This window comes from Idiotropiscis lumnitzeri, chromosome 17 (assembly GCF_059441095.1).
Source record: "Idiotropiscis lumnitzeri isolate Australia: NSW breed Sydney's pygmy pipehorse chromosome 17, RoL_Ilum_1.0, whole genome shotgun sequence".
Classification (NCBI taxonomy): domain Eukaryota; kingdom Metazoa; phylum Chordata; class Actinopteri; order Syngnathiformes; family Syngnathidae; genus Idiotropiscis; species Idiotropiscis lumnitzeri.
This window is the reverse complement of record NC_142407.1, coordinates 10487341-11049627: the sequence shown is the minus strand read 5'-3', so window position 1 is coordinate 11049627 and position 562287 is coordinate 10487341. Positions and strand designations below refer to the sequence as shown.

Below are 562287 nucleotides of genomic sequence, written 5' to 3'. Positions count from 1 at the left end.
AATTTGATATTTTTTCCCCCAACTCATTCATTTTTTTATATTATTGAGATACTATGATTGTCCTGTATATCATTTCAAATTTGCAAAAAAAAATATTATTAGGCCTACCCATGTTTTAGTAAAGGGGAGGAGAGAGTAAGAGTAAGAAATATCCACCATCTAGTGGTGATTGGTGATATTACAACTTAAAACATGTGTATTTTTTTTTTTATTATTATTATTAATTTTGGGGGACTTTTCACACTTTTTTCCTTGATTAATTCCCCCACTGCCCCAGTTTTATTTTCTTTTGTTGTGAAAATTTTATTTTGTATTTTTATCAGTGTTTTTGCAGAATTCTTTGGGTATGTAAAACTCAACTAAATAAAATGGCTTTCAAATTGCCCTTCCTTGTTTACATTCTTTTTTTATTATGTTCTGATTTTATGAAGTCCAATATTAAGGCATGCTACTTGAGAGACATTTTTGTTTTATTTTTAGGGTGTCTGCAATTGATTCATTCAAAAGATGATCAACAAACATTTAAAAATAAACAGATATGAATATGCAATGCTTAATGAATAAAAATCTCCGCAAATATTTACATTTTCACATCTACATGACTCCCAGGAAATCCCAATGTCCCATTACTCGTGAGCTACTTTTAGAGCAGGCCCCCAAGCTACTCATGTGGCGACCCGGTGACCGCGGTGATGCCTGCAACTCTACCGTGCGGTGTCGGCAGCATCTGGTTGCCTTCATCGTCCGACCACCAGCTGCTAGACTGTATCGCTACCTGCAGATACATTATTTTTAGGCGCCCGTTTCAATGTGGACGACACTCTCAATGGCTTCTGTGCTGAATTAATGTCAGTGAGGCAGCGTGCAGTGAAAGGTTATCTCCTGAGGCGTCCTTTACACTCGCACGACTACCTGCGATTGGACCAATGAGCACAAACATTTGTAAATCGCGTCCCACGCACTCAAACATAATAACAGAAAAGTGTACACAACATCTGGATCATTGTTGATTATTTGTCACGGGCATTTCAACAGCTATGAAGTTGAAACTGATTCAGTGACATTTCTGATATAGACGAGAAAAAAAGATGATGTACGATAATTTTGCTGCTCTGTACAAAATGAGCATCGTGTCTTAAATTGTAAATCAAACCAACCCAATCGCCCACTCTTGTTTATAGAAGTTTTTAGTTACCCTGGGGCTGACGAGACCTGTTGTTGATTGTAAACAAGTTCACGGGAGGTTAAGGAATGCACTTTCCGTGGAGTCACTCCGACACTCACAGTAAAACCTTTGACGTAATGATGAGCGTCAAATGTTTGCCCCGCGTCTTAACCCGCCCACTCGGGACTGAGCAATCGTAACCTAATTTTGCAACATGCCAGAACAACAACAACACCGGTGCTATGGACACTTCTTCAGAAAAGTCAAATGTGTCATTTTGAATGGGAGGATTTTAACCCAGCATCTTGATAAAGTTTTTTTTTAATGATATAAAAACGAGGTTTACTGCGTTTTTTTTGTTTGTTTTTTTTACCGTGAGACCATGCTTCGATCCAGAAATTGAGTACCATAAAACAGACTATGTGGTTAAAATAAAATAAAATAAAATAAAATAAAATAAAATAAAATAAAATAAAATAAAATAAAATAAAATAAAATAAAATAAAATGCCACATCACTTTTTCAAACACTTTTCCATCATGAGAAGGTACGGCCCTATTTTGATGGTGCATGCGTTTTCAAGCTGTCACGATTCAGTACTTAAATTTAAATGCTAAAACTTTCAACTACTTTTATTTATTCCAACCGTCATTTGTGTTCTTCCTCTTTAAAAGGGTTAATTTTCTCCAAACCACCTCTTGAGCTGTGTACCGAGAGAAAAAAAAATGCTTTCAATATTTAATTACATGCACTAGCTGCAGTCTGTGAAGGAAGAGTATTGCAGCCCAAGATAGCTGCAAATTACTGAATGATTCAAAAGGCGGGGTAAACATAACGGCCTCCACAAAGCAGGAGGACACAATTTGTAAAGCTGCAAAGCACACACAAAGTGGAGCAGAGTCGAAGGCCATTCGGAGGATGCGGTGGATCTTTGGTCTCGTTTTCCTGCCGCATATATCGCATTTTGTGCGCAGTGCAAAGGTCACAGTTATATTTAGAAAATATGCGCATGCATATTTGCATAATTAAACATGAGCACAAACTGCTATCTGCTTCAATCTCCTTACCTAATAAAAGTTTGTAAACGAAAGCTGCTATTAAAGCGGCTTTCAGTTTTGTATCCGGCGTGAAATGCAGACAGTGAGGTAAGCCAATGACATTTTATATCCAACTCTCAAACTTAACGTCTTGGATCCTTTTGGCGACGGCCCAAAAGTGTCCGGGGTTGCTCGTCCCTGAGGGACGCCATTACTGTGAGTTGAGTCACAGGAGCAGATCTGTTTAAAAGCTGAGTGCAATGCTAACGGCACGGGCCCCCAAAAATGGAAATATGTCTTTCTCTGATGAACAAAAAAGCATCCAAACGGTCGTTAAGCTGCGCAAATCTCCCGAACTGTGCAACGACTGCGGGCTCATCAATGTGGCTCAGCGAGTCAAACAACTGCTGACGTTCCCAACAGGCCCATCCTTTGCAACTTTTTAGTGCGTCCTGATCCTGATCATATACTGCCTCATGGTGGTGAAGGCAACATTCTTCAGTGGGTTCAAGAGTCCACCTCACCGCTCGAGAAGCAGAAAAGAGGTTGTAAAATGTCATGTTAGATGGGCTTAATATTGCTCATATGCTCTTAAAAACTCTCAATTGTGAATACAACAGGGTTTTGTTTTTTTTTTAGCTCGACAATTGCTCATATATTTATTTTTTTTTATTCTCACAAGGCTATAATTAAATTATATAGTCGTGTTAAAAATGTAGTCGTAAAATGAAGATGATGTGACTTTGTTATGGCGAATCACTGTGAGTAAGAGTTATGCGCAACTCTGACATGAGAACATTAAAGACTTTTCGGATTTCACTTCAATTTAGCGACGCAGATTCGATGCACTCCAAAATTTAAAAAGATAATCCCGATGAAGATTTAATTTTTTTTTTTCGAATAAGGGCAAGCACTTTGAAAACTTAATGGCTGTTTTTTTTAATAGGTCCACTATCAGAGAGTTTTTCATTTTAAATGATACGTTTATTATTATGATTGAAGTGACGACTCAGCATGACCGAGATTCTAAAACGTAAAATCCTATCGAAATGACTCCCATGAAATAAAAATGCAAGACACTTTTACTGATCCGAAAGCAGCTTTCCTCTTTCCTATTAATTCAATATAGAGATTAGGAGGAGATTATAAATCAGAGCATTATGCACTAATTGTAACACTAATCTGCATTCACACTATCACAATCCTTCTTTTCTGTCCAATGGATGATTCGGCAGCGGTTTATCGAGTGCAGCGTTCGCTTCATCGCAAGCGAGACACGCAGAAAGGATTTTAAAAGGAATATAAACACATTTACAACAATAGTAGGGAAATGTACATTGCACAAAATGTTCACCGTTTTATAAACCGCACGGAAGTGTTTTACAGTCATGTGTCACACTCCCTACAACTCATTTAATATTAAATTGCAGCTTTTAAAGCGCTTGGCATTTCAAATAGGTTGTATAGTTCTTATCCGGCTGAACGTGGAGTAAGCCCATTATTTCCCACAAGCTCAGACATTATGTCGGTATTATAGCATGGAAATGTATAATCATCCAACGTATTGCTTTTCTGTGTGTGAAATCAAAGGGCATGTTAACAGACATTCAAGCGGGTGGAAAAATATCCACACAAGACTTGTTAAATCACCCATGTAGAACTAAAGTGCAAGTGCTTCGAGCCCATGCATGGAGCGGTGACTAAGATCCATTTTAGGGAGCGAACGTTTCAGTTTTGTGTGATGTCCGACCGCTTTTATTACGTGGCTAATTGCAATGCGTTAAATCAGAGACAAAGAGGCTTTTGCAAAAAAAAAAAAAAAAAAACTTTCAATGATGAAAGAAAGAAAAAATTACATGGAGCCAGGTGGGACAAGTAGTGGGATTACACCTCCAATTCTTTTCCAGGCCAGGAACTGTCAGATGCTCGGGCATTATGAGCCGTTGAGACATCTTACGTGATCGCCGAGACCACACTGAAGAGCAAAAGTCATAGTTGGTAGTTTGGGTTTGAAAAATATCTTTTGTGACAGCAGTCCTGGAACTTTTCTGACACACCTCATGCGACCATTTTCCAGCCTTGGAATTTTTGGGCTCACTTTTGGCAACATTACATACCTTCCGCGAGATTTCCATGCATTTTGTATTGTCTGAAACTCTTTTTTATTGACCCTATCAGCGAGACGTTGACATCTTGTCAGAAAAAAAAAAAAATGCATTTAATTCGAAAGCTGCAACAAGGAGGAATCGGACGAAAAACATGCACCCGCGTGACCTTTGACCTCAGCCGGTCCAAACATCTTGGATTTGCTGTCTTCAGCCTGACAAAACAAAACAACCCTCCCCAAAGTTTGACGAAGACGACTTGACAATTGGACCCGCCTGACAAGGAACACATAAGTGACCTGACCTACTCCTTAAAAAAAAAAATGGCCGGCTGTTTTGATAAACGGCAACTCCGCAGGAATGCCCGTGGGCATTCCCTGCGCTAATCCTTTCACAAATAGCACAATTATGAAAACATTGTTCACAAGTCCAAAATGTGAATAAACAATGAATTTTGTGATGCATCAATATTTGAAAACTAGTTTCTTTGTGTAAGGAAAATAAATTTTAATCATGTTTTTTTTCATGTGTGTTGTATTGTTAACTTAACGTCGGTGACTCAAAAAAGTTTGAGTCATTCCATTTGGACGTGATGACCGTATTTTCTTGGACAGCAACATAATTCTCACTCATTATGCGAATCGATAAAATAAAGCTAATGGCATTAATTAGGCAAATATGTTTCAAGTTAAAAACCTTATTGTATTCTCAGCACACATTTAATTTTTGACAGCCATCGCCTGTAAATTTACATTAAAAAAAAAAAAAATTATGCTCAATGTATAAAAACAGCGGCTTGTAAAAAAATCCCTCTTTTGAAATGTCCACGAAAGTGCTACGGGACAGGAAAACGGGGGGGCAGCTATTCGTAACGGCCCAGTTCCCCCCCTCTCCCCGACCATTCATCAAGTTATCTTGCAACGGCAGAGAAGCAAAGATTACGACGACAGAGATTCTACATGAATGAACATAAACAACCGCCACAAAGCTATAGTATCAACCTAAATGGAGAGAGATCGGCGCTCCCAGCTGGTCACTCCCATTAGCCTCAATCTCTGGCCTGGACAAGAGGCACTGCAGCACTGGCAGTCGTAAACATTTCAATCATTCTTATCTCAGCAAACATCCCGTGCTGGGGGCACAATCTCCGAGGTGAAATCCACTGAATGAGCACCTTTGTCCCCATCAACCACTGGTGGCTAAATTGCCCTTCAGTGTCATATTTAGAGGATAATTGATTCATACTCCTGCCAGTTAACCTCGTGGGCTTGCAGGAGCGCTCACAAGGCAACAGCACAACGTCACTGTCACTCATCTTCAGCGAGGAACGCTTGCCATTCGGAAAAACGGTACTCGGCTCCGGGCGCCGAACGTCTATTGTCTAGCACCACAGCTCGGCAGCTGAGACCACGGACGGATTTGTGAGGAAGGAAGGTGAAACAACGCTTTTTAACTCATCTACGACTTGCCATTCGTCTGTGGTGGGAGGTCAAGGCCTTCAAGGCCTCTGCTGGCCTAACATAATCAAGATATCATGATCATATTCTTCACATTGATGTCATATTATAACCCATTGTTGAATTTTTAGGTGAGAGTTTTTATCCAATCAGAATTCAGCTAGCTCGTGTTGCCGGGCAGATTTGATCATTCCAGCAGCACGCACTATTCGTCCGAGGCCTTCAGATACAATCGTGCGGGCGTCTATATGAATGTGAGGGTTTTACAGTTGATAGACAGTTGCGATAGCCAATCAGATTCCGAGTTGATGACAGTAAGGCCTTCAGGCTGGTCTTACGTTGAAGATGATGAACGCGGCTTGTGATTGGATACTCACTCTTGTGGGGGCAGCGCTATGCAGAATCAACACACCCGAAAGTCGAAACTGGCGACCGTTCGAAAATCCAAAAGTATATTCTTGCTTTTTTTTAAACCACTATGGCCGAAGGAGGGAAAAGTGTGGATTTAATTGCACATACACTTGCGAGGCCATTTTTAAGACGGACCGTTCAAGTGAAGCTAAGTCCTGCAACACCCAGTGGTGCGTAAGTGTGTTTCTGGATATTATTTGTCCAGCCATGGTGTCATAAATGTTGGTAATATGAGGGGGATTTATGCAAGTCAGACTAAGTAGGACTTCACTGAAGGCGTCCGTGTGAAATACACGGCCCGCCACTGCCGTTTGTGAATAAATCATTAGGATTTGTACATTTGTTAATAAGCAGATGCAGGTGGATGCTACTTGTATTTATTTTTTTTTTTTTTTTGGTGCAGAAATTTGACTTAACACTCACACACATTTAGTCCAAAAAGTCAGCTCAAGTCAGTCCCACTGCGCTCCCAAAGTGTCTCAAGAAGAAAAATGGAGGTTGTAACCACATGTGTGTCATTTGGCAGACTTCTAATTGAGCAAAGGGAATGTACTCGACTAAATAGTATTTTACACTATTTTGACTTTGTAGTCATACATATCATTCACACAGTCGCTGCGGTATTGTTTCATAGCAGACACAATTGACGAGCGCCAATAAAACAGCTGTATCAAAATGTTGCTTCTACAAAGATTAGCAGTTTTGGCGGACGAAATGAATTGGACGATATGTTTATTGTACTTTGCAGCGGTGCGTAATTACTTTGTCTCACAGCTGTCTACTGTATCGTTACGTCTTTGTTTTGCTAAATAAAGTGAGCAAAACGTATAAAATATCCATACAACCCTGCGAAAATGAATGTAAAACAGCTCACAAAAAATTTGAATATTTTCAGTGGAAAGTAAAAATAATTTACAGGAATAATGTCGCACACTTTTCTTTTCATTTTGGTTTTTTAATCCATTGAGTTGCGCAGCTCACATTTTTATCTCACAAAAACCTGCTATTTGAACAGGGGTGTGTAGACTTTTTATACCCACTGACACTCTTCCTTCAAAATGCGGTGCTGTTTTGAATCATTTTAGACAACAAGCACAACAGCAAGCATAATGTCCTCAGAGTGTCTTGTTTTTCATTTTCCCCATGATGCATATCATAATTATTTGTACTGTTCAAGAAGCCGATGAGAGACACAAAAATTGATTTTTTTTGTTTTTGAATGAATCTGTTGCATGGATTTTGTTTTTGTCATGGTGCAAGGAGAGCGCCTATATCTCAAGAGCCCCTTAAGAGCCAGACGACAACAAGGGTATCATATTAAGGAGCATACAGTACGTGCAGTCTCATGATTAACACACTGGGGAAGCAAGTGTAACACTGCACAAGGGGGAATACACAAGAAAAAAAAAACTCAGCACTAAGTGGAGTCGGGATTAAATGTTTGGTTAAAGTGGAACGCCGAGAAATTATGCTGTGTTAATAACCAAATGAAAAGATGATCACATACAGTATGATGAATCCGGATTTTGGAAGGGAGGCAATTGTTTGGTAATAGAGAGCGTCAGGGGGACAGACTGTTTGTCTATCTTTGGAAACGGCTTTGTCATGAATTGGCCTGACAGGGGACAAGAGAAAGTTCAGCATGGGGAGTGAAGAGATGACTTCCACAAGAGATAAGCTCCTCAATGATACAACGTCTTGGCTCTGTTGCGGTCGACTTCATACCAATTTTTTATTCTTGCAAGGCCTTGGGGCTGGACATGGCATCCGTCTGGATTCCCATACTGTAGTTCCTAACGTGAATCCTGACCCGAGTGACCAAAATAGTCTCAATAAACATTGAGCTGCCTGCTTTGTCCCTCATTCGAAGAAATTATCGCTGCACCTCAAATAGACGTCTCCTTGAACTGTATTGTATTCTCGCTACGGGGCTATAATGACCGTTACGAGGATGTGATTTTAAATGAGTGCTTCTCAAATGGTGGGGCGGGACCGGGCCGGTGCGACGCTGAGGGGGGCGCATGTGAACCTAGGGAACATGCTTTTTTTCCGGCGTACTACAATAGAGTGCAATTGCACATCCACTCCAGTAGTCGGCGGTGGCGCTCTCCTTGCCCATTGTGCGCAGCGAGTTTGCAATAAAAATGCGATTATTTACAGTGGCGGCAGAGAGTGGATAGTGGTGGGGGGCGGGAATTGTTTTCTTCTTGCTGGGGGGGGGGGGGGGGGGCGTTACAGAAAATAATTGAGAATCACTGATTTAACTTGTTCAGTGACCATGTTCATAACTCAAAGCACTCACATCTCAAATCATCTTGAAATGGAAGGAATCACAATCCATTCCAACTCCCCATTATTTTTTTATTTTTTTTAAATAATAAAAAGAGAACTTTATAGTTTTCCATTTTGTGCAAGGCGCTTTGTCTGACCCCGTCAGTAAATCGCGGGATTGTTTGTCAATCTATGCAGAGGATAAAGACTATATGACGGTGTGGAATGTTGTTATTGTTCCAATTTTACGCTGCTTGTGTTCAAATATCCGTGATTTGAAGGGTTACGACACCACCACACAGGTGCTATTCATGAGCCTGTCTTTGCCGTTTTGCATTTTTGATTAGCATGAAGCTAAACGGACTTTAAGGTTGCTCGTATTTGAGAGCACCACTGTATTCTTAGGAAAATTATTTTGTACGGATGAAGGCCTGCCCGCCCCAAGTAATTGGCTGATTCTCTCTGCAGTCAAGTAACAAAAACAAAATATAAAATATGAGGAAATGCAGTAATGAGGTGACTTTTTTTTTTAAACACACTCCTGACAATATTCACTGTTTGCAAAAATATGCTGCTGGGAGATTTTAGACGATAATAAGGTCCATTTAGTGTTACCTCTCTAATTGGGACATGAGTTAAAAAGTCAGGGCAACGGCGTGAGAGTGGCACAAGGGAGGAAAGGGGAGCATTAATGTCTCGTGGGTCCGAGCTAAGAGGATTTAAGAGTTTAAGAAGCAGCGGGACAGGGCACATTATGTTCTTAAGCACCAAGTAAAAATGACTATGCAAGATGATGTCAGGATGTGACTTTTTTTTTTTTTTTTTTTTTAACAACATGCACTTTTAAATTGCCATGAAGGAATACAAGAAAAACTGCTTCCCATTCTCATGCCTTTGCAGATGTCTCTGTGACAAAGTACCAGGAGCTATTTGAGACCCAGTTACAGGACCTGTCACTATAATTTGAAACGTCAAGACTTGTTTTACACTGCCGAGGAGCATAAAGTACACTGCGTGTATAATTTGAGACATCACCGCCAGGTTGCCGCACACTCGCCGGCAGAACACCTGCTGAATTCGGATACTAAACGATTTGTAAAGCCGGCAAAAACGTGCACCTATGCTACATGCACACTTGCATATAAATGAATCTATTTATGTGCTTCCTCCTGCAATCAACGGCAGTGTGTTGTGTTTAATCAATAGGCCGCTTAAGCGAGCAAAATCAATCAGCTTTGATTTTCTCCTGTACGACAAGCCAAGCAGCACTGAAACGACGCACACTCTAATGACATCAGCGACCGCATGGGTAAATTCGGTTGGACTACGACTTGAAAACAAAAACACAACTGATCATCCATCCACTTTCCACAGCGCTTGGAGAAGAGTTGAACCTTTCCACGATGAAGCATACGTGCCAATCGCTGCGCAGTGTGCAACCCGGCACACAGACCAAAATCTACTTGTTTTCACACTTTATTTTGAAAATAGTAGGTACCACTGGCGGAGCTAGAGGGGGGCCACAGGGGGCAGTGGCCACCTGTGAAATATGCTTGGATGCCCCCCGTTGCTATAGTGACAGACAACACTCTTAAAACTGATGGGTTCAAAAGGTGACCGAAATTGGGTGCAGTAAAAAAAAGAGGTTATTTATTATACGCATTGGGTTGAGAATTTGACCCAGCATGATGGGTCAAGTTTTTGATGCAACGTGGAGTAAAAACTATGATTAGTTAAAGCAAGAAATTGGTTGCTAGGTTACCAGAACAGCTGTTGTTATTTATTTTTAATTAGCAACCTGAATCAACTTTCCCCAACAAAACTGTCCAAATGCAATCTTAAACCCAATCTGCTGGGTCAACATACTGAGCACAACGTTGGGTAAAATTAATCCAATCAACTCTGAATCCACAGCGACCGCGTGAGTGAGCTAGGAGAGCAACCCAGCATTTTTTTTTTTTTTTTTTTGTGCAAACCATTCACACCCATTCACACATATCAAATCGCAACTGAAGCCACACTGCCTGCAACAAAGGAAGGCGACTGAACCACAGAACCGTCACGGACGATTACCATCAATATAGCGATGCTAGATCGTTCGAGTAGTTTAGATTAGTGGAATAGTTTAAATTTGGAATATTAGACCGTGTTTCGGGAAAGTACAGCAAAGCACTCTACAAGTAGCTACACCTTCTCATAGAACAACAGGCTTGGACAAAGCTGAGCTATGTCAAAGTGAATGTTATTACAGCATTAAAGCGGGTGTGAACCTAAATATAGCCCAGGAAGCAATTTGCTTGGAGCAACGTGATCGTGTGCCACCGGCTGCTGTCTCTGGTCCTGAAACGGGGGCCAAGCCCTGTTAGGAAAGCAATGTGTCCTATAGGACTGCAAGGTTAGAGAGCAGCGATGTGCGCGAGGACATTTGGGGTATTAAAACTATGCAGTGGATACTCCACGGTGGAGGGGGGTGGTAAGAATGCAGGATGCAGATAGTTGGATCCGCACAAAGTGCAATTGCACACAAGCAACAGTGCGAGGCGCATGCGTGATGCAGCTGAGCAGAGAGAAAGAGAGTTTGATTGATCATGTGGGCTATGGGAGCCTGCGAGAGTTGTTGAAAATTGCTGCATAGACGCCCTTAAGACACGAATGTGCTGCCAAACAATACATCGGCTAGATGGGCGCTAGAATTCAAGTGTAGGCCAGATATTGCCCACAAAACCATCAACCTGTGCAAGCTTTTCTTCCGGGTTCGCCGGTAATCCACAATTCATGAGCCCACTTACCGCAGTCCTCACACAAAATCTTGCCAACATCCTTCTTGAGACTCTTCCTGCTTGTGTCCAGGGGCGCGAATGAAGCCTTGTAGACCAGCGGCGCCTCTGTGGGCTCCATGAAAAAGATGTACTTGCGGTTCTTCTGCACGTCGGCGCACGGAGCCTCCGACCCGAACTCCCCCAGCACGGTGACCAGCTGCTCGGGCTCCAGCCCCCCGCTGTGGAGGGGCCACACGTCCAGCACTTGGACGTGCACGCCGGGCTGCGGCGGAGGCTCGGCGGAGGCGTTCCCAGGCGTAGACTGCACCTTGCCCTCGATCACCACGGCCGACCTGTACGCCCGGTCCTGCAGGGAATCCGAAGTCGGGGGGTAGCAGGCGAATGAGACCCCGATGAGCAGCATGGATAGAGGTGCGAGCGACTCAAGCCTCATGCCGCCTGCTGTGGCTCGTGAGTGGCTGCTGGCGGTGCGGCGGCGGCGTCGGCGGCGGCGGGGCTCTCGGGGCTGCGGGGCGATGGCGACGGAGCTGGGCTGGCTGAGGAGGAGGAGACGGCGAGGGGGCTCCAGTGGCTCGGCAGCGCGGCGGACCTCGCACAAGTGTCCATGCCATCGGGATCCGCGGCTTGATCCCCGTTTAATTCCAACGGGTCGGCGTGCGGCGGTGCGACATACAAGACTCCCAAATCCAATCGAATATGAACAAGCTTAACAATAAGGCATCATAGACGGGAGGAACGAGGAATTGGCTGAGGATGCCCCCTCCTATGCTGCCATGGCAGCATCGACTCTCTTATCTTTGCCCAAATGTTGCAGTGAGGGGGGGTAGAGCCGCGGGTTCTGAAGCAACAAAAGACGCCAAAATGCTGCAGTGGGCCCACAAGTTCTGGTCGTTCGAGTCTCAGAAGCATGGGGGGGGAAGCACAGGTTTGATTCCGAGGATTAAAACATGATTGTGGTCCTGCTCGCCGCCTTCCACCGCGGCTCTCTCCGCCTCCCCCCGCTCTCCACAGACCCACAGAAAATGGACCAGATTGCCAAAAGGAGGAGGGGAGGAGAAGGGGATTGAGGAGGGGAGGGGGGTGTCACACAAAAATGCAGGATGGGAGGTGTGCATGCAGCCGAAAGACCACAAGTTTCGTCTCCTCACTCCTACCAAACCCAGATCCTGTCAGGTGGTCACTTCACGATCTTGTTTGACATCACTAACAGTGCCGAACCCTCACGTCGAGTATTACGGGCGCGCAACAGAAATCCACACAAGCCAAGCGCTGCCGTGACTTCTTCACAATTGATACGACATCTTATCAGGCGCCAAAGAACAACAAACTACTTTTCAAAATGCTTAGGAATTGATTTTGAAGAACAACAAACTACTTTTCAAAATGCTTAGGAAGAGATTTTGATAGACACTGAGTCGGAAGAGTGAGAACAAACTGTACTAATAAGGCTTGCAACGTACTGTAGGTCGTTTGATTTCAGCAAACGCAGAATTGTAATGTCAAGATCCCGCAAGAGTGACATCTACTGGCTAGAACGTGCATGACAACGTAAATGCGGAGCAGGTGTTGGATTTAGAACAAGCTACAGGTGGGACGCGTCTCAGTCGCACACAAGTAGGCCATATTCATGCAAAATCATCAACGTTATAATACGACTTTAAAAAGATTCTCATACATGATATCTCAATGCATGTATGGACTTCCTCGAACATTCCAAAAACATGCAAGTCGGGCTCTAAATTATCCACAGATTGGAATAGTTGTTTTAATTAGCTCAGGGTGGACCACGCCTCTGTTAAATTTGAAATGTCAATTCTGTCTTTACAAAGACACTAATGCTCCATTTCAAATGTTACTCCCAGAGAGGTAGCTGTTAAATAGCACATTTGTTTTAGTGCTTGTATGAAATATTTTTTAAACAAATGCTAGTTAAAACAAGTGAGGAACATGATCTTCCAGGGTTGCCATGTTTCTTTCATTTATAATCTGATAAGAAATTGTTAAATCTATTTTCTTAGAATCACTTCCAGTCCAATTGAGTTTTTAATTAAATCTACATACGTGTGTGAAAGCTGGAGGAAGAAAGTCCGACTCAAGGTTCGACCCATTTTCATGTCCATACGTGAATTCAAACTTCAAGAAGCGATGCCGCAATACCTCAACGTGACCAGGAGAGGACGCCAGAAACCAAGATTTGCATGCAGCGCGTGGTGACGTCATGAGGAAGGCAAGTACGGCGCCTGCTTACTGGTGCGTGAGTCGCTCTCGGTGCCACGACTCTCGGTTGTTGGTCCATCTTGGGAGGTGTGCTCCAGCAGACCGACGCGTCCGACCAAACGATCCCCGAGCAAAGGCCCTCATGTGCGGCTTGTCCCGTCAGCTCGTCCGCCGCTCGCCATCGATGCTTTGAGGGGGTACAAACTGGTAAGGAAACACAGCCTGGATGGAAATGCGCGTTACTGCCGGGCCAAAGCAATTTAACTGCGCTGTGGCCTTATAAGATAGCGTCCTGATGTGCGCCCTAGCATGTCAGGCTTTGCAGAGTTCAGCCACAACCGTGTGGCACGCCTGAAGCTCACGCGGATGCAGCATTGCCACGTGATATTTTTGACAAACTTTGCTGCTGCCTTGCGTAAAAGCAGTCCCGGGAGGGACACTCGATTGGTGGGAGCTTGCTAACTCAATTAGGGCTGTGAAATAAAGAAATGGGTGGGGGGGGGGACATCCAATAGTTCGAAATTGATCGATAACTCTTTTTGTAATTTTTTTTTGGGCGGGCTTTCGATTCGGATGAGCCTTTTACTTTTTGCTTTGTCATTGGGGTGAATATTTAAAACCAACTCCACTCATTTAAATATCTTGAGAAAGTGCAGCAAAAAATAAATAAAATAAAGTAAAAATAAAACGCCCCTTTTGCTAACTGAAAATGTCAAATTATGGTCCGTTTTGCTTTCATCAACCATATAGGACATAATTATTTTAATTTATTGCCCATTTCATTTTTTTTGTTAGAGAATCTATTTAAACTTGTTTAATGTCGTATACAGATACAAACCTTTTGTGACGTTAGCTGATTATTCTGTAACAAATCAGAGACGCCATCTGCCTTTAATCTACAAGTTCGTGTGGATCGGAATTAAATACTGAACAGCAAAATCAAAAATGCCTCTAATGAAATAATACATAAGATAGAAATTAAAATCTCGTTAAGGCTTTAAACGAATACTAAATAAATAAACCGTTAGTGCAGCCATGCTTGTATTATTTTTATTGTGGCCAATATATATATATTTTTAATTTGTGCCAAATGTCCAACTTAATATCCATTTTCACTTGAGAATCTTTTCCTCCTGCTTTTTTATTCGTGTATACAAACTTTTTTTTTAAATCACGCAACAGACAAGACCCTAAAATACAAAAATGAGAATAATCACAATTGTAACGCATGAATCCAAAAACTGTTGGGCAAATAAAAATGGTGTCATTGCATTCATTTTATTAATGAGTACATGTGGTACAAATCGTTTTCTTTTCCAAATGTTACAGTGGGGTTAAAAGCCTGCAAAACAGTAGAATGCAAAGAATTTAATTTGGCCTGACAAACCAACTTCTCTAAATTAAAAAAAAAAAATCATTGCACAGCGGTAATTTTTTTTAGATATATTTTGTTAAAAGCGAATGGAGAAAGAACACAGGCTTCCACGGTGCGGGGTTAATGTACATTCTGGCCTGCCGGTGATGCTTTTGGCAGGCAGGGCGGCCACAGTTCCTTAAGAGTGGACGAATCCATTCCTAGTGACAAACACTGTCATGGCAGATGGAAGAAAAAAACATGATGTTAAATTATATTCATATCATTAAAAAAAAACTACCGTGGCTTCTTTTTTCTTTCAAATATGCGCCTGACGACGATTAGCCTTTTTAGTACCGTCACTTAACAAATAAAACGAATTTGAAACGAGTAACTAGTCATAATTAGAGAGCACGTGCTACCTAATAGTCCAAAAACAGCTACATTTTATTTTTTAATATTAAATGATCTGGATTTTTTTTTTATTTTGTTTTTGTACAACCCTTAGCAGAGGAATGGTATCTTTGACCTATTTGTGAATGAATGCGTGTTTCAAGGAAGACGAAATGTATTTTTTGTTCGTTTGTTAATATGAAAATAAACCCTAATAATAGGTCATGCTGAACGTAAAATGGGACAATGTCCGCAGGCGCTTTAATTCTACTTACCTTTCGTCTAATAGCATTAAGCAGACCTTCCTGTGTCGTTTTTAACTTATTTGCTATCACAATAGCAATACGAAAAATGGCATTGCGCATGCTTGCTTCAAAAGATATAAAAAAAAAAAAGACGACTGTGTCGATTCTCAGTCTTGTTTTCGGACTTGGGGGATTAGGCTTCTCGGGTAATGTTGTCTATTTAATTTGAAAAGTGCTATAGGGGGAATAATTTGTGTTTGTTGTCCCGTTCCGTTAAAATTCACAAAATAACGGCGCTTCATATTCTTTGAAAATTTCTTACAATTGTGTCTTGCGTCACCACAATTTTAGGCTGATCTAAAAACAAGCAATGTTCAAACGTAGAAGTTGGCGTTAACTTCGTGGATAGCGATTTATTTATTAGCTTTATTTAACTTAAATTAGTAATGTTACTGTGGTTATATATATATATTAGTTGGTTTTTAAATAGTTGGGGTAGTAACATTATTCTCTGTGATTTTAAAAGCACCGTCATTATCTTTTTTCCTCCACAAATGCATTTGAATTCGGACTCGTGAACAGATTTTATTTATAGTAGTACACCGTGTTACAAGTTCCACAAGTCATTAAATAATGTAAGCATAATTCCCAAGTCATTTTTTTACTGGACCGTCACAATATCAATGAGGGAAAAAAAATAAATGCTCAAATGCTTGTGTATTTTCTTTGTCTGTCTCAGTCATGCAGGTCCGGGTAATCTGTAAAGGATGAATCGAGAAGCAACTAGACTTTATTTTTATTACTTGTTGGTCAATGACGACATATACTATTATGCTAACGACATTGCGTTTTAGGAACAGAGTCTCGTGATGCACAACTTTATTTTCCATGCGGGGAAAAATACAGGTGACCCTCAAAAAGGTGGCAAACCAAAGAATAGAAATGCGTGTTGGAGTTTTTTTCCCCTTGAAGGGGCCAAGGCGCCGTGACACGCGTTCGCGCCTTGTTGCATGTGTCGGGAATTTTAGCTTTGCCACGTAGCAAATTGAGGTAGGTTGTTTGCTCTTATTTCTCGTGGTCACTCTGTTTTTACTTAACTGATGACGCGCCATGTAGTTACCGTGCTGTCAATTGTGCGTTCTAACAGCAGAGGAAGCTACGTTCCTTGTATTTGTTTAGCAGGGTTTAACTACTTTGTAGCTAATGTCTGTGATGAAGAAAGGCATTTTACCGACTCGTGTCAGCACTTTCAAGCGTGTCGCACGTCCGAAAGTAGTTAGCGTAGTTGACCTCGTTCCTGGTTAGCCAGATTCGCAGCTGTCATTTGAAAAGCGTCCGCTTATAGAACTCGACGACGTGGCAACGCGAGGATGTAATTCGACAACACACTCCAGATAATGCGCATTAAAAAGCAAGTGCGGGTCGACACTTACTGTTAATGTGTCGTAGCCATTTTTAAAGTGCAACTTATCCTTCGGAGGATGTCAGGTGACTTTACAGTGGCCATCGCTAACATAGAGCGTAAGTGTAAATAGATAGAATATTGCCGCGGAATTGTACTTAAACGTCGCCGCCATGTTGAATGTGTCAAATCGTCTAACGCTCAATGAATTAACAAAGGGCAGTACAGTGACTTGGAAATTTTTTTAAATCCATTACAATGTTTAAAAATAAAAAATAAATAGGATACAGTTCAGTTGTATCGTATACTAAGAACAATACAGCCGCAATTAACGCTAAAACATTGTTTTGACATTTATTTTGATAGTTTTATTTGCTTTTACGATTTATTGTTATCCTGATTTGAGGGTGTTTGTTTTCTTATATTTAAATGCAATATTAATATTCAAACTGGTCACGTACTAGAGCGTACTAGAATGCAGGATCAGCAGAACATTAATTTAGTCGTCAAAGGCATTTTAAATGGTTTCATATGATCACAGACGCAAATTTAATACGACTCACAGTACAACTGTTTTACTAGCATCGTTACTTAAAGTTATATATAGTGCATTACTAGTACCATAGCACGCAGATGTCAACTAGTGCAGTTATACTCATTAACCTGCCCTGTAGTTCTACAAGTGTGCATTAGTCGTTTTACTAGTGCATGCAAATGACAATGGCAGCAATGAATCTGATGATGACCACGTGTTATGATTATTGTTTGTAAAAATTACCGTTTGAGAAGTCTCAAATCGACGTCTTCTGGTCTGGGAGAGACTGTAGCTCAACCATGGCCCGAGTGAGGGTCGAAATAAGAATCTGCCACATTCAATATGGCCGACGCGCTTGCGTATCCCACCTAACGGGTCACGCAGCTCAAGGCTATGTACTTTATATTTGACGTCTCCGAAAGCTGATCTCTCGCTCTCATTTTTTTTGTGCGTCTCACGGCAGATCTCGCGAGAGCTGCGACGCTACTGTGACTGGTCGAGTGTTTGCGGTTTCGACTGAGGGAGAAGGCAGGCAGGCAGGCAGGCAGCATCATGGCGGACAGAGACAGTGGAAGTGAGCAGGGAGGAGCAGCCACGGGCCCAAGCTTCGGTTCCATGCACTCGACGGCGGGAGGGGCGGGCTCGGCTTCCGGCCTCCAGCATGAGACTCATGAGCTGGCGTCCAAGCGGGTTGACATCCAAACCAAACGCTTCTATTTGGACGTAAAGCAGAACGCCAAAGGCCGCTTCTTGAAGATAGCCGAAGTCGGGGCCGGTGGCAACAAGAGCCGCCTCACTCTTTCCATGTCCGTGGCAGTCGAGTTCCGCGACTACTTAGGGGACTTCATCGAGCACTACGCCCAGCTGGGTCCCAGCAACCCGGGAATGGTGCAGGACGAGCCGCGGCGGGCGCTCAAGAGCGAGTTCCTGGTGCGGGAGAATCGGAAGTACTACATGGATCTAAAGGAGAACCAGAGGGGACGGTTCCTGAGGGTCCGGCAGATCGTCAACCGGGGGCCCGGTTTGGGTTCCACGCAGGGCCAGACCATCGCGCTCCCGGCCCAAGGACTTATCGAGTTTCGCGACGCTTTGGCCAAACTTATTGACGATTACGGCGTGGAGGAGGAGCCAGCGGAGCTGCCCGAAGGCTCGTTATTGACTGTGGAGAACAAACGCTTCTTCTTCGACGTGGGCTCCAACAAGTACGGCGTGTTCATGCGGGTAAGCGAGGTGAAGCCGACGTACCGCAACTCGATCACGGTGCCCTACAAAGTGTGGTCCAAGTTCGGGAACACGTTCTGTAAATACGCCGAGGAGATGAAGAAGATCCAAGAGAAGCAGAGGGAGAAGCGTGCGTGCGAGCTGGAGGAGGATGATGAGGAGGTGCAGGCGGACGATGGGGACGAGGATTGAGTCCGAGTCATGAAAATAACAAGAAATCTAACCATCAACTCTACTGTATAAAAGAAAGAAATCTAACTGTAACGGTTTAACTCCAAGGGAGCATCACCCACAATATAAGAACCCACCACAAGCTGACAGTTCTGACATGTTGTCACTCATCGCTGGATGTTAGCCCACTTATCCACCATTAATACAGTAACTGGCTGCTAAACAAAGTAATAACATGGTTGAACATTGTTTCCTACTTGACAAAAAATATGGAGTCTTTATTTCCCTTATTAACAGAGTAAAACGACTTTTTGTACCACTGTAAGCTAAAAACAAACAAGTGTTTGCAATGTTTGGATCTGAGAGTAAGCATTTCCTTTTCATGTAAGCTAATAATTCAGCACAAATAATATATTTTCCTTTTTTTTTTTTTTTTTTTTTTTTTCATAACCAAAATTCAGAAGGTTTGTTTAACATAAAAAAAATGGTCACAAGTATTCTCCATCTTATGTACCAGTGGCCAGAAATGTGTTTACACACAAATCAAATGAGGGCTAGGCCTGCTTTGGAAACAGTTTTTCAAAAGGAACAAGTGCTCTCTCTCTCTCTTGTGCAATATGCATTGCATCAAAATCAAATCAATATTGGTCAGTGGTTCGTGACGTGTTGACCGAGGCATTTAAAGAAGCAAATTACATCAGTTGAAATTGTTGCCATGCAAATGGATATATTAGACTGCCGTTGTGTGTCGTCGTTAATGCCACGCGTTGGGTTCAAAGGTACTAAATGCATAGTCATAAAATCACATGTAGCAAATGCAGAGAAACGAACAATTGGCCGCAACATAAAAATGTCTAAATGGTACCAAGTTAGGCGTGCTGTCGCTGCATGTTTGTCTGCACTTAATAGTTGATTGCGTCGGTCTCCCAAAATATTGTCTCGAGGACCCTTCCGTATTTTGCCTGTATTGCACGAAAGCTCAACTCCTTGAGTACTGAGTGACGTCCACCCAAAGGCTTGGTGATGTAGTTGAAATCAAATGATTACCGGGGCAGCCTTTTAAGTAAGGAGGAGCTGTGACCATATGTGACCTTCCTGATAAGGGGGCGGGGCTAGTATGGACATGCAAGCCCCTTTTACACTGCCTGTCATTTTTCTGCCTTTGTTTCATGTCGCTGTTGTGTAAAAATGCCGCCGCATGGGTCCAAGTTGGGACGATGCCGTAACACCAGAGGGGCGAAACCCGACATCTTATCGCTCACAATTGTTGCGTTCCAAAAGGCAACATTAGCTCCCCTTTTTTTCCAGTTTACTTTCAGGTTTTCTTGAGACTGACGTGAGGCCATCAGCATTTGACAGATTAATGCTCGCTAATTGACTTTGGGAGCAGTTTTTCGCCCCCCCCCCCCCCCCCCCTTGCTGCAGTTCGGTGGCAATTTGTTAAAAGATTTCAAAGCGCAAGTTGACGATGCTCACTAATCTGCTCAGTGCTAGTAAAATGTTGCCGGTCTCCAAAGCATCCGCTGAATGGAGCTTTCGTTGACATTCCGGTTTGACTTTCCTTGCCTTTGCGCAAACGCCTGCACTAGGAGATCCGTGTTTTTGTTTCGAGTCACTTTCTATTGAGGGGAGAAAATTCTCAACTGAGTTGGGCCAAAATCTAACCTCACGTGATGGTGGTGGCACATCTGCCCGATTGGTAGCTTAAATGAAAGAAGTGCATATAAGCAACGGCTTTATATTAACGCATTTACTACCATTGACGGCTTGAGACGTCAAAGATCCTATTTTTTATTTTTTTTTAACTCATATGGTAGTGAATGAGTTGGTTCTCTTTACAAAGGCAGATAAATGTCAGCTCTTCTTTTACGGCTATATGCGGTATTTGTGTGTTTAAAAAAAAAAAAAAAGAAAAACGGCAAGTGTTTCACTTCAGTTGGCCCACATCTTCCTGGGGGGCGTGATGGTATACTTGGGCTGCCACACGGAAAACAAACTGGCTCTTGTCCAGTTCTGTCGCATCTCATAGATGTGTGATAGCAGTTTTATAAACTCTTTGCCAGTCACGTTAAGAGAACCTGGCAAACAATCAGATTGATTTACCTCAGCAGTGAGTTCAGTGTTTGCTTCTGTGATGTTTAGATTTGACTGGAAACCAGCAAACTAGACTGTCCTTGACCACCTTATATATGGTAAAAAGCTTACTGGGAGCATCCTCCTCAGCATATAAAAACAACCTGGTGCCTTACACACTCCGCATGCTTACACGCTGGCCTGGTGCTTTGGATCGCAAGTTTGGCTTCTTTTCAATGACCGTTCTCTTCCATTTTTTTTTTTCTTTTTTTTTTATGTCTCGGCCCAGACTCGTGGTGCTAAAATAAGGCGTTGTCCTTCCATCTTTTCCGAACCGTTCATCGGCCCTTAACACTATTCCGCAGCCATCCAGGTATCGGCCTACATGTAAACATGGAAGGGGAGGGGGGGTCACCTTGATGCAAGATGATGCAGAGGAGTTAGCACCAAGCACATATTGAATATACAAATGATTGGAAATATTTGTTGACAAGCCTCCATCGCCGCCCCTCCCCCTTCACCCGCCTCGTGATATGCTCTGGCTTTTAGGTAGTCATGTATGTTGCCGGTCGCTCCGTTAACACAGCAGCACGCATGTTATTTTTTTTTTTTGTTTTTTTTAAGTTTTTACCTTCTCAGCGTTATTCCACTTTATTTGTAACTTCTGGAATGTTTTCGCCCACAAAAAATATATCTATTTTTTATGTGCAACATTTCATGACTGTGTGCAATATCATATGTGCCAATTGTGGCAATATATGTATATCAATTAAAATATATAATTACTATTTGAAAAGATGTGGCTGAATTCCATGTTTATTTCTAGTGAAGGAGTAGTAAGACGCTATTTGCACTCAAAAAAAAAAAGAAAAAAAACTCCAGTACTGGAGAGGAATGGAGGTCGAACGAAGGTCATAACAGCCACTGGGTCAAAGCAGTTCGCAATAACTTGAGACAACGATGCCACTGCCGGATTGGCAACAAGCGTTGAAGGAACATGGGGGGGAAAAAAACACATTTGAATGAAAAACAATTGTAAACTGAAATCTCCATTCTTAGCCTGAAGCTAAGACGAGGTGCTTTGAGTCCAGTCTTCATTTCCAGTTTGGTGAACTGTCTACAGTGGTTGTTGTGTGTAGCACTTTGCTTTCCCATGCAGGTTGTAAAACACCAATACTTATATCTCGAGAATGTCATTATTTATTTCATTTCCTCTTTGTTTTGATACATGAAATATAGCGTATGTATATTTGACAAAATTTGAGTTTTAATTTTGCCCGGTAAAGAGAATCTATATTCAAAATAAATGTATTTTCATGTTTCTTGTTGAAAGAAAAATAGCAACATGTCAACTATTCACTGATGGGGGGGGGGGGAGAAGTATGTTTGATTTTGATGTAGTATTTGTCCACACCGTCTGACATTTGCATCAATACTAATGACTAAAGCTTAATTTTACAGCCTTAAAAATGCGAAATTGGTGACAAAAAAAAACCGGACAATTACTTGTGTCGTCGTCTTATAGGTAATTCTAGTACTGTATGTGTCATAACAGGCTGTAAAATAAAGCATTGATCTCTGATCCTCATGATGTTGCTATTTTCATTCCTGTGCAGATTGCAGAACACCATTTGGAGACATAACAGAACCTGCAGAGTTGTAAATTGTAATCTTGCTCAAATACAGTCCATGCGCCGATTTTAGATTTGGGCTGCACATATATTTCCACGAACTGTCGTTCATCACTTTACATTCCCCTGCTACGTTTTTATTTGTACCATCGAAGAGTAAAAGTCGTGCACCTATATAAAATATGCTATTGGGGCGATGTCTGCGATGACAGCTTGACACAACTGATGCTGCATTGACATAAGCTAATTGCTGTCATAGTAATAACACATTTACATGAAAGGAAACGTTTCTCTAGGATGTCCCCAAGTCATTATTGCTCCTGCAACATGGTCAGCAGCATGCTTTGTCTTTTGAAGTGACGTAATCCAAATAAGCTTTCCTCACATTGGCCACTAGAGAGCGCTGTATGCTTATATTAAAAAAAAGGCGCTGAGTGCTCAAACGCTGAGCAGTACTCAAGTAACGCAATAGGAAGTAGTCCATTATTGTGTCGATTAGAATAATCTGCATCACGTGCAATTGTTGGATTCCCCGTGATGTTGGCGAGATTGTTTTCGGAGTGAGTTTAATTACACAATGCAACAATCACGGGCTGCTTTGCACTTCTTCCTCACAGTTGACAGAATTGGTGGTTCAAAATCTCGGTTCTGACCTTGTGAAATTTCTCCACTTGCTTCCGTCCGGCCTCCACGTACATTCAAAAATCATGCACATTGGAATAAAACGGTACTTTTAAGTAGTTGTGGGTGTGAATTGTTGTGTATAATTGGGTATTGTTTGTCTAAATGTCCCTGCGAGTGGCTGGCGACCAGTCTAGGGTGTATCCTGCTTCGCCCAAAGTCAGCTAGGATGGATAAGCCCAGGTCACCCGTGACCTCATAACAATAAGCAATAAATAGATTTCCTACGTGCATCTTTTGTCTCTTTTGAGCCACCGTCATTTTGCTCGCCCACGCCAAAGCGGAAGTAATTCAAAACAAATCCATGCTGGCGCGAATTAATATTTTCCACATAAGCTTGTTTAGGGCTTTGTGCAAAAATGTCTCGATTTTCCTACACACGTATACTTAATAACACGACCGTCAGTCAGAGATGGGACATATTTACCGTTTCCGGACCTTGTCTTTTTTTTGTTTGTTTCCGGACCTCGTAGACCGCATAGCCGACCGCAGCCATGACGTCAGAGAGTCTTTAATGGATGGGTTGGGCGACGATGTAAAAGTAGTCGTTTGAAGCTTTTAAATGAAAATTATGTATATGTGTTCAAATAATTTTAATACTGCTATTGTTTTTATAAAGGTTGAGTGTTTTTCAAAATTCTTGGCTGGGTTTCTATTTTTTTTTTTAATGTGACGTCAATTACTGTTACGTTGACGTGAACGTGAGACAGATAGAATGCGAGAAAGACAGGTCGGGAGAGAAAGAGACAGTTGAGAGAGAGGCGGTTACAAGGAAGGAGCGAGGGAGGGACATCATGGAATGCTGTGATGTCATCAGCCCAGTCATACACAAAGACAAGGAGGCTCTCTTGACTCTCAGCTTACTTAGCATACTCTTGTTGTGGAGCAGCTGTCTACATCCTGCTGTGAGTAGCTGAACAAACTCCATTTTTGCTCCTCTTTTTTCTTTCTTTCTTCCTGCTTTGTTATTTTCCTTTCCAGGGTTTCCATGTGTGCACAATAAACTGGTTTACTCGACACCATCTGGGCTCCACCGGTTCTCTGTCTTGAGACCGGCTTCCTTTCTCTCAAAGTGTCTTGTTGCCTGTGTTGTAGCCATTGTTTGCCTGCCTGCTGTGATTTCGGGGCTGGACTGATCCCATTCAATGTCCTTGCTTCGTGTAACTGACATGCTCTTTCCACTTTTGTTGTCTTCAAGCCAAAACTGGATCAGAATAAGTGGCTTCTCGTGGGCGTTGGAGTGCAAATGGAGCCCGGTTTAGGCAAGGGGGGAAAAAAAGGAAGGGTTGGTTGGGGGTGTTTTTTTCTTTCTTTTCTTAAGATGATGGCAGAAACAGTTCCATTCCTTAAGAGTCTCCTCCCATTCTGGGCTGAGTCTGTCAGTTTGAATTTAGACTCACGTAACATACAGGAATTAGACGTCAAGAAGGCTTGTCTCTTTTCTTTCTTGTACAGATGCTCCGACGATGACAGGAAATTGACGTCTCAGCGTGTGGGAGGAACCGTCCACAAATAAGAGCGAGTTTATGCAGTCTTCTTTGAATGAGTGTGTGAGGATGATCGCTCTCATCGCGTGAACTTCATCCAAAGGAGCAGCCTTCAGGATTTTTTCGGCACATTAAGATGTTTTGAGAGCATGAAACTATAAAAGCGCCAGTATCCACCTCTGGACGGAGAAACTACCTCCCTGCACCTCCTCAACCAGGTGGAACCCCACGCTAACCTGCTGTCTAGCTGCCAAAACCGCCGCCACAATGCTGCAGCAGATCCTAAAGGACATGTACATCGACCCCGATGTGCTGGAGGCGCTCAACGAGGACCAGAAAAAGACGCTGTTCCTGAAGATGCGCCAGGAGCAGGTGCGGCGCTGGAAAGAGCGTGAGGAGAAACTAGAGCGAGAAGGCGAGAGGATAAAACCAAAAAAAGGTACGGAAAACTTAATCAGGACCTCGACTCTTTTGCAATCCAGTCTTAAATTGTGCAAAACAGTGTTTCCCAACCAGATTTGAATATCTGGGTTCTTTTGGCTCTAAACTAAAAGAGGGAATTCTGCGCTCTGTATCAGTTCTGTTGGAATTTTGGAAAACTAATGTCGAAAACATCCCAGAGCCTTTTATTTGTTGAAGTTTTCACTGAACTTTGAAGACATGCCGATGTAAGACCTTTAAAAAAAAGGATGTCTATTGTCTAAGATTCAAACCAAAAACCTTTAACGAGTTGCAAATCTTTTTTTTAGTAAATATTTTTACAGGTGTTTAAAACCAAGTGTTGGAGTTTGTACTGTTCAAAATTTGGGCGCCAATAATTTCTGTTTTGTTGCCAATTAATATCGGTTGCAAATAACCAGCCTCCTCGACTACTAATAGTCAGTATCGGTATCGGACCCGAAAAAAAAAATAAAATCATCATATAAACAGTAATTTTCAGACCACTTCAGTGAACTCGGATCGTTTCCCGCAGCACACCTGATGACCTCTCACTTTAAGTATTGAGACACAGTGATTGGGAATTTCTGGAACCAGCGTTCACGTTTCGCTCAAAGCATCATGTGTCTCACTTCTCGTTTGTTTGTGATCCAAATAGTTCTCGTGATAATGTTTGCAAAGTTGTTTTCAAGCAACTCATAGAGCAGCTCGGGAACTGTGCACACAACTCATGCATTGAGCTCATGTTCGCTGTCATCTCAACAGCTGCGCTCCAACTCAGGCATCGTGTTTATCCCGAATCCATTTGGCCAGTTTAAAGTTTCTTCGCCGACAAACTCACTTGAGCTCGACAAACTCCAGCTGCTCCGTATTAAACGCGCGTGAGCGGCTTCAGATTGTAGGCATGTCGGAAACTTGACTCATTCGCTTGAAGACACTGTTTTAATATTTTGCAGTTACCGTGAAGTTGGTTGGAAATGGTCTTATTAGGGCTTAATTGATTTAATCGTCCCAAATTACTGCTTGAAAAATGGTCAAAACACCCCCCCAATTAAAAAAACACCTTAACTCACTTATTGCCATTGACGGCTGAAGACGTCAAAGATCCATTTTTTTTTTTTTTTACTCTGCTGGTAGTGAATCAAAGACAAGGATATTGATATTATGATATGATACCATCTTCTTGAAAATGGGCAGAAAATCAGCCATTTTTTTCTGTTGTAGTACTAAAATAAAAAAGTCAAATGTTATGCCTGTACTTTATATCTTTATTGTTGTGTAAAGGGAGCAAAAAAAAAAAGGATTGAATTCTTTACGTTTTCTTTTTAATAGGCCGATTAACCGGTTATCCAAATTTTACTTTGCCAAATATTGGAATCAGCCTCAGGCTTAAAAAAATAGCTGTAGTTATGATTATCTGTTATAATTAGCAATTAATATATTCATTTACAAATATCAGCTTTAATGTCTGTAAATATTTGCCCGTGGTCACATTTTCAAATGATTACTCTTACAACATTCCTTGGAAGTCACAATTATCCCATCACGTTGATGACCCTTGCTCTAAAAGTACTTTTATCGTTCTTAATCTGCTCAAAATATTTAGTCCATTAGCCAAGGTTGCAAAACACTTCGCTGCTTTGGCTCCTCTCTTGATAATCTTTTCTATTGTTCAAAACAAATCGAAAGCAAGGATTGTGGTTTGAAATATGTATTTGAAAGCTACCTAGCAAGAAACTTTTTTTTTTTTTTGGTATCACGCCCATCCTACTCATAGTACACGTACACAACTTCGATACAAATCGTAACAACTTTTATATACAGTCAAATAAGCATTAATTCCATGATGTGAACTTTTTTAAAATTCTGTTTCATGATCAAAATATTCATCAACCTTTTTATTGATTGGCTAAAATAAATTACATACTCCTATTGTCTTCCCCCCCCCCCAAAAAAAAATTTAATTTCTTGGAAAATACAAAATTTTTGACACACTTCTTATATTAGTTGTCATCGGGATGTGCAGTTGTTCATGTCTTGTCTGAGCAGTGTTTACAAAATACTTATTGCTAATGGCTCAGTTACAAAAGCACAAACGTGACTCACGGTGGCTTGTTTACAATAAGTGGCTTTAACCACTCAATGCCATGTGACAAATATATTTCCACAGCGGTAAAATTGTATGCTGCGACACATTGCGAAATTCCATATTGATGGAAAATGATGACAGGAAAAAAAAAAGAAGGCAAAAAATCCCCACAAGCGTTGTGGATGAAGTCACCCGTAATTCTTTTCGGCACACACACATGCGATGGTGGAAGAAGCAGCCTGCAACTCATGCGGCTCAACGACTCGCTCTCAAACTGGTTCGACGCACTGCAGAACCTCACCCGGCTGCATTTTCTTTCTGCTGGAGGAATACGCGTGGTGGAGTGACACTTGGCCATGACCAACAAAAAAAAAACATAGTAGAGCTTCGGCCACGTGACGCATTTGCTTCAAATGTTAAATGGGTGCGTGAACTGTGACTGACACTGTAATGTGAGCCGTCTCTTTGGGGCGAATAACAAAGCTCTTCTTATTTATCAGCCGAGGCAGCAGTGAAGAAGAAGGCCGCGCTTTCTGTCCGCCTTTAATGAGCCATGTTGCTCTCAGTAGGCTGGATGACGACTCCAGACTGATATCATGAAGTCCGAATTGCGAAAACGGTGGATGGTTCATCCCTCTCGGGTAAAACAGGAAGCGAGCCGATCCTTGAAACAATTAGCAAGGGGGCGAAACAGGAAGTAGACAGGAAAAATATGCGTTTGAAACACAAAAGAGCGAATTCTGCTTCGTCTTGCGTGGGGAGCTCGGCTTCATTTCTAAGCTGGTGTCTCGTGCTGCCTTTGGGCTTTTCTGGTCATGGGACTCGTGTGCAGGAAGGTCATTTTAGGCTACGTGATTTGTGGATCACAAACATTTAAAAAAAAAAAGAAATAAATACAAAATAAAAGAGAATAAGAATGGCCTTCATTAAACTCGCAGAATTCTGCCAAGGATAAACTTTTAACTGTCGCAACAAAAATCAGAGGAACACTGTGTTTGTCTCGTATTTCCTGGTTCAGGACGATGCCATCGAAAAGATGCGAGACTGCAGTGCACAGCAAAACGCTTTTATCCAGATGTGTGTAAAAATAAAAATAAACGGGTTCTTCCAGGTGCCATTGTATAGCGGGAATTGACTTTTTTTTTTTGTCACTAAACTAACCAATAATTGATCTATAAATGCTTTTTGGAAGTTGATACCATGCTTTTAAACTTGCCGACTTTCCAAAGAGAACAAGTAGATGATGTTTCCACCTTCTGTGGGCCACTTTCTCAACACTCTTCTTGTTTGGTTTTTAATTTTTTTATTTATTCTATTTATGATTATTTTATTTTCATCAGTTCTATTTGTACACTGAGTCTAATGACAATAAATGGTATTCCGATTCTAAAGTCACCATCAAAAGGAATATGTTATCTTAAAGGCTATTGACGCCTTACCAGACTCGAAAGTAGCCCAGATTTAAAAGTTAGTCCTTGGACTGAGACTCAGACTTCAAATTGAGTTGCACACTTTCTACCCACTTTTACTAACTAAACTACAAAGTTTCATAGAAATTCTTTAATAACTACACACAGACAGCGATGGGGGGGAAAAATGCATAAAGTAATCCCAGTGGTGTTCCAACCATTTCATTTGAATTACTTGCATCACTACACTAACACTATCCGACTTTTTTTTTTATTTTACTTTCAATTTGTTTTGTCGCCGATATTGGAAAATCCTTTTCAATAAGTTTCCCCGCAAGAGCATGTTGTTTGTCTTACTGGAGAGATTCTACTTCAAATTGTGAGCGTGGCGCCAAACAATCGACCTGAGCGCTCATTCGTCCGACTAATTGCTGTGGAGAAATAATTAACATTTGGCTATCACAGGAGCTTGTTTGTATTCCAGTAAACTATCGCCTCGTGGCTGATGGCGGATGCCAAGTTTAGCCGTATGGCATTAGTGCTCAAGTCTGAACTGTGAGCAAATTTTCAAATTCTCGGTTTGACCTCCTTTGCATTTGTCATTTACAGCGAGGCTCAAATTTCGCACGCGGCTTCGGCCCCGCGCCTGACAAAGGCGTCTGTTTGCAGCTGTCAGTCTAGTATGCGTCTTGTTTGTCAAGCTTTGTTCCGACTACTGTGTTTTTGTAGTGCTCCCGGTATGGCCAGCTGGAATGCGCTCCGCAGGCCAGGCTGGCAAAACCAGTTTGCCGCCACAGAATCATTTGAAGCCAAACAACACTTGCGTTGTCATACCTGCGTCAGCTGCTTGAGCGCTCACGCTCCTGAGGGCGCTTACGTCAGCAGTGAGCTACACAATTGGTGTACGGCCAAAAGGAAGTGCAGCTTTTTATCTCTGTTAAAGGTTGGAAAAATGAGTAACAGACACTTTGGGGGATATGTGACGTCATAATTCCATTTTGATTATTATTATTGTTAAATAAGCCCACTCATGCACTTATTTTTTTTTATATCAACTATGACCTGAGCCGTCCCTCTGCTTTAAAAATGAAATGGGCACAAACGTCATCTCCCCCGGATTGTAATATCCAATTCTGCAACTCAGCGAGAATTCACTTGGCCGTGTCATATTGTGGCGAATACAATCCCTATTTAGTGAAACTGTGTCTGTAAATTTGCAAGTACAGTGAATCAATTTTAAGACTCACGGGCAATTTGTGAAAAGTCACGATTATACAGTCGAATCGTGCTAATTATTTTGGGCAGCATTTTGGGAGTTCTGAAAATATACATGGAAATAATAATATAATTAATTAGAAACATCTCTCAGTGTGATGCGTTGCAGTTCGACACTGATAAACTTGTGTTTTTGTCTCTCCTATTACGACATCATCTTTCCTCACAGCCAAAAGCAAGAATGTGAGCTGGCTGCTGGGTCGCGATGGGGACGTGGCCGTCGTTGTGATCGGGGAAATGGACGAGTTGAGTTCCAAGTTCATCGGCTCAGGGTTAAGCGAAAAGAGGGTCCCCTGTCCACAGATCAGCGCTGTGTAATAAATTTATTTACAATTTCTGCTGATGGGATTTGTGTTGGAGGGCAAAATGATCACTTGTCAAATGTGTCTGTTGCAGCAATCAAACCATTTTAAAGAGCAGAATAAATGCAGACGTTATGGCTGAGAGAGAAAACCGTCCTTCTCTGACACAACCTGGAATATCCTTGAATTTGAAGGTATGTAAAGAATTCAATTAATTTGGGCTGTCGGGGAAGCAAACGTAGAAGAAATGTGTGCTCTTTGGCGCTCAGGCACTGTCAATTAATGAACGTTGGCTCAAACTGAAAATAAACAAATGTTGTGTGCTCACCACTCTCAACATAATGTTGCTCTGTTCCATGTTTTCACATTTCCGCCTATTGCGAAACCTCGCTGCCATTTTTATCTCTGTGACATAATTTGCAAAATATAGATTGGCTCTTGCGGAGCGGCGACTCAGCCTGGCGACGCCCCTGCTAACTTAAAAGGCAGTCCTTTCGGTTAAAAACACTCAAACGATGAGATAAACTGTTTCGTCTCTCCCCACTAGGCCAAATGTGAGGAGGCGAGCACTTTACACCCCCTGGCGGTGAGTGGGCATATTGGCCTGTTGTCTTTGTGAGTTCAGCGCTTCGATGACGTCATGGCCAACTCTCGTGTAATGTCTTTGTTGCACCCACAGGTGTCAGTGAGTGAGCATTCATCAGCGTCAGCGTCTACAACGGCACACAAGGTACTTAAAGTGATAAATGCGCACTGTTTCAAGCTCTTAAGATGTATTAGTGTATGATTATTTGTTATTTATGCTTGGAATTGCTTTTAAAAATAATTTAATGGGATCTTATCAGATCGTTTTCACGTACTTGTGAGGAACAGGAAACTGTGGTGAGGCCAGTGGTCCTTTCACTCGCCGTGTCTTTGCATATCACCTTTCCCTCAACATTCCGTCTTTTATTCATGCACAAGAGCCGTTCGTAGCTTTCTGCGTTTGGAACAGCTGAACTCAACTGCACCCCTAAGTCTGGGGAGCGTGACTTTCGCACTGCCTCGCTTTTTCATGCTGCACGCAAAACGTGTGCCGGTGACACGCGCACGCACACACTGCACAGGCAGGAGAAGCTGAAGGAGAAAAGGCGAGGCGGGATATTTGGGCCGCCCAAGAACAGATGGTTGATGAACTTGATCAGGGAATTAGAGGGACGCGTCACTCGCAGATGGATGAGTTGCGGGAACGTCCCCGGAGGTTTTTTTGGGCGATTCGAACTCTCTGTTCTCAGGATTTTTTTTTTTTAACCACAGAAGCAAACGCCTTCATTTGTTCCTCAAGCCATGTTGATTCATTTTGTATGGACACTATTGCCTCATTTTTTAAGCTAGTTGACCTCTTAAAATGTTTCCCAGAAGAAGCAACTGAAATAGATGCAGTGAACTTCCATTTATTCACTTTTTGGCACTCTTAAGTTCACAAAGTTGTGGATTTTGTTTTTAAATTATCCTCCACCATGCATATTTTTTTTCCTGTCCAAGCCAAAGCAATAAAAGTATTACCGTAGGTGCCATCTTGGTGCCAAGAAACTACAGTATGTAATGAGATTTGAAGAGCGACATTTAGACAAAAGTAGTGACGCCGTATTGTGGCACCTATCGGTAATTACAAACGTGTTTGCGTCTGTCGGTTTGACTTGATTTTGTGTGACTGACTTCTGAAGCCTTTCCATTTTGCTCAACCTTTATTGCATTCGAATGTGGAGGTTCCACTGCAGAATAATTAGTTGCTGCCCGAAAAGTGGGTTGACTGCTGCAGTTGCAGTGCCGTCTCCAGGTTTATCCATCTGATTAAGAGGCGAGGAAGCAAAATTGTTGATTAAACTGGCGCAAGATCAGCGCAAAAAGATTAGCGCGCCGGCTTGATTTCCAAGTCGCCTCATCATTTTCTTCCCACACATAATTAAAGCCTTAATCAGTGGTCGTTGGGCTGTTTGTGTCTCACGGTGTGCTCTCATTACTGGAGAGAAGGACAATTTTGCGTCACCACAGTGACAGTGATTCAACTGTACATGAATTAGCTGTCAACACTTATTGCTCATCCTCCAACATTTTTTTGTATGGTTTTCCCTCTGCAGGAAGAGAAGCCCAGGCTTCCCAGGAGAAGCAACGCTGTCATCGTGAGGCCGGCCACCGCAAGCATGGCGCCGGGACCTGTCAACGCAAGACCCGAGGTTGCAAATCTGAGGCAGGCCAGCATGGCGGCATCTCCGACGACCATGGCTTCCAAAATGGACTTGCAGTCATGGGAATTTGAGAAGATTGGGGAGTCACGGAATGTCAAAGGTGAGTGAGCATTGCTTCATGGGAAAGGACACCGAGGTCAAGATTATGAGCACTGAAGGGGCAACTCGAGACCCTGCAATGAACCGCGACCTCAGATATTTAATCATAATATCGGGTGGGTCAGAGTCCACTTAAATTATCTTCTGCCACTAAAAAGATTGGAAATGTGGTACTTTACTGTAGTAAAGTACACATCGTAATCAAATAATTAAATAGAAAATAAATAATAAAATGGTTTGTGCAACATGATTAATTGCGGCAACTGGCTTGTGCGAGTTGGCCACCAGGGGGCAGTATAATACAGTCATGGTGACACAAACTAATTCCACAACTGAGGTTTGTGACAGTAATGGTTTTTTTTTTTTTTGCCGAGGATAAAGAATATATACCACTATTCCCATATTTTCTGTGTTAAAATATCCAATGTTTAACGCGTAATAACACTGCCACTGTCCCGTACATTATTTTGCCATCATGCAAAGGCAAAAGATGAAGCACGATTTGTGAAGTGAGGATTTTAATAAATATTAAAAATATTTTTTTTGCAACTAACACCAGTGATTTAATAAATTGTGTGTTTTGTCTAGCCAACAGAATACAGTTGATAACATACACGCTCACACGCCAGAGGCTTCTCTGTTTGCTATCAGAGGATAAAACACGTTGCACTGTATTCTAAAAATAATGGCAGACATTGCGAATAATCATGAAGACTAAAATGAGTTTTCAAAAGAATCCTGAACTTGTGAATATTATCCAGGATACATTTTCCGATGTGGCTGCCACAGTGGAGTTTTATTCCGTTCGTAATTGGCCGTCTCACAGTGACGAAAGAATAAAAAAACACAAAAAGCGGACGAAAAGTGAGCTTGCATTCATGACGTCACTTCGTCTTCACCGAAGCAACACCACAGCTCCGACTGGAAGTGTTGAGCGAGAGCCGCCAGCGCAAAGGTTCGCTGTAATGCAGCTGGAGAAGGATTTATTTCTTTTTTTCCCCCGGATAATATGCCGGCCAAATAGTACCTCAGCTTCCCGGAATCTTTATGGCGTGGCAAAGTCAAACCAGGACTGCCTGAAGGGGAGGGGGGGCAAATACAACTTTTGATTTGTGATGTTTCCTAACACGCTTTTTTGGTCGGGGGGGGGGGTCGTTGTTTTCATTGCTGTGTTTATTTAGATTTACTACTCCAAATTGTCATTTCGGTGGGATTTGTCTTTGAATGCTGAGAGATTGAACCAATCTGAAAAGACAATAGCAGTCCCTCGCTCCCATGCATGTCTGCCTCCTAGTGGCTGTGAGAAGGAATGACATCAAAGTGATAAGTGATGACATCCTTGCTTTTATCCCATTCCCACAATATAATAACAATGGGGAAAAAAAGCATGAATAGTATAAAAACAGACTCTTGTTTGTCCATAACTGAAGATGTGAGCATGTGGTTATTTCTCTATGTGTGCCCCGTGATTGGCCGACAAACTGACAGTTCCTTTTGTAGTCCTTCTCTCTAAACAGCATCACATTTTACATCGATTTCTACACAGAAGGTAAAGCTCAGCCAAAAACAATTCTGAGGGTCAGTTTGAAATTAGCACCATCCAGTGGAAAAATAATGATACTGTCGGTAAAAAAAAAAAAAAAAGTCCAGTGGAGAGGGAGCCTTTGTTTCCATTCGATCCCTCTGCTGGAAGAATGCTCATCCTGCATCACATTCGTGTCATTTTTTCCAAAAGCTTCTCTGGACAGCAAAAAAGTGGAATAGCTAAAAGGCACAGACAGAAATTTCTGTTTTTCACCGCCGCTTGGCTTTGCAAGTGCGTCCAAAAGTCTGCCGTGACTGGAAGACAGAAAAACAATTCATGGGAAATTGATATTATTTACAAAAAAAAAAAAAAACATTTGATGAAATCAACTTCACGGATATTGGCGCAACTAAAGACAACCTCTGATACACAAAGAAACCTGACTATGTATTTATTTTTTTACTGGAGTGGACCCACATTTAAATGAGCTCACTAAAAAACAAAAGTGGAGAAGAACAGTTGCAAGCTAGAGGTAGCCGTCGCGTCCGCACACAGAGCCGGATAAATGTCTCCACTCCGGACAGGGAATACTGAGCAGTGCCTGTCCTTCTTGACAATGGCAGGAAGCTCGTTCCAAGGGGAAGAGGTGGCCGACAACGCTCAATGCCTCAGCTGTTTGTGTTTGCATGTGGGTCGTGACAACCATTCCTGTTTCCCCGGAGCAGGAAGTGTGACCTGTCACGTGTGAGCCGCGAGTGTCAAAAGATGCCTGGGACAAAGGAATAACACTTGTTCGCGCCACGGGGACAGAATAAACTCTGTGACACCATGTGACTGCAAACAGCGAAAAATATTGTTGCAACTTTTAGCATGAATGGCGAAAACAGGCGAGCCATAAATATCCATGTTATTATTCCCGTGAGCAAAAGTATTGGAACACTTGTTTACATCGCCCAGATGAACTGATTATCCAGTCGACATCAAGTGCCCATGAAGATCATTATTTATACTTATTAAAAGGGCATTAAAACCAGAGAGCTGTCTATAGTTAAAAAAAAAGAATCAATAATCAATCAATAGATATTGACTCGAGCAAATTCAATTATTTGGCGTGTCGTGAAGAAGAAAGAAACCACATGTGCACTTCTGAACGCGACGATCAGCAGGTGGTGTCAGACAGGTGGCGAGAAGGCAGCTAAGAAATAACTGTTAGTGACATCAACAAAAACCTCCTGAGGGCGTTCACCTGAATGGAGCAGGAGGGAAGCTATCGCAAGCTACTGTTTTAAAAAAATAAACTCCGAAATGCGGATAAAAATGTGGTCTACCAATTTAAAAAAAAAAAGATGCCACTAAACTGCCAAAAAAAAACACAGAATAGTTCATCAAGGCAAAAATTGGAACGTTTTAGTCGGTTTCAATTAATCTCCGCTTCAAACCCAATAGAGCATGCATTTTTCATATTAAAAAAAACAACAGCTGAATACAAGATCATCTTCTTAAGTAAGTGATTCTCGAAATTTGGTACTAGAGGTCTGCAAAATAAAATATTTATACCCACGATGCATTTGTTTTTAAGCTTTTATTTAGGTGCATTTTGTTTGTATCGATATTTAACCTTTAATGTGTATTACATTTAAAAAAATAAAAATTGTAACCACACCAAACTTGTCATCTTTAACTGCGAGTGGCACCTAAAATTTATAAAACGGTTTGTCTGTGACATACTTTATCTTAAATATCACAAGGATCAATAATTATTGTGCACTTTACGCCTAATTAGGCCGCCTCATTACGCTAGCGAACGGAAAGGCTACACTTTTTTATGTATACACAATACACAAAGTGTAAATTCTCTGAGTTTGATATTTAGTTTGACGTCTTGAAGTCGAGTCACAAAAGTACAGTTGCTATTGTTGTTCTTCTTTTTACACTTGCAAGACAGTTTACTGGAGTGGATTGTTTTGCGTTTTGTTCATCAATCTGCCGCGTGTTAGTGTTTGCTTCAAATAATCCATTTTGCAGATGTGGAGCATCTGTAGCAGCTACTGTTTGTGTACTTTGCACGTATGCGCGTGTTTTTGAGCGCATGTGTGCGCGTGTGCATTGGTGTTTATAACCCCCCCTCCTCTCTCTATCGGCTGGGTCGGCTTTCCTCTCTTCTCTCCTCACCTTCAGAGGGAAGGACGCACATTCCTGCGCCGCTTCCCGACTCTAGCCCTGGGCGACGCTCAGCCCCGTGCTGATAAGTGACAGGGGCCCCAGTGGCGTGCATGCACACACACACACACACACACACACACATACACACACGCACCCTGCCCTTCTGTCCACAGACGTGCTGCTCGGGAATTCTGCCCTCTGCCCCACTTCTGCCTCCCCCACCTCCCACCTCCTTCCTCTCCGCCTCGCTCCCGCTCGCTCTCTTGACGAAGGGTCTTTAAAGAGATAGATTGGTCTTTAATTTCAGCGCCAGTCTGGTCAGCGGCGCTATATCCCAACGCCTTCCAGCACCCCCCCCCCTTCACCCACTCACCACCGTCCTCTTGTCCCTATACGCACAAAGGAGTGAGAGATCTAAATTGGAGATTTATTAATCAATGTCAGCTGGTTCGCAGATATTTTGCTCCATTTAGCGGTTGTTTATTTATATGTGCATCAGTGGGGTTTTTTTTATTTGTTAGTCAGACGACTACATTCAAGCATACTGACGTGTTTTTTTTTTTTTTAATTATTATTTTGTCGCCTTACTTGACGCTAAAAAAAAATAAACACAAACTCCCTCTTGCTGTCTGCCTCGGTGTTTATTAAGTATTCCACTCAGACCTGCGCCAAGGCTCCGAGCACAGAAAACACACTCTGACCGCCACTCTGTGTGTGTGTATGTGTGTAGGGGTGTATGTGTGTGTGTGTGCGTGCGCATATCCGCGATGTGCGTCCGCCTTGTGCGCTCGGTGCGTGCCTGAATGTGTGTCAGCCTCAATTGCTGGAGCCTGCCCAAGGTTTCCGTGGCGACTGCACAACACAACGAGACAATCAGGGGCAGGCCCACGCGGCGCGGCGAGAGGACATTAACACAGGAACTGGGGTAGGGGGGAGGGGGGTCAGAGGTCAGACTAAAGCAGGGAGGGTGACGGGGGGGGGGATCGAAGCAGTAAAGGTGAAACGTAAACAACAACAAACAATAACGCAACCTACTTTCATGTGTTCATTTTTCAAAGAGAAGGCCCGAGGATTGCCTGCGTGGTTTTTAGCGTGTGCGTGCGTGGAGATTGGTGGCACGGCTGAGCGAATTGGTGAGCGCGAGCGGGCGGGGGGTAGTGGGGGGGGGGGGGCGCGTGAGGCTCGGCTCAGCTCGACTCGGCGTTGTTGTTGTGTGGCGTGAGAATGTGTCTCTCCAAATCCCCTACCGACGGAGACGCATGCTTGTCGCTCCATTTTTGTGTGTGTGTGGAGGCTGTGCACCCGTAACACACGCACACACACACACATATATCTGCGTCCCCCGGGGATGACGCTAAAAATATGTGGCTCCTCAAGCCTTCTGGTGTCTGAGCAGCGTCTGTCTGCTCTCCCTCCTCCTCCCCTCTCTTGCGCCTGTTCCCTCCATTCCTCCCTCAATTACACCCTCTCTCAAACGCACTACCTCAACGAACACGCACGCATACGTACACAAACTACGGCCAGCTGTGTCCCCGCTGCACTTCCATGGAGGATGACCTCTGCTCAGCCAAGAGTGGGATGAAGGGAGGCGGGAAGGAAAAAAGAAAACAAAAACAAAAAAAACGGAGTGAGGAAAGATGCATGCGCGCAGTATTTGGAAAGAGGAAATCATATGAAGACGTGCTGAAAGAATTGGAGGTTTAATAACAATCGTGTACGCTTTGCGTTTTTGTCTGCTTTGCCTAAAATATATTTTCACCTTTTATGACACCATCATACTCCCGAAGGTGTTTTGGGCTGCGTAAAGTGTGGGAAAATAGCGTTAGCCTCCCTGCAAGGAAGTTAAAACTAAAAGTTACGTGATACATACAAGTATGTCGTAAAACGACGACGACAACACCTTAATTTCCTCCGTCTGATTTGTCACACTAAATGCCCTATATCTTGTATTGTTTTATACTAATGAACATAACAAAATTATTATTATTTTTTAAAGATAAGTATAATACGAGAATGACTGTAATGGTGACATCACAGCATAGAAGTGGCCATCGAGCAATCGGATTGGACTCCTGGAAGCCACATTATCACCTTGTGGAAAAAGTCCAATCGTCACAATTTTTGTCATTTTAATCAAATGCCATCGAAACGACATGATTTCTGCTAACAAAAGTCCGTTAGCTAAACGCTAACAACACAAACCCTATAGGCTGGCTAATGCTAATTAGCATTAATGTTAAAGTTATTATAAACCTTCAAACAACCTTTAACAACACATATAAACAGTGCTTACGATAATACTCGCTGACATATATTTTCTCTGCTCTTTGTGGACAACACGGACGCTTAGTAGGGGACCTTCTCTGCCTTTATTGCTTAATATGGCTAACAAATCTCCTGTTTTTCAGTTGCAGCCACATCGGAAGCTACTGGCAGGGCGTCCTCAGTGAGGGTGGTCGCATCTGGGAATTCGCCACCCAGTGGCGGTCGCAGCCGAGTGGCGCAGCTGATGAAAACCTTCAGCGTCGATAGCAGCATTCCGACCCCCGCTAAGTCCCCTTTGCGCGGCGTCAAGCCTCCTCTTCCGACCAAGCCGAGTCACTTGTGCGTAGCCACCTCTTCTTCTGTCAGGTAATCCCGATGCTGACCCAAAGAATGTCGAGAGAAGCCACACTGGACAATATTGGACCATGTGGAGTAGTCAGTGGAAGGACAACTCAACCAATGGAAACACTTGTTACATTGATATTACTACCAAAGCACAAACTTGGAAATGCTTGAACGTGTGCTCGAGATATTGTCTTGACGCGACAGTCACATTGTGTTGTGATCCAGTTTGCATTAGGTCATGCGTGGTATATTTTTTTTTCATTCTGCGAGGTGGAATAAGGTACAGAGGGATCCTTGCGTTAAAGGAGTCGCCTCACTAAGAGTTATTACGGTGTGTCACATGACTCCCTGCCTCTGTGCGGCATCTTGAGAACCAATGCCAAAAATTCCCAGCGCTTTCTATTTGGATCAAATTCCGGCAGGTGTGATGGTTATTTACCAAAAGATCAAACTCTGCTCAGTCTCATTACTATATTAACATTTTTATAATGTGTTTTTTTTTTTTCTATATTTCCGATAGGGACAGTGATATGTAATGGACTTTTTTATATTTTGTACATTTATGACGCACATTGGATGAATCAAAGAGGCAATAAATGTATGTATTTAAAATCCAAACTATTTGCATTTGTTCCTTATTAAGGAAAAAAAACAATTTATGATGAAGAAGAGCATCCGATTTACATGATGAACCACAATTTTATGAACATAATCCTTAAATCCAAATATAACACTTTTTGTTTTTGTTGTCAAAGATCCAAGGATGCGATTCAGATATTAGATATTTGCTTGGTGAGGTTGCCTCTGCACTCTGCATCACAGCCGACTGGTTGTTAGCCAGGTTTGCATGCGCTACACATACAAAAAAAAAAAAAAAAAAGACAAACCAAACAGATGGCATACTACCTTGAAAATGCAGATATTCAAATGCAGACACTAACAGGCTTGTAGTTCAAGTCTAAATAAAGTTGACTCTCACGAATATTAAGTCAGTCAAGTCAGGGCTTTCAAAATTTGAATTCGAAAATAGGCAGTTTGTTCAGGACGAACCAAGAAAGATTTTTCCTTCATTCCGATTTAATCTTCGTGTTCGTGGTTTGCACATCTGTATTCTCACAGTCGAGAAGTTCTGGAGTTCTTATGTGGAGTTTGCATATTCTCCCCCTGCTTGCGTGGGCTTTCTCCAGGTCCTTTGGATTCTTCCCACATTCCAAAAACATGTTGTTTTTTTTAAGTTCACTGAAGACTCACCAAATTGTCCGCAGGTGTAAATGTGAGTGTGAGTAGTGGTTTGTCAATTTGAGCCTTCTGACTGACCGGTGAGCGATCCAGGGTGTACTTTAGCTCTTGCTCCAAGTCAGCTGGGATCGGCTCCATCCGGCTCACCTGCGAACCGAATGAGACCAAATGAGATCAAAATAACTCAGGACTGCAAAAGCAATGACATCATGGCAGCTAATTGCAACGACTTATTCAAAATGTTGATATTATTGCGGTACAATTTTTGTCCCGCATATCATAACCAATCTGCAGAAACTGTTTGGTCTATTTATGGTGTATTATAGGGCTGTGTAAGACCCAGTTTAAGTACAGCTAAGCCATGTCTGCCATCTAGTGGTGAATGGTGATGTTACACCTTAAAACTAAAGGTGACCGCGGTTCGGCACCCACAAATTTGCATATTGTCAATTTATTTATTATTTAATATATATATGTATATATATATATATTTTTTTTTTTTTATTTCATTTTGTATTTTTCTTGCCAGTTGCCCATCCCATCCCAAACCCACAGAGTAATAGTACGCCTCTTTTTGTAGCAGCACACATCATGTTCCTCCACAGTCACGCCGCACTATTGGAAAAGTGCTCAAGTAACCGAGCCGCCACGTCTGTCGCCCCCCCAAAAAAGCCAAACAATGGCCGTGGCTGTTCTCTGACGTGCGGAGACGTCGTGGACTTGTTTCCAGGAGATATCTGTGGCCGGTCCCTCGGCAGCCCTCCCCTCCACCCCCCCCCCCCCCGCCCCGACACACTAGCCCTCTTGATCGCGCTCCGAGCTAGGCCGCTGCTGTCGTCAGGACCCTCCGGAGAGAGATTAAAAAAAAACAAAAAAAAAAATAGAAAAGGACGCTGTTGTTGTCTCCTTGCAGGGGAGCCGAACGTCTGTTTCTGTTTTTTTTTTTTTTTTTTCTTCACTTCACACTCACAGATGGGCGAATGAAGCGAGGGATGTGAGAGGGGATAAAATAAAAAAAATTTAAAAAAGCGTGGTGAAAAGAAATAAAAGCCTCGCTGCGTGCTGTGGCGTTCCAGCACACCGTCAATAACCCCCGCCCACCTCAAACCTCACTAACCCCCCTCCCTCCTCCTGCACCCCGCCCCTGGGGGCAAGGGCCATGTGATACGGAGAGCATGCGGGCACAGCTTCACCCTGAGGCGGAACGAACGGGGGCCCTGCTGTGTCTCTCCTGCATGATTAATCTGGCTGAGGGGCAGGAGGACTGCCACAGCCCTGCCTGCATTAACTCCATGCTCACCAGGGCCGCGTCAACACACACATTCGCAAGCGCGCCCACGCTCCCACATACTAATGCAAGACGTGCTTTGCCCCGACTTTCCTACGAGGCTCCCTCCGCATCCCGGCCCCATTAAGTTGAACTGCATTTGTCTTTCGCCAAGGGCGGCGTCTCACATTTACGCAGCATCGTGACTCTAATCCTCGGGAATGTCGCCCGAGCGCAAAGCGCCCCGACGCGAGGGTCGCTCCTCTCATGTGACCTCCGTCTCCCCGGCAACGTTATGAAATGTTTGCGGGTGCCAGGGTGTCGTGTCGTTCGGAGAGGAAATGTGGCTTCGGCCTCAGTCTGGCATGTGACGGCCAAATTTTCAAATCATGGTGACAGCTACTCCGGCTGGGACAGCGGCCTTGTCACATTGCTTCACCATGTCCAAGCCGGGCTAAGGTAGACGCATCACATGATGAGGCGCAGTTACAGGCCAGAACATTAGGCACACCTGGAAAGTGTAAGTCGCATGTGTATGAGCAAACAATATTTGAATTTCAAGCAGGCAGGGGGCGGAGCTACGTGGTGGCAATGCTGTCATGTCCGTCTAATCTGCCCACGACCTTCACAAACAATCGTGCTACCTGGTGTCACTTCAACTTTACTACACAATGGGAGTGTTTATTTAACCAATCAGATTTCAAATTTGCCCTTACTGGCCTTCAGTGCTTTCAGCCACTGATTGGTTGGTCAGTGTGAAATTAGTTGCAGCCAACTTCAATTGGCAAAATGCAGTACGTAGTCCGACTTGCATTAACCCCCATCATTTATGACACCACAGCTGGAGAAATAATATACAGAAACACGCTTACACAATAGTGAGCAAGTGTTGGACAACCTAGCTTCTCTTGAAAGGTCCATCTTGAAAATGGGCGTGCAAGTGTATCTGCAATTAAATCTACTTTTCCCTCCTTCGGCCATTGTTATTTAAATTGTTGAGTATGATGATTTTTTATTTCAGTTGTTTGTTTATTGTTTTTGTCATGTAATTAGAAAACTATTGATTCTGAACTGCTCCAGATGTGGCACAGTTGCGTGCTGTTATACTTCGTTTTTGTTATTGATTGTTTCTATAATTGCAACATGTTTGTGGCGGAATTGAGACGTGAATTAAGTCGGATGAGATTTAAAATCCAGTCCCCTCCAAAAGTATTGGAACGGCCTTTGTTTTTTATGTACACTGGAGGCCTTCATTATTGCTTAAAAGCGAATTCAGTCGTCACAAGTGAAACCCAAAGCCAATTACAAGCACTATCCAATGTGCAAGACATCAATCCAATAGTTTTGCTCACTTGAAAAAAGGATGGCTTCAAATAAAAGGTGGCGCTTTTTCTTCCGAGCACGCAGTCCTCTTCTGCCATTGAACAGCTGGAAAAGCAGGAAGTGGTGCGAGCAGCGGGTGCGGCCCATCAAAAGGCAGGCGGAGGGTTAACATCCTGCACTCGGCTCCGCATTAACTGGAAAGGAATGAAGTGTCAAGCATGTTTGCGCGGCAGCGAGACGGTCAAACGTCGAACCCCCTTCAAAGCTTCTCTCCCCCACACGCCTCCCGCGCCCATCAACCTCCCACGGCCGTGACCAAATTATTTCCCTGCTGCCGCGGAGGAATAACGCTTTTCCTTATTTTTAAGCCTGTGTTTCAACATTTGCAGTGGTGCCTTTAGATACAATTTCAATTTGTTCCGTGACCACGCCCGTCTCTCAAAACAAATCATCCCTCCTTGTTAAACTAAAATGTTTCATCCTCACCGAAAAAAAAAAGCCCAACAGTTTTTGGAATGTATCTTTAATAGCAAAAAAATCCCCCGCTTTTATATGGTACTTTTAAAAACAACGATTAAACAGTTGTTATGTCACGATTTAATGCTTCAGTTTTGCGGTAGAACACTTACTTCCTTATTCATCAACTAATTAAATGAACGGATATTTAAATATGATTACTGGAATTGTAGCCCCTCAACCGCATTTCTGAATTTCTGTAATTCTCCATGAAAGCAGACTTATTGTGTTTGTGTGGAATAAAAAAAAATAAAAAATTTGCAAACATCTGCTTTAACTTTTTGACAAAACAATACCCAGCGTTTTTGGCGATTTTATGGAGCAAACCAGTCAGTGACTCATAATGAATTGATGTTTCTGCACTGTCAAAATAGAATATTTTATTATCCTGTTTTGGAACACAGGGATGGAAATTAACATTTCTTTTAGCCGTTTCATCAATTCATTGAAAAATAATACTCGACAGATTAAGTCATGATTAAAATTTATTGTGCTGCTCCTTCTGGTGTGCCCGCCGTGGCTACCTTTGGGGGCAACATATTACAGTCATGCAAAAACAAGAAAAGGAAAAAATAGTATCACAACTACTGCACCTCAATAAGACGCTGTAATATTAGCATTTTTTTTGTTGTTGTTGCAGAGAATAAAAAAATATATGCCTGCAGGTATTGCAATATTATCTGTCTACATGTTTTGCTCCACCATTTGTGTGTTAGACCAAAACTCAAATGCTGGAATGGGCCACAGAGGACCACACACTTCCTGACCAGATCTTTGACAAAAATGAAATTCTAAATATGCACAAATGTGTGCAAAATATATCTCATGATTCTCTTCTAATGTCTTATTTTTTTTCATAATAATAATTTTCTTTAATTATGGGAACACTTAAGGTGATCACGGGCTGCCGTTTGGCCATCTTCGTGTCATTTTCTGTTACGTGTTAGCGTTAAGCTAGCAGGGACATTTTTTAAAGCAAAGTTGATTGTTTTTAGTACACTTTCTGTAATTCTCTTTGTTTTATGTTTAGTTTGACTTTCACCTGCCAACTGGGTGGACCGTTAAGCAGCTTCAACTCCCTTTTCTTTTTTAAATCTGCCAAACTGCTGCTTACTGTGAACCGAGTTAAAGTTCATTGCATTTTACACTCTCAAGTCAAAGCAAAAAAACCCCCAAAAAACTCATACCTAGAAAAAGCCGCAAGTTGGGTCATCCGTTTTGAGTGCTGACTAGTTAGGCCTACAGAGGACGGGTTCGAGTCACCAGGCTGGTGTTATGGTTTGAGCGGCTGTGTTGAAGCCTTGAATGGACCCCGATAAGGAGGCGGGGAAAGAGAAGACGGACACTCAGTGATGAAGAGTGGAAGTGAAAGGAGGTGTAGAATGAGAATGAAGCCATAGGGAACAAGAGAGCAGGAGAGAAAGCGAGGGAGAGAGAAAATAAACCCCACCAGCGTGCAGGCCACGCAGCCCTGCCAAACTGCTTGGAAAAAAAAAAAGCCCCTCTGTTTTATTTATAGTGCGCTGTATCCATGGCAACCAGAGAGGTCAGGCAAGCTGGGCCCGCGCTTCACCCTGCTCTGGGGATTAGGATTTCACAGAGGTTCTCAGATGTGAGGAAGGTGGGCTAAAGCAGCTTGCCGCTCGCCAACGCAGCGCTGCCTTTTGGTGAAGTCTGGGCCCTGAGGGGGGGAAGGAGGAGGGCGAGGGAAGAAGGGGGGGGGGGGGCGTGTGCGGCAGAGAGTCATGGGAATACTGTGGGAACAGGCGTTCGCGGGCGAGGAAAGCGGACAAGGAACAAACACGCAGTTGCACGCAGCGGCGAAGACGATGACGTACTGCTCTCGCACAAAGGCTCGTTAAAGGCTTGTTATTGGGGAGGGTGGGGAGGCTTCTGACTTCTGAGCTTGACATTTTAGAAAAAAAAAAAGGTCACATGAGTTCGTGACGACGGAAAACACGCCATGTAAAAAAAAATGCAACTGCCACGTTTGCGTCGTTACTTTCCTTTCGAAGAATTACATTTACTTTTTCCTCTCTCGCCCCCCCCCCCACCACCCCCTGCTTCACTTTTGTTGAAATTTGCACACGTTCGTAAAGGTTCCTTCCAAAAACAGCTAAGCCAGCTGGAATGTAGCTGAGGTAGAGCGCCGGCGTCGCAGAGAGATGGCGGGGTGTGTGTGTGTGTGGGGGGGGGGGGGGGGGGGGTGCTGATTTCCCTCCAGGAAATGCATGGTGTGACTACAGCAGAGACCACCGAATTCCTCCTGGGGCAGAGGACGTGCGTTGCTAGGCGATGGGCCGGTGTTGCCATGCGTGGTGGATGCGGTTGCCTGCTACGCTCTGATGTGCACGAGGGACAATTCAATACTCTTCCAGGAAGCCAAAGAACCCAAAGAACCAAGAGAGGGGTGGGGGGGAAAGTTGTCCATCATCATCATCGTCATCATCATGTGGGACCAGTAATGACTTCCCTTGTCTCCAGGGGGCACCCTCAGCACCTGAGTCACAGGACATGCAGAGCCCCCTCTACCACACACACACACACACACACACACGCGCGCACACGCCCACGCACGCACACACAGAAGTGTGACCAATCAAACATGTGAGGTTGCCAGGAATAGACGACAAAGGCACATGACTGTCGAGGCTGCCTGGGAGGTGCTGGCCAAGTGTGCTTCATCACGGGTGGGAGGAGGCCGCCTCGGAAGGAGGCGAGAGGGAAGACGAGATGCGTTCAAGTCACTATAAATTGCCTTGATGGGCTCGGCCGCTAAGGAGAGATGCGTTTAAAACTCATTCACAGAATCACGCAAATAGAGTCAAATAGAATTGTTTTCTTTAAGAACGTGGACGTAACACATTTGAAGCATTTGTTCGTTCGTCAACACCATCAGTGGGCTGATTTAAGGCCTTGACGTGGAATCGTAAACTGTTTTCCCGCTGGAATGACCTTTCGTTCACCAGTTTTTGCTAGCCTATTCTAGCTGACTTTGGGCAAGAGGCCGAGTACTCCCGTGACTGGTCGCCAGCAAAATCACAGAGCACATGTAGACAAATGACCGGTCACAAACAAATTCACCTCTCTGGACAAAAATTTGGAGTATCCTACGATGCTACGCGTGCATGCCTTTTGGATGTGAGAAGGAGCCACCGAAATGGATACAGCTAAATATATATTTTTTATTCATCGAATTCTGAATGTATTTTTCACCATTATTTAAATAATTAAACAAATCATCATTCACCACCTCACACAGCTCACAATCAACACAACTCAATGAAATGTATTTTTTTATTTGTACTCTTTATTCACATCGATCGAATGAGCAACAGAAGTTGAGGGAATTTGTTTCAAAGTGTTTTTAGAGTGCCTCGTTGTTGGCCGTGAGTGTGTGTGGAAAGAAGGTGAAGAAATCAAGGTAAAAAATAATCTAAAAAATAAAGCCAAAATATATGGTATATGTTGGCTTGTTTTTAAGTTATTTAAGCCTCATTTTATGTATGCAACATTTTCTTTAATGATTCAAATTTGACTACGTCGTTAACGTTGTGTGGCGTGTCAAATTTTGAGGACATTTATTGACACTTAACAGGGACTTAAATCTATGCACACTTTAGCCTTTTAACTTCTTCATTCAACAATTACCCTTGTTGCGTTTTTATTCCCAAAATTAGCAAATTTGTGAGAACCAAGCAAATGATCATCAAGTTGACTTCACTTGAAAGCGTTTGGACGTTTATGAAATGAAAAAGCCCAAATTGAATCTCGTGTGCAACATGGGAATGATGAATATTTAAACACGTATTTGGAGTTGGAAAATGATCAGTGATGGCTTGACTACTATTTTAACCTATATTAGGAACCCAATTAGTCCAGTGCTCCTTACACTGACACAAACACTTTAGACTAACGGGCACTTCATTTGCTGCAAAATAAACACATTGTTAAATGAATACATTCATGACACTGTCAATCACAGCTCAGAATTTGGACACTTGTAGAGGCAGAAACCTCTGCTGAATGTCATTTTTATCGCCCCTTATCACAAATACATTACAGTGACGTCAATATAAATGACATGTTTTTCTAAGCGATTTTTTTTTATTTCCTCGCATCACCTTTAGACAGATGACAGTGTGTAATTTGTATTACTGGTAACAATCCCTCCCTGTACACCGGAACTTAAAGTCTCATCACAGCTCACAGTCAGTTTAATAAGAGTTCACTGACAATAAATAAGGTTAACAAGAGTCGCATTGATTTTAGCTATAAAATCATGTTAGACATTCACTTTCAATGCTATTAGCAGCGAGAGCCCCTGGAAGCATTTCAAACAAATAATGTGCTCGTGTGCAATCATGTTGGCTCACTATTTCATATTTGGGTTGTTTTTTACACTACAACTGTCTACGGTGAGTCCACGCTCATGTTTTGAAGGCGGGGCTTCCTATGACAATGAGTGACAATGCTGCAATATACATGCCAGGCCAGTAGTTGGCAGTGTCACTTTGTAAAGAAACTACATAAGCACGTATCAACTGCTTGTGTTGCCGAACTAAAAAGTCGGACAGGATAGCCTTCATTGACATGTACGAGATTTAATGACGATTTTGGTAAGTAATGCGACTCGACGAGACATTATATTGTTGCAATAAATACAAAACATTTGGGGGAGATGAATCAGCTGACATATATGCAGGTTAGGATGGATTAGAGGTGTAACAAATTGGTTAAAAAGGTGACTTTATCTTCGAGACTAACGTGCTTTTTAGGTGTTTGTTTTGGGTTGCTCCCGTTGACCGCTAAAGACGTCAAAGATCCTTTCTTTTTTTTTTTTTTTTTTTACTCTGCAGGGGAGCTACGTGGGTTTGTGGTTGACAGGTCTTCCTCATAGTTTCTCAGTTCTGGGTTTGTATCTCAGCTACTCTGGCTTGGGCATATGTTTTTAAAGCATGTCGTTGAAGGCTCTAAATTGTCCTTAGGTGTGAATGTGTTTGCCTGGACGTGCCCAAAGTTTCAAATGCTTCTCATTCCATTCATGTCGTCACACAGAAGTGACCATACTCTGCAGCGTGTCGAGCTCCACACATTAGTCATATTTAGTCGTTTTGGGCCCAAGGCAACATCAGTCATGTGGCCTTCCACATCATACAAAGTGTGAATTTCAAAAAATGCTTCTATTTCCCAACTGAGATATAGTCCTTCATTTTTTTTATTATCAAACAAGTGAATCAAGTCAATGGTTTTAACTGTAAATGATGAGATCAAATCGTAACCGATTTGAACATTTAATAAAGTTTCTCATTATCATCACGTTATGTGTGTCGCTCTCCACGTTAGCGCTCCTGCATCCCTCTTGACTGAGAAGGTCAAAACCTTTGGTGCTTTTGATGATTTTTTTTTCTTATTTCTTCGTCTGGGATGATGCCTAAGAAAATGGAATTGTCCAGTGCGTTATAAGGGAGGGGGAAGAACTAAAAACTATCATGACAGATTAAGCATTTCAAAGGTGGTTTTCAACACATGAGCAAAACTGAAATAATACAAATTGTTTGAAATCGAACCAAACTTTTCAAATCAGTTTTATGAGACATGATTAGGCCCTAGGAAATTGCTTGTTTTTGTGATTTGTAAGCCCGCCTACATCGGGTACATACCAGGAAGTGATTTGACAGAGTTATTTTTCAATGGCGGCAATACATATCATAGCAAACTGAAATGCTTGCTGGAAATGACATGTAAGGGGCTGTGTGGTTGACGGTCTTCACAGTTCTCTTTGTTGTGTTGGCTGCGCTTCTCCCAGCCTGGTGTTGCCCAGCCATGTTGTTGATGTTTTGTTCTGTTGCGTTCATTTTGTCTTTTTCCTTTCCCAACTCGGGGTGGGGGGGATGACTGGGGAATGTTCGGCCGCGGTGGCCAGTTCTGTAAGGGGCTCAAAACTCGGTTCTGCTCTGGTTCTGACGCTGGCTGGCCAGCGGCCCCCCCCCCCCCGCTGCTCAGGCCCGACTCCAGGACGTGTAGTCGTGGAACGGACACAGGCGTACATTCTCTAAGGGGGGGCGATGAAGGGGGCGTGAGGAGATGAGGAAAGTGAGCGAGTGAGGTGGGCGGGTGGGGGGGGGGCTGCTTTTTGCTGGCGAACCCGACGCACGGGGTCTTATCCTCGCGGCTCAAACACATGCCACCAGCTGCTTCCCCTCTTCCTGTGCTTTCATTAAAAAGCTTCACTGTTCTCCGTTGGGTAATCCACACGCTTTGCAGATTGGGCGAGCTACACACACTTTTAACGTCTCTATCCCAGCTTTTCTTTTTCTTTTTTTTTTTTTTGTGATGTTGACCATTCCATTGTGCGCGTGTGTCTACCTGCACCATTTGGGCTGTCAGTGCTTCCAGCTCTCAGCCCAGAGACGAGCCAACGCTTTGCCAGAGGGAGCGCCTGCAATGTAGGGCGCCCAGCACGCTGGACGCAGGCTGAATATCAACGCCACACGGCAGACACTCCTCCCCGCAGCCCACCTGCTGACTTGCGTGATCCAAATGCGAGGAGGAGGGGTGAGGGGGGGGTGTTGTAGAATGTGTGTGTGTTTGTGTGCGCGTGACGTCGGGGTGGGTGGTTGGTGTGGTAGTGGTGGTGGCTACTGCAGGAAATTGCCAGGTAGTTTCCAGCCCCTTTTCCCAGTGTTGCGCCCAATTAATCAGGGCTACATCTGCGCTGGATGGACCTCTACCCAAAGGGGAGGTGGGAGTGTTTTTGTCAGCATCTACACATGTTTTAAGTTTTTGTGCATGTGCGTGGGCACGTGCGGCCGAGCTGGTTGAGTGCAAATTGGTTTCCTGGTTAGCATTTGGTTTCGGCGTTTATGCAACAATGATCAGGTAAAAAGTGCGCTATTTTTACGGATGGTATTATTGAAAGGTGAGCGCTGCAAAAAATGATCCAAATTCTTCAACATGGATGCTAAACCAGTAGTTGGCAATGACATGTAATTTCTGTCGGCAGTGAATCCAACGCATTTCACCTCACTACAGCAGCAGTTTAGTTGAAAAAGTCTTCACAAAAGAGGCTTTACCTTACTGTCAAAGCAAACATAAAACAAAGAAAATAACAAGTTGCTTTAAAACAATATCGTTTTTGCGTTCCGCTAACTTAATGCTAACACACAGCACATAACGCCATCGTCATGTCAATGAGTAGTATCGATAGTAAGCAAGCATCGGAAATTTGAACACAAGCAGTGCAGCAACACATGTAGACAGACAACATATATTTTGTTTATCCTCTGTGAAAAATGACAAATGACATTTACACTTCAAGCATCTGTGAAAAGCGTCGTTCGTTTCTTCATGACTTCATGATGCTCATCCTGCCCACTAGTGGCCAAAGTCATATACACCAAAAGGAGCAGCAAACAAACACAAGCTGTTTAATTCTTTACATTCAATGTATGTCATTACAACGTACACTTTTATAGAGTGCTATTTATCATATTAGTTTGACTATTGTTTGTTGTTTTTAGTATTGAATATTGTTTTGGTGGAGATGGGACGGATTTATGGCATTTCCTTTCATTCCAATGGGCAAAGATGATTTGTGATGTAAGTGTTAAATTATTATTTATTTTTTTTGCAGCTATCAGTCACTTCCCGAATAAATTCTCAGCAACCACATGTTGAGGATACACAGGAAACTCTTGTTCTACTCCATTGTTGTTGTTTATCATGTGTTCCAACCGATGCGTTCACTGCCGCGCGGTTTTCGGCGAACTAGTTTGAAGTGCAAAACAGGCTGCCCCAAAGCGAGTCGAGTCGGTGCCGTTGAAAAGTGGAATTTGCTGGAAAGGGTTATGAGCATAAACGCGTCTTTGTGTATTGTTGCTTTGGCATGAACACACATGCCCAGACGGAACACTAATTAAACAATGTACTCACAATGATCATTTTAGTTCTTTACACGGAAATAATAAAAGGCATCATTTACAAAAACAGGTTGCGTAACGTGGCCCTTGTACAAAGTTAACTGTCAAAATGACACTGCTTTTATTGCTTTTGTTGACTTTTCTCAACTCCGAATGACGACAAACACCCCCATCCTAACATGCAACGAGCCCACACACACACACGCGCACACGCACACACACACCCACGCAGTCATGCCTGCTTTGCTGGACCTGGCTAGAAAAAAGATCATTTTTCAGCACCTGTGTCGCTCTAAGCCTTTTATGTTTAGTTCCTGAAGCTCCATGCACACCTGGACCCGAACCATCCCTCCCTCTTTTCCACTCGGCTTGCCAATCTCTTTCGCGGACTCATTCATTGGAATAACTCACAAAGTACTGAAACGTGAGACGAGTGGCATGTGAGGAGAAAGAGACTTCTGTTGTCTGAATTCGTTTTTTATCTCTCAAACTGAAAACAACAATGCTAATCAGATGGATAATAATCATTTAAAGGAGACATGTTTTTTTTCCCTCACAGTTTAAAAAAGTTCCCAGGCATTTTAATAACATGTCAACCTAAAAAACATCTCATCTCAATTGTCTCCGGAATAAGAATTATAGCATATTTCTCACCCACCATTTCTTGCCACGCTGAAATTAGCCAATTGGGGGAGTCAAAGACAGGCAGACGTATATACTGCTCATTGAACTATCTCAGCTCTTCTCACAGATCACCAGTACGGCAGCAATATTATACATTCTTTGCCGAGGATAAAGAATATAGCCACACTCCCTCCATCGCAGATTAAAAAAACAAAAAAATTATTTCGTATTTTTTGTCATTTGCCGGCATTTTGCGATATTGTTTTGAATTTAAGTCCCACGCGTCACGAAAAATTACTCACGGACTTGGCCAGCATTGCTATTTTTTTTTATTTCTTTATATTTTTTGCCACTTTTATACATATTTATTTATATATATATATATTTAATTTCCATTATTTATAACTAATTTGATCACAATAACTTAAACAATTGTTTTATAGATTAATAAAAATGTATTTTTAATTTCTAAGAAAAACAATTCAACGAACCCAAAATAGAGAGTCACGTAATTAAAATAAAAATAGTATAAACGCATTTTTTGCTAACCACTTTTAGGTAGAAATATTGCACTATTTGAATGATGTAAACGCTCTGGTCGCAGATGGGCCAAACTTTGCCCACCAATGTATCAGACTATGCAGGTGTACCTAATGTTGTGGCCAATGAGTGCATATTAAACACACAAACTATATCAAGCCGCATTAAAAGTGCATAACAGTCTTGCAAAGAAACGCCCATAGCGTGCCACGGATGGCCTGAGTTTGTCCTTTTCACCCAAAAAAAAAAAAAAAAAAACGACAACGCGTGACCTTCACGCCATAGAAGTCAATCATTGCTCCGGCGTTGCGGTGCGTGTTAATGCGAGGGTGTGTGTCGCTCAAGATCCTGTTTGGAGGCCTGGCGTAGTGTGGTGCAGTGCAGAGCTGGAGAGGAGAGACAGCTGCCCTGACAGATGCTGGGAGGCAGGACCCCACTGGGGAGCAGAGGGAGGGAGCTGGCAGCGTCTCACCCCAGCGGAAACACCACAGGCTGCAGAGGAAGTGGGCAGGGGGACAAACCGGGGACTCAGTGTGTGGATGCGTAGGGGGTGGTGGAGGCGTAGGGGCTTTGTGCGCGTGGATATACTTTCAGAGGACGTTTGCTGACGGTCATGTATGGATGTATTTGCATGATAAACACATACAGTACGCGCAGTTACAGATAGTTGGCAAACCGAAGACGCTATCGTCGTACACCCGTTTCTTTAACCAAATTTTGAATTTATTCGCACTGGACCAGTGAGCAATGACATAAGCTTTTTTTTTTGGTCTTCTCATTGGTCGGTCTGGATAAAACTTTAGGCGAGCAAAATATGCTCTGTATATTTAGCTAATTTCTTTTTTTTTATTTTTGCCTTGATATTTGATAGATATTGATTCTGAATGGCTCGAGATTACACTGATTGGCACAGTTGTGTCCTGTTAAATGTAATGGATTAAATTCAATTAATCGAATTCAAATCGACATTGCAATGAAGTCATTTTAATTTTTTAGAATTTTATTTTTTATAAGATGCTTAATTTTGGTCAGTTGATAGGCTTTATTTATTTTTTTTATTTATATATGTATATTTATATTTATTTATATACATTGTTTCATGAAATTTAAAAAGTTAGTGTTTGGTGGAAGTTAGCAACTCTAATTGAGGTTGATTTAAAAAAAAAAAAAAAAAAAAAAAATATATATATATATATATATATATATATATATATTCATGGTTCACTTGCCTTTATTTTAGCCAAAGACAAATTTAGAAAAACAAATTTGTCTAATATTGTTCATTGGCATACCGATTAATTTATTGCTTGTATTTATTAAAAAATAATAATAATGATGAGAAACTTGAAAAATTCCTCCACTTCCATTTATCAATAAGATTTGCTCCAAAATATGGATTCTTGCTTAGCGCTCCTGTCACGGGAATCAGTTTGTTCATTTCTGCGTAATTCTTCAACCTGCCAAACCCTCAAACGAACAGCGATCACAACAACATACTTAGTCCGGAATCCGAATAAAATTAGCCACCGTAGCAAAATTGGACATCTTGATAAGCATCGGCTTGGCTTTCTCTCACGCCACATTTTATGTCGTTGGGCCGTTGTGATCATCGGGCTGATTCAATCTTGCGCTTTACAGGGAAAGAGATCAAGCGTAGCCGTTGCGCCGCAATTAGCTTCGCATGCTAATGAGCACGAATGCTCCATTGGCAGAACCACGCGCGTTTTATCTTGGTCTTAAAGGCATGCCTACTTAATTCATTATTATTATTATCATCATTATTATTATTCTCCTGATTATTTTTTTTTTATTTTATTTTTATAGTTTTTATGATTTTTATTATTTTTTATTATTGCCCGAATGGCCTCACAAGACTATAACAAAAAAGTAATGCAATTTTATTAGAAGAAAGCCCACCAGAAGGAACAATACAGCACTTTTCACTTTTCACACAGTTCCCTACTAAAATGTTGTTATTCCACATCGACGCTAGTGTTTCGGTGGCCAAGCTCCGTGGGGAGGCGGCTGCATCCCTGCATCCATTTAGCCGCGACACATAAAAGCAATTGAATCTCTCAAGTGATGCAAAGTGCCTCTGCAACTGGCTCGCACCCAACGCGGAAGTTCTCTCATGCGTAAAGGTCAAGACGGCTTATGGCCGCCGCCATCGGCAAAATGCGGCCGAGGCTGTGTGAGCAGGTAATGGCGGACGGCGGCTTTGCTGCGGATGAGGCTCAGTGGGTGGCACTCTGCGTGTAAAAGCGATATAACGATTGGTTGAGTTTTAAAAGATAGAGAGATGTGTCACTTCCCTTGTGCCGCGTGTGTGGCGTTTATATGACACATGAGGAAAAACTCATTAAAAACATTCATCTGATCTAATGTTTACGAACGAATGGGGATCCTAAGCTAAATGTCTGTGCTCGGTCGGACCAGGGCTGTGAAAATAGGCCTTACGGTCGCAGCATACTAAAACTGGATGCCAGTCAAACAAGTTTATATAGATGAGACTAAATATAAGTGGGAAAATATATTAACTTAAAACAAAATCTTGAGGGGGGGGGCTGACTTGACTTACTCGATCTCCGAAAACTATGGAGTTCCAAAGGTGGCATGGTAGATAAAGAAACAATTAAAAAGACCAAAAAAAAAAAGAAAAAAGTTTATGTACTTCCGGGTCATCTTCCGGGTAAACAAAGGCAACAAAGATGGCGCATGTTCACCCGTGGGCTAATTAAATTGAATTTGACTTTGAACTTGACTTGAAATATTTAAACATAAATTCCGTTCTTGATAATATGTTTCAAAACAAATAAAATACAGTGCTAAACAAAAGAGGACATCTCTTGACCGCAAGAAGCGTTCTAAGTCCACCTACATGATTATTGACGTATCCGACATCGGAGGCTAGGGTAGCCAAACTGACCCGGAAGTACATAAACACTCAGTTAAAAAAAAGAAAAATGCATTCCCTTCCTCGCAAAAAAGCTACGTTTTTTTTTTTCTTTTTTGGGGGGAACATGCTTTTTTTTCCGTCGTACTCCAATAAAGTGTAATTGCACCTCCACTCCAGTAGTTGGCAGTGGCGCTCTCATTGCTCAGTGAGTATTAACAATATGGTGTATGTTTGTCGTCCAACAAAAATGCTATTATTTATAGTTGCAGCGGAGAGTGGGTGGTGGTGAGGGGGCGCAAATTGTTTTCTTCTTGCTAGGTGGGGGCGTAACATAAATAATAATATTTTTTATTGAGAATTGTATCATTTCGCCTTACCGCCAGACTAATCGTCTATTTTTTTTTTTTTAATGTAGAAATGTGCTTTGCCCATGTGGAGGCCTGTGTTTGGATGCTGTGCTTGCGGAGACGTGTTGCCAGACTTCTGTAGGAGTGGACAGACTGCGGCAAAAAGTATCGTGGCGACACACGCTTGCACACACACACGCGCACACACATCTCTTCTACACTCCTGGGGGAGGATCCATTCCGTCCCAAACACACACCATCGCCTGAGGGGCAGAGTGACCGTTCAAGCAGTGCCTCTCACACACACACACACACCCCCACGCACGCACACACACCCCCACACACACAGCCAATTGATTCGAGAATACCAAATGGACTGGACGCCTCGTGATTAGTAGCAAAGCGACACGGCTCTCCAAACAAAGAGCCAAACCGCAGTAAACGTTCACACTAAACATTTTGAAATTAGAATCCAACGGCCTTATTCAAAGTCACGCCACATGTTCCCGCCGTCTATATTTGCTCGCCGCCTTGCACATCTGCCACAAGATGCGACATATGTACAGGCGCCGTGCCCATCTTTCACCATCCTGCTGTTTATGTCTTTGTCACACTTTTTTATCGTCCCTCACAACTCCCTAGCGCCGGCGCCGGCCCTCCCTCGCCGCCTCCTTGCGGGCCTTCTTGCACCTGACGCCTTCACAACCCTCTGACATGCTTCACTTCCCGTTATGAGCAATCACATGCCACCTCGATGGGGCGTGCGTGCGTGCGTGAGCGTTTTACACAGGAGGCTAAGTGTGAAGAATGAAGAGGGCGCAAGCAAGCAGGGAGAGTTTACGCATTTAGCCGGAGTTTGTTAATAATTTATGTGTCACAGGTTTGCAAAATTGCCTCACGCTCCCTCTTCCTCTCTCCCTCTGGCTTTGCTCTCCATCTCCCCCCCTTCACCAACACCATCATCATCATCATCATCATCATCCTCCCCCCAACCCCCCCCAGTGTGGGCTACTTCTCCGTCTCAATCTTTCCCCAACGCATTCTGGCGTTGTGTGCTTTTAGCGACGTGAAATGCTACAATGCACATGCCGCCTTGGTGCCCGCATGCCTCCATCTTCATGACCACCGGCGTTGGCAGGCCTTAGTGACAGCGCCTTGCAATAACAGCAGGAGGGCGTCACGCTTGTGGCGAAATTTGACGCCGCCGTCACGAAAGCGCTCTCGCGTCGACACAGTAGAGAGCTGCGTTTTTGAATTGACGCTATTAAAAAAAAAAAAATGCATCGTCGATGGGAATAGATGCTAAAAAGCCGTCATTAAGAGTCTTTCCCTTTTTCTGTGCGCTTGGCTCCCTCTCGCCGCAGTGCCCGTCACGATGCCAGACGTGGAGCGCTTCAGGGTGCTGGACTGCGCAGGCGGCAGGTGACACGGATTTCAATAAAAGGGATTATAGATGTGGCGGCGGCGGCGGCAGCGAGGAAGCTCAACACATTGGGGGCAAAAACAGAAAAACGGTGCCTGCGTTTGTGTGATATCGTTCTAAATCGTACCAATAGGACAAGACTGCAACATTTTCATATTGATTAAGTTCGTCTTGAATATTACGCTGTTTAAAAACATTTGAGGTACAATGATGAATCGATTAATTGATTAGCAAATGAATCGATCATTGTTTGATAATCGCTTAATCATTTTGACAAACCCTCGGAATTTCAGCTCCTCAAAAGTAATAATTTACCGATTTCTACAGAGTGAAATAATTTTTTTTTGTAAATTAGTGGAATTTTTTTTTTTATCCCTTCATCAATGAATCAAAAAAAATAGATCGATTAATCGATTCCACTGGTGAAGAGCAAAATTTAATTAGACATGGCTTTATGTGTCCCTGTATTTTTGACACTTGTTTTAAAAATGTCTACTTTTGTCTGACACATCACATTTTTGACATGTTTTAAATTTTGCGCAATACAAATTTTATATTAATATTCTAAAAACCTCATTTGCCCAGAAAAAAAACGTTTGTTCGCCGAATAGCTACTGACTGACACCCAATAAGCATCAACATTTCAACAGGATGTTTAACCAGATCATCATTTGCCCTTTTCTTGATTTTTCCACTCACTGAGGCCACGAGTCAAGCATACAAAAGAATCGCCTTACAAAGTGCGCTTTCAATTGCCAGATGCTGGACAGGCGGCCATATTGCGACCTGCGTCGGACTTTTGAGACATAATGAGGCCAGAAGATATCATCTGTCAGATCCAGGGACACATCCAGAACATACTTCCTGCTTTCTCATTCATTATAGGTTAGGCAGGCTCAAATTTGTCAAGCTGGAGCGAAACCACAAGTTTCATGTCCATAAACAGCATTTGGTTGGGACGGTTCCCCTCACAGTCTTGGGTTGTTCCGTTGGTCAAAACCATCAGCACTATGTGAAGCAAAAAATGCTCTTTTATGTACGGTGGTCCCGGCAGATTTGACACAATTTGTTCGAATAAGCAAAGACTCAATTTAGCTCGCCGGTGAAAGATGGAAATCTTCGATAAATGAATCCTTTTTTGGCGTCCATATCCGTCAATGGCAGTGAATGAGTTAAAGTGCACTTGAGGGTCTCTCCTGGCGATTCATGTTGTCAGTATCGTTGTCAGCACTTCACGTCTTTTCGTTGCAAAAGTTGCTGGAACAAGGCCACTCTACATGACAAGATTCATCACAGTCCCCAAAGTGTCCGCCAATGACAAATTATGTTGTGATACGGCGCTACTTCCTACGGGGGGGAGGAGGTGGATGGGAGCTTTGCAGTATAAGACAATAAAAGTGGTTGATGATGTTGGCAAGCGCAAACAAGGGAGAACCCTTGAATCTTTTTTTTTTTCCTGTGAGTGAGTCAATGTTGGCAAGCGGTCTCCACAGCCTTGTTGAGCCGACTTTTGGCTGGCTTGGGGGATTACTTTTTATGTCCTCTCCTAAATGCGTGCTTGATGATATCCATGAGCTTGAGTGGCTTGGTTCCATTCGATGACACAACAGTGCTGAAATATGCTGCTTTTGTATTTCCGGCTTTTTTTGGGGGTCTGCTGAACTTTGGATCTTCCGCAGACGACATTCTCGTAGCATCCCCCGTCACCTGTCCTAAGAGTCCTTCCAAATTCCAAGTGATGGATGGCTTCACACCACCCATCCAACTTCTGACATTGTTTGTCACAAGACCCCGAAGAGTACCCTCAATCAACTCAGGGCTTGTAAAACCTGTACAATGACCAAAACAAGAACAATTCAGTCTCTTTGGCATAGAAGACAGATCACATACATAAGTGGCGTGTCAGCATGCTCGGGTCAGATGCTCTATTCCAATACTCGAGTGCTTTAGCCGTCACCTGACACAAAAGATCTTCCAGCGAGTCACGCCATAAGGTCAAACTGGATTTTGGATAAAGACCAAAAGCCCAAAGAGCTCTTATTTTTGTCGTAACAGGCAGTTTAAAATATATAATATAATAATTTATGATGATTCAAATCGATTGATTGATTGATTTTTAAGCTCTATTACCAATCAAACAATCGTGATAGCATGTGCCGACTCACAAAAACGCTTCTGCCCTCACCTCTGGGTAAAGTGTGTTTTGGGCAAAGTGCAGTGACAACTTTTTCAGTCAGAAATTTTATTTTATTAAATTCTTTAATGTGGCGTCAATTCACTCATTTGTTTCCTATCTGATGTCATTCCTCATACTTTTAGGAATCTACTTCAACATGCTGAGACGTGAATTTGTTTTCTCATTTTGAGTCAGTACGGAATCAGTGAAACAGTCCACCATGTAGAATCGTAATGGCATCGCCTGTCTATCATCGTCTGGGAACCAGGAAGTAGACAGCTAATTAACAAACAGAGCACAAATTCATCAGTCCAAGACATTTTTTAGCCAAAAGTTCGGCCTTGGCTGAGGTCTGCGCTAGACATTAGAACATGGCTAAAATAACAATCACTTATGCACAGTACTACGTTCACGATGTTGAGAGGTTTTTTTTTTGGATCCAAAGTCTGGTCGAGACCAACGTTGAGTCTGTCGGACATTTTGCCAGTTTGGGAGGTGTTGGTGATGAGGGCAATGACCAGAGAAGTTAGATTTAGCTTAGCTGGGAGAGGAAAGCAGAGCGTTAGAGTGCGAGCTGAATGCAGCATTGCCTGGAGGTAGGTGTGTGTGCGCGTGTGTGTGCGCGTGTTGATGGGGGGGTGGGGGCTGTTGGGGAGATGCGGCGGGGGCGACTGCACCGAGCTTTACAATCCATTACGAGCGACCACAGGCAGCCAATGGACGGACGCTGAGTACGCAGCAAGCGTCCGCGTGTGTCGTCAGGCTGCTTCATGAAACGTAGCTGCGGCTTTGTGGCTCATCAACGTTTGCGCTGCCTCAACATGGCACATATTTATCACCTTTTCCATAAAATGCACTCAATGGTTCTTTGTTTTAAATTTTTTCCCTTACTACACCCACACTCCAAGTAAATGAAGGTAAAAAAAAATAAATAAAAAATCCAGCATTATATTCGTCCACATCCACTTTTCTGTGCTACCACAATAAATTTGGTGAGGAAACGAGTTTGAATGGAAATTAAATTTTCTTGCTTTTTTTATTACGGGTCAAAATTTGGTCCAATAGGATTGAAAGGCAGCATGAGGAAAATATGCCGTACCTCGTTAGCACTTTGCCATCCATGACGGACAGGTTGCAAACAGTTTGATTATTTATATTTATGTCCTAGAAGTGGTTTGTATACAATTATTTATTTTTGGAACAGCGTCCATAAAAAAATGATTACATATGCAACTCTCCATGCAAGTTTTTTTTTTTTTAAACGAGCTAGCTTAGCATAGCGTGTTAAAAGACATCATAGTGCCGGATTGTCCTCCGTCCTGCGTACTCGTCCTTATAAAGCACTTCCGTCCTTCCATTTCACCAGTCCGTCCGCTTTACCCAAAATTTAAAAAAAATGAAATAAAAAAATGAAAAAGCATCCACGCCTGATGAGAGGCTAACGACAGAGGTTTCATAATTCAGAAACATTCTTTAAAGCTCATTCGAGTTCCCGCACATTTTTGGTCGTAACATTTTGCGTATTAAAACAGAGCTTCAATTCACTGCCCTCGTTCGTCACCGCCAGTCCCGTGGTCCCGTTGCTATGAATATTTTAAAACTAGCGACGATCGGAATAGCCGAAGCTTGTGAGGAGAACTGCTATACACATCCACCGCCATCTTATTTTTCTGCTTCTGGCCATGCAGATGCGTGAATTTAAGCATGATGGTTTTATTCACAAAAAAGATTTGATGAGTCGATTTTCACTTTTAAATGGAGTAGTAAAGTCAAGTCGAGACTAGTCAACTGCTCGGTTCAAGCCCTCCTGAGAATATGTTGTCGGTCAACACAAGGTGGTGCTTTACACAATAATCTCCATTTTCACAGTTTTCCCTTTTTATATTTAATTTTTTTGATTGACCTTAAAGAGTCTCGAATATAAATCAGCCAATTATGACTTTATTCTGGCCACAAGTTCCGTTTGTACCCGAAGACATCTCGGATACGCTCCAGCACGCCCACGACCCTCGTGAGGATAAAACGCCTTGGATAATGGATGGATGGATACCGACTGAGTATAAAATGGACTATGACATGCCATGTTCCAATTTAAGTACAAATTCGGATTGTTAAATAAAATGAATGTTTTTATACTGCTAATCTTGAAAGAGTGATATTCATATACTCTACCCCCCCCCCCCCCCAAAAAAAAATCGCAATGTTTTGTTAATATGTGAAAAAAAGTACACATTATTTAAATCTGTGCACCGACTACGTTTCATAAACCACCAACATAACCGCTTGTAGTGTGAAACCCGCCTAGGAAACCAAAATGCGGCACCATTTAAGATGCTTCAACTGCATTTTTCTGTGCGTCTTTCGCCACTTCGTCTGCTTGATTTTTCGTCCGAAGCAGTCTTTAGCTTCGCCGGCATGTTGGAGCAAAACGATTCTTTCGGCGTGGTAATAAGAGAGCTAAAAGGTGGAACAGAGGAAGCGCGGCAGAGATGTGCGGCGATGGGAGCGCGGTGCTTGGGGGGCTTGGGGGGCTTGGGGGGGGGGGGGTGTAGCGGGGCGTGAGGCTGCGTCAAAGCTCTGATTAGCGCCGACCACGCTCCGCTCTTATTGATTGGCACAGTGGAGACACTGGGCTGCCTTCCACCGCGCTCTAATGAGAAGCCCTGACCTCCACGAGTCAGCAAGGTCACCAAAGCCTACTGTAATTGCACTTTCCCTAATGGCGTCAGTCACGCACACACTCCAACCCCAGTAATGATAATTACCATAATGTCGGCGGACACCGCGGGGGCCTTCCAATCATCCGTCACATCTACACGCACGATGTTAGTCGACCGTTGTCGTCGGTTCAAAGGCGCCGACGACTAAGTTACCGTCAAATTCTGGAGAGCAGTATGCCTTCGGACATTTGCGCAGTTTCTTGTCTTGTTCAAAAGTAGTTGTCGGACATGATGAAAAACGCTCCGCTCGGCGAGGAAGTTGATTTAATGGCTCCATGTTCAACACTAAACTTTGGTGCGGAACTTAGATGAAAACTTAATCGCATATCCCGTTCAATTGAATTATTAAAAATCCAAACTGAGACGGGGCTCGTCGCACCAAATGTCATCAGAGGTTCCCAACCAGCGGCTCGCGGCCCGGTAACGTTCCACGGGCCACTTTGGACCAGGTCACGGCGGACGGCTCAGAAAAACAAAATTTCAGTACTTCTTTTTTATTTCTTATTTGAGCGTAAAATTTTTATTTTATTTTAAAAAGTGACAGGCTTTAAGGAGGCCTGATTCTGCTCAGCGGATTTCGTGTGTTTATTTTTACCGAGGCGGCAAACCCGAATTGTGCCACGTGGCCAATAAAAAGAACTAATTGCAGTACTTGTAATTGTGTTATTTGAACAGTATCGAGAAGTTGCAGCCCAAGAGAGCTCATTGCGACTCCAACAAGTTTTGGCTGGTCGTGAACGGGTTTTGGGCGTCCCTCCACACGCACGAAAGAGTGGAGCTTTTCCAAAACTCACTCTCACCATGTGTAGGCCCACTGTCGATGGGAAATCTTTTCATACACCGCTTCATGGTAAAACACGACAAGAGCCAATTATTAGAACTGAATATGCTGCTTTAACACATTGAAAGGATTTACGACAACTAGCGGTTCGCACAACTGTCTCACAGTTGAAAGGTTCTGGGTTCGAAACTCGACTCGGACCTTCCTGGGTGGATTTTTTTTTTTTGTTTACTGCCCATTCTTGTGTTTTTTTTTTTTTTTTTTTTCTCCATGTGCTCAGGCTTCTTGCGCAATCTAATCACTGGACAGCATTGCTGCAAGCTAAATTCTTACGAGATAATCAGGCCTGAACTGACAACAGCAGCTGCATCTGAAAAACAAAGCAAATTACAAAAACAATTCTACATTAGCTCATGATAACTCAAACTGCACGGTGGATGAGCGGTCGGCGCCTCCGCCTCCTGTGGTTGGACGTTCGAATCCCGTCTCAGGCCTTTTCTGTGTCGTATATGCCTGTTCTCCCCGTGTGAATCAATGAATCTGTCAATCAATCAATCAAGAGCTTAACCATGGTTGACCTTACTCCTCTTGAAATGACCGTCGCGCTATTGTGGAGAAAGAGGAAATTTGTCTTTTTTTGAAGGAATAAGGGCGTCATTTTCAAATCACTTCCTTTAAAATGAGGCCTACGCCATTTAATATGCAGGCATTCATTCCCGCTGAGCTGAGTCGGTTTGCAAAAGCGCCGTCCCGACGACATGTTAAGCCGACAGCATCTTTGTACATTAAAGGCAGAATCAATGAGAGAGCGAAGCGTGCGGTCTCCGCTTGGGCTTGGGGCTGCAGGTCTGTTGTCGGCCTGCTTGTCATTTGCATGCTCACGCAGGTCACCTGATCGCACGCATGACTGAGTGGATCCTGCGTGAAGTAGCGCAGGCGCTGTTATATCACCGGTTGGACTTTTTCGACTTAATCTAGCCCCATCTGCAGGGGGGTTATGTACTCACCTGTAGATTTGGGGGTACTTTTGAACGCCAACGGAGGTAGTTTGTTTGGTAGTTTTGTTTTTTTTCCCGACATTTTCGATCCCAAAGTCAGCAGTTTGAGAGTGACTGTCATGGTCTGTGTTTTTTAATTTTGTTTCATGTTTTTTTTCCTTGGCTTGTCATGCTTATTGTGTCGACTTGAGTTGACACTACTCCCTAGTGTTGACCAATCGACTCCCTCCAGCCCTACGTGTCTTATCCAGGTGTTCCTCGTTGTCTCGTCAATTTGTTTGTATTTAGTTCACTGGTTCCTTTCAGCCCGCGTTGGGTCATTGTCTCCTGTCAAGTGTCTGCCAGCTGTTCCTCAGCGTCTCATAGTCAACTCATAGTTATTTGCTAGAGCTGGCGTGGGCAAAATGAATAAACCTTGTTAATGTTTCATTTTCTAAATACTGTGGTGTGTCAAAGACAAATATTGTTGTAACGCTTTTGTTCCCTTTCATTTAACCTCCTTGCGAAACATGACAGTGACAATGTTCAACGTTTGCTCAGAGCATCGCTATTGTACTTCATCAAACTATTGAACATGAATGGCAACGTATTTGACGACTAAAGTCAACAAAAAAAAAAAAAAAAAATCAAATGCTTTCCCAGCCCTTTGGCAGCAAATGCGCACTCTGCCCTTGTGATTTACCGCTGTGTGTCTAATTTCAGCGGGTCGGTGTATTTAAGTGAGAGCTCGGGTCATAAAAAAAAAAAAAAAAAAAAGCAAGCGAAAAAGGAAAAAGTTAAAAAAGAAAAAAAAAAAAAAGGATGGTCTGGGTAGGTGGTAGCTAAATCAGTGAGCGCACAAAGAAGCAGGCGTCTGAGAGGTATTGACCCTCCATTGATCGCTAGAAGCTGCGTGGCCGTATTGACCAGATAGAGGAGAGACCCGGGGAGGCAGCACACGGCTCGGCGGCTGGGAGAGGGAAAGAAAAAAAAGAAAAGAAAAAGAAAGGAGAAAAACAACCTTATACGCTGACCTTGTGGGCCATCGCTGTCCTCCAGCCCACACTGCTCTACCCCCACCTCGCACCACACATGGACCGGTGTGCGTGCGCGTGTGTGTGTGTGTGTGCGTGTGCGTGTGTGTGTGTGTGTGCGTGTGCGTGTGTGTGTGTGTGTGTGTGCATGCGTGTGACAGAGGGAGAGAGAGAGAGAGAGAGAGAGAGAGACCCCTGCAGAGAAGCACGTAGAAAACGGGTTTTATCTCATCGAGGCCATTTCCTATCGTGGCTTCACTGTAGCGCCAGTAAACATCGCAGTGAAGAGCCCAAGAGGGACTTGGAGATTTTCTCGTACACAAACCGTCAGAGTAGCACATACTTCACCTCGTAAGTGCGGCTGTTAGGTTCTGATCGGTACAACTTACAATTTCTGTTGTCAGAAGTTTTGAAAGGTACGAAAATGATGAGATCGATCACTTTTAGGCGACCAACAACAGTGATGTGGTACCTAAAAAGTGGAGTTACTAATTGATGGGTGGTGGAATGCTTTAAAGTTTTTCTACCTTGTCTTTGGAGTACGTTAGTTAACGACAATTAATGAAATAAGGAAAACTAGAATTGAAGCAATATTTTTGTAAACGAAATCGAATAAAAATTAAAATGATAATGAAAAGGAAAACTAATTGAAACTATTTTACCTTAACTAAACTCACTAAAACTAACAATTTTTGATAAAATTATTTTTTTTAATTCTTGAACATGTGTAAAACACTTAAAAAAAAACTCAAACTAATCCTAAAACTAACTCAAATGTTTTGGGAAAAAAAACTAAAAATAATACAAACTAACCCACCGTGAAACTAATTAAAACGAACATTAAAAAAAATAATAATAATAATCTGGCGTCTTCCTTGCTAAAAAAAAAAACCAACATGGCAGAGCATTCTCACTCTAATTCACCTTTCTCTCTTTGCAACGTGCCAAACCAACTCAATAAAATAAATATAAATTAATTTTTACTGACGACTCAATATTGCAGCATGTTAATAAAATGATAAATACAAAACATATGTAATCACCACGTTAATATACAAAAATGAAAATACTAATTGGCGACTAAAATCCAAAATGCTTCATTTCCTCCTCTGTTGTTCTTAGGTTACTGTGTTACGTGCGGGTATTAGATATTTTTTATGTTATACTGTATAAGGCAAGTGTTGGCAATTGCCCCGGGACCCGACATTTCCTGGAGCACCCAAATGTCTCATAAAACGGATTCACGAAGTGTTCTTCCATTTCAAGCCCATTATTATTGTTTTAATCTAAATTCACATGCTTAAAATCACATTTCAAAGCTCACTTGTGTTTGTTTTGACTGACAGGAATTCTCAAGGGGAAACCAGGGGTCACATGGGAGCTCGCATTTGCACCCAGCCCCCTTGTAGAAAGTCGGTCCGAATAGAAGGATTGAACCCCTCCGCCGCTTCCTGTCCATCTTGCGATCTCCCTCACAGCGAGGCAATTAATTTGGATGGAACGTGCCAAGAGTGCAGAGATAAAGCAAGCGGGGATGCGCGCATGCCACAGGCCAGTTTCCGATCTCCGCAGAACAAACACACAGACTTTCGGCATGGTGAGCAAACACCACTCGTCATCTCCACCTTGACTCGTTCCAGGCCTCACTCAAACCCAAACTCCAACACCTCCGTGTAGCCGGAGTAACCGCGGCCCGGAGAGTTTTAAACCTGCTTCTCTGGATGGTTTAGTGTTAATGTTTGATTGTCAATAACAGCGATGGGCAGGGGGGCAACGTAATCATGAAAGATCTGCGGGTCTAATATTGGGGGTGTCAAACAGACGGCCCGCGGGCCAGATCAGGCCTGAAAATGAGTTTAATCCGGCCCGCTTGAAGATTTGGTTAAGTATAAAAATAAGACTGATTTCCAGAAGTCGAAATTTGTTAAATATGACACATTCAACTGCTGGGAACACCAGAATAGCATGCAAATAGCCGTAATCTGCGTAAAATCGACATAGACTTTTTTTCATTTGGCCCCTGAGTTAAAATGCGTTTGACACCCGTGCTCTAATATATAGACAACACTCACATTCACACTCATGGATTTTTAAAAAATGTTTTGTTTTTAGTATTTTTTCGCTAGTCTTGAATGGACCTAACGTGCATGTTTTTTGTAATTGGAAAACATCAGAGGACGAGATGATTACAAAGAGCGACAAAGCCAAGTTCACACAGAGATCACTGCAACACTGTATCGCATTATGTATACAAGTAAAAAAAAAAAATGCTATTACTTCACTCTGTAGCAAAAACTGCTTCTGGCTTTCGACAAGATGCTGAAGTGTAATTAAGGGAATTTTGTCTATTGATCCGGAAGAACATTTATGATTATCTTCAAAAAGAGGGCCTCACTTACAATCTGCATTTTCATTAAGTTTCTTCCACACCAAACGTTTGCATGCATACATTTCTTTGTGCCTTGAGAAATGGTGTCAACAAAGTTGCAATTGTATATTTATCTTGCTCAAATGAAGAATTAAGATTGTGATTCGTAAACAAGGACACTAGACAAGCCCCGGAGTGATAAATGAATGAAGTGAGCCCTTTTCGAGTATATTTCCTAAAATGCACAGCGTTAGCGTGTCGGACAAGCAACGATCGGCAAAAGGCGTGGTTGAGTGTGAGTCATGTCGTGGTATACAAAGCACGCCGCATGCAAAGTGCAGAAGGGAGTGTTTGTAGCTCAGGGCCAGGGAAGCCATCGATACCCGGGAAATTGATGTAATCAACCAAGTTACAGAGACTGAGCAGGGATTGGCCACTCTCCTCCTCCTCCGCCCTCCTCTTCTTTTTCCTTGCACCGTATTATGCGATCATGTCTTACTCAGGTGTGCTCATACATACGGACCATATAATAACACAAACCATGGGAAGGTGAAATGTGCCATGTCTGCCCCCCCCCCCCCCCCCAAAAAAAAAAGTAAGCCCACATCCTTGAAAGTGTCTTGTTCTCCACTGTGGCTTGTCACTAGCGTCACATGTGAAGACGGCGGCGTACCTGGCAGCGAGGCAGCGCCGTGGAAATACGCTGGCCCAATTATAGCACAACACCTAGCCGTATGGTTTCCATGGCTGCACGATGCGTTTTCCCGCGGGACGCGCCGTGGAGAAAACGAGCGTCTTATCAAGCATCACCCTGGTAATAACACTCCCTCAAGCCTTTGCCGCATGTGTCAGACCTTAACGAGAACCCTGGGTGAAATCTCTCTCCCCGTCCAGCCACAGCGATTGATTTGGACTTAATCTCTTCTTGCGTGTGTGTATGCGGCTCGGTTCAATGTTTTTACAACATGATTTGTAAGTCGGAGTAAAATAACCCAAATGTCACCTTGATTGGGACATTACTAATTCATGAATATCTATGAATGTGCAAAGATGATATTGGAATATCCTCTTCATCCTGTGGTATTTTGTCAAAAAGATTGACTTTGGGGACGAACGGTGTTCTTACGGTTACGTCAGCTGCCGCTGTTCTGGTGTTCCAGGGCCTCTCGTGTGGAGTTTGCATTCTCTCTTTTGTGCTTTTCTTATTTTGCAATCCAAAAACAAACAGATTCGATTCGAATTCAAATATTTGAGCTGTAGGCCTACTTGAGTAGATTTTTCCAGTACTAGATCTATCATAAGTGTTTATTTTGATGCTTTTCCTCCCTACGTTGGAAGATCTCTTTATTCTCTACTCCTTACCAAGTCATAACAAGGTCATTACATTTTTCAACCTGTACGAAGGATGACGAGATGTAAAAAGAGGGACAGGTAAAGTCACCCGCGAGTGAACATCAATTGATTGACATCTTGGGGTCCAGCCGCAACATGGAGGCTCGTGATCCAGGGCGCATTAATGACCAGAGTAACAGATTCTGCGAAGCAAGATGTTTTCTTTATTTAAGAAAATTGTTTGATGTTGCCGGCTATTTTAAAAAAAAAAAAAAAGGACATGGTTTGTGGCAAGGGTGTTGCATCTTGTGCCAGCCGAAAACACATGATTTCTTCTTGTGTTCAAATAGTGTCTGTCTTTTTTGAAAAATAACGTCCTCTAAAAGAAACTTGTCACCATGAGCTAATTTAGTTTTTTTTTGTTACTCACTTCACAACATTTGCAGCAATAGCAGATAGTTGCTAATGCTACCTAGCTAACAACAACATCAAGCTATTTGTTTTGTTTATTTTCTCTCTCTTAAGCTTAACATATGCAAGTTTATAAAAAAAAGTATTTTTTTGGTCTTAGTTTTAGTCTTTTAGTTTTTTTTTTTCAAATTGTATCAAATTATTGAAACAGGCAGCCTATTTCATAAAATTACTTTTGGGCACCTGGATCTGCCTTTTTTCTGTACATCTATAAAAGTAGATTGTGAGTAGCCACAGACGGTTGTTTGTTTTATACTCGATGTGCCTTTTGATTGACAAATAACTTTTGAGAGCTTGCGCGTTTCCTTTTCCGTCAAAGTCACGTTTTACAAGCCACATTCCTCCCTCCAACAACAATTGGACCACATCGGTTCTTGCCATCTCCCCATGCGACCGGGCTGGTGAATGCGACGAGCTGGGGCCGGCCCGCGCAGTGGGGGCCTTTGGGTAGGGGGAAGGGCACGTCTGCTGGCAGTGAGGGTGAGTAGATCAGCGCGGCTCAGTGTCTGCGAGGCGCTGATAAGATTCCAGGATTTTCCCGGTGTGACAGGCTTGCTCACCGAGCCGAACGCCCCCTTTTGCATGGAGGCAGCCGCCACCGCCTGACCTAGCCACTTAAACACCCCTCCACCCCAAAACCACCCAACCCCTGCTACACCTCAGCAGGCAGGTGCAGCCACACCTAAAATCCTCCTCAGACTTGAATAATTAATCTCATTTGCATCTCCTGTCTTTCCGACTGAGCTCTTAAGGTAAAACTCATTTCTTCTTTAAAGTTGGACGCTTTTGCGCCATGCACGCCGCTTCTTTCTCTCCGACTTGCCTCTCGTTCTTTATCTCACCCCCCCCTACGCAACCCCCCCCCCCCCCAATTCAACCTCCCCCACTCCCATCTCCCTTGGATGGCAGGTCAGGCAGTGAGCTGTGCGGGCTCAGAGGAGGTAAGGACGCCGCGGTGCACATTAATAATGAAAGGCCTCAGCCACCCCCCTAGATGCACACACACACACACACACACTCACGCACACACAACTCACGCACTCACGCATGCACTCCCCCCCATCGCCATGGCGATGGCAGTAGCCCAGCACTGTCATCAGTGGAGGTGGGGGGGAGAAGGGAGGCGGGGGATAGAGCCACTCTCTCCAACTCTCTGCTCGCCAAGCTGATCACGAGCTCGTACGCCATACTGGGCCTTCCACCGTGGATGTGCGCTAATTAAAAACACTCAGCACCACGGCTGCAGCAGAGCTCTGCATCACTACCTGGACGTGAGAAAGAGAGAGAGAAAGACCAAAAAAAGCGAGAGAGACTACGGAGCTGTGAAAAAAAAAAAAAAGCAAAACAAAGGAAAAACATCAGCTAGAATCATCACTTAGCAGGAAATGGAAATTCACTCCGGCGTCACAGACCTGAGTCATTAGAATTAGTAATTACACTAAGACCCTTGTGAGATTGGCCACATGTTGAAGCTTTTCACTTGTCCTTAGCCCAACTTTCCTTCTTTTGACTGCGTTAATGCGACACATGTGTACAACTAAACAGACAACACTCAATTTAGGTTTCTTCAACATTGCCTGAAATAAAATACAGTGGTGCTTCTAAAGTCAGACAAGCGTGAGGTCGTTCAATCGTGCAAAGTTTTCAGGAAAAAAATAAAGCTGTTCAGAATTTGGAAGTGTGACCCGACCCGCCCGCAAGTCCTCAGCAAGCGTCCTGAAACCTCGCCCAGTTCGATGAGCATTGTAACTTTTTAGTTTTTTTCTTTGACTTTGAATAGAGGTGTAAGTGGTAGTCTAATCTGTGACAATAATGAACTAGCATGTTTTGCCTTTTCTTTGGATTTCTGTATTTTATCTCGTCATGGGATATGACATGAGAAGATCTAAATCTTAATCAAATGACTTTGATTTCAATACTGATAGTAGTTAAATTTTTTTTTTTTTTTTTTACACTAATCTAATTGGTCTGTGAGGTGACTGAATGTGGACTCCCATGATGAATGTGTGCACTTTACGTGCTGTCCCCTGGCAAATGTGTTTCTTCGAACCCTGCCTGTACACTCTACAAAGAAAGATTTTATGATGGTGACAGTGGTGAGACTTTTCCCAGAAAAATTTAGGCCGGACTTTGATTTTATCGACTGGCTGGACTTCTGAGGTGTTTCTGCACTAGAAAATTATATATATATATATATATATATATATATATATATATATATATATATTTGTTTTTTTTTTAATTATTATTTTTTTAATTATTATTTTTTTCCAATCACACAAGCGGGTCTTTAAAAACACGAAAAGTTGACAAATATTACAAGTGTACATTCGACACGAATACATGCATTCCTCTTTATTCACAAAAACCAGTCCAATTTTCTAAACAAATACAAAGATTGGTTATTCTTAAGAGCTGCAGCTACCCGGCAACGTAACAAAAAAAAAAAATCATGAAAATAGAACAAATACAAAAAAAAAAAAAAAAATCTTGTCTCAGTGCGTTCAGTAGGGTAGACTCAGAGCAAGTGCTGTCTCTTAGTGCTATCGGCCGGATAGCATGCTATGGGGCATGCTCAGTAGGGGCCAAAGTAAGTAGTTTGGAAATGCAGACGAGGGCTGATGATGACGGACGACATTAGAGCGGAGTCTCAGCTTCTGTTTCCTGTTTGGATGTGGAATTTTACAGCATCCGAATGTGAAAATCTGTTGCTAAACCATTTTGTTGTTGGTCAACGGTCAAATTAGGACCATTGAAACATAATGGTAGCAAATTACAAGAATGTTTGCCATTAGCCACTAGTTTTAAAATATATAGCTGTAAAAGTACATTCTCTACACAAGTACTGTATCTTTCCACACATGAACAACATTAACACCAAACACAGAAATTAGTTGATTGTCCACACTGGGGCCCCTCATTTCTGCTTCTGGCAATAAACAGTTCAGTGTTCAGGCGACATGGAAAAAAAGCTGCTGGAAAAAGGACAAAAGGTACCAAAATGGAAACATAGAAAAGGGAATTAAAGTTTCCGTAGATGCTTTTCTTCACGCTTCATTTTTGGTTCAAGGAATAAGTAGGCGCATCCATTACCCCTCAGATCTTTTTTTTTTTTTTTCTTGCTTTGTTTTTGTTCTTTTCTATCGTATTTTTTTTTTTCTTCTGTTTGTCATTTATTGATTAGCCAGTGTCTGTTTTCCGGAGACAATCCAAGAGTTGGCATTGCACTTGATGGCAGAGCTTTGGGTACGGGAGTGGAGGAGAAGTCCTACTGGAACCATCGGAACGCTGCTCCTGTAGGAAGCATCACCTTCTTGGAAAAACAGAAGAAGACAAGGGGGGGGGGTCGAGGGGGGTAGAAAGAAAAGTTAGGAATTACTCATGAAAAGCTGTGCACTTTACTGTAGTATATTGTCTGACTAAAAAAATAAAATCATTTAACTAGAATAAAATACACCTTTGCCGCTCTAAAAATGTTGAGGTTAAATTTGAAATTAAATTGGATATGAAAAGTCTACACACCCCTGTTCAAATGGCAGGTTAATATATATTATTATATATAAAACGAAGTGAGACCAAGATACATTATTTCAAAACTTTTTCTACCTATACAAGATAATTTGTGAACACAACCTTTTTAGACTTGAAGGTGGCTCTGTTTTATTTTTTTTTTTGAATGATCAGAATCAGAATGCCCTTTGTCATTGTGCTCAGTGTGCAATGAGATTAGAGAGCGCCCCACTCCAGTGCAATACAACAATAATTTAATTATGTATAGAAAATAGATTAATTAAAGATTAAATAATAATAATTAATAATTCACTAATCACATTCAAACTCATTTGAAATAACATCTGCCACCACCTGGAGACCCCCCGATTCACGCTACATTAGCTCAGATGTTCTAGTAAGATTTTTTTGCCTTTTTTCTTTCGAGCAGAAGCCTGAAGGTTATGTACACTGACTGCAAACTGTTCATAATTCCCTCCACAGTCCACAAGTCCAGCTGAGGGAACGCAGCCTCAAAGCATGACGTTGCCATCACCACGCTTCGTAGGTATGTTGTTCTTTTGGTGCTATAGTGTCTGTTGTGTTCATGCAGAACATTTTGGAATTTTGACCATAAACTTAGACCATAGTGTCATTGGACTATAATAAAAAATTTGCCAAACATGTGAAAATCTATATTTTATATTGGTCACATAACAGGTGACATTTTATTTAAGTTACTTATCTTGGTCTTATTTCATTATATCACAAAAAAAATGTCATTAAACAGGGGTGTGTAGACTTTCTATATTCACTGTATACATTGTGACTTTTTTTTTTTAGTATATCCTTACTTTTGTCTTCTCAATGTGCACTCTACACGGGCTACAATGAAGTTTAATAAAAATAAATGGCATTATTTCAAAAGTACTGTTTTTATATTTGACGTTGGGCAACACATTTTCTTTTTTTAAACATTCTCAATTGCTTTGTCGTCGTTTTATTGGTTTGAGTGCACTCAGATTTCCAAATTTAGAGAGTGAGACCTGTGCTTGTTTGCTATTTTGGTTCATAAATGACATGCCACTCTCAGGGCGAGTGGTGAAATGTGTATGAGCCATTAGACGCAGGAAAAGGCTTCACACAAAAACCGATAGGCCACATTTATTATTTAGCCACCACACGCGTCGCTCTCCCACGCCATCATTAACGACGATGCCGCTCTCCACCACCGCCGCAACCCCTCGTGGTGGCTATCTGCACGACAGGAGTGGCACACAAGCACGCTGCTGCAAGGCTGTGTAGAGGTCTGTCGATCAGGCAGGGCAAAGACACTATCAGTATGGCGAGCGTCCGGAAAAGTCTAAGTCAGAGCGAGGCAGGAAGAGCTCATGCACCCACACACACACACACACCCCCACCAAAGCCAAAATGTATTCAAGTACAGTCAGACACCTCCACACGCTGGCACGATAATACACTTCTGAAGTCACACCATACAGTGAGAAATTCTCACGTGTGATGCATTCAGGTTCCCGTTTTTTTTTTTTTTTTAATCGCACCCGATAGCGGACGTTTTAAGGATTCTGGCATGCAATTAAAGTGATGCGTAGCCGTGCATTCAATCACACCTGTTTACCAAAAACACAAGTGAAAGATCTGATACATGGTTCTCATTCACAGATTCACATTCTAGAAGAGCTCTACAGTGAACATTCAAACACTCCTTATGTCAAGGTACTTTTTTTTCTTCTTCAGATAAAATCAAATGACTTCATTCAATTTCTCATCTTTGAATATAGGCAGGCAGGTCTATAAATATAATGTGTATGTATTTCTGTACTGTTAAAAAAAAAAAAGACTATAAAATGGTTAAAAACATTTTCAGCTCAGGCACATACAAAGGCAGCCTTTCCCTGTTGCTTGGGTCCTTTGACAGACTCTGAAAGAGCCAGCAGGTGAGAACAAATAAGGACAACAATGAACAGAAAGAACACATTCGCTCTACCTAAAACATTTGTGAATCACTTTTCAAATGGTGAACAAAAATGAAGTCACTATATATAGCCATTTCAGATGATGTTTGATAGGAAAAAAATGGAAGCCAGCCTTGCGCGCTAGCTAGCAAGTCCTGTTAGCTAGCAGTTTGTTCTCAGTTAGCTAGCACTACATTACAGTTTGTTCTCAATAATCATAAGATGCTCTTCCTACATATTACAATAATAAGTATATTCTTATGTCATAATTATTGCTCATTTGTTTTCACTTGCATTGTTTCATTCTGTCAAATTACACTTGATAGAACGTACACTAGAACACTTAATCTAGCCACTAAAGATTTTTGTACATTAAAATTTCAAATAAAACACCACATCCTCATACTTAAATGCAACAGATGTTATAGGGCAATTAATTTGCTTGCGTTAGTTGTTTTTAAAAAATATCACCAACAAGATATTGGTTAATTCTGGCTGAAGCGATGGTAAAATAAATATGAACCACAAGGTAAGACGTCCAGGATGCATATTGTTTGAATCATTTTATGGTCTGTGTTGTTAACCCCTCATGTGTCTCTGTGACGACCTTTCTACAGAAGCACTTAGCCGGTGAGACAGCCAGGAGGACAGCAGCAACATCTGGCGCCGCCGCAGATGTCAAAAAGCCGGTAAGGTCTGGATTTAGAGTGTCGTAATACGTGCCGAGAAAAACACATTCGTCAGATGAACTTTAACTGCTGTATTTCCTCATTAACCATGTGCAATCAATTGGAAATGGCAGCAAATGGGGGGGAAAAATGTTTTTCCTGCTATTGCTGATTGCACCGGTTCAAGCACACGGGATCTGTGGGTGTGAAGTAGCCAATCACTACAATCGATGTTTTTTTTTCTCCTAAATAAGATGAGCGCATTTGTCTTGGCATAGCACAACAATTTGTCTAGCATATCACAATAAAGTGCGCGTTACTCTGTATTCTGTTCTCTAATTGCTTTTACAGTGAACTAATTTCAACTTGTAATGACATTTCAGAGTAAAGTGCATGTTGTTACCCATAGAAATTCCTTTTAGCCAATTAAAGCCACAGCGAGTCTGACTTTTAGCATTGGCTGAGATTCACAAGGAGCAGGAAATGTATAAAAGCAGCGGACAAAAACACAAACTGACTACCGGCCAGCTGTCTTCCCACACATCAAACAGCCTCCTCGAATAAGATCGTAGAATTTCCCTTTTTCTTTACACAAGGCATTTTCCACGCATGACATACATGTTTATGAGATGGTTGTAACCTCACTGACAACATTACTTAACAGTGGCCGACTTCTTTGTATGTGTGTGCGCGTGTGCATGTGTGTGAGTGTGTGTGAGGCAATTGTAAAAAATGACATAAGCGAAGCTATAGTCTTAGTCTGCTATGATTTATTTATTTTTTTCACTTGAATAAAGTCAAGACTGAATGACTTTAAATATGTCCGGTTTGCAGGATTTACTATGCAAGTGATGAATGTAGAAAGTTAAAATGTCCTTTTTAAAAAAAAAAAGCAAAAACAATATTGCAACAGTATGACCTCAGAATTATATATATATATGAGATTATTTCCATTCTTTTAAATTTTAGCTCAAACTACAATCAATCGTGCTTCACAATAGAAGTTGGGCTGTAATGTTACGTTGCATGTCTGAATGATGCAACGGTTTTAATGTGATATTGAACTGTCCAAAAAAAAAAGACATGACGAGGAGGTTTATAAAATTAATGTCGCAAAATGTAGTAAATGTTCTTCCTCGCAGCCATCTTTCTCCTTGACTCTCCCTGATGAAACCTCTCCCTCAGTCTGCTTAGCAGCTTTCCCGACATGTCCACTTGTCCCACATGTGTCTCTGTGCCAGTCGGCATGCCTGTCAGTTTGCATGAGCCTCTGCTGTCCAATGTTTTGGGTGCAGGAAAGTTCATGAGGCTATAACCGTTGGGAAGTAGCTGCGAACAGCAAAGATGATATCAAGTCATATTATCTAGCACGATGTTGGCTAATGTAATCACGAAACGTTCCAACGCATTTAACAGATGAAGAACACTGCAGAGACTGACACAACTGGAAGTTTTTTTTTTTTTCGCACAACACAAGCTGAACAGCGATGCCTTCCCACATGTCTCTATCAAACGTTTGCCTTCTCAGAATAAATCCAGACGTTCTGCGCCAGCGAGCGGCGAGGTGGCAGAGGCCTCTGCATGCAAACTCCCCCTCACTAGCTGATTTTACGCTCCCTTTTGAGCCGCCGTCAACACCCTTAAATTAAGCACCTCGCTCGCTGGACTGGGCTTGTGTATCGACGCGTATGCCGAGAGGCATCTCGGAGGCACGCACGACAACCTTTTCATGCAAATGCGGTAAAAACCAGCTCGCGACGTTTCATGGAACTGCATGTAAAGAATTTCAAGAATCTAATCAAACACCACAACCATAAGTTGGAATTAAGTTCTACTTTGATTATTTAAAGCCAAGTCACTATTATCTCCGAGCCTGGTGCTTTATTATAGATCACACAAATGGAATAAAGGTCTTCGGACACACCTTTTTTTATGAACAAAATCTATCAGTTATGGCTTGACCTTTTCTTCCCCTTGAATCTTAAAGGGGTCTTGTTAAGGAAATGAGGCTTAATTTATTTTATACTAATAGTTGGGGCACTAGGGTGGCTGCCCGCACATCAAGTGTAAAATTATACAACCAAGTAAATATTTTACCTTCCTATGTAAGAAAATGAGCATGTATTCTGTGCTGGTGCCGTTTGACAAATTTTTAATACCGACCTGCTCCGTCTAAAATGTTATATTCTTTAGCGAAGTCGCTGACTGTTCCACTGCATGCGCCACATGCAAGTTCTTTCCTCAAATAATTACTTAGCCCTCCAAGTTGCACAATATTGACTCAAATTAATGTCTAAATTAAAATAAATAAATAAAATAAATAATAAAACTAAAATAAATATTTTTTTTAATTAAGGGATAGAAAGTAAAGCATTTTTTAATGAACTGGTTCATCAATTTATCAACAGGTGAGTTGATTATTAAAATAATCAGCCCTTGTCTACAGTTTGACACTAATACTGTCCTTAAATATAACAAATTCTTTCTTTAACTTAATGTCTTGAGATATTTTTGATGGTATGGCAACAAATGATGTCATCCTTTCACATTTGGAACTTGAGAGAAGGAGCTCGGTAAGGCCTGAAAAGTTATCAGAGCATCGGCTTCCTATGATGTCTGGTTAGCCGAAAATGTACATTAAACGCGTTAAGAGGAAGCGGCAATAAAAAGAGGCGATTCTCCGCCTAATGCTGCAGCCAGTCATGCGTCTCGTCATTTGACATTCGACGTGCGCTGATGACTGGATGTGTTGTGTGATCGAAACACCCGCAGGACAAGAGCTGTTGACTTCGTAACAAAAGCGTGTTAAGACAATATCTAGTTTTGCCAGCGGGATGCAGACATGCTGACAAATAAAAAGTACAAAACGCAGACAAATTATACTATTGTGGATCAGGTGCAATTAGCTACGTCTTTAATTGAAACCATATTTTTTTAAAACACCGATTTAGTTTTCATAGTCACACATGACTCAACAACAAGACAACAACATCAACATGCCTACTCGTTTATTAATTCAGAATATTTAATGCTGACATGCAAGCAGCTAATTAGCTGTGGTTTTTCACCCCCCATTATCCATTATGACTGTTAATGGATGAATGTATTATCAGCTCATCATATGAGTGCATCGACACAATCGTGACGCACTTCTATATTATCATAAATGCAAACGTGACAGTGAGCAGCTGGATGTGCTATTTTTTTAATTGAAAACTGTTTTGAATACTCTATATAAGTGTCTGAAATGTTCAGTCTCATAAAAAAAAACAAAAAAAAAAAACTACCCCATCATCGATGGAACTGTGCGGCTCTTGTCGTTCCTCCGCCACTTTCCGCGTGTGCAGATGTGACGTCATTGAATCACATTAAGTCGTTTCTTGTCTTCCTCACGACAACGTTACTTACACACTTGACCCTCATTTTTCATCTGAGTTGACACCGGCGTCTGTTTCGTCTAACTCTGTGCTCAATTACTTCACGACTGTTACATTGTTTTACAACATCAGGGCTGATGTAAGAAAATTGCAGCCTCGAAACACGATGATGCGTCCCTCCCCCCCTTCCCCCGCCCCCCGTCATTAGTAGAGGATTATTACACAACCTAATCCTTTAATAACATTCATTAAAGTATTGCTATGATAAATTTATCTAATTGAATCCAAACGCAACTTAAAGAGGAACATATGCTTCACAGGTATACTTGAATATGATGACAAAATGAGATTGATATGAATTGAGATTTCTGTAATTAATGAATTAGCGCCCCTACTTCTGCCTGTTAGACAACTATTAAACGCTGCACGTTTATGATGTCATAAAAATCTATTTCATATAATTGAAGCGCCTTTGGACTGTGACGTTGCAAGCTACATGATGACCCGTATCAACATCAGCGCTCATGAATATTCAAGCCCCTTTGTTGGTCGGGCATCACTGGTGTGAACATCGGGTTAATTACCACGACCCCAACGTCACTTGCAAATCATCAATTACGACAGAATACCCCCCAGTTACAGTAAAAAAAAAAAAATTGGGAGTATGAAAATAGTCAGCCAGTTTGCAGCTGAGTTGACGTGTCTTTCAATGGCAACGCACTTGCCAGCAGCCGTTTTTAAGGACGCTCGCCATAAACACAAGAGACATTATATTCTATTTCAACAAAATGCTTGGGACACATTTCTTAATTGATCAATCAATCAGGGCTTGAAATAAAATAATCCTGCCCGAATGATAATTCTGGTCCAAAAACAATTCAATACTCTCCGTCGTAGTGGCAAGAGTTAGTAGAAGGGCCGTTTCCGTGCCGCAGTGCACAAAGCCAGGTCCATAAATGCGTAGTTGGATGAGTTTGTTGTGGAAGAACTTGAGAGCCCTGAGCTCAACCCCATAAAACATTTTTAGGATGAACCAGGACTAAGACGTAATCGCCACATAGCCAAGTTCACTTCCTGTACTGCAAGTATCAAGGGCGGGTGTCCCAAAACATTTGTCCACATTATGCATATTTAGACTCATTAAGTAGCCCATTATCAAGCACTACCTCCTTCACACAGGAACAAAGCAGTCTTTATGTTGTAACAAAGTAAAGTGATTGTCTCATCAACTGATAAGGAACGTTCATTTTCTTTTTGGATTGGAACATCTGCCAAAATTAATTTCATGATCGGTCATTCTGTCACCGCCGCCATGCTTGGTTAAGCCGCAGAGAGCGACGGAGGTAAAGGGCAGAACGTTTTTTTTCTTTTTTTTTTTTTCTTTCCGAGGCCATTTAGATGAGCAGGAGTGTCACCGGAGAGAAGGACAGGGGCAGCAAAAGGGGAGGAGGGGGGATGGGGGGTGGGGGCACGTGTGCCATGCTGACACCTGGTGCTCCAGATGACAGCTCCAAGGCCAGATGGACCACATTACATGCACACGCACGTACTTACGCACACATGTACACCTACACACAAACACATACTGTACACAATCACCATCGCGTTGCCAACGAACGCTAAATTTTTTTTCCCCGCACATTTTAGCCACAATATTACCATGCATGTGTAAGCGGGACGTGACCAAATTGAAAATGCCCAAATGGAAGTGGCTGTTTTTCAGCCTGTGAATGAACCAACTCGGTGGTGGATGATGGGCGAGGTACGCAAACCGCACACCACCTGTCACAGGTCCACCCGAAGATGACACACACCTAAAGCTCATCGTCCATCATTAATGCATGAATCCAATGGCCCGTCGCTGTTTTAGCGGCTAGCTGACGCATGACGCTTTGAATATCACAAATATTCTTCGTTTCCTTACTTTTTGGGATGTAAATTAATAGTAGTGATAGACCGATTATCGGTCGGGCTTATTATCGGGGGCGAAATGTGGCATTTTTTTTTTTTAACTTTCAAGGCCGATAAATTAAACGCTGGTTTATTTTGGCTCGCTGCAGCACACATCTCTCTCTCTGCTGTGCTCGTGGCCCTGCCCGCAGAAGCAGATTGTCCCACCAACAGCACTATCTGGTTCCTTTGTAGCAGCCATTCAGCAGTAAGCTGCCTGTTTGCTTTTTCACCTCAAGTCACACGCACTACGGGAGAGGTCCCGCGGACATAGGAAGGAAAGAAAACGGACTTTGCCCAAATTTTAATAAATAATAATATAATGGAAAACTATTTGCCGTAGTAAACTTTAGAGATGTTTGTTTTCATTAAACTATAATACATGTCGCTGAGCCTGGCAGCTCCGTGCATTAATTTGTTAGACTTTTAAAAATAAGTAGTGTATTTTCTCGCATCTAAGAAAAAAAGCTTTAATAGGTTGTAAATCACTAAAGTTGTTTCATAAATATGTGCTTAAAGACATTTAAACTGAGTCAAGTTTTGGAGTTTTTATTTTTCCAAATTTTTAACCCTTTTTTCAAAAAATGACTGTCAGCCTCCATGACGGCTAATAATCGTTATCGGCATTGAAAAAAAGCCAGTTTATATATTTTTTTACCTAATCGAAGCAATTACATATTGAGGTACCACACCTTCTTACCTCCAAAGCAGCAGAGGGCTTCTTCTTCAGTTCCTCACATTTTCGAAACTTGCAGATCTGATGCCCCGTCTTGCGATTCCGGCAGCTGCTACACTGCTCACAGTTAATCCGCCGCCGGCAAGGTGGGCACATGCCACAACGTTTTCGCTTCTTTTTTCCGGAGTTGATCGCAGAGGCTAGCTCGTTCTGCGCCGGGTACTCGGTCAGGCCGGCCATGTGCAGCGCGCTGTCCGCGAGAAACACTCCAGCCGGCGTCATGATGAAAAGGCCCGGGTTGAAGGGGAAGCCGCCCCCTACTCCATATGGGAAGTCAACGGGACCACCTACGGCGTCCGTGACAGACGTACCCTCCAAATCGCTCGCCCCCGAGCCCGCATCCCCTCCGCCAACTCCCACTCCCATGCCCCCAGGCAGAAGCATGTGCTCCATACCGGCCCGCTTTAATAACGCGGCCGCCTGGGCAAAGTGCAGCAAGCCATTCTGTCCCTCCAGAACCTGTTCTAGGGTCCGGTCCAACTTGGCCGCTGCCAGTGCGGAGACGGTGGGCTGGGGTGGCGCAGGTGGCTGCGGCTTGGCCGTGTGGCTCTTTGCCTCGCGATTGTCTTTGTGTCCATTGGTGGTGGCAGAGGAGACGGCCGTGTACTGCGAAAGGGTGCGGGAGTTCTTAAGGCTCCTGTTCAAGGGTGCGCTGATGATGCCACTGCGGTTCCTGCGTTCTATAACAGGAGAGTCCTGTTTGCAGCTGCTCCGCTCCAGGTCCTCAGTCCGGCCCGCCTGGGACAGCCTGCTAGACATGGTCCAGAGCGTATGTGCCGCCTGGGTCGGGGGTGAGGGTGGAAAGGGGGCAGGGATGAGCGAGGAGAACCTTTTCTTGGTCCGCTCTGTGCCCCGATGAGAGTGGTGCCACTCGTTGATGGACAAGTCAGCCGACCAACAACCGACAGGCCTTCTGCCTGCTCAACAACTAAGCCCTCATCCACGTTCTTCCATGGGCCATCTGGAACCTTAACACATGGAGAGAAGAGAGCCGTGTGCTAATTAATCAAACTCCAGTTCAGTTCATCAAATAACAACAAATTCAACGCATTCTGAAATGGTTCCAATTGACGTAACGCGACAGAATCCTTACGGAGATGTTCAACATGAACCGACCAGCCAAAACTAATGACTGCTTGCATGACGTAATCAGAACCAATACGAGAGCTGTATTGAATATTCTGCCTTTACTGACCAAATAAAATGTTCATTTAGCAACAAAATGTATGGCACTCCAATTATGATGCAGTACAGTAAACGACTCCAAACGACAATAATGAAGGATATTTAATTTAACTTCTCAAAACTGATTATTATCGTGTTCGTAAAGGCAGAGCATTTGATATATCTTTTGTATGAAATATTGACCTAGTGGTCATAATGTTGTGGCTGGTCAGTTTACAAAATGTACGGCAACACTTTTTTTTTTTTTTAAAGAAATAAGTATAATAGTGTCACTATCAATGAGGGGGGTGTGAGTCTCCGATTTGATTCGATACGTATCTCGATGCATGGAGTGCAAATACAATTTAAGGAGTGTTTCTTTTTTTCAGTGGAACGGTACGATTCAATTCGATTTTGTACGGCTCAGTTCGATTTACACCCCAAAGTATTAGTTTATTAAGGCTTCAGTTTAATTGCTTCCGATGATTTAACAATCATTAAACGTGCAACGCAAGTTTAACCTAATCGGCTGTAATTGTTTCAACACTACCTAAAACCTTATATTCCTGTGGATCAAACAATCGCGAGGGAGAAGACGATCCGTCAGGCAGGTAGGGCGAGGCTCCCCACTGGACACCGACGCATTCATCGCACTTGCCTCGAGATTCCTGTGGCTGCTCATCTATGAAACGGCAAACTATGCTCGTATTCTCCTGACCTGTCCGTGTTCACAAACAAGCACACCGCCTCCCACAGAAAAGCTGAGGAAATGGCCGGGCCATTCCTTATAAGGGAAACAAAGGGAAAAGGAGGGGAAGAGGACGGCGGGCGGGGGGGGGGGGGGGGTGTCTGTGCAGCGTGTGGAAATTGGAAGGCCAGAATTAGTGGGAGGTAAAGCTTCAAAGGCAAGAGCACAGCCCCCACATTCTCACCAGCTCAGGGGGATGTGGCGCCAGCGAACCAGAGCCAGCTCCACAGTCCCTCGGCCCCATAGTTTCAGTTTCTCCCACTACGGCACTGACCAGGGTCCGGTTTCCCTTAAGCATCTCAACACTAATTGCATCTCGGCGCTGTTGCGGCTGAACGCATACGAGCGCTGCAAGTTATCACGGGGCGACGATACGTGCGGGTTTTATATAACGAGAGACGGGGAAAAAAATGACACGTTTAGTGGTCATTTCTGAATACTTTGATGTAGTTAAAAGCAGCTAAGTGGTTATTGATAGACATTTGAATTTCACACACTCTGAGTTGCACTCTGGCAGCTGTGCATCTGTAAAAGTAAATCGGGCGAGCTTGGGCACTTGCCCAGCACTATTTCTTGATTAATCAAGGCCTGGGAGAATATCCAGCTCTGATCCAGCCGCTTCATCAATGTTCTAAATACAGTAAACGTGTTAAAAGCCTCGAGTGTTCCACAAGATTAATGAATTGGCATATAATCAATCACGGGAATAAATGAGTTCTCAAGTCATCTACAAAGTGACAAAACTGGCAGTGAGGACCCATGAAAACACTTTCAAGAAAATCTTTTCATTCCGCCGGCCAAAATGGCCGTCTATTCTTCGCAAGCGGCCGTACTTTGTCTTCAGATGACTCGTATTGTCACTGCGGTTGTTGGAGAGTGTTAATTGATAGCGTGGATGTGACGCAGCACTTTGGATACTGCTGACTTGCTCTGCGACAGTCCGGGCAACACCTTCCGACTGACAACAACGCGGCGACACTTTGGCTCGTTTCCTCGTAAAGATCATCGGTCGTTTGACAGATGAATGCTGGGATGTTTGGATAGCCGCTGGTTTTATACACGCGTTGTGTAAACTTCATTGACTAACCCAACTGGACTGAATAGGGATGCGCATTTCACATGTGCCTTACGTAGTCGTTATTTTTAATGACCGGGTATTTACTACCACATTCTAATTATCTTAAAGAGTTTATGACCTCGAGTGCTCTCTTTGAGTCGTTTTCAATACGGATGCATGCTCCCGCTGTAAATTATGATCTCATTCACTTTACAGTAGACGATTTTTGACAAGTGTGATAATGTTTTTGTTAGTGGGCATTTGTTTTTAATGTTTTTGTAAAACGCACTGCCAAATGTTGTTGTTTTAAATGAGTGCAGTTGAGTAGTCATTTGAAAAGTAGTTTAGAAATAACTTATGTTACTCTTGTTTTTGTTATGTTGACAGCGACATTTTGATATTAAATAATCCACAATGACCCATGGTAACGAATTCTTCCATCATGACTGTCGAGACAAAATGATCTGCTTTATAATTAGTTACACTGCCAACTACTGGCCTGGCATGTGTACTGCAGCATTATCATTTTCTGTTTCTTTATTAGGCTGTGATTGAAATCTACAAAGAAAAACGTTCATGCTAAGATTACATGATAATTTCAATCATACTAAGATTATTATTATTTTTTTTTTTAAATGATCACAAGCTTATGTTGCAGTCAAGCTGAAGCCAAAGAGCGGCACGCCACACTGGTGTTGCATTGGGCCACGACATTTCGTGTTGATGCATTTGTGTATTTTACAAGAGCTTCATGTTCACACCTTGTCAGTGGTCACACGATTCCATCAGTCACAATCTCGGCACCATCAACCTTGAACGTCGTACGCAGACGCAGTCTCAAGCTCAACAACGGAGCGTCATGGCAAATTTGGAGACTCTCAGCGCATCACTAACTGAAGGCGTTGCTGTCCTAATGTGAACTGCCTCCTAAACCGCAACCGTCACTCCTGCGCTTCTGAATGCCAAATGAAACCAGATAATTTAGTGGCGTTTTGTACTTGAGGCGCTTTTACTCAATTTCCTGTGTCACAGACTTGATGCTGCGGTTCATGTTTGAAGCTTTACACTTCTGGTTGCTGTAAATTGACAGCAGCGTAATTAGTAGTCACATCTAAAGTCCTGCAAGTCTTGCATGCTGCCTCAGTGTGAAACAAATGCATATCCGCTATACAAGACATTTTTAAAAATATTCTTTGTATCGTTCCTGCAAAGTTTCAGTGTCAGTCGCAACAAGGCACACAGACCTAGATGTAAATGGTCCAAACGGTCAATATGGGTCAATGACTGACCCTTTGCCTCCACAAATGTGCAGATGGGTGTGGCCATTTGCGTTAACAAAAATCAACCCGGCTTTTGAATTAGACGCTCTTGTCTGAATTTTCTACTGAAATTGAAAATTATTTTTTTGCAGCTCAGTAGCAATCACAAATAAATAGAAACTAACATTAGCGTTCCATGTCTCTTTATTCTTTCTCGACTCTTAAAATCTTACACCCCCCCCCTCCAAATTGTGTTTTGATGCACTTCTCTTATAGCTTGTTAGCTAAGTTAGCATTAAGTCTTCAAACAACTAACGTGGCTCTCTCCGAGAGTAGCGACTCCACCCAGCAGCACCCTAATTACCAACTCGTGTCTCAATTCTTCCATACTGGAGGAGTAAAACGCCAATTTGTTGTTTACGACATTTTCGTGCCAAACCATTTCAGTTGCCAGGCAACCGCTGAAGGCTCCAGGAAGTTACTGCTAGGCCAAGAAATACTCAGGTAGAAAACCCTTTGTGAATTAAATGACAGCTCCTGCCGATGGCATCATGCTTGCAACATCCACGGAGTATTCGCACATATGATATGGTCACGTATGATATATGTCGTAAATACATTTAAAAGATATCAAGAGCGTTGTTTATGGTTTGCTGTAAAAATTACATAGTGGAACTTTTTTTTTTGGGCGGGGTGGGCGGGGCTTAAAGGTGATGCTATTGAAATGTATGAGAGAGGAGATTGTCAACATTAGGCTACCCGCACATCTAATTCTACTTTTACCTGCAACTCTCAAGCTGCTCAAGGCTTTAAGGAGTTGTCTCATTATAACATTACTTTTTTTTTTTTTTTTTAAAGACTTTCTTCCCCAGCCTGACATCGTGTACACATCCTTCCAATCCTCCCCATAATGACACCGCAGCTGTCGTGGGCGTTCAGTTGATGACATGGTTGACTGATCAATAGGTAATGGACAAAAAGCCTTTGAAAGCGTGCTTGCGTTTATATCGTCCTCATTTTTTGGCGCGGGGTGATGGTTGATCGCATAAAGCGTAAATTATTTGGTCATATATTGCTGCTAACCAACAGACAATAGATTATCACCAAAAACTACCTTTTAATAACCCCATGTTGGTTCAGAGGTATTGATTATTTGGCATGATAATGATGCACTCTGCAAATACTCGCATCAAACGAACATATTTTCAATTTGAGCTAGGGGTCAAACCCGCGTCTTTCGGATTAAGCCGCAACCATTCCAACCAGGATTTCTTGACATTCTGATTGGACATTAAATAACAGTTATAATCCTCCTTCAACACGATGACATCATCTGATTGAGTTCTATTGAACTTATTACATCTCATCATATTATACCAATCCCTGATGCTGTGAAATGTGCCCCCTAGTGGCTACGAGAAGCACTTAAGGGATGACATCAGAGCTGTTAAAATACTCTCCGTGGTAACCCTTTAAAAGCTTTATATCGAAATGAGAACAACTAAAACTGTAAAGTACTTGTAACAAAAGTCGACCTCCAGAACTATGAATAAGCGGTGAAGGGACAGCGAACACTCAAAAAATGAGCATCACGGCATTAGTTTGGATCCATGACTTTTCTCAGTATTCACCCAACTAGACAATTAACCTCCACGATGCCCACATTCTCTCGAGCATTAAGCAGTAAATGGAGGAACTGACGTCACTGCGGGCGCAGGTGGCGAGTTATCGCAGTCAGCATTTCAAAACAAACAACAGCGTTTTTCCCCTCTCCTTGCTCCTCAACGCTGTTTTAGTCCGCCTCCAACTCTTGTGCAAGTGGTTCAACTTGTGGAGACGCGGGAATACTTTATGCATGAGTGCGTGCGATGCACATATAATGCGACCCCCATCACCTCCTCCCCTCGCCTCCGCCGCCTTCTCAAAACCCCCACCCACCCACCTCCAACCCCTACAGACGCGCTGTCGACGACGAGCGTCACATTTTCAATTCCTCCCACCTCCTGCACACACACAGGCAGAGGAAGTTAAAAAGCATGGTGACAACGATTAGACTATTACACGCACAGCCTCCATCCGGTGTTGCGCACCCCTGCTCCCCCCATCCTCGTGCATTTACGCACACAAAGTTGGAGACGAACAAACCTAGAGCTGTATAAATACTGCACCTCGTGTCAGTGAAAGCTGGTAGTGCGTTGAAGGACATCTGAGAACTTGCTCACGCTCGGACAAAAAGCACACTGAGCCGTAGCTAAAAGAGAGAAGGTGCCATCTGGAATGCGAAGGAGCTGACTTCCTGGCTGTTTTTACGCACCATTAATGATGGTTGTTTGTGTTTGAGGTGCGCGTGTGGAGGCGGGGGTAGAGGGGGTCTGTAACGGTCACACACATACACACACACAGAATCGTTTAAGTTTTCAGTTGGTTCACAGCACGCCGCGCGCATCCGTGCCGCCGCCACCGCCGCCGCCGCCGCCACCACATGGAAATAAAGGCGAGATTGTTCGTGACAAAGTGGGAGCAGCTCGTCAGTGGCGCCTTGACAACGCACCGGGAGTCGCCGGGAAATGAGCGCGCTTTTGTTTGGGGCACGGAAGCCCATCTGCGGCACCGGCTCCCGCAGTGCCAGCTTGTTCCAACGTTTTTTTTTTTAGAGGGGGGGGCTTTGTGGAGGAGATGACAGGCAACTTTTTGGACTTCAACAAAGTACAGTCCACCCGTTCGCCTCCAAACATCCATCCCACGCAAGCCTCACTTCCCATTCAATGTTATTATTTGTAAACACACCCCCGTATTATTGGCACCTACCAGATCAGAGCAGATCCGAGCAGAGGAGGGGTGAGGGGGGCTCCCACAGTCCGAGCGTTTCGTCTCTCAGCCTTGTCGTGCGCAATGGTGACAAAAAAAACACCCAAAAGCGGGAAGGAAAGACAAGCGTATCCCCCTCCTCCTCCTTCCACAAGTAGCCTACAGCAGCGTGTCCGTGTGCTCGGAACAAACCACGAGAGAAATAAACCAACATTCACCGTCAGTTGTTTGGCAAAGGCGGACTTTCCGTGGGGCTCGGACGCGTGGGTTCCCCCCCAGCCAGCCAGTCTTCTCCCGTCCTCGCGATCCCACCTCTCCAACCCCACTCGCCGAGAGGAACATGCAAACACGTTTCATAGATTTTTGGAGGTTGGAGGAAATCCCGAAATGGAATTTTTTGGCGCGGCGCGACACAGGACATCGACTGGCGGTCATTGCAGCGGCTTGGGAAAATGACCATTAAAAATAAAAATAAAAAAAAATGTTTGAGGAACACGTGATACACACCACTATGGACTAATAACTGCTCATCGATATGTTCACACGAATAGTGAGTTTTGCAGGTTTTTTAACTCGTTTGATTATACCTAATATAATTTAAAAAAAATATTTGTGAGGAAAAGCGGCTTCTATAATGGATGGATGGATTTAAAGGCAGATTTAAATGACTTGACGAATAAACAGAAAATCGTTTTCTACTCATAAACGGCAGAGAAATATCACAGCATTTTGAAATAGATTGTAGGCATACACTCATATGCTCCAAGTACAATGAACAGTATTGACTATTTTTAATCAAATTCTTAACTCAAGTGTGCATCGTTCCCATAAAACGAAGTGAACTCACTCCAGCCATTAATGCGCTCCAGAAATCCAAATCCAACGCCCCGCAGCTTCCGTCTTTCTCTCTCAGCCTCTGACTGGAGAGTCCAGTCCGCCTCTTCGGACCGTCCCGGACGCTTGGCAGGCGTTCAGCCCAAGTGTGTGGACATGACACCGCCAGGGCGGCAGAGATTTTCCTTCGTTTCTCTCCTTCCCGATCGCAGACTGGCTGACATTGGCTAGAAAGTGGAGCAGCTCGTCAGGGACAATCAATGAGAATCGATCGAGCCGCGCGATGGAGGCTCCAGTGCTGGAACATAGCAGCTGAGGGAGAGAGAGAGAGAGAGAGAGAGCGAGAGGGAGAGAGAAGGGGTGGCGGGGTGGGGTTGTTGGAGGGGGGGGGGCGATACCAACCGTGACAGTGGCCAACCACCCTCCCTGCAAACAAATATTCTCTGTGGCTCGTAAACATGACACTCACTTGGCAAATACTAAAGTCAAAGGCCACCGAGTGCGTAATTACGCGCAGGCGTCGCTTTCCAAACGCGCACACAATAAATGCCGTCTCACCGACTAACCGATTCAACGTGTTAGGAAGTGTAAATTGATTAAAATCAAAATGCAAATTTTCAGTTCCAATTTGATACAAATGAGCGCTTCGACAATTTTCCACCCGCCTCAATAAAATAAGGACATGAATTAATAGTGCTATTGTTGTTCATGATAGTTTTCAGAGCTGTACAACTGAATTAGTTGCATTTTTAATATTATTGATTACCAACAACTATTAACTAATCCTGAACTATTGAAAATTCCTCTTCCATAGCACATTCGTGTTCCACGAGAGATCATGGAGATGATTTATTTAAAACACATAATATACAGGCCTATTATTTAGCTATCAGTGCCAGCACAAATAGTCAAAGGCAGAATAATAAAATGCGATTCCACTAGATGACAGAAGGTACTGAATAAGCCCATGTACCCACTTTCTGTGACGTTTCATTTAGTAGTGTGTTTTTTTTTTCTTAGCGTAAAATATGTGCCTTGTCTTTAAAAAAAAAAGGTTGGAAAACACTGGTCTAATTGAATGTGATTCTCAATCGTCTTTTGCCTTTCGGCAAAAGACGATTTTAAGCAGTATACTAAGTAGCCACTCAGATTACTCTGAATTAATTGCTTATACTGCTCACAGCCACTAGGGGGCATAGTGTCCCAGAATTACACTATTTGAAAACTGAAAAATAGTCTAACATATGTACAGTTTTACAAAGAAAAACAGAACACCTTGATAATCTGTACGTTTTGCAGTATGAACTGGAGGTATACTATCCATTGCTTTCTTTCTTTAAATTTCATCTCAGCATCAGCACCTTGTAGCATCCGCATGCAATTTGTAGTATATGTCCTTCATTTGACTTTATTCCTGCTAAGAAAAAGAGGACTATGACATTGTTAAGGGAAAAAGAAGAAGGCGAGTCATGCGTGGACGGGTAAGAGCAGCTAGCTGTGACTCTTGGACGTGTTGTGGTGGGTGCAGTGAACCCCGCAGGCTGCAGCCACACTCGGCTCTTTGTTGTTTTGGTTGTGCGCAGCGAGGCACGGTACTTTCCTGAGCCGGGGAAGCAAGATCACTGTTGCGTGGCCTCCATCCCCAGCTGCACACATGACCGACGCCGTAGGAAAGCCCCTGACCGCGGCCCAAAGGACGTCTATAAGGGATGGAGGGAGCGGGGAAGGTTGTCGACCGTGTTAACCGCATGTAAACATTTCACAGAACCTAGCTTTGTCTTTTTGTTGTTTGATTCTAATGTGCAACACCTCTCAGCTTGCCATTGTTGCAACGCAACCTGGTTCCCTTCATTTCTTAACCTCTACCCTTTACCGTTCATGACCTGTGACCTACAGACATTCCTATAACTTTTTACCTCAGGCCCTTTAAACCATACAACAGGTTGCCCTCTTAATGTATTTTGTATATTTAAATTAAAATCCAACTAGTGTAATTATGCTCCACTCTATATACGTGGAGAGAAGGCACACCGTCTCTATGTGAAAAATTTCACAGCAAAATGAGCTTGTTCACACCCACCTGCGAAAAACAATAAAAAAAGAAAAAACTGTAATATGAATGCCAGGCCAGTGGTTGGCGATGACAATTTTTTTAAACTGAAACACGATGCGCTTGTGCATCAAGTGTTTATGGAAAACTTGACCTAGAAAGCCTTTCATTTACATTTCCAGGTTGTGCTTTTCAATTAACATTTTTCTATATAATGTGACTTGACAGAAAACACTAGAGAAATAGCCAATGTAAAATTTTCTGGAAAAGTCAAACAAACAGCCAAAACAACACAGTTTAACTGAAAAAAAAAAATATTCATGAAGTAGTACACGTGGGAGATCTACTTGCAATAAAAAAAAAATAATAAGAAATCCTCGTGAGCTTGTTTACAAACAAGACACTTCTGATCATTCGAAGGCTGACACTAGAAATTATGACTTTGCTTAATTATGGATATTTTGCTAGTTATTGTCTATTTCTGCTTGATAATAATAATAAATAATAAACACATTATTGACCCCAGAGAAAAATATGTAATGTTACGACAAAAAAAAAAAATGAAGCTGAATTCATGTTCTTGGTTGTTAACTTTAAACTCATCCACTGTTCAATGCAATTTTATAAACTTAAAGCATCTCAAGTGGTGCGTGCAACATGCTTTTAAGGTCACTTATATGACGTCAAGCACATGATGCTGGAAGTGGTCCACTCAGTGCACCATTAACTCCAATCACTTTGCCAATAACAACAACAGCAACAACAAATGCAGCCGCCAGTCATTCACAAAATACTTTTTATTACCTTTTCTGAGTCATTTTAGGCAGTGAATCACACTTGCCAGCCACTTACTAGTGTCAAATTTTGGTTGCAATGAAAAGTATGACCCATGGCGTCGAAATGCTGACTTGGACATAAGGATGAGGTCATCATCCATCTTGGTGTCTCACGGCGTTCACCGCTCGCTTCAGATTTGTCAGGCCGAGATTATATTGGCATCCTCAAGGACGCACCACATGCACTCGGGATGCAATATTGGACACTGCTGTCAGCCAAGTCGCCCAAGCAACAGCATGGATCATCAACGTGTGGTTCGGGGTTTTTTTTTTTGTCTTGTAAAACCTCGGATGAATCTCTGAGCGCCAAACTGCGGAGGCCGTCTGTCTGATGAGCAACTCTGCCTCCATTTCTAGAGATTTGTTACTCATCCTTGTGCTTATCACATGTTCAGCCTCCTCACTCAAGTTGTCCCCTCTTGGGAACAGGATGAAGGAGAGGCCAAAGGTATGATTTGATGCCATGGAAAGCTTTGACGTGGATGACAAGTGCAATTGTTGTCTGTCATGATGACCGCAAAGGAGCGAACCTTGCCGGTCATGACTAGGCAACAGATCTGTGTTCAAAAAGAGCGATGGCGCCATCTAGTGGAATGTTTGGACAACAGTCATTTTTACTGTGGGTTGACTGTTGACCCTGAACGTCTAGACTGCAAGAATATGAAGACTCCTTTCATAATCTTCTCACTTCTCTTTTTAAAGTTTGATTTGACCTCCGGTGTCTCTGTCACTTCCACTCAGACAGACAGAGATTCAAACGAATCTGGTGAACCTTTCACTTCCGTTTCCTGGAGAGCAGATGTGATGGAGCTACTCATTTTTGTTTTTAACCTAATTATTTATAACTGCATTTAAAGTTGGAAAAATATTGCTGTCGTGTTTGTTTAAAAAACATTGAAAAGGTGGAAGTTGATGACTTGAAAATTGTTGCTATTGTCATTTGATTTGAGTAGAAAATGGGATCGAGTGGAACAAACTTGCACAATAATTTAGGATACAGTGTATTTTAAACCAGTAAAACTTGAGGCAATAATTGCCTAAAACATGTTTGGTTTAACAGGCTTTAAAAGTTAATGGATAAATGTGGCTGTGTTGTTGTGGCATTTACCGAGTGCTCCAAACAAACATGAGTATATCAATACACTCGTTTACAATAAAAAGCTATTTGAGCCATTATTCTTTTTTTTTAAATCATTATTATCGTTGGTCACATTTAAACTTTATCTTCTTTAGTCGGTGACATTTGTATCGAGACACGATCCTCTCCTATTACAAGAGTCGTTTGTTTGGGAGCCTCGTGTGGTGACATGTGGTAATTGCAACACCCGCGTTTAAAGATACAGTCAACGCACTGACGACTTTTTTAAACGTGCGAATAAACGGCTGTCAAAACTCGTTTACCTTGCTGTCCACGTGACGGAGATTATCGATCCTTTAATTATATCTACGTCAAATACATTTCAGGATTCAGATTTCGTCTCGAATATGTTTAAAAATCGGCTAACCTCTCATGAGAATCCATCGAGCTTTTATAAACAAAGTCACGTGACAATCGCATATCTCATGAACGTCTCGCGCTTTTTCGCGAACAGTTTGAATGTTTACAAAATATTTTATCGAGGAGGGACGACTGTATAGCCACCTTAATTCGTGCGTGCTCTTATGTTCATGTATCGTGAATATGTTCAATATTAGCCGAACGCGGTATGCCGTGCATGTGCTCGTGCGTGGGGGCAGCCCCTTCAGAAGGCAGCATCAGGCAGGCGGTCTGAAAAATTTGCGTGGGAGTTCCCTTCAAAGCCGCCTCCCTCTTCCTCACTCGCTGTCTCTCCCTCCCTCTCCCGTGCATCCTCCCCCACAGCAGCAGCAGCAGCTTAGCACCGCATCCAGCTTTCTCCAGCATCCAGCATCCACCCGAGCCTGGGAAGGAAGCAGCATCAAGTCCTACCCGGGCGCAGCCGCTCCGACCCACGGAGGAGGAAAGGAAGAGAAGAGAAGAGGAGAGAAGAAGAAGAGGAGGAGGAGGAGGAGGGGGACTCATCCTCACCAACCGAGTGATGCCACAGCATCAACTGCATTCGGAGCAGCAGCAACGCTGAGAGTTGATCTTGTATTTTAGCGGGTTGGAGAAAGAGGAAGCGTTTCCAGACTCGAAGACAGCCGCAAACTGCCCATGAAGATGTCCAACGCTGACATCGTCCTGAACGCCGCCGATCGGGTGGTGAAATGTGAGTAAGACAACCCCCTTCCCCCCACATCCCCCTCACACACACATACATACACGCAAAACACACACGCGCACAAAGCCTTCATTTTGACTCGAGATATTACATAACATCTTGGCTTTTCGCTTCTCGTGCCATGGCGTGAACGTGGCCTCTATTTTTTTCCCCTCCCATATCCACGTAGTCGTGCATCCGTGGTGCATTCGCGGCCATCAAGTTGCCTGCTTTTTTTTCTTTTTTTTTTTCTAAATGTTGACAAACAATCCCATTTTCTAGGCAGCCCATACGAACTCCAACGAGCACGGCTGCGTAGGGAGATATGGAGGTATAAATTTTAAAAACGTAATCATGTATTTTTTATGTTTGTTCTCAGCTGTCATCATTTGAATGTGTCTTAGCTCTGTGGCAGGGAGGGTGTGTGTGTGTGTGTGTGTGTGGGGAGGGGGGGTACAGCTGAATGCTGAGCTCCTGCTCGAAGATGGGGCAGTGATGCAGCAGGATTTTGACAGGGAGGAAGAACAAGAAGATGGCATGGAATTCGAAATGAACATTAAATGTCTCACGTCTTACTTGCATGCAAGGACTGCCAAAAGATGCACGAGCGTCTGATTTCTCCAGGGCATCACCGTGGATGCAAAGTGCGATCAATGGAGCATGATGAAGCGCCCACAGTTGTGCCATAACTCATTTAGCCCGGGCTCATTTTGTCCATGGACCAGCTCCGTGTACACCAACGTATTCACCGGCATTATTAAAGCAGTGGCTGTGCAGCTCACTCAGCATCAGCAACTTTTGCACTTGAGGCGACAACAATTCTTGGACAAAGACTGATCTGAAATTTACATGGCAGCACTGTAGATGTTCTAAGTCGCTGGTTCTCCATCTTTTTACAAGTATGGCTGAAAAAGTAGTTGAGACTCCAAGTACCCTATGACCGTAATAACCAATATTAAAGTACAGGAACATAGTAGGCCTAAGTGTTCATCAAAACGAAGCTGTGGATTTATTCGTAAAACATATTTAATGTCGTCGCGGAAATGACGAAACCTCCTTTGTCATCCTTTTTTTTTTTTTTCCAAATGTTTTTAAATAATTTTTGGGGTGCGTGTGGTGCTGCTACTATTAATCCTTCATTTATTATTGATATCTTTGATTAAAGGGGTATGATCACTGCTCACTGGACACAATATCAGGTGGATAAATTTGCAATGTAACGTGGTCCAATAAAAAAAAAAAAAATCTAGATAATAATAGAAGCTCAAAATTCACACCGGCCAAAAGTGGTATAACTGCACTGCATTCTACCCTGACTTAATATCAATTCATCTTAATTTTTTTTCCGCAGCATTTTTTTTGTTTTTATACAAAGATTTTGTATATGTGATGATTTGCATGAATCACTCGTTTGTTATCAGTATAGCATAAACTGGGCTAGCCTACATTCTAACTTGTACACTTTGTCACACAGTTGCTGACACATGGTTATATTTGTGCTGGAGGCGCATGATTCATCTGCGTAAAATCCCCTTAATTTGATGTTTTGCAGAAGCACGTCTCATTACATCTTCTATTGCATCAAACGTGGAATCTGTTGAGCCCAAAATGGGGTTTCCTGGAGAAAAATGGTGCCTTCACATGGATGATAATGTTCAGATTTGATTGACACTACCAGAGAGGTATTCATTCAGCAATGTGGTTGGAGTTATTTACAATTGCCGGACATAATGAGAGCTATTTGCAATAGATTCATATTTTATGCCTTTCCAGTTGCTAAATGAATACCTCTATCTACCACGTGATTTTCTTTGTAACACTACTTTTTAAATTTTTTTTTATATTGCATTGTGTTTGATTTTGCTAACGAAGCTTTGTATGTTGTTAGCATCACATCATAGTTGCATAGTTTGGAAAATTTCTCAGTAGGCATGTTGGCATTTTTGACTAGTTTGGCAACGGCACGTTAAATGTTCATTTATTCAGGTATTTATTATTTTCACCCCACCAATTCAAACAAAAACACAACTGGACTCAGATTGTAATGCTTTGTATGTTATCAATCAATCCTCCCAATCCTCATATTCAGTTTCATATTTCACATCTAGTTGGTTCCGGAAAAGCTAAAGAAGGATACAACAAGCACCATTGTGTCACTTAGGTGATAAAAGCAGATGATTTTGATTAGTCGAGACAGTCGTTGTATGTGGCCCGTGTAGCTAACGACTGAGGACAAGCGAGTTATTTTTATCCCCGCAAGTGAAACTACTACAAGTTCATAGCATCTCTTATTTCTATTGCGCATCTTAATGTGACAGAAGAAAGTGAATCTGAATGCATTATCTGCTGGTCCGTGCACTTTGTTTTGTAAGGGGACTATCGCCACTGAGTTGCAGGGAATGGAGAGGCATATTCAGGCCACCTACTTTGGGAGTGCTTAGTAACCTACTGTTTGTAAAAACTGGTTTTTAATTAAAACAGGTCAAGTAGGTCATTATGAAACAATATGAAAGTATTGGGGGGGTGAAATTAGTTTTTTTTTAAAGAATAATAATAAAAAAAAAAAAAGATCAATTTAGTGTGCAAAATGTCATACAGAGGACTTGGCATCTCTTCTCATCTCCACAAGGGGGCGCAAATTCTCAATGCGAACGCAAATAATTATTGAATTGAATTTCATTGATTTTTTTTTTTTAAGTCAGGGTGCTTTGCTCTCCACCGGCAATGTCGACTTGTGTGGCCGCACATAACGCGCATGCCAAAAAGCACCACTGGACATTTGAATGGTCAGGATTCAGCAATTCTCAGATTTGGCAAGTTGCTTCCTCCCGCACATATCACATGTCGCTCAAAAATGCTCACTGTCTCGTTAGACGAGAAGCCATTCAGCATTTCCTGACTGACTTCAAGGTTGCTCATTAGCAACGTAACTGCCTTATGGTGTCTTTAACTTGCACATTTTTTTGAAAACGAGTCACTCGACTGCAACAGCGCAGTTAGTTGAAACTCCTCAGTCGGGCCTCAGATGCAGTAGTTGATGTGCTTTTTTTTTTCCCCAGCAGCGTTTATAAGAATGCCAAATGTAGTTTTCTGCGTCGGCACTGGTTTGACTCCAACAGTCAGCTGCTTGCTTGCTGCTGCTGCTGCTGCTGTTGCCCGGCAACATACAGTATTTCATAGTTTGACTCTGCTGCTTCGGCGCCGAGCTGGAGTCAGCTCCTTTCATCTCTTCACTGTACATCGGGGCTGCGTGTTTGTGCGCGTTGAACAGCATACACCGTTTGTAGCTGGGTTATTCTTCCGGAAGGCGCTTCATGAAAATGTGAAATTCGGCTTGGAGCCGATACACGGCGACTGGATTTATCGTTTTGTGAGAAGGGGCAAATGCTTACAGAGGTGTGGTGATTGAGTTTTATCCAGTCACTTGATACACGCCATGTCGTGCAAGATCCAAAAACTCTCAATTCGATGATGACATCAACTCCAGTCAAACCTCTCACCCTTGTGTGTGTTTGTGTTGACAGTGCAGACAATGCGTGCCGCTAATGTGTCAAAGCGCACGTCGTCATCACAGATACACACTGCACACTGTGAACAAAAAATCCTCCTCCAATTAAAAACACTTGCTGCCGCTTGCCTCATTATCCCGGGAGCAGCGACTTTGAGAGTTCTCTAGCCAAGCATTCATTATTAAAGAGCATGTTGATCATGTTCACTTTAAGCTTTGAGACACGTTCCCGGTTTCTTCCCTTCACTCGGCATTGCCCCGGGCCCGCGCTCGCCTATGCAGGGCTAAAATCTGGCAGGCAAACTACCGCTGACTTGGTAAATGTGCACTGGAGGTATTTGCAACTTGCCGCTCATCTGTCTTATTTTTCCGTTAATCTGAATTATTTACAGCGACCTCGTGTAGAAAGAGTCCCTCGGTTAAGCCTGATGATCTATAGATTAACGTCAATACACGGAGCCTGAAAGCTTGTCGTCACAGCACACAGGGATCAACTCCACATCTAATGACTAACCTTTCCTGACACAGAATAATGATCTCTTTTGCACAGTTTTGCGGCCAGTTTGTTGGCTAGGTGACCGGTGCATTTTAATGGCCACAGGCTTCTGCATTCCAGAGTGAGTGTTGGATAAATTGAGGACATGGACATGTTAGCAGTGTTTTATTTTTTTCTCTACATTAATGCTCATAATGCTCATTTAACGTATCAATATGTTTATTAAAAGAAATCTGTGGAGAAACCAAGACCTTCGAAGCCCTGTTGCATTGCAGCACTCGTCCAAGGTCTCATCAGGTTGTGCATGAGTCGCGAAGCAGCCGATTTCAATGCCTGTTGCCATTTGAAAAACAAATCTTTACCTCTACATATTCTAGAAGAATTACCGCGTCAGCCATAGTTTTGAATAATTTACTGTTTGAGTCTGCAAATGGATTTATTGTCCTTGTGCATATTAAATAAGCCATATTTTTAGAGTCGATTGCACATTCGGCGTACAACAAATGTATGTAGCGGCTGTGTTTCGCCTTCGGCTAAACGTGCACGAGGTTTCCTCATGGTAAACCGTCTCGCTCGCTCGCGAGTGGAGTTTGCAGTTTGTCGCACTTAGTGACGGCGTTCAAAGAGTGTCCATGTTAATTTGATCCGTTGTTCCATGTGTCTTGTTTTTCCCCAGCTGTCCCCTTCCCCCTAAGCCACCGCCTTACAATGAAGGAAGTGTTCGACTGTGAAGGGAAGCCTCGAGTGGATCTCCTGAAGGCCCACCTCACCAAGGAAGGCCGCGTGGAAGAAGCTGTGGCTTTGCGGATCATCAACGAAGGAGCGGCAATCCTGCGCCAGGAGAAAACTATACTTGACATCGAGGCGCCAGTCACAGGTAGACTCGTGCACAAAAACATCACGAATGAGGGAACCATCAGAACACTCTTTATGGTGAACCAGTGGTGGGCGGTCAAGGCCTTCAAGGCCTTCTCTGCTGGCCTAACATAATCAAGATGTCATTGATGTCATATGATATCCTAGCGTTGTATTTTTAGGTGAGAATTTTTATCCAATCAGAATTCAGCTAGCTCGTGTTGCCAGGCAGGTTTCACAATAGCAGTAGCTCGCACTATTCGTCCGAGGCCTTCAGATACAATCGTGCGGGTGTCTGTTCTGTCATGGCTTTCAGATTTGATAGACAGTTGCGATAGCCAATCAGATCACGAGTTGATGACAGTGAGCCTTCTGGCTGGCCTTACGCTGAAGGTGATGAACGCGTCTTGTGATTGGATACTCATGCGGAATCAACACACCCGAAAGTCGTAACTGGCGACCGTTCGAAAATCTAAAATACATTCTTGCTTTTTTAAACCACAATGGCCGAAGGAGGGAATTAATTGCAGATACGCTTGCGCGGCCATTTTCAAGACGGACCTTTCAAGAGAAGCTAGGTCGTTCAACACTTGCTCAGTCCTGTGTAAGTGTGTTTCTGTATATTATTTCTTCAAGCCATGGTGTCATAAATGATGGCAATATGAGGGGGATTTACTCAAGTCGAACTAAGTAGGACTTCACTGAAGGCCCAAGTGTGAAATGCACGGCCCGCCACTGAATGGTGAACACACATCCAGATCCTGAGATCAGAATTACAGGAAATATTTTATGAAGAATATCACTCAAAAGCGACACAAAAAATGTGACAAAAAAAGCAATTACAGAAAGAAAGTGAGCGAGCAGCATGGTTCATTTAAGGCTTTAAACTGTTTAGAGCTGCAAATGTTTGTTTGGTTTTATGTGCCTGGCAATTAGCTCGCGTGTGTCCTCCACTCGGCATACTCACTCCAAAATAATTTAGTCCTGATGCAGGTAAGTGTCCATTCGGAGTGAAAATGTCTCCCACATACCGGCTCTGCAGACCATCTAAATATCGCACTTGTGCTACATCAGCTACATGCTTTTCTGTTTACGTGCAGAAATGGCCACTTTGGCATTTTCTCTTGCAACTACCCAACGTTTTCAAGTTCAAGCTAAAATTGCGACATCTCCGAATGTTGGCAGCGTCTGAGCCTGCCAGTGTCTCCCTCTGATCAACCTAAGTTGTGGCCTAGTTTTTTTTTTCCCAAGCCGAACATGCCAGAAAGACATTTTTATTCTGGGTGTACAGTCATCAAGGGATATATTTCCTCAAACTGAGATTTTTATTTATTTTTTTTTGTAGCTTCAAAGGCTGACCAATATATTTAGCCACTCACTGTGTCGATTAAAAATAAATAAATAAATAAATAAAGCTTACAAAGGCTGGATCAGCTGTCAGTGCTTTGGGATTGCAAGTAAAGTTGAGTAAAAGTTTCAGATTTACAATAATTTTGTTTAAATTCCTTTTTCTATAAAAAATGAAGCATTTCACTGTTTCAGTAGTGCTTGTATTGGGATTCCGGTCAGACTTGCCACTAGTATTTTTTTTTTCAAACTCTATTTCTATCTTCAGTATCGTAAAGTGTGTTGCGATGTTGTTGTGTGTTGTATTGTGACACAATATCTATAAGAAATAAAGTTCTTGTTAGCACACAAGTTGAAGTTTTTAGGGGATATTCCACCATAGTGTAAGCAAACCTCCCAAAACCCGAGCTAAACAGGTCAGCTGGAGAAATCAAGCGTGTGCTCGTTATGAGTGAGCTCACTACGATTTTACCTGTGAGATATGATTGACACCTCGTCAGTTACGCCTTCTGTCGCCTATACGTTGTTTTTCCTTAGGTGCGGTGGTTTTCCTGCAAATTACGTTACAGGCACAATTGGGGCTATTGTTTTGTTTTTTTCTAACATGTCGTTTTACTCATGTGCTTGTCTCAGATGATACGGAGAGTTTTCATAAATATGGACTAAAAACTTGCATGGACATGCAGCGTGGATGTTTGTGTACATGCATGAGCGTACGTGGTCGTATGTGCTTGCGTGTGTGTTTGATTGCTTTAGTCACACAAGCAGTCTCCCACGCACATCGCTCCAAGCTTTGAGTGGGCGAAGGCCACTGTGGAGCTGATAGGGGAGACAGGAAAAGAGAGCGGAGATGGGGGGGTGAGCAAGAGAGGGGGGAACAGAGAGATGATAATGAAGAATTGAAGGCCACGAGGAAATTAGACGTTGGTTTGCAATGTAGAGTCGTACAGTGCTCAATGAAAAAAAAAAACAAGTGTGCATCTCTCTCACTACACGGGTATTGCTTCACTTCGGGGGACAGCAGCCAAAAACCACAAACATCTCTTCTCGTCACCCTGAAGACGGCTGAAATATATATCATTTTATTTTCGCCCGTTTAAGAGAGTCTCTTTTATCATGCTGAAACACAATTGTGTTTAACCCATCAAAGGGAAAATGGGAACGGCTCGGATCATTTCTTAAAATGATAACATTCCACGTAACAGTGCGGTAATATCATTAGTGAAAGGGATGAGGAAGCGAGATGAGTTCTGAAAAAAAAAATGTGCTGCAGCAAATGGTGACTAAGCAGCTTCCAGTGTACATTACCGAACAAATAAAATAGCGTCCAGCTCAGCTGTTCATTATTCTAGGGAGCATTCCCTTTGGCAGAAAATGCAAAATTGCTGGCATTAGGAGTCAACTGACATTTTTAGACGCTCCTTGAAAGATGAAATGTTACATCGGAACATTGGAGGTCAAACACAATCGGTTGTCGGATGCCAGTCATGTTTTCGGACAACTTTACTCAAATTTGGAGGTTGAAAGTTGATGTCAACTTATTGCATCCAACATATTTTTACAGTCTTGCCATCAAAATCACTGGGTTAGATGATTTGAATCATTTCACTCAATGCAAACACCTGCAACATTTGAAAGTAAGCATAAAACATTTGTAGGATTTTTCAAAATTCGTTTCCCCTTTCATTGTTTTCCCAGTTTGTGGGGACATCCATGGGCAGTTCTTTGACCTGATGAAGCTTTTCGAAGTGGGAGGATCGCCAGCCACGACACGCTACCTGTTCCTGGGGGACTATGTTGACCGTGGCTACTTCAGTATTGAGGTGAAGCAAACATTCTCCCGTTGGGAAATCACGCGTTTTGTATAAACTGCTGTTTGTCACTCACTGAACAAATATTTTGTTTGAATTTTTTTGTCTCGACAGTGTGTTTTATACCTTTGGTCACTGAAAATCCTCTATCCAAAGACACTATTTTTACTGCGTGGAAATCATGAATGTAGACATTTGACAGAATATTTCACCTTCAAACAAGAATGTGAGTACCCCTCCGTGTTCATCATACACAGTGCATTTAGTCATTTTAACCCAATCGCTGCCATTGACGGATGTAGACGCCCAAAAGTACATTCATTTTACCTGGGCTGGGCGTGAATGAGTTTTAATACAAATTTTGCGTTACCTGGGACACGTTGGGTTCAATAGTTCATCCTTGACAGCACAAATGAGAATGCATATATTTCTTTCATTTTCACTTCAGGAAATAGGTGTCCCAATACTTTTGTACATTCTGAAATGTCTCATCACATATGCAGCTAATTTTGCTTCCTGGGTTTGGCAGGTAAAATCAAATATTCGGAGCAGGTGTACGACTCATGCATGGATGCTTTTGACTGCCTTCCACTGGCGGCACTGATGAATCAGCAGTTTCTGTGTGTCCATGGCGGACTCTCACCTGAAATACACACCTTAGATGATATTAAAAAGGTAAGACTGCTCCGGGGCATATCCCAGCGGTGGACATATTTTCCAGTTATGAATTGAGCGTGTCTTGTCTGCCTGTCCTGTTAAGTTGGATCGGTTCAAAGAGCCGCCGGCTTTTGGGCCCATGTGCGACCTGCTGTGGTCGGATCCCCTGGAGGACTTCGGCAACGAGAAAACGCAGGAATATTTCAGCCACAACACAGTGCGAGGCTGCTCCTACTTTTACAGGTGAGCTCAGCCCAGACTGTCACGGATGAGGGTTCAGTCAGAGTTCATTTCTGTCCCTCAGAACGCGGCCCACACTAATGTGCTCCATGAGGCTAATTATTGGACTCTGGTGCATCTTTTCTGGGGTACGGAAACTGTTTATTCATCTGTGCAAAGTTTCCACTGGCCATTTCCATCTTGGCTGTGGTCAGGATCTACTTAAGTAATTTTTTTCAGTTAAATGATGAATAGAAATGAGCAATGGAATCCAATAAAAATGCTCAGATTGAAGGAGTAAAATAAATAAGTAAATAAATAAAAAAAAAAACATATATATCTCTATATATATGCATTTTTTAATGGAGATATATGCAGAATGATTTCCAATTCATATATTCATAAAATACACAAGTCTTTAGTCAAGTCAAGTCAAGTCAATTTTATTTGTATAGCCCTTAATCACAGACAGTCTCAAAGGGCTTTACATAGCCACAATCGACATCCCCGATCTTAACCCCCAGGAGGGCAAGGAAAAACTCACAAAACCTCATTAGGGGAAAAGTGAGAAACCTTGAGAAGGGACCACAGATGGGGGAATCCCCCTTCCAGGATGACCAGGCTGCAATGGATGCCAACTGGGCAACATTTGACACATACAATGATGCTATGCAATGATAGATGAGATAATATAAGAGTCAATTGAATGAAGTGCTGCAGGAAGATGACTTCAGTGGAGTGGGTCCTCATCCAGGGCCGTAATATCCATGGCAGCATATCCGAAGATGAGCCTTCGATCTTGTACCGGTCAGTTGGTGTAAATTCAGTACAGCCACTTCCAAGTGAATCGCCATCACCTAATTCGGGGAATTGGGAACAGAAAAGAAAGAACAGAAATAGCAAACAGGCCAACAAGTAGTTCAATGAAGTGCTGAACTATAAGGAAATCAGAAAAGGCGCTGCATGAAGACGACTTCGGCAGAGCAGGTCCCTTCCCGGTTCGTCAGTGCCGTAATCTTCAAAGCATGTCCCCATCACCTAATTCCCAAGCAGGGGAAGGAGGGGGCAGAAAAGAGAAGAAGCGGCAGTAAACAGGCCAACAAATAATTAAATTAGATGCTAAAGTATATAAATAAATTGATCAAATGTCGCGCTGCAGGAAGACGACATCACTGGAACAGGTGCATGCCCAGTTGGTCAATGCCTTAAACTTCCTAGTGGGTCACCGTCACCTAATCCCCCAGCCGGGGGAAAAGGGGGCAGAAAAGAAAACAAAAGAAAAAAAAAGCGGCAGTAAACAGGCCAACAAATATTTCAGCTAAATGCACAAGAGTATAAATGCGTCTTTAATAGTGTTTTGAACATTTCTACTGAGGTGGCGCCTCTAATATCTGAGGGAAGTGCATTCCAAAGCATTGGTGCCCGAATAGAGAACGCTCTAGAACCTGCGGACTTCTTTTTGGCTCGCGGGATCACTAAAAGACCAGCATTTTGTGAGCGAAGGTTTCGGGACGGAACATATGGTACCACGAGGTCAACGAGATAAGAAGGTGCTAAGCCGTGCAATATTTTAAAAGTAAGTAGCAGAACTTTAAAATCACATCTCAAGTGGACCGGAAGCCAATGCAAATTGGCTAATATCGGGGTAATATGATCAAACTTTAAATTTTATAAGAATATGACTCATCAGATGAAATAAGTGGGACAGAAGAGTTAAGCGCGGATATTTCGCTTTGTACCTTGGCGGTCTTACGATTGTATTTGATATCAACGTGCCAAGAATTGAGTCGGAAATCGACCCCGAAGCCACTTAAAACAAACTAAAAAGACAATCGATCTTCAATATTTGGTTGCTTACCATTGCCGACTATATGCTCTGCTCTGCTCTGTAGTTATACACAAGCAGAACCGAGGATGACATCTGACGTAAAAAAAACTGTGTTCATCTTCATGCTCGGCGAGTAGCTTGCAAAGTATATAAACAATATTTAATAGGACATTGTGTCTTGGTGAGGCTTTGTGAGGATTATTGTTTCGTCCGGAGGCGGCTGCAAGGTAATTGTCATTTTTTTTTTTTTTTTTATCCCCCTGTGACCTTTTACTACCTTTACTATCTTGCCGCCATTAGGACGGAAGAAACGCTCTCTCTTGGGCTCGATGGCCAGTGCAACATAATCGGTTTCTTAAATATAAGAAGCCCTTAATAAATGGCGGGAGAACGACGTGAAAAGTCAATCAATAATACGTATTATACAGTTATACAATATTGATCACACCTTAGCCAAGCAAGTTCACATAATGGCCGTACATGGCCATGACAGTCAAACAAGCACCGCTCGCGGTATTATACAACTTCCAAAAATCAATACACATAAAATCAATTTGAAATAGCCGTAACATACAGCATAACCACTTTACATTTGTAAATGTCACATGAGTCTGATTTTTTTTTGTTGTTTACACTTTCCTCTATTGGAGTGCATTTAATTGATCTCAGCTCGACTGTGCTTGAAGAAAAGAAAATAACGTGTTGACGGAAGATGCGTCAATACGGACGGACCCACCGCATTCCGTCAGTGACGCCGGACAATCCAACGCAATGACCAGCGACCTAACCGATCAATTTTCTGAGGGTGTTTGCAGCACAGAACTTCCATCTCTGTCTCTCTCGCTCCTTCTCACTTGTCAGATTTCTCACTCGCGCTCTCACTCACTCGCAGGCTCACCGACACATAATTTCACAAAGGAGGGAAGAAATGTGAGCCGCAGGCAGGCAGGCAATGTGTGTGTGTGTGCGTGCGTGCGTCTGCGTGTGTGTGTGTGTGTGTGTCTTTTCTCTGACTAATCAATAGAAACCGTTGGAGTGAAGAGAAAATAATCTAGTACATGTTGTACTTTGGGATGTTTAGTTCCTGCTTTAATAGGCATTCTTTTTATTCAAGACCAAAAGGCTAGAACAAATATAAGCTCTCATAAATGTAATGGCCTTGTTTCGAATTTGCATTTTTTTTTTTATTAACACTTGTTGACACACACACACACATGACCACCCGTACCTTGCAGAACAGCAACGTGATGTTTTTTTATATACCCTATTCAGTATTATTTTCCATTGCACTAACTATTTTCTTATTTATCTAATTTATATATTTATCTAAATTATTGTTGTATTGCACTGGAGAGGGGAGCTCTCTAATCTCGTTGCACACTTGAGTACAATGACAATAAAGGGATTTCTGATTCTGATTCTGAGTCCAGCATTTTGGATCTCATCAGTGCTCACTGTCAGCCATTGTGGAGCAGCGAGCGTATCCGTGTGAGCGCAGCTATTTCTGTTATTTATATATGGGCCACCTTGGGATGGTTCGTCATGTGACCTAGATAAAAGAGGGATGGCACAGTTTCGCCAGGTGCTCAGGGCACAGCGGCCTCCTTGTTTTCCTTCCAGCGCAAACCTTGGAGCGTTTAAATATTTCAAGCGCTTGTGAAAGTTTGATGGCTCCGTGGATAGGCGGCAGGGAAGTGCTGGAGGAGAGGAAGATGATGGGAGGCATGTGCAACATGCTGCGTTAGATTAGAAAGTGACTGGTCATTAACAATTGATGATGATCAGTGTAAAGTCAATTAGTCACTTGAGTCATTTAGAAGGAACCTTTCAGCCTGTGCCGTTTCAAACAACCGTGACTGGTTTCTACCGATAAAGTCCAACGCAACACTTCTGAGTTGTTCTAATTTAAAAAAAATAAATAAAAAATTTGTCAAAAAATGTATCGACTATTAACTGCCATAAGCATTAAAAAGATGGTAACCTCGGACTTGTACAACTTAATAAAGTTATTATTAATTAAAAACTGCTCACACTTCAACAGAAAGCTAACAGCCCCAAAAAAAATTATTGTTTTTTTTCATTTTCCTGGCTTTCTCAAACAGTTTTAACGCTCGCCGCAAGGACATTTTGAACATGTTGAAAAATTTGCTGTAGGCAAGAACGTTATAATCACAACTATTTGTATTCACAGTAAATGTCCTAGCGGATACTAGCAGATATTGTACAACTGTCTTTAACAACAGCAAAAATAAATGGTAACATAGTTCAACTAAAAGTACAACAACATGGAAACAAAAGCCATTATTCATCAATATATAATCTTTCTTTCAAACCCAAGGGCTTGAAGATGTTTCGAAATGACATAACATCTTTCACAGTGTTGCATAACGGCCGTGTTGAGAGCTTCTCCATGGTGCATCATATTCATAATGCAACATGGAAGCATCTCAATTATCAGACCGTCCTCCTGTAGGAATCTTAACCCCTCTCTGCAAGTCCTGGTCCCAAACCTGCCCATAATAAATGTCATGTTTTTATAAATGTCGTGTTTTTATAAATGTTGTTTTTTTTTCATGTCATTTCACGCCTGATTGATTCATTTATTATAAAATGAAATGGAATTTGGGAGTATAGAATGAATCAAAGGGTTTGGGAAAAACGTGAGGTGTACCCCAGGGGTCAATGTTGGGACCACTACATTTTCACCTGCACATCAATGACATTTATTTGAAATATTGAAATGCATATTTGACGCTGATGTTTTAACATGTATGATCTTATTTCTTTTCAGTTATCCGGCTGTTTGTGAGTTCCTACAGAGCAATAACCTATTATCAATTATCCGAGCGCATGAGGCACAAGATGCAGGGTAAGTTTTGACGGTGGTATGTGAATGAACATTAAAAGATGAAACTTTGCATTTAAAAAAAATACAATCTATTTGTTGTTGTTTTTTTTTTTTTTTTTTGCTCACTACCAGTTACCGGATGTATCGTAAAAGTCAGACCACGGGGTTCCCGTCCCTCATCACCATCTTCTCTGCACCAAACTACTTGGATGTTTACAACAACAAAGGTGAGGAAATCTGTTGATTGTTTTTGTTTTTCATTTTGAGGTGACATTTGCCTCATTGACTGAATTTGTTTATGCTACATGCCAAATTGTTTTGTTTTTTTCCTCTTTTGACGGATGCGGCTCTTGTTTTCAAGCTCATTTCAATTGTGCTGGTGTACCTATTGTTGTGGACTTTTGCACAGATGCAACAATAGAATGGCGTATGGCTCGTGTACGAGACATAGGGATATATCAGGAAGCCCCCCTGTGTGTTGGTGCTCTCAGATCTTGTGTCTTGCTTGCCATTGGCTGTGGGAAATGAGGAGCGTGGGAGGAACTGTAGGCAGGATGACTCCAGTATCTCCATGTGGCTCGATGCCTCTTGAAGTATCAGTGTCAGCAGTCCTTGGCCTCAGTTATGCCATCTACTGGCTGACTGGTTTCCTGCTTACATGTCTGTAGCAGAGTTTTGCTTGAACTATGTCTGCACAGCGTAATGACTGACAAATTGCGGCCACGTGTCTCTCGAGTGTTCTATTTATAACAATGAAATTCAAGGTCAAGTAATCACATTACTTCAAGGCTTGTATTTCTGTCTTATGGGAGTGATCAAATAGCACTTAATGGGTCGGAGTATTATTATTTATTGACTACAAATAATGTATATTTGTTCATATCTAACTTAGCGAGGTAGAGTGATAGGCAGAACAGTTAAATGTTCTTCCACCAGATGGCAGAAGGTACACTCACCTGTTGTCACTTATCAGATGGTGTTGTAAAACCCTTTAAGCAATGAGCATTTGATCATAAATGGTGCAGCAACGCATGTAGACAGACAATATATCAATACTCACGGGTATGTTTTCTTTATCCTCTGTGAAAAAACTACTCCATGTATCTTTAAATTCATGTACAAATGTGCCTCGGTTCAGGGAACACCGTCTTGGTGTTTTTCTTTTTTTTCTTTTTTTTTTGGCATTATTAACATGCGTCTGTTTCCTGCCAGCTGCTGTACTCAAATATGAAAACAACGTCATGAACATTCGACAGTTCAACTGCTCGCCTCATCCCTACTGGCTGCCCAACTTCATGGACGTCTTCACCTGGTCGCTGCCGTTCGTTGGAGAGAAAGGTATGGAGTGCGCCTGCTTTCTGCTTTGCTGCTTTTACTCGCGCTTATGTAACGAGCTGCTACCTCTATGGATCATTGCTCGATTACCAAACCTCTTACCTACGCTCTGTTTCCTTCTCCCCTAGTCACAGAGATGCTGGTGAACGTGTTAAGTATATGCTCCGACGACGAGCTAATGAATGATGAAGATGAGATATTCGACGGTAACTGTCAAATTTCACATTGTTGGAAGTTTAACATGCTGTGGTGCAAATGCACAAATGACATGAGCTCTTGCAGGAGAGCTGCAAATGTTATATTTATGGTATATTTAATATAAGTTAAAAGTAAGATAATAATAAATACGTGTTTGAGAGTTACTTTTTTGCGTATTTACAACAAAGGATAACATAGAGAAAGCAGCAAATGGCGAAAAACAAATATCAAATGTTTCACCTAAATGCAATATGATAAAGCTAAATTCTAAACCTAATTCTAAAGGTTTCACCTATTTTTTAAATGTAAATAATCATTTTTATTTTTAATCGAAATGTAGATCTGCATTAAATCTATGTTAGTCCTTGGAAAAATGGAATAAATAGGTCTTCTAAATTTGACTCACCACTGAGATGAATGTTGTGAACAACCCTGACTCATTGGAACGATTCAAAAAAAATTTACAAATTTTTAAAATCATCAAAATCGAGCTGTTGTCCCTGCTTTAAAATGTGAGAAACCACACCCCACGGAAAAATGGATGACATTTTGTCAAGCAACTTTCTTATCCTCCATATCCCTACATGTCTCAGCAAAACCTCCGCTGACTGCACTGCATCCTCCCAAGTCGCCGCGGGGCTTTTCCACACAGCTCCAACGTGACACTCTAAAGCAGCTGCAACAGTGTCCCAGTCCACGACTCCCCCACACCCCTTTCTTCCAACTGCTCTCGCAGTGACATAGACATACTCACAGCAGACAACGAGGCGCTCTAAAGCGGCTATGCCGATGCGAAGACGCCATCCACAACTTGCGTGTGCACTGACGAACAACGAGGCGCTTTACAGCAGCCACGCCAGTGAGCTACCCAAGAGAAAGACATTTTTGGGGTGTGGTTAGTGAGTGGAAAATGAAGCTTCAAATTTGCTTCATGAACCAGTTGTTGTATTTTTTAGCCCTCTAGATGGCGCTGTTGGTTTAAATAGAGGGTTTAAAAAATGTCAATACTTCACAGTTGTCTTCAAGCACGTCCAATGTGATTTATTTCAAAATAATCTCACAATTCACTTTACCCAAAGACGTCACATCAACTGCTCTCACGCCTATATTTCTTTACAGCCAACGCCGCCGCAGCACGCAAGGAGGTGATTCGAAACAAGATCCGTGCTATCGGGAAAATGGCCAAAATGTTCTCAGTCCTCAGGTAATCACGGCTTATAGTTTGGTCTTAATGTGTTATATCCATCATTTGTGGAGCTTTGTGCCCTCCATACGCTCCCCAGTCGCGTCATTAGGCACACCTACACAAGCGCGATCCAACACAAGAGCTGTGTCAAAAACGTTGCGGTGAATATGAGAACAACGCTCCGTTTTGATTGACAATGTCAGAGAGGTTTTCGTTAATTAACTATGTTGATAATCGTCTTTTCCTGACGGTAAACCCATGCATGGATGGTGGGTTGTTTGAAAATGCAGTTTTCACTCAGCGTGTGTTCAGTCAAATCGGAGCGATATTATCTGTGCAAAGGCATGATTTTCCTGCACCTCTTTGTCACGCTTCTCATTCCACTGTGAGGGTGTAAATAATGAAGGGGCCAGTAAGCGGTAAATGTGTTAACAGACCCTGAAAGGGCAATATTTTCACCTGTTTCAAAGTCGTTCAGATCATCTGATCCGTCTGATCTGTGATACCTGCAGAGAGGAGAGCGAAAATGTGTTGACGCTCAAGGGCCTGACGCCCACCGGCATGCTGCCGAGCGGGGTTCTCTCTGGGGGCAAACAGACGCTGCAGAGTGGTAAGTACAAGGCTGGAGATATGATTCCTTTTCATACGTTTTCTTTTTTCCGTGGTTATTTCAACTCAACATCAAGCTCTCAAAGGTTCTAAAATGTCTTTGTAGACATCCGCCGCTAAGAACCTTAGTATAAAGTCAGTAAATATGTATTTTTTTTAACAAAGTTCCGATTTTGTTTGCATGTTGTCCTTGTGTTTTCGCGTGTGTACTCGCTGGTACAGATACGGGAAAATGAAATTTATGCCTTGCGATTGTGATGAAAATGTATTTTTAGTTTTTACCAAATGTTGAAAATCACAAAATACCAACTTTTCTTGAACAGTGGTCTCACGTTTACTGTGAATGGAGTTTGAATGTAAACAAACAACTGCAGTTTTTTCCCAAGAGTCAGTGTTTCGCCGTTAATGGCTCAAAAAAGAAGGAAACCTGAAATTTTCCTGTCCTATTTAGTCCTCTAACTCACTTCACTACTTTACTCATTTAATTGGCTCTTGTTCCTCTTGGCATCTCCACCGGGATCCATTCTTTGCCAAATGAACGTTGGCCATCTCCGTGTTGGGTGAAGCTCCTCATGGTTGTGGCATTATAAGTCACATGTCAAAAGCCGAATCGTGCTGCTATTCCCTGCTCGATAAAATACCACAACCTGAGATGTGTGACACCTTTCACCTGAATTTAGCCTTTTGCACAAGGCATTTTACTTATGTAGTGTTTCCTGTTTGAGCACTACGTGGCACTATTTAAAAGGAGTGCATACTGTAAATTTGTTACAATAAAGAACTAAGAGAAGAAAAAATGATTACATCTATATTTATCAAAAAATAGTGAGTCTAGAGTTATGCAAGACTGTTTCCTAAGACTAGCAAGATAAAAAACAGACAGTTGAGATAACGGCTCTTTTTTTAATGGACTTCCTAAGCTGAATCTAAAATCTCCGAATTGTGACGCTTTGATTTGTTTGGAATGCCACCAGGAACTTAAAATAGTCGGAAGTATTTTTAGTCCATTATGTTCCATATTGATGTGTCCCTACCATGCTCTCTCTCTCTTTTTTGTTTTTTGTTTGCCACTCTCCACATTTTGATGATTTGACCTGTAGTTGACACTGATTCTCTCCAATCCACGTCAATGCATGGCGTCCCACCAAGTTTGGCTCCATTGCTATCGAACATGTGAATTGCACCCGACCTAACATTGAGCTGCCTTTTCAAGCGGGGGCTGCCTTTCTGACATTTGCATGGCTTTATCCGGAGTAACCTGCTCCCCTCCTCCTCCTCCCCCAGCCACCATTGAAGCCATTGAAGCCATCGAGACGAGTGATGAGGACGGAGAAGGTAAACCTGTGTGAGACCCCCACCCCCTCCCTCCCTTCCTCCTTCCCAAATCCTCCCAGCATAACAGTTCCCTCCTTCCATCTTCCTGGTCCACCTCTCACCCACACGAGCAACATTTCACATACATTAAGTATTAAAACATTGCTCCTGGATGGATGCTTGTACGGCAACATATTTGGGAGGCCGTAACGTTCAACTCACTTTGAGTTTAAAGACATGAGGGTTTCGAAATATACATGACTGTTTCCATGGCAGCCTGATCCGGGATGTCCGTTACTGCCATTTTGTTAGTGAGAATACATACAGAGAAAAATGTCAATCCAGCCTCACAGCAGAACAATATCAGCAAAAGTATCACACAACTGTGAGTCTGATCCCCAACGTGTGTGTGTCATGTTCCTCTCCTCCTCAGCCATCCGTGGCTTTTCCCCCCAGCACAAGATCACCAGTTTCGAGGAAGCCAAGGGCCTGGACCGTATCAACGAGCGCATGCCCCCTCGCAGGGATGGCGTCAACCACGTGGGTCACTCCATGGGAAAGATGAATATGTCCGAGGCGAACGGCACGGATGACAACAGCAACATCCAGTGAGCCTCGGTTGGTGATGGTGATGGTGGTGGTTGTGGTGGAGATGAGGCAGGGGGGTTGAGGGGGGGGTGGCGGTGTGGTGCTGCAAATGTTGCAGATATTCCCCCCGTGCAGTGAGACATTGCCAAATCGAAAATTCAGGCCTCAGAACATAGAAACACAAACGGGCCCAAAGCAGACAGACGGAAGGTGATCTGCAGCAAATGTAAAACGAGCGAAAAGGTCATTTATTTGGTGACAGAATGTGAAGTTTTTGGGGAGCTGGGGGCTGCAGCGTGGTTAAAAGTTGTCTGCCTGTTGTTCCCTCCCTCTGCTCAATTACAGACTGAACTAAAGTCGGACATTGTGTTGGTGACACGTGACCGACAAAAGGCGTCATTTCAGTATCCGTGCCATGCAAATGAGTTTATTCTTTGTTTTTATGTTTCTATCAAGCCACTTACAGATTCACAGCTTGAGGATATTTATCTTGTTTTGAGAGTATTGCGTCAGAACACCTTGAGAAAAAAAAAAGAAATGTGTTTTCAGAGTAGGATTAGCACTTTGTCTTGCAAAGAACCATATTTGGCAACTTCAAAATTTGCCCATGTAATTTTTCCTTACCAATCAGCAGAAAAAAAAAAAAAAGGAAGCTCATGAAACTTTAAAGGCTCATGATTTGTGGTTGTAATCTTTATTTGGCAATATTTTGGAGTTTTTGTTGACAGAAGGTTTCACAAATAAATTTTTAAATTTGAGTCTAATCATGAACCTTTTGAAAAAAAAAAGTGAAAGTGCAAACAGATATGCTCTAACAAGAGGTCATTCTCAAGTTTGAGAATTCTCAACTCTCAAATTGAATGGATAATCTATCAAGGTGTTGAAGTGGATTCTCTTATTTATTTACCTTGCGTTGGTATTTTCTTGAAAGATGAGCATTAAAAAAAAGTCACTGCAGTGTGAGATTAAACCTCCACATGACTCGCCGCCAGTCATCTCCTAGCAACTCGGAGGAGTTGAGGGCAGAAAAGGGGGGGGATGGGAGACGTAATCTCCTCGCTATCTACAATATCTTTTAAGAGAATGTGAAAAGGGTTGAATATTTATTTTTATCAAGGTCGTCCTCAAAGAGACATTTCTGCCTCTCTGCATTATTTGTGCTCACGTTGGCAACGCATGGCATTACCTCGCACATCCTCACTTTCTGGAAAAAAAAAAAAATCACTCGAGCATCCTCTGCCACTGAAGAAGCTTCAGCAATCACGCCTGCGTTGCTATAGGACCGGATAACAGACGAAGAAGCGAAGAGATTTGGGGATTTTAGAATATATCCTGCTTGTCCAGCACTGCCCGAGATGTGTGCTGTCACTCAGGTGTGCATTAGCGCCCCGTTGTTTTTTTTTCCCCCACACTTGAGTTTTAAAAATGTGTAATGCTAAACAAAAAATGGGAATTCTACAATTTTAAAGATGGATACATATATCTAGGATTATTTTAAATTTTAAGGGCGGGGTCATTTATTTTTAATCTGATGTGGAACTTCACGAGGATGTCCACACTGTGATTAAATAAAACGTTTTTTTCGTGCAATTTAATAGTGATAAACGAACTCACTTCTTGTTTTGAATAGAAATGAAAAGTCACTAGAGTAAGAAGCCCAAATTTTAAGTAACATGTTTCCTTTCACACATTTTCAAATTATTTTTTGCTCCATTATTCTAAAGGTAAAGGTGCGGTATGTGACTCCAGGATGGACAAAACAGTGATTTTTAAACACAGCATCTATGGTACGGAACGCATCAATGCATGCAGTTAAGTTCCTAATTGTAATGTGAGATTATAATTGTGATACTGTAGTCGTGATTCAAATAGTAAACTTGAATTATTTTATGATTAAATTCAATTTGTTGTTTCATTTGTCTTGTTTTATAAATTTGATAAATAAGCTTCCTTCTTGTTTTTGTCCATTTTTTTAACACTTTTGTTATTTATTACCACTGCTTTTAATTTTATATTGAGTCATTGTATGCAGGGATGCCCTTCACAGGTGTGAAGCCTTGTTTACGTTTCTGTTGTACTGATTTCCAGAACATGTTTAATAGTGTGAATGAATATAATCTCAGTGGAAAGCTACTTTCAGGCTGCCAAAGCATGATAGCATGGTTTTCAGATGTAAATTAATTGGACACCGAGTCACACTTGCGTTGAACAAGAAACTGTACTGGTTCTATTTACTGCTGATATTACCATTATTGTTACAATTTAATCTTACGGTTATTTTCCTTCCTCTTGTTCTGGTTCTTGTATGGTCTACATGCATATTTCGACAAATATAATGGATTTTATCTTGCAACATTTTTTTTTATATCTCTAAAGATATGTTTTGGCATTTGACTTCCTAAATGATACACACATTGTAAGCATGCCCTATGGGACAAATCTCTCGATTTTTTCTTTTTTTTTTTTTTTTACTCTTGAATAAAATATGCATGAACAAAATCAAGTCACATAGTTTGTTATTCACTGACTCATAACCGTTTATCCTCATTTTTGTCCCTGGCTTGGGGGAGAAACCAGGTTTTGTGCTTTATCAGAAATGGTGCAATAATTGCAAAGAATGCAAATATTTTTTTAAGTAAATCAAACTGAGTTAATTGAGTTAAAATATTTAACTGAGTTAAAAAAAAATGGATGAATCACCTGAGTTAATGCTTTAATTTTGACAGCCCTAATATGTATGTATCTGGAAGCATCCCAGTAAAAATATATACAGTAGAAAATTCTCGGTTTTAAAAAAAAGAAAAATGTTTAAAAATATGCTTAAAATAAAATTTTAAAAACTATACTACATATATGTGATAGGAAAAAAATTCATTACCGGAAGTGACGTCACGACACGCCAGCCGTTCACCGACTGTCACTCCAAGATTAGCAGGTGCAAACTGACATTAAACTGCCTGACTTTTTTTTTTTTAAGTTGGACGGTTTATTTAATTCTTATCGCTAGTCAACAACAAAAAAATATGTCTCGCGTCCTTTCGCGGGCTGTCGACCGGTCGATTCGAGTCAAACCTGTGCCAGCTTGAAGCTAACTAGTTAGCTTGCTAGTTAGCTAAATAGCCTGCGAGCCAACATTACGTAGCTGTCAGTCAGCGAAGCTAAGTGGCTATCAAGGTGCAGTGCCACCGGCTTGCACGGTGTGTGACGCTTTTGGCACATTAGAAGAGACCGGAAAACAACTAATGGACAAAGACGAAGCGGACCGACTGATAGAGAAGGCGAAGCTGTTGTTACGGTCGGGACGGAAGGACCGAGCGCTGCAGCTGCTCTATGAAGCCCAGAATGTCTACCCGAGCACCCGCGCTAGAGGTAACATAAGCAGCCGCGCATGGAACAAGCCAAGACTCATGCTGGACCATTAATGCTCATGTAATGTTACCTAATTAGAATGTTTTATTTTTGTCCGACGTGCATCTTTTGCTGCAACTGCTTTATATAGTAACCGACATGACTAAGCTGTTTAACTTCACTGCTGTGTAGACACCTCTTCGGCATTTTCGATTGCATGACAAATAATTGTGCATGAAGTCGTACATTTTGCCACTCACACATGAATGTAAACAGTTGGACAGAGTTGCCAAACACTGTACTCTAATGACCTGAGTAAGAGCGAGTACAGATTCTATAAAAATAAAAAATACTCAAGAATTCAATAATTATTGAGTACCTTGATTTATTCGTTTTTAAATCAGAGAATAAACATTCAATTTAAAAAATTAGTACGTGTGCAAATTGAATGTTGCCCATCAGTTTAAGTAATGCAGTAATACATTTTGATTAATAGCATAAATTGCCACAACAAATGGTCTTAAATAATTTTCTTTGTCTACACTCATGAACTTGCACAAGACCTCTTGTAGGCTGAAATGTGGATATTTTTCTAGACAGATGACTGGTGGCATAGCTATTCGTTTTCCTAGTAAGTGATAAGTGAATATGAATTAAATGTGACGCCGGTAACATCGTCTACCTACTAGAAATAGTGTATTTTCTGTTTGTCTTTCAATGGTAATAACATATAGTGAAGCTCTTCCCCAATATGGCAGAAGGTGCAATTAACATGTGCATTGCCCTGTTGCCATTCATACTCCATATTACATCTTGGGTTCCTGGCCAGATTTCACACTACTTATATTTGTGAGTGTTTGAATTGAGGCCAGATCATTATTGCATTTTATATATATTTTTGTGACATTTTTGCTTGGTGGTTTGCCCTAAGAGTTTTCTAATGTTAATCACTGGATTATATTGCATTACTGTTGTGCACAAAAGTAATGGATGAATGCACATGATTTTTGTTGTTGTCGTCAGCCAAGAAGTTTCCTGTTGCCATGATTAAACTTTTACGGGATAGTTTGACGAGGATGATCGAGACTCAACACACCCATCACTCTCTGTGTTTTCTCCCTCCTCTGAATACTACCAACTGTAGTGCTGATTGACGCCATAGTCAAAAATGGAAGCAACGCTGCTCCGGAAGCGACCCACGTGCCCCCGCCCAGAGGCTGGCGAGATGAGGACTGTGGAAGCGCCGAGAAAAGTCACGTGGGCGCCGATGACAGGAAGAGCTACACAGAAGATCAGCGTCAGGGTGTCCTCAGGTACCGAGATCGCCCTTATGCTCTTGTGATATTCAACATCTGCAAAATGAGAGTTTGTATTTGAACGTCCACAATGTCATTGCAGGATTAAGAACTGCAGAGACTTCTATGAGATTCTTGGTGTTGCCAAGGATTCGAACGATGAAGATCTGAAGAAGGCGTACAGAAAGCTGGCCCTCAAGTTTCACCCTGACAAGAACTTTGCTCCGGGAGCCACAGATGCTTTCAAAGGTAGAGCGGACGACACGTGCAGCTTTCAAACATCTAAAACAACACAGAACACACACACGTTTGATGTTTCGATAAAACTGATGACACGGAATAATAATGCAATCACAGAGAGACGGAAAGGAGGGGCTGGCACTAATTCATAAACCATTATCTCGCATGACTTCCTGATCCCCGGGAGACGTAGATAGGACCCCGCACTGCTGTTTCTACTCAACCATAATTTTTGTAATTCTTATTTATTGCATTCGTGAGTGGAGTATGGTGCGTCAAAATAAACATCTTATGGAGGAAATAAATCCTCTGAGTCTCAATATCAGGGAAAAAGGTCAATCAAATCTAAGAGCTCAATACATTTTCTTACTTTGGGCTATGACAAATTCTGGATCTGGAAGAAACCTGGCCTATTTTTAGCTATTAAGAATCTAGCTTGTATTTGAATAATTAATTTCAAGGATGATAAATGTTTAAGCCTTGGTGGAGGTTTGTGCTAGTTTAGTGCTCTTGTTTGCAGTCTCCCAATCCAATTGTCATTTAATTGCTTTTTTTTTTTTTTTTTTTAAATCAAGTACCGTAACATTTCTTTCAGCACCAGAATACTTGAACCTTTGAGTCAATATAGGCCAATGCATACAAGAAGTCAGCCTCAACATAGTTGTCCTTCCCCCAGCAATAGGCAACGCGTACGCCGTGCTGAGCAATCCGGAGAAGCGGCGGCAGTACGATCAGTATGGCGATCAACCGGCAGCGGAGAGCGCACCCCAACACACCACGCACCACCGCCACTACCGAAACTTCCACCGAGACTTTGAGGCGGACATTTCTCCCGAGGAGCTCTTTAACATTTTCTTCGGAGGACGTTTCCCCACAGGTGGGTGTGTCCCATGACGGTGACCGTCGACCTTTTCCTCAAAGATTGGATGTTTTAAGACATGCCGTTGTCTCCTCCCCAGGAAACATTCACGTGTACACCAACCAGGGAGCCTCCTACTCTCAGTTCTACCAGCCTCGTCGACGACGAGCTTACGAGAGACGCGAGGACGTGGCAGAGGACAACCCGAGCCAAGTCAGTAACTCACAAATGTAATCTGTTCGATGACATGCTTGGGAAAAAAGACCGTGTCTTTGCGCCACGTGATGAGTGTCTATCTTGAAAGCGTTGCGCGCTGCACACTGCGGTAAAAGCACACACCTACTCACCGTGTTGTGGTGTGGACACAGAACACCTTCACAGCTCTGCTGCAGCTTCTCCCTGTTCTGGTGCTGATTCTCATCTCGGTGTTCACTCAAATGATGGCCACCAACCCGCCTTACAGCCTCTTCTATAAGCCGTGAGTGTGCAGGAGAGCCGTTGTTCACATTTGAAGGTGGGCGACGACCACTCACGGGCTTGCGTGCTTGCAGGAGCATGGGCCTGGTGGTTTCTCGAGAAACGCAGCACATGGGCGTGCCGTACTACGTGGATAAAGGTTTTGAGAAGGAATACCGCGGCAGCGCCCTGGACGAGCTGGAGAAGACGATAGAGAGCGACTACATCGAGCACTTGCAAAGCAGCTGTTGGAAGGAGAAGCAGCAGAGTGAGACAACAGCAATGTCTGGTGATGATCTGTGTTCCCCCAAATATTTGTTTGACGCGTGAAAAACCTGTCCCGCTCAGAGTCGGACTTGATGAATCTGGGGCAGCTGTACCGAGACGATCGTCTAAAGCAGAAGGCCGAGTCCATGAGGCTGGACAACTGTGACAAGCTGCACAGACTGGTTGGACGTCAGCGAGGCAAATGAAGGACGGTTTGTTTAAAGAGGAGCCACACTCCGGTATATTATGATTATGTGTATGATTTTTGAGGTCATTGATACACGCGGGCCAAGTTGGCGAGAATCATGCAGCAGAGTTGGGGAAGAAAATGTGCCTTCTCTCCTTCGGGATGGTCGGAAGTACAAGTTTGCATGTCAGCTGCTATGGTGGCCACAGCACTTCGCCCCTTTTTGACTTTTTTTTTTTATTCTAGAAATGGTCGCGGTCTGTGGTCATTGTATTAAGCTACTTTTATGTCCACGTGCTTTGATTTATTTATTTTTCTGACTTGCCAAAGTAAGTGTATTTAATTTACAAATTTGCTACAGCGACTTGAATAATGATTCATTTGAAACATTTCAGAACTGTTGTACCGTGAAATTGATTTATTACTCACTTATTTATTTAAAATCAAAACAAATCAGACAAATACAAAGAAACTGTGACTTTATTTTTTTTTTACACAATGCTTTATCAAACAATATGGAGCTTCCCCCGTCACTGCTTTTATATTGGATCCATCATCATGGCTGTTTTAAACGCAACAAATGATTGCTTTGTGATGACTTTCAACGGTTGTTGATCTTGGAAGTGCTGTTCAAGATTGCCCGTTTTTCCAAGCCAAAATGGACATTTGAAATGACAAACATGGACATGACCTTACACGTGAGGATTTACGTTGGTGCCGTGTCGCCTTAGTTTCGGGTGACATGTTCAGGTTCATCTCAAGCACTTTTGTTATTTAACACTGTTCTATCGTGTTCATGTTGCATGCACCCTACTTTAAAGATTGTTTTGGTACATATTTTAGCGGCATATTTTCAGTTAATGACTGACCCCATTGATCGAGTCAATGTCATGAACAACACATTTACTTCGAATCATAAAACTCTAGTTGGCGTTAGCCATTTTTCAAACAAAGATAGCAGAAAATTAAAAGTAAAATGGACTGTTTTGTGACTCAAGTCTTGTTTGTGTTTCTGTGGTTTTGATTCTGGATGCATCAAAATTTGATCACTCTGAAGGTAAACTTTGTCGGCGATTTGAACAGATCTGTGCCATTAATTCATTTAGCCAGACCAGGTGAAAGAACAATTCACAAGAAGTATACAAGCCAAACATGAGTTTATTGTTTGAAAGTATAGTTTCCATTATTATTACAGCCACAAAACACAGTGAGGTTACCACAGTACTGTTTCACTTAAAATATAGGTAGGTATGCGCAAAACAACCACAAAATATACATTTAAAATTATTTAAAGGTTGTTAAAATGAGGGGGAAAAAAATTGTTTTCCCCTTAATGCTTTTCATAAGTTAACACCAGCCCCCCCCAAAAAAAGTCAAGCAAATCAGAGTCTTTGGCCTCTGGTTTCACACATTGTCTTTACGTATACTGTAGTGCATTTATGAGCGTCCGCCTCACTAATGTGGACCAGACGCAGAGGCTGCCTGTAGGATTAGTTGATTTTTGAGGCTTTATAGACACTTATACAACCTGATGTTCTTGCCTGTGAGCAGGCTATGAGTGATGTGCAACTATCACGGGCTTTGACCCACTCTTTCGGAATCCCCTTTTGTAATCTGGGATTACACATAATCCATTTCTGCAAGATAGGAGCTTCCCCATGTCGCGGTCTGCAACTCGTTGGAATACAGAGAGCAAGTTGGGGATTACGCTGCACACGACGCAGTTGGGGTGGGGGTCTTTATAAATTAAGTCTTGAAAGTATTAACACTTTTCACTTACAGTGTCAGACTCAAATTATTCTGCCTGCTTTTGTTCACTTCTTCATTTTGAGGTCAGCTTCTATGGCACAGCGACGCCCTCTGGTGCCTCCATCCTGCACGGGCAGAAAATGAAATTGTGAGTATGATTTAACTGTGATTCAATAGCAACACTTAAAGCTCTCGTTTACTCGCCCTAATCATTTGAATAAAAAATTGCGCATTATTTTTCTTATCTTTGTAAAAGCACAATGTTTGATTTAGATCCTGTAAGAGTATTTTTTTTCCCAGTAATTGAACGCTTGTCCTGTTCCCTGAGTCTATGTTGTCTATTTTTTGTTTTGTGTACTTACAAATAGAGACAGCAGAAAAGCAGGAGAGGACATGGAGAAGGCGTCCTGTGAGAAGCAAAAGTAAATCAGAACCGCGATTCAAATGAACTAATGAAACAACTATGGGTAGAACTACATTAAAACATTTGCTTTGTGGCGATGAGGCCATTTTCAGCATTGCTAATTTGAAGACAATGGGAGTGTTTTGGTGGCTTCTGCCTAGTCGAAGAACATGCATTACATAACTGGCATCAAAACTGTAATCCCAGTTTGGGATAAGTAACCTCTAAATGTCTCTAGCGATGCACCTTGTCTGTGGAGTCCTGCCGTCGCAACCCCTCACGTCCCCTCAGGCCCTTGGCGCTGATACCAGACTCGGACGTCTCCATGATGAGCTGGGTGGCTAGGAACTGCTGGATCTGCTCCAGGACGTCACGCTGCATCTCCACGGCCATGTGGTACACATCGTGATCCAGACTGTTGTACATGACGGCATTCTGAAACATCAGCATGATGTCCCGCTGGAACTCGGCCGTGGTTCGCATGGAACCGCTTTCGATGTTCTTCTTGATGGTTGCCAGGTCCATCGGCCTGCACAGGGACACAACACTTGAGCTCAGATCTCACCAACGTAAACATCTGGACAAATCAGTTCAGGTCAGTGTGTTTAGTGTTTTAATGATCGCTTTGTGAACACCACCAACTATTTATATAGCTGATGTATCACAAAGGCACGTAATCACCCCAAGGTAGGTGCGGGGGAAGCCAGCGAGTTGAACTCGAGTCCACTCACACTTCGGAAAGGTCACGCTTACCTTTGCACAATGCTATGATATCCTGGTGCAATTTCATCTGTCACCGGCTGCAGGAAGACATTTGCATACCTACAAGTAGTCCCATAAAAGAGAAGAGCGAAGTGTGAAATATCAAAGAAGCACAATTCAGAAAGGTGTGCCGGAGGAAAACAGATGAAGGAAAATGTCATTTGTTATTGGCCAGGGCAATGAAAAAGAATAATTGGAGATCTGCTTTTTTATTGTGTTCATTGCATGAGAAATAAAGAAACAAAATCGATCTACAGTATCTTTATATTTGCACAGTGGAACCTCGATCAGTACTGGTCAATTTGCAATATATTGGCTCATAGATTTAAAGCATCCATTACAAAGATACTTGCTAGTCTTACCTGTGATTGGCAGCAGCACGCCAAACCAACATAATGGCCTTCTTCCATATTTTGTGAGCCTGAAGAGCCTCCAGGTCCTCACTGCACAAAGAGCTACACAAGAAAGTTACGTCAGAATCAGTCATGAAAATCGAGACTCGGGGCAAACAACGTTTAGCTGCGAGCTAGCAGAACCTGCATGACACAATGCAACTTGTAACTCGACACAAATGGGAAAAGAATTCATGAAAAAAAATACTTTCCCACTTACAACTGTGACGATGCAGGGCTGCTGGGGATGGAGTCGGCCGTGGTGTGGAGCTGCAGAGATGACGAAGCGGTGTGGAGGCTGCACGCGTCCTCGCTCTCGCTGGCCACGCGCTCCATCTCCATCTCGCCGTCAGCCTCCGACGAGAACCCTTCGCCGCCATCGCCTTCTCCTTCCTCGTCATCGTCATCATCTTCATCGTCGTCGTCTTCTGGCCCGTTGACTTCATTGTCCGCATTTGTCCCTGAGGCGCTTTCTTTACTATCGACGCTTACTTCACTCTCGTCCTTTATATCCTGCAAAGATGGCGAATGCAGGAGATAATGCAAAAACATTGCCTCCAGCACAACAACACACTGGCGGTACTAGGACATGTTTGATGCGGTCTACCTCCTTTACATGTCCTTCTGTCACGGGGAACTCTAACACTGATTCTGAAAGAAAAAAAAAGAAAGTAATATACTGCATGAGGTTTGCCTGCACATGCTAATGAGATCAAATACAAGCGCTTTATCACTGCATGCTGAAAAGCGGGTGAGACCACAAAATGTATTTCTACAATATCCATGCGTGTGCTTACCCAGACCGGTAGTTTCAGATCTTTGCTGCGCCCATCGCTCTTCCGTAGACATGTGGCTTTTACGGTGCTCTGCGTCTGTCATGGCCTCGGGCTGTGCAGGTGCTCCGCTGTGGCAGTGCACAAAACTCCTGGAATTGCATGAGGATGAGGAGGTCGGTGGAAGGCCGCTCCGTCCCACTGGGGTTGCCACATCACAGTTATCTTGACTACTGCACGCAGAGGAGAGCTCAGCTGAAGTTTGGCCCTGGACTTCTAACTCGTCTGCTTGAGTCTTTGTTGGGCTACAGTGGAGAGATGACGACTGAGAAACCCCGGGGGGTTCCTGGGTATGGAACGGGTCAGCCTGCCAGGCACCGGGAAGTGTGTGGCCGTTCTCTTCGCACAGAAAAAGAGCAGCCTCGACTGCAGCCGCATCCAAAGCATCTGCAGCCTGTAGAAAAAGGTAGAAGAGAAATGGCTCTTTTAATTGTACATGGCAGTTCTCCTGAATTTTCACAAAGGTCGTTCCATTTTATCCAATTAGGTTCATTGCACTGATGTGAGCCAAAGGTTGAGCGCCCAATGAGCGTTGGATACAAGTCAACAATCAGCACCTTGTCCTCAATGATGGCGATGATGTCCCCGACCGTCTTCAGATCCAGTTCATCTGCCATGTAGGAAACTGTCACATCCTCCTCACTCAGCTCAGACACTTTCACACCTGCGGGGGCAGGCTGGCACCCAAAGGACGCAGATGGCGCAATCACATCCACCTCTGCAAATGAGTGACACATCACGGTGCGGAAAATGAGCCACATAAAATAGCTGTAATTCGGTCCATTTAAAAAAAATGTCGATGCATGCAGCTGTTATTAAGTATGAAAGTTGTGTGTAATGCCAATTAGCGATATTGATATAACAATGTTATTATTGTGGTTGCAAGTTTCCAGTAGTATACAACTGTAATGCATACATTTATAACCTGGTGACCATCCCTTGTTCCTTTAATAGTGCCACAGATTACGACACTGAAATTTGCCAGCTAATTTCAGAGTTGTGCATATAAGAGTTTGAGACCTGAACATGCTGAAGCAGCAGATTTCACTGGAGCAGGGGTGGTGCCGGATGTCGAATCTGTGCTGACCATGAAGCCTAACTGGGCTGAGAAGTGCGTGGGTCCCGCCTCCAGAAGTCGAGACAACATTGGAGCGCCTGTCATTGGAGGTACCAGCAACATCAACACAAAAGCGGAAGGGACATTGGACAATATTTACGACAAAGCGATTAGTGAACAAGTTTTTATACACTAAAGAAAATTTAAGATGCAAAGATTGCACAGGTGTAGCATCTCAAATGTCCAGGAAGTATTTTACCTGATGCTGGTGAGAAGGGCAGAGTCAACTGCAAGTCATGCGCTGCAGTCATATTACCAGCGGACGCGTCACGCTCTCCAGTCTGACGCATAAACGCAGACGTACTTTTTGCTTCCGGTACAATTGATGAAATCAATTTGCGTTGTTCATTCGCACATGTTCAGCCTACCAATCTGGATGTCGTGGCCAAGATGTTGCCTTTCTTCAGGAGCTCAGAGAGAAGTGGCGACGGAGGCGGTGTTCCTCTCTGGGCCAGGAGCTTCTTCTGGGTGGGGTCATCACCGAGCGGCGAGTTCTCGTTAGCGGGGCCGGAAGAGTCGGCAAATGACATCAACCTGACACATCCTGAGGCCTACAAAACAGGAAGGGAAGGAATCAGAAACGTCAGGTAGGATGAAGCCATACCACCGCTTTAATGTTTTCAGTTCGGAACACACGCCGCTGTATAAACAGACTTTAGAACTTACATCTTTCGTGGATGAAAAATCGGGATGCAAGTGAGGGAGAGGGTCGCCTGATCGGAACTCCAGATTGGTTGAGTTGCAACCCGTTGGCGAATGCATGGTGGCGCCTGCCACACGCCGAGGTGTGTTCTTTGCTACCTGTCTGGCTGAAAGAGAGAGGAGCAGCGTTAGGATTTGTGTCTTATTAGCGGCACCATCACAAACAGTCGATAGCTTTATGTACGCAGTAAAGGCGATACCCTGATAGGCAGCATCTGTGACTTTTCTTTTCAACTCGGCTTCCTCCTCTTCAAGTTTCTGTTTCCTACCCGACACAATACATTTATATGCACTTAACATTTGCTGTGTGCAGGAGTGTTTACAATTTATTCATTAATTAAAACAGAGCAGTATATCAACTTTATGAAGGCACAATTTGATCTTTGGCAGAACAGCATCTTACCGCTGAATTTCCTTCCATAATTCATCCAGTTTGGAGTCGAGATGACCAGCTTGAATAAGTTCCGACTCTCTCTTTAGTGTCCTACAGGTTGCAAACAGGGTTGGAATTAATAACATGTCGATGTCCTATTATTTCGTGTTTTATGATAACAAATTGGTGTGCTTTGTAAAAGAAATAAAATAAATGTTAAAGATTGAAACAACAAGCCAGTGGTGAGCTTTACACCACCACCAAAGGTATGTTTGCGTACCTGTGCTCCTCTTGGGTTCGTTTGATCAACTTTTTTAATTCATCGATCCTCTGAGCCGTCAGCCTGCGTACGATCACATCCCCCACTGTCTCAACCACCTCCCCCTTCTCGCCTCGCTTCCTCCTGTAAACACGCAATGGCAGTGAAACCTCGCTGCGTAGGGAAATGCAGTCATCCAGGTGTCATATTGTTTTTCCTGCAATACATGCTCGGTTTCAATCGCTCACTTCGGGGCTTCAGTGTTTTCCAGTAGCTCGGAATACTTTGAGGCACAGTGCTGTGAACAGAAGTGGAGTCAATGGTAAATAGTGCATTACATATTTTTTTCTGCAGCGAAGGACATTGAGGACACATCGTACCTTTTGAGAGAACCAGTCAGGTGGCCGCCCGGGTTCCGCAAATGGTTTGATGGCTCGACTGACGGAAACCCTGCACAGATGTAAGGTGTGAATATTCCAAGGTCAGGTTCAGCCACTTCTCAAGAACTTCTTAAATCCATGACATAATGACGCAAAAACACATTCTTGATGCACAGCACATACGTTTAGGGAACCGTAATAATCACACCCTCATACAGTATTACATAGTTGCCGCAGCATTTGATTGTCACATACTAAAAAAATTAAGCGTACAGTTGGATCTAGCCCGCAGGGCTCGAGGTTAACACCTGTGGGATGAAGTGCATAGAATTACGGTTAAGTACCAGTTCTGGTCTCCACTCTTCATGACCGATGTGGCCAAACACAGCTTCTCCCGGAGTGACCATGCTTCTGTCGGGCCAATCACAAGCAGCTTGTGTTCTGCACATGACAAAAAAAAAGACTTTGTTGTCCCAGCTCATGATAAACCTGAATATTCGTGTTAAAAAGAGTAAAGTACTGCCATTTCCAGGCCTGTCTTTTCTGCATGCTAACTCAACCTGCAAAATCCAAATCCTTTGTACTCGCTGCACTGCTGAGTAGCAGCGCGCGCACACACACATGGTCATACAGAAAGAGAGTGTGTCCAGCTGAAGTGTCTGTAAACAGATGTCAGCTGGAGAGACCTGCAGGTTGAGCGGCGGTGCAACTAAACTTTGCGCCTCCCACCGTCCCCCCCCACAAAAATAATAATAAAAGCCAAAGCCGCTCACTCATTCCGCTAGCACATAGCAAGTCACAGCAACATCTCCCGTGCGTCGACATTACTCACTTCCAACGCCGTTTGCCATCTTCCTGTCATCCCCTCACGCCGCACATCCTGCCACACGCAAACCGCCCCAGTTAATACCACTTGGATTATTATGACGCGACACGTGAACGAGGAAACAAATCACAAGCGTGCCGGTTACCTTAACAAAAAAAAAAAAATGTGAACACTCCGTTAGGTTTTCCTCGTTGACGTTAGCTCGCGCGCCCCATCCTCGTATTGTGCGCCTTAGCTTAGCGTTAACTTCAACATCAAGTCGCTCCGTCACCAATGCTGCTGCATTTGCTTCAGTCCGGGAGGCGTCCCGGCTTGATTCGAAGCCCGACTCGGTCCACGTTTGGGACCAAGCGGTCAGACAAGAGGAGAAAAGAAGGCTAAGTGTTCGTACGAGTCACCGTCGTCATTTATCATTTAAAAGTAGCTAGCTACATGCTGTGTGCCGTGTGCACGCCCACTAAGACTGGCACTCAATGATGGTGGCGGGCGCGCGCACGCACGCACACACAAAGCGGTGTCTGTTGCTATGCTAGCTCACTTCAAAAGATGAATTAAAATAACCCTTTTCATGATCAATGCGTGCAAAGTATTGGACCAACACAAGCCTCGTGACAAAGTAACTAAATGCAAATAATTTAGTGTCACTTTACATAACCACTCAATTGGGATACTGATACCACTTCATAAATGCGAAGAACCTCAAATAATTACGGGTCACTATCACAATGACTTTTGGTGTTTACATAAGATTCACAGTCTTCATGAAAATGAAGCAGACTACGGACATCCTGAGGTCTTTTTTTTTTTGTGACAAAAACATTTGCACACATACCAACAGAGTCATTCCATCCATCCATTATCTGCCGCTTATCTGGGGTCGGGTCACAGAGGCAGCAGCTTTAGCAGACTTCCCTCTCCCCAGCCACGTCTTCTAGCTCTTCCAGAGGGATCCTCAGGCGTTCCCAGGCCAGCCGGGAGACATGGTCTCTCCCAGCATGTCCTGAGTCGTCCTCAGGCTCTCCTGTCGTTGGAACACCTCAGCATGGTGCCCGAAGCTGGGATAGGCTCCAGCACGCTCGCGACCCTTGTGAGGAGAAGCGGATCAGATAATGGATGGATGGATGTTTTAATTGTCCACAATATTAACTTTGATGCCTATTGAATATTACCTAGAACAGTATTTGAAAGGACATGATCAACTTTAAATAAATACACCATGGGCTTATCACACGGAATTTTGAGGTCCTTGTTGGGACACAGTTAAACATTTGCCGTCTGAGCTCTTCCGCTGAGAGAGTCCAATGATTAGTGGGAAACCAATGTTAAGGAGCCACCTGACATTTAACGCCACAACACTGCCACTTTGCCCCCCTTGGTGCTTTGTGTAATAACTGATAAGATAACTCGATGGGAAAAACTGCATCAGTCAATTTATCGTCATCCGCACAGTCAGGCATATTCATTTCCAAACGTAGTTATTATTGTGATTGTAATTTTTAGTTCGAATTAATCAATTGTAGACATTTTCTATTAGGTCGCGTTAAAATTGTGCAGGTGCACCTAATGTGGCCGGTGCGTGTAGCGAAAAGCCATTATGTGCGGCAATTTCATAAATAATGCACATGCTTGTAAGGAGACTGACTTCCGATCAGGCGGTGTAGGTTCATTTCCCACTCACCGCCAATGTGAATGGTTGTGCGCGCTCCGTTTGACGGGCGATCATTGCCAAGTGTGGAAGCCAACTTGGATCGGTTCCAGCTCAGCGTCACCTTGAATACGATAAGCAGTTACAGAAAAATGAATGGACGTACAGTGAAAATATGCTTTTCATGAGAACAGCCCATCAGGGTTCCGTTCATCCAATGCGATGTCCTAATGTCATATATGTCAGTCGGTGCAGCACCGCATGCTGCCTTGCACCTCTGCGCCGAGCCCACGCTGGGAGCTGAACCAGCGCTAATTAATAGGAGGAGGGAACCTGTTGAGGCTTCGCTCCTCATCTTTGCCATTAATCACACTTCATTTGATGCTGCGAGTTGCTGCTCAGGACTCAAGCGCACTTCTCAGCTAAAGAGCGTCTCACGGTGAGTGATGTTTGGCATTTGTTTCAATTTTGGCAAAGGAGAAATATCCACTTTTTGTATTTGACTTCAGGTCGTTTAAAACATCTTCAAGAAAGGCAGTACCTCATATATGTATACACGTATATTAGAGTCCTTATTGAACATTTACTGAAGTAAATCTGATTTATAAATTATTTTACTAATTTTGCTAACACTGATTGAAGAAAAGTAGATATAAAAAACAATGTTGTTGTTTGTGCGATATGGGGGGGATAAGATGAATCATATAATCATATAATCATGTGTACTGAACCATATATATATATATATATATATATATATATATATATATATATCACTGCTAAACAGCAGCTCAATTTTGTCCAACATAAACATGTTAATGTTAGATGTATTTACAGTCTCATTTTGCGCCCATCAGGGGAGCAGCTCTGCCCTCCCTTGCCCTGCTCCTCTGAGACCCTCGCTGCGACACGCGCAGCTGAGACCCAAGGCGAAGAATTAATGAGCAAATTGAAACAGACTCAAAACTCACGGCCCAGTTGCCTTCAATTATGAGTCGCCGAAACGCACGCACACGCTGTCGTTTGCTCTGTGTAAAATTGCCACACTACATTTCTTCATGCATGTTTACTGCAGGCAAAGGAGCAGCAGGATGTCCAACAACATGGCCAAGATTGCGTATGCGCGGAAGACGGTCGAGCAATTAAAGCTTGAGGTCAACATAGAGAGGATGATGGTATGTGTACTTAATGGCGGTACAAAGCAAAATGACAGAAGAAATGTGTCAGCATAGAAATGACTTCATCATAAATTACATGCCACTTGGACTTGTTTGTCCTGTACTCAATTTATTTAATATGAAAAGAAAATGAACACACACACTTTTTCTGAAGAGCCCAGTTTTCTAACCGATAATTTTATGCTTATCCCAGGTTTCCAAAGCTGCAGCGGATCTGATGGCCTATTGTGAAACTCATGCCAAAGATGACCCCCTGGTGACCCCCGTACCTTCCTCAGAGAACCCCTTTCGGGAGAAGAAAATATTCTGTGAAATACTGTAAGCCGAGTTGCTATCAATGTATTTTTCAGATTTGTTTTAATGTGAATGTCTTTATTTTCACAACTGCCTAGTTGTGTGTTTTGTTGCTATTTAGTACGCTGAGGAATTTCCACGTTTGAAGCTGATAAGGATGGTAATAAAAGACTATGAAAGACGAATGCAAAGTTCAATTTAATGAGCACGTGTCTGCTTTTTACTCCTAGTTTGCACATTAACTCAATGGTTTCTCACTGGGTTCTATATGTGTATATATCAGATAATGGTAAAGCGTGTGCGTTTGAATAGCGCACGGTCCTGCAGTCACCATAGCTGCCACTAGAGGGTAGTATTTGCTATGTATTTGGGATGTAGATGGATGTTCGTTTTCGGCCTCACAGTTCTGATGTTTGATATTCGAGTGTGATATTTTTTTTTTCTTTTTTTTTTACGGCGCAATATTTTTTTATTCTTATTTTCTTTTTCATTTGTATTGCGATTATTTTTTTTTGCATAACTATTGCAATATATTGCAAAGTATTGCATTATAACGCAATCTTAAATATTTTCCCGATGTCCCCCGGCGGGCTCCGTAAAGAAGCGTCCGTGTGGTGGGAGAAAAAATAAGTAAATGTTGACTGCAGTCAGGCCAGCCTCCACTCGCAAAAACGAAGTCAAGCCAGCCGCCTCTCTTGTTTTTATTACTGTGCAACACGGTGCATTACGGTAATGTGCCGAAAGCGCTTGTTGTTCGCCACTTTGCGAGTGGAGGGTGGCCTGACTGCAATAAATGTTGGGTGGGGCCATTGGGACGCAAACGCACACTGACTCAACAACTCCCCCCAACCCCCCCCCCACCCCCCACCCCGCCTCTACATCGTGTGACAGGTGGCTACGTTCGCACATTTTCCTTACCTCGGAATTTAACGCGGAAGTTAAGGTATCGTGTAGCGACTTTTTGCTCTTCGTAGGGTGTCTTGTTGGTTTGAATTTCACGTTTATGACATCTGCCACATTCGGCGAGCAAAAAAACAAAAAAAAAACTCGTCTGACCAGGTCGTTCGTGCTGTCCACAAACAGACGAGTAAAAATGAGCACTCGTTAAATTTTTCCCTTTGAAATTAATCCTGAAAATTATTAAAACAAACAAAAATATTTATTGAACTGTACCCGCTTGTGGAAGCAAATTACAAATTTAGTGCGTAGAATCGGTCGACTTCTCGAACAGGATATCCTAGACGTGCTGAGGTTGAATGTTTGATTTACTTTTCCACTAAATGTTTGAGACAAAACTTGCCAATTAGTGAACTCTGTCGTGTGTATGTATATATTTGTTGGTCGACCCACCCTCCTCCTGATTTAGTTAATTTAAATGCATTTGTATACAATTTCCTTGTGACATACAGTCACGTGTTTATTAGTATTGTTTGCAACACTCGATGTCCAAAGATAAACACATGTTCTTTGCAATGCAATTGCATCTCAATTTCTCTAAAGGCTCACAATTATCGGACCTGCTCCAAAATGTTACATCCTAGTAAATCATCTATTTATTTGTGGTTGAAAATGATGTTAGTGTATATTTTGTGGTATAGGGACCTAGTGATGCATATTCGTCTCACAATAGGAAGTTAGTGTTTCAAATGTGCCTCATGGGGCTGCATGTGGGGAGTTTGTATGTTCTTCGCCTGCTTTTAATGTTTTCTCGGGCTTCCTCCCACATTACACACTGTGCGTTTCAATTCAATTGCTCTAAAATGATTTGAAATGAAAATGTGGGTCTTATGTGCATATGTATATTATCAGGAGAAAAGTTGTTGATTTGTATTTTTGAAACCATTTTTTTTTTTTTTTTTAATGGGGAGAACGTTTTTGTTGAACGTTGGATTGATTTATCATCACAGTTTAACAAGCCATCGGACTGTCATAAAATGCAAGATTATCAGTTTGCACTTTAAACTACAAAACGAGAAAAGAGCAGCATGCTCAAAGTGGCTACTGACTTGATTGTTTCCTGTTTGTGTTTTCAGGCCTCGCCATGGCCAACTTTGGGGGCCACGCCATTCCTGGCTCGTTCTTCTTGCTCTTTGGCTTATGGCTGACGGTCAAACAAACCTTCCAGCACTACTGGAGGATAAAACAGCCCAAAGGCAGAGCCATTTTGCCTCCGTTCTTTCAACGAATGGATTACATCGAGGGAGGCTTGCAAATCTTTGCCTCATTTCTCGGTCAGTCTTCCCGCTCGACGCTTCGTTGAAACTCTTCCGAATGCGCTCTAACCGACGTGTTCCTGTCTCAGGCATCATGGTGGAACAGTTCGTCGTGGACGGGCCACACGCTCGCCTCTACGACAACAATTCGTGGGTCAAGCTGATGAACTGGCAGCACACCACCATGTACCTCTTCTTCGGCATCTCGGGAATAGCTTTGGTGGTGAGCACCGCGTTCAAACTGGTGCCGGTTGGCGTGGACCGCCTCGCTCTCTCCTTGGCTCTTTTTGTGGAAGGTAAGATGACATGATAAAAAAAAAGTTGGGCTACAAAGCTGTTTTCTGGTAATCGCTCGCTTCCTGTTTAACGGCCAGGTGTCCCAAAACGTTTTTTATGATTTTTGTATATTCGTGTTCGGCCTTCAGTAGTGATGCACTTGGTGAGCGACATGTTCTTGTTTTGTGACCCTAGGATTTCTGTTCTACTACCACGTGCACAGTCGCCCCCCACTGGACGCCCACATCCACTCTTTGCTGCTGGTTGCCGTGTTCAGTGGGTCAGCCAGCACCATGATGGAAGTGTTCATGAGAGACCACTTTATCCTGGAGATGCTGAAAGCGTGCTTATTCATCCTGCAGGGCTCGTGGTTCTACCAGGTAATACTGACAAATGCTGAGATCAAATACGAGAACTGCATCAACACTGGCCAACAAATAGTACTACATTTTTCAATCGGAGATGCAAAAAAAACCCCAAAACTTTAAAATAGCGGAGCTGTGCATGATCCATTCCAACATTTCAGGATGATTTTTTTTCTCCAGAAAATGAACTTCAAATTGTTTGGCTTTTGGGGGATGGGGATGAATTGTGGTTAATTATCAACGCCTCTCCGAAAGTGCCTGTTGTTTACCGCGGTGTTTGAACCTTTTTCCAGATCGGTTTCGTTCTGTACCCGCTGAGCGGCCCGCAGTGGGATTTGACTTTGCATAACAACATCATGTTTGTCACAATGTGCTTCTGCTGGCATTTGGCGGCGGCTTTGTTTGTCGTCTCCGGCACCTCGGCTGCCGTTTGGATGTGAGTAGTTCACCATGGGATTATTCATTTAACAGTTTTTAATATTGTGCGACACCATACTAAGAGCTGTGCTTCACATTGTAGGACGTTTTCATTCAACTAAAATACTAAAACATTTTTTTTTTAATTAATAGAACTCTGCATCTTGGTTGTTTTTTCCACACGACTCAATTTCACACGCTCAATTTTAAATGTGTAACCAGCCTTTTTTTTTGTTTTTATTCCCAAAGCACCATAAGGAGATTCTCCAGAAAATCACGAGACATCGAGATAGTGATGCGGAATAAAATGTCTGCTGCAAACTCAGAGAAAGCTTTGCTCGAAGAGTCAGAAGAGGAGTAACGACTTGAAAATGATCATTTATGTTGTTGCTTTGTCTGAAAATTTGCACTTTTTTTTTGTTTTTAAATCAGATGTTCTTCAGGTCCAAAATGTGTTCAGCCATCCACCTGTTTTCTTTCCTGCTCGGCCTTATTAGGTTCACAAGAGAGTTGAGCCTATCGCAACTAACTATGAGCAGGTGCACACAGGACTGGCCATCAGTCAACTCTTGTCACATCTGGACAAACGATATTTCACACTTCTATGGACAATTGAAAGTCTAGAATGCACCTTTAAAAGCATGTTTTTGCAACGTGGGAGAAAGTCATATGACTGAAAGAAAACCGACACAAGTGCACGGAGAACATGCAAACTCCATAAGAGGGATGCCAAACATCAGAACTGTGAGGCCAACATTCTAACCGAAGCTGACCCTTGACATTTTAATAACATTTACGACACATGTGATGAAAAAAAAAAAGGTAAAAGGTGGTGTTTAAATGTTTTCTTGTCAATCTTTAAAATGTAATAAATAAACAGTTAAGTTGTGAGATTTAATCAGTGATATTACAGTACTCATAATTTAATATTTCTGCTTCAACAGTAGGGGGAATGAGATTGATGAAATGTAGTTGAGGAAGGCTATTCAAAAAAAATAAAACAATACTTGATTAACATCACTAAATACAAACGTGCTTTCGAGTTACATGGATAAGATTACACACTGAAAAGACACACATAACAGAGGGCGAATGATAGTGAGCTCAGATCACTGAGGCGGTGCAGGTGGGAGCTCGGGCTGACATTTTGGGGAAGGCGCCGTGGTGACGACAACCGTGGACACAGATTTGGGGGAAGCTGCCGCCATGTGCTGCTGGATTTGCTGCGCCTGGACTGTCTGGATGCGCACCTAAAGAAGCGGAAGGTAAGTGGAAACGCCGGACAAGGAAGTGAGCCACTACTGACTTGCCACTCTAATTGCTGCCAATGTGGAAAAAGTAAAGCACTGTAAACATTTTACAAATTCTCCTGAGCATAGTGCCACAATGACTGTATCTGCTTCCTAGAACTTGCTACCAACCTGTGTAGCCTGTCCTTGCTGCTGGAGCTGCTGGAACTGTTGCGCAGTGACAAAGCTGACTGGTTTGTTCCCAGCAATCAACTTGGTGCCCGCAGGCATGGTGGTTAGGATGATGTTCCTACCCAAACTGCTGAGACTGCAACAGAAAGGTTCATGTAAGTCTATCAAATCAATATTGAATGCAGCGCATATATTGAAACTTACTTTGTGTTGAGACTCCCCTTCACAATTGGTGTGGTCACCACACTTTTACTTTTCAGCGGTTGGTTGAGGACAGATAGCGGAACTGTGATGCGGGCAGGTAACTTGCCCTTTGATGAGGGGAAACGAGAGCATTGTTGCCATTGTTTCTTTGTGTTTAGGCAACACAATTTATGAAGATCAACATAAACTTGACCCTTCTTGTCTTAGATGAGCAATCTTGACCCAAACTCAAACTATGATTCAATTCTCGTAAAAAAAAAGAAAATAATTTGTATATACCCCCCCCCCCCCAAATTGATTTTAATTTCCACGTTATCTAAACCATAAATAATTTTTCAAATATATTAATCAATTAATCGTTGCACCTCAACTCAAGATAATGACTTCTTTGAAACAATTAGTTAGATGGTATTAATAGAGTCCAAAGTAGCTTTAAGAGTTTGGTAATTTTTGATGAAGGTCTTCTTCTGTTGTTTAAATCTGCTTTGGTGAATACAAATGTTGTAATCACTACAATATGGCACATAATTAACTCTCTTACCGTCTGCGTGTTGACCACAGGTGTAGGCATCTGGCGCATACTTCCCGTGGCTGCCCCCAACTTCAGAGGAGAAGCCGAGGCTCCCGAAGCCACAGTGATGCCCTTCGCACCAGCAACGGTCATGACGTTACCGCCGGTGGAAACCGTCGCGGACTTACTGCCACCGGCGGACGTCATCGTAATGGTCTGACCTTGCTTCTGCGGGATCACCCCGAGGCCCGGCATGATACGGATGGTGGTGCCGCTCTTGTCCGGGGAGCTGACAGTGGAGAAGGTCCGAGATTTCTGATCGGCCACGGTAACGCCCAAAGTGGGCATCAGACGGATGGCTGTATCTCCTGCGGCCTTCAGCAGCGTGGACGCGATGGGCGTAGTTTTGGCGGCCGAGACCTCCCCTGTGCAGGACGCAGGGGTGGAGACGGACGGGTGAGGTGGCGTGACGTGGAGAGTGGCCGATATGCTCTTGCTACCACCGCCGGCGCTCGTGCCCAGGAAGTCAGGAGTGAGTTTGACTGTCGCCACGGGAGATTTGGTGAGCGTGGCCATCATGTCCGGCGTGATCCGCAGTACAGTCTGGCCTTTGGCGTCCGTGGTGATGGAGGAGGGCGGAAGGCGCAAGACATCTTTACCCTGGATGCGGAGGTTTGTGGCGGTAAGTGGAATTCCTGCTGCTCCTGGGGTCTTCACACCTAACTGGCCCGTGATGGACACCTTGGAGGAGAAAATACAAATGATAAAGCAGGGGGCAGCCATTTTGCCACTTGCTGTTGATTAAAAATGACATCACAGTTGCATAACATGTCGCATGGTTTACCTGTTTGATGTTTTGGCTGGCGACTCCTTGCAAGATCGCCGGCGATGATGTAGGGATGTTGGCTGGACTGCCAGGTGACGCAGTCTGCGGTTTGGGCACGGTTGCCGTGGAAACCGACAGGGTGTTAGGCACCTGCACAGGACTGGCAGACTGGCTCCTCAAAGGCACGGATACGACTGCCTGTTTTGGACATGGAGGTGCACATGAAGGTAATTACATATTAAGAACACATGACCTCATATCATCATTTATCCTTTTACCTGTGAGAGGCCTTTGGTTGCCATAGACACCGGCATCCTGATCTGATGAGGGTTCTGATGGATCAAAGCAGCTTGCTGACTTCCTGACGGAGAACCAAGTCCTGGCTGAGCGGAGACGACCCGCACCTGAGGGAGGGAGCCTGCCGCCAGGTGACTCACTATTCGGGCCGCGTGTTGCGAAGTGACGGTTTGAGATGTGGCTGGGCCGGCCTGACTGGCGGGTAAGACTGAGCCCAGCTGAGGCAAGGGTGGGGGAGACACCAAGAGAACGCTGCAAGACAGACAGTTAAGTTGATGTGAAGTGTTGTGCAAAAACAGTGAGAACAAGAAACTCACCCCGGGCTGGATTTGATTGCATCCGGGACCGTGGTCTTAGTTGGGATAGTGACTGTGCAGGGCAGAGGTGACTTCGGGGTCCCAGGAGTGTTTGGCGTCGGTGTAGAATGTGTCGGCGACATGGGACTGGGACCTATATCCTGTCCTGCTTCCAAACAGCCACTTGTTTTACCACCTTCTTTACTGCCAGATTTCTAACAGAAATCAAATAAGAGACTTGAGGCCCTTAACTAAATTCGCCACTCAAAACCTTGAACGAAAATCTAACAGCCTGGTGAAAATGTAGCCAAATAAATGAGTGGTTGTCTCACCGGCTTGGATGAAGGTTTCGGCTTCTGCTGCAGTGCCTTTCTTGCTTTTGCAGCAGCAGCTTGAGCCTGGTGGATCCGTTCTGGATAAGGGAGAGAACAAACCGATATTCCCGCGTTCACACCCAAAATCATGGAAACAACTTGACAAGTGGAAATATATAGACATATTATTCAAACATTAAATAGAATTTAGTTGGCCTCCTAGATTGACTCGTTTCTCGAGATAGTGAAATTAGGATTTTTGTTAGCTGTCACAAACATACAGACAATAAATCTCTCTGTGTTGTGAACCCCGCTAGATGTAAATTCTTGTCCTACTTGACAATAATGTATTAAAAAAAAGAAAAAAACGGCCACTCACCAAACTCTTCTTGACTGCGGTTGCGGTGCAGGTAAATCCAGAGTTTGCGACCGATGTCGTACTTGACACAGGGGTCCTTCTCGTAGTGCAGTCTATCCAGAGCCCCACTGACAACCGTGTTCACCTAAACGGCACGAGAATGAGTCGACCGTTTAATAAAGAGGTTATCAAAAGCGTTTAGGAGAAAAAAAAAAAGTGCATCTCAACCTGTGCACTTGTGACATCGGGGGCAAGAAACTGCGAGTCCTTCAGCAGTTCACAGATTTCTGCCCGAGTTCCTTCTCCATTGGGGAGCCTGGCTGCTGCGTCCCGCACTATTGGGGGGAGAGAAAGGGGCTTCAAAGCATCTGGTTGGGTTTCACACACAAGTGAAGCAATAACGGGACGATGAGCTAACCCAGAGAGAGGATGGTGACGTATGGCGGGCGGTTGGAGCGCAGCAACGTGTGCTCCCGAGCTTTATTGAGAGACATCTCCTTATCGAACACTCCCTTAACGGGCCCCACGACCGATTCAAAGCCATGCATGCGGAAGGTGAAGGCTTTGTGGGGTTGGTTGTATCTCTGCTGCTCCTAAATAACAAAATAAAACTATTAAGTACCAGTAGTTTTTATAAACACACACCAAAAAAAATAAACAAAAATAAAACAGTCAAACAAATAAGAAAAGCAACCTGAATTTGGAAGAGTTGTCTCTCATCTCCCGTGCTGGGTCTCACCACATAATCAGTCAAACTGTTAAAGTTATTTAAGAATTTCAAAATTCACAATGATAAATACATAAAAAAAAAATCTGATAGTTTTGCATGGATTGAGTCTTACACTCGTGGCATGGGGGGCGTTAAATCAGATAGCTCTTCACTTTCAGTCTGCGGGTGACAAAGTGACTTAGAAACGAACCATAAACATGAATATAGATTTTTTTTCCCCTCCAACTGTGAGTAGGTTTGCAATAACCTTGACCACAAAATCTTTGGAGTCCAGCCACAGTTGACAGAGTGCAATTAAGTCCTTCTCTGCATCCTGCGTGGGGCCTAAAATAAACCAAACGGACATTAATCTCGTGAAAGTCCGACACGGCGTCAATTAGGACTGTCAATCATGAATCCCTCTCACCGATCCACTTCCACTGCTGCGCTTCATCCACAAATTCCACGAAAGGCAGGAAGCCGCTGGGAAGCGCCATGACACCTTCTGTAAAAAAAAATTCAGGCAAAAACACAACGTTTTTTTTTTTGCATTTTGACAACAGCATAAGCGTAGTGTGCTGGTTGACGCGTCTGTACGTCAGGAAAGCCATTTGAACATTTATTCACTATCTTAAGGTCCAATGTCCTCACTTGTAAGAAAATGCAGCTCACTTATTATTTTCTTATGTTTTTTTTCCCCCACTAGTGTGTGACATTTCTGCACACTAATAGGAAGAGTTAGGAGTGAGGCAAAACTGCACTGACGACCGAGCTTCTCTTGAAAATGGCCTTACCTTTAGTCTCTCCTGCAAGAAACTGCAAGGCGTGGAGGACCAAGTCAGACCAACAGGAGGCGGATGAAAACCAGGTGTTGAGTGAGCTCGCAGGAGACATCTGCCACATTTGGACTTTCTCCTCCAACTGGAGCACATCCGCAAGAAGATATTATAATTTTATAGACTAATAAGCGTATGAGGCCACACGGATGTACCAGTGAAGTGCTGGCGAGGTGCTCCGTCCTCAAAATGGCCTCCAACAAGCTGAAGAAACTGACGGCTAATTCTTCCACGACGACCGGGCTGCTCGGAGGTTCCTCCAGGATTCTGCAATGATGTTGGTTACGCAAATTGATAAGGTGTGCCCCAACGTTTCTTCTTTGTTCTGCGCCGGACGTACTCCTCCTTGATGTTGGCCAGCGGTGTCAACGGCGTGTCTGGCAAGGAGTTGATGATGTTCGCCAGAGGGGCTGCTGGGCCGTCAGAAGTCAGCGCGTCACAGGGATCCTCGGATTCCACTTTCACTGTTCTCATTTTCTTCTTCCTTCTCTCTTCTTTTATTTTTCTCTTGGGCAGGGACAGCTCAAAAAGTGCTGGGAAAAGAAATTAAAAATATTGGTAACAGAAAAGGCAGTTTAGTGTAACTTATTGAAGCCGATTCACTCACGTAAGGCTGATTTGCGACCAATATTTGCCCGGGAGAGTATGTCGCTGAGATGGATGTCGGAAGTCATCAAGTCTGGATGATCCTGAGGAGAAGAAATGTCCGTGATATGCGGTCCAAGTTAACACTAGACCCATTTGAATCTTATCCAAACGTCACTTACTGGTTGTCGCTTCCTCTTCTCCCGATGGTTTTGTAGCATGGTTTTCAATTCCTGCTCTCCAAGATGGATTTTTTCTGAAGGAAATGACAATTTGTCTTATTAACTTGGCCATCGAGATCACAATAATCCCGCGCTATATTGTAGTTCGCCTTTCGTAGCCCCATTATTTTCCGTTAAACATACAAGGCTCAGTTATACATGTTAAGTTCGACAACGGATTGTGATGAAAACTTTGACTATATAAAGTTATACATATACAATAACCCACCAGTGGTCTTCATGTCTTGGGTGGAGAGGCTGGGCACTACTCTGAGTGAGACTGTGGGTGTCGGCGAGGAGGGGGACTGTGGTGCCGGTGTCCACAATGTTAGATCTACAAGCATGTGCAAAAAAGTACTGATGCAGAGAAGTGAAATTTATTACTTTAGTACTTTCAACCCCCACACCCCCCATCACAACTCCCTAATTAAAATCCTAAACCAGCTTGCCAACTTGTAGAAATGCATTAAAAAAAACTGATTGTGAGAGATGAAGAAAAATACTGACCGTCATCATCAGATGAAGGGTTACTGTCTCCACATTCTGCTTTAACCTCCTTTAAAATGTGCCTCAGTCTTCTTCTAACCTTTTGTTCTCGTATTTCAGCGTGACTCTTCGTCTGTACCTTTCTCTTTGGTGGAAAGTCCAGACCGTTGTGAACTGCAAAATCCAGTAACTCCTGAAAGAAGATGATATATTGAGACCAACTTGCGAGTATCGTTGTACTTCCAACATTTTTTTGCGGAACTTACCTTTCGAGAGACGAGGATTTGTTTCAGCAGCCTGTGATAATAGTGCTGAAGAGAGTACAACTGTCGTCTTTGCTGAGACTTGGCACACAGCTGTCTGTACTTGACAACTTCAGGGTTGAAGTAACCATCTGTGTTTAGAACATGAACACCACCACCTCTGAGCAATATTACATTTTGGAGAGTTGATTAATAAGTGAGTGTGTAAATGACCTCTAAATAGTTTTTGTGCAAGATGAAGAGGATTTCCAAAATGAAAATTTCTGTTGTTGAACAGGTCGTCGACAGCGCTGCCCTGCTCTGCTTTATTATTGTCGGGGAATTGTGGCAAAAATTGACTGAGGTGTTGCCGCTGGGAATCGGACAGCACCTCACTCCACGTGCTTTCACTCATCACAGAGAAGAAGATTTCAGGCTGGTGACAAAACAGGAATCAAAGTTATCGTTTTCACAACCCACACAGTGTCAACGCAGCGTTCTAAACTTACATCTTCAAGTAGTTCCTCAGGCAGGGTGACCCTGCAGTTACCCAGCATGCACTCCTCAGTGATTTGACCCTCCTGCTCCTCTTTAGGTTCAAGAGGGTCTGTAAGTATGTGAGTCAGGACATCCATCCTGCTCCTCCGCTGCCCCCTCACTGTAATTAAAATATCACAAAATCATTGAATACGTTAATAATAATTTAAAAAAACCACGTCATTATTACACGGTTAGCTTTTTAAATCTAATCTAATATACGGCTAGCTTTCCGGGATATAAAACAAGGAGGCTTGTTAGTAGCACAACAGTTTAGCGTTCGGAGCTACGACGTAATTTATTCAGGCAAGCCTTCAAACTGAAGTTTCTCCGCGTGTTTCAATATCTGCTAATATAGAAAGAACTAATACAACACTTTTTAAAGACACCAAAGAGTTTTCGCTTACCTTAACGCACCCTATGTTTTGATATCGCAGAGGGGTCTGTTTTATCGACGTACCGTTTCCTTCTTTTGGTACAGAAATGACGATGTCAATTAGTGCGCTCAACTCGCTATCCCCCTCTAGAGGTGGTGAGAATAACAACAGTTGGGTCTGTTTTTTTCCCCCCATTTTTTTTGTTTTACGAGCTGTCGTACAAACTGAAACGATGTTTGCCGAAGTCGGATTGTACGCAACGGATTATAGTAATGTTTTACAAACTACGTAAACTAATTGGTACGTATATGCCAATTTTACCCATGTAATTTTGTTTGACTAAAATAGTCTGCTAAAATAATTCTAATAGTATTTTAGTATGATATAAATGAATCACTAAAAAAAGTAACTTTCTGAACTTTGTTTTGGAGGAACATAATTAGGTTAATGAAAACTCTAAATTGTTCATGACTTTTAATGTTTATATGGGACCCTAATGAGGACAAGCGGATGGATAAAGTTATAGTGTGCATACCCATTCTTCAGGCTATTTAAATTCCAACTTGTAATTGTTCATTTTGCACATTAATGTTCAAAATCTCTCATTAAAAACGCCTACAGTAAGGACACAAAGTTGTTGAGAGTACTGGGAAAATCAATTTAAAATGGAAGGAACAACTTTGGTAATGTTGCCTATTCCAGTTGCTCCTCCTCTCCATGATGCAGTAATGAATGAGCAGTCAATCCCCTCTGCTGTCATATAACAGTCCAAGAGAGAGAGGGGCCGGGCCCCCCCATTGCCCTTCAGAAACCCTTCAGCAACATTTCCCTAGGAAGTCACCAGGAGAACCGAGAAGCCCGATTCTCTGTCAGGGTGGTGCTCTTAATGCCTCAGCAGAATGGCAGAAGGTGCCGATGGAGAAGAAGAGATTCAGTTCTTGCGGACAGTAAGTGATGCTGTCTCCTTCTTCTTCTTGGTTAATAACTTTTGAAAAATATCTGTTTCTCTTCAACTGCCATTTGTAGCTTCATCACCTTTGTTGGCTATTTGTACTATACACGACTCTCAGATTGACAAGAACAGTCGACTTTGTTTACATGTAGGCTTTGTTATCTATTTATATCTCTGTGGCTACTTGATATTGTACTCGTTTATCACTGAGGACGAATCATTATCACACAAATAGAGTATGTCAAGTAATAGGATGAGGCTTGACATTACACTACATTATACTGTTTAACAGGCCGACAATTTAAAAGTGCACATTTCTTCCCGGGTCATTTTTGTCAGCGAAAGCCGCCCATTTTTTCATTTGTTGTTGTTGCTTTTTTTTTTTTTTTTGTAAGAGTTCATCTGAGGTTTTATTTGTGTGGGCCTTTTATGGTCCACGGGCCTTAGATTCCACACCATTGGTTTATAGGATTACAATGTTTTGGATCACAGCTATGATTCACTATGAATTAAATGAAAAAGGCTAACATTTTACCTGAGTTATTTTCAGAGTGACAGAAAATACAGAGCAGTATAAGTCAAAAAGTGTCAACTATTATGGTCAATCTCACATATTAAAACAAATAAATTAGATGTTGTTGCAGTTAGCATTGTTATGCAGGACTGAGGTTAAAGTATGCTAACAATGCTTCATAAAGTTTGCGTCAGTTGCTGCCTTGGGTCTATATATACTGTGTGAGGATTAGCAGCTTCAAAGTCAGGCCCGTTTCAGCACCTGCTTACTTCAGTCCTTGTGGGAATTGGGCTGCTGAGGTTATGTGAGCCATGTTGAATATTACACACTGCTTCCAAAACGTTGCGTAGAAACATTCTGACTTTATGTTGTGGAGCTGATTATCAGTCATGAGGTGTCGCAATCTGCATAAACAACCGTCCTTCTGTCTGTAGGTCAGTCTATCCGGCAGCCGCAGCGGCATAACTTTAGATACATTAATTTAGCGATACAACGTCATAGAAACCTGACACGTACATCTGTCATTTGCTATGTCAGCACGGTAGCACTGTTAGAGAATTGCTGTGCCAGCACTGAAGACCCATGTAGGTTACACTGATAGTTATTGTGAATTACAGAATTAGCATCTTTTTCTGAACTTATGTGACCCGTCATCTATCATCATTCATATTCATGTTAATTCTGCATTAAGATATTAAAAAATGATGGGAGACCGGAGTAGGAAGCTGCTCAACATGGATTTACTCAGCCTCTTGTTGCTAGGCAGATTACCCTTAATAATAAGTCAGGGTCCACCAATGGCATTTTATTTTCAGACTAAGTCAAGTTTATTTGTACAGTCGTAAAGGGCTTGGTGACATCGACTGATTATAAACCCCCCAACCGGGCAAGGAAAACCTCAAAACCTCCTTTCGGGTAAAAAAGAAGTAACGTTGAGAATGGACTACAGATGGAGGGTCCCACCTCCCATCTTAACCAGGTTGCAATGGATGGATCACAAAGTATGGTGCTGTCAAACGTTAATTAAAACAACATAAGCGTCTAGTTAATGAGATAAAGCCTTTTGGGAAATGTTTCTTCCTTAAAACCTGACCTGCTTGGTCAAAACTGAAATCCCCATAGCAACGCCTTGGGGGAACTGGTCCACCTGAGATCTTGTCCCGGGTGATCGATGCAGAAACCGCACAGCAACAGCCTCAAATTCAATATCATCGCCACCTAGCCACATTTCCAAGCAGCAGAGGAGGGGGTGGAGGGGAAAGGGCAGTATAACAGCCCAAACAACCAAAAATGAGAGTGCAAAAGCAGTACGAGGTGGTTAGCATAGAACTAATCCGATCAAACGTTGTCATTCTCATCAAAAGTCTTCTTGCAATTTTTTTTTATTATCTGGAGGCTTTTCACTTTAGATCTGGACCACAGAGACGCGTGTTACAATATTTGAGTCATGATGTAACAAATGCACGAGCTACTGTATCATCTCTGCGAGCGAGTATGAATACAAGTACTTCCGAGCCAAATGAAAGATATGACATAATGATTTGACTGAGTAGAGTGCATGTGTGTGTGAGTCTTGTTACCAAAATGTTATTTGCAGCATTTCTCCCTGGCCTCCGTCCCGGCTGAAGGAACTCGGGGTGCAAATTCCATCATGCGAGCAAGCCAAACTAATTGGATTATTTGGAGCTCGGGCGATGTTTGCAGTGAAATAAGAAATATCTGGTGCTTTCCAAAAGAGGACGCGTGAACGGCAGGTGCAGTGGCTTGAAATAGAGGGCTTATATGAGCCGGAGGGGGGTCGGGTGGGCGTGGGGGGGTAAATTCATGCAGCTGGCGATCTGAGGCCCATGACGGCATTGAAGATATGCTGGAACAATAAAGACGATGAACGACAGTTTACGTGCTTGAACGGATGCGTTCAAAACTACAAGTCGAGTATGATCCTTGCATTTGAAATGAAGTAAAATATTTCATGCACAATCTCGTTTAAAAGTCACCCAAACTGCGTTGTTTTTTTTTTTATTCTCTTGACACTCACTTTGTCTTGTAGGATGATCATGTTGTTCTGCAGTGCACAGCCTCAATTCTGAAGGAGCAGATCAAACTCTGTCTTTCATGCGAAGGATTTGGGAACCGTCTATGTTTCCTGGAGACCACATCCAACGCTCAGGTAGTGTGCATCTTTTTTTTTTTTTTTTTTAAATCGTACATTTTTTTCTTTGTTTCTGCTGTTGATGAAACGTCTCGTCGCGTTCCAGAATGTCCCTCCCGACCTGGCCATCTGCTGCTTCATCCTGGAGCAGTCCTTATCTGTGCGAGCCTTACAGGAGATGCTGTCCAATACTTCTGTGGATGAGGTCTCCATTTTTTTTTTTTTATATCGTCTTCATAATAATCGTTCCTAATGCATTCTTTGAATTTCCCACTCTTAGGCTGTTGATTTGGATAAATGGGTAAGTGAAGTTAGATTCGTCTCTCGTCTTTGTCTGCTTTGGTTCCAAGTGGTCGCAATGTAACCGTCTTGCCTCCGGCTTGTACGCAAGTCGTCACAAGGCGGCGGCCATCGAACTCTGCTGTACGGCCACGCCATCCTCTTGAAACACACTCATTCGAGCATGGTGAGCGCATCTCGACGCATTCTTCAAAGATCCACATATGTTGTCTATGCTGACCTTCTTCCAATTGTCCTCTGCGTCTTCCTTCTGCCAAGTACTTGAGCTGTTTGACGACGTCACGCTCGCTCACAGACAAGCTGGCGTTTGATGTGGGCTTGCAGGAGGACTCCACAGGTTGGTGTGATCTGCAATTTTAAATCTGAGAATGTGAACCCAAGCACAGGAGTATTCCAGACGAGCTAGATGCTAACATGATAACATTCTTTTTGGTTTCAGGAGAGGCCTGCTGGTGGACCATCCACCCGGCCTCCAAGCAAAGATCTGAAGGCGAGAAGGTGCGAGTGGGAGATGACCTCATTCTTGTCAGTGTTTCTTCCGAGCGATATCTGGTAAACACCAATTGTATCCACCTGCGCCGTTTGTTTGTCGTCAGTTTCTAACTAACACCGCCTCTCAGCATCTCTCCTATGCCAGCGGGGACTTGATGGTCGATGCTTCCTTCATGCAAACCTTGTGGACTATGACCCCCGTGATGTCGGGTTGTGAACTTGCTGAAGGTCCTCTTACCTCCTTGTGTTTTTTTTTCTTTTTTTTTTGTTCTCCTTCATCGGCATGACTCTTCCTCTGCAGGTTTTCTGACGGGAGGCTATGTGCTAAGGCTTTTCCACGGTCACATGGACGAGTGTTTGGCTATCCCGGCGGCTGACCAAGGGGATGACCAGCGCAGGTGAGCGCGACCTCTCAAATCGAATTCCCATGCGGACATAAAATGCCTGACATGGTTTGTCTTTGTTTTTTGTCTTTTCAGAGTTGCTCACTATGAAGGAGGCGCCGTATGCAGCCATGCTCGCTCCTTGTGGCGACTGGAGCCACTTCGGATCGCGTGAGTCTCCACCCCAAACTTCTTCTTTGAGTGATTTTACAGTTTGCCTTTTAATATGAGCTTTTTTAAATATTAGGTGGAGTGGAGGTCACATTAAATGGGGCCAGTCATTCCGAATACGTCACATAACAACGGGACGTTACCTTCTCCTGGATGAGGAAAAGGGCCTTCTATTAGTCGACCCTGAGAAGGCCAATTCAAAAATGGCAGCCTTCTGTTTCAGAATTTCCAAGGTAAGTGAGAATAGTTTTTGAGTCGACTCCTTGCGGTTTTCATAAGGAAATCCCTCGGTATGTGATCCGCAGGAAAAAATCGAAGTCGCCCAGAAGCGAGATGTGGAAGGCATGGGCATTCCAGAGATTAAGTATGGAGAGTCCATGTGCTTTGTGCAACATGCCTCATCTGGTCTCTGGCTCACATATGCAGCTGTCGATGCTAAATCCGCCCGTTTAGGTCCCCTGAAGAGAAAGGTATTCCAAATTACAGAAAGGCAAAGTGGAAAGTGTTATTCCAAGATTACGTTTAGTTTTTTTCCAATTCTTAGGCCATCCTCCATAAAGAAGGCCACATGGATGACGCGCTGACAGTTGCGCGTTCGCAGACCGAAGAGTCTCAAGCTGCGAGGATGATTTACAGCACGACGGGCCTCTTCAGCCAATTCATCAAGTAGCACTTCACACATCGTTCTCTAAGATGTCCATCTTTTGGTTCTGTGTAATCGAAGCATGTTCTCCATATGTCTCCAGAGGTCTCGATGCCTTGAATGGGAAAAACAAATCGGCAAACCCGCATAATCTGCCGATGGACACGGTGGTGCTCTCGCTTCAGGACCTGATCTTTTACTTCCGCCCGCCGGAGGAAGAGCTGGAGCATGAGGATAAACAGTTCAAGCTTCGTTCCCTCAAGAACAGACAAAATCTTTTTCAAGAGGAGGTTGGTCTTCCTTCCTGTGTGACCGCTTATTATTTCCAAATTTCTTCTAACTGAGTCCTTGTTGTTCTGGACAGGGGATGATCACTCTCGTTCTGGACTGTGTTGATCGGTTGAATGTCTACAACACAGCCGCTCACTTCTCAGAATATGCTGGGGAAGAAGCTGCCGAGTCATGGAAGGAGATAGTAAATTTACTGTACGAGTTGCTAGGTATGACCACTAGGGGGATTTTTAAAATTATTTTTTTTAATATATATACTTTATGGTAGGTTTTCATAATCTCTGCTGCTTTTTCCTCCCAAAGCGTCGCTTATCCGAGGCAATCGTTCCAACTGTGCGCTGTTCTGCGATAACCTCGACTGGCTGGTCAGTAAATTGGATCGTTTGGAGGCCTCTTCAGGTACTTGAGAAGTTAGAATAAGTAAATACTCACAATCTATTACTTTCATTATTTGGACACTAAGTGTTATTATCAAAACATTTTTGTTCTGGAAGTCATACTTTGATCTGTTTTTATGATAGGAATCCTGGAAGTGTTGTATTGTGTTCTGATTGAGAGCCCGGAGGTGTTGAATATAATCCAGGAAAATCATATAAAATCCATCATCTCTTTGCTGGATAAGCACGGACGCAATCACAAGGTCTGTAGCGCTAAGATTGTTGGAAAATACATAATGCTATTCTATCAAGGCGCAAGGCTGGACCAGAATATTCTTCATGGCTTTCCATTGTCTAGGTCTTGGATGTGCTCTGCTCTCTATGCGTGTGCAACGGGGTCGCCGTAAGGTCAAACCAGAACCTGATCACAGAGAATCTGCTCCCTGGTCGTGACCTTTTACTCCAAACCAACATTATCAATTATGTCACCAGGTGGGTCATTTTACATAGCCAGACGTCAGTAGAATTAGCGTGAAGATGAATTCTTGTCTAAAAGTTGCTTGCTTTGTGACCTTCCTCCAGCATGAGACCCAACATTTTCCTCGGGACATGCGAAGGGTCCACCCAGTATAAAAAGTGGTATTTCGAGGTGATGGTAGACCACGTGGAGCCGTTCCTCACTGCTCAGCCGTATCACCTGCGTGTGGGCTGGGCTCTGACCGAGGGATTTAGTCCATACCCCGGTGGAGGCGAGGGCTGGGGGGCTAACGGTGTTGGGGATGATCTCTACTCATATGGTTTTGATGGACTTCACCTCTGGTCAGGTAGAGTTTATATTGTGTGGACACTTTGGCAATGTTATAGGTTTTCTTCAACAATGTGCATGTGCAATTAAATGTCCTTTTTGTGCTTTCAGGACGCGTTCCGCGTCATGTTGCCACACCCAATCAGCACATTCTGGCAGCAGAGGATGTCATCAGCTGCTGTTTGGACCTGAACGTGCCCAGTATTTCCTTCCGCATCAATGGTCATCCAGTCCAGGGCATGTTTGAGAACTTCAATCTGGATGGCCTCTTCTTCCCCGTTGTCAGCTTCTCCGCAGGCGTGAAGTACTGGACACTCATTCTGATATGAGACGTCAACTGTTGTTCATATGAGACTAAATGAACAATGAGCAATTTTCCTTCCAGGTTCCGATTTCTTCTTGGGGGTCGTCACGGTGATTTCAAGTTCCTTCCACCACCGGGCTACGCTCCGTGTTACGAGGCCGTGCTGCCCAGGGATCGCTTGCGGATCGAGCCCATTAAGGAGTATAAGCATGACTTTGATGGAATCCGTAACCTGTTGGGTCCAACACAGTCCCTTTCGCACACAGCTTTCACTCCTTGCCCTGTGGACACTATACAGGTAAAGTCTTTCAAAAGAATTAAACGATCCCACAAAAAAACTCAAGGTGAAGCCCCCAAAACTGGCATCAAAGCTTACTTTTATGTCTATTATAAATTTTTGATGTGCCCTCATTATTCTGCAATTTAACGCTTCACCCTTATCATTTAATCTCTCTAGATTGTACTTCCTCCCCATTTGGAACGTATTCGTGAGAAGCTAGCGGAGAATAGTCACGAGTTATGGGCTGTGACTCGCATCGAGCAAGGGTGGACTTACGGACCAGTGAGTTCCTTGACTTTAAGTCATCTGAAAATGTTTGTTACGGAATGAAACACTTGCTAAAATGCCCCATCTGCGACCATTTGAATGGATCGTTCTAGTTTCGAGACGACAACAAGAAGCTCCACCCTTGCTTGGTTGACTTCCAGAGTCTCCCTGAACCTGAGAAAAACTACAACTTAGCAATGTCAGGAGAGACTCTCAAGTAAGTCACTGCTTCATTTCATTTAGAAAATTACATTTACTCATTTCCTTCTCTAACTCCATGTGTGATTCTTTTAAAAGGACTTTGTTGGCACTGGGGTGTCACGTCGGAATGGGCGATGAGAAAGCAGAGGAAAATCTGAAAAGAACCAAGCTTCCAAAAACGTGAGTCCCCCTTTGTTTGGAGATTATTATTGTAGTTTCCACAGATATCTTTAAAACACAACACTTTTTTTTTAGTTACATGCAGAGCAGTGGATATAAACCCGCTCCACTGGACCTCAACCATGTCAAGCTGACTCCTAATCAGAACACTCTCGTGGAGAGACTGGCGGAGAATGGACACAATGTGTGGGCCAGAGACCGGGTTCGCCAAGGCTGGACATATAGTATTGTGCAGGTACATTTTTGCGGCGAATACATTGTTCTCTATAATGTTAGAATGAAAACATAAAACAACTTGTGTGACTCATCTATTTGTGTTTTGCTCAACAGGACATCATGAACAAGCGCAATCCTCGTCTGGTCCCTTACAACCTATTGGATGAAAAGACCAAAAAGACCAACCGAGACACAGTTTGCGCAGCAGTTCGAACCCTAATTGGATATGGTTACAACATTGAACCACCTGACCAGGAGAGCAGTATGTCTTGCACAATATCAGGATTAAGCCCGACAAAGATTTTGGAGAAACCCTCTATTTCCCCTCGGCTCTGTTTGTGTCCATGCAGGCGGGCCTGGAGCAGGCAGCTCTCGTGGAGATAAGATCCGAGTGTTCAGAGCAGAGAAGTCCTATGGCGTCACACAGGGGAAGTGGTACTTTGAATTCGAGGCTGTGACAGTCAGCGAGATGAGGGTGGGCTGGGCCCGACCCAGCGTTCGAGCCGACACGGAACTTGGTGCAGATGAATTGGCTTACGTCTTCAATGGCTTCAAGGTGAGTGCTCGGAATTCTCGCCAAGCAGTAGTTAGAGAAAAGCCGCATAAACTGCTGTCATTTTCAGGCCCAACGATGGCATGTGGGAAACGAGTCATTTGGTCGACAGTGGCAATCTGGCGACGTGGTGGGTTGCATGATTGATCTCACCGAAATGAACATCATGTTCACACTCAATGGAGAGATGTTGATCAGTGATTCGGGCTCGGAGATGGCCTTCAAGGACATCGATATAGGAGAAGGTAAGCAGAGTCACACCCGATGATTATGAACATTTGACGCAGCATACTGTCTCGTCTAGAATTGTCCAAAATGTCTTGTGTGCTGAAGAATGACGTTTTGGGCAAAACTAAAAGTCTAGTGGTTTAATTAATTTAATTAATTACAAGATATGTCTTAAGGCTTTTGTCTATATCAGAGATTCTCAAACTTGGGTGACTGGAACCCGAGGGTTATTTTGCAGACCCACTTCAGGGTCCAAAATATAACTTGTAATAAGTCATGATGTCATAACATAAAAAAGTAAATAATTAATAATAATAATTCTTCCAAGAAACCAAACATACTATACCACCTACTCATCACTATCTAATAGATTTGCTTTAAAATCTCTGATATGATTGTGCTGCATCATCACATACATTTTGGTATGCATGCAGCAATTCAAGCTTGCGATTAATTTGATTACGTAAAGATCATTTTTACAAAACAGATCATAAATGCTTAAGTTAACGTCCAAAAACTAAATCATTCCTAATCACATCGCCGCTGATGTTTCATTGTTGTTATGACTACGAGGGGCCCCTCTGAAAAAAATCTTGCTTGTAAGGAGTCCGAAGACCCAAAAAGTTTGAGTACCATGCCCTCGGTCTACATCGCGTATAAGCATGTTTTTGTACCACTCACACGCTAATTACAATGAATTTACTAAGTATGTGGAACATCCGTAGGCTTCATACCTGTATGCAGTCTTGGCCTGTCCCAGGTGGGCCGGATCAACCTGGGTCAGAACGTCAGCAGCCTCCGCTACTTTACTATATGTGGACTGCAAGAGGGATTCGAACCTTTCGCCATCAACATGAAAAGAGACATCACCATGTGGTTCAGCAAGAGCCTCCCTCAGTACATTCCCGTGCCAACTGATCATCCTCACATTGAGGTGTTGTGCATTGTAGTACAACGTTTAGCGTTATTTTTCCTATTCATAATTTCTAGCTGTGTTATTTGCTTTTCATTCCAGGTGTCTCGCGTTGATGGGACAGTGGAAACTGCTCCTTGTCTCAAGGTAACCCACAAAACATTTGGATCCCAGAACGCCAACACAGATTTGCTGTTCTTGAGGCTCAGCATGCCAGTTGAATTCCACGAGACTTTCAAAGTCCCCGCTGGGACCACCCTCCTCACTCGCACCCTCACCATCCCTGAAGATGAGGTGGTGGAGGTGGACCCAGACTCTGACTTTGAAATACTCAAGAAGTCAGCCTCTCGCAAAGAGCAGGAAGAAGAGAAGAAGGAACCCTCTGTGCCAAAGGAGATACCGGCCATCAAAAACGGAGAGAATGAGAAGGACGCCTCAACTGAGAAGAGCAAGAAAAAAGGGTTTGTGTTGGCTCAAGGCAGGTTATCCGAGGGAGGTTCCAACTTGTCATATATAGTCATCACACTTGTTATTTATTGCAGATTCCTTTTCAAGGCCAAGAAGGCTGCATTAATAACCCCACCACCTGTTGTCCCAACCATGCCTCGCTTAGTGGAAGACGTGGTACCAGATGACAGGGATGACATGGACATAATCCTCAACACCACCACAGTATGAAATCATTTCTACAATCCATTGCCAATTTCCGAACAATCTTGCCAATAGTTTATTTGAAACTCTTTCCTTTACCAGTACTACTATTCTGTACGAGTGTTTGCGGGCCAGGAACCAAGTTGTGTGTGGGTGGGTTGGATCACCCCTGACTATCACCAATATGATCCCCATTTTGATCTCAGCAAAGTCAGGAACGTAACGGTCACTGTAGGTGACGATAAAGGCAACATCCATGATAGGTAAAATATCATTTCATTCATGAATGACAACTTTCGCGCTCACTCAACATTTCTATCGCCTCAGTATAAAGCGCACTAACTGCTACATGGTATGGGGAGGTGAGTTCAGCAGCTCCCAGCAGACCCGAGTGAGCCAGGAGGACTTTGTGATTGGCTGCCTTATTGATTTGGACACAGGACTCATGACGTTTACTGCTAATGGGAAAGAAATCAACACCTTCTACCAGGTTCAGAAACACGCAGTCGATTGTCCTTGCGTTTCTGTGGAAAGGCATCTTTCGTTAACTGTGCCTTATGTTTCAGGTGGAGCCCAACACTAAACTATTCCCAGCAGTCTTTGTCTTACCTTCTAGTCAGAATATGATTCAAATTGAGCTTGGCAAACTCAAGGTGAGCTCCAAAGTCAGAATGTTATACTTAACATCTTAAACTGTCTTTCTTTTAATGTATTATAAATATTTCCGAGGCAGAACATTATGCCCATCTCTGCCGCCATGTTCCGGAGTGAACGCAAGAACCCGGTGCCCCAGTGCCCTCCCAGACTGGATGTCCAAATGTTAACGCCAGTCATCTGGAGCCGCATGCCCAACCACTTCCTGGCTCCAGAGACAGGGCGCATTAGCGAGAGACTGGGCTGGCTTGTTCAGTGTCAGGAGCCACTCACCATGATGGCCCTCCATATTCCAGAAGAGAACAGGTCAGTGTCATTACGCTCAAAGATTGTTGTTTGGTGAGACCTGCACTGCCTTGCTCAGAGGCATCACAGCGTGTGAACTGGCTCTCGTTCTCAACCATACCCAAGTTCCGTATTTTCTCTAGCAACTATTGAACCCAAGAATCTCCAGTCCCTAGATTAAGACCCTTTTTCCAATTCTCTAGGTGCATTGACATCCTCGAGCTTTCGGAACGAATGGACCTGCTGAAGTTCCACTATCACACTCTGAAGTTGTATGGCTCAGTGTGTGCCTTAGGAAACAACCGTGTGGCTCATGCTCTGTGCAGCCACGTGGATGAATCACAGCTTTTCTACGCCATAGAGAACACCTACCTCCCCGGACCAATGAGGAGCGGCTTCTATGACCTTCTCATAAGCATGCACCTTGAGTCTGCAAAGAGGAACCGGCTTGGAACCAACAAGGAATTCATCGTTCCAATGTCCGATGAAACCCGTAGTATCACTTTGTACTCTGTGAAGTCACACGCTTTACCTGGCGTTGGACTCACCACATGCCTACGCCCCAAACTCCATTTTTCTTCGACTGGATTCGTTGGAACCAATCCAGACATCTACACCCTGAGTCCAGTAGTTCCCTTACAGGTGAGGTGAAACATGGGGACAACAAACTGTGAGTTTGGCATATACTGCAATTGTATTTTTTTTCCATTTCCAGGTGCTTAAAACCAAAGCGCTAACCATGCTCATTGAGGCTGTGCAAGATGGCGGTCAGGCCATGAGAGATCCTGTAGGGGGTAGTGTTGAGTTCCACTTTGTTCCGATCCTGAAGCTCATCAGTACCCTCCTCATCATGGGCGTGTTTGACGATGAAGACGTCACCCACATCCTGAAGATGATCGAGCCCACGGTCTTCAGTGGCAAGAAGCCGGAGGAGTCTGATGAGGAGGTTGTTAAAGTGAAGGAAGAGAAGGAACCTAAAGCGCAAAAAGTTCTAGCGGAGAAAGCTGACGAGCCGGGAGATGTGGCAGAAGATGAGCAGGAGGAGTTTGATGATGACGGCCTTGGAGAGGAGGAGGAGGAGGAAGAGTTGGAAGAAGGGGAAGAAGAACTGGAGGTGGCGGAATCCATCATTCCACATGAAGAAATGGCCGATGCGACTGAGCCAGTAAATGGAGAGAAAGGTGCGGAAGAAACAGAGAAAGAGATCAAATCCTGTGAGGCCAGTGGTGAGTCTAAAGAGGAACATTTAGAGCAAGGACTGTTCCAGATGAAGCTACCAGAGTCCGTCAAATTACAGGTGTGTTTCATTTCCTTCAAATGAAATCAAAACCAACTTCATTTCACAAGTGGCTAACTTTTCTCTTCTTCAGATGTGCACTCTACTACAATATTTCTGCGATTGCGAACTTCGACACAGGGTAGAAGCCATCATCGCATTTTCAGACAAGCTCGTCAGCCAGATACAGTCCAACCAGAGGCAACGGTACAATGAACTCATGTTGGCCTTCACCATGAGCGCTGCCGAGACCGCACGCAAGACCCGTGAATTCCGCTCACCACCACAAGAGCAGGTACTCGGGGACACCGCTTCATACTGTTGTTGGGGGGGCGGAGAGAGCTGGCACTTGTAATAGCCACGAACATGGGAGACTTGTGTTGTGTCATACAATTACAGCGTAATTAACTAGCAGTTTGTTCCTAAATTAGCAGCCCGGTGGTTGGGGACCGCTGACTTGCCAGATGGAGATTATACATACTCATCGGTCTGATTGCAACAATGCCTTGTCGGTAGCCTCAAGACCTCCTTTACATTTTCTGCCCCATGTAGGTCAACATGCTCATGAACTTCAAGAACTGTGCCGAAGATGAAGATTGCCCAGTTCCAGATGAAGTCCGCGAGGCTCTGCAAGCGTTTCACAATGGTCTGCTGGGACATTGTGGTTAGTTCTGTTCGATCCATTGCACCTGCAGATTTTTAACCATTTAGATGAACACGACATGAGGTGTCTTTATGCCTGTTCTCATATCAGGCGTTCATATTGAAGAAGAGGAGGAAGAAGAAGTAGTGGATTATTCTGTGCGTGGCCGACTGCTCCGTTTACTGCAAAGGGTAAAGAAGATACGTCAGAAGAAAGTGGAGGAGGAGCCCGAGCCAGAGGAAGATAAAAAACCAAGTGAGACTCCTCAGATGTTTCACACATGATGATAATAATGATACTCAGATGCTTTACATACAATTTACATTGTACTACGTTTGTGTATAGTGTACGGTATATTTTTCTCGTCTCAATCTTTTGATTGTGCATCTCTCACTTCGTCCCAGGCACACTGCAAGAACTCATCTCACATTCCACGATCCACTGGGCCCAAGAGTCTTTCATCCAGAACCCGGAGCTTGTTCGTATGATGTTCAGCCTCCTCCACAGGCAATATGACGGGCTGGGGGAGCTCGTACGTGCCCTTCCCAAGGCCTACACCATCAATGCAGTTTCCATTCAGGACACCATGGATCTGTTAGAGTGCTTAGGACAGATACGTTCCCTGCTTATCGTCCAGATGGGTCCAGAAGAGGAGAGGCTAATGATTCAAAGCATTGGGTATTTTTTTTTCTTTTTATTCCTCGTGTATGTTTACAATATCTAAATTCACACATGAACTTTCCTCCACAGGAATATTATGAGCAACAAAGTTTTCTATCAGCACCCAAACTTGATGAGGGCTCTGGGCATGCATGAAACTGTCATGGAAGTTATGGTTAATGTACTGGGTGGCGGAGACTCCAAGGTACTTTTTCGAATCCGTCGCAGGCATGAATGGACGCACACTGTAACTTGTTTTTCGCGTCCGTAGGAGATCAGATTCCCGAGGGTGGTGACGAACTGCTGTCGCTTTCTGTGCTATTTCTGTCGCATCAGCCGTCAGAACCAGCGCTCTATGTTTGATCATCTCAGCTATCTGCTGCAGAACAGCGGCATCGGCCTCGGTGATTGTATTTACAGTGATTCAGCAATACAAGCTTGAGAGTTCGCCTTAATGCAGGCGTGTGTTGTGTAGGAATGCGGGGCTCCACACCCTTGGATGTCGCGGCAGCTTCTTGCATTGACAACAACGAGTTGGCGTTGGCTCTGCAAGAACAAGACCTGGAGATGGTAAAAGGCAACTAGTACTCCGAAAAACAAGAAACAGTTCTTGATTAGAGTGATGTCCTCCTAAGGTGGTGAAGTATCTGGCTGGATGTGGTCTACAGAGCTGTCCAATGCTCCTCTCCAAGGGCTACCCCGACATTGGCTGGAATCCATGTGGTGGAGAGAAATACCTTGATTTTCTGCGTTTTGCTGTATTTGTTAATGGTCTGTCTTGTATTTTTTTTCACCTCAGGTCATTTACAATATGGATCTGTCTTCAATAACCTTTTATGATTTGGTTTCCCCAGGAGAGAGTGTGGAGGAGAATGCCAACGTCGTGGTGCGCCTCCTCATCCGTAGGCCCGAATGTTTCGGTCCGGCCCTCAGAGGGGAAGGTGGGAATGGTCTCCTGGCGGCCATTGAAGAGGCCATCAAAATATCCGAGGATCCTGCTCGGGATGGGCCCAGCGTTAAGAAAGACAGACGCTTTCCCATGTAAGCTCCGCTGGTGATGTTGAATGCCGAAAATACAACATGTGCGTAACATCCCGTGTCAACCGTTGTAGGTTTGGTGGAGAGGAGCAGCATGAAGAGAACCGGGTGCACCTGGGAAACGCGGTTATGTCATTCTACTCAGCACTTATTGACTTGTTGGGACGTTGTGCCCCCGAAATGCATGTAAGATGTTTGCTTGACTTATCAAACGAGTTAAGAGAAAATGAAGGTGTGGGAAAAACTTTACTGAGGAACCAAATTTGTCTCGTGCAGCTGATCCAGGCTGGAAAGGGCGAGGCTCTGAGGATCCGAGCCATCCTGAGGTCTCTGGTCCCTCTTGAGGATTTGGTTGGCGTCATCAGCCTTCCGGTTCAGATTCCTTCTTTTGGGAAAGGTAAACACTCGGGAAGCAATATTTTCTTCGACCATCTAACCAGCATAATTGCAAGCGATTGTCTTTTGCAAAGTATTTCTTTCTTTGGTTTTCTGGCCTGGTGACACCATCTCTTATAAATTTCTGAGAAAATTTGAATTTCTTCTTTAAAATTTAGAACACGCAAGAGCAGGCTGTTGTTGTTATTTTTTTTTTGCCAACTATGTCCTTGTAATGCGTCGTATCTTCCTTTTAGACAACAGCATCATAGAACCAAAGATGTCAGCCAGTTTTGTCCCAGATCACAAAGCTCCCATGGTTCTGTTCCTGGACAGAGTGTACGGTATTGATAATCAGGATTTCCTGCTCCACGTGCTGGAGGTTGGCTTCTTGCCTGACATGAGGGCCGCTGCCTCGCTCGACACGGTGACGTTTAAAGACGAAGTGCCGTTTGGTCTTTGTTGCGCGCACCTCGTGTAATTTACTGTTGGACTGTTTTGTCTTCTAGGCTGCTTTCAGTACTACCGAGATGGCGCTGGCTTTAAATCGTTACCTGTGCTCTGCTGTGCTACCCCTCATCACCAAATGCGCCCCGCTCTTTGCTGGCAGCGATCACCGAGCCATTATGATTGATTCCATGTTGCACACAATCTACCGGCTGTCTCGCGGACGTGCCTTCACAAAAGCCCAAAGAGACATTATTGAGGAATGCCTTATGGCTTTGTGCAAGTATGAAAAATCGGGTATTTCAATTTTATTTTAATTTTTTTAGGAGTATGATGGTTAAGCCTTTCATTTGGTACTTCACTGCAGGCATCTTCGTCCATCCATGCTTCAGCATCTGCTACGGCGGCTGGTTTTCGACGTTCCCATCCTAAACGAGTTTGCCAAAATGCCACTCAAAGTAAGCGGACCTTTGAACAGTTTTCGAAAAACAATTCAACGCATAATCTTGACACGTGACACGTGTGTGTGTCCTGCAGCTGTTGACCAACCACTACGAGCGTTGCTGGAAGTATTACTGCCTCCCGAATGGCTGGGCCAACTTTGGAGTTGCATCAGAGGAAGAGCTGCACTTGACCCGGAAGCTTTTTTGGGGCATATTCGAGTCTCTCGCACACAAGGTACTGCTGTGACAAGTAATTCAGAGTTCCGGGCACTAATGCCTTCTTATTGTGATGAACCAGAAATTTGATGCAGAGATTTTCAAAATCTCAATGCCGTGCATCTGTGCCATTGCCGGTGCCATCCCCCCAGACTACGTAGATGCGAGCTACTCTTCTAAGACGGAAAAGAAGGCCTCAGTGGATGCAGAGGGAAATTTTGATCCAAAACCAGTGGAGACTACAAAGTGAGTTCATTGTTTTCGATTATTTTTCCCATCTTATTGAACTTGAACTAAACCGCAATATACCTATCGTCTCAAACAGCACAATCATCCCTGAAAGGCTGGATGCCTTTATCAACAAATATGCTGAATATACCCATGATAAATGGGCCTTTGAAAAGGTAAGGATTTATTTCCCCATTGCATTAAAGAGCAGCACTTTGGTGTATTATTTTACAGGGTTGCCTCAAAGTCAAGAAATTCTGTCCGGGCTTTGATCTCCAAACTGTCCCTCCTGTGTGGAGTTTGCATATTCTCACCTGGGGTTTTCTCCAGGCACTCGGGCTTCCTCCCACTTTCCGAAAGCATGTATATTTTGTTGATTGAAACTTTTAATTTCCTATAAGTGCACGTGTGAATCGTACGTGCTGTTTGGTTGACGAGCAACCAGTCCAGGGAGGACCCGCTCACCTAAAGTCAGTTGGCATAGGCACTAGTTGCTGCATAAAAATGGATGGATGACACATTTTCATTTTATCACACCCAAGGTTTCCTTCTCGCCTCTCTTCTCATCAAATAAAACCTTTAAACGGAGAGAAGTGTTTGCTTCTATGTTCTAGATCCAGAATAACTGGTCTTACGGCGAGGTCCTGGATGAAAATGCAAAAAGCCATCCTATGCTCAGACCATACAAGACCTTCTCCGAGAAGGTAAGCGTGTAAGATGATGCATTTATTTTACACGTGTCCGTCAACTTGAGATATTTCGGACTCTCTACTTTGCAGGATAAGGAGATCTACCGCTGGCCAATCAAAGAGTCAGTCAAAGCAATGCTTGCTTGGGAGTGGACCATAGACAAAGCGAGAGAGGAGGAAGAGTCGGAGAAGAAGAAGGCAGCATCACGGAAGATTTCACAGACGGCACAGGTACGTAGCAGTACAGCGTTGCTTGTCACAATTTTGCTTGATATCGATGTGTGACAAATATTCTCCCACTTCAAGGCAACCTACGACCCAAGTCATGGTTACAGTCCGCAGCCCATTGACATCACTCACATGGCTCTCTCGAGAGACCTGCAAGTATGGACCAATATCATCTTAGCCTCAATTCAATGTGTTATCCAATCATATGGTCGTTATTAAACTTTTATTTTTTTTCAGTCGATGGCTGAGCAGCTGGCTGAAAATTACCATAACACTTGGGGCAGGAAAAAGAAGCTGGAGCTACAAGCTAAAGGTAAGACATTAATCTTGTTTTATTTTATTTTCAAAGTTTTCTTCAAGGCAGTTTTTTTTTTTTTTTTTTTTGCCAGGAGGTGGAACACATCCTCTTCTGGTACCGTACGACACCCTGACAGCAAAAGAAAAGGCTCGAGACCGAGAGAAGGCCTATGAGCTGCTTAAGTTCCTCCAATTGAATGGATATGCCGTCACGAGGTAACAATATTCATTAATTAATCATTTATTATATATCATTAAAGAGTCTTTTGAGTTGCCCCGGTGGATCATATCCTCAGATAACCTACCCTATTCAGACAACAAACATGATTAGAGGCCTGGAGATTACCTTTAGGCTGATCACATTGGGAGCAATACAAGCACGCATGTTTATGCAATCCTTATTACAGAGATTGAAAAGGTCAAACTCCTACTTTAATATTTTGCACAGAACATTGAAAACAAAGCTTTGTTGCTGATGCCAGACTTCCTGTTGTGGAGAAAATTAAATTGAATTTTCTTTCTTTCCAGGGGCCTGAAAGATATGGAATCTGACATTTCATCCATTGAGAAAAGATTTGCTTATGGCTTCCTGCAGAAACTCTTGAAATGGATGGAAATTGCTCAGGAGTTCATTGCTCATCTCGGTATTGCTGGGGATAAAAGAAAAATAATAACGGGAAGGAACATAATGCCAATACTTGGTAAGACATGTTTGAATCATGTTTTATTAAATGTGGTTTGCAGAGGCAGTAGTAAGCAGTGGACGAGTGGAAAAGTCTCCCCATGAACAGGAAATCAAATTCTTTGCAAAGGTGTGACTAATGTTAATAATCCACCACAAACATAATTTGTCTTGATAGCGTTATTAAAATTGCTACGTCTTCGCTTTCAGATCCTGATGCCTCTGATCAATCAGTATTTCAAAAACCACTGCCTGTACTTTTTGTCCACGCCTGCTAAAGTCCTGGGTAGCGGTGGCCACTCATCCAATAAAGAGAAGGAGATGATTGCAAGGTGACGTCTCTCCTACAACAGACTTGGTCTTTTCATTTAATCTTCCATCCTATTTTGGCATTTTCCTCTCTCTTTCATCCCTTTCATTTGTTTCCTTCGTTCCTTTCCTTCTCCTCCTTAGTATCTTCTGTAAAATGTCCGCTCTGGTGAGACACAGAGTTTCTCTCTTTGGTAAGCTGACGGTTTGCCTCCAGCAAACATGATGACAATTGCTACAAAGTAATTATTGTGAAATCGTATTTGTGTGCAGGAACGGACGCCTCAGCCATTGTTAACTGTCTTCACATTTTGGCCCGCTCACTGGATGCGAGGTTTAGTGTATATATTAATATACATGCATTCAATAGATTTGATTGTTTTTTTTTCTTCAACATTTTTTGTTTATTTTAGGACTGTCATGAAATCCGGTCCTGAGATTGTTAAAGCAGGTTTGCGGTCATTTTTTGAGAGCGCTGCTGATGATATCGAAAAGATGGTGGAAAACCTTAAACTGGGCAAAGTCTCGAAAGGCAATCAGGTATTGCACGACGCATGCATGGACACAATTATTGGGGCATACGTTTTTATTTATTATTTAATTATTTAATGGGATAGGTGTTCACTTCCTTAGTCTTCATCCTACGGAGTCCTTATTTGGCGTTGTGTCCCTGTCCATTTAGGAAGACAATAACGTTTTTTTTTTATTTTTTTATTTTTTTATATCACATTCTAGCTCTTCGCTCTCCTGATGCGTTTTCATTTTCCCTTCTAGCAAGTGAAAGGTGTGTCCCAGAATATTAACTACACCACCATCGCCCTGCTCCCAGTCCTCACGTCCCTGTTTGATCACATTGCCCAACATCTATTTGGAGATGATGTCATGTGTGAGTTATTTTACATCAATGTCTGTGTTCCTTCATTTTTTAAATTATGTTTTTCTGAATACATCACTGCTATCGTTTTCTCGCACACAGTGGATGACTTGCAGATGTCATGCTATCGCATCATGTGTAGCATCTACTCCCTCGGGACGGTCAAGAATCCACATGTTGAGAGGTAACGGCTGAGCTGCATGAATTCGATGCCGCCGTTTGACCTCGGAGGACTTTACATACGATGGTTGTTTGTATTTACAGACAGCGGCCTGCTCTTGGCGAGTGTCTGGCTCACCTGGCAGCAGCTATGCCAGTGGCCTACTTGGAGCCGCATCTAAATGAATTCAACGCTTTCTCGGTGTACACCACAAAAACGCCCCGAGAAAGAGCCAGTGAGTGTGCACAAAAGAAAATGGTGTCAATATGCAAATTAAAGAACTGACATGAAAGGATTTCTGTCCCACTTTCTCCCATGAATACAAAAAAAAGTTTTGGGCCTCCCTAACGAAGTCCAGGAGCTATGTCCAGACATCCCCGAGCTCGACTCTCTTCTGAAGGAGATCGGGGACTTGGCGGAGTCGGGCGCTCGCTACACGGAGATGCCTCATGTGATTGAGATCACGTTGCCCATGCTGTGCAACTATCTGCCTCGCTGGTGGGAACGAGGACTGGAGAACTTCCCTGAGATGGACAGCCAACTTTGCACGGCAGTCACATCAGAACACCTCAATCAGTTGCTGGGCAGCATCATGAAAATTGTGGTCAACAATCTGGGGATAGACGAGGCCTCCTGGATGAAGAGGTTGGCTGGTGAGTCGCTTTTTAATGCTACATTTGACATTCACCCACTTACGCTGGACGGGGAGCAGTATCGAAACGTCAGCTTGTAAAATAAATCCTTATTTTTGTAAAGACAGCATTCCTGGATTAGCTTCTTCCAATGGCAAAAGTGTACCAATTGAAGTATCCGTAGACTGTTTCCTTGAGCTGATACCTACTGATGGGTAAATGAAGGTTCAAATCTGCTTCATGAACCAGTTGTAGTATTTTTGGACTCCAGTAGATGGCACTCTTGCCATTTTTTAAACCCTTTATTTAAACCAACAGTGCCATCTACAGGACTCAAAAATACAACAACTGGTTCATGAAGCAAATTTGAAGCTTCATTTTACCATCACAGTGATACCCTTCTGCGCCCCTTCCCAGTATTTTCACAGCCAATTGTCAGCCGGGCGAAACCAGAGATGCTCAAATCCCATTTCATCCCGACAATGGAGAAGCTAAAAAAGCGCACGTCCAAGGTGGTGGCCGAAGAAGACCATCTGCGAATGGAGGGCAAATCAGAAGGTGACGAGGAAGATGGCACTATCCGGGATGAGTTTGCCGTCCTCTGTCGAGACCTTTATGCGCTTTACCCGCTCCTCATTCGCTACGTGGACAACAACAGGTGCGCACTCAGGAAGTCTGTCAACTGAGATTTGTGAATAATTCTCAGAACCAACACTTAGTGGGATTTTTCTGGACTCATGCTGTGAGGAGGGTGTGCTAAGAAACAAACAGTGACGAGAAAATGACTCGTTTGGTGAAGAACGTATCAGCTCATCTCAATGACTTTTGGCGAGGCTTGAAGTCATTTCCTTTTTTTTTTTTTATTTGCAGAGCACGATGGCTTACCTGCCCAGACCCAGATGCTGAGGAGCTTTTCCGCATGGTTGGAGAGGTCTTCATATTCTGGTCTAAGTCTCACGTGAGTCAAGTACACACGTTTGGCCTTTGACATGGAACGCTGTGGTGGTATACGTTTATTTTTTTTAAGTTTCTGTGATGCTGCTGCAGAACTTCAAGCGGGAGGAGCAGAATTTTGTGGTGATGAATGAGATCAATAACATGTCATTCCTCACCGCTGACAGCAAGAGCAAAATGAGTAAGGTGAGTTGATGGAGTGAAATTGAATTATTATTTTTTTTGTCGTGTGTTTGGCAGATCCGGTAGTGCGATATTTCAATGTAAAGCGTGTAATAACTTTTCCCTCCTATTTGTCTGTCATGTGTTAAAGTCACGTTAGTCACAAATGAAGCAAATTGACATTTTTTTTTTTTTTTGGTCTGTTCAGATAATTTTGGATATTTTTTAACCTTAATTTTCATTTTCTTAGTTAAGCAGTTATGTTAACAATGTTCTCTCTTTGATTGTCCCTTTTGTCCTCATCTGTTGGGTTGCGGCTGGGTTTTCCAGGGCGGGGACTCAGAGGTTAGACCTTGTTCCTGCACGACCGCTGTGCTGACCGCATGGCACCTCACTTTGGGGGCGCTTTTCATCAACCTCCCCAGCACACTGGCACATCTGATCCACACCGAGTCAGAACATACACAGTACACTCTCATGCACGCCTAAATGGACAAAAGTATTCACATACACACGCTTAAGCTACCACGGGTTTAATCAAATCTGTTTACTCACATTGAATAATTTTTAGAACACGTCGAGAGCTTTTTTCCTTCTCTCAAGTCCAACGACAGTGACATTGGATGCAAGTAATGCCCATAATGCACATTATATTCCCACAGACTCTCACCAGCATGCTGTTAAAGGGGAAGTCAACCCCCCAAAAATATATTTGAACTAAAACCTTCAATGCGCCTAAACATGCCATCTGATTCATATTGTGTTTGTGGAATATGAGTTAAGCCGCAAAGTCCATCTGAGCGAGCAGCCATTTTGCCACTTCTGCTAAGTGAAAATGACATCACAGTTGCTCAGGTAACAACCAATCACGACTCACCTGTTTTCTGAAGCTGAGCCATGATTGGTCGTTTGTTGAGCCCTGAGCAAATGTGATGTCATTTTCAGTAAGACAGAAGTGACAAAATGGCCACGCATGCTGATTATTGTAATTAACAAATGTTAAATAAAGATGTAAAAAAAAAAATGGCCGCCTTCACAGCTGGACAAAAATGAGCGGATTTTACCACTTAAAACATATTCCTTGAATGCAATATTAATCACAATGCCGTGTATTCTCGTAAAAAAAAATAAAATTGAGGGTTGACTTTGCATTTAAAAGTCAGAAGAGTGGATGCTGTTCTAATTTTGAAAAGTCGAGCATTTCTACTTCCTGCAGGCCCCATATTGTGTTCCAACACTTTTGTCTATGTAGCGTATAAATATACACTTCTCGAGTCACATCTACATTCCATCGGGCATGACCTGACATGTCTTCAATCGTGGAACCTTTTCAGCGCAGGCAGCTGTGTCCACTTTTTGTCATCGCTATAAATACCGCTCTCATTTCATTAATAGACACGACGAGGAACATCCTTGACAGGACAGCTTCATTTTGCTTTCATTTAAAAGCGTCTACATCTCGTCAACGAAAACAAACACTCTCCATCCTATTTCGTAGGCTAGTCCGACATGAACACTGCTCCACATGAAGGATCACCGGACATCAGGGCAGACCCTCAAGTACGGGACAAGCCCAGTCCTGCCAGTGTGTGAGGGGGGGAGTCGGGAGGCGCTTGATGAAAGTACTCAGCTGTAGAGTTGGGCTCATGGCACTGAACTTTGCACAAAGCCCACGGTGGCGGTGAAAGCCCGGTGCCATCATGCTGTCAGTTTGCTCTCTGTTGATCATAGTCGAGTTGGAGTCTTGTAGAATGTCTCTTGTTTCCTTTTCTAGCTGGTGGGTTGACCTGTAGCTTGTGTAATGCAGCTTTCTGCCACTAGAAGATGATCTTAGCCTTCTCTTTGAAGCGCCGCCGGGGACATCATTCCGGGTTACCTCTCTCACACACATGACTGAAATGCTCTCATGCGCACGAGTGATTTGTGAAAAAAAAAATCTGCATATTATCATACAAATGCACGAGAGAGCGTTTTCTCTCAAGTATGAAATTTCCCGTGTTGTATATAACTGAAGAGCATTTCACGTGTGAGAGGCAATCCTGAATCCTGTCCTTGACGGCTATTCATACTTCTCTGTGCTCTTTCTTCTCTCCTCCCCTGGAAATGCCATGAAGCCTCATGGTTGGCTTTCCTCTAAAAATCCTCAAGTATGCAAGCCCACTAACACACCTGAGGCTTAACATGACTGAGGCCTAGACGTAGATACAGCTTTGACGTGGCCATGTTAGAATGTGCTCCAAACGATGCCATGATTTTTTTAACCAATACATTCATTCACACTTAATGTTGAAAGTATTCCCCGGAACGCTTCGCAGCCTGTTCCCATAACACCTTTTGTATCAGAAGCAGAAGTGAAGGCGTGGCCGATGCGCTCTTATATTTGCACATATACCGGCACAGCATTTAATTATACATATATGAATATAAATATGATGAGCTGTGTTAAGAATTCTGCCTTTATAAGGATAGTAGAGTTTTGTTTTCATTTACACTGTCAGAGAATAAATATTTTGGTTGTACTTTGCAGAAGTATGAGAAACACTTCTCATAAAATGGTATGCAATATTTACAAAAACAATAATAAATATCAAATTATTTATAATTGGGCACAATTAACTGTCTAAAATTCCAAATCAAAAATATTTCTTTAATCTGTATGATAGTTTGACTTCTGTTTTTTCATACTCTCACATGAATGAAGATCCAGAACATAAAAACAGGAAAGGAGTGCAGGAGGCAAGCACAGGGACTAGCTCGCTCCTATTAACAGTCTGCAACTAATTCATTCATTTCATTGTGTTTTGTTCTGAAGCAACTAACATCACTTATTTTTCTTCCATACGTCATTGGGAGTCATTTTGATTTGAAGAATGGGTTTTCCTCTTCACTTTTCACCGCACGCTGTGTCAAACCATTTTGACAAAAACGCCTTTAACGCCCACTCCCTTTCACAAAGCCAGCGAGACCCTCACGTTGCCCCCACACTTCCACCACACCCTCTACTTACCACTCTGAGCTCAGAGAAATTTAGTTCTCGTCTTTTTTTTTTTCTACACATTGTGACATATAATCCCTTCACGGGTTCTGCTGCCATTCCATAAATAAACAAAATGCTGCGCTCTGAAAGGTATTCAGCGGGACGAATAATCACCGAGGGTATTCGGTCTACTCTAGAGTTTCACGCCTGGCGGTGTCAGTTGTGGCACATTATGAGATACTGTGAATACTTCCCTGTGCTTTGTGTCAGGGCGGAGGCTCGGATGCGGAGCGTACCAAGAAGAAAAAACGGGGTGACCGCTACTCGGTGCAGACTTCGCTCATCGTGGCCGCTTTAAAGAAGATGCTCCCCATTGGCCTCAACATGTGCTCCCCTGCCGACCAGGAGCTCATCAACTTGGCCAAGATTCGATACTCGTTGGTAATTCAGTGAGATGTGATGAATACACTAACAGCTTTGAATCGCAAGAAATGAAGTATAAGTTTCTTTACTGCGCAGAGAGATACTGATGAAGAAGTGAGGGAGTTCCTGCAGAATAATCTCCACCTGCAGGGAAAGGTCTCATCCCCCTGCATGTTCCAATGTTGCCGGTGGGTCAGGTTTCCTAAATATTGGTGGTACCGTGCTATGTACAGGTGGACAATCCATCCATGCGCTGGCAGATGGCGCTTTACAAGGAAATGGCGGGAAAGGCCGAAGACGCTGATGCGCCAGTGAAAGTGGTCAAGAGAGTGCAGGAGGTCTCCGCCGTCCTCTACCACCTCGAAGTGGTGAGCAATTTCCATTCGTGCACTAACAAACGATTTTAATTGAATAAATCAGATTAGTTTCATGTCCATGTGTCTTTGTTTCTTCTACAGACGGAGCATCCATTTAAATCCAAGAAAATGGTGTGGCATAAATTGTTGTCAAAGCAGAGACGTAGGGCCGTTGTCGCTTGCTTCAGAATGACACCATTATACAACATCCCAAGGTAAAGATGTCTTAATGAACCCTCGCCAACAGCTTTAGGTACAGCTGTGCAAGATATTGTGACCCGATTCATTCATTCCGCACACAACAATAACACTATTGTTGAAACACCCTCAGGAAAACACAATCATCGAGGCTCCACTCCTAAAAATGTTGAACTGAAGAAGCCTTTCGGATTAAGGACAAGTCCAGTCCAAAATTATTATTATTATTATTATTATTATTATTATTATTATTATTATTATTATTATTATTATTAGTATTATTATTATTATTATTATTATTATTATTATTATTATTAATAATAATAATAATGAGTGAAATCTGCAATGTGGAATTGCAATAGAGAAATAATCTCTAGGCATTTCATTTTTAACATTTATGGCTCTTAATGTTTAAACTATTTAAACACAAATAGTACAAATGTTTAAACACATGATTTATTGAGGGAGAGCAAGAACAATAGATAATACAAAAATATAGTACCGTGTAACAGTGAATTGTTCCCTATGTGTTCACTTTATTATAATAAATTTATCGTCTCACAATTTATATCAATAATCATGTTGAAAAATGAACCTGTGAAATGAAATTGTTTTCAAGGCTTTGCAGGCAACTTCAAGTTTAGACCGTCTGAGAGTAAATTTCTTCTGATAGGGCTGACCATATTTGGCCACTCTTTTTTTAAATTTACTTCCCTAATGCTGTCACAAGTCTATCGTGACCGTTCTTAGATGTTCGACTTTCTTTCTGGTGTCTGCGTTGTTCTCCACTGGCCTCACAACTTCCTCTAGTTTTAGTTGTATAACTTTTAAAGTGGCGAATGAAAAGACACCGCATATGTTTTACCATTGCAGGCACAGAGCTTCCAACATGTTCCTGGAAGGCTACAAGCGCAACTGGCTTCACACCGAGGGTTACGCATTTGAAGACAGAATGATCGATGACTTGTCCGTGAGTGGCAACTAACTCTCATGTGGATTTTTCTCTTTTTCTCTCGGTTTACTCGTCTCTCGTCTCTCTGTGTGTCGCAGAAAGCCATGGAGCAAGAGGAAGGCGATGAAGAGGAGGAGAAAGAAACAAAGCCCGATCCCCTCCACCAGCTTATTCTGCATTTCAGTCGCACTGCTCTCACAGAAAAGAGGTTGGAGCGATGACAAAAGTGGTCACAACATATCTAAACATGACAAGTCTTATTTTCTCCCGGCGTCTTCTCTTATTTCAGCAAACTAGACACAGATCATCTTTATATGGCATATGCAGATATTATGGCAAAAGTGAGTCCTCATCGAGGTGATGAGTTGGCGATTCATCAAGTGGCGAATCAAGTTGACTTTTTTTTTCCTGTTCTTTTTAGAGTTGCCATATTGATGAGGAAGAAGAAGGGGGAGAGGAAGTGGTGGAAGAGGCTGAAGATGAGATGTCCTTTGAGGTGCGACAGTCAGAACTGGTAATGGGCGGCGAGGGGCTGGGCACCAGGAACACAATGGAGCGGTAGCTCTCGACGCATCGAGTGTCCTCATCATCACCACATCATTTCGCCACCATCGTTGCTCTCTCTTGTCTCCGCTTCGTCCGTCCGTCCCCCGTTTGTTTGTTGTGCTTCATTCATGTTGTGCTGCTTTATTAGGAAATAAGGAGAAAATCCCCAATCCAGATGTTTGCGCCGTGTCAACAGCGCTATTTTACACAAGTTTCTTTTAATATTGTTCAAGAACTTGAAAAAGCAGGAAAAACTTTTTTCACTTGCAAAAAGACGCCTATTCATTCTGGATTGGGTCTAATTAGATACAATCTAAGTTAATTTAGTTAGTTTAACACCAAGCTAACAATACTAATGAGAATAATTATCATCTGTGTATTTTTTTCATTTTTTTTAAGCTACGATAATTTAAACAAGGTGCAGTCAGATGTGCACTTGAGGAAAAAGAAAAATCTTTTCCTGTAATTTAACGCAACCAAGCAATGTCTTTGCTGTCCCATTCTTCTTCTTCTCTCTTTCGCTCTCGTCTCCCCCCCATGACTTCATGTAACCGCCCCCGCCTTGCTAACCTGCATCTTACTTAACCGAATGCTGCTGATCAGTGTCTCCCCCCCCCCCCCCCCCCACTCACATAGTCTACTGACAGACTACAGAGCAGAAGCGTTTGAAGAGCTAAACTCTCATGCACATAGCCCAGACCGGCGATATCAGCGTAGTCAGGTACATGATGGAGGCGAAAGGCGCGCGCAGCTTGACGCATAGCGGGTAAAACGCTGTTAGGCATACGGGGGTGGCGGGAGGTGGGCTCGGTTGTGGTGCGGGAGGTTGGGGAGGTTTAGAATGAGGGGGATGCTCTACGCTGATTTGTGATGTGGCTGAAGAGAGGAATTTCTCATCTGATTCAGAGATATTCATTCAATGGGCATTTTTTTTTCTCACTTTAAAGGTGAAGTCAACCCAAATAATTTTGATACAAGAATATGTTCTATGCAGGCCCACTGGTTGAAACATGGCATTCTGATTTATATTGCGTTTGCGGGATGTGAGTTAAGCAGCAAAATCCATCCCTTTTTGTCCATCTCGTGGGGCGGCCATTTTGTCATTTCTGTCGACTGAAACTGACATCACAGTTGCGCAGGCTTCAGCTAACGATCGATCAATCATAGCTCCGCTTGAGAAAACAGGGGAACGTCATTTGTTGTTACCCGAGCAACTGTGATGTCATTTTTATTGGACAGAAATTGACAAAATGGGCGCCCCGTGAGATGACTAGAAAGGGCTGAATTTTTCTGCTTAACACATATTCCACAAAGGCAAAATTTTTCGACCAGTGGGCCTACATAAAACATTTTATTGCAGATTATTTTTGGCGGTTGACTTCCCCTTTAAATGACATTCTGCATCCGGTTGGCTATACTTTACACTGTCAGAAAAAAAGTACATCAGTGGTATCGTTCAAGGTGCAATAATCTCAAATTGCAAATTAGTTTTATGGGATTCCAATTCCTCCTTGAGGTTCACAAATTCTCACAACAACTATCAAATGTACTCCTATTTCTGACCGTGTAGGAATTCTCTAAAATGCCAAAGAAATATCTCCGACGCAGAGGGATTGCAGCTCTTGTCCGCATTGTCCGGACAAAAGCTGCAAGCTTCATGGCTGCGATGTGTGGCCCTTGCTGCTTCCTGTAGTCTAACGCTTGCTCCAGCCAGCAAACGTGAAAAAGTAGTGTTGTGACTCCACCACTAATAAAGTGAGCTGGGAGAATGTGCGCATGAACCCGACCGATACGTAGAATAGTAGACCGTCGTAACCCGTTATTTTTGCATTTCCGCGTGAATAAAGTCTAAATTATGGAACATTTAAGATAAACTGGTAAGTTTATGTTGCATAGATAAAAAAAAATCCTTACGGACTTGAATGAAAGGCGTATGAATGTGAGTTTTTGCAAGAATATAAATGGATAGAATGAATTTTATCGTTGTGATTGAGTAGAAATGTGAAATTCCCGCTTTGAGAAATGACATTTCGAACCTTGCCACATTATAAATTCTATCCATTTACATTCTAAACGTGCAAGACTTCAAAGTGGCTCGTATTCATCATGTTGTCGGCCGCAGGAGAAAGAAATGGAGAAACAGCGACTCCTTTACCAGCAGTCCAGGCTTCACAATCGTGGCGCTGCCGAGATGGTCTTGCAGATGATCAGCGCCTGCAAAGGTGGACTTGCTCTTCCCATTCGATTGTTCATGCTGCCCTAATTCTGACTTTTTATTACGACGTATTTCCTCTTGTAGGCGAGACAGGCCCGATGGTGTCTACAACCCTCGAACTGGGTATCTCCATTCTTAATGGTGGAAATAGCGAAGTTCAACGGGTAAGCCCTTATTTCCGTTCAACATCAGAGACTCTCATGAACTTTTTTGTTACTCGTTTCCCAGAAAATGCTGGAGTACCTGAGGGATAAAAAGGACGTTGGTTTCTTTTTGAGTGTCCAAGCCTTGATGCAAACGTGCAGGTTTGTTTTCAAATGACGGAATGAATATAAAGTGGCGTCACTTCATCCATGTGGAGATTGTCGGGATACTTTGCTCGCATTGTGCGCAGTGTCCTGGACCTGAATGCTTTTGAGAGGCAGAACAAGGCTGAGGGCCTCGGCATGGTCTCAGAGGAGGGCACTAGTAAGTTTCTTTTTCCTTTCAATGACATTTTTTTTTTGTCGGCAGGCAAATTGCCATTATGAATAAAATCATATTACATGTTGCCATGTTTTTGTGTGCACAATCAGTGGAGGGATAAATACAAATGTATGTTGTTCATGTCTATGGTATGACGTTCGACTGGACACGCAGATTTATCAAATGCAGATTATTAAAAAAAAAATCTGCTAAAATTTTCATTCTTGATTGTCAGTAACAGCGAAATGGAAGATATTTTGTACACAAAGGCAATGAAAAATGTTAGTGTCCCTAATTTTATGACCAGGGACTGTTTTCCTTGCGTTTGCTCGTCTTTAAACGTGACATTTAATCTGAAATCTGCGCAAATTCAAATGTGCAAATAATAAAAAAAATTTTTTTTTAAAAAAAGCATGACTAAAATTTGAAATAAACAAACCAGTGCGCAAACAAACAAACAAACATAACCACAAGAAGAAATTCATTCACATTGTTTCTGATTGAGTCTGAATTATGACTTACGTAACATGTTCAGTGGCATTAAAAATAAATAAATAAATAAATGAATTGGCATCCGCCGAGCATCTCAGTCGGGACTCAATTCAGATGATGCATCAATTTCCACCTCAGGTCAAGCCCGTAATCATCTTACATGGATGACTTCCTCATGATTATTTCATCCGATCCCTTTTTCATAGTAAAGACATTGAAATGTTTTTTTTTTGTGCAACACCATCAAAATATTAAAAAAAAAGAAAAATAGATGTACCATATTTAGTTATAATTTAATAAGTCCAAATATTAGCGCAACATTTGAAATAAGACTTGAATAACTTTGTACTTTGCCCCCCCCTCCATTCGATTGATCAAATCTTTATTTGATTGAATGATTTGTTCCCTAACCGAAAAGAAAATATCATTAACACTTGAATAAGTGTTAATGAATTCATTATTTTCTGATTCCTGGTAGTTTCTCTTTTAGTCCTCATCTGCATTTGACTTCCTCATCAGATTGCAGAATTTCGTTTAAACTGTCGCTGGGTGAACTTTGCCATGGGCTGTTGTTAATCCCCCCCCCCTCCTCCTCCTCATCTCTCCGTCGTCTACGGTTGTCAACACACTGATCCTCTCTCCCTATCCCCACCATCACTGCCACCTCTCCCTCGTCCATCCTTTCATGGTCCTCAGAGTTGAGCCGAGATCGGGGTAAATCATCGTCAGTCCATCTGCCTCCCCATTTCCTCTCTTTTTACGCCCTAACGCGGCCTCTCCACTAAGAGAGGATGTCACTCATCTTTACAGCTTGCGCCCCTCCTCTCATTTTGTGTTCATCCTAACAGGATATGAATGTAATCTGGTTGAGTGTGCTCATCTTAATCTGCATTTGTTTTGTGGGTGACACCTAACATCCTGGAATGAGTTCTCGTGACAATTTAGTAGGATTTCGTATGGAAAGTGAAAAGAACAGAAAGTTTTATGTATTATATCTGTCATTGAAGCTATGTTTTTGTTCCTATTTTTTTTTATTTGTGAGCAGAACCAAAACCAAAAATATAAAGCAGTCCTGATGAAATCAACTTTTATCGTAAATATGATCATGATTTCTTGATTTTTTTATGTTAGGCCAGCCCACCACTGCTCTATACAGTACAGTACTTCACTGAGTGGCCAATCTAAAATTTCAAATGCTATATTTGCTAGAATGATTAATCTGCTGCAAATGACCAGTTCACCGCTGAGTGCTGCAGTGTTGTGAAAAAAAAAAAGCAAGTTCATATTTTCTTCCCCGTGTCACTCGTTCTTTAATTTATGTGACAAAAAATCTACGTCATTGTTTGATTTTCAAACCTTTCATTGATTTAGATGAGAAGGTGATGGCTGATGACGAGTTCACCTGTGACCTCTTCCGCTTCTTGCAGCTGCTCTGCGAGGGTCACAATAACGGTGAGCGTGGAGAATATTTCTGAAGTTGTCGTTGCAGAATTGTGAGCGGTTACTAAAATGATCTGCGTTCTGTCTGCAGACTTTCAGAACTACTTGAGGACGCAGATAGGAAGCACAACAACTATTAACATCATCATCTGTACGGTCGATTACCTGCTCAGACTGCAGGTTCTCCAAATGAAGCTGTTCATCCTCATGTTTTTTTTTTATTCTTTTTTTTTTTTTTTTAAATCACGATATTCCGCTTCATCTCATTATTATGCCGTCTTTTCTCTGCGAAGGAATCAATCAGCGACTTCTACTGGTATTACTCTGGCAAGGATATCATCGATGAGCCAGGAAAGAAGAATTTCTCCAAAGCAATGACAGTCGCCAAACAAATTTTTAACAGTCTAACTGAATATATTCAGGTAAAAAAAAAAATATCTTATTTTCTGTCTTATTTTTGCTCCTCCTATGTAAAGTGAAACTCTCCCCGCAGGGCCCGTGCACGGGTAACCAGCAGTCTCTGGCCCACAGCCGGCTGTGGGATGCCATTGTGGGCTTCCTCCACGTCTTTGCTCACATGATGATGAAGCTGGCCCAGGTACGATTCTGCCACTTGGCTCTCATCAGCTCTATCATGAGCCTTGTTGCCATTATAAAACTCCTTTCCTAGTAAACTAGAAACGATATGTGTATCACCGAAACGTCACATCACTACTTTTACTCCATGTGTCCTAATGACATCCAATACAAGAGGCATCAAAAATTGCTTTCCTTTTTCTACTGCTTCCAAAATTCTCAATTTTGTAAATTCAGTATTTTATTTTGATGCGCCTCTGGTATTATATCTCATTAGATCGTGTAATGTGCTCAGCCAACTCTATATGGCAGGATCGTGTGTCATGTGTTCTGTGTGCTACTCGTGGTTGTTTGCTAGGCTAGAGCTTTTACTCGGTATCTGACCAACCTTCGCTCGGCGGAAGTCTGAAAGACGGGACATCGATTCCAATCAGTCGTCCGCACGTACACAAGCATAAATAATAAAATCAATGATGGCTGGATTCCGTTTAACTGCTTAGGTGTCTGCATCTTGTTGTGCATGCAGCTCACTGTCACACTCATGGCTGTCATGGGTCACTTCAACGCAGCCATTGTTGATGTTATTACACATACGTGAGGTTATTTTGATCGAGCATATTTATATAATGGCGTTTTTTTTCCTAACGGTTTATTACATGTTAAATAATGACGATATGAACTTCTGGTGTTTCTATTAAAAAGTAAAAGATGATTTTTTTTTTCATTTGCAAATGTGCAGTAAAACTTGATATAAACATGACAGGCATTTTTTTTTTTTCATTTTCACGCGGTCACATAGCATTTTGTGCAACGATCATTCTGAATTGATTGGCATGACTACAAGAGCATGCGACATGTATCAAAATAACGGAAATACTCTTAGGAATTAATCTGTAAATTGTTGAAAGTATATGTGACAAAATATATTTCAGGCAAGTTTTTTTTTTTTCTTGTATGTTGTAATTGTTTAAAGGCTGAATCTTTTATTGATTATTTAAACTGTCTTCCACATGTTCAATGCAGGGTAAAGTATGTATTCACTTTATTTATCTATTGATGTGATAATGTGTTTGTTATTTATTCCGCATTGGTTTCACCTCTCAGGCTGTTTTTATACACCTGCTTGAATTGAAAAAAAAAAAGGTATTTTCTTCTTTATGGAATTTTGGTATTCTGGGAAAAGAATCAAATAGAATTCGGCAAAATTGCTATGCAATAACACTTTTCCCCTCCACTTGTAAATGTAACATCTGCTAAAACGAGAGTACGCCTCTCCACACAATGTTGAGAATTTGCCTAAAGGCAGACATGTCACACAAATTATCACGAGGGCGTGGACATTGTAGCTCATTCCTAAAAGGTTTTCCAGAACAAAAATACAACAATAAAGAAGTCCCACTGATGCACGTTTCAAAACATTCCCCGACATATGAACAGAGAACACTTACGATAACAAAATCATTGCTTGTTGCATTTTTCTGTCATTCTAAAGTTGTATATTTGACGAGATTTATAATAACTTTATTATAATAAGTGGTTATTTTAAAAATTATTATTATTACATATTTTTTTTAATTAATTTAAACATTTTAAAAGCAAATTTAAGCAAATTCCCACAAACACAAAGCGAATAAAACAGTCTTACATTATGCATTAGAAAAATGTCGGACAACGAAGCAGGCGCTTACAAAACGTCCTGAGAAAGTGACTGACTTTTAACCACTACTGTTCCCGTCCACGTTTTAATAAACTTTAATATTCTGCTGTTGGAATAAACATTTGAATGAGACACTCACTCGTGTGTGCGTTTCATATTTAACAAGCTTTGCGATTCACGTCGCCATCAAGACTTTCACTAATTATTAACCTGCTGCAAAATGTTTCTTCACTTGTGCTGTGATTCTTTTTTGGTGGCGTCTTCTTTGAATTTAACTCCACCCGAGTGCAGCAAATATTTGTCTACTTCGGCAATAGGGCACCGTTATTGTCAGATAATACTCTATAATAACTGGTGGGGGAGTCCTACTTGTGTTTTCTGCTTCCCCCTTCCCAGTGGCTGCATCTCCTACCGTAATTCTGAACTCCTTAATATGTTGCGAGGAAATGCAGTCATTTTTATAATCGGTTGCCTGATTTTTTTTTTTTTCCTGCAGGATTCAAGCCAGATTGGTCTGCTGAAAGAACTTCTGGACCTGCAGAAAGACATGGTGGTCATGTTGCTTTCGCTGCTAGAGGGTAAACAGTGCAGTCAGCCTTGTACTTGTCAAATTATAATTATTATTTTTTTTTTTTCTTAAAGCGCTTATGTTGCGTCCCTCAGGGAATGTGGTGAACGGCACCATCGCCCGTCAGATGGTGGACATGTTAGTGGAGTCATCCAGCAACGTGGAGATGATCCTAAAGTTCTTCGATATGTTCCTCAAACTGAAAGACATCGTGGCTTCCGATGCTTTCCGGGATTACATCACAGACCCTCGGGGGCTCATCTCCAAGAAGGACTTCCAGAAGGCCATGGACAGCCAGAAGCAGTACTCCCCTTCCGAGATCCAGTTCCTTCTGTCTTGCTCCGAGGCGGATGAAAACGATATGATCAACTACGAGGAATACGCCAGTCGCTTCCAGGAGCCCGCCAAAGACATCGGCTTCAACATCGCCGTGCTGCTCACCAACCTGTCCGAGCACGTTCCTCACGACACCCGACTGCAGAACTTCCTGGAACAAGCCGAGAGCGTGCTCAACTACTTCCGCCCCTTCCTGGGCCGTATTGAGATCATGGGCGCCAGTCGCAAGATTGAGCGCATCTACTTTGAGATCAGCGAGGTCAACCGCCGACAGTGGGAGATGCCGCAAGTCCGAGAGTCCAAGCGACAGTTCATCTTCGACGTGGTCAACGAGGGCGGCGAGTCGGAGAAGATGGAGATGTTTGTCAACTTCTGCGAGGACACCATCTTTGAGATGAATATTGCCTCGCAGATTTCGGAGCAGGAAGAAGAGGAGAAGGGCGAGGACGAGGATGAGCTCGAGGAAGCGGCAGGGGAGGGAGGAACAGCGGCGGCCATCGGAGCGGGAGAAGAGGACACTAACGGCGAGGAGGCGGCGCCCGAGTCCAGCTCGGCCTTTGCCGACTTCATCAACAGCATGTTGAGCTTCTTCAGCATTTTCACCTTCCGTAATCTCCGCCGGCAATATCGGCGAGTGAGGAGGATGACTTTGAAAGAGATCGTGGTGGCCCTGTCCACCTTCTTCTGGACCGTCCTCGTGAGCATCCTGCACTTCTTCTACAACGTGTGCAAAGGCTTCTTTATGATAATCTGGCACGCCCTGTTTGGAGGCGGCTTAGTGGAGGGAGCTAAAAATATCACGGTGACGGAGATTTTGGCCAGCATGCCGGATCCAACGCAGGATGACGTGCACGGCGATGGACCAGGGGAACCGGGCATCGGGGAGGAGCAAGACACGGGCGGGGTTACGGACACCGGAGAGACCGGTAGCGGGGAAGAGGAGGAGGAGGATACCCAGGAGAAGGAAGGCGGGCGGGTCCCTGGAATCGATGCCCCTGGCGGTCTTGGTGACATGGGCGTCGAGGCCCCGGTTGAGCCGCCCACTCCGGAAGGGACGCCTATAACAAAGAGGAAAATGGTACGTGGTCACCCTTTGTAAGGGTAAACAAAGCACTGTGAGCTTCATAACCACTTTGCGTGGTTTGCTTCTATCACAGCAGCCAGAAGAGGCCGATGCCAGCCAGAAGCCTCCAGAACCAGCACCTGTTGAGGAAACGCCCCCCGAACCAGAGAAGGCCGAGTATAGCACTTCATTGCATTGTCTCTTTGTCCATTTGGCACATGTTGAAAATATATATATACAAATCAAGTGATACACTACCTTCAATCATGTTTCTGTTCAATAATATTCTAAAAAACAAGCATATGGTAACAAGCGTGCTGCATTTTCAGTGTTGAAAATGGCGAGAAAGCAGAGAAACAATGTGAAAGTCGCGCAAAAGTGGATGCCAAGGAACCGAAGAAATCGGCGGTGAAAAAAGAAAAGAAGCCCAAGAAGGGAGGCGGATTCCAAATCTGGACCGAGCTGGAAACTCAGAGAAATAAATTCATGGTGATTTTATTCTTAATTTTTTTTATTTCCTCACAATCATTGCTATGACTTCCATTTTATATTTTTTTCCAATGATAATAGAATTATTGTTCTGTCTATTCACTTTTCTTTGGCATAGAAAATGGACGACTGGCTCATGAATATTTTCTTTGTCCTTGATAGAACTACCTTTCCAGAAACTTCTACAACCTGCGATTTCTGGCTCTGTTCCTCGCTTTTGCATTGAACTTCATTCTGCTCTTCTACAAAGTGAGCTAATGTGTTCAAAACTGTATTGTTAGATTTTTTTTTTTTTGGGGGGGGCGGGGGGTTGTTTTTCGTACAGTATTTAGTTTCCCTAAGTGAGTGCATGTCAAACAACTTCATGATATTCCCATTGCGCGTTTGCCGCAGGTGTCTGACAGCCCGCCTGAAAGCGAAGACGTGGAAGGATCTGGGCTGGCGGAAGGAAGCGGCTTCTTCGACGGCTCCGGTCTCTTTGATGGTTCCGGCGATGAGGGCGACGGTTCTGGAATGAGCGACGGGGATGAGGATGAAGAAGATGTGCCGCTGTATTTCTACTTGGAGGAGAGCACCGGCTACATGCAGCCCACGCTGTCCTTCCTCGCCATTCTCCACACGATCATCTCCTTCATCTGCATCATTGGCTACAACTGCCTCAAAGTGGGCGCGACTTCAATGTGGCCTTTCAATTTGATGCCGTGGAATCGGTCCACTATCAGAATTTTATTTTTTTTTTTCTCTCAAAATCAGATTCCACTGGTGATTTTCAAACGGGAGAAAGAACTTGCAAGAAAGCTCGAGTTTGATGGCCTCTACATCACGGAGCAGCCGGAGGACGAAGACATCAAAGGCCAGTGGGATCGACTGGTCCTGAATACGCCGTATGTGGAAAAACACATCAGTTGTCTCGCGTACGTTCATCTCTAAAATAAATTCCGTCCATCATGTGTCCTGTTCCCCTAACAGCTCTTTCCCCAACAACTACTGGGATAAGTTTGTCAAACGAAAGGTGAGTTGATCTGCCTCGCTGTTAAAATGCAATTTTTGCTCAAATACAATGTGTGTCTCCAGGTTTTGGATAAATACGGAGATATTTACGGACGGGAACGGATCGCGGAACTTCTGGGAGTCGACTTGGCGTCCTTGGATGTGAGTCAGCAGCATGAAAAGAAACAAGAGGAATCGGACAACTCAACGTTTGCTTGGTAGGCAACTCAGATAAATAAGATGCCGGAGAGATATATTAGATGATAAGGAGATGTGGTCGAAATGTGTGTTTTGTCTTTTCAGGGCTACTGCCATCGACGTCAAGTACCAGATCTGGAAGTTTGGGGTTGTGTTCACAGACGGTGTAAGCACAATGATCTCGCGTCATTCAGGCCACACAAAGCAAACGTGCTCACGCCTCGAAAAATCTTAACCAATAGCGAAAATTAAATGTTGCCTTTACAAAGACATCGATGCTCAGTTATAGTTGGAGAAACACGTTCCAAAACAACAAGAATAAAGATATTTCTGTTGGTCAGAGTAGGATGTTAAAGTTCCGGGCCCTCACCTCATTTTATGGGGCCCGGAAAAGTAAATCAACTTTCGATTTAAACCACACTTGCTGAAATCTGTCAAATTCTTAAATGTGTTATAAATAATGTCAAGATTTTCTAAGATTGTTGTGCTACCCTTTTTACAGGAACTTCAACAATCAATTACACAACAAACCACTATCCTTGCCTTCTCATTTCAAAACTAGTCTATCACTCTCTTGTGTATTATGTGCTAACACGGTGAGATTATTCCACATTTTAATTACAAGTAACCCGATTTTTTTTTTAATGTCTTCCAGACCTTCCTTTATTTGTGTTGGTACCTGATTATGTCCCTGCTGGGCCACTACAACAACTTCTTCTTCGCATGCCATCTGCTGGACATCGCCATGGGCGTCAAGACCCTCCGCACCATTCTTTCCTCGGTGACACATAACGGAAAACAGGCAAGTGAAAAAATAAATAAATAAAATGAAAGCAGCGCTCTATTTTGCAGCCAGTAACTGCTCTTCTTTTCTCCTTCTAGCTGATGATGACAGTGGGCCTGCTGGCGGTGGTGGTGTACCTGTACACGGTGGTGGCCTTCAACTTCTTCCGCAAGTTTTACAACAAGAGCGAGGACGAGGATGAACCCGATATGAAATGTGACGACATGATGACGGTGAGTCGCTGTCGAGCTGCGACGAGCCTCCACGACGTGCGTAATTTATTTATGTATTTATTTTTTGCTCTCTCCAGTGCTACCTGTTCCACATGTACGTGGGAGTACGCGCTGGCGGAGGCATCGGGGATGAGATTGAGGATCCCGCCGGGGATGAATATGAGTTATACAGGGTGGTCTTTGACATAACGTTCTTCTTCTTTGTTATCGTCATCCTGCTGGCCATCATTCAAGGTGAAAAAAAGCAGACGACACATTAGCAACACTTGGAGAGGACTAATAAACAATTTAACCTAATAAACATATTGCTGAACAAATATTTATCAAAAAGCATGTCGATCAAAATTGAGTATTTCAACATGTGTGCTGCAGGTTTGATCATTGACGCATTTGGAGAGCTCAGAGATCAGCAAGAGCAGGTTAAAGAAGACATGGAAGTATGTTAACGAAATCACGACTCGGCAGTGTCGCAACAAAATAAGTACAAGGTGGTTTACGTTCTTTTTTGTGTTGTTGTTCATCTACAGACGAAATGCTTCATTTGCGGCATTGGGAGCGATTACTTTGATACAACACCACATGGATTTGAGACTCACACACTGGATGAGCACAACTTGGCCAACTACATGTGAGTGTTTCCTGTGAGATCATGTGAGTATTTTTACGCAGACGACGATGTAACATTCAAATGTGCGGTCCATTTCAGGTTCTTTTTAATGTACTTGATCAACAAAGATGAGACCGAACACACTGGACAGGTGAGCGCTATGAATTTTCTCAATTAATTTATATTATAATTTTTTGGGGCCTTTTTGGCGAGAGGCATAAAATTTCCTCTTTATTTTATTTTATTTATTTATTTATTTTAGGAGTCATATGTGTGGAAAATGTACCAAGAGCGGTGCTGGGACTTCTTCCCTGCTGGAGACTGCTTCCGAAAGCAATATGAAGATCAGTTGTCTTAGTCTTGAAGTGCACTTTCAGCTTCTTTTTATTATTGTGGATTGTTCTGACATTTAAAAAAAAAAAAAATGCCAAACTGGACGAATATGCAATTCAGCAATTTAAAAATTTCTGGTAATTTTGTGTTTTACTAATCATTTGTTTGTTGAATCTGTTTATAGAGGAAAGGATGACACAATTTTCGTTTTAATAGCGCCTTAATAAGAACCCGAATTGTGCCATGTCATCTATGCAAAAATGATTATTTATTCAAGTTCAGATATTATTTATTGGTTTGAATAGATGTGTTTTCTGTGCAAATGCAGAATATTTATTGAACTCTTCTCAAATGGTGATCAACGAATTGTTGTGATCTTATCATTTTTGGTTTTGTGTACTCAAATGCGGGTCCATATGACTGCAACTCAGAATAAAAGACAACAGAATAATAAAAAAAAAAAAAAAGACTTGTGACTTTTTCATGTATTTACTCACGATTGTGCTGACTTGAGTAATGTCGACGCCTCAGCAGGTTTTTCGCTGCCCTTTGGATGAGGAACGAGCTGAAGAGGGTTTAGAGGTTTTAACCTCTTTAGCCCAAAACACAACTGTAATTACGTAATCACAACACTGTACAGACGCACGCTCGTCGGCTACTTCGTTAGCTACAACTGCAATTTCGAATCGATTCCTAATACGGTCCGATACAAGAGCCTGAGCAAATATAATTCCGTTACGACAACAACAATGCTCAGTTTGAGCTCTGATGTTGGGACTTGAGAGTGTGTGTCCGAAGGGCTTGAGGTCTGGGCTCTGGTTTTGCCGCACCAGACTCAACCTTGTTTTGCTTGGTCCGTAAATGATTCTGATGCAACTCTTGTATCGGCTCTTGTTAGTTTTGCCGTGTTGATGTTATGAAATGAGAGGCAAGGCAATATGAGTGAGCGCTTGTGCGTGCCGTTACAACCTCTTCTGATGCGAAAGCGGCCGAACGTCCCAGCTGAATGAGGATTAAGGCATTAAAACTCACATGGAGCCTCATGTGCTTTCCACTCGTCCTGCGCTGTCAGTCAGTCGTACTCGGCTGCCGTCAGCATGAACGTCTCGGGGATCCATCAAGGAACACTGCGGATGTACGGTGAGTCCAAGTAATAATTTGTACATTTTTGGGGGGGATATTATGGCTATTTTTTTGTGTCAATCTTGCAGTTTCTTGATGTTTTTATGATTATCTGCATACATTTTATTACTTTTTTTCCCTGATTCCTCTCATCAACAAAATGAATAGGTATTGCTTCATTTTTGCGCACAAATTGAATGTGCACTTAAAAGTCACAGTCATGTTTTATACTGCATGGAGAAATTTAGATTAGACTGCAGTTGTGTGTTTTTAATCATCCACTTTTATTTCATTAAGCACAGTATGTTTTTGCCTGTATGCGTGGTGCATATCCAGATGTGAGGGTGTGATTTTGATAGAGGCACGCGCTTATTTTTATGGTCTGATTGGTGCAGTGCGTTGATCCGCCAAACATCTGACTGCCTCTAATCTGTTGACAGTGTGTTCATGCTGTAATCCAGCAGCTCCTCATGTTCCCATTTTCTATGCCAGCGTTTCCCAAGATTTACTGACCTGAAACACATATTTTCATTTTTTTGGTTTGCTTGTTTTACAGAATATCATCAGAAAATATTGTCTGAAATAGTATGTGAAGTGAATTAATGATATCATATAATGCAAAAAAAATGATGACTTTAGTTGACAAGAAAGCTACTATTGTTTTTGTTTTTTTTACTAGGAGGGTAGATGTATACAAAGGTTAATAGCCATTTAATAGAATCGTATTTAATTGTTTCTCTTCTCACTATACCTTACTGGCATAGCAAAATGAACAAAGGCGCATTAACTATCTTGTGATTTATCAATAGTATTTGTTTGGTAACGTGTTGACGCGCCACTATGTCGCTGAATGACGTCACTAGTGTGCGCCCGAATTGAATGTGCTCCTGTGAATAAATCACTTCCTGACCAATTAATTAAAATTTGATCAATTGATCTCTTATGGCTCACTAATAATGTGGTTGGGAAGCACACTGATCTTCGTAAAAAAATAAATAAATAAAAAATAAAAAAAAAAGACCAATCTGCTACTTCCATGACCAAAATTAGGTGTTGTTTTATACAAAACAATGTTTGTTTTTTTCTTGAACTGTTTTTATACGGTGTCTTTAAAATAATGCTTTTTGGAGTGGGCAAACTGAGACCTGATTTTTTTCCCCTCTGCTGTTAAGGTGGATTTCTTTTCAAACAATGGAAGAAGCGGTTCCTGCTGCTGACAGCTGAAGGCAGCCTCCTCGTGTGTCACCATGCTTCAGCTGCACCTGACCAGCTGGTCCTCTTGCAAAGCAGCTGCGAGGCCATCGTGGAGGGCAAGGAGATCCTCGACCTGCCAAAGCTGCCCGCCGGAGGCAGCCGAGATTGCTGTTTCGCCCTCATTCTGACCCAAAATAAATACCTGCTTCTTCTCACCGACACTCCTGCTGACTGCAGGTTTGATGGCCCCGCCCACTCCTGTTAGCCACAGGCTATGTGTTTGAATGCTTGGGCAGAACCAAGCCTAGTATACTTGGCTTGTTTTCTGCTGGGGTTTTTTTTAGTGGTTGTTACCATTCATAAATTGAAAGTAGCATTAATGGACATAAATAAACGTAGTTTTATAATATTGTGTTGTGCATTTACAAAAATGCAATTGCTAGGCTGTTCTTCCACAACAAAACAAAATGAGATCATTGAGAGGAAATCAATTAAATGGTATTGACATCAGGTATCTTCAAAGATCATAGCACAAATTTTGCTTGGATTGCTCAGAATGTGATCAACTATACCACTCACAGTCACTAGGGGGCATAATTTCATTTTACAGTGGACTGTACATTGGGAATACTTTGATATGCTGTGACGTATCATCCGTCTTTATAGTGCTCAAAGTTTTTAATTTATGACTAAAATGTGTTTAAATTGTTTACACGCTCCTAATTTAGCTTGCCACGACCTCTGTATGAGATGCAAGAAGAAAAGTGTCTTTTATTTATTTAGTATTTTTTTTCCTTTGCAGTCAGTGGCTGAATGTGTTGAAAAAGGTGAAACAGGTGAGTCAGACCTTTGTCAATTTATATCAGATATTTTTCACACATGATGATAAACAAATTCGAGGGGTTAAGCAGCCAGAAGAGATATCAGAAAACAATGAGCGCAACCAAAGTCATATCAACAGTAACAGATTTTGTGAATATAAATGTCCTGCACCAAATTGTTCATATTTACGTGCTTGTAAATTCAAACCTTGTGTTTCTTTGCCCACAGAGTGTCTCATCACCTCTCGGTCTCTGCAAGCGCCATCAGGTGCCGCCGCTTTGCATTGCCCTCAAAGATCTCATTCCCGACCAGATCCAGGACAAAGAGCCACCGACTGCGCCAGTCAGCAATGGAGAGGCTCCTTCTCCGGGGCCCCTGAGTGGATCCCCGAAGGATAAAGGTCAGCTTGAACGCTTGTTAACAACACTCTTCTCCATGCTGTTGTATTTAGAAGACAAGTTTATTTTTATTTCACACACTCTTAAAACTGTTGGATCAAAAGTAACCCAAACTGGGTGAAATATCAAATCTTGCATTCGGTCCAAAAAGGACTGAGCAAATGCTGGGTTATTATACCCAGCTCAACCCAACACATTGGGTCATGATTTTGATACAATAAAGAGCAGAAACTACCCACTGTGTTGAGTTAAAGCTACCAAGAAATTGCTCACTAGATTCTAAATATGGCTGTAGTTTTCAAATAATATTCATTTTATTGCCATTGTTTTCTGAGAAGCAGCAAGTTTTTCCAGTTAGGTTTGTCTCCGTGAGTCACTCGCCCAACATAACTGTCAAAAATGACAACCAGCTTGAGCTCTTTAGCCCGCCCAAAATGCGATTTTCAACCTATTTTGCTCAGTCAAAATTATGAACCCAACTTTGGGTGACCAGAACCCAGTCTGCTCAAAATCCACAGCTAGTGTGGTCAGAAAAACAACCCGTCATTTTTTTTTTTTTTTAGTCCGCGCTCTAAAATGCAAGCCTGTACATGCATATATACATAGACTTAAATATTTGTTGCCGCTTGCGTCAAACAGGCAGGAGCTCCCCACGCACAAAGAATTACAAAGGAGGGGGCCACTCAGCGGGCTGCCTGCGTCACGGCACCATCAACAACGCCCAGGCAGTGAGGGCGGTGTACCTGCTGATGGGCGGGGCCGCGGCCTCTTCCGCTATGGGCTACTTAGGCGCGTGCTCGCCCTCCGGCCTGGACGCCAAAGCAGCCGACCTGCCCCTCAACGCAGACTTCTCAGATATCGGGGGGCCGGCGGGGGTATACCACACCGACAGCCCCGCCATCACCTCCCCTCACTTCAACAGCTTTGACTTTGAGATGGCAGACGCCGACTTCAATGCTTTTGATTGCGGTGGTTTTACTTTTTGATGAGCTGCTGCTTGCTGTTGGATGATGCTGTGAAAATGTCATGACAGGAACGCCGTTTGAGCATTTATTCCATATCAGCTTGAAGTTGTTGTACTAGTAGCCTACTGTCCTTTTCCTCGCTAGTAAGACGATTCAGCGCACTAGTAGCACAATTCTTTTTTTTTTTTGCAATTCATTTTGTAGTTAGGGGAATTATATCAGAGTAAAAGTATCTGTTTTATACAAGTAAAGTACAGACGTGTGATAATTCTACTTCAATACAGTAACAAGGCACTTGTGCTGTTACAAGACTGACTACATGTTACTAGTGAGGCTAACTATGCACAAGTTGACAACTACATGCTACTAGTGGCATTATAAAACTCCACTACTGCACAGAGATGCTCACAATTTTGCCTCACTTGTAACATGTAAGTGTTCTACTCGTGCACCCTAGTCATTTTACTAGTACACAGAAACTGTTTTTACCATTCAAACATCAATATCCTTGATATCCAGCTTGAAGTCGGGGTACTAGTACACTGATAAAAAAAAACTAATGAACGCACAACCACGTCTTACTAGACATCACTAGTGAAGTGACTAGAGGACACCCAAAGAACAACTACGCTACTCGTGAGGCAAAACTGTGCACTAGTTGCTGCTAGTACTCCTCCAGATGCACTACATGTTAACTATTACAATTGTATAATGTCACCAGTTGTACTAGTAGCCTGCATTTGAAACTAGTACAAAGTTTTGCCTCACTAATCATGTGTTGTTTTTCTACAAGTGCTCCCTCGTCGTTCTACTAGTGCGCTAAATTGTGATTGCACTTGTGCATGAAGCTGGCTATCAACTAAAAAAATGACCACACTCCTGTCACCATGGCAACCAGTACAAACAATAGGCTTTGTGCGTAACCTTGTGTCATTTAATAACATCATCGGCACTGTCAGTGATTGTGAATACTAGTATTAGAATTCTGTCATTTTTTTCCAACTGGTGTAGAATCCATGCCCAAGGATTGCTATCGCTGAATTGTCCCCAAACCTTGTCATCGATTGTTTGTCCAAATGTGTACTCATGACATTTGTACAGTACTTTAATTTAAAAGTCATCATATTTTATGTTGCTGTACAAAATTTTAAATGGAATCAAACTGATTAAAGTAAATAAGGAAATATGCTGCTTGTCTCTGCTGTCATTGCACAAACTAACCAAGTAAGTGTACTCAGAACAACAACAACAAAATAGCCAACAGGAATAAGTCGTCAGACTCGTCACACAGCACAAAAACGCAGGCACAGTTCAATTCAGTTCACCAAATTTTGTAATTGGATTGTTTTATATTCATGGCCTTGAGGTGTTTTTTTCATGCGTGTGTGTGCGTTTGTGTAAATATTTACTATAATGACTTTGTGCGGCAGTTAGTGATAGACTCTTGCACACTGCTGCTTCAGTACACACATTTGGAATATTCTGGATACAAAACTTTGGAGCAAATTTGGACAGAGTAGCTTTTGGCTGGAAACTATTTGAACAATGAATCTGTATCTTTGATATCTATCTTGAGGTGCATGTACGAGTAAGTTCTTTTTTAGGCAAAACTATTAATGGGCATTTTGGTGCAATGGTGTTACTAGTGCATGATCAATATCTAATAGTGTTACTAGTGGAATGCAATGATTTAGCATAAAGATTTAATTGTGTAATTGTAGCCCAACAGTGGTAATAGAAGTTGGTGCACTTGTTCTATGAATCCAAAGGGTCAATATCACCATAAATATTCTTTCACAAACGAAAAGCGTTTGACCGCATCGGGGAGGAAGATAACCATCTCGCATCGTATCACTACTCTTTGCTCTCGTCTCACTGAAGCTGCATTCGGCTGTGTTCGTTCGTTCGTCTGGCCGATGTTGCAGAGCAAGGCCCTCCCCTCCCCTCTCCTCCACTCAGGCTCGGAACTTAAACGCACACACACCGCGCCTGCCTGCGCCAGGAATGGATAACGGCTGCCTCCAAACATGGCACTGCGACATTATACTCTCGACTTCAGCCTCTCGACTGCAGGTAAGAGGGCCCCAGCTACCGCACTGTGGTGGCGCTGAGCTGCATGCTAAGCTAGCTGGCTAGCTTCCAGTAGACGTTAACCTGCTACGATGTCACTGCCCTTCAAAATGTGATAACGATTTTTGAATGAAACGCCGTCGTCAAAATGCACGTGGACGTGACATTTGTGCTGCAAATTCTCAGCATTGGATCGGGATGCATGGAGGAAGCGTTAAAAAGTCACATTTGCAATTTATACGTCTTTTTTTGGGGACGGGGCGGTTCACATTTATTAAACGCTATCCATGGAATAGTTTGTCATTCTGTCATTGGTGGCGGTGGCAGTGCCATCTTGCGGTCATGTGGAAAATAGCGCAATGACACCGGAAGTGAGTGAAAATCAGTCAATGACGTGCATTCATTTTAATAGAGGGGGGGGAACCCCAATGCGTCTTTTAGATTCGACATACATCGTAATTGAATTTGTAATATAAGTATGGTATGCCATGTTATCACCATAGTCTGAATTTGTCCTTTATTGTTTTTGGAGTAACCTTCACCATAATTAATGGCCAAAGTCATTTCCCTGCAAAAAAATAAAACGCAGCAAAACATTATTTGTGTCCTCCTGCAAGACCAGCAGCAAAAGCAACCAAGATTCAAACACCTGAACCTTCAGTCACTCTAACAACTAGGCCACAGCCAGCCAGCACGACCAACATGTTGCTTTTGCCCTGCTAATAGCCGGTGACACCAGCAAGCTCTCTCCATCCATCCATCATGAAATCCGCAAAGGTCTCAAAGCCATGGAAAGTGTGTGGTGCGTGTTTATGTGAGTGTTTATGAATCAGCAAAATTATTGACAAAGTCACTGCGGGGTAGGGCGTACCGACAGGACGATGGCCCAGCTCAAGTATGCGATATTTGTTGCTGGTTGCTATGTAACTGAAAAGGATGAACCCTTGCCTTTGCATCCCTGGCTGGAGCTGGATAATATGGATTTGTCAGCTTCACAACAAAAAGCCCTGGCAGCAATTAACAGCAGCACGAAAAAGGGAATGCTTTTATCTGATTTTCTTTTAAAGCACAGCAGGATCTTGAGGTTTAGTCTCTCCACTTCTTTCATTGTAGCTTACTAGGCTGCCAAAATATCTTGAAGAACAAAAGGCAATAAATATGACTGTGTACTTTTTTTAATCAACCCCAGATGTAGCACTGCTCTCGGAGGAAGGGAATTGACTTTTTTTGTTTTTTTTAAATGACATCACTTATAATTGTTTATAGTACGGGACTTTTTATTCTTGAGTGTGAATCTGACTTTTATTATTGATAGATGATGGAAAGGAGAGACAAAATTCCACTTTTTCAACCCCGCACTCTCTTTCTTGTTCTCAGTTGATTCTGCATCAACAGTGCCAAGCCTGCTGTCCATATTCCATGAGCAGGAAATGACAGAGACCGTACACGACACAGACGGGCGCGGATACCTCGCCACCTTTGTCGGAAAGAACGGCAGGTCATTACTGAAGAAAAAAAATAATAAACTATTTTTTTAGTGAAACCAAGAAGTTGAATAACCATATTGACCTGTGTGGATGTGCCGCATCCATTTAGCAAAGCAAAGTGCTTTTTATTGATCTGTGCCCCATTTATTTTCCCCTCTTTACTCCACAGGCTTGTTATTCTGCGGGTGCACGCCCACGGCTTGCTCACTATTGACCTGCAGTGTTATGAAGGCGATAACATTGCTCAACTAGACAATGTAAGTGCCTTTGACAAACACGCATACAAGCTCCAAACCTGTTTAGTAGCATGCTCGCTAGAAAGTCAACACTGATTTCTGAAAAAATGTACTGTACGGATTTGAGGACAGAATCCATTATTTGCGCTGTTCCCTTCATACAAACTTGTATTTTTTTTTCAGCTTTTAAATACACTGGAGAAGAAACTAAAGGTTCTCTTAAATGGCAAGATAACGCGCATTAAAAGGTAAGGCCCTCAAATCAAACTTGTTGCATCGCCTTGAGGCCCCGAGTGCTGCAAACGGCATGATTCCGTGTCGCCGTTACCAGGCTGCCGCCCCTCATCCGAGGAGCCAAAGTGGACCGGTACTGGCCCACCACCGATGGAAGGCTGACCGAGTACGACATTGATCGCGTCTTGTACGACGAAGACTCCGTATACCAAAACATTAAAATATTGCACTCGATACAGTTTGGGAACATGCTGGTCCTCAATGGAGATGTCAGTAAGTGTTGTACGGTCAGTCCGCTGACGCGACGGAATGCCGCGCGCGTGTAAATGTTTCGGTAACGACGTAACTGCGCAGACCTGGCGGAGAGCGACTTGCCCTACACGGAAGCAATCATGGGCAGTGGAAAGGAGGACTACGCCGGCAAGGAGGTTCTGATTTTAGGAGGAGGCGACGGAGGCATCCTGGCTCAGGCCGTCAAACAAAAGCCAAAGATGATCACCATGGTGGAGATATCCTTTACTGGTGCCGATTCAAGGACTTTATTGAACGCGTATTAAGCGACGCCCGGGCACTCGACGGCAAACAGTTGGCTAATAGTTAGCCAATTAATGAACCTATTTTGGTGTGATTGGCATTTGTTCCTTGATGAGCTTGAATACATTGATCAGAAGGTGATTGACGGGTGCAAAAAGTACATGAGGAAGACGTGCGGCAATGTGCTGGACAACCTGAAGGGGGACTGTTACCAAGTGAGTATCACGAAAACACATTTTTCTCACTCGATGCTTCCGCACACGCATTTACAAACGCGTCTGTAAAGCGACTTTGTTGCTCAAATTGGAAGAGTCAATTTTGGCACGACGGTGAAACGTGTTGTGTTGCCAGATTCTCGTGGAGGACTGCGTGCCCGTGCTCAAGAAGTACGTCCTCGAGGGGCGGACGTTCGACTACATCATCAACGATCTCACTGCAGTCCCAATATCCACAGAACCAGAAGAAGGTTTGCCGTCAATGATGCTCGGTCATCCAACGTGAGAAGTGACGATCTTTATATTTGCAGACTCGACGTGGGAGTTCCTTCGTCTCATTTTGGATCTGTCGATAAAAATCCTGCATCCTAAGGGGAAATATTTCACCCAGGTGAGCATTGCATTGTTAGTATTACTATTTTGTATATTGTCTATTCCTTTAAACGAAGTTCATGTTATGAAAAGAAGCCCATTCTTTGCCAACTGCATTTTTTTTTTTCTTCAAATTTTTTACTTTGATAAATCGAGCCATAGATGAGGCGCACAGCATTGAAAAGTGTTCCTTTTGTCTTTTCCAAACGGACCGCTTTAATGAACCTTAAAATGCTGGTTAAATCCGCCATTCAAAGGAAAGCTATCTTTGCAAAGTCTCTGTAATTAGTTTTCCGTCTCAGCATAACCGAGATTGGAATAAGCGGAAACCAACGTCAGTCCGCTGTGCTCGGGGGCACCCGATTCAAAATGTTTTCCTGATGTGCATGACGGTTGTTCAAGTGGACCGAAATGCACTCTAAAGGGTCTTAACAACGCAAAATAAAAATATCACATTCAAATATGCTCCTTAAAAGTTCTGAGCAAATTTAGGGGTGTTCGGAACAAATTGATGAGATGTTCAGCAAGCGCTTTGCTCTTCCGCGTCGCATTTCATCATCGCCACAAACTTGTTAGTGGGGAGAATATTTTGAAACCAGCACGTTTGTGCGTGTGTCACATGTTAGGACGATAATTGCTATTTTGTGACGTCCTCTGTCTCTTTGTGTGGTCAGGGCAACAGTGCAAATCTGACAGAGGCTCTGAGTCAATATGAGGAGCAGCTGGGAAGACTCTCCTGTCCTGTGGACTTTTCCAAAAAAGTGGTTTGCGTGCCCTCCTACATGGAACTGTATCCTTGTGTGATGTGATGAGGAGACAAGATTTGGCGTATGGTCCGGTTGAGGGTGACTTGAATGTGACCGCTCATAAAAAGTGCTTCTTCCTTAAGTGTGAACATCAGCTGGGTTTTCTACACCGTGTGGAAGAAGTGACTTTTTCTTTTTTGTTCTGCTGCCGGAACGCGAACAGGCTTTCTTCTCTGCTGTATCGCTCGCTCGGTGTATTCAGAGTGAGCGTCAACACGCTTACTGTAAAAAGCTGTACTCTTGCGCAACGCCCACAATGGAGTCATCCAAATCTTCAGCGTAGTTGTGTCATGGCACCCAAAACACTTCAGATCTGTCGGGACAATTTTTTTTTTTTTGCCACCCCTTCCCTTTCTGTACACGCTTCTCTTTGACCTTTTAGTTGTGTTTTTAAATATTGTTTGCTGCAAGCCAACAAGTCCATTTTTTTTTTGAAACACCTCGCGTGAAGGCCCGTTAATAAGTATGCACTCTTGTGAACGCTCTTTCGAGGTTTGAACTGTGAGATGATACACTGATAATGTTACTGATACAACCGTTGCTTGTGTTTGTTGAAATGAGCATGAATTGAATTGCTTTGACGACATTATGACTACTTATACTATATTTTAAGATCCAGTATTACAATCCCACCCCCAAAAAAAAATCAGTGTTTACAGCAAAAGTAATATTGAGTATGCTTGTATTCTGTGGGGAGCAAAGAAAATATTCATTTGGTTCAGTGACTAAACATTGTTTGCAAAGTTGTCGGAGTGCACCGCATCATACTGGAAGATGTTTCGAATCGTTCCTATCCATTATGTAAGTCATTGGCATGGGCCGGCAGCATGATACTGTAAGCACAAGAAGAAACAAATTGTTTTGGATATCATTGGATGACGCGGGTGGTCATAAAGTTTGTGGTCGGTCTGTGTATTTCACATGTTTGTGAAGGACGGTGAATGTAGCTCGCGTAGCACGTTTACAAGCGACCCTGAGGGACTCGGTGGCATTTATTTATTCCCTCACGCCATTAAATAAGATTGTTCCACTGTTTTGTTTTTATTCTAATTGGTAACCTTTAGAAATAAAGTGCTTTTGGCTGAACAAATGTTGTTAGTGAAATAAAATGAAAGAAAGCCTTTGTATTTTAAAAAGCATGTGAAGTCATAAGAAGCCTTAAAAGGTAGCATTGGGGGGGGAAAAAAAAGTCAGATTCAAATCTACGACATTTTTGTCAATTGCATGAAATTCTGTTCGTTGGAAATTAAAGAACAGTTTTCCCTTTCTCTGTCGAAATTGAAAGATAAAGTTCAGTCACATTTTAAAACTACAGTTGGTTTAAACATTCAAATTAATCATTCGTTGATGCACTTGGCTCAGTGTTTTTTGTTGGAGGAAAAAAAAACTGTATCATACACTGGCCCAAAAAGAGCCATTCTAAAGATAACACAAAGATTGGGAAATTTTGCAGTGAATTAGCGTGTCATTTTGAGACATTTTAAACCCACTTCAACAAATACCCTCTTGTTCATCAACGTACAAAAAGACAATTTGTGTTTGCTCATTTTTCAGACGGCAAATGTGTTCGCTCCAAATGCTTCAGTGGTTTGGTGGTTGATGCTTAAGGGAACAAATCCTCACAAATAAGTTAATCTATTTGTGTCACCAACACTGAATGAACAAAGAGAACGTTTAAACTTTCTAAGGATTCTGACAAACTAAAAAAAAATGGAGAAAATTGTCTAAAAACCCCCCGCAATGTGTGCGTGCGTGACTTCGTTCAATGGTTTCTCTGCTCCCCGTCGAGTTCGGCGTCCACGGCAGGTTCTTCGTCGGCGGTGATGATTCTGTCGCCCAACGGATTTCCTGAAACAAAACATCATTGTTATTAAAATAACCCTTCATGGGTTCAACAAGTAAAGCCACATCCACTAAGAGGAAGAGACAAGTTCTATTTGGTTACTATGGCAACTTTGATTAGGTGACCTATGCCATGAGTCTGCTCCAAGTTGTGATTGAGGAAAGACGACGAGCTGGACGCCGACGCCAATGAGGACGGAAAAGACGTCGGGCGAGGCACTGAAGCTCTCTTCACCATCTTCTGAGTTGCCGTGCGACTCCATTCTGTGAACGGGCCAAGAAAAAGAAAAAAAAGTCGGCGACTACAACTCCATGTATGGACTGAACAACTTTGGAAAAGTAAAAAAAAAAAAAATGTCACCAGAGTTCTCAGCTCGCCTCATTTTTCCTAAACAGAGGTATGTCTGCCACTGCCTCCTCACCACGTCTTTTACCGCACAATGGAATACAAAGATGAATAAACCTACCAAAAAAGGACGCATGTTAGTGTGGATGCAAAAAAAAAAAAAAAAGTTGAATGAAATGTCCATCTCAAATCCAGTTCCTGTCAATTTTTTTTGTTACGCCAACCCCCAGCAAGAAGTAAACAATTGGCGCCATTTTCTTTGCAAAACAAACCGTAGAGTTAATACTCGCAGCACACAATGGGCAAGGAGAGCACCACTGCCGACTACTGGAGTGGAGGCGCAATTACACTTTATTGTAGTACGGCAGAAAAAAAAAAAGAAATCACATCCGCCACGAGCCCCCACCCCCCCAGCATCGCACTGCTCAAATCCAAACACGTGTCTTGTCATCTTGAAACTTTGGTAACTTTTGCGAGCGAAGATCCGAATCTGACCTTGGAAGGCGTTACAGATGGCGAAGAGGTACATGAACGGCAAGTTGACGGGCCCCCAAGCGAAAAAAGCGAAGCCCCAGGTGAGGCCGAGCAGGATGGTTACGCCCACCACGCTGCGCACGTCCTGTCCGGTGGTGCGGTGCTGCGAGTTGTGCGGGTTTTGCCGCTTGATCTTATGCAGCTGGACCAGCACCACCATCAACACGACCAAGTTGAACAGGAAGATGACGCAGAAGTAGGCCACCACCGCCACGTAGAAGGCCACGTCGTTTTTTAGCCAGCAGCTGTAGGAGACGTCAGGGGATTTAAAAAAATAAAATGTGTTGTGGGATATTACAGACAGCGAAGACTCACAAGTCGTCACTTGTGCCGTCAGAAAACCTCCCGTAGGACACCAGTCCGTAGTTGTCCTTGTCGACGGCTATGACGATAATGACCACGATGACGGGGGCGCCCCAGCCCGCCAGTGAGAACCAGAGGACGTAGCGCGGGACGTGCGTGTTGAACACCTTGACGAGGGCCAGGTACATGTGCACCCCCTCCAGGCCCATCCAGGTGAAGGCGGCCAGGAGGAAGTAGTGGAGGAACCAGGCGGTGGAGATGCAGAGTCCCACGGCGTCCGGGTACAACGCCAGCCAAGCGTCCACCAGGAAGACCAGGTTGAGCAGCAGCAGAGCAACGCACAGCTGGATCAGGATTTTGGAGGAGATGTCCTTGCGCAGTTTGCTGCAACAATATCACACAACACGGACGCATATTCGACAAATCACAGATGGAAACAAATCTAATGTTATTTTGGGATGGCGAGTGGCCCACTGAGCCGAATCAGTCATTTGATTGGTCCAAGAAATACTCTGATTGCCTATATAGTTTCTGAAGGCCCCAGACAAAACCAAGTCGGGTTTCAAACTACAGTGACATGACAAGAAGAAAAAAAAATAGACCTCCACTTCACATCACTACTTGAAGCTGTACTCTCGTCCACTACTGGTGTGTCGCGGCACTCACGACTCACTCAAAGGCCACGTATGTGAGAAGCGTCAACACCAGGAAAATGGCAGAAATCCCGCAGCCGATGTAGGTGATGAAGGTCAAAATGGTGGCATTCACTCGACTGGTTAGAGGCTGCCTGGCGAGATCCTGGACGATGAGGGAACATTAGACGCTCACGACACACAAATATCGACTCCATACAAGAGATGCATTAAAAAAAAAAACAACGCATTACGCAACTTTAAATGCAGTTTTCATTGATTAATTGAGACCACTACAAGTTCATATCACAGTTGCATAAGATGAATGGCCTCCAAGAACGACATTAGACGCATCTTATTCCAGTCAAAAGTCGAACAAACGCTTACCAGCAGAATTGAGAAACTGGTGAGATGGTTGCAGCCACAAACCGTCACGTCGTCCGTGCTGTTGTGGCCAGAACAGCCGTTGGAGTTCCAGCCGCCGGATCGCTCTGCCAGCGGAAGCACAATTACCGCACATTCCAACTCTACAGTTCTAGAGGACGCTTCAAAGCAAAACTCACCGTTTAATGCAAAGTCCCAGAAGACGCACGTCGCCACATAATTCGCCTGCAATTAAATGAGTTGGAAAAACATACATTGAAATGAGATCAAGTGTTAAAAGTGAGAGCTTTTGCGACGAGGGGAATAAACACATGTTGTTTGGCTTCATCATCTGGCTTTAGTTTGGAGAGGTAGGGTTTTAATTTGGTTTCAATTAGTGTCGCCACAAACCAGAAAAATGTACAAATACTGCACAGGAAAACAAAAAACACTGACAGGAATGGGTTCCAGGTTCCTGAGGCGGATCACAACTTCCTCCTGGAGTCCTGAGAGCGTCAAATTGGCCAAACTTGCTGCCAGAATCCCGCTGTTAAGTCGACGTGTTCCTAAAGATCGATCCTGCATGGACACAGACTGTATTGAGTTTCAAGTGTCCCCTCGGCATCCCGATCAAGCAAAAATGAATTTAAATATTTCCTGAATTCTTTTTTACTTCCACATTTAAAATGTGACCTGAGGGAACTTTTTTTTGCCTCACTTGAACGAAGTGTAATTGAACATTCAAGACGCTAGGTGGCAGTCGCGCGCTCATTGTCAGAACATGCGCAGGGAATAATTAACTCTGTTGGTCTTTATAGTGGTCCTTAGACAGGTGGGACTTTGTAATAAAAAAAAAAGGTGAAATTCAGTTCAGTTGATCAATTTATTTTCAATTTTTTCAATATGGTGAATTTGGGGTTTTAATTGACTTTCAGCTCTAATCATAAAATCTCACTGTGCGTAATGAAGCTAAGTCTCTTTCCAGAAAATTCCACTGCATTGACATGCACTTGTGTGTGACCTGAAATAGAGAACTCTTCTGGTAAAAATTGAAGTGGACTCTGGAGGCCATCTGCTGCTCCACCAAAGTGAGGTTTTGTGTGAGTGAGGCGGGCAGTGTGATGGAGCCCTGAGGGATGAGGGAGTCGTTCCTCACATTCCTTTGAACCCTGCGATCCACTCGGACCTTAAATACAGCACACACGCATAAATGGATTTAACATTGAGAATTTCCTTCTTGTAAATTGTGATTATCTGTACATTAGTGCATTTTTTTCCTATACGTCATTCACAAGTGCTGGCCTATTCAAGTACTGTGACTATAATCATGCGACAATCAGTACTACTGATTTATAATAATATGACCAAAGTAAACTGTAGTCTTCTAAATTATTACTTGAGTAAGAATATATATGTATACAGTGCAAACAATATGCTCACATTTTTGTTTGGCAAGAAATGTTCTATTATCGACATTTCTCTATAGTGGAGACGCTCTCTAATTCTTTACAGTCGCATTTTGGAAATTTGGCAGTCTCAGAGGCATACCAGTGCATTGTTGGGGTCGGAGATGGAGAAGAGCAATTGTTGAAAATTATTTGCATCCACTGCTTTGACAGACAGAGCCAAAGCTGACGACAAGAGAGTTTCCGTTTCTTCTTCAAGGACCACTTTGAGGCCCACTGTATCAACAATCCTTAGAATTCTGATGACAAAGAAAAAAAGACAACATTTAATGGATGTTTGAGGAATCAGAATAAAGGCAAAGGTTTGTAATAATTCACAAACACGCAACACGCCCCCTGTTGGTCACATTAAGCAACTACATCGACAAACGACAACAGTTGAATAACTGGTATCAAACAATGACTCGAATAAATAATGAGAGGGGAAAAAAAAGAACGAAACCTGTTGGAGGAGCCGACCAATGCGTCCGCAGAGGCGTCCAGCAGGTTGCTGACGATGTGGATAGTCGTGTTAGCCAGAGCCAGGCTGATATTTGGGCCCGACAACAGCTCCTCCAATTGAGACACAAGCCGGTCCACCTGCGTGGAATTAAGAGCGGACACATTGGCGGTGAGCTCAAGAAGAGCGTTGGCTCGGCTCTCGGTGTCATTAGGTGAGACGGTGGTGACATCCGGGGATGCTGACGTTGCGTTCGGCGGGGTTGACGTCGTATTAGCGGAGGCGGTGTTTGGTTGGCTGCTTGTCACATTTGGGCTGGCTGTTGGCGATGCCGTTGGAACACATTTATCCTTCAACTGCACCACCACGTTTTTCCCCGATTGACTTGGAAACAAAAATTGATGCATTTAGATAAGTGAACATTGACAACCATGTCATAGCGAGCGGACCAGTTACAGACCAGATCTGGGTGGAAAGTAGAAGGGGAGACCCTTCATGTTCCCGACAAAAATCTGCATGCTGGATTGTGGTGTTAATCCATATGAATTCCGAGTCCAACGAATTGTCACTACCTTTTGGACGGCCGCAGATAACTGTAAAAGTCAAAGAATGAACAAGGTTAGAAGTCCACGATGCTGTAATTCGCAAGTCAGCAGAATCTGCCCACCTGCTCTCGTTGCCGTTCCATCAAACGTTATATTCGCCTCCGATTGAAACACAGTCGTGATGGCTGCGGACAAGTTACAGATGGGAACCTCTTCGGCCAACTGTAAAATCACACTGCAACTTTGAGGGCTAGAAGGATCAAAGGTCACACGTGTAAGTCAATCAGCCTTTCGGCAGAGGTGATGTGATGATTTCACGAGACTCACTTTGTTACAGCTTGACAGTCCACAGTGGCGTTCTGAGCGGGAAAAAAAATAATTTTAAGATCAGAACATCAAAAATAGTCTGACTTTGTGTACAATGGTTTCTTTGTACCTTGAATTCAGAAGCAACGGTCGAAAAAGAGCATGAGACGCTAGAAAGAAAAAGTCCAAAGATTACACTCAAAGTGGACAAAAACAGCAGATTTGGTTCATTTTTTAAAAATAATTTACTTAATTGTTGGAAAGCAAGTCTGGTTCAGCTGGGAAATCTGTTCAAAAAGAAGTTTATAATCTCATGAACAAGAGTTGCAAAATGCATACTTTGGGACTTTGTGAGCTTACCAGCGACAAAAGATAGGAGTGGCTCATCTCAGAGTCTTGAATTGAAATTTCAAAAGTGTAATATGCATCTGAGAATTAAAAAAAAAAACTGGTTTGAAAAAAAAAAATCTAAAATCATCACCTGGTTGTTGGCCGATCACATTAATTTAATAAATAAATATTAAATTAAAATTTAATTAAATTAAAATTTAAATTTACCTGTCCGATTGCAGGAATCTGTACAGCTGCAGTTTTGATTATTATCTGCAAAGGGTAAAAAAACAAAAAAAAAAACATGTTGATGTTGACTCAAACTGTAACGCTTTCTTTGCTTTGTGTTTGTTTAGTTTACAACTTTTATGAGGTCATCATTTAAAACGTGGACCATGAAATTCTTCATCCTACGAGGAACATGTTGTTGCTCACCTGCACCGCACGGAGGTGCGCCAAACGCTGACTTTTCACTGTCAAATGAAATTGCCAAAATTCATCATTGTTGACACGAAATAAATAGTGCTCTCTTATTTTTTTATTAGAAGAAATCAACAGTTTACCATTTTGAATGGTTTGAATTCTGTTTATAAATACAGACGTTTTCGTCCACTTGATCACTGCTGCAGTCGTTATTCAGGGGATCTGTTCATTTGAACAGACAAAGGTTAGGTTGAGAAAAAATAACACAAAAATATTGTAGCACTCACTCAAACGATTGGCTCGTTTTCCCGCTGCGTGGATGTCGGAGGAATTTTGATTGGCTGCGCAGATGGTTTGCAGGATGCAGCACGCCGACACGTTCTGCCTCAGCTCCAGAACCGCCAAGCAGTTGCTCTTTCTGATCAATAAGAAGACATTTGATTGGTGCTCATACTCACATTGGGAACACATGAACCGCACAATCACGCTTGAATATCACTAAATTGTACAGGTGTTCTTAACTCATTCACTACCATTGACGGATAAAGACGTCAACCTTTTTTTTTTTTTTACTTGGCTGGTCGTGAATGAGTTAACGATTACATTCTGCCTGCAAAGAAATCAAAGTATTTATTTTGTCATTTTAACTTACTATACTGAAATTCAATTCTCTGGTGAATATTTTGGATTTTTGCTGGAGACCACACAGCAAAATAAAGTTTTTCTAGTTTTCAAACCAAGATTCATCTTATCTGCAGCTCAATCCCAACCTACCTTATTTCCGAATTCTTCGCGCAGGAAACTTCGATTCCCTGTTACAAATCAATCCGTGTGACCGATCAATGCAAATTAACATGATCGGGAAAATGACAAGAGAGCGTTCTTACGCACCTGAAATAAGCCACTTGATTTACTGGGAAAGAATAAAAGAAATATGATTACCAAAACTGTTCATATTTTGTAAGTCGCGAAAAATGATGACATGCCTGTTCGTGATGGCTTCTTGAATCGAATGCGCATTCTGTGAGTTGGGAATTGTTTTTTCTGCCTTTTTGTCCGCGTTGTTGGTTGTGATCGTTGCTGCATCATTGGGATTGATGATATTTGCATTTGACTCTTGGAATGAAGTTGGAGTTGTGCCAAAGATTTCTGGTGCCGGAACCATTTCTTGGTTTTGGAACGCGACAGTCGCTGTCGTAAAGTTAATGTTTTGTAATGTAGTGGTAGATATCGTGAGAAGGTTTTGCAGTGCGTTTGTGGCTGCAGTCGCGTTGTTGCTTTGTAACGTGGTCGTCGGAGTGGCTGCGGTGGTGATGTTGCTTTGAGGCCTGTCTGCAGGCGAATTGTGCAACTGAGGTGGTAAAGTTGTTGTGTTTTCAATGTGTGAAGAAACACAGCTCCCCAGATTGTTTCGGAACACCTGCTGGAGCTGAGACAAGGGAGGGAAAATTTTATATTCATGCTTGGTTTCACGGCGAGGCATCCGATTCCAAACATACCCAGGATGTAATTTCGGATTCATTCTTCGCAGGCCCCGTTACATCTATAGCAATATCCACGAAGTAGTAGACTGCAGTGAGAGAGGACAATCAAATGAAAACAGGGAGCAGAAAAAAAAAAAATATATATTTGACATTTTATAAGAACTCAGACATCATCATTTTTCCCGGTTTCAGCAGAGGGTCTAGCCTTTGGTCGTTCAAGACATACCCACAAAGCAGCAAGTTTACCTGAAGTCTGAGCACTTGTCACATGAGGCGGCGTAGTGGAAGTCTCGTTACAAGAAGCAAGACCTGCATAACGAGGAAAGGAAAACTTTGTATTTATCAATAGTGGGTGACTAAATTATGTAAGATGTGACTTAAATGGAGACTCTGAAAGAATCTGCAGAATCGTGGAGTTAATTAAGTGTTATCATTGCGCAATGCACGCAGATGGTATTCTGACTGGGACAACAGGTTTCCTAAAAAAAAAAAAATAAATAAAAAAATAGAATGGAATGTTTGAATGTGTGGATAACATGACAAGTGATGGATGACGTCAATTCAGGTATGTGGCTCGTCGCTTAAAAATAGAACTGTACGACTACAATGGAGCAACATAACAAGAAAATAAATTTTTAGTCCTGGAAGATTTTTTTTCTTACAGTCATTTATTTATCAGTGTGGTTCTAAAAAAAATAATTTTGAACTTGCTGTTCATAAGAATTTTTTTTTTTAATTTAATTTTGTGTTGTTGTGACTTTACCTGTGAATAGTAGAAGCAGGTGGACGATCTTTGTTGTGTGTGATCTTAGCTTTTTCACTCTGTAACATAACAAACACGTCAATGTTTAAAAAAAATATCCATGACAGTTGCATTTATTGTCTATGTAACGCTAATGTCGGTTTGAATTCACATGGACCCATCTGGGGACTGACTAAAAATATAGATTTGTAAAAATATAATCAAATAAATTGGAAATGGGGGGGGAATGGACTTCGGTCTGAAGAGCACAAGGCATGACTTTTCATCACACCTTATGGTCTCCCCTTGTGTAATATGTAATAGGTGTCTATTAGTTTCATCATTAGATTTTCTTTAGTCAATAAAAATTTGGAGGGAGAAAGAAGTCCCGCTAAACAAAAGGTGGATGTCAAAGTGTGAGCCTTAAAGAACGAAAAATCAAGTTACCTGAAGAAGGTTGAATCGACATGAGTCCGTGAATTTGTCCACGATGTTGTCCACATTTTACTGAGATCACATCTCCCTCAAAGTCATATCCGAAACTGTGCAAGAAAAATCCAAGTAACTAGATTAGAAAATCCATGGTCCTTCTTGACATCACATTTGTCACAATGGCAAACGTGACACACCCCCTCAGTCATCAGCATGAACAGGTCAACCTCACAAAAAAAATAATAAACGATAGATAAATCACTCAATGCCACACATTTCCTTGAAGGGACGTGCTTCTATTGTGTTCAGTTTAGGGTGTGCCCTTGCTGAGTCGCTGTCAAGGTACTTTCAATGGAAGAGGTGACACGTGCTTATTTCCATGGCAACAAAACAGAGGTGAAACAGACTTGCTAGAAGAAGTCAAATTTAAGAAGTAGTGTAAGTTACTTCATCCCAAAAAAGTTAAGCTACATCAGTGACGCTCACACAAGAACGATGGCTATCGCCAGCACCTATCTCATTTGCAATGAACTTTTTGAGATGTTGAATTGTTTTATACAACCAAAAAATGTGTATTATTAAAAAAATAAATACGTCGGCAATTAATAGGAAAAATTAAACAATAATTTTAACTAACCAAATGTTGGTGAAAAATTAGAAGCTAATGCAACAAATAATACAGAACTGTTTGACTGCCATCTAGTGGACGAGTAAAGTAACAACAATGCAAGTAATGTACCTACTGAGAGTCCTCTCTTTACGACTAAGTTCCAGATTTGTACGGACGCCAAAACGCGACGTGGTAGTTTTAATCACGGTATTTTTATTTTATTATTATTTTAATGATAAAAAAAAGTATATAATGCAGTGACAGCACAACCTTTTACAAATAAAAGTAAATGTGTGCAATCACTACTAGTGCTAATTTCACCAATGTTTTTTTTACACATGTATTTGAGCATAACTACTTTTGCCACCTCTGAAACTACTCGTCACCCCTAATCTCGTGTATTGTAAACCGAGGCCCCTATTTGTAAACATCAAAAGACACAATAACACCACAGCATACATTTATTTTATTTTTACAGTTATTTTACAATAAATATGTATTTTACTCTTTAGCAATAAAGCAATAGAAATTATAAGCCGAAAACTGAAGCAATCGTTTGATTCAAAAGCTTCGTAAAACAAGTGAAGACAATTTTGCAAATGAAAAAAATATCAGTTAAAGTCCTACAACTGTGTTATTATTGCAATGTGTGATGACAATCTAAAAATAAATTGCTGCAAGGAGAGTGTGTTATGCATACAAACTCCAGTAAATGACATTGAAGAGCAGGTAGGCCAGAGGGAATAAAACTCTGGAGTAGGAGTCAATCATGTAGCTGTTGCTCATTATGAAACTGAGGTTGTGTTTTAAAGGGTTCCTGCGGCGTAGCCTGGTGCCTTCTGCGGTTGCTGACACGGTGGAGTTTCGTGACTGTGTGTTCCTCTCCGTATTTGGCGTGCTGGAAACCTCGGGGAAAGAGGTCAGGTCAATGTCGTTGTCATGGAAACAGCCATCGAAAGCCATGGCCTGCGTGGCGTTATAGGATGCTGGGATCTGCATGGACACGGGGAACAGAGGCGGGGTTAAGTTTCAAGATCATGTAGTCAATCCAGATGGTGCAAAAAAAAAAAAAAAAGATTTTTGAGTGGGTCAAGTAAGTCGCACGGGATTTATGGAAATAATATAATCGTGAAAAAAATGGCGCGTCGGCGACCTGTGCCCTCTTGAGCTTTTTCATCTCTTCCACTGTGGTGAAATAGTTGACGGCCGCATACTCGATGACAGACAGAAAGACAAAGAGGAAGCTGGCCCACAAGTAGATGTCCACCGCTTTCACATAAGACACCTGAGGCATTGAGGAGGACACGCCGGTGATGATGGTGGACATGGTCAACACGGTGGTGATGCCTGCGTGCAGAGAGCACAACACAACACTTCATTTCAAATCGTAAAAGTTGAAATCCTTTTTTTTTGGGGGGGGGGGGGGTGTTTTCTCAATTTTGGGGGGCTTCATCTATTTTATTTGCCTTACTCAAATTACCGTACGCATTGCATTCTACACGGAACACTGGTTATTTTACAGTACACAAAAGAGTTTTTGAGACTGCGCATCGATTCCGCAAGAAGGTGGCGAAATATAATAAGATAAATATATTTTTTTAAATATTATTTTATTTAAAAAAAAATAAAAAAAAGAATATTATTTTATATTATTGAATATTTTTTTATTTTAATTTATTTTCACTCACTTGAGTGAGGAGTCCTATTTTTTTTGTCTGTAAATCAAATTATTGAGAAGAATCTCTTCAAAGAATTAAAATGACTGAATATATGATGAAAGTGTGAAGTACCCAAGGAGACACGGGCGGGCACGGCCCTCCTGTCTATCCAAAAAGACACCCAGGAAAGCATCACCATCAGCATGGTGGGAAAATACGTCTGCAGCATGAAGAAGAAGATGTGCCTCCTGAGAATGAAATTAATGTAGAGACGATTGTACCAACCTGCAACCAAAAATAAAAATAAAAAAAGTGGAAGGACATGAGAACTCGTGAAAATCGGTGTCATTTTTTTTTTTTCTTCTTAATTTTTTTAGTTTATAAATTTCAACTTTACATACCAGTACTGCTGTAGAAGGCGAGCCCAAAGGAAGGCTGGAAGTCTTCAACAAAAAACTGAGAGAGCACAATCTCATCAGTCCTTAATGAATCGTTGCCATTTTTCCAGTAGAGCATGAGGTCGTTCTCATTGTAAGCATCTTCAAGACAGGGAGAGAAGAACGAAAAAGGGCCATGATTGACGTAACACATTTTGGATTCGGATGTTCGGAGAGAAGAGGAAAAAAATGCTGCATGAAAATGGAAACTCTTGTCTCGCCGCTAGGATTTGGATACATGTTTTATTTATGCGTTGACCCTCGACAAAGATTAGCAAGATTAAAAAAAAAAAAAAAAAGGTTCTGTATTGTATAGATGGAGGGAAATCCCCGCTCCTTCTGCACTTAGCTCGAGTTTGATCAACAACAAAGAATGGAAGGGAAACATAATCCTCTGTAAACCCGTCATTAATGAAAACTCTATAATGGACAGTGGTTGACCTGATTTAACAGCAGACAGAACTATTCTGTGCGGGAATAATAACAAACGATGCAATGTGCACATGAGAAAAATAAAGAAATAAATCATTTAAAACTTTGCAGTGTTTGATACTAACAGCTTTCCAGCTCCAGAGAGCAGTTCTGTGTGTCCAGAGGGAAGCTGCTGAAGTCCATCGAGCAAAGTGCTGTCACCGTAATCCTAAAACACAGCTCGCAGTTAAAAAAAAAAAAAAAAAAAAAAATAGACACATGCACAAACAATAATATGCAAATTCTTATTATTAAAATGCTATGACAACAGTCTGGCGTCAAGAGAATTTTAATTTGGAGATAAACTGCAAGGAAAGTCTGAGCATTTTTGACTCTTTTTTTTTTTTTTTTTTTCCCCCCTACGGATTACGAGGTCTTCTCCCATGGCAGCAGCTGTCCAGTATAGAACTCGTGATCACAAACATATCATTGTTCACAGTTATTTGGAACTGGAACTCCGAGAATAACCTCGGATAATGAGCCACTTGCTGCTTCACCAATGTCGAAAGACAAAGACAATTCTGTCTGATGACATGCGGCGGTTTTTGCTTCTTGTCGACTGGCTAGTGAGGCCACAAAAAAAATATCGAAGAGTCTTACGGGGCGGCAAAAAAAAAAAAAAAAGGATTTTAAGACAACCCTCAGTGCTTTGAAATGGAAAGTCTTTCGTATACAACGGGGGGGGGTCGTCAATCCTGTTCCTTCCTCCCTGCTTCAACACACCTGATTCAAACGATCACGATCGCCATCGAGCTTCAATCAATGCTCACCTCCTTGCTATGACATTAAGAGTCAATTTCATACACTCAATAAATAAGCAAAACAAGACATTTAGCACAAATTGCAGCCAACATCCACCAGCAAATTTGTGGAGGATTATAACAAAGACGATGAAATGAAATGAAATTAACAGTCACTGGCAATGTAGAGGTTTTTCACCGGACGCTGTAGAGGATGTTGCCATCAGGAAAAACCCTCAGCATGATATTCTCCATGGTTGTGTCATGGATGAAAGAGCGCTTGGAGTGGACGAAGAACACGTCAGGCACCCAGATCTTCTTGACGAGACGCGAGTCGAAGGTTCGACTCTTGTTGCTGCTGGAGGGGAAGGCCAGTCGGTCGTCCTGCCAGTAGTGCCTCAAGTACAGAGTCATGGTGAAGTCCTGAGCGTTACAAAGCACAAACCCCCCAAAGGGAAAAAAAAATAAATAAAATGAAGTATGACGTCAATTTAAGCACATAGGAACAGTTCCCCAAATTTCCACACGTACCATGTTCACTTCACTGATGCTGTCAACGCTCTCGACCTGGACGTCAATACCGACAGGGATGGCTGAACCTGGCACAAAAGGTCAAATGTCAACGTACATCGGCGTCCAGCAGCAGGATAACACGTTGTCATGATGATGTCATCCTCCGTGTTTTGGCCATCTGTACATCCACCACAGATTACGTACTTATATGCCGCGATCGGCTCGGAAGAGAAGGTGTAATCCACACTATAGAGACATCGAGGCAACATGTTATATAATCGGCGCTCAGAAGCTCCGAGGTTATATCAGCGCGTGTCACACAGTAAAGACGGTCTTGACTGATAGATGACGATCAAATACGCTGTGTTGCGCATTTTTAAAAAATATATATTTTGTAAAAAGGACACAGTCTGCTTGATCCACCACGTGCTCATTAAATGCTGACAAACAAAAATGTCCACCCGGTCGTTGCACTTACATACAGTATTCCAGGTGTGGGCAAACTACGGTCCGGGGGCCACCTGCGGCCCGTTAAACGTTTTAATCCGGCCCGCTGAACTTGAAAAAAATGAAATGATTAAACCTTGTTAATGTTTTATTTTCTAAATGCTGTGGTTTTTCAACCCATTGTGGCCCGCCAATCAAAAAGTTTGCTCACCCCGGCAGTATTCCGTTGTTTGTTAAATCTTTTAAAAATATTTTCATATCGGGTGATATTTCATGATGGCGGCGTGGACACGTTTTGCTTGACAACATTCAAGTAGAATTCTAATATGACGAAAACTTGGAAATCAGTGTCTTGTACGATTACATAAATGCAGCACAGTCCTTACCTCATTGTTTGGAGGCGCACTCATGAAAATGTATGAGGTGAAGTATACACATCCTGTCCCATCACTACCATTACCTAATGACGATAAGCACTCAAAAGCATCACGCCTTGATTACAATCGCATAGTGAAGGAGGGATTATGTCAGGTGGACTGAAGGCTTGGTTTCCCTCCAGAATCTTACCTGGTCCATGTAATAAAATCTAATAGCTATTTCAATTTCACGGTGTGAGGAGATAACAAATAATGAAAAGCTTTTCCAGAAGAACTTTACGACCTTATGGTTAGTCTACTTACATTTGATGGCTTCGATTATGATTTTTAAAATGTACCTTCAGCAACCACAAGATTACGACCACCTGCACAATAAAACGACATTTTGTACAAGAGGATATTCCGTCTTTAGGACAGTGCCTCTCTATTTTCTGTTATGCCCCCCTCCTAGCAAGAAGAAAGACATTTGCCCCCCCACCCCCACCCAAATTCAAAAAAATAATATCCTCGTTTAAGCTGTAAACATTTTTGACAGACTAATTCCACCATTTGCTGCGGAAAAGAAAATTAAACTAAATCACTACTGCCAACTACTGGAGAGGATGTGTAATTACACTTTATTGTAGTACGGCGGGAAAAAAAGCATGTTCCACAGGGTCACACGTGCCCCCCTCAGCATCGCACCGCAACTGACCCTGTCAATCAAAAGTGAACATTCCCTTTGCAGAATATTTGCTGTACCGAAACTCTTATCGGAGATCATTAAATTGTGCAAGTGCTGGTTGATGTATTTTTTTTTTATAGCATGTGCCATTCGAAGTGGCGAGGGAAAATATCAGCTAAAAAGCCAGGACAAACCAACCATGCGCAAAAGCAAATGCATTACGCACATGTGACAGTTGTTATTTGCGCAACCGCTTTCAATCACCTCGCCACATCGGGCTTCCCGATGAGGTGCGCAGTTGAGATGATTTGATCTGTACAACTGTCTGCCGCCGTCGTCTCACGCTGACTATTTAGGTCATCAAAGGCTTTTTGGGGATGCGTAATAGCAAGGACAACACAGTAACCTACATCGGTCTTTAGCGGGTAGACATGGAAAGAGTGACAGACACAAAGAGTATGCGGGTCTTACCTCCGAAGCCCGGCCGCATGGCAAAGTCATGGTCCTCGATTCGAAGCAGCTGTTCTGATTTAATTAGCAAAGACTTAGTGCTGTCGAGCTTTTTCATCTTGAGGTCCACTCGTCTAAGATACAAAGAAGACAAAACGGCGGCTGAGGCCAACAGAAAATCTCTTTTGGTCTTTATCTTTCATTGAACTGACATCTGGTGGAGCGTTCATTGAACACAAAGTTGAGCCGTGTGATTAAAAGAGAGAGCATGTGATCCAGATAATGACAGTTCAGAGTTTGCTGGAAGTTCTTCAAAGATGTTTGCAACCAGCTCATCTTGAGTTTGTTGTTGGAGAGAGTGAAAAAAATAAGTGCGTATGTTGGCAACAAAACACAAAGATGTTAAACTAGAACTCTCACCTCACATCAACCGAACCTTTTGTTTTTCCTGGTATCACGTTGCGTCTGACTTAACTTGATCCACCGGGGTCAACCATGTAAGGGGTCAGGATTAAATACAAATTCACAGTAGTACACGACCGGAATGTTTCCTACTAGGTGTCGGCATTTCGCCCAGCTCGGATATTTTATCTAATGATTTTCAGTACTCAAGTGAACATATTCCAAATACAATGCAGATAAACTAGTATAAATCAATTTAGTTGGGAAACAACCTGATTGGTAGTTCTGGCACTTTTAGATAGGTATTTTTGTAAATAGTCAGAGAGAAGAATTTACCTAAAAGAATCAAAATTCATTAGGGGTCATTTTTAAGATGCAATTTTTTTTTCAGAATCATTGCATGTTCCAGAGTAACATATTTTATTTACTATTATGTCAAAGAAAAAAAATTGAGATATAAAAAAAAAAAATTGAGGTACGACAATTAATCGATAACTAATCGTTTAATTTAAAATCGGCCAAGAATTTCAGCCTTTCACTCGTAAATGTCATCCGATTTTTGTAGTCGTCCGTGAAAGCAGACTGATTATCTTTGTGTTTAATCAAATTAAGATATTTGCAAACATCTGATTTTACTTTGGAAATCTAAAATCAACATTTTTCCCCGTTTCTGACTTTACAGCTCAGACCAGAAAGTGAATTATATTCGTTTGTGCAATATCATTTTCAAATAATATCCTGTTTTTAAAATTAAAAGTAATGGAATGAAAAAGTCATTAATTAATCTAAAAATGAATAACGGACAGGTTCAATAATGATCAAAATAATCGATAGTTGCAGCCCGAAAGAAATTCAAGAGCCCATTTTTTTCCCCTGCCCTGCGATTGGCTGGCGACCAATCCAAGGCGTACCTCGATACTCACCCAAAATCAGTTGGGATAGACGCCAGCCCACCTGCAACTTTTGCAACCCTTGCAACAAGTTTCGACAAAGCCATATAACAACAACAGACGCAGCCAATCTCTGATTGAGTCGCACTTTGGCTCACCCGCCATGTTTTTGCTTGTTGACGTCTCCGAGGTCCAGCTCCTTGTGTCTCCTCTTGCTGGGGAAGTGGCTGCTGTTGAGCTGCGTGACAGGCCACAAGCAGGCAAAGCACATGAGTCGTAAGGCCAGGAGGACCACTCTCATGGTGAAACCGATGCTGGGAACACGAGAGGATCCCCCGAGCGTCCTCCCCCGCCCACCGATGGAAGCCTCAGTCCCCGTCCCCTAGTGGCACGTCCATATCTCGGCAGCACTCATTCCGCTGTGTCTCGCACATGCCCAGTCATCGGCGCGCTGTCCCGCTCTCTCACCGGTGGCGAATGTGGCGTACATGAGTCCGGAGAGTCCGCTGATTGAGTTTGGTGGTTAAATGTGCCATCCGTCCTCTTGCATCGCTTGACAAAACATGCTTGCCGCTGACCCCCAAACAGTCTCCACCCTCTTTTTCTAAAACCAGATATCAATTTATTCCAATAATGACAAAGGAATACCATTAATTCCTCCCTAATCTTCTTATCTGTGGTTGGTGAAATCTTTCAGTAACCTATAAACTGGAGGCAGCCGAGGGCGGGGAGGGAGCGAGGATAATACAACCAAGCGGTTTCATCATCATTCTGAGGAGATAAAAATAAAAAGCCTGTAGCCTACTTTTGCCGACAACGGGATATGCCCTCCCGTTGCGCTCTGTCAGGGTGCTTGGATATGAATGATCCCACGCAGAGGGGACAGATGTCAGCATATGTTTGGTCCACCTCTGTAAACATTGCACTTGCATGGCTCGACCAGATGACGGGAGGGATATGAGCTGCTTTCACCTTGGGGCAAGATAAAAACAAAACAAAAAAATGATATACCGTTTACAGTGACTTGTGACATGCGCCAAATAATGTTAACGGAATTTTGGGCAAAATGTTCAAGCTTGGTTTCACTGAACCATAACGAAACACGCGTTTGAAGGTTGAACTTTGTGGCCATAATTCCAAAAGTTACCCCCATCTCCCATCTATAAATTTGAATGTGATGGAATTTTGGTCACAAATACACTCCAGTTATAAGAGGGTGTGTGCACTTTTGCAATTAGACTATTTTAGTGATTTTCTTTTTAATTCAGTTGTTTTCCATTTTCCAGGTCACATTAATGGTGGAAAAAGTTTTGAAATGATTTCTTGTGATGTCATTTTTTTTTTATCACAAAAAAAAAAACAGGGGACAGGGTGCGCGCACTTTTGCAATTAGACTATTTTAGTGATTTTCTTTTTAATTCAGTTGTTTTCCAGGTTGCAGGTCACATGAATGGTGGAAAAAGTTTTGAAATGATTTCTTGTGATGCCATTTTTTTTATCACAAACAACAGGGGTGTGTAGACTTTTCATATTACCTGTGGATATTAAGTTCTAACTGCATTTTGAAGCGGGATTGTTGTTTCAAATTTATGTAAACGTTGTTGTTGTGATGCTTTGTTATGTTGGTCGTTGACGTCGTTGGATTCATTTGTTTGGTTTGAAATAAACTTGAGTTTACTCCCAGACTGGCTTGATTAGCTCTCGTAAGGGTTGTTGTAACACGATGCAGGAGTGTCCACTAAATGGGAACACATTTGCAAGGCGGAGGTGTTGCGTGATGGAGCATTCACATGGAGCTTGTTAAACATTCACCTGCCTAGTTAATTAGTCAGTGTTTCATTAGCGTTTCAGAGGATGTAAAGTAGAGTCGCGTCGATGCAACTCAGTGCACACCAGCAATTGTTCTCACGCAACTATGCCGACACGGGGATCCATTTTGCTGCTGCTTATTTTCTTGGGAGGAATATTTATGACATTGTCCAAAGGTAATATTTTGTCTTATACAACATTAAAACAATATTGTAACTGCTTGTTATAATGAGCAAAATACATTCAGATAGATTTGCACTAATGAGTTCAAGTGATTGATGATGTCTAATTTTTAAAAGACCTTAATCTTAAGAATGTTTATAAATTTTGTATAAAAAAAAAAAAACTGTGTGCAGGCTGCAATTAACTGCAAATTGGGTCCAAATAAGTTTCTCATCAATTTTTTGGGCATGTCAACTGTTCTTTTTTCGCCCCCATAAAATATTACAGGCTCAGATAACATTATTTTCCTTTAAAAAAAAAAAATGCCTTCCGTCTTGCGGTGTGCTGTAAAACTGAGACCATTAAAAAAAGAAAGTCTGTTAAAAGTATCTCAACCCTATTAAAAACAAACTCAGGCGTTTAATGAGGAAAGGCAACCCGTCGTCCAACTAAAACGTTTCAGCATATGCAGGAAAAAAAAATGTACCTCACGTTTTTTTTTTTTCACCACATAACATTTCACTTTCCTGCATTTTTTGCAATTAACACGTTTTAAGTATAAGTGCAGTATGAACAATTTAAAAAAAATAAATTAATTACAAATATATATATATAAATATATAAAATATAAGGAATGAAAATTGAAGAATATATCGAGTTGATCGATACTCGACCATGAACAGTAATTCCAATTGTGATTCCGCAACCTCACCACGCTCACGTTGCGCTTCCAGAAACCAACGTCTCCTGCATCATCCATGACGACTGCCTCCTGCCCTGCAGCTTTGCGCCGCCCGGCACTGTGGTGATCCACTGGTACAAGCAGCAAATACCCGTGCACAGCTTCTACTACAACAAGGACCAGTTTGGCCTGCAAAACAAGCATTTCAGCGGGAGGACTTGTCTATTCAACGCTCACATCCCGAATGGGAATGCATCGCTCCTCCTCAGGAGGGTCAAAGTTCAGGACAGGGGCAGGTACAAGTGTTACACCAGCACACGGAAGGGGAACCAGGAACTCTTCGTAAATCTGGACGTGAAGGGTCAGTAAAGATTTATATTTATCCATTGCAACTATGCAATAACGTTCGATAAGAGTTGAGCACCTTAATGAGCCCAAGCACAATCGAAATCAATCAGTGTGAAATCTGGGCCTGTTGAGTTGACACAAAATCAATATTCACTTTCATGAACCCTGAACTGGTTGCCAGCCACAGGGCACACAGAGACGAACACACTCATACCTAGGGGCAATTTAGAGTGTCCAAACGACCTGTCATGCATGTTTTTGGAATGTGGGAGGAAACCGGAGTACCCCGAGAAAACCCACGAAGGCAGAGGGAGAACATGCAAACTCCACACAAGAAGGCCGGAGCTCGAATCGAACCCTGGACCTCTGCATTGTGAGGAGATCATGCGAACCAGTCGTCCACCATGCTGCCCCGCATACACAACATTGATGAAAAACGATTGTGAGTCATAGTAAATAATTGTCAGACTACTAAAGTGAAGACATCCATGATGGCCTTACACTAATGTGACCAAGTCCAATGGATGGGAATTACTTCCCTACAGAGTAGAAATTTCAAGTCTCAAAAATCCACAATAGATATGCTCAACCAGGTCCTGCAATAACTCTTTTGCGAAATCTCATGAAACCACTTTAAAAAAAATAAAGGATGACCTTCTATTGTCTTAACTGAGGTACCTTTGCAGTGTAGTGTAAATAGCTGCATCTGCTGGATATTTTTTGTACTACAGCAGGGGATACTCTGGGATGAAATTTAAATGGAAATGGATTTTGAAAAACTATTTTATAGTTCCTCCAAAAAAAAGTGCTTGATGGAGTTTAAGTCAGGATGACTTTTACGGACCTTCTATTGGTACTTAAAGAGAAAAAGCATTCTTCAAACTATCTCAGTCCAAAATGTTGTTAAATCACAAACGTCATTAAGCTCTCCATTGTGCACCTTATCACCTGATTGCTGCTCATCCTGTTTTCATTGCGTCTTCTCCCAAAGCGCCGATCCACTCAGTCGTCATGGAGATGAGAGATGAGCTGGTCACATGCTCCTCCAACAATATCTACCCCATCCCCCGGGTGACGTGGGCTACAGACCCCGCCTCCGCGGAAAAAACGCTAGAAAATGTCACCACAAAGACCACGGAGCACAAGGGACTTTTCAACGTGCAAAGTACGCTTACCATTGAGGGCAACGTCTCCGATTACACCTTCTTCTGTTCATTTGCATCAGCAGACAAAACCCAAGTGTGGACGGCCTCTCGCAAGAATCAAGGTGGGTCGCAGGATGATGCCGTCAACGGACAGCAATGTAACTTGAAATGCCTTCCAGTGATGACGCAGGAAGAGGGGCGCACTCTGAGCATCCCGTGCGTTGTGCCGCGCAGTCTTCAAAACTTCTCCCTCATCTGGAGCTTCGCCTCCGCCGGCGAGCCCGCGGTGATCCTGCGGTACGACAGCAGACACGGCCACGCCTTCAACTTGTGGGAGGGCCGAGCCCAACTGGACCGGGAGCAGCTCCTGTTGGGAAACGGATCCCTGCTGCTCGGCGAGCCCGCCAGCGCCGAGCACTCCGGGACGTACACGTGCACCGTCGCGGGGCTGCAGAGTCGACTCATTGTTGTGACCAAAGTCAATATTACGGTTGCGGCAATAAGTGAGTATTACACTGTACGGCTTTGAATGAACACAAAAAGAAAAGCAAATATTACAACAAAAAGTTGCTCGGCAGGTTGGAATGAGCTGAGTGTGGCGAGGTCAAGATGGAGCACGGCGGCTTCCGCAGCTTTCGTCTTGTTCACCATCATTTTAGCTATTCCGCGCTGTCTGAGGCATAGAGGTACGTGCGTATAATATGTCTCTGTATGTAATTCTCAAGAAATTGTCGAGTTAATCATCACAATATTGTAAATATCGGGACACTTGGCAATTCCAGCTGAAGGAAAATTGCTTATTTATCCAGAAGAAAACATGAGTCACTCATTTAGCCTCACAATCTATTCCTCACAGACATTTGATGTGGTTTAAGTCAAACACCCAACAAGTGTCGAATTCGATTCTTCTGGGGGGGTTGGAGGAACACTCTGGAATAAGAAAACTTACCGAAAGTGTTCCCACAAAATTGGAAACATAAAATTGTTCCAAAATGTCTTGCCAACATCAAGTAAAGTGTCTCACGCAACTCCTGACTGATATATTTCAGGCTATTTAGGTCATTTTGTGCTAAAATTTTAATTAATGTATTTTATCTGCCCAATACAGAGGTAAGAACGTTGCTATGGTAACAAGCGTTATTATACCGTCCTCACAAGGTTCACAGCTGATCTGGAACCTTTGGGCGAAAATCAGGGTACACTCTGGACGAGTCTGCCAATCACAAGATAAACAGAAACAAAGAACCACGAGTGAGGAAAGCCGCATTTTGGGGAGACTAACGGAAACCCCTCCACAGGAAGGCCGGAGCCGTTATTTGAACCCCAAACCTCAGAATTGGCTAAACCACTTTGCACCTAGTGATCGGAAAAATGAAGCTTCAAATTTGCTTCATGAACCAGTTGTTGTATTTTTGCGTCCTGTAGATGGCACTGTTGGTTTAAATAAAGGGTTTAAAAAAATGGCAACCCAATGTTGAAGCGAGAGTGCCATCTACTGGAGTCCAAAAATACTACAACTGGTTTATGAAGCAGATTTGAAGCTTCATTTGCACAAAAATATAAATGCTATAAATCATCATACCGAAATAGTCCAAACTAAAAATACAGACTGTGGTCAGTACGTGTCTTTATCTTTACACGCTCATATTTCTCCCAACAGGAATACGGTCAACATCACGCAGACACAACAACGGTGGAGGACTCGTTGACTCGTTTGGGCTGCAAAAAGATGCAAACATCACAGCTTTACAAACACTCAAGCAGCATGGTGTTGACGGCAACATATTAGCGGTACAACTCGGAGGCCTGAATGGATTTCCAGGCAGAAACGCAGCACAGGAGCACAGGGCGGAGGTCTCAGCTGGCGATAAGCCAGAAGACCACCAAGAAAAAACAGACAACGGGAAAAACGATCATCTGCAGTCCTGTCATCCAAACTTGGTTAAGTTTGTCAACACTGAGCCGGACCACTTGAAAGCAGAGATAACTGCATCAAACCCGATGTGAGCTTTGAAACAGCTCCTGGCAGAGAAGAACACTGCCATGTTGGAGCGAGCCCCCCTCAAGATGATCCGCAACCACGAGGATCCTTCCCGTCGCACATGAAGGCGTGACAGAGACGCGTGAGAATGAGTGTTACGCTCCAAATCTTGTGCTTTGAATAAATATCTTTTGTGACACCAGTCTGGAGTTTTACAAACACACCTTGAGCAATTTGTTTTTTTAAACAAATGCACCGAAATACGGCAAATGTATTCGTGTCAAATGCGTGTGGATATTTTGAATGCTGTTAAACAGGACTTTTCCTTTCTCCACTAGACTTTTTTTTTTTTTTTTTTTTTTAGTGGGGGTCTGTCCAGAATTTTAAATGACTACGCATATGGTTAGACTTAAATCTTTCCCCAAGACTGCCTAGAGGTGTAAAGTTTCTGTGATTGGTGGAGAACACATCTGTGAATGCAGGCAGAAGAATGGCAGTTTTAAATGTTTTGTTTCCTTGGAATTAGTTAAAAAAAAAATAGATGGGAACAATGCATCAATGCGTCTTTGTAGGGGGAGGAGTTGTTTTTGATTTCAGATGGGCTCTAGTATGAATTCACACAAAGGCAAGACGATGAGTCAGGAATTTAAAATGAGCCAAAAGGGCTCAACCACATAAAAAAGTTTTATAACATCATTTAAATGTGTTTTCTGGAAATAAAATGTGAAGCAGCGTCTCATGCGAATGGCATCAAGTTGCACTGATGGGGTCGAAAGACCCTTCCGTGGTCTTGGAGGGGCTTCAAACTTGCAGACTTCTGGACACTGAAAATGATCATTTGAAAAATCGGCATCTCCATAACTAGCCTCCCGGAATGCGTCGTTAGCAACACAAACTCATGTGTGTGTACGTGAAATCACGACATAGATCCAAGGTCTGCGTCTGGAAGCAATCATCTTGTCCCGGCTCTCCAAAGCCCCCCTCCCCATGATGTCATCCAAGCTGTAGTTCCGGGAGAATTGGGGGATTTTTTTTTCCTTATGTAAGGGTTTTTCAAACTGGCTCTTTTTCCCTTTATAGGTTATAAGGTTTATATATGTGAGCAATAATCCTTATGAATTATTTTTTTTTCTCAAAGATAAAATCAGACTTGTTTATTTTCTCCATGTTGCAGCGCACAAGCAAGTGAAGTAGTTTGTTTACTCTCCATCTGTGTAGTTGGACGTCACAGAGGGGGGAGTGAAGTTTTTGTTTCTTCACGAGGCAGCCAAGGGCAGGCCTTGCCTTCACATAGCGTGGAAAAATAACAGACCAACATATTTTCATATCAACATGCCCACTCTAGTTACGTCTTGAGACTGGTGAGAGTCGTTTCTTAAGTTCAATATTTGACAAAGCGAACGACAGCACAGTCTTGCCAAAAGTTGCACTGGTGAGTTATTGACTCCGACTGGTTGCGAAAGTTCTGAGATGAAGCGTTCCCGCGTGCAACCCATTCATTTCAGCAATTGCGGTCCGCTCACTTCTCTCTCCTGCAGTACCTTGAACCACCTGAGGGGGCGGCAGTGGTGCCAGAAGCTGCAAAGTAACACCGAGGCTGCAACTCCCCTCCTCTCCGCCTCCCCTCTCTGGGGAGGTGGGAAGGGTCTCCTGTCTGATCCTTTGTCACGGCAAGACTTTGGAGTCTTACGCCGCTGCTGCCTCCGTGCAGGGACAAGAGGATTTCACGAGACGGCAACTATGTCAACTCAGGTGAGGGGAGGCGCTTTTCTTGTCAAAAGGTCAGCTTGGAGAAAGATGCTCAAAGAGATGCATGTTGGGATGATATTAAATATCTTTTCTCGGGAAAGAACATTGCTGGTTTTTAAAATCGAAACAGCTTATTTGTTACTTTTTGAAATTGTGCCGCACATGTTCTACAGCTTTTAAGTTTAATTGCTCTCACATGTTCATCTGAATTGGCTTCACACTGCTGGGAAGTAACGGTGGATTTAAAAACGTGGGAACGGCATGTGCATCTTATGCATGCAAAAAAAAAAAACATCATTCGTATCACATTTTTACATACGCTAACATCAGTGAGTTATTATTTTTGCACCTCACTTCATACTTCACATGTAGAGTTTCAGTCTGTGAGTCAACGAAAAAGTTAATCACAAGGAAAGTCTGCATTTTTAACCCGCTTTTCAAACATTGCTTAGGATAGAAAGTCAAATTTATCCTCACTTTTGAGTCACTTTGCTTAATTTGTGGATTTAATCCTTGCGCTCTGAATCTTCACGACGGAGCCGACGTTTAAAGAAAAACTTTCCTTCCGTATGTTGTTTACATTTGCTCGTGTGTTAACTTTGTGCATTAGCCTGCCAGCCTGTAGTCGGGGTGATGCCGTAAAATCTCTCACTGCTGACATGAGGCCCACCTCTTTTTTTCAGAGGAGGGGGTCTTAAGAATGAACTCATGCTGATTGATTGTGCGAGTGTGTAAAAGGATACCCTACTTCCTGTAGGCCCGCTCTCCAGACAGCAGGACCACAAAGTCTCACATCAACCATCTCTCCTCTTACTATGCGTGTGTGCTCGTGGATTCAGGAAACTGTCAAGTCTGACTTGAGAAATGGATCACTAAGTCCATATATCATTCAAACAATCAGATCTTTCTTCTCTTTAAATTTGCATGAAATGGAAGGAAAAATCAAAGGGAAGAAAAGTGATATCCTCCAAATTTGCACATGCACCAACGCTTCTTCTCCAATCCTACCTCAAAAGTCTGCGTTTTGACTTTTTCCCGTCTGGCAGCAAAGCACAGCTGAATCCTGACTCGGACTCAAGCAAAGGACGGCGGAGGTCAGCCAGATGAGCCGGATGCTTCCTCAAAGGGCGGCTGTGAGCACGCTGGCTTACGGCTCAGGTAGATTTCAATTTACAGGTCAACTTGCAAATAAGCAGCACGGTTTAATTCAGCGTTCCATCGCTTCGAAGAGTAAACCTTGAGCTGGCTTCGGATTTTCCAGCACCCAATGTGTTGTGAGGATGGAAATTGGAGATACGAATCGATTAAATCAATTCATCAGGATTTGGTATGCTCACCTACAACAGTGGTCCCCAACCACTGGTCCACGGCCCGGTGCTGGTCCGTGGGCCACTTTGGACCGGGCCGCACAAATGAAAGAAAACCTTTGCGGTACTTCGGGTTTATTTATTATTAGAGGTTTCAAAATATTTTATTTTGAAAAGATTCTCTTCATTACCCATGTCAAGATGCTAATTGTCTTGGTTGGATTACGCTAATATTACAACCACAAGCTAGAAAAATAATTAAATAACAGACCGCGGCGAGCGCTCCCAAACACCTTGCCCAAACAACGCAGGTGTCCCAATACTTTTGCCCCCACAGTGCACTTAGTTCTGTGTTGGTAGGTGTTCTCACAGATAAACCCGTGACGCATTCTGGCTTCTTCCATTTTTAGAAGACACTTGGCAACCCACCCAGCCGGTGTTTGTGTTGGGCTTGGAAGTGTATGAGCGCACATTCTTTGCTGGTTTTTCCCCTCTTACTCAGCACGTCAGCTTATTAAATCGGCTTCACTTTATGACATGACCCCCCCCCCCCCAAAAAAAAAGTGTCAGGATTACATGCTCTGTTAATTTGCTCCCATCTACAGACTGTGTGAAGATGGAGCCGAGTGGCAGCGGCCCGGTGGGAGGGACCTTACTCAGGGGCTCCCGCTCGAAGGCAGAGCTGCAGGAATTGATGGAGACGCTGCAGCGAAGGAAGAGTGCCCTGGAGGCCAGTTTGAGGGCAGCTGAGTGCAGCCGCAAGTATTTCAACATGCCTTCCCCCGGCGGACCTCAGTCCAAACGGTCCAGTCTCGGTAACCCCGAACATCAGCAGTCTTCCTCGAGAAACTTCTCTTACATGACTAGCAGCAGCATGCCCCCGTCCCCTCGCCAGGGTGAGCGCCAGTTTAACCCGAACGGTTTGCTCCGTCACCCAACCGCTCGCCACCAATCGCAAGACAACCTCTTCCACCCAACAGATGGAAGTGCGCTCGTCTCCTCTTATGGAGAACCTGTACCTCGCTCTCCAAGGGTCAAGAGCGGCACAGCTAGCGTGCCGTCGAGCCCTCGATTGGGCCGGAGACTCTACTCACATGGTAAAGCCGTAAGTGACTCCAGGCAGAGGAAATACTCCACGGGTTCGCTCAACAGTCTGGGCATGCACAGCCGCTCCCTACCCCGCCTCCACAATCCGGCAGACCCTCCTATTTTATCTCTGCCGCCTCATCTCCACCGAGCAGGGCGCTCAGCGGTGGCTCGGCGCAGTCTCTCCTCCCTCGAACAACCGCCAGATGTGACGGTACCGGCCAGCATGCCCAACACACCCCGGAGGGCCAGCCTGGCCTCGCTGAGCTCTCTCGGCGTTGAGGTGGATGGCCCCAACTTGGACGGGAGTTTTGGAGAGCGGAGGTCGTCCTTTGGGAAAGGGGGGCTGAGTCCAGGACAACGGGTGGGCAGCATCACGTCATTGAATGGCAAAGAGGAGTTGCGAGACTACCACCAGCACCAGAGAGACGAGAGACTCAGAGAGCAGAAAGTGCACAAATTGGTGAGTTTGTTATTAATATTGCGTGACGAGGATCATTTACAAAATACAAACGAGTGAAATGCTCGTCCGCAGGAAAGCCAGCGGCTGGAGACCATCATGAGCCTGTGTACCGAGTTTGCTCAGGTGGAGCCCGCAGGTTCGTCCGTTTCGGACTTGCAGAAGATCAATAAGGAGTTGGAGAAGCTGCAGGTGTCAGACGACGAGTCCGTTTTCTCCGACTCGCCCGGCAGCGCGGCGCCGGACGGCGGCTTCGGCACCAGAGGACGAGATGTGCTCCTCGGTGACGAGCAGCAGGTCAGCAGTCGTCAGCAAAACGGTTACAGAGAGGTTCACTCGCCGGCTTTGAGCCTTAGCAGCAGTGTCCCCTCACCGGCCAGCAACCACAGAGCTAAGGTCATTTCATTTCCTATCTTATGACCGTTTGCTTCATTACTAGCTTTATTATTTTACGTCATTGCCTCGCTAACATTATTGAGCAAAATGGGAGGCAATGATGTCACGGCATCGCTCCGTCACTTACATTTGGGTTTAATAAACGAAAATGTCATTACAAAGAGGAAAGAGTCAGGGAAAAAAAAAGAGCAACAGTTCAAGATGCTCTCTGATCGTAATCAAATTGTCGCCTGATGAATCATAATCGAATCGTGAGCTGCCCGGCGAAAGATTCCCACTTTTATGTTTGGAAACGAGTTGGCGAGAGCGGTTTGTTTAAAGCTTTGGGATTGTGTTACTCTGGTTGGCCGACAAGTCTAAAAAGTGATTAAAAGCAATGTCGCTTCGAAATTCTTCCGAAATCTGTGTCTCGGTCTTCTCCATGTTTAACACTTGTCAAAAGAAGAGCACGTTCTAATAAAGATAAGCAACGGGACGCGACCCCTTACAGTACGTGGAATGCCGAGAATTTGTTGATCTTTCTTAGTTTGCCTTTTGTGCGATCAGCGCCAACGATTCCCATTCCCATGTTTCTCGTTTTTCCACATGGCCCCGTGCAGATCACCTTTTCAGGCACAACCGATCCGGCTGGAGAGCTTTTAATGGACATTTTACAGTAAATATTTAGTTCCAACTGGATTGGTGTTGATGTAAAAGTGGAAACATGTGCCGTGCCAATCTCTTGCATATGCTCCCTTCGTCGCAAGCGAAACTTTCGGCAGTCTTATTTCAGATGGAAAGCTCCTTCCTCAGTTGTTGTTTCAGGCGCTTCGTTTTGATCGAGACGTCACACGTCACGTGACACCATCTTAGCTTTGATACCGCAATTATCATAGTCGTCTTCGTTGTCGTTCTCGCCGCGCTTTACGTGAACGTAGCAAATTGTGCAATTTCAGCTGCCAGGTCGGCTTCTCCTCCACAGGCTCAGCGGTGCCGTTATCGAACGCTTTTTCCACGCTAAAACAGTTACAAGCCGACGTTGTGTCTGGTTTTAATGAAGAAGACCTAGTTGTGCTTGAGCTCGCAGCCATTCAACTCCAAAAGAAAGGGAGGGTGCTGTGGGGGCAGGAAATGACTCTATCCCACTGAGAATTATTATGAGTGCGTGTTTGAATGGAAGAATTCTCGTGTATACACATGGCTGAGCCATTTTTCCAGATGTTTGAAACTTTGCATCGAAAAAAAAAAATGAGACTATTAATTACACGTAAGGAAAACTTTTAATTATGGACAGGAATAATAGATCCAAGGCAAGGCAATTTTTTTTTTTCTGTACTCTTCTAGATCATAAAAAATACTGATCTATGAAACGTGTCTAGGAGTTGCTTGTCACATCAGTTTGCTGCACTTAGCTAGAAGAATGATCAATAATAAATAAACGAGTGATTCTTAAGAGGATATTCTGAGCTACTTTGGCAAGACTGGCAACCAAAAAAAAAATGCTCCGATTTCCCAAGCCAAAAAGAATCCTGTTGCTGTTGTCATTCATCCAACAGTTACCAAGTTAAAACATCTGCTGCTGCGAGTCTCCAAAAATTCTGGAATATACTTCTTGTCTGTGTGTTTAATATCACACTTAATGAAAGGAGCTAGTTCAATGTTCGAATGTTGCAAAAACACTCCCTGGCCATAAAACGTTACGATGGAGATATTTATGTTAAGCTCGGATCATAAATGTCCGTATAAGATGTATGTCGTGTGTGTGTGCGACAGAGAGAAAACCGACCTCCCTTTTGTGGCATCCAGGTGTTGGAGAGCGTGCAGCTGAAGCAGGAAGTAACACATATTGAAGAGGAGAGGATCCAGGTGGTGAACAACATCGAGGAGCTGGAGCAGAAGATTAAAGACCTGGACAACCAGATGGAGGAGTCAGTGAGAGAGGTGGACATCACCGTGCAACACGGTGTTGAAAATATAATTACTCCTTTTGGCATAACAACACAGCTGATGAGCAAAGACAATATCTAATATTGCATAACTGCTCTGTACACTCTCTGGACAAAACGAGGTGGATTGCAGACGTTCCAAGAAAATGTCAATCACCCAGATAATCCTCGTGTTTGACTGGAAATAAATAATGAATACCTCTCTGACGGTGTTTATCAAAAATTATTATCTTATTAAAGTCCGATTTTTATGCATGTTAAAAGTTCAAGGTGTTTTGATTTTGTAGCTCATTACCAGTTTGTTTAATTCTTACCGTTTTTATAAATCGTTTCCTGCAGATGGAGGTGGAGTGCGCTTTGCTAGAAGGGGAGCAAGAATCAGAGATGGCTCAGCTCCAAAAAGAAAAGGATCTTTTGGATCAGCTAAAGGAAAACGTTCACTGTACTGAGAAGATTAGCCACACCGAGAAAGCACAGGTAAAAAAATAAATACATGAAAATATTGTGTTAAGATTTTTGTATCTGAGGGTCTGGCGCCTTAATTTGAGGCACTTTTGAGCTCGAGAAAAGTGCATAAAATAAGTACGCTTAAATATCTACACTTTACACGTCTTATTCACCGCGAGACAACGACGTACCTGAACGTAAAAAACAATGACCAATAAGAGAAGCGAGCAATGTCACGTGGATTATTGTGAGACGTTTGTGTTCACTTGGAATTTTAACTACTCAGCAACCTTCAGGCAGAAGAAAGCAAACCGATCCCGCTTATAGATTCGTTAAATTGTTGCGGTGATCAACATGCATGTCCTGTCTGTCGTAGGAAGCAGAGGAGCAAGCAAAAAGCTTGGAGGAATTGGAGTTTCAAAAATTGGAGAGAGAGATTCATCAGGATGAGGAGAAGGAAAATCTGAGTCAGTTACTGAGAGAAATTGCTGACTGTCAGCGTCTCGCTATCACGCGCAAGGTACATATGTACAGTAAAATATATAGAAATAAAATATTAATATGGTTTCACTTTGAATAATTACATATGCCTATACGCTATACTGTGTGTATGGCGCGTATGGACTGACACTAAACATGCCACCGCATCGACAATTTTGTATTCCAGTATGTGCGGATGATCAGAAGCTAATGCTTTTATTTAACGCCAGTCTGTGCAGTCAACAAAAGGCGATGCAGCTCTGCTTACCTTTTTGGTATCAGGGGTGTCAAGTGCAGGATGCCATGATACGTGCTTTGGCGTTATGCTAGTTCAAATGGTGGAGTTACTTGAAGGTGACTCTGGATCTTCCCCGGGCTTGCCGATCTTGTTATGGGCCGAGAAACTTGACGCCGGGGGTGTTTATTATGTAAATTAGACAGAATTAGACGAAATAGGTAATTCAGTACAGATTTATTTGGTAGTAAAATTTCACACTTGACGGGTAAGCAGGCACTCCAGACACAACTATTTCGTTTCCTAAAATGACGACTGCTTACACTGCCGCGTAAAACAGCGTGCCACCATTTTAAAGTGACACCCTGCTGTTTTCTTACTTCTCCCAGGAGAGACTTGCGACTCTAAAGAAACAATCCTCGCAGATTACTTTGCAGTCCCAGCAGGAAAGAGAAGACTTTCAGAGGGAAAAAAACAATCTGCTCATCATGCTGCAGAAGGTAAGGCGTTCAGCGAAAGCTGGCCGAGCTCGACGAATGGGTTGCCATCACTGAAGATGTCATCATGATGACCGCAGGAGAGAGACAAGCTGGCGTCTTTGGAAGGAAAGTATGCGGAGCTGTCTGAGAAGCAGAACTTGGCCAACAGCAACGGAGCCATCAAAGAGGTGAGTGTCAGTTACAATGATACACTTTGAGGATAAAAGCTACTGAGGCACACCTCCTTGCAATTTATGAATCAATCAAAGGTTGGGCAAAATTCTTGAATTTACACCGATTCCTAATTTAAGTCATTCTGGACATTGTTATTCGTCCAAATTTTTGGCACTTTTAAAAAAATATATAAATTGTCCATAGATGTGAACGAGACTGAATGGTTGTTGAGCTACTGTATACGTCGCCTGTGATTGATTGGTGACCAGTCCAGATTTTGGCACCTTCATCTGGAATATGCTAAATAGTCACACATGTCCATAAAAGTTTGAGTCAGCAGCCCCTTCGTGTTCATTCAGTTAAAAAATGTATCATGCACGAAAACTGTCTGTCTGCATGATAGCGGAAAGGAATTCAGGGGGAAAAAAAAAAGAAAAGACGTGTTTAGTGGCTACGTTGATGTTCCCGTCAATTCTGCATTTCTGCTGCAGCACATACACGCGACGAAAGAAAGAAGAAGAAGCGGCAAGGAAAACTCGCTCCATCCGAGCGACAACAGCACTCCGAAGAGGAGCCAGCAGCTCGTCACTCCCTATGGCCGATCTCTTGGACGCACCCTTCCGCCCAAGGTCATTCATTTTTAATCAATACAACGTTTCATATCTGATTGGAAAAGGAAATTGCCCCAAAATATTTAGTCCTTTAGATTCTATTTGTTATTCATAAAGCTACAAAGGAGGCGGGGCCTCGGGTTATTTCCATTTCTGCAATCCTCATGAATCCACTGCTAGACAGATGCTTGCACTTGTGTGAATGCTGCGGCGCCTTGCCCTGACCAGCATGCAATCTGCCCCCCCCCAACCGCCCCCGCCCTGATCTCACAGGTCCATCTGCCTCTGTCACAAAGCTCCAGCTGTGGCAGCATCATCCCGCAAGGGCTCAGCTTTGCCCCTCGAGACCTGAACGCTCGCCGGCAGCCAAGAAGTGAGTCATCGTCGCGCTGTCAAATCCAATAAACAACGCAACCATATGGCCCGATTGCCGAGATATTACAGTCATAATTTGCCACTTAACAACGGGCTAAATATCGACTCTGATTCTTTTGAATTATCTCGTCGTGTCAGCAGGCCACACACACATGAATGACGGCGGACATATCCGGCAAAGAAAAAGTGATTTTGGAAGCCGGATGCTCTGTGAGCCCAACGTTTTCCTGGACTCTTTGTCCTACCCGGAAAACTGCCAGGCCTCCGACACCGTCAGTGTGGACAGCTCGGACAGCATGGAGACCAGCTTCTCCGCGTGCTCTCCGGATAACATCTCCAGGTTGGACATCATGGGTTGTTTCTCGCGTGAGTTGTCTGCGATGATGTCGGCGAAACCGAATCAAACCATTGCGTCCTCACGTTCCCGTCAGCGCCAGTATGACCAACATGGCCAAACTCGAGGAGATGGAACGTTTACTCCGAGAGGCCCAAGTGGAAAAGCTCAGGCTGCTTGAGCACAGGGTAACTGAAATACAACCAAAACTTGCAGAATTAAAAAAATAATAAAAATGTGAGCATACCTTACGTTTGTGTCCGATGGTGATTCTGACAATTCCGATGCAGGAACGTGAAATGGAGATACGCCGGCAAGCTCTGGAGGAGGAGCGACGACGGAGAGAGGAACTGGAAAAACGCCTGGCGGAGGAGACCAATCGCAGGCAGAAACTTGTGGAGAGGGAGGTGAAGCTCAGGGAGAAACAAAGATCGCAGGTATTGCATCATGAACCCGATTGAAAAACTTTGCCCAAACTTTGCTTTCGAAATCACACGTCTTCGTCCACAGTCCCGACTTCTGACGCGTTACTTGCCCATGAGGAACGACGACTTCGACCTTCATTGCCATATTGAGGCGGCGGGACACAATCCGGACGCCTGCTTCCATCTGGCCATCACGGACAAAACGTGCAGAGGTTTCCTCGTCAAAATGGGAGGGAAAATAAAGACCTGGAAGAAGCGCTGGTTTGTTTTTGACCAGAATCGCAGGACGCTCACTTACTATGCAGGTGAGGAACTCGTCTTCCAATTTGAAAGGTGAGCCGTGATGTCACCTTTAAAGTATGCTGTGCACACTTTGAAGTGTACGATTGTTTTTGTTCCTCCCTCCCTGTCACCACAGACAAGCACGAGACCAAGATGAAAGGAGTCATTTACTTCCAGGCGATAGAGGAAGTGTACTATGACCATTTGAAGAATGCGCACAAAGTAAGTCGGTTTCATTCATTCACTTTTGTCACGCTCTCTCTTTTTAATTTGTTGCCATCTCCACCCCAAGAGTCCCAACCCCTCGCTGACCTTTAGCGTCAAGACTCATGACCGGGTCTACTACATGGTGGCCCCGTCTCCCGAGGCCATGCGTATCTGGATGGATGTTATTGTGACGGGCGCTGAGGGACACATGCACTTCATGGTGTAGCACATCCAAAGAGGTCTTTTTTTTTTTTTTTTGGTCACAAGATTTGCACGATTGATTCCACTCCAGCCTGTTTGAATGTGCAGTATGTGAAGCCATAAAGACAAATCATTCACAATCTTATAATCGAGTATAAAAATCGAAATAAGTTCGATACCAGTCTTGTAATTAAGCTATTTAGTTGTTTACGTACCATAACGACAGAACGAGACTGGGCAACGGTATAAAGTGCAGACTTCCGTTGGAATTGGAGCAGCTCTTCTTGCCTCGGTTTAGGGTTGCCCGTTTTGAGTTTTTCAGTTCAAAATAGATGATGTGAAAACCATGCGACATTGACCACAGTCGGAACAAAGATCTTGTTTGTGGAATGTGGATACATTTTCTTTATGAGGCGACTTAGAGGTAGCAAAAAAGTGGATCGCTGTAGCAAAGCTTTTTAAAAAAAAAAAAAAAAAGAAAAGAAAACATTTCCAAGCAGATCAGAATTTTCAAAAAGAAATAAATAACACACCCCATACTACAGGATAAGCGATCAGAAAAAGCTTTCAGTCATCCGACAATCTGCTGACTTGGTTTGGAAGAAAGGAAAAATGCTCAAATGAGGCCTGATTGGCAGTACGCGTGTACTATAACCAGTCAGAGCATACTTGGCACCCATGCAGTGGAAAAGAAGAATTATTTTTGCTTTCTGCCATGCCCCAACCAACCATCCACAACATCAAAGTCCTTTTTGCACAAGCCTGTCAACAAATTAATGCATAGAGTAGCCGTATGGCTGTTTTGTAGTCCGGACACTAAGTCCATATCTTTCCTTCAGGACTATATTTTGTTGTAATCGTTATAGCAATTTGCCAGATGTATTCAGCACTTATGACTGTTTTAGTCAATCAGAGCATCCTGGTGATCTGTGAATGAAAATACTCTCATTTGAATTTGCAAGAACGCACAATGCGTAGTATGTCTCCAGATATATTCCAACGGATTTGTGTTAATAATGTTTAGTGTTCTATTACCTCCTAGACGTCAGTATTTGTGACGCAGTTGCCAGTCAATCAGCGTAAGTCATTTTTGGGAGCAAAACCTGTAGGAGTGGCGCCCTCTAGCGGCAATAGAAGCTGATGACAATTTGTGATAAGGTCACGTGACGCTCAGCCTGCGAGCTCAACATTTCAGTATTTTTATCCCGCCAGCAGAGGTCCTCAGTGAGCGATGTATCGCGACAGCATGACGTTATGCTTTTGTCTGTCTGAAGCCAGTTTCAAATCTGAAATGTTCCCTTTTAAAATCAATACCAGTTGTATATCACATTCATATATTTTTGTATTTCGATATACATGTTTTACAGTGTATTATCAATATGAATGGTTTTGTTAGCCAACACGTTTTTTCCCTGAATAGGTTTTAAAAAAAAAGAATAAATTCTTTTGAAGAATTTTATATGTATGTTTCTTTTTCTGTAAGATTTTCACGAGAGGTGGCAAAAGTACACACACCCGGCACTTTAGTAGAAGTGATGCCCCAAATACTCATCAGCATGATCATCATCTCAGGCATAAAAGCAAAATTAAAGCGCGCATGAGTTACTTGCTGTGGGCTAATGATAATGATTAGCATAATTAAAACGTGATCCACACAAACAACCAGGTCAAATGCACAGCTGAGTGTGTGATTAATTGCTACGTTTCTATAATGCAAATTAGTAATGAGTGCAAGTTTTCTTTTTCGTGAGTAAGCAAGGCACTCGTGTTTACAAACTCCTCCCATCGATGCCAGCGGCCTTCCATTGGTTGACCTAGTGGAGTTGGCATGGAAACACAGAATGAAGCATGCTAAATTAGGCTCGAAAGAGGCACATCGCTCTCCGGGGGCAGATGCAGACTCAAACTCGAGATGCATCAGGGGTGGCCGGTCCCAGTGCATTATGGGGGATGTAATTGGTGTACCACACTGGGAGAGCAGACAAACACTTTATTGTCCGTTAAAGCTTATGCAATGAGTCTCAAAAGTCAAGCCCAGTGTGTTCTGCGGCTCAACTACCAGAGATATCGTTGTAGTCGCCACTTATAAGCGTGAAAGAGACATTAGCGGGAAATCATGTGAATGCATATCGACAAAAGGACATTCATTGAATTTTCCTGAACGAGTTTCCTAATGTAAACCGCAACGGGAATCATGACATCCGATCCCGATTGGATAATGTAATTAGAATATCCTCTCCGAGAGGTTTGACATGCTCTTAAAATGTAAATATTTAATAGCCATTCGCCCGCAACAAATAACCACTTGTTGCACGGCGCTGTATGTGCGATTCATTGTCTTTTTAGCACCTGACCTCCTCAAGTGTCTTTTCAGAAATGTGTTTCTCACATCAGTTTCCTTACTCGGAGTTGCACGCCTCGCCTTTGCATTAATATCATCATCATTTTACGGCTCCCTGCAGAATGTTAGCATCTGGAGATGCCCCAAAAAAAAAAAAAAAAAAAACCTGCACGCCATGAATAGCAATGACACCAATTTCCAAAGCTTTCCTGCTAATAAGCTGCGTGCTAACCGCGTTTCCTCGGAGCGGATTGGCCAGGTTGGCGCTGACATTAATGTGCTTTCTATTCAGGTCAGTGAACTCGCAGCGCGGATGCTGTCACAATCATGCTCTGTGAGGAGGTCACGGTGAAGCCGAGCTGAAAATCTTTATATGCTCTTATCTTTTCCTGAATGACAGGCTTATGTCATTTCCTTCCATATTAAATTAGCAGAAACGATAATCCATCCCACTTCATAAATCCTCTTTTATGAGCCGCTTTAGAAATGTCACACCGACCCGCTACTTGAACGCCACAAACCCACTTGGCTCAGTACACATATTTTATTGATTAAATAGGAAACTACAAGAATATGCGCACAGATTGAGCATAAGCAGGATGAGGATATGTGTCCATATACAAGCTGCAAAACACATCTCTGCATCCTCTCAAATGTCCACAGAGCCAGCCGTCAAGGCTGCTGAGTCATTTCCATCCGTGTTTCAAAGTCCCAGTGTCTCCCTTTGTTCACCATGTGATCAACCCATGTTACGCAGGAGCAGGCAAACACATACGGGCATGTACATTGGACGAGTGCAAATAGAAAATGGCACATTTTCTGCTACATACAGTTGATCCCGAGCGAGGTGTGGAATGTATATTAGGAGCTGCGGTTTCTGGATAGAAACGGAGTAAAAGAGTGGTCCCGGAAAGAAGACGAGAAGGATTTGACGGCCTCTAAAAAAAATGTCCGTGTAACAAAAGTTTAAAATACTGTAGAAAAGACTGAATTAAAATTGGTAGGAAAAGCAACCTTTCGAGAAGGCACCAGTCCAAGTTGTGTGTGCGTGTGTGGCATTCCAAGAGAACTTTTTTTTATCTTGCAGAAGATGAATTGTTGTTGCCGTGTTCAGATTTGACCCTGAACCTTCTGTGACCGTGTGTGTAGAAGATGTTTGTGCTTAAGTTCTGTTCCTTTCCGTTTGCGGTCTTGTGAAGCCAGAAGGTAAGAACGAACATTGAAGTTAAAGGGAGGGGGGGGGGGGCGATGGTTGCAGTCATAACTTTGGAGAAATGGCACAGCACCTTATTATTTTCTCACGGCACCAGCAGTCGCAGGTTTATTACCCACCCTGCGGACCGGGACTCTGGAGACGGGTATCTTGGTGCGAGGGGTTTCTTTAGCTTGGGGGATTTGGGACGCGGGTGGAGACTGCGCACCGTGCTTGACGGGGATCTTGGAGTCACGCGGACCACCGGCGGGGGCCTTGGACGGGTGAGGTGGCTGACTCTCCTCCTGGCTGTGTTTGAAGGTGGCCACATGGACTTCAACACTGCCACCTTTGTCTCGGCTCGCCGTATTGTGAAAGTCCAAATGACGGCTGTCTTCGTCGATGGGAGTGGGCGGGTCCCTGCTTGAATCGTCATCAGTATGTTGGCTGTCCCGCACTGGCAGCTTTCCGGCGCGGCCTCCGCCAACCACGGGTATTTTGCTAAGTGCCTTCACTTGTGTCCTCCTTTCTTTGGGGATGTCCATGCGTGACCCATTATGCTGTCCCTCCACTTTGGGTGTCTCTGTATATGTGCTACTCGGGCGAGACAACTGTCCGTTTGTTGATGGCTCATTGGCGTTCATCTTGTTAGATGTCGCAGTTTCACTTGGCGAAGGCATTGGGGTCGAGAAAGGGAGGGAAGTGACTGGGAGAGCGGGGAGTTTTGCTTGAGTAACAGGGATCTGTACTGGAGCATTGGGTCTTCTTGGCACAGAAACGGGAATATGGACAAGGGCGGGAGGCTCAGTAGAGGTTGGCATAGCAACAGGAGGCTCTAAAGATGCAGGAACAGCAGGGTCTTTAGATGCTATCACAGAGGGTGGAGGGGAGACTGGACTCTGGGGGGTTGTTGGAAGTTCTTTAGAAGCGGCGAGATTGGCGCTATCTAAAGACACAGGAGTTTTTTTAGCCGTAGAGAAACTTGTTAACGCAGTTGGGCTCGGCTCAGATTGGGGACAATCTGGCATGACGCAGGTCCGATTGAACACCCACTGGTTGGATGTCTGGACCGGTATGGAAATGGTTGGCATGGTTGTGCTTATTGGGGCGAGGGAGATTAAAGGATGTTCGGTCTTAACAGGACTGGGAGCAGTTGCCACCTTTGCGTCGACGTGAGGTTTGTTGGAAGAGGACGTTTGAAAATTGCTATCGGGTTGAGTGAAGGTAGCAGGCGAGGAGAGACTATGGGTTGCGGGTTTATGGGATGCAAGAAGTGTCGTAACTACGGGTGGAGGTTTACTTACTGAGGCAATAGTTGGCGGAGGAGAAGGGAGAGGAGGAGGTGTTGTGTATGATGAAGCCACTTTGCCAAAAGTGGAGTTACAAGTGGTTGCTTGAGTCTTGTCCGAAGAAGCCCGGTCACTGGCGGTAGTGCTCGCTACGGTTTTCATTGTGATTGAAGAGGTGGACGTTAGGGGAGGGCTTGATGAAACTTTGGCATTTGTGGTTGATTTGATTGTAATCCCAATAGGAAGTTGTTCTACGGTTGCGGAAGAGTCTGAACTTGGCTTAACTGACTCAGTTGTCAGTGTGGAGGATTTGGTAGAACTGGTCACAACCGGTGTGGCTACAAAAGACGAGGTTGAGGTTGTCACATGAGTGATAGAAAGACCGGCGGCAGCTACAGGTGAAGAAGAGGTGGGGGAAGGTCCGAAAGAAGGCGAAGTGGCCGATCGCGAGACCTCAGGTGTTTCCAGGCTGGAGGCGCATCTGGCCTTCACGTCAGCCATGATATCGCCTCCGGAGATGGACTCGAAGGTGAGGAGGGAGGAGATGTCGTCCAGCAGGGAGCCCAGGCTGCTCTCAGCGGGCAACGCTGGCGGTTCCGTAGCAGGCACAGGAGCCACATCCTCATCAGTTCTGTTGGCATCGCCCGCTGGTGTCGGGGAGCTCTCGCTATTCGCCTTCTCAGGGCTCTCCAGAGAGCGAGGATGAGATTTGGGGGTGAGGCCGATGTCCTCTTTGATGATTTCCACACTGTTCGAGCGGGAGGACATGAGGAGCGGGCTCGGGGGAGCGTCCACCTTGTCCTCCTTGTCTTTCGGGCGTAACTTCATGCTGCCAAAGAGACCCTTCAACCCTTGCCGTTGATGAGTCACCGGCTGGCACACCGTGTGGCCTTTGCGGTCACCGCCTCTCCGGGCTCCTCTCAGGCGTGAAAAAAATCGGAGGGACTTGGCTGAGCCAGTTGAAGAGATGGAGTTGCGAGCAGCGGCCAAGACGCCATCTTCGCCCGTCGGCTCTTCAGCCGCATGCTCGCCGTCTCCTTGACTCACCTCCCGCGCTTTCTCCTTGACCGCCTCCAGCTCGGAATCAGCCACAGTGCCTTCGGGTAGTCCATCGAGGGTTTGGCTCCTGGTGACAGCTGATTTGTTGTTTTTAAGAGAAAAGATGTTGCCTGGATTGCGTTTGCCAAACAGCTTGAAGCCTTTTCGGATTTTTCCACTTGGTTGGGATTCACAAGGCGGGGGGTCCGTGTTCTCCGTCTGTACATCCATCTTTTCTCTGCGTCAGCCCACGTCTCCTCCCCTCGTTCGATGCGGTTATTATTCACGACTCGCTGGTTGGAGCATTTATATCCGAGTGTGTCTTTGTCTCCCTCGGAAGAACGTCTTCACCTGCGTCGGGCTCTACACGTTTACTCCGTTATCGTCTGGCTGCGTCCCCTCCCTCTGTCCTTCCAATGCTTTCTCCTCTAGTTCTCCCTCAAAAGCCCCTCCCCTTTGCCTCGCTTTCGCCTGGCTCCTCTCCCCAGTTACCATGGCAACTGAGGGGGTAAGCTGCTTTCGTCAGCAATGCAGAGCCAGGGGCTGTCATCAACATGTTCATTTTTTTCTCCATACGCCTGATGACTGTTTACATAAACAGCAGAGACAATTAGACTAGTGAGAGAAATTTAGATGGGCAGATGATCTTGGGATGTTCAAATATGTCGATTTATTTTTGTTCACTGCATCTCCATAGGCTCAATCAATGCAATTAAATGAAGCTTTATTCGGAATGAAGTGGTCTTTTTCTTATCAACTGTTTGACATCAAATAAAGTGTAGGTTACATACAAGTTTTTGGACCATAAAAAAGAGAACAAGATAAATAATTTCAACACATTTTTTATTAATGTGATTATAACCATAAAAACTTAATTTCTCTCCTTCCAAGCCCCAAACCAAAAAAAAACAACTGACACTCTTCTACTTAGGATGTGGCTATGGTCAGAATTAATCAGTCACATCCAAAATGTGAATTTACTAAAGGGCCGATTTTGTAATTTTTTTTTTTCAGATGTTATAATTTATCCTGGTTAGATTTTCTTTTTTTGTAAATCACAAAATCTTATATTTGAAAAGGGGTGTGTAGACTTTTATATAGCCAGGAGCAATAGATTAGATTATCCTTGTATGTTGAAAAGAAAATGTGTGACCTGGGTGTTCATGTTATTAATAGTTTGTTCTTATTTATTTATTTATTTATTTTTAAATCAAATTTAAAGCAGAAGAGGACCAAGTAGAACAGAAGACAATGGAGTCATGAGAAAGATTACATAACTGCTGAGGAGTAGCTATACCAGCAAGCAATAAAGTTTGTTTTTGAAGGTCAAGTGAAGAGAAAAGTTGCTATGTCTGTATACATTTATGATAATATACAATTTATGTAAAACAGTAATATTTTTGGTCCTTTAAAAATAGTCCAAATATTGATTTTCACACATTGAATGGAACCAAAGAATGATGTGTAATGTTCTTTAACATCTTTTGTTAAGAATGCGACATTATACTCAGATATAACAGAATCTTTCGCTTGTCTGTTAGAATTTTTGTTTAAAAATATCTAAACTCAGTGGGTTTTATAAATGAGGCATTGCGAGTGGATGGGTGAGAGGGAATGGTTCATTATTTTTCAGGTCAGTGCATAAGGTTTTGAAGTGGAACACGCTCTCTTTTGGCCATTAGAGGAACAGCAGCAAAAGCTGCCGTCTCATCCGCAGTGGAAGTATTTCCCGCTTTGTACTAAGTGGGTCAGCAGTCTTTAAATAAACCGCTGGTGTTTTGTTCACAGACAACAGAAGGGTTTGGTGGGAGCATTACATAGATCTGCAAACGTACATCACACATGAAAAGGCTTTAAAAAAAAAAAAGGCCTAACACTCGATTCTAAATACATTGAGTATCCGCAATAATATTGAATTTGGAATTATCTACAAGTAAACACTGCTTAATTGCACATGCATTACACAATGAGAAACAGAATATTGTCTTACAGTTGCAATCAGAGGCCTTTAGAAAATCCTTATCTCGAAAATAGGTTGTAAAACAGAACACTATCTCATGAGATCCAGTACAAGAGCAGTATTAAAATGTAGCCATTAAAAAGATAATAAAATGGTAATACACTGACAATAAAATAATTGTGATGATTTTCAGTGCCTTAAAATTGTATTACAGCGCGACGATGCAGTACACATATTTCTAATACAGTACTTTGTGACTTTTAAGTCGAGCGGAACATGAGAAATACGTTACAGTGTGATGAAGTGACAATAATGAACATATTGTGTCTATCATGAGAGTGTTGCGCAATTGTCGACACAGTTCTTGTGTTACATATTGTTTGTTTGAGGACCCGTGGTCAAGAGAATACACTATACCGCGTTTTTCTTGCAACACAACCAATCATGTAAATTATATGATATTTCTTCCTTTGAAGTGGGATCATTATTTATTTATGTGAAAATGTAGTCTTGCGCAAATACTTTGCCAGAAATTATCAACGTGAAGATGTCCCCCCCCCCCCTACTTGAGTGACAGATGAGGTAGTTTGACCTCACAGAACCACATGAATAATGGCCATTTGACCAGCGGTACCTCACATAAAGCGCATCTTTCAGCTCCCCTCGTTCAGACGTCGTGCTCCATGTGAGCAGCCTGCAGGGAGGCTCCGTCCTTGTTCTGGTGGTTAGGATCTGGCAAGGGAAGCGTCGCATACGTACGACGATAAAAGAAGCGAGTTACCAGGGTGATGATGAACATCTCCATGATCATCATCTGCTGACTCAGCACTGCGGGAAAAAGAGAGAAAGGGTTTGAGTTCATGTCATGCCAACGGGGGGGGGGGGGGGATAAAAATAGAGACATGAGGAAATGTTTCTCACTGGATCCACGGGCCTGCGAAGAGAAGGGAGGGGCGCAGGCGATTGTTCCATCCAGAGCCAGGATGTTGATGATGGACGTCTGCAGTTGACTTAATACGAGTATCAGCTAAGGATTAAAAACAAGCACTTCATTAATGGAATACATTGTGCAGTCCTTGTACTTAAAGTTATATAACATTCATGTAGCAGTTCCAGTGCACAAAACGGAGATATTTTTCAAATTTACAATCAATCAGTTGTAGGAATATAACAATTACGTGAAAATCGATTAAAAATTGATTTTAACTGCTTAAAATATGCATTGATGTAAAAAAAAAAAAAAAAAAACGATTCACAATGTTAACAGTCAAATCTATTTACATTTATTTATTTTCATGTTTAATTCTGGCACTAACAAGGTACTGATAAAACAAAAATGTAGTCAAACAGTCAAAATGATTTGTTCAAGTTTTCTTGTAAAGTTCCAAAAGTTACTCTTTGTTACAAGGACAAAATACAGAAAAGCAACTATTTGTCATGTTTCACTGACAACATGATATCATAGCAAACTTCTTGCATCCACTCACTTGGTACATGGCGTACTTTGGTACAATATTAAGGCTGCGTAAAAGGTAGTTGGTGTTCATGAACACGATGGCTACGGGCCACAGGGAGGTGATGGTGAGAACGCCAATAAAGGGGTTGATCCAAATTGCCGAGCCAGTGATCTCTAGCTGGAAACAAACGGCTCATTATCAATCGTTTGCAGTTCCGGAGAAGAAACAAGAATGTCAAACTTACATCTGAGAGGTCAAAGTTGCCGTTTGTCCAAAGGACTATGGAGAGGACGCTGAGCACCGTCTTCAGGATGGCGTACTGGAGGGCGCCTAACTTCAGCAGGAACAGCATGCCCCTAAAATAAATAAATAAATAAATAAATACAAATGAAAATAAGAAAAAAAAAAATAAAAATAAAAAAATAAATAAATGCAGTGGCATTTAATTCCATTGGAGATTACAAGTTGGATGAAAAGGGTCAGTCATTGTCAGTACCGTGACATGGGTACACGAGGTAAACACAGGCAGCAACAGCAGCACGGCCCTGTGGTGATCTTGAAGGGTTTGCCAGAAAAGCGCTTCAGAAATGCATCGCTGCCACCAAACTCCTCAATCAGCAGGACCAACACTTTGTACACAACCACTGCAAAATAACTACAGCCAGAGAAATGCCTTTCAATAACAAGCACAATTCATGTGTTCATGTGTAATCAATATATTTATAGTATATTAAAGAGTTGCAAGTATGATGTTGACCTGTGATCGTTTCCTGTCTAATCATTCATCAAGTGGCTTGAACTACACTCAACACTCTACACGCATGGGTTCACGCGTATGTTTTTGAGTTGCTGATGCATGTTGAGTGCCTTGCTCAAGACAGAGCATGTTTACAACTACAGTAGTTGAGAATTTGTTTTTTTGTTTAAACATTTTGTGATAAGCAGAAAACAATCTTAGATAAAAGGTCAATTAAAATATTGAACAATGCAAAAAAAAAAAGAAACACACCAATTTGACGTCATATCTGTGAACATAACAGCCCTGGGAATCCACATCCCAAAACAAGACATGGTGGCAATGACCTGAAATAATAAAATTCTTCTTAAACAAAATGCTTTCAAATATCCTCCCAATGTTGAATGCGTTATTTCATCTCATTCCATTCATCAAATGGTTGAAAAAAATAACTGAAGAGGGAAGCTTACCGGTGCAGCTCCATTGACCCAGATGATTGTTGCCTTCTTCGGGTAGGGCAATTTTTTATAAATGTAAACACATTGCTCCAAATAGAGCAGCAGGGATATGCAGGACATGAAGGTGAGCATGGCGTACAGGCACATTCCGAATACATCCAGCTCTGATTGGAACACACAAAAGAAACCAAAAAAAAAAAGTGAGTCACGTATTATATATAAACATTTCAGAAAATAAATCATGACAGATCTGAAGAGAACATGCGGCACAATATACAAAAAGCCTTTTAATATTCTTACTGCCAAATTATTTTGAGCTAATGCTCATTTTGGGGTGGATGAGGTGCTGAATATCAACAGCACAAGCAAAAGCAGAGTGAAAATGCGACACTCAGATGCTCAACATTGCCGAGTGTCATTCACTTGACCCGCTTGATAAGGAAAGACTTACGCTTGATCACATCCATCGCCAGAGGAGGTTGCTGTAAACAGGCGGGATCAATAGTGCTGTTGGCGACTTCCTCCATGGTTCCCGATATTCTTATTACCTAAAATGTTCCCCCTTGGAAGTCCTCTTATTGGAACTTCATGAGCGCTAATCAAACCAAGCTTCTACCTGGAAGGTGACGGTGGATGAGGAAAAAAAAAAAAAAAAAAGGAACTCTTTCTCCTTCACATGGCAGTGTGAGCAACGGGTTCAAGTCAAGTGTACTTTAACCTTCCGCTACTTTTAAGGAGCCACGGCTTGATGACACGTTAAGAAATCACAGGTTTACGAGAATCGCACCATAAGTAACTGTCGCTCATTCATTCACAGACAGTCGCAGTCATTAAAAATGACACCAAAAGAGGGGCAATGAATGGATGAGCGCACGTGAACTTTGGCTGGGCGTGGGGCTTTCAGGTAAATGTAAAAAAAATAAAATAAAAAGGTGTAAAACAGATGAAGGCCAACATGGCGGGAATGTCATTTATTACTTTGAAATTATTTATAATACAATAAGTATATGCTATTATTTTTTGCAGCACTCCTGGATGAATAGTCATGGTCAATAGCGGCATATCATTTTTTTAACGTGAAAAGCAAGTGAAGTGGCAGAATCTGTTTTTTTTTTTTGCTTGAGGGGGATTATACATCGGATCGAAGTTATCGTTTGATCTATAATCACGGTGCTAAAATTAACAGTTCGAACTACAAATCAATTTCATATTAATACGTCATAGTAGCAGCAGATATGGATTGGAGTGGCTCCAAAAACATTTTACATAATTTTCCGCAAATCTCAGGATTTCACTACAGATAGCAGAAATTTTTGTGGTAGTTAGTGACACCTTTTGTAATCCAATAATCAAAATAGTATCACTCAAGGAGTGGAAGTGGAACTAAATTGACTAGAAATGACCGCTGAATTTGACGAACATTTTAGAAAAGATCGTTAGAATGTGTGGAAAGACATGAACAATGACATGCAAAAGAAAGACGTGTCAAATGCGGCAATAAAATCAACACTTGGTGCTTTATGATATTTAAGGTTATAAACTTACAAACAGTATAAGGAAGTCATATTGATAGCGCGGCGGATGTTAGTACATACGTGTTAAAAATATTTTTCTGATTTGACACATGGTATCATCGCTTCATCAAGTTAAACCTGATTTAGTTCTCACACGTGGAGCTTGAATTATCAATACACTTCATGGATGAGACAAAAAGACAGTTCAATGCTGTAAACAAAAATAAAATCATTTGACAATAACTGAAACCAGTTTAAAAAGCGATTCACTGCGCTGAATCTTCTTGGACATATTGCACATAGAGTTGGCAGCATTCATCTCTCCTGATCCATTGAGTGTGTGCTAAGACGAGACGACATTCATGATGCTAGTATAATACTGAGCAGTATGTCAATTAATGAGTGAAATTAGATAAACACATTGGCTCGGAGAGTAAAGCACGACCAGTTTTGTTGTTAATGTTTTTTGGACCACGATTAATGCAAATCTCTGGATCGGACTTCTGCACTGTAAAAGGTTGTGATGAAGCCCTTGTAGTACGCAGTATGCTTATGTAAAGGACATTAAAAAAATAAATAATAAAATATAGGGACTGGAGAAGCCTAGCTGAGGACAGCTCCAGTGGACGTGCTGATGGTCAAGGCAGCATGTGAGGTCAGCTGGGTGAAAAAAAAACAAAAAAACAAGAAAATTAGTTAATTAAAAAAAAAAAAAAAAAGAAAGAAAAGAAAAAACTCACCACAATATAATTAATAATTACACAATTTGATATACCTTCTATGGCTCACTTTCCATGGCCACGGACACTATCTGGATTTCTCCTAAAAGACAAACAATCCAAAATTGAGACGCCTGCTTTGTATTTGATTCAATGTTGAGTTTTTATATAGTGTACCATTCTCCTCCTTGTTGTCATCCACTTTAATTTGTGTACTGTTGGCCAGCCCATTCGGGCTTATTTCCACATTAGAAAGACTGTAAATGAAGTCACAGTGGTGATTAATTGCGCCCCCCAAAAAAATTAAAAAAATACATGCTACAAATGAAATGTTTACTTCCTTAACCTTTTGCCATTTTGTTGCAAGACGTTGTTTGCCTGTTCAGGATCGATGTGCACCAGTCTGGTGACAAACGAATACCCGTCCCCCAGACTAACCAAATAAAGACAGATCAAAATTCAGGGGTTATTTGTATTCATGACGTGAACATTTCTTCATATTAAGTCTACTTCAAAATTTAGAGTTAAATTTTTACCTGGAAAAAACAGGAAATATGAAGTGCTTGGCTTTATCCCCAAACACCTCGGCTACATTCCGCTTGAAGCCCAGAGAAAATCCGTTTTTGTCTGGACCTTTGAGAAACACTGGCGCCCTAAAAGCCTCTGTTGATGAATATCAAAAAAAAAAAAAAAACAACGGTTAAATTGAACAACCGAGTCATCAGCGGTGACTTTAAAGTTGGTAACGGCAGCACTGTCACACTCAATGATGCAAACAATACATATACGGTACCTATGGTTGTCCTGTTCTTGCCTACAAGCCAGAGGTGGTAGCTGAAGAGCGACAGAATGCTGATGAAAAACAGCGTTGCCACAAAGAATAGGAACAATATGTGGAATTTGGCATGCGTATTGGGAAGATGTTTCTATGGGAAAGGACAAAAAAAAGACAATTACTGAACCTCAAATCAAGTTATACAAACTAAAAAAAGAACATTTGATGAATTACGAGCCAACATGTCAATTTATTTGGGGAAATAAAGAAGCGTCTGTACTCACCGACCAGAATTTGATGAAGTACTGGACGACGGTAGCGCATATCACTCCACAGTAAAGTGAAGCATAGGCCAAAAACAAGACAAAGAACTTGTAGTTCGAGAAGCCAACACAGTTGTTTACCCTGAGAGAGAAAAATAAATATTTAGCATGAAACCTAACAACAAAATAAAACGGTTTTTTTTTTTTGTATTTAGTTTTTTATTTAATGACATACCAGGGACAGTGATGGTCCATTTTGAGCACACACCTTGGACAATAGGAAACATAGCGATTAGGTCAAAAAAATAAAAACTCAAAAGACAATCTAATTTAGGCACATCTAGAACAGTACTTTTGTTCCAAAAGTCACTTGAACTTTTATAAAGAGACTTGTATTAACACATTTCTAAGTGCGCAGTTGCCTGGAGATCATCTCACCTTTTTTTTTTTTTTTATCATGGACACAAATGAGTCCTAAATGAAGTACCTATACTCACATCTCACAGGTGGAGCAATGATGGCAGCGGTCAGGTTTGATGACTTGGCAGAGGCCACAGTATCGGATGGCTGTTGAGAATATTGGAAAATAAAACGACTTTTTTTTTTTTTTTAAACACATTATCTGCAAATGTTGCAAATAAGCAAGTACAGGTAACGTTAACATCTTGCAAAATGTTAAAATAATGTAATTCTTTGCTTATCATCTTGTAGGAGTTCCCACTAACTTCCTCTTGTGTTTAGTGGGTGCGTGTACGTGTGCGTCAACATGTTGATGACTCATGATGAAAGGTGCGTTTATGTCCTTTGTTCAGGCACACTCCCTGGTGGTCTGATTTTAAAACGACTTGCAATACGGTTCCCTACAGTAAAAAGTCCTCACCTCCTCCTGCTGTGCGCGTGTAGACCGGTAAATTCCTCGCCACCTTCTTCAGAATTTCCTGTTGCATCTCCGCTTGCTCTTCCCTTTCAAACTGCTCTTTCTCCGCTCTCGGCAGGGTGAACTGACAGTACAAGAAATTACAGCTGTTAAAAAAAAAAACATACACCTCAAAACGGCGAGGCAAACATGCTAACCACTTTCTATAGTGGTGCAGAACAGTTTTGTATGTAAAAAGTGTCATGTCATCATGACACACATTTAATTTGATGGTGCGAGTCAAAACATGCTTGTGCGACTAAAGGTATAAAGATCAAAATGCAACATTTTTTCTTTTACCACTTTTGATGGTTCGGCAGGTCTGGAGCAGATGGTCTTCCAGTAAGACCATATAAACATGAAGAAGAAAATGTGGAAGATAACCAGGTAACTGACTGTTGAGAAGAAGCAAAGAAGAAGCAACACTAATGTAAGATTTGCGAACCATAAATAATAAAAGGAACACGCGTGGTCACTTACTTCGCTCTGCATTGTTTGTGATTGTATCTACACAAGATGCACAAAGGAAGCAGACAAAATATTAGTTAATCCTCATCAAGAATGCATAAATTCACATCTCCCATTGCACAACACCCCGCCCTGGCACCATGTGGCTGCGGCCTGGCACCGCTTGCAGTACCCCACCCCCTTGCAATAAGACAATGAGAAAGAGCTTTGTTGAGAAAGCAGGGACGCCCCTCGCCTGACCACAGGCGTTAAAATTCATCGAGACGCAGATAATGGTTTCATCAGTTCCATGCTGGCAGCTAAAAAGAAGCCATCTGTAATAAAGGACAGTGAATGCTTTCTGGTTCTGCCTTCTCAGAAATTAACATGCTTGTTTGACAAACAAATCTAATGGAACAATTACTTGTTAATCAATTACTTTAATGACTCCCCTTTTATGGCCACCACAGCCACTACGGAGTTAATATGAGTTTAAAAATAACTCGTGCATTCTGGGTAAGGTAAACACAGTTTGAGGTGAGTCTTCCAGTAGAGAATATTAACACACACACATAGATGGCAATAACTTATATAAATTCACTTCACATTTTAGTCAGTGGAAAAGTGATGAAAGGTCCCTTTTAAAAACTAATTCCAATGTTCTGGAGTATTTCAGATATCTTAGTTACGAGGAGAAAATCCTGCAAGGACATTATTATTATTATTATTATTGTTATTATTATTATTATTATTAACAATAATAATATCAACCGCTATCTGAACACGGAATGCAAAACTTAGTCTAGTTACCATCGCTAAGAAAATAACATTGTTGACGATGGATACCGTTAGACTTCCTGTATATAACTTACAAAAGCAACATTCGTCAACTTACGGGAACTCTTCGATAAAAAAAACTTTGGTAAATGGAAATGCAACGGAAGATGAAGAAAAAAATAGAACAACAACTTAACTTTAAACAATAAATCGTAAATCACACTCCGACAAATGACAGCTGACAAGTTGGCAACAAGAAAATTGTCAACAAAAACGCAAAGCCACCTTAACGACAAATATATTTGTACACGCAAAAACATTGTAAACTAAATGTAAAAAATAAGGGATACTTACAAACACAAAGCTCCACAACATAAGCGTAGTAAGACCAGCCAACGACCAGGTTGATAAAGAGGACAGGTATCCAGTTAAGAGCCCGCTTGCAGCACCTCAGCGTACGAGAGGGCGCCATCTTTAATCTGTAATGGTGCGTCTGTGGCAGCCGGTGGTGTTATGACGTCACGGCCATGCGCGTTGAAGACCGAAAAACTACAAATCCCAGACACGCCAACGATATCTTAGCGTCTCTGTTCATGTCAAGTAATATTTTTCTTGACTTGTTCCACGAATAACATGCATTTCATATATTGCCGATTACGACTATATTAAGTGCCCACAATTATTAATATTAATAAATAATAAACGTTAATAAATGATAGTCATAAAAGGAAAACACAGGATACAATAGTCAACATTGCAATGGATAGTCATGTTTGTCATCATTTCATGTACAGCAAGTCATGTGTGTCGTCTTAATGTTTCTCTCTAATTTCAGCACCAAAATAACTAATAATCACTTTTAATAACTTGGTACAGTTCAATTTGAACTCAAACTCGTTTCCATGACAAAACTGGTTGTCATGTGTAAATGTCTTCAGATATTATGTGGAGATTATACTTTTATGTGGCTTCATAGTCATATCAGCACTCTTTGGGAAACGATAATAATCTTTTTCTTGAACCTTTTAATGGGGAAAACACCATAATCGTGAATCTATTGTATATTGTAATAAATAAATTCTAATGGATGATTATTTAGTTAAATTAACAAAACACCACAGACATCTTTTGAATCACACTCTGGGGTAGTGAGACCATGTGAGCTGATTTGCAAAATATGTGGAGGTAGCCTTGACCAAGAAGAGTGTTCCCATTTCAGGTGCGGCGGCGTGCGGACGGAGAGGCAGGAGGTGATGTGGAAGCAGGAGAAGTTCTGGAGGAGGCTGAGGAGGAGTCAGGAGACCTTGAGCGCAATCTAGTGGGACTGCTGCTGGGAGAGGCACGAGGGGACGAGTAAGGCGACAGGGCCTGGAGCATTCGTCCACTGTGCTCCTGAATCGCATGCTGCACAAGGACACAAACAGAAAAGTGGAGCTTGTTATAAACAGTTGCTATATCTTGCATTTTGTTTATTTAAAATAAATGAAATTAGCAGATGCAAGAGATAAATGAAGGAATTAAAACATATGGGATACGTCATTAGATATTTGTACCTGCACAGTCTCTAAAATGTCATATGACAACAATGATAATGCTTGATTGATACAGTTTGAGAGGTACTAGATATGCAATATTGCATGGAAGGTTTTGTAGTTTTAGTTTGTAGGTGCGATAGAAAATGTATCTATATAAAAAAAAAAGGATGCTTAAGCATAATATTTTATGTGGATTAAATGTCAAGATAAACATGCCCAAGCTCCATCTGGTCCAAAAAGCTCCAGAAAGTTGCCAATGAATTCCCGTGACTTCTCTTCCCACTTGTGGATGAGGTCTTGGCTTTTTTCCTCCACTCGGTACACAAAATGTTTCGACTTCTCTTCCACTGTACGGACCGTCTCTTTCATCTTGTCCACCTGGTTCTGAAGGCGATATTTCTTCTCCTGTCATCAACAGAAAGGTGGTTAATTTCTGTTCAGTTTGCAGAAATATATGTATAATAATCCAATACATATTTTGGCCTTACGTTAATGAATCCAACGTTGAGTTCTCGGGCCGTGTAGCCTCTCTGAAGGTTGCGTCGCACGTAGATGTCGTAGTCTCGTACAATGCGAGTGATCAGGTCGGACGTTGAGATGCCCTCTGTTCTCTGGGTGGCCACGAACATTCCTGCCACAATGTCACACATGACATATTCGAGCTTGAGCTAGCGATTTTTGAGCAGGAGTCTAACCACCTGCTGCCCAATCCTATATGACATGCACAAAATTAATAATAGTGCGCGATTGTGACTCCTCACCAGCTGCCTTGATGTGCTTATAAACATCCTCTGATCCAGCAGAGGTGTACGGGATGTCATCATGGGCCACAAAATCAATCTGCACGTCACGCGATAGTGTTAAAAGCGCCATCCATAGCGGCTAGTTTTCCAATTGCGCAACCTTTGACCTTGTGTTCCGTCAGGAACTCCGCGCTGAGAGTCCAGGGAGCGTCTCGCACCACCTCGTCGACGTAGCGGCAGTGCCTCAGGGCGTCGTAACGCTCGTCCTCGGTCATCACCGTGTAGCCCTTGAATTTGTGCGTCAGCTCGTCACTGCACACTTTATGTAAACAAAAACATTCAAAGGAGTTCCATTCTCTGATGATTTTCGGAGAAAGAGTCCCAGTCTACCTCCCACTATCAGATGTGTGTTGGGAAACACATTTTTGGCCTGCATCAGAGCTCGGGCGTGTCCAGAATGGAAAAGATCAAATATGCCATCGGCGTACACCCGCACTGGTCTATGAGCTGCAAGATAAGAAATGTAAAATGACATTTTTGATGATAATATCTGATTGTGCCGTACAGCAGTTACAGGCTATCTCGAAGTTGACACCTTGCTGTAAAAGAACATAAACAGCACAGTGAGTCAATGTCGACAGTGTATAGTAATAATACGATAATAAGACACCGGTATATAAAATGTACAACAATTCAAGCATGCATTGTGAATTATATGATTGAAACTCCTGACTCATCCAGAATTCTCCACTTTATAATGATTGCTTGTTCTTTAACTGAACTATATGTGTGTGGTATGTGTGCGATACAGATCATTTAGTGGATCCCTCGTGTGACTTTTATTTTTTTTTTTTCAAGGCCCATGCTTATAACTGATATTTGGCTGAGAAAACTTCCAAATAACAACTTACAGAGAACAATTTGTACGAACATCATTTGTAAAATAGAAATCAATGGGAACCTGGTGTGCCCCTCTTGGCCTGGGAGAGATAATAGAATTACGCTTTTTTAAATTTTGATGACGTCATAGCCCCGCCCACAGAATTACGCTTTTGTCTCGTTGTCCCCGCCTACAGAATTACGCTTTTGTCCAAAATGGCCGCTATCCCCGCCCCTGTGTTAAAACTATCCAATCTCCAGCCACCTATTTCAAAATATTTACATATTCCCTGCCCGTTGAAGGTTTAATACCACTCCTACAGAATTACGCTTTTGTCGAAGTGGGCCCCGCCTACAGAATTACGCTTTTTGTCTCGTTGTGATGACGTTGTATGTGTGTGTGTGTGTGGGCCAAGGGCCCCCGCCTACAGAATTACGCTTTTTGTCTCGTTGTGATGACGTTGTGTGTGTGATTGGGAGGGGGGCTTGGCCCCCCTCCCAAACTGTATGCTTCTTATGTTAAAAACAATGTGTTCCCTGCGTGCGTGCGTCCCCAACCCAAACTGTACTTATGTTATTCATATTTTAATATCTGAAGTATATAAAGCATCCAATGCAATGTTCTATTTAAATAAATAAAATTAAATTAAACGAGTGAAATAATATGAGTTGAAAAGAGCAGGCGTTGTTTTTACCTTTGAATAAGATGTTTATTCGGTGGATATAGGTCATCCATATTTAAATATCTGAAGTATATAAAGCATCCAATGAAATGAGCTATATCTAATTAAATAATGTAGATGTATAAAATTAAATTAAACGAGTGAAATAATACGAGTTGAGAAGAGCAGGCGTTGTTATTACCTTTGAATAATATGTTTATTCGGTTGATATTTGCCCTTTTTGCAAACATGTCTGGACATATTCCCAGCGACATAAGTTTAAACATGGTATTGTGCAGGCTTGGGGGTTTGTCCGGGCAAGACGCGGCGTCTTGCATAGACACCCTCCAAGCCTGCAGCAGCCTCAAGGTGTTTCAAAAGATAGTGAGTGGCGACATCCTGTCGATCGATGGGCAGCCGTGGGCATCCGGGCGACCACCCTCCTCCTTCTTACCTTTTTGTAAAATCTGCCGAGTCATGTTTACTTGTTCTGATTACGAACATAAGGTGTTTGAAACGATAGTGAGTAGCTCACGACATTACTTCTCAAGGTGTTTGAAAACATAGCTCAATATTGCCATCTAGTGCCTTAAGGGTAATATAGCAGAAGCCTCGATTTCACTCTGAATAATCAAAGTATGAAACGTTTAATGTTTAAAGGTAATATAACAGGAACATGTACTTACCTAGTGAAACGTTTATATATTAAATTGAACAAAAGTTTTCCTTTTCAAGGGATTGACAAAAAATAATCTGTAATAAGGAGGTCATGAATTGTATGGAATTATGTACCTAGTGAAACGTTTATATATTAAATTGAACAAAAGTTTTCCTTTTCAAGGGATTGACAAAAAATAATCTGTAATAAGGAGGTCATGAATTGTATGGAATTATGTACCTAGTGAAACGTTTATATATTAAATTGGACAAAAGTTTTCCTTTTCAAGGGATTGACAAAAAATAATCTGTAATAAGGAGGTCCTGAAATGTGTGGAATTATAGAAATAGAAATAGAAATAGAAGTCCCTTTATTGTCATTGTACTCAAGTGTGCAACGAGATTATGGGGCTCCCCTCTCCAGTGCAATACAACAATAATACAGACAAATATATAAATTAGATAAATAAATAAATAAGACAGTGCAATGGAATTTAGTACTGAATAGGGCACAAAGAAACACAGCACATCACAATTATGTACCTAGTGAAAAGTTTATATATTAAATTGAAAAAAAAATTTCCTTTTCAAGGAGTTCCTGAAATGTATGGAGTTGTGCATAAACCAGTAGGTTTTATCAGATCACGAGATTATTTGTTCAACTTCCCGCTGAACCGAAAAAGACTAATCCCTCAGGTGTTTCAAAAAGATAGCGACTCGCTCACGAGTTTCTTTTCGGGTTGGAGGGTTAAATAGATGGTTGTGTTTGACCAGAGACAGAAATTTTCTCAAACTCTGATGAGGACGTCTAGAGCGAGCGCTGGAAAAGCTTAACATTGGATCGTAAGGATAACACTTTGATCTTTGAGGACGTCGTGAACAAACGAAGGAGTGCCTAACAATGGAGCGTAAGTAAATACTTATAATTTCATCTATTTTTAACAATGCTTGTTTGCTAAACAATATTGTTTAAACCATACCTTTATATATATACTCAGAAATGCTGTTTTACAGAGGATCATCTGAATGATCAACGTAGATCAGCCTGTAAGTCTAATGTTATTATATTTATGATTCAAAAGTTCTTATAAACTGACTCGATGTCTTATCTATTTTATGACAGACACACAGACACACCAATCCGCTTTCACGCAAGTAACTGTGAAACTTGAAACACCACCAGAACAAGGTGAATATAGTTGCAAACAGATTTAAAATATCCCTCGACCGCTATCCCACACACTCTCTCTCTCTCTCTCTCTCTCTCTCTCTCTCTGTTCCAGCGACATCCGGAAGTACAACAGTGCGCTTCCGGGTGAATACGTCTTTCCCGTCGAATACGCCGGAGGGGGACACGAACATTTTTTGTAAGTTTCTAAAGTCTCATAATATATAAATAGATTCTTAATGTTTATAACATATCTGTTCGGTTGTGTGTGAACAAGGGCAGAGATGTTTTGAATGTGTTCCGAGGCGTTATCGTCTTTGAGATGTAGCTATATATTGTGTAACGATATGTTTGATAGCTGTTGTTGATGACATGTGTTCCGAGTTATTGTCGTATGCTAAGCTTCCAATGTGTTGCTAACCAGATGCTATGTTGCTGCTGCATGTTGCTGCTGTGTATGACCTGTAGCCGGCATTTGCTATGTGTTCCGAGGCGTTATCGTCTTTGAGATGTAGCTATATATTGTGTAACGATATGTTTGATAGCTGTTGTTGGTGACATGTGTTCCGAGTTATTGCCGTATGCTAAGCTTCCAATGTGTTGCTAACCAGATGCTATGTGTTCCGAGGCGTTATCGTCTTTGAGATGTAGCTATATATTGTGTAACGATATGTTTGATAGCTGTTGTTGGTGACATGTGTTCCGAGTTATTACCGTATGCTAAGCTTCCAATGTGTTGCTAACCAGATGCTATGTGTTCCGAGGCGTTATCGTCTTTGAGATGTAGCTATATATTGTGTAACGATATGTGGACTATGGTTAGCGGATGGTCATCTTGTAAGGGCTTATGGAAGCATCTTGTGTTTACCGATCGGCCTTCTTCGAAGGATCTTGAATGTGTTATTATACTTGTCCTATTTGAAGTGTAGCTATATAATGTGTAGCTATATAAACGGTTTTTTGAGATAATAATTATATTATTGATTTGATTAATCGGTTAACTATTAATACAATTTTTATTTACATTTAATTAAGTATTTATTTTTTAAATATTTTTAAATTTTCTAATTTAGTATGTCTTTTAATTAAAAGTTTTGATTATTTTTCAACTTTTTAAATTTTTTATTTAGTATGTCTTTTAATTAAAAGTTTTGATTATTTTTCAACTTTTTAAATTTTTTTATTTTTCCACCGTAATAATTTTTAATCATGTAAAAATTTTTATTTTTTTAATTTATTATTAACTTTCTATTTATATTTTTTCCTGTTTTGAGATGATTGAAGATCTTACATATTTCTCGTGTGTCATATCTAGCACGTTATAGGGAGGGAGGTGTCAATGAGAACCCATCAGAGGGCCGTCGCATGGAAGGAGGTGTCAATGAGAACCCATCAGAGGGCCGTCGCATGGAAGGAGGCTCCAACGGGAACCCATCAAGGGCACGTCACATGGAAGGAGGTGCCATCGGTAATCCAGGATCAACCACATCGTCTCGTCGAAATGAGCAACCAATCAGACCTAGAAGTCCTATCCCAGGTAATGAGCGAGTCAGGCTTCAGAGAGAACGTCATGAGGTTCTAACAGAAGTTCTACGTACTTACAACAAACTGGTAGATCTGGCTGAGAAGCTCACAAATCCATGGTGATGTAGTATTTTCATTTTTATCTCTTGTAACATTTCTCTGATATATAATCCGTGTGTGTTTGTTATTGTGTAGTATACCATATACATTTCCACTAGATTACAGAAATCATTGCTTTTGTTTATGGTGTCAGACGCTAGTACAAGCATACCTAACGATCCATTCGCGGCGATAAGACAAATCGGCGATTTATAATCCTTTAGACCTAACAGACCCAAAACAGCGATATGGCGAACGATAATACACAACTGCTCGATCTAACAAGACACACATCAAATGATCAAACACAACCTCTAGACCTAACAATACTAGCATTAAACGGTCAAATACACACACAATCACAACCGCTTGATTTAACAACAGATGATCGCATACACACGCAATCACAACCGCTCGATCTAACAATATTCGCGTTAAACGATCAAATACAAACATCAGAAAGGGACCAGATACACACGCAATCACAACCACTAGACCTAGCATTACTCACATCAAACAATAATGGACAAACAGCGGATGTTCGTTTATCAGTCCCCTCATTAAATCAGCAGGGGGGAACACAGACATCAGATGGTCATATACGCCCAAACGATCGCGCACAAACGCCACCTATCGAACTAACATTATTAAACTCAGTTCTTGATTTACCAAGCGCGCAGAACACATCAAATGAACACGAACCAATGACAACTGATGATGTTGATTTCACAAACGCACCTGCCACGCCAGATGAGGACAACTCGCAGCCTGAGGATGTCACAAATGCACCTGCGTCGTCAGATGAAATCACAAACGTCCTATCCACATCAGATGAAATCACAAAAGCACCGGCCGATCCAAATGAAATCACAAACGCCCTATCCACATCAGATGAAATCACAAAAGCACAGGCCGATCCAAATGAACATGAACCCATGCAGATTGCTGAATTCACAAACGCACCAGCCACATCAAACGGTCAAACTCAAACTTCAGGTGACCATTTAAACAACCAATCGTTAGAGGATTCAGTTGAACAGAGAGGTGGACATCGGGTAATCATACGAGATCGTTTCAATAATACAGAACTCAGGATCCCGTTAAACATACCAGAACCCGTTGATAACACTGATTTTCCAGCATTTTACACCGCTATCATGGGCTCGATAAATGAACAGATGGATCACGCATTATCGAACGTATTGCCTGGGGATATGGTTCAATTGGAAGTGGTGGGGGAAAATGTAAATATACATGAGACGGTTCGCATGTCAGACGACCCCGACGTATGTGAAAACGCTGTTCAAAATCTGCTCGATCGACTCGTACAGTCTAACGCACAAGTCCTGTTTGATAGACAACTAGAGTTTGTCATCCAAATTGTAAGTGATATTCGCGGAGGTATGGGTCAAAAACGTCGAATAGGCAGTCTTTTGGATCATGAAATACTTGTTAAAAAAAGAAAGCATTTACTGGTGCCGAACAATCCGGGTGATACACAACTATGCTTTGCTACATCGTTAGCGCTTTTAATGGATAACTCATTGACGGAGCAAGAGATCTATCGACAAGCACTCGAGTATCAAAGAGCTGTTGGGATGGATGAGACGACCCCTGTTGGATTTAATGATATCAATAAATTCGAGACGCTTTTGGGTCGTAAGATTGTGGTTCTATATAGAAAAGAAGGAGAGTTTGGACCATTGATTCATTTCGAGACAGAATACCCCAAAACCGCAGATCCCTTGGTGATGTTTTTACAAAATCAACACTTTTACGGCGTGAAAAGTCCAGTTGGTTTGATGGGATGTAGTTATTTCTGTTGTTATTGTTACAAGGGTTACAATAATAAGAATCTACATCAATGCCCCGGACATTGTCATGTTTGCATAGACCCGACCTGTAAAACTCGGCCTCTGAAACCCATCCTTTGCAAGGGCTGTAATAAATCATGTCGAAACGCTGTCTGCTATGCCAAGCATCAAATAACCGGTGGAAAAGTTGGCAGCTTTTGCGATAGATACAAAAAATGTCCAGATTGCGGCCTTAACTATTACAAGACCAATAATACACAAGAGGCAAAACATAACTGTTTAGTTAAAAAATGTGTCTCATGTAAAATGCCGCTGAAAGATACTGATATAACTAGGGAACAACATCAGTGTTATATCCAACCTCTCCCAAAACAAGAACCCCGTGAAAAAATCGTCTTCTATGACTTTGAAACATATGAGGATCAGGAAAAGGTGCACAAACCCTTTATGGTCTGCACAAAATCACTCCAAGGGGAAGAACATCAATGGGTAGGACCTGATTGCGCCGTAAAGCTCATTGAGCATTTCAGAAAACCTCGTTACAAAGGCACCACTCTTATAGCCCACAATGCTCGTTCATTTGATTCCCAGCTCATTGTATCAGCGATGATTGACATGGGTCTCGTTCCTAAGGTTATCTTGACTGGTAGTAAAATCTTATGTCTCAAGCTTGAGTCAAACTGTCTCAGATTCATCGACTCGCTATCATTTTTACCCATGCCTCTGAGCGCAATGCCTAAAACTCTAGGTTTTGAAGATCAATGTAAAGGGTATTTCCCTCACAAATTCAGCTCATTGGAAAATCTCAACTACGTGGGTTCCTATCCTCAACCATGTGAATATGGGTTAGAACGCATGACAACAGCCAACCGTACCAAATTCCTTGAATGGTATGAAAGAGAATGTCGGGGAACCTTTGATTTCAGGAAGGAGGCGCTGATGTACTGCAAAAACGATGTTGACATTCTAACCGAGGGTTGTACAAAATTTAGAAACGAGTTTCTAAACGAGACAGGCGTCGATCCATTCAATTATGTCACCATAGCATCAGCATGCATGGGCGTTTTCCGTACCAATTTTCTCCAACCTCAGACATTGGCTATAACATCATCCGATAATTACGCGAGACAATATAAAGCCTTCTCACATGCTTCCATCCAGTATTTGGAGTGGATCATACACAGTCAAAAATTGCCTATACAACACGCTTTGAACGGGGGTGAAAAACAACTCGGTCGCTACGTCGTGGATGGCTATGTTGAAATTGATGGTGTAAAACATGTTTTTGAATATCTAGGTTGTTTCTACCACGGTTGTCCCGATTGTTATACACCAACTGAACGTTTCCCTCTGACAAATCAAACCTTTCAAGAATTGTTTGATATTAGCCAGAAGAAACTCTCGACCTTGAAATCGGATCCGTGTGTGCGTCTCACGGTAATGAAAGAACACGTGTGGTTGAACATGAAGAAAACTCATCAGGGTGTGAAAGAGTTCCTGCTTACTTATCAACATCCTGAACCCCTAGCACCACGTCAGGCTCTTTTCGGGGGCAGAACCAGCGTATTCACATTGCGATACACGGCCTCTCTGAATGAGCAAGTGTTCTATGTCGATGTCACCTCTCTGTATCCTTATGTCAACAGCAACTGCGCCTATCCTCTCGGTCATCCGATCGTTATCCGCAAAGACTTTGCCGACCCACGTAAATATTTCGGGCTGATCAAAGCCAAAGTCTACCCACCACGCGGTCTCTTGTTGCCTTTGTTACCTTACAAAACAGCTAAAGGTAAACTGACGTTCCCTCTCTGTAGAACATGTGCCGAAATCAACAACCAAACCTCATCGTGTCACCACGATGACGAGAGCAGGGCTCTGCTCGGTGTTTGGGTCACTATTGAGTTTAACAAGGCTCTTGACCTTGGTTACAGATTGGTTGAAATTGTGGAGGTGTGGCATTTCGACTCAGTGAGCAATAACATCTTTAAAGCTTACATGAACACCTTCCTCAAGGGGAAGCAGGAAGCCTCTGGCTATCCATCCAATGTCACCGATCAGGTGGGGAGGGACAAATACATCAATGATTACATGACACATCAAGGTATCCGGCTGGATCCTGAACGCATCAAAGTGAATCCTGGTAAGAGACAGGTTTCTAAACTTTGTCTAAATTCTCTCTGGGGAAAATATGGTCAGAGAGATAATTTAAAACAAACAAAACTGACCAACAAACCCGAAGAATTTTTTAAAATCATGTTTTCGGGTTTGTATGACATCGATTACTTCGGTTTCATCAAATCAGACACCGCGATGATTCAATACAGCGACAAAAAGAACATTCTTTCACGACCCTCCGACACCTCAAACATCTTTGTGGCTTGCTTTACAACAGCCCATGCAAGATTGTTCATGTACAGATTTTTGGAGCAGTTACAAGACAGGGTTCTATACACTGACACAGACAGCCTCATCTACGTGGTCAGGGATGGGGAAACGGCTCTAAAACTAGGCCAGTATCTCGGTGATCTGACTGATGAATTGGACGGTGACAGCATTCAGGAATTTGTTTCGGCCGGTCCTAAAAGCTATGCCTATCAAACTCGAGATACTAAAAAAACGGTGATGAAGGTTAAAGGTATCACACAGACGCACGAAAGCGGTCTAAACATCAACTTTGACAGTGTCAAAGACTTAGTGGAGGGATACATATCCAGCACGACGCATGGCAACGAACCCGACACGCACTCGCTTAAGACACCACAACACAGCATCGTCCGTGATAAAAAAGGGTTTCGCGTCAGAAATACTTCATTCGTCAAAAAGTTTAGGGTGGTCTACGACAAACGAAGACTTTTGCCGGACGGACGTAGTGTGCCTTTTGGTTATTAAGGGGAAAATGGAATTATCACAGGTCGAATTCGATCCGCGTCTCCAAGTGCCTTTTTCATGTTTGATCTCAGGGCCTAGCGGTTGTGGGAAAACATATTTTGTGAAACGTGTTTTGGAAGACTGTCAACATGTTATGAGAAATGTACCTGACAATATTGTATGGATTTATACCTCATATCAACCCTTGTACAACCAATTACAAAAGTTGATTAAAAACATAAAATTCCTAAAAGGTCTCCCAGAATCTTTTGATGACGAAGCCTTGTTCCCGTTACACCAGACTCATCTAATCATCCTTGATGATCTGATCTTCCAAGCATCGGACCATCCTGAAGTGGTGAAAATCTTTACCCAATATAGGCATCATAGAAATATGAGCGTCATATTGTTAACTCAGAATGTATTCCACCAAGGTAAATACAGTCGTACTATTAGTCTAAATAGTAATTACATGGTCTTGTTCAAAAATCCTCGGGATAAATTACAAACCAGTATTTTGGCTAATCAGATATTCCCTACGAAGAAAAATTATTTTTTAGAAAGTTTTGAAGATGCCACCAAAGACGCTCATGGGTATTTATTGGTGGATTTAACACCCACATGTCCAGAACAATACCGTTTGAGAACGGGTGTACTTCCTGATCAGTGGCCTACCGTCTACATTTCCAAAAATTGACATGTCCAAGCTTTTAAAAACAAACGCTCCGCAACTCAGGAACCTGTTTCAAGCCACGGCTAAGAGACGTAAAGACATACTAACCAGAGGTCCACCTTCTTTGATCAAGGTCCTCTGTGAAATTGCTTTCAATCTATTAAAGGGTCATATACCGCTTTCACCTTCACAGTTTAAGAAATTAAAAAAACAAAAGAAAATTATTAGACTATTGGCACGTAAAAAAACAAGTCTTAAGAAAAAACGCGCCTTTTTGACTCAAAGGGGTGGATTTATTCTTCCTCTGTTGGGAACAGTTGTACCCTTCCTAGGTAATCTTTTGGGTGGGTTAATCAACAAAAACTAGCCATCATGAGTTTGAAAACAGCCCAGAAAATGTTTCTTCTCACACCACAACAACTGGAACGTCTGAAAAAACCCGAACCTACCATCAGACAAACTGCCGAACAGGACATGGATGTGAAGATGAAGGCAGTTTTGGAAGATCTATCCTTGTCCCCTCATGAAAAAATAACAAGGTATCAGTCTTTACTTCATCGTTATTTAAGCCTTCTCAAACAAGGTGAAAAGGAAGAACGACCTCTGACCGTGTCTCTAACCCCTGAGGTTTTGAACCCTTCAAAGATTTCGAATGTTGAGGTACAAGACAAAATGGTGGGGAATGAAATCGAACCCTGGTTCGATATTCTGCATAACATTCCAACGCGTTATCGGAAAAACGCAGACTATGTTTTGAGAAAACTTAAGGATGCTGATAGAAGCTGGACCCCTCGTCATGAATTCATGTTTCAAGATAAGCCTATAAAAGGATCTCACATGACCGATTTACTCAGGCAGATTACTTTGACGAGTAAAAACATCGCGACTCGAACCCCTAGAGGCTGGAAGGAGTTTCTTCACACTCTACACGAACTCAATATTCCGGAGACCACCATCGTCAACCCTCACGCCCGTGACGAATTCAGACGGTTGAAACTCCGAGGTTCGTTAAGCTCTGATGATGACACAAACAAGAGGACATCCATTAGGAAGAAGAAAAAAACTAATAGAAAAAGACCCGCCCCTGTAAAGTGGGTGGGGTATTCCTCTTCATAAGTTTTAATGAAAAATCTAAAACCTTTGTATGTTTATACATGTGTTTTTATTCAATAAAATACATTTTAAATGATTACAGACAATGACAGGTTTGAAATTTTTTAAAAGAACATGCCGCTTGACCGGTACATGTCTTTTCCGCACAGGTTTGATAATGCTTTACAAAACTAGTTACCATGGCATCATTCTTTAACACATCATCCTTATAGCATGTTAACACATCCTGATAACTCAAACCACAGCCTCTATGTGTTAAATAATAGACGCAATGTTGACCACAGGTGATTGATAGCTCGTGTTGTAGACGTCTGTTATGATACAAAATACGATCGGAATGTTTTTTCAAAAAAGAGTTAATGTTTTGCGGATAATATTGAAATTCAGGAGGAAATCCAAAAGCGTCAAAAAAAGTACTGGTTCCATCTTTTTCCAACGTCAGAGCCAGCCAGTGTTCACCGGGTAAGTGTCGAGGATGTGTGTTGACGATGTAGAAGATTGGGGGGTTAGGCTGCAGCGAATTTATTTCATCCGAAGCGTAAACACCTCCAAATAAACGCCCTTGTAGACGTTTCATGAGTTGCTCCAGCTCTTTCCCGTTCATCAGTAATAATCCACTAATACCTGTCGTTTTGAATTTATTTCCAGGATGGAATCGTAGCAGGCGTACACAATAAGTGTGGTTGTGTGAGGGAGTGGGAGTCTAAATCTCATTTCTAACCTCAAACTTCCGCTGGAGACAGGTGCGAGAGCTCCTGAATCATCGTTGGGGTTTAAGTTAAAAACATACAGCGCATATCCACCGGAAAAATCCTCCCTGTTGATGCAAAGAGGTAAATCTTTCAAATGTCTTCCTGTCGATGTAAACAGGTTATGAAATTCTCGAACGGCGTTTCCTGCATTAAATTGGGGCTGGAAAGCTTTGGCTGGTATCTGTCTCCCCTCTTGGCAGAGCGCTAAATATTCCAAATGATGATGAGCGAAATTAAAGGGATTCAAATCTTTTCTGCCCACAAAGGCGTTGTGATTTACAAGACCTAACACCACATATCGAGGTGTATGACCGAGGAAAAGATTATCTTGTTGACAGGTTCTGGAATGTTGCGGGATGGAATAAGTTTTCACATTAATTCTTGATAACGGATACAAAGCATTTTCTTTGTTGAGAGCCGCAGCATGACCGATAGAGATGGCTGGTGAAACGGCGACTCTTTTCACAAAGAGGGAAGCGCCCACGATTTTCAGATGGTAGTTCACATCGGGAGGGCTCATAAAACAAAATTGGTCGTTGGCTTTGATGAGTTTCACTCGTAGATCCACGTTATTGAGAAGATGTCTCTCACAAAAAAATATGTCGGCGTGTAGAGGTCCTATCACGGTGAATGTTCGGGAACCCAACACATATTCTGCTCTGCGCAGTAATCCTTTGTTAACAGCATCCCCCGTTAAGACTGTTGAATCCATATGCCCTGATGTATCTTTGTAAAACATAGCCGCTGTGAATTGGCTTCTTAGAGAGGCTTCTGAAAAGTTTAACAACGTCTCTATCATAGCTCTGTATGGATGGGTTGCGCTAGATTGCGAGATCAACCTGTCGCCTAATGTTACATCCACTTGTGAGAAGATTGTATTCAAAGGATAATTAATAATACCGACTCGTTGATCTGTGGGTAAATTGCTACCATCTCTGTTGAGTACCCTCAGGTGCAGCTGAAGCAGGGTGTCTGAGAGGTCGAGATATTTGGATCCTTCTCCAGGTATGAAAAACTCCACAGGACCATCATCGGTGAGAGCCGAGATAGGTAACATTTCCACATATTGACTTTGTTCGATTGATAGTTGTGTCATGGGTGGACTAAATAAATCCAGTTCAGTTAGGGTGCACTCTGCTGACTTGTGATGCAAAAGAGCCATGATGAATAACCCTAATGGTCAATTTTGGTTAAGAGAAAATATCCCCGGTGTTTCTTCGCCGTCTCCTTTTCTTGACTGATTTCTTCTTGGACACGCGTTTGCGTTTTTTAGGCTCTCTCAACCTTTGTCCGATGGGTCTTTTTGCAGGTCTTCGTGCCAGAACCATTAAACCCGAACCTTCTTGAGGCTCCGCCTTACGGTTTATTCGTTCTAACACCCGACCGGCTACATCTGTTGCAATGTTTTTCGCAGCCGTTTGCAGGTGAGGTCTGGCAACGCTGAACCCTCTTTTGATTAATGGACTCACAAAACGAAATAATTTGGCAAAGATTGAACCCAATCCACGCCCATATTGGACCGGTAATCCATGAAAACCTGATAACGACCCACCCGCTTGGTTTTCGTAATAATCGACAAAACGGTAAAGATCATGATGCGTATCCAATACAACCATTTTTCTATCTGGGTCTAAAGTGCAGAGTAGCGATAACTTTACCGCGTGTAAATCCCACGGGTTGATTCTGATCCGTCTTAACTTCGATTCTTATATCCTCAATATGCTTCCTACTAACAGGCATGTAATAAAGAGGATTAAAGGCTTTAAATACAATGTCACCGTGATTATCATCGATGGGTATCGTTCTCAAGAGCGGAGCGAAAGCGTCACCCACAGCCTGATGATACACCACGTCTGTATAAACATATAGATGGTACATCCCCGCTTTTATATCCGCAGGATGTTGGCTCGCTGTCCACTGGGGTCCGCAGGTAACCCATTCATCGGGTAACGCCCCAAAAATGTAGGCTAACGCGGGACGAAAGCGTATCTTGTAATGACCATTCCCTGCCCAGAAAAATCTCTCCTTTAAATAATGGTATACAACATGGATTTCCGGATGGATCTTTTTGAGGAGCGCTTCCACATCTTGTCCTATTTTCTTAATATTATCGTAGTACCCAGCCGACAGGCTTAAGGATTTGATGGTGAATTTGTTTTCATCATAGTAAAGAGGTGCCAAAGCACCTGGTGTTGGTTCACCGTTTTCCCATGCATCTACATAGTCAAAAGATGCTTGATCTTCAGGCACGTTGAACCATGTATGGGGGTAGGATATTTCACTCAGAGCTACTTCCCAATTACCTTCGAGATCGATATGATGAGCCAGATTCACTCTGTATTCAGCTATCGTATTGTCTACATACACATCAGAACTTGCATTGGAGGGTAAGGTGACGTAAAACCCCCCTTCAAGATTCGGATCCATGTTGGTAAATGTCGAGATTCGTTGTAAAGCTTCTTATTTATACGTCGACGACTTGTGTAGCGGGGACCCAACTGTCATATTTCACAGGCCAGCCCTTCCAACGTATGAGAAACTGTTTCTGTCCGCCGACTTTACGCCGTTTGATAATCTTCTCCACTTGAAAGATTTGATCCTTGGATATCGTGACTTTCTGGAGCTCGTGTGCATAAAAAGTTCCTTGCACTATTTCACCGTCGTAGTCTTTAAGCTTGTAAACAGGTGGAAAACGCGGTACACACTCCGCTATCGTAAATAACTCGTCTGTAAAACTCTGTTCATATTTCTTGTCAAACACACCTCGCACTTTTGATATTCTAACGAGATCTCCTTGTTTAAATATCATTTTTATTCTATCACTACCCCCAGAGGGTATGTTGCCGTACAAGTTTTGGAAGACAAGCCATGTGTTATCTGGTGTGACTTGGTTAGGTTTCATTTTTATACTTGTATGATAACTTTCATTGTAACTATCGATTAAATCTTGTAATACGTCGATATAACGACGTGTGTTGTTGGCGGTGAAATATCGCCACATTCGAGTTTTTAAAGTTCGATTAAACCTTTCGACCACCGAGGCTTTCAAATCACTGGCTGTTGCAAAATGATTAATATTGTGTTTTTTCATCAACCTCTGAAATTGCGTGTTGAAGAACTCCTTCCCCTTGTCTGTTTGTAACTTTTTAGGGATGCCGCTAAAGGATAAGACCGACTCAAAGGCTCGAACAACTTCTGGCCCCGTCTTGTTCATCAGCACACGGGCATACGCTCGTTTTGAGAACACATCGATGATTGTGAGTAGGTATTTAAAACCATCGTTGTACTCGGTCAGAGCTTGCATATCACATAGATCGGCTTGGAATTGATTCATAGGACTGGACACAAAAACTCTGTTCCTAGGGAAATGAATTCGTGCTGGTTTGTGCAAGGTGTATGCATCTTGCGAAGATAAAAAATCCTTGACTTTATGACGCGTCACTTTCTGACCCATTTTCTCCGACGCAGCTAAATGAAGGCGTTCTACACCTCCAAAGCTGGCTGGATGAGCGGGGTCGTAGTACAGTTTTTTCAACCACCGCTTAACGCTCATGACGGTTTATGATTTAGTGACAAACATCACATCGCTATTTATCTAAACACACAGACAGACACAAAAGCATCTTTTTAAAAACATCCATTTTTTATTGAAAGAAGGTTAAGTATGGTTACACGTGATAAGGATTCTCTAAGATGTAAAAAGTCTATAGGTCAGGGTTAAAACAGATGGATTAACTTTTGATTCTAACAGGTCTTCAAACAGCTTCAATTCGTGCGCGAGATCCACAGGTTGTTGATGACGGAGACGGTATCTTATCACATCGTTAAACAGCGTGAGTATGGTAAGTACATGTCCTACACTTATCGCATTTTCCCAATTTTCCAAAATATTTTGAAACGTGTCGATCAATCCCGAGCGACTCAAAAATATGACATGTTGCACAAACAATTCCCAAGGCTCCTGAAAAATTGTTAAAGACATGGCACGCACTTTTTGCATAAACAATAAAAAATTTTCAATGAAAGGGTCTTTATCATCGGGGTTATATGTAATTGCTCTATTTATTATATATGCCCACCCTTGGCTTCTATAGCCAAAAAACGATAATTTTCTGAAGACATTACCCATTTTTTATTCAAAGTTAATATTTTCTATAAGATATTCTTCGAAAGTATCAAGTTGATCACGATATATCATAAAACATATGGGCTCATCCGCTTTAAGGCGGTCCGGTAAGTCCTTTACGAGTGCTAAATCCACCATTAAGATCTCTGCAATTCGCTTGACTGTTTCTTTATCCGCTTTTACAGAACACAAATCCAACAAGTAGTGAATACACGGTAAAAACTTTTTACCGCAAAGGATGGGCATGATGCGGTCATAGTGCAGTCTTAGATAATAACAATTGCATAGGTATCTATAGCTATGCAAACAACCCCTTTTTTTGTGATACTTTATCAAAAAACGTCTGACCATGTAAATAATAGCCGCCTTAACAACTAATACGACATCCATATCAATCCATCCCTTAGGAGGATTATCCCATGACATATGTTTTGCCTCATCTTCGGAAATAGGTGCTGGTCCGTGGTCAGGGTCGTTGACGGTCTGAACCTTGATCTCCGTGGTTTGTGGAGAATCAGCCTGGTCGGACCAACTGGACAGTTGTACCTTCTCGTTTTGTGAAGATTCGGCCGACGAGGTGGGGGTCATCGGAGGTGTCGACGACGGGGTCGGCGAAACGGGACGACTCCACCCTGAATACGATGGCTCGCCGTTGTTGTACGAGGGTGCAACAGGTCTTGCTAAGATTCCTGGGCCCCCCATCCACAAGGAGTATGATGGCACAGTCTGGTCCTCGCCTGTTTTTGTAGAGGGTCCATCCTGGTCTACATTTGTAGAGGTCTCAACCTGTTCCATGTTTGTAGTTGTAAAGGTTTCCACAACATCCATATTCAGATCTTGATCGCATGTAGGTTCATCCACACCGCTATCTGTAATACAAAGATACCATGATTAAATATTAGAAAGCTATATAGTTAAAGATTAATTGCATCGTTTACCTGAAGAGATTTCTGCAATGTTGTTGTCAATATGATCAGGTGCGGCGATGGTTGTCACCCTTCGGGCCTTGCTGTTCACACCCAGATGACGTCTTGGTCTACACGTCTTCATTTCTTTCACGAGCTGGAAAAATTGTCTTGTCTGTGCAGAGCGTGACTTGGGCTTTACTTATACTGGTTTGAGACCGGGGGAGGGTTAAAAGGCGTGGTTCGATTGGCCAAATGTAGCCAACAGATACATGTCCAGACAAGTAAACATGACTCGGCAGATTTTACAAAAAGGTAAGAAGGAGGAGGGTGGTCGCCCGGATGCCCACGGCTGCCCATCGATCGACAGGATGTCGCCACTCACTATCTTTTGAAACACCTTGAGGCTGCTGCAGGCTTGGAGGGTGTCTATGCAAGACGCCGCGTCTTGCCCGGACAAACCCCCAAGCCTGCACAATACCATGTTTAAACTTATGTCGCTGGGAATATGTCCAGACATGTTTGCAAAAAGGGCAAATATCAACCGAATAAACATATTATTCAAAGGTAATAACAACGCCTGCTCTTCTCAACTCGTATTATTTCACTCGTTTAATTTAATTTTATACATCTACATTATTTAATTAGATATAGCTCATTTCATTGGATGCTTTATATACTTCAGATATTTAAATATGGATGACCTATATCCACCGAATAAACATCTTATTCAAAGGTAAAAACAACGCCTGCTCTTTTCAACTCATATTATTTCACTCGTTTAATTTAATTTTATTTATTTAAATAGAACATTGCATTGGATGCTTTATATACTTCAGATATTAAAATATGAATAACATAAGTACAGTTTGGGTTGGGGACGCACGCACGCAGGGAACACATTGTTTTTAACATAAGAAGCATACAGTTTGGGAGGGGGGCCAAGCCCCCCTCCCAATCACACACACAACGTCATCACAACGAGACAAAAAGCGTAATTCTGTAGGCGGGGGCCCTTGGCCCACACACACACACACATACAACGTCATCACAACGAGACAAAAAGCGTAATTCTGTAGGCGGGGCCCACTTCGACAAAAGCGTAATTCTGTAGGAGTGGTATTAAACCTTCAACGGGCAGGGAATATGTAAATATTTTGAAATAGGTGGCTGGAGATTGGATAGTTTTAACACAGGGGCGGGGATAGCGGCCATTTTGGACAAAAGCGTAATTCTGTAGGCGGGGACAACGAGACAAAAGCGTAATTCTGTGGGCGGGGCTATGACGTCATCAAAATTTAAAAAAGCGTAATTCTATTATCTCTCCTGGGCTATGGTCAACTTTTCATGGGGGACCTCAGATTCACAACCAGTTGACTTGGCAAACGCAGCCGGTTCTCGTAAAGCCTGTAAAGTGAAATGCGGAAAATTATCCAATTTAACTTGTCAGGAAATCTATTAATGACATTAGAATGGTGGAAGGTATCAACATGTATCAACAAGTCACAGCTCACTGCAAGTGTATCAGCTTTATGTTCAATTAAACAGGCACCGATTTCACACCCAGTCAGTTAATTTGAGAGTAAATCATCATGTACTATTATTTCACTATTTATAATTCTTATGACATTTAAAAAAAAAAAAAATTTTACCGTTGGGAAACGCTGCTAAATAAATATCAGTGCTTGGGGCAGATGACAGTGGACAAGTATGGACAAGCAGTTGTGCTTTTAATGTCATCCTGTGAGAAACCAGTTCAACTTTTAAAAGGTTACCAAGATGCATTCAAAACAAATCTCTGACTCATTCAATAAACAATCATCTACAAGTGCGTCATTGAAAAAAGCACTTACGTATATAATTTCACGTATGTATTCCTTTTTTTTTTTTTTTTAGGCTAGGCAGTCATGAATAATGCAAACAATCTTTGAGGGTCAGGTCATGGACTTTGTGTTACGACAATGTAATTACACACACCTTTATCTGTTGTGTAGTTAGAATTTCTTAAACACGGCTGCTTGTGACTTGTTAAACAAATAAAAGGACTTGCAGTGTATACTGTACATTTTTGCTCACATTTTCAAAACTGATGTCATGGTGGTTTTTTTTTATCCTCCTAATGTTTAAATACCAATCAATAGTCTTTATTTTCTTGTGAAAGTGAAAATAAAATATTATGATGATCAGGAGTGACATTCTGGCTGTTCACATCACGTACAATCAAATAAGATCTCAGAGTTGAGACAGTGGCTGCATAGTGGGAGAAAAAGTCTTTATGTTTATTTAAGAACAATATTTAGCAACATGAAAATGGATTTAGTACCTAATAAACTGGCTGCTTGGTGAATTCCTGGTTTCAAGATGAGTCATTGTCACGCCCATCTTATTAGTTACCGGTCTCAAGTCTCGGTGAGTATCAAAAGTTAACAAAATTTTCGTGACGCAACAAAACATATTTACACACACCGACTACACTATTCTATTTTGATTTTGTCAGTTTCAAACAAAACATGCTTTCAAATCAAGAGCTGAGGGAGATGCATTTTACCCGGCCTGAGGCTCCTCTTGGTCCCTGCGGGGCCCGTTGCTGGTTGTTGCCCCCTCGGTTACGTCTCCTTCCTGCCATCCTTTCCGAGAGTCTAGTGCCAGTCTAGTGGCTCCTCAAGCGGCCTTTTTTCGGTAGCACAGCACATACAGTCTGTGGAAACCGCTATCTACCTCCAAGTATGCATAATATCGCCTGGCCCCTGCCGGACTCTGATGGGTGATGACGATACAATGTTGTGAGCAAAGTTCAAATTGTTACAATGTTGGAGTGTTCTTGTCGTCGCTGGCCTCCAATTGATTTCTCAAATCTCCACGAAGGCAATGCAAGGCTGAAACAAAGAATTACAAATAAAAAGTAACAACGTTGTCACAAACACATAAAATTGATTTCACATTTTGATGTGTGAGAGAGGAACAATGTGTAAAAATAAAAACAGCAAAAGAGTTAAAATTTCAGCCTTTGGAACCAAACAGTCTGCCATGTTATGTAATTGTTGATTGGAATAAAGTTGGATATAATGGATAAAGTTTTGGTAGCTCAGAAAGGTTGTTGACATTTCACAGTTTTTATATATTTAAAATCTGTAAAACTAGTTTCGTATACTTTGCTTGAATCATCTAAATCGGTGACAACAATGAGTAGCTACGTGAGTATAGTTTAATAAACTATTTATAGTTCAGCATTGGTGCATACTGATCATGAGTAACTTTTCTCAGGCTGATAAAAACATGTAGTTCAGAAGTGTTGTTTAAAATAAAGGACTGGAAATGTTTAGGATTTTTGGAGTGTGTTTTGATCATATTTCTTTCTTACCGTGGTTGAATGCCAATTATTTTGGGAACACACTGCCCTCTGGTGGGTGTAGTAGAAATATAACGCTCACAAACCTGCACTGTATGTTAGGGTCTCTTAAGGATAATGTATTAGTTAAAAAGAAAAAAAAATCACCTTCTACCATATTTCAAACTAGGTATTTATTTAGCTTAGTTTAACCGTAGGGAAAAAATATCCACACTCCAGACATTTTATTTTTAAGTAATTATGTTCGTTATATTTCTTCAATCTTGTGAATGCAAAGCCACACATTCCCACGCATGTTCTACAGCAATAACAACAAAAGAAAGCAGATATAAAATAATCACACTCTAATTTATCAACAATTTGAACTCAATCAAGAACAATTTTTAGGTCATGTGGTTAATAAAAGTCTACACACCCCTGTTTATATCCAGGTTATATGGGGGATATTAAAAAAAATAGACCAAGGTGAACGTTTTTCCACCATTAATGTGGCAGATAACTAGTCCAACTCAGGTGTAAATAAAATCTTTTGCAAAAGGAAACAATTAGATAAATGGTTTTGCGCTAACTTGGTATTGAGTGTTGTGTTTTGCAACGTACGGTACGTTCCTTTGGAATTGTGGCTAACCATCCATCTCTCCAAAACAAAATCTCTCAAACCCATCTGGGGAGATGCATGTGTCTGCCAGCCTTTTTTTATTCACAGTATGCAGTTGAATTGCACTAAATTCCAATAAGCCGGTAAAACTGAATTCATTTTAGTAGACCAGTTCAAAAGGTGAGTCACTTATAATAGCTAATATTATGATGTCATGACACCGAAGCACATACTGGGTGTCCAATCTGATTGCTCCAATGCTGGTTTAAGCGCATATGGGATGTACAAACCAGCAGTTTGGTTCTCAAATTATCATTTTTATTTTAGCATGTTGGATTGTCCGATTCACTCACGATTTCTGAATGCCATTTGACTAATAACCACACCAAGGGACACTTCACAAGCGAATGGCTATACAGTAACAGTTGACATACCAGGAGTAAGTTGACAAGAATGTTTCACCTGCGAGTACAATGACCTGGAGCAAGGGGTGTGGCCATCCAAGTGAGAGCAGGCGGGCGGAACGAGTATCTCGCACTCTTCTGACTTCCTCAAGCGAACACTGCCTCAACATGTAGGGATACAAACGCAGGAGAACCTTCTAGATTTTAAATCTTGGACTACTTCCCTCCAACTAAGGTAAGACCAATAAAGTTGATTCAGAGGTTTTACACACAATACCAGTCTTTGATTTTAACTAGGAATGCCAAACTGTGTACACATGTCAGTAACCAAGTTAGAGATTGATTTCTGCACATCTCCACGTCATTTACATCACATGAAAACACTGCTTCAAAAAAAAAAAAAAAAAAAAGTCAGGCTGTGTGACAGTGGCAATGAACAGAAAGTTGGTCATGCATATCCTGTGTGCCAACATAGGAGGGCCAGTAGATGAGTAACTAAACTGACCGGGGAAGAAATGTTTACAACTTTGAAACTGCTGTCTTATGTGGCAGAATAGAAGACATTCAGAAAAAAATAAATAAAATGCATGAGGAAATATTGTGATCTCCAAGCTATGATGCTGTGTGGAGTGAGCCTCCGGAATGTGTTGTGATCATGTATTAATGTTTTGTTTTTGATGTCATTTGCAATGAAACAGCTGAGTTGAATTGAAATCCTGTGTGTTTTAAACTTCAGATTCATTTGCATGTGGCGGGCTACAATCATGTCCCTGTGGCAATTCCTGACATTTCTCTTGGCAATAAGTGCAGATTTATGCAAAGGTATGTATGTGTCCACATATTTGACGTATGACTGTACTGCATTTGGGAAAAGGATTTACAGAACATAGGAGGAAGTGAAAGCATCACTGAGACAATTAAATATGGTTAGCGGGAAAAAGAATTTGTCACTCATTCGTCCCCTCTTCAGATGACTTCAGATGTGTGCAACAGTATTTCTCACAAGTATTGTGCAATAGAAATTGAGTGGCGCTGATATTTTTAAAGGTATCACCAAACTGGACCGCAACACACATACTGTACCTTTGAAATGTAACGACCGCAATTCTAATTTTCAATTCGAATAACTTTCATATTACATGACTGTAACTTGTATTTTAAATTGAACAATTTAGCATGCTGTCCCATCATTTTGACATCGTGACTTATGATTACTTATTAATTACTTATTTACAAAGGATCGGCGAGTATAGATATAGTCGTTATTTTTAAGGGATTGGGCACTCATGGATGCTGCCGATAGTTAAGGTCGAAAAATATAAATCTGACGAGTAAGTCCTCCTCAGCAGTAGTTGGCGCTATACTGTGACAGTTTGACTCATGGCTGAATCATTATCTGCATCAGAAAAAAAGATCCTCGTTCAAAATTTTTGGGCGTTGCGTTAAATAAAATTTTATGCATCAAAAGTATCCGAGATATCCGTACTTGGTAACAGCGAGTACTCCGAGAGTGAATACTTGTACGGTATTTGTCTGAAAAAAGTGGCATCTGACATCCGTATGTCTGCATTCATTGCTGTAAAAATGCTCCGATACTAAGACCCCAATACCACTTAACCAGCCTGACATATACCTTCCGTGTCGGGGCCATGTTAGCAGTGTGGAGATTCTTAACGGAAATCACGGATGACAATACTTTTAGCCACCTATAAATGATTCTCTTGAAAATAGATTATTCACTGCAATTGCAATATGTAGCGGCAGTATAAAGTATTGATTCTTGGTATCGGCGCACACTCAGATTATAGTACTCATATTCTGACCCGTATTGGTGCGGCAAATCATGTGACTTCTGTCACAAGTGAAATTTTCCTTGAGGAAAAATGAACAGTAAAGGGAACACTAATGTGATATCATGCGTCCACTTTACAGCTTCAAAAATGGACAATGGTCTCCTTTGTTACTCAACTGGCTCCTTAAGGTCTCATCTTGCACTTAAACACAACATGTAATACAATAATATTTTGACAGCATAAGTGACGCTCATCTGCGCAACAACAACACAAAACAAAGTTTTCGGAAAGAAACAGTTACAAAACGTTTGTACTACTCCCTTTACTGACTCCCGGAGGTTTTATTCCCCTCACGTCAATCCATTCCAAACAAAGACATCAAACGAAGGCTTCAAGAATCGCTGCAAAGAAAGCGTAATTGCGCAAAAGGAATTTCACATCTACTGCAAAATTCTTTTCAAAGGGGGAAGCCGACTGTAATGTGTTGAAATACTCAATTGCGTGTGCATGCGCTTTCATTCCAGGAATACCAGGGATAGTATTCAAATTCTCTGTTATGTGCTGACCAATTCCAATAAAATTCACGCTATTCATTCTCTTTTGAATACTTAAATCAAAACAAAAGCCGCGTAAACTATATATCGTTTTGGATGATAGAAAACTACGAGTTTGCTTTCGTCTTCGATTTGAAAACATGGTGTGTCTTGATGTTCCAATTTTGAGGTTACGATCAACATGACATTCAGCGCCATATGTTGTCGCATGCTTGTCCACATGATAATTCTCACCTGATTCCTCTGTGGTTGGGTTTACCCGCGAGGACACATATTCCCATGACCCCACACGACTTGGTGTACTACACTTTGCTTTGGTTAATATTGTCATGGACCTTATTAAATTAACGCGCTATTTTCTCTATTACATTATTTGTATGCCGCCATCTGATCTAGAAGAAAGAACAAAATCAGCATATCTTAGCCGGACTAATGTTGGTGCTTATCTCGGCTAGATTATTAAAAAGCATTTTATTTTGGAGTCAGACAATCCTCCATCAAGCATGTCCAGTTGGGCCAAAATGCTGCTGCTCCTTTCTTGACTGGTACTCATAAGAGGGCGCATGAGTTCTTTTGGTTTCAAATCTTTAAATGGTCTCACTCAGGTCTGCGGACTAAATGCTATGAGAGGTGCCGAGGATTGAGCGAAAGGCTCAAAGGGGATCGAGCCTTTTTCGTTGCCGGTCTATCGAAACGTTAGGCGAGATGAGACGCGGTTTTGGTTTTCCTGTTTTTGTGCTTTTTACTTAGTTTTTAATGTATTATTTTATATTATTTTCATGTTCGGCACTTTGTTGAGCTACACGGCTGTAAAACGTTCTAATTATGATGTTATTGTATGATATCAGAATGTAGCAAGTAGCCTACTAAAATGTGACAATGGAGCTAACTGCGTTCTCGCCATCTAAATCTATCATCTCCCTCACGCTGTCTTCTTTTCTCCTCCAGCTAAGGAATGTGCCGACTTAGTAGATTTAGATCTGGCTCACGCGATCATCGGGACCAGCCTCAAGATAAGGTTGCTACTTTTCACCAAGGACACAATGCACTGCGGCTCACTTCTGTCTCACACCAACTTCTCGGCCGAACCTCACTTCAACCTGTCTCGACCCACGACCTTTGTCATCCACGGGTATCGACCCACGGGCTCTCCCCCCGTGTGGGCTCACCGAATCACAGATCTACTTCTGGCCAGAAAGGACATCAATGTCATTTTGGTGGACTGGAACCACGGCGCTGCTAATGTTAATTATTTCAAGGCGGTGGAGAACACGCACAAGGCTGGAGAAAACCTCACCGGATTTCTTAAACTGATGAAGGTACGATTCGGATTGCATTTCACGCTTGATGTTCATCATCATCATACAAAGTGCAGTCTGGACAGGTCTTTTTGGTGTCTAACAGGAACAAGGTGCCTCCATGAGTGACATCCACATGATCGGAGTCAGTCTTGGTGCTCACATATCTGGTTTTGTGGGCGCTAACCTCAATGGCACAATCGGAAGAATTACAGGTAAAACATTTCCACTGAATCCAATTTGCACACTTCAGACTTTAAAACATGACTTTACTTGTCCTTTGCGTTTAACCCTTGACAAGCCTCATACGGAATACAGTACAAGTACAGCTCAATGAATTTTTGAAAAGTTCAAACGTATAATAAATAAAAGATAAACGCATAAAATATGTTGCTCTGTTTAGTGAAGCTATATAAGTGAGACTTTTTGAAATGATCCATAAAAATAAATTATATCTTCCACAATGTTCGTTCTATTCTGATTAAGTGCTCAAAGTTACTTAGATTTTTTTTAATGTATTTTTTTCCAATTTAAATGAAAAAAAATAGCTAGGTATTTTTTTTATTATAACTGTCATATGCAACAACATTTAATTTGATATTTTGAGTACTTTAAAAAATCCTTTATTCAAACTCTGTAGTGTTCAAACTGCGCATAATGTTACGGTGACACGTAAAAATAAATACACTTTAAATATACATTCTCGGAATAACCTCCCTTTTTTTAATTTAATGAACACTTGGGCCTACTATCCAACTGTATTCTCATATAATATCAGTATTTTATGAGGTGTTATAAAGAAACCACGTTGGCTAAGTTGGCTACTCAAGCAAGCAATTACGGCTTCGTGCCTCCCCCATCTGATCACAATATCAACAAACAAAGCAAGAAAACAATTCTGCCCCGGGGATTTGAACCCCAAGGCAAGACGAGTCATGTTTTTTGACGCTTACGGCTTTTTGTACAGCGCTGGATCCTGCAGGTCCGCAATTCACTGGAACACCCCCAGAGGACCGTCTGGATCCCACAGACGCCGAATTTGTGGATGCTCTGCACACAGACATAGATGGTAAAACAAAAAGCATTCATTCATAGAATATATCTTGTAGTATCGCGTTAACATGCTTGCGCTTTCCCAGCTTTCGGCTACAGAGAAGCTCTAGGTCACATTGATTTTTACGCCAATGGAGGAACAGATCAGCCCGGCTGCCCCGGAACTATTTTCTCAGGTAACGTCATTTTAATCATTTGTGAGTCTGTGAGAAGGCGTTGACAACGGTCGGCTTTCGAATTTTTGTGTAGGAACGGCCTACTTCAAATGTGACCATCAGAGATCAGTGTACCTCTACTGTGAGTCCTTGAATCAAACTTGCACCAGCAGGGCCTTCCCATGCGCCTCTTTCAACGACTTCCGTGATGGCAAGTGCACAAGCTGTGAGCACTTTGGTGACGCCGGATGCCCTGTTTTTGGTACGTACTCTATTATTCCGATGTTCTTTACTATTAGGTACACGTGGACAACCTCATGAGATCCGTTGTAATACAGAATTAATCAATTCTGCTATATATAAAAAATATTTTTGCGACAGCAATATCATTATCAAGTTAAGAATGTTTATTTGATGTTGATTTAAAACTTGACTGCATCATACTGACGGATGTGTTTACCATTTTATACATAAAATATGTCCGAAAAAAATTCACATTTTGCTTCGACAGAAAAGAAAAGATGAATCTATCATTAGATTGCATCCAAAAAAAAAAAATAGAAGCTATTCATTCATGTTTTTCCCCAATGCAGGTTACGACATCGACAAGTGGAGACGCGTTTTGTTGAAGCTGGGCCGATCCAAAGCTTACTTCATCACAAATGCGAAGGCGCCATTCTGCAGTAAGTACGATGAGATTAAAAAAAAATAAATAAAAAAAAAAAGGGAACAGATGGGAACATGCTCTTTACATTTCCACACACAATAAAAATGTTTACACAGAATACAGTCATTGGTTTGCTTACTCCATCATTACCCAACATGAAAGTGAGTGTTTGTCTTGGAAGTGTCACTTGATCGCACGTTGTCTATCAGCGGCAAATTACAGACTGGATGTGGTGGTTTGGAATCAGGAGGACCACTGGGGCTATATCACTGCTAAACTTCATGGGAACGGCACCGACGCTGTGGCAAAGATTGACCAGTAAGTCTTCATTTTAAGACGCATGCATTGGAAAAGAATCTCATGGCAGGACATATTATCATGTTATTACACAATCATGTGATTATGAATTATTGTCACGTTTCTTCTTCTTCTTTTTTTTTTTTTTTTAAACGTTCATGTCTGTGTTTTTACAAATCAGTAGAGCATCCCACTTCAAGAAGTTCACAGAGACAAAATTGTTCGCTCAGTTTAACACTGACCTCCAGACAGTGACCAAGATGTCTCTCATGTTCTCCACTGGTAATGTTTTCAAACCCAAATACAAACTGCGTGTCCTCCGGATCCGTCTCACACATCTGGAACGTAACGACAGGTATAGTCACCTGACATTTTTGTCTGTTTGATAGCTTCAAACAGGATTGAAGTCCCGAAACTTGTGTGCTTCTCAGGCCTCTGTGTCGCTACGACCTGGTCCTCGAGGAGAGCAAAGAGGTCTCCTTCACCCCACTTCCCTGCCAAGAGTCCAACTTCTGAGGCCAAATCACGACATGCAACGTGCCACATCGAATGTACTGTCTCCGTCTTCACTGAAAATTAAGTTGATTCTCAATCAGATCAAAATCCTTACAATGATATCTCATAACAGTATTGTTTGTGTTCGGAAAGTGAATGTAAATATAGCCACCGCCTCATCCGCAACTCTGTGACATTTTCGCGCTGTTCGACAGGATAAATGTATTTTTAACTGACCAGATGAATATATATATTTTATTTATTTTTGTTGATGAGTTTGTGCTGCGTTATTAAAACAAATATTTCATTTAAACAATATTCTGTCTTTAATGGATTCCAACCAACAAGTAGATCATTTCACAGCATTGTTTTTTTTTTTTATCACATTTGGAAACAAATATTGATCACTGTGCTCTAAAGTACAGTATAATGTGGTCTTAAAAGAAAAAAAAATCACTCATGTGCGCATATTTATCATGCCTCCTATTTCGTGTCCTCTGTTTCACTGTACATAGTAAGACATGTAGAAAGAAAATTCATTGGAAAACAAAGAAAAACAACTCAAACACAAAACCAAAGAAAGAGGATAAAACACTCGTTAGTGTGCTTCTATAAATGAAGTGACAACGGCTCAGTTATTCCTGACTAATGTTATTTTTTTATGTATTTTAAAATACATAAGAAAACGTCATCGACCACAACATTAGGTCCATCTGCATGATACAATACAAAAGTTGCATGAACAAAGGAGATTTTTTTAAGTAGTTTACAGAAGTGTAGAACTGCAAAAAAAAAAAAAAAAAGAAAGAAAGAAGTTCTTGCTACTTTACTTGTCCGTATCCAGAAATGGACGAACGCTCTCGGTATGGTGTGGCTCAGTTCCACACCTCAACAAACTACAACAATCATTTTTGTTAGTCATTTTGACATGTGCTTCTTCATACGTTGTAGCTCCATCTAAAAAATGAAAAGTATAAAAACATGGATGCCATTTTATGAACAACTAATACTCTCAAAAATAAAAAAAAAAGGGTGAATAGATGCACTTGTTTCTAACCTGCAAGGTCAGACGGATTCTCTTCTCCTCATCCAGCTCATTCATCAGAAGTTTAATTTCTTTACTGGAACACAAGATAAGGAGCTTGTAAAATGTCGGGAAGTTCGTCTCGTAATAAACGGCTGAGGAAGGAGAGTACAAAATGGCTTACTTGTGTTGACTCTTCATTTGTTCAAACTGCTCCCTCAGTTCTCTCAGCTTCGACTGCAGTCGCTCCAGTTTGGGTGCCGAGTGTTCTGCTGAACCTCTGATGGGTCGATGATCGGGGTCCAAGCTCGGTGGGGGTTGCCTGGCGTGCAGAACGGCGGAGAGAGCTTTGGGAAGCAGCGGGGAGAGGGATGGAGAGGACTGTCGGGGTTCATTGGCCTGTGAACGAAACAGCAAAAAAAAATTATAATTTTTTTTTTTTTTAAATACAATTTTCTTGCACTACCCATTATATGATTTTTTTTGCTACTACTTACAGGTAGGGAAGCTCCATTCTGATTGGTTTCATGGGAGTTTTCTAGGGGCATCGGAGAACTCGGGTTTGTTTTTCTTTCCATCAACAGTTTACACCTGAAGGCAGTGCAGGGTTTTAAAATAAACTCCTTCGCGATGCTGTATTAAAAGAAAATATAAAATACTGTAAACATATTTATTGTATGCGGAACCCTGAGGCCTCGGGGAGAGGAGGAAAAGACCACCGAGTGGTTTTATTCTGATGAAATAACGTACTTCACGTATTTAAGGATGTTTATGATTTTATTGCCTCTTATATGGCAATGAAAAGAACGCAGATCATATACTCTAGATTTCTTATTGCAACTTTTCAGATTGTTTACAAAAAAAAAAGAGAGACATGAATATGTAGGTAGATATTTATTAGCTGTTTGTGTGTTGAGCTAAATATATACCAAAGGCCAAACTGACACATACACATCAACACACATTCTTAAGGCACGGCTCAGATTTGATCCTATGTGCAGTACAACATTAGTGACATTTAAATTCAAATGAAATGACTACATCACAAATCTTTCATTTTTATAGATTATTTTACTCAGCAACGGTTATTAAAGGCAGTTTTATGACACGGCACATTCCATGAATTGTTTCTTTCTGCTTACGGACAGTATTGTAATCGTTTAGATTCTAGAAGGAATGAGTGCTATGGTTAACCAAGGACAGAAAGAGCAATTTTCCCACCAAAACATATTAAATAGGACAGATTAGAGTACCAATAAATCTACTGCACAGAAGGCTTGGTATTTTTATCATTTTCTTGTTCACATCACTCCTGGATGGACAATAAAGACGCAATAATGTTCAATAGGATGACAGATGCCAAAGTCCTACTTTGTTGGTTAGTGTACAGACGGAGAACTGACACTTACCGTGTTTAGCAATCCTCCCCAGTGAGATACAGCAGCATCTGTGGTAACTCAACACCAGCCATTGTAGCCTGCTCAGTGTTTTGAAGAGTGCAGCAGTGACGGCTATGTTTAGCACTGGGGCGCCACCCAGCTCACTAATATCATTCGGCCGCAGAGTGAAGGGTGTCTCCAAGGCAAGGGCGAGTGCTTTTAGGAAGGGCGAGCCAGTCGGCACAGGGTTACATAAAAGGAGATAGATTCAAAAGATCTAACATCAAAGTATGCATGATAAATTGTGATTTTTCTTTATGAGGGGGAATGTTAAATCTCAGTGTTGGACTGACAGAGAGAAGTGACATTAAATTATTTCTCTAAAGAAGGCAGAAATTATACCTCCTAAATCTTGGTGCAGTTTGATTATTTTTCGTCAAATCATGAAAGATTAAACTGCCCCCAAAAATGTATATAATTTGAAGAACTGGCAAAAAAAATTGAGTACAGATAAAAACAAAATGGTATAATTGTCCAAATTAACGAGTTAAAAAATAACTAAAATATATAGACCTCATCTTGTGCTTGGCCAGATTTTATTAAAAATTCTCAAAAAGGATGAATTAAAGTCACGACACCATCTTTGGTGCTCAACAAATGAATACATCGCGCATGAAAGTGACCAGCGGTTTATTTCAATTACAGGTAGGATACAGAATATAGGATGCCAGAGAAAATTATCAATTTTGAAAGGAATCTAAGAAAATGCCATTCATGTGAAACAATGTCAGAAACCAACAAATCTACAAGAGGGAGTCAATTGTCTTTTGAAAAGCGGTAGTGTCTTCAGAACTGCACTCAATTTCGCAAAACAGGACATCGAGCGATATAATACAACAAAAATTTGTCCTGAACATCGGTCAACTGGTTTTGTTTCAAGTCTAACAACAAATGTGAGATGTCTAAAAAAATCTTACAGAGGAAAAAAATAACACTCATTCAACACAAGGCTTTGTTAAATAAGTGGAGTGCATTGCAGATGCAACTTGATTGGCAATTTTTTTTTTCCAGTGTCTCCAGTATCAGCACCTGCGCACACACACACAAAATAAATAAAGGTGCTTAATTCACAGCATTCTTAAGCTAATGACGTCAAACTGACAGCTAGTAAAAGGCAGCACCGAGGTCAATCATATTGATACCTGAGGGGTCACCAGCGTTGTTGCTGGGGTCCTCTGTTGTACGGCGGCCGCTGTCGCATCACTCTCATGTTACGATACTTGGACATAATGCTGTAGCTTTTTCTGAACACTGGCTTCTGGTTTGGGAAGGGACGTGGTACCAAGTTCTCCTTGTCAAAAGAATGTTAATAATTGTTAGCGATGGGAAAAAAAAAAAAAACACTTGCAAATGAATTTTATCTCATTTTGCATACCATGAGCGGCCGTCGAAAATTCCCAGACGGCTCAGGGCCAGGCCTCCGCATGACGGGAAATTTTGGTCTCTGTCAAACGTGACAGTAAAGACGATCAATACATGTCATTGTTACACAAGAGAAATAAAACTATGCGATAAACTGTGAAAGAGGTTCGGAACAATTCATTTCATGGAATGTCTTCACTCACTTGCAAGAGTCCAGGTCGTCTCAAAGGCCTGTCGCCCATGAAATTGGCTGGCCTGAAAAGAAAGGAGTTAAAAATAGTCAAATAAAAAAAGACCTCAGTAATGGGACAATTTGTAAAATGATTAGGATAACTACCTGAACGTTTTTCTCTCCAGATATCGTTTTCTGTCGGGCGATTGCAACCTTGAGTCTGCTTTTGCTGGGGGGCTGTTCCGAGACGTGTCTGAACCGGGTTACAAGGACAAAATATGTTTTTTGACTGACAAAAGCCCAAACCCCGTTGTGCTATCCCGATATGCCCAAACGGCAGTTACCAATTTTTGACTTTGGGCTTCGGTCTTTTGCAGGCGAGTCCTCTTTGGACGTGCTCGGGCCGGCGGCCCAGTGAGACACGACGACAAGGTCTCGTTTCTCGACGGGGGAAGATCTGAAGGGAGAAGAACAGTGAAGTAAACTAACGCACCTAAAAAAAACAAAACAAAGGATGACCTGCCAAATCGTGTAAAAACAATAATGAACAACACAGCTTTGCAGGAAGGAAATGAGCATGTAAAGCCAGATGTCACACGGTGGTACTTACAAAACCATGGCATGTCCACGCTTCTTTACTCCTATATTTGCACTCGCAATCAACATGAGCTCTCTTCAGTTACCCAGTGATCGATAAATCGGCCGGTCGGGTGGGTATCGTAAAACATCGCATCGACAATTCTTCAATCCGCCTCCTAGCCGCGTTTTATTGGGCCGCGCTGCTCCTCGATGTTTACGCCTCGGGCTGACGCCGCGTGGTCTATTTTATCAGCTCAATGGAAAACGGAGAGTCGTCGTGAAGGTTTCTCGAAGTTTAGAGAGAGGGATCCAAAGTCCAGCAGCGCTGGGGGGTTTAAAGAGAGCATCTGCCAGTCTTTACAACATTTCAACTCATCTTAGAATTGAGATTTGATGCAGGGTGAACAGGCTCCTCTTCCTTTACAGACATCACAAGTGCAAGGGTAGTGTTTCAGATCATCTTATTGGTTCACCGTCTTGGGCTTGTAAAAGCATACCAGCGCTGACATACAACACGGAAAGTTGAGGTACATGAGAGGGAGTAAACATTGTACCATCAGGCAGGATTGTTCAGCATTCGTAGTCCGTGCCGCATTCATTTTGTAAAGGCAGCAAGATGGCATAATGGCTCAGCTAACAGAGGGAGCAACGTGATTGGCCAGAAAGGTGCCGTCTCAGTCTTCGGCTATGCAGCTTTTGGTCTGGCAATTACAGTTAATTCCTTTTGGTCTCGCTGTCAATTGCCCTTCGTCTCAGCTTGGTGACATTTTTGTGCTTGATCGGCACTTTCAGCAGCGGTCTTGTTGCTAAATCTTTATATAGCCACTCCAACATGGATCTGGTGTAGACCTGACGTACGAATCGTTCTTCCAAGCGGTCAACGCTGTCGAGAAGCCGACCTCTTCAGTGCTTCAAACTGTCGTGGACGTTGGCTCGTGATCTTTGGGTCTTCCATTTCTTCTCCCGATCAAGCGGCCCATCAAATATCAATTCGTTCCGCAGACAAAATGACTTTCCTCTTTCACTTCCCAGTTTCAGTGTGTCGCCGAGTGCGACTTCAAATTGACTATGGGTGCACTTTATCGATGCACAGAAAAGTAAAAAATTCTTTCGCTGCGAGTGATGGGCAAAGAATCCAGCAGCATGTGAATTGTCATCCTTTAGTTAAAAACTCCTCTTCACCGGAAATAATTCCCCAATGAGCGCCAACGCTCATGCTAGCAAGTATTCGGGGGGATCTTTCTTTAAGCATGCCTGGTTTTCAGGGTCGCTCTTTCAACAGTGTGTGCGTGGCTCAAGAGGCCAAAGACGTTTTTTACAACATGAGGACAACTCCTTTCATGCTCGAGACAACCCGCAGAACGAGACGGGGCTTCGGGCGTACTGACATAGTTTTTGTGCCAGACTTTGACGGATGTTTGCTTTTTCAATAAACACCATCTCTTTATGGAATATGCAGAATGAAGATAGCGAGGGGACGGAGGGGGGGGGTAATCTGAGTCGCAGCATTTTGCGCATCATGTCTTCATTTTTCACATGTGGTCTCACGATCAAAACATTCTTTCTTGACCTCCCAATCATCATCATCAAGCCCCTGCGAAGAGTGCAAGAAGGAAAATACCGTACCTGTGCGTATTCAAGGAGCGACGAGACTCCACCTGTTCTTTTCTGGTATTAGTCTCTCGCAGGGACCTGCTGGCTTCGTCCTCATCTCTGTCGGGGGACTGTTGAGCTCTTGTGTCCCTCGGTTGCAGCTTTTTCAGGGGAACCGGATTAGACTGGAAGCGCTTCTTCCTGATAGCAAGAACAGAACTGGGAGGTCCCCGAGGGGGAATGTCACCCAAGTGCGGCCTGGGTCTAAAAGGCGGAGGGATTCTTAGTCGTGTAGGCGGCTCAAATCTCATTTGTCTGCCTTTAAATATGAAACTTTTATCCCTAAGTGATAAAGGTCTACCACCAAATGGTCTGGGAATACTGAGGAGTGGAATTCTCTCTCGTCTGGGATATTTTGGGCCACTGTGATCTTGAGCCGGGCTGGATGGGGACATGTTGGCGTCTGACAGTCTCCTTTTGCGGAGACCTGTCAGTTGCCTGTCCTGGGGACTCCGGTGGAAGGACGATGATGGCGGCGGGCCTCCTTTCCAAGGTGGGGGTCTGAAAAGGGGCAGGCGAGGGACATCTTTTGCACCCTCCATGCTGTGGGGTCTGCCACCCTGCCTCTCCATGGGACCACGCTGCCTTCTGGAGTCTTGCTCAGATGACCACCTGCATATCCATCAGACAGAAGAAATCATTACAATAACAGATCCTCCTGCCATGTTAAGTGGGTGCCCGTGCTTTCTATATTGAGCAGCCTCTTTCCTCAAAGCCACGAGAAAATGAAATTGGAAGAAGGAGGCATCATCATTTTCAATGATAAATTATAGACCAATTACAGAAATTCTTCTCAAAGGCAGGTGAAAGCACATTTATATCAGATCTTATCAACACCCGTTAGTTATTTAAGGGTGGCTGGGTATAGGGCATTACGAGCCATGTAACTGAGGTCTGCATCAGGGTCAGCCTTCTTTTTAATCATTTTAACCAGCTGGAAGAGCTGCTTCCATCCTGTACCTCTCTGGAAACGGGCCTCTCCCATGCATCGCTCTTGGGCTGCGCTGAGGCCCCGACGGCCCGTGTTGGCCATTATGTGGATGAGAGAATGCCCCGGTGTCGTTCCATCGCTTCTTGCCGTGACCGGAGTCCACAAAGGGCCGCCCTCTTGGACTGACATCACCACGGGGGCCTCGATACCTCTGCTCCAGGTGGGGGAAACCAGGCTCTCTTTTTGGGTCCCTGAAAGAACCCTGAAAGGCTGGTGCAGGGCCAGGCCTCTTGTCGCCAGGATGGCCTCGAAAACGTCTCGGGGAGGGTGACCTGTGAGCTGAGGAGTGGCCGTGGGGAGGAGGCCCCCTATGACCCGGGGACCCTCGTGCAGGACTGCGCGATGACGACGACTGATTCTGGGCATGCGGGGAGCGGTTTGGTCTGGATGAAGGCGGTCTCCTCTGGCTTTGATGCGGTTCCATTTTGGGAGAATATGATTGAAACGAATCCTCATTGTGCGCCCTCCAGTTATTGAAACGTGGCTCTCGCTCTTCCATCAGTGGAACTCTTCTGTCGGGTGGGGGTCGACCTCGACCCCTTGACTCTCTCCAGTTTACATGGGGCTTTCCTGGGTGGCCATGGGAGTCTCTTCTTGTTTTTGAATTAGGGGAATAATTACCTTCTCTGGGCCCACTGCTATGACTGTCTCCATAAGCTCTGCTGTAGGGAAACAAGTCAAGAGGGTAAACCATTTAAATTATGCAATGCTGACTAATAAACACAACACTTGGTGTCTTGGTGTGACTTAAGATAAATGTATGATACCTTGTCTTTATGCGTTGAGGTCCAAAATGTGGTCGGACCATCTTCTGTAATCTATATAGTCTATACTCTATAAAGGGATGGAAAAAAGGCAAATGTCAAGTTTTTGCTGATCTTGCAGTACTGTGCAGCCAAACTAAGCCCTGAAAATAAAACTCAAAACTCAACGCATCGAGTGTGCATCCCCAAAAATATGTAGGGTTAGATTGACTGAAATCGGCACTGTCAATGAAGCACATGATCAGTTCGACTGATCATACTAGCGTAGTTAACAGAGATGACTAAAATCAATCAGTATAGTGTAATAAATACATTATATTGAATACTTTAGCAATTTAAAAAAACTACACAAGCTGCACAACGAGTGTAATAGTAGAATTGATGACCAAAAAATTCTCACACACACAATTTCTTTTTACTCAGGGCTCCATTTCTTATGATTGGTTTTATAATTTCTATTCAACGAGATAATTCACACGGCATGTGTAATGGTGGCCCATTTCAACCGAGGGCCTTACAACCATTGCACGTCAAACCGCAGCTCGTGAATACTTTTAACAGGAAGTACATAAATGACAAAAAACAATGTTTGCGTGGTTTAAGCTCATAAACACACGAAAAAACGGAAGGTATTTTTCCTCGATGCTAAGCAAAACCACGCGCAGTTGCTACAAAATGGCATCCACGCACTGCTGGAATATCGACGCCTGGTCAACCGCACGACAATGTTGCTTTAGTTCTACTAAAATAAAATCGCGTCAAAACATCACGAGTGATTCTGGACTGCTTACCAAAGTGTAATCGTCGAACACTTAGCTTCACAGATAATTAGCAATTCAGCTGTTCGCTTTCATCGTCAACCATGGTAAAGGATCACCGTTTTAGCTCTGACGAAGACCTGACGGGTTCGTTCCAGCGGGTCACGTGACTTTCTCTGATCCAATCATATTCGTTGAAGTAATAAAAAAAATCATTCAGGATCAAGACGTGATTGGTTAGGTAAAAAAGGGAGATGCCAGTCTGGAATCGAATACAATGTTTACATGACTGCTTCTAAAAGCACCACATTTTCATTGTCACAGTTGAAAATAATTGGAACAAAATTACATTTCCATCTGAAAGAAAAAATAACTTGGCAAGATTTCATATTAAATGAAAACTTGTAAGGATAGGACAGCAGGACAGGGGCCTCCTCACTGTAATTCTTCTTAAGTAGAACAACATATTTTATTTAAAAAAAAAAAAAAGAAAATAAAAGTAGATCTAGCTGAGTCAACCCCTTCACTTAAGTAAATAACTACAGGCTAAATGGGGCCTATTTAAGCACAAAAGTAATTTTTTCACTCTGCCCCAAGCCAGCTGGAATTGGCTCCTTATCACCCACGAGGACAAGCGATATAGATTTTTTTTTTTTGCGGTTCATTACTTAGTAATAAAATCATCCATTTAACTCATCCAATGTTGGTGGTCTGAACAGAGTATTAAAAGGCTGTGAGAGATCAAAAATGTTATTGAAAATGTAGTGTGACCTGTTCTACCTGTCTGGGTTTTACAACATTTATGATTCAGCAATTACGTAGGAAAGCACGAGAATAAGGCGTTACCCAGCAATTATGCATGTAGCGTTCTGAATACATGTCCATGGGTAGCACCCGACGATTATCATCAAATAAATCATGTGAGACTGCAGTAATCTATTATTTTTCACAATACAATCCTGGAGCCACTTCCATTGTAAAATGTAACAAACTTTGGAATTATGTTTGAAATCTCAGCATTATATCTCATGCAAACTACTTCAAATCCTCCATCTTTGCTTTGTTTCAAGCTTCCAATGTGCAGTATATGCCAAATAGCCACCTTGACTAAACATGCATGAAAAATAAAAACAATGTTGATTACTTAACATTTTATTGTTTCTGATCATTTTTTACCATCATAACGCTGCACATCTCACAGTGACAAAGTTTGTGTATTTTGAAATATGAGTTTATGTCGTTCTATTTCAGCTTCAATGTGTGTGCAAATAAAATATGTTTCTTTAAATTCAATCCTCAAAATAAATCAAGCCAATTCCAAACTACCGTACTCTATGCAGAAAATTAAAACATCTCATCTATATAAGAATTCTAAAAAGCCCTTGCACGGGATAGTGGAAAGTTAAAAGACACAAAAACATATGCAAGAAAGTTACTGTTAAGTTGTGTTACCGGAACAATATTCTCGGGCTTATGATGTTCAGGAATCAGTCAAACAGTGGTAGCACAGAATTGCGGCATCAGCTCTTCCTAAAGTTATCTCTATAATGAATCGACACATAAACGCAAAAACCTAAAAGTGGTTGTGCATGCATTTTAAGGAGCTCAAGAGTGACAAATTGCTGCTTTTTTTTTACTTGGAAAAAAAACTGAACCAAAATGGACTGCACAACTACAACAAACAGCTGTTGATTTAGTTCATACAACCTGACTTGAACTATTGTTTTAGTAACTGTTAAGTTTCTATGGCTCTTTTCCATAAATGTATTGGTACACGTGTATTTTCTAAATGCCTTGTCGAGTACGCATAAAGGAGAAAACAATGGTTGCACTAATGGATATTAAGTTGATTCGCGGAGGGCGCTGACATCCCGATGAGCTTCGAGTCCAACACGGGGCTGACGACCCCGCGGATCAGATTTTTGTTGCAGTCGCCGACATTGCCTTCAGAGGTCCTTTTGGAGCATGTGACGTTACCGGTAAGGTCCATCAGGTCCTGAAGGGCCCGGGTGTTACTTATGCTGCATTGCTGGATTTCGTTGACTGGCGAGAATTCTGGGATGGAAATCAATTCTTCCTTTGAAGCTGGGCTGGAAGATAATCAGAAAATGATCAAGTTTGATTCCAAACTTCAGGTGCCCCCAAATATTGTGACAACTGAATAGAATATTAAACAAGAGTGAGTCAATACAAATTGTTTCATTATTTTCTATTACGAACGAGAATATTCACATGGACGATTAAGTCACGTTTTATGGCATTTAGGTCAGTGTGGCTCACCTGACGACCATGGACTGCACTTGATCACAAGACTGCTTCACCTCCAGTGGCTCCAGATGAACGGCGCATGGTGGTCGAGGCCCCCCCGCCGAGGACGCCGCTTTCTGTTTGCTTACCTCGGAGGTCACATGACCTCTCGCGGGGACACTTTCTGCCCTCTTGACTGCTCCATTCATCTCATTTTGCTTAACCGTGGCACCTGCCTCGTTGGTTGGTTCTGTTGCGAACGGCTCCATGTCTTTAAAGCTGATTCTCGACTTCTTGTTTGCATTCACCTGCACTTCCCTCTCCGGATTGTCTGTACCCTCCTTGTTTCGTTTGTCTGCAACTATCATCTTCGTGATGTCCATTCTCTTGTCATGAACAGTGCGAGCTGGCATCACTTCAGCATTGTATTCGGCATGTTTCCGATGGTCCAGCTGTGCTGCAGTTTCGTTCTTCCCCTCCCCGTTGCTCGTAACCTCCTCTTTACACCGTTTAAAATCTTCCTGAGCTTTACTTTCAACAGTCTTTACCACGCCTGCGGAGAATAAACAAACATCACAGTAGGCTTCGCTTGATTTCAAACGTCCAGCGTTCATCAGTTGCATTGGATTTGAGTCAAAGCACGCAAATTGTTTCTCTAGTAGACATACGAGTAAGCAATTACACCATCGGCGACACCGCATTTTTAGGGAACAAAAAAAACCTGGTGCTATCACTTGATAGCTTTACTGAGCCACATTTCCACAAGTTGGTCGTTTGGTTCAGGTCACGTGGGAAAGGTTCAGTACACTGAATAGTGTTTCCAGAGGGTGTATAGTTGCTGGTACAAGAAAAGAACATGAACTTCTTTACAGCCTTTCTGGTACTTAATTCATTCACTGCCATTGGCGGCTAAACACGTCAAAGATCCATTTTTGTTTTACTCGACTGGTGGTGAATGAGCTAAAGCACTTATTTTGCTCCACTGGGAAGTGGGATTTAAAAAAGAAACATGACTGAAAACACCAAATGCACCGGGCTTTCAGTTTACGGTCGACAAAAACTTCATATTTAAGCCTAACAGTGTAAAGAATGCGCAACAATTGACGTAATGTGTCTTTAAGAGCTGTGGCAGGACTATGAAGATGATTTCAAGGGCACATTTATTAATAGACAGCTCCTATGGTGCTACACTCCATTTAATGACATATTCCAGGCTATTGCCTAATAGCCCCCTCCTTGCAACTAGATTTAAACGTGTAGGAGCTAACATGACAATTACACGGCTCATTATGTAGACGATATTTTGCGGCACTTGATTAAAGCATACACACAGGAGGGGAAATTAGAAATAATGCAAAGAATGGCACTCTACTTTTATACTCACCTGATGCATATGCCTGAATTTTGACAAATTTCATCATGCATCATTCATTTTAACTATTTTTTTTTTCCCTCGGACCATGCACCACCTCACCAGTTTTCTGAAAACCACTCAAGCAGTACATTTTTGCATGTTCCTGCTAACTAACAAGCAGAAAACAAAACCTTCGATGAATTTTTTTTTTTTTTGTGTGCCAGCTCATAGCAATAGACATTTGCCATGCATGCAGCTGCAAGGCGTACAAAAGAGGGGGACGTAAGCAGAAGAAGCAGAGAAAAGTATTTGCATGGGAACTAAATCAATACTAACCTGGTGGTGACCTGGTCTCCACCTGTTCGTCCTTCAGATTCAATGCAGAAAAAGCGACGAGGAAATCAACATTTGTGACAAATAGGACGCAAAACCAAAGTATCATCGTAGAATTTAATAAATACACAATCAACAGAAAATGAAATAAAGTTAAAAAAAAAAATGGTGTTTGAAGGCAGCAGGGCGACTGTATGAGAGGAAGTCTCTTACAGTACCTTCACGTCAGATTCCCCTTTCCTCGTTCGCTTCATGATCTCCTCAATTCTCTGCAGCAAAAAAAAAAAAGCGTCAACTTGTGAATACGCATTTCGAGTAAAGTGGACAAAAACATTTTCCCGTTTGCGCTAACCTTCTTTCGCTGCTGCCTCTCCTCCTCTTCCTGTTGCGACTGTTGTTCTCGGTCTTGACGCTGACGCTGCGCTTCTTCGTGTGCTTGAACTTTAGCTTTTTCTCTCTTTGAAGATATTCAACAAAAGATTTGAAGACAGAGCAAATAAGTATTGCTATTGAACAGCAAACACTATTTCAAAATCAATTATTAATTGTATTATTGAAGAAAATATTAATATTTACTTATGTAGTTTATTTGTCAGAAGATGGCACATTTTAATTGCGTTTTTGTAAAAGTTTTCAGGGGCGGCCATTTTGCCCCCTTCTGTCGACTGAAAATGACATCACATTTGGGCTTAGATAACGACCAATCACGGCACATCAATTTTCTGAAGCTGAGCCATGATTGGTCGTTATCTGAGCCTTGAGCAACTGTGATGTCATTTTCAGTCAATAGAGGTGAAAAAATGGCTGCCCTCTGAGATGCATTTTACTGCTTAAGTCATATTCCACAGGTGCAATTTTAACCAGAATGCCGTGTTTCAACTTGAACATATTCTTGTCAAGAAGATTTTTGGGTGGACGTCCCCTTTAAGATTTATTCTAATTCAGGGCTCACAACTAGGCTTGAAATGCGCTGTAATTCTTGACTTCCAGATTATTTTGACCAAAACCTGTTGTCGATATTTTTTACAAGACATCTGTAAGCCATTCTAATGTGTATGTCTTATTTAAATAAAATTTCATTTCAATTGTAATTGAACAAATATTTACTAAGACAGATGCTCACACGACAGCGTCATAAGAACTGTTTACAACACTAAATTAATTTTATATTGGTGAATCAGGTCTATTAGAAGAGCAGCCATCCAGCATGGTACAATAATCTCTTACCTCTGTGCCCATTAGCTCCTTCCCCGGCACATCCTGTTGTTTTTTGTCTTCTTGTGTTGCCTTGTTAGAAACGATGTCATTTTTCTCAGGTTCCGTGGCCTTGTGCCGCCGTTGCTCTTGTGCATGTTGCTTGGTCTGCTGTTTTTCATTGAGCCTGCCAGCATGGCACATCATTTGCATTTACAACTTCAATCCATTCTGCATTGAATTCAACCGTTTAGTTTTTTTTTCACCTTTCTTCATTTGCCTGCTCTCGTTTTTTGTCCTCCAGTTCTTTCTGTGCGCGAGCTTGACGTCTGCGCTCTGTTAACATCTTGCTAGCTTCCTCAGCATTGGTTACCCCGCTTGCTGTCTTCCCTGTGGCCGTGCATGGCGATGATTCTGTTGAACACATGCATGAAAACTAAAAAAAAAGAAAAAAAAAAAAACCCTCATCTTATGTGAGCTAACAATGTTATTTGACATGTACCTCTTTTCTTCTCCCTATTTTGAAGATTATGCTCCGTTTTATTCTCAATAGAGTCCTCTTTTTTCTCAGGGGCGTCACCTTTGACGGCTTCGGATGATCTGGCTTTACATACTTCAGCTGCATTGTGGTTATGCGCGGTATTTTTTCCCACCATCTCACCCTTTTGTGCTTTACTATTGGAAGGCCGAGATCTGGTGGGAGATTGCTGGTACTCGTGGACATTGCCAGAAGACTGTGTCTTAGAAGCCAGCCTGCAGGCATCCATTTGACAAAAAAAAATCACAGAAAAATGAATTCAGTGTGGCACAAATTTAAATCTCTTGATATTTTAAGTGTAGAAAAATGATCTCACTTGGAGGTAGTCGGAGGTGTCATCTGTTTGGTGACATTAGCAGGTGATTCGGATCTTCTCTTTGTATATGGACCACCTGGGGAGGCGGTCCTCCTCTCCTTTTGCAGACGCTCTTTCTGAGAGTAACAGAGAGCGAGCGTTGAGATTGTTTTTTTCTCACAGAAGGTGACATGCGGAGGCACCGAATGTCAGCATGTGCACGCCTAACCTTGGGCGTGTTGGGAGTGGACTGAGAGCCTTCCAGTCGTCCGTTTCTGCACAAAGGAGACCTACGTGGGCTGCAAGGCGCTGCATGAGCACAAAATAGGATGCTTATGAATTCAAAATGACAGCAGATTGTTATCAGTTCAGGAGCAGCTGGGGGGAGAGGCTTGTCCGCAAAGTGTCATGTTTAAAGCCACTTGCAGAAGCAAAGTCATCAATGTGATCATTTATTAAGCATTCAATGTGAAATTTCACTGATTTTGTCGCATCAAGTTCAGCAGATCCATCCTGTAGTAAAACAGGAGTGGTGCCGAGTTCTCATTTATTTGCAAATGAGTGCAGAATGCAGCGGAATTCAAGCACATGAATGCAAAAAAAAACAAAACATTGTACAACATGTCACCGACACGCCATAACATTGAAACATCCTGAGCACGCACAAAAGAACAAACGGTTTTCTTGCCATCCCACATGACCTCTGGTTCCATCTGTCACCATCTGTGAAAGTGTAATCTCTAAAAAGTGCGGCCATGTCTATTTTGGTGTGTGCATTTATGTTCTAGGTCATGTGCAATTAATAGGAAAAGAAAAAAAAAATCATCTGCTCATCAAATGTCATTTAGTGGATTTTAGGAAATTGTAGCACTAAAAAATGGTGCTAACAACAATTTTCATGTGCTCTGGGGGAGGTTAATATTACAGTACCACTCATAAAATAATTCAATCCTGTGTTCTAAAACTTAACCTATATTAAGAGTAGAAATTTTTTTTTTAACTAGATTTAAAGATTTTAAATATTTTTTGACCTACTGGCTGGTTTGCTTCCAGTACAAGCAAAAAAAAAACTCAACACTCGAATCCAACCCAATACAAGAACGGTATAACACAAAAATGCATTTTTCATTATAGCTCTCCTACTACATCTCATAAGTTGTGGCCGGTGAGTATACGGAGCACAGACAGACTGAAAGCAGAAAGATTAGTCTTTCATTCTTTAAAATGAGTTTGATTCCTAAACTAAAACCACACACAACATGCAAGCAGAAGAGTGGTTTGCCTTTGTTTGTGGTGCATTCAAATCCCACCCAAAGGCAAACAAATGCAGGTATAAACTAATAACTGTTGCATGGGGATCTACATTTGGGAATGGAGGAGGCTGGGCAGAGCTAACATTACCAGATTCGCTGACAGCAGGAAGAGGGGAGACAAGGCCATGGGAAAGGGCGGAGGCGGCAGAGAAAGAGAGCGATGCATTCTCAGTGTCACCTAAAGTCAGCAGGTGGAGCAGAGCAGAGCGTTATGAACATTTGCTTTCAGGCTCGTCTAGCCTTCCAGACCAAGATGCGCGTTGAGATACCTGCAGGGGCACTTTTGATACATCAAATACTTTTTAATTCAAAGCTGCACCCTTTTGTAGGAAACATTTTAATATGCTGGCGCTACACACGTGCCGGTGCAGATATGTCACACCATCCTGTCTTTAAGGGAATCGAGGAACACTCATTTCTATTCATGCGGTTTTTACTTTGACAAGCCAAGCTGTCGGCAGTCATCAAGGCAGGAGAAAAGCTCTCATTAAAAATCACTCTTAAGAATCACATCTGTTGAGATCCAATACAAGAGCTGTATGAAAAATTCTTCAAAATCCTAATATTTCATTTCCTTTGGATTTATGAGAGAGGAACTCTTGCACTTAAGGTATGTAAAACTGCATTATGCATTTTAATCCCAATGAGAATCAATAAGAGAATTGATCATTTAGATGGACATAGGCCAGTCCTTCTCAATTACTTTCTGTTACGCCCCCCAGCCCCCACCACCACCCGCTCTCCACCACAAGAATAAATAGCATTTTCGTCGCAAAACAAACCTACACCGTAGAGTTAATAATTAGTTAATTTTTTTAATCAATTTAATTTTTAATTAATGTTACTCACACAACCAGTGGAGACTGATATGTTCTCACCTGCCCCAACAGGGATGCCTCTGCTCAAGCGTTTGTGTCTGTTCTCCAAGTTGAGGCTGCGTTCCAGAGAGCGTCTCATCAGGGCCTCCAGCCGCTCCTAAACGCATCACAGTGGAGCTTTTTTTTGTCAACCTACCACTTTTTCATCACAATGTTCCAATTGGCAACTCAAGACAGTTTTAAACAACATTTTATTTATTTTTTTTTAAAGGATGATCAGTATTCAGCTGACCCTCTCCTCCTCCAATTGCACTCTTCGCTTCTCCTCCACCGCAGCTCGGCGTAGCTCCTCCTTGTGCCTCTGCTCCTCCAGCCGCTTCCAGCGCTCCTCCACCGTGCGCTCGTACTGCAGCTGGGATCGACGCTCCTTCTCCCTGATCATCTGCTCCCGTGCCGCTGAAAGAGATGTAATGCATTGAGTTAAATGTAAAAAAAAAAATAGTATTACAGATTTCTGATGGAATTGACTGTTGTCATGAGGCTCGAGCTGCAGCGCTATCTGTGGAGACCCATTTCTTTGGCCTACTCTAGAGACGCAGGTCAACATTCTCTGCTCCGACAGAGCTCATCATGTCAACGAGCCAGTGCGCTCAGAATAAATGTTCTACTGGCAGAGCAATTAGGCAGTTTGGGGGGGAGGGATGTCAGGATAGAAATACTAAAGCCATTTCAGAGAGACTGAAAAATACAGAAAGTGACTTTTGCGCTTGAAAACGAGAGCTCCCTTACCAAGGCTTCTGTCCCTCTCCTCCCGTCTTTCTTTGGCTAAACGCATCCGGTCGTCTGTCTTCAAAAAACCCTCCACAACTGAAGGGTAGAGACATAGGGGGGGGTGTCAATACAGGCTAATTACAGATGAAAAAATGTGACACTTAACTCATTCATTACCAGCCGAGTAAAAAAAAAAAAAAATCTTTGACGTCTTTAGCCGTCAATGGCAGTAAATGAGTTAAGAGTGACACTTACCCGTACTTGGTTTGCTGGCATGGTTGGTGCTGATATTCGCAACCAAGTGTGAAGGTGATGCATGTCCATTCAAAAGAGGCTTTTTGTCTGTGTTAGTCGCAGCTAAAATCACCAACATGGAAGGAGAAACATGACATTTGGTTTCATCTCAACAGCCGCAGTGTTGATTTGGATTACTCACTTGTTTTTTTAGTTCTGGCCGGGGAGCTGTGACTGTTTGTTCCACTTCTCTTGTCAGCAAGTAGCGGGACAGTTGGAGGCGCCATCTTTTCGACTGTAGTGCAGAAACCGAATAATATGTTGATGCAAACTCACACAAGACATAAATCCACATTTATGTTTTTGCTACAGCATTTATATTCACAATCATTATTGTGGTTGTAGTTTGCAGTTTGGTCAAACACATTTAATTGTGATTGGTAGCGGTAACACAGTCTCTCGATATACGTACCACAGTATGAATAGGCGTGAAAATAGTAAATACTCTTAAATTTAAGTCTGTCAGGAGTACTAGCCTGCTCAATATTAGAGTACACTTACAGGTAGACTTCAGACAAATAACTCAATACACATCTGCGTCGTACTGAGGGAGCAGTTTTTACTTTCCTCCTAAGCTATAAAAAACTGTTCAAACAATAAATCAGAGAGGAACGTTTAATTTTGTGTAACAACTGAACTGCCGCATCATTTTTTTCCCTTCATTTTATCAGGAGGAAATACAAATAGAATATTTGAAATCCTCCACTGCCTTGTACTTTGAATTTACAAAAATACAAAGAATTACATTATGGGTTTTGGCTTTTTTTTTTTTCTTTATGATACTGCTTTACCGTACTTCATACAAGTATTGTATCTATGTCTGCTAAAAGAGCTTCAGTTTCAGCCAATTTCTCTCCAATGAACCTCAGTGTGACATGAGCATATAACAGTTCTCTGCATTGGAGTAGTCATTGACATGATTACAGGAAATGTGATTACTGACCTGCTGATGTTTCTCTGCTTTCAGGGTGTGTAGGGCCTAACAATGACTTCAACTTTTACCATCATCATCAGCATCTTCATCACTGGCGCGGGAGGATGCTCGTAAAAATAACAGTCTAATCTCTAGGGGAGCCACGTCAACGCACTCCCCACCCGTCAAAGCTCTTAGACGACATAGTGACGTCATTACAATAACAACGTAGTTCTACGTTTTGCCTTTAAATCTACAACAAGCCTACCTCTTCCGGAAGCACAATTAAACAATTTACAGGAAACACGAGGACGTTTATTTTAATGTATGATTTTTTTTTACATGTTTACAGGAAAATGAAAATTGCCATGCTGCATCATCATGCACACATTTTAGCTATTGTTTGCATCGAGCACACCGCGCAGATTTTCATTCCCCCAATGATCTTATTCACGAGCCTGCAATGAAGCCTCACGACAACATCAAATTAAAGAATAATTATGTAAATATTTACCCGCAGCCACTGTGTCGGACGGCGTTACTGTATTGGCCATGGTCGCATGAGAAAAGAAAGATTCCAAACACGCCGCAGTGACGCCGCTATGCAGTTCCGGTGTCCACTTTCATCAGCGAAGCGCCAGGAAATAAAACAACCTCAGCATGAAGCTAAAAAATCCCGATGAAGGTCATGGCGAGGGCTAGGGATGAGGAGTCTGACGCGGATGATGCTGAGGTGACATTTACTACCCAGTGAACACAGCGGAGGGCATGCATCGACTGCATGGTGCACAATACTGCCAATAGGGGGAGTGTCTCTACAGAACATTTTATATTGGGTAGGCGTATGTTGACACTATTTTACAATTATTTAAAATACATACATTTAAAATGAAAAATAAAAAATGTTTTATTATTGTCAATAAAAAAATAGTAGCCTGTAAAAATTAATTACTATGAGACAATGACTGCTGTATAATAGCTCCGTTACTTTTGTAAAACTGCATTAAAGTTCTGGTGAACTGTATTGTGTTGACGTTTCCTTTGAGACGTTATAAGGATTATAATACATTTTGAAAATGAAAATATAAGTACGTAGTCAATGGTCAGTTTCAGCCCAGTCAATTACAATAGAGTAGAAAACTATTTATTTTTTTGTAATTAAAAAGGTGAATCTCATATTCACCTATAAATATTAAGTATTACCGCACATACTATATAATTTGGGCCACCATTACATGTAATGTTCAGCAATAGCATAATTGTTAACATTTTTAAGTAGAGTGTAGACGTACATCAAGGATGAAGAAGCATTAAGAAATGCGCAAACAATTCTTATAGAGCATTGCATTTTAAAGAAATTAAGAAGTTACAGATGACACTATTTCAAAACTTGAAATTGGGTTGAAATTTGCTTTCTGAAAAGTATTTCTACTATTTGTTAAATGAACCTGATTGTTGTCATTTTATGAATCATTATATTCAACTGTACGATTAACCTCTTCACCTACTATTTATTGCATTTATAAACATTTCCACGGGACATTTAACCTGAGGTTGACGAACCCAAACCTTTCACAAAATCATAGTCGTTTGTATTTTTTCATGCGCATGTGTTGTCTCACACCAACCGTTAAAAAGCGGTGGCAGCAAAGCTGCCATGGCAACAGCGAAGCGAGTCGAAGAAGAAATGAAGCGGAACCGGAAGTACGTCACCTATCGGAAGGACGGAACCATACGGGGGGGTAGCAGGCTAGCTCAGGAAAGATGCTGTCACTTTTCTCTAATGTGCTGAGGACGTGTGCTCAAAAAAATGTAAGTACACTCTTTTCGTAAGCCCAGCCCATCTATGCAATATCCCGTAAGGACTCCCATCCTACATTATGGGTATGCAGACCAAAAATAAGACTGTCAGCGGTGTGTTGACCTTGTTAGGCCGAATGGTAGCACACAGCTGCCCTCGCTCAAGCCTTTAAGGCGGCCGAATTGTTTTGGTTGACAAATACTAAGTTGCTTCTTTTAATATTCATGCATTTATCGTTTTGATTATGACTACGTATTTTACGCATGCATGCTGCTGTGTTGTGGACAACTTCAGATTTACGCCGAATTGAATAATGACATTACGATTTTCTGTTTTGATTCATATTCGCTGTCATTGACCCAAAATCTCACAATACTATCGAATTGTGTGGCTGGATGATAATGAGGGGAAAAAAATAATAATCACGATTATTCATTGATGCAAAACTTTTATTACTATAATTTTAGATTTCATTTTTGTATTTATTCAATTACTAACACTCAACTACTCAAAGCTATCATTGTAGCCTTATGCACATTCATCAATGCACGTTGATCATTTAATTCCTTACCCTATTTTTTGTCAAGTAAAAAAAATTACATTGTAAATATGATAAATTCATTTATCTTATTTGCATAAGCGATTTGGATAATGGATGATTACATCCATTCCTTTGATGCCTTCCATCTTTGCACACATTAAGGCTTGAATAAGCATTACCCTTTATTTTCTTTTATGGTAGTTTCCAAGTCTTGAGATATACTGGGTTAACATGGGCTTTGTATTTCATGTCATGCCTGTGTGCAGGTATGACCAAAAAAAAGTATCTTTTGCATCCTTGACAAAGTTGGGAACTTGTAAACACACTGCACCGCTCTGCACATGAATCTCTTCTCTCTCCTCTGCTATTGTAGAACGGATTTGCTTGGACGCATGTTAAACTTTGTCTGTTGTCAGGGTGCTGCAGTGGTTGTGTCAGCAAGGACGTATGCCGACTTCACAACTCAGGCTACTTTTGAAATAAAGGTTTGTTTCAAACAACACACAACACGTCAATTCCGAGCGCACTTTGGCATCGTACTTGACGCGTTGTTGTGTCTATTCAGAAATGCGACCTCCACAAACTGGATGAGGGCCCGGCCACTGAGGTGGTGATGACTCGCGATGAGGGTCTGCAGTACTATCGCACCATGCAGACGATGAGGCGAATGGAGCTGAAGGCCGATCAGCTGTACAAGCAGAAGATCGTCCGAGGCTTCTGTCACTTGTATGACGGCCAGGTAATTGGAAGCTAAATCTCCGTTAGTGTTTTTTTTTAACCACCTCCTGTTTGACTTGAGCTTTTTATTTCCCTTTGCAGGAAGCCTGTGCTGTTGGTATTGAGGCAGCGATCAACTTGTCCGACCACCTGATCACGGCGTACCGCGCCCACGGCTACACTTTAACCAGGGGAGGCACAGTGAAGGAAATCATGGCTGAGCTCACTGGTAAATCCCACAGTGACTAAATTTCATTTTCAGTATTGAGATGTTGATGATTCAGTGTCTTTGGATTATTTGTATGTGCAGGGCGAAGAAGTGGTATTGCAAAGGGCAAAGGAGGTTCCATGCACATGTACTGTAAACACTTCTATGGAGGAAATGGGATTGTTGGAGCGCAGGTATGTGTGTAAACGTGTATTCTATGGTCAAAACACAAATGGAAAAACATTTTTTTGGAGCTTTACACTTGCGTGTCTGACTTCTCAGGTTCCATTAGGTGCTGGCGTGGCTCTGGCCTGCAACTATCTTGACAACAAACAGCTGTGCGTCTGTCTCTATGGTGATGGTGCTGCCAACCAGGTGAGTTCTACTTAATTCCCCCAAATATTCTTCACACGCACAGACTACAGTGATTGTTTTGGTTCTCTCAAGCAAATTGTGTGCTCCAACAGGGTCAAATCTTTGAGACGTACAACATGGCCGCACTTTGGAAGTTGCCCGTCATCTTCATCTGTGAGAACAACCGGTATGGCATGGGCACGTCAGTGGAGCGAGCTGCAGCCAGCACGGACTACTACAAGAGAGGAGACTACATCCCTGGTCTCAGGGTACAACATCCACATCACAAATCATTAAACAAAAACTATATGACATATTTACAGTGTTAGTCAAAGGTATCAGTTATTGCTAGAAGATGTGGGCTTTTTGTTTCAGAATTGATAATGTCAAAAAAAAAAAAAAAGACTCAACGGCTGCAAACTTCCATGAAGTGTCAGTTGAATTTTGCCCTGTTCTTTTTTTCCCCAGCAGGTGGCAGTGTGCTATTAACGTTGTTCATATCTTGAACATTAGCAGCTACCTGTTCAGCAAGTTTTTTTTTTTTTTTATGACATGATGCTATTCAATTGATGCTGACATGAAATGGGGTGGATTTACTGCGTCTGTGGTAGTGTCAGTGCCATTACATGTCTGACTGTGTTTATTTAAATACTCTGCAATCTAACTAAATGTGTTCATTTGTGTTTTAGGTGGATGGGATGGATGTCCTCTGTGTTCGGGAAGCAACTCGCTTCGCAGCCGATATGTGCCGAGCCGGGAAAGTATGTTAAACATGAAATGATATGACTCAGATGATATATATATATATATTTTTTTTTTTTTGCTCGGTTGACTTAGTAAGGTTCTTTTTTTCCCCCCCAGGGTCCTGTTCTGATGGAACTTCAGACGTACCGCTATCATGGTCACAGTATGAGTGATCCTGGTGTCAGGTAATCAAGAGTCCTGATAGGGACTGAGAGAGAATCCTTGAAGAATTAACGGGCTCTCAAAAGGGCTTTTTAATGGCTTATAGATGCCTCAAGATGGTAGCAAATAACTTAAAATGGAGAGGATCATAAAGCATCAGCACTATATAAGCTTCTACCATGTAGTAGTCAACACAAACCACCTTAACCGCAAAAAAACGGACATCGTAAATGCAACTAAAGTGCCGAAGTTGGATGTAAAAATTTTGGCCTAAACACAAAAATAGCAAATTGGCAGATTTCCATCAGTGGTTCTCAAAGTGTCCATTCTTCGAATCTAATGCACCTTCACAACACTCACTACACTAATTTTTGCCCTCACAGCTACCGCACACGTGAGGAGATCCAGGAAGTGCGCAGTAAGAGCGACCCCATCTCCTTGCTGAAGGATCGAATGCTCAGCAACAACATGGCCAGCGTGGAAGAGCTCAAGGTAGCAACTAGCGAAAAAACAAGATACTTGGATGTAAACTTGTTGTGCTTTTAGGATTAATTGGCTAAACTGTTGCGTTGCGTTTATAGGAAATTGATGTCGAGGTGAGGAAAGAAATCGAAGACGCTGCCCAGTTTGCCACCACGGATCCTGAACCGCCGCTGGAAGAACTGTGCAACCACATCTTTCACAACGATCCACCGCTGGAGGTGCGCGGCACCAACCCATGGACCAAGCTGAAGTCTGTCAGTTAAAGATTTTTTTCTCCACCCACTCCACTACAATATAAAAAAAAAAAACCTGCTGCTCCAAAGCAAAGTCTGTCATGTGGTAGCTATTAAAGTCACACCTTAAACCCACAACAGGAAGTCTCAGCAACTTGTTTTATGTCCAAAGTGTGTATTTACAACTGGGGCTCTTGCGTCAAATAAACGTACATCAGGGGTGTCCAAACTTCATTTGCGGGCCGTATACAGAATAATGAAAGCATGTAAGGGTTGCCAGAAAAAAAAAAAAACATTGAAAATGTCTTATACTTTTTTGGATGCAGTTTCAAATGTTGCTCTGCCACTGATAACTGTTACATTGAAAGAAGGATGATGACTGAAGGGGATGCGTTAAGACGACAATAAACTGTCTGAGATACTGCGTTTTTGTTCCTTTGTCAAATGTTGTCTCGTGTCTTCAAACTATTTGAATGACTTCCAGTTGAGGTTAGATACATAATTGTGTGCATTAACTTCTCTTCAAATATAACTGGTTGGTTGACTTTTAAGTTTTGCATTTGGCAGTAAAGGTACAGACCAACAGTCAAACCGTGCAATTCAGCCCTGAGAATCAAATCATTTTGAGGCAGGCAGGCTCAATGGCTTTATTTTTTTTGAGGATCATATCAACCCAGAGGACACCTGCTAGCCTGAAGGTATGCAAACGTTGTCATTTCCCAGCATGAATTCAGCTCTCGTTTTTGCAATAAGTCCTTGTCTTTTTTTTTTTTTTGATCAGCTTGTGCGCCCAAATAAAGTAACCCGAAATATTTAAAAAAAATCTTCCATCCTATGTAGTTGTTCATTTCTGCTCCTAGTTGGAAGAACGTATCGTCCCCTTTCTGCAAAAAGCTGCCTGTTGCAGCAGCCCATATTTTAATAAATTCAAAATGAGCAGGATTAAAACAAAACAAGTGTTCTACTTAAAAATGAGTTTTTATTTCCCCAAAAAAGATGTTTATCATAAATGCAAGCATGGTGCACATTTTCAACAATATCACTGTGCTTGAATATTCATGGGGGAAAAATAAATAATTTAACTTAAGTGTACCGCACATACAAGTTAAATGAATATGGTTTAAATAAAAGTTTTTAAACAATTATTAAAGATAAAATACAAATGACCATCATTTCATCCGTGCATTTTTCTTCTGTTTACTGGGGCTTAAAAATGAAATGCAACTGAACTTTACTTGAGATTTAGCAATTATTTTATGCATCAATAGTGATACTCTTTACACACTTTAAAAATCAGTAGCATAGATAATACCTCATCATTTACTTACGTTGAATGTTTTTTTTTTAATATCTATAGGAAAAATTTAAAAAAATATGCTGTCAATCTGTAGTATTCAATGATCTGAGTGGATTGCTTAATAACTCCCTGTAATAATTCAGAGATGCAGACAAAATAGATAACGTGTTCTTTTTTAATTCATAGATGAGGTGAAAATAAATACATTCAAATTATTCAACATTCCAATTTTTTTTTCACATGACCTCACCTTTAAACTACTTTAAAATGTATTTCCCCTAACTTTAAATCTATTGCATTTCCAAAAATAGTATTCTATTATTGTCATTCAAATCCATGACCCATTATATTTAATAAAGCATGCAACAGATTTAATTTGCTCATATTAATTAACCACATTTTTAATGACATCAATGAACAATGCCCTCCTTGGCCTGGAAGCTGTGTGTGTAGAATTCTGACGTCTGCTATACATTGCGCATGTACTTTGAGTGACGGCTTTACTCACAGGGGACAGCAATGCTCAGATCAGCGAGCTTCACAACCAAGGCCGCCATTCAAATAAAGGTGCAACATAACCGTCTCACATTCCCTGTGCGCCCCATCCCATTCTGACCACACTCTTTTCCCTTTCCGTAGAAATGTGACGTCCATCTTCTGGATGCGGCACCTTCCACTCACGTGCTTCTGACTCGCGATGAGGCATTGCAGTACTACCTCGCCATGCAGACAATTCGCATCTTAGAGCAGAAGTCAAAACAGCTGTTTGACCACGAGATCATCAGAGGTGGCTGCCACTTGTATACTGGCCAGGTGTTGTCCGCTTAAATAAGTGAAAATAAATAAATCCGAAGAGGTCCAAGAATAATCGGGTTGCTTCCTTCTAACAGGAAGCGTGTGCGGTTGGCATTGACGCGGCCGTTAGACCGAGTGATCACCTCATCACTGGCTATCGCACTCACGGCTTCATATTCACCAAGAGTGGCTCTCTTCGGGCGATTTTGGCGGAGCTTGCGGGTAATCTTGTTTGACAGCACTCTCAAAGAATCTTGAGGCTTATAATTGCAGAGAATTTGGGATGAATTGCAAATCGTAATAAAATGTGATGCCACTGCTCACGCCTGTGTAGGCCGATTGACGGGAATATCAAAAGGCCGAGGGGGATCCATGCACATGTACACAAAGACCTTCTACGGAGGTCAAGGGATTGTCGGTTCTCAGGTAATGCACGCAAGAATTTATGCGATAATCAGCATCCCTGGTGAGTATGATAAATCATTTCGGTTTGTATAACTTGGTTGGGATCGTCACGGTATTAACTCATTTACTGCCATTGACGGCTAAAGACGTCAAAGATGCATTTTTTTTTTTTTTTTTTTTGCTCGGCTGGTAGTGAATGAGTTTAGAAGTGAATTAACCCCCCCAACTGAAGGCCCAGGCAGAAGATGCACAAACCACCAGTGCTCTCCTCAGGTTCCTCTGGGTGCCGGTGTGGCGTTTGCGTGCAAGTACCAGAAGACGGATGAGCTCTGCGTTTGTGTCTACGGTGATGGTGCAGCCAACCAGGTTGACATCAAGATACTACATCCTGTCCGTTCATCAACAGCTGTCCTCTTGACCGCCAACCTTTCGACAGGGGCAGGTTGCTGAGACCATGAACATGGCGGCTCTTTGGAAGCTGCCCATCATATTCGTCTGCGAGAATAATCAATATGCAAAAGGGACTTCGATGGAGCGATGTAGCGTAAACACCAACTTCTACAAGAGAGGGGACGTCATTCCCGGGCTCAGGGTAAAGTTCTGGAGCCTCGCTCCGAATTTTCAGTTGGACATAACATGGAGATTCACTTTGCTTCCCTCGTTCTTCCTGCGATACTACTGGAATGAATCTTTTAAGACTGGCGCCGACCGGAATAGTCAAAGCTAATCTTACTGACTACTTGGATCAACCCTTAGAGTACATCGGAGCTTGTAAAGCCCAGCATAGTATGTTCTGATTTGTGTGGATTTGGAAACCAAAACCAAGTCAAAATAATAGAATGGAAAAAAAAATTCTAGCAGGATAGGCCTCCACTCTTAACATTTAACTGATTGTTGTGTTTCCAGGTGGATGGGATGGACATCCTGTGTGTTCGGGAGGCAACCAGGTTTGCTTGTGATCACTGTCGATCGGGAAAGGTGAGTATTCATACCCCCCCCACCTTTGTTCCAATTCTGTAAAATTGTAATTACATTGTAATATACATCTTTAATTGTTATGTCTAATTAGCTTTTATCTTGTATCTCAGGGCCCAATCGTTATGGAGCTTCAGACCTATCGCTATTTTGGACATTATGAGGGTGACAGCGAGCACAAGTAAAAGTCTTAATAATTCTATACATATATTTTCAGGGCCTGAATAAAGTTCACTTCTTTTCATTTTCGATATTTAGTTGTGCAGGATTTCGGTCACAGTAATGGTGGACAAAATGCTCAAATTATTTATCTTAGTCTCTTCTTTTTTAATCTAAGGGAAAAGGGGTGTGCAGACTTTCTCTATCTACTGTATACAAAAGCGTACTTCCTTATTTCTCAGGTATCGCACAGTGAATGAGGTTGTTGAGATCCGCAGAAACAGGGACCCCATCTCACAACTTGAGGGTCACATCGTCGGCAATGAGATGGCTAGCACAGAGGAACTGAGGGTAACAACGTGCGGTCTGTAATACTAGAGTGAAGCACAGCAGACATTTTGGAAACGGTTTGCTTTTCTTGTGCCGCCCGACATGCAGCAGATTGATGAGAAAATCAAAAAGGATGTTGAAGAAGCAACACAATTTGCCATCGGAAGCCCTGAACCCCCAGTGGAGGAACTATGCAACCACATCTACAGCAATGACATACCACAACACGTGCGCGGCATCAACTCATGGACCAAGTTGAAGTCAGTGAGCTAAAGTTGAAGTATTTGACAAAGAGCACAAATAAATGGACCTGTGTGAGACCCTTAACATGTTCACTTTGTGTTAGCATCAATAACAATACATTGAATATGTCTGAATAAATTAAGATCAAAGGGCTGGTTAGTTTCCAAAAATGGATGAAAAATCAGCAGAACCACATTTGTTTATGTCTTACTGAATCGATTCTCCTTTCTGTCTGGGCATAAAGGTCATCCAACTTGCTACTTTTGTTGCTATGTTCAGTGCGCCATCAACTTTTTCTCTACCAAACAAATGATATGAATACTGCAGTGACCCTGCCATGTAAGGAGAGTATAAACCGACCCCTGCCACAAATAATTGAAATCCATAGCACATATCCAAAGAATTTTTTTGATATTAGACAAGGCGAGCGCTTGACCAGATGAAGCTCCTTACATCACTTTAACATACAGTAGTTCCTTGGTATCAAGATACCGCAAGTAGCAATCTTTTCATATTAGGCATGGTTTAGACATTAGCACACATTTTCAACACTTCATATTGATCAATAATGTTTAAAAATAACAGTGTGTAGGTCAGGTGTCAGGTGTGGATTGAGCTATACAGCATAGACTTTTGAAGAAAAAAAAAAAAGCGAAATTCCCCAAAATGTTACCCATCCAGGTTATGGCCCAAAGACAAATAAATACAAACTAATCTAAATCAGCAAATTTCGGCTACTTTTTTCTTTTCCTAAAATGTCCTATCAATTTAACTTAATTAACTTACTCGATGTTCATCGTGATTGCGCTTTGACGTCCTCGCTCAATGCCAACGTCATTCAGCAATTTAGCAAACTCCCTCGAGAAAGGTTAACGCATATATTTACCTCCACAAGGTGGCAGTAAAGAGATAGCAAGAACGCAAAACTGCCGTTGCGCCAGAAGACGAAGACCGTTTGCAATTTTGGCCAAAGCCTCCAAAACACAATCACACACGCGTGCCAACGTCTACGTGCGCTCAAAGCAACTTCGCGATGGAGTCCTCCGTTCACGTCAACATGCAGAAGGAACTATTTTGTGCCGCGTTGCTGCTCTTCGTCACATTCTCTTCCGCGCAAGAAGACTCCCAGGTGAAGAACGCTCAATGTTACAACTACGCGGGAGGACACGTCTATCCTGGGGAGGCTTTCCGTGTGCCTGTTTCAGATCATTCCCTCCATCTCAGCAAGGCCAAGAGTGAGTCCTCTTAGTCAAGAAGCCTGCGAGCTATTTGCCTTTTATTAAATAATGCATTTGCAACGTTTCATCGCGTTGCTACGCAGCTGCTGCCAAGACAACAAAAATATTTTATCTAGCTGCAGACTTCTCTATTATCGTTGTTTCTTTCTTTAAGGTAATGTTGATAAATTGTACATTTACAATTAAGACATTAAGGCCCGATTTGAAATGTATCACTTGGTGCATTTTTAGTACACGTCATTCTTCAATTTTGTGTTCCTCATCCGCCCCCCACGCACGCATGACGTAGCCTGTCAAAGGAACACAAAGGGGTTGGACTAAAGTGGAACATGTGGAATGTGTCCCTTCCTAAACCGAAACAACAAGCATTTCTGGATTATGCATTTACAAACTATCCTCTATCACGTTGAATTAAATATGCAAAGACAATTTGTTTAAAATTAACTAACTGCAGAGGCTTTAACACAAATGTCGTTACTGTCTTGCAGTTTCAAAGCCTGCGCCACAATGGGAAGGAACAGCGGTCATCAAGGGTGAGTTCAAGGAGCTGAAGCTGTCAGACTACAAAGGAAAATACCTTGTCTTTTTCTTCTACCCTCTGGACTTGTGAGTGACCACAAACAAATGTCCCATAGCGGCGAAGTGAAACAGCTTGACGTTTGTCTTTTTTTTTTCCCCACGGTCTTTCCACCAGCACGTTTGTTTGCCCGACCGAGATCATTGCCTTCAGTGATCGCGTGCATGAGTTTCAGGCCATCAACACAGAGGTGGTTGCCTGCTCGGTGGACTCCCAGTTCACACACCTGGCCTGGTAATCTAACACGATCAATTTAGATGCAACCTAGAGGCATTTTTGTATATTTATTTATTTCAGTTTTTGACCTTGCAACATTCCAATTTAGACAATAATTGCGATTGCTTCCTTTCCCAGGATCAATACCGCCAGGAAGCAGGGAGGACTTGGACCGATGAAAATCCCTCTTTTGTCTGACCTCACTCATCAGATTTCCAAAGACTATGGAGTCTACCTGGAGGATCAGGGCCACACGCTGAGGTGGAGTCGTCAAACCGTTTTCCGTTTTTCTACCTGTCACACGTCATGTTAATCAAAGAGTTGATGTGTGGCAGGGGACTCTTCATCATTGACGACAAAGGCGTCCTGAGGCAGATCACCATGAATGATCTTCCAGTCGGACGATCCGTAGACGAGACGCTTCGACTGGTGCAAGCATTCCAGTACACTGACAAACACGGAGAAGGTACGAAAATGTCACTAAACACAGACATACATATTTTAGCTGACCAGACGATTCTTGCAGATGTTATCCTCAAGCACTAACTGAATTTATTTTTTCAGTGTGTCCAGCAGGATGGAAACCAGGCAGTGACACAGTGAGTATGACTGAGTCGTAGCCACGAACTGCTGTTGTTGTTTACGATGCAATCAACATAAATGAGCACATGCCCTTAACATGCATACGCATTTGGTTTTGTGCCTTAATTTAATGTCCATTTTCTTGGACGTTAAATTGGATCAAAATTGGTTATGTATTTATTTTCTGAATCCTTGCTAACAAATTTAAAGCAATCAAAACATAAATCATTCCCTTTTGTCCCTGAAAGATTTTAAACTTTTTATTATTTATTACTAATTATTTACTGTACCCTAATTTGACTTTTTCTTTTCTGCAGATCATTCCCGACCCTTCGGGCAAGCTGAAGTATTTTGATAAACTGAACTGATGGAATACATTTGAAAATTCAAATAAAATGTCTTTTGGTAAGACTCTTGTCTGGTCAACCCTTCGCTCATATTCGGTCATTCCTGTCAGCTAAAGAGTTTGTGACATCGATTGTACTCTCAAAAATCCATATAATGTCAAATCAATATTATAACAAAAAAAAGAGCTGTTGCAACTTTTCAACACTAGATGGCGCACAGAAACAGTAAAGTGATTAATGAACTGGAATTACCTCCAAATTGTTAACAGTTTCATCCAAAGCTTGATCTTTACTTGTACTTGTTTTTTGAATAATCAGAGTGGGGGGGGAAACTGCAGACAGGAACAGAGCCTTAGCAAACATTCAAATCTGAAACCACTTGACTGTGAAGCGGTTATCCAAACCACAGCACACCATGCAATTTTCTGGACATATAAGCTAATGACAAAATGTTGAAATATTTAATACCTAGGACTGTAGTATAAATAGTGGGTATATAAAAAGTCTACACACCCCTGTGTGAAATCAGGCCAAGATAAAGCCAAGCAAAAAAATAAATGCCAGGAAAAGCTTACAAGACAGCAGTTGAAATATATTTGTAATAACAGGCAGGTATGTGTTGAGCGCTGACTACCGTTTAACGCACGTTTGAATGTGAATGGTTAATTCTGTTCACAGACACGTCATCAGTTATGAGAGCATGCACGCTTAGCTCAGACACATTACGTCATTTATTATCAGCCTTTTCAAAAAAAAAAAAATTCCATAAACACACATTCAGAAAATTTTTTTTTTTATCATAACAACCTGCCATTTAACCCTCGGTTCATCGTCCGTGTCGAATCTCGGTCATGCAATCTGACAGAAACTGAAAGACAGACTGAGAGTCTATTGTTTGTTCAAGACATTTACGGTAACCCAGATGGACTAACGGTGAAACATGAACTCTATAACTTCTGTGGAGTGTATCTGGTATATTCGTTAAACTGTTAAATTGACTGAAACATTTCCAGGTCTGATTAATGTTTACCTTAGAGGGACGTTCACAGTGCAGTGTGAAAAGATAAGGCCCAGATACAACAGGAAATAACGAGCACTTTCCCATATATGGAATGTTGTTTTTCCGCTCCAAAGTCTACATATAGCCCATGGGAAGTATGTGAAGCAAGCACAGCCTCAAGCCATTCATTCTATGCTGCTTGTTCTGATTCATCGGGGGGGTCAACTCCTGAGGAGCGAATGAAGAAACACATCTTGCTTTTATTCACATTCAGAGGGATAGTAAGCAAAGGCAAAAAGGGAAAAAAAAAAGAAAATGGCCAATTTTATATTGCGGACGGCCCAACCAAACGACGTGTGTGATATCTTGCGACTCATAAAGGTAAGGCCATGAAAACGCTTTTATTTGCTGAGATTCTCCGTAAACGACACTTATTGTTCTTTTATTTGCCTCGTAGGAACTTGCAAAATTCGAAGAGATGGAGGAGCAGGTCATCCTGACCGAGAAAGGTCAGTGTTGTTGTCTGAATGCGTGATTGTCAATAATCATTCGATTTACACCAGGAGTGGGCGAACTATGGCCCGGGGGCCACATGCGGCCCGTTAAACATTTTAATCCGGCCCACCAAACTTGAAAAAAAATTAAATGAATAAACCTTGTTAATGTTTTATTTTTTAAATACTGTGGTTTTTCAAAGACATATGTTGTTGTAATGCTTTTGTTCACTTTCATTTAAAATTCAATTTATTTATTTTTTCTCAGACGAGGTGAGGTTACCAAAACACCATCCATCTGCTCCCCTCTGTCAAATTTAAGAACCCATTGTGGCCCGCCAATCAAAAAGTTTGCCCACCCTCGATTTACGCAAATGACAACATTCGCATTCTTCTTGTAGACCTACTTGAAGATGGCTTTGGCGATCATCCGTTCTACCACTGCTTGGTTGCTGAAGTGCCAAATGACGAGAAAAGCTCACAAGGTACCAACAAAAATCTCATTTAAGAAGCTTGATTGTGAAATATGATTTGGGTCATCCACTAGGGCACACTGTAATCGCCTTCGCCATGTACTACTTCACGTACGACCCTTGGATTGGAAAGCTGCTGTACTTGGAGGACTTCTTCGTCATGCCAGAGTTTCGGGGTAATAATTGTATATTGTGTGCGTTAATCATGTACTGAAAAGGTTGCGTAATGTTTGAACGTGCACCATCTGCTAGTTATTGTAATGATGTCATTTTTTTCAATCTTGGGGCAGGGTTTGGCATCGGCTCAGAGATCCTGAAGGTCTTGAGTGAGGTAAAGTGTCCTTTGACAACTGCCTCGCGTGTACTTTTTTTTTTTTGTCTTCATGTCATGTGTTCGTTTTGCCGCAGACGGCAGTGAGGACCCGATGCAGCAGCATGCACTTCATCGTGGCAGAAAACAACACAAAATCCATCGAGTTCTACAAGAGGAGGGGGGCCGCTGACCTTTCCTCCGAGGAAGGCTGGCGCCTGTTTTCCATCGACAAGGAGGAGCTGTTGAAAATGACCACCAAATAAAACGTTTAGAGTCACTCCACCTTTGTCTTTTACGGGCAGACTTCATAAATACATGCGCAATCGCTACAATTCTGCTGTTATGTTTGTTTCTTTGGAACACCCAAATGATTGAAATAATAGTGAAAGATAAGTATATGTATGTTATAAATAAATGAATGAATATTTTTTTTACATTTAACACTAAACCAGTAAAACTGCCAAGTCTTGTAATGCAGAGGGGGGAAAGAAAACTGATTTATTCAAATGTATTAAATTCCAAGCCACCTTTCTGATTGACTGAATCATTTGTGCTATTACACTGTAGCGATCTCTACATTTTTTTTTTGTCTTAAATTGTTTTTATAAGTCTTTATTAAAATATTTGACAAAAATTTCAACAAGTGTCTTTGTCTCATAAATCATGGAGTACACATTTTAATATTGCTCCCAAAATTATTGTTATTGTTCAAATGTTTCATAATCAAATGTAATCATGATTTAGGGTAGAGCACAGTGCACTCAGGGTGCATTTTGGAACGTGTGACAGAACACTACTCAACTTAGCAATAAGATAAGATAACATTAACGCTGTAAACAAGCCAACGTTAGCCAACGCTGCTATGTTGGTAGCATGACTTGTACAACACAAAATGTTTCCGTTTTTTTTCAAACAATCATTTAAAAATAAAAGGTGGTTAAATTTACCCATTTAGCTATAAATCTTGTTGCCTGAGGTCATGCAGCTCCGCTTCTGTTTGCTAATCTTATGCCAACTGGTTGGCCTCCCCGCAAATGTGGATATTCCGCAATGGTTATAGCAAAGCTCCCGAAGCCCAAGTGTGTGGGTGGGTGACCAACTATGAGTGTGCCTGCGAGCGCACGACAAATGACCAAAACCTTGTTGGTCACGTCTTGTCTCTCTGACATAGATAATTAGTTCATACAACACAATACAAAACAAAACATTTTTATTTACAATACAAACAATACGATTTGCACAATATAATCGTATTGCAAGAGTTGCAGTGAGGCAATTGCTCATTTTATTTTTGCACATAGCTAAGCCTCACTTTTGTTTGATCTGCAAATGCAACATGCTTCTTCATTCAAGCAGCTTTTCCAGGCGGCTACTCCGCAACTCAACACACTTTTGTGCTCATGTTTTCTTCTACGTGAATTTGGGACTACTATGCTACTGTTCTTAATGTTGGTCATTACTTTAGAACTAGAAAAGAAAAATGGCGTTTAGGTGGTATTTGGTGCAAAAAGTTTGAAAATCACTGTGCTAAAGTAAAACGTATGAAAAACTAGTGCAACAATGTTAAAGTCTTTTTTTCCCTCCAGATGTCATTAACCATTAGCCCACACCAATCCAATGGAAACTACTCCAATTTTTTTTATTTCTTTCTTTCAGTGATAGTCGCTTCAATGCCCCAAATGGGACCATTGTTTGAATCTTTATTGAGCAACTACTCGCCTGCTGCTCCGAATTCTATGGGTAAAGAGTACAACAAAGAGCCCCAAGTGTCACCTTCCCTGGTGGTCTTCGCAAATTAAAATAACAGCCACAAATGAGGGGTCGTCTCGGGTTTATGGCCTGTTTTCGTCTGCTATCTACCCGCGTGCTTTCCACCACAAACCCTTCCGCATTTTCCTGCCGCTCTCGGGCTGTGACGTGTCGTGCTGACGGCGGCCTCGGAGCTCGGAGGAGCGGGGGGCTACTAGCATGACAAGATCAAGCTCCAGACGCCCTGCCTTGCTTTGAGTGGAGCTCCAGATACATCCCCCGACCCCTCCTTCTCTACTCCTCCGCGGCCCGCCCAAATAACACCAAATTCCCGATTGAATCTAGCCCGAGTCTGGGGTAGTGGGGGGGACCAAGCGGCCCTGGGAAGCCGAGGAGTGGACGGAGGCCATCCTTGCTGCATCTGGTACGGGGCTCCTTTATGCTCGTAAGGCGGCTGCTTGAAATGCGAAGTGTGCATTTACGCGTGTTTGCTGTGTATTTCCTATTCTCATTATAATTATTATTGCATGCATGAAACATTTTAATTTATTCATTAATTCTCACCGAGAGGCCGCAAAAAGAAGCGGTGTGGCCTTTTCTTCTTAAGGCCCAGGCCCGAAGAAAGGCCACAATTTGTAACGGGAATTTGGGCCTGTCTTGTTAGCTAGCGTGCTAACTATCTAGCTCGGGAGGAAAAAAATGAGCGGTTTTATTTCCAATATGATGACTTCCGCCGCACGTGTATTGTTTCAACACTTTATAAGCGTGACGACCTCGCGTGGCGGCGCTATTAACATGTGTTCTCATTTGGGTAGTTTATTCCACATACGTGAGTTAAATTAGCATTCGTTTGTAAAAGAAGCTAACAAAATGGCGGATGCTGGTGTGATCAAAAATGCTCTGTGGCCAAGGTGTGCATGTTTGTTTCCCTCTTCCAAAAGCTGCTTCAAACGTGCGACCCTTCTCTCTTTTCTGTAATGTACTCTTTTGCCGAATAGCTGCTTTGCACACATTTGAATTTAGAACCGCTTTCACGTGTGTTAGTCAGCTCATCTCCGGTGGCTAGTGAAACACTCTGCTGCTGTGCGTTATACTTGGCTGTTAAAAATCGTGTTTGGTATTGCCTTCGTATGATTCGGTATGGTGGTGTACATTTTTGAGTTAATCAACACCCCCCCTGTTGTGCAGCATATTTAACATAGCTGTCTCTTTCTTCTGGATTTGGGGGGGATGGTACCCCCCAGCATCCCTCATCACTTTTTACCATTCTGCATCCCTCTCGACGTGCGTGGGGGAGAGTGAGCATACAAAGATGTACAGTACCACAGGAAGGTGGTGCTAGTTCTCTTGTAAAGGGTTTATGGATTAATGGATGGAAAACGAACTCTGAAATTGTATGTGAATGATAAGGCCATGCTATCACAGATCCCAACATGCAACAAAAATACATTTAGGTATAATGCATTTCTAAAATCGATCCCAATTTGTCGTGGGATGCGTTCCGAACCCACATACCGTTGATGATTGGCAGAGACAAATTAAAATTAGGTTTTCCCTCGTCGCATGTCTTAGAAAATGCATGCAAACCAACTAAAATACATTTTTTAAGTGTTCCTTTGCTTTCTAACTTTGCTGGAACAGTTCTCCCAAAAAGTAGCCAGGCATGCAAAGTGGAAAAACACGCAATATGGTTTTTGCAGATAACAATAATGAAACTATCAAGGTATTTAACATCTAAAGAAATAATTTTTTTATTATCTAATGTAAGAATGCCATTTTTTTCATGGAGTAAAATAAGCAAGCTCATCTTATTCTTAGCTATTTAATTGTAATTACTCTAGATTATGTTCACTGTTGGCGGACGATGCGCATTTAAGTTTGTGTCTGACTGGTCAAATTCAGATAAACGCATCCAATTCAATAAGAAACTTATTGCATGTCTTGTTGTTTTTTCTATATGCATATTGCATGAGCCTAATATTGTGATATATATTTTGGGGGGATATATTGTGCAGCCCTAACGTGAGCCAAAAATTTTCAATCAAACCCATACATTTGTCTCACGAAAGTCAGCTAATTTCATACTAACTCTTCCTCTCAAAAAGCTATAGATGGGGTGACAATAGTCAGCATGAATGTTACGGGTGTGTGCCTCGGCTATTTGCTATTTATTACACTTCATCTTATCCAGTAGACATCAGTTCTGCACGGTATGCTGCGGCAATACTCTGAAGGGGCACACTCGGAATTCAGACTTGCCTATATATTGCTGAACTTTGGTGCAATGGTGGTTTCCTGTACATCACATCATATCATAGAAAATATCAAGGACCTTGTAATATGTAAATAAATGCCCGAATAACAATGTGACTAGATGTTCAATGTGGAATCATCCAGCAATGATGCAAAAATGAAATGCTTTGAAATAATGTTTTTCCTGAGAAAAAAACCTGTAAGAAATAGTTGTGGCTAGTTTCTGAGTTTGGAAAGACTTAAGTTTCTTTTATCATTTGTTTTCAGCTCTCCAGTAACAAATGCCGTGCGAGGACAATGGATGAGGAGGTCACCAGGCTTTCAATACCTTCTGGAGAGCCTAAAATAATATTACACGGATCGGGTAATAAGCCATGCTTGTATGAATGCTTGTACCGACCAGACAGAATGCTGGCGTCTTACAGTAGAGAGTATTGGGGTATTTGAAGAAGCAGGATTCTTAGTTTAGCCAGATAATTTAACCGAAGAGTTTATGTTGATGCATGCATGACAGTGAGCCATTCAATCCTACGGATCTTTATTTTTGAATAAACAAATGCTCTGCATGCTTATCTGGCTAACTGGGTAATCCTGCCTCTTCCAGATGAGGGTGGTGCCGGCGGGCAGGAGTTTGTTGTGGAGCTTCAAGAGACTTTGTTGGTGTCAGAGGGCGAGGGTGAAGGAATGGCGGTGCACAGGTTTGCCCCAGACGAGCTAGTCATCCAGGATGCTGTTGAGGATGTGGTATCTGAGTATGTGCACTGCGATGAAGATGAAGATGTCGCTGTAGAAACCTGCGTGATGGCCTTGGATGGTGAGGAGGAAGGCGTCGCCATGGGTGACATCCCCGACGACGGCCTCGACCCCGAACAGCAGGACGATGACCAAGATAGCTGTGGCGATTATCTGATGATATCATGTAAGTCAACTCTTTGTGGTGATCATCTTGCTTTGTGCAAAATGATCACGTTCAGATAAAAACTGACAGAATTTTGTGATTTCAAACATGTAGTAAGTTGTGAAGTAAGAAAAAGCTCTCTTTGTCGCCCTCACTAGTGGATGAAGCTGGCAAAATGGTGTCTGAGGATGGGACAGAGGTAACGGTGGAGGGAGCAGTGGAGGACCAGGAAGTGGAGAAGGATGAGGATGGACAGGAGGTGATAAAGGTGTACATCTTCAAAGCTGACTCTGGAGAAGATGACATGGGTGAGAGCATTCAAACCAAAGCGTGTTCCGAAATGTATCACAAACAATGAAGAGGTTCTCTGTCTGATTTTATTGCTTTTTGGTGCTCCAGGAGAATCCGTTGACATCAGCGATGGGGACATGGAGAATGTGGCACTGTCAGATTCGGGCCAAACGCTTCGAGAGAAAATGGTTTACATGTCTGTCGGCGATTCTCATCTCCACGAAAACCACAGTGAGTGAAAAAAAGCAGCCAAGTTGTTAACGTTGCAGGCCTGCGAAACCTCATTTTGCAAATCTGTGTTGTAGATCGACTCTCTCAAATTATTTGCTGTTGAGTTACTACTTTCATTTGATCAAGAATGAGCGATTTAAACAATCAATTATGAATCTGGTATGTTAGTCAATTTTGTTTTAGTTTTCTGACTGAAGTTGTTTGAGATGAAGAATTTTAGATGAATTTTAGCAGGTTTTAGAACTCTCAATAATACTGGAAGTCAGTGAATTACACTTGACATGCCTGTCGTACTGATTTAGTGAAGTAACTATTTTTGTCGTAACAGGTGTGGAGGATAGTGAGAGCTGTGAAAACCGTAATGGAGCCGCCAGCGCACTCCTGCACATTGACGAATCGGACGATGTCGATGAAATAGGCCGACAGCGCAACAAGACCAAGCGGCGATCCGAACCGCGACAAGTCCAAACAGGTACAAAATGCACCCGGGCAGATGGTCACTCTGGGAAAACACTCAAATTCAAATTGGGCATCCTTTGCACTTTGACCTAGAATTATTATCCTAGTGTTTTCCAACCTTTATTGATCTCAAATTTAAGCACAGATTTTGCATTGCAATATTTTTCTCTTCTTTGCCCTTCCCAGCCATCATCATCGGTCCCTATGGTCAACCCCTGACGGTGTATCCCTGCATGCTGTGTGGCAAAAAGTTCAAATCGCGTGGCTTCCTGAAGCGCCACACAAAGAATCATCACCAGGAGGTTCTGACCCGAAAGAAGTACCAGTGCACAGACTGTGACTTCACCACCAATAAGAAAGCGAGCCTCCACAACCACATGGAAGTGCATGCCCTGAGCAGCAAGGCCCCCTTCGAGTGCGAAATGTGCGGCAAGGAGTTCCACCAGCAGGCGGCGCTGTTCTCCCACCGCCTGCAGCACCACCAACGGGAGGCCAAGACTCAGCAGACGCCTCCGCCGCCACCTGCCAAGACGCACAAATGCAAGTTCTGTGAGTATGAAACTGCTGAGCAAGGACTGCTCAACCGGCACTTGTTGGCCGTTCACAGTAAAAGCTTCCCGCACATCTGTGTGGAATGTGGGAAAGGTTTCCGTCATCCCTCCGAGTTGAAGAAACACATGCGCACGCACACAGGCGAGAAGCCTTACTCCTGCATGTACTGCGAGTACAAGTCCGCGGACTCGTCCAACCTCAAGACTCACATCAAGACAAAGCATAGCAAGGAAATGCCCTACAAGTGCGAGCGCTGTTTCCAGACGTTTGCGGAGGAGGAGGAGCTAAACCAGCACGGACTGACGCACGAGGAAAATAAGACCCACCATTGTGCCCACTGTGACCACAAAAGTTCCAATTCCAGCGACCTGAAACGTCACATCATATCTGTGCACACTAAGGACTACCCGCATAAATGTGCAGTCTGTGGCAAAGGCTTCCACCGGCCGTCCGAACTCAAGAAGCACTCGGTGGCACACCGCACCAAGAAACTCCACCAGTGTCGACATTGCAACTTCAAAAACGCCGACCCTTTTGTCCTCAGTCGCCATATCTTGTCTGTCCATACCAAGGAGCAGCAGGAGCGGGAGCAGGAGCAGGAGCAGGAGCAGGAGCAGGAGGCCTCCCCCGAAAAGAGCGAGGCCAAGAGGACAGAGACACACTCTCCCGCGGCGTCCCCCAAAAAGTCGGCCCCCAGCGCTTCCGCCGGCTCCGGCCCGCCCACGAGAGTGAGTGCAGCCAGCTTAGCGAGCAGTGTGACTGTGGTTATCGGCAAAGGACAAAAAGAGCGCAGAATTTACCAGTGCCAGTACTGCGACTACAGCACAGGCGACGCCTCGGGATTCAAGCGGCACGTGATTTCCATCCACACAAAAGACTACCCGCACCGCTGCGAGATCTGTTCGAAAGGCTTCCGACGACCGTCGGAGAAGAACCAACATATCCTGCGGCACCACAAAGACGTGGTTCAGGCAGAGTGATAGGTCGGACCACCAAAGCCTCAGCACTGCACCGCTCATGTAAAACATTGTGGAGCGTCTGCTGCACTTAGCCTGTCCTCCTGTTTACGGTGATCCCCCGTTTATTGCCGATATGTTCCAAGAGGTGAAAATCTGTCATGTAGAAAGGCCGTATAAACAAAAAAAATCCAAATAGACGCCTCCTCCTTAAGCACATCTTTTGAACTAATTCCAACTCGGGCTGAAAAATTATTGCGACATATATAACCAAATGCCCAAAATTATTATTATTTTCTTTCACACTCTTTAAAGTATTCCCGAGTGCTTGTTCTCGCTCACTGTCAAATCGAAGACTATGTTAACGCCATCACTTTGAGGAAACAAAGACTCACCCGCATAGTTCTCCAAATAAGGCATAGCATGCTTGTTTCAAGATGTTCTTGTCACTTCAAATTGAAGTTTACGGTAAAACTGTTAAAATGGGACGATAAAATGTTTTATCATGCAACTAGCATCTAATCTGAAACGCCATTGACAGACTAACAGAAGTTAGGATATATGTTATGGTCATTGCAAATCATCAAACAAATGGTGCGTTAACACACGGAGCAGCAACACATATTTTGCAACGATACCCATCCTTGCCCGAGAGCAACAAACGATTGCTTAAAAATAAACGATCTTGCAGCAGCGTGCATCTGGATCGCAATATAGCGGGGGTTCACTGTATTTGTCTTTTACAGCCTCAACCTCCTGTCTCTTTGCATGTATACACATGTACATAACAGCGCCGCTCTTGGGGAGCAGCCGAACTCTGTAGACTTGCACTTTTTACTGCATGTTCCATGCTGGGGAGCGAGAAAGGTTGCATGCCAGATAGTGCAAATGTCTGTTTTTGATACGCTTCTTTTTCATTTTGCAGACTGCAATCATAACGGTCCTCATTTCACGTCTCCAAATCAAAGTGTGAGGTGTGTCTCCGAGTCGCCGTGTACTTAAACAAAGCCACGTGGATAAGGATCATGTTTCCCGTAGCACTTGAGCACTGGATAACGTTAAAGGCATTCATCGAAAGGTGTGCGGCGATTTATCTGACTGACTTCAAGTGTTTTGTTGTGCTTCCTGATGCTGGAACATCCACCTTTGGAAATAGTCGAGGTGAGACAAACTTGGGACATTCGTGGTGAAGTGGAAGCCGCCAGTTCATGACCACCGCCTTGGTCATCATGGATCAGAAAGCGCCCAAATCAATAATAATCATCAGGCAGTATTTGTTTTGAACACACACCAGGGAGAATAATCCCCCTAAATTGAAAATGCCTAAATATTCTGACTCATGAATTGTGACGAAATAGTTTCTGTCAAGTTGTCTATGGAAAAAACATTTAAACTGGCTCATTAGATTGCAAAAATGCAGGCTCAGAAAGCATCTTCACACTTAAGCTCCATCGCGGTTACCATGTGGCGCTGCCAGCTATAAATGGACGGTCTTTTTATCGACACACACATTGCTCTTACCGGAAGGGAAAAAATGTAAATGTTTTTAGAAGCAACTTCAGAAGACAGGTTCTTGTGGTGTACTTTTTACATTTTTTCCTCATTTTTTTTTTTCACCCTGTGATTTGTTTTTATATTTATTTCATTTACAAGTTGTTGTATAGTTGTGTAACTAGACTTCTATGGGACGTAAATTATTGTTTTGTATACAAATCTGTATAAAGCGTGTAGATGTAAACACAAGTGAGCTGTGTCATTCTGGATGTGTCGTATTTGTTAAGAAAAAGGTAATAAAAAAAAAAGTATTTTAGCTCTTTGACCTTTTTATTAGCACACATTTGTAAACTGTTTCTGTTTGTCTTGACAGCATTGTCGGGTTGAGTCGAGGCTGGAAGTCAGCTAGGCAGCTGCGCACTCGCCTAAATGAGGCAAAATAATATTTTATATGTAATCATGAATGGAAACAGAAATCTTGAACATCGGTCGTGATCGTACCATTTTGGGGGAGGAATGCAATGTTTTCGGCTAGGATTCCGCTTTCCAGGGAGAACTGCCTGAACTCCTCCTGTAGATCTTGGCTGAGTTCCACTCCGCGGCCTGTGGAACCACATCAGGTTAGTCTACCGCCGTTGACCGCCGGAAGTCGAAACGTGGCAATCTTTAAAAGGAATATCTTTACCATACAGCTTGTTTACAACGGTGGGATGATCGCCATCTGTCTTAACAGTATGAATCAGGGCGTACTGGTCATACATGACGTTGACCACGCGCATGTCATTCTCATTGCCCCAACCTGATGGACAGAGGTGGACACATCTCAGGAAGGCAGAACCGCTTTCATGGTAAAGAATTCTGCATGTTGCTGGGTTATTTGAGAGCTATATGTGAGCAGTTTACGCACACCTGCACATGCTATGACATCCAATACCATTCCTCTGATAAGGGGAATGCTTAAAAAAAAAAAAGGTTTACTTTTTGTATTGGTGTTGAACTGATCCGCACTAAATTGGTTACCTCGTTTCATAGAAAGGAACTTTTTATGATATAACTAAGGGGACCGTTATTTAAAAAGCAGTTCCAGCTGAACTAAAACAGCGCCAAAGCATGGTTCTGCCATCATCATGCTCATGTGACTTCATTGTGGTCCCGCTATTTTGCCAATTTTTTTGTACAGTTCCGGTATAATTGATCTGATTTTTTTTTTTTTTTTTTTTTAATGATTTTTATTATTATTATTATTAGTAGTAGTAGTAGTTTTTCCTGGCTCATGCTTATTTTTGGGTGTAATTCCACTATATACTGCTAGATGGCGGCTGACTTGTTTGAAAGAAGAGTGAAAACAGGAAATAATTTCAGCTCAGCCTAGTTTAAAACATTTTTTTCAAGTGAAATTGACTTTGATCTGCTTTATATGGTTACAGAAAGAGAGAGCTGTAGATTCATTTTATAATGTTCATCTTTCCGCATGATTATTAATGTATATTTTGTGATTTATTTTATTTTATTATTTTACATTTCTTTCTATCCATTTTTCTTGGTCTCACTTAATACGTTTTGAAAGTATGTTTCAGGACCTTAAAGAAATGTCTTTAAATTTGCCTTTAAATAGGTTATCAAAAACATCAAAAAAGGGTGGGAGGTTAGTATGAAAGCTGGAAATTCCACATGCATCAAAATAGATTTACATGCTACATTAAAATCATCAATGCTGACCCAACAAACATAGGGTTGGCATATTGATCCCCATAAATCGGTATACGCTTAAGAAAATTACACAACCCAGTGATCAGAGATTCGTAAAACTGATAATGCATTGATGGTCATAAAAAAAAAACAAACAAATTTGGACCTCCAAGTATAATTGATTTGGACACAAATTCATCACGAGCAATATTACTGCAGTTCTTTTGACTTTTGGCTGCCTTCATTTGTGGCAATATGCTGCAATGTTGTTATTGTGTACACTCACTTGTATATGTGAACTTTCCAGGCATGTCGGTCTTCTTGGCCAGGTTGTTCATTCTCCAACATGTTCCATCAGATCTGCACAGAAACGGCTAATATATGGTAAGCGGTGTCACCATTTCCCCGTCACAAAAATCCCTTTTCATCCGTCTTGCTCACTTTAGACTTGCATATGAAATATCCAGGTCACCGTCTGCAGTCGGGAGGAGCATGGCTGTGCCCATTTTCATGCTGTCGCGATGTTGCAGGAACCATTGGGCGTTGGAGGCAAAACCGATCAGGTACCACTTCCCTGCCATCTGTGGACATAGGCAAGATATCCCGAACTCGGCTTTTGACATATTAAAACAACGCCAAATCCTCTTCCGCCCAATCGAGACGTCTTACCCCCTGGATGTTGAAGTCAGTCGGGGGTATGACTTCTGCAGACGCCCTGATTGAGGCCAGAGCGGCCGCCAAAATTGTCACCAGAAAGGCCATAGCAGCCGGAAAACAAGGGAGGACGAAGAGGAGAACGTCTACTTGTAATGCTTTGCCCGTCTGACGTCTCTTTATGTAGTGGAGGGCTCACTTTCTCTCCCCTTCAAGCCCACTCATACACAAAATGGGAGCTAGGATGCGTCCAAACATGTTCACGCAGCCGCAATTTTAACCCCACCGCATGTAGAATTAATCAAAATGCGCTTAAGGGGAACATGAGAGTAAGACTAATGTGTCATATATTTCACAATCCCCTTAGTCTGACAAAAAATGGAGAACAAAAGAGGGGCTCCTCTCTGGCGTATTCCACGGCAGAGAGCACAGAATTAAATTCAGCTGTCAGCAGATACCACACAAACAACTCGCCACATGAGAAACCCAATTCCAGTTGGTGGATTGGCTCATCTTCTGCATTCTCGTGCTTTGACCACATTGTTCAACCTGATATTACACCGATTTCGCAACGCTTTCCAGGAAACAAACAAACCACTGTGATTTTTAGGCTTGAAAAATACATTTTGCCTGGACCTTAATAGGTGGCATCACAAGGAAACTCAACTTGGGTGTGAAATATATGGTCCGCGTGCCGGAGCAGGCCCGCAAACGGGTTTAAATACCTTAAAAATGACAACGTTGACAATGTCCTCTATTTACCAGAACAAAATTGGTCCATTTACGTGCTCTATTTTTTCCCGAAGAATACCTGCGATTGCCGAACAAAAGCATTTTTATTGTTAGGGCCTTGCTATGGTTCTAACAATGAACCTGAAATGTTTGCATTAAAAAACTAACGAGTATTTTTAAAAAAAGAGTCATTACCCAAAATAAGGTGTCAATATTAACTTAAACTTACACTTTAATTATATCATATAGTACCGTCCTATGATAAATCAACATAAGGCAAAGGCGCTTTCCCCGTTCCTAGGGCGATCTTTGCTCAGACTCCTCACATACCTTGCCAGTTTAAACAGGTAAACCATTAGCCCCCAGGGGGGATGTAATTTATGTAATGTCACGTTTTGCAATATAGTCACACAACAGCACTTGATTGTAATTCACTTTCAGTGTGAGTGAGTTCAGGAAACGCACCTGTAATTTCTTATTGTGGGATTAGCACCTGGAAATCCCTTAAAGGGCCAATTTCTTGGGAATTTCCACACTAATAGAACCACGCACGCCTCAAGGTACAAAACGTATGGTTTTTATTTTTTGTAACCTTTACTATAAGAAGATAAAAAAATAATGATATGAAAATAAACGCAACAATGTCACGCCATCACTCAAAGCACTAAACGTTCATGCTTTAGTTTACAATCGAGACACTCTAGAGCAGGGGTCTCAAAGTCATTTTATCTCAAGGGCCTCATGGAGGAAAATCTATTACCAAGTGGGCTGGACGCTCCGTGTCTCTTTTTGTCATAGCTTATTATATTTGGAAGCAGATATTAAAAATGGGAAAACACAACCCGGTATTTGATTTGCATTTTAATATCAAAACAACAAAATTGAATCACAGATTGATGTTGTAGTTTGTTGTCTGGAGCGAGGAAGGAAACGTCTAAAAACAGTTTGATTTTTAATTCTAAAACGAAAATCGAATATAGAACGAGACACAAATCGAAACGATATATATATTATTTTAGATTCCTGGAAGTTGTCACTGACAGCATTTCTCCTACTGACCAGGAGATGGCGACAGCGTGTCGCCTGAAGGCAATATCGTGAACTTAACTGTAATGCTTCATTTCTATCCTTCACTTCCACAAGCGCTAACTCCACGTGGAGAAAATAGTTGGTATCCTGTTAAAGAAATGAAAAAAATATATATTAAATGAGAAGAGCAGATTATTTTTTTTAATGAAAATGTACTAATGAAAATCAGAAATTGCTTTGGAATTGTGTTGTAACAGCTTTATTTAAAATAAATAAATAATTAAAAATAAACAAAAAAATAAACAGACCAGGAAAAAAATGGTGTATATATATATATATATATATATATATATATATATATATAACACACACAACATTATTGTGTCGAGAAGCCAACATTCATTCACATGGTGATAAAAGAAGCGGATGCATTGATGGCAAAAAAACTGAAAAAAAGACCGGAGTGCATTGACTTGGACATTACATGAAGAGAATGTATTGATTTAAACAGCTTGCTCCACCCACCATATGCATTATGAAAAGCAGAAAGAGCACATTAAATATCATACTCACGATGGCCAGGCCTTCATTAACATATGAATAATTTAAAATATGTATTTACCACATGACTGCAAAACAGTCACCGGAGAGCTTTTTATTTTGCACAAGTTAAACGTATGTGCAGTAATATTTCAATCACCAAGCATGTAACATCTGTATTTTGTTTCGTTATTGAGATGTCCAATATTCATCCGCAACAAAATGAAAGCACCATTTCCTGTTTTTCAAATACACAAGCTCCACTTTGTTAATGTTGAGTTGTATCCAACGATGTGAAACTAGACCAAGTCAGTGGGGCCGGATCGAGGACACTTGGAGGCATCAGCCATCGTTAGAAAGTCAACCCAGTTTTGGTAGAAGCCTCGCGAGTACGTTCCCGTGGCGACGGCGAGCCCCCACAGGCGACTTTGGCCTGTTTTGTTCCTCAGGGCCAGCTGGGCCTCCCGCTCCGTCACGTTGAAGCTGATATTCGCCACTTGTGCCACCAGCACGTATAGCAGCCCCCCTGTGACTATGACGCTGTACCAGGCGCAGGTGAAGCAGAGCGCTGAGCTACACATACCGACAAAGAGGGACATAGAAGTGTGCTGCGGTTAAAAAGGTGAGGCAACTTATACGCATCACATCGTCAGAGAAACTGTCATTCCTTCTCAGGCACGTGCACAGATATTTTTGCGGGAAGATGCTCAAGCCAAAAAAAGGGAACTCAACCGCCAAAATTAATCAGAATGTAGAAAAAAAGTATATTTTTAACGGTTAATAGAATCAACATAGTCAATAAAACAAAAAAAACTGAGATGACATGGTTGCACAAGTGCACACACCCTCTTATAAATGGGGATGTCTATGTGTTCAGAATCGAGCAATCACATTCTGCTCACACCTGCCACCATTCAAGTGCCTCTTGATTAACCCTAAATAAATAGGCGGGTGCATAAGAACAAATCTTAGCAATTAAATGGCCCTCAAATATCCAAACACCTTCGGTGCAATTGATTGCAGACAAGGTATTTAAAAAAAAATATGAATGAAGGAATAACAAGGCTGCAGCAAAAAAGGCGCATTTTCGCCGCAGATGCTTCAGCAACACTTGGCATCTACGTATGCTTGGAGCTCTCAGAGATTTTTTTGATGACATTAATTTCTATTTTAAAATGTATTTATTTATCTTTTTTTTTTTTTTTAATATAATTGAATTTTGGTGTTCATACCTGGACTGAGAGTAGACGCCCGGGCAGTAGAAGAGCGCGCTGACTCGAAACTGTTGAGGACAGAGGCTGTTCAGCACCAAACTGATCCCGTATAAAGATGTTAGCAGGAACACGCTCAGGGTCAGCAGGAAGCTGCGGTGGTTACCTTGCCCTACACAACTGTTAATCCTACAACATAGTGCACACACACACACATTGATGTTTTGCATTAAAAACTCGTGTGGCTTAGGAATCCTGAGAATGTTTCAAATTCATGGAAAAGAATTAGATTTTCATCTTTCAAAGGCTCCAAATGCAAAGCTTTGATTAATTGTAAAGATAAAGAATAGTCCCACAATGGGGAAATTTGCAAAAATACCCTAAAGTCAAAATATCTGAAATTTTAATGTTTAAAATAATACATTTAAAAAAATTATAATAAAACAATAGACTCTAAAATAGTCTGGGATCAATTAAAATGCTGCCAATATGTCACTTATTGGGCTGAGCAGTTCACTTTTAAAATTGAGAAATAAAACAACAAGTTCTGCTTCCTCTGCTTTTACAAAAGAAGAATATGGTTAGTTTATTGGACCACAACATTTTTTTCATGCACTGAAGTGGGCTTGAAAATGTGCTTCAATTAGAACCCTGAAGAGTTGTGGGAATCTCTGTTAGTGATCTGTTCTAATTTGACTCAAAAGTCACACACCAGACACAGTGGTGGTCCAGACGCTGAACACAAACACCGCATGTTCTACAATGTCCCGCTCGAGGGGGTCGTGCAATTTTGCACACAGGACACGTGCTCCATTTCCCGCTTGGTCTTGATCCTGAGATCCTGTCTGTCTGGACGGACTCAGTGAGATGCGGTGAGCCCTTCACTTCCTGATCCTCCTCAAGTGGTGTCGTACGAACAAATCCCGGGCTCCTCTTGGTCCGAACCAGCGAGACGATGGTGAAAACCATCCCGGTGGTCACGGCACACAGCTGCATCCGACCCACGTCTCCGCGGGGTACAATCTCCGTGATGAATAGATAGTACATGTAAGCGAGGGAGTAGAGCGCCAGCGTGAGGAAGAAGAGCGTGCGTCTCTTCCGCTTGTGGGTGGCGTAGTAGAGCCAGAGCACCAGGCCGGGCAGAGCTGTCAGGAACATGATACCAAGCAGGTAGTGCAGCGCTGCTACACGCATCAGGAGAGGCAGTAGAACCAGCGCAGGGAGCAGGGAGATCTCCAAGTTGTCAATCAAGGCCCCAAGTAGAATTGAATGACATCCAGTCTTTGGTGCCTTGTCTCTCAGCCATCTACAAGAAAAGTTAAATCGATGATGGATGGATGTATTGACGAATGGTAGCTGGATGGATAAATGCAAGGATGGATCGTGACAGATGATGGAGCGATGAATGGACGGACAGATGTTAAGGCCTCAACACACCAATCCGATGTCGGCCGTCTGGGGGGCGTGTTTGGCGATTCAACATGTGCAATTGGGTCGGGCTGTTGGGTTAAATGTGTGAACTGTGATTGGCTGTTTTCTAGCAAATCAATGCACTGGACGAGAAGCGGAAGTGACAAAGGAAAAACTGTCAAAATAGAAGCTTTTATATAAGAATGAAATGAATTTTGCTCATTTTTCACATTGCCATCGACATCAGCGTCAAAAGGCTACACATTGAGTATCGCCCCCAATGGCGTGGAGAGGTACTGCTTCTCACGCATTCGCAAAACGTCCGGCGTAGTTACCATCTCCGTCCGCTTTTACGACAATGGATAAACGACCATACTAACAGATCGATTGGTGAATAGGTGGCCAATATGACCAAGGAAACCCAGATATTTAAAATGGGCAGACAGATGCATGGATGGATGGACAGTCAGTCAGGTGTTTGTATTGATGGGTTGATGGGCGATAAATGACAGACAGACCAAAGGATGACTGCATGGACAGGATGGATGGATGGATGATTGGGGAGATGGGTCGACATTGTTGCAAGTGAAGTTGAGGTATACTAAAGTACCTCCGTACCTGTTGAAGGCCTCATCCAGATCCTCACAGTCACAGCAGCAGCCGTACTGGAAGACGTCACATTCGCAGCAACACATTGGATCATCCGGTTCCGGAGGTTTTAACTTCTCCCATTTCATGGCGGCTTACTTTGACCTACACGCAACACATCCGACCCAAATCTTTCACTTTAGGTCACAGTCATGAGAGAGCATTTATCGTTACCGTGTTACTTTGTATTACAGGTTAATTTATCTGGAGCCCGAGGGATGTCTACAAAAAAAATGAATCATGTCTATAATCAGCCTTTGGTGCTTTCAATGTAATTTGTTGAAACAAGACCACTATGTCCTTAGAGACAAAATATCTGGGCCAATCAAGTCCTGAATACGCACTTGAGCTATTGTCCAACTACTGTACATTATTCTTGCACATTAAATATGATCAGCTTTCAGGAAATGTATCAAAACATCAAAGTATACTATGTTAATTCTGTGTGAGTTTATTCATTATTTGAACAGACGTATCGATAATTCTAAAGACAGGACAAACAGATTTTCAGTTTTTAACTTACCTTTTATCTCCAAACCAAAAATGAGATACACTCCTGAGCAAAAATTTGTAAAAAAAAAAAACGTCTCTCAGCTAGTGCTTCGGCTTCGGCTTCGGCTTCGGCTCTTGAATGAGTAAATGACAAAAAAAACCAACAAAGTTGTCCCGTCTCTGCTGTGGCGCCTCTGTGTCAAAGCAATGCGATGGTTGCCAGTTCTAGCGTTCCCGTGGTACAATCATCCCGTCAAGTGTTCTCCTTGCTTCCTCCAAAAAGTTATTTCGGAGCAAATTTACCCACAAGTCACCTGTTCCGGTCTGAATTAAAAACTCATTTTGACTGACTGGCTGCGGCCGCGTTTATAGTTGAGATGATCAGCAGCCCCGGTGGACGAGGCTGCATAATATTAGCCACATGACAGGCGGCGTAGTAGATGGACGTGGAGTGATGTGATGTGATGTGATGATCCACAGGGCAGCTCCACCCTCTGGGATCACATTTCCTCCCCAACACAAGCAACCTGACCTTGCTGCTCGCTCACAGAAAAGTCGGGAAGACTTTGTTCGTGCCTTGTCCACTTGTTCTGATATTCTTTGCATTCCACTTTGTGTAATGTTACAATCTACAATGTTATGATGGCCGTGAATGATTATTTGTGTAGACATGTACAAAATACATTGGTTTTTAAAGTGTCAGGTTTAGAGTGTGACCGTCCCCTTACAGAAAAAAAACTACAAGAACAGCTGAACTTTATTTGGGCTTAATCTGTGACCATTTAAATTGCACTGGTGCAAACTGACTCCCATTTAATATGATTTTAAATGTGATCAGTTGCTCCCAAACACAGCCATATATTCTTGTTGAAATAGGGTGTGCATACTTATGCAACCACATCATCTCTGCTGTTTGTTTTTTACTTCCCGTCATTGAGTTGTACAGAATATAGGTCAGGTTAATGTGGGGGAAAAAATGATTAAATTGCTTTATATTGCGAAAAAACGTTTCATATCCTCTACACTTATTAGTATTTGGTGACAATGTTGATTATCAACTAAAAAAAAAACAAAGTGGAACCGCCACAGTTATTCAATCTAAATAAAAGCAAAGTTGCTCCCCACCCGACACACGCATAAAAAAGGAACAATGCTCAGTTTGGTGGCGCGGTTTGCACAGTTACCTCACAGTTCTGAGGTCAAGGGTCAAATCCGGGCTCTGGCCTTCCTGTGTGGCATTCGCAAGTTCTTCCTGTGAGTGAGTGTGAAAATTTATATAAATATGCAACTTGCATTTAATTAGGCTCCATCGCATCTCTGACTCTTATGAGGATAAGCCAGCGCTAGAAAACAAGTTAAAAAAAAAATTACCATAGACCAGTTTCGCAACCTATTGTGTTGTAACGACTGCTTTGATTCATTTATTTATTTTTTTTAACTAGCACTCTGCTCTGGACTGTAAATGGCATTTAGGTGATCTCAGCACAGCAACCGGACTTGAGCGTGAGCCAGGCCACACCCTTTTCTTTCAACGTATCGCTGAATATCAGAACATCATCTAAAAATTGCCACGCGCATTACGAGTTAAAGGCCCGAGCCTTGTGAGGTCACTGAAACCTTTTTAATGTCCGTGAGTGTGAGTCTGGATGGACTCAATCAATGCGGCGCAAAGCTGCTGCTCTTGCTCCTGTGGCTTTGCGCTTCCATTAGTCTTGATGGAGGCCGGAACTGGAGATACACAGGCCGCCTCTAATCTATTTTGGAGGAATTACTGCCGCAATTTTGAACGAGCGAGCTTGTGACGAGCGCACCGCAATGATGGAGGATTTGCAAAGAGTGGCGGTGTGGGGGTGGGGGGGGGCTTGTGAAAACCGACCTGATCATTTTTGGGATCAGGACGGTCTTCGCTTGGTTAAAGCTGGATCATCAATTTGGGTGAAGGAGTTGCAATATTTGTGGCGAATTAAAAAAAAAATTATAAATACACAGATTGGTTATGGTCGCCTAGATACATAATTGGCTGCCGACCAGTCCAGTTTGTCGTTTGTCCACTTTTTGTCCAAAGTCAGCTGATCCTGAGCACAGTAAGCGGCTGCATTTCATTAGGCATTTAGTGTTTGTGTGCCACCTACTGTCTCGTCGCAGTTAAGCAGACCACCCCCCCCACACGCACTTCCACATTTGGCTGCGCAAAAGGGCAAAGCTTCATATAAATGACCACTCTTGAATTACTCTCTTTTGCACCTCATCTTTTTGTACGAGTGAAGTCGGCAACAAATTGAAGGACAACCAACGAAATATATTGCCTAATTATTTTATTTCATAAGACACTCTTGACTTTACATAGACATCTCTCTGCTACAGCACAACACTAATCGACTCATTCATTCACATTTTACATGTAATATCAAGTACATAGTCCACAAAAAAATAAAATAAAAATCACATTATCAGACTTTGGAGGTTTAGAGGCGGGACGATCGGTCCGCCTTCCCTCCAGACAACATAATGTCCCTTTTAGTCATGTGCATGTTCCCAGTAAATTTCCTCTTTTTGCTGCAATGCTTTGACGCCTTTAACTGCAACATTGCGATGGATAAATAAATACGTACGGACTGGTCCTTTATACACGAGAGGTAAATCAACAGGATGAAATGTGTGCACATGATGGAATGCTTACACGGTAGAGTAAACACAAAGACGTTCACGTGACATTCAGAAATAGGACCGTTTAATCTGCACTAGAGTGCACCACCAAACATGGGGTTGAGAAATCTTTGGAGGCGGGGTGGGTTGTGCTTAAGGGTTAAACAACTCATTCCTCCAAGGTCCGGAATGCATTCTGCATGTCCTCCAGCAGTTGTGCGAAGTCTGCTTTCATTTTTGCTTCACCATCCTTGACTGGGTCCTGAGGTGTCCAATTTAGGCAGAAAGTCACACAGGGGGAAAAAAATAAATAAAGGTTGGTTAGTGTTTGGTAATGCATGCGTCATGTTAATTAAAAGAATAAAAGCAACTGGTGGCGCCAGAAAGCTGTCAGCTCGCCATACCTTAAACTTCATCGAGCTGATCTTGTACAAGATCTCGCTCAGGTGCTCCCTGATCATGGCCCAGGTGATTTTGTTGTCGCTCTGAGCCGTGGACTCGACGGCGTGCCGAGACATGTCGTAGAAGGCGATCATGTTTGAGAGGATGCCGACCGTTTTGTAGAAGGGGCAGAACCTGTTGGCGGAGGTGGTTGCAGTGTTGAGATGAGGTTCAAAAACGTGGTGTGTGACGCTTGCGATGCTTTTTTTTTTTCTTTTCTCTTCACCTGTCGTAAGGGGTGTAACCGTTCTGCTGCAGGAAGTCATCCTTAATGAGCTTCGCGACTTCCAGCGTGATCTTGTCGGTCTCGGCCAGAGAAGCCTAAAGACAAAACAAAATATTTGTGTGCCTCGCTTTAGCTTTCGAAATCTTCTTATTCCTCACTTTTCCGACAAGCTGCACTATCTCAGCCAGGTCTTCCTCCTCCTGGAGGATCTCCTTGGCTTTTGTACGCAGAGGCACAAACTCAGGGAAGTGTTTATCGTAGTATTCATCCAGCGCCCGAGTATACTTGCTGTAGCTAATCAGCCAGTTCACGGATGGGAAGTGTTTTCTCTGAGCCAACTTCTTGTCCAGCCCCCAGAACACCTGGAAGGACACAAATCAAGGAAATGTCATAGTCGTGAGTCTCATGATTTAGTGCATACTCCGTAACGAGCCACCACTCGCCTGTACTATGCCCAATGTAGCTGATGTGACAGGATCTGAGAAGTCTCCACCAGGGGGCGACACACTAGATAAGTTAAACCAATAATTAATGTGCAGCATACGTAGAGCTTATTTCACATCTTTTTAAAACAAAAGCCAGCTTACGCTCCGACGATGCTGACACTGCCTTCTCGCTCGGGATTCCCCAGACACTTCACGCGTCCCGCTCGCTCGTAGAAGGAGGCGAGCCTGGCGCCCAAGTAGGCCGGGTATCCGCTGTCTACACACGATGAAACCCAAGTCGCCGTTCAACAAATGGCATCTCCAGTTGCGTCTGAGTTTGTGACATACATCGTGAACTCACCGGCGGGCATTTCGGCTAATCGGCCAGAGATTTCTCTCAGCGCCTCGGCCCATCGCGACGTTGAGTCGGCCATCATGCTCACGTTGTAACCCATATCCCTGAAGTATTCAGACAGTGTGATGCCTGCACAAGTCATCATAAAATAAACATGAGCGCTAAGTGAAGCACGGGACAGTTGTGGATGATGACGATTTATTTATTTATTTATTTTTGTACCTGTATAGATTGAAGCCTCTCTGGCAGCCACGGGCATGTTAGACGTGTTCGCAACAAGTGCTGTTCTCTTCATAATGCTCTCAACTTTGCCGCCAACTTCCATCGTGAGCTGTCGAGCAGAATCGGTGTGACGATTATGATCATTTGTGTTACAATTCAAAGGTTTCATTCAAACGATCCAAGGTCTGTCACGAACCTCTGGGAAATCTCGCAGCACCTCCGACATTTCATTCCCACGCTCTCCACACCCAACATAGATGATGACATCACTGTTGGAGTATTTGGACAACGACTGGGAGATTACGGTCTTTCCACAGCCAAAGGCGCCTGGTATGGCCGTGGTGCCGCCTTGCACGCAGCTGTAAAGCGTAACAGAGACATCATTTTGATTTGTTTAGCACAAAAGCTAAATGTTTGCGGAACGTTGAGAAAGCCTCACGGGAAAAGTGCATCCAGGACTCTCTGACCAGTGAGGAGAGGATGATTGGCAGGCAGTTTTTCAGTCACTGGGCGGACCTGTCGCACCGGCCACACTTGTACCATTGTAAACTTCTCCTTGATGCCTTCAAAGTCTAGTTCAAGAACCACATCCTGAACGCATCAAAGACAAAAAAAAAAATTAAAAAAAAAACATTTGCTCATTTCTAATCAAGCACAAACGACAAAACTTTTGGGGAAAAAGACTCACAGAGACGTCGTAATTTCCAGGCGGTGCCACGTAAGTGACCGTGCCTCTGCTGCGAGGCGGAAGCATCAGTTTGTGCTTTATTAGGGAGTTCTCAAACACCATGCCGTAGATGTCGCCACCTGTTATGTGACTGCCAACCTACAAGAGATGGAATCTCGTTAGTACTATACAGCTGGAGGCCAAGAACTTACAGCGGATATAGCAACAACAAGAACAAACAAAAAAAATCACCCCTGAATTGGGGGGAAAAAAACTCTTGAGCAAATTATTTAATCAATTAACTTTTGACTTTAGTAACGACATTGTTGCCCATGACAAAAATTCGTTTGACACCCCAAGTTGTGTGAATGGTTGTTTCTACAATGGCTGGTGACCAGTGCAGGGTTATCAATACTTAACTTTGTCAAGTAGGACTATTAACAAAATAATTTTTTTCAGATCCACTGAGCATCACAATCCGCCGAATAACATACCCGAAGACTTTGGCTCGGCGTAAACTCCCATTTCAGGTCTCTGTTCAAGGCGCCGATGTTCACTCCTCTTGGGATGTAGATGCTTTGCGTGAGGTCATTGATGTCTTTCAGTGGTCGCTGGATTCCGTCAAAGATGGAGCCCATGACTCCTGGTCCCAACTCCACAGAGAGTGGCTTACCTGTGCGGAGAACTGGGTCACCCACGGACACGCCAGCTGTGGTGCTAAGTCAAGGAACGCGACAAACTGCTAAACCAGACCACAATGAATACCAAATGATAGTTTACCTGCCAAAAATGTGAATTTCACAGCGTGTGTAACATTTATGGCTTGCTAAAGCGTTTGAGGAACTAGCAGAAAATAAAAACAGGATACAAGTCTCCTCATACACCTGGATGGTGGCCATGTCTCCTTCTAAACGAATGATCTCTCCCACCAGCTCGCTGTGGCCTACACGGACCAGCTCGTACATGGCAGCTCCAGCCATCGCTGTTGCTGTCACCACTAGGACAGAAGAGAAAAAATATTTATGAACAAACACAATGGCAAAGTTAAGTATTTAAGATGTAATATGGGACGTTTGGGATTTGTTTATGATTTAGGTCTGCAATGGGCAGCTTGCATTTTGTTTTTGAGTGACAAACAACAATAATAATTATAAAATGTGAACAATCTTTTTCTAAACCAGACCTGGTCCAGAAACTCCATGGACGTATCCAAACTGGCTTTCTCGCTCCGCATCCTGGATCTTTGGAAGTTTTGAGGTATCCATCTTGACAGTTCCTCTTCTGAAAGATCCATTGTGACATACATGTTACACACACTCTGTCAGGCCATTTAAACAAGCGCAGAGACGTCAACATCTCGAATGTCAATAACGGGCCAGCTCACATGACCCGATGCCGCAGTATGAATGAGAGTGCAGGGTCACTAGCTAACAGATGAGTGCTGCTAAACATTTCCCTACGACCGTCATTACGATTTTGTTTGTGTCACTTCTGGTTACAAGTGAATCAAATATTTCTTGATTTAAATCGTTATTCGGGGTAAAGCTGATTTGTGTACACGTACAAGTCAGCTGACTGGGTGGCTTGCAACGACATGCTAACGTCATCATGCTCATCATAAACACGTAAAATCGTTTTTTAAAAAATGTCTCGAGAGTGATATTAACGAGTGGCTCGGAAGTCATCTTAATGCAACTAGTAATGTCCTACCTACCTCGCAGAGACGTACAGTTATCCAGGATTGTCACTCACGTATTGACTGCAGAGAGAAGCTTAGCTGTGCTAATCACCTGCCCGGCTCTAGACAGGGAAGAAATGGGAAGAAACAGTCGCCATTGTGGCTCTGGCCGTTAGCTTTGTTACCGGAGAATGAGTCATGTCTTGGAGCCAATATGGCGGCGGAAGCGCCACAGATTCCATGTCGTAGGTCGATGAAGTTCTACCAAACTCGCTGCTGACATCTATTGGAAATAATTGATAGCTTCACCGCACTAATCGTCACTACAATTAGAATTAATTCTTTAACGACAAATAATCATGTTGTTATAAACGGTATAGAAATATTTTACTGTATTTCGTCGTTTATTTTTTTTTGACTGTTTATACATCTACTACATTCAAATCCATGTACATCCTACTGAGGACACAGGAGTTTTTTCATCTAACCCATCGCAAACTGACTAGGAATAATAATAATTATTATTATATAATAATAATAATAATGATAATAATAGCTTACATATATACAGCCCTTCTATGGCGCGTAAATCTTTTTGACAGCCTCCATACCTTTCAACGGACCAAGGATGCTTGGCTTGACTGTTTTTTCCATAAAATGTAATATGTAATGAAAACAACAATAAATATATTTTTCACTGTTGCATATCTCAAGCATATTGCTTTATTGATCTTATTAAGTGATAATTCCAGTCAGTGTTGCAATTTTGCAGTACTGCTTTCTTTAGTGTGATGTAATAAAAATTAAAAGGAGAAAAAGATACGTATATGGAAGTGAGGAAGACTGCAATGGTCCATTTTTAAAATAAAAACAAATAAATATAGACAGACACAAAACAATACATTATATTGTGGCACAAAAAAAGATGTAAAAACATACTTATTGCTGTACACATTAATTTTCCTGATCATCCCTGCAAACATGTCCCAAGAAGCATGTGGGTTTTATTTCAGCATCACTGTTCCCTGTGAGGGACGACTGGTTTGCACGATGGCCTCACAGTGCAGAGGTGCAGGGTTCGATTGAGGAATAATGTCATCATATTATTAAAAGATCCTCCTAATAATGTATTTAGTCAAACAGAAGGTCAAACGAAGACACACTGCGTTCAATCCGACCATTCGTTGTCATCGAGCTCTGAGTCATCATCCGAGTCAGTGTACTCCACCGCAATGCGCCGTGACAAGATGGTGGCCACGTCATTCCCGACTGGCTCGCGCTTGCTCTGCAGCTCTTGCTGCTCTTGCACCTTTTTCAGCTGGATACCTAACGACCAGAAGCAAAACGTTGACAATTACATCACCAAATGTCAATTCCATCAAGATCGAGGCACATCAGTACTCACCCATGCGGATTGCAGATAACAGATCGCTCCTCACGTCCCTCACTGGTTTTATTTCAGCTCTGATGCTTCCGGTCAGTCCTGTAAGGTGCGATGGGGCAGCGGGGGGAGGAACAGGTGGTGGTGGGGGACCTGGAGGCGGAGCAACGCAAGGTCCTGGCGGAGGCACAGGTGGAAGAGGGTAACCTGGGCCGACATGCGCAGTGGCTCCATTATGAGCTGCCGAGGGGGCGAAACCAAAGGCTGTCTGGGCTGATGCGATGGGTGGGCCTTGGCCAGGTGGAGGGAGTGCACAGCTGGTTGACAGTGAAAAACAAAAAGGATTATGTATCATTTAAAAAAAATAAAAATAAATTCTAGTTCGGATTACATAACGCAGCGGTTATCATCGAAACATACGGGTAATCTGCAGGCAGGCGTATTGAACTGTTGATCTTCTCTGCAGCCTGAGCTTCTTCCGTTGTTATCTCATAGTTGACGTCAATGCTGTGGTATTCGTGCTCTGCCGGTGGAGAGGGCTGCACGTTCCCATGCGACTTGATAAAGTTAGAAGCACTGTGGGCTGGCACGGGCGGCGTTGGATAGTCGGGAAGGTCAAGCCTAGAAGAACAAAATGAAAGGAAGGCGTGATTGGCGGTTTGAAAAAGTCAATAAAGTGAATCGTGTCGCAATGCAAATGTGAACACTTTTGCCTCGATTTCAGAAACGTATTCCATGATTCCATGGCACGAACCTGCCCTCTGGGGAGAGTGAGCCCTCGGAGGACGCTCCTCGCCGCAGAGTTTGAGGGTGGCGGTGATCCGGTCGGAGCTCTTTGTCGAAAGCCATCATGTTCCATTCTTGTCTGCGGTTTCGAGCCTTCCTCACCTTCTTCACCTGGCGCTGGAGGCTGCTGCTTGCCACGCATCGCTTCTGCTCCTGAATGGAGTGTAAATTCACCAAAAAAAAAAAAATCTGAAAAAACCTTTTCACTGACGATAAAGATTTTGTGATTGTGTTTGGGTAAACGTGTTCTCGGACATACTTTAGACATAACTACTGTAAAAGCTGACACATGCACACCTACAGATATCATTTGGAGTCTTCACATACGCTAACATGGAAGTTTTCGGTACGTAGAGGGAATATTTTTTGAAACCGAAATAATGGCTCTCTGGTGACCCAAAACAAAGCAGAAAATAAAAATGGCAGATTCAAGCGCTCACCCTCTGCCTCCTCCTTTCTTTCCTCTTGTCCTCCGTGTCCTGCAGCATTTTCTCCTTCCACAAGTCAAAAAAGTAGGACGGGTCTGAGTAGAACCTCATGGCGTCAGTGCCGTCCTCTCTGTTTTATAAAAATAAATAAATAAATAAATATGCGTCTCGCAACCCTTATTGAGCCAAGGCACATATTTGACGTTCAAAAAAATCTCCCATTGCTACCAAACTAAAATATCACAAAATGTATGAATACTCAAATAATAATGATCATCAGTATGAAATCTAGGCCTCTCTTGCATCAGCTTCTACCATGTGGTGGAATAGCATTTCATTATTCTGCCCGTTACTATTAGCCGCTTGCATAGCTAGATGAACAAAGATGCATTCTTCATAGTAAAGATGACATTTTTTTTTTTTTGGAACCAATAAAATGACAGTGGATCAAAATGAGTTTTGACATACCGGAAAGCAGTCAGGTCTCTAAGCGGAGGTGGCTGGTCGCTGCCGTCGTACATATCAGTCACCGAGCTCGGAGTGCTGTCTTTGGACAACACCTTCTGGTCCTGAATAGTAGAGCTTTTATACGCCTTTCTCAGGTTTATTGCCCGAAGAGAAACTGTAAATCAGTAGGACACGTTTAATATTTTATGAAGGAATGTGTCGGTGGCGAACAAATTAGAAGCTATTCTTCTTTTTTTTTTTTTTTTTGGAGGACAGCTGACCTTCTTCCACACTGGAGTCTAGCTGGGTGACCTTGATGGCCAAGCGGTCAATGCGTTCTTGGAGTGAGTTTGCACGCACGTAAAAGGTGTTGGCTTCATTGAAAAGATCACCAAATACATTTTCTGCATGTTTACCTAGAACCAACACAACATTTTCAAGAATATGTTAGAGCAGAGGTGGGCAAACTTTTTGATTGGCGGGCCACAATGGGTTCTAAAATTTGAAAAAGGGGCCGGACCAGGAGCAGATGGATGGAGTGTTTTGGTAACCTCACCTCATTATTGAAAAAAAAATACATTTCATTTTAAATAAAAGTGAACAAAAGCATTACTGCAATATTTGTCTTTGAAAAACCACAGTATTTTGAAAATAAAACATTAACAAGGTTTATTCCCATCATTTTTTTCAAGTTCGGCGGGCCCGATTAAAAACGTTTAACGGGCCGCATATGGCCCCCGGGCCGTAGTTTGTCCACGTCTGTGTTAGTGGATGAAAACAGCCATGATAGTGTGGCTAAAATGTAATTTCTCCAAAATAGTAATTGAGCATGTCTGAAGATAAATGTTATATCATCGAGTATCTGTCAATTTTATAGCCTACGCTACATTGAGCGAGCGCTCCAGCGACTGTTTGTGTGCTTTTCTAAATCCAATTAATCTGTCTGGATTACGGGAGTGCCACGTGAGCCGTTCTCAAGCAAACCTTAAGAATGGCAGAGAGCATTATATGTTATTAGACTGGCTTTGTGTTGCCACCCACCCATTCTCCGTCTTATCTGCCAGTGCAAGCTCGGCGGTAAGCTCTAACCCCTCATAACTTCACTAAATCCCATCACACACACACACTGAGCACATGTATATGTGTGTGTCAGAGACTACAAGCCAGATGTCCGAGAGTAAATTTGTTTCCAAAAATAGCCTGTTAATTTTCCCCCCTGAATGTCACATTGCGGCAGTTGTCTTTGCACGATATTTGGTTTGCAGGAGCAAGCAAACTGACAGACCTAAACATGTACCAAACCATGAAAATCCGAGTTTCTTACTTAGACTACTGAGCTGCCGGATGATGGCTGACAAGGTGTTGTTGTTCACACATTCCAGCTCACTATCAATCCTGTCCGGCACTGCAGCTTGGCACAGGTGCCGAGGCTCAATGGTTCTCCTGACCAAAGGCATCTCCCTTTCTCACATCTCATCCACGGCACCTGCTGGAATACGACATGACATTAGTGTTAATATATCACCGCACAACTCAAACCCTTACCTTTTGTTGATTCAATCAAGATGTAAGATTGTGGTTGAATGAATGTTGAAATGCAAGTTAACAAGTGCATGCAAATGCCTTGATTCATTAATTCAACTGAAGTGCACTTAAGCCGTGACTGTTGTGGCGCACCAGAGGAAGCTCACGTACCACTAGCGGTATGCGTACCACAGTTTGAGAATCGCTGTCATCGGTGATCTGTTACTTAATGTAATGTCGCAGAAATTGCACTCATGTAAATTCAATTGGAGGCATAACCTAATCATATTTATTGTCCACTGTAAATGGATGACGTGAAGTCACCATGACACGCCAATTTCAAATTTATACTTGCAGTATTAATTAAATCGCTTCTGACTGGTTTAATGTCCATATTGTTGCATGTCCATCCATCCATTTTATGTGCAGGTGAACTTGAGCCGATCTGAGTTGACTTTGAGCAAGAGCGAACTTGCACATCTGGATCGATGTATAGACAAACATTCACACTAACATTCACGCCTATGTACATTATAGAGGTCGTCATTTACCAATTAACCAAATGTGATGGAATTTGGACGGCTTAATTGGCAATTGAAACGTTGCCATTTTAAACTATTTTATTATTATTTTTTGTTACCACTATTTTATTTTAACATGAAAATAATTCAAACGGAAAGTGACAAGGAAATTAAATTTCTTTCTTTATTCTTTCATCTATTTACGTTAAAGTTTTACTGCTACCCACAATTCATTGCGCGTCGCGCAGTGCGAGCAAATCAACTCATTCGTCTACAGGTGCGACGCAGGAAAATCTTTTGAAAAATCTTTTATTTTAACATAAAAATAATTCAAACGGAAAGTGACAAGGAAATTAAATTTCTTTCTTTATTCTTTCATTTATTTACGTTAAAGTTTTACTGCTACCCACAATTCATTGCGCGGCGCGCAGTGCGAGCAAATCAACTCATTCGTCTACAGGTGCGACGCAGGAAAATCTTTTGAAAATGAACGTGCGGCTCTTCAAAAGAACATCCCAGAAACCTTTACCAGTAAGTCTTCATAAAACATTCTCAATGCGACATTGTAACAGCGGGAGTAAAAAGCAAATTTCTATCAAAAAACAAAACCAAAACAACTTACCTACGTTGCTGTCAGAATTGGGTGCATTCGTTTTTTGTTTTTTTTTTTAGTCGGACGTAGCAGTGGACCCCGAGTGTCTGAATTAAAATAAAGCCAAAGCAAACAAAAGGAGCTGTCGTGTGCCAGGTTGCTTCTGGAGACATTTGTGCACGACGGAATGCGCTGTGATAACATGACCTCTCAGTCTAAATCACAACATGAAGGATTTAGTCAGCAGATTTACTGCATCGACCAATCACTTACTGCCATGGTACAACTCTGACAGCCTGCTTGCTTTTTATTTATTCCCCCCCCCCTAAAGCCTAATTAAGATGTTACACCAAAGATAAAGTTTGAGGGAAGTGATTAGTCTGAATCCAGTTTTCAACTAAAGAATACGAACCCACCAAATAGACCCTGACAAATTAACTAAATTCAAACGTATTTTAGTATTCATGTATGGTCTTTGTGTTCTACTCTTAAAATTAGAATTGCATCTTCTCGGAGGTAGCGTTCACCTGCCGCAGTGAAACAACGAACATCACATTTTATTGTCATGCATTAATGCTGACTTTTGCCATTTAAACAACTGCACTCATTTGTTAATTTCTATCTTATTTGAATGTCCCAAATCAACAGAATCCTGCAAGTCAGTCGAGTTGATGATAGCTCACTGTAGCTGCTCTGGATTACCAGTGAAAGGAGACACTCGCTATTTGATTTGAAAGCATCACATACAGTTTGCACAAGTGCACACGCGTGCACTCACACGCAAACACAAATGGGCACACACACACACACACACATGGCTCCTTTATCACAGATGGCATCATCTGGATTGTGGAAGGGAGCAGTGTAACCTAGATATGGAGGCTTAAATCTTTATAAGTAGCACACCGTGAGAGTCTTAACCCTGCAAACAGGAGTCTGCTTATTCCATAAATACATTGTTTAATCCAACATCATTAAGGATGTTCGTTCAGATTTTGCCTTGGTTTTTAATGCTTGACTATGTTGTTATTTGGCGAACGCTTCATTGTATAATAATGGAATTAGGCACCGAGGTCATTTAATGTACAAGGTTCTATTGTGTACAAGTGACCTGGATACAATTTTGTTTTTATATTTAATCAAAAAAAAAAGTCAAATTTAGAAAATGGCAAAAATCTTAATCAACTCTGCCATCATGCATAACAAGGTGTGGTGCATACGTCGCTGTTATCGCAGTTCATGACGACTAAAGCAACGTTAAAGGTACAATTTGCAGTCTTGAAGCTGCTAGCAAGATTTGAATGTAGCCTCACTTGACTTGTTCATGATGCAGTGTTGCTAAAAATGAAATGCTACCGGTTTGATGTTGTATGATAAAAAGATGCGAGAGGCGATCACCTTTCCTGATGACCGGATGGGAACGGGCACCTCAACGCTGGTGTTTGCAGCCGCCCATATGCAGCATTTACGAACATAAATTAAAAAACTAAATAACCAGTCAAGAAACTGTAATGGTGTCTTTTGACGCATCCCTCAGTGTCAGTCTCACGTTCTGTATTACAGTCTCTGATTGGCTAGATTAAATCACGCTGTGATAATTTAAATAATAATCAAAAATTAACTAGGGGGAACAAGATGTTTTCAACATATATGACAAAAGCTTATTTTTACACTTGTGTGATTTTACAGAGACGTCAGAAGTCTCACTGTGTCTCATAATTGCAGCACATCCACATTTCAATGCATTTTAAAACCTCGATTTCCCCCATTTTTTTTCTCTCTTTTGGATATTGTTTTCCTGGTGGTGTCATGACATAGGAAGAGCACATGTCACTTAGGAGACTTCTGTGTTTTTTATGGTGCCATAATCTCCAGATCAGCAGTATTAACCCCAATACAATACGTACCGCCCATAATCATCTTTTTGCACCCCAGACCAAACGTGCACGGCTTCTGCTGTTATGATTTTATCCAATAATTTAATCCTAATATTGATCGTGTCATTTATTTGACTATTTGCCCAACATTTTTATATGTCTGTCTGTCTAAAAAGTTTGAGAAACGCTGGACTACATCATACATTGGATGAAGTCTTCCTCCCCTGTAGTGCCACCTGCTGGCTCTTTGCTGGTATGACATGACAATGAGCACATTAGCGTTTTCTTGCGAGTATTTTAGGAAATGTCGCATATTTCTAATTTAAAAATTGTAATTTAATAACCATATATTGAAACTAGGAGTATGATGAATATATTTGTATATTACATTCTGAAATCTTTCTTTGGTTAGATGGCGAGCTGTGTGAGCACTGCGAGGAGCTGGAACTTCATGTATAACACACTTCTGCCACCTGGTGAGAAAATGCAAGTAAAAAATCAACTTCATAAAGAACTGAATATAAACAGCATGCGCAGACCTGCAACAACATTATCACCACTTTGGCAATACTTATTCTGTCAATTCAAACTGATCTTAACTATTTTTGTAAAGGTAGTGAGATTACACAAAATATATTTTTCAAATCGTGTAATGGATATCATTGTTTTATGCAAGTGGACACAATATTTTGGCACCACAGTTTTCCAAGATTTAATTTATTGTCGAGTTCAAGTTGGTTAATCACTCACAAAGGGGAATAGAAAATGATATCGTTTTGGTGTTAGTCGGTCTTCATAAACTCCTTTAAAAATACCCCATGAACGTTGTTTTCTAAATATTTAATTTGAAAACTAAATTGTACTTTCTCTTTGTGGCGCTATCATAACGTAATTAAGCCGCTGTTGTCTTCTTGTCTTGTTTACAATGGGCCTCAACAAAAGACAGAACGTTGCATTTTCCCATAGCGGCACACCACACATCACATAACAGCGGGAAAAGATTAATACCGCATGAAAAGCCTTCACAGTTCCTGAGCCGCCTTAAGTGGGGGTGACTCTAAGAATGCCTTGGCTTGTTTGTCTCATGGTTTAAGTGGTGCACATAGCCATGGAAAGATCATTAAATCACTGTTTTACCACTTGGCTTAATCCTCACAACAAAAGGGGCCGACGCGAAAAATAGGGAGAAAGAGAAAAAAAAAAAAAAAAAATGGCGAGCGAGATTAATAAGAAACTTGATGGATCCAAAGTGACGGCTCGGGTTCCCAGCCTTGCCAAAAGGGAGTTAGGAATCTTGATTCCGTATCTCCCAGGCTGGAGAGTGGACATTCTGTGTTTACCGCTGCAGTGGGCAGCCGCGTTTGTCGTGTCCACCGCTGTGGCCATCTGCCGGATTACCCAGCAGGATCTATTTTTATAGCGAGCATCCTATTCAGATCCTGCCTGCTAAGGTTTACATTAAGGTTGAACTCGGGTGCACTTACAATGGCAGATGAAGTAAGCCCTGTCCTTCTAACAGCACCCACGCCCCCCCTCCCATTTTCTCAATGTTTGGGGTGCTGATGGCACCGAGTTGAAAGGAGCTGCTTTTACCGTGCCATGAAAGCGGATCTCACGCAATGCCACTGTCTGCTACCGATTGTTTAGATTGTGGGTGTTTTTTTTTTTTTCTTTCTTCCAGGCACAGACAAAGTGGTGCCCAGCATGAAGTGGGGAAAAAAAAACATTTGGATGTGCCAAGTGCGATTGTTTCAGCTAATAGGCATCAACAGGCCAACTTCTCCCTGTTACCATACAGGTGAACTCATTCCTGGGAAAATGTTTTTCTCTTTCTCCGCCGTGTCGGCGCGATGGCGTCCCCCTTTTTCCTCGCTCTAACGGGATTAGTCGTGCCAGTGCTACCCCGGCTGTCACGGTACTGTCTACTTCCCATCTCTCTTCTGGGCCTCTAATGTGATTAACCCATTCCCTGTGGTCCAAATGGTTCTGGAGTTGGGGGCGGGGACCGCGTTGGGGCGGGGGCACCTCCTTGGCATGTTCCCCATGATGCCCAACTTGCAGTCATGGCACCTTTTGTCAGGAAGGAAGGACTGAGGTCAACTTTAAGTCGCAGAGGGAAGGAATTCTTTCTCTCATCTGACACTGATCATTTTAAACAAATGCTTGTTTAACATTCGACATGCGCATGTTTTCACGCATGTATAAGCATCGCTGTTGTCAATTCTGTATTGCCATCCACACACCTGCATGGAATCCTCCCAAGGCCCATTTGTGGCCTGGACCCAACATTGAATGTTAACTGCTCGCTGAGACGATTCTGATTGCCGACGCCCATCATCTTGTCAAACGTCAACGTCGCGGGGGCTTTGCCTGTTTAACACACGTCACGCTCATTTTCGACTCAAGTCGTCTTAGGGGCGCTGTTGCACGCAGAGGACCACATGCCCTTTGCCACCGCTCACAGGGAGCGCTCTTGCCGCCACCGGACTACATTCACAAATCATCTTGACATTGATAAACACTCTTCCTCCAGAGAGTGGAATGTCATTGCAGATTCTCCGTGAAATAAGTAATAGTAAATGTGAAGGCTGATGATGGTTGGCGGGATTCTTGCCTGCAAGGCTGGTCATGAAACATTTTTGGCAGGATTTTGAAAAATGTGCACATGTATTGGTATACTAACTCAAATGTATGCGTAATGGAAACATTTCGAGGACAGAAAAAGATTTTTGGAAATTCTTAAACGCTTTCATTAAAAAAAATGTTTCAAAATAAGGCTGTGCAATTCATTGACATTCAATTACGATTACTACGATTGTCTAATATTATACTGTGTATTCTTGAGTTAAATATGTGAGTATTCTATTGACATTATTTATTTAAATGTTTAAGTGTTTAACAAGTAAACTCCAGTGCACTATTTTTTTTTTTTTATACAAGGAAACCATACTCAAATTTATACATTTGCACCTTTATCAAAATTATTTGAATATTAAATACATTTTATTTGTTCGAATATTGTTTCCATTTTTTTTGTTTTGTACCCCTAAAAATAATCTTTGGAAAAACTGTAATTTCAATCATTACTAAAATAATCGTGATTAATATTTTTTTCATAATCGAGCCGCCCTACTTCAAAATACTTGTTGCGGGAAGAGAAATCAAACAGATTCACCTTGAATTATTACCACTCTGCCATTACAATAGTGGATTTTATTCGACACATTTAAAAAAAAAAAAGTCGTGTTTGGTATACGATACTATAAAATTTACCTGAAAGCACCTGCTATTAATAATATTTTTTTTTTCTCTCTGCTTTGTGTTAGATTTTGTCAGACATCCACTTTGTCATGAGTAATATGTAAACCAGCATAAAAAAAAACCGTAAACACCAGAATGACAAAGAGAGCATTTCACGTGAGCTCACAGCTCTGCTCAGGCGACAGCAAGGAGAATTAGGAGTCTTAATTAAGATTTTTAACAACTCTGCATGTGCTGTTCATATACGAGACAACGGGCTTAAATGGGGCGGGGTGTGGCGGCTCCTTAAACAGCTGCCTGCTCCCAAACAAGCCGCAAAGTTAACATGAAGATCCCCACTATGAAGGAATGCGCCACTTGATCAGATGGTCCATGCTGTCGCTTCTGTGGAAGAGAAATGTTCTCCATGAGCATTTGCGTCACTTTTATTCGTATAGATTTCTAATTTAAGCAATAGTAGAGGAGCAAGCCAGAACAATTCGACATTGTGGTTGAAAGACAATACTGGGCATGAGACTGCGGCGCCCCTTGTGTGGAGATTTGGTGGCTTTCCAATCCTGATATCTTTGCCGGCACCATGTAATGGAAGGTGACACTTATTGTATTAGCAGGGGCTAATGAGTGTCTAAAAGCTGTGTGACTGTGTGCGCCCAGGAATCTCATCGTGTGCGTTGGTTGCTCGGCAAAAAAAAAAAAAGGACAATGTCTTTTTTGCAAAAGAAGTGCAGCCCCCCCCCTCCAAAGAAAACAAATGGCCGTACCGCCATCCGTGCGACTCTCATGAGGCACGCGAGCTCAATTATTCCACTGCTAATAGAGATACGAAGGCGAAAAAAATTTGATTGCAACTCTCAGTTGACCTTTGGTCAGCCAACTTGAATATAACACAGAGTCAAGATCATCAAAAGGTGCCGCCGAGGCTTCCCCATTTCACCATTTTCCGTTGAACTTCATATTCATTGTGTTGATTAAATTGTATGTTGATTTAAAATGCATATTGGTGAAACTTCCACACTTTATAACGGCAATTCAAACGGCAAAATATGGGAGCTGCTGACAGGGTGGACATTTTTAGCTATGTTAACATTTAATGAGCATGGTGTGGACCTTCGTTTAGTATTGTTTAGAAAATCCTGTATACAGTATACTGTAAAGTTTTTTTTTTTTTTTTTTTTTTTTTTTTTTTTTTTTTTTTTTTCCTTTTGTTTTGTTAATATCAGTATCAAACCCTTTTCAGCCGTTACTGGGGAAAGGAAAAAAATACTGGTCATAATATCACTAAAAACATCAGCGGGTTCGTTAAAGGGGGCAGTTTCATCATAATGACAGGGTGGACAGCAATTTCTGGGACATGTGAAAAATATTTTTAATATGATCAGAAAAATAGAATATCCATGGTCAAAATGATTCGTTTAAGTAAATAACTCATCATTGACAATAAAAACATTTATGCCGCACACTAGTTAGCAGAGCAGTGTGTGAAATGTGACATCACAAACATTCAATAATTTAAAAAAGAAAATGTGAAATGAAACACATTTTATTCTTAGTATTGTTGTGGTATGCGTGACCCCCCTCCTCCTCTCGGAAAAAGAATGAATAAATCACCCCAAGGCCCTATCAAGTAATATAACACTTAAATGTTCCTCACACAACTCTAAATGTGAATGGACACAAAAGCAAACATGTTTTCTTGTCTCAACTTTATACAGTAAAAGACCGAAATGTATTTTCTATTAAAGTTTCAAATTGTTTTTTTTAATATTGATTAGTATTCGAATAATGTATTAAAAAGCTTTCCCCAAGGATAACGCTACACATTTTTAAACTTGACCTTGCCGAATTCAGTCTTGAAGCAACTCCACGTAAGCATCGATAAGTTGGACCAGTAGTATTGTAGTACCCGCTACTCGCCACAAGGGGGATATCATGCTATTAAAATGTTTCCACGGAACCACTTCAACTCGAGACACAAAATTTAATAAGACACTGGATATATTTGCTTATGTTGTGATGAAAGGAAATGCATGCAATGTAATTTTGTTGAACTGAACAAAAAAATACATATTGGGATATTTTCTTTGCCCTTAGAATGAGTGATTGTTTGAATTTGTGGTTTTGTAGAGTTAAAAAAAAGAGCATGATTGTCATTGTCTAAGAAGATGTCTTTGATTCGGCCCTTGTGCTGGATTTGATCTGATTGTGCAAGTGGACCTGGGAAAAGTGTTTCTGATTACACTGCAAGATGTGTTCAACAATTTTATTTAATGGTGATTCGTATCTTTGAGCAGATGCTTGCCAAGCTCTTCCCGGTGAAACCCTGCTGGCCGTAATTTCTTGTCTTTGTTCCAAATTTATGAATAGCCTAATTTGTTACCGGATCACACATGTGCCCTTTTGCAGACGTGGACATTTTATGGACGCTTTCACTCATAGGCAGCTTTGAGGAGAAATAATGTCGTCAAAGTAGGAGGCTGTCAACTATCGGCACATGGCCCACTGGAGATAGAATGACATCAAGGAGCTCGAATGCAATCGGGCTTTTTCAACACGCCAGCGCGGGCCTACACTCGCTACACGGGTCAAGCGCAGTGCAGTCATCTGCACGTAACTCAGCCTGACACAATTTGACCTCACTCCATAGCCTTCTCTGCTTGCCTTTTGTTTTCCTGCGCTCTCCCGGGAACGCCACTTAATACGATCCGTACACATTCTATCAAATGTGTTAGTCTTCTAAGCTCTCATTTCTCAACATTTGCTTTTCTATTATTTCCCACAACCGCTTGTCTTTTCAGGAATGGGCCTTTGTAGGCCTTTGCCGAGTAGGTCGGGGGTCTGATAGAATTGTTTGGCTCGGGCTGTCATCAAAGGCATGGCTCCTTTAAAGGCTTGGATGGAAAGAGGCTATTGTTACCTCATTTTTTTTTTTAGATGTCTGCAAATTGTCTTGTGTTTAAAAAAAAATATATATTTGTTTGCTCTTTTTAAGGCAGAAATAGAATTGCCAAGCTATAACAACGCTATTTCCCGACGGCAGTTTAAAATGAAACGTCTACTCGTTGGTCTTTAGAATGAGCGTTTTCCAAAGATTTCACAGTCAGATGATCAGCAAAAGGTAAATATGGTTAATGCCACGCAACACAAAGACACTCTAATCTTTACTTTCTTCTCAGGCTTTAACTTAAGCGTTAGTGGATTGCTTTAAGTGACTGTTTTAGACAACGCGCATCACCTGCTCCTCACACAGCTCACTCACTCGATCGGTAGAAAAGTTAGCTTTGCCTCCTCACCTTGATTCGTTTGAAGTCAAAACTCTAAATATTCAGCTTGAAGCAATTTATCTTCTATTATAAGTTGTATATCAATTTCAGCTTGCCTTTGACTGGTAGATTTTTTTTTTCCTGTTACTGTGGGAACGTAAACGGTCGGTGCTTTACATCATTCTGCATGTTTGAAAACCAATTCAAACTCTTTTTAAGAGACATTTAAAAAAAAAAAAAAAAAGAATTCAGTTGTAGCAGGTGGATGACAGCACGCTTGACTGATCATTCCCAAATGGGCATTGAATAAAGGCGATGTTCCTCATTTGCTAATTGGACATCGCTTCCTTGTCGCATCCCTCACATTGTTCGTAATAACGGACACACACACGCACCCCTCAAAAAAAAAGTTGAGTCAAGCCACACAGACATCCGTCTTTTCACAGCAAACACTTCTTTGTTTGGGAGGGGCCGGCTTGATTTGGTAACAGTGAATGAGGTGAGGTGTGAAGGTCAGCTCCTCCGTGGTGCTGTAAATACCAACTGAGCTTGTCGGGAATGAGTGAGGCCACAGCCCAGCTTGCTATTCAGCTTTTTTAACCAAACTGAATGCGGAACTGTGTTGTCGCCTCGCAATTACACCCATTAAAGGAGAAACTGTAATTTTATCCCCCATTGGTTTTGTCTCACGCCTCATTCTATTTAATGTTGTCCCCCCCCCCCCCCCCTCAACAGATTTAGAATAATTGATTCATTGAACGACTTGGAGGAATCAAGTCCAAATAAACAACTGAAATAATGTTTGCATAAGTGTCATTTTGGACTTACCGCCAAAATGTTAGCAATCAGTTAGCACCAAACGTTTGCGTTCTCCTAGAAAGAAAAGAAAGACATGTCAAGAAAAGCCTACTAGAACAGCTGAATTAGGATGAAATAAAAGGTGATGCATTACAACGTTATGTTACTGTTTTTCTTCGCTTACAGGATCTTGTGTGATGATGGAGTGATGAGTTTCAAATGAAGTGAGAAATGTTAAGGATGCCAAGGACCCTGCGGTGCTCGGCAGGACAGATGTTAAATGAACTGTGAGTATCATTATGGTCAAATACCTTCATATGCTCATGACACATCTCGACTTTTGTTTGGATCGGAAAATAGCTTGAGGTCTTTGGCAGTAGATGGTCCTTATTGGAAAATAATTTGAGAAAATTAATGGACTGTTTTAGATAAATGTCTCAGAGAACACAAATGTTCAGCCTTGTTTGAAATAAAAGTAAGTTAACAGGAAAAATAATTGTAGACGCCACTTTTTTAATTTTTTTAAAAAACTTTTATTTGAACTCAACACTCTATTTTTCTCCTCAGTCCAGTACGGACACTTTTGATTTTACAGTGGTGCTGCAGTTCCGCTTTTGGCCAGGGGGTGTCAGTAAAAAAACGAATAACTCCCCTACTACTTTCTATAGTTTTAATGACAAAGATAGACTTATGTAGAAACCAAATTTAGACACCCTAAAATTTGGTGGCGTCTTCAGCTACCTGCCACTAATATTTTCGAAAAAGGTTCCACTGCAAAATAAATCCTTCATCACAGGGGACCTTTATAGTGAGTAAAAGTTCCTCTTTTAAAAATGGGTTTATTTTTGGATTATATTTTGGTCAGTTCATTTTCAATTTACCTATCGATAAGTCATATCCCAAGTGAGATATAATAAAAAATATCTCAAATCACTGAAATAATTTTATCTTACTTTGAACGCTTACTAAATACCTGTGGCTTTTAAAAAAAAAAAAAAAAAAAAAAAAAATCTGCATAGAATCAAGACTAATGCTTCATTACAGGGTATTTTTACATAATGATCCTCATGTTGCTGCTGTTAATTTTTTTTTATTAACGCAATTACCCGGCTCTTATTGGACTGGGTCAGAGGTCTAATTACCCTGCGTCATGCCGGTAAATAGTTGGCGGCGCCGAGCAGGTGGCCCTGCAGGTAAGAGGGAGACCTGGGGCATACCGAGGCGTGCAATTACTGGATGAATTTCACTTTAATAAATGTTGAGCTACATTTGGAAATTCAGATAACAGAGCTTTCTGCCTAATGGCTGCTGCTCTGAGGCCACTTGTGCAAGGAAATGATCCCAAAGAGGGTTTAATTATCAGCGGCTACATGATCCAGGGAGCGCGTGACAGAATGTTAAAGTGAGGGGGAGAGCACACAGCACAGGGATAATATGAAAATTAGTGAGGGGGAGGGGTGCGCTTGAAAAGTGGGTGCCAACTTTTATGCGCACGGTTTAAAATCAAGAATAAGCTTCCGGTTTTGAGCAACAGTGGTGGAAAAAAAAAAAACAATTGTAGTTTTTTTGCGGGTATTTTTTAATGTGTGTTTTATACTGTAGCCCTGGGGGGGGTGCGGTGCGATGCGGAGGGGGGCACGGGTGATGCTGGGGAACATGCTTTTTTTTCCTGCCGTACTACAATTAAGTGTAATTGCACATCCATGGTTTAACGATGCTTTTAAAGATGTTTAAGGATTTAAATAAATATCCATTGCACTGGCCTTTTACCTTCAAACCAAGCGCACCATCTAGAGGAGTAAAAACATATTGCAAGTGCTTCATGAAGCTTCATTTTCCCGTCAATACTGATAGTCATTACAAATTTTAGTTGACCTGTTCTGTTTGTTTACTCTTTTACAAAAAAGTTGGGAAAGCTGCTAACAGAAAAATCACTGTTAAGTCATACCGGTCTGTTGGTCCGGTTTGTGATTTCTCCACGCAAACTAAAAGCTCAGCCCAATTTAGCGCTGCTAGTAGTTTGAGTTGTTGTTTAAAGCTGATGGAATGCACAGAGTGCCGAACAGGCAGCGCTGTAATGGCACGTTTGCATCAACACACCAAATTCATCGTCGAGCATTTGATGCCGAGAGTTTGTTTTGTCCTGCCGCAAAGCTCACTTTTCGTGTTTTTAGCGGCTCGCACGAACGGCTCCCAAGCGCCACCATATAGGACTGCGGTGGTTTTGTTTTGTGTGGTTTTTGTGCATGCGAGGTCCTCTTGGTTTTACACACGGCGGTCTCCCTCCACTCTCCACCGGTGCTAAAAGCCCAGAAACAGAACGGTAATTGCCCAATTAGGGCCCTCGCTCCGTGGGCCGCAGAGCACTATGCGCCTCCACATGCTCACAGAGTCAGATAATTGAGATGAAAGCAAATGAACGGATGGCAGACAAACAAGCTACTAGAAAATAATTACTTGGAGTGTTTCTTTTCAGTACCTGTACAGCGAATTTCATTATTGTCAATAGCCTCTAAAGCTGCTCGAAACGCTGGTATTTGTCATATTCATAGAGACTTGATAATGACATTAATTTGTCTTAATGGCTTGGTTCTATTGTTAAAAATAGTGAAATGAGCAGAAATTGTCTTTCCTCAGCAGGTAGAGGGGGACTTCAGCACACTCCTGGCCAGCATGAGGAGATAATTTGGTGTGCTTGTCAAATTTCCAATAATTTGTTACGTGAAACATGAGTAATGTTAATACCATTAATGTCCATTTTCCTTGAAATTCATCACTGCCCTTTTTCTCTTCCGTTGTAATGCTTTTGCCATTTTCCTGGGCTTTGCAATATTAACAGCCGGAGTGGTTAAAACATTTGCAATTTTGTCTTGTACACAAACAGATAGATTTAAAAACATGGGCAAGCTGTCATGTCGTATCATTTCGCGTGGTTCGAGAAAACGCGCTTTGATGATGAATAAATAAATAAATAAATAATGTTCTTAAAACCAGATTTATTCTTAAAGAAAGCTATGGTATTTTCCCCCATGACGCTCGTTTACATGCAAGTATACATGTTTGTACATTTACAGGGCTCGCTATGTTGCAGTAACCTACAATTGGAAGAAAATAAAATTGAAATAAAAGTGAAATATACTACATAAAATACAGGATAAAACTAAAGGCTTTGAAGCAAACAACAAAATCCACAGTGCAAAGGGCTCTCAAAATAAAAATTACTATTCAAGGTTGGCACAAAATTAGTTAGCAACATTGATTGCGAGTTTGGAAAAAAAAAAAAAAAAGCCAGAGCTAAAATTTAATTTTCTTGAGTCTCTCCAAAGGTTTTATTTTCTTTCTGTGGAAGTCATACTACAAATATAGTATTTTATGCGCCACAAACTTATCATTTCATAATCACACGTTCTGCATATTTGTTTTCAATCTTTAAAGAAAATAAAAGCCAGGTTTCAGTGTGTGTGTGTGGGTGCGTGTGTGCGTGCGCATATCCACTGTTGCAAGTAAATTGTTTTATTTTTGTGTGACTTTGAGTACTGAGAGCTTTGTGTTGTTATTGCTTAACGCAGAAGCTGGTGATTCATTTGACTCCTGTTTGGAGCTTCTTATATAACGTGTTGAATAATACTTTTTAAATACTTTTTTTGCGCTTTCCACTGTGATGGAAAGTCTTTGGTTGTTTTCCTTCCACCATTCAAAATGCAAGTTTCAGAAATAGCTGTGATGAATCAATTGGCTGATTTCTAATCCTCATGTCTTCTATCATTTTTTTTTTTTTTTTTTTTTTGTCTGTTTTTGTGCGTTTATTTTTTGCAGTTCAGGATTGATGCCTGACATTATTCTATTAAAAAAAATGGTCATTCACCATCATCATGCAAACATCGCCGTAAAGCACATTAAGCCAGTATTTAAATGAAATTTAAAGGGCTGGAAGGGTGTCTCATTTGAATAATTCATTGACGACGCTATCTCCACCTGCTTCAGCCTCCGTGCCAGTGTCTGAATTTGTGTGACTGAGGCCCTGAATGGTGATGTGTGACACACTCCTGGTGAAAAATAACCGCCGCCCTCAGATCTGCACAACGGCCGATGAAGAATCGCTGACTTTTATTGGCGTTGAATAAAAGGATGCGATGAAAGAGTCAAAGGCTGCGAGAGAGAGAAGGATTCAGAGGGAGGGGCGGAGGAGTGCAAAACAAGGCCCCCATCCATCACATGAGTTGAGGAGACACATTCCAGTGCCCTTAGCAAGAGGATACATTCACTCAAAGTCACAATAGACGAGGAATCTGGGAGAAGCTGGGAGGGGCGCCCATCAATACACAACCTCACCCTTGGGCTCTCTGTGCGCACAAACTCAATGCGCCTTCCATCCCGATTCACTTCCTTCTATGGGCATGACAAATGGACATTTTGCTGTCCGTGAATGTGTTTGTACCCAAAACAACAAAACAAAATCACGGCATGGATGCGAAGAGTTAACAAAAAAAAAAAAAAAAAAAAAATTCAACTCGCCTTCTCTCGCTCCCTTCCCTCGCCCTCCCTCTTTCTGTCGGCCGGCCCGTCTCTCTTTCTCCACTTCGTCCCACTCATTAATCGGGAGTTGGCGAAATTTGGGGCTGGGGTGCTAGGATATCTCTGTCTGGCCGAGTCGGTGGGGATATTAGGGCGGAGGGAGCAGGTGATGGCTTTCTGGAGTGCTCTCATTTACACTCCTCCCTTTCTCTCGCTGAGCAGCGTGAAGAGGTGGGAGAGATGAGGGGGCCGCTTCCCCTCACTCCTATGAGCTGCACCTGCCAGGGGTGAGAGGATCAATGGTGAACTCTGACCCCCGTACCTTTCACAATGCCCAGTTATTACGTCTAAGCATGTAATGTATCCGTCATGTGTTGACCATGCGCCGCGACTGTAATCACTTCACAACAGGCAACAGTTTTGGCAGAGAGTTGACAACTTTTCAGAGTTCAAAGTTGTTTATAGCAACTCCCAGTGGGAAGTGACTTTCAAACTCAACCTAAGACAACGTGAATTACATGTGTACTTAAAACGAACACATCACTCTGACTATCATTTTCCAAACTGTTTAGCCTCTAGCTTAATGCTAACACACAATTAGAAACACCATAGACAGGCTAACAAATAGCATCAATTAGCAATGGGCAGTTGAACGTAAACAGGTCGACGACTGGTTAGCACGATGGCCTCACACAGCGCAGAGGTCGTGGGTTCGATTCCGGCTCCGGCCTTCCTGTGAGGAGTTTGCATGCTCTCACCGTGCCGGCGTGGGTTTTCTCCGGGTACTCCAGTTTCAACTGCGCCTCTGCTGATTGTAGCCAGTTGCGTCCACGTTGTCTCAGTTGCTTAAAATTCTTCCTGATCAATTAACCAACGCTCATTTCTAATAAAATTTCTTTTCACGTATTGTGTGTAGCAGCGCACAGTTGTCTTCATTGCATATTCGGGGGGGGGGGGGAGTGTCACCTCCTGCCTTTTTTGCCATCATAATATGCAAACTATTTGACAGGTTCCCTTTACATCAGTGGCTAACAACACACGACTGTTTTGTGTTGGTGTTCTCCATCTTGTGTTCATTCTAAATAGGAGGCCTCTTCGTTTTTGTTGTCTGGCAGCTCATTTTGTCCTTGAACCAAGTATAAATGCTGATTATTCAGAGTGCCGAGATGCATTTTGGATTCTGCCGTAGCGTTCGAGTAGTGTGAAAGTCGGCGGACCCCTGGCCTTGACCAGCTGAGAGCCACTGTGTCGGTTTCTATGGTAATGGTGAAAAAGTAACTACCTCCCAGCAGCGCCCCGCCGCGTGTCGCCTCCCCAATAGAACGCATCTGCAGAATACAGGGGGGGACCCGGCGAGATGGGCAGTGACCCGTCATCACGCCGACTCTCACATGCGCTCATATATAGACTTTGAATTAGCCTAAATCTCTTTTTTTTTTTTCCACACTGCTTGTGTCATAACTCTTGAGAGAGAGAGAGTGGGCGCCATATATTCCGCGTTCTGTCAAAAGCGGAGCGTGAACGGAGTAAAAAAAAAAAAATAGCTGTCACAGGGGTCATAAGGATGGGGTGGGCGGAATACAATAACAAAGTGGGGGAGAAAAAAAAAGAGTCCAAATCTTGCAATAGAAAATTGAGAAAGAAAATCAGCTTGAGACTGATGTGCTCATGTGTACGTCCAAATTTGTTATTGATTGCAGATAATTGAAAATGAAAATGACAACCTACCCAAAATACTGTGTTTTAATGACCTTTTATTTATTTAAATATTTATTTATTTTATTTATTTATTTATTTATTTATTTATTTATTTATTTATTTATTAGCGGTGTCCTTGGACTGTCTTTAAAATGTTCTGACGGAATGTTTTTAAAACCCCTTTGTCCACATTTCAGAAGTCAGTTTGTGTTGGTAGTCAAACAGCTTCACCCTGGAGAAAAAAAAAAAAAAAAAAAAAAAAAAAAAAAGGACCGCTCCAAAACAAAGGCGACCCCTGAAAAGCAACTAATGTGAGATGAATGGGGAGGAAATAGTGCAAGCCGCAGGAGGTCATTAATGAGAAAACCATAAACTTTCAAGGCGTCACAGTGGCTTGTTTGTTTCCTTGAAGGCTCCCAGCTTTGAAACTTTGAACTACTTATGTGTGTTTTGGTGTTTAAAACTCCACTAAGGTCAATCTCAATCATATTCAGAGTCGAAAATGTCTAAATAGTGTTTGCATGAATTTTTCCTTGTAGTGTTTAGGCACTCTCTGACCTCCCTCCTCCCCGACTCTTAACCCCCTCTGTGGTTTCCCATGAGCCTCCAATTGACTCAATTAAGTGAACACACAACTACCATATGCTGAAAGATGTTTGTTCTCACAAAAAAACGGCCCCGCAGCTGCATCGAGCGCGCTCACGGTATTGGGAAATTTGGGCCAAGATGAAATGTCCTCCCATCCTGTGTTCCTGTGATCTTTTGTCATTTGAAAGAGTGTTCCGTGGAAACATCAGAGTGGCCAAAAATGGACATCGAGAGAAAAGTGACAATGAAGGAAAGTACGAAAGTGAATGAGGGGAGGATCAGGGAAAGTCAAGTGAAAAGGAGGGAGGAGCAGCGAGTCGCCATCCAAAGTTGTTCGGCGCCATAATTCCGCTTTGTTTGGGCCACAATAACGTCTCGGGCGTGTTGGACTGCAGCATGACATTCGGCGGGGAGAAATAAGGCAAACAGAACATCGCAAAAGGCGCTTTTGTACTTGGGGGACTGTTCATGGTGCAGCCAAGGACACAAAACGCGGAACAAAAGGGGCCGTGCGGATGAAGGCACTATCGCTGACATCCCCGGCACTTTGAACAACTTGTCAACGTGGACACTCAAGCGCCTCCACTCTGTCACATTTGTGTACAGACCCCTTGAAAGGCCTTGCTGACCTGCCCATATCCCTTTGCTGGGGTTCAAATGGCAAAAAGCCTTCATTGTGTCGGCGAGAGTTCATTAAATTCATTGGTTTGACCTGTTATTTCTAGGCCAAAAGTCTGCTGATTTGGAAAAATGTGAGTCAGCCATTCGTAATCGCCTCGTGACCTTCGCAGGGTAACAAACCCCTTTGAAGACTTTTTCAAGGCTTTTATATGAAAGGGGTCAAAGGGAAAGTTGGAGACATATCTATAGCAGAACAAATGGATTTACATCAAAAGGGAATTTGAAATAATCCAAAGATATTTACACCTCTAATGGCTCTGAGGATTTATTTTTGTTCTCATTTAATATTATGACTGAAATGTATTAATAAATTCTTTTATTTTCATTTCGCTCATCCACCAAAGTGAAGAGGTCGTCTTGGAGATTCCAATAAATGGTAAATGTCAAGGGAAAAGTTAGCGGTGTTGGTTGGTGAGATGTCAAAACATGTCACGGAAAACTTGAGCCTCTTCGTTCCCATAACGTCGTCACATTTAGATGTAAATGGGCTCATTAGGACGGCTAGACGCTCAGGTTTGCATTTATCTCCCATTTATTCTTGTCATACACTTGCCAGGCTCCACGACGACTCGGCCCGGAGGAATTTATTTAAAACAACTTTATTGAACTCTTGAAAAGAGACTAGAAATGTTAGTAGTTTCATTTAATTAACAAATTTACAATATTTAGCTTTTATACCTTTATTTCTTGACCTTTACAGCTGTCACTCGTTGGCCCTGGAAAGTCCACAAACTGCCGATTCCTATATACTATACCCTTTTCCTACCGTGACGGAACCAGCAGAATATTCCATAAATATTAAACGTTAAAAGCTATTTTTTTTTATTTTGTCCTTACAGATGAACATGCCTTTTTTATTTTATTTAATTTTATTTAATTTAATATTTTTTTATTTTATTTTATTTTTTATTTTATTGTATTTTATTTTGTTTTATTTTATTTTATTTTTTGCCATACATAAAAATAAAGAGAAATCAAGCCTGGAAAAAAAACAACTCAGTTGGCAAGAGAAGGCAAGTTCGACACCTGAATCAATAACTTGCAATACTTAGGAGAAAAAGTCTCGGCCTCAGCTTTTACGGCGTGCCGCAATTGTCACATGGACCTCTGGCCTGCTCTCAACGTGGTGCAGATTGAGTCTTACCTCTGATTAACAATTGTTTGCCAAGTGCACTCAGCCGTCGTATCTTGGGACAAGACAGCCGCACTGGGACCAATGCTTGACCCAGACGCATCCGCATGAGAGAGATACTCGTCTGACGTTGAATGATGGCTTCAGAGAAGTTGAGAAACTTTTGATGAAAATTTTCAAAATTTTGTTTGTTCTTAAACAATATAAGGACAGGATTATTCAGACATACCTCTTGATCATTGCGGGGTTTGACAGTTTACCCGGAATCTTACTGCTTCATTTTAACACTACATGCAGGACAATTGTATGCTTCTAACGTACCGGGAACAACCCAAAATGAATTTCTTCTAAAATGCTGCATTTCTGTTTGGTCTGTCTGTCTGGTGGCTACTTTTAAAAATACCTGCGCACACCGCATCATCAAACAGCAAAAATATACTTTTTCCTTGCCACTGAATGGCATGTTGAGTACAGTTGGGTCAAAAATAACCCATATTTTTGGGGTTGTTTTTTCATTGACGCAAATTTTTGCTATTTTCGACCTAAAATGTTTTTACAGTTTGGCCTCTCAGGTTGGGTCTTCTGATCTTGGCTTTAGCCTTCTTATGGAGTTTGCATGTGCTTCCGCACTCTAAAACCAATTGGATCAAAAATAAAATAATGAAATAAAAATATAATAAATTAAATCATTTTAATTAATAAATCGGGTCAGAAACTCAATTTCTGGGATTGCTCTTCTTTATTCATTTGACCCATAATTTGGCATTGACATGCGCTTCAGATAATAGGTGGATGATATAATGATCCCATTTTTGACCTAATTGAAGTTATTTTTGACCCAAATGTTTGAGTGTCGCAATGAAATAAGAGCAAACCACATTTTACGCAAAAAGTAAAAACATCGCTCGCGACGGAACATTTTCCTGACAAGACCAACGCAGCAGAAAACTTGACACCTTTCAAGCAAAACCGTTTTTATCTTGCTAGTTCCGGATACGTTTTTTTTTTAAAGTTACTTCAAACCCACCCTTGCGATTCTTGATCACATTACCCTTGTTTAATATCACAACAAAATGTTCTAGTTTGGACTCCTTGTATTTATATAACATTTTTTTTTGTTCGCACAGTCACCTGTAGAGCCCCCCCCCCCCGCTCCCCTGCCCTCACGACCCTCCCCAACATCGCATTACCGAAGCCCTCTCGCTTAAAGATTCATTGGTCCCTATAGACTCCAGCAGCCCAAACATATTGCACCATTCAGCCGGTACTTATGTGTCATCTGTTATCTATTGGACTGGTGTTTCTGGTGAGCATATGAATGATAATCAGGCCTTTTGTGTGCCCAGAGAGGTGCCGCAGGATCTGCACTCTGCGATGTTGCCTCAGGGGGAGATTAGGAGGGGCAGCCGGCCCTCTGTGTCACGTCGACAGTCACAGCGCCCATCGTCGGCCGGGCGCAAACCCCACTGGGACCTTAAATCCTGTTACACTGTCAGCTAAAACCATCATTTGTATTAGAGATGTGTGGGTGTTTAAGTGCGCGTACATATTAAGCGAGGGGGGATAGTGTCTTAAACTATGAATTATTCATACCAAAAGAAAAGGAGATATTGACTACATCTCCATAAACAGACTGCACTCTTTATGTCAGCGGGCACGAGATCTTTGGGTATAATTGCATAAAAGCCCCTGAAAATGATCTCCTCCTGCAGCACAGCAGGCACTGGTCAGCCTTATCACGGAGGATGAATTTGAGTGATGGCAATTGTTCCAAGTTAATATCTTATAAATAATTTACTCTTTCAAGTGTTTATTCGTCTCTCTTTCATCCCACTTGAAGATTCTCCGAACAGCTGTATGTAAGTTGGATTGGCTGGCTCGTGAGTGATTCTTGAAATGGACACACGATGATTGAATATTATTATTATTATTATGATTATTATTATTATTATTAAGAATAATAGTAATAATAAAAGCAATAATTTATTATTATCATTATTATGATTATTATTATTATTATTAAGAATAATAGTAATAATAAAAGCAATAATTTATTATTATCATTATTATTATTACCATTATTATTATTATTATTATTGTTATTATTATTTGGTCAGAAAAAAATGGCTGCGCTATTGTGAGCATATATTTGCCTTGATTATTTCCCTTCAGTCACAAGTGATTCTCGAGAATGAGATTCTTTGCACTTCTGGCCTGCGCCTCCAGAGGGAGGTCAGAACTATTTGTCAGTCTCCAGTTGGGATTGCAAATTGGGATGAGTCTCCCTGCGTGACGACCCGCACAACCTCTTTTGCTATCCACGGGGCGACTGCTGTACATAATTTAGGAATTAGTGCGTCTAATCGCAGCTTTATCCGGCGCAATAACTCATGCTAACTCGCATTTCATCTTCCTTTTGTGGTTTTAAAAGATCATTTTGACACATTTGGCCCGTTTATTTCGGTGACAATAGCGGTTGTGATTTTTAAGCAGACTTGTCGCGATCTAGTTAGAAGTTTCGAAGAGATTGACGAGGCTGATTAAAGAGCAAAATCCCGAGAAGGCATTTTTTGTATCCTGTGATAACACATCTCACCTCAGGGTTTAACTGCGCCTAATTCGCTGTAATAGTGACGCCTAATTACAGGTCTAAGGTTTATTGCACATTAGTGGCGTGATGCTGAGCACATTATTGGGCCTCTTTTAATGGTCACACAGACACCATTTATCCTGATGTGTTTCGAAGTGAATGCCCCCCCAAAATAAGCCTATAAAACTAAACAATTATTTGAAACCGGTTTGCTAAGGAGGGCGCCTCTTGCTCCATTTTTTTACGTTAATGATTAAAAAAAAATGCCCAACTTTTTTTGTGAGTTTGGGGAGCTTGCACGTCTTTGAAGGTCGTGTTCAGAGCGCCTTAAAGTGAAAGAAAATGTTTTCCTATTAGCTAATTGAATGAGAGCGCAAAGCGAGGCCGCGCTGCTCCATGACAGAGTCGCCTTTGTTGCGTCTATCCGCCGCTGTCACACACTTTAATTCGACTCCCTTTCTCCCTCATTGAAACCCTCCACAATGACATTCAATAAGGGCCGCCGAGTGAAAACCTGGTTATTTTTACATATTCTCCCAAACCAGCACCCCTCCCGCCCCCGACTCGGCAGGGGCCCGAGCAAAGGAATTAATCACTGCTCTTTAACAGAACTGCCTTTAGGCGATGACTTGTCCCTTTTTGTGCCTAGAAATGACACATTAAGCCTAAATTGGTTGCATAAACTTTACATTTAAATGTTACCTGTGAATACAAAGTTGTTGTTTTTTTTAAAGAAAAGTAAAGCAAACATTTCTGCTGCGTCTCCGCAGAATAGCGTGCGTAATATCTGGCGTGGTTTTGCGCCACATATTCCTTATTAAGGCTGACAAATCCTTGAATCCAACTGCTGGCTTTTTGAATGTGGCAATTTAAGCTGTGTTTTATGATAAAATAAGAGCGATGATAAAAGGCAGAATGGGGCAGTGCCGCCTCTCGCGGCGTGGGTGGGGCTGACAAGAATAGACTACATTATGCAGTTCATTTAGTTAACAAGTGAAATAATGGGGAAGCGTGCAGTGGGAATGCCGAGAGAAAGGCACAAAACCCTATTGAGGACTCTCGGCCGCTTGCAGCGTAACCGTCACATGGCCGAAGCGGTTCCGCGGCGCCTATTTAAGGAGCCCCCGGCGCGCCTTCAGCACCACTTCGCTGTCCACCCTTCCACGCGAGAGCACGCTGCCACATCCCACGCCGCTGGCTGCACAACTCACCCACGACTCGTCTGCACGTCCGCAACCATGCCGAGGTCTTTTCTCGTGGATTCGTTGATTTTAAGAGAGGCCAACGACAAGGGGAGCGAGAACAGCCAGCCTCTATTCCCATACGCGGTGCACTCGCCCGGCCACCACCCGCACGGGCTGCCGGGCTCGTGCCACTCCAGGAAGGCCGGCCTGCTGTGCTTTTGCCCGCTGTGCATGGCCGCCTCCCAGCTGCACCCTTCGCCGCCCGCGCTGCCTCTCCTCAAAGCTTCTTTTCCGGCTTTCGGCTCGCAGTACTGCCACACGGCCCTCTCCAGGCAACACGCCTCATCCAACAGCCTCAACCTCGGCCACGGAGCCGCCATGTACCAGGCCGCCTACACGGTCCCAGACCCGCGACAGTACCACTGCATCTCCATCGGTGAGTCCACGATTAATTAACACGTCTCCTTCCCTTAAGATACACCTGTACTGACAATTTTATTTTTATTTTTTTGGGCGGCCAGAAAACAGCAACAGCAAACTTCAGAGTAGCAAACGCATGCGCACGGCCTTCACCAGTACCCAACTTTTGGAGCTGGAGCGCGAGTTCACCTCCAACATGTACCTGTCCAGGCTCAGGCGGATCGAGATCGCCACCTACCTCAACCTGTCCGAGAAGCAGGTGAAGATTTGGTTCCAGAACCGCAGGGTGAAGCACAAGAAGGAGGGAAAGAGTGGATCCGGCGGCCCACGGACTGCCACCAACGGCTGCAAATGCTCGTCAGCAGCCAGATGCTCGGAGGAAGAAGAGGACGACATGCCCGTGTCCCCCTCTTCATTCTCCGAAAAGGATGATGTGGACTTGTCCGTCTCCCCCTGAATACCCATCTGGACGATTTTTTTTTTTTTTTGTAACACGAGCCAAAAAGACTTCCACTTGTGTACATACGAAGAGAATATTTAATCAGGGAATTGTCCTGAATATTGTATCATTCTGTATACATGTTGTACGTTTTGTATGTAGTTTTTTTCTGAAAACAGTGAATTTGTTGTCGCCAAACCGGGTATGTACGGTAGGCACATTTGTAAAGCCGAACCCAAATGGAAAAAAAAAAGAACATTGCCTAATAGCATTTCTCCCTCCGTATTTTATGAGGTACTGCTTTTGGGCTGTATTGCAAGTTGCAAGCTTGGGAAACTTTACTCTGGCAGTTTTTGAGGTCGGACTCAAATCCTATTATTCAGTGTCATTGGAAATTTATTTATTTATTTAAAAATGTGGAAATAAAAGCATATTTCTGAGCCGATAAGGATTGTGTTGTCTTGGTCATCTTTTATGAGCGCCTTTGTGTGCGCGCGCTTAAACTTCAGCCAACTTCATGTGAGTCGACTGGACTTGACTGTGCAAGTGTGTATAGACACAAATACAGATAAAAAAAATATTGCTTTTATAAAACTTGTAGCTTTTATTCAGAAATTCGTATATTACTAAATGTGCAAAGCAACTAGTGTGCATGTGCCGATTGACTTATTCCATTACGTATTTTGATATTTTGTAACCTACTTATTGAGGAATATAACGGGAATGGTGGTGACTTATTTGTGCTGAACTACAATGTGGAGTACGAAATGAATTTTTTTAAAGGTCATAAATATTTCTTTTGTTTTCTCCCATGGGGGACCTTAGCAGATTTCACTGCCACTCACTCATTCATTTGTGGTTTTAGGATTCACGATAAGTCTCGCGTGACAGCATGAGTTAATCGTCAATGTGGGTGAATAAACGCGCATCATTTAGTCGGGATATGCTTAAGATATCGATCGAGTATGAAATTAAATGAGGACGACACGGCTTGGTGTCCATGACCCGCATTGTTGGGTTCTTAACGCACCCCGGAGTGTGGTCAAGTTTATTGCCACTTTCATGGGCAGGTGGCTATCGAGACAAAATAAAATACGCCTCAATTTACGTTATCTTGGATAAAATAACGTTATTTAATGACGTCATCAGATTTTATCTACATAAAATGTAAACCGTAAAAAAAAACAAGATGGATCAAGTGTGCCATTTATCTTCAAATTGTGCGTTCTCAATCGTCAAAATAATGTCTCGGATAAACAATTGACGATTTAAAAAAATACATATAATATTTTATGAATATGTATTTTAATAAAGATATGCCTCTTCTCACAGCCTGTGCGCATGGTGTCCACGCACCGAGTTTCGCCTTTGTTTTACGCACTGTTCCAACCGCTTTCTGCTTTACTGTTTAAACCTTAAACTGATCTTATTACACTGAATACACTTTAAATTATATCTCCCTCATTCTTAACATATCGTAGAGTTTTCTAAAGGGCAAACAAAAAAAAAACTCTAAAGTGCACACACACAGTCTGCTATTTGCATCAATGTCCCTTTTGGATGTTACGTTTCGCTTTTAAACTTTCCTTTAATGGTTCACTTAAGCATTTTAACAAAACGGCAATATTTGCATTTGTTAAGATTTGGGATTAGACTATTTTGTTAATTGCATCATATAGCCCCATTTTGCTCCAAATGTGCTCTGCAAAGCAGCCTTTATCCATTCAATAGCCCGGGGCGATGCGCCCTGGGGGAGCTTATACGCCCGGTGCTCCAAATGCTTAATTTATTTATTCTTAATTTTGTGCCGATCAATTCATTGAAGCAAAAAGGACCACGGTGTCTTTTTAAAGAGAATAAAAGGGGATTGTGGACGTAACCTCGACGGGGCTGACGAGAGGGCTCCCCTGACGCTTGGAGAGCCGCTTGAGTCAACAGGCGCCCATCTAGCAGACTCGCCCTCGTCTTTATGCCGGCTAATTTTTTATTTACGGCTTTTCTTTGACATGTCTCTTATCTATCAGATTAAAAGAACGGCTTGTAACAAATCAGTCTGCCCGATTTACAACAGCATTAAAAGGGGACAAAAGGAGCAGGCAGTCAGTACCTGAGAGTCTGGTAGACGGGCGCAGCGCTGCAGCTGATTCGATGGTTTGAAAATACGCACGAAACAAAATACTTGAATCCTGAAAAAGAGCCTTTGTACGTTTCTTTAGAAATCAAGCAATTCTGCATGACAAAGGACAATTAATAAGCCGTCTTTTCACGACCAGCAGCTGGTTTCCCCGTCAAGGAAAGTTGGAAAAAATTCAGGCTGAATGCGCGCAAAAGCCCTTTGCGCGCAGACAGCAACCCAAGGTGACCCATTTGGCACAGTTAAAATAACCAAGCCGAGGTAAAAGCGAGGGAACTGTCAAAAACATTTAAGCTGAAATATCTTGAAATTGCAAATCCCTTTATGTGGAGGGACGCTGCCGATGTGGGTTAGTGGTACAAAGGAGGTGGTTAAGTTGGAGAGGCTTTGCAAACGGACACGTGGCTTCTCAATGAGAGCGTGGCTTGCTTGCTTGTGCAGGCGCTGCACACTCGACTACTTTGAAAAAAAAAAACAACTTCTGCAGCCCAGTAAATAATCTATAGAGCGCCTAACATGCAAACCAAAAAACTTTAAGATTTGATCGTCCTTTTTTTAAACACTTTTGTGGTTGTTTTTACATGTTTGTTAAAAGATAAATGGCAGCAACTGCTCCGCGTTTGCAACCCATTTTTTTCATCTTCCATAGCAAGAACAATTATTATATTAATTCTAAATATTCCTTTTTTTGTTTATGTTTTAAATGGCAAATACCTTCTTCACGTTGCATTCTTTTTACAGCAAGGATAAACAAATACTACTGTCATGTTTATGCGCTGCAAATGTTTATTTAACTAAATTAAGTTTGTATATTTTAAAACTACCCTATACTTGCTTCTCTTGTTTTCATTTGCTTTTTTTTTTTAATTATTTTTTTAACAAATGAAGCGTGCTGCCTCATTCCATGCAGTTTATTTTGTTTTGTTTTTTTCGGGAGGGGGGTTGCAGATCCCGTCAAAGTGTCAGAGAAGGAAAGTGGCGCCTTGAACTCCTGAGTGTATTCTTGCTGCAACATTTGAACCCATTCAGCTGCATATAATCTGTTTAACAGCTAATAAGTAATGTAAGATGAAGGACTGGCACGCATGCAGCTTTACTTCTCCCTCATGCGCCCCCCCTCCTTAATTGAATATTCAACGCGCGCAACCATGCTTTGCTTTGCCTTTTTTCAGGGTGCTCAGAATGCGCCTTTTTAATTCGGCCTCCGCTTATAGAAGCCGTGTCAGAGGTCGACTAATAATGAACTGACGTGGAGATGGAAGTGACCTCTGCAAGCGCCAATTGATAGACTTCTACGTGCGTGTGATGCTTGTTCTTTTACGCGTTTGGATACACTTTCTGCTTCAGGAAATCATTTAATGCAAGTACTGGAATCAGTGTATAGGATGTATTTATTTGTTTATTTAAATCGATCGGGATAGTTCGTAAAACAATCTATATTTTCCCCTCTTAAGGATGAAAAAATATCGTTGTTGAAATGCCACATGCAAGACTGTGATATGTTGGAAAACCCGATTTGGAATATGAATCAAATCCATTTTAAAAAGTCTGATTTTTACGCACGAAAACGTAGTTGCGTGGCGGTGTTTTGAAGGATAAAATGTGGATGAATTTAATTTGCTGTTTGTTTATTGAGTTATACGTCGAGTTTGTGCACCTGCAGCACACACACACACACACACACGTAAACTCAGTGTGTGCGTCCAGCTGGACTGCGCAGTGGCTCGCTTTGGTCTCCTGCAGTTTGGCGCATGAGCGTCATCTGCTGGTTACGACAAACTTTGGTTCATTTCCACATTGAAGCTCACAGTTGCAGATGTGGTGTCAAAAAAAAAAAAAAATGACACAATATGCTGATGAAAATGTAACAGAGCCATTCATGCAAAATGGAATCACTGCTTAGTAGACAATATGCCCAACATGTCACCGTATGGATTCATGTTTCCTTCAGATACTGTGCATACACTATGTGTGTAGTGTTTGCTACCAAAAAGGACAGCAAAAATGAGTATGTTGCCTCATATTTTCACGATTTGCAAATATCCTATTTTGGTACTATATTGGAAATATTGTATAGACAAGGCAAGAGTGTTTTTCTAGGCTACAAACAAGCCACTTACGTGGAACTGCCTCACGTCTCTCAAGGGGGCCCCATGTGATTCAGGGGCCCCGCAAATATTTCTATGAGAACAACCTATTATCCGGCCCCTCTCCATGCACAATACCCCGAAGGAACGGCAGCCAGCCCATCGATAAACAATGTTATTATCAGTTACATTTACTCTCAATCAGGCTTCCCTTTGCCCTCAAATAAGGACCTGTAATATGTTGAAAGAAATCAAAATAGCAAAACATTTATTAAAAGAACTGTTTATTCTCATAATCTTTGTTGTAGCGAAACACTCCTGATGAGGATTTTCTCAGGCGACCCTTTGGGCGTTGATGCAAATGCAAAAAATGACAAAACAAAGAAATCCAACTCATCACATTTGTGTACAATAAAACCCAAATTCCACCCAATGCAACTAAACTAAATGCTTTTAGAGGACTTTGCTCCAAAGCGGCACGCAGGTCCACACTCATACAGTCAAGCATGTACAAGTCAACTTCCAGGAAGAGGAACTTCTGGATATTTCATGTCAGCTGTATCAATCACCTCACAGAGCGTCTTTGTCAGAATTAAAAAAAAAGGGAAAAGAAAGATACACAAAAAGGTTCTTCTGTAAGTTAAAGTCATTTTCCGATGTACAGTCCGCAAATCAGAAAAATGTGTTTTCCTTTTAAATATCACAATCACAGTCAAAAGTTTAATACTGCATACTTCCTTGTATTTAAAATTTACTTCATGACACCGATCTTCAGCAGTATAGTTCCTGCAAATTATATGATCATAACTGTTGCAGAGAACAGCGTCGTTATCAGTTTTTGTACACTTCCTTTGATCCTGAAGCCTTAATGTTCGATTTTTTTTTCCAACTGGATGCAACAAAACATAAAAAGTTTGTAGGATGAACCTTGGCTTTAGGTTTTGATAGCTCATGGTCAGTACATTGCAAAACGATTTTCTAACATTTTTTAAGTCAGGTTTCCACCACCAGACGGGCGAAACGGTGCTGCTTGGTGGAAACTTGGATGTAAGAGCTGCGCTGGACATGCAAAAAAAAAAAAAATTTGGAGAATTTTTTTTTCCCAGTATCAGAAACTCAACAGGTATAAGCCATTTGTATGACATTTACAAAAGTGATCCATAAAGAAAACTATCTCCAGTCAAACTAACCTTCATTGGTTTTCAAGTATGAAAAAGTCAATTGTGCAGCGAACTGATTTTTTTTTTTATCAGAAAGCCGATGGTCAGTCATATGTTCTCGAAAGCATTTGTTTGTGATAAGGTGACTGAAGCACCGCACACGGCGTCAAAAACACTTTATATATTCCGCGTCGCGGTCGTTGTCGCACAAGAGGTCTCTAAAACGCCTCAGCGTCTCATTGCCTCACAGATCTCAGAAATGTACAATATTTCGCTTAAATACTTCAGGACTGTAGTGAGAAATCTTAATTTAACAAAACCCTCCAGAATAGCTTTATATAAAATACTGCATTGTGATTTACAACATGTTCTCGTTTACATTCAGCCAGTCTGCGCGATTACTCGATCTGTCTGTGGTTCCGGCTATCAAATATCATCGATCGCCTCTGAGGCTGGTAGAAGCAGCTGGTGGATGTTTCGAGTCTCTGACCACTTTTTGGAATAGTCATTTTACTTTGGAGCGCCATCCCCTCCCCTGATGTCTCTTTCGCTGCCGACTCCTCATTCAGGCTCTTGATGGATGACAGAAGCTTGCCGTCGTCACCCGATGGCGGGTAATCCATGATGGGGAACGGGGGACTGAACAGGATCAGACTCTGCGGTCTCTGCCGGTTCCTGAACGACGGGCGTTGTAAAAGGTTTGCTCTGTTTGGTCGGGGACAGTCCACAAACACTTCAAGACTCGGGGCGTGTCGCCTCGTGATGACCGGGAGTTCGGTCGTGCTCGTTCTGGCGTTCTCCGCTTGTTTCTCAACCTTTGGGTGGTGTTTCGGGACAGGTTCTTTATTCTCTAGTTCCTCCTTCAAATCGGACATCACGGGGAGAGGTGCGGGATGGTTTTTCTCTGTAGTTGTTTTCGGATATTCCTTGTCTTGTTCCTTCCCGGTTTCCATGTCACCTTCTCTCCTCGAGTGAGGGATCTGACTGTACTGCACCTTTGGCGGTACAACCGGCACGGCTTTGGCCTGGCATGTCTTTATCATGAAGGCAGTCCGCACCGATGACACACTGACAGGGGCCGAGTTTCTCCGCAAAGGTGCCTGGCGATCATTCAGGAACAAGTCCAACTCGGAGAGGAGCCCGTTGTTTACCGTCCCGGATAAACTCCTTGCGCAGGAGGAAAACTCGTATGAAGGGCGGCTTTGCTGATTCGAAATGTCCCTTATGCATCGAGGCCCCAAATCCAAATTTAGCGAGTACGGTCGGTGTTTGGAAACTTCTCTTTTCTCCGTCCCTGCTGAATCATACGACATCTGTCTGTAAAGGTGTTGCGATGATTTCTGTTTTTTTGCTCCGCATTTCCCAGTTGCCGCTGGCATTCCATTGCTGGTATTGACACTCGGCTGCGTCGAAGGCAAACGGGTCGATATCGTTTTGCTGCCGGATAGTTCCGGATTATTCCCTGACATGGTCTTCGCCAGAGATGTTCTTTTTGGTTGTTTGCTACTGCAGGAAGGAAATAAGGTCCGTTCCCCGTCCGAGGTCAAAGTTACCTCTTGTGAGCTAAACGGCGATTGCTGTTTGAACAATTCCTCCACATCAGGTGAGTGTAGCGGACTGGTGACCCACTGCTTGTTGGAGCTGAGGTCCTCCCATGATTCAACGAGATCTAGCTCCTCAGCGTTTCCTGCACATCCTTCGTCATCCTCTTGGATTGGAAGCTCCAGAGAATTGGGTCTCTCTTCCAAACACACTGAAAACCGCGGAACAACTTCAGGAATTGTCTCGACGTCACGTGAGACGGTTTGGTCTCCTGGTGGACTTTCATGTTCCTCACATTGTTTTTGGTCATCACCTGGAGAGTCACGCGTAAGAAAATCACTTCCACGGGTTTCCGTGAATGCAAGTTGGCACTGTCCTTCGGCGTCTTTGTTCAAAGGCAGAATTTCGTGAGACATCTTTTGACTTTTCTTGTTTGTTTCATCCGGAGCAGGGCTGCCGATTTTTCTGTTTTCATCGAGCCAAACATCATTTTTAGAGAGAGAAAATAGGATGTCTGACTCTGAAGGCTGCTTCTTTGTCGATTCAGCCCTCGAGGGGTTACGATGATCCTTGAGAGTGGTATTTGAAGTCGGATCTTGACAGAACATGGACAGTGATGGAGAGCTGCGACTTCTTTTTGACTTTACATCCATGGTTAATCTCTTGTTTTCGCAAGGCAAAATGTAATCACAACTCTTATCCAGTGGGTCATTTTCCGCTTCGGTTATCTTCAGCTCTTGGCGGACATCGTTCCACAACTCCTCCGGGTTTTGTAAATCCTTATTCTGGATTAGAAAGAAACAACATATTTTATATAAGAAATCATAATGTACGGAGGTACGAGTTTCAAAAACTCTTGAACGATACTAACAAACGACGATTTACCTGTTGAGCGGTATTTGGGCTGTCCAGTTGTTGCGCAACCAAGTGTGTTGTCGCTTTTCCTTCACCCAGAGGTGAAAGCACTTCTACTGGAGTATTACTCATCTCTTCCCTGGGACCCTCTTCTATGGCTTTGCTTGAATCTGAGAACAAAGCATATTTTTCCCATTAGTCAGCAATTTCTGACCAAAGCTATGAAAGGTGGCGGTAGCCTGCAAGTTGTTTCGGAATGGTTCTAAAACAAAAAGAAATATTTCAAATCTAAAGTTCTCCCAGCCTTCTTTGCCACGCCTTCATGCATGAAGTCTTCCGGGATACTCCGCAGCTGAGCAGCCACGAGTTGTCCTGCCACAAACGGAGATTGCAAGATCTTCTTGTAAAAATGCTGGTTGATTGTCTGGCCCGCATTGAAAGGGAGAACCGTAGTTTGTAATTTGGATTTAAAATACATCTTTTGCGACACCAGTCTGACACATCTGATAAGAGTCATAACAAAGGAAGGAAGAAAAGGTATGACTTTGGATGGGTTTGATTTGCAAACTGCATTCCAAGAAGCTGCTCTTACCCTCTAACGGTATCCTTGAGGCCGGCTCCAAAGATTTTTTCTTCTCGGCTCCATCTCTCTTGTCAGGCTCTCCTTGGTTGCTTTTGCCACCGCTGCTTTGCTCTGAAGTCTCTCTGCAGGGTTTCAAGCTTGCCGCAGCCATTCTGTCCTTGGCAATCCCTCTGCACGGCGTGCTGTTGGAGCTGATAACGGCTGACACGCGCAGGGGTACCGACACAGCGAAAGGTTCCGATATGTTGACGGCTCGTCGCTGATGCCTCGGCGATGACTCCAGCGGAAAGAAGCTTCCCGGAAAGGAAGGTCGAGACGTGCTGTTGTAGGAGGAACCCGAGTATAGCATCCTCCTGTTTTTAGGCGATGTAGGTTTGTAGCCGCTCAGGTCATCTCCCTTGAACACTTTGAGCTGCTCTGGCAGTGTTCTTTGAGAAGTTGCCGAAGCACCTGACGACGCGCCCTTTTGGCTCAAGCCGGCGTTCCAACCGCCTGTTGCTCCGCCAGATTTTTTCCCCTTAAACTCCCAGTTTTGCTCATGTTCACTCAAGTCATAAAGTGAATCAGATCCCAGTGTTCTTGATTTTACATCTGGAACAAAAATGCTGCTTTGTCCCTCTGATTGACTGTTCCCAGTTCGGTCATCATCTGGAACCAACAAAAGGATAATTTTTTTTTTTTTTTTTAGATTTGCACGTATAAATTTCATTTGATTTGGCATAGACTTTACCTGTTGGCAAGGAGCATAATGACTCCATGCTTCTGGATGGTCGAAGAGATGCCTTTTCTGGAGGTAAAATACACATTATTATCACAGTCGCAGAGCATTACCGGAATCCGTGAAGGCCTTTCTAACCTCAAACTTTTTGCACTTTTTAAAAACCAGTATTTGTATCAATGAAATTATGTTGCGTTTGTGTCTCCAAGAATTGGAGGGACAATGGATTACACCACTTGGCAGCATCCACTAGATGGCGCAATAAAATTAGGCCCCTCCAGTTTGCTACTGTGGATGTCCAAATCTAAAAGGACAGAATTAACATTGTAGCTTTTGGAGCTATTGTGTAGTAAAATCTTCTGTAACTTCGTTGTGGGTGTTATGTAACTGCCAGACGGGACGAGAACTTCTGCAAGATTTAAGAATTCATGTTGGTTCGTAGCAGTGGTCCCCCAACCTTTTTTTTCTGCTGTTCACTGGTTCATGCAAGTTTATAAGTATTGCGGACCGGCAATTGTCGGTGATTTTGTGTGACGTGCGATGAGGGGGAGTACGGGGGTGCTCGCTCATTTTGCTAGCTTGTGCTTTTAATATTAGCGTAACGCGAACGAGACAATTAGCATCCTGACATGCGTCAACTGTCAGACAGATGGATTTAACGTTTCTAAATCAAATATTTTTCATCCTCGACTAATAAATAAACCAGAAGTACTGTGGGGTTTTTTTTTTCTTCATTTTTGCTGTCCGCCGCGGCCCAGTCCGAAGTCGTCCCTGGACGGGTAACAGGCCGTGGCCCTGTGGTTGGGGGACCACTGCTTGATAGTTTAGTTTTGAAATCATCCACGTTCCAGTGACAAGATGCTTGCCTGTTAACCCTGGCGCTCGGATGAACACGCTTCCATTTCGGCTCAGTTTTCCTTTGGAGTCCACGGAACGTCCCAAGTTGAAGATGGATTTCCATTTCTTAGATTTCCCAGAAAGCTTTCTCCTAAAAGATAAGTAGTTGTAACCAAATGTATTTGAATGTGGCACCTACTGCTTGCTGACATTTTTAGTTTTTTTCCTCCCGTCAGCTGAAAGCATCGGCCACAGTGTTTGCACACTCAGTGAACTGCGACATACTTGCTGTCCAAGTCTATGACGGTGTGGTAGAGCGTGGCCGTGCTGGTGTCAGGCAGACTGTTCTCTCGTTGACGCTCTTTATGCACGGGATGATTTGGACTCAAGGAGCGGGCTTGGGCTTCTTCCAGGCTCATCAGTTTCATCGGCCCACACTGACCGCTAATCGGGAGCGTGGCGTACTTCTCCCCACACATCAAACTCGGCCCTGGCGAAGTACATATCATGTTTGCGATAAATCCTTCAGGCTCTGTTTCCATGAGATGAATTCCATACCTTCTTTTGGTTTGATTTGCACAGAGTCACTGTTGAAGATCTGCTCCGTGTGGTTTAGAATGAACTCCACCACGGACTGTTGTATTCGCACCTCCTGGAAAGCCATGTCTCCATTGCCAGATGTGGCTTCTATTGTTTTGGATCTGTGAAAATAAATAATACATGCGGTCTGACGCAAAAAAAAAAAAAAAGAAAATCATAATCCAATTGTTCTTTATTTTTGCGTGAGCCAAACTCACCTCAATAGATTAGGAGCCCAAACCAAGGCCAGATTGCGTGTGTGCATGTTTGTCTGGGCACTCAAAGTGGCGAGGCGGGCCAAATGCTTGGTGAGGTACTCCAGAGTCCTAAAGAAAAACATCTCAACAACTCTCGTTTATCACAATACTAATTGTACGAAACGGCATTAAGTGTTCTAGCTCACCTGAAGTGAGTTGTCGGCAGTTGCTTGACAATCTTTTGAACGTGTACGAGTCTTTCGTGGTCGCCGCACACTGAGGCCGCTTCCTGCATGTAAAATAAATGTCATGTTTTTATTTCCTCGCGCTGCTTTATTTGGAATATGAACCAAATTCCTGAGCTGGTGCGAACAAAGTAAACTCCCTCCGAGCGGGACCTGGACGCTTGCGGTAACGTAATCAAGCCCAAATGATGTGACTGAGGCTTGAACACATTTTCTCGATTTTTATTTTATTCATTTATTTATTTATTTTGGGGCCATCTGTGACAAACAGAAATTGCGTTTATGCAGTCTCATGTGTGTCTGGCAGCAAGTCTGGTGGCAAGGTTCCAAGGGGTAAAAAAATGGACATAATAAAGCACAGGATGACAGATATATACCCTAAAAGCTTCCAGGAAGGTTATTGGCGATGAGGGGGAAGTTGAAAATCACCCCATTTGGGGAAGATTTTTTAAATATTTTATTGAGCAGCCCCAATGCATGGATTTTCAAATAAAGGGTACTGTGTGCATATTCTATGTATTGCAATTTCAAAATATTACTCATTCATTTTTTTTTATGAACGCGCCGGCATGCTTACAGTGAACTTGCTGTATAGCTCATATGTGAGCAGAGGATTTGGTAGCTCCCTGAAGTACAGCTTGCATAAGGAACCCACACAGTGGATGTCCTGGAGGTACACTTCCTTTGTAAGGTCAGGGCACGCCTCGGCGCTGAATTCCTGTCTGCGCGCACACACACACACACATACACAGTTGATAAAAGATGGTGAAAGCTTGGCGTGATCAAGTCAACTTTTTCTGTTGAAGTGACTTGAGAACAGAAATAAAAGTGCCCCCCCCCCACTACTAGCCTAGCCTTGATGTGTCATGTGACCAATTTCAAATGAGTGCTGTGCCGCAGGCGACGTACCTGAGGCGCTGGATGTTTGACGTGACCCCTGACAACCTGTAGATCCCATGCACAATCCCGTGCTTCTCGATGAACTCTGCACATTTCTGTAGCACCTGTGGAACTTAAGTGCACAAATATTTAAAAAAATTTTTTTTTTTATGTTAGTCTTATCTGGACGCCGTTCTATGTATACTCAGTGAATAACGGTGGCATTTCCAGTCATGTTAAATGCGGCAAAGTGTTGCTTTTAATGGTATGGGCTTGTTTTCTCTCCCTTCGGGTTACTGATTGTAGGTGGCCTTTGACAGGAAGTTAAAAATGGTTTGTTTGTTTCAGAGGAAGGTTGACACACCCAGCCCGTGTAGCGGGTATTACTTACGACATTTCCTCTAATAGAAAACGGCGACCAGTGGCCAGCGCAACTTTCTTCGCTTTACAGCGCATCATCTTCAGCTTGGCCGCTTTAGTACTTTTAAGTTTAACTACCTTTTGCTAATCTTTTGCTTTTCTACATTCCAACATTGTCGTAGTCCACGTCGGTGTAATTTCTGTTGCGTCTGGCCAGCAGACGATTCCAACTTTGAACTACGCCCTCACTTGCGTGTATCTTGGTGTGAAGATAGTCTGCAAGCTATTTTTAGACGTGCTTTGTCTTGCCTCATCTCTGGCGCAACGACTTGATTGGACTCAGGGTTGCATGGCTGTGGTGAAAAGATGGATGGATGATGACCAGTGCCGTGGCCTTGATTTATGTCCTCTGTCTTTTCACTCAGACATCAACACGGCGACATTCGAAGCTTCTGCTTAAGCATCCGTCTATATTTGCTTTAAATGAGGACTTTTAGGTCGGCAGGTTTTTGAAATGATTGAATCTTTGTGTGCCTGCAATATCTCCTCCTCAAGGTGCCAGCTTGAGTTATGAATGTGAATATGCTAATATTGTTGACTTTTCACCTACGGCACATTGTTGACGAGATTAACATTATTGGTAAGATTACACATTTACAACACTGCAGAATTTGTGATTAAATTTCAAGTGGATTGTCATATACATTTAGACTCTATGCACATTTTATTTCCTGGAGGATGCTAATGTGGTGCGGTTATAATTCTGGTGCCTGGACAATTTCATTGATGGCAAAGTGAGTTAGTGTTTGAAAATCAACTATTGTAACAGTATTTTTTTTTTTACTCTACATTTAGAATTTCTTGTCATCACATTTTTGTTTGAATTGGTACATAATATATAACATAAATAATGTAGTTGGTGTATCGAGTAGCAAAATGTTCCATGTTTTACAACCTGGCAATACAATGTGCTGAGATTCTCTTGAGAGAAAAAAAAAATCAAGCAGAAGCCACACAAACAACACGCAATTATGAGCTTGATTGTGGGTGCAAACGACTTGTACTCATTGTCCGAGTCAGACGAGGCCTCCCAATTTAGTTATTACCTCCCACGAGCGGGATTACACAACAACTAAACAACTGCTTCCCGTGAAACCTTGCAGAGACGTTTTGAGAGGATATAAGGATAAAAATGACGATCAAGCAATTTAGGGATTAACTCTTTCCACCATGACAGAAAAGAGAGGAGAGTCGCTTGTTCAACTCCAGTATTCCAAATATTCTCATTATTCACCATAAATCAGATGCATGCTTGCGGTACTTTACAATCTTGAAATATATTTTTGCCTTTTGAGAGGATAGAACAGATCAACCCCAAACCAGCCTAATAACATTTACACAAACATAACGATGCATAACTATATTATTTTATTTTTGGGGCAAGAAATCCCAATTTTGAAGGTCTGCTGTTCTACTTGGATTTATTGTGTGTTTTTTATTTTTTTTTTTTTTGAGGGTAGCTTAATATCAACTGCCGGTATTTATTTAAATAAAAAAAAAGAGTGTGTGTATCTATGACAGAGGTGGACGGCAGTGTCACCGTACGCCCTCCCTCACTTCCTGGACTGAACGCTCCGCCTTGCATTGTCAACGCGCACCCTCCTTCACCCCCCCCCCCCCCCCAAGTCCTGCACACTACAAGCTACATTCAAATTTTGCTGTAGTGTTCATTTCCCTATTCGTTTCACAGAACATGTCACTCCCCAAAACATTAATTGGTGGTTTTAAAATACAAATCTTCATTTGGTGTCATTGAAATATTTCGACAACAAAGGTTCCTACGTATGTATCATTGACCATCTAGTTCTCTGTGTCTCTCTTTAGTTTCCTGTCGGCAGCAGCGAGGCCCAGACGTCGAGTCACAGGGACACTCCGTCACTGGAAGCAATTGAGTTCAAAAACCGAGACACAGCCACACCCAAACTTTACGAATGACCAGTGACTGCAGGAAATAGGTAAATTGATTTCACGTTTGTTGAATATCCGCAAATCACATCGGATGGAGCCCAAAACTCACTTGAAGGTTCTTTACATTTTCTCTTTCATGGGATTAGGTTTACGTGTCCGCAAAGTATTGTGTTACAAATCCTATACCTTGTCCTGTATCAGCCTGAATTTTAGTGACCCGACACAATTACGACGGTTAATTCTGGCTGTTTGAGAAGAAAAGCAAAAATGTTACCATCCTGTCCGGAGTTCTGGAGATGTTCCGTCAGGTCACAGCCGAACGCATTTTCACTTCCTTTCGTCTTTGACTTCTGCTTGGTCCCTTTTTTCTTCATGTGGTTCCACTTAATGGTCCAGATGATGAGCAGCTCCTTGCAATCGTAGTGATGAATCCATATGACCCCGAGCAAGGGTGATCTTTCGGATCAAAAAAAAAAAAAAAGCAGCCGCGTAGAAGTCCCCGGCAACCTCCTGCCAAATGTGCTTGCATCCGCTCACATTTTCAGCGAGCGCACGACTGGAGGCTGACGCAGAAGTGACGTCACCCGTTGAAACTTTCAAACGTTTAGGGTGGCATTGCTTCACAGGAACGACACGGTGACACTTTTTGCTTTGCCGGGACGTGGCAACCGGCCGCTTTATCTGTGAAGGATTTGCAGAAACAGCGTTAGAATCGCTCCGCTTCCTGTTGTTGGGATTTTTTTTTCTTCCCCCCGCCCCCCCACCCTTCCACTGGCCAGTCCTCTCTGCTCCTTTCTATCTCCTCCTCTTTTCCTTCATTCCACAGCGTCCTCGTTCACTGGCTCCTCTGTAGCGAGCGGCGACCAATACAAGGGGGGCCAATCATCTCAAGACCGTTCTATTTATAAGGCGATTTCCCTTCAAGTTGTTTGAGTTCTGTGTTTGAACTTGAGGCCGTGATGTGGCACGGATGTCGGAGAACTCTTGAGGTTCTATTTCTCTCCTAGTTTTATCCGTATTTTTCATTCACCTTCCCCAAATTTAAACGGGATGGCTGCCCTCTGCCTTTCCTGAATGCTTCCAGTGTATACAATTTCCTGTGCAAATTCGCCCAGGCTGGAAAACAAAAACAGAGGGTTTCTGAAGGAAGGAGGGAAGTGGGAGGTGACTGAAGTGAGGGCTTGAAGGGCTCAGATGGGAAATGGGAGGTGGGGTGCAGTGCAGGGGGTGTTCGGGTTCGGAGATGGACACATGGTTCTTGTTACATGCATTTTATCTCGGACCGACTGGACTCCAACGAAACGCAGACCGCTTTCTTCCACTCTTGCAGGCATCTCAAGTGGATGTCATCACTGCATTGTGGTGTACTCACAGGTTGTCGTGATTGACTTTTTGTTTTCCCAGGATGGCCGAGTGGTCTAAGGCGCCGCGTTCAGGACCCAGTCTCCCCAGGAGGCCTGGGTTCGAATCTCGAATTTCCCCATTGTGGGACTAATAAAGGCAATATTATTATTATATTATCAAAGTGGTTTTACAGGGAAAATTACACACCCGCAACCCCAAATTCCATATCGTGAGGTTTGAAATCTCTCAAATGTATGCTTAACCTTTCCAAAAAGTCATATCTTAAGACCTGCTTTCCAATTGCAGTGCATTCGCGCAGACAAGACCACCTACAGCAATGATTTACTCAATTGGAATTCAAAGGGCAATATGACGAGAAGTGAAGCAGAAAATCTACTGTCTTCTCACTGTTATGGATCCTTTACTCGTCTACTGATTTGTGTTGCCAGCAAACTAATTTGCAACTAGCATGAGAAGCTAACGCAGCAGTCGGCTCTTCACTCAAACATCGAGAACAGATGGACTCCAACGCTCGACACCAGTCCGAATAAAAGTCCCTTTCTCACATAAAGATGTTCCCGAAAAGTAGAAATCTCCGCTGGTAGCAGCGCTACACACATGACCGAATCACTATTGATAATTGTGAGGAATCATGAACACGTGACATATAAAAACGTCTCAGATTCATTGCAGTTCTAAACCACGATAAACACAATTATTATTGCGAAAAGGCGTACATTTTTATAGAGCTCTTCAATCCCTTCTTACAGCTTTCTACACATAGTCGTCATTGCGCAGCATGCCTGTTTTATAAAATGTGCTTGTGAGTGTGTCACATGTGACTAGGCCTGGCCTCTGGAAGACAAAGCTTCTTTCTGCACCATAGGAAGAGGACATGACATCATTTTGTCCATACAAAGCCTCAGACATCCCGCTCTCTCTTTGCCCTGTTTTAAAAAAAAAAAAAAAAAAAGAGGAAAAGAAATAGCCAAGAGGTCACTGGAAACGAATAACAAGCAGCCTTCATGATAGAGGTCACTGCCCGTTTTATTGCTGTAATATGTCGCTTCGGACACATATGAGGGAGTGGAAACTATGTGCAACTATTCTTGATGTGAAGAAAAAGACTTCCACACACACACACGGTAACTTCTGTCACTCCACAGCATCAAGATTCCGAAAGTGCAAGTAGCATTTTATGCGTATTCTAAATTGAGTCCGGATAGGAATGCATGTGGTTGTCTGTCTCTGTGTTTCAGCGATTCCTCGGTTATCTCTCCAGTGTGGTTTTTTATTGTACAGTATTTGACATCTGCGGTAGTTTTTTTTTTTTTTTTTACCTTCACTCCCTTTATCAACCACGAAATGCAGTGCAGAAGTGCACAGGATTTTGTGAAAAAAAAAATGTACAGTGGTGGACCGTGTTACTTCTGCCTCCTAGTGGCCACATTCACGCACTGCAATTAATGGAATCATTTCAAGCTAAAAATACTTTTTTTTGCCATTTTAATCACAAATACATTTTTAAAATGTAAATTAATTAAATGAATTTCATTTTCATTTAATTTTAAAACAACTTGTGGCTGAATTTACCGTAGAATATAAAAGCACAAAAGATCAGACAATATGAAAATAACATTTTATTAAACATTTCCCCACCATGAAATGTGTCAGTCAGTCATATCTTTGTCCCCAAAAAACTCAGCGCTCCTTAAAAAATAAAATCCACTTCAAATAAGGAATTATTTTAGAATGAATCTTGAACGCTGATATTCAAGAGAAAAAAAAAACATCCGTGGCAATATGTCTTTCGTCAGAAAGTGCCATTCAAGTACTTTGCAACCAACCGATGAATGGAAGAAAGTTTTGACGTTCACATGGACACAAAACATACATGTTGTAACACTCAAGAAGCCGCACATCCCTTAAAAGATTGCATGAAATTGATATGTGCAACTCAAGTCTCATTCTAAACCATCATGCAGTTCACTACGTGTAGAATGAGAAGCAATTTTCATCGCTCACATTTTGACACAGGGTAATATTGATCCACCACCACCACCCATTACATTTTCCTGCAAAGCAAGAATAAAAGGCCCTTTCAAAATAAAATGTAATATATATAGTTTACTCTATTCAGTCTAATGAACCTGGCAGGACAAAATTAACTTCTGGCAAAAGGCAGTCAAGGAATATCATTGACTAGTTTAAGAACAAAAAATAGAAATGACCAAGACAGCCTCAAAGATTCATTGCGTCACACAAATTCTACAAGGACACTTCAGCCGTTTCCACAACTACATTATGAGTGTTCAACATGGTCAGTCGTGTGCGTGAAGAGATACATTCATATAATTCAGCTGAACATCCCCACTTATTGAATACTTCCAAGAACATTTGTTACGCAAATCAAACGCTCCCTGATTGACAACAAGTTGAGAGTCTGAATGTTATCAGTTTGTAATATGGCATAAGAGCACATCTCGACGCGGTATAGAAAGTATTCCATTTAGACGTGATAATATCAAGATGTCTTTTGGGCCAGCCAGTATTTCAAAACATAACTTGGTCCAGTGTTCACTTCTTGCTACTTAACTTTTTGAGTTCCAACAAATTAAGTTCAACTTAACATTTAGATCTGCTGAGCAATGTGTACTTTAAAAGTATAATATGTAAATGAAATGTCAAAAAGTGCAATCTAGTCAAAAAAAGAAAAAAAAAAAAAGACTCAAATGATATTTAGGATTTTAACTCGCATGAAGGCATGAATCGCACGTGGTCACCAAATAGACAAAACATCTGAGATAAAGGGAATGCATCGTTTGGACACTCCTCGACCGCTGAACATTAAAGTTCAAGTTACACTACATCGACAACATTTGTCGGACAGGTTTTGTTGCCGCGGGGAAGTCGGCTCGAGATCATGAATTGGATGTTGCGGATTTGATCACGTTTGCTCGTTCACTTGCGCTGCTTCAAACGTGTACTTGCCTCGCGTCAATCAGGTTGTAGTCTTTTCACTCCTCTCTCGAGTGACATAACAGTGAGCACGATTGATCGGAAAACGTCAATTCTACGGCTTCCCAATGTCGACGGTCACATTGACATAGAGTGGCAGCCTTTCCACTGATATTGTTTGATATTTGCAGCTGTTCAGTCCGTCTTTTTTCCAAACTAATGGCGTTCGTCTCAATAGCTTCATCCTGGATCGGTAGGGAGAACAAAATCATTTGGGGAACGATCGAGATTGTTGTGAGAACACAAGAAGGACAAATGACCGACCTGTCTTTGTTGACTTCGTTGCCGCTGTCCCGTTTGTGAAACACCATGGTGTAGCGTGCAATGTTGGCAGGTGGCCGCACAATCTTCATTTTCTGCAGCTCCACCCTGAGAGGACACATGCGAGACATTAAGTCTTTTCTCCATCCAGCAGTCTAGTTAAATAGAACTTTTTTTTTGTGTGTGTTTGTGCGTTTTCTATACCAAAAGTCGATCACTAAATTGTACTGCTTGATGAAAACAAAAAGCCTGTTGTGAACCACTTTATATAATCACATTTCTTTTTCTTCACCTGATACGTAGGTCATCATCTTCTCCACCCCAACCCCAGTAGGTGTTTGCAAATCCATTCACTTTACGGAACTGCTCTCTGCTCATGGCCGTGACTCCTCCAAAGTAGCCTTTGTAATGCAGCCTGTTGGAGGGAACCAACGATATTTGAGGTAATGAAAATTAACAAAATAACTAATACCAAAATTAAAATAAACGTATTTGTTCATGAAATAAAATGAAAATGAAAATGCTTTTTAAAAAAAAAAAAAAAAAAAGAAAACTAACTACATTTTATGTTAATAAAACTAAAACTATAATTATAGTGAAAAGGTCCTTCATTTTTATCTTTGGAAATGTATTTAATACACGGGCTTTTGGGATCATTTTAAATGTATTTATTTTTATATTACTACGCAACCTTTAACCGGAACAGATAAGGTCGAACAGTTGTCACGTGACAATATCCACAGAGAAAGAAAAACGCCTCGGATTATGTCAGAACATTTACTAAAATCAGACCAGAGTGGGCAAACAGGAAATGAGTCTTATTTTTCCCCAGGAACTTACTTGTATCCGGTGGCATTCCGGCCAACTACCAGGTGCTTGGGTTGCGAATCACAGACGTAGAGATTGTGATCATTTTCAGGAACCAGGTCCACATCGTGGAAGATGAAACAGTCCCAAGTGTAGTCTTGAAGCGCCTCCAAGTAGCCCGCGTTCAGTAATTTGGCACGGTTAAAAGTGGCATCACCAGCCTGTTGAAAAAAAACGGTGTGGACGGTGAAATGAGAATATGGTCCTACTCCACACAAATGTTGCCACGGTAACTACCTGCTGGATGACATAAACGGCATAGTGGAGTTGCTGCCTCTGCAGGAAGGGGTGCAGGTGGTGCAGCAGGTAGAGGAGGTGTCGCTCTCGGTTGCGATGCGGAATGAGGATGGCCACGCTCTGCCTGGCCGTGCAGGACGCAGGCTGATAGTGGCCTTCAGACACTCGCTTGTTCTCGCCCTCCACCTCCTCCAGTTTCAGAGAGGGCTCAAACTTCAGCTCCACTGCGCCTTCTGCGCAATCAAAATGGACATTTTAGTGGATAAAATCATTGTCGAGCCTCAAAAGTTGCACAAAAATGGTCCAACAGTATTTGGTATTAAAGTTACCGTATTTTCCGGAATATAAGCTACTACTTTTTTCCTCGATTTTGGATCGTGTGGCTAATACAATGGTGCAGCTTTTCTGTGGATTTTTCTTTCACCAGTAGAGGGCGCTCTTTAGTTCAGAAAATATGCTTAAATAAATCTTGATTTTTTTTTTCCTCTTGGGTCTGTTCTGTTTTAATGAGCAAAGTTTTAACAATCTTTTTATGTGCATTGACAGTACAAAATCATTCTGCACGTGCAGTAAACAACTATTTTTGTTTCAACATAGAAAACTGCGGCTTAAAACCTGGTGCGGCTTGTATACCTTTTTTTTTTCCCCAAGAATAGCTGCTGCGGCTTATATGCGTGTCCGCTTTATAGTCCGGAGATTATGGTAGTGGGCAATTTCATCAAGACATGACATTATATTAGAGATTAGTCTCATTTTATGCATATGCAATTGTCATTAAATTAAGGGTTCAAGTGTTAATATTGACGTGGTTCGCGTAATTCAACACTTTTATGGCCATTAAAAATGTCAAAATGTTGTTACTGAAGAGCCGCCTTCGCAGGTTATGAATATCAAGTACAATTGTGAATTCGTGATGGAACAAATCAGTTAATATTATTGCAGATGGGAAAACGTTGCTTTGATTGCATTTATGTTTCAGTATGCCAAGCAATCCTCAATCTTTTTATTGTTATTTTACTCTATTTATTTTGTCAACAGCTGCCATACAGAAGCGCTACAGTTTACAAGTATGGCTCACTGATCACGGTTTATAATATTTATTTAAGTCATCCACTCAGGGACAGCGTCAGAGATGTTGTGCCCTCTTAAAATAAATAAATAAATAAACAATATATATCACCTTCCGATTGCATTCTCCAGTCACACTTCATTATTTACATCTGCGCAATAAAATGATATCCAACACCGTAAGGATCTGAAAATAATTTTGATTGACACTTTAGGGAAGGTGTTAATTTCACAATATGAATATTATGGTTGTCTGTCAGTTAAAGGAGGTTCACCAATGTTGGTTTTAAACAAAGCAAACTGCATCCATTCTCCACCAGTTCAATCAAACGTGGGCGTTCACTCACGTAGCAGCGGCGACTCCTTTGGACATTCTGCTTTTGGCGTTGGTGTGATTAGGCGAACCGCCGCTGATGGCGCCAAGTTTGCCGCATCTTGCGTGCTCTCTCCTTTAACGAGAGCTTGCGTCGTGGCCGAGGGGACCAGGGCAGATTTTAAGCTGCCACCCGAGAAAATGGAAATCCATGCCAGCACAGACAGAGAGAGGAACAGCAGGAAAACGTACTTCACCCTGCGCAACATCTTGCACGCGGGGGAACAAAAGCCCATGGCTTTGTGATGACGAGCTAGCTCTTCTTCGTTTAAAATGTGGCCTTCATGGCCGGAGCAGTCAGCTCACGACAATTAAACTTGTTGCTGCTTTGCGGTTTCCACCATGCGGTTCCGTATTCGGGTGAACACCCATGGTTGTAGGCGGAAAGATGAAGTTGTCGTTATCAGCTGTGAAAGAGAGATCAGATATTAGTGGAACATTGTGCAACTTCTTCCAATCAAGGGGCAGGTGATTCACATTAACGTCACACAGTGAAAGCGTCACACAAAATATCAATTCCACTTCATCCAGATGAAATGGGTCAAGTGTAACTTGCAAGTTCAGTATCCAAAAACGTTCCTTTGTGTCTCTGCTAACGGGGCCTTCTGATTGATCGTGTAACGATAGTAAAACTTTGTATCACGTTGCAGATCTGTCTATTATCCATCCATTTTCTATCCTGCTTGTCCTCATTCTCAGTCGCCACAATTACTCACAAGACATTTGATTAGGTACACTTGCACAAACTATTAGGGCTTCATACATATACATACACACACACATATCATCGCGATAATGCCACATGTAATATGCGTTACAGCAAAGTCATGCGATTAATTCGCAAGGAATTGTCTGCTTATATTTGACTTTGACCAATCAGATGGAGAACAGTAACAGTAGGGGCATTACTAGCACTGAATAACTTAGAGATATGAATACATAGATCCTGCTGATTTTTCTACGTGAAAAGTGCAAAGATTTAATTTCTTTAGGGACACCATACATATTCATTAATTTTTTTTATCGCCTGAAATGGAATGATTCACCGCGGACTGATCGCTAATTCTTCAATCAAACTAACATGCGTTTATTTGGAATGTGAAAATAAGTCGCAGTACGTACCGAGATGTGGAGAACAAACTCCCCAAAAGGCCCAGTAGATTCGCACCCACAACCTCAAAACTGAGGCAGATTACTACGAACTAACCACCAGGTCGACCTTGTTGCCCTTATTATTCATTTTGCATTAAAAAACCTGCGATGGAATGTGATTTTAGTTTTAAAAAAATGGGGAACAAAAACAAACAAAAGGAAATCATGAACACGTGTTTACCAGATGAATCGACGTGACGTCATCGTTTCATTATTAAGAAGAGAAAAAAAATACTTAATTTAAGTAATAAACAGATTGACAACAAATCTCCGCGTTAACAACCACAACAGCCTGGTTAAAACGTGGTCAGTCAAACATAATGTCAAACATTTTGTATACGTACGTCGACTTACTTCCAATGACCTAATGATGCTGGTTTTTCCTCGATGTCATCTTCTTTTCGGGAAGGGCCGAGCTAGCATTGGCTAGCTCCACAAGCATCCCACCATAGTACACTGGCCACTCCTGCTCAGTGCATTTGTAAAAACGCCAAGAAGAAAAGGGACGCAAGTACAACTGGACACCGATTACAAAAGCGACATGTCCTCTTCCAGCCGGATACTCTTCATGTTTGCAATGCACACAAAACGCACGTCGTTATCGCCCTTATTTATTATTGGTTGTTACCTCCTGAGTAGATTCTCCCTCTCTCGCTAGATCGCGAACGTCAGCTGAAGAATGTGCACGCAGGTTTGAATTGACAGCGCGCGCAGCATTAAAAGCACCGCTTTGTTTCAATGAAAGCAGTCAGGTGTCTGCTTTTGTTGGCAAGAGTTTTATTTTTGCCACTTCCAAACAATTGACGCTCCCGTGTTTGTTAAGTTAACCTAAATACATGCACTTCCGGCTTGGGGCTTTCACAACAAAAGTACTTCCGGTTTTACTGTGAATTTTCAGAATGACCTTAAAAATGCAATCACCTTCGCGTGTGAATTTAAAGTGTAAGTTTGAGGTCAGCTTGATCCACCATATTTGAGTAATAACCCTAATTTTATGACCACTCACGTTGGTTTTATTTATTTAATTATTTTTCAAGCAAATGTCCCGGCTTAATACTTATATACTTCATACTACTAGACTCATAGCAATACCCTAATGAAATGCTTTTGTTCAGCATTTGCCGGTATTCTTCGGGAATTACGTCAAATGCAGAAGCATGAGCTGCTATTCTCCCTTGTAATGCATTGCTTATTTTCTGGTGAGCTGCTAAACTGACATTGTTTTTGCGTTTTTCAGCGTAACGCCTCTGTGCTGTGTGGCGATGCATTGTTCACATTCTGGGAAGCATTTGTGACACAGGTCACACTGCTAAAAACATGAAGTTTATGACCTGAAACAAATGGAAATGTCTTTCTCTTGGTCTCTAGTCACACTATCTACAGATCACATGTGCACACCATGCTGCTCTCGGCTGGACATCCATTTGTTGTTCGGTGGGTCTTTAGTTGTCCAGCTGCTTTTCAGTCTGTTTTCGGTCAACCCTGATCCTGAAAATCTCAGCGTGTCATCTTCAAAAGCCCCCTGCCTCCCTTAATAATAAATAAAACATAAGACTCAGCTGGTACTTGTTAGATTTATAAGCTTTCATTAAAAGTGAGGATAATGCTGATTTCCCATCTTTGAAGGTTCTGGAAACTGGTTAAATTAAAGTAATACAGTGGAAAAAAATAAAGTGACGGCTTTCTCTCGGCTTCACCGGGTCATTTTACTGTAACAAAAAAGCCAACAAAAAAAAAGCCTCACAGGTCCTTCCCAGAGGATCCAGCTTTGTTTTCTTCACAGTTGGGTGGTTTTAAACAAATAGTGCCATGCGCAAAGGTGTTCGTCCCTGATGCCTCAACCTCCCGCACTTCAAGACTGCCTATAGTGTCGGCCTGTTGTCGGAATCGTATTTACATGTGAGACACATCTTCACTCTTTGCTCTTGTCACACACTTGCTAAGCAAGCACTGAAAGTTCTTTCAACAAATTCTCTCTGAGTCTTCACTGCATCTTTACCGTTCTTGGAAAAAAAAAATTGCATCCTTGTTACTTGTTAGGAAAAACCTCATTTAAATTGAAAGCAGTGAGGGTCGTGATAATCATGTTGATGTTGATCCAATAGATCACCCAATCGGGTAAAAATTTTAATCTCGCTAACGCACCAACCAACAAGCAACATTTTTGTACTAATTTTTTAATCCAAAATATGTAATAAGCGTGCAATGGTTAGGAAAATTAATGCTGAAAGTCAAAAGAATGCACAGTACTGTAAATTACAGTTAACTAGACAGGTTGACATGGTTTTCATTCCTTTTTAAAGCCACCCCCCCAAAAAAAAATCAAAAGTGTAACTAAAGGTTAGACGATCACATTAAAGAAGCTCTTCTGGCTTCCTCAAAGCTTAAAGACAACATGACTGTCCCGCTGCCGAAGCTCACTCTCGGTTTGTGCCTTCCAGAGGGCGTCTCGCCACCGTCGTCGTTCGTCTTGAGGCTGATGGAGGACGACGGGGAGGAGGCAGACGATCCGCCGGTGCTGCCGGACTTTTTTCTGGACACCGTGCCCTGTTTGAGCGTGGCTTTGGCGGCCACTTTGAAGGCATGGGCTGCCGTGCTGCACCTGACTTCCTCTATGGTGTTCCTGGAAGATTTGAAGAGGATGATGTAGACCTTGTTGAAGAAAATACAGGCCAGCATCCCGAAGCTGGACGCCAGGATGGCAATGACTTCCACTGCTGAGACAAACTTGCCGTAAGTACTAAAGTAGGCGGGGATGAAGGAGATCCAGACAATGAAGAATATGAGCATGCTAAAAGTAATGAACTTGGCTTCGGTGAAGTTTTCTGGAAGTTTGCGGGATTTGAACGCAAAGAAGAAACAGATGGCCGCCAGGAGGCACGTGTATCCAATTAGAAATGCGAGCGCCATCTCGGAGCCCTCGTTGCAGGTGATGAAAATAATCTCATCAATGTCGTGGTTCATATAGCTGGAAGGGGGAGCGTTGTAAAGCCACACCACGCATATCATAACTTGGACAAACGTGAAGAGAAACACCAAAAGAAACTGCAGGTTTAATCCCCACCATTTGCGATGGAAACTGGTTGGGATCTTGGCCTCAAACACCAAAAGCACTCTGTTGGTTTTGACCAGGATGCAAGAGATGCAAAGAACAAAACTGACACCAAAAGCCGGTTGACGCAGACGGCACATCCAATCGTGCGGCTGTCCGATGAAGATAACCGAGCTGGAGAAACAGCAAATAAGCGAGAAGAGCAGCAAGTAAGACAACTCTCGGTTTGTGGCCTTCACGATGGGCGTGTTGCGGAATTTGACGAACACGCCCAGAACAAACGCTGTCAAGACCACACCCAGTACTGCACATATGGCCAAAGCGATCCCGAATGGCTCATCCCAGGACAGAAACTCGATCTCCTTTAAAAAACACCAGGTGTGGTTCCCGCTGGACCAGGAGTTATTGGGACATTTGGTGCAAATACTGGCGTCTGTGAGGAACGGAAAATCAGCCTTAGTACGGACACCCTTCCCAGAATGCGACGTTCAGCGTACCTTTGTGGTTACTGTACTCTCCATCGGAGCAATCGGTGCATTCAAAGCAACAAGTCGGCATACTGTCGATGATGCCCTTTCTGGTGCCGGGTTCGCAGTCCTCGCTGCAGTTGGAGAACGGCACCTGACAAAGTTGGGGACGAGAGTGAGCAATGCTTGTCTACAAACACGAACCAGACCGAGCGCAACCGATCCAACTCATATTTAGACTACCCCAGACAAAATATTGCGATGGGTTTGTACCTCCACACTGTATCCATTCCAGAGAATCTTCGTCTTGTCAATGACCAGCTTTCCTCCCCTCTTTGAATGAATATTGTAGTATCCAACCTCCTCAAATAGCACTGAGCCGTCTTCCGTCGACCTGTGCCAGTTGATTATCGTGTAGTACGCTGCCACGTCAAAGTTCTCGTCAAAATGCATCTTTCCTCCCACGCTGTTGGTATATTTCAAATGTCTGAGCTGCTTTAGTACCTGCGTAGCACAAACCGGAGTTGGAATCAAATGTATTTAGCGTGTTGGTTTGTTGAAAAAGTGCAACGTTTTACCTGCCACGCTTCCATTTTCTTTATATCTGCACAGGAGTTGTTTGCAAAAAGTCCATGTCCTGGTGTGCAGGTGAGGATGTTCTGCAGGGCCTGCGCGATGGAGTAAACGGCAACGTAGACGTTGTACGAGATACGAAGGTGGGTGTAGTCCAGGTATGGTGTCTCCACACTGGAGATGTCTTCCTCACCGCTACACAAAGGTCTAAAACTTGTGCTACCGTTGTCACTTTCTTCAAGTCTGGGACTGTCTTTCAGATAGCAATTAAAAGTTTCCTCCCAGAACTCCCTGACAAATTCATTGTGACTATCTTTCTTTGGTTGCACTTGTTGCAGGAACTCTTTAAAGTCGGGGATGTATCCCCCCTTTAAGGCAATACCAACGGTGCCTGCCACCACGTCGAGATATTCAGGCTTGGCAATAAGCGAGGAGCTCGCCCAAGCTTCGCTGGCAATCCAAATGCGATCGGTGATGTTTCTCCTCACCATCTCTTTGATTAACGGCTCCATATCGGGCCCGCTGGCAAACACCACGATAACTTTGGCGCTGGAGTTTTCGATCCTGTCGCCCAGTGCTTGGATTTCGTGCTCTTCCATGTACTGCGAGATGAGTTCATTAAGATGAATACAGATGTCCCTTTCCTCCATCTCTTTCTCAAACTTTTCGATACCGGGCCGCCCGTAGTCGTCGTCCGAGGCCACCGCAATGACCCAGTTCCATTGGAAATAGTCGATTACATCCGCCATGGCCGTAGCCTGGTACTCATCGGAAGGAATGGTTCTCATGAAGGACTTGTACTGGTTCTTGTTGCTGAGGAGGCGACTGGACGAGGCGTAGCTGATCTGAAACGCAAGAGATCACGCCATTGACGAATAGATGGATTTATAGATTTTGATTAAGGATGGAGTTTACAAAAAAGATCGGAATATCGTTTTGACTCGATTTTCCTTTTCATAACCCGATATCGATTTGTAAAACCATATATCGATGCTGTTAATAAATTGACATGACTTCACACGTCACGTGAGATCTCGTCACTACACGGAAGTAGCGTATCAAAACAAAATGGCGGAAGCAGAGAAGTCATCGTATTTATTGTTTTGATCAGGTCATGTTCAATAAAACGCACATGATTAGCTTCATTTCTTAATGTAAAAAAAAAAAAGAAATATTTTTCCTAATGCTCCAAAATTATAGCAAGCAGTTTGGACTAATTGCCGCATTGATTCTTCTGAGAATGTCTTCCGTACAAAAGTAAAATTGGTACAACGGGAAATCCTTGATTGAATTGAAAAGCTAAGTGAATCGTGAATCGAAAATTTTATCGAATCAAGCGCTCGATTTTAGACATTTGAATCGATCCCCAGACCTAATTTAGATCAGGTTGAGTCCCTTTAAAATGAACTAATTGAAAAGTTTATTTTGTATTATCATCTCACTTGTCAGATTTACCTGTGGAATATAAAACAGTCCCAATAAGTTTGCCACTGCTGTGGACACCGCCGATCCAGCGGCTCCTACGACCGCGATAGTCGATGGGATGTGATCCGTGCAGTTGCAGAACTCGTCCAAATTCAACGAGTCGATCTTATTTTGGGCCACGAAACTGAGAGTGGCTTCCAGCGCCTTTGACACCGTGTTGCACGTGTCAAAGATCCTGTAGCCCAACGTGATGTTGGGCAGGAGAGCGCTGCTGTTGTTGATCTCCTCGATTGCAAAAATCATGGCTTGCAGCCAACGGAAACCACGGAAATTAAACCTGTGGGACACATTAATACGTACAGTCGATTAGGCGGTTTAAAAAAACCTCAACACACATTATCGGAAAACTCTTTTCCGATATGGTTAGTTCAGGTGTATTTAATGTTGTGGCTTGTCACGTGTGGGTCGGTCACCTGACGCATTGGGTGGACTCAGGCCGTGCTGCCAGGTCTTGGTCTTTGGATGCCACCCCAAAGTGAATGGGGAAGAGCCCCCCGAGCAGAATATCGCCAGTCATCTGCGCTCGTTGATGAGGCCCGTAGGTGGACGTGACACAAGTGCATCCAACGAACAGCAGATAAAACACAACAAGTGGCATCTTTTCTGATGTTTTTTTTTTTTTTTTTTTTTCAGTGACGACACTCGTTTTATCTCAGCTCGTCACTCGGCTTGCTGCACTGCCGTATGATGTTCATGTTCACGCTGCGGAGATGATAGAAGGAAAGAAGTGTTAAACTGAGAGAGGAGTCACACTCTAATGAGCCTCCTTCCTGCCGCCTCATGCTGTGACCAGTGAACCCAGTCATCATGCGGAACAGGCAAAAGCGAAGGCCGCTCGCATCTCGCTAATACTGCTGGAAAAATGCCGGGGCAGAGATGTGATAATGAAGTCGCGGCAGACACACTCTCTGCTTTGCCGTCGGAATTCTTTGCGGGACTCTTTCATCCACGGAGAATGTTTTTGGCACAACGGCCCGTTTTAAAACAACGGAGGATTTTGAAACAATTTGTGTGGGTTACACACACGAGGAATTTTTCGCCTGCAGTTGTTGTGGCGTTAGTCCAACAAATGGTGTATACTATCCAAGCTTTTGCAAAATTTGCAGCTCAACACCCGCATATCAAATTTGCCTGATCACAAATATACGGAAATAAATACATCATCGTGTAAAGACATAGCATTGACATAACTTAATGATCGCGCTTACAGTTTTCCATTGTGAAAATCAAGCCAAGAAAAAGTGAGCGGCACCCGAGAAGCACAGAATAAGAAAGGATGTACTATTTGTAAATGCAAAATATACACAGAAAGGAAAACACATACATCATAAATGTACAATTGCATAGAGAGCAGTAGTGCATTTATTTTTAATAATTTAATACATAACATCTAAGAAATAAATGCAAACAGAAGATAAGGTCCAAAGAGCATTATTCCCAAAATAAGTCGACTAACACTGTATTCTTTTTGAAAAATAAAAGCCCCAAAATATCCCTAAAAATGTCCAACTTACCTTCAAAGCTCTTTGTAATCACTGTAATAAAATTCCCTCAAATAAGTGCAGTAAGTCATTGAAAGGCGCTTAACCAAAATATCCTGAGTGCCGAATGAATTCAGTGGACAATTACTTTGTGAGCCTACTTTGTGCTTTGGATGAATGATTAACCGGGAGAAGGTTTGTCCATTTCCTCCAGCTAATAAAGCCCACTCACCCTCCGCTCCTCACTTTAACATCATCTGCATCCAAGCACTATTGACAACGTTTCAAGAAATAAAATACCACATCAAAGCGATTCCAAACACACAAATCACTTTTTTTTTTTTTCGGCGCGATCGTAATCTGCATTATTGGATGGCGCTGAGAATCCCTGGAAGCTGTGGATCGCGCCGTTAGTTTGCTCAAACCGTGTCGCTTCTGCTCTGATGAACAACTCCTCAATTTGTTGCTGAGCAGATGTCGCGGATCAAAACAATTTGAGTTGACTCTTATGGGTGGCGCACGGATGCTGCTTTCGCCACCGGACAGTGCGGGAGCCTGATTATTTGGGGGACATAAATGGAATTCATTTTTGTTAAGGCAGACATTTTCAATTCCATTTATTGATTTGTTCAAATTAGGTCAATACAAAATTTTCCATCTGCATGCATTGAGGTGTGATTTCGGAAACCTCAAAAAGGAAACAAAAAAACACGCGGAAAATCATGAAATATAATCTAATATATAATATAATAAATAAATTAAAATTGAAGTTACACCCCATCCCATCTCATCTCGAAAAGGATTTGAATTAAATATGTGAGGTATGATTGCCTTTGAGCAATTCAATTTTCTTTGTTTGTTCAACAATTGCGATAAAAATGTGAGATCAGCAACAGCAAGTTGATTGAAATTGCATTTTGAATGATTCGCGTGACCAGTAAATAAACTGTTCTTTTTTTTTTTAATGGTTGAGGATATTTCCTAGAGTTCATATTTTCGTAATCAAATCAATTTGCCCGCTCTGGATCACTGAAATATTTTACCCACCTGGAATAGATTGTCAATGCATCTCAACAAACAACCTTTTATTTGATAATAATAATAATAATAATAATAATAATAACGATAAGTAATCATCGGTACACAAAAACGAGACAAAGCATTTGACCGTATGATATTGACTTTATGAAATGGCTGAACGTTTCTCATGGCAGCATTTAGTAACCCCCCCCCCCCCCTCTCTCTGTTTTTCCCTCCAGAAATGGCACATCCATCTGAAATGTAACATAATGCATCAAAAAATGCTGCGCTATGAAGACTTCACAGTGTGGGGATTGACATATCGGCACAAGTGGTGTGGTCCGAAACGTGTGGAAAGTCACTCTCATCCTGCAAAAGGTAAGGGAATATTTTTTGTCATTATGACTAATAATAACTAAAGGGACCAATATAAAGAGTTCAACTTACTGTAAATCTCCCAACATGAATTCTGGATAGTAGCGTTATGTGTCAGATTTTTGTTGTTAGGCAAAACAATTTTCTGCAGGGATTTTTTTTTTTCTCTTTTTATTCTTAATTAAATTTTTCTGGCAGTTCAGACTGAGAGCTTTGTGGGTTTACCTAACTGTGGCTCAGTGTCAACTGAATATTTTTTTTTTTTTTGTCAGTGTTTGAACATGACAAACGCGACTGTCATTTTCAAAATTTCGGACCGTTCTTTTGCTTTGCAAGTCAGCGCAGTGCCTCAAGAGCTTCACGACCGGAACACGGACATCAAATGACATGAATGAATGCAAACTTTTCAAGGGTGTGTAAACATTGGATCACAGCCATTTGGTTGATTGCAGTCCATTTTATGATTTCAAAAGGTCACGTCCAAATTATTGTTGTCATCTGTAAAGAAAAGGAATGTATTTATTTTTTTTACATTATTTTACGTCATATTTTCCAATACGTCGCCGGCATTTCGACAATATTTCAATCATGCTCACGATGACCCTTTGACCCTTCGTCTAACCCCGTGATGATCATTTCTCAAGTGCACGTGTAACTTTTGTCTTTTGTCTTTTAAATGTTTGCCTCCTTGTTTCTCATGACCTTTATTTAGCGAGATGTCTGGCGCAAAGATCCTGCTGTTCCTTCAGAGCTTATCACGCAGGAAACCTCTGGAGCCCGAAGGAGAGGTGTCCAACTTCCGCCGCTGCCTGACGACCCTTGACCTTGTGGCGTTGGGAGTGGGCAGCACATTAGGGGCTGGCGTGTATGTGCTGTCCGGAGAGGTGGCCAGAACCGTGGCCGGGCCCAGTATCATCATCTCCTTCTTGATTGCAGCCATAGCTTCGGTCTTTGCGGGATTGTGCTATGCTGAATTTGGAGCGCGGGTTCCCAAGACAGGTTCTGCCTATCTCTACAGCTATGTGACCGTGGGCGAGATTTGGGCTTTTATCACGGGGTGGAACCTTCTCCTGTCTTATGTTATAGGTAAATACAGTTTAAGTCCTCTAGCTAGCTTAAGGGGGGCGAATTTGACCCGAGATGACTTCACAAGTCAATCTTATCTTCCGGCGTTAGCGACGGAATTTGGGTTAACTATGGTAGGTTATTCTCAGGACTCTTGTTGTGATCACATGACCGTGCATTTTAAAGTGCACTTAACATTTAAATGTTCTGCGCTGCCATTGTTAATAGTGAGCGATTGTTTTTTCCGCTTTTTTTTAAAAAAATATTTTGAAATATTTTTTGGGGGGGCGGATTTGCATTTTTCATGCATTTCAATTCTATTCAAATTTTGGCTCTTCGTGGGCCGGGCTGGTTCCAAATCCCTCGTTGTTGAAATAGATCGGATAGATTGGCCCATCTTCTAATCAAATAAGTGATCGGCTATCCTTTTTTTTTTTGTTTGTTTTTTTTTTTTTTTTTTTTAATTCGCTGATGAATGATTGGCTCCAAAATCCCGATTGTGTAAATATAAACATTATAAAACATGTCAATACTTGTCTATGTCTTTATTTTAACTTTCCTTCCATTTGCTCTCTAAGTGTTAAGAGATTATATTTAAAAAATATTTTTAAAAAAAGAAAGATGATTGGTTCCCGTTTGTTATTAAGGCACATCCAGTGTGGCCCGAGCATGGAGTGGAACCTTTGATGACCTCATTGGAAATGTCATCGCTAATTCACTGGGTCAACAAGCTGCCATGGACCTGCCGGGCTTAGCTCCCTACCCGGACTTCTTTGCAGCTGGCCTGATTATGCTCCTGGCAGGCACGTTTTAACCGTCCACCGCACTTCATGGATCAGATCACAACGTCTTTAAATGTCGCGTTTGGCTTTTCGTCCAGGTATTCTTGCATTCGGCGTGAAAGAGTCTGCTATTGTGAACAAAGTCTTTACGGCAGTCAACATCATCGTGTTGCTTTTTGTTATTCTCACTGGCTTCATAAAGGGAGATCTCAACAACTGGTACATTGATGAAGATTATCTAACAAATTCACATGAGTATGCATCTTTTTTTTTTCTATCACTCTCATACGCTACTTGAACAAAAAAGCTGAATTTTGCTTGCCTCTCTCATTTCCATCTTGATAAATAGACAAAAAAAATATACCAAAATTTTGTGTCAGAATACTTTTGTCAGATTTTTTTTTGTTTTCCCGTGTTTGATAATATGACATTCTTGTTTTTTTTTTGTTTGTTTGTTATAGAAATACATCATCACTGAATGAAACCATGACTTTTGGATCCGGCGGATTTTTTCCTTTTGGCTTTGATGGCACATTAGCAGGAGCGGCGACTTGCTTTTACGCATTTGTCGGCTTTGACTGCATTGCCACCACAGGTAAACTTTTGTCGAATACTGCAAGACAGAGAGGGGAAAAAAATGATTAGATTGAATTAGAATGGAAATTCTACCTCTAGAAAATATTTGTAATATATTATTAAAAATAAAATGAACAATATTATTTCTGTGACTGTACTTTGCAGTGTATTACATCTTACTGGGAGCTGTTTAATATTTTGGCTCTTATCTTGCCCACTTGTGCTGTAGCTCTTGAGGGTTTACGAGTTTTCATTTTTCCTTAGGAGAGGAGGTTCAGAATCCCCAGAAATCAATCCCACTCGGAATTGTGGCATCCCTCCTCATTTGCTTCCTGGCATATTTCGGCGTGTCCGCTGCGCTTACTCTAATGATGCCGTACTATTTGCTGAGTGCTCACAGCCCACTGCCTGTGGCTTTTACGTTTGTGGGTTGGGGTCCTGCAAAGTACGCCGTGGCGGTGGGATCACTCTGTGCACTGTCTACAAGGTATGAACACGACGGCCCCCCCCTCGCGTTTTTTTTTTTTTTAACTTCGCTTGGTTGGTTGTTCATCTAAAGGTAAATATCCGTATTTATCCGGGTCTTTTCATTGAATCGATTGCAAGTTGTGGTTTGGCATAATTGGCATAATGACGCCTGCTCGTCCTATAAGACAAGCGGAACATTGCGATCAATTCAGTGCTCGAATTATGAGAAGATAGTTTCGCTGTCTTTATGATTTCATCAGACCAGTTTGAATTTGCACCCCAGCCTCTTGGGATCCATGTTCCCTATGCCCCGAGTGCTCTTTGCAATGGCGAGGGACGGCCTTCTCTTCAGCCCTCTCAGCAAAATGAGCGAGAGACAAAGTCCGGTCATTGCTACTCTGGCATCAGGTGTTGTCGCGGGTAATAAAAACAATGACAATAAGAACGAATGAAAAAAAAAAAGGGCAAATGTGAGACGAAATATTGTAACATGTTTGTGATTTTGCAGCCATCATGGCGTTATTGTTTGACCTGAAGGCGCTGGTTGACATGATGTCCATCGGAACGCTGTTTGCCTACACGCTTGTTGCCATATGTATACTCATATTAAGGTAATTTGAGTGTTTGCAGATTTTCTTTTACTTTGTGTCCTGTGTGATTTTTATGCTGCAAAGTATAGTTGATATTTGTACATAAAGTATGTCCTCACTTGTCCAGATACCAAGCGGACATCAACGCTGGCAACAAAGAAGAGCCTTTCACAGTCCGTGGACTCGTTTTTCCTCCTTCACAATGCTCAGAACGGACATCCAAAAATGTGTCTGTTCTGACCGTTTGGATCAGTAAGTCCGACTTTTATTTCTGGTTCTATTCTATTTGCTTCCGATGTTGGTACAACCTGTATGAATACATTCCGTTACTTGTCATGATTTAAGTTGATTTTTTTTTTTTCCATCTCAGTAATTTTAGCAACCATCCTCAGTGTGTTCATATCCCAAGCTGTGACCTCGCTGCAGTCTTCCGAGTGGTGGAGCGTGCTGTGCATTGTTGTAGTGACAGCGATTTTGAGCCTCACTGTCGTCTCCATCTGGAGACAACCGCAGAGCACAACGAGAGCTGCTTTCATGGCACGTTATCGTCGTTAAATCCAATACTTACACTTTATGGAGAGTCGTTGTTACTGTGCTTTACTTGTTCTCTTACTTTTTCATCGTATTTCTGTTCTTTTACATAAACAGGTTCCTTTTGTGCCAGTGCTTCCTGTCTTGAGCACCTTAATCAATATTTACTTAATGGTTCAACTGGGATCGGACACATGGATACGCTATGTCGTGTGGATGGCTATAGGTATGCGAAGAATATAGACTTAAGTTTTCATCAAAATGGATTAACAGAACTCAAAAAATATATTTTCTCTCAAACAGGTTTAATCATCTACTTTGCTTACGGGGTTCAGCACAGTGTACAGAAGCAAAGGCTCCAAAAGTCGCACAACCAAGTCAGCATTAACAGAATCTCCTCCAATGAGAATTATAATTCAGGTGCCACGCAAGATTTGAGTTAGATTTTGTTGGATTGTTGATACAAACAACAGATGATCAACAGACCAAGGACAGTATTACAGTGAAGAAGTGTTAGTGAAACTGACAAACTGTTGTTTGTTGTTGTTGTTTTTAAACCTGTAACGGCATTTGTATTGTTGAATGTTTTGCTATAATGCAACTTATCTACTGTATTGTAAAAATTAAGAAATTTGACTTGATATGAGTGTGCTTCCATGTGCGCGTGAAACAAAACTTTGAACGAGGTTGTGAGATTTTTCCAACCAACAAATCATTAGAATTATTGTTGGAATTAAGCAGTTGTAATTTAATGAACGCTCCATCAATGATTAAGGTTCTGTCATCTCAAATAAAATACAGTATAGTGCAGTATGGTTATGTTAATCATCTCTAGGTGCATTCATTTGTCATATAATTATAATTTGTAAATATGTTTATAACCTATAATTTGTCTCAATTCTTAACTGCACTTGTCGTCTACTTGTAAGCATGCATGATAAACTAAAATGCCATTCAAGCGCATTGCATGCAATTTGGAGATGAACGTTATGAACACGTGACCGGACCTTTCGTAAAGCCGGACTTGTTTTAGTAGGAATGTTTCACACGGCGCACCTCCAGTATTCGTAAGAGCCAATCGGAGCAGACGAAAAGGACAAGCAGCCAATCAGCTAGTGGCCACGCAGTGAGGGGGGCTAATTCAAACTGCTCGATAGTTTCTTCCATCCCTGGCGCATTGTTTGAAGGTAGAACGACGATGCTGTGCTAAGAGTGTTTACACAGCCCCCCCTCAAAAAAAATCTGCCGTTAGTGTTACCTTTGATGGGATCTCATATTCTTGAAGATCATTTCCTTGGGATTTAACGATTTTAGAGCTGCCAGTGTTTTTACAGTATTTGGAGAACAAGCGTCATTTGAACCTTATACAAACACGGTAAGTTCAAAACAACCGAAACTTCAACGTGTCCAAGTATGCTAATTAAATCTTACTTAATTGTGACATTTAATCAAATAAGTGGTTTGGCATTTATTTTATAAACTGGTGGTCTATTGTCATTTGTACAAGAAGAAAATCGGCATTAACGTAATAATTAATTTCCTACGAAGGCAACTAACACAAATTGCCATTTCAGTTATTACTCGTAATTTGGTAAAGTTGTGGTTCGTTGTTAGTTTTTTTTTTCCCACGTCATGTGGAACAGGGTGGAGAAATCCTTCCTGTTTTTCAACTCACGAAACTGTGAAGGAGTTGTCTTCGGACACACCCTCATGTCCACTATAAACAATTGCAATGTATATACTTTAGTTGAGACATGTGTGTGTCATCAGCTAAGACAGACCCTCTATTGTACAGACACTATTTTGCATCCATATAACTTGACATACTTTGCACATTGTTGTCTTTGCAACAGGTCAATGGCGTTTTCTTTGTCCTCAACTTGTGCGTCCCCCTTTGACGAAGGGGAAGATTTAGCTGTGTTTGAGTCCACAGCAGCAGACTATGGAGGATCGGGCATGCCGCGTCTTCCTGAGCTCTCTGTCATATCACCGGGCTTGGACACACGGCCTTCCACTATGGGGCTGGTGAGTATGATTTTGTTTTTAAGTCTTTTACAATTTGTGTTTTTAGTATTTTCATTGTTTGGTTTTATTTAAAACTAAATTGGTAAATGCAAACTTTCCCACTCTGCATTTTAATGACTTGCGCCGTAGGTCATTTATCTAACTATTTTTGCTGTCATAAATTCACAAATCGATTAAAATCCAGTTTTTTTCTTATTTCAGGAATTTGTTTCGAAACCTGTAGTGATGAAACAAGGCAGTTGCGACAAGGGCAACACAGAGAGGGTAAAAGTTTTCCTGCGCATTCGACCACTCACAGGGGAGGAGAGAGAGAGGCGCGAAGACCAGGTCCAATTTTTGATCTATCCCATTCCTCCTTTATGCTTTGCGGAGCCTCTCTAAATGCGCCCATCTTCCAGGAATGTGTGGAAGTACAAGATGAAGAGACTCTGCTGCTCAAAGCTCCCAAGTGCTCACAAAACATGAAGATGGCAGAGAGGGGCATCTCGCAGAGCATTCACAAGTTCACTTTCTCCAAGGTGGGTTACTCTTCTAAACACATTAGGTGTAATAAGCATGTCGTGATATGGCCTTAAAATATGTATTCATTATTTCACAAAATCCAATCTCTGTTCAGCTCAACTAACTCCATTCCAATACAAGAACTTTAACAACTTTCTCTGTCTCGTTGATCTCCGTTTCAGATTTGTGGACCAGACACAACCCAGCAAGAATTTTATGAGTGCACTATGAAGGAGATGGTCAAAAATGTTCTTCAGGGAGAGAATAGACTCCTATACACTTACGGCGTCACCAATTCTGGAAAGACATACACAATTCAAGGTAAGATGCTGTGCCACTGCTCCTCATTGATTTGACGAGACATTGTTATAAGTCTTAAACAGTTTCTGAATATCCAGTGATGTTCTTTGTTTGTGCAGGCATTGGACGGGATGCCGGCCTCCTACCCAGGGCTTTAGTGTCACTGTTCCGAAAACTGCAGGGTCGTCTATATGGCGCCATGGACCTGAAGCCTGTCTTATACCAGGACGTGAGACATTTAGAGCCTTCTGAAGTCAGGGTGGAGGAAATGCGCCGAAACTCTCTCCTCAAAGAGGTAAAAAAAACAAAAGAAAAACAACAGAGGGCAGCAAGTACAGCGTGTCACTGATGAGTTGCACATTTCACGTAAAATTCAAAATTTGATGCGTTACAGGATGAGAACCAGAGTTCGTGGCGAGGTGGCAACACGACAACATGGGACAGTGGCATTGGGGGACTTTCTGTCACCAGCCACATTGCTACCCAACTGGAAGGTAAGAAAACCTTTTCAAAGAAACATTTTATTTCTGACTTCCTTACCCAAACCTCGCCTTGTGGAGTTCCGTCGAAAAGCTCCAGTCGTGCTCACTTGCACACGTTCTTATTGTGCAGACGATGACGTTGTGTGTCTGGAGCCCGACAGCCTCTCCCACAGCGGCGGAGACGACCTTGAAAAAGGGCTGCAGTTCTCCATCTGGGTGTCATTTTACGAGATCTACAATGAGTTCCTGTACGACTTATTGGACGCTGCGCCCTCTCTGCAGCCGAGAAAGAGGGTCACGCTGCGACTTAGCGACGACAAGCACGGCAATCCCTACGTGAAGGGTAAATCATTAACAGCTATGCAAATATGTTGAAATTCTAAAATGACAATAGAAAAAGTTGAACGTTTCAGGTCTGCTGATGTTGTAAATATGTAAACTTTTGCTGCGTCCGCTGGTTGCCAGATCTCACATGGGTTCAGGTCCGCAGTGCTGAGGAAGCTTGGAAGATTCTGAGAACCGGACATCGTAACCAAAGTTTTGCCAGCACACATCTCAATCAAAACTCGAGTCGTAGGTAAGAGGCTTTTGACTTATTTTTGTTTTTGTTTTATTAATGTTCCCGACCTCTTTTTGTCTTTCCAGCCATAGCATTTTCTCCATCCGTGTCTTGCACATCCGCCCAAATGCAGATTCTGGTCAGAACATGCACATCAGCGAGTAAGTGGACCACGTGAGACTATATTTGGGTGTCGTCAAATGTCACTTTTTTCAAATGTTTTTATTTATTCTAATGTCCCTTTTTATGTAGTTTCTTGATCATGTGGTTTCATGTTGACTCCTTAAAGACTGACTGTGTGTGATCTGGCTGGGTCGGAACGCTGCAAAGAGCAGCGCAACGGTGAGCGGATGAAAGAGGCAAACAACATAAACACCTCCCTCCTCACCCTGGGCCGCTGTATTGCTGCTTTGAGACACAACCAGACCAACAAGTATGCAATTCACTTGTATTGATCGGTTTGCGAAATGTACTTTATAATTGTCGAAAATAATTTTTTATGAAAATGGAATCACTGTCACTTCATTTTGTGGGGCCGAGAAAAGGCTGAAACATTTGAACGACGTTCACAGGTCACGGCCACCTCAAGTGGTGCCCTTCAGGGACAGCAAGCTGACGCGCGTGCTTCAGGGTTTCTTCTGTGGCCAAGGAACATCCAGCATGGTGGTCAACATCAACACGTGTGCCTCCATCTATGATGAGACTCTCCAAGCTCTCAAGTTCTCGGCTATTGCTTCACAAGTTAGCATCTACATTTAGACTGACTTAAGGTTTTGCTTATTACACACTTATTACACTTTTTTTTTTTTTTTTTTAACCCCCCTTGTAGCTGGTCCATGCACCCTCCACAAAAAACAGAGTGGCATGTATCCTGTCTCTGTTGCGTGGGCCAGCCAATGCGAATGACAGCACGGTGTTGGAAGAGGATGCGGATGAGAGCGATATGGAAGAAGGGGACATCACCATGTTGAATACAGAGGTGAGCATTGCGTGAGGTAAAGGGACATTATCACGCAACACCGTTTCATGTTTACAGTTATGTCATTCCATTATAAATTTTATTCCATATTACCTGCGGTTGTCTAACAACAGGAAAAAAAAAATAGAGAATCATAGCCAAATGGTAACTCACGATTCAGGTGTAATCTGTGTATGGGCTCGGTTAGCTATTTACTTTTATCTGACATGGTCTGTCATGCACATTAGTGGTTTCAAATCATCAAATGTGCCAAGCGAAATTAATTAATGAATAAATTAATTAAAAATGAAGTAATATTTCCCATTAAATGGTTTAGTTATTGTAGCAGTATTTTGAGCACAATTGCAAAGACCAAATTATACTTGTCTTTCACAAAAATCATACTGCATGCTGTTGACGTAAAAGTCGAAATATTGAAATCACATTTCATATTTTGGTGCGTATGAGATTGTGGTGGTTGTCCTATAGGTGAGAATTCGAGAAACTTCAACTGCCACTGACACCAATTGTGTTGATGTATTTATTTAAAAGTCTTTGCTGCACGCCATTGATGTCCTGAAGCGAGAGGTACATCGCCAGCGGGAAGAAAAAGAACTTCTAGAGGCTAACGTGAGGGAGCAGGTTGTCTCTGAGATGATGGAAGTCATTTCCAAAATGCAAGACGATTTCAGGTGTGCAAAGAAAATAACAGCCAACATATTTTTTTTTTTTGTGTGTGTTTGCTCGTTTTTGAGCAACAACAAAAACAACTGTTGTGTTCCTGTCCCGTAGTGAAACCTTGGAAGCGGAGAGGGCTCTGATTGAGGAGCGCTGCGAGGACAAAATAACAAACCTTCAGAAACATTTAAAGACATTCTACAGCCAAGAGTTAAAGGTACCCGATGCAAACCTGCGCTGCGAGGATCTCTAACATAAAGGTTGTGTGACGTGGAAATTGATGTCAACATATTCCTCTGACGAAGGAGCGTGATCAGGAGATTGAAGAACTGGCTGTCGCCCTGGAGAAAAAGACGACAAGTGAGACGGGCCCCAGCTCTGCGCCCCAGCAAGAATCTGACGGGCTCCGGCGGTCTCAGCGTATCAGCACCCAGAGAGAAGACGTGCGATTGCGTGAAGAGCTTGAACTGTGTCGTGCCGAGCTGCTTAGCAAGACACGGGGTACGTTTATTGTACGATTTCATTTATTTATTTATTTATCTTTGCATTCATGACAGTGGTGGGCCCACCCTGTATTCCTTTTCACTGAAGCCATAACTTATTTCCAGACCCTTGTTATGCTTGCTATTACAGAGGTCTCGCAGCTGAAGATCCAACTGGAGGCACCAGGCTCAGTGGGCACCAACGCCGCCGCCCGCAAGCTGGAAGAGGGACAAAGGGTTAGTTAGCACTTGGAGCCCCCGCCTCGGCTAAATCCGCCGCCGCATTTTGCACTGCCACTACTATTTTTTTTTGCGTGACCTTCCTACAGAACTTGCGTCAGCTGCGCTCGGATTTACAGAAGCTCGGCTCAGACCTGCAGTCTGGCGAACGGGCCTGCTGCCGCAACACGAGCGGTGAAAGGCTGCGGCAGGCTTTGGCTGCAGCGGATGAAACGCTAATCAAACAGGTATGTTTTTATGTCATCAATATGTTAAGACTGTATGCCATCGTTTTTTTTTTTATTTTTAATCGCAGCCCGGATTTTTTAAGATTTTTTTTTGTGTTGAAATACTGGGAAAAATGTCTGAACACACTTCAGTGAGATCGCACGTGGAAGGAAAATCATTTTTATTATTGTTATTATAAGCTTTTAAGCAATGGAATGGAAAATAAACAGTCACAACAGTCTTATTCCTTTGTCATGTTAGTGCTGTACTGATTAGCTGAGAGGAGTTGTCAATAGTTTTTGTGAGGAAAAATATTTGGATGTTATTTATTTCAGCAATTCTCCAATTAATTTTTTTCTTTTTTTTCATCTCCCTTTCATTTTCACTAACATCTTCCTCTGCACAACCAGCTTGACGACTAATTGATTTAACACAATGCCTACATGGGGTGAATTTTGTGTGCTCGAGCATGTGGAGGGTTTGCTGTCCTAACTCCTTTGGGTGATCACGGCCTTCACTGCACTGTTTAACCCTGTTGACCCACTTCCTCTTAGGACCAGATCCTAGTGGAACTTCAGAACGGCCTGACGCTCGTCAAGGCCGACTTGAGGCGCAAGGCCGATCTGCCGGTTCAGGCGCAGGCCACCCTGCCTCCCCCGCTACCCCGCCTGGGCTTTGCCACACCGACTTCTTGCAAGAAGCGGGGATGTGGCGCCGTGGCGACCAGTAACTCTGAGAACAAGCCTCCGCAGAAGAGGCCCTTTTACCATTCTTTGTTCCCCACTTGCACGCCGACGCGCAAATACAACACGCGCAATGCAGAGGACTCTAACCAAACTCCTTCCTCTCGGATCCTGAGGTCGCGCCAGCGATCTCCGTCTCCGAGCCCCGTCCCGACCCCTCGCAGCCTGCGCGGCAAGTATTGAGCTTGTTCACGCCTCATCGGGAGTAGATCTTGTATGTATATTGACCCTTTTTGTTTGTTTTTATTGGTTTCATGCCAAATACAGTTTTGATGTTCAACAAAGGAGAACATTTTGAAAGAGGTTGTGTTTTTCCAGGGATGCGGTGCTTACAATTCTTGGGCTTTAAGTTTGACCGTGTTCTTCATATGTTATAGAACAGCAAGAAAAATTTTGTAACAAGGTTGAGTGTGCACGCGTGCGTGTGTACACACACACACAATAAATAAAAGGAAGACGAGAGTTTCTTTCTGTCGCGAGGTGAACGAATGGAGGTGTGCTCAGTTACAGCTCCAAACTCGCTTTGTGGCACACTTCCCTTAGCCCTCTTATTATTTACAATGTTCTCTGCGCTTAGGAATTAAGAGGGCACGAGTACGATAATTCTATGCAATTATATTGTTCACGACCATTTTCATTTGGAAACACTTCTGACCCTATATTCAAAATCTAAATGCATATATATATATATATTTTTATTTTTTTTTACGCATGATTTTTACGCATCGATTGTCATTTGTAGACATGCAACAAAGTCAGTGCCACCTACTTTGCTAATTTGTGTACCTATGGATCTATGGGAGCACACACACACATGTTCAACTTTTTAAAATATATTAAATAAAAACTAAGAAATGCTTGCCTTTCTTCCACTTGAATGCTCACTTTGGCAAAGAGCAGGTTGGAGAACGTGTTGTCGATGCGATCGGGATCAAGCTCTCTTAGCTTGTTGAATAGAACCACCGCCAGGTCAATATCTGCAATAATGGCGAAATTACAGCAAAGCAGGCCCGACTGACTTCCGTTTGCGCCACACTTGTGACCTAAAAACAGGTATGTTGGTTTTTCTCGTTCAAAAACCCATTTCACATTCCCATTCTCTCTTATTTTCTCTTTACCCGTCACATCATCCTTCATTTTCTCACCAGACTGCTAACAATAAAGGATTGTTATCAGTTTATTAGTGTGGAAATGTCATCCAAGTGCGTTTTGAGTCGTGGTAATGCGTTCTTGGGAAGATGCCTGAATTCCCATCAAATGGCCCGGTAATGCTTGCGCTGCATTTCAACTAATTACTATTATAATCTACAACTAGGAATACTGTCACCATGATCATAATTCTTGTTCATCTCTAATACGTTTTGAGAGCGGAACTTTTACGAGACTTCCTCATTTGCATGGATGGATTTCAACAGTTGTTCATAATCGGCGGGATGACAATTATGTTTACAGCCAAGAATGTGTGCAAGACAAACAAATGTGTGATATCCGGTTACAAAAAAAAAGAGGCAATGCTTTGTTTATATGCTGGTGAAACACCAGCAGGGCTTTAGCTTTCAATTTAAGGAATGAAGTGCAAAAACAACTTCAAAGTATGTCCAACCCCCCATTTGCCCGATTATGTAGATCCCCTTGCAGTGACTCCAGCTCAATAAGTCGTGGCTAAGTTTTGAAGGAACAAGCACAATGTGACTCTTGCTTGTACCAAAAATGTGTATCTTTTTTAATGACCTGTCCAGTTGCTGTCATTGGCCTCCTCGCAGCCTTGCATCTCGGGAGCACAGCTCATCATGTTCCTGTCTGTCAACATCAGGAGCATCACGGCTTTTGTCTGGCATTTCAATCTTTGTGTCGAGGTAAGGGAACGGATTCTTTTGCACTATGCACCGTACAAAAAGGAATAATTGAAAAAAAAAAGCTTTTAAATCACGCAAGGTGCACATCGTGAGCAAATCCACCTTGTGACAGCTGTGCAATGCGCTTTTGTGGGAGTCAAAGGCCACTCCTGAAATAGTCGACTTTTGCGGTCAAGACGTTTATGTTGAAAGTGACAGAGTAGGAATTATACACGGCATGTAGGATTGGGGAACATCTTTTTGTAGTGCTGGCCTGCATTATAACGATTAAAAAAAACAAACAAACAAACGATGTAATCAGGTCCAATCCATTTTCTGTATCATTAACCTCACTAGTGGGGGGTGAGCTGATTTTGGGTGTGAGGCCTTGTACTTTTTGCCAGTTAATTGCAGGACACATATAGGCAATTCACGCTTATGTACAAATTTGAGTCTTCAATTAACCTAAGAAAGGCACGGGAGATGCATATGCAATCTCCATAAATGACTGCAGTCCAGATTCGAACCCCTTACCTCCAAATCTGAGGCAGATTTGTGAAACAGTCTCCATACATTACAACTGCCAATGGATCACTATCTCTGTGGATTTATTAAATGTGAACTACACATTTGCAAAATAAAAGAAGCAGCCACAGAGCTGCTAATATAGCATAATTAAGATGACTCAAAGTTTATGTTTTGTAAAGAAAATGACTTGACGCGCAGAAGTAAATATATTATGTCATACCTAAATTGGCCTTGAGGTGGCAGTGTCGAGCTACATTCCCCTTCAGTGCAACAGAATTGAACCCCAGCTCGGAGCAGATTGCTTCCCAGTTTCTGCGTGTTGATTTCGTTTTGTGATTTGCTTGAAAAGTGAGGAGCTACGTGTGCTTTCACGTGACCAATCACATCCTTATCTTTTGCCATTTTCACATTTGCTTATGGCTCTAGTAATATGGAACTTGAATTGTATTGTGCATGTGTGTGTCAATTAAAGAGCTATTTATAACATTTTATATTATTTAGGAATATTTAATTTCCAAATAGTAATATTAAAACCCTCCCGGTTATTTCCTTCATTGTGTTGTGCTGCATGCAAATATGCTGAAGTCGGCATTCCACCCATGCTTGCCATGTCTGTTGATACTTTTGTACCTCGGGGAGAAAGTGAGTCACAGTCGCTCCTTTTGGATGTGGGTGGAATTTACAACAAGATTATAAATACAAAAATGCCAGTGGTGGGCATTGCATTTGGTACCCGGGATTTCAGCGGGGACTTACCTGTCTATCCACCTCTTAACATCAACAATCAGAAGCTGAAATGAGTGTTCCACATGCATCATCCACACCAGTTCAGAATCAATATCTAATTGATAACATGACAAATTCACATCTCATACTTATTCATGTGTGCGGATGTGTTTTGCTAGCTGAAATTTGGCTGCGACGAGTTTTGCTCGGACCAACCAATCCGGCGAAGGTAAAATGCTGACATCATTGAGGGCCAGCACTCTGACCCTGTGAGGATGAATTTCAAATCCGATTGGTTCACGAAAGATGCTCTTGTATTTATGTATTTCATGTCCTTGCAAATGTAGAGAAGGAATAAAGCATAATCTCCCAAGTATAGTATAGCGCCCTCTATAGCCAATGCAGGGAGACTACACCAGGCTGGGTGTTGTGTTTGAAAAGTTGATATGGACAGCGACGCTCCATTATTCACTCGCATTGCGGAATACAATTTCCTCTCATTTAGTCTGAGCTTCTCCCTTCGCCTCACCTCACATCTTATTCTCTGCCGGGCATGTTTGCCCATTTCGCGCGGCAAGCAAAAGCCACTTACATAGAAGACTGACAAAGTAATCAAGTCAGACTGCAGTTTACAAGGCCGAGCGCACGGCTCACTGAGCAGGTTGAAAGAGGTGCCGAGACAGGCCGGAGAAACGATCCCTTTCTCTCGGCCCTTCCTCACTTTCTTGTTCTCATCTTGTTCCCATTTCTTGCTCTCGTTTCCAAACACAGCCACACTTTTTGTTCTCTTTACCTCTCTAATACTGAACTTAAACATCCCACGCATATGCGTCTATCCTGCAGGTATGAGCGGCGGAATAGAAAATGCAAGATGGTGCTGAGGCTGAATTTTAAGACAGCTGTGTAATTGAATGGGAAACACGTCGACAATGGTATTATTGTATATGTGTGGGTGCATTTTTCGAGCAATCCATATCGTGAATATCACCTATGGTGGACCCCATGTCCTTTTTTTTTTTTTTTTTCGGAACATGATCTCAAATTGTATAATAAAGCTGAATAGACGACTGCTCAATTTATTTGTCAGAAATCAGACGTCGAGGCGAACATATTTGCATGAGGAAAAACAACTCGGCTGCTCGGCAGCTGTCTGGCAATATGGTGAGATCGTAACTTGAAAATATCCGCAGAAATGTCTGAGGCCATAAAAATAAACACATTTGCGAGCGAAACACTTATGTACATCTGTTGCGTTTGTGTAAGTAAGCATGAAAAAGCCGCCTCACAGACATGCTCAGTCCTCGGGGTTTCAATCTTTAGGGCCCGGCTCGGAGTCGTGTGATTGGTCGCTGATGTTGTTGAGCTGCAGTGGAGACGAGCCAATGGCCACGACTCATCGGGGCCGTCCAGCCACCACCTGAGCACTGGCCTCACTCACGCTCATGCTTTTAATGCACGATTCGGATGCCGCGACCATGACATGTAGAACGATAAATTCTCTCTTAAAATAACAAATGAAGGTCAATTCAGCCACAATAAATATTTTTTTATTGAACTTTCCCACAATACGCTAACCAGGCAATGGCGCGGTTTTTTTTAATATTAATTGTGGTGACCTTATTAGATTTATTTGACAAATAAGAATACTGAAAAGCTACTTGTTCTGTTCATAAAAGTTGGATTATGGCAAATGTTATTTCACAAAGTCTATTTTTATTTCAAATTCAAACAAATGGGAAGTTGACCGGAATTGCCCCCAACCTACTTAGAGACAACAACAACAAAAAAAGCAACTACAGGTTGTCTCCTGTGGGCTACCGTGACATTTCTTTGCTCGCCTGTTTTGCAGGCAAAGATAATATTTGATTGTGGTTAAATAGGGAGAAAAGGAGACAACAAATAGCGAGGGGACGCTGCAATACGCGTCCCCAGTGTCAAGGTGGCGTGTGATGTATACCAGAAAAGACGGCAGGCCGCGGGTTAACACTCAGACAGATGTGTCTCATCTGTACACACTGCAGGGGGGGGGGCCGGGATGGTTTGACTACAGGATTAATTTGCCCTTTGAGACAGGTGCTGAGAGGCGCGGGAGCAGACACAATGAATCTAATGTTACGTGACCCCCCCTCCCCCCCTCCCCGCGCTCCACTTTAAGTCCATGGGACACTGGGAGCAGAAAGCCAACTAATTCATATGGAAAATCTCTGTCAGCGATATGCTTTTACAGCAGCACTGTTATCTCCTGTAATGTGAGAGCCCTCTCCTTGGAGTAATAAGGATTTTCACTGCATTACAATAAGCTGCTCTCGCATTCGCCGCAACGGCTTCAAAACATCATTGTCGTATGTTAAAACATTGATTCAATTAAGACGGGCATCACTACTGCCACTCGTATAATAATAATCGGAGGTATTCCTGCAGGCCATAATGCCATTAAGGTTGCACTTTGTCCATCTGTATGTTAGCCGGATATTTTGGTTTCTTTTGGAGTGAGTGGTAGCCGAGGCAGTAATGCCCCACTTTACTTGCGCTTCACTGTTCACGACTTCACACCTATGCGTTTATTGCACTCTTTCATAAAATCCTTCAAAGGCCACAAAATGCTGTCAAAACCCGATCGAAATCGGAATTGGTGTCAAGGAAGTCCGATGAATGATTGCTTTGTGTTGGGGGGGGGGGCTAAATTTAGTCTGTGTTGGTAATTAAAAACCAAAATAAAAAATAAAACATCTAGCAATCTGTAAAACTTTCATTTCATGGCAATCTTTTAAAATTATATCAACAACAAAAGGTAAAAGAAATCTTATACCGCTCGGTAAGTTTTATGAAAATTTGAGTCTCCATCCCGTGATGCTAAAAATTAACAATGACCAATCCAAATATTTTCTTTTCCACAGACCCCCCCAAAGAATTGAATAGAGGATAGATAATAGATGACAGTCGGTGGCAGACGAGATCTAACTATTATTGCATCAAAAGCTCTTAGACGGTGTTTTAAACGACATAAATGGCTTCCTTCTTTTTCTTCACATGAGATGTAGCTAATTTCTAGCTGGACTCCGGGTTCTTTGTTTGCACTTTTCCATTCATACGTTAATGAACAGAAGCCACTGGCTCCTTTTCCAGGTGGTGTTTTAATTAGAGGATTACATTTTTATGAAGACACCCCCCCCAAAGATTCTTAAAAGCTGTTCTGCTGTAACAAAAGCCCAACATAATGGCGGAAAAAGGAATCTAATGCATTTACTAGAAGACTAAAACTCAACAGTGGTTGAAATAATTGACCTTTGAAAATCCACTAAGTCATTATAACATCATGTATATATTACTGAGTCATCGGGCTCATCATTTTGCTTAAAGTCACAAATTTATAGGAAGAAATTATTGTAGGCACATTGCACTTTTCATTCATTTTGGACTTTTGCACAATGTGTGTATACAAATGGTGCTGGCAGTCATTGGGGGCACTCTGAAAAAAAAAAAAAAAATCGGCCCCAACACTTGAATGTGGAAAATAAGAATTTATCAAGGGCCGTCAGAATCCTTAACGACCTCCGTCCCACTTTTGGCCAACTTATTCCTGAGGGCTCTGAAGTGGACACAATTAAGACTCCGGAAGTAGCAGTGGGACCATTTTTCATAACATTTACACAATGTCTTCCACAGCTCGGGAATTTGTTGGCGGTTGAACTCCCAACCAGAAGAAGTTGAACACAGAAGATCGAAAGCAGCACGACAAAAACATCAGGTATGATTTCACGTGTAGGTAAAAAAAAAAAAAAACATAGTTGAGGAGATGTGTTCAATATATGTGATGAATATAAAAGTTTCAACTCACATTTCAGTCTGCTGTTGATGAAATAGATAGTTAGAAATCAGCCCTACAAAAGTGGCACTCCTCAAGAAAAAGCACAAGCGTGTATCACGGTTTATTGAAACTAAATTGGATACGCATTCTCAGCAAAACTGCAGGATTAAGTATGGAAGACATCCACTGACACGTCTGTCAATTTGTGCGCGGCGCAAGAAATTTATGAAGGGAGCAGCATTTTTTTAATTTACATAAATTCAACATGGTTCCTGAAATATACAAATGTAATGTGATTAAAAATCTTGATAAGCACTCGGTGTGCTTAGCACATTTTTATGACCAAATCGCATCAATTGCTTGTGTATTGAATTTCAATTCATGAACGAAACCGTGCACACTTTTTTTTTTTTTTTTAATTCATTTATTATTTTTAATTACCATTCGGATGGCATGGTAGCGTTATCAAAATGAGTCTGTTTTAAGCATAAACAATCACTGAACATTCGAACATGCTGACTCGGAATGTATATATCTGTAAAAAAAGGAGAGGAATTAGATTATTTTCCCCAGCCTGAAGGCTTAAGAGGTTAAAAGGGGGCAATTGTATATTAAGTGATAAAATGTTCAGAGCTCGTGGCGGAAATCACTCCTTGCACCCCACATTTTTTCACGCAGACGTTTGACGTGAACAACAATTTTTTTTTTCAAAAAAACTAGTTTTCTTGCTTTAACAAATTTGCAGAATAAGATTGCATGCACATTCCCCTGCGTCACACTCCCATGTTGGTTCCCATTCCCGTGCTGTTGTTTGCTAACATGTAGCGCACACGCACAAATCGCCCCCCCCCCCCCTCCCCCGAGCGGCCTGTCGACAGGCAACAGTTGACCCGACCTCGCGGAAGTAACTCGGCACCCGATTCTCATGTCAAGCGTTGACGCTCACCGCCTGTTCCCGCCGCCTCCGCGGGGACCGCGTGACCCACGTCACGGCCGCCATGCAAAACTGCCTCCCTCCCGCTCGAGACACTTTTGATGAACTTGCTGACACCGAGATGACACGCCGTGGACGCTTGAGTGTGCGAGGATATAACGTGGACTGCTCGGTCTGAGATCAAGGCCAGAAAGAAGCAACGCGCTGGAAATCACATAAAGGCTTGAAGAAAAGCGAAACATCACTGAGTCCCCATTGTGCCACGTTTTATCCCTCCCATTCAGACTGCTTCACACATTATTCATGCTTGTACATGCCAAGCACAAAGCTTCCAAAGAGAAAGAGGCTATATTCGTTTGGGAAAATTTTGAAAAAAAAAACAACAACAAAAAAAAAAAACACCTCACCCTCAGTCGGTCTCTCTGATTTACTTTTAAACACAGCTGCCTTTTAAACACAGTTAATTAAAAAAAAAAAAAAAGGAAAGCAGAGTAATCAAGTGGATGACGACAAAGGAGCCGTCAGGAGCTGATGTCAAAACAGACTCGACGCTTTGTGACTTTTATCTACATTTGCAAGTTCAGAAAGCGCATTTTGACTGACGTTAAACACGCAAGGTACATTCTAAGTATAGCCACCGAGAGGAGCGGCGTCGATTGGTCGTGTGTGGATTTGCAGTCAGGATCTATTGTGGTTAACCAAGCTCAAACAACACGGCCCAGCCTTTTGTTTTAATTCCAGATGTAATTATTGTACATTAGACATTCGCAGGCTCTGGATATGGATGTACCGGGAGACGGTGATTGAATTAAAGAGTTGAAGGGACCCCGCCTGTCAATCAAAGAGGACGACGCGACAAAAGGAAAAGCAAAACACTAGCTGCGTTTATTCCGTATTGCATATTCAGGGATGAAATTGATATTATGGATGTTTGGCCGCACGGCGGTTGAGTGGTTAGCACATTTGCCACGCCGTTTTTAGTTTTAAGTTGAGTTTGCGTAATAATTCCATATTTAATCATAAATTTACCCATCCAATTTTGGGGAAAAAAAATCGATACTTTTTTTTTTTTTATTGTCAGTGATCAGCGCATTATTTTACGTTGATTAACTAAAATTTTGTCAAGTTTATTGAAACTAAGTAACAAATTGTGGAAAGCACAATGCAGCAAAACATTTTCATTGGTCGGTCGGATGAATCTGTTTTTAGTATCTTGAGTCGAACGTCATTTATTTATCCCCAGCTGTGAATTTTACAAACCATTAATCAAAAATATTATTTGACTCAGCCTGAATATCGGAGGCTGAAAACAATTATTTATCAAGATCGAGCTTTTTAATTTCATTTAGCTTTTATCTCATTTCCGAAAACTTCACATGGAAGAAATCATTTAGGTTTCACATTACGCAAAAAAGTCAAGAGTGAACAATGCTTTATGATAAATACGACGCTTTAAATTTTATTTTATTTTTTATTATAACTTTACATACTGTGTGCATTTGTGCGATAATAATCAGCCTACGCCGAAACATCCTTCCATGTCGGTCGCATGATGAAGTCACATGATGTCATTTTACGAGGCGAGCGTGATATAATTACGATATCTTTCTAATGCGCAGCAAAACACAAGACGTAACCTCGAGCTATAAATACATTACTGGAGCCAAACTGAGCTGCAGGCCTCATGAAGCTGATGTAATTATCATTCAATTATAGTTTCAGGATTTAGAATAGCTCTGAGTGAGAGATGTTGCAAATAAATCAAAGACAAACTTTTAAGAAAAAATCTCGACGACGTGAAAGGTGAACTGCGTTGTATCGAATGCTCAACAAGCAGCCGCCGAGATGTCGAGCCCCGACTTTAAATGGCAAAAATGTAAATTGTGAAATATTCCCGTCGCCTGTCAAAGGTGCGCCAAAGGACATTTCCTGTCATCGCCTGATTACACCGATATACCGCTCCATTTCGGACTTCATCCCTCCCTTAAAAGCCTTTCTTCGCTAACTCAAAGCAAATAGTTTTGCCAAAGTTCTCTTCTGTCTTCTTTCGAGCTTATCATCGACATGATCTTGTCTGCCTTTGTTGAATGAGTCTCGGAAAGACTGCTTCGAATAAAAGAGCCGACATCTGGAGTGGCCTGATTGAAATGGCAAATGACATAATCACGGCTGATATGTAAAATTATGCGCGTGCCAAAAGCATTACGAGGATCACACTGGCTGCCTGTCAACATGCTCCATTGTCAAAAGCATCTTAATTGAAAAAGTCCACCCCCCCCCCACCCCCCCTTATTTAATTGGACTCGAAACATAAGATGCTTGACTTCTTCTTGGCTGACTCTTTAAATGTTTACTATATCATCATCAAACTTAACCACCGTGCCTTTCGATTTATGCAGCAAACACAGTATAGATTTGCATTTTCTAACGAGGCAGCACCAAACTTGATTTGGACATCGCAATCAGGCCGACTTGCATTTCTCTTATCGCGTAAACCGACGTGTCAAAGCATTCGCAAACGTTCTGTATTTTGTTGAAAAGAATTCTTCATTAGATCACAACTCCCAATTTCAATTCATTGCTTCAAGGCTTTGGGTTAAAGGACCATGTTCCAAGTGGCTGATCGTCACCGTAATGCCACTGGAATGCATCGCGCTAAATCGTCTTCATTGTGCACTGGGAGTTTTGAAGCTCAGTTTGCTGGCGAGCACCCAAAAAAAAAAAAAAACAATCGGAGCAACTTTTAAATGAGCGCTACTAGCCTTGGGCCGACAACACCTTCAAGACGTTTGAGTGGTACAAAAAAACTCACTTTGCAACAGAAAAGGAACTGGCTCTTTGCGCATAATCTCCTGCGGTGCCGAAAATGGCTCGGCTTAAATATACAGATATGAATATAGGAAAATATATTTTATGCTAATGGATGGAGTGTTTTGGTAACCTCACCTCATCGGAGAAAAAAAAAATACAATGAATTTTAAATGAAAATGAACAAAAGCACAAAATATCTGTCTTTGACACACCACAGTATTTAACAAATACCACATTAATAAGGTTTATTCATTTAATTAAAAAAAAAAAATTTCGTCTGTAAATGTGTTTTAATTTGTGTTCTAATTTCCTGCTAATTTATCTGACACCATTAGTAAAGTAATTTGTTGCAGAACATCGCAAACAAACTGAGGCGCACAGAACCGAGCAAACCCGAGCCGTGAATGAGTGGAGTGAATATTTTACAAATGGAAACGTGGCATAATTTCTCTGCTATACAACCTACAAAAATATTTCCCCCTCGTAAAAACAACAAGAGGAGGACGAAGACTCGCTCAGAGAAGTGTTAACATGGCTCCTGAAAAGGCAGGGAACTTGAGCACTACTCCTCCGGGAACCGAGGGCCATTATTTTCTCCTTTTAATGATCTATGCACCTCCTCGCTTTGGCTGTTGTTTTGATTTACGCGGGTGGGTTGAGTGGGTTGACGAGTGTGTATGTCGTACATTCGGCAATTTTATTGTCTTGCGATGACGTGCTATATGCGACCTGTCTTGCTTCCACTGCATTCACGTTGAAATATAATTTGATTTATATCCACACACACGGTCAAGACTTCGTTATTATATTTAGATGGTGATTTGGAGTTTTTTTTCACCCTCCCCTCCCCCCAACCAGGAAAAAAAATTCAAAGTACAAGCAATTCCCATCCTTTTGCCATGGTGCCGCCAAACCTTGCCAATATATATAAATGATATTTTCTGATAACATTTAACTATATTGATCATTTCAAATGTATTTGTGGCCGGAAAGCAAAGAGTGGAGAGTCTCTGTCGCCAAACTTCTGATGCTTGCGAACAACCTCTTAAAATAGCAACACTCGCTCCGTTATTCCTCCTTTATTTCCTCTAATTGTGACAAGCTGCGTCTACTTTTGACAATCGTGTCATGTTTTTATGGTTCAGTAAAAAATATATAAATAAATAAATAAACAGGCCACAATGTCGACACATTTTTTTTTTCACTTCAGAAAGCCAAACTGAACAATTTGAGGGAGAAAATTTACAACTGTACCATGTGACGCCTGAAGAGTAAAAAATTTTTAAAATCCTTTAACAGTAGATATCAGAAAATTGATCAGCTCAACGTAAATGAGCTCCAACTCACCCACCAAAATCTTTCCCAGCACTCCAAATTTCTATAATAGAAATCATTATTGCGCACAGTGTGTGTTTTGCTTGTCCGTCTTCGCCAAGAAGACTTTGAAACAACATTTTGTGTCGTCACGCCAGCGGCCGCAACAATCAATTGGGCGCCGGCGTACCTTTTAAACTCCCTGTCGAGATATTTGTTTTTGTTTACGCACACATTTTAGGCAAATAATTTCTGTTTTCAGAGGGGAGCAGCAGTGTGAAAGAGTCACTGATGCCCAGTCTATTAACTTGTTGACATTTTGGGGTCGGCCTGACTCTGGGCTAATGCGGAGTGTGACCAAGCAGAACCATCTTCATTATCCCGCCGCAATGTTTCATTGCTCGGGGCTTGCGCGCTGATGGCCAGCCACCCACTTGGCTGTCTCCACCGCTCATCTCCCATTGCACCGTGTCTCTATCTCGATCTTCAGTGAATGCATGGTCGCCAAGCGTGCCATCAAGCATTTTTTTTTTTCTCCTCTCCCCTCACTCGCTCCGAAACATTCCAGCCGACTTCGAGCTTATTTGCCGCTCCCGCCCATCCATCACTTGCTTCCAGTTCCATCCTTTTTATTTTTTTTTTCCTTTGTGTCAGTGCTTTATTGCATCATCTTTCTTTGCCGTAGTGGCGCTCATATTTCTTCTTCTCATTTTGGGATGCCTTGAGATGTTTGCCATCTGTCTGCAGCGGCGCCCGGCTTTGCTGTTCTTGTTTTATTTTAACGTCGCAAATCACAGCGTCCCCCTTTTTTTTTTGTTGGTCACCTGCGTTGAGGTTTTCCGGCGCAGATAACCGGCCCTCAGTGAAATATCGCATTTTTGATGGAGCGCCGCCCGGGGATTATCATCCGTGTCAGTCGAGTTAGTCATACGCCATTGTTATATCTTGATCCCATTGTAAATCGCAGCACATCTACACAAGCTTTGGCAATTAAAGTTCAAGGAGTAAACAGCCTCGCAATCATTATGCATTAGAGGACTCGCGAGCAATACGAAGCGGAGCTGTCGAGATTAATCTCCCACTGTCTCGGCGCTCCTTTTCCCGCACTGTCATCTTGTCACTCGCTCTGTCAGGAACCCTGAAATCACACACGCGAGGGTGCATGAAATAAAAAACAAATTACCTTTTCTTCACTAAGATTAATTGACGCTGATGGGAAAAGGAAGAATGGCGAGCAAACAAAGCAGGTGCAAGTGATGTGGAAAGAGGTGACCTTTATGACCCGTCTCACTTTCTCCTCACTGTAATTGCCAACGCGGCATAAACGCTGCAGCTGCTTGACCTTCGAGTTAATGTCGTTTTTTTTTTCTGCTTCTTTTTTGTAACTTGAGAAAAAAAAGCGCTGTATTCATATAATCCAAGCGAATTCATTTATTTCGATAAATTATGTACAATAAAAATTGTGAATATAAATCCAGTCCGTTACGTGTTCTCTTGTCATTCTATGGAAGCAGAAGCCACCACTGTACTTCATCTACTCATTTTTTTTTTTTTTTTTTTAATTTTTTTTACGAATGAGTATTAGCAAAATTATTTATTATTTTATATTATTATTATTAAGAGGAAAATATTTTTTATAATAATAATAATAATAATGAAAATCATCGAGTTACAAGCGACAACTGGTTAGCACGATGGCCTCGCAGTGCTGAGGTCGTGGGTTTCTGTGTGGGGTTTGCATGTTCTCCCCTGTGCCTGCGTGGCTTTTCTCCGGGTACTCCGGTTTCCTCGCATATTCCAAAGACATGCATGGCAGGTTGATTGCAAACTCTAAATTGTCCCTAGGTGTGAGTGTGAGCGCAAATAGTTGTCTGTCCTGCGATTGGCTGGCAACCAGTTCAGGGTGTCCTCCTCCGACTGCCTGAAGACTGCTGGGATAGGCTCCAGCATCCCCCGCGACCCTCATGAAGAGAAGCGGAACAGATAATGGACGGATGAATAGAGTTACAAGAAAGCCCTCTTGCTCCTAAACAAAAGTTTGAATATGAGAGCTTAGAATATTACACATGAATGTGTACTTATGAATTAATTGGAATTTTGACTTTATTTTCAAAATATTGCCAGTTCATCTTTGTAACTTTCCCCTTGTAATGTTATTATTCTAGTTTTGCGTGTGTGGCAATATTATTCCTATTATAATTCTTCTTTATCAGGTGTTATCAACATGAAATGAGCATTACGTCTCTAATGATGTCCGGTAATCATGTCCTGTTTGATAACACATCCTTCTCATTGAATATCAGCGGGATTGCACAATGGAGAAAAAAAAAAAAAATCTAGTCGTACAGCCCTGATGAATTGAAATGATTTTTATGGGGTCCTTCATAATTTGACTTTCCGTGACTATTTATTTATTTATTATCCTTGTTGATAGAACCTTTACTGGGACTTCATTTTGTTTCAGTTTCAGAGTCTGGCCTGGAAAAAAAAAAAAAAAAAAAAAGAGGGTCAGGGCCCCGAGGCTCTGAAATAACCTACATCAGGGAATAAGGCTATCGTCAGTTCAGGTTTACAAAGTCTTCTGATTTTATCTCATCTTTCCAGTTGGTGTATTTTTCAATTCACTTTACTGTTGCTTTCATTTTTTTTTTTTTAAGTACATCTACCTTCCTTTTCTATTTGTGCTTTATTTGTTTTGTATTGCAGTCAATCGAACAAGTTTATTACCTCTCTCAAAATCATATTCTGGCAGCATTTTTCTTTTTTTTTTTTTTTTGCTCCATTTGTTTTCAGGGAGCTTCAATGGTTAGTTGTTTCTCCTCAAGTGTGAAACAGCTGCAATGGATGTTTCAACGAATCCTCAGTCGGGTCCACTGAGAGCAAAATAACAAGCCAGTTCAGCTGGACAACAAAGGAAAGCAAGAAACTCCATTTTTTTTTCTGACGCAAGTGTAATGTTGAATGAAGTATGTTTTTATTGTAACAATATAATTCTTAGCCCAAATTTTTCTGCGCATTGTTGATACTTAAATATGAGTGAAATGTGCACCAAACCTGCACTGTCTCCCCTCTTCTCAGATTCTGTCCTTCATAAATAATTCTGCAACTCCAGCCGTGTTAATGTCACAAAGTTAAAAGGTGAAGCGTATGAAAGTCAATGAGGTATGTGGTGTGTTGTACTGGGAAAAATGGGAAATGAGCTGATATTTAAGAATCGATTTAAAAAAAAAACAACAGAGAAAAACTTGAAACTTCCCGAACCCAAAATAGATGATTAATGCAAAAAAAAAAAAGTGAAACTGAAAACAAATGTGGTGTTAGCAGCCAGCAATAATAAACAGATGAGCGATTGTGTTTACGCGATGCAACAGTGTTGACACCCAATGATGTAGAATGCCAACGCGCCGAGGTTGTTCCGATAGATAACATGCAGGCTAAGAATGTAAAACACACGTGACATCAATGAAAAAGCTCTGTTGTTTTTACAGATTTGTTCGTTTATATCCCACACAGCTCCAAGCGTCATTTTGCAATCATCCATCAAAATGTTTTTCTTTGCTTGAAAATGACTAAAAAAAAAAAACACTGCAATGAATGCATGCCTGTCGAATATGGTGTAGCAATATTTCAGAGGACGTAAATAATAGTTGAAGTAAAAGTGCTTTCCACAGAACCGCCCCCCCACAGATTGTAGCCACAAGATACTAAGCATAATAAATGAAATAAAATAAACACAGGAATTTAACTCGGGACTAGAGGAAATATAATAATACTAGATTAACGTGAGACTCAACACTGCAATAAATACAAGCAAAGTGACGAGACAACGAGGCACAAGTAGCTGGAAGGAGTTGCAGGAGGAATAAAATAAAAACGGTCCAAAGACCTGAGCAAAGCTAAAGCAAAACTAAAGCCGAACAAAGCCAACAGAAACGCTGATTGGTGGGGACAGTTCACAAAGACCGAGATGATCAATATTTGAAACAATCGCAACAGATTTTTTTTTTTTTTTTTTTGGGGGGGGGGACGATGACCACTAATTGGAGTAAATTATTTGCGGCAAATAAACAAATAAATGACTTTTTTTTTTTGCATTAATTAACTCATTTACTACCATTGACGGCTAAAGACGTCAAAGATCAATTTCTTTCTTTTATTTTTTTTTTTAACTCCAGAATGACCACCAATAAGCATCCAAGACTGAGTGTTTTCCACTCGCCAAGACCTCCTAAAAAAAGAATCGTCAATCACGGAAATGATGAACGTCAGACTGACTCAAAGTGAAGCAAAACAAGTCTGTTGTTGCTGTTAGTGATGAGACGTGTTTTACTTTGAGATTGCTTTGACCTTAAAATGCACCGAGTCTAGTCAGCGAGGACGACGCTCGTAAGCTTAAATATTTTTAATCCACCCCGGTTCAGGTTTACGTCTGGTCTCTGTGCTATGATTTTTCACTGCATGGACCCGGCAGCTAATCAAAGCGTGCCTTTCGGCTTAGCAGTCATGCACACAAATTCCCAGCAGCGCATCCTTATTAGCCTCCAGTTTCAAGTCGACTGATTGGACCTCCAACCAAGAGCTATTCTTAAAGGTGTTTGCTTCCGTCTGCTCTTGTGAACATCTGAGCAGTCCGTCCCTCCCACATCAACTTCACTTCACTTGAGGTGTAATGATCACATTGGAGGCACACTTGGCAGCCGGAGTAACAACCATCTACTGAGGCTATATTTGATCTTATCTCGAGATGAAGTTGGGAGGAAATGACCCGTTCCTCTGTGAAATGAATTGACACCGGTGTGAAAAGACAACGTCAGTGACATGGATTTGCAAAATCTTCACAAATGTCCTCACTTGCTCCTCACTGGACTTGCAAATGCTCCACCTTGGACCTTGGAATTACCATCCCTTTGTTGCTGTCTTTTGTTGATCGAAGGAAAATGAATACAAGATTGCCCCTATTAGCCACAAAAAAACACATTATACGCTCGTCATCCTAGTTAGGTTTTTACAAACATATTATAAGAACATAATTAAAGAGAACGCAAATAATGAAACACTTCAATTCTTTGCGGCTCCATCTGGTGTGTTCGACTTGTGTAATAACACGGTTATACACGCACAAGTGAAGAAACTATTGTTTGTAGTACTCACTAAACTGCAGTCATCTATTTCGTTTTTCACAGAGGATAAAGAATATGTGCGCGTGTGTGTTGTTATATTATCCTCCGTGAGGTGTTTGAGAACCCTGCTGGGTTTGCGTAAGTGTCTCTCACTTTGTTGCTGTACAGTTGCAAAGACCAAACAGCCACAGGGACAGGCAAACAGAAAGCAGTAAGGGCCAAGGCAGAACTTGTCGTCAGGGGGGACCGAAGCTTGAGATGAATACCAAGAAAAGAGCCTGAATGCACAGCACGAGATAATGAAGGTGTGAGGGCTCTGGCCAGGAATACAATGTGGCTTTCTCTTCACGTTCACGTGGTAGCAGACGAAATTGTGTTGAGGATCCTCTGCAACATAAATTTTTCATCTAAGTTCCCAGATTTTCCTCCCCATGGTGCAGTGTCTCGCTCACCTGACTTGTGTGTAGGCGGCGTTAGGTCAGTTTCCATTCGGTGATACTGAGCAGGGTTGGGGAATATATGTTGTGGTGATTTTCTCGAAATATCCTAACTGTCCGTTTTGGATCCAAATAGTATTTCGTATGATTTGCGCATTTGATTGGCTACCGCAACTGTCTATCAACTGTAAAACCCCCACATTCATACAGAAGAGACGCCCGCACGGTTGTATCTGCGAATAGTGCCAGCTCCTGGTATTATGAAATCTGCCTGGCAACATGAGCTAGCTGAATTCTGATTGGATAAAAACGCTAACCTCCAGATTCAACAGTAGGATATAATATGACATCAATGTGAGGAATATGATCAGGATTTCTTGATTGTTAGGCCCGCAAAGAAGGCCTTGACCGCCCACCGCTGTTTTTGTGTAATATTTAATTAAATCTTTCTTTGGAAACAAACTGATCCTAGTATGCTGTTATGTTTGCCCCGTAAATCCTCTTGAGCTGAACTTAAACATGTGGCTAGCGGGTTCGAGAATGTCATCAAACAAGTGCAGGCATTAAATGAGTTATGTGCCTGAAATAATGCGCGTTTGATTTGTAATTTTGGTCGTTTGTAATTCGAGCAACATATCGATTGTTGTGCGTAGAAACGAGAAGATCCGAGAGCCACATTAATATCACATCGTCAGTAAAGTGCCGCACTTGTCCCCTAGAATCTCAAATGTTTACGTTGGAGTGTTTTTAAGCGCCACTAATGTTTATAGATTTTTTTTTTTCCTCACCCAGGGCTTCAGTGAACTGATGTTGCTGTCACGAGATCAACACCAAAAAGGAACAAGCTTTTTTTTTCAAGGCAAAACACTCCCAACTTTTCTGCACGATTTGACTGCCGCAAGCACTGACAGGTGACTGAAATGATGATCTGAATATTCCATTTGAAAATTTGAAAGTGCTCGAGGCAAAAGCAACTTTGGTCCTTAACTGTATTACGTTGTTCAATACAAGAAGCGGCGGCAAACATTATTTGCACATGCAAGGACTTCTCTTTGGCTCGTCTGACCTCAGCCAAGGCCAAATGATCAGGATAAAAAAACTGTTAAAATGAGTTCCGTCTTTAAAAGCAGACACAAATCGTCATTGATGTCTTGTCCACGTGCATCTCGTTGTTTAATCTCTTTTTTTTTATTATATTAAATGCCTTTCTTTTTTCAATAGTTCCACTTCTCTCCTGACACTTGCCTAAAAATCACAAAGACCCTGACACAAATACAAATACAATGAACTGTGCAGTGGGCAAATAGATCCATAAATTATCTTGCACATGATGAATAAAATGTGCTCAGCAGCTAAAAATAGATGAAGCGATCATGTACTGTTCACCTTGAGTGTTTTACATACTGTACATAATGTTTTGCGAAAAAAAAAAAGTTTCAAGAGCTTCTTTTTTTGTGTTCACAGGTCTGCATACATATCTCTCTACCAGAAATTCCTGTTAATATTTTTTTTGGGGTCCTGGCAGCATGCCCCCATCCCTCAAAATCAGTCATATAGCTTTTGTGTAATCTTATTAACTGACAATGGCGATGACAGCGTAATCGTCCTTGGCTGAATTAGCGAATCATTTCTAACGTAACATTTACCAAAAAAAAGAATAATAAAAATTATCTTTGGTACATTTGGTATTTTTTATATATGTATGTATTATATATATTTTATATATTTATATATATATATATATTTTATATATTTATTTATATATATATATATATATATATATATATATATATATATATATATATAATATATATATATATATATATATATATATGTTGAGAGAGAGAGAGAGAGAGACGTCACATATATACAAGATCCTGCTTGCAAACAAATTTACTAATGGTTGATGAAAACATCGTCCTCGGTGAAGGTAAACATCAAAGCTGTGCATGAACTGACCTCCTAAATGAAAAGGTGTGACGTGACAAGTGACTCTGACACCGCTGGCTGGGACTTTGTTTACTTTCAAGCCTCCCTGCGGATCCGTCACTATAGTCTTTGTGTGTTTTGTTTACACCAAGCAAATGTATAAAGCCCTGTGTGGGTCTTCCTCCAGCGCGCAGCCGCCTGCACACGTATTTGCATCACAGCTTACTGTGTCCCTCTGCTCTTGTGTGGCTGTGACAGATGGATTATTCAATAGTGTAATGAATGAGATGCCAGAAACATTCAGCTCGGCTTTTGGGCACAATGATTTCTCTCTGTCTACCTCTGGATAGTGCCATACATTGCTCATATTGATTACGATGAGGCTTTCTCCTCTCCGGTTATTACAATATTGATTTGAGTGTGATACAGAAGAGTTGAGAGTATATCGAGGGGTCTGAATGAATTTTGGATGCAGGTAAACAAAGAACGCAGTCGTTGAATGCCAGGCTTGCTTGGCACTGCCGTGACACTGTTTTATCAATTGATGGCTTCATTCTTTTGAAAGGATTTCTTCTCCGCACAGGAGTGATTGGGACTCGGTTTTGGAGTTTAGACTTGTCACTAAACGTTCTTATTCAAACCCAAATGGTGTTCAATTGATTCCCTTGCCGACTACGACATTCGATACGATTTTTCACTCGACTGAGAGTCAATGCAGACAACTACAAAGATACAATGTATATTATTTATTAACTTGTAAAGTGGAACTTTTGGAGCGCCAATCTAGATTATTCAAGGAGATTGCGCCGTACCATTGAGTCAGTCACATTTTAAAAGGGAAGTCAACCCCACAAAAAATATTTGCAATTAAATGCTCTATGCACCCTCACTTAAGCAGTTTTTGACGTTTTTAGCCATCTCAGCGGGCGGCCATTTTGTCAACTGAAAATGACATCACAATGCTCAGGGCTCAGGTATTGACCAATCACGGCTCACCTGTTTTTTGAGGCCGAGCCACAAGCACTGAGCAGCTATGATGTCATTTTCTGTTGACAGAAGCGGCAAAATGGCCGCCCTCTGAGATGGCTAAAAACGGGTGGAATTTACTGCTTAACTCATATTCCACAAACACAATATTACTCGGAATGTCGTGTTTTGATGAGTAGACCTTCATCCAACATATTCTTGTGAAGAACATTTTGGGGTTGACTTCCCCTTTAAAACAGCCATGTTAGGCATTCGCTGAGGTCCTCATCAGTGAGTCCTGTCAGTCTCTTCTTGTCTGGGAACACCACACAGTCAAGTCCAAGAGTGCAGCCAGGAATACTCCAGCATGTGTTTGCTCATTTTTGGAGCTCAGCAAAGCAGCACGAGACAGTCCAAACTCCTGCTGCCTCCCCCGGCAGACGACCTCAATTACAGAGGCGGAGATTATAGGTCAGCATTAACACTACACTTAATCTGTATACACTCGGCTCCAACTCCCCTCTATCTGCTCTCACCCACCTGCCTCGCTGTCGAGATCCATTGCTTGTTTGGTTTCATGCGCGCAAGATATCCCTGCTATTTATTCTTCTTTTTTCTGCTTCCTGTCCTATATCACCTCGCCACACTCCTCCCAGCTCTTCACCCCTGCCTCGGCGTTGAGGGATTTTCACTCTCAACAAAATGTCATTAATATCTGGATGCTAAATGATTTTTGTCACATATCCTACCGATATTTTAGAATATGGACCCTATTTTTTATTTTATTTTATTTTTTTGCAGCTGAAGCTATAGTACAATACAATAATGCATAATCATGCCCTACTTTTTATTCCCGTTTATTCATCATTAAAGTTATTCATTTATCTGGCGAGCAGTGTTTCGCAGAAATATTTCTCTCTCAACCTGATGAACACTCAAGTTGTTCATCAGGCTGCCCTTGAGCAGCGCACCAAACTGCTCAGGGGTTTGATTCTGTTCCGTGATTTGCTTTAAAAAAAATTTGAAGAAAAAAAACCAAACTATAATTGTATAAGTCCTACACATGTAAAAAGCAGTAAACCTTGCAAAATTAATATGTTCAAACAATAAAATACACTCTACTAACTTTAATGATGAATGAGAAGGGCACAATAAAAGTGGCATTGCAGATGCGAGCAGTTAACCACGAAAGTAGAATTTTTAAACACATCTCGCTACTCCACCCATATAGCGGCAAGCAAGTCAGCAACCGGTAATTGGAGAATAAAAATCGCACGAGTGTAAATGCGTTTTAATAAAGGATAAAAACTATGCTTTTTTCCCCCCCACAAACCTTTAAGATCCTCCAAACAATTTTTTTATATTTTTGAGATATTCCAATAATCCACCTTTATTTCTTTTATTATTATTTTTTTGTTAATTTGTTTAAATGTCATCATAAATTTTAGTATTTTTTTTCCAAGCTACATTTGTTTTGCTGTTTGCTAACAGCCGTGTTTGTAAAGACGTGTAGATTTTTTTTCCCTCTGCTTGTTTGAAGCACGTTGAGTTGCCTCGTATAGCAAATGTGCTACATTAATCAAACCGCCTTGCCTTGCCGATACAATTTGCGTCTCGTATTTTTTCTGATGTAGCTCCATACAAACGACAACAAACGGGCTCTCAGTATGATGTGATGCAGTTTGACAATAAATAAAATAACATTCAAGTGCATCTTAACTGTGCCTTTTTCCTGGCATAGATTTCAAATTTGTATTCGCTCTCCTTTGAGCGAATGAGATGACGTGGATGGATTCAACTTGTTACATTCTAGATGTTGCCGTGCCCAATCCATTCACGGACAGTCGATTAATTGTTGCTTTTAAAGAACAGCTCTTCTATGTCACCAACCTGAACGCACATCCGTCGCTCAGCCGTGTGCTCGAGTGAGAACGGCTCCACTTTGTGAGAAGCGAAGTCTTACACCGGAGTGTGTTTATGCATTTATGTAAGTGTTATGTGCGTGTATTTGTGGAGGGTGGAAAAAGAGGACTGTAAGAAGATGAAGGGGGAAAAAAAAGTGATCTTTTAAAGAAAGGAGGATTTACAGCTTTAAAGCCCGTGGCTGCATCTTAACCTTTGAGATATCCCATCTGCACTTCCTCCTTCCTCTCTTTGGCTCTCTCCCTCCCATTCTTGCACCGCTTCATCCTGCCGCATTTCTCCACATTCCTGCAGATTTGGCAGTGTACTCTCCATCCTATCTGTGGCGGCAGAAGGGAGCAGAGATGAATCCATTAAGTGGAATAATTTACCCGCAAAGCAAAAGTCTCAAAAAGCACCTCTGCCATTGTGCGCCTTTCAATAGAGAGTACAGCTTTGTGTAAAGCACATCCTGCTCGGACTGTTTACTCTCAAACATTTGGACACTCTTCCTTTTGGAATCAAAAGGGACAAAATGCGCCCACGGGTGGCCTCGGCTGACCCCTGAAAAGACAAAAAAAAAAAAAAGCCAAAACGCGCTCGCGAGGACGTTGCGTTTGCTTTTATAGGTGAGTGTGGACCAAATGGTCGTCGTGTTGATCCAACGGAAATAAAAGCGAGCGGTGACATCATCGTTTCCTCACTCTGACCGGCATTTATGGCGTTGTAACATTTACACTGCGTGCGTGCGTAAGTCATGTCGCACGGACGTGCTGTATATCAGCATGCCGGGTCTCGGCTCGCTTTCGGGGCCAACAAGCAAGTCTCCCCGTAACGTAAATCAGCAAACTCTCGGGTGTAAAGTGTTTTCCAAAGGTGAAGTTAAGGCCGGGGTAAAGGTCAGGTTCGAAGAGATGATGACAAGGGGTCTCCAGCAAACTAATGTGACTCTGGGGATGTGTGTGTGTGTGTGTGTGCAGTGTGAAATACTAATGTGCAAATAGAGGCACCTTAAAACTCAAGGTGGATTATAAAAAACCTCATCCAGGGAACGAGCTCAGCTCAGTTCAGCTCAGCTGCCATGTGCTTGACAGGCATGAGAATACATACAAGCCCTGAAAGTGTGCCTTCTATTCTTCTTCTACCAAGAGCAGCTGGATGAGAAGAAAAAAAAAAAAAGAAAAAAAAAGAGCACTATGGAACCACACATGCTATTTTCATCACAACCATTCCGACATGCAATTAGGCCCTACGTGTTAAAGGGAGCGAAAAGAAAAAAGCTTTTCTGGATCGTTTTTAGATGAGAACCAATTCAAGGTTCTGCGGCTTTCTAATCCAATCAGGATGTTCTGTTACAGATTTTCAAGATATCTTCAGGGAGGGATGTTCTTCGAGCATTGCTCTAGAAATAAGATTTTTTTTAATTGATTTGTAAATTAATTACATGATAATAACATAACAGTTTCAAAAGCACTAACCTACATTTTCAAACGAAATTGTATTATTTTGTTCATTAAATTTTCTAACAGTTCATTTTGTCGCATCTCTCTTGGCTGCACTGCTTCCACTAACATATATTGATGCTAGATTCTATTTATTTATTTTTTGTCCAATTAAATTTTAACCACCACATGTTGCTATGTCAATCTAATCTGCCCAGAGCCTTCAGAATCAGAATAAGATGCACAGATGTACTAAAATCGCAATGAAAGCAAATTTCAAATTCATCCTCACGAGCTGGCCGTCGATGACGTGCGAATTTTTCCATCCCCTGTTCGACGAGCAAAACCCGTCTGCGCACAGAATTTCTGATCAAAAATGCCATATGACGTTTGCGGCACAAGTCAGGTCGCTTGCCCGCAGGTCTAAATGCACCAAATCACATCGAATTTGTGAATCTTTGTTTGTGATGGGAGCTCGTGAAAAGGGAGTCGTGAAAATTTTGCTCGGGGGCCAATCCGTTTTGTTTTTTTCAGTTTACAGGGAAACACCTGTGAATGAACAGCCTAGCGGAGCGTGAGCAGATATTTGCTGACTTTGACAAAAAACAATCACTGAGTGCACCTTTAATTACAACTATGTTTTATGTTCTCAACCCTCATCTGTGTCTTCGGAGCTGTTCATCGTGGCGCGTGAAGGTTTAACAGTGCTACGCTTTCACCCATCACAGTTTTATGCTTACGCTGACAGGCTCGCTATGTCCACTGCCAAACTTATTCATTGCTTGTGTTTTATCATTAAGGCCACGCTTGTTCTCAAGACATACATCAAACACTTCATCATCACCTCCTCCGTCGCCTTCCTCACGCTTTCTCGCTGTCCTCCTTCTCGTACACCACTGCCGTCATTCGGTCTGCACATTCGGGCTGAAACAATAACTGAGCAGATGATAAGACATTTTGATGGGCACATTTAAATGCAGCTTTTTTTTCTTTTTTTTTTTTACACTGAATTAAATGGTTGTTTTCTAGTCGCAGTAAAATCCACCACTTCATTCATAGTCGGCTCATACAGTCGTGGCCAACAGTATTGGCACCTGTGATCTTTGCCAGAGTGCCTGGACACACCAGAGTCCATCTGGGAAAACACTCTGTGGACAGACAAAACCTGTGATTGGCTGGCAACCAGTCCAGGGTGGACCCGCCTCCTCTCGGCCAAACGTCAGCTGGGATTGGCTCCAGCTCACCGGAGGCCGAAATGAGGACAAGAGCCATAGAAAATGAACAGACAAAATGAAAAGAATTTTTTTTTAGGCCAATGCGCACCAGTGTTTTGTTTACATCAACAAAATGAAGCCGTATCAAAGGAAACGTGAATTTACCGGATTACCGAGCGCTTCGAGTGCAAGTAGAGTCCTGATTTTAGTGGCAATGAAAATCATTCTTGAACTTTAACCCACAAAGAATGGGCTAAACAATAATTAACAAGTGCAAGAAGCTGCTTGATCAGGGGGTGTCAAACATACGGTCCGCGGGCCGGATCTGGCCCGCAAACGGGATTAATCCGGCCCGTGAGAAGATTTCGTAAAGTATAAAAATAAGTACGTCCCCAAATTAGCCAAATGGCCAATGTTAGTCTTAAAAAGAAACCCAAGTCCTACATAAATAAAGGTGACAAAAATACGTATGGAGTCTTTTAGGATACTTTGTTCTTTTATTACTTTATAAATCATTTTTACAGAACAGCAGGAGATAGCGTACATATACGGTCTTGGTTGTCAAGGTGGCCGTTACTGACAACATGTCTCTGCATTTTGCAGTCACTTGGTGCGTCATTGTTGATGTCGTTACAAGATGATAACTGCCCCGTTCATGTGTGTATACCTTTATATGACCTCGCCTGAAGACAAATAGGCAGACACTTAACAGGAGCAGCTATCAGCTTTTATCTGAACCGGCTCCTTCCTTATTAAATTGTAGCCGTCATTATATTTTGTGCTTGTCCTGCCTCTTGTCTAATAAAAAGGGACAATTTGGAGAAAGGTGCATTATTTTCATCATTTGGATGAAACTTAAAGTTGACATTATGGACACTGCGGGGGTAGGCTTCGGTCTATTTTCCCTTTCGGACAGCATGCGTATTATGTTAAATGACTTGAAAAGGCGAAACTGCGTCTGATCAAACTGAAAAACCGAGTCGCTCCTTCATGAATCGGGAAGCAATCTGCTGCTTAACAGATGGAAGAGCAAACACAAATACGACACTCGGCAAATGTTACATTTGTTGACAGTTTGGCCCGAGCTGAGATCAGCGCTCCTCTAAAAAGCATTCACGTCATTACGGCAAGCACAAATCCCAAATTGTACCTCCACGTTTGCACGGCAAGGTTGACTATTAACAGGTTATTGATCTTCAACGTACCGTCTGTCTTTAAATACGGGTAGGTAAGGTTTTGTTTGGCCAGGAAGGCGTTTAATGAAAACGCAGGTCAACATGCCACTCGCTTGTTGATGGACATCTGTCTCGCGTAATGAGTACAACAACTGGAGGGCATCGTCGAGTCGAGTCGGCTCAGGCAGAATATAAGGACAGATGTGCTATCATAACACAGTAACGTGTGCTAAAAGTCGTTGTTTTCCAAACAATTAGGCAAAAAAAGTATGCAGCTGTTTCAGTCAATACTTTTTGACGGGTTTCTGTGTTGTAAAGTGAAACTTTAACCGTTTAAGCAAAAATAAATAGCTTAGGTGTTTTTCCGTTGATTGGATTTCTTTAGTGCATGATCTCTGCAAGAGCTTTGTGTTGTCAGGGGGAAAAAAAAATGTATTCCAAAGTAATTGAAAAGTTCAAAGTTTGACAGTCGGGCTCATACGATATGTACACGCTGTAATTTTCTTTGAGTGGAAACACACAGTTGCCTTCTTGCAGAGCTTAAGGAGAAGATTAAGGTGATGCGATTGCACACAATTTAGGGCACTCGTTTCTTCAGAACGGTTGCCTGGAAGACAGAAAGAACATTGACGCTTAAGAATGACGGTTGTGAGCCTCGGAGATGGAACGCAAAGTGATTTTGAATAGTTACGGAATATATTTTCAGAGGTTGGCGTTTTGAATGTGGGACTGTCGGGAAGGTCCGTTTTGCTGACGAATGATGAAAAATTCGTCGGTTAGGAGTCGTCACTAACCGGGTCAGTCGCGACGGACCTTCTCCTTTTCTCCTTTCCTTGCTTGAACTTCCCACCAGAAATTCCATCGAAGGTGGGGGAGGAGGTAGAAATGTTTTGCGGTAATGAGACGATGACTCCTCGATGACGTCATCTGATGATGTCATAAATGCACCGTCTGTGTATCATGTGGAATTATAACCATCATCGCAAATGTCCACTTTATGTTCCAAGAGATGATTGTAAATATTGAATGATTTTTTTAATTAAAAAAAACAAAAAAAAAACGATATACAAGCCGCACCACCGCACCCGGCTGTAAGCCGCATTTTTCTATGTTGAAAAAAATGATTAGTTGTTTACTGCATGTCCAGAACGATTTTGTTCTGTGAATGCACATAAACAAATTGTTAAAACAGTGCCTTTTAACACGGCAACAACTTTGCTAATTAAAACAGAGCAGACCCAAGAGAGAGAAAAAAAAATCGAGATTTATTTAGCGTATTTTCTGTACCATAGAGCGCCCCCTACTGGTGAAAGAAAAACTCACAGAAAAGCCGCACAGATGTATTAGCCACACGGTTCAAAATTTAGCAAAAAAGTAGCGTCTTATAGGCGGAAAAATATCCTAAGTTGTAAATAAAACATTCTGGATGTTGATTGGCTGTTTCAGCAAAGTCAGTCCTAAAATAGTGGTGACAAACTTGAAGTTAGCGATGATGGAAGCGCGGTTAAAGTAACAATGACGGACTAACATGACAGTTTTGTTGACGGACTGATGATAACGTGATCCGACGAATGAGAGACCGGCAAATATTGGCTGACACGCCCACCTCCGTATATTATATATATTATAGACTGCCGATGATTTTCGAGGCACATTATTCAGAAAGACCACCCAGCATGCCGAGGTGCAATCTAACTGAAGTGAAAGGTGCAGGATGGCGTCGAAACTGAAGGCCGGAATGGAATTTGTTGTCAGCCACATCATGTTTTATGGCTTGTAAATCCCTTCCTGGAAAGGGTCTTGAAATGAAAGTGTTCATCACTTACGATCTTCTGTTGGGTGCTCCAACTAACAAAGCTGCAAGCTACTTTTATCATCATTTTTCTTTTTTTTTTTTTTTTTTTGGTTCTCCAAAGAAGAAATTCCAAATTTCTCTTGGAAAAAGCGCCAACTTTGTTCTCAGTGAAAATCTACAACACCACTTGCTCAATGACCCGTGTCATTGCAGCTCCTGCCTATATGGTCAATAAAATCAGATTGCCTTCAGCTTATAAATGTACTATTGTCAAACTGTCCAATTTATGGCATTATCATATAATACGTTCACGGTGAGATGAGCACAAATGTTCACATCAATCTGTGTCCCCAAAACAAAATCTGCATTTTACCAAATGTGCAGACGTTGGCAGCAGTGTAATTCAGCCTGGCAGGCGTCGCGCACACTCCTTCAATAGCGCATCACTCTTGTGTGAGCGGTGCCTAGGTAGCACTGCAGGGCATTGTTTATATGCACAATTGCTGCAGTGGGGGCTGCTAGTGTCCGTATGGGGGGAAATTGTGCAAATTGCCATTTTTGTCAGATGCAGTCTGGCGGGCCTTTTATGACAGCTTTGCAAGACGAGTCAAATTGGAGCAAATAGGAAGCGGCGACTTTGGGCATTATCGGTAATGTTATTCATTGTGACAATTAACGGAGGTGGGAGGAGGATGGATAAATGTCAGAACAGGTGGAAGAAAAGCTCAGTGACATTTGAACGGTGAAAACATGCAAGCACGAACGTATTGATGTGAAATTGGACAATAATTACTCGTTTATTTATGTTTTTTTTTTTTTTTTTTTTTTTTACACTCACAACTTCTTTGTCAAGTCAAATTTAACCATTTGTCAAGTCGGAAAAAAAGAAGCCCAGCAGCCGATTCTAGCCAAGTAATAACAATCACGTCGAATTAAGGCAGTTTGTGCGCGGCCTGTCAACCAAGACAAACTCGTGTTGCTTCTTTTCGTCTCGTTTTATAGCTTCAAGACAACGCGACGCAAGTAACAATTTGTCAGTGCCAAAACAACAAATAATATTAAACTGTACTCATCAGCTTGAGAAGCAAACTCTCTTGGAGGCCAAGATTGATGACTTTGAAATTATAAAACTGTCATAAAGGTCTGCAGCGTTAAGGCCTGTGAGGCTTTATTCAAAGTGACACGCGAGTGGGAGTTGCACGCACATAATGAAAGCAGAGATGAAAAGAGCACATTTTAATGAAACGAGTCCAACATATAGACCACATCATGCACGTTGGATTGAGCCGTTAAGAAAATGTCTTGAATAGTTGAACGTTCACGTTTGAAATTGCGTGGAGAAAAAAAAAAAAATGTATGGCAAAGTCATTTGGAAACATGAATCAGTTGATTGTTGAGGAGGGTAAAAAAAAAATAATAATTCACATTTATTGGTTCAATTTCTACTCTGTTGTTATTCATATTTCCCTTTGATTTTATTGGCGCACAGGCGAACTGTATTTTGACTAGTTTGTAAAATTATTTTCTAAATTAATTTTATAATAAGCTTGCAGATAACCACAACAGACCAGAATCTTCGTATTTCCTTTTGCAGAACAAAATGAGCACGATCTTCAATCTTGGCTATTGGCTAATTGTGAGGGAGGAAATTTTTTTGTGTTTTTTAACAAATCAGATTGATGACAAGATGAAGGTTGAGGAATTTAAAAGGAGATTTTAAAACTAGAATGAGGGCTTGTAAGCAGAGTTTCAATATTAAGTTGGGCTTTAGAACAGAGAACAGGTGTGGGCAAACTAAGGCGCGGGGGCCACATGCGGCCCGTTAAACATTTTAATCCGGCCTGCCGAACTTGAAAAAAATTAAATAAATAAACCTTGTTAATGTTTTATTTTCTAAATACTGTGGTTTTTCAAAGACATATGTATTTATTGTTGTAATGCTTTTGTTCACTTTCATTTAAAATTAAATGTTTTTTTTTTTGGTTTTCGTAAACAACGTATAATTTTAGAGCAAACTATTCAGTATAAAAATCAACATCAAATTATCAGAGTGAATTTTTCACTGAATATTTCCCTCTCAATTTTTCTTTTTTTTTTTAATTTCTTTTTTTATTTATTGGGACCAAATATCATCTTTTTAGAGTAAAATGTACTCTATTAAATTTATTGTATAGCGTTAGAATTTCAATCATTTTTCAAAGAAGGTTTTCAAGAGAGCCGGCCGGCAGTGGGTGGACGCAAACACCTCTGACAAGGCAAATGACCAAAATAATGACTCACGAGGAAGCGGTGATGGGCAAATGATGACGAGCTTTGCTTACATTAGCAGTATTGTAATGTAATCACCCTTGAGAGTATTTTCCAAAGTAATTTAGAACAAAATGAAAGTACACCTCTAATGAGATCCATTAGTACGAAAGAGTCTTTGACTGACACGGTCAACAATGCGTTTGTTATTTCTGCACCAGGCACACACGCCTCGAGTTTGACCTCCTAAAAACCAAACAAGCTATAAAAAAAAAAAAAAATCAGAAAAACAAACCAGACCTTTATTATCTTTTAAAAGGGGAACATACACATTTGATAAGCTGGCTTTCATTAGACGGTGCAAGCGGAGGTAATAAAGTCTCTGCTGATCAAAGACAAGTCATGTAATGATCAATATTTTTAATGCGAACCTGCTGCATTTGGCTTTGGACTTGTGTTCATTCTCAATTTCCTGTAACTAACACCAAAGCCATTAAGAAATAAAAAAAAACCTGGGTGTATAACAGAAGAAGAAATTAAAACCCTAATGAAAAACACACAAACAAAATAGTTCAATAGTTGAACAACAGAAATTACAAGCACGTGTGCTCTTTTCTTCCTAATGGACGATGACATCCAGGTGTATGGTAAACACCATTAAAAGCGTTCTGTGTTCCGTGACAGCGTGACGGTGCACGACAGCAACTAAATGAGATCCAAGCATCGTTCATATGACAACTTACGCCTCGCTTTTCCGGAACGCGACGCAAGTGAAGTGACTGCAACGACGACTTGTTAGGGAGCCAAACAAGAAAAAGGACAGGTGGGATTTGTAACAGGCCAAGATAATTTGCCGGCTAAAACCTGTCGGCACTTTTGAAAGCAGTCAGTCGTGTGCTTCGGTACCCGACGCTAAATGACATGTGCGGGGACAAGAACGAGAAAGGTCAGGCTTTGCTCCGAGACACAGATGCCTTTATTCTTTAGGTAATAGAATTATTATTATTTATTTATTTTGGGGGGTTTTGTTTTCCCTCTCGTGGACCCATTGTGAGTGCCGTTAATTAGCGATCATAGATATCAAAAGTCTACACACCCCTGCTGAAATGCCAGATTCTTGTCAGGTGACGACCAATGTTAATGCTCAATTTTTATTTTATTTTTTTTTTGCAAATCTTTTCAATAGAGGGAGAAAAATAAATAAACAAGTGAGATAATGTGTTTGCAAAAGTGTGCACACCCTCTTATAACTGGAGTGTGGCTGTGTTCCGAATTAACCAATCACATTCAAACTCATACAAAATGGGAGTTAGCGGAAGTTGCCTCTAATTAGCTAAAAGAAAAAGTTTTTCCAGTGGGCTTTCTCTCCGTCTCTCCCTCTCGCTCTCTCTCTCTCTCTCTCTCTCTCCATCTTGCTCTCATTCCCCATACATCACGTGCAGTGAAATCATCCCAAAAACCTGGCACTGAATTGGGGTGTGTAGACTTTTTTTTTTCTTAATCCATTGTATGTGTCACTACGGTTAAGTATGAAGCATAACGACTCTCTTCCTTTTTTCCTTTCTTTGCTCATTTCACATTTAATACAGAGTGGTGCTTCTTTCACATGTATAAATTCCCTTTAAAGAGAGGCCATAATATGCATAGTGTTCTTTTTGGACTTGACAGACTTCCTGTTACTGCTCATTCTCCCTGTGCTTTCTTTGTTCTCCGTCCCAAGCTGGCAATGAAATTAGGATGTGTGTGCGTGTGTGTGCGTGGATGAGTGTGTGTGTTTTTCCACTTGGCTGCGGGGCACAAATTTTGGCTAGCAACAAGTGGCCACACCAACATGCGACATGACTAGGAAAGTAGATAAGCAACTCTTTTGATCTAAATTGCAGCATGCCTTAATCTCGGTGTTAAATTCGTTATAGTGCAGAATATTGATTTTATTTATTTTTATATGATATCAAAAAGTAGGTATGGTTGACAGAGATGCTGTTCTCCAAACCGGTGAACCATCCAGTATGTTGTATACAGGTGTATGTCGAACAATTTAAGTATCAGGTTAAAAAACAAATCAGAAGCTCATTTAAAAAAAAAAAAAAAGAAAGAAAAACGTTAAAGTTATTATAGATTCACTGCACAGAGAATAACATGTTTTATGATTTTATTTTTCTAGCTTCAATGATTGTAGCTTACAGCTAACAAAAACACACAATTCACCATGTCGACAAATGAGAATGTCACATTAACTCATAATGACGTTTAATAAAAAAAAAAAAATGAAGGGATTGGCCTTTTGAAAAGTATTTTCCGATGCGTTTATTCGATGTGCGTAAGCATACAATTCACAATTTCGTTCTGTTCAATTGTCCTTAAATTCAAGACGATTTTGCGTCAATACTTGCTCAACTCAGCCCATTTATGCCATTAAAGTGTTAGCAAGCGTGTTAGTGACACTTCCATTCGTATTTGCGGTCGTTAAAACGGCATAAAAGAGACTTTGGCAAAATAACAGCAGTCTTTTCATTTCCATCCAATCACGGACTTTTGGATCTGAAAGCTGCCAATGTTGCTTTCATTCGTCTTTTAACAAACTGGCACACGGTTCTGTTATGTCACAAAAGCTACACATCATTCACTTTTTTTGGGGGGGGCGTAATTGATATGTTGTTGTTTTTAAACACGTGAAACATATTTCTGTACATCATCAAGCAGAAGGCTCGTAAAGATACAATTCAAAACAATTTGTGGATGATTATGCAATTAAAGTCATGACTACATCAAAAATGCAAGCTGCTGCATGGTCAAATGATATATATCTGAATTATTTTTTTTTTTTTACATAGTTTACAAATATAAACACACATTTTAAACGTGAAGACACAGAAAAACGCATGTTCAGTCATTAAGGCCGGCGCCACAGAATGGCAAATTAGCAGCAGAATTGCTACAACACTCAAATGGCAAGTGTTTTTCTTTTTTTTTCTTTTTTTTTTTTCGCATACATTTTAATCCTTCGTGTGTACAGGTTACATATTTTAGACCGATTTGTAATGCCACTATTTCATATTTTTTGCCCGATATCGTCCTTTCTCTTGCATTTTAACAAAAGGATGAAGAATGACCTCAGCCAACGTCACCCTTCATTAAGTCTCTCAAAGCAAACAAATAAAAAAAAAAAAAAAATGTTGGGCCATGCTGCCTCCTCAAGTGATTACATACAATCGTATTTACAGTGAATGACAATGTATAGCGGCGCTCCTCCTGTGCCATTTACAGCGAGTAATTATTTTTTTTTTAATGTACCTATTTTTATGATACATCTTTGGAAAAGGTCCAGCCCGTTTAAGTATTCGGTGAAATCTCATCATTAGGATGATGATGATCATAACACTAATGCTTTGTAATAGGTCGCGTACGTCGTCCCTCCAAAGCCAATTATAGTTCTTATTTGCAGAAAACTCATCGTTAAGTTTGCTCCAAATAACGATCACCCCACCCCCCAAAAAAAAAAAAAAAAATCCCATATGCTTGTCTTTACCTACAACCCTGCAACAGTGTCATTTCCCAAGAAAATGAGCCATAGGAAAAAAAATCATTAAGATCAGCAAAAGTTATTCCAGGCAGAGAGAATGGCTCAATGTGCTGCTCAATGAGCGGAGCAGCCAGCAGCCTTTCCAGCCTCCCGTGTCCGTTCTCATCTCCATATCTTCATCTCGCAACATCTGCCTGACATGACAGCAAAGTGCCACTAAAACACATCTCCTCAGGATAAGCGTCTATGACAGCTGTAAATTGCCTATTCCTTCCCTTAAGCCGTCCTCTACATTTCCCCTACATGTTGACTTCTTTGAAATTGTCCCGTAATTGCTTTAAGTCACTTCCACCACCCCCACCGTCCTCATTTCTGCCGTGGAGGTTTATCTCATTGCCGTTGCCCCATCTCATTACTCATCCTGCTCGGAATAATTCTAAGTGACTGGAGGTGCTCGCTGTGAGAGGAGCCAAAGGTTGGAAAGACGTGATATGGCTTGTGCGTGAAGCCGACGCATGGTACCCACTTGACTAAGCTCTCCTTGCTTTTGTCACTGTCATTTCAGTTTCCTCCGCTCACGGGCGGCGCTTAATGCGTTGCTGTTTGCAACACGACGAATACGAGTCCATTTATGACCCTTCATCTACTCTAATGTAACCCCCGCAGGGCTAATTATTAGACTCCGAGGTAACTTTTCCAGGGCCGTAAAAGGTAAACGCATGTTCCCAAAATGCAAAAGTCAACTGTTAATGATACAAAAAGCAGAGCTTTGAAAAAGAAAATAAAGTGGACTCGGTCCATGTGTGCCCTGCAATTGGCTGGCGGCGAAACAAACCATTCCCAAAGTCAAGAAAGGAAAGTTGCACTCATACAGGCTTGCATTCTGATGGACGAGAGGACGGCTGGAGACTGTGAGACATATATACATATATATATATATATATATATATATATATATATATGTGTGCTGCACTACATGACGCTGCTTGGATCCTTACCAAAAAAAAAAAAAAAAGAAAAAGAAACATTGACAGTAAATAAAATGTCAATGCAAAAGCAAGGTTACTTTAAAGTACCAGTTGGGTCATTGTTTTTTTTTTTTTTTTTTTTTTTCCTCAGTCAAGTCAGTACCATGTTTGGCTTTAGGCAGAGTCGTGATGAACCGATAAAGTGATCTAACTCAATGAGAGCGCCGTGCGATGGAGGCAGAGGAAGAGCAGACGGGGCGAGCGAGTCACAAATGCGACACGAGTCATGAAAAAAGAAATCAGAAGGCGTGCGTGCTCCGTCTCGGACGCACTAGCGCACGCTGCATCTGCGGTTTTGTCTTGGAGAGCACGTACAGTGAGTGTGGCCTTTGGCAATGTGCTTCTTGTTAAAAGAGGGGATGTACGTTTGAGTGTGAAGCAGCCTCTGGATGGACTGTTTGCCCAGACAGCAATTCTCAGTTCAGCCATGCACTATCTGCTCCGGAGCTAAGACACAGATACTGCTGCACTACTTGATATCTTTGAACTCTTAAGAGGGAGAGGAGTTTTCTTTTTCAATGAAAGCCTTTGCAGTTCTTTCTGGCAACTTCTCTCGGGGAGTCGGCATGGGTTTGAATGTGGGAATGAGAGAAAAATGAGCAGAAGACGGACGATTTAGTCGCTCCCACAGTCCCAGTCCAGGAGGAGTACAGACAGCAGCAATAGTGGAAGGACTGGCGCCACTGAGCTGGCTGCTCCTCGCTGCCTCTCGGTAGCCCTTGACTCAGTGTTGGAGTCTTTCTCGGAATATGGCGGGATGATGTTAAATTCCTCATTCTTCACCTCCTCTTGCTCCTCTTCTTCACTGCTCTCAATCTGTACATGGAAATAATTCAGTTGAGAAAAAGGGGTGACGTGGGAAGGAAAGCAGAAGAGTTGAAGTTTAAGTTCAGATCGAGGTTGTAATAGTTGAGGATTTTCTTTTTTATTTTAATTTATAATTCTTTTTATTAATATAACTTTTTTTCAGTTATTTTTAATTATTCTTTAGCGCGGGTTCCTTCATTTTCATCCGTTTTGATTTTTTGTGGCAAATGTTTGTTTTATTAGTTTTAGTATTATTTTTAGTTATAGATATACATTGATCACAAAGTAAAAAACAAACAGGTCGACCTTCCTTCTTGAGTTAAAATGAATCACAAAATATTAAGCCCAAAACTAAAATCATGCTTAGTTTTATAAACTTAAAATTTAATTAGTTAGTTTTCGTTTTTTAAAAAGCAGTCGTTTTTTTCCAATTGTAGTTATTTTGTTCAATTTCGTGGACTAGAACAGCCTTGGTTCAAATGTTGTTGCTATTTAAACATATGCGTAAAATAATCCAAACAAATCTTGTGTATAATAGCAAATTTTACCCCAAAAACAAAAACATGAAAAAAAAAATCCGCTAAAATAAAATACCAACTTATAATAACATCCTTCCATGAGTCAGTTATGATCCAATTTAAAGGAATTCCCTGAAGTAAAAATAATCTACAGGTAATGGTAAAAAGGCACATTGTGCAGTTACATCGACCTTGACAGCAGAAAACAATCAGCTCATCTTTGAGCCCAAAGAAACATTTGTATCAAATGTGAAGAAATTGGCCCTCGGCAATACTCAGACTGCAATCATAAAAATGGAATGGATGAGTGAACAACTTGGAAACATATATTTTTTTTCCATCTCTGGATGTTGCTGAGATGGAACAACAACAGGTTGAAACCTCACTTAAACTGTTAGACGTTTGGCAACGGCTTGTTGGCTGATCAGAAGCATGTAAAACAAAGAAAAATGATGCACAATTTAGCTTCAAATGATTGTTGTGTTTTCTTTCCGTGCCGTGTCGCTGGGTATTTAAAAAAAAAAATTAAAAAAAAAAGCTTTGAATGTTTGTTGATTGTTGAACAAAAGAGATGATTTGATGTCGGCCAATCAACAGCGTGCTCTATGTGTGTGTGCGTGTGTGCAGTTAAGAGACCTTATCGCTCTGCTTGGCACAAAGGCGCAAAAAAAGTGGTACAATGTGTTTCGTTGATAGCATTCATGAATAAAAAGCGAGCACATTTCCTTCACAAATGATTTGATCAGTTTCATAACAGTAGTTGGACATTTATTTTTCGTATTTATTTATTTATAGATAACAGGCAATTTGACATAGCTTTTGTTTTCATGATTTTCCATTTAAGGTCTCATTATAAATAATTTTAAACATTTCATTCGTATTGTTACAAATTATGTATGTAATAATTTGTTGTAAATGTGATGTATTTTCCTTTTATATAATCGTCAATGCATTTCCCAAAATGAAATGAATAGAAAAAGTCTACACACCCCAACAACATTTAACTTTTTTGTCCATGAATCCAAAAGGCATGTTTGGCGTAAACACAACAATGTTTATCTTTAAAAGACATGGATGGATGGATGGATGGATGGATGGATGGAAGGTTGGGTTGGTTGGATGGATAGAATGGATGGATGGATGGAAGGTTGGGTTGGTTGGATGGATAGAATGGTTGGGTTGGATGGATGGATGGATGGATGGATGGATAGATAGATAGATAGATAGATGTCATTCCCTTTGATTTCAAGTCGTATTGGCCACTCCACTTAAAAGGTTCTATTTGCAGCTGTAGCGGATGAAGCCCATAGTGTGTACTCTGTAAACACATTTGCTGCTCTGTGATGTGAGCAGGAAACAGCTGTCACCATGGAGAGTCACTCACCCAGCTGTCGACCTATGTCAAGATGCTTTCTTGAGCCCGAAAACTCAGGACGTGCACTTTTCTCCGCTAATGATTAATTAAGTGAATTGATGCATGCATACTCTCATATGGCTCGCACATATGGCTGTCATCGCGCCGTACTGACCAAAACAAACTATCATCTGTGGAGCTGGACATGCTCCCGATCACTCACCCCCTAACATATTCAGCTCACCTAAACATACCCCACAATGTCAAATAAAAAAATGAAAGAACTCAAAAGGGGTTTATTATTAAATAAACTGTGTATGAATGTTGAATGCAGGCCACCAGTGACAGCTTTTGCAGCAGTGGGTGTTGTGGGAGGATTATGAGAAAAGAAAGAGAATATAGAGTGAAGGGGTGTGCACACATGAATATTAAAAGTTGAGGGCTGAGCCTAACGTTGCAAACACGTTCAGCTAATCCGTGACCACAAAGGGCAGGAAGGGGGATTGGGGTGGCAAGGGCGTTCGATTAATGTGCGGTTATAGCGACGGATGCTGGCCCCAAGTCACTGCTGAAGTCCCCGCAGGTGCCATTTTAGCTCCGTTTAGCTTCCGTGGAGGTTGTCGTATGGGTTCAACTCTCATGCGGCGAGGCAGTGATCGTGCACCAAGAGGGCTTACTTACGGTGGTAAATTCCGGCAGAGAGTTGACGGCGTTAACCTTCTCCTCGCGGACTCTCGGGGAAGGCTCGGGAGCTGGAACGGGACTGGTCTCAGCGGGGGGTGTCACGGAAACTCCCATGGAGCTGATAGCAGCACCTGAGGCAGAGTCAGCAGGGGGTGTCTTTGCATGGTTCATTATACATCATCACCAAGTCATTCTGACTTCTCCGGTCTGTCCTATATTTGAATACATGCGACCATTTTCACAGTGAGCGCTATAAAACTAGGATTTGACTGAGGCATTCAGCTTCTTCTTTGCTTATTCATGAGAAACTTCACTCTTTTAATAAACAATTTTTAATGTGCGAATGATTAGAACTAATTAACTAACAAATGTTCTCTGCGATTGGCTGATAATCAGTCCAGGGTGTACCTTTCTCACCAAGAGCTAGCTGGGATAGCTAACCCTAATCCGAACTTTCTCAAAAGGGATATCAGATCACCTTTCTGGCTTTTTTTTTTTAAACTTGGCTGGTAGTGAATGAGTTAAGGTCCTCTTCAGTCTAGCAGTCAAGTCAAAACGTCAATGAGCTTGTTTAGGCATACGGTTAATGTTAGGGTCAGGCTAACTAGTGTGCTAGCTAACATCGCTCATTAGCCACGTTGCAAATCTTTGAAGAAAACAAGTGAAATACACTATAGCTCAAAGACTCTAACCACCAAAACGTTTGTAATATTTTTCCCTTTATGCATATTTAATGTGAGGAAATTACTTTTGATACATTGAATGTCAGCAACTTTTACCCTAGCAGTATTCCACAAGGTGAGTTTGAGCTCTCCCAGTTAGTTTCTGCTAAAGTACTTGACACGTTACGTAAACCATCCAACCCTTTAACTATTTACAAGATTTCCCAAGCAAATGTTTCAAAATAAATGAACAGAAGACGCATTTTAAAATCTTAGCATTGTAGCATGTGTTCTTCAAAAGTGTCACGGCAGACTGACTGAATAAATAAATCGCAGAAGGTGCATTGTTTTGGCCACCCAATGACACTTACGCAGACAAATGTTGTTTTTGAACATGTGCAGGATGCGCTGGCAGCCCTGCCATTCGTTGCCGCTGCCGTCACACGTGCACCACTGGGACACTTCGGTACTGCTGTTGCTCACATAGTTGGGAGTCATAATGGTGCCTGCAAAAGACAGCAAACATTCATTTTAAGCCAGCTCAGATATTATTAATGCGCCGCGCCGCTGGTGAAGAAACCAAGCAGACTATCGACAATCTTGGCGCTCATGCAACAGGTTCAAAAAATGTTTTGAAAAGAGACATTTTGATGAGCTGACAGTTGAAATACAAATGTGAGATTCTTTTTTGGGGCATTTCTGACAGGAATCCCAAAAGCAGCAGCAAAAAAAATTGGGGGGGGGGGGGGTATTGTGCATAAAGTAGATGGAAAAAAAAAATTTTTTTTTTCATGATTGCATTTTTCTATGAGGACATTATGAATTGACTTTCATCCGTCATCGACGGCTTTGATGTGATGTTTGAGTCAATGTGATTACAAATTTAACCTGAGCTCAATTGCAAATGTTCACCTTAAAGATTGCTTCCCTAAGGCTATTGTTATTTTTTTTTTTTATCATTTTATATGATATATAAATTAGATGGTATATCTGAAGAGTTTTTAGGCTGGTTGTGATTAATAAGTCATTGTGGTTTGTTTAAAATTAATTCAAGACAATTATTGCAGACAAACAAGAAGAAACAACAAATCGCCCAAAGCGAAAAGCAAAGACTAAGTAAAGAGTCATTTTCTAGTGGGGAAAAAAAAAAAGGATTATAAAAGCCAAATATCAATGGAAGACACCTGCTGATGAATTCTAATAATCCTTCACGCCGAGTTGTGTCTTTCCCGCAAAACGATTCCATCTCTCAACATTTTCTCCGCTTTCATTTACTCACCTATGAGTCCGGCGTAGGCCTTGAGGCACATCGCTCTGCTTTCTCGCATGCAGCCAGAAGCAGACAGAGGAGCTGGCTGACAGTTGTGTTGGAAATCAGCAAAGCGGGATCTGACGCAAAAAAAATTTTTTAAAAAAATCAGAATTTTAAAGGTGCCTTGAGGGTGAAAAGCACTGATTCTGCTTTGGGTTGCAGTTGCTCACAAAGTATCTCACCGGATGTCTTTAGTAGAGTGAGCCAACTTTCCTACCGTTGAGGAAAATAACCGATTTTTTTTTTTTGCATCATTCCCACTAGCAGACACATTGCTATTGCTGCTCTCTTGCCTACATGATTAATTCAAACCATAGGTGTCAAACTCGAGGCCCGGGGGCCAGATCTGGCCCTCAACCTCATTTTATGTGGCCCGCGAAGGGCAAATCATGCGCGTCAACTAGCACATTTGCTTCACCATTTATTTGTGGCTTCTGGTTACAAAACTGGGTTTTTAATCATCCATTTGTTGCGTGTATGAGATAACGCATTTATATGGGTTCATAGTCGTGACAACCCCAACTACGATGTGGCGGGTCCACAAAAAGGAGTTTGACGCCCGTGGTTCAAATCGTAATGGCACATATTTCACTCCTGTAGCCACCATGTTAGCAAGCAGACTGATTACAAGTTGGATGATACCTGTGATGCCAATTGGAGGACACACTTGGGTCATTAACGGAGTGGTACGAACAATTTTGGCAACGCGGGTGAGTGTGTCGGGTGCACGGCAGCAGATGTGATGCACAAGGTGAGCATGTTCTAAAACAAGGACACAATTCTCCTTCCTTTTCGCGCCGATTCTGCCAAATGTCGGACAGCAATGTTCACCTCAGAAAATACCGTACGTCCTCAGCTTTGTCACGAACATGCAACCTTTCTCACCTACAAAGCTCGTCCCTGGAGCAGTAGTTCTGCAGGCTGAGGCAGTTGGGCTTGCCCGCTCGTTCCTCGCCCTTGGTGTTCTCCTCGTAGGAACAAGACGGAACGATGGTTTTCCTGCGGCGCTCTCCACAAAGGGTATCGGAGCACGGGCAGAAGAGCAGGGCGAAGCTGTACTCCTCCGGGACACGCTCCAGGAAGCGCCGCAGGGCTCGGTGGCATTTCTGACGGTTGCAACTGTTGTCAGAGGCGGCCGCTCGCTTGGTGCACGCCACCACGTACTCGGAGCGTAGCGAGCCGCATTTCTCAAACAAGCCGCAGTCCTGGGCTGCCTTGAGACACTGATTGTGACCGTCCACTGACACAGAGGAAGCTGGTGGGAAAAGAAACAAATGCATCGTGACGACAAGGGAAGAAGCTTTTATGATACATGGGCTCGTTCAGATCAGTGGCTTGTACCTGCCATGATGGAGGCCATGTGGGACATCTCAATGTTTCTCACCAGGCTGAACTCCAGTTCTTCATAAGGAGAAACTTCATACTCATCATAGGCTTCAAAGAGAAGGGAAGTCTGCTTTTAACGGGTTGCACGTAGGACGGCAAAAGCGCTACAAAAGTCCACGGAAATCTGCCAATCAAATCTTGTTTTTGAGTTTATCCTGCTCACTTAATTTCTGCAATTAGAATACTGCTTCAGAATTTTTGCACTTCAGAGTGATTCTTTTTTTTCTTTTTTTTTTTGGTGTAATTCTACGAACGAACTAATGAACAGTTTACAGTTCATGGCATCATATTGAGAAGTACCTTATTTTCTGGACTATAAGGCAAACCGCTATATCAGCCACAAAAAAAAGAGATACAAGCCGCACCAGACTTTTTTTTGTTCACTGCATGTACGATTTTCTACCGTGATTGCATATAAACAGAATGTTAAAACAGTGCCTTTTAATACGGCAACAACTTTGCTAATTTAAACAGAACAGACCCAAGAGAAAAAAAAATCTAGATTTATTTAGCGTATTTTCTGAACTATAGAGCGCCCTCTACTGGTGAAAGAAAAATCCACAGAAAAGCCGCACCGTTGTATTAGCCGCATGGTTCAAAATCTGGCAAAAAAAGTAGCGTCTTATAGTCCAGAAAATACGGTACGTCTCCTCTCTGATGTTGCGAAATAAGGCAAGCAAAATATACGAAAGATCTCTTAGTAGCTTACAGTCCTGTTCTCCAAAGTAAAAAAGGAAAACTCTGGAGTAATGAGGCGCAGGCCCAAGAAAAGCTTCGACAATTTTGTCATTGGATCCAGGTAAAGTTGCAGATCCCGGATTTTCATTTTTGGCGACGCAGCAATATCTGTCCACATTTTCCCTCAATTTCTCAGTAAATGATGCGTGACAGTGGCGGGCTGTGCATTTGTCACTTGGGACCTTCCGTGTTGGCTTACCTGACTTCATCGGCCAATAGCACCGCAATTAGAGAAACCATCAATACGATACAAAAACGCAACATAACAACATGCAACTGTGCCAAGTAGATCACTTGGAACACTTCCGAGTCAATATTGCTCTCATAACAGACGACTAAAACATCCATACTTCCATCCGTTGACTTTTCCTCATAGAGTTGTGAGGGAGCTTGAGTCTAACTAAGAACTATAAGACGCTTCATTTCCTCGATTTTGAACCATGTGGCTAATACAACGGTGCGGCTTTTCTGTGGATTATTTTTTCACCAGTAGGGGGCGCTCTATAGTTCAGAAAATACGCGAAGTAAATCTAGATTTTTATGTTTTTTCTTGAGTCTGTTCTGTTTTAATTAGCAAAGTGTTTGCCTTTATATGCATTCACAGTACAAAATTGTTCTGCACATGCAGGAAACAACTCTTTTTTTTTTTTCAACATAAAACTGCGCCTGGTGCGGCTTGCATATGCTGTTGTTGTTTTTTTTTTTTTAAATTTTTAAAAAAATTTATTTTAGGAGCTGCTGCCGCTTATCTTCATGTGCGCCTCATAGTCCGGAAAATACGGTAAGCCGTTCACTTTTGTTTGGTGATGTGCCACAATATTATATCCAATGTGGAGTTGTGCCAGGAAACACTTAATTAAGATATCTATGAAAGTCAACAGTTAATCTTGGCTCACTTGAGTTTGTAGAGGCAGGTGTGCATACTGCCACGGTTGGTGAATGTCGATACGCATTAAACACACACACACACACACACGCAGATGGCAAAGCTTAAATCCCACCTCCAAACCTCACAGTCCAGTACACCCTGAGGCAGTGTTCCTCCCTACGAGATCCGCGCTGACATTTGCAAACTTGAAGGGGGCGATGGCGCTGCAAGGAGTTCTGAGCCTCCAGGCACTCGGCGCGGGCGTCCGGGCCGAGCGGCGAAACCGCCTCCTCGGCTGAGCAGTACTCCAATATGTGGTATAGGCCCATGCAGGAATGCTCCTGGATGCAGCCCTGCTCGGCCAGCAGACAGTCTAAGGAGGCCGACACCGGTGCGCTACCTGATGGAGACGCGGTGAAAGGTGCTTAGCTGCGGGGTTAATTGCCCCGCTGTTTGCTGTTGGGATAAATAGGTTGTAATTAAGACAACAGATCAAATGAATTGTGCTCTGCGGACACATCGGAGAACTACTCATTATAATAACCACGAGGAAGATTAAATTGAAAGCCCACAAGTGTTCTTCTCTCACAATATGGCCATAAAACACAGCAGCGGGTGGGCCGATTGGATTGATTGACATTCGGGGGGCCATCCGAGCCTTTGGAACGCTTCCAAAGAAGCAGTCAGCTAATATGGAGGCACTGTCTAAACACAGAAGCTTTACGCTAAAGTCTTATGGCACCGAAATGCAACGTGAGCGCATTCTTATCAGGTTTGAAACGCGACGTCTCACGCTGCACAATATCCTCCAATCCAAAGCTTTTTTTTTTTTTCTTTTCCACCTCCGCTTTCAGTTCTGAAGCCCTCCTCGTGTCACTCCCCAGAGTGCATATTAGATACCTATTTGTGTGTCACTTGCTGAATAGTGTCGCATTCATACGGTGGAACATTGGCCCGCATCGAAACGGATGTTGTTACACGCAGCCAACTCTCACATGTCGCATGCCCAATCTTTCGATTTGCACTTCAACAACTTGCAAAATCGTTTTCCAAAATACGGTTGATTTGCCAACGTGCATATGAGAATTAAGTGGAAACGACTGTAGAATCTGGGGCGGGTGAAAAAATGATATATTGCACACGCATAAAGCAGAAGAACCAAGAAAAACCTGAAAAAGGTTAGAAGGACAACGTACAACTTTTGTTCCAAATTATTATTTCATTAAATTATCACCTCAAATCCGAATTAAAACAACTGGAAAATTATTTAGGAAAGTTTTTGCAAATATTGTTGCCTGTTAATACTGTACTGTTGCACTGATATGAATTTCAGACCGGTTTGATCATTAATTTCACAGGTGAATGTTATTGAGCAAGTCACATTTTTTAGGCATAATTGCAAAAAAGAAGCTGGCGTAGGACAGTCCAATTCTGCTTTCCTGTTTAGTGATTTGTGTGTGACTCGAATATTAAGGAATGTTAATGTCAGGCAAATGCATCCTACTGAGCGAGCAGCTGTTAAAAAGCCACTTAGGAGCAGCAAACAGGTACATTATGAAAAGTGACAAGAAAATATACAAAACGCTTTTTTTTCTTGTTTTTTGGGGGGAAAATTGTATAAAAAGAACAGCACCTGGTGTGATCATTTTTCATCACCTGAACTTAACCCTACTGAGAGCTTGTGGGGCATCTCAAAAGGAATGCACAAGAAGGTCAGTCAGTGTATACCCAAACAGGCAATTATTGTATGTTCAAAAATGTTAATGTTAAAAAATAATAATTAATTAATTAATAAATAAATAAATAAATATATAAATAAATATATATATATATATATATATTATATATATATATATTATATATACATTTATTTATTTATTATATAAATATTTATTTATTTATTTATATTGTGGTGGATTTTTTTGCAAACAGGTGCCAGCTGTGTGTTTTTTATTATCCCGTTTTCATTTCATATTCATTTTCTGTACAGCTTACCCTCTCTCGAGTCACAGGTGAGCTGGAACCTATCCCAGCTGGCTTTGATGCTAGAGGCGGCGTACACCCTGGAGTCAATAACATGCCCACTGACTATTTAGGAAAATGACAATAATAATTTGGAATACAGCATAACACTTTGTTGCTTTAATCGTATTAACATGCTAATTTAATAATGCATTCCTTGTCTTAGTGATAGCTTGCAGTGGTGTACAAAACAAATCGTCACATAATCATTTCAAAGTTATTCCAATTTCATAGACTTACCGAATGCTGATTACATATTTCTTTGAGCTACTGCATTAGTATTTTCAATTCTCTGCCACGTTTACCCAAACTTGATGTAACACAGACGCAATTTATGAAATACATAAATCACAGTGATTCAGTTCAGTTCCAACTTAACCAAGCATGAAAAAACAGATTCATAGTTTGAATGTGAATATGATGTCGGCAACATGGCTCAAGTTCCTTTATCTCTCAAAAGTCACCTAAGGGAATCACAAACATGAAAACATTTCTCGAGTGCATAATTATCAAAATGCATCGAGTGACATAAAATTGACGTGCACCCATATTAGTGCTAATTACCAATCATGCATTGATGTAAACAAACATGAATCAAAAAGCCATTGCCAAGAATGAGTGTATCTGAATGATGAATAAATCACGACAGCATTTTATTCCAACAATCGTCAAATTAACGATAACTACCCTACGAGCCATTGAGAGCCCCGACCCCAAGATTGGAAAAACCTGCTTGAAGGTGAATGAAACCAAAGCTTATTTTGCAACAAACCGAAAAGAAAGCTCTATTAACACATATCTGTGGCTGGAGGTGTTTGTCCGCAAGTGCACGCAAGCTCACGTACATTAACATATAGATTACACACGCACACACTCAAATACACAGCATTGTGTTAAGATTGGTCACACACTTTGATTAAGCTGCCGGCGACTGGCGGGGCAAAGCGCAGCTGCCATCGCCGCGTATTTGGTAATCTCAGACGCCACATGAGGTCCACGTCTCACTCACGCATGAAATATATCATAAACAGAGGCTACGCTTTATTGCCGCTGCAGGAAACCTGCCACGGCTCCTGCCGTGACTCCGCAGGCCACGTGCTAAAACGATCATATGATCGTAAAAAAAACAAAAAAAACAATGCTTAGCTTATCTAAATGGTTGGATTCCGAGATCGTTACAACGCGTCTGTGTTTAATCTATGAAAACATGGCGACTATCTGATAGATATAAAAGCATCACGTACGGCTGAGTTGTGCTCATTGATTAAATAAAGATCTCTTAAGTCTGGAGGCAACGGCGGCATGTGCGTTTGAAGAAGAACTGGGGATGAATTATGGTGATATGTGCGCCATAATACACTCTATTGATTTCTCACTGGGTTGATTAATACGGCGTGTGCAGGAAAAGATGATGAAGGTTCACACCGTTCATGAGAGACCACACGGCAACGTTCACAGGGAAGTGATTGGCTGGAGCCAATTTATCTTTTAGCCATTCAAAAGGCGTGGGATGGATGACCGGCCAGCCACGCTGCCGGCCGGTAATTGGAGATGAGAGGAGAGTGTGGCGAAGGAGTGGGAAGCCTGCTGGGAGATGGGGAGTGTGACAGAAAGAAATTCCTGCATGGAAGTCACACCAATGAGGAGGCGAGAGACTCAACCTGCAGAAGGTGCCTTTGAAACGTCCCCATTTCACCCATCAAAAATCAAGTGATTTTCCATGGAACTTTAGAGACATTGTGTTAGGTGGGGGTGATGTGGTTCGAGATGAGTATTGATCAAGCTCCCACACTTTCAAAAAATAAAAATAAAACTGCAGGCAATGTACGTGCATTTTTGGGCTGATAGCAGTTCATGAGCAGATGGCAGATATTCATTTAGCAACATAATTCGGTTGGGATGCTTAATGTGCAGCAAAATTATTTTTTTTATATTTTTTATGATTTTTATAATTTATTAAAAAAAAGAAATATATATATATATATATATATATATATATAAATAGAATATATATACATATATTTTATTTATATATAAATATATATATATATATATATATATATATATAAATAGAATATATATACATATATTTTATTTATATATAAATATATATATATATATATATATATATATATATATATATATATATATGTATATATATAATATCCAAAGTAGTCCCTTTTCAGGAGACCTCCATGAAAGGGAGCAAGCCACTTTTAAAAATAGCACCCACACGTGGAGACTGACCAATAGTATAGATTTTTGAAAAATATATATATATATTTAAAAGTTCACGAAAATGTGACGGATGAGGTTTCGCTGCCAATAGGCGATTATGACAGAGAGGACAAAGTGTTAACCGCAGCTCATCAGCAAGCTCCTGATCATTTCAATCGAGTGTGTTGGAAGACGGGCACCCATGGTGTAGCCGAATGAATATTATTCTTATCATTTCATAAAGTTTCGATAAGCCCGTGTGGACTGCTCACACAATTTATATTTGTTCATAATACCACCAGTAAACTTAAAACATGTTTTACAAAGTAATTAAACAAAATAATAAACACATACAGATAAAAACGTGTATAGTATAAAAAAATAATGAGGTGAATAATGAATAAAACTACTGTATTCAAAAGTGAGCCCAACCATGATACACGAATAAGGTCCAGCAGTTTGAGCAAATGAGACAAATCACTTCAGGGACTATCATAGAAATTAAAACCAAGCACTCACATTACTTTACAGTTAATGGGATGTTAATGTAAGGACGGCGATTGACCTGCAAAGCAAAAAGGCCGTACCGGAAAGCAGCAACGAGGCATGAGTACAAAGTGTTATGAACATTGCCAAAAGTGTGTCTTTTGGATGTCATTCAACACAGTAAATTAAAAGACATATCTGGGGGGGAAAAATTGGCCTGAGCAGATGGCAAATGATGGAAAGGTCTAGTAGAAGTCCAAACGCTCGCCAATCACCGTATGACTGACCCCCTATGTCATGCCAACAATTAAAATGCATTTATTCCCGGCGGTATTAACCATTCAAACATGGCCCCATCACTTTGGGAGTGTGTGAAGGCTTTTCACTTTGTGTTCAGAGCCGAGAGTGAATTAATGAATGAATTAATTGCGCATTCTGGCTTGTGTGCTGCACTCGCCCCCGGACAGGGTTGTTTCCTTAAGAAGGACACAGTTGGTTAATCAGCCATAATTAAGGCCGGTGTTAGTCCTTGCTGATGCAGCCTTTTCTTGCCACTTTTCTCCTCCAATCAGCTCATTGTCCTCCCAACATCTTTTAAAATTAAACATATGCTTAGCCAGGAAGACTGCAGTGACTGCCGTGGGCATCGTCACACCAGCTGAATCTAAAGTTGTGTTTTTATCTTACAAGCTCATCTGATTTTCGCCATGTGTCATTTGCAAGCGAGTCTACATTTTCGGAATAATTACAAACAGCTCTCGTTATGATGCAGTGAGGTGCCACACCACCGCAAACTGCAAACGCAATTTATTGTTAATTATCAGAGTGACTGTGTCAATCAGTCGCGAGTACGATAATTGGATAATTGGATCTTGTTAGATTGAGTGGTTGGACCTAATGACAACTAAAATGGAAGGACACACTGACGATATGTGAACTGAAAGTTGTTTTTTGATGATAAATATGATGAGCAGACCTGTTGACTCAACACATCGTCATCGGTATGAAGAGTTAAATGTGATGTGTGGGAGTGTCGTCCTACGAAAGAACAGCACAAAGTGGAATCGCCTCATTTTTGGTAGTGGTGGGCCGGCATAATTTACATTTTTAAAGCCTCAGTCAATCATCGGCACTTTTCTACTGCTTACGGCACTTTGTTGAGTTTGTTTCACGGTGGCCCTTTGTGAGGCGAGGAAACATATTTGGTAACTTGCGCACCACCTTTCACACTATTAATGAGTTTTCACACTGCGCTTATTAACGCACAGCACAACGTCGACAAACGTATTCATTGCGTATGTGCCGCGAGGGTTGTGCGTTTGCTGAGACGTGCCCTCGAAATGAAAAATATTCAATTTGAGAGCTTTGTGATCAGCCAATAGCAGAGGGGCTGGCGGAGTGATTTCAGAGTGCTATCGAGAATAAACCAACTAATGGCAAAAGTTTTCCCCGTTAATTTGCTGTCAGTTCCAAATATGGGAAAGCTTGCCCCGGGGGCATTGTCTACTTTTAGCGATGCCCGACGGCAAACACCAAAAAAACAAAACAAAAAAAAAACAAGTGCAGTGTGAAAAGGCCTTAAGGCTGTAGAACCATGTGATTTCTCCAGAGGTGTGTAGTAATGTACTAGATACACTCCATTAAATTAACTAAATTAACTTTTTTACATAACTTGCAACTTAGAGTTTTCATGCAATATGATGTTTGCTTTTACTTTTTTTGCCTATATAAAAAAAAAAAAAAACAGGTGCCATGCGCTGTGAAGTTCGTCTGCCTAAAAATGTGAACATTTCAGGCTACAATATCTCCACTTTTAGCTGTTGTTGCAAAAGTGTAAACATAGAGACCATTTATTGTGGTTGAATTGGCCTTGATTTATTTGATAAAAGTTTGACTTATTCGTTCAATTTATTGGCAACAACTGAATTTGCGCATTCCTATTTTCGATTTTTGTCTGTTTGACTTTACTTCGCAAAAGTTTAAATTAAATGTAATATCTTGAAAACAACTCAGACGAAAAATAGCTTTTCTGTCTCGAGTGTAAATGAAAAGATCGAATTTATTAGTTATTATTGTTGTAGTTGACCTTATTGCAAAACAAACAACAACAAAAAAAAAACTTTCCAGGCTGCTTGAGAGTCTGCCTTTGTTGGCTTTCTCTTGATGTTTTGAGCCGTCAGCCTTGACAGAACAAAGGGCCCAGCGTGGGCCCGGTGTACAGAGGAGGATGTAATGAGGTTCTTAATGCCGTAGATTGCCTGGCTGCCCTCTAACACAACACCTGAGAGAAGGACATTGCGGCCAAATTGATTTTGGAGACAATTAGGTCAAAGCCATAGATACTGAAATTGACCCATCTGCCAGGAACAAGCGCAATCTCATTTTAGGAGGGGTGGGGGGTTGTCGTCCAATCATGTGATCACCATCCGCACGCGACAGTGTCCACTTTTGTCTTTTAGCCACTGACCCCACACGGTGGCCCACCGTTGCTCCTCCCCCTTCCCATCTCCCACCGCTCGAGCAGTGTGACACCATGGACCGTAAATCCTGCCAGTTACGCCTCTTATTCTTATCTTCATGTTCATTTGCATGAGCATCCTAATGGCTCTTCATGCTATGATCTTTTGTTTAGGTGTAGGAATCATCCAATATATAATATTCCAAAAGTATTCTTAGTAATTTAGTAAATTCCAGAAAAAAAAAATCTTTGCATATTTAAAAGGTTGACATAAAACTGTAAAAACGCATTACAGACCAGAAGTTGGGTGTGGAGGGAGTCGGGGGGTGGGGGACTTTTTTTGCTTGTCATCCCAGGTCGATTTTGAATCCCCTCCATCGGCGTATATGTGGGTATAAAATTTTAATGATTAATGCATCTCCGCTGGAGGGAAGGGAAGTGCTAAAATCATAACCAGCTAAAAGTGCTGGCTATGATTTACCGTACTCCTGCATGCCTTCAAATAATTACTGAAGACGTACGGACATGTGTTTACTTTTTGCAGACGGCACAATTATGTTGTTCATTTAATAACATATAATATGACTTGTTGTTGTTTTATTATTATATATCACGTTGCACAATCGTGCTTAGACTACTTCCAAATTCCATTGGATTTGGATTCAAGAGATTTCTTATGAGCAGCACATATTTGCCAGATTAAAAAAAAAAAATACACCAATCACAGGTTTTGGTTTCATAAAACACACTTATGAAATCAATTTACCGTGATTACATTTAGATGCCGGCACAACAATTGTGTCGAGATTACTCCTCAGTCTGCAGACGTCCTTCATCTTTTTTTTTTTTTTTTGGGGGGGGGAATCCTTATCTCCGATGGAGAAATTATTTTCTATTTAGTCCTCAATTTGCGCAGGCAAAGAAAATTGTATCTCAGAGCGAGAGGGCCTTTCAGAGGTACAGCGCAGTTGCACTTGCTCTAATCAGTTTTCATGCACATAGCCCGGCAGAGGCACGACGAGCAGAGTGGAGCAGCCTCGCGAGCGGCGCTCTCCGAATCAGCGCTACATGGACCGATGTCTTGTTTTGATGAACTGTAACCCTGGAATGCTGCGCCACATCATCACTCGTCTGGCCTACAGCGGCCTGCCTCCGGTGTCGCATCAAGCGCTCGGCGTTTTCTCCCGCAGTTTTGTCAATATTTCAGGCTCCTTCGCCGCGCCAAACTGCGATGTGCCATATGGTTTCTTGGCAGTGATGGAGATATTCTGCTTGGCAAATTGCAGCAATGTGTGGAACTTGCAATCAAAATGCAAAGCGCTTTGGGCAACAGAGTGGAACATCTCAGATCGAACTGTGGGTTGTTCAAATCTGACGTAGGGGAAGGAAGATTAGCCTGGGTTGTTAGTGGAAAGTCTTTAAGCACTACTAGTGAAGCGTCTCAACACACTCCTGACTGTTAGCTTGTCTGGTGAGTAAATTAAAGTTGCAAACTCTTCGCCTTTTCATGTTCATTGTGCCGCAGGACTTGTACGACGTTACGCGAACACGAGTTTGAGGTTGCTTAATTGTCTGCCGTTCTGTTTCACGTCAAAATCACAAAGTTCGTTACTTGTTGGCTACACATCAGAAAAGTATTGAACAAGTTTACCTGAGGTCAAATTCTCAAGCATTGACGGTTCAATTAAATGCTCCCATCATCCACAAAGCTCCGTTTGGCAATTTAGGTTTTTTTCGATACAAGCGTTATAATCCAAATGATCTTTTTACGACATCAGATGCTTGAAATGATGAGCCGTCCTTTTATTTTCTCTCATCTTGGTGATGTCCAATGGGCATGTTGCCAGTTCAATCTTTGTGTGCAGTCGGCCAAATCACAACCGAGTTGCAGACTTTGGAAAGAGACAAGAGAACAACGAGAAAAGTGGGCGGCCTCGTCGGAAAGGTAAAGAAGTCGCGCGTTTAATGCTCGTCAATAAAAACGACATGAGCGGTGTATCTGGCTTTACACAGACTGAAATGATCTCTGGGAAAGTCATGCCAGCGATGTTAGACGGCAATCAACATCCAATAAATGACGAACCCAAATAGTCACACTCCATTTTACACTTCAGGTCATGTGAATAATCCACAAGCGTCTATATCCGTCAATGGCAGTGAATGAGTCAACAATGACTGGCTTCCAATTGATTTGCCTGACAATTGCATCCTGAACATCTAAAATAGTTACTTTTCAGAAGACGGTTGTTCAACCATTAACATTGCAACGTGAAAAATTAAAAAAAAAAAAAAAAGACATTTTACACACTTTAGATTGGTCAATAATGTGTATTAAAAAATAAAATTAAATTTAAAAAAATAAAATAAAATAAAATAAATAATACCCATGTGATTGGACTGACCAATAGTATGGATTAAAAAAATATATATATATATATGAAATTCACCAAAATGTGACTTGTGTGAGATTTTGGCCCCGACGCCAGCGATATCTTTCCATTCCGACGAAAAAGAAAACAATCCATGCAAACAATCCACAGCTGCTGAGCAGTTTGGAGTGCATAAAATGTGTCTTCCTTGCTGCATAGAATACAGGCTGGCTGCAAAGAGTGAAATTACAATGCCGTTTCCATAGGGCAGAAAGCAAAGGCTGCATCTGCTGTGTAAAGACAGGTGCAATCCTCCTCCTCCTCCTCCTTCGATCTTGAATAGACACTTTAATGACGACTTTGGCGAGCTTTCGCCCGCGGCGCTGTGGCTTGTCAGCAGTGACAGACATTTTGGGAAAGGCTTCCTCTAAAGCGCCACGCTGCCATTGTTAAGGTGACAGAGTTGTACACGGCCAAATGTATTCAAATCTAAAAATAACATTGCATGAAATGTGATTTTGCCGCTCCATCTCTTCGACTGTTTTCTCTAATACCTGTGAAGAAAATTTCAAATCAGATGATTTCTTTTTAAAGTCGGCGTGAAAGTCTATTGCTGACAATTTGCATTTACGTTGAAAGAGATCACGGTTAAATACTGCTTGGAAGAGCCTCTTGATGCAATAATTATGTGGAATTTTGCACTTATTAATATCATTATTGCATTTTAAAAAATCTGTGTAGGTTTGCATTAACCGTAACACTAATTTGAACTGCTTGTGATTTTTTTTTTTTTTATTTAAGACAGAAAAGTGCTGCATGTCTTCCATGTTTTTGGAGTGTCTCTGCAAATGACACTCATTTCGATGGAAAATTATCAATTTCAAACATAATTCAAAGCAATTCAATTTCCGATTTGCTTCCTTTGATGAAGGTTTGAGGAAAAAAAGCTGCATATATTATAAAGCATGAGAAAGATTTCAGTCTCATCTTATTAGCAGGCTGATGCAACATTCTCCCCCCAAAAAAAAAAGCAAAAGCAGTTAAATGGTCCCTCAGGTCCATCAAGTTGATCATCTGGTCAAAAAAGAGTTACATGTGAGATCTTTATGTGAACTTTCAGAAAACACGATGTGCATGAACACACACACAAACACACCCCCACACACACACACACACACAAAACCTCATCAAATTAATGAGTGTGCCCGCCTTGAGCAATGAAGAAAACTCATAAAGCAAAATAACATCATTATTATTATCTTTTTTTTTTTTTTTGATGTATGAATTATTGCAGATCAACAAACATTTATGCCCCACTGCAGCTTTTCAGCCATGACAACTTTATCGCTTTGGTGATGAGAATTTGTATTTTTTCAACAATGGTGCCACAAAAGACGATCATCCAAATTCAAATCACAACTAGAAATTGCAGTCATTTTTTTTTTTCTAATAACATTTCATCCCGGAGTATTTGTCCAATTTAATCAAGCCGAGTGCCCCGATTGATAACGTGTCATAAAGCGCTCTCTTATTTTACAGCCATTAAGTGGTGAATCCTGCAATTTCTGACATCATATGAAAACCTCGCCGCAATCACCATCTAATGCACGTTATGTACCATGCCACTGATTTACACATGCGCTAATGGGTAGAAAAGTCTCCTCTTAAAGGGGAATACCAGATAAGTGAAATGTCTCCATGATGTGGGACGACAATCCAATCAATATGTGCTGGATGGCCACCACCCCTCCACCCCCGTCACTCCCTTTTGGAACATGTCCAGAGAAAGAAGAAAGAGTGAACCCATGATGTCATCCGCATGTAAACTAGGCCGCCTTGGAAATTAATTGCAAATGGACTTAATGGGACCATTTTGTCCGCCGGGAGGCTCCACTCCAACCTGGGCCACGTACTGTTGAAGTGCATATATTAGGTGTAATCCAGATAAATAGCGATCGGGTAGATGTGATTAAATAGGCTGAATTTTTCTTGACCAATTGTGTTTGCATGCGCGGGACAGTCAATTTTTAGTCTTGACAAACGCTTCTCTTACCCCTTCATCCAACCACCCTCCCCTTCACCCCATTAAAAGCGTTTTTCACCAACCGCATTCACATGATGCATTTACAAGAATGCAGATAGCAGCAGTTCTTAATTACTCTCCTGTCGTAAAAGCACTTAACAGTGTACAGTATTGCAATTTCAGTATTAACTCTACGGTAGCCAAATTGCCTAATTCTCTACGGATGATTTTTTTTTTAACATGCTGCCAGATCACAAACACATGCATATTGGGTTTTGTGAACAAGCAAAAATCATTTCAATGAACATAGATAGATAGATAGATAGATAGATAGATAGATAGATAGATAGATAGATAGATAGATAGATAGATAGATAGATAGATAGATAGATAGATAGATAGATAGATAGATAGATAGATAGATAGATAGATAGATAGATAGATAGATAGGTTTCACAACCGTAAACTTTATGAATGGCTTGAATTTAATGGGGAAGCTGTGATCTTTTCTCTCTCTTAACTTACAGTTGCAATCACATGCATATATTGTATTTTACAAATTTAGGTCGAATAGCATCACGCTCTGCATGCGAGGGGAAAAAATGACCAGAAATGCGATTATTTAAAAAAATAAAATAAAAAAGCGAAAGGGGCTTACCGTGGGAGAAGAACTGAAGCAGGAGTCCGATGAACATCATCCTGCGCGCGGGCATCGAGCACTTTTGAAGAGGAGAACTGTCAACCGTCTGCTGCTTCCACATGCAAGCTTCCCGTCCCGTGAGGAAGATGACGATGAGGATGCGCTCAGCACGCGCACTCGCCCCGATCGGACGGCCAGGTAAGAGATGCACAAAAAGTTGGCCAACAGCAACAAGGCGGACGCGACCGAGCGAGTAGCGACCGTGCGCGCTACTGGTGGCGGCGCGCAAGTTCTCGCGATCTTTGCTGCTCCATCGCCGTCTCTTACGTCCACAATTGAATGATCGAAATGTCCAAAAGAGGTCCCTCTGCTCCACTCACAAGCGCTCATGTGTGGCTCCACAGTTGTCCGCGAGGAGAAGTGGGACTAGGCAAAGCTCGCGTCTCCTGTTATTATAGGGGGTCACGTGATTGGCCCCTGGAAAAGGAGGAATAATCCCAAGAGCTGCTGCAAATGTTTCCTGGGGGGGAACAGCTGTGCGCTCGGACATGACATGATGGACAGCTGTGGATGCTCAATGACAGCGAAGGGGAGAGTAGATCTGAAAGACTTACATGGTTTTACACAAATTAAAAGTACATAGAAAATTTCAGGAAGATTTTTGGTAAATGTTCCCATTTACCCCAATAGGATGGGAAATTGTGGACTGTGTCTTGCATATTTGTGAGTCACGATATAAGATAATACATAATCACCTATTCACTGTAAAACCTACTTGTTGATTTTGTGCTCAAGCTAAAGCCTTGTCTAACACAAGTATTGCTTCGGAGTCATCTCGCGCCAATGAACTATGTTGAGGTTGAGGAGCTTCATCATAAGTGCTTAGCTGCCATCAGTGCCTTCTACATAGCTGCCACCTCCCGCTGTAACAAACTCCTGAAACATCTTTGTGATTGATTCAACCTGTCCTAGTTCAAAATGCTCAGCAAAACTCTTCTTTTAAAAGTGGGTTTTAATGTTTAAATTCGATTTAATTTTGCATTTCTACATTTTCATTGTGTTTTAGATTGAAATGTATGTGCTTATTTTATCTGTTTTTGAATCCCTTACTATTAACCATATTTGAGTGTCTCTAAAAGCATTCTAAATCAAATAGATTATTATTATTATTATTATTATTATTACGTTTTTTAGGCACGAGCCGTTGATCATGAAGCTCCAAAAAGAATATATATATTATATATATATATATATATATATATATATATATATATATATATATATATATATATATATATATATATATATATATATATGAAAGACTGATTATTTAACTGGGTTGTCAGAGAATTAGTTCATCAACACATTCTTCGTTACGATATGCGCCTTAGGAACGTTCAATGAGTGTATAGTAGCGCTACCTAGTGGCGAAGTTACTTAATTGCAATCGCTTCATGTTTATAACCCGCAATTTAAGGACATACAATAACAATTCATGTCAACATCAAAATGTTTAAATTGAACGTAAGATTGTCATCTACTTTCGGTACAAAATGAAACAAATCGTTGAATTCTGTGCAATCCCATAATTGATACTCAGTAAATAGTTGTTAGAAATATGATCCCGTCATGGTCTCTGCAGTTCACAACTCTGGTGGGTGATGTTAAACGTCAATGAAACCTGGTCCTGGTCCTGCCTGCCTCATTGTGAGACTACTGTGCACCCTGCAGACGGGGTGCTTTCATATCAGCTTGCAGCAGGATTGAGACTGTGAAATCTTCACTTTTCGCACAGCTGCAGCCAGCTCGTGGGTTTGGTGTGCTTTTTTGTCATCAAGGTATGACACGCAAAGAGAATTGCCCTGCGCAGTGACTATTGACTTATTTTTCATTTTGCTCACCTAAGAAGACAATTATTGTGCGGCCTGTTGGAATTGGATGAGATGAGATAGTTTCGCAAAGGTTGAGAAACACCACTAACAGATTTGGATGGTCGATCACATTGCAGCTGGTCTGCACTGCAACGTGTGGTATGCGCTGTTAAAAGAAAACAAAAGCCTGCATGTTGCTTCAGTGTACGGACATATCGGAGGCATTTCTGTGTTCGGGAATTACTTGTCATTGAAAAAGAAGAGTAATTCTACAGTAATATGTGACCTCAGTACGATTCATAAGAATGGAGAGTCGGGAGAGAAATTTAAACGCCCCATGCGTGCAAAACAACCTAAATGAAAGATTATGTCACACCATAATGACACCTCGCGTCCACTTATTTTTGCACAAAACCACAATTATTACACTGCATTCACGTTGCTTATATACCTCGCCTCCTGACGACTCGTGTGATTCTATGATATCGCAGCACTGCCCTCATGTGGCCAAAATTGTGCATTACACCATAGGTCTGTATAACTCATAATAATATTATTTGGTCTCCGGAGCCATGATAATAATTATCCAACATAACTTTAGACAGACAGACAGACAGACAGACAGACAGACAGACAGATAGACAGATAGACAGATAGATAGATGGATAGATAGATGCAATAATATCTCTATTTTTAAATAATTAAAGGTACATAAAAAAAAAAGGTTGGCCAGCCAAGGTGACGGGCATTCAACAAGGACACACACCCATGCCTGATCAAAACTGTGCTTCGGCCTGCGTTTGCTGAGGTAGGAATGACACCTAACCTCATTCCAATTATCTCCAGGCTACGGCATTGTTATGGTTCTGATACATTACAACTGGCAGCCTCATAAAAACATATGCATGACTGCGTCCCCACATGTGTGCAGACATGACAGTCGCATACTCAAGAACACCGTGAAGGTGACACCTCTCTGACATTCAGTAACCTAATGCTGTCAAGAGTCACATGCAAAGACACGATTCAGACAGAACAACTTTACTGATAATTGATTCATTGAACTGTGTTGGCTCACTGGCTCTAAAATAAAACTAGTAACAAATGACTATATGGAGAAAAAAGAAGCATGCCATATCTGCATGCCTGTGCTAACAAATGAGACAATGCTTTGCATAACAGAGGACAGTATCTGGTCCATACACAAACACTAAAAACATTGTAAACATAAACACTGACTTGACCACTGACTTGTACGTCGACAGTATCACCATGTTGGATGTGGAAAGTTAGACCTCATCCCTTTGCTAATTGTAGATGTACCGTTGTTTTACACTCACAGCTAGATTCATTCGATTAAGACAATTACATTTGCTTTTGATTGTAACTTTATTTTGAGAAGAGAATTGACTGTCTTTTATGGCTACTTGAATGAATTAATAAAGAATAACAAAAATTCCCTTGTGAGTCATTACATTGATTATAAAGCACGAAATGTCAAAATAGAATAAATTGTTATTTGAGAAGGTTATTATATCTATTTATTTATTTTCTTTTTGGACAATATTAATTCAATTCAACAGAACTTTGTTACGACTGGATTGTTGTTAACGTGCCCTATAAATTGAGTTGAGCTCAGTACAGAATGCCACCTCCAATATGGCAAACACGCTGACGGTCGTACATCTAAGGGACATCCGGTAAGGAGGACGTACGTCTGAAGTATCGTGTGTGACGTCAAATGCACTTCTCGCGTCGTATCGCGAGTCATCGCCCAGATAAATCCGCAACGCGGCTTTCCAATCGGCCATTTCGTCGGTGCAGGCCACAGCCGTAAAGGGCAACAGGGGAAATCCGCATTATACTGATTATCTGAAAGGCACATCAAGAACATCGCACCATGAGTGAGACAGCGATCTCTTTCGCCAAGGATTTCTTGGCCGGTGGCATCTCCGCCGCCATCTCCAAAACGGCCGTCGCACCCATTGAGAGAGTGAAGCTTCTCCTTCAGGTACAAAACGTCTTCCGGAAAAATCAGCTTTTTTGTAACCCCAGCTCGTTAGCTTCCTAGCTTGCTAAATGCGGCAGTGAGCGTATATCGCCGATATACGGTTGACATCCCGGATTTTGTCTTGAGTAGAACACTCTCCTACTGGTGTGGAGTATTTTAGGTGTCAGTCTGGTAAAAGCTGTGGTTGAAGGATGTAAGGTCATCATAGGATTGGGAATGACCTACACCAGCCGGCTGCTAATGCTAGCTTCCTTCCACGTTAACCTTAGCCGGCGTTGCTAACAAAGGACAAACACGCTCAAACGGCATCGGGACACCATGTACTTATGGCCGTACAACAAAATAACTCAATAAACTCACCACGTTTTGTTTGCCCTTGTGTCGGTTCGACATTTGTACTTTTTTATAGACTATTGCATTTGCAATGTGGACGGGCTTGCGAAATGGCTGCGAGTTCTCAATTTGTTACTCTTATGATCGTGTCGACAAGATTTACAGTATTTTATTTTCCGCATTTTTCTGTTTTCAAAAGCAGCGAGCAGTCATTTTCACTTACCTATGTAACTCAAGCCTCTTACAGTTTATCCTTACCAGCACTTTAAATTCCCACTGCATGCTGCCGTGGTTTGCCATTGAGCTGATAGTGGCTAGTAATTATTTGAAGAGTGTTAAAAGTTGTGATTTAATAGGTGCCAAGGTCATAACCTTGTCGTGTCACGTGCTCCTCACTTAATTGGCTTTACTCTTACATAACTGATTTCTTTCTTTCCCTTTCCCTCCATCCTCATTCCAGGTGCAACATGCCAGCAAGCAGATCACAGCAGATAAGCAGTATAAGGGAATTATGGACTGTGTCGTCCGTATCCCCAAGGAGCAGGGCTTCCTTTCCTTCTGGAGAGGTAACCTTGCCAATGTCATCAGGTATTTCCCCACCCAGGCCCTCAACTTCGCCTTCAAGGACAAGTACAAGAAGATCTTCCTGGACGGCGTGGACAAGCGCGCTCAGTTCTGGAGGTACTTTGCCGGCAACCTGGCGTCGGGCGGTGCTGCCGGAGCCACCTCCCTGTGCTTCGTGTACCCCCTCGACTTCGCCCGTACTCGCTTGGCCGCAGATGTTGGAAAAGCCGGCGCCGGAAGGGAGTTCAACGGTTTGGGCGACTGCTTGGTCAAGATCTTCAAGTCCGATGGTCTGCGGGGATTGTATCAGGGCTTCAACGTGTCCGTGCAGGGCATCATCATCTACAGGGCCGCCTACTTTGGCATCTACGACACCGCTAAGGGTAGGTACTACCTTGTCTTTTTTGTTTGTTTGCTATTTGCTGTTATTTTCTATTAAAGCAAAGGTGCCGTGTCTTACATGTGTTATTGTTCACAGGTATGTTGCCTGACCCCAAGAACACTCACATTCTGGTGAGCTGGATGATCGCCCAGTCTGTGACGGCCGTCGCCGGCCTGACCTCCTACCCCTTCGACACTGTCCGTAGACGCATGATGATGCAGTCTGGACGCAAAGGAGGTGAGTTAATTTCACATTCAATGGCTTTAAAGTTGATCAACTGTGGCCCGTTTTAACATTTCCTTCTCTTCCCGCTTAGCTGACATCATGTACAGCGGCACCATCGACTGCTGGCGTAAGATCGCCCGCGACGAGGGCGGCAAGGCCTTCTTCAAGGGCGCGTGGTCCAACGTGCTGCGAGGAATGGGTGGCGCTTTTGTGCTGGTGTTGTACGATGAGCTGAAGAAGGTCATCTAAAAAAAAATTGTCACCTTGTCACCTCACTGTCCAATTTGGCTAAATGTAATAACTTTCCATTTCTTATGGACTCAGCATTCTGCCTTATTTATGGGAACAAAACTATAGTGTCCTCTCCACTTAGCTGTGGGTAATGGCTGTACGTTGTGCATCTTGATTTTAAACGTTCCGCACCACCCCTCTTCACCAGTGTCATTCCTTCAACAAGTATAATACCTCCTGTTATTAAATAGGGTTGTATGGTCCCAAATCGAATAAATCCATTCTGGGGAACAAACTACAAATATGGATGTCCACTCTCTTCCTCCACTGTCGTAGCATGAGTACACTGGATCATGAAAAAGTGGATTACACCCAACTGCTATATTTACTCGCGCTTAACTTCTCTTGAGCCTCCCCGTCTGTGGTCACTGCTAGGCTTACTACTAGGTACAGTAGAACCTTGTATTTGTTTCTCCATATTTTTTTTAAACAGTTCAATAAACATCTTGGTTGTTAGCAGGCGGGATTCATGCTTGCTTTTTGTTTTGGCAAAAACTTCAGATATATGTTCAGCGATACAGTTGTGGTAAACCGTTGGTACCACCAGTAAATGCTTCACCTTATTTGACATTTCAATGGTTTATTGGAACATTAAAGTCATGTTTCTCGTACAAATCTGTGTAATTTCTTTGGTATGGCATGAATAGCTTTAACTGGATATAAACTCATACCGGCACATTAATGTAAAGACATCGCGTTAAATGGTTGGAAGGCTTTTTATTTTACCGTGAGCAGTAGCGACGCAAAACATTTCTCAATTGGCAATGCGGAAGTTTCAATATTTTTAAATATGGTAATGCTGTTCCTGGAGTGTGACTGTAGAGGGCGCCAATGCTCAACAAATGAGCCCTTGAGTTTTCATGCTTGCTTTCGATTTCGCTTAATGACACGGACTAAACTTTATTTGATTTTCTTTTATTAAAGACTCCTTATACAACTTAATTACAGCTTATATTTATGGGTAAAGAACCTCTTGTGTATTTAGCAGCTTCCGACTACGTGATAAGACTTTCAACAACAAAATAAAAATAAACGACGCGCACAGTAGCGTTTTTTCAGTCACCACAATCCTTACATAAGGTAATTGTGTAAATTTGACCCCAATGTATGCCGTCGTGTTCGAATTTCACGTGACAGAGACAACGTCATAGGTCGGCTTCACGTCCGGAACCAATATTTCTATGCGTGTTGCTCCTACGACAAAGTTAGCAGAACGTCGAAAGCAGCTCGTGCATGCGCGTTCACGTGTCTCGTTATCTTTAATGCACGAGACGTTATGCTGACGTCGTAAGAAAATGAATGATAGATAGGCTTAACGTGAACATTTTAGAAATGTACATTTCCTGACCCTCAATCTCTTGACGAATCACGACTGGAGGTCAACGAGTCATTTGTCTGGTGTAAATTTATGTTGCTGCTGTGAGGTTCCAGTTATATTTTCTGTTACATTCTACGGATTTTTCTCGATTCCTAAAACTCATTCTCGTGGCCTGAACAAGATGTCCGTGGAAGACCATCAAAGCCCTGTTGTTTTTTTGTTTTTTACGAGAGCTATACAATTGAAAATAATTCTGCTTGGTGTAGCCTCACATTATTTTAAGTAGCACATTTGTTAAAAAAAAAAAAGAAGATTGTTTTCGCCTGCATGATCATTAAAGACTAGTAATTCGTGTTAAATACCATGCATAGTTTATTTGAAAAGTTCCAGGACTGGTTTCACAAAATATTTCTGTCCCCTAACTACAAACTGTGGGCAACGCCTTCAAAGAGATCTCGCAGTGTTTGCTTTATTTAGTGCATGAGAATAGTTGGCCGTTGTCAACACGTCACCATGACAACGCACTTACACGGCCCTGAGCATCTGACAGTTCCTGGCTTAGAAGAACAACAACTTTTTACTCACCTGACCTGGCACCATGTGATTTTCGAAGACGTGGACAACATCAATGCGGTTGTGGAGGATCTTTGAAGAATCCTGCCAGGAGTGCATGAGCGGGTAGCAGAAACGTCTTGGAAGGTCCATAAGACTCTAAAGGGATAACTTTGAAGGAAACCTGTTTGTTAAATTTGAAACATATCAATTGTGACACCAGTCCTGGAACATTTCCGACAGGCTCGCATTTGTGATTATTTTCTTTACCGATGAAAATGAATGATGCCACAGCAATTTTCATTCATACCCACCGGAGTAAACGTAACTATTGAATGAACAAACCATCCCAAATGTGCACATGTGAGCCATAGAAGGACTATATGCTTATTGATGAGCGTGTGATAAAACATTGGCAGTCTGTCCAAGGGTGTTTGCTGCCAAATGCATTCTGGGATACTACCCAACTGTATGATTATTTATGGCTATTCCTTTGTTAGTATAATGAGTTACAGGCTCAGTGTTATGCAGCTGTGCGAGAGGTCATGCGCTGAGGCTTTAGAAGGAGGGGGGGGCTGTAAGACCTCAAAGGTTCTATTACAATACAGTGATTTATTGATGAAGATGTTAGTGCCAAACAACTTTTATACTTGTGTGACAGTGTATTTTTTTTAAAAAAGAGTTATCACTCTTTTTACACCCTCATTTGTCATTAAAGTTAAGAGTTCCAAAAGTGTTTTGTTTGATCACCTAATTTCTATTTCCATTATATCCTGTGGGAAACAAGTCCAAATGGATTGTGTTTGACCTTCCCGGTTCCGTCGTATTTGTAGTTTGCGACGAACGCTTGGAAATAAAAAGGCTGACAAAACATTGTGTGAAGTACAGGAAAGTACTAGTTTTTATTCCTTCATAATCAAACTTCACAAACAGCTTGAACTTGTACAATACCTCAGAGAGTGAAAATTACAAAAAAAGTGCTGGTAACATTTACAAAAATCATCCTTACTTAGCAACAATCAGTTTATTCTTCCACACTTTTTTTAGTCTTTTGTATTAAGGCTTAATACTTCTGTATAAAGTATATGCAAGATAAGTCTTCACAGTTTTTCGAAAAAAGTCACAATATTGTGTAACATAATGAAGCTTTTACGGCTATTTTTCTTTATAATAACGAATACACATCACTGGTAAATATATGTGAAATACAGGGCTTATTGTAAAATGGCAAGTTATGATACTGTTTGCTGAGATAAATTGATTCCACACACTTGTTACAGGAAAGTTTGCGATAACTGAAGCAGGAGGAGGAAAAAAGAAAACTGATAAGTGTCAACAGTTGGGGAGATCGCCTCCAAACTTTGGCACATCCCACGAATGAACAAGTCGCACAAATATGAGATTCCAAATGAAAGAAGAGATAAACTGGCATAAAGTGAAAACATGCTGTGTAGTAAGGTGCTAAATTAGAGATATTACATTGCCAGCCTTTTTTGTTTTTCTAAAAAAAAAAAAAAAAAAAAAATCATTATTCTTTTGTTTTCCCCACGTGGACTGACATGAATAAGGTGCATTTTAAGACTCAAACACATGAACACTTTTTTTTTTTACTTTATTAGATGTTGAGAAATACGTAATAAATACAAGTAAAATAAAATTAAATTGACCAAGAGTCTTGAGGCGACCTCATGCTTTCCCGTGGATTAAAAAAAAAAAAAAAAAAAATCAATGTGTAACTCTTTTGATCGTGGCATGTGAACATAAAAGCTGGATTGTAGTTATGGTGTTGCCTGTTTGTTTGTTTGTGTTTTTTTTTTATTTTTTAATATCACAACTGTTCTTCTTTTCTTTTTCTTTTTTTTTTTTACAATTAAAACTGTGACAAACTGGATGACTAAAGGAGATGGAATTGAAAGCCGAGATATATTCACAAGATCCTCAAGAAGCTGCACTGGTTTTGTTTACAGGTCGACAGATGGGCCAATCTACCCTCATGCATACTGTACGGTTTAAAGTGACGCAACAAGCTCGCTTTAAATAGTCTACATCACAAAACAAAAAAAAAAGCAATTTGGTTTTTAGTGCAAACACAATTGGCTGGCTTCAGCTTCTCAATAATAACGAGATTACAAGAAGGCACGTACTTATGCTTCCTCGAACATATTCAGACAAACCGCAACACCAGACAAAGCGGTGGGAACAGGAAGAAAAGCTACTATGCCGCATAGGATGGTGACTTTATTATTATTATTATTTTTTTTTTAGTATTTTTACACACTAAACAATAATTTATGTCAAGGTCAGACCTCGATGATGGGACAGAAACAGGAGATTTGGTGGATGCAGCCAATGAAGTTTATATCACAAAAAAAGGTGCATTTCATTTTTGGAACATTCTAGATTTAAAAAAAAAAAAAAAAAAAAAAAGAAAAAAAAATCAAACACTCAAAATGACCAAATAAGCAATGTTTTAGTTTGTTTACACAACAATAGTTGATGAAGACTCAGAATGGATCCCTTCCCTCATTACATCCCATCTCGTTTACCTCACATCTGCTTTGATTTATCCAATAACAAAAAAACTAAAAAAAAAAAAAAAAAAAAAAAAAAGCCAAGAGGAAACGACACTTTAATGCCCCTCAAAAGTGGAAATCATCAACGAGTGCCACGACGGACGCCAACAAACAAACTATGGTTCCCACAAGGTGTTCAGTGAATTATATTGCTTTTTTTTTTGATAGAAGAAGACCAAAATGAGTCTATAGTGCAAATTTCTTTTCTGGTTTGAGAAAGTGGAACGATGAGAAAATTTCTTATTATCAGCTTGACCATAGCAAGAAGGCGTCCAATCTATCTGTCACATGGAAAATCCCTTTATGATGTCTTGTCAATGCAATCTGTCACCAGTAGGAATGGGCAGTGGACTAAGGGAGAAATGATGACGCGTAATTCATTAAAAAAATACACATTTGCCGAGCAATTGATATAAAAAAAAAAACAAACAAAACCTGTTCTGAACTCCTGCTCCGAAGCCAACCGGTGCACTTCATTTGGACTCGATAGCTAACCTACAAGCAATTCCGCACAATTGACATTATGCCCATCCCCCAGTTAGCAGGCAACAATTGGGAAGAGCGGGTCACCTACGCGGGTATACACCCCCTCATTCCCCAGCAAAAGGAAATGTCTTGACGTCTCACTTGAACAACTAAGCCCCGCCCTCTTTTCCTCTCCCCCCTCCCACCCCTCTCATGTCATGTGCAGTCATGTCTGTCAAATACATTGCTCAGCTTGGAAATGTTGGAAAACTCACTCCAGTCCAGTGTTTGACAAATCATATTTAAAAAAAAAAAAAAAAATAGTCCATGCACAAACTGAAAAATTGTTTTCCCCTATTTCAGAACAGCAGTCAAAACATCTCAAACAAGCTCGTTTCATAACAATAATAATAATGAAATATCAACTTGGAGGATAAATTACCAGAAACAAAGTCAAAAACACATTACTGCAGCATATATCTCAGGGTTGTTTCATCTTTAACTACCATTACTACAACAGCTCCACTTCTGTCTAATTTTGTTTTTCAAAAGGGGGAGGCTGGGAGGGGTTCTAATAAAATAGCACGCAAAATCAACATCTGAGTTTACAAAAAAAAGTCATCTACAAACAAGATATTGCAACAACAAGGAACCAGATGACCAAAAGAAACCAAGACAACAAAGTGCCCGTCTTGAAAATTGAAGCAATTTGTGTTTTCAGCATTACACCAATTACCGCAATTCAATTTCCTATTTTGAGAGCAAAGAATGAAATCATACATACCAAAAAGTCTTGCTAAGAATTTGCTAAAAAAAAAAAAAAAAAAAACTTTTAAGGATGATGTTTTGTTGTTACAAAAATATACTGTCTCATAATGATCACAGTTTAGGAGCACATTTAAATTGAATTTTCCTTTGCTGCTGCAGTGAGCGTGAAGATATTTTTTCGCGTGTTGTTATTCTCTCCGTTTTTGGCTTGGTAACCTACAAATATGTGCAAACTTAACATCTTGGTCCATCTCAAGTATAAATGGTGAAATTTAAAAAAAAGAAAGTTGTGATGTTAGTTTTGTTGTTGTAGGGGATAGCCTTTAAAATGTGTAGATCCAATATTTCGGGGGAAAAAGCCAGTACAAAGAGTAAATAAAAAAAATTAGCAATCTATTAAATGTAATATAATGTGAAAGTGAAGGTGAGTCTACATTGAGTTAAAGGTGGCGATGGCGCACGTCCAATGAAAAGTGTTTGCCGTAAGTAGAATGAATGTGATTTGAGAACTACAAATATCAATCTTTTTTTTTAAAATAGATTTTTAGCATTTCTTAATAAAAATCTAATTTGGTCTACAAACGACAAGCACAAAACTAACAAAAAACATGACGCTTTTTTTGAAAACAAAAAAGCAAAAATAACTGCTAAAGAAATGTTCTTTTCTCCAAAAATACTCCACAACCTCAACCCTTCTTTGGTTTGTGTGAACCAACAACGTCGAGTTTGGTTTTCCCTCGCCAATTGGACTGGAACAAATAAACGCGGCCTCACTAAGTTGATGACGTCTGCTTTTAATGTTTGCCGTCGTTGACGCCAAACATCAATTATGCGTTGTAGTGCATCGACAGAAGCGGTCTGCTCATGATTAGAGAGCTTTAATAATCTTGTGCCTAAAAAATAAAATAAAATAAAATAAATAAAGACAAATTAGATGAATTCCAGGTTTATTTTTTTTTTTTGAAGGGGAACCTTGGCTGGAATGTTGTGGATTGCACGGGAATTCAATTGAGCTGAGCCAAAAACGATCGCAAACAGTGATTCTCAAACCTCAGTAGTGTCATGTGGGCTCCCTCTTGTGGTATGTGAAGGAATTACTGAATTAAAATTTTAAACTTTACTCTTAAAGTGTCTTAAACTTTTTTTTTAATTCAAGAAGTAGAGTTCAGCTGTATTTTATTAAGTCCAATGAAATTTTCCTCGACAAATGTCAATGCTTTAAGACATTTCAATCGAACCATCATTTAAATACAGTTTCGATGTTCCTATATTTTGGCGTAGTGTTAATATTAAAACTGTGCGTACTGTTCTGGTGGTGCAATTCCAAACCAGAGAGGACATCAAAGGTGCCGTGGGGAATTATCCAATGTTATTTCATGTGAGAACATTATTATTAGTTTATTACAACCATATCTTTGTTCACCTATCCATACCAGCGTCTTATCATGACAAGCAAAACGATTAAATGCGTTTCCACCAAATAAGTCAATTTAGTGATTCAACTGAGACGGGAAAATTTTTTCGTGAGATTTTGGGAGGTGGTCACTTGGTGTAAAAAGTTTGAGAACCACTGCCGTAGACAATTAAACAGGACGTCATGCGAGAGTTGGACTGAAACGGCAAATGCTTTAAAAACAAAATAGGGTTGCGCAATAATGGAGAAAAGCGGTCATCAAGAATATGACTGACATTAAAACGCGGGTGGATGAAGAGTGTGTGTGTTTGTGATGGATGGGTGGATGACAGGGACGAGTTATCACGTTGCCTATATCACTGATGCGCTGAATTTGAATGTCAATGAAACTAAGCCTTCCAGAAAAGCATCCGTTTATAGTCATAGCTGTTTTCTCCTATTAAAAACTATGAATGATGGGAGGACTTAAAGAAGCAAAGTGAAGGCGATCACTTCATGTGGTTTGACCTTCAGGAGGTTTAATGCGATTCTTCTTGATTTTCAGAACTAATTTACTAAAGTAGGACTGTATTAGGGCCCCGGTGAAAAGAAAAAAAAAACAAAAACATTTATGACAAGAATGAAGTTGTAGTTGTCCTCTAATAAAGTCGAGAAAGACAATTGAGTCACCGTAGTTTGCGTGGCTCGAACAAATATTTAATGGTGGTACTTTATGAATACGTGGCTGCGCTCAGGAGACAGAAAGGGTTTCAATTTTTGGCGAATTCTTTACTCTTTCAAATAATTCTTTTTTAAAACCGCAATTTTTATTCTAAAAAAAAGAAAGAAAAAAAAACACTTCTCATAGTACAATACAGTTTTTTTTCCTTTTCCGTGTGGCCCTAATAGTCCTTTGTACTAATTAACAAAAGTAGTTTTAATGTGAAGCGTCCCCACCCCCCCTAAAAATTTTCAAATTGGCACGTTGACCAGACTGGAGAATGAAAGTGTGTTAATTAGTCCACAGGGGACACAATAATGAGCCGGTCCAAAACCTTTAATCTCAGAGCCACACCGTCATCGCCATTCGAAAACTTCATGTCTGACACAAAGCGCTTTTACAGACCTTTGTGCAATAATCCTGTGTTGTGTTCACTCCATTTTCTAATCTGATTACAAGACTTTTCCTCCGAAAATGGGTTATCCAAAAAAAAAAAAAAAAAAAGTCTTTGCTAGTTTCTTTTTTGCACATGGCTCCATTGTACGCAGGCAGGAAGACCGTCCGATAAGATAACGTATTCATCAGTATTAGATGAGGGAATTTGGCATGGGATGGTAAGCTATCATCAAGTCCAAGGGGCATCCGATGGACTTTGACACCGTCAACCGGCGCTTCTTGCTAAACTACTTGTGAGGCTCGTTAACAGGCATAAAGAAACATCTGGAGTTTCGCTGCTATTTACAAACACCGACTTCCCAGTCTGGGTCACCAAGCCGCATCGCCTTCCCTCAAGCGCGGGCACCGAAATGAGCAAGTGAGCGCCGTGCGAGAAGAAAACCGCCATGAAACGTGTGCACGTGATTGCGCAACTTTGCTATCTTTGAATCCTCCACATGGCGTGCATGTCAAATAACAGAACAGCTGCTTGGACTGCGTATGAATAGAAACATTTACGGTATTTTAAAGGGTTCGGATGCACTCACAACCACCTGGTTTGACTCGTATAAATACTGTAGTATATTTTTTTTTTAACTAAATAGACCATTGTGTATATATTGTATCTGTGCAACGTAGGAGAGAAAAACTATGAAAATTCTGTATAGTTGCTGACTGTACTGAGAGGCACTTGATAGGCATATTCCCGATATCCCGCAAGGGAAAATGCATTCAACTGTGTGGAGATGGTGATTCTTTTTATATACATTTATATTTATATATTTATATATAAATATCTTTGTCAGAAGGAATCTGTTAACACACTGATGTGCGCTGTAGAATAGCAAATAAAAAAAAAAAAGCTGTTACGTATAATCTGAGTGGTTTTATTCTAAACTGTGACTTAATTCAAGCTTGAACAAAAGAAAAACTGATGGAGACAACCAGGAAGACGGACACGACAATGAACCCTCACCTTTCCTGTTCTGTCTTTTCACCTCAATGCAAAGCCTATACTGTATGCATATGTACACGACACCGTGAACAATCTGACTCGATTACTCGACGACCCTCGGCCCAGCTAGGTGAACGCTATCATCGTATGAACGACGTCACCGTACTGCGCGATCACCAGAACAAATTAGCAGGATGAGCTAAAGAAGTCTCGTGACTAAATGAAGACTCAAATGTACTGCTAGAACGACAAACAACGTACGGTAGACCCCCGAATCTCTACGCTAGGATAAATAAAACATGTCATATGATGGGTGAACAATACAAACAGCTGCAAGATTGGTATCTAGCATTCAATAAGGTTTGTTCTGGAAAAGAAGCCAAGACTTTGCCCGCCCCACCCCCCTGAAATAAAAACAAAAAAAAAAAATCTCCCTTAGCTAAAACTACAAGAAATGAGCAAAGGACCTTCTTTTCCGAAAGGGGTTGCAACTTTTTAAACCATTTTTTTTTTAATTTTTTTTTTTTTTACAATTTTTCTTTGCAACACCAAGAAAAGCTCGTGTAGCACCACCACAAGAATCTGAAGCAGAATAAAGAATATACGGTACTGTACTGTATAACTATGGACAGTGAAAGGAAGCTAATGCACACTGGGGAGAAGAATTAGAAGAAGAAGAAGAAGAAGAAGAAGAAGAAGAAGGTTCCGTTCCTTCCAATCTTATCATACAACAAAGTCAACTGATGATGGGATGAGTTATTAGCCCTCATCCGGAGAGATTGGCTACTTGTTATTCCAGAAAACCACCACCACCACCACAACAACAACAACATAAAAATGATAGCGAGACACTCTTATAGTGTAATTCTGAAATGAAATATTGTCCAAAGCCAACGACAAGCTACTTAACCTACTATTTAGACCATTGATACCACAAAGCTGGTTGTACTCATCTAGCTACAGTCTATAGTGCATTCGATATATGTGTTTACACAAACTATGCAAAAAGCGGGTGCCATGAAGGAATGCTAAATCACTGAATTTCGTACATTACACGGAAACATGTCTGCCTCTGCGCTTGAAAAGATGACGTTAGTTTGGCAGTGTTGGCGCTCCGCTGGCGAAGACGCCGTAAGCTGTGTGCCAAAAAATGTGGCAATACTGTTGGAAAAGAGAACTCGGCAGTTTGCTTACATAGACTATTTAGTGCATTGTCTGTTAAGGCAAGAGATGACCCTCCACGTGCTGTGTCAAGACAAATAGAGCACTAGCATGCAGCACAGTTGCCATCCCGGCAGCGACAGCTACAAAACTGGAACCGCACCACTTATTATATATATATATATATATATATATATATATATATATATATATATATATATATATATATATATATATATATATATATATATATATATATATAATACGGGTACATATGAAATAAATGTTCACATGGGGAGAAACTACAGTGGAATCTCAGTTGCGGTTGGACGAATTTAAAAAATAAATAAAAAAAAAATTGGATTCCCGACTCGTGTTTTTCAATGTCTCTTATGAGCCCAAGAGGTGCGGTGAGGAGCTGCTCCTCGTCTTGTACCTGCGCTGCATATTGCAAAGGAAGCCCTACAAGGTCAAGATATTTCGCTTATCAACAGTTTGATTCGGCTAAAAGAGCACACAGACAGACGACACCCACTAAAGGAAGGAAAGGACACAACGGTGCACAACCCACAGACACATACAGTATTATCAAAGAAGCCGCATTCCATCACCTTTCCACGCCCACCCAAAAGTTGTACTAGGACACGTATATCATCTATGTTACACGCACGCGCACACACACACACACACACACACAATAATAAATGTATTATTATTATTATTATTCATAGCGTGATAATGGCTGTTATTATCACTACCACCGAGTCAGACAGAAGTTGCCGTGATTATTACTGTCACCGTGTCGCTGTTTGGCTCTCAGAAAAATTCTGTCTCTTAAAGAAATGCAATTGAATTATTGAGTTACAGGGAAGTGACTCCATAAAACATTAACTTAAAAAAAAAAAAGGATAAAACATAGATGAGCACACGTCATGTTACACATTTAAATAAATGCTTGCATCAAAACGGCACAAGAACTGTACAAACAGTATGTGTTGATATACTGTCGGTAACTGCAAGCAATAACCAAAGCCAAGAACCGCTGAATTACTTTAAAATTGAAACAAAGCTATGCCAACACGTGAACTCTATAACCAAATGTTAGATTTTTTGTTTTAAAAAAATCCTCTTTTCTAAAACTATACCTCTGTTAACAGTAGTGCACTTATTGGTTTAAGCAGTGCAACATATATGCAAGAAAATAACGCAGTCCACTTATCAAGATTATTTTTTGAAAAGATTGTTTTTTTTTTTTCTGACTTTAAAATTGAATAAAAGAAAATCATATTTCTTTTTATGAATATGATTCCTTATCACGCACAGGCATTTTAAGAACATGTGCAAAATAGCACGTTTTGTGTGTGTGTGTATTTATATATATGCGTGTGTGTGTGTGTGTCTTATTTTGTTGAAAATGTTCAAATTCAAATATGTGCTGTCACAATGCACCGATGACATCTTACGCACACAAGCTTCCAAATCTAATCTGTACAGGTGTGTCCAAGCTTTTAGAAAAACTGGAATGTATACAATTATGTAGAAAGTCCTTGCACAAGTTGTGTGTGTGTGTGTGTAAGTATAATATATATATATATATATATATATATATATATATATATAAATATATATATATATATATATAAATATATATATATATATATATATATATATATATATCTGTGAATAAACAGAATTATGTGGGAGAGCTACTACTCCAATTATCCCAATGAAAATATTGCCGGCTGTTTGAGGAGTGACACATTGAGAGTGTTGTTGCTAAAACAGCTTTGCAAAAGTCACGAACAGGTTCTATCCTACAATCAGATGGCAATTATTTCCAAAACAAATTGGGATTGTAATTGAATGTCTCTCTCCTTAACACTGTTCAAATCCATAGCCAATCTTAAGCACCCCACCCCCCACCCCTGTCCCTAACTACATAATAGAGAAAGGAGAATGGAAAAACCACGTAGGATAATCAATAACAACAATAGTTTGAGAGACAAAACTTGGTTTAAAATCTACAGCCCATAACAGTCAGATGTAAGTGGAGGAGCAGCAAATACAAAGTCGAGAGTTTAGTCTCTTCTTCCAAGCTGCTCCAACTGTATTTGGAAAAAGGCTGAGAAAGGAAATAGTATTTAAAAAAAAAAAAAAGAAGGGGGAAAAAAAAATCTCTCTCATTTTATGATTGGCGCAGCTTTGACTAACAGTCTTTTTGGAGATTAGTGGCAGTGTATGCAAATGAGTTCAGAAAAACATTACGTTTTTTTTTTTTCGTTTTGTCTCATCAACATAGTCTAATTTAGTAAACTAAACCATTAAAAATGCATTGACAGTTACAAAACATACGAAATATTATTCCCGCAATCTTTTACGGGAAGTGATTGAAATTTGTACCTTAACAACAGCTGCATTATAATCTCTCCATACCAGAGGAATAAATAAAACCCAGTGTCAAATTTCTTTTTTTTTTTTTTGTTATTTATTTATTTTTTAAATTGACTTTAGAAGGCAATCTTGTGACTGTCAGTATTTTAGAGGGAATATGTAGCCCCACCCAGACGATTTTTTTTTCTTGTTGTTATTGTTGTTGTAAATTATACCACAGTAAGTTTGGACATCTATCATTTCCAAACTGGTCAGTATGGGTTCACAACAGCCATTTTAAATGGCATTTCACACGCACACACACACACACTGGGACACATGCAGATCCACACACAACGCACACTTAAATTCGCTCAGATAGATCTACACTAAAGGTGTGTTTGTGTGTATGTTTCTTTCGTAGGCCTTTCGGTAGTGTTCAACACATAAATCAGTATTTTAGGAAATCATACATTTAGAGGCCTGTAGTTTGGATCCATCCAGTAGATCAATATCAAACTACTAAGCCTTAAGGCCACCATCTTTTTGTTTATTTAGAATAACAAAAAAGAAAAAATCTGTTGTATTTTTTTTTTTTTGGGAAACTTAATGTGCCAGTGTCTCTACTCATTACTCTCCATACCTCAAAAGAAGAAAAGGAAAATCTAGTGCCATTTTGTTTGTCATTCTTTTGGAGAAGTTTATCGAGTTGTACTTATCCGTCAGAGACATGCATTCGCATGTGCTCGTTGAAGTGCTCCATTTGGTCGAACTTGACGGGGCAGACAGAACACATGTAGGTGGTCCCTTCTTGGCAGCTCGCCTCGGCGGCCACGCCCACTCCCGTTGGGACGCCGGGCCCTTCTCCCGCTCCTCCGCCCACGGGCATGGCGAGGGCCACCACCCCGGCGCCGGGCTCGGGGACGGCCATGGGGATGGGGATGGGGATGGAGACGGGGATGGAGACGGGGATGGAGACGGGGCCGGGGGCGCCGGTGGGGCCCGTCAGCCCCGCGATGGCGCTGCCGGTGCTGTGCAGGGCCATGTGGCGCTCCAGCAGGGTTTTGTGGGAGAATTTCTTCTTGCAGATGACACACTCGTAGGATTTCTCGCCACGGTGCAGCCGCATGTGGACGTTGAGAGAGCTCTTCTGGGTGAAGCGCTTGTTGCAGATGCTGCACTGGTAGGCCCGCACCCCTGTGTGGGTCACCATGTGCTTGATTAAGTAATCCTTCAGGGAGAACGAGCGCCAGCAGATGCTGCACTGGTGAGGCTTCTCTCCTGCGTGGGCATGAAAGACAAACAGAAGATACAATTAGATACGAAATGGTCACGCTGAAGCATGGAAAAATAAAATCATTTTACCATATTTAACCATATTCGCATCCGCAAAGAGAGAGCGAGATCGAGAAAAAAACTAAAAACTCGTGAATGTAAAACTGTTTTCCCTTTCCTTATCTGAGGCTGAAGCTGCTCCATCTGTTAATGGCATCAACAAACACATGTAGAAGCCAACAGTGGTCATTTACACAAATCTGCAACGCTGTGCGTGTAGTCGGCACTAGAAGCCAAACAGAAGGTGTCCAGTCCCCATTTCATTAAAGAATATGAGCTCGTCAGCAAGCTGACAATTCAAAGTTAATGCTCCTGCTGACTTCATCTCGTGGATGCCTCAAGGCCACTGGTGGGGAAGCATTAAAACTCGCTTTGTGTCTGGCTAGAGAGACATTTATGTCTAGACTTACTTTACCTTAATTGAAATTACGAGCAGTCCTTATTCAACATTATCGGCGTTTCACATTTGACACGAGGTGACATGTTTGGTCTGATTAAACGGAATTTTTTTTATGCCATTTTTCACATTTGTTAAAACGGTCATGGAGACTTGACAATAGTACGTACGCAGATGGTCACAAAAAATGTTTTTTTTCAAGGACACGAGTGTGGGACAAATTATTGACATCTTGTATGTCATGCCTTCGGTCTCCGATTGGTTGTTTTTCCTCAGTGGGTTCTTTTATATCAAATTAGAGGCACAAGATGGGGTCAGAGAAAGACGATTTTATTCGTCACAGCTTTATCATGTATTACTGTCAAGCCACAATGACTGCTTTTATCAAATATGACAAAATGTGTTTGTTTTTTTTTTTTACTGTGAAGGCACGCTTTAAATTGAGAATTAAATATTGTATACATTAAACATACTTCTCGTGATGATAATGATTCTTTACAATAATAATTACAGCAGCATATGCATTTTTTTTTTTTCCAACGTTGTGAGGTTTAATTTCCAAGAGTGATAAAGTTCCATGTGTTCTATTATTGTGCGCTTTTTGAAAGCTAACAAAAACAAAAGAGAGAAATTTAACATTTGGACAATTTATAGTATTAATATTGTCGTCAGTGGCTCCTAAATTTTGCAGCAGCCATGCAACTATTATCACTGCTGGAATCAAACCGTAAATGATGAAATAATAATCACATGTTTGCATGAGTTTATCACTTTAACGAGTAAGCACATGTTTGGCTCATGGAATTTGTCTGCTTTTTTTTTTTCTGTTCAACTAAAGCTCACGTTGTTCATTTTACAGGACAAAAATGAAATATAAATGATCACCTTCAACCAAACTTTTTCGTCTGATGGCTGACTGACTATCCCCTCTGTTAATGTGTCGTCACTCTGCTCTACAAAGCACTATTTTGTTTTTTACATAACCTCTGTGAAAGTCTTTTTGGGCCAAGTTGGATTCTAAAGATGGAAATAAAATTATAAGGCAAGTGTTTGTGCTTTTTCTTCTAATGGTGTTTGGCAAAAAGTGTTCATTCGTTTAAAGAGAGAGTGAGGCAATGTGACTTACCAGTATGCACAAACATGTGTTTGACGTAGTTCTGTTTTGCAGTAAAGGTTTTACAGCAGAGAGTGCATGCATAGGGTTTCTTCTCCCCCTGACCCATTGCCTGCTGCTGCTGGGATGGCGCTGGCGGCACAGCCATGGCGTTGGGGAATGATGGTATGGCAGGGGGCGGCACCGTCATGAACTGGGCCTGCTGCTGGCCGGAAAGGTAAATGAAAGACTTGTTGTCTCTGGTCGGCTGCGTGGGGAAGAGCGTGGGCAGGAAGGTGCTCCCGGGGCCCAACACTTGGGAATTGCTGGTCAAGGTGTGCGGCATTCGGAGATTGCTGGTGTGTGACTCGACCTGCCGCAGGTAGTGCTGTGTGCTGGCCAGGGATTGGGACATGTTGGGCAGGGTGTGCATCATGGTACTGTCACTAGTGCTGTGGCTGTGGTCGCCCTCGTCGGGCTCCCGCGCCTGCTCCGGGGACGAGTCGTTGACCTCGATCTGCACCGGGCCGCCTTCTCCGTGCTGGCCGACAGCGCCCCCGTCGCGGTTAAAGCTCAGGTAGGGCTGCTGCTCCATGGCGTCTGGCTCAGTACTGATGGAGGAGCTGACACCCGAGTCAAAGCTTTCCACCTTGGACTCGCTCACCACGCCCTCAGTGTGGTTGCTCTCCACCCGGCAATCCCCCACGTTGTTGAAGCAGCCGTAGTCGTCTTCGGCCTCCTGCTTGATGTGCATCCCACCCGTTTGCAGGCGTACCGGTCGAGGCTGCTTGCGACAGTGCGTGGACTCGGCCGTGGTGATGAAGCGGTCCACTTGCTGGCTTCTGTCCTGGATGCGGTTCATCCACGGGGGGTCCTGCGACTGCTGGTCTTTCTGAGCGCCGGCACTCGGATCGTAATTGGTCGCCATGGGACTGATGTAAAGGGAGCGCTCACGGGTGCCGTTGGAGAGGCCCGAGTAGGAGTAGAGCGACGTGTACGCCCGATCCATGTTCTGCTGGGATGACGTTTGCATACAACCCGACTCGGCGTCGCTGCTCGGCCCGGACGTGGCCGACTCGGGCGTGCCGCGGGGGGTGTCCTGACCGGAGTCTCCCGGTATGACGGGGAAGCCTGCCGGGCCCGCCAGGCCCACATTCTGGGACACAATGCGAGTGCACTCATCGATGACGGTCTTGATCTGCAAGATGCTGGCGGCAGTTAGGATCTGCAGCGCCTCTGACTGAGACACTCGCAAAATCCCGCTGTACATAAAGTCAATCAACTTTTGGATGGATTGCACCGAGACCACAGAGGGGATCTCGATGTCGCTGTAGCCCAAAAGCAGCTTGTCCTGAAAGAAGGGGCTTCCAGCAGCCAGCACGCAGCGGTGAGCTCGCAGCATACTTCCATGGATCCGAACAGTCACATCACAAAAGTGCCCACGGTTGCGCTGCTCATTGAGGGTCTCAAGTACAGAATTGCTGAAGTTGTGGAGATTGATGTTATGAATGCGCTCGGTCATCCCCTTGCAACTGATGTGACCTGAAAACGGGGCAGCAACACACCTCATTTAGAAAGACGCTGCATTATTTAGCCGCGTTAGTTACACTGCGCTTGTCCCGCTTGTGTTGTTACGATATTGGAATTGCTAATCGCGATAAGAAGCGAGCGGTCTTCAGTGCCACTCTCACGCACGTGAATGAAAGACTGACAAAAAACACCGGGGGCACAAAATGCAACCTTTGCCGCAACATACGGGAGAGGACTATTCAAGCATTTTTTTTCCTACCTTAAAATTACCATGGCTTAAAAATATGAAGAATCTCGAGTATTCAATCATTGCATGTCCTCTATTATATTTAAAATTGTGCTAATCAGACATAAATCAGTGTACATTGCTATGGAGTTTTAGAGTATAATTAAATTACATTCACTCAAAATATTACTTTGCATAATATGAGTGGTAATTTGTCCTGCTTATCTATAATACTTCTTGTCAAACTGATACACATAGGTGTGCACCACTCAAAAATGTAACCACAACACTAAACTAATCTGGTGTTCAGTAAAACAAAATATTTTTGTCTTAGTAAAAACCCATAATTTAATACAGCTCAGTCAACCTTTATAATAATAATAATAATATAATTAATAATGAATAATAATAATATAATTAATAATAATAATAATAATAATAATAATGTTCATTCGTTTTAACCATAATCTTCATTCTACAATGCGAAGCCGCCGATTATTATTTTTTTTGTGCGTGTGTAAGACGCTCCTTTAATCGCCAGTGGGTGGCGCACAGGGCTCAGCGGACAAGCGGACTCTTTTGTTGGTCATGTGCTCACTGAGATGGTGCTTCCAAACTCAAGACACACTGGATGTGCCGCCGTAGATCAGTGTGCTTAGATTAATCTTTTCTTCAAAGTTTAGGTACAAAATAGAAAAGAATCTTTCTTTTAAATTACTAGTGGTTTACTTGATATGTGTTCATTCGCACTACTTCCTACATAGTATTTATTTAATTCATTATCACGTGGAAGCAACTGACTATTTAGAATTAAAAAAAAATGAGAGAGAGAGGGAGAAAAATGCATTTAAATTGCAAACATTGGCCCCATTTATGTGAATGCAATTGTCTATTTGGAAATAGTAGCTTACACTGTGAACAAAGGGTAAAGATGATTATGAAATATATAGATGTTAAATTAACAGTAAGTATAAAGCATAAAATCATAATGTGATAGTCCAAATATGACAAAATCCTGAACCAAATGAGATATTATTTCCAAGAAGACAGTACTGTGCATATTTCCAAGTATTTTACTGTCGAATATGAAAACTAGAAACGGAACTCACAGTTAGATGACGTGCGGCTGGTGATGAAGTGCGGGTCAAGCTTCAGTTTGCTGGTGGAGATGGCTGAACAGAGGCCGGGCGCTAGGCAAGGCTGTCAGTCCTCTCTTCCCAAATCATGTGTTTCTCTGCCAAAGTGTTTGCAGGGGGAGAGAAGAAGGGAAAAAAAAAAGACAAAGGCAAATCTTTAGATCACATCGATATTGCCACTCCCTTGATAGACCCGAAGCAACATGAATGTCTACCTCCGACATGCTGCAACAGATGTGCGAAGAGTTTCCAATGCCAAATTAAAACAAAAAACAAAAACGGACCGTCCTGTGTACAATTCAGCAACAAGGGTGAAAATTATATCGGAGATAGCTAGTCTCGCAGCAGTTATCTGAGTCACTGGGCAACAAAACCACACCCTTTAAAAAAACGATCTTGATTCCACATTAATTAATGCACTCAGTGTGTGTGTGTGTGTGCGCGCGCGTGTGAGTGAGTGTGTGCATGCGCGCTATTTTCTCATCTCCAACAGCTCAAACAAGACAAAGACGTCCCGCAGCTCTTACAAGTTGTAATAATAAAAAAAAAAAATGAATTCCAATATTAAACACACAAGACATTCATTGCAAAACACAAGCCCGCCATTCAACATCGTGAAGCATGTGACAAGATGCTTTTCTGTGATGCTAAGGCAAGCTCTTAAACAGCAGCTTTAATACTGGATGTAGGGGGCAGCATGCAAAAAGTTCTACTTAACTAGCTATGTAAGAGAAAGAAAAAAAAGCAAAATGGTGTCATTTCAGGTCACTAGCACTTTGGGGCGGGGGGGGTTATGGGATCATTTGAAGCAGTGTGAAATTTCCTTTTGCTGTCTAAATCAAATTTCCCACACTGAACGGTGGCATCCCGTATTTCCAGCAGTCTAATGCGTTTGTCAGCGAAAACCAGCAGATTAAAAGTATATCTGACTTCAATCAAGTGACCTCTTTTTTTTCTGCCCTCCGCTCCAACGGAGTTAGGCCAGGACATGTCAAATCTCGTTGGGATTTGTGTCAAAAACTGGTAAGAAAAGAAAAGGTAATGTACACACTGTATTTATTTTTTTAGTATTTCATACTTATCGTTATTGTTTCAGGTCAAATAATGGCCTTGATCACAATGAGAACCCACTTTTGGGGCACACACACTCACTCACACACACTCTACACGTGGTGTTAAAAAGGTCAGCAAAATAAGTCGGGGCAGCACATTTTGGGGATTTGGAAATAATAAAGTAAAAATTTAAAATCATTGCAAAATGAATCGGCAGTCGGTGCAGCGTTGAAAGCAAAGGTGGCATTTGCTCTGCTTTTCAAGTACCCATTACAATCCTGGCGGCTTCGTTTTGGGTTAATTGTACTGACAATACAATATTTTTGCTGAGGACTTGGGGAAGGGACTTGGCAATGAAAGTCATCATGTAAAATGTGATTTTTTTTTTTTAGAGGAGTGAGGGGTGAACAAAATAGTGTTAAGGCCGGCAGATGATACAACAGAAAGCGGAAGTCAAGCTGAGATTTTGGAGTGCTTTTTAAGTTGAACTGTAAAAAAAAAAAAAAATTGAGGCCAACAATGTATAAATGTCCTTAGGGCAGTTTGTAAGCCAAAATGGGTAATTTGGGTATCATCTGCATTAAATGGAAACAGATAACTTTGAAGAGATTTCCCATGGCAGCATGCAAATGTTGAACAGAACTGGGCCAAGCACAAAACCCTGAGGAGCCCCGCGCCGCAAAAGGAGATCCAACATGCAAAAGTCCTATCTGAGAGGTTACATTATGAAACGTTCAAAGGCCACGCCGTCTATTGCCCGGAGTAGGACCAGAGGAGCAACAATGTCAAACTAAGCAGGTCAGTGTCAGGGAAGGAGACATGCTAAAATAAGCAGAATGGAATGATTCAAGAAACGAGCCAGCTAAGGCCAATAGTTCATTTCAAAACCATACTTGGAGAAAGTCTTTCTCCTTCGCCACATGGAGACAGACCCGAAAAATCTCCTGTAGGTGCAACTTGTGTTCTTCGATTCCTTGCCTGGTTTGATTTTGACTTAGTCAAATTTGGAAGTGAATAACATCCAAGCATGTGCCAAAATTCTATTTGCCATCACCATGGCAAATATTATCTGTCAGCTTCGCCTGTTGCCAGGGGCGCTACAGTTAGGCAAAGCAAACATACTGTACGTATATCACCCGTTCTGGCTGCCCTCGTCCACGCAGACATGGAAATCCACCTGCCTTAGGGGTAGACTCAAGTGAATGGTGCCAACAAAGGGGAGCAGGCCAAGGGAGGCAGGCTCCACTTGCCCAGACTGCCACTCACAACAGTGATTCCATTTTAGCCGTGACACAGTGGGTGAGCAGCAGCCAGCGCCTACCTGCAGTGAATTCTAATCAGCCCAGGGGTCTGCCTGGCGCCCCCTCCCCTACCTCCAGTACCCTGCCTCACACTAAAGGGCCTGATGATCCTTCAAAATTAATTAGATCCTGGTAGGTGGCAGCCATTTTCTTCCCATATCCGCACGCTCCACCCAAAAAACAAAATTTCCCCCAAAAATCCAACCAAATTTGTGCGCCCACTCCCCAACCCGTCGCGCTGATCTCTTTCTCTGTATCTCTACCTGTTTCCTGTTTCATCATCCCTCTCGCCGCCTTCCCCCTCCATCTGTCTGTCTCCCTGTCTGAAACAATCACCCACCACTCCTCTCCTCTCCTACCTCCCCACCCCGCCCCTCGCCGCCTGCCTCCATGCTCCGAGCTCTGTGTCTGCCTCTGTGGAGTTTGCTGTCAATAAATCCCCAGAGGTCAGTTTGTCTGCTGGAAATCAGACACAATGCTTCAGACCGCCAATGCGATGCATGCTCTGCTGCAACCGCCACAACAAAGACTGAGGAGGGCTCAGGGGTGGAGAGGAGGGGTACGACAGTGGCTGGGCCCAAAAAAAAAAAATGGGGGCTGTAACCCCACCAAGCAGCCAGACTCCAGGTTAATCAGCTGCCTGTATTACGTGACAAGCTCATGAAATATGCCGCATCAAATTGGACATCAGTTAATAAGGCGGTGGTGTTGGGGTAGGGGGGGGGGGGGGGGGGGGGGTGAAGTGGCGAGACTGGGGGATGGGGGTTGAGAATAGACAAGAGGCACGCGTATGAAAGGAGCAGTATCAGCCATGTGAATAATATAGATCTTGAATATGCTAATGGTGCTTACAGCGTGCGTTCAAGGCCTTTGCTACGTTTGCCACATTTACATCTGGAGACAAAAGGCCACATGCAGACAATTGCGACCATGCGTGCGCACGCAACGCAATATCGACATCACTCTGTTTTTAAGGAATCATTTATGGGTTTGTTTGAAGCCCCGGCTGATTAATGAACACCATTCAACGCTTTTATTCTTTGTTTTAAAATCAGTACGCCTTGCGAATGGAGATTGGTCCCCTTTAATTAAACATGCAATGTAAACGTGTGGCGAGAACAATGGCAAATTAAACAGCGTTGATCAGACAGGTGAAAATGACCTCGAATGAGGAGGGGGGGGGGGGTGGGTGCTGTGTTTTCTTCTCTTCTCTCACGGAGACCCTCATTAAAGTATTAAAGAATTCATTAGGTGTTCGTCCGTAATGTTGCGCCAAAATGAACAGGTGAGGTGTTACATAGCATCGGCGAGGACACGCGTAATTCTTTCACCTGCTGTAAAAAAAAAAAAATCATCTCCAACTTGTGAGGCGTAACACAATCGCACCGATTCAATGTTTTTCAAGTGAGTCATGATGTCTTGTGATTATTACGGAATGTTTGAATTGCACTGTGAGGCATGGTTGCCTTTACATTTCATTCAAAAGACATTTTTCGGCAGAATTTTCCAACCGGCTTCTCCCAACAAATGCCGAAATAAATTCCTTCTTAACTATATAATACCTTGCAGAATAACATTTCCGTTGCAAATGCTTGCTTACATAGTCGCTCACACTGCAAAGTGAAAAGAAAGGGACCAAGTAATGCCGCATTTTTCAGCTCACGTTTCTCGAATAACTCCATTTGGGAAACTAAATGGACGTAATAAGATACACACAACACTAAATACAAGTTAGGACTGAATAATAACACGCAAGATGAATGTGTTAAGACATTCAGTCCAACAACAGGGAAAAAAAAACATTCAAATGTGGTGAAATGAAATAAATCCCTGCAGAGAACAACATACAATAAACACAAGTGCAGGAAAGTCTAAATATTTTTTTTGACAGGACAGCTTGCTCAACTTTCTGTCAAAAACACACCCACCACCACCCGTTAACCATAGCGGTTCCTTTGTCCAGTTACAGATGGGAGCAAATTCTACACCAAATCTCCTTCTCTCGCTCTCTCCTTTTTTTTTTTTTTTTTTGTTATGTCGGTTAAAGTTAGCACAGATATTCATTCTATTCCACGGCAAACATCTCACATGCTGCAAGACTTCATTAAATAATGCCAAAAAAAAAAAAAAAAAAATTGTCGATGAGCTGCGCTTTTGTGAAAAAGCATTTGACCCAAAAGAACCATCTGACAACTCACATGAAGTCCTTTATCAAACGCCTCACTCGACCCCGAAGCAGGTAATGAGAGTTATCATTTAAAAGCAAGCATCAGCAGAGGCTGATGGACCGTTTGGAACAACAAATATATACAAAGAAATGTTAAAACATTAGAAAATGCATTCAACGTTGGAATACGACTTTAATTCTGGGAACATTACTACTGGTATTTTTTTTTTTTCTTACTCTGGCTTCTAAACTCATTCAGCTGACAAAGTTGCGACAATTAAAAGGAAGGTTCATCGAGTGGAGAACAAGAATCAGTATAGTCTCGAGTAGAAAAAAAAAAATCCAAGTGCATTTGTAGTAGTGAGTATATTTTGAGGTTATGGTGTTGTGAGTGTGAGTGTATGGACATATGTAGCGACATGTGCGTGTTTGTTCCTGAATGATTTAAACACTTCCAGCTCTGTGACCTACATGTTACATCCATCTGTGCATTTAAATACACAAAAGCGACATTCTTCATCCTTACATGGACACTAAATCCTTTTCGGGTTGGAGTTTGTTTGTTTTTTTTTTTTTTGGCAACGGAGCTTTGGCTCTCGTTATGGCGATACATTTGTTGGCCGCATTGTTTTTGTTACTGTATGTTTTTTTTTTTTTTAATCTTTGTATTGGATTTCTTAAGATGTGAAATGGTGGAAATGCCCTCCCACCCAAAAAATAAATAAATAAAATAAAAAAATATATATATGTGAAATCATTAGCCGGCTAAAATCTGATATTAACAGGATTTCGGCAGTGTGTGTTTTAGCAGGAGGCGAGCAGCTGAACGTTCGGCACGTACAAGGGTGCTTTAAGCTGTTCAGCTTGACCCTGCACTTTTTGTCAGTTGGCCTGTGCTTCAAGGGGCCGCAATTGAGCCCCTCTTGTAGACAGTGGCCAGCTCAAAACACGCTTTGGAAAAAGTGACAGGGAAAAATAGCTTAGCGTGATGGATGAAATGTGGGGGAATAAATGAAGATCCACAACGGTGAATACTGCGTGTCACAGGGCATCATTGATCAGCGAAACGGCTGCTTTCGACTTAAGCGTTTATGCATGAATGTCATATCCATGAATCGAAGCACTTGGAAGTGTATTTATAGTTTGGCACATCTTTGTGTAGTAAATACATGCATATAATACATACCCCATCAGCTCACTTGACATATGACCCATCTAAAAGTGTCATGCTGACACATTGAAACATTTTCAACCACGTGACGACTTGTGCATTCCAACCAAGTGCGCAACGGGCCATCTGAACAATTTCATTTATGTAATGCGGTTCCAATCATATAATGCGCCACGCTACGACACATTACAAATGCAACGGGATCGTTTTTGTCACGGGAACGAGGGCAGAGGTAGAGTTGCAGTCTGTGCTTATGAGGAAACTTCATCCATAAAATAGTGTTGCAAGGCAGATCTGTTAAGCAAGCTAAGTCCAGCATTTCACAAGAAAAAGAAAAAAAAAATCCCCTTTCGCAATTGTAGATTAAATCAATGGCAGCCTAAATGAAGAGAATTCCACAAAATAAAAAGCAAATGGAAAATTCTAGTATTCGGCAAAGACCGGCAGACAAGCCGAGTCAAATAAGGTCAACCCATCGGAAGAAAGTTTCAGATAAAAGCAAGTGTTAATAGTGACCGAAGGCACAATCATAAGATGTGTTTCTAAGAATTTTGTGTGGCACACTGTTACTCAACACTTTGGAGATATCTGCCCCCACTCCAAACTAGTTGTATAATCTAACAAACGCTCAACCCAGTTTATTAGGATACAAACAAACGTCTTCTCCTTACAGGAGAAGAAGAAAAAAAGCAAAACAAAAGCATGGTTGTAGCGTGTCGATGACCAATTTTTGATTAATTCTTCACATCGTGACGCTGTACCTGCACCAAAACATCACCGAGCGGATTTGTCTGCTCTAATTTACTGTCAAGCGACAAGCATAGACTTGTCAAATCTGTATAAGGGAAAAAAAAAAAAAGTATGCTTTTACCGAGATATTCATGTACAGCAATGATTGACACTATCTCAAACACTTTCTGAGATATCCGTTTAAGCATATATTCGTTACTGTTTCGGTTTTTAACGATACAACAGAAACGGCCCCCCCGAGCTCATCCAAATGAGTACTCCTGCCCTTGGAGTTCATTTCAATTACATCCAAATCGATAAATGTACCGAACTCGGTGCTGGTAAAGTTCCACGGGAAGCTTTGCTCCAATGTGCAACTTTGTCATCATTAAATATATGCTAATGCTCAGGAATGACTCCAGGAACAAAATGTTGAGGTGGTTTTACTCGTTGTATTGCTTAGAAACTGCAGGGCACACAACCACACATTATATTATCACACAAGGTGTTTCGCTGCCAAAACATTCACGTTTTCTCAGTGACACCGTTTTTTTTTGTGTTTTTTTTTTTTTTTTAATCGTTTGGATTTGACTAATTTTAAAAAGGGGAAGGGCGATTGTCTGTTTACTGTAATACAAGCCTCCAGCTGTAAAGGCCTTCCAAAGTACAAGCTCAAATGTATCTGATGAAGCTATGTACATACTTAGCTGTTTACAGTTTCTAACCAGAAAAGCCAGTCTAGCTGTACAAAGCCGAACGCAATAAAAATAAAAGCCCACTTTGTTTGCATGCGTTTCCAACGTCTTACTTGACGAACGTTGTTTGTTGCTAAGAGATGCAATGGATTAGGATACTACCAACACCACAGAACACTGCGCCTTCCCCGGCGCTACACTTCACAGATTTACTGTCATTTACTGTTTACTGGCGTAGTTGTTGTCCCGAATCTGAGTCACTACAGATACACCTCATAGCACATGATCACCCTTCAGCTTAGCCAATGGTAATCACCAGCCTGGCTAATGCACATGAATGGCTGGTTAGTGTGGTCGCTTTGGATGTGGCAGAATCTTTTTTCTTTGAAGGGCAGTTTGTCGCCCCCCTCAACTCCCCGTCAAGATTGCAAACCAAGATCGTCAGCTCGTTCTAGTAACATTCCGCAAAATATCATGCCACATGACCGTTGGCATGGCTTTGCCATCCGAATCGTTACCGAAACACCAGAGGGAGTGAGGCGGGGATTCGCGTAACTTTCGCCTGGGATTTTTAATTTCAACCCTTTAATGACTAGTTACTGCCACTTCAATAGGAGTGTATTTCAGACTACCGTATGTGTTAGTCAAGTGACCTGCCAGATTGTTTACACTGGCGTCTAAATGTTCGTTGCAATACACTGAGACTTACCCCGGTATAAAGGTAAAAAAAAAAAAAAAAAGGGTTGAAGAAAAAGAAATTGTATGAGACACTTTTTGTTGTCATTGCTGGTGCTATTTACATACAGTCAAAATTAGTGAGTTAGATTTAGAATGAGTCCAACCTCTAATCTTGTTACGCAAAAACACAATATCACGTTACTGCCTTTTTCATTTAATATTTGAAAAAAATCCTGATTTGAACCGTATAATGTTTTTTTTTTATTTCAAAGATGCAAGCACAAGAACAATAACCAAATTGTTCCACTTTAAATTAAAAAGGGATACGTATCAAATCATCTTTGATAGAAATATCTTAGAAGGAAATTTAATTTAAAATACTGACATGCTCATTCAAATGTATGTTAAATGACAACAGCAAAGTCATTGCGCAATCTCGAACTGACCCGTAGCATATTGAATCGAATTGAGTCGAACCTTCAATTTTTTTGGATCCCACTTATTGAAAATGAAAAATGTATAGAGAGAGGCAGAGAGAGAGAGAGAGAGAACGTTTCTCTCAATATTCGATATATTAAATTCTTATTTTAATAATGACAGTCAAATACTCATATTTCCATATCTGACAATGCAATTAAAATAACAAACTAGGTGGGACTGATTCCACAGCACTTCCACCATTTACAGGCAAGTAACAAACACCACTTTGCGTCATTCGCTTCAAGACATGTTCATACAATCATTGCTACACAACTGACAAACATATATAAGTGAGAACAATGCCTCACTGTATTGAGACATCAGAATGTGTGACCAGAGCAGTTGCTGTTGCTTTTTTAATGTGTGACAGCTGCGAAGAAGAAATGTGTTTTGAAAATTACCCATGTACAGCGGATATAAAAAGTATACACACCCCTGCTCAAATAACACTTTCTTGTGATATATTAAAGAAAAAAAGGGAAAAGGAAACCAGAAAAATAATTTGAAAACTTCTTTCACCATTAATGTCACCCATAACTTCTACATTGATCATTTCGAGAGGGGAAGTAAAAAATGTTTTATTTTTGGTGTGACAAGGTTATTTCTTTGTTTCGCCAATTCGTCTGGTTAAGATCGGATGAAAACTGAATAGGAAATTAATCAAATAAAACTATAACAAAACCTCCCAGATACGTGCGGGGAAAATGTGGTTGTGGTCCAGTAAAACCGAGGTTGGATTTTTAATAAAAGGTATGTATGTTGGACGCAAACAGGAGTGCTTATCACCAAAAGAACACCATCCCTACAGTGAAGCATGATGGTGGAAGTAGTAACGGGGCACACGTCATATGAATTGACTCGAGTTGTAATTTTTAGTACTAGTGACTTGCTTGCCAAAAACCTGGGAACGACTTTAGTTGTCTTGTTGTTCAAAATACTTGACTTGACTTTGACTGGAACGACATGACTTGACAAGTCATCTTGTTTATAGTTTGAAATCTGCATTTTAACACCATTTGCCTTTTTAGGAAGGAAAGCAAGAAAGATAAAAAAAAAACATTTTTAGATTCATTCACGCCAACCTGGCAAATTATTTATTTAATTGTTTTTTTTTTAGGTTTTTTTTTTTGTGTGTGTGATTTGACTCTCTTGAACCAAGTACAACTTGACTTTTGAAATTTAGACCCAACTTTTTATTGTCCGCAGTGAATGTGAGACTAGCTTGAGATTTGAAGGTTACGACTTAAGACTTACTTGTGACTTACTCCCACGTCTGGGAGGAACCACCCGTTTTTTTTTTTTGGATGGACCTGGGGCCTTAGACAGGGTGGAAGGAATTCTGAACAGCAAAATATCAATCACCGTTAACACAAACGCTTCAGGCTTTTGCTTGGAAGCAAAAAAAAAAAAAAAAAAGGTCACATTGGTGGTGAAAAAAAAAAAAGTTTTGAAATAATTCATCTTGGTCTCAATACAAAAATCTGGCATTTGAAAAGGGGTGTGTAAACTTTTTATATCCACTGTACAGTACAGGTATGTGTGGACTTCCCCATCAAAGACCCAAGAACAATGGAAGGGAGGGTTTTTTTTTTCTCTCACCAACTGGCTCGACATAGTCGCATTTTGTAGTTGACGCAATCCATAATTCAACATTATGCGTTTATTTTGAATTGTCTGAAGAGTTTTAGATCAGATCCTAACCAGAAGAAATGGCGAAACCAACTCTAATGACCTTGTTGCTGCAAAAAAAAAAAAGAAAGTAACTAGCTTGTATCTTTTGCATGTACTTTCAAGAGAAAATAAAAACCTTATGTGTGGCAGCAGCACAATACATTCCACAAACCTGAAGCTTCGAGTAAGATCGGTTTGGTTTCTTTGTATTGATCCTAAACGTCAAGCATATTGTGAAACAGCCTCATTAACTTTGTCTCAACCAAAAATAGTTGTTCGCCATTTGGTGGTTGAGAAACAGGTACTGCATACCTCTCCTTTTATCATGAGCCTAAAGTGTTGGCACCCAACACGAGGAACAGGAAAAAGTTTCGGTTTGCAGTTTACCGTTAAAGGCGGCCAAATTAATAACGAGTCTCCAGCAGGAGGAGGGAGGGGTTGGGGGGGGGGTGTCTAGATCTTCCTGTGCCTTTATCAAGGTTGACTTTCGGGCAATAAACAATGTAGACAGTATCCAAGAGAGATATTTGGGGAGGGATTATAACAGACTCCCACTAAAAATGAGAATTCAAAAAGAAAAATGTCTGCCAAAAAGGAGCTTCTTTCAACAGACAATGCGTATTCTTTTGGCCGCACTGGTAGGAGGACGGCGGGAGAAAAATGTTATAAATTCAATGTAAACACTTCCAAAATGTCTTCATTTTAAAATAGAGTCACAATGTAAACAGCATTGTGGATTTAGTTTAGTCGTTCGTTTCGTAGTGCATACAGACAAACCTGGAGAGAGAGAGAGCCTGCGAGCAACCTTAACATTTTGGCTGCTGCGGCTTCTGTTTGCTGGCTCAAGGCTTAAAAAAGGTCTTATCTGAGCCAAGATGGAAGCACAAAATACAAAAGTGACAGTATATTAGTTGGAAAAGTTACCAACTCTGCTTACAAAGTAAAACACACCAACATACCAAAACGCTCCACCTCTGCTTCCATTCTTTTCCCATGCAGCGAGGCCCAGCTCACCATGACTTGTAGCGAACCATATGGGGAACAGGGTGAGCTGAGGACACACATGCCTCTTGGCAAACTCACATCTTCACTATTAGAATCCAGGATACATTTTTCGCATGATTTGAATGCCAGGACCTGCTTGTGTGTTCAACGCAACACAATGCAAAATAAGTTGAAACGCTCGTGCCTTTCGCACGCACGCGCGCCCAAATGAACTTTTTTTTCGCTCAAGTTTACATCAGATATTGTAATACTTGAACAGAGCTCGGTGTTCCAAAAAAACCTTTCCTCGTGGACGCTCAAAAGCTTTTGGACATGCTCTGATTTTCCGAGCAAAACAGAAGAGGCTTTGAAAAAGCAACACATGTAAAGAGAATCGTGGCAGTTGAATCGAGGTAATGGAAACACATGGTCGCGCAAATCAATAGAATCTGATAAACACGGTAATTGCTTTAAAATGATTTACTGTGTATGATTTGACAAAGAACTACAAAGCCCTGGGAACTACTGAAACAATTTGACATGAAAGCTTTAATGGCTGAAACGCCATGTAAAAGCTTTTTCATTGAACATGACATGGCGGTGCTGTAAAAAAAAAAAAAAAATTAATAATAAAAGGTTTATTTTAAAAGGGGGTTTTATGATTTCCATAGTTTAATGTTTCTTTGTCATGTCTCTATTGTTTTGCCTTCGTCTTTCGCAATCAGGTCACAGATAGGCCTTATAGACTCGGAAGGGTATTGCGGTGGTGTAACTATACACGCTCTGTACAGTAACAGCACAAGCCGGCATGCCGTCCCATGTTGGAATGTTTGCTTTTGTATTCATAGTGTAGCGAATATCAAACAATACAATCTAAGAAATGCCGTATTTATTATCGGGCCGAACGACGGAAATTACATTGTGCTTCATAAGACTGACATTCAGGCAGTATTGCATCGGAACAAAAGCCTGCTGACAACAACGTTCACAAATTGGGCCTCGATGTGTGCTTTCATTATGCATTCCTGTGATACTGGCAGGGAGCAGAGATTCCAAAGCGAAAGTCTTCTGAGAAACCGAAAAATATGCCTTCAAGTTTTTGGGCCTGACATTTTTTTGCTCTGGAAGTCAAAGTATTGGGAGGGGTACCGAATTCTGATATGCAATCCAGCCAATTTTTAAGAACCAAAAACACATTTCCTTAAACATGGGAGCAACTGAGCCTGCCAAATTAAAAAAAAAAAAAAAGTGATTATGAAAGTTAAATTGAAATCCCATACATGCATAAAACCGGATGGAAATATTTAGTTATTCCACATTTGACCTTGATTGAAAAAGAAAATTCACCACATTACAAAAGATCTCCACTCACCCCCCCCCCCCCCCCCTTCATTGCCAAAACCAGATTAGTTTCTTTCCTTGTCTTGCTGCTGCGAGGAAAATCACCAAAATTCATGTAGCAGCATTTTTCAGTTGGATGAAAGCAGCGAGCGCTAGTGCAGGAGACAACTCTCATTAATTACATGCAACAGCAGCACATTTTCCTGTTGTGTTACTAGTACGGGACAAGTTGTTTTTGTTGTGGCAAAAATAGGGCGCTGTGCGACGGTAGCAATCCACCAAATTATCATCTGTTTGCTAATATTCGCATTTGGCCCAATATTTAGGAGGATTACCACTTTTCTGCTGTCACTTCCTTTTTATAAAATCTATGTACAATTAATGTGTTTATCTGAATAATACCAGCTGCTGCTATGTTTTTTTTTAATTATTAAAAATTTACAAATATTCAATCACTAAAAGATTTTTGTTCTCATCTATTCAACCTCTAACTCTAACATTTTAGGAAATAATAATATGTTGACTATTTTGTCAATTGTTTTTTTTTTTTTTTAAATAGTGCATTTGAACATTCACTGAAAACGATAATTTGAGCACAAAAATTATACTTTCGGTCAAACAGCTTTTCCAAACTGGCGTACTTCCGATTGCCGCAATATAAAAAATGTTGGTGAATGCCGATTCGGTCAACTGTGATAAACTTTTCAATGAGTGGTGGTCTGATAAATTTAAGCACTGTATACATACATACATGCATATATAGTAGTTTAAAAAATATACGGTATAAATATATTCGGAAACTTGTCCAGAATATTATTGTGCTGTGTTAGCAGACATTTGTAGGTTTTCTTTTTTAACCAGATTTACAAATTATATTTTGAATATAAAAAAAAAAAAATATGACTATTTGTGTTAGGAATGCATATACGGTGTCTTTTTTTTCACATACTGTATCTCTGCTGCCTAACAGTGAGTGAAGTGGCATCCATTTTGACTGGAGCTTAAGTTACCAAATATGGTTCCTTGTCTTGTAAAGTGATACAAATTTGCAGCTGAACCAAAAGATTTGTTTTCCTCAACCTTGCGAAGCGTTTCCTCCCATAAAACATGTGAGGTCGGAAGTGCAACAAATGAGTTTTGGTGTGTATCATTTGTTCCGACACCAATCTTTAATTTTATTACCAAAATGGTTGTTTGGAATAAAATAATCTAGATCCCGGTTTGATTCAAGATTTCTATTATTCTAATGTTCTTTTCTGGACACATTACCAAATAATATTTTGTAATTGAAATTAGGACTGAACAATGTATAGTTTTGGGGCCTAAATCGCGATCTGAGACAACGCAATTTTGAGATCGTTAAAGCTGCGTTTTTTTTTTTTTTTTTTTTAAAGGGCTTTTGTGCAAAGTAGGTCACACTATATATATATATATATATATATATATATATATATATATATATATATATATATATATATATATATATATATATATATATATATATATATATATATATATATATATATATATATATATACACATACATATTTATCTATTATGTGAACTGCAGTTATGACTAATATTAAATGCTCTTGGCCACTTTCTCTTCTATCTTAAAAATATTTGCCGGTAACACGCTTTGTGCAAGAAAAAAAAATATTTACAAAAACACTGCAGGGTCCTCAATAGGGACCAAAGTAAATTGTGAATTAACATAATTTGTAACACTGACCAGCCATCTGTATGCATGCGCAGTAAAAACAGTTTTTTTTTTTTTACATATCACATACATATCTGAAAATAAACACATCTGCAAGACTATTTTGAATATTAAACGTTCAACTTGATTGAAGGATTTGTGTGTGTGTGTGTGTGTGTATGGGGGTGCGTGCGTGCGTGTGTGTGAAAAATATATTTGAGGATGTGAATTGGTGACAAGATAGAGGACAAGAGAAGAATGGTGACACCAAAGGAAAATTGGGATTGATTGCTTGGTGTGGATTAGCACCCTCTTCACACACACACACGCATGCATGCGCACAGACACGCACACACACACACTAAAACACACTCCTAGCTCTACAGTTTCTCCTTCATATAATAATGAGCTTCCTTGGTCTGCAGACATGCTCTTAAATATTCATTAGTCATGGGTGGGATTTTAAGCAGTGACACAAAAAGCGGACGCACATTGATGCACAAACACTGTGCATATTAATGTACACGCGGAATATATGCATATAATAAATAGTGATTCCACCGAGATGAAACATGTCACACTGAGGCCTTATCTCGCCTCCTCTGGGCTGATGAAATCACTTTTGGACATCAAACTGTGGTGAGAGCTCAGCCACACACACACACACACACACACACACAAGCACACAACACAAGTACTCTTCAATTCATCAAACAATAAAATGTCCAAAAATACAGGTGTTGAGTTTAGTCTTTGCAGATAAAAGGACTCAATCCCACATGCACATTTTACTGCACTCCCCCACATGCCAGCCAGCCGATCAATACAATCGCAATTGGAATGATCTCATGTCACATGTGCCACATCAGACAGCAATAGTCTCCCTCCACATGTGTCAAGCCACAAATGAGCCTTTCATTCCATTATGAACTGTAACTCGTTCCTGTTATGTCGACATAATAGAAGAAAATCCCCAAAAAATGAGAGACCCAAAAGGAGTATTTGAGGACAGAATATTTGGGACTGGTCTTGCTTGGTTTGGGGTAACCAACGCCAAGATCAACCTCTGACATTGACCCCCAACGTGCCCAACTTGGACGGTGCTTGTGTGGCGCGTTTAAGAACATGCTGTATCATTCTACACGAATCTGACCAAGACAATCTCAGTGGGACAACATCTGTTAGCAACTCACACACTCGCACGCTCTGCCTTGTCACACACGTACACGAAAACACACGCACACACAGGCGCTCATATGCGTGCACGAGTGTATGAAGCAGTAATAACCGACATGTTGCTCCAACTTAAAACTCAGATAATTTAAGGACATTTAATTACCTAGACGCCAAATACATCCACCTAAGTGCAATAATAATGTAAATTTCTATAAAACTAGCTTGTGAACCCCCCCCCCCTCCCCTCAACAAAACACCCTAAAGGCGCACTGAAAAGCTCCTCTTGCAACTTTAATCACACCACAGCATGCACGGCTCCAAATCTAGGCCAGTCTCCGCCAAAAAAAAATTTTCACATATCGCTGGCAGATAATAAAAGGTGCACAATTGAACTTGTGACACACACAACCGATTCGAAGCTTAACTGTATTGTTGGAGCATTAGCCAGGCTTCCTTCTCTGCTCCGATGAGCACGTCTTCGTGTATCACCATCTCCACGAGCTCTATTGATATTAATTCGTGTATAAAAAATGTGGGCAGGACATGTGCTCGGTTGGAATCGAGGCACTAAGTTCCACAAAGTGATATGGCATCTAGAAGTGGGAGCTTGCGTGCCATGCTTGAGAAAGCGAATCTAAAGTGACCTAAAAGCCAAAGCGCGCACACTTGTTCCGCTGTGTAAAATGTGAGCATCGCTGACGGACACTTGAACGCAGCATTATTCTCAAGCGCTAAAAAAAAAAGGACAAGGGGGGAAAAGAGACAGAAAAGTAAAGAGGGTTACGTTAGGTTGGGTTTTGTTACGTTAGGTTGGGTCATGTAAGGTAGGTGGGCACACTGAGAATAGTGACAGATGGGGAAACTTGCGTCATGTCCAGCTTGCTTTTTTTTTTTTTTATCCGCGAATATAAATGGAAACCCGGCAGCAGCGTGGACTGAACCCACTCCTCGCACGGAGAACGTTTCGGTTTCGCCTTCCGACATTTATTGAATTAGGACAATATAAATTCGCGATATGCCCAAAAAAAGAATGCACGCAAGTCGCCAGCTCCCCCCCCCCACCCATTCCAAAAAAAACTCCACAAGGAGCCCGTCACACACAGGAAAATCCCTAATGCAAATGTCCGTCCAACCCCTTTACTTAGTTACTTACAAAATAAATCCATGTCTTACCTCCACTTCGAAGCTCGCTGCCCCTTAGAAAAAGTGGCATGGATCTCCCCCCAAGACGACGTCTGAGCTAGAAGATGTCTAACGTGTCCCTTTCACTTTGTTTCATTTCTCACTTCCATCTTCTTTTCATCTCATCAATAAACACACGCTGCAGCCTACCTTCATAGAAGCAGCTCGCTTCAAATGTGCCCTCCCATTTTTTAACTATACATCGGGTACTTTGAGAGGGGGTGGGGGTGGCGGTGCAAGGGTGGGGGGTGCAGGCACGCCTTTTCACTTAAAGCTGCCATTGGGAGAGAACAGTGCACCGTCTTGGGTAGCTCGTCACTTATTTGAGCCCCCCACTGAAGAGAGAGAGGGGAGCGAGAGAGGCTCCATTATGTGCAAGCAGTGGGAGTTGTTATAGTACTACTACTACTAGTAGTAATGTGCCTCCTATGTGCCGAGGAGACACAATATTTACAAATAGAAGAAGCGGCGGTGACAAGCCGGCTTGTAAACACGTATGGTAAACCTCACTTTGAAATGGTTACAAATGAGTACTGGTGTTCGGAAGGGAAAAAAGGAACTCCGGCTGATAGAATCAACCGCGTCCACAAATGTGAATGAACTCTCATCTCTTTCTCCCTCTCTCTCTTCCTCCTCCTCCCTCGTCTGGATCACAAGGGCGGTGGAGGAGCCAGGCATGTGTCCATCACGCGACACAACTTCCTATTGGACGAGGAGGCTGTCACTCACAAGAAGCAGCGACAACTCGCCTCCCCATTGGCCGATGCCGCCGTCAATCGAGCACCGGGCACCAAACAAGCTAGATTGTCTGCCGTGTCTTCCACTTTCTACGCATTTCTATTTTCTCATTTATTTATTTTTTAACGTCCCGAGCTGACCTCGAGTTTGGGAGCAGGGGGGAACAAACGGTGCCGGTTCGCACGGCCAATCAGATTTGGTGGAGTGATTGCTTTTTTTCCCCCTCGTGTTGTTGTTGTTGATTTTTTTTTCTGTTCTTCCAACGCCTTGAGATAGATTTTGGCTGGCACAGAATGAAGCAAATGGGTCATGTGGGACCAACCCCCCCCCCCCCCCCCCCCCGGCCCCCCCACTCCGCCTTAATGTCCCCCCTCCCTCGCTGTCTAGACAGTGACAGGTGTGCGTGTGTGCGCGCACACACGCGTCTATAGTCCACATCAGAATAATGAAGCACGCGGTGGGTCGGGTTCGATAATGACCGTGTATTATTCATGTGAAAAGCGTGCCGTGGATACACGGAAATCGTCTTAAGCAAAGCATCGCCACATCTTAAAAAAAAGAAAGAAGGAAAAAAGCGTTTCCTGACAAAGAGGTCAGCTAAGGTTATGCGCGTGCAAGCCCGCTTCGCCTCCACAAGAAGCATCGCGAGTGTTTGTGTAATGGCGGCAAACATCCACGTGTTACAAAAAAAAAAAAAGCGAGCCACGCTTTCATCAAGTTTAAGAAGTACGAACGGAGAGGTAAAAGAGGTGAGCTTTCAGACAATCGCCGTCTCCGAGCTGTGTGAGCGGAGATCTCCATTCGGGATGTTGGAAGCGTGTGCACGCCGAAGTGGGCTGGACGTGCGCGCCCTCTGCAGGCCTCGGTTGTGGCTCCACGCCACGCGAGTTCAACGGAGGACAAGCCTCCCGCCACTGCTTTGACCTACATCATTACGTGCAAGAGAAACGCCCTCATACAACCGACTTCAGTCACTTTTCTACTTCAGTAAAGCGACAAACGCCATAGAAAAATACTTTTTACAGTATTTTAATTTATTATCTGGGTGACTTTTGTCACTTGTATGGTTTGATAAACTCACTAACTTAACTGAAAGCAATCGATCCATCCATTAGTTTGAGATCAGTGGTTTTCAAACTGCGAAATACAATATGTACTTGTCTCGTTGAGTATTACTACAATGATGACCATTCAATACAGCAAAGTAGTAGGCCAAGGTGTTCATCAAAAATATATTTTTTTACGATTATAAACTGAGATAATATTGAGCAGTTTCAACATTAAGGCCCCTCTTAAATAAAAAGACACTAATAAACAAAAATATTCACTAAAATTAATTGTACATGAAGATTAAATAAAAATGTTTTAATAAATATAATTAATTAATAACAAAAATAATTAAAAAAAAATAAATACAATGTTCTTAAAGATTAAATGCAAATGTAAAAGTTAAATACAACTGAATTGGAATGGTGTGTTCTTGAAAAGTGAAATTTCTCCACCCTCAGTAAACACATTGCATATTTGGAGAGGCACGTAAATACTGAAAAGGTTTGCATATGGATTTTATGTATTCTGTTGAACGGGGAAAAATGCTGAACAAAACAAATCAAAACGTTTTGATTTTCTACGTGGATTATTGCATTTAAGATGATATCCAAGATAAAAAATATCAAAATACTTTCTTGTCACAGGACACACGAAGTGGCAAATAAGCCTTTCAATTGACACAAAATTAAAAAAAAACAAATTTTAGATGATGATGCATAAAGGAAAAAATTGTAAGCTTAATTGAATCTTCACAGTTATTTTTGGTTTGAGGCTGAATAACCATTTTTGGCCTATTTTATCTGTTGAGAGGTCAAACTTCCACACCATTTAAAAGCTTAAAAATTCACATGTCCTTGCCTGCTATTTGAATGTACTTTCCTAGTCTTTCAACACTTCCTAAATGTCTGGGTCAATGGCCTTTTCCTAAGGTACTTGTTGAAAGATGTACAGTATATACCAAAAATTTAAATAGTCTCAGAACAATTTTTTTCATGTATTTCCCTACCATTTCTAATGGAATTAAATATAGAATCAGATTATATGAATATCTGCATACTAGCATTTCTTTCTTACCAACGAGGACCTTTTAGTCAGAGCTGGTCACAAATGCATGAACAATTCTAAATATGGTTATGGTACTCACGTCATGATGCATGATGGAATGTCGACATGATGTCCATCTGTATGCCTGAAAACAGAAGATCTGGGTTACGAAATGAAAAAAAAAATGCTAATAATAATACCAAGTTCCATAACCATTAGCAATTTGCAATGGCTCTCCTCTTTGTAAATGTGTGTGTGTGTGTGTGTGTGTGTGTATGTAAATCAAAAGGACGACGAGGTTAAAAAAAACAAAAAAAAACACAGATTAAATTAAAACAACAACTTGTGGTGATAGTTGCAGAGCTGTGTGCTCTATGTAAATTTTTGGTGTGACTATTTTATTTACCAAAGGTGTATGGAAAAAACTTGAATTTTAGAATGAATGTTCAATGTGCTCTTTAAATTTGACTTGAAGGGTGTGCAGTATAACATCATTTGCATATGCTTTAATAGTTAATTAAGATTTGGGCGTTATAGTGGTTTATATTCGTTGCGGCTTTGGATCAAAACAGCGTCTTTGTCAAGGTGTGGCCGACTGAGAAGGAACATGAAATGAAATGTTGTGGTTGTAAAGTTCTTTTTCAGGCACACAATTCCAACAATGATTTTGCCCTCAGCAATGAATATATATATATATATATATATATATATATATATATATATATATATATATATTTATTTATTTTTTCAACCAACCAAACCTTGACAGCTGAACCTGTTATTGTTGTTGGACACATTTCACTAGAGTAAAATCTGACAAGGAGAGGCGAAGAAAAAAAAAAAACACTGAATAAATTACTCCTGATAAATTCCTCATTAATTCTCCCCACCCCAAAAAAATTAAAGTAACCTCGAGAAAGCCCTTGAAACAGACACATGCACACCAAGGCGCGCACAAACCTCCTCTGTGGTAACACTTGAGCTGAACACTTTTTTGTAGCATAGGTCAAGCCTATTCTCACATGTGTAAATAGAGCCAACAGAGGGCAGCAAAAGGACTTTTCTTCTTCGGCGTTTGTGTATGCATTCATTCAAGTGACCTTTGGCATTTTTGTGGAAGAATGAAAAAGGTTTTCGCTCGCTAGCAATTTGGCTGTAATATTAATAAAAAATTTTTAAAAAGCGTGAATTTATTGAAGTCCCATGAACTTTGAAATGTGCTATGTGTCACAGTGTTATTGTACAAGTCAGGCTACTGATTGTTTCCCTTCTCTCCCTTTTGATTTAAAACATTAATATGTGAACGGCCGCGGGCTTTTAATTTTACAGGGTCGAGACAACTCATTAAGAGCCGGATGCCAACCTGCAATGCTCAAAACTTATTTGGAACGAATGACGGAGATTAGTTGTGATTCAATTAATGGCGTAATTACAAATGTTATTTCGGAGTCTAACTTCTACTGGGTAATTTATTTCATTTTTTGGAATCCAATATGTGGAAATGGAAAGGGAACATACGCACATACAAAAATACACACCTTTCCCTGAGGAATGTAACAAGCGGTTTTATCCAAACATTTTTGTTCCAAGGTCTAAGTCAATTGCGTTTTAATTAAATGTAATTAGCAAAAAAAAACTCTTTTATTTCAATAGATGCATATAAGAAAGTGTTGCACATTCCTCTGTCGTGGCTCGATAATGGCTTCAGCGTCTGCATGGTCGGACGTATTGTTCATTGATACAAAATATTTCCTTTTGAATGTGTTTCCGGTGTGCAGAAAGGTCTAACAAATTACATGCCATCAAGCCCCTGAAATAAATAAATAAGGAAGAATGGAAAGTACACTATAACGTTAGCCATTTAATACTTATGTGACGTTCCGCATGGTGGCTGTGTCAGAAGCGAAGCGTAAGAAATTGACCCAAGCACAATTGGGATCTTTGAAGATACTTTGAGGAAATGGGTCGGCATTTCCGAGGCCCCTCTCAGCTGTATCCTATCGATGGAAAAGATAGTTTTGGTGGTTGTTGTCCGCCAATAATTAGAGTAGTATGTCTGCCTTTCCTGTGGTGTTCCTCAGGGGTCAATCTTAGGGCCCATCCTTTTTACACTCATACAATACAATACAACTTTATTTCTATAGCTCTTCTACACTTCTGTTTAATGTGGTGAAAGGTGGAAGTACTGATCGTAACACTAAATATTAACTTGTCTTCAAAGCTTTTTAGGATCACTTTCCAAATATGTCCACCCATGCTTTCGAAACTTTGGTATCATATTTAATCAGGCAATGTTTTTTAATAAACATGTTGAAAATGTAACCCATTTCTCCAACGCAAAAATATTGAAACTTATGTTGGAAATGAAGGTCTTTGTCTGAATTCTTCAGGACCGCAATTCTCTCTTCAACTCTCTCAACAAAACATCATTAGACTGTCCCCATTTAGCTGCGAATGTCGTCTTGTCGTCCTTGCACTGGCTCCTTGTCAATTTCAGGATTTAGTACAACATTTTAGCAGTCACTTACAGAGTCCTCAATGGTCAGGCTCCTCCCTACTTGGTGGATATGCCGCAATTTTATTATCAGGGAAGGTCACAGTGGGCTGTTGACTCGTTTTGTCACTTGTACAAGATTAAAAACTAAAAGCCATACATCCTTGTAGTCTGCTCACCTCCAATTGGGAAATTCACTTCTCTTTGCACATTTGTTTAGACAGCAATAGATTTTTTCTATTTTTTTATTTTAACAGGATTGGTTTGTTTATCTTGGATCATTAATATGTATTATGTGAACCGCTTTGTGAGCCTCCGTCAAAAGCGTTATCAATAAAACATACTTATTTACTTGCTTAACTAAACAGCCTAATTTTTGTAATTTTTTTTAAATCACCAGCGGGGCTTTGAAGTTGCATTCATCTTTATCTCTCCTCTGTCACTGCCGCTGATTGACAGACTCAATTATTATTATACATGAGTACTGACGGTGAACTCAGTGACATCAATGTTGTGTGTGATATTGAAGAACATTTCAATATGTTTTGCCAACAAAATTCTGGTCAATGCATCAACTGTTACAACCACACACACACACACACACACACACACACGTGCACGAACAAAAAAAGCAATTCCTAATATGAGGAGGACAACAACATGTAGTCATATTTGTATTTTTGTTGTTGAGATACGTTCAAGTTAAAACAGCAACGCTTGCAACACTTTGCAAAAGGCTTCTCATCTTCTCACAGAAGACAAGTGCACAAAATAACACGACTTTTCTCTCTTTGGGTTTTTTTCTGGCTGGGGGGGTTGGTTGGTATTTTGGTTTTAATTTGTCAATTACCGGGCCTAAAATAACTTGGGTGGCAGTGCATAGTGACAACATTGGTATTACACGTTACACTGAATCTAACAAGAAGTGATCACAGACGTGGTAGATGTGACAGAGTAAAAGGCCTCCTCACATTACTGCCAAATGTTTTTTTTTTTTTCTTTTTTTGGGCTGGGGCACCACTTTGTTGTTGATTCTCCCAAAAAAATGATGAAACTATGTTTTATTTTGTGCTGTGTTTCATGTGTGGTTGTGGGCTTGTGTTTTTCTACATTTGTGGATTTTAGACAATGATCAAACCAAGCAGAAAGTCAATATTGCTTTCTCCCCTTTTTTTTGTGTTCAGACATTAGGCCGCCGCTTTCAACATTTTTGACAGTTTCTGATGATCGATGTCAAAATCCTGCTTGTGTTCTGGCTTTGTTTCGTTTTTAATTTTTGGGAATTAAAATTTCCACATTATCCAAGATAACCAATGAGGAAAATTAACCAAATATCGGCTTTATTTCCCTGCTTGGAATTCTTTCCCCCGGCTGGCTCATTTTAAATATAATATATGAAAAAATAAAAGTGCAATCACTTCGCCACTCCATTAGCAAAGAGAATAATACTCATTAAATGGAAATTACCTTTTGTTCACCTCCCTCACACACTATTCCAATTGGAGATTGGAGTCGTCTACTTCCCACTTAAAAAAATGACTTTCACTTATTGTGGCTCATCGGGGAAATTATGGAAAACTTATTTTTTCCTACTACTGTGGTTTGAGAGGATAAAATGACCCTTTGTCCAAAAACTTTTTATTTTCTTTCTCTCTTTTTTTATCTTTTCCTTTGTCTTTTAAATAATACTTTTTACTAGATGAAAACAGTTTTTTTTCAATCTCCTTGTTTAAAAAAAAAAAAAATGCTAAATGTGCTTTCAAACATGGACGTTGTCGAGGCATACCAGCATCTTTCACTTTAAATCCGAACTGTACAGAGCCGATACCTGCCCAGACAGAATGAAAACTGAAAATGTGCTTGAATAACATTTCCAGACTCTGATAATTGTTACTGCTACACATCAATGTGGCTCAGACTAGGTCGACGCGGCGATAATCTTAAAAATGATCAAAGATGACAAGTTCAACCCCCCCTCCCCCCAAAAAAACAAAACAAAAAAAAAAAACATGTTCAGTCTAGTTGAAATGAGCTGGCACACTGCTGTCTTTTGTGTCCAAGTGGTATAAATGATTAATGGGCTTCTTCTTCTAGTCTTTTCAGTGCCCAAGCCTCCCTGTCTGTGTCAGCCGTCTAGCTGAGATAAGAATAATGTGTTCTCCTGTACACCTCATGATTCATACTTCATCTCGTCCCTCTTTGCCACAAAATAATCTTTTGGAAAATTTGAGCAGCTGAAAATGTTTTATGTTGACTTGCAACAGGCCGGCCGTCTTTACTCTTATAGACCTGAAACACAATGACCTCCATATTCAGACTTTAAAAGACACAACTATTTGTTTGTTTTTTTCAATAAAAAAACAAACAAAAAAAACAAGGCAACTGGTGGACATACAAAATGAGCATCGATGTCAACCATTGTCATAGAAGTAAAAGGTTGCCTTAGTTACAGTCGAGGCAACAGGTTGCCATGCATGCTGAATGACTGCGTGTGATTGTAACACTTCGTAAGCATTTGTGGGACTCGCTGGCATGTTTAATGAACATAAAAGTATTCTACCATTTGGAGGGAACTTGTCGAGATGCTCAAGATGGGCTGGACGGGGGCCAAACCATCCATGGGAGAACTTTGCATATTTTATTTTGCATGATGCTTTTGCAACTAATGCATTTGTATTTGTTGATAATCCAGTTTTTTTTGTCCATTCTTTGATTTGCATGTGCATGTTTTGCTTATTTAATGTTGAGTGTAGAAGATTAAATTATGTTTTAGGCTTACAAATGTTTTGAACCACGTTGGTGCTGGAAGTGGTGGTGTTATGAAGGTGGGTTTTATTTTATTATTATTTTCCATCATATTTTCCTGCGCATACAGTATGTCTTTTCGGTCATTTTCTTTTGTTAATAAAGTGCAAAAATCAATAATCAATGAGGTAATTGGTTTACTGAAGTTGACATGCAAAGAAATATACCATTCAGGTAATTGGTTAAAGTGAAATGGCTTTTTTCAAAATTTTCCTCCTATTTATGCTGCTGGGCACACAATCCTTCTTAAAAAAAAGAAAAAGAAAAAAAAAGCAAGAAAATGACTGATATGACTTTAGACCTAGTTTTAGCCGCTTTCCATTATTTTAAACACACTCATGGTGCACAAAGACTGAATTAATTCAATGTGGGTTCAGGGAGGACAAATGCCACGTATTTGTTGGAAATGGAAAATAATATTCATTCTTTGAGCTTTGCTTATACTGAGTGAAAGATGGGCTCCCAAATAATGGTTTCTATTTCTGCATAAGGCATGTCCTTGAGTACAGGAGGAACCTTTTTCAAAATAAAGCAAAGCAATTCCAGGCAACTCGTGTATTGTCCATAAAGTATTCACAACGAGCTGCTCAATTCCATTCTTGCAATTTGATATTCTTTATAAAATGAATGATTTATTAGCTCAATAGGCCCTCCCCTCACTCAAAGGAAACAAAAAAGTACTCCACTGTGAGGCCAGGCACATCCTGTTTGGAATATGTTACATACTGCACATACTATTTGTCCTTCACTTTCTATACCGCTTTTCTTCAGTAGCGTTCGGCATAAGCTGCAGCCCATCCTACCTGACTGGGAGCCAGCCAATACACAAAACGACTTTACTTGTACTGAATAACCCCCCAAAATAAAGTGACTTTGCATGGCATCTTCACTCAATTAAAAAAAAAAAAAGTGAAACCACAGCACCATATTAACACAAAGTAAGTACGCTGTCTCATGCAGGTATATGCGTTTATGTCGTTCTATAATGGCCTCAAGTGCCAACCGTGCTTTACAGGTCGCACCCAAAATGTAGAGTTGGATATTTTCATATGACACAAATATAGCCTACAGCTTCTTGATACTTGAATGATTTTGATGCACAGGTTTAACAAGTCAAATGTAACGCCCGTTTTGCTCCGTGTGCCTCTTCTTTTGCTTTCGCTTGATTTGAATTACTTGAACACAAATCCAGACAAAGACGTGTTGCTTTAATTAACACGACCATGAACTGAACATGTTGCACGTCCTCCAACCTCTCAAATAACTCACAAGCCTGTGTGCAGTGTTTACGAATGCAATGAACCCATTGACTCTTAATACTTTGTATAACTTGCCAGTAACAACTGTAGGGCAAGTCTCCACCTGCAGGGGGCGTTCAACTCCGCGTCATCAATCCGTAACGCCACAAACATCCCACTCAGATTTCATTTTTCTGGCGCTCATAAAAAAAAAAAGTGTTCACCAGTAGATGGCGTTCAACTCCATACAATTGTCACACAATTTAAAACACAACTCAGTCAGATGTCATTTAAATGGCGCTCCTTGGAGGTGGTGGTGGTGGTGGTGACGCCACATTTCAAAATCATGCATCATTGAAGACTCCAAATTGTCAATAATTGTTTATGGTCTATTTTATAAAGTGTATTGTATTGTATTGTATAGTATTTTATATAATTATTATATTATAAATTGAGTGTGGCTGTAAAAACTGTCACTTATCTGGGAATATTTTCTGTCAAATGTTGAATTTTGATCTATTTATCCATATTATTTTTTCTTAGAGGTCCCTGTTGTTGGACCGAAGGGAAAACGTAATCTCTGTTCTAGTTCAGATGCCAGATGTACTTCAGGTATCTACTGTATATGTGTTTTAATGTGTGTTCTAATTTCCTTTATATTAAACCAAATGTAATGTAAAGTGCTTTGTTATAGCTCCAGCTGTTGAGAAATGCGCTATATAAATAAATAGGTGCATTGTATTGTATTGTAGTGTATCGTATTTAACGTGGGGAAATTGAGAAAAAGTAAAGACTGCCCTCTAGTGGTCACCTGGCGTAGCTTTTTTTCGGCTGTGGATTTTTCATCTCAAAATCAGGCATTTGACGTGTTTTTGTGCGTATGTGCGTGGGGGCGGTGTTCCTTATTTTGTTTACATTCTTTAGCTATACAAGTAAGGCAAAATATTAGTTAAATTGGGATAAGAAAACATGGTGGGCTTCGGAAAACCAATCTCACTTCAATATACATTGGCAGTATAAAAACAAAATAATTATGTAAAATAATTATTTTGTAGATTGATTAATGAAGTATTTCATTTCCATCCCAAAGAAAAGAGTTGCACCACAAGTCGCATCCTTTTTGTATCTAAAGAAAGCACAGTAAAAGCAAGTTTCCATGCAAACCACGACCACGAACTAGCAGTCACGTGACATACCATCTTATAAATACCCCTCCAAAAACACCTCATCAGCCGAATGAAAAATCTCTTTTGGGACACATTTGAAGACTAAAATCCAGCCTCCGGCCGATTTCCACAGAAAGTCACACATGGTGCACGCAGTACACCCCCAACACCTGCACGACTTCTGGGGGATATGTTCGTGACATCGGTGCAGCAAAATCTGCAGGCAAACTCAAACCGAGGCCCCAAACAACACCAGAGAAGTCACACTCCGTCATATAGTGCGTAGAAACTTGTGGGTGTCTCTCGTCCTTGATGACTCAGAATTGCTTCTTGCTTTTTTTTTTGGGGGGGGGGGGGGTAACAGTTTGACCTTGCAAAATAATAATATAATAATAATAGTCATAATAAATTTCTATTGGCATTGTTCCAGTGGCAAAAAGCGTTTCAAAACCTGAATAAATCAGAAATTCCCACTGTAGATTTAACACTCCATTGTCCCTTACTAAATATAAAACCTGGCCACCTTTCATTTAGCAGCCCCATAATGTGCATGTCTTGCTCAGGTTTAGCCTGTTTAGTTGACCAGCGCCTGTCCTTGGCCTACTTTTGGGTGAGAAGCACGCCATGGAGCCAAAAGACTATCATCATTAAGCACAGCGGTACAGGAGGATGGACACCGGCATGCATTTGTGGGTGAGTCGCTTTTCAAGTGCAGACAGTCAATTATTATGTGTGTTCAAGCTGATTATTGTCTTATTTTAGCAACTAACAGCATGTTGTGTGTGTGCGTGTATGCATGATGTGACATGTTTTTTTTCTTTCTTTTTCCTCATGCCTTGAGCATAGTAACTCACATTATATATGCACTCTTGCATATAAGTTACTGACACATCTGAGCCATTACAGCAATAACATTTACGCACATTTAAATGTTCCTGAATCTATTTCGGAAAAAAAAAATAACACACCTATTTTCACTTTCAAGAGTGGTAGACTGGTTTATATTTAGCTTCATTTGTGTGTAAGTGAGACATAATTCAAGAGGAAGTGTCAAAGAGAGTCGCGTGTCACGGAGGAACAAATAAATGAAACATCACAGACGTTATTGTCTGTGATGATTGACAGATAGTCACTTACTACTTTATGCTAATATCATAGATCAGTCATGTTTCCATGACAACCCAATCACTCTTCCTTAAATTCCAGCTTTTGAATATATATATATATATATATATATATATGTGTGTGTGTGTTTATTTTATTTATTTATTTATATTTTTTCCCATTTTTACTACCCTACAAGGCCTACATTTTTTCAACCAAATTTGAGTCTGGCCCGCAACGAACATGAGTTTGACACACCTGAGTATACAATTAAACTTACACATGTGCCTATATTTTCTGAATCATGTGTCCTCAAGGGCACGCATCACCAGAGATGTAATAATAATAATAATAATAATTAAAAAAAATAAAAATAATAAATAATAATAATAATAATAATAATAATAATAATAATAAAGCATTTCTTACAAACGATCAAATCGTTGGCAACTAATTATTTCAGTGGACAAAAGCAGAAAATGCTTTCTGACTAATTAATTAAGATTTTTTTTAAGAACGACACTTATAGGTTAATTAGATTGTGGCCCGTTTTTAGCAGTCTTTTCCGCTAATTAAAATTGAGTAGAAGCTCAATCTCAGAAAAAACGTGTAAATAAATAAACGCAGGATTGAATATTCTATACATAATAAACTGACTTGTCAGATGGCATTAAATGTGAGAGGGACTTATTCAATGTTATGCGGCAGTAAAATATTGCGATGACCTCGGTGAGACTCGCCACCACCGCATTAAGCTGCTCCACAAACATTTTGTTTTAAGCAAGTCAAACACTTTGAGCGACGACGTTAGATGTCTTAATGTGCTTGGCGTTCACGGAGGCTCCGTGTTTCTTGATGCGTGAGCGTATTTATAACACCGGCCATCTGTAGAATGTGGCCATCTGTAGTTGGAGGAGTCGTTCATTGTTGGCTTGCTTGTACATCTAAAAAAAAAAATGCCCCCGCGACGCTTCACAACGGGGAGTAAAATGTGTGTTCATCGTCCAGAATTGCTTGATTGCTGTGCACTGCTCCAGCGTTGTGGGGAGTGTGTGGAAGGTGGGGGGTGCTGTGGGGTGGGGTGCATTTGTACTTAATTATAGAACTGATGATGCAAAAGACAGTGAAGCAAATATTCCCCTTTTAAACAAGCACGAGTGGTACAGTCCAACATCTTAAAGGCAGAGTGCATGTACAGCTGAGTACATGCACATGTACAACTTGAGCACTTCTTATGATTATTTATTTAAATGCACTTTTCCAGACATGTCTTTCCGCCTTTTATTGTCTTTCCAATGTTGTGGAAAGGGCATATGCACATTCGAACACACACAGGTGTGTAAATAAACCTGCACATTCAGACTTCTTCACTCAACACAAAAATGTAGCACACGCCGTATATGCCAACACCAAGCCTTCCTATTACCATGGCAACAATTGCACCATCGCTAAGGCAACAGCTGCCGAGTGTTGAAACAAGTCGAAGGAAAAAAAAAAAGAAGCCTTTTCCGTCTCATCCGGTTGTCCATTTTCCACTCCAGTTCTATAGGTGGCTCTGCTTCATGTTTGCTTTTCGTCGCCGATGCATATGTAATTCACACTCTCCTCCTCAACACGTTTTCTCGCGGTCTAATTCCTTCTGTCTTCAAACACACACACACACACTCATATAAATATATATATTTATATATATATGACATGCACGCACACGCACCCACTCGCCAGCTCTCTCTCCTTAGCTGTCCCCTCCCTCGCTTCTTCCTCCTCCATCCTGCTCCGCTGTCTTATTCTGTTTCTCTTCCCCCCTTCCTTTACCACAACGTGGCTCCCCCTCTCATTTTTGTAATCCCCACCATTTCCATTATCACCCCATCTCTTTCCATATTCACGCAGCCCCCCCCCCCTTTTTTTTTTCTCTCAACAAGAGCGGATGTGCCCTCACCTTGCCGACTCGCCTCCACTTTCTCTCTCATACAAAATTCCGAGACCACCCTCTCTCCTCTGTCTTTCTCCGCTCACTCTCTCCGATTCCCTGTGGCCCTCCCCCTCCCTTTTCATGTTTCCCCCTCCCTCCATCCTCTCTTTCCCTCGCTGGTTCGGTTAGTCAAAGAAGAGATCCACAGAAGGAGAGAAAAAAAGGGGGGGAACGGCAGGACGAGAGCGAGAGTGCAGGAGTGGGGCAGGCTGGGGAGCGGGGTGTGGGGGTCTCAGCCCTCTGTCGTGGGGGGTTGGGGGGGTTGAAACACACCCCGATATTTCGTACTAAATACCATGGACTGCCTCTGCATTGTGACTACAAAGGTAAGCTTCTTCATGGTACTCCGGCCCAGTGTGTGTATGCATGTGTGTGAAAGCCACAGCTGTATTTGTATTGTACACACAAGAGAGGGAAGTGCTCATTTGTCCACGGTCCCTCAATTATACAACACACTTTCCTTTTTGTTTTCATTTTTTTATCTATACAAAGGGAGCGGTGCTTTGCATTGCTCTCACACTGGATGACCCTCACTCATATCTCCCACGCTCTGTGTCATGCTTTGCGAGCTGCCAACCTGCGCGGATGTAGTAAAAAGAGTTGGGTTGGGGGGGGGGCGAAGTGATGCTTTGTGTCACACTGGAACTGCAGCAAGTCCGCCAGAGTGCACATTGAAGGCTACTCTGCCCTGCATGCTAATCTCAAGCTTCCAGCCGCTTCGTCTCTTACCTGCCCACCGCGCATCTTCTCTTATGTCACGCACACGTGCTCGCCGTCTTGTCATCGTCAGAAGCAGACGCGGAAGATATCCTGAAATGACAAAAAAACGGAAGTAGGTGTGTGTCAGTGTGAGGCGGCTCAAAGTGAGAGGTGGACATCCAGGGGCACCTGGATGCACTTTCCGACCGGAAGTGACGACACACGCGCACACACACACACCCACACACACAGCAGCTGGTTTGGGAACGCATACGGTCGAGCAACTGAAGCTTTTGGATGGATTACATAAATTTGCGCTTAAATTCATTTGACTCACAGTTTCCTTGGCAACAGAGATTGTTGGTCACCTAAACATAGATAAGTAGGTGCAGTCACGCAGCTAGGCTGTATTTGACAAAGTGGAACTCTTATGTAAAAGGATATGATCCACATTCTTGTCTAATTGTAAGAATGGAAACTACCACGCTAATGTAACGACAGATAAAAACCAAAATGTGGCTTTATCTCCGCAAGCATTAACTTGCTCCGCGAGTGACTCACTGGAAAGCAAAACACCTTATTAAGCGAAAGACCACAGTTGGTAGGCGAAGATATTTCTCCAGACTTGCGATCAAAGTGAGAAAAGACTTAGTGTAAATCTGGCAAGAGAAGCCTGACACTCTGCAAGGGATTGTGAGACAGATGGTCACTGTAGAAAAGGGGAAAGTTTGCAAATGAAAAGCTCTGTTTCCAAATAGCAATACAGGTTGCCTCACATCAGCGCGATGAACACTTCTCTACTTTTCCCTTAAAAAAATAATTGTACCCCCCGACTTTTCAGCACCCGTTTGTTGAAGTTCTACTTCCAATTCACTTGAGTACGTTGAAGCTACAATCTTTGCTGGGCAGGCGACAGCGAATTGTCACGTCCATGAAGAAAGAGTAAAAGTGTAGTGGGACCAAAACGGAAAACTGCACTCATAAAGTATAAGCACGGTGGTGAATGACCCTGATGCACCATGGGGGGGCATCCTCCAGTTATTCACGATAATCTACATACATATGGACCATAAAAGTCAAAACAAGTTCTCGTAACTGGGTCAAATAAAAAAAAAAAAAACGTTTTCCGCCCGAATGGCATTTAACCAATGGATGGGAAAATGAAGCTTCATGAAGCACTTGTGATATTTTTTTTTTACTCCTCTAGAGTCTAGACGGTGCTCTTGGTTTGAAGGGACAGTTCAATGGATATTTATTTAAATCTTTAAACATTTTTAAACGCATCCTTAAACCAAGAGTGACATCTAGAGGTGTCAAATATTTTCACAAGTGCTTCATGAAGCTTCATTAGTCCGTCACTAATTTTAACTTATGGTAAATGTCATTAAAAGAACGTATTGAATAAACACCATTTGTGTTCTGTGAGAACATGAAAAATGGCTCCCGGTGGCCATGGAAATCACGTTTCAGGACTCAAACCGGACGCGTGTCAAAAAAAACAGAGGAGGTTAATGATGGGCAATCGCGATTTTGGTGACTACTGCGCAAGATATTTAAATTTGCCGCAGTGCAGACGATAAAACCGAATCAGGCGTAGAAAAACGGCGGTCACGTCCGTAGTATGACATGAATCGGAGGGAAATTGTATTTCCGGTCATCTCCCACTCGTCACTTACAACTCTTCTAAAGCGAAGCCATGTGTTTTATTTAACTATAATGTTTGCTGGTTTGAAGTACAGCCTAAATATTTCCGCTAAATTGAATCTTTCTGGACCACAAAACTGCCCGGCATTCACTTTGAATCTTGATTCTGGTAGGAAACACACCGGCATCCGTGGGAACGGGCTGGCCCAAATAGTTGACTTTGAGCGTTCTGAACTCAAAAGTTACTTTGATATGTTGTCAGAAACAAACGGTAGCCGTGGCTGCTTGGTGGGAACGTGATTAACACGATCAGCCAATCAAGTATTCGATTATGTGGCCGCAGCGATTCAATAGCCGATAACTCACGTGACTGATTTCCGCCCGAAAAAGCAGAAGATCCCTTCAAACACGAGCTTATTAAACTTTGATGGCCACTGGCTGCATTGCAGGTGAGCCGTGTCATCATGAACCAGACGACGGGTGAGCTGTATCATAACACCCACGTCTTTGCCAACACAAAATGCGCACAAGGGCTCCATGCGAGGTTTTGCCATGCGGGGGCGACGCCACAGCCACTCGAGGAGTGACATCAGACTCACGACGGGCTCTTCAAAAGGTTCTCGCTGCTGCTTTTAGTTGGGCGGCATGAGCGCTACGACGTGATGTCACGGAAACGCCGTCGCGGGTATTTCCAAGGAGTGTTTTCACTGTGAAACTTCATTGAAATGTACAAACGTTTGAAAGCATAAAAGAAACGGATGTCAGAATACAATAAGTTGGATTTTATAGACGGGTAAAATAGGAAGAGCACTCAGAGTTTTCGTGCCACTCAACAGAAAGAAAGCCGCTATTTTGACCATATGATTTTCGAGTGGGTATTTTTCAAACTATTTGGATCAGGGATCATGTATACAATCAGAAAGACACGGCGATGAATTAAAAAGCACTTCTTAAGTCATTCACTACCAGCCAAGCGAGTTTAAAAAAAAAAAAAAAAAAAAAGAATCTTTGACGTCTTTAGCCGTCAATGGCAGTAAATGACTTAACATGGATGACGTAAATCAAGTCCTAACTGGTTTAGTAGAGAGTTTTGACCAAAGACGCTCACTTTCAATTCGAAAGGCTCATTTCCCTCTTTTTCACTCCTGAGTGCTGCATTGGACTTTTAAAAAGAGCTTATGTAATTTTCTGCTGCTTCCTACACTAGAATCTTAAGAGAAAATAAATAATGAATTGGAAATCAATGTATCACACGGCCGCGTCGTTACGTAACACTCCCAACTGGAATATTAGAGCGTATCAGCGGGAGGAGACGTCACCGGATTTATATTTGGTTCCGAGCCTGACAATACCTTTGAGTCTCCCTCATCGCAAGGCACTCAGTCGGAGAACAGTCCAATTTTTTTTTTCTTCTTTTTTTAGTGAGCATGTCAGAGACAAAATGGCATGACAGAAAGCAGTCAAGAAGGCTTTTTCTGTTGCCTTAAATCTGCGCCGTATTTTTGCCACTTTACTCATCGGGCTTTGATTAGCGCCGCTGTCCCGGTTGTCACCTTGTACTTAGACGTTGCCAAAACACTTGACCCCCCCCCCCTTTTCCCCCGCCACCTTCTTCACGCGCTCTCCGCACTCCCCTCTGGCCTACTTTAGAGCACTTTCAAGGCCTCTCTTGTTAGTGCTTCTTCATATCAATTATATATTTGATAGGATGTCGTCGATGTCAGCGGTGACTTGTGCACAGGGTTCGCCTCATGCCCGCTCAGGGCCGCCGCCTCCTGCTGTACATGCGAGCTGAGTTAATAAAACAGCCCATATGACAGCGTGTGACAAACGCGTCAGGATTAGCGAGCGCGGAGAAAGCTCATGTGATCCGAGCTCAAGGGCACGAGCAACCTTGCGTCCACGAGGCTTCCGCATGCAACCACCGAGACACTGATCCCGCCAAGTTACTCCCAGAAGATAGAAAGCCGGGCGCAGTGCACATCTGATGCCACGCCGGCACGGCTCAGAGGTCTTCTTTTGTCTTCGGAACATACTGCAAGACTCACGCACACGCTTTGAGCAAAACACGCACGCACTCGGGCACGGTCTTGTCTGGACTTGGATGCAAGTTGGAAAAGTTGCCAGATTTAATTAAGAAGACAAGGTGCACTTTTCTTGTGTTGCTACAGCAGATGGTTATTGGTGGATGTCTGATTGGTTAGAATTTTCAACATTTTTTTTACCCCATTGAAAAAAAATAGGGGCGGCACAGTGTATGACTGGTTAGCACGTCCGCCTCACAGTGCAGAGGTCGTGGGATCGATTCCGCCTTCTTGTGTGGAGTTTGCATGCATTCCCCGTACAGCTGTGACCCTTGTGAGGAAAACCGGCTCAGAAAAGTAATGACTGTTCCCCAAAAGTCAAGCGCAATAAAAAAAAATGGTCACCGTATTTTCCGGACTATAAGCCGCTAATTTTTTCCCCTCGATTTTGAACCATGCAGCTAATACAACGGTGCAGCTTTTCTGTAGGTTTTTCTTTCACCAGTAGGGGCGCTCTATAGTTCAGAAAATACACTAAATAAATCTCAATTTTATTATTATTTTTTTCTCTTGGGTCTGTTCTGTTTTAATTAGCAAAGTTGTTGACGTGTTAAAAGGCACCGATTTAAGGATCTGTTTTGTACCTTTATGTGCATTCACAATACAAAATCGTTGTGTACATGCAGTAAACAACTCTTTTTTTTTCCCAACATAGAAAACTGCGGCTTATAGCCTGGTGCGGCTTGTACATCTTCTTTTTTTCTCGCTCTCTCTCTAAAAAGAGCTGCCGCGGCTTATATGCAGGTGCACCTTATGGTCCGGAAAATTAGGTAGGTTGTTGGAGTTAAAAAAAAAAAAACTTTCTCAACTGTGTTGTACAGTTAGTAACCATTCAAAACTGTCATACAAGCTGAAGAATAAGTCAAGAAAGTCATCTTGGTTCTACAACTCTTCTAAAGCTAAGCTATGTTTTTAATTCTACTCACATTATAAATGGAAGTTCAAAACTCTCACAATTTAACAAAAAGTTGAACTCCGCCCCGCCACTAAATTTTAGCCCAATTCCAAATTGTACGAGCTGAGTTGAACTGTATTCATTCCGACATACAATCATGTCTTTGTTCGTATTCGAGCTCTTCTGTCATTATTTATTACCGCATGTTGCTGATGAGCCCCTCGTCTAATTTAATGACCCGCTTGTCCATCAGAAGGCCATTAACAGTTTCATCCAACGCGCTTATCAGAAAGTGTGCTTTGGCTTCTCAGTCTCATGAAGAAGCAGGCACCTTTATTGTCTTCCCGTTTGGTCCGGTCCGATCGACATGAATGCTTGGGAGGAGTTCCTTTCCATTTGTCCTCCTCAAAATGGAGTGATTATTTTTTGCCATCTTGAAGGTGGCATGTTTCATTCACTGGCGAATGGCTTGTGTGAATCGGATCAAAACATACCAGGAATGGGCAGCCTGGAGACTTAAAGGTACGTTCGTCACTCAAAACAATCGACTGCGGTCTGATGGGTAAGAAATAAATAAGAAATAAGGCGTAGAGGTCAGTCAGGGTCAACTTCAAATCAGGTCTAATTTTGGGAACGCATGTGCACGTGAGTATGTGTGGTGGACAAAACATGAGCAATTTCGGTTTTGTGACAAGCAGGAGTTTTCAAAATGGCGCACAATGACACCAAGTGGCCGCTTTGTAAAAATACAAGCGGCCATGACAATGTCGATGAGGGGGAAGTGACCAATTGATGCCGCCTACTTTGCTCCATGACAGAACTTGAAAAGGAAACGATCATCTGAACTGCGTCAGCATATTCAGCGCGGAGTTGCGCAACGTCGACTAATTTCAAGCCATGAATACAAACCGAAAGCATGACTTCCTGAATCGACACGTGACGTGACTAGGCATAGAACTATTTCATTGAAATTAAAAACAGAATAATTCAATGAGAGTCTGAGCGCACGTGAACTAAAAAAATAACGTGCAAGTGCACATATTGGTGTGTTTTGTTTGTCTCTGGCTTTGTATCTCCATGTTCCTCTTGTAGGTGATGTCAGTTGCCTGGCAACCACGCAATCATGGCCCGATTGTTGCCATGACAACATGGCGAGGTATCATCATGGACAGAATAGAGATGAAAGAAGGAAGGGGAGGGGGGGGGTGAGCGTGAGCGTGAGAGCGAGGCCTGCCATTGAAGGGTGTTGATAATATGAAGCCCACGGTGCGCAGGTAGGAGTCTGACCTCCGTGTAGGCGGCGGCCTAGAACGCGCATGAATGCAGAGAGGAGAAAAATTCTGATTCGGTGCGAGGAAGCGGCATCGGCGGGTTGCGCCGAGTGAGACTCTCCTCAAAGAAGAGCACCGGCCTTCCTTCCAGATGGAAATGTCACGATGTGCTCCACTTGTCTTTCGTCACAGATGCAAACGCAGAACTCCGTGTGTCACTGGCGGCTTTGGGCCGAACCTCCGCAGGTGTCATAACCCATCCATCAGCCATAATTGGTGCGGTATGAAGCGGTCCAATAGGTCACGCTACATTTATTCTGTTTATTCACCGCCTCTCAACTCAGTTTTTTTTTTTATTTAATTCACTCATGACGAGCCGTGATGGTGTCTGGGAAGGGAACGAAAAATAAGTCCGGCCCAACTGCCAATTGTTTTACATTATGAATCATGATTTTACTGGTCCGGCCCACTTGGTCGTGGATTTCTCTCCATGTGACCCCTGAGCAAAAATGAGTTTGACACCCCTGCATTGCGTCGGCCACTTTACTTTATGAAAAAAAATGAACTCGTATGTGCATGTGCAGTCACACTTTTGGCACCTGTCAATACTGCAGGGGAGCGGTTCCTAAAAGGGTGGAGCTAGACACGCAGCAGTCAATTGATTGGTTGACAGGGAAATGTCACTTTCATGCAACGATAGGAATTGACGCATGATGCCAAGAAGAGAATACGCCCGGCATGTCACGCTGCTCTGATGCAGGAGCGTAGCAACATTTCAGTAGCAAATGATACATGATTATCCTTGGGCATACAAATGCCCCTCTGCGTAGTTGGCAAAAAAATTGGAATATTGATACAATTTGTACAGCTGTTGTCTATTCCCGATTTGAAAAGCAAATGAAATCAATGAATAAAAGACGCATGCACGCACCTTACAAGACAAGTGATACTAATAAGCGATAAGTGGACGCGATCTAACAAATGAATAACCAAAAACGGCAACATGAACGTGATCTGCTTTTCAACTTTCAGTTGCATAGTACAATCTTTTATTGACACTTGTATGAGGCTTAGGAGCCCTTTTTGGAATTGAATATGGTTGAAAACTCTCATTATGGCCATTGGTTAACATTACAATGGCGGCGTGGGACTTGAAAACATCTGCAAAGGAGTCTCAGAACGGATGTTTACGAAAACTGTTTCGTTGCTCGGGCAGTCTGTTAAAATGGAGCACATGACCTGAGTTTCCAATCACAAATTGTATAGTATAAATATCTTTATCATTATATTTCAAGGTAGTGAATAAATCCCTGAACTGAGCTGCTTGTAACATCTCCAGGAAAATAAATGCACTGCTAAACAATTTGCGTGTTATTCAGAGAGCAAACAAGTTTCTATTGATAACAGCAAATTGCGGTTCTGAGTCTGTTAGGCAAATGCATTCCATTAAAAAAAAGTCTCTGATGAGCAGCAAGCAGATAGTTGAAGCTGTTGCTGACTCTGAAGTCCCACGAACCTCAACATGCAGGATCCTCCAAAGGCTTGCAGTTATGCAAGTTCCTTTCAAGCGCCCCGAAACAATCTCACAAGGCGACATCCTTGGAGTTGGTCCAAAATGGAATACAGACTCATTTTGACTGGTAAATGCTGTGCTACTTTGCATAGTTCTGATAGATGAGTTCTGGATGCCCATCAAGTCCGACCAAGACTGAGGCATCACCAAGGGGATGGTGGAGTGATGTTTGGGGCTGGAATAATGACAAGTGAGATAGTAGGCATCGATAGAGGAGCTGCAGTGTTGCAGATGACCTCTTCAGAATGTGTGGAGTTTCAAACTGGTCATATCTCTCACTCTCTCACTCTCACTCTCACTCTCTCACTCTCTCATTCTCACTCTCTCTCTCTCAGAAAAAAAATATTGAGGGGGGGCTTTAATTGTGAGAAGCCAAAGGCACGACTGAATAACATATATGTTTTGCTCTGTAAGAACAAAAACAACATGTGGCTAATCCAGTGCAATATTGGAGGTTGTGTGGAGAAAGTTCTTCCACACGCACGCCGAGAAGATAACATAAAATCATAGATCGGCGTTAGCGTGTGTCTCCATGTCTGATTGGTTCCCCTCCCTCACTGTGAGGCAGTGACAAACATTATATTATGACTCACAGCTGGAGCAGGCTGCCATTCCACTATATTCACACCCATATGTCCAACACCAACAACTCGGGCTTCCAGGAAAACTCTCTCTTCTCGTCTACTACGACATCCCCCCTTCCCCTTCCCTCTCTCCCCCTCCTTCTAGTCTCCCCCCTTACCCTTCCCTAGTCTCTGTAGCTGTCTCCCCATCCCTCTCCTCCGCCTCCTCCTCCTCCGCTGCGGGTGTCTGGGAGGCTGTTTTTCCTCTGTCTCTCGCTCATGAAGGGCCGCACTAAGCTGCCTTCTCTCTGCCCATGTGTGGTAGGTAAATTCACCTCTGTGTTTGTGTCGTCCTCTGCCTCCATCTCACTGCTGACGTCTTCTTCTGTTTTGCATGTTAGCTCAACGCCAGCTAGTCGTTCTGGCAGGCTTAGACTAGGGGAGGCGTTGGGGGAGGTGAGGCGGGGGGGGGGTTCTCTGTTTGTGCACATTGCATCGAACGTGATTCCAGAGTCATAGATGAATCAGGGGAGTACGTATGAGAGATGAGCCATCTACGTGTGTGCTGGCTATGTTTATTCATGCGCTGGGTATGTTAGGTATGAGCGTGGCCTGACACATGTGGGTGTGCATGAGCCAGTGAGCACGCTAAGACATGCGGACTTGTTGATTAAAGCATTAGGGAATTCATAAATGCTGATATTTTGTGCATTTCCTGCGTGGGACAATATATATGCGAATCGAATGAAGATCGGCGTGCATGTCCCTTTATGAGGACACGCATGCATGATTAGTTGAGACGATGGCTATAAAGTTGAACACAATTGTGTAATGGTTTACAGCAGGTGTGGGCAAACTATGGCCCGGGGGCCACATGTGGCCCGTTAAACGTTTTAATCCGGCCCGCCGAACATGAAAAAAATTAAATGAATAAACCTCGTTAATGTTTTATTTTCTAAAAACTGTAGTGTGTCAAAGACATATATTTTGTTGGAATGCTTTTGTTCACTTTCCTTTCAAATTAAATGTATTTTTTTTCTCAGGTGAGTTTACCAAAACACTCCATCCATCTGGTCCTGGTCCAGCCCCTCGGTCAAATTTTAGAACCCATTGTGGCCCGCCAATCAAAAAGTTTGCCCACCCCTGGTTATGAGTATGTAATAGTTTTTGGGTTAGGGCCTGTCATAAGTGAGTCTCGCCATAAGAAAAAAACAAAAAACAAAACAAGATATGCATATCATTAATAGTAGGATTAATAGAAATATTCAACAATAATTACTTTGCCGCATCGTTTTAGATATTATAATTTGTAAATTTTTCTGTTTCACTGGATTGCATTTTATTCATTACGCACAAAATAATTTTTAACTAAGTTTTATTCATTATTATTAAAAATGATTTTTTTTTAAATATTTTCCTGGTCAACAGTATTGCATGTAAATTAATCCAGCAAGACGATATTCATTTCATGCTTGATGAATTTCATGTTTTTGTGTTTAAAGAACTTTTTTTATAGACTGGACAGGATTCCATAGACTATATCTGACTGACCGCAGTTTATGTCAATAATGAGTACCTGCATTTTGTGTTTATATGCATGTCTCTAATGTTCGGCTTGTGTTTATTTCATTTTATTTATCCCACACCTACTTAATTATAGTCCTACAGTCAGAGGTGATTACACGCACACATGCCAGTGACAAGCGTAAGGACCATAGTACGCCACACTATTGAATCCTCAATGGACTCACCGCACGACAACAAACCCTCCAAGAGGTTAGATTACAGCCACAAGAGTGTAAACAAAGTCCACGGGAGTGACAAAGAAAGAGCGACATTGGATTGCTGTTACACAGTCATTTGATTAGGGACCACAACAGTCGATTGAATATGAAAGTATTTGGACCACTAAGATTCAAATTTGTGTATCACAATCGACAGAACGGTAACAATAACACTCTCCTCCCAAAGTAATGGAAGAGATTGCAGTACTTTTGCTCAAATGTTCACCTCTTGCATTTTGTCTGATTTCAAAACACAAATATTTTCATTCTGCAGCAAAAAAATAAATAAGAAAATAAACAGTTCCAATATCTTTGGGTGATAGCCGAGCTGTTGGCACTGTTGCAGAGGACAGCAAATGACAATCTCTATGATTTAGTCGTGCACTTTCTTTTTTTGTCTGATAGTGGTGAGTCAGAATAACTGTTATTTGAAATCTGGTATTCCAGAATATTTTAAGAGAAACGCAATCATAACTGTTCTAGTGTTGGCTCTGGTATAATGTACAGTACAATGCGAGCTTTTTACATTTCAGCAAGAAGCACAGGATGGTTTCGAAAAGGGCCGCTTTCTCGCTGGTTTGAAATTGTAAAGACTTTTGGCTGTGGTCATCTATTTTGGAGAGCGAGAGGAGAACTGAAATCTCTTCCATTATTAATATAGCGGTGCCTTGAGATATGATTAAAACGTGCTGTTTTTTTGTTTTTTGCAAACTGGAGCTAGAAAGGCGTTATTGTGTCAGGTGACTCAATTTGCTTCACAACTAGCAGCAGTTTGGCAGACAACATTCGTAAATAAAAAAAATAAAAAAAGAGGCGTTGTTGGTACTTTTTAAATCAACGTGTATCCGAATTCAAATTAGGCACTTGAGGGAATAATTTAACCATACTTACAGGTATATATTTTTTATCCTCTGCGAAGAAAAATATTACTTCGATGAATCTCCAGTACAGTATATGCTTGTCTTTGTCAGTCCAATTACAATTCTTTTGAAATTTTTGGGTGGCGTTTCCGTTCATTTCAAATGGGAAAGGTGATTTGAGATATGAGCGCTTTGAGTTACAACCGTGGTTCCTGAACGATTTCAGCGTGTGTCTCACGACGCCGCATCAGTGGTCAGGCATTTGTTGACGGATTAAAGCACGTGCTCAGCGTTAATTGAAACTACGAAGAAAATCCTAAACTAATGTGGAAACTTCTAATTGACAAATGGTGCAAAGTGAAAAACAACAACTACTATATGAGTAACGCTGGCAGAATTGCCCACAACTTTCTAAAAGTTTAATGAACTCCATTTTCAACTCAGGAGGAACCATCCACTTATTTCTTTCCGTCAAAGCAGAGGCCAGCATGATTATCGGCAACGTGTTCTCATGAGAATTAAGAAAGAAATCGAACACAAAGTGAAGCAGCGGACCAGTTGGAGCATGCGTCATCGTGCCTGTGTGTGGGCACAAACGCCCAGAGCCGCAAAGAAAGCTGCTGCAAAATGAAAAAAGGATCACTTGCAAACTTTTCCAAACATGACCGATTTTTCATTGATCAGATGAAAATGTCGACACTTTTCCATTAATTAGTTGGAGGATATGGCCATCTTCATCATCATCATCATCATTTTTTCACTCTGGCTCCCCCACTAAAAAATTTGTGGCTCCAAAGCTGGTGGAAGGACATTTTAAAAAGTAGTTTTGAAGCAGGCACTGGTCAAATAACATTTAGATTCGAGGTTGTCATGACGATCAAGTTTGGAAAAGCCTGCACGAGACTGATCATCATCAAAACAGGAAACGGCTTCCTATGATGTGCGGCTCACGTTATCGCGACGTGGCACAAAAGCATTTGTTTTCATCAAGCACAGTGTCACAACTCCGCTGTCATCTAACAATGTCATGGTGGCGCGTTATTTGTGGTTTTCAGCCTCTCTATTCCCCTCATCCAAACCGAGCGGATGCGATGCTTCGGAATCGAGCTGTCATATTGTTAGATTCCCATGTAGCTGTTGAGACTGAATTTCTGATGGCGCATGTGATGAGCACATTGATCCGCCCACAAAGATGAGAGCGCTGGACTTGCTTCCATGTGTGCATATAAACACCATATTTCCTCTTGAATTGATACCGCAACACGCTATTTCTTTTTGTGCCTCTGGAGGAAAAATAAAAACTAACATGGAATGTTTAAATTCCCGTGCATTTTTACATGTGTGCAGTTACGTAACTAAATGCCCCAAGCCATTACATGGGAAAACACGGTATGCTTGTTTATCAGCTGTTAGTTTTGTGTCAGCTGCAATTTACAGTAAAATTCGACTTGTAGACACCTGGTGGCTTTGTGTTTATCTTCTTGGCCAGAAAAGCATGGCCATGGATGACCAGTCTGGTCACACGCTGTGCTCACTCTGTGCCAAGCTAAAGCTATCAGCGGTGGCCTGGGCCTCTTTGTTGCATGTCATCGGTGATGTAAATGAAAAAATTAAATAAATTAAAAAAAATAAATAAATAATAACAAATAAAATAATTTTAAAAATAAAATTAATAGAAAGAATAAACATTAATGAATGCAATTCTTACTGACAAAAGTCACAGATTCTTTTTTTTCCTACCTTAAAATGTCTCCTGTAAGCTTTTAACTATGTGGTAAATTTATAAGGCCACACACTGGCGCTTTATGCCATCTGGTTGATCGTTTCCATCCTCGTGGAAAAGAAAAGTTAAAACCAGAGGGAGTAGGTGGGTGTGGGGTGTTATGTAATGATTAGCAATATGCTGCCCACTTAGGCGAATGAGCAGTCATGGTCATGCTAGAAAACTTACACAATACCACAACGCAAATCTCATATCTGGATGTGTATGCTGAGCCGTAATGACGCCTTCCCGGGCAAATTTACTGCCTCGCTTTAACCACCATCTATTGCCATCAACAATCTCATTATGGGATGGATGACGTGAATATGCCGCCTCCGTCGCTACTCAAAATGTAGCAATGTTATGTCAAGCATCAACAGTGGAGCTTCCAAAGTCGAACAAAGTCCGTGACGCCTGTTGGCTTTATATGGTTGGGCGGGAAAAAAAATAATAATCACAATTATTTTTGATTGATTTGAAATCACGGTTAATAAAAGCGATGATTCGTTGGCCCGAAAATGTGTTTATAAAGTCGAGAGAAATTAAATCAAATGTGAATTGATCCATTTCAGCATTAAAATTCTGATATAAAACCTTTATTAATTTTACAGCAAAAAAACAACCAACAACCCAGATTATGTTCTCCCTGAAATATCTTTCCGTCGAGAATTATCACTTCAACATACAAGGTGTGTCAGTGAAGTTCCAAGGACTGGTTAAAAAAAGACAGTCAATCAACCGGACGAGTCTGAGAAGAAGCAAGAGCTCTGACAGGATAACTTGAGGCCGCTTTAGCAGGTCTGCTCACAATGCCGTGAGCATCTGACAGTTCCTTGCCAAGAAGAATGCCATGCTGGAGCAACCTCCTTACTCACCCAACCTAGCTCGGTATAATCCCCCCCCCCCCCCGCACCCCCTTTCTCAAGCTTGGGGTCATCAAGGAGACCAGTTTTGAAGATATGGATGACATCAAGATGTCCGTGACAATTGAGCTGGGGAGGATCCTAGAAGACACCTTCCAGCAGTGCATGAATGAATAGCAAAAAAGGCAGTAAAAATGCCTTTGACTGCAGGAGAATTACTTCAAAATGACAAAACTTGGATTTAAAATGGACATATTTTGCTACACCAATCCTGGAAATTTTCTTTCGCACCTTATACATCCTTGACACGAATTACTACTTTCCTATTCCCTACTATTTTCCACGGCTTGTTGTCATTACTTATGATAGGTTCGGCAAACAAAAAACATGAAGCGGTAAGTTCATGAATGGCAAATAGTAATTGCACTTATTTTCAAACTCATTAATCTTATGCATGTGTACCTAACGAACCCGAGAACGTGCAGTAAGTCTCGCGGGGGCTATTTAACGCATCGAAACGAGTCCGAATCGAGGCGCAGGCGCAGAGAGTCTGACAAGACGCTTATCAGCTGCCGGTTGTTGAACAACGGACGGCGATGGAAACAGGATGAAGCATGAGTTGACAGTCAGCGGCAATCTTTCATCCATATTTTTCTCATCATTTAAACCCTCAAGATAGGAAGCAGCCGCCACAGGACGGTCCGCGTACTTGGACAGCGCACGGCTGTCGACTTTAGCTGAGGAGGAGGGGCGGCGGAGGCTGGCGCCGTGCTGGAGAAAGTCAGGTGATGGCTTTAGAAAATTAGAGCGGCAGTTGCTGTGCCACGTTCTGGAAGATCATGCATTAGCCTTTCGTGATTACAGTCCAGGTGTTATTTAAGGCTGACGCTCGGATTTAACCATTTCACGCCTTACTACGGCCTCGATTTTAAAGCCGCGCGGCAACAAGAAGGAGAAGGTGAATAAATGAGTGTGTTGGGGGTTAAAGGTATTTTTGAACGATAACATGCTCACCATGGCTCATGTATAATGCAGTTCTTTGGGTCATCACTATTGGTGATGACTCCATTCTGGCATGTAAAATTTACACAGCTGGGTGGTTCTGCAAGACACACAAGCAGGAATATTTGATGTGGAGTAGTATGGCGTGGTGTGTAAGAGCAGCAGAGTGAGCTTTGAGTACTCCTGCTGTTTATGTGAAGGCTGAGCGAAAGGCAACGGCATGCAAGCAAGATGGTTGTTTTGTTTTGTTCTCATTTTAACTGAATCGTTTGTGACGGTTTATTGTGAAACACAAATGCAAAGACAATTAGATTTTTTTTTTTTTGGGTTGCTTTTACAAAAGGTTGGCTTCATTATTTTCACCCAGCAGATTGAGTTGATTTGTGCAGGCCGAAGAGCTGGTCGCCATTTTGGACAGTTTTGTTGTGTACTGAAATTAAAGTATACACGGGGAAAGTTGCTTGTTTCACAATAATTAGTATTCATTTTATTCTGAAAACCTGGTTGGGCTGGGTATCGATTCAAATTTTCAAAATGGATTTGATTCGATGCACATGTGCCTGATTTGATTTGATTTTAGATTCCATCAAGGATTTCCCGCAGCACCAATTTGACTTTCATATGGAAGGCATTCTTAGAAGAACCAACGCCGCAATTAGTACAAACTTCATTCTGTAACTAGGTGCATTAGTAAAAATATGAATATTTACATTAAGAATTGAAGCAAATCGTGTACGTTTTATTTAACATGACCTGATCAATCTTTCTTGTTTATTGACGCTGACTTCACCGTTTGCGCCATTTTTGTTTTTACACGCTACTTCCGCGTAGTGACAAGATTATGTAAATTTATGGAGGAAAAAACACATTATTAAAAGTTTTGATATATGGTTTTATGAATCGAAAAAAAAATTAGATTTTTTTCATTAACACTGCTCGATAACCTGGTGCCATTTTTTGGCAGCTTTCATGCATCAGTACGGTTCATTTTTTACCTCTAGCTGGATTAAAATCTTGACCTAATTTGTTGGCTCAACTCATTTAGAAACCATTTAGGAACCCGCGTTGGAATATCTGAACATGAAAAATGAAAAAGAATGAGAAATTTGCCCTTATCAAGTCACGTTTTTATATGCAGACCTTCTACTAGAACGTAAGATGTAAACCCAAGCAAAAGTCAAGTACGGTACGTTGCACCCGGATCAATAAAGTAACCTCAGTGCATGAGTCATTTGATATCAAGGTGAATCCCGTCAGCTAAACAGCTTGCAGAATATCCCGAGGAAAATTCTCATGTCTCATTGGTGTCACACATAGGACCATTTTTTTTTCTTCCTAAGGGCACAACCAGTTTTGACGGAAGCAGTCAATCCATAAATATGGTGATCTGAACACTGTTGGCAAGCGGACCGTTTGTTAGACGTCTGCCACCCCCTTGCACACGTTGTCATGGAAACACTCCAGCTCTTTTGGGGTTCTCTCTCACTCTTCTTTCACACAATGCAGTATTACGATGTTAAAACCTACACAGTGGAATACCGCGGCTCAACTGTGACCGTCATGCCTTGCATAACGCTGAGGTAGAGCAGGTCAACTTCAGTTAACGGAGCACTGTAGACTCATCGACAATTTTACTCCTATGTCGAAACCTGATACAACAGGGATGCTTTTTTTTTTTTTTTTTGAAAGCTGCGGACATTTTTAATTCACGGCATGGTTGAGTGGTTAACACATCCGCCTCATAGTTCTGATGTCACCGGCTCACCTTGGCTCACACACAACCCTAATAAGGATATGTGGTTACAAAAAAAAAATGATTGATAAAAATGATGATATTTAGCTTTTGCTAAATTATGTCACCTGGTGAGCTTTTTATAGAGACTGTTGGACCTAATGAATAATCTGAGCATGTAGTGGATTCCCAATCAATTGGTTTACTCATTTGTGCTGAGCTGTGGAATACTTTATTATTTTACATGTAAACGTGGGGGGTGTGCATTTATGCAAAGTGTTTGACAAGGAAGCTCTTTGCAGTAACAAAGTCAGATAAAACGTCCCAGAAGTTATTTTAACTGGATGATTAGCTAATAGTTTCAAAATGGCATTACACTCCATCTCCTTATAGGTATTTATTAATTATGAGAATTTGATGACGGGGGATGTGAAAATAGTGTGGATCTCATATAAAGGGAACCTGCGGGAAATAAGTGGAGCCACCCGTGTGCGATTGAGAAGAAAAGGGCCTAGTGCTGGCCTATTACTCATCATCGCAAGCTGGCAGTGAACACTTACAGGCAGAGCATTCAAATGCATTAAGTGCTGCAATCAAGGACGTCAGTGTCTTGTCTTTAACAAAGTAATATCCATGGAAACCGCGCTGTGAGTTTAAAAAGTCATCTCAGGGGTTGTTATGTCATCTGAGAATAGCACAGAATGACAATGAGGTAATACGTCATTTAAGTTTGGAGGCGTGACACACACGGCCTCGCATTCATTCATCTTTACTTATTTCAGCACGGGCTGACGTATAATGGAGATGTTTAAAAGTGGACGGGGAGCTTGGTTGAGAGATGCACGTTTTATAAGAATAACTCCTTTGGGCCTTGACCTGATATGTTAGACCTGCTCGCATGCTTATTATTGCACGCTTCCCAGGATATTCCTCACGAGAGAGTGGTGAGTGATGAAGTTGATTGTGTATTGAATTTTTTTATTTCTTTTTTTTTTTTTTAAATTCACTGACGTCACCTGGGAGCATCTTGCCCAGCGCCGCAGTCGGTCCTGAGATGAATGCACAATATTTAAATGTAACCTAGCCGGTTCTCTCACTCCACCCTGTGGGCTTTTCATGTCAACACAGACCTGCACAAGAGGCTCATTGTAATGTAACTTAAAATTAATTCAGATATGGATTTTTTTTTTTTTAAATATCTGAAACAACAAAAATGAAAAAGCGACAAACTATTTCTGATATGAATGCCTTCCATGATCATCCATCACAGCGCAGTCACATTCACTGTTAATTCCGCAAATTACTTAACTAGTGCTGGAGAAAGCACAAGTAACTGAAGAAAACCAAAAAGAATCAACACCTATGATTGAGTTGCTAACAACAAATAGGCCGTTATAGTAATTGTTAAATTTAGCCTCTGTTGAGTCCTTGCAATACTTTTGCAGGCATTTCAATAACATCATAGCCCTCAATTTAACTGAGATATCACTGCGGCGAGGGCGAACATGAAAGTAGCTTAATGCATCACCTTTGTGGAATTGTGTGTGTGCGCGTGTGTGTGTGTGCCAGTGTGTTTTACTGACACTTTTGGACTCATTTATTAAAGGCTAGGTGGGAGCCACCTTGAGCGAACACGCTAATGAATGGCAGCGGGATTCACCTCAATCACTAAAGTAGACACACCACATGAAGGCACTTTGTCTTTCAGCACCACGGAGAGCTCTATATCTATTGAGCCGACAGGGGGCGCAGTCGTCTCATTCTACACGGCTCGAGAGACATACCATCTAACTTAAAGTGGTGTGGTTTAAAAAAATAAAGAAAACAAATAAAAATAACTAACACCAGCTTGGTGTGCGAGCTTAATCATTTCCTCGTTGGTTTCCAGCTGCGCTTAAACTTTCAGTAAATTATTAGAAAGAGCGAGCGAGACAGCGGAAGGGAGAGAAGGGGGGGGGGCGTATATCATAAATGCGCCCCCCCCCTCCCCCGACAAAGCACAGCCCGTACAGTATAGAACGCCTTAAAGGTGAACAACATGCAAAAAGTTGCTTTAAAACGCGGTTAGTTCGAAGCCGGGGTTGTTTCCATTTCCGTCGGTTATTACCCAGCAGGGACCAACTCATCCCCCCCCCCATTTCCGCGGCTCCCAGGCGATCGTGTCGCGGCGGTGGCGGCGGCGGTGGCGGTGGCGGACACAGCAGCGGTGTGGATGTGAGGTTTTGGACTGATGTCTCTGCCTAATATCAGGAATCTAAAGTGTCTCTCGCCGGTCATGTGCCAGTGTAAGGTCATCTGCAGCAACCGGACCCTGTCGCTCATGTTCGGGTGTAAGGTAAGCTGAGCCCCGGGGGTGCATGCGGTGCCGGACGCTGGCTGCACCAACGCCCGCCGTCAGGTCGTATCGCGGGGTGGGGGGGGGGGGGGGTGTATTCCGTGCAATGTGGCCGTTTAGCGAACGTGATTGCCATCTCGTATGTTGGATAGCTTGCGAGCGAATGTTCACGGCTGAGCAGGATTTCTTCCTGCACGTAGCAGCTGGCTTCACTAGTTTCCTGCAAATGAATGAAATCACTGTCTCTACAGAAGGCCAGGTCCTTCGGGGCTAAGCGGGGCTATTCATGCTGACTGGTCCTCATTTAGGTTTGCATCATAGCAGAGGGGAACAGCACCGCATGATTTTTGACCTTGGGAAATGCACTTTGTCTAGCCCAGAGCCACTTCAATATCCTTCATCACTAGAGAGAGCCTATGAGAGGCTTTACCCATCCTTGGAATCAGATAACTGGAACATTGCTCGTCTTTTCTCTTATGGCCCAAGGAGGAATCGGAAGCAGGCGGCTGCTTTATATCTGCAAAAATGAATAACAGCCTATTATGTTAAGATGTGCATTTCTAGTCTGAACTGGTAAATAGGAGATGATGGCCTTTTTTTCTTTGTTTGTTTTTTTGGTCATAAATTTCATGTTGCCCGCCTCCATGTAATATGTTGGGCTTGAATGTAATTGTAAAACAAACAAAAAAAAATTGTGGCATATGTATTTGCTTACAGGGCTTTAAATTAAATGCAGGTTTATTGTGACATTTTTTTTTGTTACAATCTGTTTTCTCCACTAACTGTAGGGATCAATTCAAAAAGTTAAGACATACACAGTATTACACTTGAACTAATTTGTATTGTGAGAGGACAACTAAAGCCACTTAAATAAAAGGAAACATGTTTTCCGTATCCGACGGAAACACTTAAACGCATAAATTAATAGAAAGTCTTTGGTCAAAAGTTGTTCCCACCTAAACACGCCTAATACATTGACCAGTGAGTATTCCTGCTGACAATCTACACAGAGCTGCAAAAACACAGTAATCACATGACTTAGAGGCTCACTCCCCCCCTCCATGGCTTCTTGCTTACCTCCCTGTGAGATGCCACGCCTCCCTTCTGGCAATCATTAACCTCCCGCAGATTGAAGTTGCCTCACAGTCCTCATTACCAACATTTGCTTTCTTGTTTGAGCAACGTGTTAATAAACGCATCAACCTCAAATAAGAATTCCGGTCGCCTTGAACACTCGCATGCAGGTCGGCTTCGAGCTGAGCCAGGTTATTGTTGTATAGAAAATAGACTCAGATATATATATTTTTTATTCCTCCATTAATGTGACTTATCACCTGTGCAACTCAAAGTGGACATAACAGAGATGAAGCAGTGTTTCAAGTCAACCAATCATACGCGACCTCATTTAAAATGGGAGTCAGCACACACTTGTCACTATTTACGGCGCCTCTGATTAACCCCAAATAAAAACTCTGCAGACCATAACACATTTTCTCAAACATGTTTGAAAGATTTTGTCACGGTCCAATAAAATCCAGGCCTCCCTTTTCTTCAGTACGACTTTATTTGGGGTTAATCAGAGCTAATCCAGTTTAACATAAATTTGAACATGATTGCTTTAGTCTGAACACTGCCACGTTCCTGTTATCAGAGGGGGTGAACACTTTTGCAACTGCATTATATCATTTGCTGAACGATACCAAAAAATTGAGTTGAACTGTTTCGAAGTCACATTAATGGTGGGGGAAAAAATGTGAGCACACAATCCTGGCAAAGTCAAAGGGGTGTGTAGACTTTTTTTTTTTTTTTTTTTTTAAATCGGCTGCACGGTGAATAAACTCATCATACAAGAGCATAAACATTTATATTTTTTAACACTATAGTTTTCATTATTCATCCTGTCAATCGATGCAAATTTCATCCTGATTGTGTGTGACATCCTCACGCACGGCGACCGTTCAGATTCTGAAGTCCATTCCATAGAAAAATCTTGGTGGAATTCCGACTGGTACGACGTCAGGGCGTGTTTGTTTTTAGAGGTTCCACTCGCCTCGTTATGCATCCAGCAGCCCGGGTAGCCTTCAAACAGATTGTGTCCGGTCCGCTGTGGTCCCATGGTGGCTTGTTATCTTATTTGACCGAATCTTTTGGGACATCATGTGTCAACAATGTATTGCAGCGTGGCCACACACTGTTTACGGCTTTCTTCTATTCTGTATGTTTGGTGCAGATCTGCACAATAGCTAAGGTTGCTTACATAATTGTTGTTGGACGGAGCCTCTCACTCATCTTATATTCGGCATCTTAATTAAAAGAGTCTTTCATGTGTCTTGAAGCATTCATGAGTGCTTTAATGGCCTCTCTTATGCTTAATGCTCATTGATGGCCGCACAAGGTTTAATGAAGACGGACCGTCCCGCTTAAGTGTGTCTTTAAAGATACAATACCGCGCAGGGCTCTGTGTCGAAGAAGGCGAGGATCGAGTTTAAACGGCGTATTAATGCATGTAACGATTTCAGGCTCGCGTCATCTCCAGATCCGGATCAATGATCACCTCACCCTCCGGATCGATTCGGGTTCGGCTTTACTGTAAAACGGGCGAGGCGGTGACCTGCTGTCAGACAAACAATGAGATAACCAAGAGTCATGGGGATTTCAATATCACAAGCCGGCTATCACGTACATTATGAATCAGTGGAATGGCATTTCTTTGCAGCTTGGTATGAAACTGAGTTATTTCAGCCATGCCTGCTCCTCAAAGAGAGGTCGACTGTACGCTTCAACTGTGACAGCCTGAGAAGCAGCACGAGGAATGAGTGGCAGCACGTATTTACTGATGCACTTCATGTCAAAGTCTGAACCACGCAGGGTCACCTCTACCTCCTTAACTTGTTCTTTCCACTTCATTTTTCTTGCAGCTTGTAGGCACAAGCAACACTCACGAGGAGCTCTGGAAATGAATGGCGCTTTATTTTGAAACAGAAACTCTTCGAAACAGCAACACACTTAGGCTGCTAGGCCTTTATGCCGTGACTTCTTCTTGCCCAGGAACTGTCAGATGCTCGACCAGACGCGTTGTCATGGTGACGCAGCCATGAGGTGTCCTGCCACAACTTTCTTATTTTTTTTTTTTAGCAACAAGATGCTGTAAGGAAAAAAAAACAACAACGAAAAATCATCTGAAGAATCTGCGCCTGCTTGCTGGTTAAATATACATATTTTTCCAGTATAAAAATATGTAATGCATTATCTAACCGTAAAAAAAAAAAAGAAACTCCAAAAACTCCAACGCACCACTAAAACCAATTATGCATCACTTTCCTCGTTCACAACATGCTCCTACAGTAGGCTGCGTACATCCATGTGCACTCATTTTGCATTTTAATGTGCAAAGTGATTATCTATTAAGCTGCATTCTCACTCATGCTTGAAGTGAACTTCTGACTTGCTCGTGTTTGTGCACAGGCAGCCAATAAGAGATGTGCATCTTATTAAAGTGCAGCGTGCTGACAGGGAATAAATCGGCTGGCCGCATCAAAGGACCGCTTCTCATCATGCAACCAGTGGACTTGCATGGGAGTGCATGTTTGTTCCCAGTGAAACCATTAAGCAGTGCACTGTCCCCCTCCCTTCTCGCGCGTTTGAGATCACTCGAAGGTTAACGCCCCAACATTGACGACATACGTAATCTAAACAAATTGCTGATTCAGCAGCACACCAGCGCGTGCTAGAGGTTGAACCATTTCGGCCAAAATCGTTCTTCATTGTTACCTGCTCCGTAGGGATACTCATCGCGACTAATAAACAATTTTTCTTTTACTTTTTAAGGAGAATTGATATTGAGGTGTAATGTAACTATTTACAGACTATTTATGCGTAAAAAAAAAAAAATCATCCTGCTTGTAAAAGCAAATTTCTTGATACATCCCGTATACTGGATGGCATTATTGCCTTTGGTATTTTTTTTTTTTTTTTTTTTTTAAACAACACAATTATATTCTGCTCTATTTAACAGATAGGTGTACCTTCTGGGAAATGTAACATCATCTTTGTCTGCCTTTACTCCTTCTGCCAGTCCTCCATTTCCTATTTTCGAGATAAGGAATGCGAGGATGCCAACATAGGTAAATGTCAGATGAGATTTTCAAATATGATGATACATTGGCGCGGGTGGCGTCGATGTTGCAGACGAGTCGTCTCACAAAAAAAACAGAAGGAGAGTCTCATTAATGGAAGAAAACAAATTAAGTGGAATTTACTAGGGCGAGGACACGAGCAGAGGAAAATGCCAAATTGAAAGTGGGGTGGGTGGGGGGTTGGGGGGAGGGAGAAAAGTTGTTTTATGTATTTTTTATGCTTGCCTCTCTGCTTCCCTGTTGTAATGCAAACCTTCTGCATCCAAGTAGGCTGCACTGGGAATACATATTTTTAGTCGTACGTGGTATCACTGAGAGTATATTTTACAGGTCATATGAAAGTTTTAGCTGGATAATCCGAACGCTGTACTTCTCAGAGTATATCGTCATCAGCACAGTACGTTGCCATCACTGCATTATTTTCAGAATTTTTTTGCATGTTGTAGCTCCCACATTGCATTATAATAATGAATACATCTTGATCGAATTTGCCACATAAAAGTCAATTTTCTGGAAGTAGGTTTTTAATGGTGAATGTGTGCAGCATCCCTGCTTTGATTCGAAGCCGAATAGAGTTGGTCGTGAATAGTCTGCCTGGCAGGGCTTTAAGGATTTCGACCCATGTGTGTTGTTGTACCACACATTGCTACGGGGAGACTAACACTTGTCAAAGTGTTGTGCGCAAAAACCTTGGAGAATAGTTCGAAGGTAGCACTGGCAGAGGATGAGTGGCTTGCCTGTCCTCGTGAGGCACATGTCTACATAAAAAAAATAAATAAATAAATAAAATCGTACTGTTGGCTGGCAAGGTCTCGGCTGGCATGTGAAATTGCTATCATGCTGCGATTGGACACTTGATAAGACACTGAAAAAATGAACTGAGAAGACAGTATTCATTTTTTTTTTTCAGTAGTAGCAACATTGTATTTATTTTTCTTAACCCAATGTTCATTTTTTACCCGTTAATTGGCTGGCAAGCCGTCCTGGGAAAGTCTCCAGCTGACACGCGTTAAAGGATTTAATTTGCCTTTTTCACATTTAAGTCGCAATGGATCAGCATGGTGTGTTACAGTAAATAGAAAAAGTCTACACACCCCTGCACGAATGCCATTTTTTGGAGTGGTGGGAGAATATAAAAAAATAAGATAAATATACAAGCTATATGTCACATTAATGGCAAAAACATTTTCAAATGTCTTCATCTGATTTCTGGTCAGCTATCAGCATCGGTTGGTTTTGATACTAATTGCGGAAACTGCAGCTCACAATAATGTTGGAAATAGCACTGTGTATTTTTTTGGGGGCCATCACCTTTGTTGAAAATTAACATCGTAGAGTTTCATTCACGTTTTCACTGTCAAGCTCTATTATCTTATTTTACCGTGCATGTCACATGAATATCGCTGTGGAAATTCCAAATGGAAATTTAGCACACACCATCAAAGAGCAATCTTAGCAGCAGCTGTTTAAATTAATAATGGCTATTTTGAGAAGTATCAGTGTGGATTTTCTTTCCCAAAGTAATGCATAAATGAGGAACTTATCACAGGTCTTTTAACATGTTTTCAGTCTGCGGGTTCTTCCGCAAATGACTTCGCTGAGAGGGCAAGGTTGACTTTCCTTCCTTCACCTAATGCGCCGTCATCTAAAAGCTCAAGCTCGCTCCTTGAATTACAAACGGAGATGATGGAAGATAGCGTTTGACATTTGCTCTACATTACGACTTACAGTCAGCCACACCGCGTAGGATTATTATCACAATATATGCAAATGTAGCCTGCGGAGACTTTGTTATCGTGACCTTATTATTATTATTTATTTTTTTTTGAAGACACACAGGTTTCCCACTCTGGTGATATACTAATTCAATGAAGCAGGGCAGACTCAAATATATATATTTTTCGAGCTTGGTACTGCAGTGGGGTGGTAGATATATTCTTAGGGTTGCAAGCTGTAATTAACGCCCTTGCTTGGATAAACAGAAACCATGGGAAGCAGTTCCTGCATATGAGGTCCAATTATAGTCATTAAATCTGATTATACCTTTTTCACGGCTCATATTGATACGCTCGATTGGCGTGAGCGAGGGTGTACAGTATATGACATCATAAGTGAAGAATAGCAAGCTGTTTAAAGACATTTTGCATTCAGAATTCTGTTTTCTATCAAGAGTGCATTTTTTTTGTGTGTACATAATTATTTACATTTCAAATCACTGAGTGGTAAAAAATGAATTAGCGGATCAAATCAAAATACTGTACAGATGATTTAAGACAGTTGTAAAGAGGCATTTGCTAATGGCGCACAAAGCATAGAATTTAGTGGCTATACACCAAACGCACCTCAAGCTCCGACCTAAGATACATTGAGCGGACAACGTAAGCATCAGCTGCCACCTCCCCCACTAGTGGGACAGAAGGCAACATGGCAACGTGATGGTTGCTCATGCAGGAAAGTGCTCCAGGCCGCTTTGTGTTGTGGCTTGTGTAATTGAATTGCTTTGTTTACGTTTTCAGTCAATATAATCAATTTAGTGATATTAGGCCGGCTTGTTTTCAATTAGGAGATGCAGGTATAGGATATAGAGAAAGGGAAAAAAAACTATATTTGTATTTAATGAAAAATCAGTCTTGAATTATGGCACCGGCAACAACAAATCATTTTCTTTCTGGTTGCTGCGCTGTTGTTTTCTGCTTCAATTTGTCAATTGTCATTTACAACCATCCCCCGCACTCCCCTCCACTCCTCTCTTTTTTTTTTTTCCCTCCTCCGCTTACTTGCTGTCTCAGTGAAATGCGATCCAGGCCCGATGCTGGCACCCCCCAACTGTGGCACTGCAATCTCTGTTCTGCTCTGGTTGCTAGGCAGCCTGTCTGAGACGGGCCTCGGTCATGTAGCTCCCTCTACGTCTGCCTCCCAAAAAAAGGAAGAAGAGAGACGGAGTAGGCTAGCCATCAGGCAATATTCGGATGACGCCTTCCAATTTTTTGCACCGCGCTCATTTGGAGCGTATCGCTGCAAATTGTGCGCAGAAGGCGAGGTGCCTGTGTGTATCCAAACACAAAATGCAAGCTAAAGTACAACTGTGTCTGCTCTCCACTGTGACACCGCCCACCTTTTGACACGCATGTGATGGAAAATGCTGCCTGCAGATTTTTCTGTCATCACACCTCCAACAAAACCTGCCGTGTGTGTGTGTGTGTGGTGAACGCGGTGAGCTGCTGGGCCGGCTGCCCGTGTGTGTGTGGGCTACCAGCAAGGAGTGGTGGGGGTAAGGTTACGGGGAAGAACACGCATGATCTCCACTGAAGTGCTGCATGAGTCACGGCGCTGCATGCTCCGTGAGGTTGTGGAGGACGCCGCCTTGCCAGATCAAATGACTTCACTTCGCACTTGGAGACGTCACATACGGGCATGGTGCTTAAGTCACCAACAGATTTGTTGACTTGGTTTATATGGTCACGTTATTTCCATATATCTTTGTAAGTGATTACATGTTTAAAAGATCACTCGTAGAACGTTGCTAGGAAGTCACAATGTCCCATCACTGGTGAGCTATTTGTTCGAAAAAGCCTTATTTGTTTCTTGGGCCCATTGACACCATGACGGAGACCCCTGCATAGCATAAAGCGGTTTCACAAATACTCTTAAGTACTGGATAATGTTCAGAAAAATGTTTTTGTTTTTTGATGGCCCAACTGATTTGGATTTTTTTGGGAGGCCGCTGACGATTCTCAGTATTTGGCAGGATAAAGTTCTGATCACGACAGACTCGTTTTAAAAATATATAAGGAGTAAAATAACTTGTTTTTGGTACCTTAATGCTTGCAGCAATAAAGATATGAATTTTAGGTACAACATTTACCTCAGGAGACAAAAAAAAAAAAAAGAATCTGCAGAGATTGCGGAGATTTTGGGGAGGCGGGGCCTCAGGAAGTTGAATATTATTGCCTTTGTTTTATGTTAAAATGTGTCAATGTGTTGACTAAATAATGAGGAAAAATCTGCCCTCTCCCCAAAAAGCACCAAATGTTGGCCGATTAATCGGCCAGGCTGAACTTTAAAAAAAAAAAAATAATTAAAAATCCATACGAATAGTTTCTTCTTTTAACCTAATCACTTTTGTCCTCATTTCTGCAGAAGTACAGGTACCAGGATGAGGAGACGCCCCCCTTGGAGCACAGTCCAGCACATCTGGCTCCAGGGAAAAGTGCCGAAATGCTGCACATGAGCGACAAGAACCTCGCCGCCATGGAGGCCATCCATGGCTACACGCCACACACGCATATCTCTCCCGTCAAGGTGAGGACAACACACAGCAGCTTATGGATGTTGTTGATCAATATCTAACACTATTAGAACAGCTCAATGCACTTGCCAGTCAGCACTTGTGGACCGTGTATGTGCAGCATAGACATAAGCACTTCTTGTCATGAGCGCAAACATTTTGCAGCATATCTAGCATACGGCAGCTTCAGGGCGTGATCATCGAAGTGCAAGCCAACCTGAGAAGCGGTCAGGAAATATCCGTCAAAGATTCATTTATGCTAATAGGCTGCAAGGTGGAAGACCGTGAAGGCGACTTTATAGCTGCTCGTTTTGTGCAAGTGTGAAAATATTAATAATTGTGTAATGGAGCCTGCGAACGAGAACTCTGTGGGAAATGAGAACTGCTATTCCCATACCATTTATGAATTTATTACAACAATTTTTATTTTTCGGACACTGAAAATTAAGGACTGTGCAGAAGTTTAACTGATCAATATATGAATAGTACAGCACAGTCAGACATTTAAAAGATTCTAATTCCAATCTTGACTTGTCCAAAAGAATTCTGAGCCAAGCAGCACAACTGGAATAAAGTCCCTTCGGCTGCCTTCACACACAACAAACTACCGTGCGATATTTGTCGGAAACACCGACCCGTCTCGAAACGCAAACGCAACGAGGCAGCAAAGCAAACGAGCATCAAAGAAACACGATCGCTGTCACTTGGACGGCATTGAGGTACATGCGGCGCTTGCAAATGGAAGCAAGTGTAAGCTGTAATGCCCACTTAATAATGATCCATTTCACATGCCCAATACGTCTGCAGGAAGTGAGTGACGTGGGATTGCCATGTCACAGAGGAGCAGATATGCCCATTATTGTCTCGCTTTTTTTTTTTTAATGAGCAGACAGAAGAGTCTGTGACACTGAGCTCTGCCCCGGCAATTTAAATCAGGTCCCGCTCAGGTTGAGCTGCCGTGGTCATGGAGCGTTGTCCTGCGGGGTGCTGTGAGGTATTTGGAGAAAAGCTGTCAAACTGGCAGCGGTGAGAATAAACGGGCACCGGGAAGTCAGGTGCCACAGCCGCATGGAGCGGCTCATTAGTGGACACAGTGCATCAGGCTACAGTGTCGTTTTAATGTTATTTTAATGAGCATCACTTCTGCGTGCTAGCATCGATTAGGAGCAGATGGTAAAAAGATCACACTGCAGAATTGTTTCAAATATTTAAAAAAATAAATAAATAACAATAGGAACCTGAAATCATGCAGTAAGGGACTAAACTTTGCAGCTTCCTCATGATTTAAATTAACTATGTGGTTTAATTTGCTTTAAAAAAGTAAAAAATAACTTACAGAACTTTCGGTTTATTTTTAAAAAATATTTTATTTTGAAAAATTACCGACTTGGCTCTGTTACATCGGACTCTTGACGTATGTCAAGATGCTAATGATCTCGGTCGCAATACGATTATATTAAACACACAAGCTAGAAAAATGTGTAAAAAAAACAAAACAAAAAAAAAACACCTCAATCTCCCAAACCCCCATTGACGCAAAATTTATGATGGACTTGAACGAACCGTTCCGCTGCGCCAAAAAAAAAAAAAAAAAAAAGGTTAGGGACCACTTATTTGGAGGACTACTAATATATTTATGAGTCACATTACAATTCTCTTTACATGAGAACCGTGTTTGGCTACTCTACCCACCTCTGCTTACAACTACAATCAGCATTAAGAAGTATACAGAAATTCTAATGGAGCTTTGGCAAAAAAAAAATAATAATAATTTTAGAAGAAAGAAAACATCTTTGGGCCTGATTTAGCTCGTTTGAAAAGGTAGGCAATACAATGTCCTTTACCAGTTTCTTGGCAGCTTGATTAATTCCCTTAATCTTAGGGGAGGTTGTCATCCAGCACCGAGCTGTGGAATCAGTAATTATTCAAAGATGAGAGGTGCACCATTTATAATGGGAACATGGGGGAGGGGGGGGAAGACGTGCTTCTTTCCTTAAAATCTACCATTACCTGATAATCAAAGTCTATTTAATATTTTTTGTCACTCTGTGGTGTGTGCCACGGAGTATTTCAAATCCATTACATGAGTCATTCATTCCTCCCGGCGGCAAGTGGCACCAAAAAATGTATTTCTTCTCTCCGCATGTGCGAGTCCATTTGAGAAACGCGGCATTGATTTACACTAGATGTGATCGAGAGCTACTTTGCATCGCAGTGCCTTATACAACGGAGTGACAAAGAGGTGCCACGCCGGATGCATGACAAAACAATAAACTGAAGTAGAACCAAAGTTAAGTTCATAACAGAGGCGTTTTTGTGTGGTCAGCAGGAAGCAATAATTTCACGGCGGCGGGGAGCCGACAGAAAAGGAAGTTGACAATTTCGAGAGGCCAGCAAAAGAGGAAAAAGTTGTCGATTTTGTTCTTTGAATGGAAACTATAGGTTATAAATAATAAAGTGTATTCATTGCATTGTAATAATGAGACATTTAATGGCACAAAACAACGCACTGCTGCAAAAGTGATTAAATATAGGGTGTGTTTGCAAATAATATGCAGCCACCTGCTGACAATTTATCTCAGTACACTTAAATGACTAATGTTGGCTAATATACTGAATATTGTTTTTTTTGTAGCTTTGCTCAGTTTAATGAATGCTCAATAAAAGATAACAAATCACTAAAAGAATGATTATAAAGAAACACTTGTGAAAAAGTACCTGATGGGACAATTATGAAAGAATATTAGTCACGGAATTGCAAAATTCTTTCTTGACGCTGTTTGGTCCAACCCGAGAAGTTGGGGCTTCCTAATAAAGTGATAAGAGGTAACTTGTGCTTATTATTATTGTTAGTTTGATGCTGAATTTATTGCAGTGTTTGTAGAAAATTAGTCTTTGTTTTGTGAGATTACTGGTTTCTGCAGTTGGCCTATTTTCCATTTTATAGTTTCACACAAGCTACTGATTTGGAAGATCCTCTTTAGGAGCATTTCATATATAAAAAGTAATTCACCGTAAATATGGGGGAAAAGATATTTTATCGTACGAATGACTTCCTATTAACTTTGTGAGATTGCATGTTGCTTTCATCCCTCACTTGCTTGTTGGCAGCAAAGTAAAAAAAATAAAGCAAATTACAATCTAGTTCTAACTCTAAAAATTAAAGACGTTGTTAATATGTGTAATGAAACGTCTCGGATGCCGTTAAAACTCAATAAATCAGCTTCATCGAGACTGTTGGGCTTTCATGTTGAACGGTGGAGTGGAGTTTAATTACCGGTAGGTGTTGATGACAACTTGGAAATAGAAAGGGCAAAGACATAAATAAGCTAGGCATGGGAAAAAAATGTGTCCTCATATCTGGCAGAGGTAGAGAGGTCATAGTGAGAAAGCCAAATGAGAAAATACAAGCTCAGAGAAAGGATGCTTAGCTCTCTGGGGGTTAAATGAAAAGCTTAAACTCTCCGCTTTTTTAACAACTAGTGGAAAGTGCACCTGAGTAAGGCAAGACTGTCTTCATAGGAAGTATTATTCAGCAGGTTGTGTTTATATTAGAAAAAGGAGCGGTTAATAGTTTGTATTTTACAGAAGTAATATCACTGACAGGTGTGTGTACATGTTCATATTTACATATGATACTCCACTCAAATCTTAACTTAAATGTCAAAGGCACAATGCAAATGTTCTAAAACATTCTCATAATACAGGTGCAGTATAACATTCCACAGGTTTTTAATTACAATAAGTGCAGTGCATAATATCGCTTCTCATGTTAGGTGCATGCATGTCACATAATTAAATAAAGCTAGGATGCCATGTTCGCAAAGATACAAATATTTAAAGGGGATTTGTGGCTTGAACACATGTTGAGAAATATTAAACCCAATTGAACAGTTTCCTTTTTTTTTTTAAATATATATATATATATATATATATATATATAATCTATATATATTTTCGTATATGAACCAAAAACAAAAAGCATTTCTTACCTATAGCGTTGTGTTTGGAGATGAGATAAATGACAGAAGCGGTGCCAAAATACAAACACGCAAACTCGTCGCTTAAGAGGCTCGTATTATGTTGGTTCATTTCTATTGGCTGCTATATGACGTCATTTCAATGCGACACATCGAAAAGACTGCAACTCCCTGATGACTGTTTTGACTTTCGTTTTTCCGGCTAAAGAAATAAATACCGAAATAAATACCCAAAGACTCGTGTATTAAATGAATTACCAAAGGCGCGGGTGGGGGATAAGTAAATTCGTTTTTATCTAATTTTGTGAACAAAAATGTTTTTTTCCCTTCAAATTTTAGTTTTAATAGTTTCTTTTCGTTAAACTAAAGTAAACTTGCTTCCGAGTCATTTTTTTCTGAAAATGTTGGTCGAATGCCAACTTGTACAACCTTCGTCCACCAACTATAAAGGTTCCAATAAAAGAAGTTTTCAGCCCCCCAATAACTAATTCATGGCAACCAGTACAAGTTCTTTCTCGAACTACAGTGTGTCATGAAAATGAACGTGCACAAATAGTAGGGAATAAATTCAGATTGAAATGGGCGTGGTCCAAACAAGGAACTCGGGAGCAATATAATATTTCATGGATTTTAATTATAGCCTTCATCAATATTTATAGAAGCTGATCTCGGTTCTTGTATCAGCTTTGGTGACCTGCTTTCCAACATTTTCTGCCGAGAGCTCAATGCGACATGAAGCTGTCAGCATCCGCTCTGATAAATTAAAACATAAAACAAGCCTTTGTTCTCTCCCCCCTGAGCCCACCCGCATGTCCAGCACAATTACCCACTCTCCTTTTTGTTGTCTTGCAGCCAGTGTTGATGTCTACAGGACACACTCCAATGTACACTTCTGCTGTTTCCACACTGGTAAGAGCACGAACCCGCGCCTGTGAGCAAAGCCTGAAAGTTGTCATTATCTGTCGTCACTGTCCAGCCAGACTTGCATGAGTGCTCGTTTCCCGACATTTTCTTCAATCTGGTTTTGGCCTGGTGCTTTACAAATCACAATGACATAATCATCCATTTCCTATATATTTATCTGCAGCTAAGATGAGGTCATCTTTTCTTTTCTTTTTTTCTTTTTCTTTTTATGGCTGTGTCACTTATGCGTGTGGGGGGGCCAGTGATGTATGCGGATTGATTACAACAATAATGTGCATACTATTCTGTCTTCAAATGTTTTGTCAAGATAATTCAGCACATACAAAGGTATCCTAAAACATGATGAGCATGTCAGTCGTAAGAGCAACGACGGAATAAATCCCCCAAAGGGGTCAATTTTCAAACGTCCGTGGCCTGTGTGGTTTAAAGAGGAAACATCAATAATCTTTATTGCAGATCGCACATTAACCTGTAGATGTCACTGTTTAACCGTGCAAAGTGGCGTTCCTGACCTTGAGCAGATCATTATTATGATCTCTTAATAAACTTGTCATAATCAGACAGGTGGCTTTAATCTCATGCCCCATGAATTGCTCACATCGCTTAGTAAAAAAAAAAAAAAAAGTCAACTGCTACGCCGTAACACACAGCACCAAGCATAAGAATCGCCAATCTCGCAAATGCTTACTTCTATTTTTCTCACAATGGTTTGGCGAACGAGCCACTGCCTCTGTGATGCATTGCAGTATGTGCGTGGGCCCCGTTGCAGCCGGTGTAGTACTCGTGTGGTCGTGTTCGTGTGTAGGTGGTGTCGTCAGTCTGTCGCTTTATTGCATTAATGGCGCAGGGCTCGCCAGCACTCCAGGCCTCATTGATTTACAGGTAGGAGGCTCTCAGCGAACACTGCAATACTCTGGCAAAGTAAGTAAGAGGAGAACTCTGGACGATCCAGCAAACATCAGATTACAGCTTCAAAAGCTGATTTAGTCAGAGTCATAACGGGCCATGCTCATTATTGGACTGTATGTGATCATTATTTGAGCAGACGGAAGGTTATCACATGACGTAAAGTGACATCAATGGGACAGCGAGCTGACATCACGTGGGGCGGACTGCGGGATCCAAAGTATTGTTAAATACACTAATACCTCTTTCTGATGGCATCTTTCGAAACATTTTAGACAATCTGAACGTAAACCTAATGTTGGGGGACAAAAATCACAAATAATGACGACAATGCACCTGCACGGCTGGTAGAAAGAAGCAGCAGTCAGCTTTTTCTTATCTCACACGTTGTCTTTTCTAATCTAAAAGGAATGCAAATCACTGTATCTCTCACAAAACAACATTTTTTCACGCAAATCATCCTCAAAGACTGTCATCCCCTTACAGATGTGCCTGACATCCGTCTTTAATTCCAGACTTCTATAGCATTTCCCCAAGAGATCTCGATTATACCCTCCCCTCTCTGCTCTGCACTTTTGTCGTGCTGTATCTGCTGTCTATCTTCATTTTCCTCGTCCTCCTTACTTTCTTTAATAAATGTTTAAAGATGTCCCTGCAGCTTCAGTGTAATTACTGTGCGGCAGCAGTCCAGGTCCGCTGGGAAGGGAAGGGCATAACTATGCATGAAAACAGAGGAGGATGAGAGCCCGCTCACACTGTATGAATGACAGAAGACAGATCGAGAGGGCCCACTCTTAGAAAGGTGACATAATCGGAAAGGTAAGATGGAGTAGTTTTCTCAAACGAAATGAGGACGTCAGCTGACAGCTTGTCCTTCCGCATGTCCTTACATAAGTATGATCAACGGGTGGTAGGAATGGGCACCTGGCGGCCATGCAACCCGCAACCCCATTCAATTTTCCCCTCCAAACATTCTTTTTACCAACTTTCTATTCCGTTTTGTAGCTGACTTTTCGACCGACTTGTGATATTAGGCCGCTTTGAGCTGCTTGTCCTTCAAAGCTGCACCACAGCATAATTCGTCTCTCGCATCACCACCGTGGCCATTATATTGAAAGACAGCCAAGTAATTGCCAACAAAATTCCCTCCTTGCTCCTCTTTGCCTCCGCACCACGGGAGGGGAGGAGTAAAGTACAGAATAGCAGCAGAAAAACATGAACTGCATTTTTCACCGAGCACAGACCGGCAGCGGAACGACGTCGCTATCGCTGCCTGCTGATATGGATGATGGAGGACGTCAGGGATTAGTCGCTTTTTTTTTTTTTGTTTCTTTTACTCTGGATGGGTGACTTCTCAAGACAGGACAACTAGGACTCGGATAATAGCCTTGAGTCATATCAGGGATGGGGGAATTTGCGAAGCTCAAGCTGTTGTTTTGAGGGATGCAGATGAGGTCGAAACCATTATGAGACAGCAAGGAAGAGGAACACGCTAATTGGGTCATGCTCACCGAGGTGCACGTTCTGCCCAAAGCTCTGTACAATCGGCTCAAGTGGTTCATCTGCGTTGTGCATAAGCAGGTGTTGAATGGAAATGCTGTTTAGGATTTTGTCAAAAGTGATGTGGTGACTTTGAACCAATGTTATGAAATGCGATGGCGTTCTTTGCATGAAGGCTTACGCAGTGTTTTTGAAAGCAGACAATTCAAGCGTGCACTGGAACACTTCTCGGCACACATTACTGAGTGGGTGTGTCCTTTTTGGGATGTGGGCAGGGTTTAGTCCCCTAACCAAGCCGCCATTTAGACCTCTGCACTGAGGTAAAATGTTCATGGCCGTGTGGCACGCGAAAAAGATGGGCTGCCAGCTTCTCAGCAATGTACGGAAAACAAAGAAACAACGGCATCTTACTTGGGTAGGTTTGTGTTTCCTGTTGTTTTGTATCATTTGTCCATTGATGGTCGTGAGGGTGTGTTGGATTACACATTTCTCAGGCTCTTCAATTTTTAGTCATATTAAATTTAGTACAAATAAATACCATAGTTCTTCATATAGTGGTTTTAAATTGGTTGTGTATATCCCACCCCGGGATAAGTCTGTCCACTTTAAAACTGTTCTTTATATTTTCAAGTTAGTGTTAAAATATTTAAGACTGCATTTTTGCATTTAGGACTCTAATTTCATGGCGGGCGTAAATGCTGTGCAGAGCACGTCATAACTGTGCACAGAGGCGAGTGAGACCGAAGGTTGGCAATTTCGCAGTCGAACGCAGGACGGTGAAATGAGAGAGGGCTGCGCCGCTGTGGGTGTGGTCAAAGACGACTTCAGGAATGGCCTATCAAAACGGCTTCTCATTACCTTTATAACAAAGTGTGCTAAGCGTGCGCGGGAGTCTCGACATTGCGGTACGAAAGCAGATCCACGCTGTGAGGTGGGCACTTTGAGACTGCCCCTGACCCTGAGATGATTTTAAAAAAGTATAAGGATGATGATAACCAGTGATTCAGAGGATTTGATGCCTCCCTCTGCTGCGTCACGCCCAGTTTGGTGGATGTTCCCTAGCCTTTTGAAGCTCAGAGGTACTTCTTTGGTACCGATTAATGCGAAGGGCTCCACTCTTCTAAAAAAAAAAAAAGAGTGCTCTAATTACCTTTAATTTTTATATTATTTTTTTTCTACAAATCTCTGCCCGTGTTTTCACTTTCCCAGCATCACTTCCATGATATTCCTCGGAAATCACAACATCAGTGACCTATTTATTTAACTATTTATTTTTAACAGGCACACGGGCTACTCATGTGTTCAAATCATATTCACTGAATGATTGTGACTCAACTTCTATTTATGTAAAAAAAAAAAACTTTCAGTTCTTTGTTGGTCATATTCCAGCAAACACGGAGGTGGTGGCCATCTGCGTACACATTAATACACCATGCCACCTTTTCTAACGCTCCACGCACCGGATTTCATCGTGAACCAACAAATATAAAATCTGCTGAATTTGATATCTAAATGAACGACTGCCCCACCATGCACTCGACCCGCACTGAAATCAGCAGACGTAGCTTTATCATGTTGCCCCAAAAAACGGCCAAAACTAGTACTTATTAATAAAACGCCTCACACGCACACATTGTGCTCATTATACGGTTTTAATGCCCGTCTCACTCTACGGTACTATTCCCTAACTTGTTCTGGCTCACGTAATAGGAAAAAAACATCCGTTCTTACTGTACTACGTCGAAAGGTTTTGTGCTTCCCACGATGCTTGTATGCTTAATTGTTGCAGTAATTTATTGGGTATTTGAACGCGAAACATTAAACTTGTTGACTGTTTAATGGGCTTTCCAACTGTGAGGTGTGCAGTTATGTCTTAACTCACCTCTCGGATGCGTCATTTGCGTTTTACAAATTGAGGTGGAGTGGTTTTCATTCCCGTTAGGTGATTGATTGATGTGGATTGTTTTTATATTTTAGAGGAAAAAAAATATATATATATTTGTCACAGGAACGACGTCTCGTGCATGCTCATGTGATTTAAGATGAGTCAAAAGCAAGCAATGACAGAAGAAAATTTTAAAACTGCCAACGTCCTGCGCTGCCGGAAAACTGCGTCCACATTCGTTCCCATTTCCGCTGGCTATATTCATTATTTCCGTCTGGAGATGAGGATGAATTTGACGTCATGTTCGACAGCACGGCCCGCTAGACACCGCTACACATTTGATGCCATGCGCATGCACTCTTTTAACGCTAGAGTGAGCATTATGTGCAGGCGGCGGGAGACTTTTATTTATCTTTTATGTCAGACTATTTCCAGTTGCTAGATTACAACCGTTATCATTAACGGGAGGATAACATCAACCCTCAAGGTAATGATTTCAGATAGCGTTTGGTGTGCGTTTTACAGCTCTTTCTGACATGTAAATGCTGCAAATACATGGCTGTGAAAAATAACCTTCATTAGAGCTTGCACGAGGCCCAGTGTGCTCATTGTACAAATGGTTAAGCACTTTCCCCTTGAATATTTTCCGGCATCTCCATCATCAATCAATGGCACAAAATCCAAATGAGTGTCTGTGAAAAGAGCCTGCTAAGAAATGAAGTGTCTTTTGAGGTATTTGTAAGGAGAGTTGAATCAGAATTTAACTCACTTGCAGTACGTTTAATAAAAATAGGACCATGCATCTTTTTCTCAGAGAAAACGATTCCAATGTGCCTACAAGTGCAATATAGTGTCATACCTTGTCATCACAATCTCGTGCAGAGCTGTGTTAGATCAATGCATTGATGACGTAAAATTTATTGTCAGTACGTCTCGGCATGATTCTCCAATAATATTACGTAATACAACCTAATGTGTCATATTGACACAATTTGCAGAACAGTGTGTGCGTTTATGAAACTTTTATGACATTTATGAAGGTACCGTCATGATGCAATGGGATAGGACAAAATAAATAGTACATCCTTATGTTTACACAATACACACGAGTTCAGTGATCAAGGATTGCTTTTGTCACCTGCGACTATGTTTGTGTTTGGGTTAATTAACGTTGTGTGTTGAAGAGCTGCCACGTCAGCAAGCTGATTGGATGCCACTGCTCTCTAAAGCAGTAGTGCCCAACCTCCAGGCTCCGACCCGGTACAGGTCCGTGGGCCGCTTGATGAAAGAACTAAAAGGACTTGCAGAACATCTGGTTTATTTATTATTTATTATTAATTGTTTTTATTTTTATTTTATTTTATTTTATTTTATTTTTATTTTTATTTTTATTTTTATTTTTATTTTTAATTCGAGGCTGAAAAATATTTTATTTTGAAAAAAATATCGTATGTCAAGATGCTATTTGTCTCGCGTTTCGCTAATATTCAACCCACAAGTTAACAAAATGACCCCCGCCTTGTTTGCAAAAGTTATGAACACTCCTCTAAAGTACTTCAAAATGCATTACATATTTCCGTTAAAAATGTCTGTCGATGACGACAGACTACAGTACAGAAAATCGTGTGTTCATATATTGCGGCTTTATATCCTTAACGTACTCAACGTGTGTCATAAGGAATAAAAAGGTGATTAAAAGTGGAAAAACATGTTCAGGCTGTTTACCGTAACGGACGATTACAACAAGCAAGTTACAAACACGCCACATTTTGTTGGTAGGAATGGCCACTTACGGCCTCAATAATACATGCACTGCAGTCATTTAAAACAGCTGTACCAAGATAAGGCAACGGCTTTGAGTTGAGGTCATAGTGGTTAGCATGAATTATTTCTCTGACCGTCATGAAAACATAATAGCAACCGGCACGAGCTGGTACTCATTATCCTTCATCCTTGAACATAACAACCGTACCAAAGTGAGGAAAGCGGCGCTCACAAGTGAAACGGCCGTTTGTCATTGCTGTGACGGAAGGTTTCACGGTTATTCCGATGAGCGCTGCCTTGCCTTTGAGTTTCTGACATTATTCTATTATGTAATGTACATCTCTCTCGCTCTCTCTCTCTCTCCCTCCAGGGAAATAGTCCTCCTGTGGTGGTGAACACGGACACACTAGATGGATCGCCATATGTAAGGAGCATGTCTAACCTCTAACACCACGTGACAAAATGACTTGACGAGAAATTCCTTTGCATGAGTTGTGATTGATGGTCGCCACACTGATAATTTCAAGTCGTTTCAATTGGTCGAATGGTCACATGACTGCCTTCCGTGCAAGCAACTTTGGTTCAGGTGTTGCCTGATGTCATTGAAAGCGTGATTGATTGATTGATTGTATGTTGGGTTTTTTTAAATGGATAAATATAGCAAATAAAAGTGCCCAGCCCATGTCAGTCCATTTCGTCAAAAAAACAAAACGACATTAATATTACTAATTTTAAAAATCATTTTGGATCTTACCTTCTCTTGAAAGTCAAACAACTTATTTTTATTCCGGCAGGTAAACGGAACAGAAGGGGAAATCGAATATGAGGAAATCACACTGGAGAGAGTAAGTCCCAATAATAAATTCTTTGTGTCGTCAAGTTGCATCCTGACTCAGCATGATTACTTTCATAGTTTTGCACGATTCAGTTTGAATCTAAACACTGAAGTCTTGTCATGGCCCGAATTTGCAATCTCATTGAGTTAATAGTGCAATGTGAAATACAAGATAAAAATATACAAAACTAAAGTATTACTTATTCACTGCGTTTTTTTTTTTTTTTAACTTGTAATTGCTCCTGCAGGGGAACTCAGGCCTGGGCTTCAGCATAGCAGGGGGAACTGACAATCCCCACGTGGGCGACGACCCAAGCATCTTTATCACGAAAATCATACCTGGAGGAGCAGCGGCTCAAGATGGACGCCTGAGGTAATGCACGGGCGGGGCTTTACAATAAACGCGACTTGCAAGTGCATAAATCCATCCGACACACGGCAGAACGGAAAGATGAGTTAGCCGACTTAGCATTGAGATGTCAAGACACTCACTTTTGTCCAAAGTACTCTTCTCAGTCAACAACGAGAAATTTAAAAGTCGCAAGTGTACAACGACCCTCGTTTCCCTTGAAAGCCATGTCCCGAACTTTCTGCAGCGATCAGCAAAAAAGTCTTACAAAATGGAGCACAGTAAAATTGAAATGGCCATGAAATCAATTTCAAGCACACGCAAATGGAATAGCGATAAGATAAGTATTTAGTCTCTTGGGAAAAGGACTGTGAACCGTCTAAAAATAAAAAAAGAATTCAAATTTGAAACACGACTTTCTTGCCGCAGATAGCAAGACCCTTGATGACACTCATCATTACCTCAATCTTTTGACTTTGTACCATTTGACATGTTGACTCCTCCTGACCACATCTCTCATTAATTACCCTGCCCCCCCCCCCTTCCCCTCTCGGCAGTGTAAACGACTGCATCCTTTTTGTGAATGATGTTGACGTGCGAGAGGTGACACACAGCCAGGCCGTGGAGGCTCTTAAGGAAGCAGGTGCTATCGTCCGCCTCTACGTTCTCCGTCGGAAACCTGCGGCGGAGAAAATCACTGAGCTCAAACTTATCAAAGGGCCTAAAGGTATATGAAAATGTCGTTTGAAGACGTTTGTGGCTTTAAAGATGCTTCCCAGGTGGCTAAAAGTCACTCTGTGGACGTCTTTGTGGTATTTACCCATTCCTCTTTGGTGGGGTGTGTCCTTCTAAGGTCTAGGTTTCAGTATTGCCGGAGGAGTGGGAAACCAGCACATACCAGGAGATAACAGCATCTACGTCACCAAAATCATAGAAGGTGGAGCAGCACATAAAGATGGACGTCTGCAGATCGGCGATAAGATCTTGGCGGTCAGTGACGCTTTTATGAGATTGGCAAACACCGCCGCCATGTCACAATGTCAAAATCCCGTTTCCCAACGCGACTGTCAGTCATGGACCCTTGAATTGTCTTCACTTTTCTCCCCCCTTACAGAGCACATCATACTGCTTAAATGTTTGACTCTTGCATGTTAGTCATTATGTTAGGTTTTTTCCTAACATGTAAATTAGAATTATAATTATAGATAGACGAGTGGAACGTGCTCAATGCAATGTCAGAACTTTGACGCCCCCTGCTGGAGAACAGACACAATAGCAGCTGACTTCCGCCTTGGGGTTTATTGCGTGGGCAATTCATTTGTATGTCACTTTCGAACTGAAAATTTTCTCATTGTCCTCGCTGGAGGATCTGATAGAGCAAAGGTGTTACCTTTATCATTTTACGTCTCGTTCACGTGACCTCTTGTGGCGTTGTCTTGTTTATTTACGGTCACCAATTAGGTAAATAACGTCTGTCTGGAAGACGTCATGCATGAAGACGCGGTGGGGGCACTGAAGAACACAGCCGAGGTGGTGTACCTCAGAGTGGCCAAGCCCAACAACCTCTTTCTGACCAACTCCTATAACCCTCCCGATCTCACCAACAGTAAGTCGGCCTCAAAAGGGATGTCGCAACGAATAGAATACCTGTACGATTGTCTTAAGGCAACTTTATTTCGAAACATTTGGTGAATGTGCTTTCCAATATTATCGACTCAGTGAAAGGACCAAATTTAGAGTAGCAGTTAAAAATAGAGGAGCGAGGACATAACATCTTTCTAAATGACTGCAGATGAAGTGGGCGCTCTGTGAGAATTCAAAAATGAGGTCTGAAGGTTCAAGGCTTTTTATTAGCAATGCAGAAGAGAACTTTTTTTCAAAATACGTACATTGAACTTGGCAAAAGTTTCACTCAAATATAACATTTTGTTGTCACTGATGTTTTAACACCCAATTGCATGTTTTTCGAACCATCTTGCCAAACAATGTATTCAAAAAAAGAAAGAAATGTTTTTTAATGTCTATTCCCTAGCATATTCCCACATGGATACGGAACTGAGCCACCCCAACTACCTTGGCTCCGATTACCCACAAGCCCTCACTCCCACTTCACCTAGTCGCTTTTCCCCCGTTCTGCATTGCCTGATGGGAGATGATGACATCCCCAGGTGAGAAAATGTCACTTGAGCCACGTGATATTTAGGTTTGTAGTATTCACGTTCACGTTTTCCTCTCCTTTTCCAGAGAACCTCGCAGGGTTCTGATTCATAGAGGCTCCACGGGTCTCGGATTCAATATCGTCGGAGGCGAAGACGGAGAGGGCATTTTTATCTCGTTCATTCTGGCGGGCGGGCCAGCCGACCTCAGTGGAGAGCTTCACAAGGGCGATCAGATCCTCAGTGTAAAGACGCGTTAAACAGCTCTCCGACAAATACTTCATGGTCTTTTTTCATGCGTAGCCACTAACATCCGTCCGTGATTATGTTTGTCAGGTGAACGGTGTGGATTTGCGAATGGCCACGCATGAGCAAGCGGCTGCGGCTCTGAAGAACGCTGGCCAGACGGTGACCATCATCGCTCAGTACAGACCAGACGGTAAAGCCCGACCGGACTGCAGTACGTCAACAACGAAATGTTCCTTTCAAGAACCTAAATTAAAATTTTTATTTTTATTTTTCCCTCAATCAGAGTACAGCCGGTTTGAGGCCAAGATCCATGACTTGAGGGAGCAGTTAATGAACAGCAGCATGGGCTCTGGGACGACCACGCTAAGAAGCAACCCGAAGAGGGGGTTCTACATCAGGTACGGACGGCACCGCTGCTCGAGTTGGAAACAAAGCTCTAGTGTTGTAGACAAGAGACCGGTGGGGCCCCGAGTCAAGATCTAAAACTTTCAGTTTTGAGAATAGTCAAGATTGAGACACATCACCGTCCCCAAACGGTCTTCAGCCCACTCTCAAAATGGAGCCAGGCAAAATCTTAAACACACGTCTTTTAGAGTTTACAATTCCAATGAACTGTGGCGCATTATGAAATATTCTTCTTAGATGTATGTGGGCTGGATAATCATGTGCTGATTCTGATCATTTGATTGCCTCTGGGAAGAAGCATTTTATCAGTGGCCTTATGATCATAAGCCTTAAAAACCCCAGGACGGGATTGTAATTTAGGGCTAAAATGCGCTGAAATAAACGGCAATCAGGGCATGCTTGTCTTTCACCAAACGGGGTTTGATGTTTTTGGTTCAAATTTCATCTTAATTTGAGAGCAATACCATCACAAGCTGCAACGGCACAAAAATACGGGCTTACCGTATTTTCAGACAATAAGGTGCAGTTAAAAATCCGTCAATTTTCTGAAAAATCGACAGCGGTTGTTAATTGCCTTATGTGTGAAAGTCGACTGGAAGTGGAGTAAAGTTTGACTTATTTGCGCTACTGGTTCGTTTTATATATATACCCCGGAGTGCTTTATAACTTGATAAAACCGATTTTAAATACAGTGGGGGAAAATCTCGAGATGGGGGAATCACTGAAATTTGTAATTTACAGGGCTCTGTTTGACTACGACAAGACGGCGGACTGCGGCTTCCTCAGCCAGGCTCTCGGCTTCAGGTTCGGCGACGTTCTCCACGTGTTGGACTGCGGGGACGAGGAATGGTGGCAGGCGCGCAAGGTCAGCCCCCAGAACGAGGCCGAGGAGGTTGGATTCATTCCCAGCAAACACAGGTCAGAAACGGACGATTGCTGAAGATGATTTGTCGTTCAGAATGTCTTCAGCACACAACAAATGCAGCCCCTTTTACAAATTCTGCTTTGATTTGCTTTTTTTTTTTTTATACACGCTTCCTTGCGCCCTCTGCAGAGTGGAAAGAAAAGAGTGGTCACGCGTCAATACCAAAGAGAGGGTAAGTCATCATTTGAGACTCATTTGGACCGCTTTAGTGTGTAAATATTTATTGTCGTCTTTACAGGATCACGGTCGGGACACCTTGGGAACGCAAGGTAATTAGCAAGCTTCCTTTTGGACTTCAAATGCTGCTTAGACACGCAGTGGACTGACAATATTGTACTGTTAACTAATATAACAGCTCTGTAACAAGCTTTTACAGGTTCGGTACCACTCACATGGCCGTAAAGATTCCAATTAAATAAGCCACTGCAGACATAATTTATGGCTTACATGATGTACAATTTCATTCTTGTGAGAAAATAATGACTGCCCAATCATATTTGCCTTCTCTGACTATAAAGCAGGGGTGGGCAAACTTTTGCATTCATGGGCCACAATGGGTTCTAAAATTTGACCGAGGGGCGGATGGATGGAGTGTTTTGGTAACCTCACCTCGGCTGAGAAAAAAATACATATAGAAATACATATAGTATATTGTAAAAAAAAAAATGCTTTCATTTGAAATGAAAAGAACAAAAGCATTACAACCAAATATCTGTCTTAGAGTGCGCCTCCTAGTGGGGACACATTAGAATTACAGGGAAAATAGATTATGAACAAGGTTTATTAATTTAAGTGTTTCAAGTTCAGTGGGGCAGATTAAAATGTTTAACTGGCCACATTTGGCCCCCGGGCCGTAGTTTGCCCATGCCTGCTATAAAGGAATCACATTTTTTAACGTCCATCGCACACTTTCACACAAACGTGCTCACGCATGCCAACACAAACCTGAGTGTCATATAGCGATGGCAAAAAAGAAATCTAGGCTGATTGCTTCCCTGATCTGTCACCAGGGAGAGATAAAACATCGCACAGTTATGAGACCGTCACCCAAGTGGAAGGTAAGGCCGTAAAGTTATATGTAAAGTCCATTACTTGAAGCGATAGAAGTGGATTTTTTTTATCGTCATTACCGTTGAATGCTGAATGTCCGTGTGCTCTTCTCAATTCATTAGTTCACTACGCGAGGCCCATCATCATTCTAGGTCCCGTGAAGGACAGGATAAATGATGACCTATTGTCCGAGTTCCCTGATAAGTTCGGCTCGTGTGTCCCCCGTGAGTAATTGCGCTGTCAGTCACGGACACCACTCGCGGGCCATGTGTTTGCTGTCGTTTTTGCCATCGTAACGTTTCATGTTTTTGCCGTGTCAACAGACACCACACGCCCCAAACGGGAGTATGAAGTGGATGGGCGGGACTACCATTTTGTGTCATCCAGGGAACAGATGGAGAAGGACATCCAGAGCCATCGCTTCATCGAAGCGGGCCAGTACAACAGTCACTTGTACGGCACCAGCGTCCAGAGTGTCCGCGAGGTGGCGGAACAGGTGCGCGAGAAGCAATAATCATGATGAGAATTTCAAATCAAATTAACTAAAAGTTGATTTTAAGACACGGCTACAAAATCTCTTTGGAATATAAACGGCAGTCCCGTAAATCAGTGGTCCCCAACTGTTTTTTTTTTTTGTTTTTTTTCCGGTTCATACAGTCCATAACTTTTGTTGGAGACTGGGTCGCTGGTACTTGTTGCTAATGCTAAAAGCTAGCTGCTAGCCAGTTGTAGCCACTAACGCCGGAGATTTGTGTCGAGTGGTGTGTTAGCATCCTAAATTAGCGACTGAATATGATTTTGGGCATTGTCTTGATGTTGGTGGCAACTATGTAAAGTCAAGTAAAACTGCGATAAAAGACGCCAAACGGTTGAAAATGAAAGTCAAGGAAGCCGTTACGCCACCATGAGGGCCAACTTCAAATAATAAAAAAAAATATGTTTTTCATCTGTGCGGTCAGCCACGAACTGGCTTGAATAATATATGATATTTTTTAGCATTAAAAACTCATTTTCCCTTTAAAAAAAAAAAAAAAATGCGTTTCCGCTTATTTGTGCATGCAGCAAGGAAAACACTGTATTCTGGACGTGTCGGCCAATGCTGTACGACGACTCCAAGCTGCTCAGCTCCATCCTATTGCCATCTTCGTCCGGCCTAAGTCACTGGAGAATGTTCTGTAAGTACCCTTGAGCTTTGTTAAAAATGGAACTCAATTCCATGCGTCTTGAACTAAAGTGCTGTAACAGATCATTTTGCTTGTGTGCACAGAGAGATTAACACTCGCCTGACGGAGGAGCAGGCCAGGAAAGGAATGGATCGAGCCCTCAAGCTAGAACAAGACTTCCTCGAGTGTTTCTCCGGTATGAGCCGCAAATAGCAGATTACAAAAATATATCTTGTATTAGCTGTCAATGGGAACAGGTGGTTGCACACTTGAATCAGAGCTGACGAGAATAAATACAGTATAGCGCCAATATATTTCAAAACTGTTTGTATTCCGTATATGTGGATAGCATGGAGTGCTAACATCTTGTTGTTCACAATTCTGACATTTATAAAATCCTGGTACTCTCGTTATCACTGGGACCGCTATAAAAGTTTTTATTTTTAGGAAACCTAATCATGATAGCAATCCTCAATAACCGCGGACAGGAATTTGCTCGGTCACGGTAGTAATGTGCACACCTGTCAAAGTAAACGACGAAGGTGCAAAGTTGTATCTGTGTGCATGACTTTCATGCTTCCCAGTGAATTTGGGTAATGGCAACACCAGATGGCAAACGTGAGTGAAAGCATCTGCATTTGCACACCACTGCACTTTCAGTTGCAAAATTGCTCCATTTAATGCAAGAGAGACTTTAAATACAGATTTTAGTCCATATTTCCAGTTCATTGCGCGAGCGTATTTGATCACTCCAGATGGCTGTGATATGTTTTTTTTTTTTAAATCTACATTCTAATGTTAAAACATGCACCTTTTGCAACAATGAACGTCACATTTACATTTTTGGTGTTTGACTCTTTAAGAGGGCTCAGCATGTTTTAACATTTAAAAGACATTTTCAGGGCAAATACCAGCAGTTGGACGGAATATAAATGAGGCCGCACACCTACAAGAATCCAATAGCGTCTGCGCTTGCTTTCACGTCTTGAACATATTTTTTTTTTTCCTCCCTTCCCCTTCCTTGTCCTGCAGCCGTTGTGGAAGGAGATAGCTTTGAGGAGGTCTATCACAAAGTAAAGACAGTGATCGAGGAGCAATCAGGGCCTTATATTTGGATTCCAACCCGGGAGAGGCTGTGATGCCGTCCCTCCCTCCATATCATCGACCGAATCACGCCACCCTTCACCACCGAGCCGGCCTCGCCTCCCGGGCCGTCCTCCAGAGAAGTCCGTGCTTCGCTCACGAAGACAGATAACAAAAAAAAAAAACACAGGAAGTGACACAGCGAGAACGATTCCAGAAAAAGACTGACACACTCTGATGTGTAATTAGACTGAAACAGACTTAATTAGTATTCCACTTTCACGAGCAGGGCTGAGGCCACGTTCACACTTGGCACTAAAAAACCCGTTTTACCCCCAAACTGGGGACACGGATGTTGCTGTCAGACTCTGTTGTGTGACTATGACGAGGAGCCACCTCAGTTTTCATTCCTCAGTATCGAACAGAGTGAAAATTTCCTCGCATACAAAGGAGTCGAATCAATGTGATTAGTTCCGGCATATTCCGGATGCATTTTGGTGTCAAGTGTGAACTGACGCATATCTCATCTGTCTTGAAGCTGTCTGGAGGTAAATAAGACATCAGGTTTGAGCAGAGATTAAAAAAAAAAAAAAAAAGGTAGTACAGGGTGACATGGGTGGACCCCAAGGTAGTTTTAAGCCGACACCTGAGACGAAGGTACCCTAAAAGACTTTGGTTACCCGATTTTTTGTAGACCATCTGCTGGCTATCTGTCCACCAGTCAACTCTGCCTTGTTTCTGGACAGAAAAGGAGCAGTGGGTGCTGCTGAGGCCCTCAAGACCAGAAGTCTTCTCTGGGCTAATCTTTTTTTTTTTTTCTTGGTTCTGAAGTGAACTCGGAAAACCTCAGTGATACTGATCACCTGTCAAATATTTCGAGACAGTATTACTTCAAGGCAGTGATTCGAATGAGAAAAAAAACGAATATGCATTTTGCATGCATCCTCAAAGACAATGGAAGGTCACAAAAGCAAGAAAGTTGTCAGGAAAAAAATCCTTTAAAGAGGCAAGTTAAATAAAGCGAGGGCGACCTTTGAAGCATGTCTCATCGTGAAGGCGAACGACGCAGTCACTTGTGAGCAGAGCAGAAAACTTTTGACACACATTTGAGCCTCTGATGCACACACGCTCACGCACGCCGCACCCAACACATGTCGAATTGTAACCTCAGTTGTAATCTATCAAATTGGTCGGGACGGGCGGGCCGGGTCCGTTCTTATTCCGACCTTTGTCTGGTCACAAACCTGGATGAATGTTATCACTTCTGGGCACAAAACAGCAAAGCTTGAACGCACCCGCCATCACTCTTCCGAACCAAACCCTCAGCCACAGACGTTCACTGTTTTTCTCAGTGGCTGTCCGATGAAAAGCCATGGTGTTTGCGTGTGCGCATGTGTGTGCGTGTGTGGGAGGTACAGGTCTTCTTTTACTCTCTTGCTTCCAGTTCAACTCTGCTTTCTCCCCCTCGTGACCATACATATTAAAGCTAAGTCACAAATAAATGGTCTATATATATACAAATATAAATATATACACATATATCTTTTTTATGACAATTTCTAACAGGACTATAGTCTGTACAAAAAAAAAAAAATCTCCAAATACGTTCCATTGGTTCCTTTGTTTGAATTTGCAGTTTGGTTTGTGGAATTTAATCACTTGGCAAAAAAGCTACACCGAAATGTTGATGTAAAGGAGACCTCACTCTTATAGTTGACGTGTCAGTCATATGTTGGAAACCAATGGGAACATCTATACAATGCAGATATGAGTGCGTATGCGCAAGTGCAAGGGTTCATAGAGAAAATTATGAAATATAAATAATAAATGAGAATATATCTCCTTTATAACACCCACAAACGGTTGTGATGTATAATAGATAAATGGGTGGTTGTGCGTACGTTTGCAAGAGCGAGTGCAAGACGTGCACATGATGTAGTGCAATATGGCGATGATGTTATGCAAAGAAGGTTATATGTGCGTCCAGATTTTCAAACTATGAATTGCACTGACAGCATTATATGCCACAGGTTTAAAAAAAAAAGAAGAAAAAAAAAAAAGGATTTCAGAGTTTTAAGAGCATGTGTTTGTGTTGAGTTCTTTTTTTTTTCATTTTACTGAATTCTTGAGAGTGCAGGTAAACTATTGATTGCTCAGTCATATTTATTGTTGATTTTTTGTTTTTTTTGTTCACTGACTTGCTTCAGCTCACGACGGAGCAGCTGAAGCTTGTTGGTGACGAATGTCAATTTATGTTTTTGTTAATTTATTTGGAATTGTCTGTATATTTTTTATATGATTTTCCCACATTGAGAGAGTTTTTGCGGTCTTGCTGTAAATACGATGCCGACTGGCTTTAGATTTAGCTGTGGACACTGCAGAGTTGATGCAGACTACTCAAGCCAACCGAACTACAGCCCAGTTTAACAACTCCAACATTTGCACGCACACACACATGCACACACACACGCACATTTGCACACAATATATAAGCAAGGATCCAGTCACATCCATGAATAGAATGTTTTCAGTTTGTTTGAGGGTTCCGTGTATTTCTTAATATCTCTCTCAGCCATCCATATCATAGTGTGATATTCCTTATTAAAAGAAAGTATATTAATTTTTACAAAAAAAGACTGATTATAACAAAGTTGACTGATGCAGAAAATTATATTTAACAATGACAATATCAAGCAAATTAAAATGTTCCAGTTCAGTGAAGCGCTTGTTGTAAATTAGCTATGAAATAATAAAATTAATTTAAAATGCTTTTGAAAATGGTCTCTGAAGGCTTGTTTATTTGGATTTCGATTTGATAGAACTGTGTTGCGTCATCTGTGTTGGTGGTTGCCGGTGTGACCACGGGAGGGCGCTCTATCCTCGTTTGTAAATTCTCATGCTGAGCTCTTGCCTCCCACCTCCTCATTTGAGCAACCATTTTCTCTTGACAAAAGCACACAGTGGAGGACCTTTGTGAATATGTTAAACAATTAATACCACGACTTGATAGATTAAGGCGGAGAAGTAAGCAAAATACTTTCCTCCTCCAAATGTAAATGATTACATATATATATACAAAGTATGGAATTTAAAAAATGGTAGCTCATGATGATTTAATTGTGGCTCTTTCTCGTGTGAGCGACATAGCCACCAGGATGCAGGATGTTGCCCGTTTTAGGCCACGTAGACACAAACGAAGAAGACTATCACAACTACCGTGACTCATCACCTGCGGTACTATTAGAGGAGAGGATAAAGAATATATGCCTGTGAGTATTGTTATATTGTCTGTTCATTGACCCATTTATGCTGTTTCTCATTATGTGTTAGCATTAAGCTAGCAGAGCTAAAGGAAAAGTTTTGTGTTTGTTCGAAAAAATGCGGAATTCTCTGTTTGATTTTTAGCTGGGCTGTAAAATTCAACTGTGAGTTAAGGCATTTTTTATCAATAATGGCACCACTGTATCCTGAAAGAATGCGATTCACAAATTGACTTAGCCAGTGTGAAATTTGGCTAGTTTCGTAGAACCCGAAGTAAAAGTAAGTAAAGTAAAAAAGTACTGATGAGGAAAAAAAATAGTGGTTGGTCATACATAAATATTATTGACGTGTGCCAACAATCATCCTGAAAATCAACTTTGAGACATGTGCAAAAGATGGGGGAAAAAAACTAAACTGACTGACGGAACGAGCATACAAACCATTATAAACAACGTAAAGGCGTTTAAACACTCAGGTCGCAGATGTAAACATTCCTCTGTAAATGCTGCAGCTATAAACAGGATATGCATGCAAAACACAAAACCAGTCATCCACTTTCTCCTTTATTTATTCTGCAAGGGAGGACGTCTTCTCTTGCAAAAAGATGCATCAATTAGTTGATAACAGACGATAAGGCAGACAGAGACGGTTGAGTGTCCATCAAAGGTCAAGAACGAGTATGGCTGATATCCTCCATATCGGCCGAGAGCAGGTGTCCAAGCAAACAGAAGGCCATGGAATGCATCGTGCCGGCTGGTGTGACATGCGCACTTCTGTTCTTTGCAAGACAGATGGATGACAAGAAATGAGTTCTCTTTTTAAGATAAAGATAAGAAGAGACAATTTTGGAAAACAGCAAATTTTCATTTCCGTAAATGATCTTATATTCTCAAAAGGGTGCGTATATTCACAACAATCTGACTTGGAAAATTCAAAAACACATCATCATAAGAGTCATAAAAATATTTTTTCCCCCTCCATGACAACGTTCATAAAGATCTTTTTTATTGACATGATCGCATCTCCCATACGAACAAAAGGCTGAAATTATGTTTTCAATAAAATCGATGTCTTGAAAGCTACCCGTGGTCGTGCGGTCACAGCCTCGCGTTTTCTCTTTAATTTGGAAAATTTCATGCTTTTCCAAGTCAGAAATGTGCCACTAATTTAGTGCAAGCATCCTCTTATTGCAAGCCAAATAAATCTTACAGAAGAAGCGAAAAGGAATGCTTCCAAATTGTATCATTAAATCAAGCCGGTGATTAGGGTACAATTTCAGTTCCTACTTAAGCGAGCGTAGACGCTGGCTGAGAGAAATTAACGTGGTGATTTGGTTCACTATGCAGGATCAAGGTGGAATTCTTTTCATGTCATCCTCGTAAATTACCAGGAGAACTTATTGATTTTTTTTTCTCTCAAAAGAAGACGATTTCATCACTGTACGTCTACAAGTGACTCACTGAAAAGCGAAAAAAAAAAAAAAAAGTTGGATGAAATAGCAGCTGATATATGAGGAGCCTGGTGTGTAGTGGAAACCCGAGCTGAAGAATTGGAAAGAAGGATTTCCGAGGCGACTTAAAAGTGGTTGACTTCTGTCTGAAACTATTGAAGCAGTGCGGCGTTACACAAACGATCAAAGACGGTGTCATCATCACCAAACCAAAAGTTGTCAATTGGAGCCTTTGCAGCCTCCTTCCGTGAGTGCCGCAAAGTATTCAGTCCAAAAAAAAATGGCGTTTAATTAAATACATGTTGCATGAATGTTTCCATTCAGGCTTGAGTTCATAATACAGTGCAGATTTTAAAACCAGGAAGATTCTACGGTTATCTTTCAAATTCGGAAAATTCAGCTGCTAGTCATCAGTCTGCCGGAATATGGCGGCTATCAGCGTCGTTTGTTACCGCCATTGCAGCGTGACAG

General features: G+C 41.9%; 45 protein-coding genes and 3 long non-coding RNA genes across 107 annotated transcripts in view; 25 read left to right on the top strand and 23 right to left on the bottom strand.

Moving 5' to 3' along the window:
* The window catches only part of nrg2a (neuregulin 2a), a 74262-nt gene extending 62032 nt beyond the window's left edge, over nt 1-12230 (bottom strand). For all 3 annotated transcript variants that reach the window (XM_088278796.1, XM_088278795.1, XM_088278797.1), the window contains exon 1: nt 11236-12230. In XM_088278796.1, the coding sequence (XP_088134922.1) occupies nt 11236-11659 (424 nt within the window). In that variant the 5' untranslated portion in view covers nt 11660-12230. The remainder of the gene's footprint in view (nt 1-11235) is intronic.
* Nucleotides 12231-13500: 1270 nt separating this feature from the next.
* puraa (purine-rich element binding protein Aa) lies at nt 13501-22425 on the top strand. Its single transcript, XM_088278801.1, has 2 exons — nt 13501-13650; nt 17836-22425. The coding sequence occupies exon 2, from the start codon at nt 17925-17927 to the stop codon at nt 18783-18785; it is 861 nt and encodes a 286-aa protein (XP_088134927.1). The 5' UTR covers nt 13501-13650; nt 17836-17924; the 3' UTR covers nt 18786-22425.
* LOC148320219 (SH2 domain-containing protein 4A) lies at nt 13506-39392 on the top strand. 2 transcript variants are annotated; one of them, XM_088278800.1, is made up of 8 exons: nt 13506-13650; nt 24605-25075; nt 30017-30161; nt 30244-30343; nt 30697-30735; nt 30829-30879; nt 32270-32477; nt 38573-39392. In XM_088278800.1, the coding sequence occupies exons 2-8, from the start codon at nt 24904-24906 to the stop codon at nt 38797-38799; spliced, it is 942 nt and encodes a 313-aa protein (XP_088134926.1). In that variant the 5' UTR covers nt 13506-13650; nt 24605-24903; the 3' UTR covers nt 38800-39392. The 2 variants fall into 2 exon arrangements, with proteins under 2 accessions (XP_088134926.1, XP_088134925.1); XM_088278799.1 differs by lacking the exon at nt 13506-13650 and adding an exon at nt 23891-24054.
* LOC148320221 (uncharacterized) lies at nt 14701-16940 on the bottom strand. The gene is made up of 2 exons (XR_015839546.1): nt 16667-16940; nt 14701-15031 (listed from the first exon to the last, which is right to left on the bottom strand). It is a non-coding gene; the product is annotated as an uncharacterized LOC148320221 (long non-coding RNA).
* A 31678-nt stretch (nt 39393-71070) lies between the features above and the next one.
* Nucleotides 71071-89096, bottom strand: cxxc5a (CXXC finger protein 5a). 5 transcript variants are annotated; one of them, XM_088280313.1, is made up of 3 exons: nt 87963-88445; nt 80891-81894; nt 71071-72043 (listed from the first exon to the last, which is right to left on the bottom strand). In XM_088280313.1, exons 2-3 carry the CDS (start codon nt 81683-81685, stop codon nt 71999-72001), a joined length of 840 nt encoding a protein of 279 aa, XP_088136439.1. In that variant the 5' UTR covers nt 81686-81894; nt 87963-88445; the 3' UTR covers nt 71071-71998. The 5 variants fall into 5 exon arrangements, with proteins under 5 accessions (XP_088136439.1, XP_088136440.1, XP_088136437.1 ...); XM_088280314.1 differs by having other exon boundaries at nt 71071-72040; nt 87963-88443; XM_088280311.1 differs by lacking the exons at nt 71071-72043; nt 87963-88445 and adding exons at nt 73048-73528; nt 88810-89096.
* A 4350-nt stretch (nt 89097-93446) lies between these two features.
* LOC148320217 (protein phosphatase 3 catalytic subunit alpha-like) lies at nt 93447-115203 on the top strand. 2 transcript variants are annotated; one of them, XM_088279496.1, is made up of 14 exons: nt 93452-93910; nt 98582-98782; nt 101806-101930; nt 102033-102144; nt 102448-102593; nt 102679-102818; nt 107414-107491; nt 107603-107697; nt 108683-108808; nt 108934-109011; nt 110123-110207; nt 110702-110799; nt 112083-112133; nt 112546-115203. In XM_088279496.1, exons 1-14 carry the CDS (start codon nt 93856-93858, stop codon nt 112722-112724), a joined length of 1569 nt encoding a protein of 522 aa, XP_088135622.1. In that variant the 5' UTR covers nt 93452-93855; the 3' UTR covers nt 112725-115203. The 2 variants fall into 2 exon arrangements, with proteins under 2 accessions (XP_088135623.1, XP_088135622.1); XM_088279497.1 differs by lacking the exon at nt 112083-112133 and having other exon boundaries at nt 93447-93910.
* A 390-nt stretch (nt 115204-115593) lies between these two features.
* dnajc18 (DnaJ (Hsp40) homolog, subfamily C, member 18) lies at nt 115594-120338 on the top strand. The gene is made up of 8 exons (XM_088279177.1): nt 115594-116069; nt 117193-117361; nt 117447-117592; nt 118260-118460; nt 118543-118655; nt 118811-118920; nt 118994-119166; nt 119247-120338. Exons 1-8 carry the CDS (start codon nt 115943-115945, stop codon nt 119369-119371), a joined length of 1164 nt encoding a protein of 387 aa, XP_088135303.1. The 5' UTR covers nt 115594-115942; the 3' UTR covers nt 119372-120338.
* Nucleotides 120339-120492: 154 nt separating this feature from the next.
* On the bottom strand, nt 120493-127859 carry LOC148320214 (bromodomain-containing protein 8-like). The gene is made up of 21 exons (XM_088279176.1): nt 127294-127859; nt 127155-127202; nt 126667-126763; nt 126323-126392; nt 126191-126240; nt 125964-126086; nt 125714-125794; nt 125511-125575; nt 125275-125417; nt 124977-125159; nt 124808-124889; nt 124512-124646; nt 124049-124209; nt 123456-123885; nt 123266-123309; nt 122879-123171; nt 122629-122721; nt 122258-122326; nt 121751-122033; nt 121464-121508; nt 120493-121226 (listed from the first exon to the last, which is right to left on the bottom strand). The coding sequence occupies exons 2-21, from the start codon at nt 127171-127173 to the stop codon at nt 121167-121169; spliced, it is 2526 nt and encodes an 841-aa protein (XP_088135302.1). The 5' UTR covers nt 127174-127202; nt 127294-127859; the 3' UTR covers nt 120493-121166.
* Nucleotides 122898-124620, top strand: LOC148320215 (uncharacterized). Its single transcript, XR_015839569.1, has 3 exons — nt 122898-123897; nt 123979-124232; nt 124446-124620. It is a non-coding gene; the product is annotated as an uncharacterized LOC148320215 (long non-coding RNA).
* On the top strand, nt 127320-130450 carry gng8 (guanine nucleotide binding protein (G protein), gamma 8). Its single transcript, XM_088279178.1, has 3 exons — nt 127320-129232; nt 129869-129968; nt 130165-130450. Exons 1-3 carry the CDS (start codon nt 129024-129026, stop codon nt 130291-130293), a joined length of 438 nt encoding a protein of 145 aa, XP_088135304.1. The 5' UTR covers nt 127320-129023; the 3' UTR covers nt 130294-130450.
* Nucleotides 130451-131122: 672 nt separating this feature from the next.
* On the top strand, nt 131123-134434 carry tmem45b (transmembrane protein 45B). Of its 3 annotated transcripts, none has more exons than XM_088280360.1 (6): nt 131123-131208; nt 132299-132496; nt 132568-132774; nt 132950-133134; nt 133413-133555; nt 133786-134434. In XM_088280360.1, exons 2-6 carry the CDS (start codon nt 132307-132309, stop codon nt 133895-133897), a joined length of 837 nt encoding a protein of 278 aa, XP_088136486.1. In that variant the 5' UTR covers nt 131123-131208; nt 132299-132306; the 3' UTR covers nt 133898-134434. The 3 variants fall into 3 exon arrangements, with proteins under 3 accessions (XP_088136486.1, XP_088136487.1, XP_088136485.1); XM_088280361.1 differs by lacking the exon at nt 131123-131208 and adding an exon at nt 131263-131516; XM_088280359.1 differs by lacking the exon at nt 131123-131208 and adding an exon at nt 131864-131999.
* On the bottom strand, nt 134280-141875 carry nfrkb (nuclear factor related to kappaB binding protein). The gene is made up of 26 exons (XM_088280336.1): nt 141787-141875; nt 141352-141500; nt 141077-141278; nt 140867-140994; nt 140622-140793; nt 140344-140448; nt 140076-140149; nt 139916-139997; nt 139649-139841; nt 139464-139575; nt 139267-139393; nt 138900-138977; nt 138741-138817; nt 138606-138652; nt 138458-138518; nt 138182-138356; nt 137992-138098; nt 137785-137908; nt 137424-137503; nt 137113-137306; nt 136777-137047; nt 136517-136696; nt 135703-136413; nt 135162-135268; nt 134958-135093; nt 134280-134786 (listed from the first exon to the last, which is right to left on the bottom strand). Exons 2-26 carry the CDS (start codon nt 141475-141477, stop codon nt 134646-134648), a joined length of 3810 nt encoding a protein of 1269 aa, XP_088136462.1. The 5' UTR covers nt 141478-141500; nt 141787-141875; the 3' UTR covers nt 134280-134645.
* A 780-nt stretch (nt 141876-142655) lies between these two features.
* On the top strand, nt 142656-181930 carry LOC148320210 (ryanodine receptor 1-like). Of its 2 annotated transcripts, XM_088280334.1 has the most exons (107): nt 142656-142703; nt 145273-145392; nt 145481-145579; nt 145655-145675; nt 145766-145840; nt 145933-146011; nt 146114-146226; nt 146295-146394; nt 146468-146564; nt 146646-146720; nt 146797-146953; nt 147026-147190; nt 147265-147386; nt 147467-147653; nt 147728-147863; nt 147958-148053; nt 148176-148294; nt 148390-148523; nt 148614-148855; nt 148948-149140; nt 149222-149438; nt 149598-149702; nt 149801-149904; nt 149985-150068; nt 150144-150303; nt 150399-150546; nt 150635-150840; nt 150908-151082; nt 151791-151999; nt 152081-152439; nt 152521-152650; nt 152732-152892; nt 152957-153119; nt 153196-153282; nt 153363-153589; nt 153772-154210; nt 154284-154865; nt 154939-155139; nt 155397-155508; nt 155599-155742; nt 155892-156165; nt 156238-156352; nt 156419-156551; nt 156623-156717; nt 156783-156918; nt 157002-157188; nt 157260-157371; nt 157462-157582; nt 157818-157987; nt 158070-158290; nt 158375-158465; nt 158545-158685; nt 158749-158912; nt 158992-159070; nt 159509-159598; nt 159674-159814; nt 159890-159967; nt 160049-160124; nt 160201-160324; nt 160637-160752; nt 160853-160920; nt 161001-161122; nt 161244-161293; nt 161373-161433; nt 161513-161639; nt 161874-161985; nt 162076-162157; nt 162238-162368; nt 162466-162786; nt 163183-163423; nt 163636-163723; nt 163813-163905; nt 164212-164226; nt 167129-167299; nt 167378-167437; nt 167515-167649; nt 167740-167852; nt 168709-168805; nt 168886-168995; nt 169077-169128; nt 169209-169301; nt 171456-171555; nt 171633-171712; nt 171777-171853; nt 171943-172016; nt 173202-173219; nt 173877-173957; nt 174037-174125; nt 174239-174367; nt 174439-174543; nt 176675-176756; nt 176842-178160; nt 178240-178322; nt 178475-178634; nt 178797-178883; nt 179028-179297; nt 179388-179518; nt 179604-179646; nt 179709-179842; nt 179928-179988; nt 180478-180624; nt 180705-180839; nt 180917-181073; nt 181212-181276; nt 181367-181467; nt 181546-181597; nt 181709-181930. In XM_088280334.1, exons 1-107 carry the CDS (start codon nt 142656-142658, stop codon nt 181802-181804), a joined length of 15273 nt encoding a protein of 5090 aa, XP_088136460.1. In that variant the 3' UTR covers nt 181805-181930. The 2 variants fall into 2 exon arrangements, with proteins under 2 accessions (XP_088136460.1, XP_088136461.1); XM_088280335.1 differs by lacking the exons at nt 164212-164226; nt 173202-173219 and having other exon boundaries at nt 169209-169283.
* A 695-nt stretch (nt 181931-182625) lies between these two features.
* On the top strand, nt 182626-187467 carry LOC148320209 (uncharacterized). Its single transcript, XM_088280362.1, has 5 exons — nt 182626-182919; nt 184074-184332; nt 184898-184931; nt 185146-185317; nt 185955-187467. Exons 1-5 carry the CDS (start codon nt 182877-182879, stop codon nt 186299-186301), a joined length of 855 nt encoding a protein of 284 aa, XP_088136488.1. The 5' UTR covers nt 182626-182876; the 3' UTR covers nt 186302-187467.
* Nucleotides 187468-187754: 287 nt separating this feature from the next.
* sms (spermine synthase) lies at nt 187755-193411 on the top strand. The gene is made up of 12 exons (XM_088280358.1): nt 187755-187868; nt 188206-188353; nt 189728-189848; nt 190007-190094; nt 190257-190321; nt 190405-190580; nt 190662-190818; nt 190969-191056; nt 191193-191307; nt 191368-191447; nt 192103-192218; nt 192330-193411. The coding sequence occupies exons 2-12, from the start codon at nt 188308-188310 to the stop codon at nt 192358-192360; spliced, it is 1083 nt and encodes a 360-aa protein (XP_088136484.1). The 5' UTR covers nt 187755-187868; nt 188206-188307; the 3' UTR covers nt 192361-193411.
* LOC148320207 (uncharacterized) lies at nt 192900-202725 on the bottom strand. Its single transcript, XM_088280337.1, has 29 exons — nt 202437-202725; nt 202011-202069; nt 201494-201556; nt 201263-201333; nt 200750-201192; nt 200655-200676; nt 200538-200575; nt 200051-200181; nt 199904-199985; nt 199776-199813; nt 199569-199613; nt 199371-199438; nt 199260-199297; nt 199141-199180; nt 199032-199063; nt 198827-198954; nt 198620-198752; nt 198163-198543; nt 197803-197959; nt 197276-197440; nt 196711-196833; nt 196455-196500; nt 196279-196382; nt 195933-196057; nt 195272-195643; nt 194918-195201; nt 194438-194539; nt 194203-194340; nt 192900-194082 (listed from the first exon to the last, which is right to left on the bottom strand). The coding sequence occupies exons 1-29, from the start codon at nt 202490-202492 to the stop codon at nt 193997-193999; spliced, it is 3570 nt and encodes a 1189-aa protein (XP_088136463.1). The 5' UTR covers nt 202493-202725; the 3' UTR covers nt 192900-193996.
* A 754-nt stretch (nt 202726-203479) lies between these two features.
* On the bottom strand, nt 203480-223747 carry gabrr3a (gamma-aminobutyric acid type A receptor subunit rho3a). 11 transcript variants are annotated; one of them, XM_088280349.1, is made up of 14 exons: nt 223445-223747; nt 222971-223092; nt 214022-214518; nt 212764-212922; nt 210886-211052; nt 210239-210318; nt 208810-208922; nt 206869-206936; nt 206537-206760; nt 205684-205766; nt 205091-205228; nt 204822-204974; nt 204185-204378; nt 203480-204024 (listed from the first exon to the last, which is right to left on the bottom strand). In XM_088280349.1, the coding sequence occupies exons 7-14, from the start codon at nt 208904-208906 to the stop codon at nt 203722-203724; spliced, it is 1260 nt and encodes a 419-aa protein (XP_088136475.1). In that variant the 5' UTR covers nt 208907-208922; nt 210239-210318; nt 210886-211052; nt 212764-212922; nt 214022-214518; nt 222971-223092; nt 223445-223747; the 3' UTR covers nt 203480-203721. The 11 variants fall into 11 exon arrangements, with proteins under 11 accessions (XP_088136475.1, XP_088136474.1, XP_088136472.1 ...); XM_088280348.1 differs by having other exon boundaries at nt 214030-214518; XM_088280346.1 differs by having other exon boundaries at nt 212764-214191; nt 214257-214518.
* On the top strand, nt 212727-216233 carry hhla2a.2 (HERV-H LTR-associating 2a, tandem duplicate 2). Its single transcript, XM_088280252.1, has 6 exons — nt 212727-212733; nt 212786-213094; nt 214073-214348; nt 214406-214729; nt 214805-214912; nt 215887-216233. The coding sequence occupies exons 1-6, from the start codon at nt 212727-212729 to the stop codon at nt 216231-216233; spliced, it is 1371 nt and encodes a 456-aa protein (XP_088136378.1).
* On the top strand, nt 217784-228834 carry phldb2a (pleckstrin homology-like domain, family B, member 2a). Of its 7 annotated transcripts, XM_088280342.1 has the most exons (18): nt 217784-217959; nt 219003-219114; nt 219869-220159; nt 220244-220812; nt 220885-221205; nt 222991-223125; nt 223470-223607; nt 223954-224097; nt 224682-224792; nt 224870-224959; nt 225437-225574; nt 225830-225929; nt 226070-226271; nt 226363-226453; nt 226556-226702; nt 226776-226995; nt 227109-227194; nt 227265-228834. In XM_088280342.1, the coding sequence occupies exons 2-18, from the start codon at nt 219060-219062 to the stop codon at nt 227403-227405; spliced, it is 2979 nt and encodes a 992-aa protein (XP_088136468.1). In that variant the 5' UTR covers nt 217784-217959; nt 219003-219059; the 3' UTR covers nt 227406-228834. The 7 variants fall into 7 exon arrangements, with proteins under 7 accessions (XP_088136468.1, XP_088136469.1, XP_088136466.1 ...); XM_088280343.1 differs by having other exon boundaries at nt 219869-220812; nt 220885-221106; XM_088280340.1 differs by having other exon boundaries at nt 219869-220812; nt 226073-226271.
* Nucleotides 228835-230766: 1932 nt separating this feature from the next.
* LOC148320203 (uncharacterized) lies at nt 230767-233664 on the bottom strand. The gene has a single exon (XM_088279573.1). The coding sequence runs from the start codon at nt 233469-233471 to the stop codon at nt 231012-231014; it is 2460 nt and encodes an 819-aa protein (XP_088135699.1). The 5' UTR covers nt 233472-233664; the 3' UTR covers nt 230767-231011.
* A 35-nt stretch (nt 233665-233699) lies between these two features.
* LOC148320202 (organic solute transporter subunit alpha-like) lies at nt 233700-239976 on the bottom strand. Of its 3 annotated transcripts, none has more exons than XM_088279576.1 (8): nt 237864-238263; nt 237667-237740; nt 237154-237312; nt 236902-237013; nt 236688-236834; nt 236122-236227; nt 235835-236028; nt 233700-233825 (listed from the first exon to the last, which is right to left on the bottom strand). In XM_088279576.1, exons 1-7 carry the CDS (start codon nt 238092-238094, stop codon nt 235868-235870), a joined length of 990 nt encoding a protein of 329 aa, XP_088135702.1. In that variant the 5' UTR covers nt 238095-238263; the 3' UTR covers nt 233700-233825; nt 235835-235867. The 3 variants fall into 3 exon arrangements, with proteins under 3 accessions (XP_088135702.1, XP_088135703.1, XP_088135701.1); XM_088279577.1 differs by lacking the exon at nt 233700-233825 and adding an exon at nt 238303-239976 and having other exon boundaries at nt 234877-236028; nt 237864-238015; XM_088279575.1 differs by lacking the exon at nt 233700-233825 and having other exon boundaries at nt 234877-236028.
* Nucleotides 239977-240143: 167 nt separating this feature from the next.
* Nucleotides 240144-243757, bottom strand: LOC148320201 (palmitoyltransferase ZDHHC20-B-like). Its single transcript, XM_088279574.1, has 12 exons — nt 243617-243757; nt 242519-242545; nt 242339-242433; nt 242003-242123; nt 241620-241689; nt 241358-241390; nt 241144-241264; nt 240878-241010; nt 240621-240747; nt 240431-240517; nt 240262-240341; nt 240144-240187 (listed from the first exon to the last, which is right to left on the bottom strand). Exons 1-12 carry the CDS (start codon nt 243732-243734, stop codon nt 240144-240146), a joined length of 1056 nt encoding a protein of 351 aa, XP_088135700.1. The 5' UTR covers nt 243735-243757.
* Nucleotides 243758-244267: 510 nt separating this feature from the next.
* Nucleotides 244268-265540, bottom strand: LOC148320198 (choline-phosphate cytidylyltransferase B-like). Its single transcript, XM_088278905.1, has 9 exons — nt 265329-265540; nt 264112-264187; nt 246502-246525; nt 245931-246047; nt 245708-245859; nt 245559-245637; nt 245286-245428; nt 245014-245202; nt 244268-244666 (listed from the first exon to the last, which is right to left on the bottom strand). Exons 1-9 carry the CDS (start codon nt 265404-265406, stop codon nt 244478-244480), a joined length of 1047 nt encoding a protein of 348 aa, XP_088135031.1. The 5' UTR covers nt 265407-265540; the 3' UTR covers nt 244268-244477.
* Nucleotides 248188-249105, top strand: LOC148320200 (uncharacterized). The gene is made up of 4 exons (XR_015839641.1): nt 248188-248646; nt 248737-248785; nt 248862-248927; nt 249022-249105. It is a non-coding gene; the product is annotated as an uncharacterized LOC148320200 (long non-coding RNA).
* Nucleotides 250221-262784, top strand: LOC148320199 (uncharacterized). The gene is made up of 7 exons (XM_088278906.1): nt 250221-250443; nt 257741-257830; nt 258693-258754; nt 259059-259173; nt 260900-261006; nt 261501-261591; nt 262328-262784. The coding sequence occupies exons 1-7, from the start codon at nt 250272-250274 to the stop codon at nt 262360-262362; spliced, it is 672 nt and encodes a 223-aa protein (XP_088135032.1). The 5' UTR covers nt 250221-250271; the 3' UTR covers nt 262363-262784.
* Nucleotides 265541-267237: 1697 nt separating the features above from the next.
* lipia (lipase, member Ia) lies at nt 267238-273753 on the top strand. Of its 2 annotated transcripts, none has more exons than XM_088280471.1 (11): nt 267238-267366; nt 267868-267953; nt 270427-270797; nt 270883-270991; nt 271744-271845; nt 271916-272005; nt 272079-272246; nt 272578-272667; nt 272861-272969; nt 273133-273303; nt 273380-273753. In XM_088280471.1, exons 2-11 carry the CDS (start codon nt 267878-267880, stop codon nt 273462-273464), a joined length of 1371 nt encoding a protein of 456 aa, XP_088136597.1. In that variant the 5' UTR covers nt 267238-267366; nt 267868-267877; the 3' UTR covers nt 273465-273753. The 2 variants fall into 2 exon arrangements, with proteins under 2 accessions (XP_088136597.1, XP_088136596.1); XM_088280470.1 differs by having other exon boundaries at nt 273130-273303.
* Nucleotides 273754-274235: 482 nt separating this feature from the next.
* LOC148320196 (SH3 domain-containing kinase-binding protein 1) lies at nt 274236-276011 on the bottom strand. 3 transcript variants are annotated; one of them, XM_088279932.1, is made up of 5 exons: nt 275877-276011; nt 274965-275058; nt 274652-274866; nt 274501-274564; nt 274236-274400 (listed from the first exon to the last, which is right to left on the bottom strand). In XM_088279932.1, exons 2-5 carry the CDS (start codon nt 275043-275045, stop codon nt 274362-274364), a joined length of 399 nt encoding a protein of 132 aa, XP_088136058.1. In that variant the 5' UTR covers nt 275046-275058; nt 275877-276011; the 3' UTR covers nt 274236-274361. The 3 variants fall into 3 exon arrangements, with proteins under 3 accessions (XP_088136058.1, XP_088136056.1, XP_088136057.1); XM_088279930.1 differs by having other exon boundaries at nt 274261-274564; XM_088279931.1 differs by having other exon boundaries at nt 274261-274564; nt 274965-275100; nt 275877-275962.
* Nucleotides 276012-276519: 508 nt separating this feature from the next.
* Nucleotides 276520-282352, bottom strand: LOC148320195 (uncharacterized). 2 transcript variants are annotated; one of them, XM_088279928.1, is made up of 10 exons: nt 282219-282352; nt 281431-281497; nt 280633-281325; nt 279646-280284; nt 277785-277897; nt 277606-277693; nt 277472-277523; nt 277282-277350; nt 277049-277197; nt 276520-276935 (listed from the first exon to the last, which is right to left on the bottom strand). In XM_088279928.1, exons 2-9 carry the CDS (start codon nt 281469-281471, stop codon nt 277057-277059), a joined length of 1836 nt encoding a protein of 611 aa, XP_088136054.1. In that variant the 5' UTR covers nt 281472-281497; nt 282219-282352; the 3' UTR covers nt 276520-276935; nt 277049-277056. The 2 variants fall into 2 exon arrangements, with proteins under 2 accessions (XP_088136054.1, XP_088136055.1); XM_088279929.1 differs by having other exon boundaries at nt 277049-277194.
* A 969-nt stretch (nt 282353-283321) lies between these two features.
* On the bottom strand, nt 283322-293048 carry map7d2a (MAP7 domain containing 2a). Of its 2 annotated transcripts, XM_088279552.1 has the most exons (17): nt 292770-293048; nt 291485-291577; nt 291304-291405; nt 291067-291144; nt 290570-290733; nt 290338-290434; nt 289548-289637; nt 288376-288455; nt 288168-288283; nt 287816-288066; nt 287580-287727; nt 287347-287500; nt 286472-286576; nt 286338-286388; nt 286123-286153; nt 284466-284985; nt 283322-284275 (listed from the first exon to the last, which is right to left on the bottom strand). In XM_088279552.1, the coding sequence occupies exons 1-17, from the start codon at nt 292807-292809 to the stop codon at nt 284017-284019; spliced, it is 2379 nt and encodes a 792-aa protein (XP_088135678.1). In that variant the 5' UTR covers nt 292810-293048; the 3' UTR covers nt 283322-284016. The 2 variants fall into 2 exon arrangements, with proteins under 2 accessions (XP_088135678.1, XP_088135679.1); XM_088279553.1 differs by lacking the exon at nt 289548-289637.
* Nucleotides 293049-293921: 873 nt separating this feature from the next.
* LOC148320193 (pyruvate dehydrogenase E1 component subunit alpha, mitochondrial-like) lies at nt 293922-297922 on the top strand. The gene is made up of 11 exons (XM_088279554.1): nt 293922-294067; nt 295014-295082; nt 295163-295336; nt 295417-295543; nt 295625-295716; nt 295805-295897; nt 295990-296145; nt 296566-296637; nt 296738-296805; nt 297166-297274; nt 297364-297922. The coding sequence occupies exons 1-11, from the start codon at nt 294020-294022 to the stop codon at nt 297526-297528; spliced, it is 1173 nt and encodes a 390-aa protein (XP_088135680.1). The 5' UTR covers nt 293922-294019; the 3' UTR covers nt 297529-297922.
* A 1377-nt stretch (nt 297923-299299) lies between these two features.
* On the top strand, nt 299300-301786 carry LOC148320192 (pyruvate dehydrogenase E1 component subunit alpha, somatic form, mitochondrial-like). Its single transcript, XM_088279248.1, has 10 exons — nt 299300-299362; nt 299435-299608; nt 299686-299812; nt 299925-300016; nt 300269-300361; nt 300432-300587; nt 300902-300973; nt 301084-301151; nt 301372-301480; nt 301568-301786. Exons 1-10 carry the CDS (start codon nt 299315-299317, stop codon nt 301730-301732), a joined length of 1104 nt encoding a protein of 367 aa, XP_088135374.1. The 5' UTR covers nt 299300-299314; the 3' UTR covers nt 301733-301786.
* Nucleotides 301787-302629: 843 nt separating this feature from the next.
* prdx4 (peroxiredoxin 4) lies at nt 302630-304724 on the top strand. Its single transcript, XM_088279247.1, has 7 exons — nt 302630-302937; nt 303429-303546; nt 303635-303751; nt 303872-303994; nt 304069-304199; nt 304298-304332; nt 304633-304724. Exons 1-7 carry the CDS (start codon nt 302736-302738, stop codon nt 304681-304683), a joined length of 777 nt encoding a protein of 258 aa, XP_088135373.1. The 5' UTR covers nt 302630-302735; the 3' UTR covers nt 304684-304724.
* Nucleotides 304725-305812: 1088 nt separating this feature from the next.
* LOC148320190 (diamine acetyltransferase 1-like) lies at nt 305813-307219 on the top strand. The gene is made up of 6 exons (XM_088279415.1): nt 305813-306043; nt 306120-306171; nt 306558-306641; nt 306704-306805; nt 306920-306960; nt 307038-307219. Exons 1-6 carry the CDS (start codon nt 305978-305980, stop codon nt 307203-307205), a joined length of 513 nt encoding a protein of 170 aa, XP_088135541.1. The 5' UTR covers nt 305813-305977; the 3' UTR covers nt 307206-307219.
* Nucleotides 307220-308666: 1447 nt separating this feature from the next.
* On the top strand, nt 308667-316141 carry LOC148320189 (zinc finger Y-chromosomal protein). 8 transcript variants are annotated; one of them, XM_088279479.1, is made up of 8 exons: nt 308667-309115; nt 311212-311308; nt 311549-311642; nt 311717-311863; nt 312001-312150; nt 312242-312364; nt 312693-312836; nt 313010-316141. In XM_088279479.1, the coding sequence occupies exons 3-8, from the start codon at nt 311549-311551 to the stop codon at nt 314353-314355; spliced, it is 2004 nt and encodes a 667-aa protein (XP_088135605.1). In that variant the 5' UTR covers nt 308667-309115; nt 311212-311308; the 3' UTR covers nt 314356-316141. The 8 variants fall into 8 exon arrangements, with proteins under 8 accessions (XP_088135605.1, XP_088135606.1, XP_088135608.1 ...); XM_088279480.1 differs by having other exon boundaries at nt 308667-309136; XM_088279483.1 differs by having other exon boundaries at nt 308668-309115; nt 311735-311863.
* On the bottom strand, nt 316137-318497 carry LOC148320188 (lipocalin-like). Its single transcript, XM_088279485.1, has 6 exons — nt 318184-318497; nt 317956-318095; nt 317801-317874; nt 316511-316624; nt 316327-316428; nt 316137-316250 (listed from the first exon to the last, which is right to left on the bottom strand). Exons 1-6 carry the CDS (start codon nt 318274-318276, stop codon nt 316231-316233), a joined length of 543 nt encoding a protein of 180 aa, XP_088135611.1. The 5' UTR covers nt 318277-318497; the 3' UTR covers nt 316137-316230.
* Nucleotides 318498-320663: 2166 nt separating this feature from the next.
* LOC148320187 (palmitoyltransferase ZDHHC23-A-like) lies at nt 320664-324622 on the bottom strand. Its single transcript, XM_088280089.1, has 5 exons — nt 324262-324622; nt 323709-323843; nt 322393-322986; nt 321702-321869; nt 320664-321042 (listed from the first exon to the last, which is right to left on the bottom strand). The coding sequence occupies exons 2-5, from the start codon at nt 323825-323827 to the stop codon at nt 320769-320771; spliced, it is 1155 nt and encodes a 384-aa protein (XP_088136215.1). The 5' UTR covers nt 323828-323843; nt 324262-324622; the 3' UTR covers nt 320664-320768.
* A 1906-nt stretch (nt 324623-326528) lies between these two features.
* On the bottom strand, nt 326529-331092 carry LOC148320186 (V-type proton ATPase catalytic subunit A-like). 2 transcript variants are annotated; one of them, XM_088279852.1, is made up of 15 exons: nt 330927-331092; nt 330396-330493; nt 330081-330209; nt 329707-329921; nt 329234-329371; nt 328985-329136; nt 328742-328904; nt 328546-328654; nt 328330-328452; nt 328131-328245; nt 327987-328050; nt 327702-327905; nt 327544-327638; nt 327281-327452; nt 326529-327138 (listed from the first exon to the last, which is right to left on the bottom strand). In XM_088279852.1, exons 2-15 carry the CDS (start codon nt 330475-330477, stop codon nt 327046-327048), a joined length of 1854 nt encoding a protein of 617 aa, XP_088135978.1. In that variant the 5' UTR covers nt 330478-330493; nt 330927-331092; the 3' UTR covers nt 326529-327045. The 2 variants fall into 2 exon arrangements, with proteins under 2 accessions (XP_088135978.1, XP_088135979.1); XM_088279853.1 differs by having other exon boundaries at nt 330965-330983.
* A 486-nt stretch (nt 331093-331578) lies between these two features.
* LOC148320185 (actin-binding protein WASF3-like) lies at nt 331579-336807 on the bottom strand. Its single transcript, XM_088280031.1, has 9 exons — nt 336600-336807; nt 335257-335421; nt 334214-334348; nt 333954-334107; nt 333498-333615; nt 333026-333210; nt 332692-332892; nt 332296-332588; nt 331579-332216 (listed from the first exon to the last, which is right to left on the bottom strand). Exons 2-9 carry the CDS (start codon nt 335387-335389, stop codon nt 332059-332061), a joined length of 1377 nt encoding a protein of 458 aa, XP_088136157.1. The 5' UTR covers nt 335390-335421; nt 336600-336807; the 3' UTR covers nt 331579-332058.
* Nucleotides 336244-385107, top strand: gsx1 (GS homeobox 1). Of its 8 annotated transcripts, none has more exons than XM_088280038.1 (7): nt 336244-336508; nt 337218-337317; nt 338623-338699; nt 338859-338922; nt 345952-346052; nt 358043-358589; nt 358675-359439. In XM_088280038.1, the coding sequence occupies exons 6-7, from the start codon at nt 358055-358057 to the stop codon at nt 359028-359030; spliced, it is 891 nt and encodes a 296-aa protein (XP_088136164.1). In that variant the 5' UTR covers nt 336244-336508; nt 337218-337317; nt 338623-338699; nt 338859-338922; nt 345952-346052; nt 358043-358054; the 3' UTR covers nt 359031-359439. The 8 variants fall into 8 exon arrangements, 7 of the variants coding, with proteins under 7 accessions (XP_088136164.1, XP_088136165.1, XP_088136167.1 ...); XM_088280039.1 differs by having other exon boundaries at nt 338859-338932; XR_015839625.1 differs by lacking the exons at nt 337218-337317; nt 338623-338699; nt 358043-358589; nt 358675-359439 and adding exons at nt 373073-373203; nt 378083-378222; nt 383918-385107.
* On the bottom strand, nt 363582-373856 carry arhgap31 (Rho GTPase activating protein 31). 2 transcript variants are annotated; one of them, XM_088280027.1, is made up of 12 exons: nt 373431-373856; nt 370859-370961; nt 370527-370671; nt 369911-369993; nt 369726-369833; nt 369487-369629; nt 369214-369418; nt 368958-369079; nt 368104-368166; nt 367383-368021; nt 366821-366960; nt 363582-366720 (listed from the first exon to the last, which is right to left on the bottom strand). In XM_088280027.1, the coding sequence occupies exons 1-12, from the start codon at nt 373528-373530 to the stop codon at nt 364792-364794; spliced, it is 3780 nt and encodes a 1259-aa protein (XP_088136153.1). In that variant the 5' UTR covers nt 373531-373856; the 3' UTR covers nt 363582-364791. The 2 variants fall into 2 exon arrangements, with proteins under 2 accessions (XP_088136153.1, XP_088136154.1); XM_088280028.1 differs by having other exon boundaries at nt 368104-368160.
* b4galt4 (beta-1,4-galactosyltransferase 4) lies at nt 376128-382326 on the bottom strand. 3 transcript variants are annotated; one of them, XM_088280033.1, is made up of 7 exons: nt 381821-382326; nt 380299-380731; nt 378884-379116; nt 378620-378807; nt 378072-378194; nt 377783-377887; nt 376128-377703 (listed from the first exon to the last, which is right to left on the bottom strand). In XM_088280033.1, the coding sequence occupies exons 2-7, from the start codon at nt 380558-380560 to the stop codon at nt 377574-377576; spliced, it is 1041 nt and encodes a 346-aa protein (XP_088136159.1). In that variant the 5' UTR covers nt 380561-380731; nt 381821-382326; the 3' UTR covers nt 376128-377573. The 3 variants fall into 3 exon arrangements, with proteins under 3 accessions (XP_088136159.1, XP_088136158.1, XP_088136160.1); XM_088280032.1 differs by having other exon boundaries at nt 381831-382326; XM_088280034.1 differs by having other exon boundaries at nt 382105-382326.
* Nucleotides 383826-387651, bottom strand: casr (calcium-sensing receptor). The gene is made up of 6 exons (XM_088280029.1): nt 387467-387651; nt 387024-387330; nt 385574-386413; nt 385269-385499; nt 385026-385149; nt 383826-384961 (listed from the first exon to the last, which is right to left on the bottom strand). The coding sequence occupies exons 1-6, from the start codon at nt 387649-387651 to the stop codon at nt 383826-383828; spliced, it is 2823 nt and encodes a 940-aa protein (XP_088136155.1).
* Nucleotides 387652-389797: 2146 nt separating this feature from the next.
* On the top strand, nt 389798-394751 carry LOC148320180 (cationic amino acid transporter 2). The gene is made up of 12 exons (XM_088280030.1): nt 389798-389932; nt 390642-391015; nt 391642-391797; nt 391875-392031; nt 392238-392371; nt 392617-392839; nt 393104-393240; nt 393329-393431; nt 393538-393662; nt 393781-393947; nt 394059-394167; nt 394245-394751. Exons 2-12 carry the CDS (start codon nt 390646-390648, stop codon nt 394382-394384), a joined length of 1821 nt encoding a protein of 606 aa, XP_088136156.1. The 5' UTR covers nt 389798-389932; nt 390642-390645; the 3' UTR covers nt 394385-394751.
* Nucleotides 394752-395035: 284 nt separating this feature from the next.
* kif20a (kinesin family member 20A) lies at nt 395036-401576 on the top strand. 2 transcript variants are annotated; one of them, XM_088279644.1, is made up of 19 exons: nt 395036-395316; nt 395795-395966; nt 396168-396293; nt 396365-396484; nt 396650-396788; nt 396887-397062; nt 397162-397261; nt 397380-397592; nt 397715-397826; nt 397895-397969; nt 398098-398241; nt 398381-398549; nt 398638-398787; nt 399319-399458; nt 399559-399661; nt 399750-399945; nt 400078-400163; nt 400256-400393; nt 400928-401576. In XM_088279644.1, exons 2-19 carry the CDS (start codon nt 395799-395801, stop codon nt 401297-401299), a joined length of 2727 nt encoding a protein of 908 aa, XP_088135770.1. In that variant the 5' UTR covers nt 395036-395316; nt 395795-395798; the 3' UTR covers nt 401300-401576. The 2 variants fall into 2 exon arrangements, with proteins under 2 accessions (XP_088135770.1, XP_088135771.1); XM_088279645.1 differs by lacking the exon at nt 400928-401576 and adding an exon at nt 400784-400913 and having other exon boundaries at nt 395037-395316.
* A 34333-nt stretch (nt 401577-435909) lies between these two features.
* gfra3 (GDNF family receptor alpha 3) lies at nt 435910-456800 on the bottom strand. The gene is made up of 8 exons (XM_088279316.1): nt 456413-456800; nt 444313-444579; nt 442529-442621; nt 442073-442442; nt 441155-441264; nt 440247-440381; nt 439211-439344; nt 435910-436666 (listed from the first exon to the last, which is right to left on the bottom strand). Exons 1-8 carry the CDS (start codon nt 456513-456515, stop codon nt 436466-436468), a joined length of 1413 nt encoding a protein of 470 aa, XP_088135442.1. The 5' UTR covers nt 456516-456800; the 3' UTR covers nt 435910-436465.
* A 3255-nt stretch (nt 456801-460055) lies between these two features.
* Nucleotides 460056-462686, top strand: LOC148320177 (ADP/ATP translocase 2). Its single transcript, XM_088279317.1, has 4 exons — nt 460056-460276; nt 461070-461556; nt 461652-461792; nt 461872-462686. Exons 1-4 carry the CDS (start codon nt 460166-460168, stop codon nt 462027-462029), a joined length of 897 nt encoding a protein of 298 aa, XP_088135443.1. The 5' UTR covers nt 460056-460165; the 3' UTR covers nt 462030-462686.
* An 11667-nt stretch (nt 462687-474353) lies between these two features.
* zbtb20 (zinc finger and BTB domain containing 20) lies at nt 474354-542008 on the bottom strand. Of its 3 annotated transcripts, XM_088279068.1 has the most exons (6): nt 541924-542008; nt 511170-511250; nt 499759-499803; nt 480473-480597; nt 477641-479149; nt 474354-476063 (listed from the first exon to the last, which is right to left on the bottom strand). In XM_088279068.1, exons 5-6 carry the CDS (start codon nt 479127-479129, stop codon nt 475498-475500), a joined length of 2055 nt encoding a protein of 684 aa, XP_088135194.1. In that variant the 5' UTR covers nt 479130-479149; nt 480473-480597; nt 499759-499803; nt 511170-511250; nt 541924-542008; the 3' UTR covers nt 474354-475497. The 3 variants fall into 3 exon arrangements, with proteins under 3 accessions (XP_088135194.1, XP_088135193.1, XP_088135195.1); XM_088279067.1 differs by lacking the exons at nt 499759-499803; nt 511170-511250; nt 541924-542008 and adding an exon at nt 496818-497012; XM_088279069.1 differs by lacking the exons at nt 499759-499803; nt 511170-511250; nt 541924-542008 and adding an exon at nt 480715-480852.
* Nucleotides 510661-559883, top strand: LOC148320175 (disks large homolog 4-like). Of its 5 annotated transcripts, none has more exons than XM_088279065.1 (22): nt 510661-510766; nt 537784-537945; nt 542764-542820; nt 549261-549314; nt 549685-549735; nt 549974-550098; nt 550632-550801; nt 550928-551064; nt 551536-551680; nt 552107-552242; nt 552319-552475; nt 552567-552669; nt 552763-552877; nt 553626-553802; nt 553939-553981; nt 554048-554078; nt 554820-554867; nt 554982-555083; nt 555183-555355; nt 555922-556034; nt 556127-556218; nt 557055-559883. In XM_088279065.1, exons 1-22 carry the CDS (start codon nt 510737-510739, stop codon nt 557159-557161), a joined length of 2328 nt encoding a protein of 775 aa, XP_088135191.1. In that variant the 5' UTR covers nt 510661-510736; the 3' UTR covers nt 557162-559883. The 5 variants fall into 5 exon arrangements, with proteins under 5 accessions (XP_088135191.1, XP_088135190.1, XP_088135188.1 ...); XM_088279064.1 differs by lacking the exon at nt 510661-510766 and adding an exon at nt 519340-519490; XM_088279063.1 differs by lacking the exon at nt 510661-510766 and adding an exon at nt 529346-529507.
* The last annotated feature ends 2404 nt before the right edge of the window (nt 559884-562287 follow it).

Bases quoted from the DNA above. Each gene is read 5' to 3' on its own strand.
- LOC148320190 (XM_088279415.1), top strand. From the start codon at position 305,978: ATGGCCAATTTTATATTGCGGACGGCCCAACCAAACGACGTGTGTGAT. The intron at 306,044-306,119 runs GTAAGGCCATGA...TTTGCCTCGTAG, and splicing joins ATATCTTGCGACTCATAAAG to GAACTTGCAAAATTCGAAGA. The intron at 306,806-306,919 runs GTAATAATTGTA...ATCTTGGGGCAG, and splicing joins CGTCATGCCAGAGTTTCGGG to GGTTTGGCATCGGCTCAGAG.
- nfrkb (XM_088280336.1), bottom strand. From the start codon at position 141,477: ATGGATGTCCTGACTCACATACTTACAGACCCTCTTGAACCTAAAGAG. The intron at 140,449-140,621 runs GTCAGTATTTTT...ACATGCTTGTAG, and splicing joins CCCTTCATCTGATGATGACG to ATCTAACATTGTGGACACCG. The intron at 138,978-139,266 runs GTAAGGCCATTT...TTTTTTTTACAG, and splicing joins TCTTGCAGGAGAGACTAAAG to AAGGTGTCATGGCGCTTCCC.
- LOC148320187 (XM_088280089.1), bottom strand. From the start codon at position 323,827: ATGAAATGGGAGAAGTTAAAACCTCCGGAACCGGATGATCCAATGTGT. The intron at 322,987-323,708 runs GTACGGAGGTAC...CTTTTCTTGTAG, and splicing joins CTGGATGAGGCCTTCAACAG to ATGGCTGAGAGACAAGGCAC. The intron at 321,870-322,392 runs GTGTGTGACTTT...ACTATGTTGTAG, and splicing joins CTGGACCACCACTGTGTCTG to GATTAACAGTTGTGTAGGGC.
- LOC148320198 (XM_088278905.1), bottom strand. From the start codon at position 265,406: ATGGCAGGAAGGAGACGTAACCGAGGGGGCAACAACCAGCAACGGGCC. The intron at 264,188-265,328 runs GTAAAATGCATC...TTCACTTTACAG, and splicing joins CAAGAGGAGCCTCAGGCCGG to GCTTTACGAGAACCGGCTGC. The intron at 245,429-245,558 runs GTGAGGAGTCAC...ACATTGTGGCAG, and splicing joins TAAGCACATCAAGGCAGCTG to GAATGTTCGTGGCCACCCAG.
- LOC148320203 (XM_088279573.1), bottom strand. From the start codon at position 233,471: ATGGATGTACAGACGGAGAACACGGACCCCCCGCCTTGTGAATCCCAA.
- gfra3 (XM_088279316.1), bottom strand. From the start codon at position 456,515: ATGTGGAAGCAGCAGACGGTTGACAGTTCTCCTCTTCAAAAGTGCTCG. The intron at 440,382-441,154 runs GTGAGTAAATGA...TGTCTTTTGCAG, and splicing joins GGCCTACGCCGGACTCATAG to GCACCATTATGACTCCCAAC. The intron at 436,667-439,210 runs GTAAGTAAGCCC...TTCCATGTACAG, and splicing joins CTCTGCCGGAATTTACCACC to ATTGAGAGCAGTGAAGAAGA.
- LOC148320217 (XM_088279496.1), top strand. From the start codon at position 93,856: ATGAAGATGTCCAACGCTGACATCGTCCTGAACGCCGCCGATCGGGTG. The intron at 102,594-102,678 runs GTAAGACTGCTC...TGTCCTGTTAAG, and splicing joins CCTTAGATGATATTAAAAAG to TTGGATCGGTTCAAAGAGCC. The intron at 108,809-108,933 runs GTATGGAGTGCG...CTTCTCCCCTAG, and splicing joins GCCGTTCGTTGGAGAGAAAG to TCACAGAGATGCTGGTGAAC.
- LOC148320177 (XM_088279317.1), top strand. From the start codon at position 460,166: ATGAGTGAGACAGCGATCTCTTTCGCCAAGGATTTCTTGGCCGGTGGC. The intron at 460,277-461,069 runs GTACAAAACGTC...TCCTCATTCCAG, and splicing joins GAGTGAAGCTTCTCCTTCAG to GTGCAACATGCCAGCAAGCA. The intron at 461,557-461,651 runs GTAGGTACTACC...TATTGTTCACAG, and splicing joins CATCTACGACACCGCTAAGG to GTATGTTGCCTGACCCCAAG.
- gabrr3a (XM_088280345.1), bottom strand. From the start codon at position 210,381: ATGAGAGTGGTCCTCCTGGCCTTACGACTCATGTGCTTTGCCTGCTTG. The intron at 208,923-210,238 runs GTGAGCCAAAGT...TTTGTATCTTAG, and splicing joins AACAAGCAAAAACATGGCGG to ACGAGTGGACCTCAAGATGA. The intron at 204,379-204,821 runs GTACTTCACACT...CTCTGCACGCAG, and splicing joins GCCCGCCCGTGTCTCCTTGG to GCATCACCACCGTGTTGACC.
- LOC148320185 (XM_088280031.1), bottom strand. From the start codon at position 335,389: ATGCCTTTGGTCAGGAGAACCATTGAGCCTCGGCACCTGTGCCAAGCT. The intron at 334,349-335,256 runs GTAAGAAACTCG...TGTTGGTTCTAG, and splicing joins CCGGCAGCTCAGTAGTCTAA to GTAAACATGCAGAAAATGTA. The intron at 333,616-333,953 runs GTATGTCAAAAC...TTTATAAAACAG, and splicing joins AGAGACCTGACTGCTTTCCG to AGAGGACGGCACTGACGCCA.
- LOC148320186 (XM_088279852.1), bottom strand. From the start codon at position 330,477: ATGGATACCTCAAAACTTCCAAAGATCCAGGATGCGGAGCGAGAAAGC. The intron at 328,905-328,984 runs GTGAGGCTTTCT...TACGCTTTACAG, and splicing joins GTCCTGGATGCACTTTTCCC to CTGCGTGCAAGGCGGCACCA. The intron at 328,655-328,741 runs GTTCGTGACAGA...TCTGCTCGACAG, and splicing joins TGCTGCGAGATTTCCCAGAG to CTCACGATGGAAGTTGGCGG.
- LOC148320195 (XM_088279928.1), bottom strand. From the start codon at position 281,471: ATGGTCCGACCACATTTTGGACCTCAACGCATAAAGACAAG. The intron at 277,694-277,784 runs GTAACTGCCGTT...AACCCGGTTCAG, and splicing joins AAGCCCAAAGTCAAAAATTG to ACACGTCTCGGAACAGCCCC. The intron at 277,524-277,605 runs GTAGTTATCCTA...CTTTCTTTTCAG, and splicing joins CTGGAGAGAAAAACGTTCAG to GCCAGCCAATTTCATGGGCG.
- map7d2a (XM_088279552.1), bottom strand. From the start codon at position 292,809: ATGGCCAATACAGTAACGCCGTCCGACACAGTGGCTGCGG. The intron at 290,435-290,569 runs GTCAGCTGAATA...TGATGCGTTTAG, and splicing joins TGCAATTGGAGGAGGAGAGG to GAGCGGCTGGAGGCCCTGAT. The intron at 284,986-286,122 runs GTTAGTATTGAT...TATTCTCCGCAG, and splicing joins GGAGACCAGGTCACCACCAG to GCGTGGTAAAGACTGTTGAA.
- gsx1 (XM_088280035.1), top strand. From the start codon at position 357,971: ATGGGGAAGCGTGCAGTGGGAATGCCGAGAGAAAGGCACAAAACCCTA. The intron at 358,590-358,674 runs GTGAGTCCACGA...TTGGGCGGCCAG, and splicing joins GTACCACTGCATCTCCATCG to AAAACAGCAACAGCAAACTT.
- LOC148320196 (XM_088279930.1), bottom strand. From the start codon at position 275,045: ATGGAAAGAAAAACAAACCCGAGTTCTCCGATGCCCCTAGAAAACTCC. The intron at 274,867-274,964 runs GTAAGTAGTAGC...TTTCGTTCACAG, and splicing joins AGAATGGAGCTTCCCTACCT to GCCAATGAACCCCGACAGTC. The intron at 274,565-274,651 runs GTAAGCCATTTT...CTTGTGTTCCAG, and splicing joins CAAATGAAGAGTCAACACAA to TAAAGAAATTAAACTTCTGA.
- LOC148320199 (XM_088278906.1), top strand. From the start codon at position 250,272: ATGGAAGGAGGTGTCAATGAGAACCCATCAGAGGGCCGTCGCATGGAA. The intron at 250,444-257,740 runs GTAATGAGCGAG...CGCTGGAGACAG, and splicing joins ACCTAGAAGTCCTATCCCAG to GTGCGAGAGCTCCTGAATCA. The intron at 261,592-262,327 runs GTAAGTACATGT...CTTCGGAAATAG, and splicing joins CGTTAAACAGCGTGAGTATG to GTGCTGGTCCGTGGTCAGGG.
- kif20a (XM_088279644.1), top strand. From the start codon at position 395,799: ATGGCGTTTTCTTTGTCCTCAACTTGTGCGTCCCCCTTTGACGAAGGG. The intron at 395,967-396,167 runs GTGAGTATGATT...TTCTTATTTCAG, and splicing joins GGCCTTCCACTATGGGGCTG to GAATTTGTTTCGAAACCTGT. The intron at 399,946-400,077 runs GTACGTTTATTG...TTGCTATTACAG, and splicing joins GCTGCTTAGCAAGACACGGG to AGGTCTCGCAGCTGAAGATC.
- LOC148320193 (XM_088279554.1), top strand. From the start codon at position 294,020: ATGCTGTCACTTTTCTCTAATGTGCTGAGGACGTGTGCTCAAAAAAAT. The intron at 295,083-295,162 runs GTTTGTTTCAAA...GTGTCTATTCAG, and splicing joins AGGCTACTTTTGAAATAAAG to AAATGCGACCTCCACAAACT. The intron at 296,146-296,565 runs GTACAACATCCA...TTTGTGTTTTAG, and splicing joins ACTACATCCCTGGTCTCAGG to GTGGATGGGATGGATGTCCT.
- LOC148320214 (XM_088279176.1), bottom strand. The intron at 124,210-124,511 runs GTCTCAAACTCT...ACTCATTTGCAG, and splicing joins TGCTGCTTCAGCATGTTCAG to AGGTGGATGTGATTGCGCCA. The intron at 122,034-122,257 runs GTAAGCGTGACC...GTCCCTGTGCAG, and splicing joins TATCATAGCATTGTGCAAAG to GCCGATGGACCTGGCAACCA.
- LOC148320180 (XM_088280030.1), top strand. From the start codon at position 390,646: ATGTCTGGCGCAAAGATCCTGCTGTTCCTTCAGAGCTTATCACGCAGG. The intron at 393,432-393,537 runs GTAATTTGAGTG...TCACTTGTCCAG, and splicing joins ATATGTATACTCATATTAAG to ATACCAAGCGGACATCAACG. The intron at 393,948-394,058 runs GCACGTTATCGT...TTACATAAACAG, and splicing joins CAACGAGAGCTGCTTTCATG to GTTCCTTTTGTGCCAGTGCT.
- LOC148320209 (XM_088280362.1), top strand. From the start codon at position 182,877: ATGAACGTCTCGGGGATCCATCAAGGAACACTGCGGATGTACG. The intron at 184,932-185,145 runs GTGAGTCAGACC...CTTTGCCCACAG, and splicing joins TGTTGAAAAAGGTGAAACAG to AGTGTCTCATCACCTCTCGG. The intron at 185,318-185,954 runs GTCAGCTTGAAC...TGCGTCAAACAG, and splicing joins TGGATCCCCGAAGGATAAAG to GCAGGAGCTCCCCACGCACA.
- LOC148320189 (XM_088279477.1), top strand. The intron at 311,309-311,548 runs GTAATAAGCCAT...TGCCTCTTCCAG, and splicing joins AATAATATTACACGGATCGG to ATGAGGGTGGTGCCGGCGGG. The intron at 311,864-312,000 runs GTAAGTCAACTC...CGCCCTCACTAG, and splicing joins CGATTATCTGATGATATCAT to TGGATGAAGCTGGCAAAATG.
- dnajc18 (XM_088279177.1), top strand. From the start codon at position 115,943: ATGGACAAAGACGAAGCGGACCGACTGATAGAGAAGGCGAAGCTGTTG. The intron at 117,362-117,446 runs GTACCGAGATCG...ATGTCATTGCAG, and splicing joins CAGCGTCAGGGTGTCCTCAG to GATTAAGAACTGCAGAGACT. The intron at 118,921-118,993 runs GTGAGTGTGCAG...GCGTGCTTGCAG, and splicing joins TACAGCCTCTTCTATAAGCC to GAGCATGGGCCTGGTGGTTT.
- LOC148320201 (XM_088279574.1), bottom strand. From the start codon at position 243,734: ATGGCGCCCTCTCGTACGCTGAGGTGCTGCAAGCGGGCTCTTAACTGG. The intron at 241,265-241,357 runs GTATGTCATTAA...TTTCTCTCTCAG, and splicing joins ATGGACCATCACTGTCCCTG to GGTAAACAACTGTGTTGGCT. The intron at 240,188-240,261 runs GTACACTATATA...TTTGTCTTTTAG, and splicing joins TGACAACAAGGAGGAGAATG to GAGAAATCCAGATAGTGTCC.
- prdx4 (XM_088279247.1), top strand. From the start codon at position 302,736: ATGGAGTCCTCCGTTCACGTCAACATGCAGAAGGAACTATTTTGTGCC. The intron at 303,995-304,068 runs GTGGAGTCGTCA...GATGTGTGGCAG, and splicing joins GATCAGGGCCACACGCTGAG to GGGACTCTTCATCATTGACG. The intron at 304,333-304,632 runs GTGAGTATGACT...TCTTTTCTGCAG, and splicing joins GGAAACCAGGCAGTGACACA to ATCATTCCCGACCCTTCGGG.
- LOC148320202 (XM_088279576.1), bottom strand. From the start codon at position 238,094: ATGATTTATTTTCTGAAATGTTTATATATAATACGTGACTCACTTTTT. The intron at 237,014-237,153 runs GTACTGACAATG...TATTTATTTTAG, and splicing joins CCTCGTGTACCCATGTCACG to GGGCATGCTGTTCCTGCTGA. The intron at 236,029-236,121 runs GTGAGAAACATT...TTTTTCCCGCAG, and splicing joins TTCGCAGGCCCGTGGATCCA to TGCTGAGTCAGCAGATGATG.
- sms (XM_088280358.1), top strand. From the start codon at position 188,308: ATGGCACTGCGACATTATACTCTCGACTTCAGCCTCTCGACTGCAG. The intron at 190,095-190,256 runs GTAAGTGCCTTT...TTTTTTTTTCAG, and splicing joins ACATTGCTCAACTAGACAAT to CTTTTAAATACACTGGAGAA. The intron at 192,219-192,329 runs GTATCCTTGTGT...TGTGAACATCAG, and splicing joins GTGCCCTCCTACATGGAACT to CTGGGTTTTCTACACCGTGT.
- b4galt4 (XM_088280033.1), bottom strand. From the start codon at position 380,560: ATGGGCTTTTGTTCCCCCGCGTGCAAGATGTTGCGCAGGGTGAAGTAC. The intron at 377,888-378,071 runs GTGAAGAAAAAG...GTGTCCTCTCAG, and splicing joins GATGATGACCTACGTATCAG to GGTGGAGCTGCAGAAAATGA. The intron at 377,704-377,782 runs GTCGGTCATTTG...CTACCGATCCAG, and splicing joins AACGAAGTCAACAAAGACAG to GATGAAGCTATTGAGACGAA.
- puraa (XM_088278801.1), top strand. From the start codon at position 17,925: ATGGCGGACAGAGACAGTGGAAGTGAGCAGGGAGGAGCAGCCACGGGC.
- cxxc5a (XM_088280311.1), bottom strand. From the start codon at position 81,685: ATGTCTAGCAGGCTGTCCCAGGCGGGCCGGACTGAGGACCTGGAGCGG. The intron at 73,529-80,890 runs GTAAGAAGGTGT...CCTGATCGACAG, and splicing joins AGCCCTCTGCTGCTTTGGAG to ACCTCTACACAGCCTTGCAG.
- lipia (XM_088280470.1), top strand. From the start codon at position 267,878: ATGTGGCGGGCTACAATCATGTCCCTGTGGCAATTCCTGACATTTCTC. The intron at 270,798-270,882 runs GTACGATTCGGA...GGTGTCTAACAG, and splicing joins GATTTCTTAAACTGATGAAG to GAACAAGGTGCCTCCATGAG. The intron at 272,970-273,129 runs GTAAGTCTTCAT...TTTACAAATCAG, and splicing joins GCTGTGGCAAAGATTGACCA to TAGAGCATCCCACTTCAAGA.
- tmem45b (XM_088280359.1), top strand. From the start codon at position 131,912: ATGTGCCTCATGGGGCTGCATGTGGGGAGTTTGTATGTTCTTCGCCTG. The intron at 132,000-132,298 runs GTGCGTTTCAAT...TTGTGTTTTCAG, and splicing joins TTCCTCCCACATTACACACT to GCCTCGCCATGGCCAACTTT. The intron at 132,775-132,949 runs GTAAGATGACAT...TTGTGACCCTAG, and splicing joins CTTGGCTCTTTTTGTGGAAG to GATTTCTGTTCTACTACCAC.
- LOC148320207 (XM_088280337.1), bottom strand. From the start codon at position 202,492: ATGTGGACAACATCGTGGACAAATTCACGGACTCATGTCGATTCAACC. The intron at 200,677-200,749 runs GCATGTCATCAT...ATTCTTTCCCAG, and splicing joins CAAGAAGCCATCACGAACAG to TAAATCAAGTGGCTTATTTC. The intron at 199,986-200,050 runs GTGAGTGCTACA...TCAAATGAACAG, and splicing joins AAAACGAGCCAATCGTTTGA to ATCCCCTGAATAACGACTGC.
- LOC148320175 (XM_088279062.1), top strand. From the start codon at position 529,403: ATGTCTCTGCCTAATATCAGGAATCTAAAGTGTCTCTCGCCGGTCATG. The intron at 552,243-552,318 runs GTGAGAAAATGT...CTCCTTTTCCAG, and splicing joins GGAGATGATGACATCCCCAG to AGAACCTCGCAGGGTTCTGA. The intron at 553,803-553,938 runs GTCAGAAACGGA...CGCCCTCTGCAG, and splicing joins TTCATTCCCAGCAAACACAG to AGTGGAAAGAAAAGAGTGGT.
- LOC148320188 (XM_088279485.1), bottom strand. From the start codon at position 318,276: ATGGCCTTTCTGGTGACAATTTTGGCGGCCGCTCTGGCCTCAATCAGG. The intron at 318,096-318,183 runs GTAAGACGTCTC...CTATGTCCACAG, and splicing joins CTGACTTCAACATCCAGGGG to ATGGCAGGGAAGTGGTACCT. The intron at 316,625-317,800 runs GTGAGTGTACAC...TCTGTCCATCAG, and splicing joins TGGAAAGTTCACATATACAA to GTTGGGGCAATGAGAATGAC.
- phldb2a (XM_088280338.1), top strand. From the start codon at position 219,060: ATGAGCCGGATGCTTCCTCAAAGGGCGGCTGTGAGCACGCTGGCTTAC. The intron at 220,813-220,884 runs GTGAGTTTGTTA...GCTCGTCCGCAG, and splicing joins AGCAGAAAGTGCACAAATTG to GAAAGCCAGCGGCTGGAGAC. The intron at 223,608-223,953 runs GTAAAAAAATAA...TGTCTGTCGTAG, and splicing joins GCCACACCGAGAAAGCACAG to GAAGCAGAGGAGCAAGCAAA.
- LOC148320210 (XM_088280334.1), top strand. From the start codon at position 142,656: ATGGCAGAAGGTGCCGATGGAGAAGAAGAGATTCAGTTCTTGCGGACA. The intron at 159,815-159,889 runs GTACGTAGCAGT...TCCCACTTCAAG, and splicing joins AGATTTCACAGACGGCACAG to GCAACCTACGACCCAAGTCA. The intron at 181,598-181,708 runs GTGAGCGCTATG...TATTTATTTTAG, and splicing joins AGACCGAACACACTGGACAG to GAGTCATATGTGTGGAAAAT.
- casr (XM_088280029.1), bottom strand. From the start codon at position 387,651: ATGCCACTTGTTGTGTTTTATCTGCTGTTCGTTGGATGCACTTGTGTC. The intron at 387,331-387,466 runs GTGACCGACCCA...TGTGTCCCACAG, and splicing joins GAGTCCACCCAATGCGTCAG to GTTTAATTTCCGTGGTTTCC. The intron at 385,500-385,573 runs GTAAAACGTTGC...TGTGCTACGCAG, and splicing joins AGAAAATGGAAGCGTGGCAG to GTACTAAAGCAGCTCAGACA.
- gng8 (XM_088279178.1), top strand. From the start codon at position 129,024: ATGTCATATATGTCAGTCGGTGCAGCACCGCATGCTGCCTTGCACCTC. The intron at 129,233-129,868 runs GTGAGTGATGTT...TGTTTACTGCAG, and splicing joins CAGCTAAAGAGCGTCTCACG to GCAAAGGAGCAGCAGGATGT. The intron at 129,969-130,164 runs GTATGTGTACTT...TGCTTATCCCAG, and splicing joins TCAACATAGAGAGGATGATG to GTTTCCAAAGCTGCAGCGGA.
- LOC148320192 (XM_088279248.1), top strand. From the start codon at position 299,315: ATGCTCAGATCAGCGAGCTTCACAACCAAGGCCGCCATTCAAATAAAG. The intron at 299,609-299,685 runs GTGTTGTCCGCT...TCCTTCTAACAG, and splicing joins GCCACTTGTATACTGGCCAG to GAAGCGTGTGCGGTTGGCAT. The intron at 300,974-301,083 runs GTGAGTATTCAT...CTTGTATCTCAG, and splicing joins ATCACTGTCGATCGGGAAAG to GGCCCAATCGTTATGGAGCT.
- hhla2a.2 (XM_088280252.1), top strand. The intron at 214,349-214,405 runs GTGGGTCGCAGG...AATGCCTTCCAG, and splicing joins GGCCTCTCGCAAGAATCAAG to TGATGACGCAGGAAGAGGGG. The intron at 214,913-215,886 runs GTACGTGCGTAT...TTCTCCCAACAG, and splicing joins GCGCTGTCTGAGGCATAGAG to GAATACGGTCAACATCACGC.
- LOC148320219 (XM_088278800.1), top strand. From the start codon at position 24,904: ATGCTGCAGCAGATCCTAAAGGACATGTACATCGACCCCGATGTGCTG. The intron at 30,880-32,269 runs GTACTTAAAGTG...TTCCCTCTGCAG, and splicing joins CGTCTACAACGGCACACAAG to GAAGAGAAGCCCAGGCTTCC. The intron at 32,478-38,572 runs GTGAGTGAGCAT...CCTGTTTTTCAG, and splicing joins GGAGTCACGGAATGTCAAAG to TTGCAGCCACATCGGAAGCT.
- zbtb20 (XM_088279068.1), bottom strand. From the start codon at position 479,129: ATGACCGAGCGCATTCATAACATCAATCTCCACAACTTCAGCAATTCT. The intron at 476,064-477,640 runs GTAAGTCACATT...ATGCCCACGCAG, and splicing joins ACACATGTTTGTGCATACTG to GAGAGAAGCCTCACCAGTGC.
- arhgap31 (XM_088280027.1), bottom strand. From the start codon at position 373,530: ATGAAGAAAAAAGGGACCAAGCAGAAGTCAAAGACGAAAGGAAGTGAA. The intron at 369,080-369,213 runs GTATGTCGCAGT...CTTATCTTTTAG, and splicing joins GTCATAGACTTGGACAGCAA to GAGAAAGCTTTCTGGGAAAT. The intron at 368,167-368,957 runs GCAAGCATCTTG...TGTGTATTTTAC, and splicing joins CCGAGCGCCAGGGTTAACAG to CTCCAGAAAAGGCATCTCTT.